Source organism: Lepidochelys olivacea (assembly GCF_965140295.1).
Source record: "Lepidochelys olivacea isolate rLepOli2 genome assembly, chromosome: 1".
Taxonomy (NCBI): Eukaryota; Metazoa; Chordata; order Testudines; family Cheloniidae; genus Lepidochelys; species Lepidochelys olivacea.
The window spans coordinates 287,357,114-287,933,829 of record NC_140411.1 but is presented as its reverse complement, the minus strand read 5'-3'; the positions used below and the strand labels follow the sequence as shown (position 1 = coordinate 287,933,829).

General features: G+C 41.7%; 4 protein-coding genes and 1 long non-coding RNA gene across 13 annotated transcripts; 2 read left to right on the top strand and 3 right to left on the bottom strand.

The window, feature by feature from the left end:
- Positions 1-9,152: 9,152 nt before the first annotated feature.
- On the bottom strand, positions 9,153-17,926 carry LOC311511932. 2 transcript variants are annotated; one of them, XR_014709368.1, is made up of 3 exons: positions 17,847-17,926; positions 10,414-10,641; positions 9,153-9,381 (listed from the first exon to the last, which is right to left on the bottom strand). It is a non-coding gene; the product is annotated as an uncharacterized lncRNA (long non-coding RNA). The 2 variants fall into 2 exon arrangements; XR_014709369.1 differs by lacking the exon at positions 17,847-17,926 and having other exon boundaries at positions 10,414-12,312.
- Positions 17,904-177,654, top strand: CNOT2 (CCR4-NOT transcription complex subunit 2). Of its 4 annotated transcripts, XM_084612858.1 has the most exons (17): positions 17,967-18,096; positions 63,912-63,984; positions 103,170-103,292; positions 112,232-112,288; positions 131,774-131,840; positions 135,059-135,206; positions 135,852-136,034; positions 138,716-138,795; positions 140,323-140,448; positions 142,371-142,495; positions 153,954-154,074; positions 154,181-154,337; positions 162,944-163,005; positions 163,105-163,154; positions 164,598-164,698; positions 168,377-168,521; positions 176,014-177,654. In XM_084612858.1, the coding sequence occupies exons 3-17, from the start codon at positions 103,182-103,184 to the stop codon at positions 176,098-176,100; spliced, it is 1,620 nt and encodes a 539-aa protein (XP_084468984.1). In that variant the 5' UTR covers positions 17,967-18,096; positions 63,912-63,984; positions 103,170-103,181; the 3' UTR covers positions 176,101-177,654. The 4 variants fall into 4 exon arrangements, with proteins under 4 accessions (XP_084468986.1, XP_084468987.1, XP_084468984.1 ...); XM_084612860.1 differs by lacking the exon at positions 63,912-63,984 and having other exon boundaries at positions 17,904-18,096; XM_084612859.1 differs by lacking the exon at positions 112,232-112,288.
- A 14,360-nt stretch (positions 177,655-192,014) lies between these two features.
- Positions 192,015-225,732, top strand: KCNMB4 (potassium calcium-activated channel subfamily M regulatory beta subunit 4). Its single transcript, XM_084616901.1, has 3 exons — positions 192,015-193,147; positions 213,204-213,331; positions 225,108-225,732. The coding sequence occupies exons 1-3, from the start codon at positions 192,812-192,814 to the stop codon at positions 225,274-225,276; spliced, it is 633 nt and encodes a 210-aa protein (XP_084473027.1). The 5' UTR covers positions 192,015-192,811; the 3' UTR covers positions 225,277-225,732.
- Positions 225,733-244,742: 19,010 nt separating this feature from the next.
- On the bottom strand, positions 244,743-350,924 carry PTPRB (protein tyrosine phosphatase receptor type B; the record flags this gene model as incomplete). The annotated part of the gene is made up of 34 exons (XM_084632536.1): positions 244,743-248,770; positions 249,687-249,807; positions 253,671-253,806; positions 254,700-254,863; positions 255,069-255,191; positions 256,525-256,659; positions 257,476-257,552; positions 260,435-260,525; positions 260,970-261,051; positions 261,182-261,199; positions 261,314-261,397; positions 264,044-264,143; positions 265,400-265,506; positions 267,666-267,909; positions 270,505-270,654; positions 274,634-274,912; positions 281,385-281,666; positions 282,003-282,266; positions 283,083-283,346; positions 284,343-284,612; positions 286,703-286,966; positions 287,866-288,129; positions 288,755-289,018; positions 290,425-290,688; positions 291,772-292,038; positions 300,051-300,311; positions 304,349-304,618; positions 306,143-306,406; positions 307,296-307,553; positions 307,931-308,209; positions 317,715-317,991; positions 326,533-326,774; positions 349,149-349,541; positions 350,804-350,924. The coding sequence occupies 34 exons, from the start codon at positions 350,922-350,924 to the stop codon at positions 248,748-248,750; spliced, it is 6,702 nt and encodes a 2,233-aa protein (XP_084488662.1). The 3' UTR covers positions 244,743-248,747.
- An 824-nt stretch (positions 350,925-351,748) lies between these two features.
- On the bottom strand, positions 351,749-552,760 carry PTPRR (protein tyrosine phosphatase receptor type R). Of its 5 annotated transcripts, XM_084637636.1 has the most exons (14): positions 552,614-552,760; positions 534,545-534,849; positions 448,650-448,763; positions 443,629-443,784; positions 436,846-436,956; positions 427,740-428,002; positions 384,675-384,861; positions 378,659-378,743; positions 370,578-370,657; positions 368,329-368,466; positions 362,447-362,557; positions 360,388-360,545; positions 355,966-356,079; positions 351,749-352,948 (listed from the first exon to the last, which is right to left on the bottom strand). In XM_084637636.1, the coding sequence occupies exons 1-14, from the start codon at positions 552,747-552,749 to the stop codon at positions 352,855-352,857; spliced, it is 2,052 nt and encodes a 683-aa protein (XP_084493762.1). In that variant the 5' UTR covers positions 552,750-552,760; the 3' UTR covers positions 351,749-352,854. The 5 variants fall into 5 exon arrangements, with proteins under 5 accessions (XP_084493762.1, XP_084493766.1, XP_084493765.1 ...); XM_084637640.1 differs by lacking the exons at positions 534,545-534,849; positions 552,614-552,760 and adding an exon at positions 528,289-528,369; XM_084637639.1 differs by lacking the exons at positions 534,545-534,849; positions 552,614-552,760 and adding an exon at positions 450,006-450,069.
- Between the last annotated feature and the right edge of the window lie 23,956 nt (positions 552,761-576,716).

Sequence of the window (576,716 nt, the reverse complement as noted above, 5' to 3'; positions counted from 1 at the left end):
AACTCCTGATACCTCTGCAAGTAAATTGCACCCCAGTGATGCCCTGGTCAACTCAGGATGTAGCCAAACGCTTGTCTAGGCCGTCCTGGTATAGTCTCCTGACCCAGTGGGAACCCCCATACACCTACAATGCATCCATGGGGATATAAGACCATACCTGACCTCTTGGGTGAGGCTGGCAGCCAGCTGCCATGAGGAGGTGTGATGCCAAGTGATCTTGGGGTGCGACTGGTGCTGGTTCCATGAAATCTTGCAAGAGTGGAGCAATCGCCCACCTGGGAAAGACAAAGCAAGGCCAACAAAGAGGGAACTATTGGGCCATGAGGGCCCAGATGGATCAGGTGAAGGCCCCTTTGCTCCACCAGAGACACCAGTATGGCCCCCACCCCGAGGCTGAGGCACTGGAAGAAGCCGGACAGGACTGGTTGAATATCAATGGAGACTTCCTAAGGGAGCGCAGGGAGGACCCAACCCTGAGCCAGACTTGGGAACAGGTGGTGGACCCCGAGCAGGAGGGAGGTGCTGGCCAATGACCACCCCCTAGGATCCCAACATGAGGTACATGATTACCATTGCTACTGGCTGACTAAAAACCTTCAAACCCAGGAAGAATTCTAGCAATTGCTGGTCCTGTGGAGGTTCCAGTGTGGCTTACTATGCCTAGTGCACTCAGTGCCCTGGCCAGGGCACTTGGGGAGGGAGAATACCCTGCAACAGGTGGCACTGAGGATTTTCTGGCCAGGTATCCACCCCAAAGTTTGGGACTTCTGTGCCTTCTGCCCCAAGTGCCAACACGCTGGCCCAAAGGAAGTGTCCAGGGCGCCCTGATACCGCTCCCCATAGTTGGGATGCCCTTTGAGCAGATTGGCATAGACCTGATAGGGCCCTTGGAAAAGAGCAGGTCAGCATGTCAGTAAATCCTCATAGTGGTAGATTATGCGACTTGAGGCCGTGCCGTTACAGATGACCATGGCCCCCACAATAGTCACAGAGCTTCTAAAAATCCTTGCATGGGTAGGCATACCCTTGAAGATACTGACTGAGGGACCAATGTCTCATCGAAGTTAATGGTGGAGCTGTGCCAGTTATTGAAAATTGGAGCCCTTAAAACCTCAGTGTATCAGCCCCATATGGATGGTCTGGTGGAGAGATTCAATGGGACTTTGAAATCAATGCTTAAGAAATTCATGGAGGACAACCTGTGACACTGGGATAAGTTATTACCTGCATTGTTGTTCACAGTGTGTGAGATCCCTCAAGCTTCCACAGGTTTCTCCCATTTGAGCTACTCTACGGGAGGCAACCCCAGGGAATCCTAAACCTCCTTAAGGAAACCTGGGACGAGCAGGAATCCTGGGCCATGGGGTTGGTCCCCTACATAATACAGCTGCAGGAATGTCTCCAGAGGCTTGGGACATTCACCCGGAAGAATCTACTGCAGACGCACCAAGCAAAAGAACGCCAATACAACTGAGGGATGAAACTGCAGACCTTTGAACTCGGGGACAGCAACCTACTCCTACTTCCCTCCTCTGAATTCAAGCTCCTGGTCAAGTGGCAAGGCTCCTTGAGGTGGCGTGATGGGTAGGGCACGTAGATTACAAAGTCTGGTTACCAGGGAGGTGGAGAGAGGTCCAAACATACCACATGAACCTCCTAAGGGCTTGGTAAGCCCAGGAGGGCTTATTGATCCCCTCTACCCTCCCAGAACTAATGCAATAAGCCACCATTCCAGGCCAGAAGGTCCGGGACAACCACCACACTTTTCCTAAGAAGATGTGGGATGCCATCCAAAAGGAGCTCAAAATGACGCTGGCCCTAGGAGTGGCGGAAGAATCTTGGAGTGAGTGGTAGAGCCTGATAAAGCTGGTCCTGAAGCCAGACGAGGCCATAAGATTTTGTATCAATTTCAGGAAGGTGATTGCGATCTCCTGGTTTGATGCCTACCCCATACCCTGGGTAGATGAGTTACGAGCAGCTGGGCAGTGCCCTGGACCTGACCAAGGGTTATTGGCAGATACCCCTGATGCTGGCATCCTAGGAGAAGAAGGCCTTCCATACTCTGTTTGGCCTGTACCAATTTGTCACCCTGCACAGGGCCGTGGCCACTTTCCAGCAGCTAATGAACCAACTGTTAGAGCCATACAGCCAGTATGCGGCTATGTATATTGATATCCTAGTCTACAGTTACAGCTAGGAAGAACACCTTCAGCACCTCACTAACATACTGTGAGCCCTTGGAGAAGCCAGACTGGCCAAGTGTCATCTCGGGCAGAGAGAGGTGACCTACCTGGGATACATAGTAGGGAAGGAGATACCATGCCCATTGGTAGACAAGAGCAAGCCCTGTGGGACTGCCCACACCTATGACGAAAAAGCAAGTAAGACAGTTCCTTGGGTTGGTGGGGTATTACCACCAATTAATGCCAATTGCAATGCTGGCCACCCCCTATTGGACTTAACAAAAAACCTCCTGACCCCAGAAGATCTAATGGTCAGAGGAATGTGAAAGAGCCTTTCGGGATCTGAAAGAACAGCTGACCAAGCAGTTGGTTCTGTTTCACCTCGACTTTACAAAGTACTTCCAGACAAATTCATCAGAAGCGGGACTTGGGGTGGTGTTGTTCCAGGAGGTCGACAGGCAGGAACACCCAGTCCTCTACCTGAGTCATAAGCTGTTTCCCAGAGAGACCTGATATTTGCCCACAGAGAGAGTACCTGACTGTGAAGTGGGCAATCAATGCCCTGGGGTACTATCTACTGAGGAACCCCTTTCAGATGGTCACCAACCATGCATGCCTCCAGTGGCTCAATAGCATGAAGGATAGCAATGCATGGATTATGAGGCAGTACCTCTCCCTCCAGCCTTATGACTTCTGTGTATCATGTTCACCAGGCAAGACTACATGAATGCAGATTTCTTCTCCTGCATGGATAGGGAAGATGGAGATGGGGAGCCACCACTGGACCCTATCTCACAGTGGGGAGTTTGTGACAGGGTGTATTTACCCCACGCTGGCCCTGCAGGGGTTAACCATATCCTGTGGGCCAAAGGGACGACACCCCCTCACCCTTGTTGGGCATGCTTCAACTGGAGGCAGGGGCATCAAAACGGGGGGACAATGGGGCATGACCCCTTCACTTCTTATCTGACATAAGGGCAAGTGACGAGGGACAGGGGGTGGAGAGGAGCAAGCAGGGGACGGAGCCTCGGGGGGAAGGGGTGGTGTGGGGGCAGGGCCACAGTTTGGGCACCAGTAGCCCCTCCATTTTTAGGGAGCTTCTGTCACTCTTGACTGGAGGCAGACTATAGAAGATGGTAGTCCAGCTCAGTCTGGGATGATCAGGGAGGAGAGCGGATGTGTGTTGAAAGCTCCTGCCCAGAAGCAGTCGGAGCCCCAGGTCACAGAGACCAACCATGCCAAGACCCTAGTGAGCTGGGGCTCCGAGGCCCACAGTGGGTAGGAGTTGCCAGAAACCTCGTTCACCCACCAAGTACCTCAAGGAAAAGGAGGACCTGCAGACTACGGAGCAGGGAGACAGGGTAGGAAGAAGTCCAGGAGAACCAAATGTTGGTCTGGTTATGGTACCATTCATCCCCATAACGAGTGGTGCTGATGGTGATACTGGGAAACTGGAGTGTCTGAGGGAATTGCTTATATGACTTCTGGTTAGGTAGTGGGGTAAAACCGAAGTCCTCTCTGTTTAGCTGTTTTGATGTGCCTTAGTAATAAAGGACACCCAGCTTTGGGCTGTAACTGCCCTGCTCTAAGCAATTTGTCCTGAACTGATACTCTCAGTTGTGTCCTGCCAGAGGCCACACTGTTACAATGGCCCGGGCAGATAGACTCATTGCAGCTCTCCGAGACACTGGCCAGAGCCATTAACTGGTGTCACCCTGCCCTGATTGAGGACTTCAGGCCTATAGACTTATTGCTGCTCGGCCTGCCTGCAGGCCTGGGACACTAACTGTGAGCTGATTTTCCCCTGAACTGAAGCATGCCAGAAGTGTCGTAGCGAAGGGGGTGTGGTTTCCCATCCTGACAGACGGGAGAGAGCTGCGACCGCCTTACAATTCCTTACCTGTGAGAACTGTATTTTACTCTCTTTTGAAATTATGATTTGGCACAGCTGGGGTATTTTTCTCATAGCTTTTAACATACAGTTACTGGGATGTGTCCTCTCTGGTAAGCTCCCAAAACTGTAAAAGGAAACTGAGGGCTTGTCTACAGTAACTGGGGGATCATTGAGCAGCGATAGATGCATCAGCAGTCGATTTAGGTGGTCTAGTGAAGACCTACTAAATTGGCTGCAGATCGCTCTCTTCTCAACTCCTGTACTCCACCAGATCAAGGCAAGTAGGGGGAGTTGATGGGAGAGCGTCTCCTGTCCACATCGCGTACTGTGGACACTGCAGTAAGTAGATCTAAGCTACGTTGACTTGAGTTACACTATTCATGTAACTCAAATTGCGTAGCTTAGATCACCTTTTCCCTTTAGTGTAGACAAGGCATTGCATTTGGGTTGGAGGAGTAATTCTGTTAATGACTGTGTGCTTTTTAAGTTTATGGATACACTTGAACAGACAAGAGACCCTAGAGTGCATTCATTTAACATTTTACAAAATGTTGTTTTTAATTACTATTTCCCTTAATTTAAAAATGTTTTTGGAGGGAAATGTATGCACAAGAGGCATTGTTAGCGACCTCTTCTTCTTCTCATAAAGCAAACAAACAAAAAGACCTCATATGATATATTGAGACACAGATGACCACTGGGTTTTTCATCTCATGCGTGATTTAGAAAATAGGAACCAAAACAGATCTATGCCTCACCACAGAAAGCATAACAGTACCGTTTTCACATATACATATAACATAACCTTTCAAATCAATTGTTGGTATTTGCTGTGGGTGGGTTTGGCACCAGTGCTCATTAAATGTGTATTAGAAAGGAGAAGTGTAAGATTGGTTGCCTAGTCTAGAGAATACAAAGGAGGAATTATTCTGAGCTAATCTAATAGTTTTTCTTTCCAAACTGTCATAAAATGTAAAATGCTGAGTGATGGTTTAAAGCAAGACTTATTGCTTGCAGTTTTTCAAGTTAATCTATACATTTCACCAGCCATATTGTAGGTGAGCATCACATGTGACTTTTAACTACAATTTACAAGTTACAAATCCTCTAACTTGTTAGGTCTGATCAAGCTGTATAAAAATAAGAGGCAGTGTTAAACAGTCATCAGTGAACTTACCAACAAAAGACGTTTTAACAGCATGGTTGCATTTAACAATACGGTTTAACAATAGGGTTGCATCCTTCCTTCCAGCATAATTTTCATCAGCAGCATCTTCTGTTGAAACCAGTACTAAACTAAGACATAGGCATAGTTTTGCAATAGACAGAAATGAAAACTTTTGTTCCCTTAACAGGGAGTTAAGGTTTTGGTGACGTACATTTTTTATTAGTACAACAATGGCTAGAGGAGCACAAGGTTGAGTCTTGCTCCTGGATATCTGATTCCTATAGGAGAAATTATAAATAAAGCTGTTTCAAATTGCATTTAAAACTGAGACCCAGCTTGTACAGTGGATGGATATTTAGACTATAAGCTCTTTAGGGCAGGGACTATCCTTTTTTCTGTTTCTACAGTGTTTAACACAACAGGGCCTAGACCTTGGTTGGGACCTTATGTCCCACCACAATATATGTAATACTAAGAGTAAGCAGACACTTACCCCTGAAATTCTGCCCACGGATGCCAATGGGAGCATCCAGTGACTTGAGTTTGGCCCTGAAGCATTAAATCTGCAGTAATTAGTTTCTAAAAATCCAGAATAAATACACAACTGTTTCATTTGCTGCTCAGAACTATGAATTTTGACAAATTTGTCCTGCATTCTGTTTTCTGCTATTACTCTAATAGTCATTGTTACAATAACTGAAAGTAACCTGAAAAGTTATGTAAGAGAAACCTGTACTTCCTTTAATGTACTCCAAGGTCAGTTGAAGGGAGAATTTAAAAAAAAACCTCTGTATAAGAGCAAATACACTGCAGGCTTGTAACTCCCATGACAATAAATGATTTCTTAATAATAGAGTATTTACCCCCTCTCCCAAGAAGATGGTGAAGACTAATAAAAGCTAAACTTCATATTTTTAAAAGCACAACAGACTAGTACACTAGCCTTTCACCCTCAGAGACTTGAGTTCAAATTCTCTTTTTGAGTTAAGAAGGATGGTAATTCCCCATCTAAGGGCACCATAAAAACTGTCTGTTTGGCACAGTAGGAAGTAGCACAAACATGTTCCAAGTCAGGATTGAGGTACATTGACAGAGCTGGGTGAAGAAGTTTGCACAATATCAGGGTCTGCTTTGACTGATGAAAACCAAGGATGAACTCCTGACCCCAATAAAGTCAATAGGAGTTTTAGCAATTGATGTCAGATGGGTCAGGGTTTCCTCACAGGAGTTTTAATCCTTTTTATATGGTCACTAGACTGACTCTCATTTGTCATTTTAAAAAAAATCATAGCCACAAGGCTCCAATTAGTATTACATTTGGACATTAATATATGTGTGCTATTACTATGGTAACACTCAAATAATTTTAAAATCTTAACTATTTAGGCAACACATTTTTATTCAAAATATTCCATATTTGATCTTGAATGCTAATATATTGTATTCACTTTCTCCTTAGTGAAAAACAATTATTTGAACAGTAAGGACCAAGTTAAGCAGAGATAAAGGTACTGTGGTCTAGTGGATATGACGTTGGCCTGGGACTCAGGGCACTTGGGTGCTATTTCCAGCCCTGCCGCTAACTTGCTGTGCGACCTTGAGCAAGTCACCTCACCTCTCTGCTCTTCTCCTGCCAGTTGTCTGTCTTGCCTATTTACGTGGAATGTTCTTAGGGCAAGGGCTGTCTCTTGGGAATGGGCACGGGATGGATCACTTGATGATTACCTGTTCTGTTCATTCCCTCTGGGGCACCTGGCATTGGCCACTGTCAGAAGACAGGATACTGGGCTAGATGGACCTTTGGTGTGACTCAGTATCGTTGTTCTGATGTTCTTATGTCTGTACAGTGCCTTGCACAGGGGGGCCCTGATCTCATTTGGAGCCCTTAGATACTATTGTAACATAAATCGTCATCTCTTTATATTGATGAATTTGAGATAAAATAAAATACCATCTGGCTAACAAAAGACATAATCAGTCGAAAAACGTATTAGAAATATTACAATAAGAAATTTTTGGTAAGAAACTGTTTGTATTTTCTAACCTAAAACATCTGAATGTCTTCTTTTATAGCTGTATGTGTGCTTCCTTCTATTCTGACTACATTATTATTTATGTGTTAACCAACACAATACAACTCATGGTCCCTGCCTCAAAGAGCTCACAATTTCAGATGCATATAAGGACTATATGCAGTACTCTCTAGTGTCATTGTATTGGGAAAAAAAAGTCTCCTTAAGGTATGAATTCCTCCCCTTCTCCTATGCCACAATGATATTTAATATATAGCTTTGTTGTCTAGGCCACAAAATGATCTACTGTGGAATAGATAAAGCAATTTCTCTGCCTTAACTTGAAAGCTGATATGCTGTAGCATACTTTTCTAAAATAAGGCCCTGATCTCACAAACATGTATGCATGTGCATAACTTTACTCATACAAACAGTCCCATTATGCATGTTTGCAGGATTGGGACCCAAGACCTGAAGATATACTATACTCTAGCCTAAATTTGGCAGTTGAACAGTCTCTTGTGTTTTTAAAAAGCACCTTCAATAAGTGCAGGTCACAAACTATTCAAGACTCCCACTTGGGTAAATAAAACCTATAATTTAGTATCCAAGCTTACATAACTTAAAAAAACAAAAACATCATATAAAAAACACAGAACATATTTGCTTATGAAATATATGCGGTCTTGACAGTACATGATACTGCATCTATATAGTTAAAACTGGAAATGCAATTCGCTGTTACACTAAATGTTTCTTTGGTTTAGTTACAAGAGGAAATGAGCATCCTGTGTACTCTTACAATGAATATACTTTAAAGAATGAAAATTAGTTTTAAACATGAAAAAGTTAAATTCTATGGGCCTAATTATAATTCAGGCAAAACTCACTTGGGGATTCTGGCTTAGAAAATACAGGACTGGGCATCTGATCCTTTAACTGCAGTGAATACAGTAAATTTAAATATGGAAATATCTTGGATGTTAAAGCAACATTATAAGTTTTGTACAATGTGACATTGGAATGAGGAGAAACAGGTTTAACGTGTCAGCTAAGGTACTGATCCTGCAGTGAACTCTGCAGTGGCAGATGAGGCTCTACAATAGGCACAGAGGTCAGATCACAAAGAACCCATTGCAGTATCAGAGTATAGTTACAAAAGTTGTATTTTCTTGATCTCTGTGTAAACATCTCAGCAACTCCCACAGTGGACTGACTGGAGGATGAAGTCTGAATTTACATTCCAGCTCAGAGACCGTAATTAAGTATGGGACCTGGCCCTTTCCTCTGAATGAGTTTGCTGTTGCTAACTCTCAGGATTTTATCATAAGTCTCATGATGTTGGGTGTTTTTCTTAAAGTCCAGCTCCTTGCATGTTGTGAATTCATGAGAAACTCAACTTACTTTCTTCTTCTTTTTTTTTTTTTTAAGGGAAGTTTCCAGGCCTCATGGTTGTGGGGGAAAAAAGGTTGAGCTTGTGACCCAAGTTCATCTGAAAGGAACAAAATCTAAAGAGCAGAAAAAAGATCCTTTTTTTAATCTTGTGCTTTTGAAGAACGTGACTCCTGATTTTTGAATGCTTGAGACTGCCAATAGTGAATCTGACGCCCTGATCTTAAAAAGTTTAAGTTAGTGCTTAATTAGATTCCAGAATCTACACTTAGCAAAATTATTTGAACTTTACCCTGGGAAATATTCAGTTCTCATTTAATCTGTTGTATGTAAAGGCATTTCATAATTTAAAATATTACATAAAAATGTGTTTATTTTCTTAAATTCATAAGATTGGTGGTATGCGACTATTTAAATACAAAGGGTAGTATATTATTATGTAGTGTCATATTATGTATAATCAGTAGGGCTGTCAAGCAATTATAAAAATTAATCACAATTAATTGTGCTATTAAACAATAACAGAATATGATTTATTTAAATATTTTTGATGTTTTTTACATTTTCAAATATATTGATTTCAATTACAACAGAATACAAAGTGTACAGTGCTTCACCAGCCATCAGCCATTGTTGTGAAAGGTCTAAGAGCAGATTTCTGGTTCTTTGGCAGTTCTGGTGGAGGTGTCCCTGTAGCTCTGACTATAGCATTGTCAGGAGAGCTGCCCAAGCCTGATTAAGAAAAACAGAGATGTTCCAATTTAGCATCAAATAAACATTTTACGAAACTTAACTTTACCATCTCTCTCACCCACACCTATGTATTTGCTTAAACTACAAAACCTCATAAAATAACCAGACCAATAAGCAAAATATATTTACTGGGCTTATATTTACAGCTGTTGATGCTGATGGATTTGCCTTTTCAGCTGTCTCTTTCCTTTTTCTTTTGAGCTTGTTTACCTTCATAGAGAAGCTGTGAGATTATTCCCACAAAATGACAATGTTATAAATGGAGTAACTGTTCCTATTATAATTCTAAAAGCCCCTGTTGACATGGGTTATGAAACCATATCCTGATTTCAGAGGACCTGTCAACAAAAGGTTCAGCTACATGCTAGCTGTATGAAGATGGTGGAATGTGCATTTGGCAGATTAAAAGGCTGCTGGCACAGCCTTCAAAATCATTTGGAATCCAGTGTCATTAATGAAGTCCACAATATTGAGGATTGCTGTGCCCTACACAATGTTTGCAAAGAGAAGGGGGAACCTTTTCATCAGGAATGGAATCAGGACACTGCTGACAGCTGAACCAGTACACACAACCAGACAGTGGTTACTCATGCAATGGAAATCTGAGATCCTTAGAATAATAAGAGCTCAATAATATAATGGGTATGCCTGGTCCCATTCATGAGGGGTAATGAAATGGTATTTGAAGTGGTTGTGTGTGTGATCCTTCTTGTAAATGTGTAGGTATTGTATATCATGAATTCTGTAAATACTTCGATAACATACATTATGCATGTTATCCATACTGGCAATGTGCTGCCATTTACAGGTTATGGATTACTGTGATGGCAGTTTGTATATGTTTATTATGAAACTTTGAGATTAGGTATTTGATGAAATTCATTAAAGTCTGTGCCACTTTTACCACTACCTATAATAAAATTTGTTACTCTTGCCTTCTGTACAAATCCAACATTTTATTTCACATAGGTATTTACAAGCTGCAACAACCAGTAATGCAGACCAGCTGACCTCTCTCCAAGAATGTATCTGCCAGTCTCTCCTCATGCTGTGCAGCCTCTGTGTCTTTCTTCCCTGCAAATATCCTTATCCTTTTGGTGGTTGAGTTGGAACCTGGAATTTGTTTAATCAAGCAGGTCTCCCATTAGCTCATCCTAGACTCTTTCTCTTCCCCACAGTAAGGTGGTTCAGGCACCCAGGCTTCAGGTGACATGATTTATCCTGTGGAGGTGGAAGGCCCTTGAAAAGAGGGAAACAGAGAACATTATTGCCTGAGCATGGTAAAAAAATACATTGGAAACAAATGGTTACATAAAAAATAAAATCGTAACTCAGAATCTACAGCCTGGACTTCAAAAACAAGGGATGTCTCTGTGACGATCCACAGGGCTAGGGCCTAGGTCAGATAGTCCCTGAGCATCTGCTGTATCCACACCACCACCCAACAACTTTGACAGAGCAGCAACTGACTGACTGTGAGTCCTGTGGGACCAAGCACCACTGAACTACAGAGATGCTGACTGGGAGAGCCTATTGCATTCACTAGTTGGCTGAAGCATGTTATTTAAAGCCTAAGAGAGGAACATCTGGAGGCATCCAATTCACTCCTGATACATTGTATTGCTCCTGGTTTCTGGCCCCAATCCTGCTTCTGATACCTAATCTGGCTTCTGGTTCCTAGTCCTCTGCTCCTGCATTCTCACCCTGCCTCTGTTTCACTAATCCTACTTTGGCTGACTCACATGGCTCTGATCTGGTGTGGCTTGACTTGACTCCAACCTGATCATATGGCTTGACACTAATACAGACTGCTGGTTTGGGCTTAGACCCTCTAGACTGAACTGGGACAATGTCCCCACAAATCCAGGCCCCAGGCTTGACCCAGGCCCTGTAGCGAGGGTCCTGACAATTTCTTTGCACTCCAAGATACACCAGACCAATCCTTTGTCTTTATTCATAAAGAAGACACCCCCTTGCTATTTGTTTCACCCTGTAGATTTCCTTTCTTGTAGATTTCACAATGTCTCAATTGGCACCTGCTCAGTGTACAAATAGACACAAAGTGTGAGGCATACAGTTGACAAATGGCCAGAAAGGGAAACAGGTGTCAGTTACCTCCTGCTTGAGGGGAATATCTCTAAGAGATGTCACCTCCTGGTGACCTGCCTTAACTCCAACACTTTAAGAGCATAATTTTCAGTATAGATACACAACTCCTTAAATATAGATACACAACTCCATACATTTTCCAATGACTATGATGACCAGAGGGCTACTGGCTCTAGGTAGAGATTTCACAAGCCGCCTTTACATGAACTATTATGCAGATATCCAACCCAGGGGATCCTGTAAAACTTTGTGCATCCCCTGTGCCCTCTGCCAGTTGGCACCAAGGGATCCCTGGGTCACAGTATTGCATTGCTGTAGTCCAGCCAAGAGGTGATGAAGGCATGAATAACTGAGGCCAAGTCTTTGTCTGCCAGGATGCAATGGTGTCTTCTAGCCAACAGGAGGAGATGGTAGAAAGCGTTACTTCTGGCTGCTGTGATGTGAGAGCTCAACATCACCAAGGGATCCAAGAGTATTACTGGGTGATCACATGCCCCCAAATCAGCATTTAGGCTTCTGGCATAAAATAATGATAAAATTCTGAGAGACCACACAAAGAAGCTTTCTGTGAGTTGTATGCTCCCAGTCTTGTATGTTGATTTGCTGGTCTCTGAAGTTAGTCACAGCAAGATTAGAATGCTGTCTTAAAAGGCTACTAAACTGCATCTCGCATTCAGAAGATGTGAATGCTGCATGCTTCAATGTTGATTTTGGGATAGACTAGCAACTGAATATGTTTACAGATGTTTGCACGATTATATGCAATTCATGGGCACAAAGAAGTCTATGAAGTTTCCACCACTTTAGAATTTCTCTGCATTTATTTTGACATTCAGCAGAAGGGACGCCAGAGTACAGAACCTTGGAAGATGACTGCTCATAACCAGCACAAATATTTATTGATATCAAAATTATAAAAATAGGGTGAGAAATGTAACAGAAAATATAAATACATTATTAATCCCAGTCTTCTCTTTTTTGCTGTTGCCAGTGTAGACTAACTACTTGCTCTGGTCTTTGCTGAAATGTTCGGTCTGATCTTGAACCCTTTGCTTTATAAAGAAGTTTTTTAAGTTGATAGTTGGATGGCAACCCATCCTCTACCCCACTATTGGCTCCTGAATACTTCTTAGCAAAAATCAGTGCCTTTAGTATATGAAGTAAGCCACATCATAGCGACAGTTGGCTAGAACTGAAGTATCCAGGGTAGGTTTGTTCAGTGTTGATTGAACTATTGCGTGTTTAAATGTGAAAGGGAAGATTCCTCTCTGAACAAGGCATTGGCTATTTTCGTTAGGAGTCACAGTCACACCAGTTGTTCATGACTCTCACAGACCAGGAAGGGCATGGGTCAGATTCACAAATCTTGGATCGGGGTTCCTTTATGATGTCCAGAACGTTTTGACTAGTGAATGTACGACCAAGCAGCTCTCCGAAGACCATGAGCAAGACAATAATCACAGACATATGATTCTTCCTAAGGTTCCCATACCTTCTTTACGCCCACTGCCACAATTCTGGGGTGGTTCCCAGATCTAGTCTGTGTCTAACCAACCATTCTTTGAAATGCCATTATAACCTCCTTTTGTGTGAGCTTGAACATTTCTAATATTTTCTCTCCTTTGGAAAATAAATTTGTCTGCACCCTCAGCCTTCCTTTTTCCCTTGAGAAATAATATAATCTGTCTACAGTCCTAATTTTCTATAACCGATATTATTTTACAGGTCTTGTTTTGCTGACCTCTTTTTCTTTATACAGTGTATCTGCAGCATAATATTTCTTGTAAAATCTTTCATTTTATTTTTTATTGTAGGTCCTATTATTTTTTACAATGGACAGAGTTCCATTAACTTGACATTTGGCCTGATGATTTGACTTACTTTACACTAAGTCAGACACTGAAGAGAAGTAATAGACAAATATGTATATGCTGGGTTTTTTAATACTACTAAGATGGTGGGATCATACCTTCTTCTATGATGACATTTGGGGAGAAGGAAAAAACACCTTTACCAATTCCATTGTGGAAAATACAGATCCACTGAAAACCATGGGCATCTGGGTGGGGGCCTTATCTATATTTTAGTTCAACTTTCAGTGAGAGAGGGGATCTCAAGAATAAAGGTCACTAACACACACTTCTGACATGCTCCAAAAACTTGTGTTTTGGAGAGACGGTAAAATTTAGTAGACAATATTTATAATGAGAAAATTCTTTTGCTGAATGTTTTCTTCTAAGTGTGAATAAAGTTTAACACATTATAAGCAAATGAACTATTTGTTTTTTCCTGACAGCTGCTGGGATAATCTGCAGACAGGAAAGTGAAACGGCCCCCTCTAAACTACATCTGTTAACTGACGCCTGATCTACACTACAAGGTCACTCACTGCAAGGCAGCTTACGTCGACCTAACTACGTAAGGGCAAGTCTGCACTTAAAACACTTATTGGCACAGCTGCGCTCATGCAGCTGCGCTGCTGAAACACTTTAATGAAGATGCTCTAAACTGACAGGAGAGAGCTCTCCCATAGGTGTAGTTAATCCACCTCCCTGAGAGGCAGCAGTTATGTCGATGGGAGAAGCTATCCTGCCGACAGCGCTGCCTACATGGGTGGTTAGGTCAGTAAAATTAAGTTACTCAGGGGTGAGGATTTTTCACACACCCAAGCAACATAGTTATACCAATATGGCTTTGTAGTGTAGACCAGACCTAAGTGTTAGCTAACATTTCGCTCCCCGCGACATAACTGCCCCGCTAGGCTGACTTAATAACTCCACCTCCAAGAGAGGCATAGAGTCAACGCCAATGTAGTTAGGTTGACACAGTGTCAGTGCAGACACTTCGTTACTTACATCAACTGTTACTGGCTTTCAGTATGCCCCACACTGACAGTACAGTTGGTACAAGTGCTCCTGGTGAGGACGCGCACTGCTGACACAAGGAGCATAGTGCGGATATGCAAAAGCGATTTAATTATTGCAATGGCTGTATGCCGACGTAACTCTGGTTGACATAATTTTGTAGTGTAGACATGCCCTGACTTTGTTGGCTTTGGTTAACAAATGGTTTTTAAGTCTGGCAGCCAACAATGATACTGCTTCCTTCCCCAGAACTGAAGAGCTCGGTATAGCTTGAAAGCTTGTACCTTCCACCAACAGAAGTTAATCCAATAAAAAGATATTACCTCACCTACCTTGTCTCTGTCATATCCTGGGACCAACATGGCTACAACACTGCAACCAACAACATTTCACTTTTGTTTATGACCTAGGATAGCAAATGATAGTCCTCTGTTACTGGTCTTGCTGGTTTTCTTGCAAAGTAAATCTGATTCCCCAACTGTGCCTTTGTAACTAGTTTGGGCAATTCTTCCTCCTAGCTCTCTATGCAGTAGTATATGCCAGATTGTATTGTTCACACGCTACTGGTGCCACACTTTGTGCATTACCAGTCACTCAGGCCTGATCTACACTGAAAAGTTATATTGGCATAGGTTTGTTGGTCAGGGGTGTGAAAAGAAAACCCACACCTGTGACTGATGTAGCTATGCTGATATATCTCCCAGTGGAGACACAGCTATATTGACAAAAGAGAGTTTCTATTAACATAGCTAACTTTGTTTGAGGAGGTGATGTTTCTACAACCAACAGAAAACCCCCTTCTATTGGTGAAGGCTGCATCTACATTACAGAGCTATGCTGCCACAGCTAAGCTTGTATAGTCTCTGGGCTTGTCTACACTTACAGCACTGCACCATTGTAGCGCTTAGTGAAGATGCTACCTATGCCAATGGGAGAGCTTCTCCTGTTGGCATAGGTAGCTATGTCAATGAGAGAAGCCCTGTCAACACAGTGCTATTTACGAGGGGGTTAGGTGAGTATACCTACATTGTTTTCCACATCCCTGAGTGACATAGTTATACTGACATAAGTTAGTAGTGTACACCAGCCTCTGTCATATAGACACACTCTTATATTGATTTAAAATTGGCTTATATCAATTTACATTATGAAATAAGCCACTCTGAAACAGAAAAAGGACTGTTTACATACAAACTTGTACCAGTCTAGCTGAAATAGGTTTACAAACACACTTTTAGCCAAATCAGTGCAAGTTTGTATGTTGACAAAATCTTACAGCTGCAAGCTAAACTGATATATGCCAGGTTTAAACTGAAGTAAGAGAGTCCACACAGGGTTTTGCAGCAATATAACTTAATTGGTTTAAAATACCCTTTTATTAAACTGGTAGTTTTGTGTGCAGAACAGGCCTCATCCTTGCAGAAAACTGTACTCAGCCAATAACAACAGGAGCAAAGTACAGGAGCAAAGGTGTGAACTCACCCCATTCATCACAGTAAATTGTGGACTATTTATCTACTTCAGAGTTTATTACAAACCATTAAAACGCTAACAACTTTCCTTTTCTTAAAGAAAACAAACAAAGAAGGCAAATACACAAAAGCTATGTACTTGCAACGTTAATGTTCTACAATTAAACACACAAAGCAAAGGAATACAGCAGTTAAGGTTCTTGAATTAACATTAACTTGCTCACATTGTGCATACAGATTTGTGATTACTGGTTAGGCTACTAAATACACACTATGTGCAAAACAGAGTTCATGTTTCTGTGAGAACCTTACTTTTTGCATTCCTTGACTTTGTTCAAATATGTAACCTTAATGTTTCATTAATCTAAATTTTTTCGCTAAAGCCCCAATCCTACAATCTGACCAAGTCTCCTCATTGTGTGTCAGACTTGCTGCCCCACCCACCCTCATTCTTTCCTAGGAAGTGTATTTAACAGAGCAGCTGCCCTCCTACCCCCACCAATTCCAAAGGGTGTGTGGGTGTCTAAGGCTATGTCTACACTGGGATAAAAAGCCTGTGACAAGTGCAGGTCAGTTTACTTGGGCTCACAGGGCTCAGGTTCTGGGGCTAAAATATAGCTGTGTAAATGCTCGGGCTGGAGCCCGAGTTCTGGGACCCTCCATCCTCACAGGGTCCCAGAGTTATGGCTGGTTAGTCTCTAAGGTGCCACAAGTACTCCTTTTCTTTTTGCAAAGACAGACTAACACGGCTGCTACTCTGAAAAGAGTTATGGCTGGAGCCCAAGCCTGAACCTCTACACAGCCATTTTTAGCCCCACAACCTGAGCCAGGCAAGCCCAAGTCAGCTGACCTGGGCCAGCCATGGGTCTTTTAACCCATGTAGGCATACCCTAGGAACTTCTGCCCTCCTACCCCCACCTCAGGGCTTGTCTATACAGCAGTGCAGCTGCACTGTTGTAGTGTTAAGAGACCTGGTCCACACTACAAAGTTAGCAAGTCAGTTTATGTCAACCTGTGTTTACACTAAAATTTCGCTCCTGCCGTAACTGCCCTATGGCAACTTACCTCCATGTGAGGTGTAGAGTCAATATTGATGTAGTTATATCAAAGCAGTGTCAGTGTACACACTGTGTTGCTTACATTGACTGTTACTGGCTTTCAGAAGCTGTCCCAAAATTCCTCGCAGTGACAGTACAATCTGTACAAGTGCTCCTGGTGAGGATGCGCACCGCCAACACAAGGAGCAAAGTGATGCACAAGTGATGTAATTACTGTCACAGCTGTATGCCGCCATAAGTTAGGTTGACTTAATTTTGTAGTGCAGACATGCCCTCAGTGTAGACATATCTATGCCAATAAAAGGGGTTTTCCCATTGGCATAGATAATCCACCTCCCTGAGAGGCCGCAGCTAGGAGGACAGAAAAATTCTTCTATCTCACTAGTGTTGTCTACACAGGGACTTAGATCAGCTTAGCTGTCACTCAGGGGTGTGGATTTTTCACACCCCCTCGTGATGTAGCTGGATCCATCTAATTTTCTAGCATAGCGCAGGAGCCCTCACAGCTGCTGCCCGGCTACCCCCTATATGTGTGTGTGTGTCTGTAACAGAGCTGCTGCCCCCTGTCTCCTTGGGAAAGGGAAGTGGGTGGAAAGGTAACAATCCTAATACCCCTCCCCGCCCCATTCTCTACCAGGGAGCGGGTGTTTAAGGGAGCTGCTCCCTCCGCCCCAGGGGAGTATCAGACCCCATATCCGCCCCCTCCTGTGCAGTGTGTGTGACCGAGCTGCTGCCCCCTCACGTTAGGGGATCACTAATTAGGGCCCCGCTGTCTCCAGGGCTCCCGTTCCCCTCCAGCTCTCTCCCGCGGGGGAGGCCGCTGCCTGTCGCAGGCCCGGCTCCCTGCTGCCGCAGCGCCCTGGCCTCCCGCCGGGGTTAAGCGCGGAGACAGCGAGGCCCAGGAGCCGGGCTGGCCCGAGGGGAAGGAAGGCGTGAGGCACCAGCAGCAGCAGCAGCTCTTATCGCGGGGCCGGGCCTTTCCCGGGAGGCGGAGGGAGCCGAGCGAGCCGCTCTCCTCGCCGCAGAGCCGGGCCTGGACGCGCCACCCTCGCCGTCTCGCCCTGGTTCCGGTTGCCAGGCCGGGCGGCGGCGGCGGCGGCGGGCGGGTCAGAGGGTAAAGGTCGCTCCCCCAGCATCCTCCGTGCTGGATACTCAGCCATCTTGGATCCGCGGGACAAGAAAATTCATGCGGTGAGTTCGGCCCCCATTATTTTCTGGCCCCCTCCCCGCGGCGCGCTCTGCCCGCTGCCTCCCAACCGGGCCCGCAGGCGCTGGCGGCGGGGCCCCTGGCGGCCCGGGCCCGGCTCCGGGGTCCCTGGGCCCGGCCGCAGCCAGCCGGGTTTCCGTTTGCTTTTGTCTCCGAGGGAGAGAGAGGGGGGGACGCGCAACGTCTGAGTCGGGAGCGGAGCCCTTAGGCCTAGCCCAGGCAGCGGCCCCGGCCTCCTCCGCCATCTCCGGCCGCGGCGGCGGCGCCCGAGCCCCGCTGTGCGGGGAGGGAAAGGCCGTCACCGCGGGAGGCGGCAGAGCCCGGGCCCGCACCCTGGGGCCTCCTCATCCTCTGTGGCACTTCACACGGCCCCGGCGTCCCTTGCTGCTCGCTGCCCCTTGCCCTGGCCGCTGCCTCCCCGTCCACCCGCGGTGTCCGCCTCCTGCCTCTCCTCCGCCCCGCTCCCGCCTGTGTCCTAGTGTCTCTTCCCCGAAGCCCGTGGCCTAGTTGTGGTTCCTGATACCCTGCAGCCCCGTCGTACATTCGGCTTGCTTAGGTGTGTGAGGATATAAGTTGGTGGTAATGTCTGTCCCCCCGTCTGTTCCCCCCCCCCCATGTGCCTTTTGGCTCCGGGTTAAGAAACCGATGGAGCGAAATCTGCCACCCACCGACTCTGCTGCTGCTGCTGGCTTTTCTTTATAGGCGATGCTGGGGTTTTGCTGTTTATCAGTGTAGCCTTGTGGCCTGTTATGTGTGTCCCTTGGGTGCAGAGAGGGGGTGAAATAGGGTTAATTATTTTTTGGTGTACTCTCCATAGCCTTTCTGGGGGAGGCTGAGATGATGTCGGAACAGGTTCTGATCCTCCCTCAGAAATGTTTGTTAAACAAACTTGAAGCAAACTGAACCACTTCCTCTGAGTGCTGTCTGTGTCAGATGATGTCTCGTCTTCCTGTGTGTGGTGGTGTTTCTGCTTTGAAGCAGCTTTCAGTGTGAGCCAGTGCTAATGGGAACATGCAGATACAGTAAGGGAGAGTTAATTCGTGTGTTTACAATTGTAGCTGTGTGCACATATTGAAATTTGCAAACCAAAAAATGATGCATCTGTTACTTAAACTTTTATTCTAATTCAAGTTACTTGTAACTTTAGTTTAGATATTTTGTAGTACTCTGTCCAAAACCCACCACATAATTATGTCATTGTGGATCAGCAGTGTTTACTTTTTTAAAAATTTACTGCCAAAATTGTGGTGTTATATTGGCTTTTTATTTCATATATAAAATGTAGAGATCTCCCTTTTGATTCCTGGGTGGGAAGTGAATTAAGTCCACGAAGGAACAAAACATTCATATTGCCTGTACAGCAGTAACATCTGGTGGAAGTGATTGGCTGCTGGGCTTAACTCAGCAATAGGGGAGCTTAAAGTTTATCAAACTTGCTGTCACGTCAGTCAATAGACAGGTTTCTGGAAACATGGATGCAGTTCAAACTGTTAAGATGTATGCAGAGCAGAACACCCAAATATAATTATTTAGGTTTTCATTGCAAAGATTCCTTTATTTGGACCTGAGAGTGGATTTACGCACTACGTCCTTTGATTTTTTTTTCTGTGATCGTATTTTTCAGTGTAGTCTATTGTTGATCAAAGCATGCCTGATCCAGTTCTTGAGGACTGCACTATTTTATAACATCATAATTGTTTGTGTGGAGAATTCCAGCGGACACATGCTAGGCTTCCAGATTTCAACGTGCTAGATCCTTTTGGTATTATAAAGTTATAAACTATGAAGGAATTTGAGTACAAGAACTGGCATACCATTCATTAGAAGGCAGTATTTCACCCCCCCCCCCCGAAGCTGATAATAAGGCTAACATGGGCGGGGGGGTCCTCCTTATCTGTGTTGTTTTGTTGTCATTTCTTTCTGAGATTTGTCTAATGCCTTTGGCTAAGAATTTTAAAAGTGACTAGTGATTTTGGGCACTTCAGTTTCTAAATGCCGAACTTGAGATGCTTGCTTTATTTTATTTTATTTTTTTAAAAAGAGGGTGAGTATTTAGTACTTGAAAATCAGGCCCATTAAGGTTTCTCCAATTGGCAGACAAAAATGGAGGTCTCAGAAATCACTCTTGACTTTTGAAAATCTTGGCCTTTGTCTCTAGCTTGTGTTAAGAGTTAGGTATGCCATTTAAGCAGGTACTTGACGTTAAATCTGAAATCAGAAACTTTCATTTTTAGGATTCAGTTTTACACAGTTTATATGGGTGCAGGATACTCTGTACATCAGTTCATTGTATCATAGTCTTAATTTTTATAGATATTTTTATATTTGAAAAATATACTTTTTACATCACTCAACTTTAATCTGTTCAAGAATTCTGTAACTTTTTCAACTTACCTGCCTTCAGGGTTGAATGGTATCAGTCACTAAACCGACAATGTACTGTTGCTTTCGTTTTACCTTTAACCTGCATCAGACTTTCTGACTTGATCTAAAATATTGAGCCTAATATTAATTGTAGTTAGATTCTTCTGTCAAAAATGCATGTGCAAATCTCACTGAAATCTATAGGAATTGTGCACAAGTATTCAAGGACAGAATTTGGCCTTAAGCACTGCAGAATCCCTGTTGTTTTAAAGTGCTGTTTAAATAAATCTATAATCCAACCTGTTACTCGTTTGTGAAGATCTGTGTGCTAATTAAAGAATAAATGGTAGTTCCTACTTTTTCTTTAATTGTTGGTAAAACACTTGTCACATTTAGAAATATACAAAACAAATATTAGTTTAGATAGAGGGACAAATTTTCAGTGCTCTTGCCTAAGCCCATATAGAAGTGATATGCTATGTACTAATCTAAACAAAACTGAATTTCATTTGGGAGAAGAGGGAAACAAACAAAAAAGCAGTTTATCATCAGATATACAGGATAAGTCAGTCATTTTTATAATTAATGCAGAAATCACACAGTTTGATACATATTGACAAAAACCAAGACATTAAAAATTAAGTTAAGCTTGAATCTTCTGGCCTTCATTAGCTTATGTCAGAATCTTAATATATTTTTAAAATAGTGTTAGGCATTTGATAAAGTCATCAATGACATTTTACAGATGCATTTGTAGTTGAAAAGTCTTCTGATGTTTCAAATATACTGTATCCAGAGAATCAGACTGGCTTGTTTTGGTTCCAGTTTCCTGGGTAGAGGTCAAAGTGTTGTGTTATACCATAAATAAGACTATATGACTAAAATTGAGGGCATTATATTGGTCTGTTGGCGATGGCTCTGATCCTGGAAACGCTTATGCGTGTGCTCAACTTTAAGTGTGCAAGTAGCCTTGCTGACTTATTTAGGTCTATGAATTTGCATAAGTGTTTGCAGGATTGGGATCTAGATACGTATTGATGACGTTCTGAAAACTTAAAAAAATATATTGTCTGTCCAGATCAAAGTTCGTATCACTGAGCTTTATTATAACATTAAAAGATCTGTGTTCTTTAAAAAGTGAAATTATTGCACAGACTATTTTAAAATGCTGCTAACCCTTTACTGTGGGGAATATAAGGGGGAGAGTTGACAAGAGCCATGTCTATGTTGAATTAGTGGTTACAATTAATTTTGTATGTAAACTATTTTTGAGATTCAGTATTGCTGAAATAAAAGTACTATTTTGTTTGTACACCTTTTGAAGTAAAATCTAACTCAAAATATCTTTTGAATTTAAGGAAAAATTAATATTGTTTTTGTAAAGAAGGATCCCAAAATGTCTTACAAGTATGCACAGGTTGCCAGGTTTTAGGCTTAGGCAGGTAAAAGGGTAGGTGGTATCCTCTGAAAATTTTTGATGACAGAAGTGCTTATGACGCCTAATTTACACTAGAAAAGTTTGTCGGTATAGCTGTATCCTCCTCGTATAGATGCATCTTAAGCTAGCAAAAGATTGTTTTTGCTGGGATAGGTTATACTAGTTCCCTGAAAGAAGTAACCTACGCGGGAAAAGGCACCTTCTGTTGGTATAACTGCATCTAAAATAAAGCTTTTGCTGGGACAGAAATGCCTTTAAAAAATCACACCCCCTAACTGACAAAAGTTACCAGCAAAAGTTTCTAATGTAAACCTGTCCTCTATCCCTCTCATATGAAAAAATTTAATGGGCACTTGTCTCAAGCTTTAGTAGAGAGAGAACCGGTGACAGAATATCAGGCAGTAGCTTGAAGACTGTTATGCTGCTTGTAACAATGTACAAATGAATTACACATCATTACTGAATATGTGCAGTACCACCCCATTAGCCTGTTATTGCTGTGGAGTGTATCAACAGCTGCAAATTTTTAAAAAAATCCTTCATTCTTCTGATAAATTTTGTCATGTTTCACTGAATTTCATCTCTTGCTAATACCTTTTAGGTATGTCTAGTTTTATTAATATTAGCAAGCTATAATTTTATAAGTTGCTTAGTACTGACGCTGCTGTGCACTGTACAGTACACAAAAATAAAGATAATTCCTGCCCTGCAGCTCTTAAAATAAACTGTACAGCTGCACAAGTAAAAGGACACCATATTTTTCATAGTTTTTTATTTCTAAGTTGTTTATAATACCTTCTACAAACTTGAAAATGATGTGGTGGTGGAGATTGTTACTGGTATTATGGTACTACCGATGTTTTCAAGTCATGGGCCAGGACCCCACTACTTGGCCCTGTACAAACAGAACAAAAAGATGAGCTCTGGCCTGAAGAGCCTACTGGTTTTTGTTTTCCATTTTGTAAATGTTTCCCTTCTGTTCCCAACCCCCTTATTTCTATGGAGTATAGTTCATCAAGCCTTTGTCTACTATTAGCTCCCTAGTTTGTTTTTTTCATTACTTATCAGTGGTGCTTTTGAAAATAAGATTTTTACTTAAACTTCACCTCTTCTGCCATCTGGTTGGGTGTGTTGTTTAATTTCACAATCAGGGATTGGGAGGCTTAAAACCATAAAAATGTATAGGGCATTCCCCACCAGATAATATTTATAGGTTAAAATTTGGGACTAAGCTATTTGAGAATCCTTTAAAAATAATTAAGCGTTGTGATCTTTTCAGTCCCTTCCCTTCGCTGATTTATTTGCTATAACGGTCCAAGAGTAAATAATCTGAATTTCATTCAAGTCTTTCAGGTTCCCATTTCCATTTGTTTGTTTTTTGTTTTTGTTTTATTTATTTATTTGTTTTTGTTTTCTCTTAATGCACCCCAATTTTCTGGTGTTTTGTATGTGCTGAAGTTGCATCACACCAGAAAGTCTGCTCATGGACATTAGTTTGTGTGCTTGAGACATTTTTAGAGCTCTGGTACCAGTTGACTAGAGCATATGAAACTGATTGCTGAAGTCAAGTTATTTGTAAAAAGCTGTAGTTTGCTTACTAATACAATTAGTGCAAAACACTTACACTCTCTCTTGGGTAGTGAAATGGAAAATATTACTTTGCATGTTACTATGATTGCCGGGGCAGTAGTCCAGAACATGGAAACGGGAGTAAGAAAACCTGAGTTCTATTCCTGGCCCTTCTGCTGATTTGTGTGACCTTGTGTAAGTCACTTAACTAATTTGTACCTCAGTTTCCCATGTGTAATATTGGGGTAATACCTATCTTTGTAGCTTTATGGATGGAAAGTTCTGTAGAAATCCATAGTACTATTTCATTAGTTACCGATAATGGTAAATCGTCCACAGTTGAAAATTAGCACTTAAAAAACTGTCTTGTACACTGTCAGTAGGTGACAGTTCTGTTTGCATCTGGTTGTTTTGTAGTAGTGTTGCTAAGACACTTTCTATTGCAATATAAATATGCATATTTGATTGTAACTGTTAACAAGGAGTTTTTCACTTAAGTATCTGGTTGAAATAGAATGACTAATTATGTACAGCAATTGAGTCCATTTCAAGATATGGACTGTTAGTCTGAATTTGTATGTCATTCTTTGGTAAAGAAGTTTTCCTAATGCTGTCCAAATTGTGCATAATGTCATTTCTTTGTCAAGAGTCTGTGTCTACTTATCACATGAAGCTATTCAAAATGTTCTTCTTATTTCCTTTATACTCTATCATAAGCCAGTTTATTTATAAGCTGACCTCCCCCCCAAGATGGATAAGTAAAAATGGAAATTTTTTATGACCCATTCATAAGCCAACCCTATAATTCAGGGGTCAAGAAACTTTGGCTCTCGGGCCATCTGGATAAGCCGCTGGAGGGCTGAGATGGTTTGTTTACCTCGAGCATCCGCAGGCACAGAGGTAAGCATAAGTAAACAAAGTGTCCCGGCGTGCCAGCTGCTTACACTGATGGGCTGGGACAGCAACTGGTGGGGAAATTTTTGTGTGGGGGGGAGAAGTTGGGGGTCAACTCCTGTGACCACCCCCCATATGACCTCACCCTTAGCCCGGGACCCCCACATTCTCCCCGTCCCATCCCTTCCCAGCTTATCTGGGGAGGGCCATGGGAGGATGTCTCTGGCCTGGCCGGAGCTGCTCTGGTAGGCTGGCCAGTGCGGCAGCAGCTGCTTTGGAGGCTTGGGGGAGAGCAGTGTGGCCATAAGCGGAGAGACTCTGGCCCCGCCTCTTCCCTTCTGGCTCTGCTAGTTGTGCTGCCTCTCCTTGCTCCCTCTGTTGGGGGAGAGGGGCTATGTCCCACCTCTCCCTCTCTATACCCATTCATAAGCCAACCCCCCTTCTCTGATGCTTCCCTTTTTTACTAAAAAAATTCGGCTTATGAACGAATATATACGGTAATTAGTGTTCCCCCTTTTCAGGCCATACAATTAATATATTATATGAAATTTCTTCCTTTGTAGCTGTTTATGTTGTAGTTGTAAAAAATGTTTTCTCACAAATTACAAGTAATTCCACAGAATGGCTAGTTACCAAGTGCATATTCCATAGTCAGTAAAGTAACTGGAACAAGGTTGGTATACTTTCCTTTTCTTTGTCATTATTGTGTGGTAGCACTTAATTTGTTAGAGAACACTTTTTACAAGTACAATGTAAAAGGTGCATAGCCAGAAATAGTTACAAAGAATGTTCTTCAACTTCATATAAATTGTATAGACTGAAAACAGGAAAACACTGTTTCATTAGAGTCAGAAGAGAACAGTATAAACAGCTTTATGTGGCGAATAGGTGCTGAAAGCTCACTAGGGACTTTGCTATTGATTTTATGTAGAAGGCAGTCAGGTACGATGATGATGAGCAGCAATATAAAACCCCTAAGAAAGCAATGTGTGCAATTTGGACAGCATTAGGAAAATCTGTTTACTAAAGAAACTTCCTACAAATCCAGAGTTTAACAGTCCATATCTTGAAACAAACTATTTTATATACATGGTCATTCTGTTTCATTCATATACTGAAATAAAAAGTTCATTATTAATGCTTCTAAACACCAGTGGTTTCATGGGTTGAAAGGCGATTTCAAATGAGTCTAATAAATTCTGGTCTGCCTTAAGTGAACCAGAAAATACCAAAATAATTTCTTGAATGGGCAAAATAGTTTTTAAAAAGGTTTAGTTAAAATGTAGTGCTCTTCTTAATGCGTCCACATCCTAGCTAGTGTGGGGATTCAGCATGTATACATGTGCTTAATCTCATTTCGTTGTTTTCTTCTTCTTCAGTTCACCTTTAATTTGTAACACTTAAGTTGTAAGACAGTTAAACTATCTAGTAGTCTCATGTTGTTTCTTCAACCTTATATTGTTTTGTTAAAATTCATATACTTTTAATGATAGTGAAGCTTTTTAAAGTTTATTAAGAATTCCAGATGCATCACCATATTTATTTTTTGGCCTAGTCACTTGTAAGATCTGATGTCTTTACATCCAGTAATACATTTTTAATAGAAAAATATAGTTATAAAAATATTCATATCTATTTTTAAACAGCTTGTATATTCACAAGTTATTTATATTGGTCAAGATTAAAAAAAAAAAGTGCTTAAGGTCACTTATTTAGGAGCCTAACTTGACTTTCACTGCATCCAGCAGCTCCCATTCAAATCAAAGCCTAAGAGCCCATCTTTAGGAACCCATTTTTTCCCGAGCCATAATTCATTTTTATAATAACATATCTTGACAGCAGGGATACCCAAAACATGAAATGACTCGCTGCGGACATTTCCATATTAATTATTGAGGCATAGTCAGTGCGTATATTTCCCAGCATGCCGTGCTCTATTTTGAGCCAACCCAGTACCTGCTGGACTTAAAGTGGAACAGGGTTTGGTGGGCTTTGTAGCTGGTGAATGTGTGGGAAGATGTTTTTAGCTTTTACTATACTTAAAAAGAAAAGGAGTACTTGTGGCACCTTGGAGACTAACCAATTTATTTGAGCATAAGCTTTCGTGAGCCACAGCTCATTTCATCGGATGCATAAAAGTGGATAATGCATGGAAAAAATCTGTGAATCATCTTGTAGAGCTCTGTGGTTGCGCTTAGTCCACAGGTCACAGTAGCCATCCTTGCCAAAGAGTTTGCAGTGAATTACCCAAGCTGCAAGTTATGAAGTGTATAGTTGCTAGAATCTCTGCTAAAAGCAGAATCTGTTCCATGGACTATTTAGCTGCTGTGAAGGTATCGAGTGTTGTGTATCTAACCCATCTGTAACAAACATAGGAGTAATGTTGATGGATTCATGAGAGTTTTGCCATTTCTTCCTACCATGACACACGATCTTGAAATTAGCTGGGGTGGTTTTAAATTGGGTAAAAATTCAAGGAATAGAGAAAATATTAGATGGCAAGGGAGTGCAAAGTTCAGTCTTTTCCTGGAAGTGCGTGTTAAGTTCACACTGCAGTGTGAACAGTGTAAAGCTGAGCTAGAAGACAGTTGGAGAAGTCATTTTAAAAAAGGACTCAAACTAACTTTGTGAAGCCAAAACAACTTTGTTAATTACATGTATCAGGAGAAAACTGTTCTTAATGGCTTCTGGAATTTGAGAATCTTGTCTGTCTGGAATGGGACATTCCAATGCTGAAATATCTCAAACATTCTAGTATGAAGGACATGAGTAGAAACCCTACTCTAACCTTAATCTAATATGCTATTTTTTCCAGTGTCCTCTTCCAGATGTTGATGTGAAAATCTGCAATAATAATCTTGGGCAACTGTGCTTTGCATTCATGAGTGTAACTGGCCATGGCTTTGCAACCTATCCAGTGCAGCACTTCATTTTCTAGAATGTTCTTCTAATGTAATAGTGTTAACATATAGTCTGTGTTCTGTAGTTTATTATTGCTGATTTTCTTTTTGTATTGCTCCTTGTTCTAGGAAGCATACAATTAAAAATATAGTGTAGGATGTGTTTGTAATTATTTCCTCTATTAACCAATATAACTGCATTTTATAAATACCAAATGTTTTATCTATACTATTAGATGAGTTGCTGTAACATTCTTGGAAAGTCTAAGAAGACCAACAGTTTAAAAGTATTGTGTTGCACATTCAGACCTGCTGATGCAGTTTAAAAAATACAATGTATTTCTGTTTACAGGTATATGCACTACAGGTATGGTTGGTATAATTTTCCATTGAGAAGATGAGCAGTACAGTATATAGAAATGACAACGAATTTATTTGTAATAGTTTTACAGGTGTAGGGTATGTATTGTAGATGAGGGGAGAAGGAGAATAATTTGGTATGTGTAACTTTGCTGTTATGACTTTAGCAAATCAGAGTTGTTAAAATACATAAAACTTTTATATTAAAACCCAGCTTCAGGGAAAATACGTGGTCAAATTATACTTAAGACTTTTGGCTTTTCTGTGCTTATAGCAGTGCTCTTACTGGCAAACTGAGAATATCTTTGACATGATATTCCCAAGTACTTGCTTTGTGTGCTACTGCTCAGTTATAAGTTATGAATTAACCTGAGGGTTTAGCAGTTTATCTCTGTATTAAGTGATGGAGTGCATCGTATGTCTCATTTATGGGATCACACAGTCAAAACAAAAATAATATAAATAATTTGAGGGTTGGAGCAGTGTAACTTTGACTTATTGGGATTAGTCTTTTAATTTAAAGTAATTTGGTTTTCATCTTCCATTTTGCCTCATGAAGCTGGTGCAGTATGAAAAGAGTAGTGTTTAGAATATACACTACTCGTGTCTGCACCACTGTTAAACATCCACAGCTGGCCCATGTCAGCTGACATGGGTTTATGGGTCTTGGGCTACGGGGTTGTTAAATTGCTGTGTAGATTTCCAGGCTCGAGCTGGCGCCATGAGGGGGAAGGGTCCCAGAGCCGGATGTCTACACTGCAGCTTTATAGCCCCTCAGCCTGAGACTTGCAAACCCAAATCAGCTGAGATGGTCCAGCCGTGGATGTTTAATTGCAGTGTAGATATACCCATAGGGAGTGTCTACGCTGCCAGTCAACCCAGGCTCCTTACATGGATTTTAGTCTTAACATCTCCTCTTCTCTCCCCAACCTCTTCCCTATCCCCACCATACACAAAGGCAAACCCCTGACCTGAGTTTGGAGGTGTTTTAAAACCAGACTAGATTACCTGGTTCAGGGTGTGGATTAGAACCATTCTCCACTTTAATTTGGGCTGGAATTTGCCTACTTTACAGTGAGGGTCCCTAGAATCTTAGCAGAAAGAACCATGGATATTCCCCAGACATGCTCACAGGTGAATGCAGAAACAGTGAGGAGCAGTAACAAGGAGAGAGATTTGCATCTGATACACACTAATGGTACAAAGAAAAGCAGTACTAGTGGCACCTTAGAGACTAACCAATTTATTTGAGCATAAGCTTGGATGCATCCGATGACGTGAGCTGTAGCTCACGAAAGCTTATGCTCAAATAAATTGGTTAGTCTCTAAGGTGCCACAAGTACTCCTTTTCTTTTTGCTCATACAGACTAACACGGCTGCTACTCTGAAACTAATGGTACACATGTTGGCATAGGCTAATCTAGGTGCCCAGGTTCAGATGCCAATCACCTAGTTTAACTGTGCAGTGTAGACACAGACTTTGAGACCAGCTGCACCTGCATAGCTGGGGAGCAAAGATCTGGAGTACTCTTAAATACTAGGAAGAGTGTCTCCTCTATTTTAGCCTCTCTATAATCTCTGTTTCTTCCACTATCCTTATTAAAAACAAGTGTGCGCTAATGTTTAATAGGTCATAAATGCTTCATTTTATATATGTTTTCAAGATGAATTTTAAGATCAATTTTGTATTTTTTGACTTCTTTCCTGCTTTTTCTCAATCACTGAATTTATTATTATTATTTTGTTAAATATAATTATCTTAATGCCATTTGTCCTGAAGAAGTTTTCAGGTCAATGCATCTTAAAGCAAAATGAATTAGCAATCAAACCTGTAGTCATGAAGAAAGCTTTATAAAAACACTCAGTGAACTTTCTTTGTACTGCTATATCTTCAGAGATATAAGGAATTTCTTAGGTGTTTTATTGGCGATTGTACTAACCAGGCAATTGAAGTAGTTCAGCCATCTTTCTAGCAGTCCCTAGAGTGTCCGTTAATGTTGCATTTTGATAGGAAAAATGAAATGTTGAAGATGCTTTGACAATAAAAGTGCATCTGTATCTTTGCCAGATTTTGTTGTTACTTCACCTTTTTAAAGAGTACATAGTATAAGCAACTCAGCACAGATATAACATTAATAGTTTGTATAGATCAAGGTTTTTTGGGTGTAAAAATACAATGAAGCAATTATATTGAATTACAACAATATACCTTTTATGCCTTGTCTTCATTAGACCTTTTCTTAAACTTTTCCCGCTGTGGCTGCTGTTTGTGCAGCTCTGTCTGCTGGTGTAAATTCTAGTGTAGAGGAGGCACTGGTGGCTGCTGTCATTTTAATCATTGTGTCATCTTGACCCACTTTGAGCAGGATTGGGTAACAGTGATTAAAGTGTTGGCAACTAATGAAACTCTTTGTCTCTAGCATTGGTGGTAGCAACGTTGGGCTATTGAGAGTCTTGTGAAACACAATCTATTAATTTATTAGTAAACAAAATATTACCGAGGAAGGTTGAATGCATGTGTAACTAGAGTCAAGTTAACACTCAGAAAATGTATTCTAATGTAGAATGCTTCAAGAATAAATTATGCTTCAAAAAATTACATCCCTTAGCTGTTCATTTCTAGGCCTTTGCACTTGCAGTCACTTATATTGTATTACTTCACCTATTCAGTATACACATTTTTTTTAGTTGAAATATATTGATTAATATAAGGATAACTAAATGTAATCAACATATTTTTAAATCTTACTTTTTACATACAATTAAAGAAAGATACGACTACTGATGGTAGCCATAACCAAGGTTTTAATTTTTTTTCTTTCCCTGTTATGGAAAGCAGTTATTTTTATTTCCACTAACTAAATTTAATAGAATTATTAAATCATCTTTCAGGTTTTGTGTGTTATGTTGTTAACTGTCCATTTGTTTTCAGTCATAATGTAGTCACATGATTATATTTTGTCATAGTTCTTTTGGTCGTGAACATATCTCGAGTAATTACTGGGACATTGGGGAGGGAGGAAAGCAAGTAAGCAAAAACACGTACACAAGAGACAACAGGATTACAAATAAAATTGAAAAGAGCTTAGCTTTTGTCTTGTAAACAAATAATAGACCCATTACAACTATTTTAAAAAATATCATTTTAAAACTTTCTGCTTTAGTATTGCTAAGTGTGGACAGACGTTTTTCTCCCTCCCCTCCCCCCCAGCTCTAAAACGCAGTCTGTATGCTGTATAGAGTAAAAAATTGCTACCTTCATGCAGTTTGACTTATTAACAATAACAATGTTCACTTGAAGTCTTTTTTTCCCCAGACTTGGCTATTACTACTTTCAGACTGGTCTTTAGGTCTTTTCACTCTGGAGAGCCATTCTCACTACCCTTCTACCTGAGTGAGATAATGAATCACATGTTTCTGAGTGTACCTAATGTCTTCCATTTGCTGCCGTTAGGGTGGATTTCATAGGAGAGTGATTTCAGTGTGGCGATCCAGCTAGTTCCTCACTGCCATATACTTTTACCTCTCACTATCTGACCCATATTGCCCACTCAACTTTAACATTGTCTCAATAAAATTTGCAAAGATGAAAATAACAGATTACTAGGATATTATTGGAAATAGGTCCCTTGACTAAGAAATGGGACTCTTTGATCTCCTAGTAAGGTCTTTTGACTTTCACATAAAAGTATACAAATTTTAAGAGGAGGTAATATTAAATTTGAGTGGCCACTGATAGTGCTACATGGTTCTTAAGCATTCGCTATTGAGATAGTTGCATCCCTTAACAGTTCATTTCAATCCTTCCTAATGTTCTTGTTTTTTAAATAAGTTTCCATTTAAAAAAGTGTAACTATTTTGGTTGTTAGACTCTGAAGCATACTTGCAACCTTAATTCCTAAAGTAATTTTAAAATACTTGCCAAAGATTTTAAATTGTGTTGGTGTATAAGATCTTTAGGAATAGTGCTCCAACAGATCTTATGAGGCCTACCAGAGCAGGACTCTACTCCAGATATTAGTAAGCACATAGGTGGTGAATGCATATGATGCTGGGAGTTCAACTGTGTTGGATACTGTAGGTAGTGAATGGTAGAGAAGACAAGGTGGTCTTTATCCAGATGCAAAACTTCTGATCCAGTCTGCGTTTTCCTGCCTCCTCAGGCTCCCTGTACGCCTGTTCTGTGCCCCTTCTATAATCTTCTGGCTTCTCTTGTACCTTTTTTACCCTTTTATCCCTCTCTTCCCCCTCCATGACAGTGTCTGGTGTCTTTACTCAGAGCCCTGCTTTCCAAAATTGGAAAGCATGGCTTTCTGCTGTCTTTCCATGTCTCTCTTGATCCTTTACTCACTCACTCCCTCTCTCTCTGAGCTCCCATTCCATACCCTTTCCCACACTTCTCTCTGGTCTTTAAACCCCTACCTTTTTTGGCTCAGGAGTGGAAAAGTCATTTTATAAACATTTAAATGTTTATATTCTATTAATTAAAAAAACTGTTAAAAGAACATTAATGTTGCAAAGTCAAAGCACTCAGAAGTTAGGAAATGCCAGAATTAAGGTTCCTCATGAAACCTTAATTCCAACCCTCTTTTGTATATGCTCTATGATATGGTGTCTAATTATATGATTGTATGCTATTTTTTTTCATACTACCTTGTTTCATTCAGTGCATGGGATGGGTCCTGTTCATTGAATGGGTAGCTATTCAATATTTTTTTTATCTTCATGGTTCGATGTATAGCCTCATGTATTATTTACTGCACAACATCTAAATTCTGCATTGATTGCAAAATTATTAATTTCCTCATGAGTTTTTCTAGGATGTTCTCAGTAATATCTTAAATTAATTAATCTTTGTAAATATGTATTTTCACAACACCTCTGTAAGGTGGTATACCCATTTTACAGATGGGAAAGTGAAGAGTAGAGATTAAAGCACGAAGTGTCAACTAAACTTTGTGTGCTGTATTTGAGAAGCCTTACTTAGTGTTTTACAACACTTTTTATATTCAGAGCACATTGACCACAGTTGCTCCAGGTGCCTTAAGTTGAGTGCACAGAAGATGAGGAACACATAGTAGCCACCTGTACAAATCTTGGTCCGTGTGCCTTGCCCAGCATCTCACAGGAACTCTGTGTTGAGGCAGGGATAGAATCAAATTCACTAGGTTAGCATTCATCTGCCTTAACCAGAAGACCATTTTTTCACTTGCTGCAGCCCCCTGCCTCATTCATCACACACCTTTTTACTTTTGCAGTAAATGACACAGGGGTTCTATGGACAAGAGCCTCATTCTGTACACCACACTGATTAATATCCGGAGCACAGTCTGTGCTGTGCACTGAATGAGTTGTTCTTTGCAAAAAAATAGTATGTAATCATGCAATTAAAGGCTGTATCGTTATGCTTATCAAACAGGGACTGAATTAAGGTTGTATGTTCACCCTTAATTCTGGCATTTGCTTATTTTTCAGAGTTTGACTTTGCAACATTAACATGCTTTTAACATAGTTTTTAGGGTGTCATTTCCTAAGTTTTAAAAAATCTTTAACTTTGAAAATATAGAAATTCCATCATGTACAACTATATTCACACCCCTCTCTCCCCCAAATGGATCATCAGCAGGGTTGGCACCTTTAGATCTACAATACAGCCCTCTACCACTGGAGCAGATGGAGTAATTGTTAGTATTAGAAGGCTATTTTGTGGACCTGCCCACTAGAGGGGGATGGAGACACACTTTGCCAGTGGGTTTCACAGCTGCTTGCTAGACAGCAAAGGAATGTTGAGATCTAAGAATAATAGGTTCAGTTTCAGATTCTGGAAGGGAGTTGGCTCTAGTGGTTAGATTCTTTTGTCCCTGTCCCCTTTTAGTGCTGTCCTCCCAGATCCTTGCCCCTGTTCACCTCTCCACCCTTTTGCTTCTATTTTTCTCCTTCCACAGCTCCTATCTCACCCTGCTCCTGACACTGATTCCTCACCCCTGTGCATTCAAATCAAGATGCTTCCTCCTCCATCCTGCCTGGGTGCCAGCAAGGATAAGCAGAGGAGAATTAGGTTCCTTGCTCTCAGTTCTGGTGCCCAGCACTACAGTGTGAATTGGCTGATGGGAGGAACAATTTCAGGACTCATCCTCAGCTGCAGATGCCCTAGGATGGAACTTGTTCTAGAGGAATGCCACATATGCAGCTCAGTTGACAAGTGGGAGCTGTTTGGGGATGGAGCATGATCGGTGCAGATGGATTTGTAGAATTTAGCTGTCAAATTCTTAAGTCTCTCCACAGCATCCGATAAGAGTGACTCTTTAGAAGCTTATCACCTTGGCCCAATATGGGTGAGTTTTACAAGGATGACAAAGGCATGCTCCTGACAGGGAGACTCCCTGTCAATTTCAGGTCCCTGCTCCAAAGCATGGATGTGCTAAAGCTTCTCAATGAAACAGTTGTAAGAATATTTTTTTAACATGATCAAAAGCTGTTTTTCCCTAATAGCTGTTGGAAACGATTGACCCATTTTTAGGTGTTGCTGCCTATAATAAAAGTTGCTCTTCAAATACTTAAAACCAATTCTATAAATTTTCATAACCTCCCTCTCAAAGTAACTTATTTAAAAAACTTAAAGGCACTTATTGACAAGGCCTTCAAAAAATCTTAATTTCTAGGCTTTTCCACTTTTATAGAGATGATTAGCCCAGAAGTGTTAGAATAAACTGTAAGTAGACAACAGTATCATTTTCAGAGCTCCATAACTTATGCACTTTTGAAAATTTAACCTAAAAAGTTTTAAAGTCCCTTTTTCAGAAGTGACTCGGGTCTGGTTTATACCTAAAACTTAGGTTGACCTAGCTCCATAACTCAGGGGTTTGAAAAATTCACACCTCCGATACACATAGTTAAGTCGACATAAGCCCCATTATAAACACCACTAGGTCAACAGAAGCATTCTTCTATCAACCTAACAACCTGCCTCTCTGGGGTGCAAAAAGAAAAGGAGTACTTGTGGCACCTTAGAGACTCACCGATTTATTTGAGCATAAGCTTTCGTGAGCTGTAACGAAAGCTTATGCTCAAATAAATTGGTGAGTCTCTAAGGTGCCACAAGTACTCCTTTTCTTTTTGCGAATACAGACTAACACGGCTGTTACTCTGAAACCTCTCTGGGGTGGATTAACTACAGTGCTAGGAAAAACCCTTTCTGTCTCTGTAGCAAGTGTCTACACTATGGTGCTACAAAGGCATAGGTGTCGTGTTGTAGGTGTGCTTCTGTAGTGTAGGCAAATCCTACAAGATTACATGACCTGGGTTGCACTTTGAAAATGGAATTTGGGATTGGTCTACACGTAAAAGTTAGGTTGACATTGCTACATTGGTTGGGGTGTGAAAAAGCCACACACCTGACTCAGCTATGCTGACCTAACCCCCAGTGTAGATGCTGTGTCTGTTGAAGAATGTGTCCGTTGGTATAGCTAACTTTGTTCGGGGAAATGGTGATCCTAGACCAACAGAAAAATCCTTTCCTTTAGCTTAGACTGTGCTGTGGGGTTATGCCAACATAACTACATTGACATAGCTGTAGTCTCAGTAGTGTATACGTACCCATAAGCTCCTAAGTCACTTAGGACTTGGCTATACTTAAAATATTACAGTGGCACAGCTGCATCACTGTAGAGCTTCAGTGTAGATATTACATGCACCAATGGGAAGGGTTCTTCCATTGGCTCAGATAATCTACCTCCTTGAGAAGAGGTAGCTAAGTCAACAAAAGAATTCTTCTGCCTACACAGGGTTTTAGGTCACATCTACATTACAGACCTATGTCGGTATAACTACGTTGCTCAGAGGTGTGAAAAATCCCAGCGCCTGAGCGACGTAGTTGAATCGACCTAACCCTCCCATGTAGACAGCACCATGTCGGCTGAAGACATAGCTATCGGCTCTTGGGGAGGTGAATTAATTACACTGATGGAAGAAGCTCTCCTGTCAGCATAGGAGCATCTTCACTAAAGTGCTATAGTGGTACAGATATACTGCTGTACATGAACACAAGCCTTTAGGTCAGCTTAACAGAGCTGCTCAGGAGTGTGGATTTTTATGCTGACCTAATTTTCTAGTGTAGATCAGTCTGTAGGTACTTGTGAAAATTTTACCCGTTTTGTCTGACTTTCATCAGACTCTACAGAAAAAGTTGTATTCTGGTGTCAGTTTTGGCATGCAAAATTTTAAGGAAGATAAGTGTCATTTGGGGGAATTGAAAATTGGACTTAAAATGACAAGGTTGCTCCACCCCTCTACTTATGGAGTGACTTCCACTGTTTCATATTGAGCATGTTTTGTATAGATAGTTTTATCTGGGGGAATAACAGAAAAAACATTTTAGCTGCCAGTTTACAGATTGTAATGTGGCATAAAAGGAAGCAAAACAGAAGAGATTGTTCAGATAACAGGTAAGGTGTAGGTTAGACTGGGGAATTAGATGAGCTGAAAGAGATAATTGAAGTGGGACACATTAAATGGAATTGCCGTGGAAGATGTAAATAGAGGATAAATTATGTAAGTTCAAGTAGTACATAACTATCCGAAGTTTAAAAAGAATTGGAGGGATATGGTAGTGGAAAAGAGCTGTGAAATTGGTATCAAAAGATTTATTGGACAGAACTTGGATAGTAAGAAAGTAGCAGAGTAGAAAGGGTAGGAGATGTATAGAGTAAGCTTCACTAACTGCAAAATGATCTAGCAATATTAAGTTGTGGACATATAGCAGAAACTTTTTTTTCTATGAACATAAGCGAGTAAAACTTTGCAGTTCCTTTCTTCAATCCACTCCCAGGGTTTTGTCTACACCTAAAGAAAAAAATCTCTCACAGGTGTTGACGGTGACTGTATTAGTGGATAAACTGTTATATAATGCTTAGAACAGCTCTAGACAACACAGTGGTAAAAATGCCAGCAGCTAGTAGTCTACACTAATGTTCCTTCTATTGTTTTAGTGAAGCTGCAGTACACTAGTGTGGCGCTACAGCAATAGTGGGAGATTTCCAGAAAGACCTGGGTATAGACAACCAAGCCTAGATGCATTGATGACTGTGTCTGCTGTTGTAAAGGGCCAGTGTTTTAAAGTTGTCTTTCCATTGGAGCTTTGCCTGCAGTAACAAGTTAATCCCCCTCCTAGCTACAAGTACAGCTGAACTGGTGTTGAAGACAGTCAGTGTTAAGAACAATTTTTTCTGAAAGTTGTTTTGGTCCTCTCGCTGCTTACATTTTTGGGATGAAAGGAACTATAAAAATGACTAATGGTCCCTCTCTCCCAGATGTATTTTGTTGTTCTGGAGACTGAAAGGGGGTGTGTGTGTGTGTGTGTGTGTGTGGGCATAGACTGTCTCTTATTCTACATTTTGTATGGTACCAAGCACAGAGGCGCTCCCATCTTGGTGTTCTCTTGGTGGTACTATAATGCAAATAATCATTTTGGAGGTCAGGAGGGAAGTTACACTCCACTGCACTGGGTTATACCATGTTCATATTTAGAAAGGTCATAATGGACCACTTGAACTGAAATTATTATGAAAAGCTTTATGCCAAACTTTATATAGGGAAAGCATTTTATCATATGAGCAGACATCTTGGATTTCATAATTTTTAACTTTTTAAAATTTTCTTGGAAACTATTTTGATAGTGTTTTTTTTTTTCAGTGAGTTGCATAAACAACTGTAGGCTTAGTAGCAGCAGCTCCCTACTATGAGACATGTTGTTCACCTTCAGAACTCTGCTTATAGTTACCCGATATACAACTCACTTTTGTTTGGCAGAACAGTGGTGCAAATCCTGTGAAATCCAAAGGCTTCCTTGGGATAGCTCACTTCCAGATGCATTTAACTGCATGGTAGTAATTGTAATATTTCCATAGACATACACAGCAGCTTCAGCCAGAAGGAAAGAAATCAAATTGAATATTGCTATATAAACTACATACATGCTGGTTTCATGAAACTATACATTTCCATCATTCTGTTTGTTCATATGGTAAGAGTGGTTTCTAAGGCCAAAGTTCAGATAGCTATGTCTTGCTTTGTTCATAGCATTAGGTTCTCAACTAGAATGTACAAGACTTTAAAAGTAAAAAATGACATCAAAGTTGTATTGTCTGTTGCAAGTTTACCATTATCCATTTTTAAGTGGAAGTTTTCCATTAGGATTAGCAATAGTAGCAGTTAATTTAATATTTTGTGAGATGTTCCGTCTTTCTCACCAACCATCTTCTTACTATTTGAAGTAAAGTACAGCTCTTTATAAGAGTTCCTCAACTTGAGGTGCGTTTAGCTGTTCCTGTACTTTTATACATGAAATAGTATGCAGACTATCAGGATCTATGTTTTTCTTATTTATGTGGATAGCAGTTCCCTGTTCAAGTTTCTTTGTCAGAGGTTGATACGCTAGCAAACGTTTAATGCTACATTATCTAAAGACGTGACTTACTGTTCAATGTATTAACATATTCTAGGGGACCATTTACCTTGAACGATTTGTTCAACTTTGTATTTATCTTTGGCACTCTGTGGTACCTTGGAGCAGGTCTGTGTAGCTCAAAAGCTTGTTTGTGTAGCCAACAGAAGTTGTTGGTCCAAGAAAAGATTACCTCACCCATCTTGTCTCTCTAATATCCTGGGACCGACACAGCTACCACAACAGAGCATACTCTCTTGAGCGTGTCGCTTAGTTGCAGATATCCTAGATTTTTCTTGCTACAGTTTGTACACTTACTGTTTATATGCTAAATCTTTTATTTACCAGTATATTACTAGTAAATTGGCAGTTGCATGTCAGAGTGAATTTTAAAACTTTCCTGATGTTTAAAATGAACTCCCCTTCTGTTGACAAGGTTACACAAAAAAATGCTTTAAGTTTAAAACTAGCACCTTTACTTGGCTGGAAGAAAAGTGATATGAATTTAACAAAGTTCTGATAGTTCAAAACCTATGCATTAAACATGTGCAATAGTGAACTTTGTAATATTTATATTTACATATTTAGAGAGAGGTTCCTAGCTAAGATATTTTCCCCTTGAAAAGACCAAAAAAATTAATTGCAAAAACTATACTAATGCAACATTGAGGTTATATAGTTCAGCATTTTTAAGTAATGAATTATGTAAGTATAAATTGAAACAACTGTTTCCTTGTGAGATATGCATTACAGTAATCTGTGATCATGTGTTAGACTCTAGGTTCACGTATATATTTCAGAAATAGCTTGTGATCATAACTAGTGTAATGTATGTGTGCAAAAAATTGAGGATGCACATTGTATTTTAACTCTAGCATTTCTTGACTTAAGTGCCTACTTGCAGTCTAAGTTTTGACATAACTTAGCTTTTACGATTATTAACTTATTTTTGCATGGTTAAGTGCTACTCTGATTACATATAATTCAGTAGATAAAGTCAAATCCAGCAAATTTATACCATATTTTTATTTTCCACACTTTTCCTGCCTCAGAGTTAGAACAATCCCTTTTTCAGGCAATAGCAGCATCCAGGCTACAACAGGTTGGATTCTATCCTGAAGTTGGATTCTACCTTTCCATTTATCTTGGAAATTAATATCAGTTACTCTTTTAGCCTTGCACCAACAAACTCACTCATCCTCCATGTCTCTTTACTCTCAAGCGAAGGACCATTCCTTCACTGTATATAAAACTACTTGCTGGATTCTTCACATGATATCTAGCTTCCTGATATTGCTGACGTCCTAACTCCTTATCCCTTTAGCATAGTATGCACAATGCTACAAAAAGATGTCTTAATAAATTTACATTTTAATTGTATTTAGTACTAATCTTATTTCTGCTTTACAATTCCTGTTTTTAAATGCATTATCTAACTATATAATTTTCAATAAAGTCTTTGCTTGTTTGTTTTGCAGCAGGTCTTTCCTATACTAACTATCATACACTCTGTGGCTAGCAAGGATAATACTAACTTTTTCTCAAGAAAACATTTGAATCTCTGACCATTCTGGTACTTGAAAATACTGCCTCACCTTTATAATGAAGCTGGGGAAATGTACAGAGGCACCCCAAGGAAAACTGAACTTTTTTTATAGACTAAAAACACTGTGGTACAAGAATTATACAGGACAGATCTAATAATTGTAAGAGTGTCCTCAGTATACTATTTCGTCTTACATAATTACATGTGAAAGGAAATAACATAATAAACTTATGTTGCTCGCTGGCTGGGGAGGCGGGGGTGAACCTAGGTTTTTAAAGGTCTGGTATTTTTAGACCTGTGGATGGTTCACTGCTGCTTTGCAGCTAGCATTAAAGAGCTTCTTTTACAAAGCCAGCTGTTGAGAGATTTGGAATTAGTTGGTCTCTTAGGTATCATTGTTTTGCCTAAATCCCTTAAAAAACTGATACCATAAAATTAGTACTATGTCTCTGTTACAACAAACTTTTTGCTTTGTCCTTGACGGACCCTCTGTTGTGGATCTCCTTTATTATTTTAATGTATCATTATGCAATTATGTAGTCTTGCTATCTGTCCATTTTAAGTTCATTCTCTCTCTCTCTCTAAAAACAAACTGGTGTGTGTGTGAAATATAAATAACATAGATGCATGAGGCAATTAATCTCGTTTTTTGTGTGTTCTGGGGCCTGTGGGGAGAGAAGGCTGAATATGTGTCACCTGTTCCTTCCCCCCCACAGTAGCTCTTCTTGTGGACTAGCAGGAACAGCAGACTGAAACCAAGGCTGTCAGTTTGACTGATGCTGCTTGCACTGGCAACCTTTGCAAGTGCTTTGTTCAGTAACAGGAGAACAACGGATCCAGTGTTTTTCTTCCCAGTTGTGATTCTCTTGCATAAGATTATTAGGTATTTGTTTTGTGGGACACACACTGCGTAGAGATGGCAATGTGCTATCCCATGATTCATGAGAAATTCAAATCTTCTCTCCACGTGTCTTTTTCTGTTTATGAAAATTATCAAGAGAATACACGTACTGCAAATTCTTTAAAGGTGTCAGAAAATACCTATACACTTCTTGAAGTACTAACTGTAGATATTTCTCAAACCAACCTAGTTTTCTAATTATAGTATCCAATTTAACTCTCATTGACTTTGGGAGTGGGACAGGAGGTGGACTATGTACACACAGTTGGAAGATAGTTTAAAAAATACAAAGAAATATAAAACACAAACATAACCACATTCTTCTTCTTTAAATTACCCCCCGATTACACATAAGAAAGAACTTGTGTATGGAATTGCTGAACATACGGTGTGTGTCGCAAATGTGCTCTTTTTGTGCCAACCATACAAGATGGAACTTTATGGTTCATTGATTTAAAGGTTACGTGCATTTTAAAATCATATGACAAGTCTATGGGGGTGGAGGAAGGGATTCAGAAGTGAAGAGACTAGATAGACACCCAAAATTATAACTGTATGAATACTCCAAAATATTAAAAATATTAACTTTAAAAAGATCCAAAAATGCACCCCGCAAGCAAGCAAACAATAATACCACAAGAAAAAGAATAGTTTCTTAGGAAGTACTAAAATTTAATCAGGAGGTAGAAAAGCTTCCCTGAAAACTCTGTATCTGCTATTACAAAGTAATCTGTAAAATAAATAAAACAATGATGAATGAAAAGAATTTTGTTTTCCCATTCACTTTGTGCATTTGACAGCACTCTGTATACATCCAATTTGACTGTGTTGCTGACACAGTTGCATTATTTGTCCCCAGATCAGTGTATAAGAGTGATGTGCATACCCTTCTTTAGACTCAGCAAGAAGGTGGTGTTCGCTGCTCATACTGAAAAGTCAGGGAGAAAAAGGAGAGGGAATGAATCACTGTATGTTAGTGTTGCTTTCTTGCCTGCCTTTACAAATGAGGCAAAGAACAGAAAAAGCCCTTAACTTTTAAAAGAGGGGTGTGTGTGTGTGTGTGTGTGCGCGTGCGCCCGTGTACGCACTCTCTCTCTCCCTCTGTATGAATATCCCTTTAATACATAAGAAAATTGATTTTAAATTAGTCAATATATAAAAATATAGATTAAACTGAGTCCCTTTCAACTTTAACATGCACACATCAGAAAACGTGCGAATACCAGAAATAAAGCTTTTTTTTACTCTAAATGGATGAATTTAAAAGAACAGAATAAGTTACATGGTCTGTGGTACTGCGTACTACGAGTGATACCATCACCATAGGCTGTGGTGCACCATTTCCTCATTCCTGTATTATGAGGCTATGGCAATTTTATTATTCTACTCTGTTATAACTTATTGCCTATTTACCATTTTAATAATTTATTTAGTGAACTTGTATTATGGGTTGGTGTATAATTTGATACAAATAATGGATAAACAACATAGAATTAATAGGATGGACTTGTATTGGGTTATTGTGACAGGGTAAACCACCAGAGTGGAACTCTACTACTTTATCAGAGGGAATCTTCTTATTAAGCAAATTAATGTTACTATTTTGTGGTTTGGTTTTGAATATCTCTAACAGGGTTTTGGAAAAGTCTTTAGGCTAAGTGGTGATAGTAATGCGTTGATTTGTATTATTGTAGATATGTTTAATATCACTGGTGATTAGAATATTGAATGTAAACAAATGTTTTGGACATTTCAAATCTAAAACAAATCCACAAATATGAAACAATGTATAATAATCCTATTGGAGTTCTGATGACATGTTCCTTGGGCACCGCTCTTGAGTTAGTGGTGGTAATAGCCTTATTGGGATTACTGTTTTGTAATGGATGGTAACTATATTTTAATGTGTGTTCAGATTTGTCTCTGACTTCCTATCTTCCTTCCTTCCTTCCTTCAGTCCATGTTAGGCATGCATTGTGGCCAATATCATTGAAATAAAGAACTGGTTTGGAGCTGTTGCTATTGAGTAACTAAGCATTTTGTTTGCGATTTGTGTATGCTTCAGACACAGTGCCTCTGAATGCTTTGGTCCTTCCCTTTACATGCTCCAATCTGGGCATACCATCTGTGAAGTGTGTTTTGGATTTTCTAGGTTAAAGGGTGCAACACAAATGAAATATTGGTTAGTGTGGAGTTTCATATTCATTTTAGTTTGTTCTGCAAACATTAAGTTGGATTTTTCATCATTTTTTAAAAATTATTTTAATGTATTCATATACAAAATCTGCAGCCTTACCAACTTTGGCTGTGATCTGAAAGCTATAAACTGGAGTAGGCATAATAAGTATTTGGAATGCAAAACTCCAGTTAAAACATCATTGTACAGTAAGTGCTGTTTGTGATGCAGTAGGTGGTGCTCTTGCTTTTTTTGAGTCCGTACTGGACCAGCAAACTAACATAATGTAGGGAGGTGTAAAATTAAGGTTCTGACCTTGTTTATTAAAGATCCTAGGATGTCTTTTGTAAGATCCCTGGCATTAACCCCCATTTCCTATCTAAATTAAGCAATAATATTTTCTCTCTAAATTTTCTTTGAAGTTTTAATTGATTACGGTTGTCTCAACTTCCCATCAAAACTAACAGTGCACAGTAAACAGCTACCACATTCCATTTCAGAAATGGCTGATTTTAGTGGTGAGTGAATTGATATTTATAGTTTTTTGTTTAGTGGTTTTTTTTTTAAAAAAAAACCCAAAAGAAATCCAAGGTTCTCTTAACTGTGTCAAACTTTGGTTTTAAAAATCAGTTTGAGTTTATGAATGTAGAAAGGTGCCTGAAATTGATATAACCTTGTGTCCTTTCACATACATTTAAATGTAAAGTTCTGTTGCTGAAATTTGAGTTTTAAAGTGGCATTTACTGTTCTAGCTGTGGTGAGTTAAGTTCCATTTCAATGGGAATTTTAATGATGGAGATCTAAATCCCTGAAAATAAATAGCTGAAGAGGTGCTTACACAACCTTCATTAAAACAGCACAAATGAATTGCTGTAGTGCCAATCAAATGGAATACATAGATTAACTACTTTGATTGTTGCATACTACTGTCACAATATTTTTCACTCTTGTATCCTGTAATGTTTGGTCATAATACCAGAATGTCTTGTCCTAATTCGCACTGAGAGAAAAGTCTGCCTGTAAAAGAAGGCAGATGTCTAATTGAAAACTGGAGCCATGCTAAACAGCATTAGATGCTGAATCTCCCTGGTAAATAGGGTAACAAAACCTTTTATCCCACTTAAAATTTTAACTTTGTTCCCTCTCGTTTTGCAAGTCCTTGAAGAGCAGTCCTCTTCAAAAAAAACAAAAACAAAAAAAAAACCAAAAAAAAACCAAATTTCCCTCTGCTAGAAGGCCAAGCCCCACTAGCCTTAATTCTGGTAGTAACACTCACTAATCATCCATCTATATTGGAGTGAATAGGGCTTGACTTTGGGAATGACGTTTGTTCTTATTACAGAGCCTTCTAAAGGTTTTTCTCATGCCTCTTTAATATGCTCTGGGGAGGTTTGTGTGTCTGTACTTGATCTGCAAATATGGTAAAGCAATTTCCACTTTCCAGCCCTGATTACTGTTGGGTGTGATATCATCAATAGAGCACATGCTGAGGCATATCACAGGGAAGCTGGCAATCACTTTGAGGAGGATTTGCTCTCAAGGACTTTCAAATATAAGTTAAAGCATTTTAGCACAGCCATAATTTTACTACATTGTGTGTGTGTGTGTGTGTGTGTCTGTGGGGCATCTAGCACATAATCCTAAAGTAAATATGTGCTTATATATTTTGCAGTGAGACAAGTCCAATTTAGGATTCCCAATCAGCATAGGTATAGAGCAGACAATTACAAATACTTATTTTACATTTTAATACAAAACATTTGCAAAGTAGTGTCACCTTAATTTACTTAAGTCCTTAGTTTAGGGTTTTGTTTCTTCTGCTAAAATTCACTCACAACAGTCTAGAACAATGCAAAGACATGGCTGTGATGTCATCAGCTGTTGCAGAGGACCCGTAGGTTTCTGATGTGAAGGTCTGGTAGGTAAGTAAAGGTGATACTGAAATTGAAAGGACCCTATTAATTTAAACATTATTTTTAAACCCCAGTTCCGTGAGCATTCTGCCAGCATTTGTAACTCTCTCTATTTATTTGGTTTAAAATGTTTATATTTTGCCAAGCAAATAGCATGAACTATGAAGACCTTTACAAATGACAGCTTGAGAGTATGCATGTAGAACGTAGTCATCCCTTGATTACTGGCAAGTGTAAGGCTTCCCCAGAAAGTCAAAAGGTGCTGCCTGTGGGATAGCCATGGAAGACAGAAGTTCAGGTCTTGAAACATTGTTGTCTGTGAGGATAGGTGAAGAGTAGTTGCTCCTAGAGCTGCCTTTTGTAATGGATTAGGGAACACAGAAAAGAGAACTCATGGTAAGCTGTTGGATTTGCCTGAAAAATAACCTGTTTGAAGACACCCATTCAAATGCTGTTTGACAGTGGTATGTAATAAAGAACAATCAAATAACATGGGGTTTTTTTGGGGTGGGGGGGTGTCTTTCTGCCTGTCAGAGAGAATGTGGTAAGGGGTCCACTCCCATAGCTCTGCACCCTTCCCTTACTGCTTTTGTGGCGAAATCTGTGTCTTTGTTTTCAGTGAACCCACCTCATATGGGATTCCACTCCAAGGTAATAGTGGTTCATCACTCCAGGGTACCTTTTTGGCTGGAGGCTGGTTACCAAATTAAGGGAAGCTCTTAGATTCAGTAGTGGCTGTACGATATCTCCTTCTAGAGCAGGGGTAGGCAACCTATGGCACACGTGCCAAAGGCGGCACACAAGCTGATTTTTCAGTGGCACTCTCACTGCCTGGGTCCTGGCCACCGGTCCCGGGAGCTCCACTGCTGGCCTGGGGTACCGGCCGCCGGCCATCTGCCAGCCTGGGATTCCATCCGCCGGCCCCAGGGTCTCTGCCACCTGTCTGTGGGGCTCTGCTGCCAGCCTGGGGTCCCGTCCGCCAGCCCAGGGCTCTGCAGCCTCCCCCCGGCTTTGGCCCACTGGCCCCAGTCTGGGGCAGTGAGGGGTGCAGACAGGGGCAAGAGGGGGCGCAGCTCAGCACCCCCACCTTAAAAATTTGTTCCAGCACCATTGTACTAGGATATTTTAAAGTCCTGATTTGCTGCTTACATCACTATCAAGCCATGTGGAACAGCGTGCTGCGTTTGATGTTGAGATTAGAATGTACAGGCAAGTACTGGAATCAGAATTTTCTGACAGATTTCAAGATTTCCAGCGATTTGGCCCAATGCTTTCTTTTCTAATTAAACCTGAAAAGTTCAACAAAAGCAACTTGGATTTGTCTGTATTTCAGTGGATGGGCGTTGAAGATTTCGAAATGCAGCTCATTCAGTTAAAAAGCTCAGAATTGTGGGCATCAAAGTTTGGAGATCTGCAGAGTGCACTTGAAGCTACCAAGTGAGATCCTGGGGCCTCTGTTCTGACCTGCTGGAGGTCCCTGCCAGTGAAATTTAACTGTTTGAAGAAAATTGTGTTTGCAATGCTTTCAGCATTTGGATCCACATACCTGTGTGAACAGGTATTTTCACACATGAAATCTGTCCTCTGTCCCTCTCTGAGCCGGTTAACAACTGATCACTCAGAAGCCTGTGTGCAGCTTAAAGTATCCAAATATATACCAGACATTGGATAACTCGGCAAGGAAAAGCAAGGGCAAGGATCACACTAAACTGATAAGATCTGCATTTTAATTTAATTTTAAATGAAGCTTCTTAAACATTTTAAAAACTTATTTACTTTACATACAATAGTTTAGTTATATATTATAGACTTATAGAAGGAGACTTTCTGAAAACATTAAAATGTATTACTGGCACGCAAAACCTTAAGTTAGAGTGAATAAATGAAGATTCGGCATACCACGTATGAAAGGTTGGTAACCCCTGTTCTAGAGGATGGGGTCATGGGACCTTTTCTCAGGGGATCTGTCAAGTTGGTCCTTCCCACCTGGAGAAGCTTTGAACCCCAGGTTTGGTGTGTGGGAACTGTAGGGGAAGAGAGCCTATGGCCTTATTGGGGGCCAGCTCAGGAATTTTTTTCAACTACCCTCCACATGGATGGAGTGGTACTCTTTTGCGAAGAATCTGGCCATCCAGAGCTCCTCAGATCTGTGTCCTCTGGATCTGTTGTCATTGCAGACAGTGATGCCTGAAATGTTATCTGAAGAAGGAGCCAAGGAGGTTGCTCCCCTCTTTGAGCAGGAGTATTTGGAAATGGACTATGAACCTGATTTAGCATTGAATGAACACATGGGGTGACCTCTGCCTCCTTTCCTTCTGAAGACGCTTCACAGTTCCTCAGTTTGGTGGATAATATGGTGTCCACTTTAAATCTTCCTGCAGTACCCGTGGAAGAGTCTTCTCACTTGGTGTCTGATATCCTTGGTCCTACCTCAGGGAATAGAATATCCCTGCCCATTTTTGGATAGTTTGCTATAGCCAGCTATCTCTGTGTGATCCATGCCTGTTTCTTGTCAGCCTGTTCATAAGAAAGCTAATAAGTTGTATTCGATACCTTCTGAGGGGGTTTCCTACTTTCATACCCACCTGGTCCCACATTCACTGGTAGTGGCTGCTGCCAGTAACAGGGCAAAATCTGGATAATTGCACTCCACCCTAGCTGATAAAGAAAGGAAAATAATTGATTCATTGGTGAAACAGCTATACTCTTCATCATTCCTTGGTATTAGGGTGGTGAATTATCGGGCAGTCATGGCCCTCTACCAGTTCCATTTATGGGAAAAGATAACATTTGTCCTTACAGGATTTAGTTGACAAGAAAAGGCTTCCAAATGCCATATTGGTGGAGGGCCAAAATGTAGCCCAGCATTCCCTCAGGACCTCTTTTGACACTTCAGACTCTGTTGCCAGAGCATTGCCTCCTGATGGTCACAGCAGATGCCATGCATGGTTTTGTTTTTCCTCCCTGACTCTAGACACACAGATTAAGTTGGAGGATCTCCCCTATGAAGGGAAGGGCCTTTTCAGCGAAAAGACAAATTATTGGAAAAATTTAAAGGACATAAGATTGCAGGCTTCTCTCTAAAATCTGACTTCCTCTGCCACTTTGTTTTTCCAGTACCAGAGACCCTATCCCCAGTTTTCATCATCTGTTTTTCATCATTAGAGAAGCCAACGGTATCAGCAGCTTTCCAGAGCCAACATAGTAAGAGGCCCTTAAAACTGAGGTCTAAATAACCTACTTCTTTGTTAAGGAACAGCAAGCCTCAATTTTAGCGAGACTATCAAGAGTTGAGACTCAGTCAGTCTGCCCTCTTCTTTGGAGAGAAGCTAGGTCATTTTATCATGCATTTAACAAGCATGGAGACTAATTATGTCAAACCAATGGGTTATCGAGACCATAGAAAGTGCTATGTACAATTCAAAAGATGTCCCCCCTCCCATTTCCCTATACTTCCCTCTTTAAGAATCCCTCTCATGAGACTATTCTCTTTCAGAAGTAGAAAAATTGCTCCTGATAGAATCAGTCAAAGAAGTCCCTGAATCTCTGTGGTGTCATGGCTTTTATTCCTGGTACAGAAGGAACACGGTGTATATTTGTCCAATACAGGCTTAAGGGACTCGAACACATAGGTTTGGAAATCCTGGTTCCATATATTAACTTTAGCCTTCATAATCCCTTTGCTATTGATCATGGGTTGATTTGTGACTTGAATTAAAGGATGTGTATTTTCATATTTCAATTTTTAATGCTTATCACCAGTACTTCCATATTTTGGTGGCTGGATGCCATTTCCAATATAACCTGCTTCCATTTGGCTCCTCTACACACCCAGAATGTATACAAAATGCCTCTCTGTGGTAGCAGCTCATTTGAGAAATCAGGGTATTTTCATTACCCTTGGCTATTGAAGGCTAATGTATGTGAGGATCTGTTAAGCCATTTTGTTTTTTTACAACTAATTTCTTTTTAGGTCAATTATCTGTCCTACTCAATGGATTCCCTTTGTAGGTTCTATACTGGACTTTGTGGAAGGCAGAACTTTTCTATCAGATGATAGGTTTCTCAAGATGAGCCAGTATCTATTAAAGATTCTATAGGGTTCCACTCAGAGAGTGAAATACTTCTAGGGTCTGATGGCAGCCGTTACTTACATGACGCCGTTTGCTTGTCAGAGAATGAGATCTAGGAAGCACTAGATATCTCAGGTCAACAGAACAAGTCAGGATAACATCCATATGTTGATCACCATACCTCAGAACATCATAGCCTTCCTGAAATGGTGGTCAGTAAGAACAAATTTGTCCAGAGATTTACAGTTTAACCCCAGGACCTGTCTCTGGTAATGTTGGATGCATCAAACAAGGGTCAGTGGGGGCTCATCTGAATCAGTTGACAATTCAAGGTCATTGGTCTTATCAAGAGACCCTGCAAATAAATGTGTTGTAACTGAGAGCTGTTCATTTGACCCTTAAGTCATTCCTTCATCACCTACAAGGAGGGTTGTGCAGGTGATGGCAGACAATACATTGGCAATGTATTGTACCAACAAGCAGGGGAGTGCTCATTCTGCTCTCCTGTGTTCAGGGGCTGTAAATCTATGGGATTGTTGTATCCTTCCTGGTGTCTGTCCCTGTGGCCCTGCATCTGGTAGGGACAAGCAATGTAGTTGCAGATTGGTTCAGCAGAGAGAGCTCTCAGTGCATTAATGGCCTCTAAAGGATCAGTCGGTTCAGACCATATTCTCCAGCTGGGATGGACCAGATGTGGACCTGCTCACAATGAGGCCCAACAAAAAGTATCTCCTCTTCTGTTCCAGAGCTGGCAGGTACAGTCTGTTCCTGCCTGATGCTGTGCTACTGCACTGGAGGAAAGGTTTCATGTATGCTTTTCTTCCCTTTCTGTTGATCTAGAAGCTAGTGAGTGAGAGACACCAGGACAGGGCTTGGATGTTTCTCATTGCCCCAGTTTGGCCGTGGTAATGGTGGTTTATGCATCTCCTTCAGTTGTCCAGCAGAGTCTTTGTATCTCTTCCTCTGTCACCAGACCTACTGTTTTAGCAGGAGGGCGAAGTCTTTCACCTAGACCCACAGTCTCTTCACCTGACCAGCTTGGGCGATTGGACCTTGATGCTGTCTGCTCTTGAGCAGTCATGTTCTTTATTTCTGCAGGACACACTAAAATTCTAGAAAACAGTCCACTAGAAATGGTTACCATTTAAAGTGGACCAGATTTCAGGGAGGGATGAAGGAAAAAACCTGATTTCTCCTCAGTCTACTTCCATTCTTTGTGTTCTGGAATACTTAACGTACTTAGTCCCAGGGTTATGTAACTCACTGGTAAAAGTTCATTTGGCAGCCAGTTCAGCATATTATACTTTGTTAATGGGAGATCACTGTTTGTTTTTTCATTGTTCGATCAAAAGGTTTATCAAATGAATGTCCCCCGGTTAAGGATCTCAATTTGGTGTTGACCATGCTGGTAAAATGGCCCTTTGAACTCTTGGCCAAGTGTACTCTCTCTCACTTATCAAGACAGCCTTCAATATTGACATGATGTCGGTCAGCAAATTTGAGTGAATCAAATACCTTTATAGCTGATCCAGCTTTCACTTCTTTTCATAAAGACAAATTAGTTCTCAGATTTGATCCCAGGCTCTTTCCTAAATTGGTGTCTGATTTTCACATTAATCAGATTTATTAATTTGCCAATTTATTTTTGCTAAACCTCATTCTAATAAGAGGGAGTATGTTCTATGTACTGTGGATGCAAGAAGGACCCTTGCTAATTATTGAGATGGAACTAAGTGTTTTCGTAGATTGTTGAGTGAGTTTGTTCATAGAATCATAGAATATCAGGGTTGGAAGGGACCTCAGGAGGTCATCTAGTCCAACCCCCTGCTCAAAGCAGGACCAATCCCCAATTTTTGCCCCAGATCCCTAAATAGCCCCCTCAAGGATTGAACTCGCAACACTGGGTTTAGCAGGCCAATGCTCAAACCAGTGAGCTATCCCTCCCCTTCACTAAGTGCTATTGTTAGTGTAAGATACCATATAAACCATTCAACTGTTTTTGTTTTTCTTCCCAGATTATATCCTTATGGGTTAAACAATGTATTGCTGAACATTACATGCTAGAAGAAGGTTCTGTGCCAGCTTTGGTTTGACCACATTCCACAAGAGTGGTGACTATTTACTTTGCTTGTCTTAGGCAGATACCAGTTGTTGAAATTTGCAGGGCTGCAACCTGAATTTAGGTGCACACTTTCACTAAGTGCTGTTGTTTGGATCTGGCCTCTAGAGCACACCCTGTATTTGGTAGTGTTGCTGCAGTGTCTATTCAATTAGGGCTCTGTTTCTGCCTCTAGGTCACTTTTCTGCATTAATCATCAGTCTGTCCCATAAGTGGGGAATATGCAAAGCTTGTCAAAGAAGAAATGAACTTGTAACTGAGATTCTTCGAGGTAGCTCTTCATATTTGCACTTCTTACCCATCTTCCCCACTCTCTGAGCCCTTGTTTATTCTGTGTCTCTGGCTTTGCACTGGAAGGAACTGTTGGGGGTAGGTGCTCCTCCTCCTATATAGCCTCACCTTCAGTACATCAATGATACTGAGGGGAAGGAGGGGGGTGAGAGTTCTCCAGTTTAAAATGCTAGAAGAAGGTTCCACGTAAGGCACCATAAGGTGGTGCAGTACTCATAAGTGAATATGCAGAGCTATCTCGAAGAATCTCGGTTAGAAGTAACCTTCATTTATGAAGAGACCCTTAAACCATAAAACCTGTTATAAAATGACAACTGCCATAAGTGGCAGGAGGCCTAGTACAAAAGCAATATTCTTTGTAGCCTCCATATCCAAAAGTCTTACAGAGGGGAATTCCTTCCTTCCTTCTGGTGGAAGACAAATAAGATCTTTTCTCCTTTTCCTTTCTACAATTAAAGCAGTTGATATAACTTCCTCAAAGATAACACTTATGTCAGACACTCTGTCTCTAGTTTCCTATCTGAGGTAACAGAGAGGTGCCAAGAGTTAGAATATTCACCAAGTAACCGTGATAGTCCAGTGAGCAGAGGCAAATTCACAGTTCAATAAAAACAATGGGTGAAATTGTGGTGGTGTTGTGTTTTAAATATAACTTTTTGTTAGTTATGGTGAGTTCAGCTTAATTGATTGCATGATCTGGCCTGGATGCTTTTAAAGGCTTTCCTAAAAGCCAAAGGCATATTGGTCTATCAGAAATATCTATGAAATAAGTTGAATTGAAAATTCGAAATATTTGTGATAATCCTAGACTACAATCTATTAACATAATAGATTTGAGGAAGTGTTTTACTAATCAGTGGAATGTGACCCAAAAATTCTAGCATGGGAAGCGATAGAATTAGAATTTGCTGTTTTTATAGATTCCTATATTGTTGACTGCTTTATTATTTAAAAAATAAATCAAACCTAAAGTTCCCTTTATCATGCTGAACAAATTAACTTAGGCCTTGTTACTGTAACTTCATAAAAATGTCAGTACAGAATCGAATATTGAATGCAATAGCTTCTTTTGTACATATTGTATTATAAATCTGAATTAATATCCTGGCCTGTCTAGGGGACTAGTAGTCAATCTACAGTCTAGCAACTCTAAATTTGATGGTTTGTTTCTGAATAACCACTACTAAAAGAGAGTCAGTACACTGGGAAAGGCTGCACACCCAAGCAGATGAAAACGTTATTAGCAGTAAGTAGAGGTCCTGTAGGAAATGAAAAGGAAAAAAGGCGTGATCGCAAAACATGCTGCATCTTGGAGGTTAAATGTATGAATAAAATGAGAATTGTTAAAAATCAAGCTGAATTAACTCTTGCCAAGGAAATTAAATAATGAGTTTTTTTTATTTTAAGTTATAAGGGAAAGGGAAGTGAGGAAGGATGAGGTTGGGCCACTATGCAGTGGAGATGGGGGAGGAGATTTAAAGATAATTTAGTTTTTGGGCCATACCTAAATTAATACTTTGCCTTAGTTTTCAATAACAATAACAACTGAACATGGGCATGAAGGCAGGTTGGCTGATGGAAATAAGTGTAGAGAAATGGAAGATTCCATATCTGAGGTGGAAAAAAGCTTAGCTTAGCCCATGTCTACCCAACAAACTAGGAGTGGGCTAATGAAATTTGCTGCAGATACAGAGTTGGAGGGCATCATCAGTACACAGGAGAATCGTGGTGTTGTACGGAAAGATCTGGATGACCACGAAGACTGGAGTAACAAATAAGAAGAAATTCAATAGTACAAAATGCAGGATCAGGCACTTGATCTTGTCTTGATCTAATAATAGGGTCTAGTGATAGGAATTTCTACCGTAAACTGGGGGCTCATTGGTTGGAAATGAGAGAAGAAGAGAGACCTGACTGTGTTGGCAATCACCAGATAAGTGTGTGAGCCGCCAATGTGATGCCGCTATGAAAAAGGCAAAGGTGATCCTGGAATTTATCCGGCAAGGTGTTTTCAGTAGAGAGGGAAGTATTCATGCCATTCTGTAAGGCACTAGATCTAGAATATTGATACAATTTTGGTCACTCATGTTCAAGGAAGATGAATTCAAACTGGAACAGGTACAAAAAAGAGCTACTCCTGAAGAGCAGGGGAATGGAAGGCCTAGCTTATGAGAGGAGACTGGAAGTGCTTGGCTTGTTTAGCCTAGCAAAATGAAGGCTGAGAGCATGTGTGAGTGCTCTTTATATATACAGCAGAGGGGTAAACACTGGAGAGGATGAAGAGCTATTTAAGATGAAGGACAATGTTGGCACAAGAACAAAGGAGTATAAACCAATTCAGGCTGGGAATTAGAGGGCGGTTTCTAACCATCAGAGGAGTGAGGCTTTGGAATGGCTTCACAGGAAGAGTAGGTTTCAGAGTAGCAGCCGTGTTAGTCTGCATTTGCAAAAAGAAAAGGAGTACTAGTGGCACCTTAGAGACTAACCAATTTATTTGAGCATAAGTTTTCGTGAGCTACAGCTCACTTCATCGGAGGAGTAGTGGAGGCAAACTACTTATTAGTTTTGAGAGAGCTGGACAAATTTATGAATGGGATTGTATGCCAGGATTGCTTCTGATGTTGGGGGACAGGGCTCGGCAGTCCTGGGGTTCTCTTCTGGTTAATGTCTTTTGTTCCTAAAAATCTCATTCCTCAGGGCTTTAGCAGTCACCAGTAGGGGTCAGGAAGGAATTCTCTTCCCTCCCTTACTCCCATGTGGCAGGGACACTCACTCACTCACTCTTACTTTCAGTTGCATGGTTGGTTGGTTCTTCCTCACAGACTCAGGGTCTGATCGCCGAAGGAATTTCTCCCCAGGACAGATTGGCAGTGACCTTGGATTTTTGGTTTTTGCTTTGTTTTGTTTTTGCCTTCCTCTGCAGTGTGTGGTGTTTTGACGGGATTATCTGGGTATATCTCACTTTGGCCTGGGCTACGCTGTGGGGAGTGGGGGGTGTGTTTCCAAACTAAGATACGCAACTTCCGCTATGCAATTCGCGTAGCTGAAGTCGAAGTATCTTAGTTCGAGTTACCTGGCTGTCCTCACAGTGGCAAGTTGACCGCGGTGGCTACCCCGTCGATTCTGCTTACTCCTCCTGCCGAGGTGGAGTACAGGTGTCGATTTGGGGATTGATTTATCACGTCTAGGCGAGACACGATAAATTGATCCCCGATAGATCGATCACTACCCGCCGAGCCGGTGGGTAGTGAAGACGTATCCTTAGTCAGCTCTCTACTATTGCAGGGAGCTCTGGCATTGGTGCCCCCTTGGTCCCTCTTATTTTCTGCCTGTGGCACAGAATAGTTTAGTCTCCTGGAGGCTGTAAGTTTGGTTGTTGAATATAGTGTGTGGGTGCTGAATGGTGGTTGGTGGTTTGTGATATACAGGACTAGATGCTGGTGCTCCCTTCTAGCTTTAAACTCTCTCTGACTCTAAAATGGCATAAGATTGAAGCTGCATTAAATTTGAAAATGTATTTCTGAACTAGATAATTTAGTCCACAGCTTTTTCCCATTTTTTTATTAGTCAGTTGAAAGGCTTGTTACATCTGAATTTTATAAAGCAAAAGTTCTTATTCCACCATAGAGTATTAGCTCTTGGGAGAGGAGAGCTTGGTGGAATTAAAATGTGCATCTATGAAGGAGAGATGGTAAAGCAACAAAATGATCCAGCTGGTATGTGTTCTATAAACACACACACAATAGTTAACAATATGCAAATTTACAGAGTGGATCAGGCCAAGGCAGTACATACACACACCATTCCTTATGGGCAAAGAAGAATACATAGAACACTTAAGAGAAACATTTTAACATCCGTTTGGACAAAGTATCATTTTGGTATGTACCATGACTCAGTTAACATCCGATTTAACACATCGGTGAAAACAGAGTGCACTATCTACACTGGTGCTTTACAGCACTGAAACTTACTGTGCTCAGGGGGGTGATTTTTCAATCCCTGAGCGAGAAAGTTTCAGTGCTCTAAATTGCCAGTGTAGACAAGCCCTGAGAAGGAATACCACGTGAAAACCCATTAGCCTGTTATTAAAGTGTGATCATAATAGGGTCTGTATGGTGTGAAAATGTTTTGCAACCTCACCCAGCATTAAGAGCACAATCCAAGGTTGCTCTTCCTGGAGCGTGTGACTATTTTCTTTGTCTTATTGTGAGGGTAGATACTAAATTCTGTTTTCATTCTGCGATTGAAGGAGGATGTGGAGACTTTTCATCTTTCTTAAAACGTTACATAATTTCAGAGCTAATCAAGAAAGGATTCATTTCAGTCTTCTCTCAGAATTTATTTTTATTTCCCCAATTTCAGTTCTCTATGAGCTTGAAAACTGAATGTGCTGTTTAAAGCCATGCTCAGTTTGGTTCCCTTCCCAATCAAGATTTTGGCTCCAGAGCAAGTAGATGCCCAGGCTAATGTTTATTAACAGTAGTTAAATCGTATCTGTTACCCATTTATCCAGAGGAGGAAAAATATGAAATGGGAATTTCTCTGAGGGACGAAGCTTGGAAACAAATCTGTCAAAATCTAGGGTATTGGGCACACTTCCTCTTTTTCCAACAAATGTCTAATTCAGAACATTTTAAGACTTTGCTGAACCAGTCAGATGACAGTAGATGAGCATTGTGGACAGTGTAAATGCTAGCTACGCATCCATTCACATCTCAGTGTTAAACATCTTTTGCCCCATCAGGTGACTGCTCACACTTGGACAGTTATTTGCAAACAAATCTCAGAAACATGAAACTACCTCATTATTGCTGTTAAATTCTACCTCCTCAGCCTTGATGGTTGACCTTATAAAATCCTAGCTTTAAAAATTACCTGACAGCTTTTAGCTTTATGCAAATGATTTACTGAGACATAAGCACTTACAATTAGATTGCTTACCTTGAATTATGTGGTTTGGAGGGAGTGTTCTGCATGCTGTGCTCGAAAGTTTTGTGGTTTGTTTGTTTGTTTGTATTTTATGTTAATAGTATTCCCATTTCATCCAGTTTTTATACTTAATCATTTTCCTGTTGTGAGGATATGCTTTTGAAAGAGAGATTAGAACTTCCTCTAATAATGTCTTCTCAAAGATCACTGCAACCAGTCTGACCCTGCTTTAACTGATAAGGAAAGAAGGAAATTTTCATGATTATAGTTAAGTTTTTAAAAAACAGTGTTCTGTTATATTTTAGGGCAAAGCCTCAGTATGCAAGTTTAACTGTGGAAATAGTTTTCTGGCAATGAGTTGAAATGGTGTGTCCTACTTGAGGCTCAGCCCATGGTTGTAAGGTCTTACAACCATTTCAGCTGAGTGGGACAAAAATCAGTAGTGAGGACATTGGTGAACTTGGTCACTTAGGGGGAAAAAAATTCAGGTAAGACAAATTTCCCTTTCCTTGGACTATGCAGTCCTCCACTGATGCATACATGCATACAGAGATTTTTGTTGTAAGGCTCTATGTACACGTTAGCTGTATTCAAAATAAATACCAATATATTTTTGTCAAACAGAATAGAAGAAAATCAGAGAATTTTTGATGCTGACTTTAGGGAGGTGTTCAAATTGATTAACAATAAAATTATCCATTTTTTATTAACTTGTAAATAAAGTGAAAATAGTTCCCTGTTCTTTCTCTGTAGATATTGAATATTTCAGAGTGGAGAACAAGTTTCCTATTGTATTCACACTCCTGCAATTTTAGATGAAATATAAAAAAGTTAATTTTAAATCTTAAAATGACTAAAAAGAGAGACTTCTCATAGCAGGTAAGTTCAGAGTTCAGGTTGCTTTCCCTTCTTGATCTTCCTTTTGTGTATAATTTGGACCTGTGGGATGCCAATTTTAATATCCCAGTGTGCCCTTGACATCTAGAACGAATGGTAGTGAACCTATAGCTGTAGTACCGATGTTCCAGTTTGGGTTACCGTCTCCTTTTCTGAAGGTTCTTCACGATGATAGCAGAAGTTGCAGCAACCTTTAATATAACAAGCTAGCCATAAATATGCTATTCCGAGGCTAGTTATTTTGGCTCCTTCCTAGATTCCAGAAATACAAGCAGTTTTCTAAATCATTTTAGTTGTTCCAAAATCTGGTCAGCTGTGTCCTGCTTTAAGGACCAATTGTTACATCCTGACCACTGATAACCACTTACAGCCCTTCTAGACTATTGTATAATGCAGGGGAAACACAATGTGTCTGAGGGTATTGAATAAATGTGAGCACCATCATTGGAGATATCTGCCTTTTTCATAATCTGAGATTATTGCATTATTATTACTTCCCTGTGACAGACAAGTAGAAACTCTGGTATTCTCTCTAAATCTAGGCCCTAAATTTCTTTGTCTTGACCAAAATTTAGATCCTCTGAAAATCATTGTTCTATTCTGTGAGGTCAAGGGTCTCTAAAGAATGCTCTGCAACAGATAGACTTTATTATGTATCTCTGAGTCGTCGTATCAAAGAGGTACTCTTTTCCTCTTCATTGCTGAGCCTGTTCCATAAATATCACTGTACTGGGTGGAAAGGTTTCAAGTGGTGTAGTATGTAGGATAGCGTTGTGGTCATCCTACTTTTTTGCACAAACACTATAGACTGATGTTTCTCATGATGACATCTGTTCCCTTCTAGATGCAGCCCTTTCTCTCAGAGCTTGCTATCAATCATATGTTTGGGTGAACTGAGAGTAAAAGAATTTACTACTTGCACAGATGCTTAGTTACTTTCTTATATTCCCAGCTGCCTATTCTGATCTGCATTTTTGTGTGTAAACAGTTCATCCTTGAACTATCTGCTATAATAATAGTTATTTGTTGAGGCTATCTATTAATCATCGACAGATTTTTGTGTTGGAAACTGCGGAAGTCTCTGTTAGGGCTGAGCAGTACATGAGCATGACTGAATGGAAAGGAAGATGCCAGAAATGAAAGTTCTGTGATTCACTGCTTCTTGCTCTCAGAACAGAAGAAACAATCCATCAATCCAGATTGATGGATGAGGATGCAGGAAAAAAAGGCCTTTGAAAGAAATACTTTTTGGAGAGGATATTTAAATGTTCTTATTCTGTATTAAAAATGCAGATGTGAACATTGCATTGATGCATGATAAGTAAAAATGAAACTGACCCTTTCATTATCAAATCTCAATGAAGAGCAAAAAGGAAAATTGGCACAAATGAAAAATATTTCAAAAAATCTTTTTAATGTAAGATGATGACATAATGTAGTTTTCACCCCTCCCCCCATATTTATGTTGACAATGACTTTATTCTATAGATGCTAAAATACTTTCCAGTTGTCTTTTATCATATATGAAACCTTAGGATTCAACATCTGTTTCATTTTTTGTATTGTGGCTTACTGTATATTTGACTCTAATAGAAGCTATTACATCCACTTACTGCTGTTCAAGTTGCTTTTCTGAAGACTAGGATGACTTATTTTCTAAGGCTATGTCTGCACTACAGACCTTACAGCTGCAATGCTGTAAGGTCTCCTGTATAACCACTCTTTGCTGGTAGGAGAGAGCTCTCCTGCTGGTATAATTTAAACCACCCCCAGCAAGCAGTGCTAGAAGTCTCTTGCCAACATAGCACTGTCCACACTGGAGCTTTTTGTTGGCGAAACTTTTGTCAGTCAGAGATGTGGTTTTTTTTCCCCACACTCCTGACCAACAAAAGTGCTAGTGTAGACATAACTTAAGTTTCCAAATTTCCACTATGCTATTCAATAATATTATCTTCTGTTAGCTCGTGTTAAACTAGGATAAGGATAGGAACAGCCACTAGGCCAATCATATCTCCTCGGCATTGCAATTTATTTTAATTCAAGGATCTCTTTTGGGCAACTGTGTAATATTTCTGAAGTGATTCTGTCAGAGAAATTATTACAAACAAAGAAAGATATATGTAAAATCTTTCTATATTTTTGTAACAATATTTTTTGAAAATTGAAAAATGCAATTAAAAAAACATTTCAAAGAGGAATGGCCAAGTTAAAATAACTTTTTTTAAAAAAGTGTAAATATATTTTTAAAATGTCAGTTTTAAACTACATTTTGCTGTACTGTCTCTTCATTTACATTTCTCGCATATTAAACAATGCAGATTAGCAAATTTCACTTTTGTTTATACTCCGTAGCCAAACTTTATTTTCTTACATTCTAATAGTGTTGCATTGTTTGATGGCAGACACCAAATTATTGTTGAAACTGCATAAATAAACTTGAAATACTTAGTAAAATTAGATTTACAAAATCTACATGATAGACCAAATTTGACCTCAAAATGCTCCTGAAATTAAGCTGAAGGTAATGAATTTGTAATAGAACTGTTGGAAAAAAGTTCAGAATATTTTTAGACTGTCGGAGGTAGATTTGAAGTACTGTTTCAGCATAGAATGTTTTAATTTTTTCTTGTAAAATGGATTAGTATTGATATATGCTATTCTTTTCATTGATTCATATAATTTAATTTGCTGATACCTTAGTGAAATCATGTTTTAAAATTCAAGTAAAAATTGGTTGCATTGACAAAACAGAACCTCTTTTTTACTGAAGTGTTTCAACAGAATAGTGTATTTGTTTTCTTTTTTGATAAGAGGAACTGGGATGTGCTTGACTAGTTTTTTCTTTTTTAATTGAGGGATGGGGTGAGAGGGGGCTTTGTCTTTATACCTGTCAGAGCTTGGTCTTGCTACTAAATTGAGGTCTCAGTCCTGCTCCATCCAAGCATGACTAAATCGGAGTGCTTTAGAAGGTAGTCAGTGCTGTTTTTTAATCGATGAGAGGGTCATAATATAGTGGCACAAGGCATTTTTCCACCACCAGAACTGAAAGTGATGCCTCTTCAGTGCAGTCAGTTTATACTTTTAGGAAGTGAGAGATTAGTGCAGGGATGGCCAAACTGTGGCTCTTTTACCATTAAAGTGCGTCTCCTCCCCTCGCCCCCATTCTCCACCAACCAGACTGGGTGGGGAGGCGGGGAGCTCAGGACCTCTGCCTTGCAGCAGGGTGGTGGGGGTGGGGGTAGGAGAGGGGTTTTGAGGTGTCAGCCCTCTGGGGGGCACCTGCCGGGGTTTGAGGCTTCAGCAGGAGCGGGGCTGAAAACCCAAGCCCAGGCGCCTTCTATGGGTCTGAAGCCCTGAGCCCTGGCAGGTGTGCCCCGGCTCTCCAACTTCTGAAGATTGTTGTATGTGGCTTAGAGAGTCAGTGAATTTGGCCACCCCTGGATTAGAGGAACTGAATCTGGGTCATTTGCATGGCATTGCAGAACGTTGCCCCTGTAGGCAACTCAACTGACTCAAGGAATTGTCTTTTAACATGCAAGAGAAAATGGTAATCGGGTGAAGTGAAATGGAATTAGAGTACTACATTAACTGAATGAATATATTTTTTAGTTCTCTTTGCTAAAAATACACCTTTTTTTCTTTCCTTTGGATTGGTCAGGACAGGAGTAATGCAGAGAGTGCGCACACTGAGCCCTTAAGAAGGAGTACATCTTGTTTGTCTCTGCAGTAACCTCTGAGTGTTTTAAATAGCAGCAACAACAGGCTATAAAGGAAAAAGAAAAGGAGTACTTGTGGCACCTTAGAGACTAACCAATTTATTTGAGCATGAGCTTTCGTGAGCTACAGCTCACTTCATCGGATGCATACTGTGGAAACTGCAGAAGACATTATATACACACAGAGACCATGAAACAATACCTCCTCCCATCCCACTGTCCTGCTGGTAATAGCTTATCTAAAGTGATCATCAAGTTGGGCCATTTCCAGCACAAATCCAGGTTTTCTCACCCTCTGCCCCCCCCCCCCCACACACACAAACTCACTCTCCTGCTAGTAATAGCCCATCCAAAGTGACCACTCTCTTCACAATGTGTATGATAATCAAGGTGGGCCATTTCCTGCACAAATCCAGGTTCTCTCACTCCCTCACCCCCCCCCCCCACACAAACTCACTCTCCTGCTGGTAATAGCTTATCCAAAGTGACCACTCTCCCTACAATGTGCATGATAATCAACCATTTCCAGCACAAATCCAGGTTTTCTCACCCCCCCACCCCCATACACACACAAACTCACGGCTGTTACTCTGAAACCTATAAAGGAAAGTTTCTTCTTTTTCTCTCCAGATTACGATGGCTATAATCTGTAGCATTGTGGTCTAAATCTGTAAAAATAAGTGGGAATGGGGAAGAAATCCTATGGACTTTAACAACAATGAAGATAATTCCTGAACAACCAAACTGAGCATTCTCAAAGGTTAACATCTATTCACAGGGTTGTAGATTATTTTGGAAGAGGGACACTGTGTTTTAGTGAATATGATAGTTATTGCCTATCTTGGAAAAATTTAGATTTTTAAAGAATTTTTTTTTGCTGTTTTGGTTAATTATGTACACCTATTTAAAAAGTGTGGTGAACACTCCCACAAAAAAACCTATGCCAGCTACAGAGGCAACAGTCAGTTAAACCAGGAGATAAATTGGAATGTAACAATGTAATTTATAATTAAATCTTTGATGCAGCCTCAACATTAGCAAAATTGAAGAGCAAATCTGTAATGCGCTTCTTAGTTACAAACAGTGGAACGTTTTGTTCTGAATTTCCTCAAGTAATCCTGTAGTTTTACAATTTTAGTTCCAGTAGGTTTTGGGGTAGTGTATTCTCAATATTTGAATCACAGCTGCAATGGAATCTTTATTGCGGGCATGTCTACACTTACCTCTGGAGCGATCGATCCAGTGGGGGGGAGGTCGATTTACTGCATCTAGTGAAGACGCGATAAATCGACCTCCAAGCGCTCTCCTCTCAACTCCGGTACTCCACTGGAGCGAGAAGCATAGGCGGAGTCAATGGGGGAGCGTCAGCAGTTGACTTACTGCAGTGAAGACACCGCAGTAAGTAGATCTAAGTATGTCGACTTCAGCTACGTTATTCACATAGCTGAAGTTGCATAACTTAGATCGATTTTTTCCCTCCTCTCCCCCCCTCCAACCCCCCACTGTAGACAGGCCTTAGTGGAATCTCTAGATGTGTTAATTTTTTCTACCTTTATGGAAATATGACCCCAAGTATCTGAAACTGTATACACTTCTTGTTCAAGACTAAAAATTTACGTATGTGGTTTTAGTTTCTTGTGACCATAGGGTGCAGCTAATTATGTGAAAAGTCAAAGTTCCATACATTTTTTTTTTTAATTGCGGCTTTGCAGCAATATTTTATACAGATAGAAATCATGTTAAGAGATGTACTAACTCAATTGCTAAATGATATTGCCATCGGGCATGGGTCCAACAATAGTCCAGCTATCCTGGGTCCCACGGGGCAAAGGCCAGACCAACCCCTTGCACTACTTGCTTTAACTGTCTTCATGAGACAAACACCTAGTGTATCCTGTATTCTTATCAAGACTTCATGGTATAATAGTAATACGTTTTTCTTGCACCTTTCAGTCCAAAAGGATCCCAAGTTACAGAATAAATGTATAAGGTTTACTTTAACATCTCTGTGGTGGAAATTATGTAGCCCTTCTGAGAACAACCTTTCCTACATACTTGTAGGAGGGAAAGTGAAAAATAACTTTAAGAATTTTGTTATACAGAACAGTTAACCTTTGCTGCTATGGCTACCTCCCAGCTTGGGTAACACCTTAACTGTATGAAAAGTGCCATATACTCTTCCATGCAAAACCTGTGACTTTTACATCTCATCCAGAAGATAGTCCTTCATCAGCACAATGCCCTAGAATACTGTACTGAGTCACAGGTCAGGGTGGATCCTACTATGTCAGTACCGCATCCTGCACCACTTGGGTTTTCCATGCATGTGTCCAATTCAAGTACTGACAAAGTTTCCAAAGAGATTACAATCCAAGAGGGTCCCTTTCCCTCCCAATTTTTCATGCTGTAATTTAAAAAAATTCTTTCTCTATTGGCTTTGATTTTCCTTCCATGATCTCATTCAGTCAAACAAAGCTGATTTGGAGGCCTGCTCCTCTTTCCACTGTCCCCTTGGATCTGGAAGCACAGTTTGACTTCTCCTGCTGTCTTCACTGACTTTTTTCCCCCTGTGTATTATCTCTAAAAACTATTATTATTGATATATGATAAGCCTAGCATTTGCTTGCATTCTGCTCTCAGGGCTGTTTGGAATCATTTTATTTCATCAGCTGAGGATGCCAAATTTCCTCTAAGGTGCAGTAGTAGATGGGGGTTGGGGGTGAGTGCCTGCCCTGTAAGGTGCAGTAATAGAGAGGGGCTAGGAGAGAATAGAAGCCTCCCAAAAGAAGACAGTAGAAGCAAAAAAATAATACAATGCATTATAAATATAAAATCTATTGTTTTCTTATGGTTTAGTACTAGATTTTATTTCCAGTATGTGTTCTTTCCAGAAAAGTCTGTCTTAGTTTTTCTTTAGGTTCAAGAATATTTACTGGTATTGTCTAAACGATATGTTTTGATGAAGTTTTGACAGGCTTTGTTTCTTACTCTATAAAATGTTAAAGTTTGTACATTTAAGAAATTCTTAGCAAGAATTTAATATACTGTAGTTAATGCTTTTATTGCATTTAGTTCTTTTAGTTTTAAACTACTAATGCTCCCTTTTTTCCCACCCAAGAAACTGAACAGTCATGTAAAAATGTGAACTAAGAATGATTTTTTTTAATTGGTTTTTTTTTTTGTAAACTTACCAAACAATGAACTGTCTGTCTTGCTCAGGGTCTCAATGTATCCTTACTAATAACTTTATTAATCTACTTCATTTACAGGAAGTGTTCTTCAGTCAAAGTTTGCTTTCTTCAGCAGAGACAAAAATTTAATGGGCAAAAGTACAGTGTTTAGGTAGGTAGATATTTTCCTGGTGTGCTCAAGGTTCTTCTAGGAAGGACTTCCACTGTAATGGAAAAGGCTTCAGAATGAAAGATATTGTGCTTTAAAAGTACTGTATGATGGATTCCATAATGAAATGATGAGGAAGGTTTATCCGAAGTGTATTAATGTTGTCAATTAGCTACTCTTCAAATTTACATTTGTTAAATGAGACTATAGAAAGTTCTTCAGAATATTGTGTATGTGATGTTTATTTCCTTGTGTACCCTTTTCACTTGGCAAATATTTTTATTTAATACTTGTACAGAAACGAGACTCTTCTTTTTGACTTTCTAGTATTTAAAATCTAGAATGTGAATTTCCTAATAAGTTATGACAGGACTAGACTTCCTTGATTTATCTGATATTTTTCTACATTTAGGGTAGCTGAATGTAATGGGCTTCATTTAAATAATAAAAGGTTTCTTTTCCAGTTTGTAATTGTCTCTGTAATACTCTTTATTGCTAATAATAATTTCTGTTAAGAAACCACCAGTCTGGTTATGAACAGCAGTATGCACAGAAAATAGATAAGCCTTACATTCCTTTTTAAAGATGTTTTCTTTACCCTCTTCCAAAACAAACTCAAAACGTGAACTAAAGCTTTTTCAAATTAATATTGTCGAGTTTGCAAATATTTTATTGGATTCCTTTGCATTTCTTCAGATCAAACAAAACTTACAGGTTAGTAATAGTTCCTGAAAAGAGTGTTCATTTAATGCTCATTAAGAAAGGAAAGAAAGAAAAAGAGACACGTTTCTTTATAATTATGTAGGGTATTTCTTAAGTGGCATTACATTTAATTCAAATAAAAAGCCTTAGGGCTCTACTGTTAAAAGTTTCAGAGTAACAGCCGTGTTAGTCTGTATTCGCAAAAAGAAAAGGAGTACTTGTGGCACCTTAGAGACTAACCAATTTATCTGAGCATCCGATGAAGTGAGCTGTAGCTCACGAAAGCTCATGCTCAAATAAATTGGTTAGTCTTTAAGGTGCCACAAGTACTCCTTTTCTTTTTACTGTTAAAAGTGGAAAGTTTATTTTGTGAAATGTATGTTTATTTTATACAGTGTTTTCAAAACATTGCAGAGTTTAATACCACTGTTTTTACACTATGTATCTAATGTAGTAGTACAATTCAGCATAAATCAGATTGTAGCGTGACCTAAAGGGAGGAACTCTATTAAATAAAAAATGAGCTGGCGCTTTCAAATAGAAATGTAAAAAATAGCAGTGTAAAACAACATTTTTTAATAATATTTGAATGTAGGAACCTCAATAGATAACCCCACACAATGAACAGGATTTCATAAAGGAGCCTACAGAAAAGTAAAATGTCAAATGGTAGGAGAAAATGATCATGTTCATCAAAAGCTGTTAAAACAAATTGAACATGGAAATAGCAGAGATGGTGATAAGAACAAGTCAGAACATGTCTTAACTGAATAAGAATCTTCAACAAGACTGCTATATATAAGAGCTTCCAAATATCAGGAATAACTTGCCTGTTGTAATTTTTTGTTTTACTTCACACTTTTTAATGAATATTTTCGTAGTTTTAATTGTTGAACAGTTTCAGAAAGTGCTAAAAATTATTTTTCTTTGACTTGCTGTCAATACTGTGATGTAGCCTATTGTGCTTAAGTTTCAGAGTAACAGCCGTGTTAGTCTGTATTCGCAAAAAGAAAAGGAGTACTTGTGGCACCTTAGAGACTAACCCGTTTATTTGAGCATCCGATGAAGTGAGCTGTAGCTCACGAAAGCTTATGCTCAAATAAATTGGTTAGTCTCTAAGGTGCCATAAGTACTCCTTTTCTTTGTGCTTAAGTTGTAGCTATTAAAATATGAAGGTGAATCTTTCTCTTGTATACTCCTATTTTTCTAGTCCTTGTTATGGGGATTTCTAGTACCCTGGTGGGAGAATGTCAGGCATGGGGTGGTCAGCCTCTATGTAGTTTACCAAAAAAATTCTGCCTCTAAAAGTAGTGTCTTAACTGATGTTTTCCTCAAAGCAAAACTGGACAATACACCTTATTTCCCACCGAGAGACTAATTCTCATGAATACTTTGCTTTTTGTACTTTAATGAACTGTCTGTTCCTGAGGCATTGTAGGCTTACCTTCAGTCCCCAACACAGTGCATAAAAGAAGTTGAAGGCCAGCATGGCATTTCCATTTGTCTCTTCTGCTCTCAGTTAGCTATCTTTCAAAACACAACAGTGAATGAATATGTGCTGCTGCCAGCAAATTCAGCAGTAGCCAGCTGCAATCCCTAGAAGCTGTGGCACAGTCCAGTGTTCATAGTCTGAAGACAAGACCCATGCTGAGTTAAGGACTGTGACCAGAGGCAGATTGCTATTTTTGCTGATGTACTGATTTAATCTGAACCAGGCAATAGGAACAGCTATGTGAGTCAGAAGCTCTGCACACTTTTTGGGAAGAAAAGCCCTTTAAAACAGTAAGGTCAGAATTTGTGAGGTGGCATGATATTAAAGGCTGGCCAGGACAGCAAAAAAGACAGAAAGGAGGTAGGAGGAATAAGGGGAAAGCATTGCTCAGGACCGAGCCATGGAGAGGGTGAAGCTGTCTCAGTTCCTTTCCTCATCTGGTTTGGTGAGAACGTTTTATAGGATTAGGAAAAATAAAGCCCAGTGGTGTAAGTGTAAATCTGTCCATCTTTGGTGGTGATAGTGGCAACCAGAGTATCAATGCTGGTTGATGCAATGAAGATGCTGCAGTCCAAAGTTTCCTGCCACTCTTCCACCCACCAATAGATAAGTGCTCTCCAGAAAAAAATGTCCAAAAGGGGTGGCAACCTTGTGACATCAATAGTGCCCCAATCAAACTTCTAATAATGCATACACCAGAGGTCCCCAATGCTGTGTCCGCGGGTGCCGTGGCACCCGCAGGGGCATTTTTGTGCACCCGCAGGACACCCTGCCACTGAAATGCCGCCAAGAAGTGTTGCCATTTCTCGGCGGTGAGGCTTCTTGCCGCGGCGGCATTTTGGCGGCGGGGTGTCTGGCGCCCGGCACAGTCTTCTCGGAATAGCAGTATGCTATTCCCACAAGAAAGGTTGGGAACAACTGGCATACACAGTCACATCTTCTCATTTTAAGATTCTGCGTTGTTGCTATAACAAATACGTCATCTCCCCAGAACCCTTGAAAATGCCTAATCAGCAATTCTTTCAGTCCAAACAAATATTGCCCATCATTTCTTTAACTATCACCTCTCCTCAATTCTACCTAATCTGTTCATGAATTAAAATTCCCTTAATTCTACCTCTTTCCTCCTCTTCCCCCCTCCCTGCCCCATTTTGGACAATTTAAGATTTTGACACAATGCAGAGACGTACTGGGTCAGATTCTAGTTTTCCTGCTTTTGTGAACTGGTACAGGGACAATAAGAATTCTGGATCTTTGGGTGGTGGAGGAAAGAGGAAAATCTTCATAGAAGATTAGGGTTGGAAGAAACCTCAGGAGGTCATCTAGTCCAACCCCCGGCTCAAAGCAGGACAAACCTCAACTAAATCATCCCAGCCAGGGCTTTGTGAAGCCAGGCCTTAAAAACCTCTAAGGATAGAGATTCCACCACCTCCATAGGTAACCCATTCCAGTGTTTCACCACCCTCCTAGTGAAATAGTTTTTCCTGATATCCAGCCTAGACCTTCCCCATTGCAACTTGAGACCATTGCTCCTTGTTCTGTCATCTACCACCACTGAGAACAGCCTAGCTTCATCGTCTTTGGAACCCCCCTTCAGGTAGTTGAAGGCTACTATCAAATCCCCCCTCACTCTTCTCTTCTGCAGACTAAATAATCCCAGTTCCCTCAGCCTCTCCTTATAAATTATGTGCCCCAGCCCCCTAATAATTTGGTCACCTGATATATACTCTCTGTGGATGCAAAGTGGGCTATGTATTCCAGATTTCTCAAAGATAATGGACTACTTGAGCACATACTGATAAATGAGGGAAATCTAATACTCAAAAACTTGGCAAGCTTAAAGGATGGAAGTGCTGGCTGTCATCAGCATATGTAAATTGGCAAAATAGTAACAGAGCTGGCAGCCTTCTCCAAGATGGTTTTGTTTTAAAATGGGGAAAAAATAACTATCAATATGTGCTTCTTGAAACTGGAACAAAGAATATATATACTTGGCAGAAGGAAGACTCCATTTGCAAGTGGTCAGAACCTTATGTATTCACAACAGACCTATTCACAGGAGATGAAAACTACAGAATAAAATCAAACTGCCCATATTCTACTCTTAGGCTCACTTGCACTGCAGCAGGCTGGACTTAAATTTTACAGCAGGATTCCTGATTTCTGTTACATGTCCACCTAATGCAACAATCTGGTGCAGCAGACTGGAAATTCTGTGGCAGCTACATCTAAATTTTTTTTAAACCTGAGGTTTTAAAGGGTTAAAAATGAAAATGATTGATTTAGCTATTTTGTTTTGATATTAAATTCAGTTTAATATAATTTTGGCCCATACATTCAGATTTTATGTTCACAAATTTTTGTAATCATAAATATCTAAGTGCAGCAAGTAGTTAGACAAGGTAAGTAAGGAAATATCTTTTATTAGAGCAACTGCTGTTGATGAAAGGGACAAGTTGATCCAATAAAAATATTTTTTCTCCTCTAACTTGTCTCTCTCATATGCTGGGACCAACACAACTACAATAACGTTGCAGTCAAAGAAGTTGTCGGGAGGAAGCTGGAGGTTTTGGTGTCTGGGTAGGGGACCTATGGGGCCTTTCTGGGTATATGGAGGATATTATTGGATAAACAAAGCTGAATGTTTCTTCAAAAATTACCAGGAGTGAAACAGTTAATGTTGAAATTTTAAAGATAACTTGGTACCTGATTGAAAAGAATGAGGATAATGATGATCACGTTATTAGAACTAAAGTTTAGATTCTCATCACTTCCTATCTTTTCCCTAAGTAGAAGAAGTTAGAAGGTAAGGAGGAAAAGACCAATATCTGTGATACTTGTTTCTTCTTGTTAGCTACAGAGGTGGTGTTTCAGGTCTTGTAAATCAAGGATTCTCAAGTTGTTTGAAACCTGCTCATTTTCCCCCCTCTTTTCATGGCTAGTCCTAGAATGCCTTATGTTGTTGCAGCCCCGAATCCCAAAATGCTGCACTGTTAAAGTTCATGTGGTATATATGGCCAGTAGAGACATCAATGGTTTGAATTCTAGCTTCGAAGACCAGAAGGGACCATGTAACCATCTAGTCAGAGCTTCATCACAGGCCATAGAACTTCCATAAAGGCCATAGAATGTAAATTTGATATTTTTTTTTAAATGTGAAAAGTGTCCTTTTAAAAAAATTATTGAACTGTGATTTTCCCAGTCAGTCTAATTGCTGCAGCTGTTTACAGTTGTGACATTTTCTCACCGAGGCTCTGTCTATGCATTTATAATTCATTGATCACTGCAATTCTAGGAACGCTTTTAAAATGAAAACTTGGTCTACAATAAGTATCGTGATGCCAGAAAATAACCTTGGGACCCAGGTTGTGGACTTTAACCGAAAGATTGAGAATCACTGTGTAGACCTCACAGAGCTTCTTGATCTCTTTTGTTGCTAAGACCAAAACCAATCAGTTAGCATCCAGTACTATAATCCATGTGTTAGATACCTGAATATGATAGCATGAAAACTGAGTGCCAACAGTTGTTAGAGGCTGCTCATTGTGAGTATAAATACCAGTCACAATTCTGTCATATTCATTTAGTTACTGTTCATAATTAAATCTAGATATAGAAAGTCAAATAGTCAAATAGGATCCTTCCAGATAGTGAATATAATGCAGCAGAGTTTCTTGCTTTATCCTGATCTCTGTTGTATCTGAAGTTTCCTGTCTGAAACCTTAGTAAGCATTCCTCTTAAGCTTATTGAGTCGTGGTTATTTTAACCTCAATGGGGTAAGATTCCTTTTGCAGCAAGTCCTCAAACGTTTTTCTAGACTTCTCCATAGAGTTTTTATCCACAAGCTCTGAGAAGAATTTACTTACATTCTAATCTCTAATATTACATGACTCCTGCTGCAGTCTTCAGTTATATCCCAGTATTTTAGTACTTTTGTAGTTGTGGTTCACTGTCACTTATTATGTAAATTGGGGACTGAAGGCATTCAAATATGACATTTCAACCCATCATTAAAGCTATTTTCTACCAACCATCCATTGTATTTCTATTTTCTCATTTCAGAATCTATCACATTTTCACTTTGAGAGAAAGGTTACATTAATGAGGATTCTTAACTAAAGAAAAGTCAAACAGATTTATCTAGATAAGGTGGTCCACAAAGCATCCCTAGACCCTGCCCAGTTTAGAACATGAACTCAATTCTAAATAGGTCAATAATATGTAAGTAAAATAAACTAAGTAGGTTGACTTGTTGTGCTTGATAAAACCCTAAATCTCTGATTTTTGTATTGTGGGGCCATGCCATCCTTCTTGCACCCTTAAAAATGTTTTCCAGGATTGATTAATCTGTAAACCTGCTCTCCCTCAATCCAAATGAATTCTCTTAGAGACAGCACTCATTACCCTTTCTTCATTTAATCAATGGGGCAGTCTACATCCTGTGACAGACTTTTCTATCTCTGTGGCAGAACTCACCCCAAAATGCTGAGATTGTGTACCTTCTGTCCCCAGACAGTTCTGTTATTTGGCAATTCTGAATTTTTCATATTGTAAAACTTAATTTTGGTGCCTCAAATCCAGCAATTTGGACTACACTGCTTTCTGTATTGAATGTGTAGATAGTATCTCTCCCTCCCCCCCCCTTTTTTTTTAATATAACTGAAAAACATGGGGATATGGGTGAATTTCCAGACATGGGTTTGGATATCTTGTTTTTCTTTGGATGTATGCAAGCAAGAAGGATTTGTAATGTATAACATAATCGCTTGACAGTTTTTGTTACTTTTAAAATATTTCTTCATTTTTTTTGCATGCATTCCATGCAGTGGTTAACAAAGCACTAGAAACATCAAGATACAATTTTGAATATGTTTAGGTTTTGCAATTAACTTCTAAATACTGTGGCGTGTTCCTGCATAGAATGTTGTCATGTGCATCATATGACAGGGCACTGTGTTTTGCCATATATCAATAAATTTTCTATTAAATAGGTTTTTGTTGTTGGCAAGAAAGCGTTAATGGCAGATATATATTAATTTAACAGTTCAGTCAGAAACTTATTGCACTGTAGAGAGGTAAAAACTATTTTAAAACCTTATAGTTAAGCAAAGAATTCAAGCACAGTATATATGCAGTGTCTTCAGCATTTTGTAAATGTTTTTGACGATTTAATTTCTCATTGGAAAGCTATGTATTATACATAGTTTGAGAAACTGAATTGCATCATATAGATATTTTCTAAAATTGTCAGGTTTTTAATATTGTATACATACACCAAAAGAAGGTGATAGAAGTATTGATAAATTGCAGAGCCCTGTGAAATACTTTTTACTGTGCATCTTTCAGCAGCTTATCTGTCCCTCTGCTCACTATAAGGGCTTGTCTACACATGAAAGTGAATTTAGATTAAGGGAGGGAGCAGATTTAAAGTGTAATAGTTGTTATTCCTGAATAACTAGACAAATTGGAGGATTGGGCCAAAAGAAATCTGATGAGGTTCAACAAGGATAAGTGCAGGGTCCTGCACTTAGGACGGAAGAATCCAATGCACAGCTACAGACTGTGGACCGAATGGCTAGGCAGCAGTTCTGCGGAAAAGGGCCTAGGGGTGACAGTGGACGAGAAGCTGGATATGAGTCAACAGTGTGCCCTTGTTGCCAAGAAGGCCAATGGCATTTTGGGATGTATAAGTAGGGGCATAGCCAGCAGATCAAGGGATGTGATCGTTCCCCTCTATTCGACATTGGTGAGACCTCATCCGGAGTACTGTGTCCAGTTTTGAGCCCCACACAAGAAGGATGTGGAAAAATTGGAGAGAGTCCAGCGAAGGGCAACAAAAATGATTAGGGGTCTGGAACACGTGGCTTATGAGGAGAGGCTGAGGGAACTGGGATTGTTTAGTCTGCAGAAGAGAAGAATGAGGGGAGATTTGATAGCTGCTTTCAACTACCTGAGAGGTGGTTCTGAAGAGGATGGTTCTAGACTATTTTCAGTGGTAGAAGAGGACAGGACAAGGAGTAATGGTCTCAAGTTGGAGTGGGGGAGGTTTAGGTTGGATATTAGGAAAAGCTTTTTCACTAGGAGGGTGGTAAAACACTGGAATGCGTTACCTAGGGAGGTGGTAGAATCTCCTTCCTTAGAAGTTTTTAAGGTCAGGCTTGACAAAGCCGTGGCTGGGATGATTTAGTTGGGGATTGGTCCTGCTTTGAGCAGGGGGTTGGACTAGATGACCCTGATATTCTATGATTAACTGCATGTCCAGATGCTCTTCTTCTGGAATAAGTGTGTCCACACTTGAAGATACTGAAAAATCACTATTTTAGAATAGCTATTCTGGAATAACACCATGTGTAGCCAAGTCCTAATACAGCTCCCCTGAGTCTTACTTTAGAATTCTGAAAATGTGCCAGAGAAATTTTTCTTCATCTATCCAAAAGTATATTTCCTTAGGCAGGATTTACTGCTGGAGCTACTGCTTTTCTTTATCCCAAAATGTCACAACTTTGAAGAATGATATCTCATGGTCTTGCAGGATGAGAAACAGGTGCACTGTATCATTAGGAAGGGGAGTTTTTCCAGCACTTATTTCTAGCCCCAGAAAGACCTGAGAAAGAGCCCTGCAAATCTGCAGATATCCACGGACCATATTTGTAGATAGGATGCAGATACAAATTTTGCCTTACTGCAGGGCTCTGAGAGAATCTGACTTTAAGGGGTGGAGTGACTTAAATTTAATTTGCTTGATTTTTTTAAAATCACTGATATAAATCAGGTTGACACTTTGTAAAATTAATTTGAACACCTGCACTATTGCAACTTTAAAAATGCATTTATAATTTAATTTCTCACACTATTGCTAAGGTGGTGTATTTTAATTTTACAAAACGGCTGTTGGCAAACTAATATTAAAGGCCTTGAGCCTGCAAACTCTGAAGCAGTTTATTCACATGAATAATTCCTTTGACTTTAATGGGACTATTCATGTACTTTAAAGCACATGCATAAGTATTTAGCATCGGGGTAAAATTGTATTTTTATTTAAAAAAAAAATTCTTAGTGGCTTAAAATTATTGTTTGTTCAAAACAAAATTGCTTCAGAGTGAACAATGAAAAGTTATTTAGACTTTTAGTATATTAACAGAGTTTATTGTGAGCTTTTATCATTCGGAGGCCAACATTTTCAAATACAGGAGCCTAAAGTTAGGTACCTAGATATGGGTCTAGGAGCTTAACTGAGGAATTTTCGAAGCACCTCAGTGATTTAGGAGCAGACATCTTATTCACTTCAGATTGCAAACCCTGATGGGTTGATTTCTTGATTTATGGACATTCAGTACATTGGACAAGAGTGTTGGTTGATAATGTAGCACAGGCTATTTGCCTATCAATGTTGTGTTTGAATTGTGATGTTCTCACATTAAAGATGTTAGTGATGCCCTGACACAGCTTTATTCATTATAGAGGAGAATTTAAGTGTGAAACTTCTTGGTAGAAAATGAAATGTAAAAGTCTTAAATTCAATTAATAATTAGCAAACTAATTTTAAATAGTACAAAACACTCTCATGAGCAATTTAAGACTATATTAAACTAACATTGCTTAAATTTAAATTCCAGTTTATTTTTAAGATCATTTTTATCCACATTGCTTTAGATGTGACCTGTTTAGATGTAGAAAAGCTGTTTTATCTCATCTTTGTTTTATGGCTCCTGCTGAGCCTTGTACAGTTGAAATCAAAACTAAGGCAGCCTAGCTTTACAGGCAGAATGTTACAATAAATAATCCAAGAATATGTTTTATAAAACTCTAAAGCACCCTAAAATATCTCTCCTGTAAAATGTGTAACACTTTTTAGGGGGCGTGTGTGTGTGTTTTAAAAATAAAAAGTCAAAGTATAAATGAGCAATATAGCATTGCCAAAATTCCATGTAAATGTAAACCAAATACAATGTATATGTACGTGGGAAAAAAAAGTTGCACATTTTGTGAAGCACTTTCCAAAATGCTATAAAATGTTTAAGCATGTTAGTATTTGTGTTGGCTACATGTAATTACTGCAGGGCTTTAATAATAAAGCTAGATGTGCAATTTTAAGGCTTAGCCAAAGCTGATTGGATCACAGACCCTTTGAAAGTAAGTAATTAGTTTTGAGGTAAATTAATGCAAGTAAAATTTCAGGCTGGGGACTCTTAATGATAGTGGCATAGGAAAGCGGTGATTACTGTTTTGAAGGTATTACACAGTAGCAATGAATTAGTTTAATTTTTTTCAAATGTACAAGAGAGAATGTACAACAAACGCCGGAAGCTCAGTTCTTCCCTTTGCCTACAAGCCATTTATGTATGTCAGGAAGATCTCAGTATTTTTGTAAATCACTAAGAGTCTGCTCCTGAAACTAATTTGGTGTGAGCACAGGGGTCTGCTGACTGGGTCTGCTACAGGATCAGTATACCAACTGGTTTGATCAGGAATATGAAGTGTAAAGGAAAAACCTTGAACTCAGACTTCTATGCTGATCCTTTACTTTTAAGCTATCTTAAATAATTAACTGATTTTTGCTTAAAATTATCGCCATACATGCACTCATGAGAGAGATTTAAGATTCTAGAAATATTCCTGTTATGTTGTTACTAGAAGAAAATAAGGAATTAAAAGTATTTAAAAGGAGATCAAATATGCGCACTTTTTGCCACTAATGCAGACTGTTAGGTGTTCCTCCCTTCTGCCTGGAAAGTGATAGTCAATCATGCTCTTGGCTTTTCTGCAAGCCCCTAGCTCAGTGGTTCCCAAACTGTGAGGAAGATTTGGATGTGGCGGGGCCTGAGCCAGTGGGGACGGGGAGGGAGCGCCACCCAGCCCCGCTTTTGTCCTGAGCTCTGCTCCGGCCTTGCCCCCCAGCTACAGCTCTGGTCCCCGATCCCACCCTGGTCTCTGCTCCTGCCAGCCCTGACCAGGGCCCTAGCCTTGGCTGCCCACCACAGCTCTGCTCCTGGCCCTGGCATTGGCCCCAGCCTCAGCCCCTTTATACCATCCGTGTCCCCCCTCCCCCCTTGGGAGCCACAGCCCTGCTCCCAGCCCTGATTCCCAACTGGAGTATGGGGGAGCATAACATGAAAAATTTGGGGACCACTGCTCTAGCTACTTTCTGTAATGCTCTGGAGAAGCAGTAACCTAGTTCCAGAATTAATATTGCTATTTTAGTAATGAAATCTAAGCAAGTGCAGAAGAAAACTCCAACAAAGACAATTGCTATTAAGGAAGGAAGTGGTGGTGGTGGTGGTTTTATGGCAACACCTTTACAAATCCAATTTTGGATCCTTTTACTTGAACTGAGATTAGATTGGTTTCTGTTCCTATAACTGGTATAAGCATAAACCACATTGGATTCTTTGACTTGTCCAGATAATCTAGCTTGGACAGTATCCTGAGCCAATCAGTTTGGGAACCAGAAGCTTCAAATAATATATTTTGGACTGGTAAAAACACACTTTTTCATCTTTAAATGATCTAAGATTTTTTTTAAAAAAAGTTAAAAGTTAAGGTTTCTTATGAACAAGTATATTTTTCCACTAACTATCCTGAACATCACACTTATCCTGATTGGGAAAGAAGTATCTAATGTTTTGGGTTTCCCCCACAGAAGAATCTGCCTTGAATGTTTTAGACACAACAAATCCTGCATCTTGGCAGAGGGTTAGATTAGATTACCTTTACTTAACTGCAAATATGGCATTGTACGATAGCCTAGAGAGTAATTTTGCTAATTGTGGTGCTGAGGCAATATAAACATTGGATAAAGGTTTTGTCACAGTTACAACAGCAACACAATGTCCTGGGTCTTTATCTTATCAATGTACATCCTATTTAAGTGTGCGCTTGCAGGCTGTCAGAGAGAGTGGTCCAGTATGACAACTCTAAGAGATAATCTCTCTGCAGAATTCAGTAACATGAGGCATTGTGAAAATAGGAATTTATGCATTCTTTTTGTAGCATCACTTTGTCTTTCTGGTAGATCAGGGTGGATAAAAATCAATTTTTTTTTTTAAATAGTCTTCCTGACTAGTGATTTAAAATCATGATTTAAATCAATTTGATTGAAAATCATGATTTAAATCAATTTGATTGAAATCAAATCCACTTGAGCGGATGCTCAAGATAAACAAACTGTCTGAGCCCACCAGTGGCTTATCCTGATGGCCTGGGAGCCAAAGTTCGCCAACCCCTGAATTATAGGGTCGGTTTATGAATGGGTCATAAAAATTTTCCATTTTTACATATTCATCGGGGGAGGGGGTCGGCTTATAAACTAACTGGCTTATGATAGAGTATATAGGGTACTTATTTTGGATGAAGCAATACAGAATCATCCTTATTCTCAAGAAAAGCGGCACTACCCTAATGTCTTGCAGGATTTGAGACATCCTTACAGTGTTGTATAGAGCCCAAGGTTGCTCAGGTGGGAAAGCCACTATTCTGGTTACTCAGGAATTCTTTTTAGAATTATGATGCTCTGGTTCCCAGCTCCTTCCAGAGTACAAGATTGACTCGCTCACTCTGGACTATACTACTAAGTGGGTAGGTGTTTCTGCATTCTTGAAAGCAGTCTCCTAAATTAGACCAAGTTAAATCCTCAGTTGCTCCTTTAGTCTCATCCTGGTTCTTAGGAAGCTTTGTGAATTTTTACCTTTTAATTTTTTGTTTAGAATTCTGTTCCACAAGGAACTTTCCTAGTAGCTATTGCTTTTCCCAGACAAGTGACTGAACTGCAGGGGTTTTCACATTTGATGCATATTTACTTTTCCACTAAGACTTGTCTGTGCTGCCTTCATGTCCATCCCCCCAACACTTTATCTACACTGAGAAATGAGAATTTTCAAATTTCTGTGACACCTTAAAGTTGAAAGGGAGCTTGCCACAGTCTCTAAGTATGCAATGAACTCTCTGTCTGCACAGAACAGATAAATACAGAACTCAAAAGTTGCATGTTTTATTACTACGGTTTGACAGAATCGGCCAAATCCCGAGGCATTTTGACTTGCACTAGTAATGTGCAAACACCTTTTTATATTATGGTGGTATATAAAGTTACAGAAATTTTATGCCATGGAAAGAAAATTGCTCACTATGAAGTTTATGGGCTCATTTTGGACTGAGATATGAGAAACCTCAGAGCAGTATCACAAATTCTTCACCTGGTGATCTGTTAATGCTTTCCAGCCACTGGGCATTGCAACATTGGCCTGGAGACATTGGCAAGAGAGTGCATTATGATGATTCATTAAACCAGTGCATATCTTTATAAGGAAAATAGGTAGTTGAATTCATACCCTGTTCATCATTCAACACTTTTTTCCCTTTCCTATCTTAGCAGCTGTCTCTGTAGCCTCTTTTTCCCCTACTCCATACCACATATAGAGAGAGAGCAACAACTAGTCAGAAACCCAGTCTGTATTACTTGCTACTCAGTTACAGAATAACACATTTCCTGTGTGTTAAGTATTTTCTGGGCTTTGGTTATAGATATCAGTATAAATGCTCTCCCAGGTATGTATTGTAGGATGCAGGGTCCTGTTGAATTTGTAGGATTAACAGCTGTAAGCTAACAGATATTTTTTCAGATGTGGAAAGGGCACTACTGGAAGCTATTGTGAGTAGGAGGAAGTGATACATGAAGTTTTGAGCTGTGATTAGCTTCAGTCTACATTAATGACTGATGGATTGCTTCTCCTATTACACTGGTGTAATGAGGTTACAGAAAATTCACTGGTGGTAGACTTGTTTTTCAGTTATGGTAACAGTGAGTTTAATCTCTGGAATGTAAAACTCTGGCTAACACTTTGCAGTTTGGCTCGGAATTGTTCATTCTGTAGGTGAAGGTAAAGTCTTGTTTAGATCAGTGTAGTGCTGCCAGAAATATTAATGAGACAAACACTTAAACGGCAATACAATCCAGATTTACTTTTTTTCCTGAAACGAAAATCTTATGTAAGTAGCTTTCTTGTTCCAAGACTTGTCAGAGTTCATGTGGCTGGAAACAGACTATTTAAAGCAAAAAGAAAAGGAGGACTTGTGGCACCTTGGAGACTAACCAATTTATTTGAGCATAAGCTTTCGTGAGCTACAGCTCACTTCATCGGATGCATTCAGTGGAAAATACAGGGGGGAGATTTATATACACAGAGAACATGAAACAATGGGTGTTACCTTACACACACTAACAAGAGTGATCAGGTAAGGTGAGCTATTACCACACCACACGATCCATTGTCTACAGCCAAGCTCTACGATACAACCGCATTTGCTCCAACCCCTCAGACAGACACCCACAAGATCTCTATCAAGCATTCTTACAACTACAATACCCACCTGCTGAAGTGAAGAAACAAATTGACAGAGCCAGAAGTCACCTACCACAGGACAGGCCCAACAAAGAAAATAATAGAACGCCACTAGCCATCGCCTTCAGCCCCCAACTAAAACATAATAATAATAATCATAATTCTAAAAAAAATTCCTGAGTAACCAGAATAGTGGCTTTCCCACCTGAGCAACCTTGGGCTCTATACAACACTGTAAGGATGTCTCAAATCCTGCAAGACATTAGGGTAGTGCCGCTTTTCTTGAGAATAAGGATGATTCTGTATTGCTTCATCCAAAATAAGTACCCTATATACTCTATCATAAGCCAGTTAGTTTATAAGCCGACCCCCTCCCCCAATGAATATGTAAAAATGGAAAATTTTTATGACCCATTCATAAACCGACCCTATAATTCAGGGGTTGGCGAACTTTGGCTCCAACGCATCATCAAGGATCTACAACCTATCCTGAACCTAAACCTATCACAACCGCCACACTATGAGAGACTCCTTCACCTGCACATCTACCAATGCGAGATATGCCATCATGTGCGAGCAATGCCCCTCTGCCATGTACATTGGTCAAACTGGATAGTCTCTACGTAAAAGAATAAATGGACACAAATCAGACGTCAAGAATTATAACATTCAAAAACCAGTCGGAGAACACTTCAATCTCCCTGGTCACGCAATTACAGACCTAAAAGTGGCAATTCTTCAACAAAAAAACTTCAAAAACAGACTCCAATGAGAGACTGCTGAATTGGAATTCATTTGCAAACTGGATACAATTAACTTAGGCTTGAATGAAGACTGGGAGTGGATGTGTCATTACACAAAGTAAACCTATTTTCCCATGTTTATCTCCCCCCCGCCGTTCCTTAGACGTTCTTGTCAACTGCTCGAAATGGCCCACCTTGATTATCGCTATGGAAGGTGTCCCCCCCCCCGGCTCTCCTGCTGGTAATAGCTCACCTTACCTGATCACTCTCGTTACAGTGTGTATGGTAACACCCATTGTTTCATGTTCTCTGTGTATATAAATCTCCCCACTGTATTTTCCACTGCATGCATCCAATGAAGTGAGCTGTAGCTCATGAAAGCTTATGCTCAAATAAATTTGTTAGTCTCTAATGTGCCACAAGTCTTCCTTTTCTTTTTGCGGATACAGACTAACATGGCTGCTACTCTGAAACCTATTTAAAGCAATAAATTATTCCTGATTTATGAAGAATTTATTGTCCTATACAGTTTTTTGTAAGAAAAGACTACCTTGTATCCGAACATCATAATATAGAGTTGTATTTAATTATATATAACAGCCTATATTAAAAAAAAATACAAATTTCTCATCTTGCTGCTTTGTTGAAAAATATGTGGACAATTACACCATTACAAACAAAAATTCATAGGCATATCTCAGTTCAACTTTGAGAATTGCACCTTTTCTACTTTGTGTGCAAACAAATTGTTTTTTATTTTTATTATCTTTGATGCTATTTCATGGTCAACAGATAATGTTTCATTTTCCCATCAGAGTTCTTTTTTATTTATATTTTTTTCTTTCATTAGTTCTCTGTCTAATTCTATAGACTTGACAGAATTCAGTTTTTATTTTTTTATCATTTTGCTGGATGGTAGTTGATTAAAACCAGAAAAAATGTTTAAAAATAAATTTCAATTTTCACCACTGTAAGAAATTATGGAGGGGTCAGACAATTTATTTAATTCAAAAAGTTCATGCTTTATAACAGTTAAAACACACATGTCAACATCGTATGTCAAAATGCACAAAATAAATATCCTTAAATAAAATTAAGTTCTCAAGCAGAATTTTTCTTTTTACCCATCTGTAAACTTTGATTATGATAGATGGAAATATTTTTCATCAGTTTGTGTATGTATGGTGAAATCAATGTTTACCAATAAAATTCTGATCCTTCCAACTCTAACTATATGATTTCTCTTTGCAGTTTGGTTTTTAGTCAAAAAGCAAAAACTTGCATTTCAACAGAAACGTTAATAAGAGAGATTACAAAAAATAAAACTAGAATCTCTTGAAAACTTTTTTTAAACTGTTTATTATATTTAGCATTCTTTGTGTGCATTTTTCAGAGAAAACAGTTTTTCTAACACACTAACTGTACAAAGTGAAACTTTCAGTCAGATTACTCTAAGCCATACATGTGAGAATAATTCATTACTAGAATAATTTTAAATATTAAAAATTAGCACTATGTTTCTGAGGAACTGTTAAACAACTTAAGTACAATGCAAAAATACCAGGCAATTAGAAAAAAATATATTGGTTATTTTTAAATATTTTTAACGGATTGATGTCTTCTTTTAAAGTACATCCAATAGTACCTGTGCATATATAATATATAACATATATGAAAAGTCGTGGCATGTTATGTCTTCTCCTTCCCTCTCTTTGTCTATCTCCTTAGCCCCCAAAGCATCACAAAACTAAAATGAACATCCCACACTCTTCTGGGAAAAGCCAAGGAATGGAAACAGGCCTGGCACTGTTCCTAAAAGTTGTCAAACTCTGTCAGACCAGTGAACGCAGCAAATTCCAGGATTGATCCTCCACTAATTGTGCCCTGGCTGATCTCATCTATCTTAGTGATGCCTGGAAGACAGGTAGTCTGCCATTAAGTTGGGACCCAAGCCACATAGGACTTTTATAGATTAGTCAAACCTCTTACTTTCTTCTTTCTGGATACAATTTAATAGGAAGCCATTGCAGTGGTTGTCTAAGAACTTGTGCAATCCGCACAAGGGCAGGGATGGTGTTCCTAGCTTCTGTTTGCCAGAAGCTGGGAATGGGTGACGGGATGGATCACTTGATGATTACCTGTTCTGTTCATTCCCCCTGGGGCACCTGGCATTGGCTACTATTGGAAGACAGGATACTGGGCTAGATAGACCTTTGGTCTGACCCATTATGGCTGTTCTTATGCTTCCTGTGACTAATGCTGTCAAATAAACAGCCAGTTGTTTATTGTACTAAAAGTGGTCTTGAAGGGGTAACCCCCTTTAGAGCCAACTTAGAAAGCACAAAGGCATGAATTAATTTGGCAAGGTCCTGTTCTGGGAGAAATGGTTTATTCCCTTATCCAGATGTAAATAAAAAATTATGCCTTGGGACTCCAATGCCAGGTGACTGAGAACTAATTGGCAATGAAAAGAACTGTAATTTAAATTTCTCAAGCAGAGGACAGTTCTCCTAATTGTGGGCAATCATAAATAGCAGGAGCAGGAATTAGTCCTGCAATATTCTCAGGTACCTTTCTGCTAGTTCACTAGCATCATCTCTGGTTTATAGTAGACCAGGTTGTAAACAGTATATGCAATGATAGTGAAGGAGAATGTCTGTAGCCTAATAGGGACAGAACTGGCATACTCTCCTTAATGAAAGGGTTAACAAAACATCCATTATACAGCACTGTATAAGGCTTGGCATATTACAGAAATACATATCCCCAGTTCTAGAGTTTTAAGATAAGTCAGTCAAGACAAATAGATTTTTGTCAACAGTTGAGATAATAGGAATAAAGGAATTGTTGACAAGGTAGGAAAAATTGCTTGAAGTGTGATTTTTAAAGTAGGGACTTCGGAGAAAGAGAGCCAGAAGGTGCTTGGTATTGATGAAAACAGAGAAATTTGTTCTAGCCATTGGGGCAGCATGGTAGAAGGGGGTGGAGACAGGGAATGGCAAAAGAATTGAGAAGAGTGCCTTCCTCCAGTACATACCAAATGCAGTTTGCTCACTGAAGTGACCATGTCACCTCCCTCCTGTTTTGATTCCTTCAATTGAATCCCTCTCCTCTACCACATGTGAATTTAATAACATTTCTGCCCCTGCCAATAAGGCTCCTAGATTTTCTTTTCCTGCTCATCGACTCATCTCTTAGCATTGTCCTCTACTCTGTCAAAATTGCCATCTTCTTGCTTTCTTCCATGTTGGCCCTGTGCATGAGCTGTTCTTCAAGACCACTGCCGATTTCCTTATTTAGATCCCTCCTCAAGTCAAATTTCTACTGACACACCTACAGGAACCTACACAACTAATAATGGATAGGTGTAGGGACAGTTGGACACAGTTGATACATATAATAAAAATGTAAAAATCACATGAAACGAATGAGATGTGTAGCAGTTGTCATTTTGACCATTTTGTATAGTGTATCCCATATTCGTTTTTTGGGGTTTTTTTAAGGCTAATTTTAATTGAACTGAAGTATACCAATTATGACTTTTATACTGTGTTCAAGTGTACTCTTTTATGCATCTTAACACAGTTGGCTAGCAGGTGTTCTGACTAGCAGTCCATACTCAAACTTAAAACTAATGATTTGTGGATTTATAAATACATTTGTATGTATAGTTTGCTGCTCTCTAGCATTTAAAATAGACCTTCTCCCAAATATATAAATTATTCCATCCCCTTTAATTAATCTTAGTAGGGCTTTTGACTCAGAAGATAGCTATTAACTGTTTAATGTCAGTTCTTCCCACTAGTTAATGACATACCAGTTACAGTGAGCAATGTTTAAAAAGAGAACAAATATTGTATCACTTTTTTTAAAATATATTTAGAATTTATAGTGAAATGGGTTATTTATAAGCTCCTCTAAGGGACTCAATAGCATAATATATGAGCACCTCAGAAAGCTTCAGTGTAGTAATCACAATACCTTTATGATATCAGGAACTATGATCCCTACTTTACAAATGGGGATCTGGAGCAAAGAGATTACTGACTTTCCCCACAGTCACAGAGGAAGTCTGTAGTAATTCTAGAAGTATAACCAGGATCTCTTACATTTGACTGGTGCCTTGACCACAAAACTATCCTCCTTTCTAGCAGGAAGTTGAAGACAAATGTGGGGCTAGTTTCTGGTCTGATATGTTGATGAGGAAGTAGTTCAGCATAATATTGGGGTCTCCCACATCCCAGACAAGTTCTCGAACTTTCTTTTTCCTTTATGATGCTTTTCCTGGTGAGGGTGGCGGTGGCAGCGGCAGCATGGAAAGTAGGGAGGACCAGTCCTCCTTTTCTTCCGCAACAGGCTCCATCTCCTCCTGGGGGATTCCCCAGCGTTTATAAAATCCCTCCAGTGTATCCTGGGTTGGCCTTCAGGCCTCCGCCCAGTGGGATATGCATGGTAGAGTTCTGACGGAAGCCTCCCAGTGGGCATCCTTATCTGGTGCCGGAACCATCTCAACTGGCTCCTCTCGATCCGGAGGAGTAACGGCTCTACTCCAAGGCCCTCCCAAATAGCCAAGCTCCTCACCGTAACCACTGAACCAAAAGTTATAAGGTGGCTGCCACTGCCGCCACCACCTCTGTCGCCGCCACCACCATCATCATTTTGCATGGGACCTGATCCAGCAGGCAGCCTCGGATCACCCCTACTGGATTGGGCCCTGCACATAACTTAGGCAGCCAAACACCTGTCTTCCCCTGATTTGTGAATTGCTCTGTGGCTTAGCCTGTTGGGAGGCAGTAGTGCACATGCCCAACAACAGGAACATAGTTGCCTAGGGAACTTTTACTCTGAAAAACGTCAGGGTTCAGCTGGAGTTTTGTGGATTGTGATGGAGCTAAAACTGGTTACTTTGTTAGGTCAGAAATAGCTGTGTATTTAACAGGTGGTGCAAAGTTAGTATTGTTTCTAGTTGATGAAAGGGCATTTATAGACCTTGCCTCTCCCCTCCTCCCCTGGTAATTTACATTACCAAGTATTCACCAAATACTCTTGTGCTTCTATTGGTAGAACAATTAGTTTCCTTTTTGATACCATGCCAGAATGTTGACCTGAACCATAAAGCTCTTTAAGCAACTTAATGAAGCAGTGATGTTCACTCTGACCCAATGAGTCTTGTGAAACACCACAAAAGAGTTTGTCAGCAGTATATTTCTTACTTTGCTTTTTGTCATTTTTCCTTTTCTGCTACTAATGAATTTATGTGCTGCTTTACTTTGCATATGTAGAGTAAATCAAAGCTATTAATTGACCAGATAAAAATTGACTTTTTTCCTGAGAAACAATTTTTTCCCAATAAATCTGACATTGCTTTCTAAACTATCTGATCTGTTCTCGATACTCACCATTTTAGCAGAATCCACAATATTGCTGCTTGTGGTAATTTATTACACTGAGCAATTACTTTTTGAAAGTTTTTAATATTTGAGAATTTGGAAGGAGTAATATTTTTATCTTTCCATAGCTCTGTGTACGGTAGTGATTTAGTGCCTTTAGTATTTGTAGCACATCAGATGCTCTTCATTATTTTGTTTGTTGTTGTTGTTTCACTTTCTGGTTGCATTTGCCTTAGAAGTGTTCTAATTTGCATTAATTTAGATTTTTGGGTTTCTTCTCTGCCTCTTGCTTTGTGTGTAGGCATTTTATATTTGTGCATAGTAGATGTAAAATGATACCAGATCAGAATGTAAGTGTTGTACAAGAATGAATGTAAAAGTATTGCATGCCGATATAAAGTGCCAGGCTTTAGTTAGAGAATCAGTGAGGTGTATGTGCTTCCGTGTCTGCACGTTAGCTCTACTCAGTTCTCTTTTTGCTTTAATCAAGGTTGACTTTGAAGTTTCCTTGGAGAACAACAGAAGACTGGAAGATACTAAATACGCACATAGTTATCTTTTACCACACAGAAAATACAGCTTATTTGCATTATCTTGTTGCGCAGTCGTGAAGGACAACAAAATCAGATTTTTAGAAGATGTAGTTAACGTTCATGAAATACACCCCCCGTAGAAGATCTTAGTTTGAAGTGACACTTGTTTTACTTTGTTTCATACCTTAGGGCATGGCTACATTGGAAACTTCAAAGTGCAGCCGCAGGAGCGCTCCCACGGCAGCGCTTTGAAGTACGAGTGTGGTCGTGTGTGAGTGCTGGGAGAGAGCTCTCCCAGCATTCCTTGTAATCCACCTCCACGAGGGGATTAGCTCAGAGCGCTGGGAGCATGGCTGCCAGCACGCGGAGCCTGTCCACACTAGCACTTTTTAAAGCACTCAGACTTGCTGCGCTCGGGCTTGATTTTTCACACCCCTGAGCCAGCAAGTTAGAGCACTATAAAATGTAAGTGTAGACAAGCCGTTTGATTGTATAGTAACTAAATACACTCCTCTTGTAAACATGCATTTCCTAAGTTCAGTAAAATGACAGGTCCGCCCCAAGTTTGAATCTTTATATTTGTTTGTATTGTAATGCAAGATGATTGATTCTCTTGAGCTTTCTTTTTATATAATTTTGGGAAAGTTTCAACTATTTTTTTCGATAAAAGTTTTAATTCAGTCTTTGATAGCATGTTCAGTTATACACTTCTCTGTCTGTGGAGCTTTGCCACAGGGACTTATGTAGCTCTTGTGCTGGATCTGTGTGGCTGCTGTGTATGATTATGACACTGAAAGCAGTTATTGCACATACAGAAAACTTGCTTTTCTATGTTATTTTTACAAAGTCTTGGTAGACACCATATAATGCACTTTGGAGTAATGACTTACAAATATCCATTTTTGAGAGTGTCAAAGGAAAACATGTTCTGAAATTACTAATTTCTGTGCTCCTCTCGCTTCTCTGAGATGATAAAAAAAACGATGTTTTCTTAATTTTTAAATATCTCCTGAGTAATGAGTATTGTAATTCAAATTTCAGTCTGGAGTGATATTATGTAGAAGTTTTAAGGTACTTAAGCTGTCATACTTATTTCTCTAAAGGAAACACAATGTAGTGTTATAGGAGATGTTATATCTTGAGACTCAAAGTACTTTGTATTTATATCAAGTTTTGTTTAATCTGTGAACTGATTGTCTAGTTTCTGATTGTCTAGTTATTTTAAAATGGTTTTGTGAATTTGAAAAATAATCCTTTTATAAAAGCATATAACACTTGTACTGTAAGATTATTCTAAAGGTGACCCACCTTCCAAATTTCTTGACAGATTTGCTGCTGATAGCTAGATATATTGTGTCAGTCTCCTGTTTAGTCTTTGTAGTTTTGAATTTTTAATTTACACAGGCTTTTTCAGGTTTAAAGAAAGTAAAGGGAATGGTGAAGACATTGACAAACCCCACAATTCATTATTGTATTCGTGGCAAGAATACTAATGTTTCAGTGCTAAACTACAGTTGGGGGAGAGAATTATTTGGCTAGAATATTAAAACATAAATGCATTCTGGGATATTTCACAGCAGGGGCCATGTCTTAGTGCTACACAGGACAGAGTGAGCACACTGTAATTAAATAATAATGGGAAATAACTTTATTCTTAATTCCACATAACATAATTTATACTGGAAATGGTTTGAAATGAATATTATCAATTGTCACCAGTTTATGATTACATCACTAAACTAAATTCCCTCAAATTATGCTTCTGTGTTCAGGGCCAATGTTCATCTTTTTTCTTTAATACTGTGATGGGAATCCACAAAATGAACCTGTCAGCCGCATGTAGATTAAATATTCCTATGTATGTTATATAGATAAAAGTGCCTTAGAAGAATGTTATTGTATAAGAATATAATTTTAATACTATTATGAAATTACTGTGAGTCAGAATATTTACCAAGGGAATGTTAATTGTAGAAACAGTCTACTTTCAAATATGCTAGTCATTTGGAAAAGTGGACTTTTTTTTCTAAAAACTGATGACATATCACTGACTTAAAAGATTATTTTTAATTGTAAGATTTATCATTGCTTTAACCATCTATTACATGCAATCTAAAATATATAGAACATGTTGATATATGCAAAGTAATGCACATTGGAAAACAAATTTTAAATGTGTATACATAATGATGGGGTCTAAATTAGCTGATGTCATTCAAGATCGAGATCTTGGTGTCATTGTGGATAATTCCCTGAAAACATCCACTCAGTGTTCAGCTGCAGTCAAAAAAAAAAAATCTAACCATATTTGGAACCATTAGGAAAGGGATAGATAATAAGACAGTAAATATTATAATGACATAATGCCCTATACAAGGACATGGTATAAGACGATAATGGCCATACTGTGTCAGACCGAAGGTCCATCTATCACGGTATCCTGTCTTCCAACAGTGTCCAATGCCAGGTGCCCAAGGGGGAATTAACAGAACAGGTAATCATCAAGTGATCCATTCCCAGCTTCAGGCAAACAGAGGCGAGGGACACCATACCTGCCCATCATGGCTAGTTGCCCATCCTCAATTAACTTAGCTAGTCCTTTTTTTAACCCTGCTTTGGCCACGGCCTTGGCCTTCACAGCATCCTATGGGAAGAAATTCCACAGGTTGTCTGTGTGTTGTGTGGGGGAAAAAAATTCCTTTTGTTTGTTTTAAACCAGCTGCCTATTAATTTCATTTGGTGACCCCTAGTTCTTGTGTTATGAGAAGGAGTAAATAACATTTCCTTATGTACTTTTTCCACACCAGTCATGATTTTATAGACCTATCATATCCTCCCCCCTAGTCGTCTTTTCCAAGCTGAAAAGTCCAAATCTTATTAATCTCTCCTCAAATGGAAGCTGTTCCCTACCCCTAATGATTTTGTTGTCCTTTTCTGAACCTTTTCCAATTCCAATATATATTTTTTGAGATGGGGCAACCGCATCTACGCACAGTATTCAAGATATGGGCATACCATGGATTTATATATAGGCAATATGATATTTTGTGTCTTATTATCTATCCCTTTCTTAATGATTCCAAACATTCTGTTCATTTTTTGACTGCTGCTGCATATTGAGTCAGTGTTTTCAGAGAACTATCCAAAATGGGCTTGTCTACACTGTGACGACGTTGACAAAACTTTTGTCTTTCACAGGTACTTAAAAAAGCCCCCCTGCGAAAGACAAAAGTTTTGCCGATGCAAGTGGCAGTGTGAAGCGCGCTCCTGCTGACCAAGCTAAAGTCGCTTGTGGGGCTGGAAGTATTTTGTTGGCAAAAGTGCTGACAAAATACCAACAGAGAGCATTTACACATGCTGACTTCTAGTGACAAGGCTGTGTCGACACAGCCTTGTCACTAAAAGCTGCATAGTGTAGACAAGACCAGTGACTCCAAAATCTTTCTTGAGTGCGAACAGCTAATTTAGGCCCCATCATTTTATATGTATAGTTGGAATTATGTGTTCCAATGTCCTTTACTTTAAATTCAATGTGGATAAATGCAATATGCCATTTTGTTGCGCAGTTTGAGAGATCCTTTGTAGCTCTTCGCCATCTGTTTGGGACTTCGCTATCTTGAGTAGTTTTGTATCATTTGCACATTTTGCCACCTCACTGTTTATCCCTTTTTCCAGATCATTTATGGATATGTTGAATAGGACTGGACCCAGTACAGACCCCTGGGGGACACCGCTATTTACCTCTCTCCATTCTGTAAACCGACCATTTATTCCTAGCCTTTTTTCCCTATCTTTTAACCAGTTACCAATCCATGAGAGGACCTTCCCTCTTATCCCATGGCAGCTTACTTTGCTTAAGAGCCTTTTGTGAGGGACCCTGTTCAAAACCACCTCTAATAACACCTCAATCTGGGACAGTGCCTCAGATTTATCGCCTAAAAAGAATGGCTCAGCTTTGGAAATCTCTCTCACTTCCTCAGCCATGAAGGCAGATGCAGAGAATTCATTTAGTTTCTCCGCAATGGCCTTATGCCCACACCTTGAATACTGTGTGCAATCTTTTAAAAAAAAAAAAAAAAAAAAAAAAAAGGAAAAAGGTACAGAGAGAAGGGCAATAAAAATGATTAGGGGTGTGGAGTAACTTCCATAAGGAGGAGGAGAGTAAAAAGACTGGGGCTGTTCAGTTTGGAAAAGAAACGATTTGGGGGGATATGGTAGAGGTCTATAAAATCATCAAAGGTATGGAGAAAGTGAATGTTACTTAACCCTTCACGTAACCCAAGAAGCAGGGGTCTCCAAATGAAATCAATAGGTGACAGGTTTAAAACAAACAAAAAGAAGTACTTCTTCACGCAATGCACAGTCAACCTGTGGAACTCATTGCCAAGGGATGTCGTGAAGGCCAAAAGCATAACTGGATTTAAAAAAAAAAAAAAGATAAGTTCATGAAGGATAGGTCCATCAATGGCTATTAGCCACAATGGTCAGGGATTCATCCCCACTTTCTGGGTGCCCCTAAGCCTTTGACTGCCACATGCTGGGACTGGATGAGAGGGGATATATCACTCAATAATTATCTTGTTCTGTTCATTTCCTCTGATGCAGCTGGCATTGGCCACTGTCGGAGGACACGATATGAGGCTGGGTGGGCCACTGGTCTGACCCAGTATGGCCAATATTATATTCGTGTCTGAGAATTATTTGTTGGAGTTCTTTCACTAAACTTGACTCAGCTGAGTTAAAATAAGATCACTACTTGGTGTAATTTTATGTAACATTCTTGCCTTGTCTGTGAGGATATTTAAAGGAGTGAATCAGGTTTTTGTTTTTTTTTTAAAGAAAAGAATTGGTCCTTAATCATTTAAAAAAAAAAGATATTTAATAGGTGAATGCAATACACATATTCAAGCATTTCCATCTCACTCTGTACCCTAAATTATTTTGCATAAATAAAACTGTCCTAGACACATCCCCAAAGTTTCTTTCCAGACTACACTTAATCAAGAACCAATTCAGTCTGCCATTTCTTGAGAAATTGGCCATGTGTAGCAGTCTGGAGGTTGAAGGAGAAGCTTTGAAGAAAACGTGACTCTGGGGAGGTAGTTCAGATTCTGTTGATTTCTGGGATTATATCCACAGAGAAAATAGTATGATATTCCATTAAAGTTTTTTATGTAAAAACCCCCCAAATTTGCTACATAGTCTACTTTAGGTTTCAGAGTAGCAGCTGTGTTAGTCTGTATCTGCAAAAAGAAAAGGAAGACTTGTGGCACCTTAGAGACTAACAAATTGATTTGAGCATAAGCTTTTGTAAACTCACTTCATAGGATGCATTCAGTGGAAAATACAGTGGGGAGATTTATATACACAGAGAACATGAAACAATGGGTGTTACCATATACACTGTAACAAGAGTGATCAGGTAAGGTGAGCTATTACCAGCAGGAGAGCGGGGCCATATCACTTTCATAGTGATAATCAAGGTGGGCCATTTCGAGCAGTTGACAAGAACGTCTAAGGAACGGCGGGGGGGAGATAAACATGGGAAAATAGTTTGTGTAATGACACATCCACTCCCAGTCTTCATTCAAGCCTAAGTTAATTGTATCCAGTTTGCAAATGAATTCCAATTCAGCAGTCTTTCATTAGAGTCTGTTTTTGAAGTTTTTTTTGTTGAAGAATTGCCACTTTTAGGTCTGTAATTGAGTGACCAGGGAGATTGAAGTGTTCTCCGACTGGTTTTTGAATGTTATAATTCTTGACGTCTGATTTGTGTCCATTTATTCTTTTACGTAGAGACTGTCCAGTTTGACCAATGTACATGGCAGAGGGGCATTGCTGGCACATGATGGCATATATCGCATTGGTAGATGTGCAGGTGAACGATAGTGTGGCTGATGTGGTTAGGCGATATGATGATGGCCCCTGAATAGACATGTGGACACAGTTGGCAACGGGCTTTGTTGCAAGGATAGGTTCCTGGGTTAGTGGTTCTGTTGTGTGGTTGCTGGTGAGTAAATTGCTTTAGGTTTGGGGGCTGTCTGTAGGCAAGGACTGGCCTGTCTCCCAAGATCGATGAGAGTGATGGGCCGTCCTTTAGGATAGGTTGTAGATCCTTGATGATGCGTTGGAGAGATTTTAGTTGGAGGCTGAAGGTGATGGCTAGTGGCGTTCTGTTATTTTCTTTGTTGGGCCTGTCCTGTAGTAGGTAACTTCTGGGTACTCTTCTGGCTCTGTCAATTTGTTTCTTCTCTTCAGCAGGTGGGTATTGTAGTTGTAAGAACGCTCTCCTGCTGATAGCTCACCTTACCTGATCACTCTTGTTAGTGTGTGTAAGGTAACACCTATTGTTGCATGTTCTCTGTGTATATAAATCTCCCCACTGTATTTTCCACTGAATTCATCCGATGAAGTGAGCTGTAGCTCACAAAAAGCTTATGCTCAAATAAATTTGTTAGTCTCTAAGGTGCCACAAGTCCTCCTTTTCTTTTTATAGTCTACTTTATTTTTTTATTCAAGGAAGGACTTTCATACTAGGCAAAATTTTCAGATAGGTCATTCTAAAATATATATATTGCTATTCTCAGTTTGTTTTAGTACGTTATCAAAACTATTTTGTTTAGAGTGGTGTGTACTCCTTGTACAAAGTATGCCTCCTTTTTGATATTATGGTGAAATCATAAGAATTACATCACAATACTTCTCTCAATAACCAAGTGAATACATAATTACAAAGCTATGACATCATTGCTGGATTAATAAGAAAGATATGCTGGATTGAGAGGTTTTATTTAAAAACAAAGAAATGGTAATAGTGGAGGAAACAGAAAAATGCAGTCAAATCAAGCAATTCTTTTTTAATAAAGTTTACTCTTTTTTGAATTTTCCTTTAGTATGAAAATTTTTCTGTTCTCAGCTTTTCTCCCTAACCCCCCTAATCAGACACTCTACAGGGAAGATCAGTGTTATCCCATAAATTGTTTTAAAGACTGTTTTGTAATGTATTTGATTTAGAGTTGCTTCTGCATTTTCATGTGGATTTAGGCAAACGGTGCATGATATGAAAATGTTTTATTATTGAGTGCTTTTTAAACGTAGTTGCCATCTCGTGGAAAAATCGGAAGCTTCAGCTTAGGATATATATATATATATATATATATCTCTCTCTTCAGCTTAGGATGGATGGATATAGATAGATATATATTTGACTGAAAACTAGACAGTTGGGCTTTGGTGGAGGCATATTTCAGTGGAATTATTGTGCATTCCTAAATTACTGGTACATTCACTAGAAAACCATGAGCCACAAAGTGCTATAGGGACCAGAGGTGAAATTCTGACCCTATTGAAGTCAGTGCCAAAATTTGTGGACCCAGGATTTCACCCATGTTCCTTCTCCTGCAGTAATGTAGCCATTGATATTGGAATAGCCATAGTATGGGTATATATGAGTACTTATTACAGGCTAATAATCCATACTGCTCTGAAGAACAGTAGTAAAGAATGGGTTTAGAGAAACTAACAAAACTACTCCTAAGAAATTCTCTGGCTATAAACTATTTTTCCTTTCCTAATATGCAATTAATTTTTACTAAGTTCAAGATGAAGAGCAGTTACAGGATATTCTTGAAAACTTTTGTCCCACTCTGCAGCAATTAGTTACAGTTAAACCTGGGGTTTAGACTGGTATAGAAAATGAAAAAGTGGTAATTTATGGGTTAGTTAAAAACTTCACCTTTTATGCCTAATAAATAACCTGAATTTTTCTTTTGGAACTTATTATTAAATGAAAATATCCTGTCTTTTATTCTAATAAAATCAATGAGGAAATACCCCCAAAACTGCACTTGATTTAGGAGGTTCAGCTAACACTTCTACCTACAAAGTAAATGCATGTATTTACTTTTACACAACTTATATTTTATTCTAGTCATACTTTGTTGTCTCTTTTCATAGACTTTTTTTATGCACGTTGTTTATTATAACCTGTGCTAGAAAACTCAGAATGTGAAAAGAGGTTTTTATATGTTCAGTTTAATTTATATTGTATGGTACTTTGCTGTTGACTTGCATCAAATTAGATTTATCTTCGGCACTGAGAAATGAGGTGATCAACCACTATTTTATTTACTTAAAATAGAAATTATTTATGTGGGGTGGTAAAACTGGCTTCCAATGCAGTTGCAAATGCTATGTTCTGACTTGACTTGGTGCCTGATTCAGTGGCTTTTTAACTTCATAAATTGGGCTCATGCATATTTGTATTATTTCATTGTAATTCACTAAGCAAACACTTCTATAAGAATTTTTTTGTTTTATAAAGACAAGTTAATGTTTCCAGCAGAAAGGAAAAGTAGAATAAATTTTAACTTGCTAGCTAGATCATTTCTACTGAACAATGCAAGACTCACTGGTTTTGACTAGTAGGAAGTTTTTGATGAAAATTAGGCAATTCCAGAGAGAGGTAATTATCTTGACTTATTGCCACTATTTCAGACAGCAGCTTTTGGCAAATGCTGTTGTCTTTGTGAGAGACAAGATGGAAGAGGGGATATCATTAACTTCTTTCTTTAAACCCTTAGTCCAGACCAAAAAAGAAAAACATATGTACCATTGAATACAAGTTTTTGGATCTGTTCGGGGTAAAGAATTATTTAATCCATTAACATAAATATGTAGAAATTTTCTGCTTTACAGAAAGATTTTTAAATCAATTCTACAAGATTTCTTAATATCTTTAATGTCTTGGTGTACTTTTGAGTCCAATAAAATGATAAACCAAATCTCCCTTGGTGATCCCAACAATAATATTGAAAAACTAAAATTTAATAAAGAGAATTAGTTTTAGTATTCTAAACCGGTTACTTATTTGCTTCAGGGTGCTAAACTCTAATATAATTTAATTAATCTACATCTATATGAGATCTTGAATCACTGGTGATTGCCAAAGAAATCTTTTTGAAATTTGTGAAGACAAAAGATCAGACTCTGTGCTAGCAAGGCATTTGCTGGTTATTGCCCTGTGTTCACATTCAGCAGCATACTTGTTGCACAAAACTGATAACACATTTGTTTTCCCTATGAACGAGAGGGATTATTGTTTTGCTCTGAAATGTTTCCCTTTTTTCCACACACTCTTACAACCCCACTCAACTCACCCCTTGTGTTTTGGTTGTGTGTTGCTGTGGCTGTCACCCTTCAGATGAGTTGAGTGAAGAGAGTGCAAATGACTGTTGATTGGAATACCTCAATCTTGTAATATCTGTACAATGCTTTGTGTCCACACATGATAGTTCATTTTATTGAACATATTACAGTCATGCCTGAAGGCCCTAGTCAGGTCGGGAGATCCCATTTTACTTTGCTCTGAGCAAACACTGACTTAGAGTGCTTACAGTCTCTCAATTTTCTAGCATTAGTTTTATTGTCTGGATGGAGCATCTGGGACACCGCCATTAGCAGTGGTCAGGTTGAACTGATGATGGTTGCTGCTATTCAGCGCGGACAGGAAGTCTCAAGTACTTCAGCTTCACTAGTTTAACTAGTCCTTCTAACTTCCTCCCACAATGTGGCGTTTCAAGGTTACGGGTCTCCTTTTGTCACCCCACCTCTGCCCCTAGTGCCTCAGATATCATAGAATCATAGAAAATCAGGGTTGGAAGGGACCTCAGGAGGTCATCTAGTCCAGCCCCCTGCTCAAAGCAGGACCAATCCCCAATTAAATCATCCCAGCCAGGGCTTTGTCAAGCCTGACCTTAAAAACTTCTAAGGAAGGAGATTCTACCACCTCCCTAGGTAACGCATTCCAGTGTTTCACCACCCTCTTAGTGAAAAAGTTGTTCCTAATATCCAACCTAAACCTCCCCCACTGCAACTTGAGACCATAATTCCTTGTCCTGTCCTCTTCTACCACTGAGAATAGTCTAGAACCATCTTCTCTGGAACCACCTCTCAGGTAGTTGAAAGCAGCTATCAAATCCCCCCTCATTCTTCTCTTCTGCAGACTAAACAATCCCAGTTCCCTCAGCCTCTTGTCATAAGTCATGTGTTCCAGTCCCCTAATCATTTTTGTTGCCCTTCGCTGCACTCTCTCCAATTTATCCACATCCTTCTTGTAGTGTGAGGCCCAAAACTGGACAAAGTACTCCAGATGAGGTCTCACCAATGTCGAATAGAGGGGATCGATCATGTCCCTCGATCTGCTGGCTATGCCCCTACTTATACATCCCAAAATGCCACTGGCCTTCTTGGCAACAAGGGCACACTGCTGACTCATATCCAGCTTCTCGTCCACTGTCACCCCTAGGTCCTTTTCCGCAGAACTGCTGCCTAGCCATTCGGTCCCTAGTCTGTAGCTGTGCATTGGGTTCTTCCTTCCTAAGTGCAGGACCCTGCACTTATCCTTATTGAACCTCGTCAGATTTCTTTTGGCCCAATCCTCCAATTTGTCTAGGTCCCTCTGTATCCTATCCCTCCCCTCCAGCGTATCTACCACTCCTCCCAGTTTAGTATCATCCGCAAATTTGCTGAGAGTGCAATCCACACCATCTTCCAGATCATTTATGAAGATACTGAACAAAACTGGCCCCAGGACCGACCCCTGGGGCAGTCCACTTGACACCAGCTGCCAACTAGACATGGAGCCATTGATCACTACCCGTTGAGCCCGACAATCTAGCCAACTTTCTACCCACCTTATAGTGCATTCATCCAGCCCATACTTCCTTAACATGCTGACAAGAATACTGTAGGAGACCGTGTCAAAAGCTTTGCTAAAGTCAAGAAACAATACATCCACTGCTTTCCCTTCATCCACAGAACCAGTAATCTCATCATAGAAGGTGATTAGATTAGTCAGGCGTGACCTTCCCTTGGTGAATCCATGCTGACTGTTCCTGATCACTTTCTTCTCATGTAAGTGCTTCAGGATTGATTCTTTGGGGGCCTGCTCCATGATTTTTCCGGGGACTGAGGTGAGGCTGACTGGCCTGTAGTTCCCAGGATCCTCCTTCTTCCCTTTTTAAAAGATGGGCACTACATTAGCCTTTTTCCAGTCAACCGGGACTTTCCCAGTTCGCCACGAGTTTTCAAAGATAATGGGCAATGGCTCTGCAATCACAGCCGCCAGTTCCTTTAGCACTCTCGGATGCAACTCGTCCGGCCCCATGGACTTGTGCACGTCCAGCTTTTCTAAATAGTCCCTAACCACCTCTTTCTCCACAGAGGGCTGGCCATCTACTCCCCGTGTTGTGATGCCCAGCGCAGCAGTCTGGGAGCTGACCTTGTTCGTGAAGACAGAGGCAAAGAAAGCATTGAGTACATTAGCTTTTTCCACATCCTCTGTCACTAGGTTGCCTCCCTCATTCATTAAGGGGCCCACACTTTCCTTGGCTTTCTTCTTGTTGCCAACATACCTGAAGAAACCCTTCTGGTTACTCTTGACATCTCTTGCTAGCTGCAGCTCCAGGTGCGATTTGGCCCTCCTGATTTCATTCCTACATGCCCGAGCAATATTTTTATACTCTTCCCTGGGCATATGTCCAACCTTCCACTTCTAGTAAGCTTCTTTTTTATGTTTAAGATCCGCTAGGATTTCACCGTTAAGCCAAGCTGGTCGCCTGCCATATTTACTATTCTTTCGACTCATCGGGATGGTTTGTCCCTGTAACCTCAACAGGGATTCCTTGAAATACAGCCAGCTCTCCTGGACTCCTTTCCCCTTCATGTTAGTCCCCCAGGGGATCCTACCCATCCGTTCCCTGAGGGAGTCGAAGTCTGCTTTCCTGAATGCACAAAGGTCCGTATCCTGCTGCTTACCTTTCTTCCCTGTGTCAGGATCCTGAACTCAACCAACTCATGGTCACTGCCTCCCAGATTCCCATCCACTTTTGCTTCCCCCACTAATTCTTCCCGGTTTGTGAGAAGCAGGTCAAGAAAAGCTCCCCTCCCCATTTGGCTCCTCTAGCACTTGCACCAGGAAATTGTCCCCTACGCTTTCCAAAAACTTCCTGGATTGTGTATGCACCACTGTATTGCTCTCCCAGCAGATATCAGGAAAATTAAAGTCACCCATGAGAACCAGGGCGTGCAATCTAGTAGCTTCTGTGAGTTGCCGGAAGAAAGCCTCATCCACCTCATCCCCCTGGTCCAGTGGTCTATAGCAGACTCCCACCACTACATCGCTCTTGTTGCTCACACTTCTAAACTTAATCCAGAGACACTCAGGTTTTTCTGCAGTTTCGTACCGGAGCTCTGAGCAGTCATACTGCTCCCTTACATACAGTGCTACTCCCCCACCTTTTCTGCCCTGCCTGTCCTTCCTGAACAGTTTATAACCATCCATGACAGTACTCCAGTCATATGAGTTATCCCACCAAGTCTCTGTTATTCCAATCACGTCATAATTCCTTGACATCACCAGGACCTCCAGTTCTCCCTGCTTGTTTCCAAGGGTTTGTGCATTCATATATAAGCACTTGAGAGAACCTGCTGATCGCCCCTCATTCTCAGTATGAGGCAGGAGCCCTCCCCTCTCAGACGTTCCTGCCTGTGCTTCCTCCATGATATCCCATGTGACAGTTCTCCAAGGGGCAGTATCTTGCATGTTATATAATGCTGAGCATTATTTACTCAATGCTGACAATCTGCTCAGCTGTATATAGAAGATAAGACAAGGATTTTACTTTAAGATGACAGACAATAGTCAAAATATCACACGCTTTGGGGGCAGAGACCATTTTGTGTGTGTGGGCAGGAGGATGCATGTATTTTGCACAGTGCCTATCACAGTGGGCTCCTGATCCATGTCAGTAGTGCAGATATTTTTTTAATGCACCTATAAGAGCACCACTTTTGTGGAGAAGTATGGCTGCACTATTCAAGTGAATTGTGTTTTGAGGCAGTATTTAAGAGGAAAGGATGGGTGTTACATGTGGTAGGGAGGGCAGCCCAGTTATAGGGGAGGGATTAGAGAAAGATGCAGGATTGAGAATGGAAGGAGTTAATGAGTGCACTTTACTACAATTAAACTGCAAAGTGCTGAAGCAAACATGTACTTTTATAAGCTGGTGGTACTCTAGTGTTAGCTAGCCACACCACTTTTTTTTTTTTCCCCCCCTTTGTTGACTTTCTATTCTAGTGAAGATCTTTTGGAGCTGTACATTGGCCTGTGTCATTAAACCCGCGCAGGATCTAGAGTGATGAGGTGATCTGAAGCTCACCACCTAAGCTTACAGCCAGCAGGTCTACACTAGGCTTACTGAATTGAGTATTGAATGCAACACTTGGTGATGCTATGACAGTGTTGAGGGGGTGAATATGGTACAATAATGTTTAGTATAATACTTTTATCTCAGGGCCACCTGAATCACTTTCCACTTATATCAGGAGTTGAACTCAGTCCTGATGAGCAAGCAATTCAGCAAGCCAGTCTGAATTATTGACAGTTACTGGGAGGCCAGACATGCAGAAAACCCAAAGGATCATGTCCTGGAGACAGGAGTGTTTACGCTACCTGAGATGATTACAAATTATTTTTAATCTTGCTAATTAGCTCTTGACAACACTTACATTTTACTTCAGAAGAATTAACTATTTTCATTACTGAGTCCATTCAATCACTTCTTTCCTATAACTTACTTTTATCTTTAGGCATGTTACGTCAGAAAAATTATATACTGATTATTGGTAAACTCTAACTACTGGTCAACTGTTGTTGAGCAGTATTGATCAGATTTCACGTTTACAACAGTTAGAATGAGAAAGAAATGCCTAATGCATTTAGTATTTAAAAACTGAAAAGTAAGGTGAGCTAGCCAGTTTCATATGGAATCTTGTTCTGGCTGTTCTCCAGAAATTCCTAGATCCTAGGAAGCCAAGCTCCCTAATGGATCACAACTCCTCCAACTTTCCTATTCTACATGTAGCACTTGCCACGCCTCTCTTGCACTTCAGGCACCAGTGTCTTCACCCATTGTCCTGTAGGCTTCTAGACAGTTTTATAACTTTTTTAAACTGTCAGCCAGGACAAGAACCTTGATGTTTTTATCACTTCCCTTTTAACTTTTAGAATACTTACTTTTTCATTCACAGGCTGAAATTGGCATTCTAATGTCAACTTTCCAATTGAAATATTTACATCATCAATAAAATCTGAGTGACCCTGAATATATTCAGACAAACAAATAAATATGTGATGGTGGTGGTGGTTATGGTGTTTTAATTTATAGTAGGGCTGTCACGCGTTTAAAAGAATTAATCACTATTAATTGCACTGTTAAACTACAATAGAATACCATTTAATTAAATATTTTTGGATGTTTTCTACATTTTCAAATATATTGATTTCAATTATAACACAGAATACAAAGTGTAAAGTGCTTACTTTATATTTATTTTTGATTACAAGTATTTGCACTGTAAGAAAACAGAAAAAATAGTATTTTTCAATTCACCTAATACAAGTACTATAGTGCAGTCTCTTTATCAGGAAAGTTGAACTTGCAAATGTAGAATTATGTAAAAAAACCCACATTCAAAAATAAAATGTTAAAATTTTAGAGCCTGCAAGTCCACTCAATCCTACTTCTTGTTCTACCAATCGCTCAGACAAACAAGTTTGTTTACATTTGCAGGAGATAATGCTGCCCGCTTCTTGTTTACAATGTCACCTGAAAGTGAAAACAGGCGTTCTCATGGCACTGTTGTAGCTGGAGTCACAAGATATTTACATGCTGGATGCGCTAAAGATTCATGTGTCTCTTCATGCTTCAACCACCATTCCAGGGGGCATGCGCCCATGCTGATGACAGGTTCTGCTTGATAACAGTCCAAAGCAGTGTGGATCGACACATGTTCATTTTCATTATCTTAGTCAGATGCCACCAGCAGAAGGTTGATTTTTTTTTTAATTTGTTTGTTTGTTTATTTTGGTGGTTCAGGTTCTGTAGTTTCTGCATCAGAATGTTGCTCTTTTAAGACTTCTGAAAGCATGCTCCACACCTCGTGCCTCTCAGATTTTGGAAGGCACTTCAGATTCTTAAACCTTGGGTCGAGTGCTGTAGCTATCTTTAAAAATCTCACATTGGTACTTTCTTTGCGTTTTCTCAAATCTGCAATGAAAGTGTTCTTAAACACTTAACAACATGTGCTGGGTCATCATCCGAGACTGCTATAACATTAATTCTGTGGCAGAATTATGCCCCCCAATCTCTGCCCATGCTTTGGAGGTTGTTGTGGCTGCAAAAAAAATCTGCTGTGGGCTGCATGCGGCCACGGTGGCTGCAATTGATTTACACTGTTCTAGCTGCCTGTACCTTTTAACCCTAGTGGTCCTCTTACATTGGTTTCATTTTCAAGACTACATTAGCTGGGAAAAGGGCTAGAAACACAGCTTTCATTTGTATTTTAAAAATGATTATTCTCTCTCTACATTTCTAGTTCCCTCCCAAATCATGGGCCCAAAGGTTGGCTGTGCTTTAGTGGTGGTCGGAAATCCTATCATGCTCCATTTCTCCCGCCCTCCCGCACAGTAGAAGTATGATGAAATAATCAATATGCATAATCAGGAAGCTGGTGACAAAATGCATCTAATATACTCCTTAGTTTTTCCTCAGCTGCTATGTGTATATCAGTGTTTTCCTACACTTTGCTGCTGCAGTCACAAAATATTGGCATTCATTATGTTAACTTTCCAGCTTACAGAATGCTAGACTCTGGAATCCCTTGAGTTTTCTTTGTAGACAAGTCTAATGGCACTTTCTGCCTCTTCATTCATGCCTTCAGAAGCTATTGTGCGAAGTGTAGCTCACTGAAATAACAATGTGGATATAGTACTGCCATTACACGTTAGATGTCATCTCTGCCTCACCTTCAGCCATTCAGATTCACACTTAACCAAAGTGACACTTGATTCTGTTGGTGTGATTCCGAGATGAGTTCATTAGCCAAGGGAAAACCAAAATAGACAGGATGAGGGATGAAGTACCCTGCTTTCCCTGTTAATTTATTTGGTATCTGATGGGGAGTCTTTCTTTCTGCCTCTTCTCAGAGGAGCCAGAGTTCTTGAGTTTGTCTATCATGCACTTGTAGCTGACTGGGCTCTGTGGTCTACCAGGCACTGCAGCGCAATGGGGAAGTAATCTTTCTGGTTAACTTTTTCTGATGGTTCTTGGGGCTCAAGAATGAGCAAGTGAGTTTTTTATCTTTAGCTCCACCATGGTGGGTAAAGCCCCACTTGCTCTCAGACCTTCTTTCTTTTGCAAGGATATTTCTAATAGTTGCTCAGTTTTCTGGTGCTTTCAGGTATACACACCTGTGTTATGACGACTCTGATTTGACAAAATATGTGCCAGTGAGCATTGCTCTACATTTGTAGCCAGCCTCCACAAGTGATAGTTATTCTCTTCTTCACACAAGCTATTTTTCATCTTTTAGGCTCTCACTGTAATATTGCAGTGAACAATCTGCAGAGAGACAGTAGAAAATGTTCTTTCTCATTCAGAAGTAAATCTGGCGTTTCCTAACAAATGCTTTAATTTGAAACCCAAATAACATTCTTAACTTTTTTGTATATAATTTCCTAGGTGGTTGTTTTTTAAAGGACAAAAGTAAAAGTAGGTATCTGTCTGTTATATGTAACTGACAATCTCTGCATCGTGCATCGTCAGCAGAATTTGAAGCCTGAGTCTTTGGCACAGACTTCACCGCTTGAGCTATAGGTATAACTTCAGTAGCTGGCAGAAGAAGGATTTTTATCCCATAGCGTGGGGGAATGAGACACTGAAGCCATATTCTGGGTCTGGGTATGTCTGGCCTAGTTTGTCCTCCCATGCCACCCCCAAGAGGTCAGAGCTCTCCTGCGCACTTTGGGCGGTGGGAGGGATTGGCATGGGAAGCCAAACCCAGCTCTCTCACAATCAACTCTACCCCACCCCTTGCTGCACTGGCTCTGGCAGCTTCCAGGTATTGCCAGTAAAGTGTGGTGATGGTGATGGTGCTGCTGCTCTGGCAGTGGCTTGAGCTGGAGTTTTTAGAACGTTCAGCGGTTTTGAGACGCTACCAAAATTTTCCAGAGGTCGAAGGAAAGCAAGGGAGAGGAAATAGCAACTAAATATTTTTGACAATTTTGCTAAATCTGAATGGAATCTTATGGGACAAAGAAAAAAGGAATGTTTACAGCCTGAGACGTTGGTGAATATCAAAGACTGACTGCAAGCATGTATGTGTTAATACTTCTCCAAGAAAAGGGTGCAAAAATCCTTTAGAATGGAAAGTGTTAAACAACCTAAATATAAGGGTTCCTACCAGCTCCCCAAATAAGTGTGGCTTTGTAATCTTTTACTTTGTCAAAACTATTCTTGAGTTCCTAGAACCAGAAATCAAAATGACTACTACAGAGTATCAGAAATATCTGAGAATGAGGCACTGAAGTTCACATTTCTAACCAGGACTTTTTTCATTCTATAGAAATTTCCACATTAGCAGGTATAATTTTTTTTATCATTGCATTGAAATGCTTACCTGGTATTCTGAAACTTTGCTGAAAGCAAACAAAAGCTTTATATGCAGAAGTACACTGATTTAAAAGAAGTCTCCCCATGTTCCACAACATAATGTATGCTTTTGCGCCTTTGCTCTGGAGTTCTGTTAATATAAAATTAATGTAATGCTTTTGCTTTTGGGTTTTAAGGGATCTTGAAATATCATAGTAATCCAGTAAGAGGGATGACAGTATTTCCTTATTTATTTAGGTGTCAATCAAAACTTAGCTTTTAGTAGTAGAATATGCCCATGAAATGTTTATGCCATTCTGTAGTACAGAAGTATTTCTCTAGCATAACAGTGCTGCATAATAGCATAAAAATATGTAACAACACAAACTGTATTTTTTTTTTTAAAAGTGACTGTTAATATACAAATTGCCTTATCCCTTTTGCTTCTTTGGAAAGCTACTGTGTATAGAGTGTAATCATTTTTCTTATCATTTTAGGTGACAAACAGCATGTTTGGTGCTTCAAGAAAGAAGTTTGTAGAGGGGGTCGACAGTGACTACCACGATGAAAACATGTACTACAGCCAGTCTTCAATGTTCCCACATCGGTCGGAAAAAGATGTAAGATGAGCAAACATAATATTTTGCCCTTTAATAATGGATTAATCTCATAACAAGATGGATGAAATTGAAATAAGGACAGAATGTCCTATACTCAAGGGTATTCCTTTAAGCTGTAGCCTATGTAAATTAGTTGGTGTGTGGGCCTCACAGGTAGTTCAAATGAACTGCTTCAGTGCCCTACTCATAGTTTCTCAGCTAGAGATAAAGGTAGTTTAGTTCCCAAAAAAGTCCTAGATGGATGGACTGGATCTACTTTTCAAATTCAGCTATTTGAGAAGGATTAGGAGCATGTCCAGCCCTGGCCATTGCACAAGAACATTCCTTTCTTTTTTGTCCCTGATGTTGTGTTTCCTGCCCATTGTTGAAGCATTGCTTATTCTCTAAATAAAAGGGACTCCTTCTTTCACAGGTGCTACCAGACACCTGACTCCTTCGTGGCCAAATATGCATAGGACTCACTAGCTTCTGTCTCCCATAAAATCGAGAATTAAATTGAGGATTAGGATGCAAAAAAGATTCCTCAAATCTACTGGGAAAAAATAAACTATATTATTCCTTCCCCCACCTCCACCCCACAAGGCAGGGGGATTCTAAAAGTTCAGAAGCATGTAGAAGAACAAAGTTCTTCTAGAAAACTCAAAATTGAGGACTTAGTATGATTATGCAAAACATAAAGGTCTATAGTAGTTTGTTAGAACACTTTTCCCATGATTGCCTCCTATTCCAGCAAGGTATATCCTTTTGAGAGGGTAACATTCCTTTACTGCTTTAAGGAATTGTTTGACTTGACACTTCTGAAGCACTGTCACTATATATTTCCTTTCAACAGTCAGGCTATTTAGAGTTTTTTTCAAGTAGTAAACGGAGAGCTTTTTCCCCATTACGTTTTAGTAAAGGAAGGGTTCTAGACCATGTTTAAAACGCATACTCTAGATGCAAAACTATATTTTCTGCCTCTAGCTAACTATTTATATAACAGCTGTCACTATAGTGGTGGTCTGGTTTGCCATTTAAGCTAGCTTCAACACTAAGACTTTACCAAGGTGAAAGCAGCAAAACGAAGGGAAGGGCACCTGAAGTCTTGTCTTATAATTGGATGACTTAATGCAAGTGTCTGGGCAACAAACAGCACCACAAGTAGTTCAAGAGATTCTAAGAGTATTTGAGAGCCTTGCCTACACTACAGTGTTTTGTCAACTCCAGTTATGCCGATGCTCTTTCTGTTGGCAGAGAGCATCCACAATTGGTGCTCTAGCATTGATAGTGAGAGCAGTGGACTGTGGTTAACTATTCCACTGTGCTACTTACCACCTTCTGCTGCTAGGAGTTGTGGGAAGGTGGAGTGGATCTCAGGGCATCATGGGTGTTCGCTCAGCGTCGAATTACACAAATTTTTCTGTCCCATCATTCCATGGGCTTCTGACTGCATTTTGCAGCATCTTTCAATGGCCCCTGTTTACTGTGCGCCCTCTATCTCTGTCTGAAAAGATGGATCTTGCATTGCTCTCTACTGTTGTGGTCACTGTTATGAACAGATAACGGCTGGTCATGCAGTATATCATGAGCATCCAATCTGAACAGGAATCAGAGGTGCCTGACCTGTTGTGTACCATGGAAAGAAGCAACACCAGATTACTTTTGGCATTCACAGAGCAGCTGCACATGGTGCACCATTGCTTTTGGGCTCCGGAACAAAGCACTGAGTGGTGGGATTGCATTGTTATGCAGGTCTGGGATGATGAGCAGTGGCCGCAGAGCTTTCAGATGCGGAAAGCCACCTTACTGGAACTGTGTGCGGAGCTTGCCCTCTCAATGGAGACGCGCATGGTGATTGCTGTGTGGAAGCTGTCAACTTCAGACTGCGGCTGGTCAGTCACAAATCAGTTTGGAGTTGGGAAGTCCACTGTTGGGACTGCATTAACACAAGTGTGCAGGGCCATTAGTCACATCCTGCTACGAAAGGACTGTGACTCTTGACAACGTGTGTGAAATAGTGGATGGCTTTGTGGCAATGGGATTCCATAACTGTGGCGGGGCAATAAATGGCAGGCATGTCCCAATTTTGGCCCTGGACCATCTTGTGATGGAGGATATTAATAGAAAGGGGTACTTCTTTATGGTATTGCTGGTGTTTGTGGATTACCGGGGGTGTTTCACTGACATCAACGCGGAGTGGTCCAGGAAGGTGCTTGATGCACGTATCTTCAGGAGCACTGGAGTGTACAGAAAACTGCAAGCAGGGACTTTTTTTCCAGACCAGAAGATTCCAGTGGGGGAATGTTGAAATGCCCATAGTGATTCTGAGACCCAGCATACCCCTTACTCCCATGACTCATGAAGCCTCACATGGGAAACCTGGACAGCAGCAAGGAGCGCTTCAACAATGGGCTGAGCAGGTGCAGAATGACCATACAACGTGCCTTTGGCAGATTAAACAACATGCTGGCCCTGCCTTTATGGCAGATTAAATTTAAATGAGGAAAATATTCCCATGTCCATAGCAACCTACTGTGTGCTCCATAATATTTGTGAGGCTAAGGGTGAAAAGTTTCCTCTGGAGTGGAGCATGGAGGTTGATTGCCTGGCAACTGATTTTGAGCAGCTAGATACCAGGGCTATTAGAGGGGCACAAGGGGGTGCTATTCGAATCATGGAGGCTTTGAGGCACCATTTTGACAAAGAGCAACAGTAATGTGTCTTTCTATACAGCACTCTGCCATGCTTTGGTAACTTGCCACCTTGCATGGAAATTTTGATGGTTCCTGTAGTCAGCAAATGATCAAATTGCCATTGTATTAATTCCAGCAGCAACCACCATATGTAGGAGACAACGAAAGATTTGGTTATCTTTCAGAGAGTGTTTTTATTAAATACCAATTAATAACACACACACAAGGCTTCGTGGGAAGGGAGATAACAGTGAAAGGCAGCATAGGCTCTTACAGCTGTGTTAGTCCAGCTATCATTTTGGAAGCTGTCCGAAGTGGTGGCATGAATGGGGTACTGAGACGTTCTTGGAAGTTGCAAGGAATGTGTGGGAGGAGTTTGGGGAGGGCTTTAAAAGCAGTTCTGTATCGGTTTGTGGGAGGGGAAGAGAAGGGGAGCATGCATGTATTCTGCCTGCAGCGTGATTAGGGACTTCAACATCTCCATTTGCTCCTCCATCACTCTGATCATCTCCACCTGCCCCATTAAAATTCACTCCTGGCTCTCCTTTCTGTCCTGCCTGTTTTATAATTTTCTTTTAAAGTTTCTCTCCACACCCTATGTTCTTGTTTTCTGGCCTCTGGGGGTTGGAACACCTCTCGAAACATGTCGTCCTTGCTCCTCCTTGGTCACTTCCTTATCTGCTGGTGTGTAGGGAGGATCCCCTGAAGGCCACATCTGCAGAAGAACAAGGAACAATAAACAGAAGCATGATTTAATGCACTCCTAGCATCGAATCATTGTAGTAAAAGATGTGCATTTTTAAATGAATCAGTTTCTCACTGTCCCTTAGCAAGCACACAGCTCAGCGAATGCCCTAAACATGGTGATTTCGGCCTGGGGGGGAGGAAAGGGGTGCTCAAGATGGGGCAAAGAGTCTAGGTGGTTTTTTAAGGGTAACACTGCAGGCAACTTGGAACAATATTGTAAACGCTGCCACCATTTTCCACAGACGGGGGCCGTTGAAGCTGATATCTCACTCCTGATGGTAAGCAAGGATGCAAGAGTGCATCTCCTTCATCCGTGCGGCTTCAGACCGGGTCCCTAAGCTGCTCGCCTGTGTACCGCTTTGGTCCCTGCATAAGTGGTTGCTGATTGGCATGGGAAAGTTTCCTACAACAGGGGAAGGAACAAAGCGGCTCTGCCATGGAACCTTCGGCAGAGGATTGGCGAGTATCTGCAGAAAAGTTTTTCCTAGAGATCTCTCTGCAGGATTCCTGTAAAACCTGTGTGTGCATTAACACACTGTTCTGCCGCACTGTTTAGCTGCACAGCAGGGAATGTGAAGCACACACAAACACAGCTAGTCGTTTACATTTCTATTCCTTCACCCACTTCAAGAATATGCAAAGCAAAGGACAACTCTGCCTCATATAACTGAGCAGCATCAACTCAACTGATCAGAGCTCTTCTGTCCTGCATCATGCATGCCAGAGATGGACTGCTGGGACAGGCGAGATCCCTCCGAAGTGGAAAAGAGGTCCTGCTTTGCCTCATCACTGGACGATCCTGCTGTGTGCTTCACATTGTCCTCCAACTCGACCTCCTTGTCCATGACTTCGTCCTTGGGGTTGAGTCCACTGACTCCAGCCCTGCCGAAGTATCCACAGGGCTCTTGGCGGTGGCAGTGGGGTCTCCACTGAGGATGGCATCCAGCTCCTTTATAGAAGTGGCAGGTCTTTGGTGCAGCATCAGGGCGACAGTTTGACTCCCTTGCTTTCTGGTACACCTGCCTCAGCTATTTTTATCTGTGCACGGCACTGCTGCCTGTCCTGTTCATAGCCTTTATCCATCATGCCACGAGAAATCTGACCATAGGTATCGAAGTTCTATAGCTGGAGCGGAGCTGGAACTGCACAGCCTCTTCTCTCCACAGTGCCAGCAGATCCAACAACTCAGGTGTGCTCCAAGCGGAGAGCGTTTGCTGTGTGGAGCCGCCCTGGTCAGATGGGAAGATGCGATGTGAAGTGTCCACTCCGAGCAAACAGGAAGTGGAATTTCAAAAATTCCCAGGCCATTAAAGGGGGAAGGGCAGACGTCTGTGTACCTTTGTGCAGGGCAGCGGAGTTCGAACTGCTGACCAGAGTGGTCAGGATGGGCATTGTGGGACACCTCCTGTAGGCCATTTATTGGAACATAACCAAGCGTGATGTCTACACTCACACTTTGTCGATATAACGTTGCTGCAAAAAGCTCTATGCCTTTTGTCAAGATGGTGTTATTTTGTCAGCAAAGCAGGAGAGTTTGTTGATGGAAGGCGCATTGCAGTGTGTACACCTCCTTTGTTGACAAAACTCTGTAGTGTAGAAAAAGGATATATCAGAGTCTACCTAGATTCTCACTAGGAAGTTCAGTTCTAGATAACCAGAGTTGAGATCTTCTGTTGTGGAAGAATTCCATATGTAGTTCAGTGACTCACCTGCCCACCCAGAACCTGGACAATCTTAATTCACTGTGTCTGTTGACTTCATGTATAGTGCAGTGGTTTCATAGATCAGACTCCACTCCAGTCATCTAATCCTTCTCCTCTTCTTCCATATTGGGTGTTCATGGCTTGGAGTCTGTAAATCTTCACTCATTTCACCTGTCATCAGCGACCCTCCTGTGCTTTTGAGGTGAATGGAACGGCTATGGGTAAAACACCCATAAATGCTGTTGCTATGGATTGCACTGGACAAGAGTCAACATGTGACTCAAGGTAGACTATTGTCTTTGGCAAAAGAATTGAATATACATTTTTATAGCGCATCAAGCATCTTGATCTTCTTTTGACAACTCAGAATTCTGCTTGAAACAAAAGTGATTCTAATTTGAATTGACAATGTGACTACTGCATCCAAACGGGTGATAATTCTGAATCCAATTATTTTGTGAGCTTTGGTCAGAAAAGTATCTTCTTCTTCTGAGCTCTGTCCTCTTCTGAGGAGAAAAAAATATACTGGCTGATGTTCTAATTACATGTTGGCTCACAGACGAGAGTGGATGAAGTTGTCACCTCTAACCGTCAGTGCCTTGCTACTCTAGCTCTCTGCCTGCGACACCCACAAAATCAAGGCATTGTGATGCACTTGAGGTAAACAGTGACACAACTTTTCACTGGTCTGGATTGCATCCCATAACATAACCATTCAACCGCAAATAATTTCACTTCTCACAGACAAATCTATTTCCGTCAGTTTGCATCTGTAATGACAAAAGAAAGAACATCATGTTTTGTGAATTAGTTTTTGCAGTAAATGCTTTTTCCATGATTTGGTGTTTGGTTTTCTCTCCCAGTCCTTTGACAAAATAGGCTACAGAACAAAGAAAATCAGTGACATCAGCATAATCTTTGGATTAGTTCACTAGATTTGTCTTGTCTGGAAAATCTGAATTCTTCTATAGTTTCCAGGCTTCATCTTCTCAAGGCTTGATGTTTTGTTCTGACCATCAAATTCATTTTTTCAAAAGCGACTCATGAGAAATTGACAGAAGCTTTTCTTGCATGGGGATAGGAGCTGCATTACAGAAGGAGGGCGAGGGGGGAAGGCCACATCTGGCATACATCATCTGATAGGGAAAAATTTCTTGCTGATGTGATAGTAGGAGTCTCAGAGCTTTGAAAATGTTCCCTACCACACACTTTTAGGTTGTTGCAAGCGGCCTTAGAAAGATTTTGAACTGTAAATACCTTTGATTGGAAGCTTTTGCTTGTAATATCTTGAGAGGCAAAATGCGGTTTGAGGTTGTCATCACACCACCTGATCATGTAGAGTTGCTGTCATTTAAAGATAGGAGTTCAGCCCACCATTTTGGATTGCTATATTTTGGATGTTGAAAGAAGTATGCAACAGAAGTCTGCTTTTTCTTCTTTTACTGAGTTTTAATACCCTTCATATGTAGTTGCTTTTATTTTTGTGTTTTGCCATTCTGCTTTGAGATCAAAAGACAGTGTTTGGTTGGGAACAGGATGGTTTGGGGGTTGTAGGGTTTTTTCTCTTTTTTTTTTTTTTTTTTTTTTTTTTTTTTTACTATTGGTATTGCAGGGGCACTTACAGACCACATTCAGATTTGGGGCTCCATATTTGTAATAATGACTATCACTTATAGATGTTTATGCTTTCAAAGCTCTATTATAAATATTTATCATCTTAGTAATTTTTAGTTCCTTATCTTCCATTTGTTAATGTTTTTATTTTGTCGCTACATACAGTACTCTAACACAAGTTATTTTGGTATTTTTAAAGTTTTATCCATTACAAATATTAGGTCTCGGTTGGAGATAGAAACTCTTACTGGCTTTTGTGTAGTATGTCTTTAGGAGACATTTTTTTTTCAGGCTGCTGAATATAGTGTTTAGCCTTAGAGTTTGACATCTCTGCCTTCTGCTGCAACTTGCTGGGATAATGAATAAAACAACAGTGTATTGTTTCCTTGAGAAACTTTTGCTTAAATGCCTTTAGTTAATGTTTGAGAGGCTTTTAGCTAAAAATTTGACAGATTCACTGTTTAACTTCAGATATTACATTTAGGGCTGTGTGTCAAAAGCATGCCCATGGAATCCTCTGATATTACAAGGAACTAGGTACAGTGGGGTTAGGACTGGGTGTTTTAGTAGCATTAATTTAGATGATAAAATAATTATTTAGTAATGGATGACTAGCCTTGATCCATTTGAATAAAGTGGAAAGTTCATCTCTGGCAAAAATCAGATTAACATGATAGGTTTAATGTTAATAAGAGACGTGTATTTTCATAAACCTTAAAAATATATTTTAAAATAAAATTGTGTCAAAATCATTTCCCCTGCTTACTATACAAAACTCGGACCTTAAGTGCCATTTCCCTACAATAGCTGATGATATTGCTAATGCAGAAAGCAGTGGAGATGGAAGCCTGCTGTCCTGTGTGAGAGATCAGAGACACTCTTCATTCACCTCATTATAGGTGAAAAAGCTTTTTATTGACATTTTAAGAGATGAAGAAAAGGAGCATTGCTATCATTTGACAACAGTCTGAGGAAATTTCTTGCTGGACATAAGAACAGCCATACCAGGTCAGACCAGTGGTCCACCTAGCCCAGAGGTTCTCAAACTGAGGGTCGTGAGGTTATTACATGGGGGGTTGCAAGGTGTCAGCCTCCACCCCAAACCCTGCTTTGCCTCCAGCATTTATAATGGTGTTAAACATATTAAAAAGTGTTTTTAATTTATATGGGGGGGTCACACTCAGAGGCTTGCTATGTGAAAGGGGTCACCAGTACAAAAGTTTGAGAGCCACTGACCTAGCCCAATATCTTATCTTCCGACAGTGGCCGATGCTGGCGTGCTTCAGAGGGAATGAACAGAACAGGCAATCAAGTGCACTCCCAGTGTCTGGCAAACAGAGGCTAGGGACACTCAGAGCATGGTATTGCATCCCTGTCCATCCTGACTAATAGCCACTGATGGACTTATCTGCCAGGAACTTACCAGGTTCTTTTTAAAATCCTGTTCTAGTTTTGGCCTCATATGGAAGCTGTTCTATACCCATAATCATTTTTGTTGTCCTCTCTTTACCTTTTCCAATCCCAATATATATATTTTTTGAGATGGGACGACCAGATCTGTATACGATATTCAAGACGTGGGCGTACTATGGGTTTATATAGCGGCATTATGATATTTTCTGTCTTGTCTATCACTTTTTCCTAATGGTTCCTAACGTTGTTACCTTTTTTGACTACCACTGAACATTGAGCAGATGTTATCAGAAAACTATCCACAATGACTCCAAGATCTCTTTCAGTGGTAACAGGTAGTTTAGACCCCATCATTTTGTATGTATAGTTGGGATTATGTTTTCCAATGTGCATTACTTTGCATTTATCAACATTTGAATTTAATCTGCTGTGTTGTTGCCCAGTCACCCAGTTTTGTGAGATCTCTTTGCCGTCTGCTTTGGACTTAACTACCTTGACCAAATATAAACATCCATTGTATAATGTTAAAAACATGTGGCAACATTGTAACAATTTATAATATGTTTATCAAACAGTTGCTACAACTTAAAAAATAATTGCTTTCATAATAAATGTATACTGCATGATGGGAGAGCCAAGTGTTTGGAATTTATACTGTATTACCTATATTTATTACCTATAAGATATCTGCTTTTGACCTATCTAGTTTGGGCATGTAAACATAAACCAGTGTTACTTGGCTAGAGAGGAAAACAGGTATTCATGTTTTGTACTTTATATTGTCCTTCAGTTTGCAGAGAGGGAGGAAGTAAAATGCATCTCTGAGTCACATTTTAAGAAATTACAGGTAATTTTTTTTTTTTAAACAAACTGGAATGTATATAGTAAAGGAAATGGAGAAAAATCAGTTTCTCATGGTAGAATTATAACTATCAGCAAACTACTGATTTAAGAATTTTTATTTAACATAGGTTATAAGTAGGCTTGGAAGGATTAGATTTTTATCTGTAAAGGTCTTTCACTGTAAACACACAAACCAATGAAAAAATCTTTTCATCTGTAAGAATAGAAATATACAGATCGGCAAATTAAGAAAAATGCTGCTTGAGAACTTCAGAGTTCTATTTAAGGATATTTACTATGTATATTCTGACGTGATGATGGCAATTTGTGTTTTCAGTGGTTTTAAAACTTTAATTTTTTGAATTGCATATATCTACGGTCATTAAATAATTGTCTAACTCCCCTCCCCATAATTTCCCAGAATTGTGAAAATTTAAATGGATAAAAATAGAAGAAAAAAGTTTAACCCATAGTTCTGCACAACTGTGAACATCTATTTGATAAAAAATCTAAAAAAGGTTAATAGAAACATCAGTATATCTGTTGAAATCATAGAAAGATAAAAATTGAATTCTGCCAAGCCTAATTACAAGAGAGTTAAGCCATTATGCAAGTCTTTCAATATACCGCAAAATTGTTTCTATTCTTTACTATAAAGCTATGTCTAACACACCTATTTTTAAACCAACAGTATAAGATAATTGGTGAATGCAAATGAGTACTAAAATTTCAAGTGGTTCTTTGGACCAGACTCCATTGCATGCATGCAATCATGCTCCTCTTCCATGCTTCTGTATTATAAATGGCTCTTTAAGTATATAGTGAATGTAATGCATTGTGTTAGTAATGTATTTACGTGTTTAATGTTCATTCTTTCACCTTCATTATTCATCTATTAATAAACTGCAGCCAGTCTCTTAATCTGATTAAAATGTCTGTTTTATCAGTTTAGTCTTAATCACTCATGGCGTCTTCCATAATACCTAATTACAAATTTTCTAGTAATCTCTTGTCTGATTAATAATTCATATTGTATACCTTAGTATTGTATATATGAGTTTTAAAGCGATGCTAAACTTTAAAAAAAACAACAACAAACTTGTTAATGATATCACTTACACCTTACATTATTAAAACTGAAGGAATTATAAAAATCAGTTTGTTTTTCACTATTTAGGCAGTTTATTTCTTACATTTCCTCAAGTTAAATAATGAAGTTGATAGTTATTTTCACTTCAAATTCTCAGTGCTTATAAATATTTTGACTATTGCAAATACTTCACTGTAAATGTTTATTTTAAACTCTTAATTGGAACTTTAATAACTTAGAGAAATGGTTTTATTGGTCTTACATTTTGTAAATGCTTGTTATAAAACCTAATTTTGGGGGAGATTTTGCGGTGGTCTATTTTAAGTTACATTAATATAAAAGGAGAATTATTAATAAAATGAAAGATAAACCAGAATAATATGATAGATCTAGTTTATTTGTTGGCTTGACTTCTAATTTTGTTAAATGGTCAACATAGTGTTGTCTCCCTTTAAAACTGTGATTCATCTACTTAGGTCATTCAAATGGTACCTGTTGTGCTGGATAAATAACAGAAACAAAGTAACACAGATACAGAATGATTGTCCTGTGTTTGGTGTACATATCTGACTCAGATGATAATTATCAACCTTTCTCATATGTTTAGTTATCCATTGGTCTGGATATTATTTGTGGATTTAAATTTGCTCATTCTACAAGATTTGAGGCAGTTTAGGCTCTTTTTTCCTACTTCTTCCTCTGAGTTAGGTTCACTGTACTGGACTGAGGCAGCAGTTCATTGACCACAGCTTACACTGGGCAAGTCTACACTACAGCGCTACATCTGGTGAAGATGCGCTGTGCCAATGGGAGACCGCTCTCCCGTCGGCATAATTACTCCACCTGGGGGAGAAGCATAAGCTGCGTTGGTGGGAGTGTCTCTCGCCGACATAGCACCAGTGTGGACTACACAAAACTTTTGTGGCTCAGGGGTGTGAAAAAGCACCTTCTTCTCCCCCCCCCCAGCAACGCAAGTTAGATCAATTTAACCGGTAGCGTAGACCTGCCCACTCCTTCCATCTAGGAAAACAGCTTCAGCTTTGCTACGGGAGCTTTAGAGCATGATTATTTCACAAACTTCTGAGGAACTTCAAATGAATGTGCATGCAACTTTTTCAGGGCTGATATTATCAAGCCTAGATAAACTGCATTGCAATAACCAATCTGAAGATAATGAAGGCATATATAATAGAAACCAGTTCAGTTACCCAGTCAGTTGTTTCTTGTTAGAATGTGTTTGTTGCAGTTCCTTCTTATATCTAAGTCTAGAATCTGAGAGGAGTGTTGTTGGACCTCACAACTGTTTTGGGGTGATAAGAGTTTTGTGTGAGGAAGTGAGCTGTAGCTCACGAAAGCTTATGCTCTAATAAATTGGTTAGTCTCTAAGGTGCCACAAGTACTCCTTTTCTTTTTGCGAATACAGACTAACACGGCTGTTACTCTAAGACTTGCATTGTGGCCACTTAAGATTTGCAACTCCTTACCCAAGCAGCACAAGAGTGACTTTCTCACCTCAGTTGTTGCAGTCTTTGGTCCTGTTGCCTTTTATTTTAAATTTTGCAAACAATAAAATTAAAATATGTGAATTAGGTCAACTGTGTATTTTTGTCAATTCCTATAAGAGAAAAGTAGCCTTGTATTTGATATTTTCCCTAGGAATTGGCTCTTCCATCAGGTCAATCACCCACTTTTCCAATCACCCACAGTATGCAGACCAGTGAACGCCTATGTATATGAGAGAAAATTAGTTTATTTGTACTCTTTTTTTTTTTTATTTTTTCTGAATTATTCCAAGGCATTCCACAAAGTAATCCATGACAGTAATCAGGTTGGCTATACTATTGTCTGTTCTTTGCTGCTGTTTTAAAAATTATTATTTATTATTAAACATAGTGTCTGATTACTATAATAATATAGTAATATATAATACTATAATAATAGTATACTATATAATAATATAATAATAATATAGTAATATATAATAAAACATATACTATATAGTAATATATAGTAATGTTACTATAATACGGATGATAATCCTTCAGCCTAAGGTTAAATATTGCTGTAAAATGCAAATGAGTTTAACAACAAAATCAAATACATTAGATATCCAATGTACCCTTCATGGTAAACTAATAAATCACGCCTCATGTGCCTTTCCAGCTCACCTGAAATTTAGGTAAAATACAGAGTATTAAGCCTCTTGTATTTCCTAATAGTACATACTTAGGATGCCATATTAAACAATCTTTAATTTAATCCTACTGTTTTAAAAAAAATTGCTATACTCTCCTGACCGTCAATATATAGTGGCTGTCATTAAATTTTAACATTTGCAAGTGGTTACCACCCAATTTTCCTTATACTTAAATCACACATTGCCATTAAAAAGCCAACATCTAAAACAGGTGCCTACACAACAACAAAATGGTAATCAGTGTAGGTACATAAACAGTTCAAAATTAAATCACTTTAGACAAGTAAAGAATGTATTAGCTGGGACTGAGACTTGAAGTCCACATTAGAAATACAGTGCTTGATTCTTTATTGTGCTGTGGCACCATTATGTCTGTTCAGTAGTGCAAAGGGGCTTTAAATGAATTGGCTCTGATCACCAGTGTGTTCCTCCAGTACTGTATATAAATACCTGAATGGTGTAGAGATCTACGCCACTCATTACCACATCCCCTAGCATAAGAAGTAGGGATGATGGAAAGATGGTGTGGTGTGGTTAGACCATCTTTGTGCTCCAGCTGCTGTTAGCTACTGGAACCAGTCCTTCATGGCTGCAAGTAGATAGGGCTACTTTAATTTACATATGGGGCCCAGGCAAGGCCTTAGCTGGCCTAAGAATAAAGGAGTCACAAATATGACTTAATACCATCTTCACTCATCTTCCTGGCCACACGCTCATTGTCCCATTTCTACTTCATGCATAGCTTGGTCAAAAATGCCACACTATCAGAGTTCTTTCTACCATGCAGGTGTACCAAGATACCATCTGTTTCTCTCACTAGCAAAAGCCATCACTTCAGAATTTCTAATTAAATTTACTGTTTACATCCTTGTCAGAGGGTCAGTCAGAAAGAAACTTGTCCAACATAACAGTATTTGCATACACAAAACTCTTCCTCTTCTAAAGCATCACTGATACATAATCTAGGAAAATTTTCTCTTTGGGTATCCAGGATACTGAAGTCCTTTCAGTCTCTCTATTTTAGGAGGCCAGAGTTTCAATACTAGCAGGATCATGTGAGTTAATCCAGTGCTACTTGCAGTGAATTTAAATAATATCCTAGGGCATGGCTACACTTGCCGATGTAGAGCGCTTTGAGTTAAACCAGCCTTCGGAGAGCACAGTAGGGAAAGCTTTGCAGTCTGTCCACACTGACAGCTTCAAGCACACTGGTGTGGCCACATTTGCAGCGCTTGCAGCGGCATTGGGAGTGGTGCATTATGCGCAGCTGTCCCAGCATTCAAGTGGCTGCAGTGTGCTTTTCAAGTGGGGTGGGGTGTGACAGGGAGTGTGTTGTGTGTATGTGGGGGGAGAGAGTAGGTTTTTGGGGGGCTGAGAGCATGTCAGCATGCTGTCTTGTAAGTTCATACAGCAGCAGACCCCCTTCCCGCCCGTGCCTCTCTCTCTCTCACAGCATTCCACACTAATGATTGCTTTGTCTCAGAGCAGATAAGCAGCCGGCTGTCAGAAACGGAGCTTTCAGAGGGCATTTCCGCATTCCTGCAGCGATTCCAAACAATGACAAGAGTGGCCACTTGACTTGAGGAGATTATGGGACATTTTCCGGAGGCTGGTCAGAGAGCAATAAAGCAACACCTCGTTCGCACTGGCACCGCGGCACTCCAGCGAGGGCACAGCAAACGTTATTCCACTCGCCAAAGTGGAGTACCAGCAGTGCTGTAGCCGCGGAGTCAGAGTGCTCTACGTGCCTTGCCAGTGTGGACGGGTAGTGAGCTAGTGTGCCCGGGGCTCCTTTATTGGCTGTAACTCTCAAGTGTAGCCAAGCCCATAGTCACTCTGATATCTTTTTGAGATTCTCTCCATATATGAGAGGTAGCCGTGTTAGTCTGTATCAACAAAAACGAGGAATCCGGTGGCACCTTAAAGACTAACAGATTCATTTGGGCCTGAGCTTTCATGGGTAAAAGACCCACTTCTTCAAATGCATGACCGTGAAAATTACAGATACAGGCATAAATACATATACACTGGCACATGAAGAGAATGGAGTTACCTTACAAGTGGAGAACCAGTGTTGACAAGGCCAATTCAGTCGGGGTGGATGTGGTCCACTCCCAATAATTTGATGAGGAGGTGGCGGTACCAAGAGAGAGAAAATTGCTTTTGTCCTGAGCCACCTCCTCCCAGTCCCTCCTCAAGCCCAAATTAATGGTGTTAAGTTTGCAAATGAATTGTAGCTCTGCATTTTCTCTTCGAAGTCTGTTTTTGAAGGGTTTTTTTTGTTGTTGAAGGATGACTATTTTTAAATCTGTTATTGAATGTCCACGGAGATCGAAGTGTTCTCCTACTGGCTTTTTTATGTTACCATTCCTGATGTCTGATTTGCATCCATTTATTCTTTTACGTGGAGACTGTCTGGTTTGGCCAATGTACATGGCAGAGAGGCATTGCTGGCACAGGATGGCATATATCACGTTAGTAGATGTGCAGGTGAATGAGCCCCTGATGGTGTGGCTGATGTGGTTGGGTCCTCTGATGGTGTTGCTAGAGTAGATGTGGGGACAGAGTAGGCAAAGGGATTTGTTACAGGGATTGGTTCCTTGGTTAGTGTTTCTGTTGTGTGGTGTGTAGTTGCTGGTGAGTATTTGCTTCAGGTTTGGGGGCTGTCTGTAAGCGAGGACTGTTCTGCCTACCAAGGTCTGTGAGAGTTAGGGATCGTTTTCCAGGATAGGTTGTAGATTGTTGATGATGTACTGCAGAGGTTTTAGCTGGTGGCAGTACATGATGCCCAGTGGTGTTCTGTTGTTTTCCTTGTTGGGCTTGCCTCTGTCAATCTGTTTCCTCACTTTCCCAGGTGGGTATTGCAGTTTTAAGAGTGCTTGATAAAGATCTTGTCGGTGTTTGTCTCTGTCTGAGGGATTGGAGCAAATGGCTTGGCTGTAGAGCAGAGGTGGGCAAACTACAGCCTGCGGGCCACATCCAGCCCGCAGGACTCTCCTGCCTAGCCCCTGAGCTCCTGGCCCAGAAGGCTAGTCCCCATCCCCTCCCCTACAGCCTCAGCGCTCTGCGCCGCTGGTGCAACACTCTGGAAGCGCAGTTGCAGAGCCGCGGCCTGACCCGGTGCTCTAGGCACAGAGGGGTAAGGGGACAGGGGGGTTGGCTAGATGGCAGGGGGGATAGGGGTCGGGGTGGTCAGAAGGCGGGGAACAGGGGATTGGATGGGGCAGGGGTCCTGGGGGGGGCAGTCAGGAATAAGGGGGGGCGTTGGATGAGGCAGCAGAGGGCAGTCAGGGGTGGAGGGTCCAGGGGTGGTCAGGGGACAGGGAGCAGGGGATGGTGGATTGGGCAGGAGTCCCAGGGGAGCTGTCAGGGGGCGAGAAGCAGCGCGGTCGGATAGGAGGCCGGGGCCGGGCCACTCCTGGCTGTTTGGGGAGACCCAGCCTCCCCTAACTGGCCCTCCATACAATTTTGGAAACCTGATGTGGCCCTCAGGCCAAAAAGTTTTCCAGCCCCTGCTGTAGACAGTGGATTGTGTGATGTGTCCTGGATGGAAGCTGGAGGCATGTAGGTAAGTGTAGTGGTCAGTAGATTTCCAGTATAGGGTGGTGGTTATGTGACCATCACTTATTTGTACTGTAGTGTCCAGAAGTGGATCTCTTGTGTGGACTGGTGCAGGCTGAGGTTGATGGTGGGGTGGAAATTGTTGAAATCAAGATGGAATTCTTCAAGAGTCTCCTTCCCATGGGTCCATATGATGAAAATGTCATCAATGTAGCGCAAGTAGAAGAGCAGTGCTAGGGGTTTTTTACCCCCGAAAGCTTATGCCCAAATAAATGTTAGTCTTTAAGGTGCCACTGGACTCTTCGTTTTTCTTCATATATACCCTTTCAAAATCACAAAGAGAATATGTATTGTTTGTATGCTATGTTGGACTTCAAACTTTGTTGAAATCACAGTAATAGTAGATTGAAACAATTTTTTTCTGTATTAGCAACTCTGAATTGTTGTTTCCAAGGTAGGGTGACCAGATCACAACAGTAAAATATCGGGACATATTGGGGTGCCGTAGGTCCTGCCCACAGTCCGCTCCCACTCTGCCTCAGGTCCCGCCCCCTCCCCGCTCGGCACCGCCACCGCACCCCTCCTCATGCCCTGGCCTGCCGCTGGCTTGCTGCATCTCTCATCAGTCCCCCACCCACCGCTTGCCGCCTCCTCACTCACTCCCCTGCCAGAAACCTCCATGCCCACCCCAAAAACCTCTCTGCGCCGCTGGCTCGTGGCTCGCCTCTTTTCCCCGCCTGCTGCTCACCTCTTCACTCACTCACACACTCACGCACACACCCCGTCCGCCGCTGGCTCGCCACTCACCTCCTCACCCCTCCCCCCTGCTGCTGGCTCGCCGCTTGCCGCCCCTCTCGGCTCACCACTCCACCCTCACCTGCCCGCTGCTCACTTGCCTCCTCGCCTGCTGCTCACTTGCCTCCTTGCCCTCGCCTGCCCCCTGGCTGCTCACTCCCCCTCCCCTGCCTGCCAGCTCCCCTCTTCACCCTGCCCACCTGCTGGCCAGCCACTGGCTCGTCCCACCCCGCTGCTCGCCTCTTTCCCTCCCTTGCCCCCCCCCCCCCGGCCTGCTGCTGGCTCACCCTCGCCTGCCAGCCGTTGGCCTCTTCACCCTCTCCCGCCTCGCCTGCCGGCCGCTCACTCCTCAGTCCCACTGGCTCGCCTCTTCACCCAGCCGGCCAGCCTGCTCACCTCTTCCCCCCCCCCCCCCCCCGCCCACCTCTCTGCCCCTACTCGCCTACTCACCCTTCCTGCTCACCTCCTTACCTGATTATCGGGACAACTGGCGTGCCAATTGTACATTGGTCGGGACGCAGGACAAAGGACTAAATATCGGGACATCTGGTCACCCTATTCCAAGGCATCCTTATTACCAGAAAATTCTCTTACTGTTTTTCTCTCAGTGAATTATGAATGGTTTAAGTAATAAATGATTTGCCCTCCATATTGAATCCAGATCAAATGGTCCCTGACTCAGAGATCAGCTAGAAGCAGATGAGTTCTCAGTTACCACAAGGAAAACAAAAAGAGAAGGAAATAATAAAAGCTAGGATAGTGTACACTCTCCATCCAGTTTACTTACTTTCCAAATAAGAAAATGATATGACACAAAAACAGCTAATTTATCTTGGATGGGGTCATTGAGGCTTGTTTGTTGCATGTACCTTAACAGAGATGAGTAGTTTTCAACCAAGTATTTAGTAGTAGTAATCTTATATTCCATTGTTTTGGGTAATGAAGGCTTGGGGGAAGGCCTTTGAGTAATGAAGGCAAAGGAATCCTTCATGTTCAAGAACTTAAACTACTTCTTTGAGAGATTGCTCATGTGCATTCCAATAGGTGTGCTTGCAGCGCATGCACTATCGTTGGAAGGTTTTTTCCCCAGCGGTACCCGTTGGGTCAGCTATGGAATGACACCTTCGTGGCAGTGTATATAGGTCCCTGCCGACCCGCCGCCTTCTCTGTTCCTTCTTACTGCAAGTGGCAGCATTTGGCAGCATGTGACCTCCAGAAGAAGAAAGGGGAGCATCCATGTACCAGCAACGCAGATACAGGTAAGTAACCGTTTTCATGTTCTCTCCACAGGTACTAGTCCACCCTCCGCACTAGATGATACATCTGAGGGAAGGGAACAAGATTGGAAGGCATGAGATGCACTGTCCTAGGGTTGGGCGTTCCACGACCACCACTCCTAAGAGAAGGAGGCAGGTGGTGGTGGTCGGGGACTCTCTCCTCAGGGGGGCTGAGTCATCTATCTGCCACCTTGACCGAGAAAACTGAGAAGTCTACTGCTTGCCAGGAGCTAGGATTCACGATGTGACTGAGAGACTGCCGAGACTCATCAAGCCCCCTGATCGCTACCCCTTCCTGCTTCTCCAGGTGGGCACCAATGATACTGCCAAGAATGACCTTGAGCAGATCACTGCAGACTATGTGGCTCTGGGAAGAAGGATAAAGGAGTTTGAGGCGCATGTGGTCTTCTCATCCATCCTCCCCGTGGAAGGAAAAGGCCTGGGTAGAGACCGTCGAATCGTGAAGGTCAACGAATGGCTACGCAGGTGGTGTCGGAGAGAAGGCTTTGGATTCTTTGACCATGGGATGGTGCTCCAAGAAGGAGGAGTGCTAGCCAGAGACAGGCTCCATCTAACGAAGAGAGGGAAGAGCATCTTCGCAAGCAGGCTGGCTAACCTAGTGAGGAGGGCTTTAAACTAGGTTCACCGGGGGAAGGAGACCAAAGCCCTGAGGTAAGTGGGGAAGTGGGATACTGGGAGGAAGCACGAGCAGGAGCGGGCAAGAGGGCAGGGCTCCTGCCTCATACTGAGAATGAGGGGCGATCAGCAGGTTATCTCAAGTGCTTATATATGAATGCACAAACCCTTGGAAACAAGCAGGGAGAACTGGAAGTCCTGGCACAGTCAAGGAATTATGACATGATTGGAATAACAGAGACTTGGTGGGATAACTCGCATGACTGGAGTACTGTCATGGATGGATATAAACTGTTCAGGAAGGACAGGCAGGGCAGAAAAGGTGAGGGAGTTGCACTGTATGTAAGGGAGCAGTATGACTGCTCAGAGCTCAAGTATGAAACTGCAGAAAAACCTGAGTGTCTCTGGATTAAGTTTAGAAGTGTAAGCAACAAGGGTGATGCCATGGTGGGAGTCTGCTATAGATGGGGATGAGGATGAGGAAGGGGATGAGGTGGACGAGGCTTTCTTCTGGCAACTCACAGAAGTTACTAGATCGCAGGCTCTGATTCTCATGGGAGACTTGAATCACCCTGATATCTACTGGGAGAGCAATACAGTGGTGCACAGACAATCCAGGAAGTTTTTGGAAAGTGTAGGGGACAATTTCCTGGTGCAAGTGCTGGAGGAACCAACTAGGGGCAGAGCTCTTCTTGACCTGCTGCTCAGAAACAGGGAAGAATTAGTAGGGGAAGCTAATGTGGATGGGAACCTGGGAGACAATGACCATGAGATGGTTGAGTCCAGGATCCTGACACAGGGAAGAAAGGAGAGCAGCAAAATACAGACCCTGGACTTCAGAAAAGCAGACTTTGACTCCCTCAGGGAACTGATGGGCAGGATCTCCTGGGAGAATAATATGAGGGGGAAAGGAGTTCAGGAGAGCTGGCTGTATTTTAAAGAATCCTTATTGAGGTTACAGGGACAAACCATCCCGATGTGTAGAAAGAATAGTAAATATGGCAGGCAACCAGTTTGACTTAACAGTGAAATCCTTGCTGATCTTGAACACAAAAAAGAAGCTTACCAGAAGTGGAAGATTGGACAAATGACCAGGGAAGAGTATAAAAATATTGCTCGGGCATGCAGGAGTGAAATTAGGAAGGCCAAATCACACCTGGAGTTGCAGCTAGCAAGAGATGTCAAGAGTAACAAGAAGGGTTTCTTCAGGTATGTTAGCAACAAGAAGAAAGTCAAAGAAAGTGTGGGCCCCTTAATGAATGAGGGCGGCAACCTAGTGACAGAGGATGTGGAAAAAGCTAATGTACTCAATGCTTTTTTTGCCTCTGTCTTCACGAACAAGGTCAGCTCCCAGACCACTGCACTGGGCAGCACAGCATGGGGAGGAGGTGACCAGCCCTCTGTGGAGAAAGAAGTGGTTCAGAACTATTTAGAAAAGCTGGGTGAGCACAAGTCCATGGGGCCGGATGCGCTGCATCTGAGAGTGCTAAAGGAGTAGGCGGATGTGATTGCAGAGCCATTGGCCATTAACTTTGAAAACTCATGGCCATCGGGGCAAGTCCCGGATGACTGGAAAAAGGCTAATGTAGTGCCCATCTTTAAAAAAGGGAAGAAGGAGGATCCTGGGAACTACAGGCCAGTCAGCCTCACCTCAGTCCCTGGAAAAATCATGGAGCAGGTCCTCAAGGAATCAATTCTAAAGCACTTAGAGGAGAGGAAAGTGATCAGGAACAGTCAGCATGGATTCACCAAGGGCAAGTCATGGCTGACTAATCTAATTGCCTTCTATGATGAGATAACTGGCTCTCTGGATGAGGGGAAAGTGGTGGATGTGTTGTTCCTTGACTTTAGCAAAGCTTTTGACACGGTCTCCCACAGTATTCTTGCCAGCAAGTTAAAGAAGTATGGGCTGGATGAATGGACTATAAGGTGGATAGAAAGTTGGCTAGATTGTCGGGCTCAACGAGTAGTGATCAATGGCTCCGTGTCTAGTTGGCAGCCGGTATCAAGTGGAGTGCCCCAAGGGTCGGTCCTGGGGCCGGTTTTGTTCAATATCTTCATAAATGATCTGGAGGATGGTGTGGATTGCACCCTCAGCAAGATTGCAGATGACACTAAGCTGGGAGGAGAGGTAGATATGCTGGAGGGTAGGGATAGGATACAGAGGGCCCTAGACAAATTGGAGGATTGCACCAAAAGAAATCTGATGAGTTTCAACAAGGACAAGTGTAGAGTTCTGCACTTAGGACGGAAGAATCCAATGCACCGCTACAGACAAGGGACCGAATGGCTCGGCAGCAGTTCTGCAGAAAAGGACCTAGAGGTTACAGTGGACGAGAAACTGGATATGAGTCAACAGTGTGCCCTTGTTGCCAAGAAGGCCAATATATGTATAAGTAGGGGCATTGCCAGCAGATTGAGGGACGTGATCGTTCCCCTCTATTCGACATTGGTGAGACCTCGTCTGGAGTACTGTGTCCGGTTTTGGGCCCCACACTACAAGAAGGATGTGGAAAAATTGGAAAGAGTCCAGCAGAGGGCAACAAAAATGATTAGGGGACTGGAACACATGACTTATGAGGAGAGGCTGAGGGAACTGGGATTGTTTAGTCTACAGAAGAGAAGAATGAGGGGGGATTTGATAGCTGCTTTCAACTACCTGAAAGGGGGTTCCAGAGAGGATGGATCTAGACTGTTCTCAGTGGTAGCTGATGACAGAACAAGGAGTAATGGTCTCAAGTTGCAGTGGGGGAGGTTTAGGTTGGCTATTAGGAAAAACTTTTTCACTAGGAGGGTGGTGAAACACTGGAATGGGTTACATAGCGAGGTGGTGGAATCTCCTTCCTTAGATATTTTTAAGGTCAGGCTTGACAAAGCCCTGGCTAGGATGATTTAGTTGGGAATTTGGTCCTGCTTTGAGCAGAGCATTGGACTAGATGACCTCCTGAGGTCCCTTCCCACCATGATATTCTATGATTCTATGATGGTCGTTGGAGCAGCTCAGTCTCTTGAATTCGCAAGTGCCCACCTAATGGTTCCCTTTTCTTAGTTGTAAATAGTTATTAGTTTGTAGTTAGTTGCGCTTACTCTGGGGGGCTTTCCCTCCACCTTAGTTTCCCCAGGCACAGGGGCATGCCTCAGTCGCAGGGGTTTAAGGCATGCGAGGTGTATGCAAAACCTATGCCCACAGGCGATCTGCACGTTGCTTATCTCAAGTACGTAGGAGAGGGCCATCAGACACATAAGTGCCTAATTTGCAAGAGATTTAGACCCAGGACTAAGAGCAAGACTATCATTTGAAGCTCCTCCTGAGGGAGTCAGCCCTCCGCTCCCAGCTGGCACTGGCATCATCGGTGCGCAGTGCCCTGGCCTCGGTGCGGGATGTCCTGGCACCGAGAGAGGACTCCTCCAAGGAGCACCAGCGCCGCTCCCCGACTCGTAAGGTCAGTGCTACCAGGTGGCACCGCACACAGTTCCCAGTGCTGCATAAGAAAAAGAAGGTGGACAGGGGTCGTTCCCCCATCAAGAAGCCATGAGGGGATTCCAGTGGGGTGCGTCCTCTGGTGGGACACCCACGGTCTGGACCTCAAGACCCGTCACTGTTGACTCCAACGGGAGGCCCGTTGAGTCTGGTGCTGGTGGACTCCCCAGCTCGGGAGGATTTGGGAGGTCAAGCTCTACCTCCCTCCGCACTGAATACCTATGAGGCAGCGCATGACCTCATTGCCATGACGGCGCAGTCCCCAGCCCCGCAGGTGTGAGCTCCGGCACTGCAAGTCCAGGCGCTGTCAGCGGCACCGAAGAGGGCACCGGCTGCAGTGTCTATTCCAGTGCCACATATGGCTCCGGCACCCTTTGTGACGCCGATGGTGGCACCATCCCTGGTTCATCATCACGGCAAGCCCACAATGTTATGGCGCCACTCACCATCACCCCGGTACCGCTCCCCGGCACCGTCAGGCTCCGCCCCCCGTGGTCAGGCACAGACTACTCGTCTGAGTCAGACGCTGAGGCTTCTGTGTCTCGACGCAGCCAGTACTGCTCCCGGCACTGCAGACCAGTTGACTCATTGGCACTGGCGGTCGCCTGGCCAGCCCAGTACAATGGCCCTTTTGGACTCCTTGGGTCTACCATCAGGGTCAGGGCTCCAGGCTTCCACACCCCGTGCCCCCTCTCAGCAACATCGCTGGCTCGCCACACCCCCAGGGCTCCTGAGGACCCTGCATGAGACAGGGACTCTGGGCTCTCATACTCAGGCGCAGCACCCGAACCCGTGCCGTCAGTCACAGGGAGGCTCCGAGGTACCTGACCCAGCCTCCAGAGAGCCAGAAGGGCAGAAAGACCCTGTCCCACAGGTCTCCTCACCAGATGGACACCAGAACCTTCTTAGTAGGGTGGCCCTAAACCTCAGTCTCCAGGCAGAGGTGGTCACGGATGAGTTGGACCCGATGGCTGACATCCTTGCCCCAGAGGGTCCATCTATGGTGGCCTTGCCCCAATAAGAACGATCCAGAGCATCACTAAGGTGCTCTGGCAGACTCCAGCCTCAATACCACCCATCACTAAAGGGGTGGAAAGACACTATTCTGTGCCTCAGAAAGCGTACAAACACCTTTTCACCGACCCCCAACTGCGGACTCTGGTGGTTGATGTGGCAAATCATAAGGAGCGGCAAGGGCAGCCAGGTCCCGTGCCTCAGTCATGGAATACTAAGAAGCTGGACCTTTTTAGGCCAAAAGGTCTACTACTCGACCGGGGGGGGCTCCAGCTTTGAGTGATCAACCAGCAAGCGGTACTTAGCCGCTGTGCTTTCAATTAGTGGAGCTCGAAGTTCCAGGAGTTACTATAGGCTGACTTGCGCAATGGGTTTAGTGCATTCCTTGAGGAGGGCAGGGTGGCCTCGAGAACCTTCCTCCAGGCCGCATTAGACACGGCAGACTGGGCAGCTTGGACTATGGTCACTGCCACTACAATGAGGCACAGTGTGTGGCTGCAGGTGTCGGGGGTACCACCTGAGGACCAGAACACAATTCAGGACCTCCGCTTTGACTGTGTAGGCCTGTTTGCCCAAAATACAGACTCTCGCCTGCACAGCCTTAAGGCCTCACGGGCGACTTCTAAGTGTTTGGGGATCCCCACCCCTGCACCCCAAAGAAAGCCTTTTAAGCCTCAGCCCCCGTCCCGTTTCTACTCTGGGCCTCCCAGACAAGACTCGTCCAAGAGATGGGGCAGAAATAATAAGAGGTGCCTACCACAGTTACCCTCCCCCCTCGCATTCTCGAGTTTCTCCATTGGTGGCTGCAGCCACAAGTGGTCTGTGTGGGAGTACCCTTTGCCAAACCCCAACCTATGCTATTCCTAGTCACGGAAGCCTCTGCGCTTGGTTGGGAAGCGCATCTGGGCAATATCAGAACCCAAGGCCTGTGGTCCCACACAGAACTATCACTGCGTATCAATGTAAGGGAGCTGAGGGCGGTTCATCTGGCATGCCAAGCATTCCAGGCCTGCCTTCAGGGCGCCTGAGTGTCGGTACTGACGGACAACACTGCAGCAATGTTCTATATAAACAAACAGGGTGGTGCTTCCTCCACTCCCCTTGCCGAGAAGCCCTTGAACTGTGGGACTTTTGCATCACCCCCTCGATGCACCCAGAGGCATTGCACCTTGGTGTGCACAACAAGCTAGCCGATCGCCTCAGCCGCTCATTTCACAGTCACAACTGGTTCCTCAGGCCGGACATCGCGCACTCGATTTTCCAGAGGTGGCGCTTTCCCCACATATACCTATTCGCAATGCAGAGCAACAGGAAGTGCCAGCAGTTCTGCTCTTTCCTGAACCACAGCCCAGGCTCCATCACAGACGCCTTTCATGGACAAGTCACCTGCTATATGCGTTCTCTCCCCCCCCCGGCCCCGTACACAAAGTCCTCCTCAAGACTCACCAGGACAGGGCTTTCTTGATCCTTATAGTGCCAGCATGGCCCCGCCAGCACTGGTTCACCATGTAGTTGAACCTCTCTGTGGACAGACCAGTAGCCCTTCCTGCGTGCCCGACCCTCATCACACAGGACCACGGCCGTCTACAACACCCCAACCTGGAGTCCCTCCACCTCATGCGTGGAAACTCTATGGCTGAACCCTCTTGAGCTTCAGTGTTTGGACCCAGTGAGGGAGGTCCTGCTGGGAATTAGGAAACCCTCCACTCTTGCCTCAAACCTGGCAAAGTGGAAGCACTTTTCCATTTGGTCTCTGCAGAGGGGCACCAAACCATAGCTAACCCCAATTCCCCTTGTTTTGGACTACCTGTAATACCTCAAGCAGCAAGGGTTGGCAATATCATCTCTCAGGGTACACCTGGCTGCCATTTTGGTCTTCCACCTGGGGGCAGCAGGTAGGTCAGTCTTCAGCAATCCCATGGTGGACCGGTTTCTCAAGGGCTTGGACAGACTTTATCCCCAGGTACGATGGCCCGTTCCCCAGTGGGACCTCAACCTGGTCCTTTCCGCACTCATGGGGCCCCCTTTCGAGCCCATGGCAGCCTGCTCTGTGTCCTACCTTTCCTGGACGGTGCCCTTTCTTGTGGCCATAACCTCGGCCAGAAGGGTATCCGAGCTCAGAGTGCTGACTTCTGAGCCCTCCTATATGGTCTTTTATAAAGACCAGGTGCAGCTACGCCCTCACCCTGCGTTTCTGCCGAAGATAGTCTCCCAGTTTCATGTGAACTAAGATATATTTTTACCTATGTTCTTCCCTAAGCCTCATGCCAGTAACAGAGCATACATATTCCATTCCCTGGACATTAGGCGTGCTCTAGCATTCTACATTGAGCGTACAAAGTCATTTCGTAAGTCACCACAGCTCTTTATTGCAATCGCAGAAAGGATGAGGGGGCTCCCAATCTTGTCCCAGCACATTTCATCATGGATCAAGTCCTGTATCAGGTCGTGCTACAACCTGGCTAAAATTCCAACCCCTCCACTTACAGCACACTCCATGACAGTACAGGCGTCATCCGTGGCATTCCTGGCGCAGGTCCCTAACCAGGACATACGCAAGGCAGCAACGTGGTCTTCCATGCACACCTTCATGTAACACTACACCATTACCAAACAGGCAAGCCTTTGGCAGGGCGGCCCTGCAGTCAGCAACCAGGTGAACTCGGACCCCTCCCCCAGGGAAACTGCTTGGAAGTCACCTATTGGAATGCACATGAGCAATCACTCGAAGAAAAAATGGTTACCTACCTCTCGTAACTGTTGTTCTTTGAGATGTGTTGCTTATGTCCATTCCAAGTCCCACCCGTCTCCCCTCTGTCGGAGTATTCTGGCAAGAAGGAACTGAGCAGGCAGTCGGTCGGCAGGGGCCTGTATTCACCACCATGAAGGCACCACTCCAGGGGTCTCCACAGCCAACCTGATGGGAATCACTAGGGGAAAAAACCTTCCAACAATCATGCACGCAGCACGCGCACACCTGTTGGAATGGACATGAGCAACACATCATGAAGAACAACAGTTACGAGTGGTAAGTAACCATTTTTTCTGCGAGGCATTCATCCATTTAGCTATGACCTGAGGATGTGTTCATTAAATTGAGACCATGCAGACCATAAGGACCTATGAACAACTTTTCTGAGTTTCCTGTAGACATGTTCGATTAAATTTGCCATTGTGGGAAGAAATAAAAATGCCTTATTTGCCTTTTAGGCCATAAATACCAAATATCCTACTTCAGTGTGTGTAATGTGGCCCTCTAATTTTTTCACCACAAGAAAAAGTGTGTTGAGATAACCTTGTCATTCAGATAGACACATCTTAGGGATGCTTTGGGGCGCTCTCCTTACTGATGTTTTGAGAACCACAAAATTTAAAAAATCCATTTTCAATAACCAGAGTTCCAAAAGGATTTTCCCTTCCCTTATTAAGTTAGCAGTTTCTTATACAATAGAGCCCAAGTTCAGCAGCATACTTCAGCATGTGCCAAAAATTTAATTGACTTAACAGGGACTGTTCACATGTTTAAACTTAAGTGTGTGCTTACATACCTTGCTGAATGAGGGCCCTGATCTCCAACTTAATGCCTCTAAGTTGAATTGACCTTTATTTCTAGAATTCAGGAAGGAATCCTTTTTAATATTATCCATCATTTTCTTATTAAATCTTCTGTAACTTACATGAAGCAAATCAGAAGACATAATTATGAATAAACTAGTCCTTCTAAGAAGCCAGTGTATGTTAAGTGCCAGGACTGAGCGGAATATTTCAATGTTGATCTGAAAGATGAAAAGATGGCAAAAGATAAGACAAGATTTTAGGCATCTGTTAATGGGAATGTCAGATAGAAATATTTCTCATTGTAAATATCTCAAATATCTCTCATTCCCCCTAATGGCATGGGAATCAATTATACCAGCATCACAGAGTAAACCAGAGCACCTTCATAGCCTATAAGTGTTTCTGTCTACATAAGTGTATAGTACCACTATATAAAATACCAAAACTGTAGTATGTACTACTTTCTTGTGACATGTATCCAAGAAATACCACCTCTGTTCAGTCTGAAACAGGCTTATGGAAAACCATTTGAATTCTCTCTTCCCCACCCCACCCCCTTTTTGGGTAAGTGTTGCAAGATCAATTTAGTCAGATATCTTCTGGGAGAGCTTGGTATCTCATGTTCTCAGTAAGAATGTCATATCTACTCATAGTTCAGCTAGACTTCCCCAACTGAGTACATTGCTATTGAATCAATGGCCATTTTTATAGTCTTTACACCTTTGTTCTCAGGCCAAGACAATTTGAATTATCTTTTCAAATAACAGTTCATGACACAGTAAATTGTGATTATTTTTGTAATTCCTCAGAACAAAAACATTGTCTTCCAAGATTTATTCTTTAAGCCATGCTGTTAGTTATGGTTCCATTATCCTCTACTATAATTTTTTTCTCTTAATCTTTGTTCCAATATTTTACTGGCTATAGAAATGTCCAGTGCTAATTGTCCAGTACCTCTCAAGTTCTCTGATTTTTCAAAACATAATTGTAAGTGCTACAAGTAGTTTGATAGCTAATTACTTAATTGTTATGTATATCCGTTATCAGCTATTAATGTTCATATTTTCTTAATATTCAGTCATCTGCTCTTAACCAACAGATTTTCTGGAATTTCCCTTTCAGCTTAATTGTTCGACTCCTCTTCCCCATGAATATTTCTAAATGCTATCTTGAGTCCACTTAATCTTCTGGGCTAGCTCTAATTCATACTATTTTTCTGTTGCCTCTTCTAGACATCACTGTGATTTTTTTATTTGGATGCCTCACTCATAAATTCCACTACAGGTTTTTCTTTTAACTTCACGTCTTTGTCTCATAAATTCACAATAGCTGGTTTTTGTTCCTTGTATTTTTCTTTTTCTGAGGAATTGAGATTTGTCATGCCTCACTTATGTGACATTCTTGAATTTTACAATTTTTATACGCTGGTGGATTTTAATAGATATCTTATTTCCCCCCAGATTTGCTTTCCTAAAACAACTGCACTGTTCTGTGAACCTATCCCTTTCTATACTGAATTCAGGTAGCTTATGGTCACTGGTTCCAAGCTTCCTTAACATTTTCCTATTCTAAATCAGTTATTCATTATTAGTAAAGTGCAGGTGTAGGGTGGCTTTTCCTCTGGCTAGAGTCTTCTTACTTTGAGTCATTAGATTGTCCTCTGTATACCTTGAAAAAATTTCTCTAGTGATGTGTGTGTGGTTGTATTTATTGTTCCAGAAGCAACTGAGTGGGATGTTTGAGACCATTGAAAGTGAAGTTTGATATTAACATCAGTATGATATTACAAACTTTAGGTATTGTTTTTTAGAGCAGTGAAGTATCTATCTTTCTTTGTCCTTTTGGTAACAACTCGTTCATTTTGTTTGTTTTTAATATAGATGCTGGCATCACCATCTACATCAGGTCAGCTGTCTCAGTTTGGGGCAAGTTTATACGGGCAACAAAGTAAGTACTCTGTTTATTATTAATATGCTTCTTTTATGATGTATGGATGTGCCATTTTTACATCTGGAGGGAGAATATGCATATTGTTTTTTCTGTTAATTACATAGGAGAGGTTGCATGTCTTTTTATGTGTGTGACCTGTGCTAGATACATTTTAGGTCTGGGTTCATAGTTTTTTATGCATTTGCCATGATTTGATGGCCTACAGTTGCTAAATAAATATCACCAGAATAGTCTATAGTTAAACACGGTATAAAGGGTATCTGTGGCTTAGCCATGACTTTTTTAAAAAGAAAACTAAAATAAGAGGCCGAAATAAACCTAGTTTTCCGAATAATAGATACAGAATCAAGTGAATAGCTTGATTTGTAATGTGGTATTGTATACCCACAAAAGGCAAATTGATTCTCTTCTAAAAGTTGGTCATTCTTAATTCTGTCTGTAAAATGTGAGATAGTAAAGCTGGGGAAAATATTCAAGGTTAATAGTTATTTTTCCACCCTCCATTTCTTCCTTTTCTCCCTGCATCTGTTAAAAGTTTAAATTAGCAGCTGCAGAAAGACTGGTTGTGTGCTTTACAGGAGGATTTTAAGTATTTTACCACCTCCTGAGTAGACTTGATTGGAATTTTCTAGTCAATTTCCATTGGCAGCAGACACTGTATGTAAAGTATCTTCTTGGGTATTTTAGCAAGTGACTTTTTTAGCTGGACAGGGCAAGTGTATTGTCTCCTAGAAGATGCAGTCTTTCTGATACAGTATTTAATTTTTCTTTGAATAACATTCAAGCTCTTAATAGCAAGAGTGGTTGCCCCACAGATTGTTGATGAGTAACAGTGTTAGACCTACTGGTACATTCATTCCAATGATGAATTTTCTTTAAATTCATTTCTAGGCAATCTGGGAGTGAAGCTTTATTCTCATTTTTGGGGCCTTAATCTGGCATTGTTGAGCCTCTTTTAGTCTCCACTATCTTTATAGCTTGGGGCTATAGCTATTTTTGTACCTTTTTATTCATTGCAATTGTATTCATTATGCCCATTAAGTCACCCAGATGATCTAATACATTTTTCTTAACAACCTAATATTTCAATCAGTTCTGGCTGTGGTGCCTAAAGTGCAATCTATCTTAAGTGGAATCATGCTTAAAGTAGAGGGTCATACTAGAACAGGCTTCTATTTCTTCCCGAAGTCTGGAATGCCATGCTTGGGACTAGATGATGTTTAACCATTAAAATGTTTTATGGAAGAATAAAATTGAACATGCCAACATACTTAGAATTGGAATAGTGGCATCTGCTTCATTATCCAGCTATGTATGTGCCTTGTTCTGGAATGGGATTATTGTAAATCTGAGTTTAAGAAACCCGATTTCCAGGCACAAAATTAGCTTTTTATTTTTTTCTCCAATGGTCAGCTGAAGTCATTGCTATTAGAAGTATTAACATGGGAAAGTGAAAGAGAGAGAAAAATAGATTTCAGCTGTCCATCCACAAATTTACAATGAGACTTGGAGGATCAAACTCCATCTGTTTTACATATATTCAGATATAAAAAAAATATTCTATCACTGGCAATTGCAGAGGGTTTGAATTTTCACTCTGCGGGCCAGCTGAAATCTATTTTTCTCTTTCACTTTCCGCAGAGAATGCTTCCTATGTTCTGCACTGTGAGGTCAACTTCTAAATCCGTTCCTTAGAGTTCTAGTTCACCACCATGCTGCCAAACCAATTGACCAGTTATGAGGAATATTTTTTTAGCTACACTGTTATACGTGCTAGTTTTGTTTCTCCGTATATATTACATGAAATTTCCTTTTTATTATATTTGGACATAATTCAGAATTTTTTTTCAAATTTAAATAGAAAAATTGATTTGTGAATCAGGAGAAAGTCGTACACAATATTTGGAAATGTCCTCAGAAAACAAAAGAGAGCATTTCTCCACAGAGTATTTTTTTGTCCCAATTGTTTTAAATACTGTGAATTTCCATTTTATTTGTCTTTCACGCTGAAATGGTTTCTTTATTTGCTATATACACCCACACATTTATGGTGAAGCATTTTTTGAACACAGTAATATTTAATGTGTAGTATGGCATTCACAATTATTTTTATTATATTAGTGGACAGTTAAAATCTCACTTTTCTCTTATTTCAGAACATTAGACTTAAATTAATTACAGATACTGAATTTCTCTGGTCAAGAAGAAGCACTTTATACTTGACAGAACAATTCTAAAAAGCATACTATTTGAAAACTAAATTATTAATATTTGTATGAAAGATGTTCGTATTGTTTTGCATAAGATGAAATAGTGTTTTCAACACAGGCCGAGTGTGTATCCGCTTATACTTTCTGAAAATGTATCTTCTAATTGAAATTTTACATAAATCTAAATGTACTATATTTAGTATAAAATCATTCTAAATTGTGTAAGTAGCCTATTCTAGAAATAGCATTTGTCTAATGTTGGGGGTGGGGGGGTCCAGTTACAACTATTACTCTTTGCCAAATACATATTTTTCTGTTTAATTATTTAGTTTTTTTTAAAAATGAGTGTGATTTTTTTTCCTACTTTCATTTTAAAAATGCTCTTATGAAGTGCATGTGGACTCAAATATATATTGTTTTTAATGCTTACATGAAATGCTGTTTGACATAGCTTTTTAGAAGATAAACATGATGCCAATAGATGACAAAAAATAAAAATTCTTAAACAAGATTGTAAGACACTTTAAAGAAGAGCATTAAGTCTTGCTTATTGCTTATATAATTAAAGTTTTTTCAAAATACAAAATGAGAGTCAGGACACTCTTTTGTACAATTCCTTCAGTTTTAAAACTATATTTCAGTACTGAGTCTAATAAACCAGTCGGAACATAAAACCTGCAAATTACTGATACAAAATTAAACCTGTAACGCTTACTGTAGAATGCAAATATCAATGGAAATGCAATTTTGGTAGTGCTTGTCAAGTATGAAAAGCTTTCAAATAAAAAACCTTCTGTCTGAAAATTACAAAAAGACAGCATATTTGGAATAACTGAGTTTAGATCACGTAAGTAAGGGCTTAATTTTTTCACTTCATTTTCTTACAGAATTACACTAATATTTTTTTAAAATGTCAAATTAGATTAAGTTCCCATCTATACCAGATGGATAACACTTTGTTCCTGATTGCTACATATTTCCACCCCTCTGAATTTTTTTCAATAGGTGCACTAGGCCTTCCAATGAGGGGAATGAGCAACAATACCCCTCAGTTAAATCGCAGCTTATCACAAGGCACTCAGTTACCGAGCCACGTAACGCCAACAACAGGGGTACCAACAATGTCACTTCATACGCCTCCATCTCCGAGCAGGTATTTATTGGTAGCTGATATTTCTGCAATTGCGTTTTTCTGCAGAGCAGTTTTTAAGCATATTTTACCTAAACTATTTTACATTATAGTTAATAAAAAAGAAAAAATATTTCCTTTTATGGATCACTGCCTGTGTTGAGGAAAATTATATTTGTAATACAGTGTTTGTATGTGTAAGGATAGTGTTCACTTGCAAATTCTGTTGCAGGAACACAAGACATCATTTGACTGCTTTGGTAAATGTGTAGTTAAAATTGTATGCATGTTATACAGCATTCAGAATATCAAGGGGGTAGGACAGAAGCACTAATATTAACAAAAGATTTTATAAATCTGTTGATTTAGCTATATGATGTTTTCACACTCAAGACTTTTTTCACTTCATATATTTTTTATAAGTGTTCTACACTAGACCTGACCAAGGATTTGTCTCGTCTCATTGTATAAAGGAGCATATGACTTTTTTGAAGAAACCTAAAACTCTGTACCATTTACTGAGAAGTAATTGCGTAAATGATGTGCAATATTGAAATTATTCATAAATCTAGCTTGACTGCCTAAAAAATTGATTATTCATTCCATTTCTATACTTAAGTTGAACGGTGTTGTATAGGTTCAACTTTTTGGATGGTTTCTCTCTTTCAGGGGTATATTGCCTATGAATCCTAGGAATATGATGAACCACTCCCAGGTTGGTCAGGGCATTGGAATTCCCAGCAGGACAAACAGCATGAGCAGTTCAGGGTTAGGCAGCCCCAACAGAAGCTCACCTAGCATAATATGTATGCCAAAGCAGCAACCCTCTCGACAACCTTTTACTGTGAACAGGTAAGACTGATTTGGTCAAGCTATATACATGCAGGTATGGGCATGTTCAGCAGCATTCCTGAAATAAAAATCTAGTTTTGTCCATTATTTTAAAGTTTGAAGTGGTGAATTCTTACTGCCAGGAGACTGTGTATCTGCTTTGAAATGTACATAAGACTCTCTTGATTGAAGCCTTCAAACTAAATTTTGCCTGGCCATTGGTCATCCACTACTGTTCCCGCAAAAATGCATATTTAAAAGTGCAAGTTGGCCTTTTTTTGCACATTTTAACTTTAGTACTGGTTATAAGTTACATTAAATGCACTTGGAAAAAGTAAGGCAAGAATTAAAAATATAATAGTTGTTCTTTGAGAATTGCCTCTGTAGATTCACATGCTTTGGAGTCTTGCGCCTCCGTACTGCAAGCCACGCAACCATTTGGAAAGCAGTGACTTGCCCTCCTGTAGAGCTGAGCATTCGTTGCAAACAGCCTCTGTTCCTTTCCTTCCACTCTAGGCATAGGTCTCAGAATCATCAATAACTTAACAGTAACACAGCATAAGATAAATTATGTTTGGTTTATATTGATTTTTGAAGTTATCTGTGTATATAAACAATTAAAAAGAATCACTACTGTCATTTGGTTATAACTGCTTTACCACATCTTATAGTAGTATGTCCACTCAATTGCAGTGTTCCCAATCCTCATCTTTTCTTCATTTAAATCTCTCTGTACTGTTCGCAAACTAACTCATGTCAGTCATATGCTTTCTCCAACCCAACGTTATGTAAAAGAAGAATGAGAGGGAGAGAAATTTTAAGATAATGTTTTTAATCTCTTAGTTTGTACAATTCCTATCCACTTCAAGAAAAGAAGATCTTGATGATCTCCTCAGCCAGCCACAGTAGGGATCTGGCAGCAGTAGTTAAAATCCCTGCCTTGTGGCATGAGAGGGGTCTTTTGCTCCTCTCTCTCTATAGGCTACCTCAGCATGTTTGCTGTAATGAATATCCACAAATAAAGGAGCAAATAAATTATTGTTGTGATTTGTTGTTTTTTTGTTTTTTGTTAAAAAAACGCTCATTAACATTAATTGAGATGCCCCTTTTCTTAGTTTTCAACAGTAATTCAGAGATATTGAAATCCCAGTCTGCAATAGCTTTTGAATTATTGTCTTCATCTTTTATACATCGTATGTTTTCTTCTTGCGTCCCTCTCCCATTTAGGAAGGGCTGCTCACTAGTTTCCAGGTTGCTATTTTTTATTAAAGATATTTCCAGTGTGGGGTTATTCATTTGACTTTAAAGGCAAATATGTACCTAAAAGACTATAAATACACATGTTAAAGTATACTACAAATGCCACTGTTAACACTAAATTTACAGACATCAGTACTATTGTGGATAAAGTTAAAAACTTCATGAAGATTTTATGAATTTTTTTGATGGTCACATAATTGATGATCACTTCCATAAAATATTCTCTAAACATTTTTCCCAATTTGAACAGTGTGTTGGCTATTTCAAAATTTGTAGAATATTTAACTTTCTCCTCATCAGCTACCTACATTTTCCTAAAGAGGCAGCACTATGTATTGATATAAAGTTGGATAACACACCGGTAACAAATAACTGTGGGGCAATTTTTTCTCAGGCTGTCTGACCTCTTGTATCTCTCTGAAATCCCTAGTCTGAGGACTCTTTTAATTGCTGGATTTTATTTGTTGAAATGTGTTGTGTGAAAAGTACTATATATCAGCAGGCTATATTGCATGCCCTTACTAACTACATGAAGATCGACGGTTTTGTCCGTGCTCTCACCTCATTTAGAATTCCAGAAGATAACAGAAATCTGTTTCTTCAAGTGGCTGATAGATAAGAGTCAAAGGGTTTGATAGGTTTCAGAGTAACAGCCGTGTTTGATGTATTCCAAATACACCACCTTGCTGAAGCCAAGCTGAACAGGGTCATTCTGCACTTACTGTTCCCCTACTCAATCTCTTGAACTGTGTTAGGGGAACTGAAAGCAGTTTCTCTTGCCCCTCCAAGGGTGATTATGGCTACTAGTAGGCAAAGCAAGTTGTCTAGTTCCCTGATTGATGTGTGACCACATATGGGAAACGGTAAACACACAAGGTTAAGGGGGATAGCCTTTTTTACTTTTTTTTTAGACCTTAGCCTAATTGCTTTTCTTAATAAAGCACGAGAGAAAATAAGAGTTAGCACGGACAGATCAAGCCGAGATTATCTTGTCAAAATACCCTCTTGACTTTACTGTATCATGTCCCTTAGCAAAGTCAAGATGGTGTCTGCTGTATTCTCTTTATCCGTAGATATATCAACTTTGTCATGATTCACTTAATCCATAGATATATCAACTTTGTCATGATTCACTTATGAATTTGTTATTTTAATGCCTATGGCTCTGTTATCCTTAAATCTCTGAGCATTTTTCTTAATAGTCTATTGTTAGACATTTATAATAAAATTATCTTGATTAATTGCCCCATTGTTTACACAGATTTGACAAGTGCAAAGTATAAAACAGTGAAAACTGAATTTGAAAGATGAATGCAGGTTTCTTAGCCTGTGAAGGTGTTAATAAAGTTTCTTCGTTTTCCTTTCTTGTCCTATCTTCTCTCACTCAGTTGAAGTTAGAAAGTGTTTATTTCTTGTGTCTGAATTTTTGTTTTTGTGCACAGTATGTCTGGATTTGGAATGAACAGGAATCAGGCATTTGGAATGAATAACTCCTTATCAAGTAACATTTTTAATGGAACAGGTGAGTTTCCTTTAAATAGGTAGAGTATAAAGTACAATAGGAGGTATGTATGTTAACTGGTTAAAACCCCAAGTTGTTAAAGATATTTGTCTCTAATTGTGATTTTTTTGTAATTATGCTTAATGGCTTTGTACAGAATTGTTTCCATTACTTAAGAATATGCACATAAATTGGAACGCTGACATTAATATATGACAAATGTGTAATTCAGTTTTTAAGATCATATGGAAAATACAAAATACATTTGGGTAGTAGCACATAGCATAAAAATAACACTTCTGAAATTATACTAGAAATTAATATTTATATTACTTTTAAAGACAAAGTAGAAAGACTTAAATTACACTGAAAATAGTTTGTTTTGCATGGATTTTTTTTTAAATATACACACATTCATAACAGCCATTTTGTTTTAAAGTCAAAAATAGTTTAAAGATCCAGGGACAACAAAGGGATGATCCTGTTAAATGTTCATTACTCTATAGGAGGCGGGAAAGTATCGGTTTAGTATGAAAATATTATGGTGAACAACTTCTTAAACTATTTTTAGAAATCTTCCCTTATTTCCAACTCCTCTTAGATATAAAAAATGATCCTTTTAAATCAGTAGTCTGGGTTGTGATAGTTTCTAGGAATTCCAGACTGTTCATTTGTATTAAGAAAACTATATATAAAATCATCCAGAAAAATTCTTTACTTTAGGTATGTATGGCTATACTAAGCTTTCTGTATATAATTACAAGGTTATAATTACATCTTAAAAGTACTGATGATGTCATAAAGTAAAAGGGTAATGCCCAAGTGGTTTGTGTAGTCACTAGAACACTGTGATGGCATTATAAACCTGTAATTCAAAATTTGTATATACTCTGATACCAGTTGCAAATCGGAATTCATGCCTTACCCTGGGTTTTACTACGTGTCTTCTGCAATTGCTTCATTATTCTGCCTTGTCCTGAGTTAGTAGCGATTAAAGGGCTCCTACAGCGCTGCCACCGATAGTACTACTTCCCCTCTCCAAACCCTTCTCTTGCTAACTCCCTATTGTCAGTGAAGCCTTTCTTTCCCACTGTGGAACCACTGATGACTTCAGTCCTGTAATGTACAGGTGCAGTGTCACATTCATGACTCTTAGCATATATTATTGAGTTGTTCTTTTAAAAACAAAAAATGCTCTATAGCCTAGCTTTGTCATCTAGGCTTTTTTTAAAAAAAATTTATACAGAATACTGATAGAAACATGAAGAGAAAATGAAGTGTTCTCCTACCTTTTAGAGGTGGGATTTTATTTCTTCAGCATATCATCTATTGCTAGCACTGTAAACCATGGAAATCACATCTTGGTGACAGGAGGTGGTGTGCATTTGAACATTTTAAAAAAATCAGTTTGTTTGAATGTACATGTTTGTGAAAAGAAAATATTTCTGATCCTTTTATTGTTTTATGAAGAAAAACTTGATTTCATGTATTGCAGTCCCTGTGTAAAAAATTCAAGGGGGTTAAAAAATGGAGTGCTTTTTATTTTAGATGGAAGTGAAAATGTGACAGGATTGGACCTTTCAGATTTTCCAGCACTAGCAGACAGAAATAGAAGGGAAGGAAGTGGCAACCCAACACCATTAATAAACCCATTAGCTGGAAGGGCTCCGTATGGTAAGAATGTGCTTCTGAAAACTTTGTTGAATAAAATAAATGTTTACTTGCCTGATTCACCTATGGCTGTTTGTAATATGTTGTTATGAGACAGTGGGTAACATTTTAAAAAGTGCTTAGGTCCCGTTGACCGTCAATAAGACTTAGGCTCCTAAGTCATACTTTCAAAAGTGACTGAGACACTTAGAATCTGGTTACCTTGATGCTTTTGAAAACAGTACCCAACATCTCTTCAGTTAGAAGTTGACTTCAAATATGTTGCAAGTTGTTATAATTCAGCTGTTTAAATTCACCTTTGATTGAAAACTGGCAATTTTTTTCAGTCTGGATATGCATATTTTTAAATAGTTTCAGTTTTTTGTTTCCTGTCAAATTGATTGCCTGTCTTTTAGATGCCTGTTGGTCAAAATGTCACAGCATACCTTGTAAATAGTTGATTTTAGAAATAAAATCTGACTGGTGCAGTTATTAACATTAAAAAGTCAGCATTTGCTAAGAGATGTGACATCCTATCAGAGATGCTACAGTTTCCTCCTATACTGTGCTACCTATTGACTTTTTAATAGTGAACATCGTACTTGATGCTTATTGATTTTTTTTTTAAATAGATACCAATCTTATGCAATAGAACTACTTGTAGAATAGTTAAAAATTATCTTTGCTCATGTGATTTCTAGTATAAGTCACCAGGGTAGCTTAGCCTCAAAGTACAACTTTTTCTTGTTTCTTAATATATGTTTGCACTGCATATCACTTCTGCATATCACTTAGGCATATAACTTGCTGTTATATAAATTATCATTGGGTACTACAAGAAAGAGGGTATTAAGTTCTTTTTAGCTCATTCTCCAAATTTCTGACAGAAAAAGCTCTGTTACCTTTAGAATATCAATCAGCATTTTGCTAAAAGATCTTATTTGCTTCTATAAATGCCAGAATCCATTTATTCAGAAGAAAGAAGAAACAGAATTCAGTCAACCTATTTCCTAAATTGGAAAAAAAAAGGGAGCTCTGATATCTTCTTGGCCTCAGAACACTGGAAAATGTCTAATGTCAACTTGTATCGATACTTTTGCTCATCTACACCTATCCAGAACCTCTGGAAGATGAGCTATAGGTTTCCTTCTATCTGCATTTACCCTGCATCATAGGTCTGAGGAGTAATTTGTAGCCAGATTACTATATTATTTCTGTATGTCTGAGCAAGAGGCTGACCCCTGGAGTCTTTTTTTTTTTTTTTTTTAATATTGGCATAATAAATAATGCTGCTCTTCAGTCCCTGGATCCCATCTTCCAGTATGAATGACCTACTTTTCTGAAATTAGGGTCAGAGCATTGAGGTCCGCTGATGTCTGTAGACTTGCATTTTTCCTACTGTTTAAGTCACTGGCAAGTTTAACATAGTGATGTTCTATTGCAAATTACCTGCATGTTTACTTAAAATATATAAGCCTAACCAAATTTCAGAAAACATTTTCAGAATGTAAAGGAAAACAGATTTCAGTTTAAAAAAATCTGTTCTATCAAAACACCATTGCCTTCCTTTTTATCAAATTGCTTTAATATTTTAAAAACTCCTCTCAAGGTTCTTCTGCTTATTCAAACTGTTGTGTAAGATGTTTAGTGTTAATAATAGTAAAACTATTGGGCCTAATTAATTCTTAGTGTAACTTCAATAAAAACAGTGCTGTTGTGCTAGTTATGAATTTGGTCCCAAAGTTTTCTACTACATCTAATTTAAATAAGAGAACTGAGTCAGTGACGTACAGTTCCAGTAAACCAACACACTTTCATTTTTTTCATATTTCCTGTTCTTTTAAAGTCTGTTGCACTTCACCACTTGCTCATAAAAATGTTATGCAGCAGCAGAAAAATGTTTTCATAAGTTATTAATATTGTACTTGCTCTCATTTGGATCATAGTCGGAATGGTAACAAAACCAGCAAGTGAGCAATCCCAGGACTTCTCAATACACAATGAAGATTTTCCAGCATTACCAGGCTCCAGTTACAAAGATCCAACATCAAGTAATGATGACAGTAAATCTGTAAGTAAATATTAAAACTTTATTTTTTCCCTCCAGTTCATTTGTTTTTCAACAACTTAGTTTAAAATTGGCAATAAAGCAATTTGAGTACACTTGTACTTCCAGGTGACAAATTTTAAGAGGTCTTCTATAAACTACTCAGTAATTGAAATATCACTATATGTACTATGCAGATTGGCTCTCCTAGGGAATCACTTGTCTTCTGACCATGAAAATGACCTTGATAACAGATTATTTGGGGTGGAGGGAAATCAAATTACTTTCTCAGTTTCAAAAAGTCCTGTGTACTTTTATGTACACTTTTGGAGCTAGAAAACCTGAGTTTAATTGTTTCTTTCAGGTATATATCACAAAGTTTGCTTCTAGAATCAAGAAATAATTGTTCTAAAATTCCCGGTGCTGAGTTTTAACATAGCTGAACTGGAAGTATTTCCCTCCCTCTTCTTAGCTAGATTCACATGTTACTTTCTCCAGTAACAACAATAATACTTTCCACACTACAGCACCGTCCACTGAGGTTCTCAATGTTCTTTACAAACGTAATGAGTTAAGTCTCGCAGTGTCCCTGAGAGCTAGGTAAATATTGTTATTCCCCATTTTTTTTTATAGATAGGGAAATAATGGCACAGGGATAAAGTGATCTTAACCAAATATCACACAGGAAATCTGTGTCATAGTCAGGAATTAAGATTTCTAACTCCTAATACCTTAACGACCAGACTATTCTGCATCCTTTTAGTTATTGCATCTTTACATGTATAAGTTTATTGATTCTGAAAGTTTGGTAATATTGGAATCGATCAGCAATGTGAATATTAATAGTGTAATTGCATGGTTCGGGGTTGTTTGTCCTCAGTTATCCATATTCCAGTGTAGTTTGAGGATAGCAAGGTTTGGCAAATATTGGTGGGTTTTTGTGATTCTAGTTTGTCACTCATATTGTTACATATCCAGTATTTCCTGGACAGAGGACATGAAACATTTAAATAAGAATAAACTTGAAAAAAGATTTTTTTTTTCCCTCTTCAGTTAATGTGGCAAGCCATGAGTGGCAGAGGTATTAAACTGTTTAATCCAGTTAGTTAGGAACTTTTTAATTCAACTCAAGTTCTTTGATCTTTGATTTCATTAATAAACTATAGGTAGTATGTAATGTTCCATGGAAACCATAAAAATTAAATTCAGGGGATTTACAAGTAAAATGGAGTGTTAACTATCTCACCAGTTAAAACCACAGTCCTGGTGCACGTGAGATCATGGAACTGATTTGATAATACAAATCAGACTAGCAAAATGGCTCATGTAAAAAAATCCTAGATTCTATACTTTAATGGGCATTTCAGAGTGGTTGATCTCAACTATGTACAACCAGTTCTGGGTTAATGATTAACTTATTGAACTTTGATGATTCATAGAATTTTCAGTGAAGTATCATGAATCGTCGTAACCATGGGAGATTCAACCATTCAGATTGCCAAAATTAGCATTTATCCACATTACACACTTGGTTTTTTGAAGTAGTATAAAGCCTTTGCAAGAAGCTGTTGAAAGATATGGGAGTGAAGTCACTTCGTTGCATGCAGTCCTGCTATCTGTAGAGGTCAAATTCTTAGTTTTTCATTCCCTGGAGGAAGCTGTTAAGGTTTGCGAGTACTGAAAAACAGGAGGTAGAAGCAGACTCAGAGAGGGATTGGATGAAAATTGAACTGATACAATATGATTTTATACAAAGTTGTCCTGTCAAAAAGTTACAGTACTATGCAGGCAGTATGTCCTGATACACTGATGATCTGCCATTTGAAACGGCAGTATGTCAGTGCACAGTAGAAAACTTAGTGTGCAGCAGCAAGATCAATGTGGGCAGTTAAGATGCAGCATGCTGAAGCTCTCTAGATTTATACCTGAACTTGCTGCTCACCAAACAGCCTTTTAGACGTGTCTTTAATTTCTTTTATTGTCCCTTCCTGTGACGTCTTCTCTAGACATTGAGCTCTTCAGAGTCGCATCCTCTCAGTGTGGCACCATGCATACTGTAGAAATAGTAAATAGAAATGACAGAAAAACAGTTTGTGGCAGTAGAAAGCAAACGTTTTATACAGTTTTCTTGTCAAACATAGTGTTATACCTCTTTCCTAATTGGTGAGTGTCAACTGTAGTTTGCTTGCTTCTGTAATTGGTCCTGTTGTTATATCCAACGTCAGCCACTGCAGCTCAGAGGGGCTCTCTATGTGAAGACGAGACTGTTGGCAGGCATGTGAAGCGAAGGGCCCATGAGCACCTCCTGTGCCGTGCACTCGTTTAGAAATGCAGGCGTTTACACTTCCCGTTAATATTCTGCTCCAAGTGTGTACAAAATATTTAAATATCCTGACCTTTTAAATTTGAGATTATAGATTTGGGAGTAGTTCTTATTGTAGGGATTGTAAAAATGACGAAGACATTAATCATACCTAGAGATTGGTGACGGAATACGAGGCCTTCAACTGACAAACAGAGCTGTGGTTTACATTTTGCTCATAAGTAAGCCCTGAAAAGTGTGGAAAACTAAGTCTTTGGTTTTAATTCATTTATATACAAATACCAGGTGCGACAGGGTCGGGCCAGATGGCTACAGGAGAGTAATAGAAGGCAGATATATTAGCCCCAGGCTAAGTAGGTCCCTTTTCCCTGAGTAAGGTAACAGGGAAGGTTTTTTTTTTTTTTTTTTGAAACAAAAAGAAAGTTTATTGGTAACGCTTACAGAATTACCAAAGAAAACAAAACAACTATGCAACAAAACAACGCAATCAGAAGGTATAACACAGCAGCTTTCAGGAGGGAGAAGTGTTCAGGCTAGCCTGGGCCCAGAGCGGGGGGGCTTCCTCGACACTCGTGGTCTTCCACCCTCCTGAGTTACCTGGTGGCCTAGAGCGGGGGGGCTTCCTCGACACTCGTGGTCTTCCACCCCCTCGAGTTACCCAGTGCCGCGCCCAGTGTCACCGATCCTCCCTCTCCTGAGAGTGCCCGGTAAGATGGGCACGGCTGCGGGGTGGGCGGTTTAGGGAGGGGGGGGTAGACACCCATGTATTATAGGACCCCTCCTAGATGACAGGAAAGATGGTATCCACAGCGGCAATGGCTGGGGCTGGCGTCTCTCGCTCTTCCCCTCAATCAAAGGGTCAGACGGAGGGAACCGGACGGGGTCACCGAGCAGAGAACCCCAGACAGCGCCCACCGCTCCTCGAAGGCTTCAAGGGAGTCGGTGGACGCCGCCCAGAGGAACTCCGCTCGGATACGTGAGTGTACTGAGGATCGGAAAACGGCCCCACAATCGCAGGACGTTTCATGGGCCAACCTCCTCTCTCTGGTTTTGTAAATGGCTGTTTTAGCCAAAGCTAGGAGGAGGTTGACCAGAAGATCCCGCGACTTTGTGGGGCCACAAATGGGAAGTGTATAGATAAAAAGGTGGGGGGAAAAATGAAGCCAGAAGCGTAATAAAATATTTGTGAGGAGCCGGAAAAGGGGCTGCAATCTGGCGCACTCTAAATACACGTGCATCAGGGTTTCCCTCACATTACAAAAAGGACAAGTGTCCGGAATGGGGGTAAACCGTGTCAAAAACACGCCCGTGCTCACAGCTCCGTGAAGGAGCCGCCAACTGATGTCCCCGACGGGCCTTGGGACCAGGGTGGAATACAGGCTGGCCCACCGAGGTTGCTCACCCTCCAAAGGTGGCAGGAGATCCCGCCACTTTGTATCGGGGCGGGACACCAGGGTGTGGGCGTGAAGGGTGTGAAGCGTAAGTGTATATAAATATTTCCGTGAAGCAATTTGAAAGCTAACCGGCTGCAGTTCGTGCAGCTGGCTTGCAGTGAAAGGGTGAGGGGTGTGTTGGGATCTATGGGGTGGGGGCCCGATGGAAAGGTCCGGCGGGCCTGGGGTAAGGGATGGGCGGGGTGTGCCCTCGCACAAGGCTCGGCTAACATAAGCCCGAGCAGCGGGGGTCAAGGCGGCCTTCACCTCCTGAAGTACGCGCCGGGGGGTACGGAGGCTGGAGAGCCCCATGCGCCGAGCGAGCATCAGGGGATCCAGCCAGTCTCTCCGGTCGTAGTCCAGGAGGTCTCCGACCCTCGTAACTTCCGCCAGGACCAACCTCTGGCGCACCGAGCGGGACTCCGCCACCTGCACACGGAGCTGGGGGTTGTGTAGCAGGGGCTCCGTGAGGAGATCTGCCCCCACGGTGGCCGCCACGGACCTGGTTGTTAGAAACAATTTCCAGGTCCGGAGGAGGTCCTGGTAGAAGACCGGCAGCCCGGAGAGGTCTCGCGGAAAACCCCTCGGAGAAAGATAAAAGAGCTGCCGGTCATATCGAAACCCTTGGAAACGGCGCAGGAAGGCGTGCGCCAGTATGCTCCACGCCGAACTACTTGCACTATAAAAGAGCCTCTGCAGGGCCTGGAGGCGGAAGACGCGGACCTGAGTGTACAGACACTTCAGGCCCTGCCCTCCTTCCTTCAGGGGTAGATGAAGAACTCCAACAGGGGCCCAGTGCATTCCTGACCAAAAGAACTCTAGAATCAATCTCCGGAGATGGGTCAGGAAACCCGGGGCCGGGGCTAGGGTGTTGAGCCGGTACCAGAGCGTGGACAGGACTAGTTGGTTAAGCACCAGTGCTCTCCCTCGGAGGGAGAGACATCGAAGAAGCCTCGTCCATCTCCGGATCCGCTCTATCACCCCGCCCTCTAAATTTTGCCAGTTCTCCGGCGGGGAAGGATGCGTGGCGGAAAGGTAAACGCCGAGATAGAGCAGTGGACCCGCACTCCACCGGATGGTCTGAAGTGCGGGTGGGAGGGAGCTCACCTGCCGCCAGTCCCCCACCGCCAAGCCAGAGCTCTTGACCCAGTTGACTCGGGCGGAGGAGGCTGCCGAATAGATGGCTTGGCATGCCTCGACTCGCGCCAAGTCGCCCGGGTCCTGGACCACGAGAAGTACGTCATCGGCGTACGCCGACAGGACCAGCCGCAGCTCCGGCTCCCGCAGCACCAACCCTGTCATCCTCCTACGGAGGAGACAGAGGAAAGGCTCGATCGCCAGAGCATACAACTGGCCCGAGAGGGGGCACCCTTGCCGCACTCCTCGCCCGAAGCTGACCGGTTCAGTCAGGGTCCAGTTGAGCCTAACCAAACACTCCGCGGAGGCATGCAGCACCCGGAGAAAACGCACAAACTGAGGTCCAAATCCAAACGCCTGCAGAGTGCTCAGGAGGTACCCATGGTCTACTCTATCAAACGCCTTCTCCTGATCAAGAGACAGGAGGGCGAACGATAGACCATCTCTCCGCCCGAGTTCCAAAAGGTCTCTGACGAGAAAGAGGTTGTCGAAAATGCTGCGACCCGGGACAGTATAGGTCTGGTCTGGGTGGACCACGTCCGCCATCACGGACCCCAGCCGCAGCGAGATTGCTTTCGCTACGATTTTGTAATCCGTGCTAAGGAGTGAGACGGGACGCCAGTTTCGTAGATCGCGGAGGTCCCCCCTCTTCGGCAGCAAAGCGAGCACCGCTCGCCTGCATGACAGAGGGAGGACCCCGCTCTGCAGGGACTCAGCCCAGACGGTGACTAGGTCTGGGCCGAGAATGTCCCAGAACGCGCGGTAAAACTCCACGGTCAGCCCGTCCATGCCCGGAGATTTATTGGTGGGCATGCGACGGAGGGCTTCCGAGAACTCGGCCAGGGTGAGAGGCAGCTCTAGTCGGTCTCGGTCGCCCACGCTGACCGTGGGGAGTTCCTCCCAGAGCACCTCGCAAGCGTCAGGATCGGTCGGGTCCGGGGAGAAAAGGCTTGTGTAGAAGTCACGGGCCCTCCCACACATCTCCTCCGGACCCGTGAGGGGGGTGCCGTCTTCCGCAAGAAGGCAGGTGACGTGTTTCTTGGCCCCCCTCGTTTTCTCCAGGGCATAGAAGAAGCGGGAGCCGCGGTCCATCTCCCGAAGGAGGCGGATGCGGGATCGAACGAAGGCACCTCGGGCCCGGTGGTCCTCAAGGGCCCGGAGCTCCTCCCGCTTCTCCCGGCACGCTCCGCAGAGGGACGGGTCCTCGGGATCGGCGGCCAGGCGCCTCTCCATCTCTAAGACCTCCCGTTCCAGCTGCTCTATTGCCGCATTTCGCCGTCGGCTGGTGCCCCGAGTGTAGTCACGGCAGAAGAGCTTGGCGCGCACCTTCCCGAGATCCCACCATCGCCGCACCGAGGGAAAGGCACGCCACTGCTCTCGCCAGGCCAACCAAAACTCCCGGAAGGACATCACAAAGCTCTCGTCCTCCAACAGGCTGTTATTAAAGTGCCAATAGGCCGGCCCCGGTCTCTCTGCACGGAGGGAAACCGTTACAGCGACTAAATGATGATCGGAGAATGGGGCCGGCCGAATGGCGGAGGAGTGGGCCTGTGAAAGGTGGAAACGGGATAAGTAAATACGGTCCAACCGAGAGTGGTGTGACCGATGGGCCTCCACCCGGACAAAGGTAAACGTGGAGGTGTCATCTGGGTGATGGTCACGCCAGACGTCCACTAGGGAATGATGGTCAACTATCCCTTGGAGAATATTCGCAGCGGCCGGACTCGGTTCGGCCCCTGAGCGGTCCCGTTCCTCGAGGGTGGTGTTAAAGTCCCCTCCCAGGACCAGGCACTCGTGCGAATCCAGGGTGCCGAGAAAGTCGGACACCTGCTGATAAAATTGTGGCCGCCTGGAGCTCATTTGCGGGGCATAGATGTTAACAAAATTAACCACGAGCCCCTCCATACGGACTCGAAGGTGCAGCACGTGGCCCGGCACGGCCTCATTGACCCCTAGCACCTCAGGCCGTAGGTTGGGGGAGAATAGGGTTGCCACTCCAGCCTGCCAGGTCGCAAAGTGGCTAAAGTATACCCCGTCCCCCCACTCCAGCCGCCACCTGTCCTCGGCGGCCGGGTCTGTATGGGTCTCCTGCAGGAAAACTACAGAGTACCTCCCCTCCTGAAGGTAAGAGAGCACCTGGGACCTGCGGAGAGCCATCCTACAGCCCCTGGTATTCAGGGTCGCAATAATAAGAGGCATCATACGGAGGGCTGGGGGGGTGGGGGTCTTGTATTGGCGGGGGGGTTCAGGGCCCCCGGTGGGTTGCGCAGCAACCCATGACCCATCCCGTGGGTGAGTAGATCGCTTCGGAAGCTGCGGGCTCGCTCGTAGGCCGCAGCACCGCGCTTTCCTTGCCCCCTGCCCTCCTTCATAAGGGCCTTTGTGGCCTGGAGGAGTTGATCAAAGTCCCCCCATAGCCGAAGAGCCAGCTGTGCCCTATTGCGGGCGCCACGGGAGTGCTCTAGGAACTTCCGTAGCGCATGCCGCAGCTCATGGGGGGGGGGGTTACAATTCCCGAGGTATTCCCTAATGGGCCTCTTAATACAGCCTCGTGGTCCGCTAAGGCAGGTAGACAGGGTGCGGACCACCGACGGGGCGTCTGACAGGCTGGGGTTATTAAATTCATTTCACGCCTTGGGGTGGAGGGGGATGGCAGGGGAAAAATTGCCACTCCTAACGGGTCGCGACTAGAAAGTGCAAAGACTGCTCCCTGGGGGGAGTCTGCAAAAGGCGGAAAGGAAATAACCCCAGGGGCGGCATTAACATTGCAGGAGGAGGGACCTTGGGCAGGGGCAGGGGTGGGGGCAGGGGCAGGGGTAAGGCTCTGGGGTGCAGGAGGCGAGCAGCTAAAGGAAAGTGCCTCCTGAGCAGAATCAAGGGTTAAGGGGGAAGGGGAGGGGCTCCCAATAATGCTAGGTGCTGGCTCCATGGTGATTTTAGCGGTCACGGCATCAGGTGGTGGACCGCCTTCTGCAGGGTGCTCACCCGGGAAGGCAAAAAGGGGGAGGGAGCATGGGGAAAGGGAGGCTGGGGTAAGGCTGCCCAGCTCGAGGCCGGCCGGCAGCAAATCATCCCCTCCCTGGGTGACCGGGGTCAAATCTAGGGCCTCAATCTCCGCATACACGGAGGAGAGGCCAACTCCTGCCACCCCGGGGGCCTCTCCTCTAGGGCCAGCCTCAACGGCCGCCTCGGGGTCCGCGGGGGGTTCGGGTAGCATCCAGGCAGAAGGGGTGTCCTCAGGAGTCTCGGAGGGGAGGGTTTCCCGTGGAGGGGGGATTCTGCCCTCCAATGCCAGTCCGTCTTCCCCTCCCGACACCGGCGGATGGATCTCGCTCGCGGCCGTGGCGGGAGGCTCGATAGCAGTGCCTCCTTTCCTGGTCTTCTGGGGGGCTTCCGCGTCGGGTGGATGCAGCGGAGCTCGAGCCTTCCGCTTGCCTCGCTTCCCTTGGACTAGGGTCCATCCCTCCATAGCATCATCTGGGGGCTGGTTAGCAGGGGTCGTGTCGGGGGGCGGAGGCGATGGTTTAGGGGTTCGGGGAGGTAGCGGTGGGGCAACATGAGGGGCGGGGGCTTCTCCTTGGGGAGGGCCCTCTCTTATACCCGATAATATCCTTGCCACACCCTCCTCCATGGGCTCTATTGGGGTGGTACTAGCAAGGGTGGAAACCCCTTGCTCGCCCGGGCATTGTAGGGAAGGTATCTCTTGGGCCCGGACGGGAGCAGCGATGGGTCGAGTAGGAGGAGGGTTGGTTTCTGGTACTGGGCAGCCAGGGGCGTCGGCAGCGACGGGGCCAATGTCCTGCCGGGTCTCAGGGGTTTCGGGTGCCCCTCCCCCCCGAGCCAAAGGGCAGTCTCTGCGGACGTGCCCCGCTGAGCGGCAGAGGTAGCACCGGGCCTCTCCGGTAGAATAAAAGACCCGATAGCGGGCTCCCTCGTAGGGGACTACAAAGGACCCCTCAAGCGCCTCTCCGTCACGCGCCCCTGCCGGTGGTAGAAGCTGCACTTGCCGGCGGAACGAAAAAATGTGACGGAGGGTGGGGTCCTTGCAGCCCAACGGGAGAGGGCTGATGACAGAAACAAGTTTCCCCAGGGTGGAAAGAGCGGGTAACAGGGCAGCATTGGGTAAGAAGGGAGGAACGGAGGTAAGGACAAGGCGAACGCCCAGGTCTTCTAACGGTTCTAGGGGGACAAACACCCCCCCTACCGTCAGGCCCCTCTCCACCGCCTCCTGGGCGGCATCCTCCGAGGCTAAGAAGAAAACGACCTTCCCATACATCTTGGAGGCCGCCACAATAGCCGTGGGTCCCACCACCTTCGCCAACGCCTGCACGTATGTCTCCACGCGGGGCGAGGCGGGCACCAGGAGGCAACGGACGCCGTGCTTCCTGGTCAAGGCGGGGAAAGGGCCTCGGCCGCTGGTGATGGTGGCAGAGGCAGGGGGGGGGCGAGATGACGAGGCGGCAGGCAGCGGGGAGCCCGCTGCCGCCCGGGCATACGTCCTGGGGGCCGGGGGAGGGACAATCGCAGAGCTGGTGGAGGGAAACGCTGGGAGGGGCGCCACGGTTGATGACGAGGCCGCGGCGGTGGGGGCAGCTCCCGCCATGGAGGGCTCAGTGGTTTTAGCGGGGCCCTTTCCCTTCCACCCGCCCTGGCCCTTCTTGCGAACCGGGGGGGGTTTCCTAGAATCTGGGGGGGTGGTGGGTGCAGCAGCAGCAGCAGCAATCACCCCGGTGCCTCCTGCTACCGGTGCCTCAGCAGGGGGGGTGGCAAATACCTTAACAATAGTAGTGGGGGGGGACCTTGGGGGTTGGGCAGGGGTGGTGGTGGGGAAGGGACAACTAATTCTAATAAAGCAGTCTCGCCCCTCTCGTTCCCCGCCATTGTGAGCAGGGAGAGACAGGGAGACACCGGAAGGAGAAGGGGGGAGGGGAGAAGGCAGAATAGCCCCTCCCTCCGCTGGCTGCGGACGGGAAGGAAAAAAAAATGCCGAGGGAGGGGGGCTGGGAGGAAGGGGGGAACAAAATCGGGGTCCAGTAAAAGGGGCAAGTTGTAGGATAAGCAGTCCGGGGGGGGGGGTGCAGACCCACACACGTTTGTCCAAAGAGTCTCGGTTGGTCGGTTGTTAGGTCCGGTCCGGAAGGCAAAGTTCAAAGCAAACGGCTGGATCCGAAGGGAGATGGCAGATTGCCAGCAGGGACAGACTGCGGGGGGGCCGTGACAGTTGTAATAACGATGGGGGGGTAGGGGCACCGATGGATCGGGGGTGGGGGTCTCCACGCCACACCCCCTGTGCCGCCACAAACGCAAGTAATCACAGTCAAACTCCCCCCCACGAGAGCATAATTCAGAAAGTTACTCAGTCTTACGGCCTCCGTCACGATGATTTATATAATTTCTTCTGTCCGATGAAATCTCCGTCTCTGGCTGTGTTGGCTGTGTTCCAAGTCCTCCGGTATGTTAAGAATGTTAGAAGGTCCGAGCCGCTGGCAAAACGACTGGGTCTGGGGGTTTCCACTCCCCCCTCCGGACAGCAAAATCGGCAATCTTCCCCCCCCTCCTCCGGGGGCTCAGCTGAGGCAAATAGCTGCGCCCGAAAGCAGGCGTGGGGGGGATGGCCGGCAAAGGACGTAGATGGGAAAAAACACAAAAAATGGAAAGAAAAATCAAAAAAGCGTCTGGCCCGGTCGGGGGGGGACTAAGGCAGGTGCAAAAAGTAAGAAAAATCCGGGCCAGGGGGCTTTAGGAAAGAATAGAAAGCAGATAGCTGAGGAGCAAGCAAAAGACGTTCCGTTTCCTAACAGGGAAGGTTCCAGAACAATCAGGAATCTTCTGGAGACAATTAAGACAGACTGATTAGAACACCTGCAGCCAATCAAGAAGCTGCTAGAATCAATTAAGGAAGGCTAATCAGGGCACCTGGGTTTTAAAAAGGAGCTCACTTCAGTTTGTGGTGTGCATGTGAGGAGCTGGGAGCAAGAGGCATGAGGAGCTGAGAGTGAGATTGCGGACTGTTGGGGGACTGAGGAGTACAAGCGTTATCAGACACCAGAAGGAAGGTCCTATGGTGAGGATAAAGAAGGTGTTGGGAGGAGGCCATGGGGAAGTAGCCCAGGAAGTTGTAGCTGTCGCACTGCTGTTCCAGGAGGCACTCTAGACCTCTGCATTCCACAGGGCCCTGGGCTGGAACCTGGAGTAGAGGGTGGGCCCGGGTTCCCCCCAAATCCTCCCAACTCCTGGTCAGACACAGGAGTCGTCGACCTGGACTGTGGGTTCAGAAAAACGGCCAAGCTGAGGGCTGCTGTGAAGCTCCAAGGTGAGCAAATCCGCCAATAAGCGCAAGACCCACCAAGGTAGAGGAGGAACTTTGTCACACGGGTTTTTTTTCAAAACTTAAAACTGAATTACCTTGTAGTGTGGCAGGGCACTTCATTTCTTTTGGAATATGAATAATTGAACAGACTTCAACCTCACAATACATGTATGGTCCTGTTGATGGCTTTTGAGGAGCAGAAGGGCTGCTTAACCAAGTTTTTCATGTTGGTTTGTTTTCTATCATGCTAACTTGCACAAATTATTTGTTTCTTAATAGAATTTGAGTACATCAGGCAAAACATCTTCTAGTGCAGACGGACCCAAATTCCCTGGAGATAAAAGTTCAACAACGCAAAACAACAACCAGCAGAAAAAAGGGATCCAGGTGCTACCTGATGGTATACTTGAGCCTTTTTTGCTAAATCACTTGAAAATATTTTCAGATGAACTTGTTGATTCCTCCACTTGTTGAAAGGAGAAAATTAATTTGTTGTTCTTGCCTAGGTCGGGTTACCAACATTCCTCAAGGGATGGTGACGGACCAGTTTGGGATGATTGGCTTGTTAACATTCATCAGGGCAGCAGAGACGGACCCGGGAATGGTACATCTTGCATTAGGAAGTGACTTAACAACACTAGGTCTCAATCTCAACTCTCCTGAGTAAGTTCTGTTTTCAGTACTGTCATCAGTTTTGTTTTTATTATGCTACTGTTCATAATATTGCGTTCATTTAGTTCACAATGACTATAAAAAAACATTGCAGATACTTTGACAAATTAAGTTTGAAAATGCAATGACAGTAAAGTAAAGCCTTCATTGATAAGAGAACTGTACTTCAAGGCGTATTGAGATCTTGTTTTGCAAGCTTTCAGTAAGCTAGGAGGCTCTCCTTATGCCCTTAACTTGTTAAGGATTTTTGTCAGGGAAGCTTTAATGCGTTGTTAATAAATTTCATGCATAAATTATTTTTTAATAAAAATTTTCCTTGAGGATATTTACATTTAACAATCAGACAGCATTTTTATTGTAAATTAAACTTACACTGATGTAATAACAAACAGTACATCTTCGTAGTTGTGTAGTATAGTTGTATTGTTATCTTCAAGAGCAGTATACCTTTGAAGTTAACTTCTAGTCCAATAGTTATTTTATATTCTCCATGTGCATAATTGTGAGCCTTCCACCATGATATCACAGGGCAGTAAGGGATTTTAAAGAATCTCTTACACCTCTGTGTGGACTACCCACATCACCAGAGCCTATGTTGGGAGGCAGGAGGGGAACAGCTGCTGGCATGCTGCTATTTCCCCTTCCATACATGTGGAAAGTGAGCAGAGTATTGGCTCCGCCCCCCAACACATCTGCCCACATACTTGAGCTGCTGTAGAGTGGGAAGTCATTTGAAGCAAGGGAAAAGCAGGAAACAGTCACATCTGTTTCTTACCTTGCTTCTGGGGCAGTTCAGCAGCACACTATCTTTTACTCTGGCTGGATTGCAGAATTACAATGCTGCCTCATCTCTTGAGATACATGGACAAACTTGGGACAGGGAGCTCTAAAGCTTTTGTTTACTCTGCACAACCTATAAACAGAGTACTAAAAACATAATTAATCTAAAAGGTATTTGATGCATGGCCCATCTGCAGAAGAACCATGCTGAACTTCATAGTTTATTCTCTCTCAAAAAAAAGTCTCTTTTTTCACCAAAGATTTGTGTACTATGTTTGTTGAAATTTTATGAATGCACACAATAAACCAGCCAGCAAAACCAGATTGGAATGGTACATGTAGATGAAAGGAATTCTTTGCACTTCACATTTCTCAGATTATATACACATGAAATAGGTATGTATATGAGTTGAAGAAGGATTGGAGAGAGAGAGAGTGTAAAACAAGATGAAACAAGAAAGAGTAAGAAGAAAAAAGTGGCATTCTGGAATCTGCACTCCTTATGCAGTAATTGGCACTAATTTATATATATCCCTCATGTAAATTGATTATTTTCAGGAATTACTCCATAGTGCATTTATAAACATTTTTTTAGAACATTGTTCCATTAGAGACCAGGTGGGTGAGGTAATATCTTCTATTGGACCAACTTCTGTTGGTGAGAGAGACAAGCTTTCAAGCTTACACAGAGTTCCATTGGTATTCTCAGAACTACACTTGTGCACCATAACCACTCTTCTAATACAAATAGATTTAGAGTCTGCAGAATGAAAAATATACATAGTAATTTCTTCAGACTTAGTGCTGCTCTTACAGATTATGACTTTTTTGAGTGTGATGGATTTTTTCTACTTCACTAAGAATGTGAGAGTTTTAAATAGCTATACTAAGAAATCACTCTGCTCACTACTAGCTCCATAATTTGTAGCATTGATTTAATTTTGACCGTCTGAGTAGGTGCGTCTGCAGGATGTGCACAATATCAGAGTTGTTTGATATTTCCAATACAGATTGTCCTCAGCAAGGCTATGTTTGAACAATGTGCTTAGAGCAAAGTACATCTGAAATTCAGTATTTTAAAATAGATTTAAGTGTAATTTAGCCCATGGAGCTGAATATTTGAGTTTTTGGTACAATTTTGTCCCACTGTTTGCTAGTAAAACTAGCATTTAAAATCCTTTCATCTAAATCTCAGGTTATTTATTTTTAGCTTTGTTTATAATCCGTGTAAGATTGTGATATAAAGCTAGTTTTTATTTGGTACTGTTGAAGTGCTGAAAAATAGTAATAGTTTAGAATGACATTTGTCATGGTGGCGATATCTGAAATTAAAGGCACTTTATTGTGGTGGTTTATTGGTATGCTGTGCATCTTCTCAATTTGATAAAAGTCCTAATTGTTAATATACATATCTATGCAGGATTTTACCAATTTGTTGGCATGATTGCTGGTAATTAGTTAACTGGATTTTTTTTAGTTTTTAATAGGGAATCGTTTCATACATAGTATTTACTATCGTCCTTGGATGCATATTATTCAAGCGACAACATTTGATCCGTGTGTGTATATTACATATATATTTGTATTGTAGTACCTGCTTTTAGTCTGGTTTTGGAGCTTTTACAGTTGATGATGCAGATAAAAGATTTACTATATTATTTTGGTGGCCTCAAAGTTAGTGATACGTTTTTGCCTAGTGTGACAGTCAATTATCACTGCGCTTTAAATCAGTGGTTCTCAACAGGGAGTCTTTGAACCCTTTCAGGGAGGCTTGGGGCCCCATGGTTAAAACCCAGAGCCCAAGCCCCAGCTCCGCCCGTGGGGCTGAAGCCAGGACCCACAGGGTTGAAGCTGTGGTGTCTGGTGCCGTCCCCCCCCCCCCTGCAGGGGGCAGCAGTGCTGAATCCTGGAGCCTCGAGCCCTGGTCCTCCCCACAAGGCAGAAGCCCTGAGCCCATAGGCAGAGTTGGGAGGTATGGGGGTGTTGCCTCCCTCCCCCTGAAACTACACTGCAAGAAACTACTCCCCTCCCCACCAGGCCAGGTCAGAGGCAGGAAGCCAGAGCCGGGCAGCGTGAGGCAGCTGCTGCTGTGGCTGGTGCCATGGAGCAGGCAGCCTAGGCATTCCCTTGTCTCCTGCTGCTGCGGGGGGTTGAAGCTGCTCCTCAACTCCCAGCCCCCGTTGCTCACGCAGCTGGTAAAAGCCGACTAGGCAGAGGTACCTGACTCGGTGGCTGGCAGAGCCCTCGGGGAACTGGGACCGCATACAGCCCCTAGCTACCCTTGTCCCTGCACCTTGAGCTACCCCCCTGCCTGCACACAATCCCGAGCTACCCCCCTGCCTGCACACAATCCCGAGCTACCCCCCTGCCTGCACACAATCCCGAGCTACCCCCCTGCCTGCACACAATCCCGAGCTACCCCCCTGCCTGCACACAGCCCTTAGGTACCATACTCGCTACACCCTGAGCTACCCCCTGCCTGCACACAGCCCCTCGCTTTCCTCCTCCCTGCATCCTAACCTTTCCCCCAGTCCGCACGCAGCCCCTAGCCACCCTCTCTCTGCACCTTGAGCTACCCCACTACCTGCGCACACACCCTAGCTACTCCCTGCCTGCACAGAGCCCTTAGGTACCCTCTCCCTGAACCCTGAGCTGTTTTCAAACTTTTTGAGCTGAGCCCCCATCTTTGAGTTATAGAGAGAACAGAAGTTGATAAAGTACACATAGGAACTGAAGAGAAATACTCAAACGAAAGAGTCCTGTTCAGTTACGTCACATGAAGGCAGTCAGCTAAATATTGACAAATTTTATAAGTGCTTTTATACAAGTGCTAGAAGTCTAAATACTAAAATGGATAAACTGGAGTGCCTTGTATTAAATGAGGGTATTGGTATAATAGACGTCACAGAAACTTGCTGGATGATGATAATCAATAGGACATGATAACACCAGGGTTTAAAATATATAGGAAAGGCAAAGTGGGTTGTGCTGGTGGGAGAGTGGCATTTTATGTGAAAGAAAGAATAGAATCAAATATAGTAAATACCTTAAATGAATCAAACTGTACCAGAGAATCTCTGTAGATAGAAATTCTGTGCTTCATTAACAAGAAAATACTACTGACAACTCTCAAACCAGGATGTGACAGTGACTGTGAAATGCTCAGGGAGATTAGAGAGGCCACAAAAATTGAATACTTAATAATAATAATAATTAATAGGTATTTAACTAACTGCATGTTGACTAGATACATGTCAGGGACAGGATGCAGACACAAAATTTCTAGACACCATAAATGACTGCTGCTTGGAGCAGCTAGTCCTGGAACCCCCAAAGGGAGAGGCAATTCTTGATTTAGTCCTGAGCAAAGCACAGAATCTGGTTCAAGAGGTAAATATAGCCGAACCACTCAGTAATAGCAACCATAGTGTAATTTAAATTTAACTTCCTGGGGGAAAGGGAAATATCAAAGAAGCCCACCACAGAAGTATTTAACTTCAAAAAGGGGAACTACTCAGAAATGAGGGGGCTAGTTAAATGGAAATTAAAAGGAACAGTCACAAAAAAAGAAATGCCTGAAAGCTGCATGGAAGCTTTTTAAAAACACTGTAATAGACACTCAAAGTAAATGTATACCCCAAATTCAAAACAAAACAGGACCACAAATGTGCCACCACAGCTAAACAGAGTAAAAGAGGCAGTTAGAGGCAAAAAAGCATCATTTAAAAATTGGAAGTCAAATATTACGGAGGAAAATAGAAAGGAAATAAACTCTGGCAAGTTAAATGTAAAAGTACAATTAGGCAGACCAAAAAATAATTTGAAGAGCAACTAGCAAAACATACTAAAACTATCAGAATTTTTTTAAAACTGTATCAGAAGCAGAAAGCCTGCCAAATCAGTGGCACTAAAGAAGCACCCCAGGAAGACAAGACTATTGTGAGGAAGCTAAATGAATTCTTTGCATCGGCCTTCTCTGCGGAGGATATGAAGGAGATTCCCACACCTGCATCATTATTTTTTTGGGTGAAACATCTAAGAAACAGCCCTAGATTGAGGTGTCAGTAGAGGCAGTTTTGGAACAAATTGATAAATTTAACCGTAATAAATTGCCAGTACCAGATGGTATTCACCCAAGAGATCTGAAGGAACTTAGATATGAAATTGCAGAACTACTAATTGTGGTATGTAACCTATTGCTTAAATCAGCCTCTGTATCAGATGACTGGAGAAGAACTAACGTTACACCGATTTTTGAAAAAGGCTCCACAGGCAATTATAGGCCAGTAAGCCTAACTTCAATACCTGGCAAACTGGTTGAAAGTATTGTAAAAAAACAGAATTATTACATACATAGACTAACACGATTTGTTGGGGAAGAGTCAATACAGCTTTTGTAAAGGGAAATCACACCTTACCAATCTAATATGTCAGTACGCATGTGGACATGGTTGATACAATTCATATAGTGTACTTGGATGTTCAGAAAGCTCTTAAATATATTCATGAACAATCTGGAAAAACAGGTAAACAAAGTGAGGTGGCAAAGTTTGCAGATGATACAAAATTACTCAAGGTAGTTAAGTCCAAAGCTGACTGCAGGGAGTTACAAAGAGATCTCACAAAACTAGGCAGCAAAATGGCAGATGAAATTCAATGTTGATAAATGCAAGTAATGCACATTAGAAAACATAATCCCAACTATATATACAAAATGATGGGGTCTATATTAGCTGTTACCACTCAGAGTGGAGTTGTTGTAGACGGTTGTCTGAAAATATCTGCTCAACGTGCAGTGGCAGTCAAAAAAGGTAACAATCTTAGGAACCATTAGGAAAGGGATAGACAATAAGACAGAAAATATCATAATACCACTATATAAATCCATGGTATACCCCACACTGTTCTGGGAGCCCTATCTCAAAAAAAGATATATTAGGATTAGAGAAAGTAGAGTAAAGGGCAACAAAAAATTAAGGGAATGAAAGTTTCCATGTAAGGAGAGATTTAAAAGGCTGGGGAGTGTTCATCTTAGAAAAGAGACTAAGGGTGAGAAGGAATATAAAGTCATAACTGGTGTGGAGAAAGTGAATAGGGAAGTGTTATTTATTTATCCATCCACATAACCAGAACCAGGGGTCGCCCAATGAAATTAGTAGGCTTAAAATAAACGTAAGGGACTACTTCTTCACACAGTGCATAGTCAGCCTGTGGAACTCATTGCCATGGAATGTTGTGAAGGCCAAAAGCATAACTGGGTTTAAAAAAAATAGAGAAGTTTACAGAGGACAGGTCCATCAATGGCTATCAACCGAGATGGTCAGGGACACAACCCCATTCTCTGGGTGTCCATAATTTCTGACTGCCCGAAGCTGGGACTGGACGATAGGGGTGGATTACTCAATAATTGCCCTATTCTGTTCATTCCCTCTGAAGCATCTGGCATTGGCCACTGTTGGAAGACAGGTACTGGGCTAGATGGACCATTGGTATGACTCAGTATGTCCGTTCTTATGTAGTGTGAAAGTCTCCCGAAATATTCATCAAATAATTTGTATACTGCCCAGAAGTACAGTAGAACCTCAGAGTTACGAACACGTTCAGAATAGAGGTTGTTCATAACTCTGAAATGTTCATAGCTCTGAACAAAACATTATGGTGTTTCTTTCAAAAGTTTACAACTGAACATTGACTTAACACAGCTTTGAAACTTTACTATGTAGAAAACAAATGCTGCTTTTAACCATCTTAATGTAAATGAAACAAACACAGAAAGAGTTGTCAATTTTTTTTTCCCCACTGAATGCATCCGATGATGTGAGCTGTAGCTCACAAAAGCTTATGCTCAAATAAATTTGTTAGTCTCTAAGGTGCCACAAGTCCTCCTTTTCTTTTTGCGGATACAGACTAACACGGCTGCTACTCTGAAACCAATTTTTTTTTACTTTCCCTTTATTTTTTTAGGAGTTTAATACAGTACTGTGCAGTATTTGTCTCTTTTGGGGGGGCGGGGGGGACGGTCTCTGCTGCCTGATTGCATACTTCTGGTTCCAAATGAGGTGTGTGGTTGACCACTCAGTTTGTAACTCTGAGGTTCTACTGTATCCATTAATAAGAGAGTTATCTGCTTAATACAGTGCTTTATGCTTTTCTATGTCTATATGAATTCTTTTTATCCCTGGATCTTGCCTTATTCCAAAAGCTAGAAATTCAAAATATAGAGCAAATGCTATGTTCCATGAGCCAAAGATACTGCTTCAGACAGTTATCCGCTACTTATGTTTTTAGCAAGTTCTATACTATACCAAATTTTTAAGGCTACAGTAAAATCTTTTTAAACTCTTCCAAAACTTAGCAGATGTCACAATAAAAGTCATCCACCTTCCTTATGGAATATAGTAAATAAATCAGGCTTCACATATAGCGTACAGGGGAACATCTCTTTAAAAACTTTACCTACGATAGGCAGATAATATTAGGAAGAAGGGTCTTTGCCCATTGATATTTTTGCAGAGATATTCACATTATGCTGATTAAATAAATAGCGTTTTGTGGTCTTTAAGGCAGTGTTTAGATGGGTGAGTGAGCCTTTATATTCCAACTCTTGGGAAGTACTACACAGTTGGAAAGATGTCTCCCATCAGAAGAAAGGACTAGGTCGTTTTCCACAGATGCTGCCCCTGTGATGCCTGCAGTCAGGACATATGAGGATATAAGCCATTGTCAACCTTGGGTTAAAGGTGGCCTATGGTGTAGGATTGGCACCCCTTGGTCTGGAAACATTTTTCTTTAAAACTTGGTTGGGAATTGGTCTTCTGGTAATTTCCCAGGCTTCCAAGATTTTAAAGCACTCTTATGCCTTTCTGTTAGAAGGTGCATAGGTTAGTAAGCTGAAGTATCATTTGCAAAATATGTCACAATACTATATTATCACAAACAATTAAAACAGAAGTGCAGCTGCCAAAAAAGTACATATTGTGATTCACTGTCCTTTTTTGTCCCTCTACCTGCTAATTACCAAACTTCAGTGGTTCTCAGTGGATCACTAAGTCATTGGTTCAAATTAGCGAAGTTCTACAGTGTTTAATTAGTGATCTCAGCGCTCCATTTTTTTTTTCTTCTTGATGTATTATCAAGAATTAAATCAGTGGTTCTCAAGCTTTTGTATTGGGTGACCCCTTTCACACAGCAAGCCTCTGAATGCGACCCTCCTTATAAATTAAAAACACTTTTTTTTTATATTGAACACTATTATAAATGCTGGAGGCAAAGTGGGGTTTGGGAGTGGAGGCTGACAGCTCATGACCCCCTGAGGGGTGACGACCCCCAGTTTGAGAACCCCTGAATTAAATGAAATCAGAAAATTTATATTTTTCAGACTTTTTTCATGTTCCACTGAAATGGTGAAATCGGTTCTTTGTCAGCATAGAGTAGAATTTAAAGAACGGGTACAATCATTATCGGTGGGAGAAACTAGGCCTGCCAGCTATAAGTCTTTTTCCTCTTTTAATTATGGGCTCAGATTTATTAGCTCCTGAGAGGTGTTACAGAATACCTCCATTTTGCCAAGTACATTTGGGCTTCTCAAGGGGGTTGGAGCCAAAGGCACTTAAGTTACAAGCACAATTAAGACTTGTGCCCTTTTGAATTCAGTGAGTGGGAGGGTTGCCATTGAAGTCAGTGGTGCCAGAATTTCACCCTAAAAGTTAATGAAGTAACTAAATATGATGGTTTTGGAGGAGGGAAGGGATGTGGGGCTTGGATGTCTCCTTCAAATTCATTGCTTTTTAATTTGAGTTATGTTTTTTCTTGTTCAGAAATCTCTACCCCAAATTTGCATCACCTTGGGCATCTTCGCCTTGTCGACCTCAAGACATAGGTAGGGAAAATAAGTTGTGTTTAATGCTGTGTTGATATTTATAAATGAGAATCAATTACATGGTTTAACAATTAGGTCAATTCTGATTCCTTTATCTAGACTTCCATGTTCCATCTGAATACTTAACGAACATTCACATTAGGGATAAGGTGAGTGTGCTTTCTTGTCCCGTATAATAAAATATGTAGATAAGAGGCTGCTTGGTTTATAGTATTCTTTTCAAGATAACCTGACAAGTAATTTTTTGCAGATGGATATCTCTCATCAAATCCAGTGTTTTTAGAAAGTCTTAAATTCTGTAAGAACAGAGGTGCATGGAATGTTCTAGGAATGTTACATACTCTTTCCAATGTTACAAGACAAAACAAAAAAAAAACAAAAACCCTGCATCCATTACCAGTTTTATTTTCCTTTAATTTCTTGGATGCTAAAAATGGTTTGCATTAGATTTTGGGGAATGTGAGAATGGGTTTAGGAAAGGACCAACAGAAATCATTAGAACCACAGTCAATGTAATGAAAGCAGTAATCAGTCTAGACCAATATCCTATATCTGAAAGTGTCAGATCCTTCAGACCAAAGCATCAAACCCTCATAATTCACATACCATAGTACAGGGGTTGGTAACCTTTCATACGTGGTGTGCCGAGTCTTCATTTATTCACTCTAATTTAAGGTTTTGCGTGCCAGTAATACATTTTAACGTTTTTAGAAGGTCTCTTTCTATAAGTCTACAATATATAACTAAACTATTGTTGTATGTAAAGTAAATAAGGTTTTAAAAATTTTTAAGAAGCTTCATTTAAAATTAAATTAAAATGCAGAGCCCCCTGGACTGGTGGCCAGGACCTGGCCAGTGTGAGTGCCAGTGAAAATCAGCTCGTGTGCCGCCTTTGGCACACGTGCCATAGGTTGCCTACCCCTGCCATAGTATATCAACATTATACAGTACAGAGAGATTTCTTGATTCCATCTGATCAGCTTATAACCTGAAGCTTAAACATTGATAGCTCTTACTCCTTTCTTCCCTAGCTAATAAAAATAGGAATTTTAAGCTTGATATATTTAAAAAGAAATCCTAAATAATTGTGTTGATGAGATAATTCAATAATGTTTAGAAATTAAGATGTAAGGGTTTGCTGTACTAATGTAGCTATATAATGAAATTAGTAAATGAACTAATAAATTTAAAAGTAAAGCGAGATGTTCAGAAAATACACAAAGAAAAATGATCCCCCCCTTTCAGGTTTGTTACTTACATTAACTGTCCTGCTGTTTATATAATAGGAAAATAGGAAAGCTTAATTTAAATTGGAGAAAAATTGAGCTTTTGATTAGTATATTACACTGCTATATACCTAGTATAACTTTTGCAACATACTTAATATAAGGGAAACAGTTTGATTATATTTTTGATTTAGTTGGGGATTGGTCCGGCTTTGAGCAGGGGGTTGGACTAGATGACCTCCTGAGGTCCCTTCCAACCCTGATATTCTAGGATTATATTTTCTTGACACGTTTAAATGGTATTAGCTGTCATTTATTTTATTTACCTTTTTTGGTTTTTAATCTTAATTTTTTTATCTTTTGCAGCTGGCTGCAATAAAACTTGGCCGATATGGAGAAGATCTACTGTTTTATCTCTATTACATGAATGGAGGAGATGTATTACAGCTATTAGCAGCAGTAGAGCTGTATGTTCAAAATATTTTGGCCAATTTGGTAATATAATAGAATGACAGTTTACTTTAGTAATCACAAAGTAAATCTAAGGTTTCAGAGTAGCAGCCGTGTTAGTCTGTATCCGCATAAGCTTTCGTGGGCTAAAACACACTTCATCGGATGCATGCAGTAGAAAATACGGTAGGAAGATATTTATACACAGAGAACATGAAACCATGGGTGTTATCATACACACTATGACGAGAGTGATCACTTAAGGTGAACTATTACCAACAGGAGAGGAAAAAAAACTTTTATAGGGATAATCAAGATGGGCCATTTCCAGCAGTTGACAAGAACGTGTGAGGAACAGGGGTTGGGGAGATAAACACGGGGAAATAGTTTTACTTTGTGTAATGACACATCTACTCCCAGTCTTTATTCAAGCCTAATTTAATGGTGTCCAGTTGGCACATTAATTCCAAGTCAGCAGTCTCTCGTTGGAGTCTGTTTTTGAAGTTTTTTTTGTTGTAATATTGCGACTTTTAGGACTGTAATCGAGTGACCAGGGAGATTGAAGTGTTCTCCGACTGGTTTTTGAATGTTATAATCCTTGACGTCTGATTTTGTGTCCATTTATTCTTTTACGTAGAGACTGTCCGGTTTGACCAATGTACATGACAGAGGGGCATTGCTGGCACATGCTGGTATATATCACATTGGTAGATGTGCAGGTGAACGAGCCTCTGATATTGTGGCTGATGTGATTAGGTCCTATGATGGTGTCCCCTGAATAGATATGTGGACACAGTTGGCAACGGGCTTTGTTGCAAGGATAGGTTCCTGGGTTAGTGGTTCTGTTGTGTGGCGTGTGGTTGCTGGTGAGTATTTGCTTCAGGTTGGGGTGCTGTCTGTAAGCAAGGACTGGCCTGTCTCCCAAGATCTGTGAGAGTGATGGGTCTTCCTTCAGGATAGGTTGTAGATCCTTGATGATGCGCTGGAGAGGTTTTAGTTGGGGGCTGAAGGTGACGGCTAGTGGTGTTCTGTTACTTTCTTTGTTGGGCCTGTCCTATAGTAGATGACTTCTGGGTACTCTTCTGGCTCTGTGAATCTGTTTCTTCACTTCAGCAGGTGGGTATTGTCGTTGTAAGAATGCTTGATAGAGATCTTGTAGGGTGTTTGTCTCTGTCTGAGGGGTTGGAGCAAATGTGGTTGTATCAAAAAGCTTGGCTGTAGACAATGGATCGTGTGGTGTGGTCTGGATGAAAGCTGGAGGCATGTAGGTAAGTATAGCGGTCTGTAGGTTTCCAATATAGGGTGGTGGTGATGTGACCATCGGCTATTAGCACTGTAGTGTCCAGGAAGTGGATCTCTTGTGTGGACTGGTCCAGGCTGAGGTTGATGGTGGGATGGAAATTGTTGAAATGGTGGAATTCGTCAAAGGCTTCTTTTCCATGGGTCCAGGGGGAGGGATAGCTCAGTGGGTTGAGCATTGCCTGCTAAACCCAGGGTTGTGAGTTCAATCCTTGAAGGGGCCATTTGGGATCTGGGGCAAAAATTGGGGATTGGTCCTGCTTTGAGCAGGGGGTTGGACTAGATGACCTTCTGAGGTCCCTTCCAACCCTGATATTCTATGATTCTATGTCATCAATGTAGCGCAAGTAGAGTAGGGGCATTAGGGCACGAGAGCTGAGGAAGCGTTGTTCTAAGTCAGCCATAAAAATGTTGGCATATTGTGGGGCCATGCGGGTACCCATAGCAGTGCCACTGATTTGAAGGTATACATTGTCCCCAAATGTGAAATAGTTATGGGTGAGGACAAAGTTCAGCCACCAGGTTTGCCATGACATTTTCGGGGATACTGTTCCTGACGGCTTGTAGTCCATCTTTGTGTGGAATGTTGGTGTAGAGGGCTTCTACATCCATAGTGGCCAGGAAGGTGTTTTCAGGAAGATCAACCGATGGATTGCGGTTTCCTCAGGAAGTCAGTGGTGTCTCAAAGATAGCTAGGAGTACGGGTAGCATCGGGCCTGAGGAGGGAGTCTGCATAGCCAGACAATCCTGCTGTCAGGATGCCAATGCCTGAGATGATGGGGTGTCCAGAATTTCCAGGTTTATGGATCTTGGGTAGCAGATAGAATACCCCTGGTCAGGTAAAAGAATAAGTGGACACAAATCAGACGCCAAGAATTATAACATTCAAAAACCAGTCGGAGAACAATTCGCTCTCCCTGGTCACTCAATTACAGACCTAAAAGTAGCAATATTACAACAAAAAAACTTCAAAAACAGACTCCAACGAGAGACTGCTGAATTGGAATTAATTTTCAAACTGGACACCATTAAATTAGGCTTGAATAAAGACTGGGCGTGGATGTGTCATTACACAAAGTAAAACTATTTCTCCATGTTTATTTTTCCCCCCTACTGTTCCTCACACGTTCTTGTCAACTGCTGGAAATGGCCCACCTTGATTATCACTACAAAAGGCTTTTTTCCCTCTCCTGCTGGTAATAGCTCACCTTAACTGATGACTCTCGTTATAATGTGTTTGATAACACCCATTGTTTCCTGTCTGTCTGTCTACTGTATTTTCCACTGCATGCATCTGATGAAGTGGGTTTTAGCCCATGAAAGCTTATGCTCAAATAAATTTGTTAGTCTCAAAGGTGCCACAAGTACTCCTGTTTCTTTCTTTAGTAAATCTAAAATTCTGCTTTCTAGTTTACTTCTAAAAGCTAGGAAAGCTTTTTTTAACCCCTAAAAATAGAGGCATGGTCTGTGCACAGGGCTGTAAGCTTCTGAATTCTAATACTTACTCTAGTACTGGTTTCTTTCTATAGTCTCTCCATGTGTAATAAAATGCACCTGCCTCATATGGGTTTTGTGTTGCTTTTAAAGCACCCTGGAGACAAAAAATGCTACATAAATTCCAACAGTTGTTAAAATTAATGGTGTGGAGAAAGTGAATAGGGAAGTGTTATTTACCCCTTCACATAATACAAGAACCAGGGGTCACCCAATGAAATTAATGGGCAGCAGGTTTAAAGCAAATAAAAGAAAGTACTTCTTCACACAGTGCATAGTCAGCCTGTGGAACTCGTTGCCAGGGGATGTTGTGAAGGCCAAAAGTAGAACTGGGTTCAAAAAACAATAGGATAAGTTCATGGAGGATAGGTCCATCAATGACCAACAGCTAAGATGGTCAGATGTACAACCCCGTGCTCTGGGTGTCCGTAATCTCTGACTGCCAGATGCTGGGACTGAATGACAGGGAATGGATCACTCTATAATTGCCCTGTTCTGTTCACTCCCTCTGAAGCATCTGGCATTGACCACTGTCGGAAGACAGGATACTGGGCTAGATAGACCCATTGGTCTGACCCAGTATGGCCATTCTAACGTAACCATCTGAAAACAAAACAACAAAATGGAGGACAATAAACATTCTGAAAATGGTTTGTTGCTGGGATAGGCCAGCTTCTTACAGAGGATGGCCAAGATTTTGGTCCTACCGTTGGGACTGTATTTAATAAATGGTTATATGGAGCAGATAAGTAGGTGTTTTATTGGCTTGATTTTATGTCTTAAGAGTTGTGGTTTTTTTAATAGTGTAAACCAATGTCTGCTTGAAAGGGTGTGTTTTTTGTATTCTGAAATCAAAGCAACTAACATCAAAAATTCTTTTTCCTCCCGACTGAAAATGAAAGATTTAACCGCGATTGGAGATACCACAAAGAAGAACGAGTATGGATCACCAGGGCACCAGGCATGGAGCCAACAATGAAAACCAATACATATGAGAGGGGAACATATTACTTCTTTGACTGTCTTAACTGGAGGAAAGTAGCTAAGGTATTTTTTCTTCCACTGTGCAGATTTTTAAATTTATCAACCATGTATTTTTAAAAATCTTTTTTAAAAATCCCCTTTTTTTATGGAGTGGGTGGGTGGGTGTGTATGTATGTATGTATAAAATATTCATTCTGTACCCCACACGCTGGCTTTGTGACTTTAGTTCAGATGTAGGAGGGAATAAGGATTTCCTAAAAATACTGGTTCATTACGGGGGGGGGGGGAGGAACTGTCCTCTCACTCTCTTGAAGAGAGAGAAAAATGCAGAATATCATTTTCCAATAGTTCTAGTTAAAATCCAATTGCTTTGTTCTGATTACTGAACTATGGAGTAATTACTTCTTGCCATTTAGAAGTTGGGCATGCAAATACTGTACTTTGTTTTAGAACATTAAAAACCGAACACAAACTTTTTATTTTCAAATTAAACCATTTCTCCTTCATGGTATTCCCTCCACAGATGTGCATTGTAGGAGATTCATGCTTTATCACTTGAATCACGGAATCCTTTCATATTAGGAAGTATTTTGGGGCATAAGCCAAAGCTCCTCAGGACTAGGGTTCTTGGCCATAGGGTGGTGTTCAACACAAACAATATCCCTACTTCTATTCATCTTGCTTTCTTCCTCTTTGGCAGACAGTGCAGTCTCAAAATCCAGCCTCACTGTGTACAGGATCAATGTCAAGATTTTACAGAATTTTATTTTTCTTCAAAAATTTAGTTATCAGTGTGTTAGTAGTTTCCTTAGCATAATTTTAAGATCTTTTTATAGGAGTTTTTTTCCTCACTAGAATTTGACTATCAACTGTCCAATTCCAGAGGAAGCAGCGAAGATTCTCATGTGCAATACTATGGCAATATGTTTCCTTGAACACCAAGGGAAGAACAGACTTCCATTGTTGTTATGAGATGCTAAGTGCTTTTATGGAATGATGCATTCAGAACAAGGTGATGTCTTCAGCGCTACCTCTGGCATGAGTTTAATACACACACAAAAAAACCACCCAAGATCCTTACACTACATACAGTACAATTTATTGGATCAAGTGGTCCCTTGAGAATTCACTGAAAAGTTTTATTTTGTCATTATAGGGCCATCTGAATATGGCATGGGTTTGCAGCGTTGGAATTTAAATGTCTGATCTGCTGCAGAATAGATGTTTGTTTGAAGTTCCACATTTCTTCTGCATCGAGGAAAGGGGAATATATATGCCTTTCTCCCATTTCCTCTGTTATTTCAAAGTTGATAGGTCAGGGCCAGAGTGATCTTGATATCTTTAGCTCAGCAGACATGGTTCTTGGATATTAGCCCTTTTCAAGAATCTACCCGTTACTCTTCCCTATAACCTATTCTCAGATCCTTTATGTCAAGAAAGAGGGCAAATATTTCATCCAACTTGAGATTCCCTTAACCTGAAAGCCTAATTGCAGGATTGATTGTTTGGTGAGTCATTGCACTTTTCTGTGTAAATCACATCTCTGCTGTTTGGAATCATGCAAATATTCTTCTAAGCAGTTATATGCCTGTAGGTGAAAGTATTTTCATGTTTAACCAGAGTCTAAAGGGAGTAGTTCCATTTCCCCCCGTGTAGCAGTTACCTTGAATTTTCTGTTAACACAGTGGACTCAGGTTTGTCTTCATCTACAGATAGTCAGAGATGACCTATTATATATACTACCATATTAATGTGCAGGAGTATCCATTATTTTCAAATCCCTCAATAAAATGGCTTCTTACTAGTCTGGTGAATGTGAGAACATCAAGTTCTCACAAAGTTTATGGAATCTTTTTTTAACTTCTTGATATGTTACTTTTTGCATCTGTAGTTAGGTGTTGTTTTTTTGACTGGCTAACACATGAGCATTTACACACTTCAGGTCTTAATGGCAAAGCTGCCTTATAAAATTTTTCATAAGGGGAAGATAATTGTAGGGCCTTAAACAAAATTGGCCTAGATGAACTTGGATTTTTAACTGAATTGGTTGATTTCTTTATCAGTTTTTTTTCTTAGTCTTAGATATGCTGTCAGTAATGCTATCTTACATGCCTGAGACATTCTGAGAGGTATTATCTTAATAGGGGGAAAAGGCCCTATTGGAAATCTACAAGGTTGTTTCTCACTTTTGACGAAGAGTGAAGGCCAAACCCTTTCAGTTCCGAGTCTGTATGAATGGATCATGTTATGTATTCAAACATCCTATGAGCTTACTTGAATTGCTGTACCAGAAGGAATAAGTGTCCACTCTGCCACAGAGATAGCAGCCTGCATAGCTGCTATTCACTATATGCCTGTAGTAGAAATTGTAAAGTTGCTACTTGTAGCTTGATTATTCCTACTTTTAGAAAGCAGTATTCTCTTTGAAAATGTAAATTGGATGCTGTATTCAGGAGAGCAGAACTTCAGTCTTTTTGACTAGTGTACTCCTCGTCCTTCTTTCGGGGATAGGTAATCTACAGCAGTGTCAATGAAGAAAGATTACTTTTACCAATAGCTGTTGCTCTCCCAAATATATTGTCTCTGCAGATCCATACAGCTTTTCCTGCCTCCTTCAACTTCACAAATTGACAATAATTGTCCAATATTACAGAGGACCTGACATCTAGTTAGGGAAAGAGGGAGAGCTTTTATACCTTTTTTAGAATTCAGGATCCAAGGAACATGCAAGCGGTAGCATCTTAACAACTTATTGATTTCTTGTTAGTTTGGAGCAAAATATACCAGGAAAGCTGAATATTGGTTGAAGGGGAGTTATGGAGGACTATGGGGAAAAATTGCTTTTTTGAGCAATGGAAAAATAACTACTAGGCTAGCTGTTACTATGTGTAAAACTCATCTGAGACCAGTGGGAATTTCAGGCACAGATGGAGGGCAAGTATATGGCCTTAAGTCTGTGTAGTAAAAATGCTATCTCTAGTATTAACCTTTTGAGTCAAAATTTCCCAAGAGTTTTAGGATAATAAGGACATGATTAAATTTAAATGCTGTTTGTAATATGAAGGGTTAGTTGTCTAAGTGACTACACTTCTAAATCCCATTAGAAACATTTAAATTCCAGGGAAGTACAAATATCAGATACCGTGGAGAACGTATCCTGATCAATTACAACCACATGGAGACATTTTTAAAAGATATTTCCTTGTACTTTGTTTTACTGTAACAGATACATTATTACCGAATATTGAGAATATCAGTTTGCCAGAAGAGCATATTAATAACTGCTACTTAATTGGTCCATGGATGTTGCTTTACTGCAGTCAGGTTAGAATTATCTGCAATAAATTACCATCATTTACATCTGTACTTTAAATAAATTATTTTTCTAGATACTTTATAAATCTTTCCTCTTGTTGTAATGTATATGTGCATTCTTTGGATGATATTACCAAAAGTACCAGACTGTTTTTTAAAAAATATAGACTATACTTGCAATTTAATAAAACTCTGTGACAACATCCTAGGCTGGTTTTAACAATCTAATAAAATAGATTATACATAATCCTACTCAGTGAAATAGCAAATAACATTAATTTAATAAAGAATGAGTTTTACTTTACATTCACCTTTGGTAACAGACTGAAAAAGGAAATGAGTGAAAATTGAATAAGCATTGAGACAGCTTCCTAGATTGTTTTGAAATTCAAATTAAATGAATTATCCATAGACATTTAGAGAAATAGCTCAAGAACTTGAGTATTGAAGAATTTTATTTCCTATTCACCGTAAACAGAAATATTAAGGAAATGTTGATCACAACTATGATATGCTTATCGCTTTTCATCCTATTCCATGTAGAAAGCACAACATGGTTAGAGAAATTTTGATTTTATACTGAGCAGGTAAAGCAAGAGAATACTCAACTGGATAGCTTCCTCTGTTGAAGCTGCTGAGGTGATGCTGAAAGGCCCAATAACAAGAGAAAGAAAAGTGGAAACAATGAGGCCAAGCGATGCCACCAATGATTACACATTACTAAAAGAAAATTCTCTTAACTAAAATTTTATAATTTCTCTCTTCAAAAATGAGGAAAGTTGATCCCTGTTAAGAAACCAAATTAAAACCCTGGCTTTATTTTTCCTTCCTAGAAGCTTGAATTCTTTATGGTAGAGAAATGTAGACATCAGAAAACACATTCTTTTTCTTAGAAAAGGGATGCTGCCTATACTAAATATCCTTTCAAATATTTAAGGTCAATATTTAAATATTTTTTAAATTATTAATAGAACAACATTTAATGACAAAGACATGCTATAGAGTAGTAGGTTCTCGTTCCTAATTTCTATTTGGGTCTTTTGTGTCCCTTTTGTAGCTAATGCAAGTATTGTTCCCAGTCTAATTGAAAACTATGTCTAGTAATGGGGCTTCCACTGTTTCCCATAGAAGACTGATTCACAGTCCAGTAGACTTCATCATTTTCCCTACATTTAGCCTGTTTAGCCTACATTTGCCTTTGCTCTCTTATTCCATTAATTCTCTTTAAACAATTCTCTTCCATATTTGGTGTTCACACCTACTAAATATTTTGTATAAATACATTGATTGCTGTGACATAACTCACTCTTCGTGACTGTAATCAGAATGACATATGAAAAATAAGATTCACTGCACAGAAAATTTCTTTAGCATTGGATATGCTTTGTGGGATTTTCCCCCCAAAGTATGGAATCCCTATTCTTGGTTAATTCAAGGTATTTAAAAAAATCATTGTTTCCATATGAAAAATAAAAGCAATTAATTTAATCAGTGTTTGCTTAATAGAGAGCTGGAGTTTTTTCCATTTCTTTGTATCTAATAAATACAAAAATGATCAATGCTATTGTTCAGATCCAAATCTATGATGCCCACTACTAACTAAAGTGAAACGTAAAATAACATGTATGAAAGTATTTTTCTATGTGCAATAAATACACTACTTTTTGGTTTTCAAAAATATTTGGTCAGTGAATTATTTTCCCCTATATTGTTAAATATAATAACTTTTAAGTGTAATTACACACTCTGAATGTGGGATCTTTTAATACTTCAGCATACCTGAAGCAGCAATAAAATGACTGACAAACACTGTTTTAATGCTTACAAAACTTGCATCCTGTAGGTGTTAATATTTACTTAAAAAACTGTCAGTTACAAATCTCAATCCATATGGTTCTAAAGGAACCCTCATGAGCCAGTAAGATTCCTTCCTTTAGACTCCACACATTAATTCAAGTGGCTGTTCTCTACATGTAGTCTTGAATGCACTCCAGAATATGTGAGGGTTTGAAGTAACTGATCTTAGCATTTACCTGTTTTCTTGCTTAATAAGTTTTGTTAAAGTAGCAATTCCCCAACTGTGATCCATAGACTGGTAATGATCTGCAGAGCCTATACTGGTCATCTGCAGAACATACTCTGAGAATCATGAACTGGAAGGTTGGAGAGAAGGTAATTTGAGGGACATTTTTCTTATTTCAAAGTGAAAGACAGGAGAATTACAGAGTTAAAGACTTTTACCTTAATTTATACCCCCAAGAACCATGTGTGGAAGCTTTTTCCACACACTGGTATCCCTTGCCCCCTCCTTTCCGCCCCCCCCCCCCCAAAAGAGAGCTTATGTGCCTGTGCATTACCCCACTCTATCCATGGATGTGCATGGGGTGGAATTTACCCCCCAACATTAATACAGTGGCACGCTATATTAACTAATTTCCACCTCAGGGTCCCCAGGAGCTGTCTCAGCCAGGAAGCTGGGGTGGAGGATGGGATGAATGTTGGGGCCAGAGCCGCAGTAGGGGGAGACAGCTTTCATGCACATGGCCCTGGCCTTGTAGATGCTGCTGGGATTCTCAAGGTTTGTGGAGATCTTTATTTGGGGGATGTAGATTCAATTAATTCTCAGTATGATTCTCTAAATTCCCTCGTTACCATGGTGAATTTTTTTCTCTGTGCCATAAAAACGTCATTTCCCCTTAAAGATCAGAGGCCTGGGACTCAGAACTCCTGAACTCTAATCCCAACTCGTGCATTGATTTGTTCTCTAATTCATCTTACCCATCTGTAATAGAAATAATACTATATTTAACTACTGCCAAGGGTGTTGAGGCTTTATTATTAATTTTTTCAATGCTTTGAGTGTGTTCCTCAGTAAGAGTTGACATAGTCCCTACCCAGATAAGTTTAGAATCTATAGGAGGTTTGTTGTTTGAGATAGTAAGCTCAATAAATTAAAGCTGAAGGCAAATGTTATTTAGCCTGGGATGATTATTCCTGAGTTAACAGAAAGTATCCTTAAAGTACTGTACTAAATTTTCAATTAAACATTCACTTTTTGAATGAAAATTCAATGAAAGGGGCTTCGGGAGCTGTCAAACTACTAAAAAGTTAAAAAATGATTTTTTTTAAGGCCCAGTTTTATGAATATTTTTGCGTATATCCAAGTTGTATGCTGAAGATGCCGATGTGAGTACACAAATTGGTGATCACAATTCAAGATCATGCAGTGGAATTGTAATAAAAGCAGAGCACTGCATATTCATAGCAGAGTTGTCAAGCGGTATTTAAATGGTAGGTATCCTAGCAATCTGATTCATAATGGTTGCTAGCTATTCAGAATATATTCACATACTTGAGTGGCTGGAATATTTTTATAATTACTAAGCAAATCAAATGCCCACATAGTGCAAGGGATTGTATAAATGAGAGAGAAACTGTGCATTTATGAATTAGTAGCTGTAAGAGCCTCATACACTGGCTGAGCATATTAATATTCAGTATAATGGTTTATAAAGTGCTTTGAGGTCTTTAGATGAAAGCCCCTATTGAAGTGTAGAGTAGTAATAAAGGGCTTATATCTATGCCTCAGCAAACCGAAAGGAAAGATGGATACACCAGAACTTTAACACTTCACCTAGGTATAAAAGGTAGTGGAATGCTTTGTTACATCTGTGATTCTTAAGTAGATTTAAATCTCCTTACATAGTTGTTTGTTCTTCTTGCATTTCATATCATGAAGAAGAAACCTGGCCTCATGGTATTTCTGACTAATTTGTCTTCCACTAACAGTTGGCATGGTGATATGCCACAAAATACCTCGAAACTCAGTGTTGTGGCATCTAAAGTAAATCTTCGAAAAGATCTTTTGAATTGCTGAAAAATAGGTTTAGTAAAAGTTTAGTTAATGACTTACCTGCACATTTGTATCTTGTCTGTCTGTTTAATAGTTTAAGTGCTCACAACTAGGTTTCTGAAGCTAACTTAGCATTTAAAAAAACGGGTAAGATGGTGCTATTGCAGACACTGCACTGTATTATATTGATTTTTTTAAAATAATGAACTATGATCACAAAAGAATCTTTGGGTTTTTTGGCCTCATTTATAAAATAGGAGTTAAATCCAGCTATTTCTAAAAGCATCATTTTACTTAAAGAGAAGAAGTTGCTTGTCATGGATACAGACATTTACATATGTAAGGGAAATATCAACAATTAAATAATCCTTTTTGTTTTAATTGTAGGAGTTCCATCTGGAATATGACAAATTAGAAGAAAGGCCTCATCTGCCATCAACCTTCAACTACAACCCTGCTCAGCAAGCCTTCTAAAGACTTCCCTTTTCTTGGGGTATGGCTGTCTCAGCACAATACTCAAAATAACTGCAGAACTGATGTGGCTCAGGCATCCTGGTTTTAATTCCTTGAGGATCTGGCAATTGGCTCATGCAAAGGGTCACCATTTGAGGTCCTGCCTTACTAATTATGTGCTGCCCAACAACTAAATTTGTAATTTGTTTTTCTTTAGTTTGAGCAGGGTCTGAATTTGTTTTTGTTTTATTTTATTTTTTGCCAGCAGACAAGCTTGGGTCTAAAGACAAGCGAATACACTGTCAAAAGTTTACCACTTAGTTTCCAAAATGTAAAAAAAAAAAAAAAAAGCAAAAAGACAAAATTAGACAATTTGCATTGTTCATTGTAGCACTATTGGTAATAAAAAATGTTTGTGCATTTTTATGTGAAGATCCTTCTCGTATTTCATTTGGAAAGATGAGCAAGGTCTGCTTCCTTCATTTTACTTCCCCTTATGTTTTGAAAGGCAGTTTTCGCCAAGCTTAATGCAAGAATATCTGACTGTTTAGAAGAAAGATATTGCCACAACCTCTGGTTAGTTTCCAGGGTTGTGTATTACTGAGCTTCATCTTTCCAGAATGAGCAAAACACTGTCCAGTCTTTGTTACAATTTTGTAATAAATGTGTACATTTTTTTTAAATTTTTGGACATCACATGAATAAAGGTATGTATGTACGAATGTGTATATATTATATATATGACATCTATTTTGGAAAATGTTTGCCCTGCTGTACCTCATTTTTAGGAGGTGTGCATGGATGCAATATATGAAAACGGGACATTCTGGAACTGCTGGTCAGGGGACTGCTTTGTCGCCCTGTGCACTAAAGGGCCAGATTTTCAGCAGCCAAGGACATCCATACCCAAGTGAATGTGATGGGACTTAAAGAAGTGAACTGAGACAATTCACTCTGGCTGTTTGAACAGCAGCGTTTCATAGGAAGAGAAAAAAAAAAATCAATCTTGTATTTTCTGACCACATAAAGGCTTCTTCTCTTTGTAATAAAGTAGAAAAGCTCTCCTCACTGCAGTGTTGACTTTGATTTGAAATTGTGAAATCATTTCTTCAACAATGAAAAATGAAAATAACTGTTGAAGTATTAAAAATATCAAGCTGTACAGTGGTTAAGACACTTACATTGAAGAGTCTTTTAGCTGCTGACAAATAATTTAAGAGATTATATACCTTTCCTCAGTAGGCCAAAAATTATGGTCAATCTTGTTTTCACATTAAACAAACTAATACAAAATAGAAAATTATTTTTTACAAATGGGGTTGGGTAACATTTGAAATGATAGGTTCATATTAAAATATTTTTCTTTTTGTGATGGGTTTGTTGGTTTAGAATTAAAATATCCTAACTCGTCACAGCTTTACTTCCAAGCTGATATTTTACCACTTCAAACAGAGAAGTATGTTTCATTTGATGCATATGACTTCCTGAGGCTCAGACCTCAATAAACAAAACCTGAATACACCATTTCTGGAAAGTACTGTAACTGTTCTCTAGACTAAAGGAAAAAAACAACAACCTGGGTAGTGTGTGTCCCTTATTTTAATGTGACAGTTATTTTACATTCAACGACTTGTGAACTATATTACATCTGATGATGCAAACTATGTTTTAAAAAACCTGCGGTTACCAAAGCAAGAAAAGACAGCAAAACAATGTCAGTGAATCTTGATTTTTTTTTATTTTAGTTTTTAACCTATTTTTCTATGTAGTACAAAACAATTTGTTGGCATTTATCATATAATGTTTGGAAATTGACCAATAATGACATTGCTGTGTTTCTGTATCAGGTGTATAGCAACTTTAAATTCTACATTTTTATATGTATTTTGGGATAAGAGAGACATAAAAATATAAAACTACTTATATATCATCTTTTTATTATTTAAAGCAAACAACTTTCTCAATCTGAAAGGAAAGTGATGGTCATAATTTAAATGGTTACAAACACTGATGAAAAAAGTTGCCTATGATTTTTCCCTAGCTCAGAAAAGAATCAAACATTTAACTATTAAGAAACAAAAACTATAAACGGAGGGATGATGTGATTTTTTCAGTACAACAGTTTAATACTCATGGTAAATATTTCTAATTTTAAAAGGCCTGCTTGGACTTCAAGATTTAGGTTTTAAAAAGTACCTTAAGAATACATTAACTTTCATTTAGATGTGATTATTTGTGGTCTAATATATTTTTTCCTGCACAGTATCAGTCTTGGTGAAATGAACAAAGGTAGAGTAAGGAGCAAGACAGTTAGTGAAATTAACAAAACAAAATCTTACATGCTGCAAAGTATGTGATGACCTTTTAAAAATCTATCATTAATCTGGAATTGGGAACGTAACCGCATCTTCCAAACGGTGACTTTTGTAAAGACTTTGCATTCAGTTTCACTAATTCAGAAGCTTGATGTACTTAAAATTAATATAAAATACAATGCACAAGTGTCGGTGCAGGAGCTGATGACTTATACTTTCCAAGGGAATAAATGATGTGGCTCATTTATCCTGCTTCTTGGTGATTAAATAAGGGGGTACAAAGACTTGTAACTCCTGGGTTATTTTAGTTTTGTATCATGTTGTGCCAAAGCAGGAGAAGGAGCTTTGAATACAAAACAAAAGATATAAAACTTGAAGTACTCCATGAACAGTTACAGGTCTCCTTAATAAAAAGCAGAACTCTTTTTAAAAAACAAACACACACACACAATACCCTTACTGAAAAGATTTTAAATCAGCATATTTTGGTAACTGAATTGAATTAGGATACTATGGTTATATCTGTATTTCAATAAAAGACCCGCGGCACAGCCATGGCTGGCCTGGGTCAGCTGACTCGGGCTCACAGGATTCAGGCTACAGGGCTATAAAATTACAGTGTTGATGTTTGTGCTTGGGCGGGAGCCCACACTCTGAGACCCCGCGAGAGGGGTGGGTCTCAAAGCCCAGGCTCCAGCCTGAGCCTGAACATTTTTAGCCCCGCAGCCTGAGTCAGCTGCCCTAAGCTCTGAGACTCGGTGCTGAGGATTTTTGTATTACGCTGTAGACCTATCCTGTGGGTATATCTACGCTCCAGTGTAAGCCCAGGGTTCGAACTCAGGCTCAAGCCTAATCCCTCCTCTGTCGACACACACACATCCCGCTAACTCAGGCTCCCAGGACCCTAACGGAGGGGTGGAGGATTCAAGCCTGAGTCAAGCCAGGACCCAGGATTCAAGCCACAATTGCTTTGCAGTATAGATGCAGCCCCGCTGGACTCATGTTCTTGGAGTCTGTCTAAAGTATCCCAATGGCCAACTTTCTTTGTTCTCTGGCAGTCAAGTTTTGGTGGACAGTCAAGTTTTCCCACACTGCACCATGAACAAAGGTTAGAGTGGCCACATTTTGGGAGGGGCCAGCGTAGTGCAGTGTAGATGCTGAAGCCCCAGGTTGGGACCGATGGTTTATGAATGCCAAACCTGAGGTTACAGATGATGCTCAAACCCTAGGTTAACAAACCCAGGGTCTGCTAACTTGAGTTCTAACTCGGGGCTGATGTTCAGTGTAGACATACCCTATGCTATAACACACTGGTTTGCTGTATATCCTGTGGCAGCTAATGTACAAAAAACTTTGGAGGTGATTTTATATTCACTATAACATTATTATTCTTGGAGTAAAAAGATTACTATTCTTCAACTGTTTTCATTTAAGTCTTTTTCTGTAATTACATGTAGTCAGTCCTCTGTGGACCGTACGCAAGGTAAGTTATGAGTAGCAATATGAACCTGGCTTTCTCAAAACAGTTGGAAATATTTAGATCTTTGAAGTGTTTCAAAGACGTTTCTAGAGTTGTGGTTTTGTTAAGGCTTGTTATAAAGCTCTCTTCACTGATGCATCGAAACAGAAGAAGAATCATTGCAGTTTATTTGGATAGTCACTTCTCTGTTGGGCAAAAAATGAAATGGACATTACGCACGTGTCTAGAAATAGCAGTGAAGGGAATATTCAGTTAGACAACTATTCCAGCCTTATCTCAAACCACTGGGCTTTTTCCAAAACTGAGTTAAAAACAAGCAATCTTAGCATTCAATTCCCTGTCTGAGTTTTATTACAGCGATGGGTCCTGATGCTGCAAATATTTACAAATGTGGCTAACTTCATGCACTTGAGTCTCGCTGAACACACATGTAGTCCCACTGAACATGCGAGGCTATTCACATATGTACAGTTATTCATGTACAATATTTTGGCGTTGGGTGCCAAAGCTGTCTGCCCTATGTATTTTAGTATTAGTGACTGACAGATTGCTGATTGACACGGTAAGTGTTATCCAGCACAGGAACTTAATAGTCCTGCTGCTATTTTGCCGTGCATTATGTGCAATGTTGTATCTTTAGATCAGTGCAATTGATTTGAATTTTTATAGTTTATTACAGTAGATAATCTTATTTCAAAAAAGCTATTGACTCTCAATTTTCAGAAGATTTTGCTTCGAATAAGCTGAGTCATATACTTTAATTAGTATTTAACTGAAGTTCTAGAATGTGCTGCATTTCAGTAACTGGAGCCACTAACTTTGAATTACAGTTTTTTTTGTAATGACCCAGAGGCAATGCTGAAAATAACTCTGGAAATCGTCAATTCTTTCATTTCTGTAAGTCTGTTTAGCAGACACCTAGATCCTGGCATTGATATCTAGTTGGTAGTGACTCAACGATTCAAACAGGTTAGTCAATTTCTAAATAAAATTGTTTTAAATATAATAATAAACTACACAGGACACATTTAAAATTTACTTTTTAGTAATCTCCCAATAATTTTAATTAAAACGACTTCCACAGGAATTGTATATTTACATTGACTGAAATTGAATGTAAACGTCATTGGCAGCCTACCTTAATCAAGAAGGGATTTAAAATGAACAATTGTGATGCTAATGAATGAGCTGCATAGTTTTGTATTCCAAATAACTAAATATATTAAAATTGCATAGGTTAAAATAGTTAAACATTTTAGAATAAGCTTATTCTTTGGATACCATGCTTCCCCCCACATTTTTCTCAGAGGATAATCTCAAAATTATGGTAATGGGAGTTTGGGTTGGGTACAGGCTACTGTACTGTAACCTTTTTCTCCTGGATTCTCACTTGAGACTCTTCACATAGGGTGAGAATTTTGGGGATTTGGCTATTTGTTTCCCTCCTTCTAACAAATAATTTTGCCCTCAGCATTTTGGGGGCATCAAAAGAGTTTACATCTAGTCATTTGAATAATAATGAAGTTGAATTTTACAGATTAATTTTTAAATTTGTGGTTTGAATAAACTCAGATTTAATTTGGCCTTTAAAAACAGTCTACTATTGGAGTTACTTTTCAGCTATTTTTTAAAGTAAAGTTAGATTTAGCTAAAAAAAATTCTTGAACGTTATGAAGTCAACTGACTTTGAAATATAGTACTACAAGTTGGATAAATAAAAATTTCAACTTGAACTTTAGATATTTATATGCCCAAGTTTCCTATTTCATTTCACATAAACATACAATACTTTATCTGTGAAGATGTCAAAGTGCATTTCAACCATTTTTATTGTATACAGCTGTTAAAAAGTCTGTAGTGTCCACTGTACAAGCAAACTAGCAACTGTCCTATTATATGCTTCATCTTTCATATGCCTGTGCATTGTTGCTGACCAAAAGCTAATGCAAAGCTGGGCACTTGTGCTGACATGTTTGTGAGAAGAAGGGAAAAGGGATGCCTCCTCTTGTTCCTGAGTCCTGATGGTCATTTTGTTTTCTTTGAAGGTATGGGATGAAATCTATACATCTCATGTTTACAAATAAACAAACTGCTTATGGTATCAAAAGCATTGCATTCTCAATAGCCTTGCTTTACTAAGCTTATCTACATGCTCCTAAAAATTGTATTTAAAGATTTCAAGAAATATGGCAAGAGTTCAGTCAATCTAGTATTGCAGAAACACTTTTATAAATTACTAGTCCAGGTACTGTCTATAAAAGCTTCTATAAAAGATTAAACAATATTTACTATTTTCATATTCAAGCTTTGACTTAAACACCAAGACACTTGTTAATGCAATTGTCCCCTCTCTTGCTTTCGGATATAGAGTAAAAAAGAATATACATAGAGGATCAGTTTTTTCCTGTGGCACTGCTTTGGATGAAGAGCAAGACCTTTTCTTTGCCATTTACCTTCATACCCATCTGTGTGTGATTTGCCTCCGCTGTAGTCAAAGTTCAGTTTCTCAGATGAACCAATCAATAACTGTCTGCATAAGTAAGATGCCCATTATACAAAAGATTGTATCGGCCGTTGTATAGAAATACGACAGAAGTAAGACGGCTACACTAAACACACACACTTTGACAAATATTACAGGAACCGTCGCTGCTGCTACTATAGAGAATTACAGGAAACCACACAAAGAAATACAGGTTGCTTAACAGAGCTCATTCTAGCCAGTTGCCCATAGTGTAGATTGTCTCAAACAGCCTTCAGATGCTAGAAAAGTGCACTCTACTTTTCATATGAAGATTTGTCTGTAGTATGCAGTCTATCCATAAATTAACAAGACAAAATGTATCCAAAACCGGTGAGTAGTTAATGTTATGTGAGATTTTCCAGTTGTCAACGTACATGGCCATTTCAGTGGATTATCAGTTGGAAATACTCAGTTCCTCTAATTTTTGCAAACATGTCTATTGGCTTCTCCTTAATACTCTTAATAAACGCAAACATCTTGAAGCATATTTGAATTAATACATTTACTGGGCATTCCTAGCTGTCTTTCCAGTACCAAAAATAATTATAATGTAGTTAGACATCTGAAAGGATTAAAAACCTGCACAAATTAGATATACATTTCATAGTTAATGTTTACCTTTGTTAAACATTTTAATCTACTTATGACTAGTGGAACATTATTAATAATTACTCCTTGATTTTCAAAGTGCTGTATAAATGTTAACCTTCAACACTGATTTGATTTGGAGCAGTTGGACAAGATTACCTGTGCTACCACTTAGGCAATTGTCCTGCAATCACAATCTGTGCAGGTGCACCTTCAGCCCTTCAGAGGGACTGCAGAGGTGCTGGGGCCTGCCCACATAGAGCCCCATTGAAGGTGCAGAGCTCTAGCCAGTCACAAATCCTATGATCGTGGCATTAATGATTGCATATGTAACTTTTTCTGACCCAAATAAAATGTATGGAATGTAAATATTTGTAGAGCCCTTTGTAAAGGTAAAGGGCCTGGTAAGTGTTTAGCATTATACTCCATCCTCATTTCACCACCTTCTGACGGCACATTTGTTCAGTGAGCTAAAGAGTTATCTATACGTGGTTTTGAAGTACTTACAGACAAGAAATAGTGTTCTTTCACCAGCACCACCAATGTAATGGTGACATATGTAAGAACAAAGGCTTCAAGATGAAGAATTGATTAAATGTCTGTAAGTTAGTTTTGGTTTTAGCGGGTGGATGAACTGAGGAATGTATGCAGTTTTGGTACAATGGAAAGGATGGTGAATCTCAGAAAATTAATGTCCCCATTACATGCAAAGACCCCTTGTCTTATAACAACTGAGTACAGACCACATGGGTGGGTATTGATACTGGAAGAGAGTAGGGGAGGATACAAAATTGTATTCCAAATGTGAGAAAACTATTGCTAATTGTTTGAAAGGAGAAGACTAATAGGGAGAGGGTTAGTCATGCTTTCATATAAGAACAACACGATGTAATGAGGTAATCAGGAGGCTGAGGAACAAAGAATTTGTCAGCATTTGTCCTTTTGAAAGGTAGACATGACAGGTAATAAACCTATGAGGTAAAAAATGAGTTGTTAGGGACCAGAGGGCTGGATGTAGATCACATAGGTTTAGAATCATTGTAAGATGTTTTAGTATTTTACTTATACATGTTTGCGCACAAAGAGCAGCAATGTGGTTCGCAAGAGCGCACCATCCCCCAAAATGCTAACAGTGCAGAATGATTGCAGGGGACGGATGATGATAAACTGGCCAAAATGAGGAGCATGTTAGAAATATAAAAATAGATGGCAGCAGATAGTATGAAGAACTAAAGACAGCAAGCCACACACCTAAGGTTGGCGTAATTTTCCTGAAAAATATTTGATTATAAACATGTATTTGATATACAGGAGCTAACCTCCAGATAAAGAGTGCAGTGGTGCAACTGTGGATAATATTCAATAGCATTTATCTTCATATCACAAAAGTAGATTCTTGATAGCCTTTGTGCCAAATATTGCTGAATATAACATTTTAAGAACTTACGGATCAACTTATTTGTAAAGGTTTGAAGTTGAGCATCGCCCCATGAGAGAAGTGACAGTGAACAGCGACACTGCTGTTCCACATTTATTCTCATTACTTCTGTATTTTGTCCAATGTACAAGTCACCTGAAGAACTGCAAGCTCCGCTTCTGCTCTGGAATTACTACTGCTCTGTTTGTATATAACTGCCTACACTAAAGGCTATGGAATCAGAACAGGTGAGGTAGGAGACAATTGAGCATGCTCTTTCACAGCTGTATCTTTAGGCAATGTTTGGTCATTGTAAATTGGTGAGCTATTCAATAGATCTCTGAAAACACCCCATGCCCTTTGCAAACAGATCAATACTTATGTTGGGGTGGGCACTCTATGGAGCCAACTTTAAATGTCCAATTCCTCCCCCCTCAAAAAATCTGGTGTTTGCAGGCAAATAATTATTTATCACCCTGTCTACTCTTCCATATTCTGCATAAGTGACTGAAATGCTCCTGAAGAACACATTTCAAACAGGTAATCTGTTAACAGTATAGACCCTTGAATTGGATTTCAGACCAGATACAGCACTAAGATGGTGCTGATCATGACCATAAACCTCATGGTTGACTGGATGACTTGATAGGGTAGAAAGAATCACATTGTGCTGGCCCTGATTGTTAGTCTCATGTTGTAACCCGCTCAAGAAGATACCAAGAGCTGTGAACCACTGAATTGCTGCTGTGCCTCAGCAAGTGTGAGATCTGTTGGAGATTAGTGTGTCAGCTCCTTGCAACCCAGTCTCCCCAGCAAACTCCTCAAGGCTCTCTCAGCCCAAACCTTGCCTAGCAAGTAACTATCAGTGAACTCCAGATGTTTCTCTGCAATATGGTGCATTCACAGAAGATATTAAGTTTGCTGCTCTGATAAAGTCAGTAGATCAGTTTATTAATTTAACTGAGGTAAATATACATGATCCTTTAAACACAACACTGAGCAAAAGTAAAAGTTTATTAATTAAAAAAACATGGATTAAGAGAATACCATGCAAAAGCAAAAAAGGTAGAGATGGTTCCAACCAAATAAAAGTGAAAACATACATCTAAAAGACTACAATTTAACCTAGCAAGATGCAGTCTTTATTCAAGGAGATTTTTCTCATCCCCTAGTCTCCTTCCCTGCTTTTCACTGGCCAGGATGCATCACAGAGATCAAATTGCTTGGTTTCTTTGTCTCCTGAGGTCAAAGATAAAGATGGAGTCTCTCTCGGTTCCTTATATCCCTGAAGGAATTTCTTTGTTTTACAACTAGGAAGGCCTTCTGGGGATTCAGTCTCGTATGTCTCTTTGGGGTACAGAAGCCATGTTAATTCTGTGTCTCAAGTTCAGGATCATGAGAGCCCCTGCCAGGTCAGCTCAATGGTTTTGTTTACTACTAAAATGTAAGTTGAAGTAAAGCCACATTCCTTTGTCTAGGGTAGACCTGTTTATCACCTTTACCTAGGCTAGGCTGTCTTGTCTTAGCCATGTTTTAGTAATATAAGAATGGCTATACTGGATCAGACCAATAGTCCATCTAGCCCAGTATCCTGTCTTCAGATACTGGCTGGCGCCAGATGCTTCAGAGGGAATGAACAAAACAGGGTAATTATACAGTAATCCTCCCCTGGCATCAAGTTCCAGCTTCCGGCAGTCAGAAGTTTAAGAACACCCAGATCATGGGGTTGCATCCCTAACCATCTTTGCCAGTAGATGGACCTATCCTCCATGAGTGTATCTAATTCTTTTTTAAACCCGGTTCTACTTTTGGCCATTACATCTGGTAACAAATTCCACAGGTAGACTGTGTTGTGTGAAAAAGTGCTTCCTTTGGTTGGTTTTAAACCTGCTACCTATTAATTTAATCAGGTGAGCCCTAGTTCTTGGGTTAAATGAAGGGATAAATAACACTTCCCTATTCACTTTCTCCACACCATTCATGATTTTATAGACTTTTATTGTATCCCCCCCTTAGTTGTCTCTTTTCTAAGATGAACAATTCCACTCTTTTTAATCTCTCCTCCTATGGTATTTGTTCTATAACCCTAATTATTTTTCTTTCCCTTCTCTGTATCTTTTCCTATTCTAATAGCTTTTTTTCGGATGGGGCAAGAAGAAATGCATGTAGTATTCTAGGTGTGGGTGTACCATGGATTCATACAGTGGCATTTTGATGATTTCTAATCTATCCCTTTCCTAATGGTTCCTAACATTGTTAGCTTTTTTCATCTGCTGCTTCACATTGCGCAGCCGTTTTCAGGGACCTATCCACGACTCCAAGATCTCTTTCTTGAGTGGTAACAGCTAAATTAGAACCCATTATTTTGTATGCGTAGTTAGGAATATTTTTTCCAACCTGCATTTGCATTTATCAACCTGGATTTTCATCTGCTGTTTTGTTGCCCAGTCATTCAGTTTTCTGGGAACCCTTTGTAAGTCTTTGCAATCAGCTTAGAACTTAACTATATTGAGTAATTTAGTATTATCTTCCAACGTTCCCACCTCACTGTTAACACCTCTTTCCAGATCATTCATTAGTACGTTGAACAGCACTCCATGAAAACTGACCATTTATTCATACCATTATAAACTGACCATTTATTCATATTCCGTGACTGCTTACTTTGCTTAAGAGCCGTTGGCGTGGGACTTGTTAAAGGCTTTCTGAAAGTTCAGGTACACTGTATCCATTGGATCACCCTTGTCCACATGCGTGTTAACACCCTCAAAGAATTCTACTAGACTGGTGAGGCATGATTTTCCTTTACAAAAGCCATGTTGACTTTTCCTAAACATACCATGTTCATCTATGAGTCTGATCTATTTTTACTATAGTTTCAACTAATTTACCTGGCCCTGAAGTTAGACTTACTGACTTGTAATTGCCAGGATTGCCACTGGAGCCTTTTCTAAAAATTGGCACTAATTTAGCTACCCTCTAGTCATCTGCTACAGAGGCTGATTTAAGCAATAGGTTACATGCTACAGTTAGTAGTTCTAGCAATTTCATATTTGAGTTCCTTCAGAACTCTCAATGGTGAATACCATCTGGTCCTGGGGACTTATTATTGTTTAATTTATCAGTTTGTTCCAAAACATCCTCTACTACCATCTCAATCTGGGACATTTCTTCAGATTTGTCACCTAAAAAGAATGGCTCAGCTGTGGGAATCTCCCTCACATTCTCTGCAGTGAAGACCAATGTAAAGAATTCATTTAGCTTCTTTACAACGGGTTTGTCTTCCTTGTGTGCTCCTTTAGCACCTTGATCATCTAGTGGCCCAACTGATCATACCAAGGGAATTCATAACCTTCACATATTATGTTATGTGACTGGCTCGGGCCAGATGGCTATAGAAGAGTAATAGAAGGCAGATATATTAGCCCCAGGTTAAGTAGGTCCCTTTTCCCTGGGTAAGATAACAGGGAAGGTTCCAGAACAATCAGGAACCTTCTGGAGACAATTAAGACAGGCTGATTAGAACACCTGCAGCCAATCAAGAAGCTGCTAGAATCAATTAAGGAAGGCTAATCAGGGCACCTCGGTTTTAAAAAGGAGCTCACTTCAGTTTGTGGTGTGCATGTGAGGAGCTGGGAGCAAGAGGCACTAGGAACTGAGAGTGAGAACGCGGATGGAGGACTGAGGTGTACAAGCATTATCAGACACCAGGAGGAAGGTCCTGTGGTGCTGATAAAAAAAAGGTGTTGGGAGGAGGCCATGGGGAAGTAGCCCAGAGCGTTGTAGCTGTCACATAGCTGTTCCAGGAGGCACCCTAGACAGCTGCATTCCACAGGGCCCTGGGCTGGAACCTGCAGTAGAGGGTGGGCCCGGGTACCGCCCAAATCCTCCCAACTCCTGGTCAGACACAGGAGTCGTCGACCTGGACTGTGGGTTCAGAAAAATGGCCAAGCTGAGGGCTGCTGTGAAACTCCAAGGCGAACAAATCCACCAATAAGCGCAAGACCCACCAACGTAGAGCAGGAACTTTGTCACAGTTAACACATGCATTTTACAATTATATTAATAACCAGCATGGTGTTAACTTTCATATGTCACCTCACAAGGCATATTTTGTACAGATACTATTGTAGTAGTGTGTAAGTACAGATGTGCCTAGGGAGACGCATACCATAGAGGTTTGTGATGACTGCTACTTCCTCACCTCAAGAGCATCCACTCCTAGGGTCCTGCAGTAATCACCCCTATTCTTCCTATTCAACATCTATATTTAATCCCCTAGAAGAAGCTTGTATGTACTTCTACATATTGCTGGTACTGATGATGTAACTTCACATCAGGCACGGCCCCGTTACTCAACACTGCCAGTGCCTGACTAACAGTAAAACCCATATTAGTTAAACCCAGGGAAGACATAGGAGGTGATAGTGGAAAGAGAAAAGTGTTTTCAAGGACTGGCCCTAATTGTAACATTACCCTTCTTCAAAGATGTCCATCCTCTGAGCACCAGTGTGGATGGAGTCTTGGGGGTCCAGAAGGACTGCTTACTGCCACCAGTAACTAGAAGTGCCTTTCAATATCTGCAGCCAGGCATGAGACTGCTCTTTTTCTGCTATCGACCTGGCCACAGTAGTCCACATATTTGTCACTTTTGGGATCAACTACTGCAATAAACTGTATGGGGTTGAAAGCGAATGCCATGAACAAGCAGTGGCCAGTGAGACAGGGTAATGAACTTGCTACCCTAGATGCCTCACTGACTCTATTAGCAGGCTCTATTTAACAACTGGATCTTCAGTGGGGTTGGACCCATCTAGGGCAGCTACTTTTCTCTGTGACCATAAAGCTATGTTAATCGGAAACACTAGATCTGACTGCACTTAGAATGAAATTTGCATATGTACCCCATAACTACTCTTTTTGCTAGTCTGCATGCACCCATAATCACCCAGAAAACTTTTTACCAAGCAGTCACTGAAGATACTGCATGAGGAAGGAGCAGAGTTTGACACTTGCAGACCAGGTGCCAGCTCATGCCAAGGTCTGTAGGCCTCACGTAACGCTGATTAAGGTATAGCTGGAAACCATCTGGCTCAACTGTGTGTTAGCACTGATAAAACAGTTATTAAATTTATAGACGTGTTTGGACTTCGTGAAATGTTTGATGAGCTGCTGCATGCATTAATCTCACTTATTATATCTGTATAACATGTTATAAGGTAATATTTAAATGTTTTGCTCTGTAACTATAAAAGTGTTTGCTATGAAAATGGAAACTCCCACAGTCAGGAGGGAAGTAATACCAAGCGTGAAATACTAGTTTATCACAAGAGGGACCATTTCCTGCTCAACAAAGGAAGTCCTATAGACACTAGATGAACCAGTGTAGAAAATCAGTGGACAAAGGACTTTGTTTATTGCTCCCCACACACCCATGAAGAGGGGATCTGCGCAAACCATCCTATCAGTTTGACCGGGGGAAAGGGAATACAAATCCCTGTCAAGAAGAAATTATCCCTGTGCTGCTTGGACTTCAGGCAGAGGGCAAGACTTCTAAGCATAAGCAAGGGATCCCCAGCTGTTTAGCATAGGTTAGCCCTAAAGGTCATATAGAGCTTGCACATTACAGCTGCTTCTATTACATTTTGAAACCTAAGACTGTAACTCATTTGTGTGTATGGTTATCTGCTTTAATCTTGTAAATAACTCCCATTTTTTCCTTGTTAATAAACCTTTAGTTAATTATAGGATTGACTACAAACATTGTCTGGTGAGACATAGGGTGCACTTGACCTGGGGTAAGTGACTGGTCCTTTGGGACTGTGAGTAAACTGAATATTATTGTGATATTTGGTATAAAAAGGGATCATCTATCACAAAGGCAGGTTTGCCTGGGCCTGTCTGGAACTCCAGGGTAAAGCTGTTGTAGTGCTTGAGGAGTTCACATTTGATACTTGGTTAGGTTACTGAAATCTAAATATAGAACACACCACCAGTTTGTGGTCTCTGCCTTGCTTCTTGGCAGTTTGCCCTGAGGTTGTCACTCAAGGTTGTTTGCAACTCCAGATAACTTGACACAGAGAATGGTGTCGAGAAGATAAATGTTTGCTGTTTTGCTACCATATTATCCAAAAATAAATCACTTTTTAAATTCCACTTCTGTTTATAGCCACTCAAATGCACACGGTTGCTAAAATTTACTGTAGCAGTAATTTCTTTAGCAGGACTTGGGTTTTCCTAGTCTTTGTGGGCCTTGCTGCCAATGAATTTATTTCATGGTTGTCCTTGATTTACGAGGCTTTTGGACTGCCACGTTTTTTTTTGGCAGGGTACAACCTATGTTCAACTCTGGTTGCTAGGTTTTCCCGTAGAGTACATGCTGGACTAGAACAGATTTGTTAATAGAAATGTTTCTCCTGCTGACTTTACATTGACTCAGCAGGATCATTTTTTTTAACTTAATTGAATAAGACTTTGCTTTTACAATGTCTTTCTGATGCAAAGGACATAATTAATCTCACAAATTGGAGTAAAGCTGAAGCCCGGTTACTGAAAAACAGTAACTGCTACTTCTACCAGTTACATCAGGCAATCTGCTCTGTAGTGGAGTTGTTGTGGGTGACAGATGGTGGACAGAATGATATTAAGACATTCAAAAATTGTCTAAAGTGTTGTTCTACCATTCCTGCAGCTGTGCTCTGAGTACAGGCCTGTAAAAGATTTTAATCTTTGAAGCTGAGTTTGGGCTACTAGAAAATCAAACCAATGCCTCTGTGGCTGTGTGAGAGGAGAAAAAAAAACCTTTGGCTTAGCAGCTCTGATCTCTCCCCCTCTCCATGTTGAGTATAGGTAAGGTGAAGAGCAGGGGGCATGTCCACAATTGTGGTTTATTTTTCCCCCTACAGACGGGAGGTCCTTCTCCTGCTCCCTCTGCCCAGCCAGGAGTGCCACCAGTAGGGTTGCCATCCCATCCAGGATTGTCCTGGAGTCTCCAAGAATTAAAGACTATGTCATGTGATGAAACCTCCAGGAACATGCCCAGCCAAAGTTCGCACCCTGGTCGCCACCCAGAGGCTCTTCCAGTGTGGGGTGCTGGCCTGGACCAACGCTGCGTACTAAACCCTGCTCCTGTGCTTCTGGCTGTGCTGCCAGGCCTCAGCCTCTTTCCAAAGCACCGTGTGCAAGGGCCGCGGGCCGCTCAACGTGCTTCGGGCCACAGAGCTCAGCGCCCTCAGCCACCTGCGGGGGTCGGTTTAGGTAGCTGGCCGCTTTACCGCCTAGGCGCGCCACTGAGATAAGGCGCCAGGCTCAGCGTCTTCCCGGCGCCCGGGGGAGACATTCTCGTACCCACGCTGATTGCCTGGCCCAGGGCAGGCCGGCGGCTCCCAGCTCGGGCCACTCGAGGGCTCAGAACTGAGAAGGCCCAGGCGAGGGGGGGCCGCCCCCGCACTGAGCGCGAGGGTGCTGGTTTCTGGGCCCGGGCTCTGAGGAGCGGCGCAAGCTGCCGCCGCGCGCTGCGCAGGGGACCGGGCTCAGGCCCCGCCGCGGTGAGCGCCGGGCCCGCTCGGTCTCGGGGGCTCGCGCTGAGGCGCGGGCTGGGATTGGAAGCGGGGTCCCGCTCCAGCGGGAGCGCTCGGCACACGTGCGCCGGGGCGGGGCGGGGCCGGGCTCTGAGCCCGCCCGGCACCGTCGCCGAGCAGAGCCCTGAATGAAAACCGTGTCTTGGCTGAGTCGGCTCCCCACCGGCCCCTCCTGGCGCAGGGCTGGATGCAAGCGAGTTACCCACTCGCGTGCGGCGCTGATCCCGCCGCCCTCCCCCGGGCGGGGCTGGCGTTTCCCCCCGCTCAGGAGCGCCTTTCGATGGCATTAATCCGGAGCAGTGATCAGGCGCTTCCTGGAACACGTCTCCGGGGGCAGATAATCCCGGGCCAAGCTGTCCCTAGAGGAGATTGCCTCGCTCGGGGGCAGGATCAACCGGCTGCCGCGGATCAGCGGGGTCACTTCTGAGCGGGCGAGTCTCCCAGCCATGAGGGGCTGCTGGGGGAGCAGCGAGCTCACTCCCGCTAAGCGGTTTATCTCCCGGCAGATGTTGTCAGGCTCCCAGCCAGCGCCGATCATTGGCGGAGGGAGAGGCCGAGAGGCCCGGGGAACGGGAAACACCTCTCGCTCGGGGGGAAGAGGAGGGGGCTTGCACTGGTGACGGGCACCCTCCGCCTTGCACCATGCGGCGGGAGTGAAGAGTTGCACGGCGGCGTCTCGCCTCAGCAGGGGAGCTCCGGACCCCAGCTGAGGGGAGCTTGGCGGCTGGAGTGGAGAGAGTTTGACCCCGATCGCCCCCTTTTCCTCTCACACCCTCTGCTGTTTTCGCTGCCAGGCTGGGGCAGCGCTTGCCGGTGGTCTAGGGGGAGATGGCGAAAATCAGGGTGTCTTACGAGTACACAGAAGCCGAAGACAAAAGCATCCGGCTCGGCTTGTTCCTGATCGTCTCCGGCATCGTGTCGCTCTTCATCCTGGGTTTCTGCTGGCTCAACCCCGCTTTGCAGGATTTGCAAGGCAAAGCTGCTAACTGCACGGTGCTCTCGGTGCAACAGATCGGGGAGATGTTTGAATGCACGTTCACGTGTGGCACGGATTGCAAGGGCACCTCGCTGTACCCCTGCCTCCAGATCTACGTCAACAACTCGGAGTCCAACTCCAGGGCGCTGCTGCACCAGGACGAGCACCAGCTCATCACCAACCCGAAGGTAAACTTGCGCCAGGGAGAGAAGGGCAGGGGGAGGCCCCGGGGCGCCTGTAACGTCCCAGCTGCGGAGACGGAGAAGCCAGCCCGTGCTTTGGGGTTTGGCTCCGAATCCTGGGGATGGGGAACGGGGAACTCACGGGCACTGGATCTAATGGCCTGAATAGCAAAAGCAGATCAGCCACTCGCGTCCTATTGCCCCCTCTTTGCTCCGGCTGTGCCGCCGCCTGTTGCTAGAGCCCTGCGCTGTCAGTATCTAACTGAGGCGCTGCAGCCTTTGGAGCCCCTCCTCCCCGCCTCCCGTAGGACAGCAAAGTTTTACCTCCAGAGTTATCCAGGAAATAAAGTTAAGCTCTTCACCCGGTCTCTGGCCGCTCCTCTTCCCCGCCCCGGCATGGACGCACCTGCTCACAGGTTCCTTGAAAGGGATCACAGGTCTAATAAGAAGAAGAGCCCGGAGTTTTTTCCCGCTTAATGTTAATCGTGTCCAGTAAAAGAGCCAACAATTGATGGGAGCTTGAAGCCGCGGAATCCATCAGGCTGCGGAGATAGCAACGCCAAGCTTGTGGTTGAGACCCGATCTACCAGGACCTCCACACTCGGCCAGAGAGAAACACGATCTTCATGCTTTTGCTTAAAGTTTTTGTCTCTTACATTTGGTTCCTGCTTGAAAGTTCCTGATTTAGATTAGCTGGCAGGGTATATTGTGTTGTGATTCATAGCTGAGTCTCAAAGCTACAAGTCTCCAACGCATTGTTGTGCATAAGAATACCATTGTGGATGAACAAGGAAGTGCCGAATATTCAGGGGGATATAGTTACAGGCATATGTGAATGGGTACACAACACTGAGAATGGAAGCCTGGAAGTTAAATTAAAAATGTAGAACACCTACACAAGGAAGGAAGGTGGTGCATGCAGAGTTAAGTACATACAAGAGAGAGTGCATGAAGTCTGCCTACTGAAAGTCTACACTGTGTCAGTTACAAAACAAAACAAAAGTTTTACCTCAGTGCTAACGAGCATTTAGGATACTGGATTCAGCTATATATCAAGGGAAACGTAAGAAATCTTGAAGAAAATCTGGAAAATGTCACATCCATGAGCATGAAATTAGGGAACTCTGTCGATATTCTTTTTAGGTTTCTCTTCATAATGTGGCTTAATCTAGATCAGTCGTTCCCAAACTTTTGTTCGGCAGCTTGTGCAGGGAAAGCCCCTGGCGGGCCGGGCTGGTTTGTTTACGGCCCGTCAGCAGGTTCGGCCGATCGCGGCTCCCAGTGGCCTCGGTTCGCAGCTCCAGGCCAATGGGGGCTACTGGAAGCGGGGACATAGCTTCCAGCAGCCCCCATTCGCCTGGAGCCGCGAACCGCGGCCGCTAGGAGTCGAGATCAGCCGAATTTGCGGAGGCGGCAGGTAAACAAGCCGGCCCCGCCCGCCAGGGGCTTTCCCTGCACAAGCGGCGGAACAAAAGTTTGGGAACCACTGATCTAGAGTTTTGTAATATGTACAAGCTGGGATACTTTCGGCAATCAACCTGTCTCCTGTATCTCTTGGAGCAAACACAAGAAGTCATGCTTGACTACTCTTCTTAAGCAATGGCCAAAAGATTAGAATGTCTGACGCACTCTGCAAAGGACATCTACTTCCTGCGTTCAAGAATTCTTCAGACAAGGAGAGCTGCAACCGATTTGAAATTTCTGGAAACACCATTGATGAACTAACGTTGATATAATATAGTACTGCCATAAGTAAGTACCTCATTTTCTCAGTACTAAATTAGTTGCAGATAGAAGCTTTGAGGAACTAACCTGAATGAAAGATACAAGAAATTATGCAGAGAAGATTCAGGAGACTAAAGATTTATTACACTTGTACCACATGGACAGTATTCTGGGAGCTACATTTAGGGATCCAAAGTTACAATTTGAGTTAAGTGAACATTAATAGAATTCAAGTTTGTTCTGCAATAATGGTCTCTGCATCAGCTAGGAAAACTCACTGAAGCCACAGTATTCATTTTAGAAATGGTTATGCACCATTACTTGGAAAAAGTGTGTGTTTTCCTGACATTGCTATGGATCCAGGTGTGTGTTTGAGAGAGGAAGATTTTAAAATGTCTAAAACACCTACTTGGATTCTTTCATCTTCCAGACGGATTCTAGGACAGCACCATGGTAGATCTCAGCACTGCTGGCTTGGTGCAGCTAATCAGAAAATAGGAAATATACAGGAAAACTATGTTTTAGTTAATCTATTACTTTTTAGTGGTAAATGGGTTTAGGCAATTTTTGCTTGTATGTTCATAAATAACTTGAGCTTTTATGTCAAATTTGAACAAAATTATAAAAATGAGCTTCTGTTATGCCTAACATCACAATTATCAATTATTATTGCTCTTATGTATTTATTTTTACAGTGCCCAAAACTGCAAGGTAGTTTACAGAACAGGATCATTAGCATCTTCCCTCAAAGAGCTTATGTTTTATTTAAGACAGCAGAAAATGTTGTTTTTAAGCCAGCATTCCTCAGCACTGTTTGCATTCTAAATATTGCAGCAGAGAACTTGAAAGTGAAACTGACTGAATCAAAATGTAATTGCTGTTTAATATTTCACTCTTTTCAATTTAGTAAACTAAGATGTTGAGGTACTGTTTAGATAAAATGGTGAAGGAAATTTGTTTGAAATGTGATTTGGCATTGACCCTTCAATTTTTTGTAGGTTTTTTTGTTTGTTTGTTTGTTTTTAAAGCACTTCTTAATGAGTAAGTCAACTTTCCAGCATTCTGATTGGCTGGAGGAAATTTTGTTCAGTATAATGTATATTTACAAAAAGAAGAAAGTTTCTGAAAATCTGACAGAATTAGTTTGCTAAAAGAATGAGAAGTTAAAGTGCAGAAAACTTATAAGGGCTTTAATAAAACTTGTGATATGGCTCAGCACAAAAGAGTAAACTAGGATCACAGTAGGGATAGTACAAGGGTGAACTACTTCAGTGGATGAAGAGCTTGAGAGAGATTGACTTGTTGGGTAGCCTTAGAAATTCTATCTTCTTGGTCTTTCTCTATTTAATAAATGGGAACAGTAATATTTAATTAGCTCAGAGGAGTGTTGTGAAGATTAGTTAATGTTCATTCAGAGCTTTCAAGATAAAATCATTACTAATCATCCTAGGACAATGATGGAGGGAAGTAATTTGGAGGAAGGTATTAGAACACTCATGTTTAGTGCCAGTTTTTGTTTGTGCCCTGAAAGAAGAAACATGTACTATGGTCTTTTTATTTTTTCCCCCGAGACCAAATTTATAAGCAAGGAGAAAGAGGTGGGGAGGGGGCAGAAGTCAGTATTAGGAAATGTAGGGCACTAAAATTTAATAGGAATTGGATGAAGGTGTAGGAAAGGAAAGTAGCTTATTGCTATGGGCTTGATCCTGTACCCATTGAAGTCACGGCTAAAGCTCCCATTGACTTCAGTGGGGCAGGATAACACTGTATATCATGGAGTGAGACATTAAACCATAAGCTTCTTGCAGTCCCACCAGGCTGGTTTATAGACTGACACACATTTTGTTTAGAATAGACATTGGTGTGAGTCATTTGGCAAGGAACAAAGATGTACCACATGTACCTCAAACTGTTCCAACCAACCTGCTTCATCGCAGCTCCCTTTTCAGTAGGGATGTTGGTGGTCAGTAGAGCTGTGTGAATATAGGATATTTTTGGTTCACTGTCATTTCTGAAAAATAAAAAATTTCAGTTTCCAGGAGAACTGAAAACCATTTTTTTCAAAATTTGTGGTGAATCATACATTTGAAAGAAAATTAGTTTGGGTTGAACAAAAGGTTTTGTTTAGTTTTTGGGCAATCTTTAATGTTTTTAATCTTTAATGTTTTTAATTAAACAATTTCTAGACAAAATAACTTTGAATAATAAAACTAAAACGTTTCATTTTGAAATGCTTGAAATTTCAAATGTGGGGGGAGGTTTTGTTGTTTTTTTTTGTTTTTTTTTTTTTTTACCAAAACAATGTGGCAAAATCAACATGAACTTTTTGAAATGTGTGACTGTCACCAAATCTGTTTTTGTCACGCAAAAAAAAAAAAGTTTAGGTTGAAAAATTTCACCCAGCTCTAGCTGTCAGTAACAGAACGTGCAAAAGAAGGACCTAGGAAAAAACTCTGAGTTAAATGTAGGCCCTACCAAATTCACAGTTCATTTTGGTCAATTTCACAGTCATAGGATTTTAAAAATCGTAAATTTCATGATTTCAGCTACTTAAACCTGAAATTGCATGGTGTTGTAATTGTAGGGGTCCTGACCCAAAAAGGAGCTGGGGGGTGTCACAAGGTCCTTGTAGGGGGGTTGCGATACTGCTTCCCTTACTTTTGTGCTGCTGCTGGTGGCGGCGCTGCCTTCAGAGCTGGGGGCAGCGGAAGGCAGAGCTGCTGCCTGTGGAGCTGGGTCCTCAGTCAGCAACCACCACTCTGCATTGCTGCCTTCAGAGCTGGGCAGCCGGAGAAGTAAGTGTAGGGTGGCATGGTATGGTATAGCCACCCTTACTTCTGCGCTGCTCCTGGTGGGACGCTGTCTTCAGAGCTGGGCGGCTGGAGAGCAGTGGCTGTTGGCCAGGCGTCCAGCTCTGAAGGCAGTGCATAAGTAACCCTGGGACATCCCCCCCCAAACACACACAACTCTCTTTTGGGTTATTAAGTTGATAAATGCTGGTCCCCCCGTGAAATCTGTATAGTATAGGGTAAAAGCACACAAAAGACCAGATTTCACTGTGGGAGACCAGATTTCACGGTCTGTGATGCATTTTCCATGGCGGTGAATTTGGTAGGGCCCTAGTTATATTACATTGCAGAACACTGACTTTGCTCAGGTGTCCACAAAGGACAGCATTTTCCAGGCCCCTTTACTTGAGATGCTTTTTGGATGTTACCCATTGGATAAGCAGTCCCCAAAAGGGAAAAAAGGCTTGATCCAAAGCCCCAGCAAGCAGAGGTTGCTTTCATATTACAGCTACTGTTGAAATCAGAAGAGGCAATCCAACTGGAACTCTCATCTTAGTCCGGGGGTGGGCAAACTTTTTGGCCTGAGGGCCACATCTGGGTATGGAAATTGTATGGCAGGCCCTGAGTGCTCACAAAATTGGGGGTTGGGGTGCGGGAGGGGGTGAGGGCTCCGACTGGGGATGCGGGCTCTGGGATGGGGCTGGGGCAGGAGGTTGGGGCGCGGGAAGGGGGTCAGAGGTGCAGGCTCTGGCCAGGTGGCTCTGTGCGCTGCCCTGTCTGCAGGCAACGCCCCTGCAGCTCCCATTAGCTGTGGTTCCCAGCCAATGGGAGCGCAGGGGTGGCACTTGGGGTGGGGGCAGCGTGCGGAGCCTCCTGGCTGCCCCTACGCATAGGAGCCGGAGGGGGAACATGCCACTGCTTCCGGGAGCCCCAGCACACGCGGAGTGGGGCATGCCCCCAACCCCGCTCCCCAGCAGGAGCTTGAGGGCTGGATTAAAACATCTGAAGGGCCGGACTTGGCCCCTGGGCCGTAGTTTGCCCACCCCTGTCTTAGTCTATCAGTGCACTGATTTGTTAACTTTTGGTAAGACCCTCTTTTTCCTTTGCTCTCCAAGGCTGTTGAGGAGGTGGTTGGCTGAGGTGGTATGTTGATGGGCAACCCATTATTTGGTTGGTGATTTTTAGTTTATGGGGATAGACAGGCAGAACATTGTATGGGCACCTATAGGTGTAGTTTAGAAACTTGAAGCAAATAAATATCCATCTACATATTTGCTGTTACAAGTTTTTAACTAATATTGTCATTAGTTTTCCTTAACAATTGTGTCGCATCTTAAGCTTCCTTAGTCTCTTATTGTGGCATATAGGCTGCTGCTGATTGACGGTAATTTACTAGATGGGACTGTAAGAGTAGAACGTATATATTTATCATAAGTAAATTCTCTAGTAATTTAATTAAACTAAACTTAAGGCATAGAAGGAAATGCACTTCAATTATTTTACCTACTTTTAGAAACTCCTGTCAAAAACCAAAACAAACAAAAACCTGAGTTTTTGTCTGGCATAATAGTTTACTTTAAAAGCATAGGCGTGTGCACGGGGTGTGCCCAGGCACACCCTAATCAAGGCAGCCCCAAGTGCAAAAAAAAAAAAAAAAGGCAGCCGGACTGCTGGAGATGGGGGGCGGGGGAGTCTGGGGTAGGGTGGGCCCTGGCCTGGCTTCTCTTTTCTGCCCCTGCTCTCCCCTGCGGGGGCAGAAGCTTGGTGGTGCTGTGCGCCCCAGGCTCTGTCCTGCTGCTCCGGCAGCCAAGCTCCTGCTTCTTCCCCCAGCGCCCCTCCTCCTCTCACTCTATACCTGCCCCCAATCAGCTATGTGTGGGGGCGGGAGGGGAGAGAGAGGAGGAAGTGGAGAAGAGGTGGGGGCAGGGCCTTGGGAAAGGCGGTGGAATCGGGGTATACCCTCTCCAGCCCCCTGCTGTGAACCGCTCAGGGCAGAGGGCTGGGAGCAACCCCCACAACAGCCCTCTGCCCTGACTCCTGCATCCCACAACCCCAGCCCTGACTCCTACACCTCCACACATACCCAGCGCCCCCCACACCTCATGCCTTGACTCCTGCACCCCCCACAAACCCAGCTCTGACTCCTACTCCTCCACACATACCCAGCCCCCCAACATCCACACCCTGAGCAGCACACGGGGAGCTCCTGTGCCCTCCTGCCCACATATCCACCTGCACCCCTCGCACCAAATGGGAGCTGCCTCAGGTAAGTGCTCCACACCCCAACCTCCTGCCCCAACCCTGAGCCCCCTCCCTCATTCTAGCTCCTGGCCAGACCCTTCACCCCAACCCCCAGCCTGCTCCTGCACCCTAACTCCCTCCCAGACCCTGCATCCCCAGCCCTGTACTCAGTGCACCCCCTCCCTCAGCTGGGTGCAGAGAGAGACAGACAGAATGGGCTAGAACCAGGGAGAAGGTAGGTACCCACTTTATGTGGGCAGGAGTGGGGGGATCCTGTTTACCCCTTCCTTAGCCCTGCTGCACTTGCAGTTTACCCCCAGCCCCTCCCTTGCTCCACGGACCAACCCTAGCTCCCGCCCCGCTGTGCTTTTGCCCCCAGCCCCTGCCTTGCTCCAGTCAGCAGGGACTAATCCTCCCCCCATGCCCCATTGTGCTCCTCTTTCCCCTGACTCCTACCTCACTCTAGCTGGTGACCAATTCCCCCCATGCCCCACTGTGCTCTTGCCCCTGGCCCCTGCCTCCCTCCAGCTGGGGACCAATCCTTTCCCCCGTCTATAGTATGAGACAATATATTAATGTAATGTTTAAGAAAAGTTTTGTAAATGAGTTCTAATAGTTCATGGTTTAGGGACCCAATCTTATGGGGTTCCACAGGCTTCTGTATAGATTTAGGTTAATCTTTCTATCTACCCAGTGGGACTCAGTGCTCAGTCTAGAAGATACAACTGCACAACTAGGAATTTCTGATGGTATTATGTTGTATTATGCAATAAGCACCCAATTGCCTAATATAGATGTTGTAGAAATGTATAGAAAGCCCACGTTCAGTCGCAGCATGCATCCCCACTACTGCAGCGCCACTTTACCATTGGTCCTCCCCTCGCCCTCTGACTACTATTCTAGAATATTCTTTGACCTATGTAAGCAGCCACGTGAGGCATGCCCAGCACAGTGTCTACAGTGTTTGTAATCTTTGTTGCGTGTACTCTACTGAAATAGCATAACAAGCGTTGCTTTAAGTTTTAATTCAATGGTATGATACCCCCTTTTAATTTTAAAATATGGATCGGTTTGTTGTTAATATAAGAAAAGGAGCAGACAAACTGAATTATAACAAATGTGCTGATAGTAGTGCAAATACCTTGGACTCCTCGGTTAAGAACTTACATGAAGATAATGCCGCCACCAGTTCCAGTGCGTGCAATAAACTGAGTAATGACCAACAGAAACAGACTTTGTCTCTTAGTTCAGGTCAGTGTAGTTGCTATTTCAAAGCCATCAAACATTCCATCTGACGAGCCGGTCTGTGATATTCCAAAAAATAGATTAGAACGCCAGTCTTGATTATCTAGAGGTCCTTATCAGCCTAGATTGAGTATGTTTCCTAGAAGTAAAATAGGGAATAAACAAAAGTTTTTAGTCCGATTGGTATGAAAAGTATAGGTGGTTAGAATATAGCCCATCAAAGAACGCAGCATTTTGCTTTTACTGCCGTTTCCTCTCCTCTAATGATGCAGCAAACAAAGGTCACACTGATCCAGCATTCATTGATAAGGGATTCAGAAACTGGCATAGGGCTAATAAATGTTTTAAAAACAAACCGCCAACTGTCAAAAAATCATGTGTTGAGCTGTTCTTCATGGTCAAGTTTTAATGAGGGGAAACCTATTGTTGGATGAGAGCAAGCAGGCTTATCTGTCTAAACAAGAAGAAGAACTGTGCCATAACCGAAGGGTAGTGGAGCGACTGATTGACATTGTTCTGTGTTGAGCAAACAGTAGGAGACCATTCAGGGGTCACAATGAAAAAGCTGACAGTTTTGAGAAAGGTTTATTTCTAAATCGTGTCAATATGCTCCAAAAATATGATCCCATAATGGCAAAGTATGTGCAACAATCTCCTCAAAACGCTACCTATCAGAGTAATCGCATCCAAAATGATTTAATTGTAGCCTTGCACAACGTTGTGCAACAAAAGATTGTGTCTTCACTAAATGGAAAAATGGTCTCAATAATTGCCGACGACACTACTGACTGTGGACACCATGAACAGATGTCCATTGTGGTTCGGTATTTTGACAATGAAAAACATAGTCCAGTTGAACATTTTGTGTCTGTTTTGATGGCACATCTACTACATCTGGACGTACTGTGGGAGTTCAAATGAAATGTGAAGAAAGAAACAGTGAAATATACTCTATGTACACTGCAATGCGCATTGTTTGAACCTCATCCTAGAAGATGCATGCACTGCAAGTAAACAAAACAGAACTGTCTTTGATTTTTTTTCATGTTATTCAGACTCTCTTTATGCCCTCATGGAGGGGAGTCCTGTGTGACATGCAGTAATGGAGAAGATTTCACAAGAAGTAGGATTCCAGTTGAAGACTTTGAAGTCCCTGTCAAACACAAGATGGGCATGCAGAGCAGAAGCAGTGGCTGCTGTAAAACAAAACTACTCCATCATTTTACAAGCTTTACAAGAGATTATTGAAACAACTTGCCTTGCTGACGCTAAAATAAAAGCCAGGGGCTTTATCCATGAACTAAATTCATTCAGGTTCATCTTTGCCCTTCACATGATGCACCTTATTCTCCAGATGGTGGTAAAAGTGAGTAAGGCTCTTCAAGCTCCAGATCTCAACTTACTTACTGCAATGACAGGGGTGAAAAGCTTGTGTAACTCTTTGGCTGTGATGAGAAGTGGCCCAGAATATTTTCAGTCTATTTTCAATGACAGTGTGAAAATGTGTGTAGAGAATGATATATCGATTCCTCCAGTTAAGAAGAGAGAAACGTCCACTTGTATTGATGATGCATTTGAGTCCCAGCATCACTTTGATACAAAAGAGGGGCAGGAGAGAATAACTTCATTTTCCCCACTCCTAGACTCCAAATCACTGGTCAATGCCGGTAATCGTGAACAGGAGACTTGTAAAATTGTGACTGCAATGGAAAAACTGTTGAGCTTAGACATTGGCATGGACAATATGAGAATCATTGCCAACAAATTTAAAGTGTCCTTGGATGAGCTGGAACCTGAAGTCGGATTGCTTCAGGGTTATGACGGATCTGTTCCTAAAGGTAGCACTACGAACACCACCAGCGAGTGGTTTGATTGGCTAAAGGAATCGGATCGGTCTTCCATGTTCCAGAACTTTAACAAATCTATTCAATGCTTTGCAGTCTTACCTGTTACAAGCTGTTCACATGAAAGAGCCTTTTCGAAACTAGCACAGTTAAAAAACAAACTAAGAAGTACAATGTTCCAGCAGCGCCTCGAATCACTCATGATTTTGTACATTGAACAAGAATTGGCTTCGTCAGTTAATTACAATGATGTGATTGAAGAATTTAAGTCCATAACACCTGGTGAGCAACGTCTCATTCTCTAGGACAGAAAGATGAAGAAACCTTACTCTGTTTTGGTCAATTTGGGTTAGCTCATTATCTGGTTAAAGATAAAGATCATGAAAATTGACTGTATCTTTGTATACGCCTGGTTATCACTACAGCAAACATTTGGTATTTTGTGTCTCATTTTTTAAGTAAAGTTTAGTTGTTAATTTAAAAAACATTAAGTTTTTAGTTAAGTTTTAGTTTCTTTAGTTTGTTTGATGAATACAAATAATGTCCTTTATGATTGAGTATTCAATAAATGTTCACCTTAAAAATAAGTAAATAAATAAAATTCCCTGGGTGCACACCCTAATGCAATGTGCTGTGCACGCCTATGTTTAAAAGTAGTGACATGTAGTGACACATGGTTTGTGTCCATAGCAGATTTTTTTTTTTTTTTTTAAGTTTAGTGTCTTTGTCTTGGGACAATAGTGTTCTTTTTAGTGTTCTGTCATCAAATCTCATAGGCTGTTAAAAGCTTTCCGAATGTTGTGCTAATATAGAATAGCCATATTAACAGATTATAATTGTGGTTTAGTTTAATGATTTTAGTCAAGAATATTTTATGAATGAACAATCGGACAGCTGTCTTAACCCCAAATGTTTTTATCAAAGTTATGGCTTGCAGCAGTAGACACCCACTATGTTAATCGTCTTATTAACCATAGCAAAAATCCTGAACAACTTGTTTTTAATGGTCTTTATTAAAAGACCTTTTATTTTCCATACCCTGGTTTAATTATTCACTAGGATATCTGTACCTTCTGTGTGAATCAGTAGTGTGAAAAATGTATGCTTTGGTCTTATTACAAACTTTCTACACAACAAAATTGAATTAGTGGCAATCTAGCCCTTCCAAAAACAGTGTTTTTGGCCTGTAAAAGTATTCTCTAAATTCTATAGTTTAGCATTCCACCTTAGATTTATAACTTCAGGTATCTATATTGACATGCTAGCAAATATTGTATGTTTCGAACAATGATATCCTCAAATTTTCTTCCATTAGTATGTAATAAAGTCAAAGTTGTATTGCATGGAATAATCATACAATTGTACAATCCTAGATTCATTTTGATTCTTAAAAGATTAAGCAGCTGGGTCAGAGTAAATCCAGAAATATGAATGTAAAATACTGTATAGGATTAGAACAATTTAAATGTTTGTTTTCAGTGTGCCTGATTTGTGGATGATGGATTTTTCAGATTAAATTAATTAAAATACTTACTGTAAACTTTCTTTAGTTGCTCCAATAGCAGTAACTATTTTCATGCCAAAGTTTAACAGCTTGGGGCATTGGAGACCTTCCATATAAAATACAAATACAAAAAAATCAAGACTTACGCCTTCTGTACCATTAATCAAGCAGAATAGATTAACTGTGGAGGCAGTACCAGTTATGCTGCTGCTAATCCCAAACTCTGAATTTATTGCTAATACATATAGTGCAGAGTGCCAAAAAATATATTTAGTTGTGTAAATTTACAGTGGAATATGTCAGCTTGCAGCTAAAAAAGAAATTGACATCTGCCTCTTTACTCGTTTGTTTAGAATCATTTTTTCTCTGTATGCCTGCAACTGAGCATGACGCAAAAAATAACTTGTCTGATTTATACTTATTTTAGAAAAGACTTATGTGAATGAATACATATGTGTATCTTTAGCTGTGTATAAAATATAGTGTGTGTGTATAATTGGCTAGATTCTTCCTGGCCATAAAGGTGGGGGTCCTGGGAGTGGCTGGGAAGAAGGAAAGAAGTAAACAGCATGCCTTGCCCATATAATGGCTGGATAGAACTGCTCAAGGATAGATCACTACTTATTCTCCCATGTGTACTATGTTCCAGAAGGGGATCAGGTGAAGGATTAGCCGTAGCCATGACTCAGATACTGTGCGGGGAAGAGGATGGAGTATGCTGCACCACCCTAATATTGGGCTATACCAACTCACACAACTATCTAGGGCATAGTGTATATTACATCACATAGAAAAAACTGCACTGAAAACATTAAGGTTACAAAGGTCAAACACTCCAAAATCAGGAAATGCTAGAATTAAGGTCACCTGTGCAACTTTAACTTGGCCCCCTTGTGTATGTGCATTATGGCACAGTCTGTAATTATATGATCACATACCGTTCGTTTTACACAGGGCCCCTGCCTCATTCAGTGCACAGGATTGACTGTGTACAGAGAATGAAGCAGCTGTTCTGTTTTTGTATTTCTTTATATTCATTATTCAGTTTAAAAAAAAGGAGGACTTGTGGCACCTTAGAGACTAACAAATTTATTTGAGCATAAGCTTTTGTGAGCTACAGCTCACTTCATCGGATGTATTCAGTGGAAAATACAGTGGGGAGATTTATATACACAGAGAACATGAAACAATGGGTGTTATCATACACACTGTAAGGAGAGTGATCACTTAAGATGAGCTAATACCGGCAGGACGGGGGGTTGAGGGGGAAGAAAACCTTTTGTAGTGATAATCAAGGTGGGCCATTTCCAGCAGTTGACAAGAACGTCTGAGGAACAGTGGGGGGGGGGGAAGGGAATAAACATGGGGAAATAGTTTTACTTTGTGTAATGACCCATCCACTCCGAGTCTCTATTCAAGCCTAAGTTAATTGTATTCAGTTTGCAAATTAATTCCAATTCAGCAGTCTCTCGTGGAGTCTGTTTTTGAAGTCTTTTTGTTGTAATATGGTGACTTTTAGGTCTATAATTGAGTGACCAGAGAGACTGAAGTGTTCTCCGACTGGTTTATGAATGTTATAATTCTTGACATCTGGTTTGTGTCCATTTATTCTTTTACGTAGAGACTGTCCAGTTTGACCAATGTACATGACAGAGGGGCATTGCTGGCACATGATGGTATATATCACATTGGTAGAAGAACAAGCCCCTGATAGTGTGGCTGATGTGATTAGGCCCTATGATGGTGTCCCCTGAATAGATATGTGGACACAGTTGGCAACGGGCTTTGTTGCAAGGATAGGTTCCTGGGTTAGTGGTTCTGTTTGTGTGGTATGTGGTTGCTGGTGAGTATTCGCTTCAGGTTGGGGGGCTGTCTGTAAGCAAGGACTGGCCTGTCTCCCAAGATCTGTGAGAGTGATGGGTCGTCCTTCAGGATAGGTTGTAGATCCTCGATGATGCGCTGGAGAGGTTTTAGTTGGGGGCTGAAGGTGATGGCTAGTGGTGTTCTGTTATTTTCTCTGTTGGGCCTGTCCTGTAGTAGGTGACCTCTGGGTACTCTTCTGGCTCTGTCAATCTGTTTCTTCACTTCAGCAGGTGGGTATTGTAGTTGTAAGTATGCTTGATAGAGATCTTGTAGGTGTTTGTCTCTGTCTGAGGGATTGGAGCAAATGTATCGTAGAGCTTGGCTGTAGACAATGGATTGTGTGGTGTGGTCAGGGTGAAAGCTTGAGGCGTGCAGGTAGGAATAGTGGTCAGTAGGTTTCCGGTACAGGGTGGTGGTTATGTGACCATCGCTTATTAACACCGTAGTGTCCAGGAAGTGGATCTCTTGTGTGGACTGGTCCAGGCTGAGGTTGATGGTGGGATGGAAATTGTTGAAATCATGGTGGAATTTCTCAAGGGCTTCTTTTCCATGGGTCCAGATGATGATGTCATCAATATAGAGTAAGTAGAGTAGGGGCATTAGGGGACAAGAGCTGAGGAAGCGTTGTTCTAAGTCAGCCATAAAAATGTTGGCATTCTGTGGGGCCATGCGGGTACCCATAGCAGTGCCGCTGATTTGAAGGTATACATTGTCCCTAAGTGTGAAATAGTTATGGGTGAGGACAAAGTCACAAAGTTCAGCCACCAGGTTTGCCGTGACATTATCGGGGATACTGTTCCTCACGGCTTGTAGTCCATCTTTGTGTGGAATGTTGGTGTAGGGGGCTTCTGCATCCATAGTGGCCAGGATGGTGTTTTCAGGAAGATCACCGATGGATTGTAGTTTCCTCAGGAAGTCGGTGGTGTCTCGAAGATAGCTGGGAGTGCTGGTAGCATTGGGCCTGAGGAGGGAGTCTACATAGCCAGACAATCCTGCTGTCAGGGTGCCAATGCCTGAGATGATGGGGCGTCCAGGATTTCCAGGTTTATGGATCTTGGGTAGCAGATAGAATACACCAGGTCGGAGTTCCAGGGGTGTGTCTGTGCGGATTTGTTCTTGTGCTTTTTCAGGGAGTTTCTTGAGCAAACGGTGTAGTTTCTTTTGGTAACTCTCAGTGGGATCAGAGGTAATGGCTTGTAGAAAGTGGTGTTGGAGAGCTTCCTACCAGCCTCTTGTTCATATTCCGACCTATTCATGATGACAACAGCACCTCCTTTGTCAGCCTTTTTGATTATGATGTCAGAGTTGTTTCTGAGGCTGTGGACGGCATTGTGTTCTGCACGGCTGAGGTTATGGGGCAAGTGATGCTGCTTTTCCACAATTTCAGCCCATACAAGTCGGCGGAAGCACTCTGTGTAGAAGTCCAGTCTGTTGTTTCGACCTTCAGGAGGAGTCCACCCAGAATCCTTCTTTTTGTAGTCTTGGTAGGAAGGTCTCTGTGGATTAGTATGTTGTTCAGAGATGTGTTGGAAATATTCCTTGAGTCGGAGACATCGAAAATAGGATTCTAGGTCACCACAGAACTGTATCATGTTTGTGGGGGTGGAGGGGCAGAAGGAGAGGCCCCGAGACAGGACAGATTCTTCTGCTGGGCTAAGAGTATAGTTGGATAGATTAACAATATTGCTGGGTGGGTTTAGGGAACCACTGTTGTGGCCCCTTGTGGCATGTAGTAGTTTAGATAGTTTAGTGTCCTTTTTCTTTTGTAGGGAAGCAAAGTGTGTGTTGTAAATGGCTTGTCTACTTTTTGTAAAGTCTAGCCACGAGAAAGTTTGTGTGGAAGGTTGGTTTTTTATGAGAGTATCCAGTTTTGAGAGCTCATTCTTAATCTTTCCCTGTTTGCTGTAGAGGATGTTGATCAGGTGGTTCCGCAGTTTCTTTGAGAGTATGTGGCACAAGCTGTCAGCATAGTCTGTGAGGTATGTAGATTGTAATGGATTTTTTACTTTCAGTCCTTTTGGTACGATGTCCATCTGTTTTGCATTTGGAAGGGAAGATGTCTGTCTGTATCTGTACAAGTTTTTTCATGAAGTTGATAGATTTCCACTCCATACGGCTAAATGTAGTGCCTTGCATAATGACAGGTTTCAGAGTAGCCGCCGTGTTAGTATGTATCCGCAAAAAGAAAAGGAGGACTTGTGGCACCTTAGAGACTCACAAATTTATTTGAGCATAAGCTTTCGTGAACTACAGCTCACTTCATGTTTATCCCTCCCCCCCCCCACCCCCCCAGGTTCCTCAGACATTCTTGTCAACTGCTGGAAATGGCCTACCTTGATTATCACTACAAAGGATTTTCTCCCCCTGCTCTCCTGCTGGTATTTGTTCATCTTAAGTGATCACTCTCCTTACAGTGTGTATGATAACACCCATTGTTTCATGTTCTCTGTGTATATAAATCTCCCCACTGTGTTTTCCACTGAATGTATCCGATGAAGTGAGCTGTAGCTCAAGAAAGCTTATGCTCAAATAAATTTGTTAGTCTCTAAGGTGCCACAAGTACTCCTTTTCTTTTTGCACATACAGACTAACACGGCTGCTACTCTGAAACCTGTCATTATTCAAGTTTGTGGCCCCAGACCATACCTAGTGCACATATCCAAACCTTGCACTGGATACAGAACTATTAATTTCCTCATGGTCTTTTCACCACAGTAGCTGAACCTAACAGCCATTAATGAATTTGTCTTCTCCAGACCCTTGTGAGGTAGGTAGGGTTTTTACAGATGAGGAACTTGAGACACAGGTAGATTAAGTCCATTAATTTTAGGTGTTTTAGGGTTGCATGCCCAGCTTGATACATCTAGGGCTTCATGTTTCAGTGTACTTAACAGCATTTTATATGTTCAAAGCACTGTATGGACATTGACACATCCCTGTAAGGCATGTAAGTAGCCTCTCCTCCCAGTCCTTTCAACCATACTGTCACAGTCTCCCATATCCCTTGACTCGTCCAACCTTCCCCTGCACTTCTGTCTTGACCACTGAGGGTATGTCTATACTGCCTTTGGGGGCAAGCCTGCTAGGCTGGGTAGACAGACTCATGCAAGTGGGGTTTGAGCTAGCACACTCAAAATAGCAGCATGGACGTTGCAGCTCGAGCAGAGACTTGGGCTAGCCACCTGAGCTCAGACCCAGGGCATAGGGTGGTCTTGAGACCCTGAGCCTCTAATTTCCTTCTCGCCCTTTGTTTGCCTTGTCTAAATGATCTCTTTTGGGCAATGCATTGGACCTTGCCTAACACAATGATGGCCTGATCTTGATTGGGACCTGTAGGCCCTACAAATGATTAATGCTACTCCAAGAGTTGCTAGGTAGGACAAACATTTCTCACTAATGCTATTCTAAACAATAGCAGACACTAAGAGGGAAGCCTCTCAACTGATTTCCCCCCACTTCTTGAATTAAATAGTACAAAGATGGTAGCAGTTTCTCTGAAGATCTGGCAGGAAGGGTACAAGAATTTTACTGACTGTCACGGTTTTGGGGCGAATCACACTTCAGACCCCTTTCAGTTTCTCTCAGGTGTACCCCTTTGGAGGCAGGTTTCACTAACTTCATCCCTCTCTGGGTGGAGCCCTATGGTCCTACCACTCCTAGACTGGATCTCGGGGCTGTCTGGTTAACACAGGTGATAAGCTGGGAGGCTGCAACCTAAACTGGGTTTGGCACCTTCTAGCTCTTTTCGTCTGGGAGCCTGTAACAGCTGATGAGAGTGACTCAGAAACAATTTTTTTCAGAACAAAGCACTATTTAGTCATTCAGCCAAAGGCATGTAGCACACTGAACAAAGGGATAAAACAAAAAGGCTATATATATATTTCCCCTTACCTATATCTTCATATTTGGTAAGCCCCCTTCAGCCCAGTTACCTTCATCTGTGGGTTGGAAGACACAGACTGCCCTGCTGCAGCATGGTCTCTGTGTCTTGTTGCATTCCTATCAGTGCTCACTGATGCTCCTTGAGCAGCACCCAGCAACTCAGTCAACCCCCTTTACTCTTTTAGGCCCTCGATGCTTTGATGGTTTAGTATCCCCTTTGATCCTGGCCTCAGGAATGCGAAGAGTAAACCTTCCGAGCCTGGTTGGGGGCTGGCTGGGGTATTCCCTATTGTTTCCTCAAGGACCCCCGGTATTCTCTGGACATACTTTATCTTTGCCATTGTTTTGTTGTTACCAGTTTGTTTCCCTTCTGCCATCCTCCTTTGATTTAATGCCTTGAACTCACTCAGGATAATACCAACCAGGTGAACTCGGGGACATATGATATTTATAAAAAAAAGTAGCCATTGTTACCTCATTCGGCAATTACTATCTTCAAGTTGGAATTATAGTAGTGGGATTGGTACAAGTGAGCCATGTCAACTCAGCCAGATTGAGAAATGAGGAATCTCATGCATGCGGGGTGGAATTTCTCCACAAGAAATCCTGGTGGCTCACTTTTCCTGTCAAACACTGTGATGTGCCTATAAATTTCATCCAGCAGAGAATGCAACAGTACCAGAAGATGACAGAACAGTAAAAGGAGTGACCTCTAAACATCTCCAAGAGAGCTCAAACACCACACCAGGCAAAAGACATTACTGAAACCGAATGAACATAGCCCAGCAGGCAGTGCAAGCATACTCCTCCTTTCTCCTCACTCCCGTGGCAGGGGCCTATGCTAGTTCATGGCCTAAAGAAAATCTCCTAGCTTCAAGCAGAGTCAATGCAGCCTGGCAGAAAGGCGCAGAAGCCTCACGCCCAATAACCCTCATAAATAGAACACACCCTGCTATCAAGCTAACAAGTCTTAACCCTTCCACCAACCAGCAGGCCCTAAAAGACCTCTGGTGGATGTGGTAGTCGTAACGGCCACTGCCAAACAAACTCCCAAACTGCATTATTGAACCAAGAAAGGTTGTGGGCCAAGGGAAGTGATTTTAAATTTGAAATAACAAAAAGCAACAAAACACTTGTATTCTGTTTCAGCATCTGCAGAACAATAGTCATTGTGGTGCTACTTATTTCTAAAAATACAAACCTGGAAAAGAATCGTAGGGTAGGATTCTCTTCTCAGCACCAGGATGTGAAGAGCTATACGTGACAGCCACACCAAATGTGTGGCTGTGAAAATGGGGGCGCTTTGTTATGAAAAAGGCAAGTTTTAACTTGAAACAAACGAGTGAGAATTTGCACTTTGTTCCAGGTTAGAATACAGGAGTTTATCAAAAATAGGTGTGGATGCTGACAGAAATAACCAAGTTTTACTTGATCAGACTGATGAATACCTAAGAACTTGTTTTTACTGGCAAAAAATTCAGTGATATAATGGAGACAGGCTTCCAGCTCTGTACAGTGTGAAGTAGTTCAATGGTAGAGTGGAGGCATAAGTTCACCTGATGGGATGATAGAAAAGTGCGCACCAGGCACCTAATCAAGATCCTTTCCTCACAGCTGTCTTTCTTTTCAAATAAGAGTTCTGAGGGAGGACATACCCCTCCCCATTAGTTGTCCTTTCAGGTTACTAAGGAAAGACCTGCACTAGGACTTCCCTGAGCCTGGGGTTCCTGTCTGCTACCCCTACCGAAGAGTGTGGAAATCCTGTATCTGGTCACATAGTTCTTCCTAGTCATATGTTCTGAGACTACATCTCCCAGTTTTAAAAGGGACACACAGGTCATACCATGCACACTGTGCTATACTCATGTGAATCCAGGCTCAATACCCTCTCACAGGAGGGAAGGTAAATAAAAATGTTTCCATCGTTGCTTATGTTAACAAAGCAGTGTAACTGTTTGTAGTGCTAACTTTTGCCTATTGAATTTCGCAAATGAAAGGGTGAATTCTCTCTCTCCTGGATGGATGGGATACCTGTTAATGACTGAAAGAATTATGCTTGTGCCCTGAGATATAAATATTTCTCCAAAGAATAAACAGTGGTACTAATTCTAATAATATGTGTTTAAGGTATAACCGGTATGAAGGGAGGCATTTTGGTTAAATAGGGGGCTGGGAAGCAGGACACTTGGTTCTGTTCCTCTGTGACCTGCAACAAGTCACTTAAGGCCTGATCCAAAGCCTACTAAAGTCAATGGACAGACTCCGATTGACTTCAGTAGACTTTGAATCAGGCATCTGGGCCCTAGTTCAACAAAGCACTTAAATACAGGCTTAAATCAGGTTGACTTCAGTGTGATTTAAGCATGTGTTAAAACGTTTTGCTGAATTGGGATTTTCAATGTCCTGTGCTTGTTTCCTGAAAACCTTGTATCTATTAATGTGGGGTAATACCTATCTTTTGTACAGTATTTTGAGATCTGTTGGTGAAAATTTGCTGTAATAGTGACATTTATTTATTTATTTGTACATTGTTAAATGGAACATGTGATTGTACATGTCATAAAAGTTTGTAATGATTTCTACTTTTCAAAATATCACCCATGAGTACAGCTAGCTAGAACCACCCTGAAAATTAATCCTCTCCTTTTCATCTTTTTTAATTTCAAGATGTGAAACAGTATCATGTTTCCTGGAAGGATAGAGGAGTGTGTGAGAGAGAGCAGGAAGTAGTAAAGTTAGTAAAGCACATAGTAAATCATTCTTTTGTACTGATCATTAAAACATAAATATTGAGCAATTAATGATCAAGGGATGTTCATCTAACTTTTTGTTCCCTTCTGTTTGAAGACTTGCATCCACAGATTCAGTCTTTATCACTATGTGTGACTTTGGTGAGGAAAATCCAGAGAGAATGGTGCCTTGTATTGTTGAGTACAAAAATAATTCCATTTTGGAACCTGTTTTGACAGTGTTCATACATCCCTCCCTGTGAAAGAGAAAATCAGAAGAATTCTGAAATTGTCACACACTGGCAGGAATACTGGAAAGTGGAAGTGGGTTCACAGCCATTTACGTGTTATTTTAACAAGCATCTAAGGTAAGTCACTGCCTACATTTGCAAAACTAGAAATATTTACACAACCTTTCCATCCTCTGCTCTCCATTGGTCTTATTTGAAGCAAAGTATTAGAAAGCCTTCCATTTTGACGGTAAACAATATGTGAGAGAATTCTCATTGCTGGTGAACAAAGTATTTTTAGTTTTTTTGCTGTTGAATTTTTTGTGTGTGTGGCACTGAAAGGCAGTTGCCCCAGAAAAAGTTTCCCTACATTGCAAAAGCTGACTTTGTTTTGCTACCAAAATTGACAAAATCCTTACTTGTAACAAGTTTGTGTTCCTTCCCCAAAGAGGAAGGAATTATACCATTTTCACTGTGAGGAGTTGTGTTCATGGAGGAAATGAGCCTTAGATTTGATTAAGGTTTGTTCACACAACTATCACTTTTCATTCTTTCAAAGTGGAGAGTTGTGGCTTCAGGCAATTCAACTTAGGGAATTATTCTTCTTTCTGGGTGTCTGTGCATTTCCCATTAGCAATAATGGGACTTACACATGTATCAAGGGATAGATAGCTCTCTTAGCTTAAAGCTGTCAACGTACTTCTCCATATATTTTCCCTTCTCAGGTACATGCACTGATTATTGTTGTTCTTCTCTTTTCCTGTTTGTCTGTATCTTTCATGTCATGATGTGTCCAGGAGTAAGTATTATACATCCTTGGTGAGACTGCATCTGTAAAACTGTGCCATGTCATTACCAGAAATGTGTAGCTAGATTGCTCTTCCCTGAATTCCCTCCAATGAAAAATGACTGTATATCTGCTGGGATGGGCATAAGAAAAGATTTGAAAAACAAACAAACAACCTCCCAAGCCTAAATATGAATAGTGTGGCTAAGGCCCTGATCCTGGAAGTGCTTAACCCATGTGCTTATCTTTACTACCATTGGCATCAATGGGGTTATTAACGGGAGTCAAATTAAGCATGTGCAAAGGTATTTGTAGGACCAGGGCCTAAGGGAAGAGGGGGACCCAATTCCATAAATATTTGAAGGGTGTAAACAGCAAGAAGAAGGATGGATGGATTAAAGCAGGATCTATGGATTCAGTTAATGGGCTGGGAATGGGGATCTTGGTCTCAGAAAAGTTGAATCTGTTGGCAGGGGGGAGTTGGTGGCAAAGACAGCAAGAGTTTGTTTTGGCATGGTAGCAAGCCAGGGATTTTTTATGGGTTTGATTCCAACACTGGCTGTGATTGCCATGATACTTCTTATCAGATAACAGATGCAACTAGAATGTATGGAGTGACATTATGTTATCTATGTGGCTAATTTATCTGTAACTTTCTCCAGAGTTGGTCGGTATCAAAGGCCTTTCAGCTGATTCTTTGAGCTGAAGGCGGACCTCCGACTGGAGTGTGCACTGAAGCCAGAGTGCTGGCGCACAAACACCATCGTACTGTGCTATCTCACTTCACTGACTTTCATTACTTTCAAGATTGTTCAGCACTAGGGTGCTGATTCTTAAGATGACTGGGTTTTATATTAAGTTAAACTTTATTGGCAAGTACTAGGGATGCATTTTAGTTTTTTGCCTTTGACATTGCTCTTCTTATTGATTACACAGGAGACAGAGAGCGTGACGGGTTCCACCTGGGGTGCCACCTGGAACTGGGGTACCAGAGGGCTCAGTGGGCTACCCTCAGTGGGGTACCAGAGGGCTCCCTCAGTGGGGTACCAGAGGGCTCCCTCAGTGGGGTACCAGAGGGCTCCCTCAGTGGGCTACCCAGTGGGGTACCAGAGGGCTCCCTCTTACACTGTGCAGCTGTGACAAGCTGCAAGGCCCTCCAAGCTTGCACTTTCACCAGCATTCACACAGATGAGGACACACCCAGCTGCAGTTACATGCAGGCTCTCTAACCACCATCCTCCCAGCCTAGGTCCCCAGAGCAGTACTGTCCTGCCCTGGTCAAATCTGGCCTGTATCTGGGTTTAATACTCTACTTCTCCCTCAGTGTGAAGAGGCCCATGTACACTTGTGGTAACCAAGCTGAGATTTTCCCCAGACACCTTAGTCAAACGCACACTGGTTTGGATTAAAACATAAAATAAATGTATTAGCTACAAAAAGATAGATTTTAAGTGATTATAAGTGGTAACAAACAGATCAAAGCAGATTACCTAGTTAAATAAACAAAACTGCAAACTGAGATATAATATACAAGATAGGTAGGATATGAATTAGCAGTTTCTCACCCTGAATGATAAACACAGTGGCAGATTCTTAAGGCACAAGCTGCCTTTGCTTTGCAGTTTGGGTTTCCCAGGTTTTCATACACAGGCTAGAAATCTCTTTAGCCTGGGCCATCACTTTCCCCAGTTCAGTCTTTGTTCCTCAGGTGTTTCCAGGTGTGGTGTTGTAGGGAGAGTGAGGTACCATCTTGTCATTTCCCTCTTTTATATCTTCTTCCCATTTCCCACAGTTCCTGGTGTAATCCTCGTGCTTGTGTGCATTTCCTCAATAAGCCATTAACATTGTTTGGCCTTTTTACTGTTGTACCTGAAAGGCTGCTTGTGGGTGTTTTCAACCTCACAACATATTCCAGTAACACATACATAGCCAAACTTCATAACTTGACATATGACGATAGCACATACCATCCAACGAGATATTAATGTCGAGCGTATCAAGACTTTTAGAATGATACCTAACAAGGCATACTTTGTGCAAAACATATCCTAATTACATGACAGTGGTGAATAAGGGGGTGCCAGGGTGTCATAGAGAGGTTGACAACAAAGTGGTTTAGAAATGTTCAAATAAACTCACTAATACAGCATTGATCGGATTGCATATCTTTTCATTTAGAGACAGGAACTAGTTTTGAAAGGTCAAATACGTAGAAAGGGAAATGCTTGGTTGGGTATAGTATTTTTAGGTTTTATTTATGTAAATTAAACAGGTTGGGAAGCAGAAAAACACATGAAGAACAAAAAGAAAAACTTAGTTCTTGATTTTAAAATGGGAATGTGTGCAGTTTTTGTTAGTGTTTTTCCCCTCCATGTGTGGAAGAGCTGTTATATGTTGTATGTATATAATATGTGTAAGTACATAGATAATGTGTTGGTAGGTGTTGTCGAAAACACTATACATTTGTTTGTGAGATTCTATACCCCTACACTTTCAACTAAGGTGTGAGAACTTGCAGACCCTCCAAGAGGCCTGCCCGTGGAAACCTGATAAGATAAGACTTGACATCTTCATTTTTCTAATTTTAAAAACAAGTAGAATGCCTGGCACACCCCTTTAAAAAATCTGGTCTTCTTTATACATCCTCAAGAAGCAAAAAGGACACAAGTCCATATTGTGGATTTTCCTTTTTAAACCCTATGTAGATCTCCTTTAAAATATTGCTAGTGTGTGTTCCCACGGATGCAGAGCTCCATGACCTAATGCAACATCGTCAGGTATGGTAGAAGCAGCAGCAGCACACAGTAACATTACATTGCAACACCTGAAAATAAATTCCGAGACTCTCTTTTTTTATTGTCCTGCAAGCCAATTTTGAAGATGTGGGACTGCTGCACAAAAATAAGCATCGTCTTGCACATTGGAAGACTAGTGGCAATGCTGGGGCTAAGGTGATCATATCAAAATAATAGCGACAGACAAAGGAAGAAGATGGTTTATAAGTGTGAGAATAGGTGCTTAGGAATTCATAAGATGCTTCCTTTTCACAATTTGCTTCATTAACATAATGATGCTCATTAACCATGATGTACTTTTCCATTTCAAACAAACAAAAAAAGCCAACTACAATAAACCATTGATCTCTTTTTATTTCTTTCTTTTTTTTACTGCTACTAACAAGTCCTGAAGGGTGTATGTTACCTGTCAGAATATATTGCAATGACCAGTCCTTGTGCTTGGTCCAGTTGGTAGCACCAGTCAGAATTTGGTGCCTACTGTGCCGAGGTAGACAACTGGTGAAAGTAGCAAACTGATATGGATGAGTGGAACTGATCGGGATTTAAATCAGGGAGGATAGCCAGAAGAACAGTCGTCCCACACAAGGAAATAATAGAATAGTGTTTGGAGTTATGTGGGCAACTGAAATATCTGTACTATGTGGGTGATTTTACTATCCCACCTACATATTTAAAGATCTGGAATTAGAAGGGGCAGTTATTTATCACTCTCTTGCTGAGGAGGAGCACCACTATGAGTGAAGGAAGAGATCACCCAGCAAACAAGAGAAGGAGCTGTGTATGTGGGCCACAAACTAAATAGCATGACATAATCAAGACTAACAAGAATCTAATTTCCTCTGTTCTGTTTGATCTCTCTCTGCCTCCCACTACCACGTAAGCATAGCACTTCTCCTTCTCTTCCCATTATTGCCATTCACACCTTATGCATGTCTTTCTGCCTCCACTGCTACCCCTTCCTGTTTAAGAACAAAAGAAACACTAGAAAGGACATACTGGGTCAGACCAATGGTCCATCTAGCTCAGTATCCTGTCTTCCGACAGTGACTGGTACCACATTCTTCAGAGGGAATGAATAGAACAGGGCAATTATGGAGTGATCCATCCCCTGTTAAGCAGTGCCAGCTTCTGGCAATCAAGGTTTAGGGACACCTAGAGCATGGGGTTGCATCCCTGACCATCTTGGCTAATTTCCATCCTTAGAGGTTTTTAAGGCCCGGCTTGACGGTTTGTTAGTCACTAAAATGTACATTCTGTTGGGGAGCCAATTACCACAACAGACCTCTGAACTTTTGAGCCTTGTTCATCGCAACTACCACACAGTTGTACACAAACATATATGGGAATGTGCTTCCATTAGCGAACAAGGCTTTATATTTGTCTGTATCTAACCTACCATCTGATACCTGTGTCTGTGTATCCCATGACCAACTCCATAAGTGTGTAATTTTTTTTCATGATGTTTTCGAGGGTAGCTGTTTTTATTCTAGCGGTGCCTATCTCCTCTCTGGGACCCCAGGGAGGTAGGGAAGCATTACTGTCCCATTTTACAGATGGGGAGCTGGGGCACAGAGAGCCTAAGTGGCTTTCCCAGGGTCACACATGAAGTCTGTGGCTGAGCAAGGAATCAAGCCTAGGTCTCTCGTGTCCTAGACTAATGCCCTGACCTCCAGGCCATCCTTCTTCCCCTATTACAGTATTAGAGCACAGAAAAAATTGCATAAGAAAATTAATAGTTTAAAGGATCAAATCGTCAGTGGAGGGGCCCTTTGAACATTACCCCCCCCCATGACATCTTTTGTCTGTATTTGTATAGCTAGGGAAGTGCATGGGTGTGTGTGTACATGTACACACGCAGGCACATCACTGTCCTGTCAGTGCTCTCCCATCAGCATATCTCCACTTTCCCACTGTACATGCCTTAGAGCCAAAATTTAGGATTTTATGCCAACGTAAAAGAAGTGAGTCGACTCTTGCTGAACCCTACAGTGAGTTGGTGCAGTACTGGGGGTTTTCAGTTCTAATAATTGGTGCAACCATGAGTGCCGCCAGCAGAACCCACTGTAATAAAGCACTGTAGCAAATTGGCTATATCCTCCAAGCTAGACAGGATTGTAAAGTCAGGAGTGGCATTACAAATGTTTTCTGCAAGTAGAGTTTATTACTTATCCTTCCACGTTTATTATAGAATCTCCTATAAGAGGCCCCAGGGATTGTAAACATTTTACTTTCCTCAATCTGCATATGTATTACAAATGTATTAAAACAAACCCCCAAGTCCTTTGTACACACAGCAGATTTATTCAGTGAGTGATAACTGGAATATCTCTGTGTGATAATTAAATAGCCTTTCTTCAAGATTAGTCTCATCCCAGGCTGATTCTGTGGCCCAAGGATAACCAAAAGCGCAGAAGAGGTGAAATTCTACCTTCATGGACAAACCTCAGAACAAATCACTAATGACATTTTGATACTGGATTCATTTGTCTGATTAATTCTGATTGATTCAGATTTTCTTTCTGAACATCGTTGCTTTTTCCCTTATTTGTTTTCCTCTTTTTTTTTTTACATCATATTTTTAGGCTTCAATTATCATGTTTGACTTAAAAATGCAATTTGTTAACAAAAGTCACTGTTGGAGTAGAGCTCCTAAAAGCATGACTCCAGCTTCGAGTTAAATCTTATCCAGCTGGTTCCATGGGGCCAATAGCCTTACCCACACTGAGAAGAACCTAGCTCCAGGAGTACCCCAGTTTGATTTTAGTGGGGCAAGGTATTACTCGGTGCGAGGAGAGCTATCCAAGTTTGGCCCTTAGTGATCAGTTAGCTTGGTCAATTGGCACAGTGTTTTCAGGGTAGGGATCACTAATGCAAGTTTTCAAGTCTAAGGTACACAGTTCGTAAAATCGTTCTATTCCCATTAGTTGCAACATTTCCTCTGTAGTGGAAACTCCATTCCTTTACAGCCACTTTTCGAGGTGCTCTTCCCAGCTGACTTACAAATTCTGGTCAATAAGTCCATTCCTCTCCTTAATCCCTAATTTTGGAGTATTTAGTGGCCCTAGCTGTACCTGGTTGATGACTTTCAAGGTGTGATGGAATGCACCCTTCTATTCACACCCTCCAAATCACTGTAATAGTCTTTGTGCAAAATATGCCTCATAAGGTATCATTTGAAAACTAATAACTTGCTGGTCAGTAATATCATGGTGAAATGTGTGTAGCAACATTATATATAAAGTAACAAACATAAGCTGAAATCATGACTGAATTGTGTTTACCAGACAAGTCTGGGGAGTGGGAAAACCTGTTTCTCAGAGTCTAAGGACAAGCTGACCCCTCTAGCCAGGTGTCATCAGAGCTGATGGGCAGTCACCTGTCAAGTGGCCATTCTTTGGCAAGGAAGGGGGGCAGCAGCAAAGATCTGCATCTTAGAAAACAGCAGCATGGAATCTCTTTCACCACCAGACTCCTTGACACCAACCTCACAGCAGGAGTAAATTTTATCTAGGGTAACCCTCAAGAAAATACATTTCAAAGGGTGACTGAACTATAAAAGCATGGGGCAAAACCACTCCAAGGTATCTTCCCCCCACCCCCTCCTCACCTAGGGAGACACAATAAACAGCTGTTGGACTTTGGCATCAGAATCTGGCCTTAGAGTTTGGTCAGCAGTGTTACTGGAAATACATGGTAAGAAGCCAAGTCTACTTTGTTTAGTTTTAGTATTAGGAAGCATTTTATTTCTGTTTCTCTTGTAACCATTTCTGACTTTAATGCCTTATATTGTACTCACTTAAAAACTGTTTCCTTGTAGTTAAATAAACTTGTTTTATTCTTTAATCAAAGCTAATCCAGTGTTGTGAACTGTGTGAGTAACTCCATTTGTTGTATATTGATCGCCTTAGAAGGCCGACTGACCTAATGTACCTGGGCTGCCCAGGAGAGGGGTGGACAGTGCAGGACACACATTTTGGGGGAAAATTGGAGAGTTGGAGTGTGTTGGCGTCACCCTGCAGGTAGCAACCCAGGCTGGTGGAAGCCAGAGTGTGGCTGGTGTGTTACTGATAGGCTGCTGGGGTCAGCATTGCTGGACCAGGACTGCAGCTGTACACAAACACACTGTGACTAAGTTAGTTAAGTTGTGACCTGCATGTTGTTTGGCTGTTTGTGAGTGGCCTGCTTGGGAGCTACACCACCAAAGCATTGTGAGGTATCCCAGGTTGCAGGGCAAGGGTGACACAGCCCCTCACTGGTCTGGATTGCACCCTGGCATGTCATACAACATGCCTCGCATTTGCAGCTCACAGTCCCATTGACAGAGTGCCTCTATCAGCTTCTCTTTGTTTAGGTTTTTGTGCTGCGATTGGGAATTCTTGCTCTGCTTAGATCTATGAGCTGTTGCTCCTTTTTAAAGTCGTCTTTTGCCCTCATCTTAGTCTTACCCTGGAAAGAAAGAAAAAGGGGTTTTCTCTTTCATTCCGTATTCCCCACCCCCACCAGTGTCAGAACATATGAGGGTCAGCACAGCTGTATCTCTCTGTGAGCCAACACTGTCACCTTGTGCCCACCATTTCCCATGTGTTGGGACTGCAGCCTGACAGGGCCACGCCTTCTGGGAGAAGACGCCGTAGTCTGGACCCCTTTTGACCAAGAATCCCAAGCAGCATAGGCATTAGGCATTCTTCCTTCACTGCCCCTTCATGAAGGCTGAAGGTGGCCTCAGCTCTTTGAGGCAGTCTGAGTGAAATCTCCAAGCAGCCTCAAACGAGAGTGGTAAGAAAACCAGAGTTTTTTGAGACGGGGAAGTCAAATTAAAACCAAAGAAATGTGGTTGTACACCATAAAAACTATTCTTACATGTGTTATAGGAAAATAAGCAAAGTCTTACCTTTCTGGAGGATGTTCTACCTCCCCTGGTACCCTTTTGCAGGCAGCATGTCAGAGGCTATGTCTACGCTGCAAAACGCAGGTGTGATTGCAGCACGTGTAGGCATATCTGTGTTAGTTTTCATTTCGCTAGCATGGGTACCAAAACAGTGTAGATGTGATGGCACAAGCTAGCAATCCAACTACATACTCAGGGTCCCCGGAGGGCTTGTATTCAGATTGGTAGCCTATGCTGAAGCCTGCGTCACCAGATCTACACTGCTACTGTTACTGTTACCTGTGCTAGCTAGATAATAGCTATGCTTACCTTTGCTACAATCACATCTTCGCTCCACAACGCAGAGTACCCAGACAGACAATTTTTTAAAATCTTCCCTCTTGTCGCCATACCCACAACAATTGTTTCCCAGCCAACCTCACATCTCATTTTCAGCGGAACACCCCACACTCATGGGGCCTGTGCCCTTCTTTCTAGCTTCCTGACTATGTTTTTACATGTTAATTGACCCGGGTGGAGTTGCTAACCTGAGTGCAGCTCATTGCTTTGCATCTGAATTTAAAGAGAGGGCTCATGTAATTCTTATAATTCTCTCAGTGATCATTTTCTTCTTTATCAAATATAAAATGGTAGATTCATGTATAAGAATATGATAATATCCCTTTAAATAATTTGTGAGCCCTTTAATGGTGCTCTCTATATTTCCTATTTTAGAACCTTCCAAAAAATCAGTCAGAGCAGCAGTAGCATGTACTTAGGCCTGGCATGTCAGTGTACATGTAGTAAACATGTTAACATGTCATGTCATGTACACAGAAAATTATACAGTAAAAATAATATACGTTTAAAAATAGGACCTCTACTGAGTACTCCAATATCTGATACGTTGCACAGATATTTGGGATTGAAGAAAAAGCTTAGTATGCCTTTGGCTCATTTCCTCTATGGAAAACTTTTAAAAGATCAAGTATAAGACTTGAATATCTCTCTATAATGAATGTTACAATTCATCACTACTGTAATTTGTACAGATGCGTTCCAAATTCTCTGATAGGACACTACTGAAAGGAAGTGGGCTCTCTCTAATTACACCTTCATTGCCCTAACTGAATCCGGTTTTCAAGTTTGCTCGCTCGCTGTTTTATGTATCTTATTCTTTGATTACTACCCACTTTAAAAAAAAAATACTTAGTCTTAACTTCCCTTGCAAGTTGAGAACCGAGAATGGGGATGCTCTTTGTTAACGATTCATTGTCAAATTCCACTCTGTTAGTCACACTCTGGTAGGTACAAAGTGTGACAAAAACAGCATAGTATTTTCTGAGAAAATATTTTAGATTTGTGTGCTATCGTTCAAATATGGGGGGGGGGGGCAGGAGGGGTTATTATAGTTCTAGTAACTAATTTACTGTCTCAGTATGATCCAGGAACACCCAGGAGAGTGCACTTCACTTGCTGTCCTGCTGAATATGCCAAGTTCTTTTGCTGCTGAGGCAGAATCAGGGCCCCATTGTACTAGACACTGTGTAAATGTATAGTGACACAGCCACTACTGTCATGAACTTAAAATCCAAAGGGCTAATATTCAGTGAACTAACCATCTCCCACTGATTTCAATGGGAGGTCCATAGACTCTAGGGGTTGCCATATCAACACAGACTATCCATCATTTAGCCTGGAATTCTGTCTTTCCTGGGATGTTTCAGGGAAGAAAAAAAAGCCATAATATATTTAATGAATTCCACAGTGAGGTATGTGGGGAAGAGGCAAAAAAGTTTCGTCCCGACTCTCCTGACTTTGAAGTTTGTTTATCTTATAATAATCAGAAAGCAACAGTATACCTGGAAATCAGAGGATCAGCAGCTGATGAGTAGGTTTGTAATCCCTGGGCCAGGATCTCCTCTCATTTCTACCAGTCTTCCATCAGTATAATTCCACTGACTTCAGTGAGGGTGCTTCTGATTGAAACCACTGAGGAGAACCATGCCAGCTATATTTAACTCACTGGGCTTAATAACACCAACGTGCAAGTTATTGGTTAGTATTTTAAGCAGAGCACTTTATGGGAAGACAAGCATCAGGTGGCCCTGGTGCTGAGGGGTAATGTTTGAGATGTCCGGATAAAGTCAGAACCAACATCAGTTCAAATCCTTTTCTGGGGTTTGAAAAAGTTCTGTTCCCCTCTGATCGTCATTTGTATGTGTGTTTCTGCACTTTGTGGCTCTGATTGTAAAAACAGCAGAACTGTCCCTGTATCATGAGGCTGATTTAACGTTATTACCATCATTACAGTGGGAGCAGAAAGAGATAGAAATGAGAAAACTTGTCCATAAGATTTCCAGACGAAGTTTTCAGATTTGGGAGGTGCAGATAAACAGCTGATATTTCAGGTGCTTTATCCAAACTGAGTTTCTAAACCTTTTGAGGGTCCCCTATTGGAAATTAACAAACCTGCTACAGACCTGAATACTAAAATGAATTGGTCACTATGGAAATGGAATTGGCCTCTGCCTAGGGTAAAATTTTCAATAGCACCTAAGTTCCGGTGACTTTCGAAGGGATTTAGGCATGTTTGAAAAGTTTACTCGTCGTTTCCATTGGCACTTGTTTTGTTTTCTCTAGCAAACCACAGATTGACGCTACTCAGTATGGCTGATAGAGTCTGCTGCCGTGAAGTCCCGGACTCGGCAATCGTAGCAGTTCAGGAATGAGAAAAAGGCTGTGTCTGTATTCGGAATTTGCCTGGATTCTAGCAATTGATGGCAATCCATAGTTAGGCTGTAGCAAACCCCAATGCAGAGAAGTGGCAGAACTGTGGGGAAAGGGGTTGTACTGGCACAGACCCTGCCTATGTTATATTTGACTGTTACCAATGCTTTGTTTCAAGCATTATAATTCTCTCCAGAGCCCCATGCCCAGTGTGGTAAAAACTAAAAGTTAATGAGTTAGAATGTTTAAATTACACTTTAAAAGTAATTATCTCATTTTGATGCAATTTGACACCTACATTTTAGAGTATTGATGTAGTGTATTAAGTGATCATTTTACTGCTTTTCGTAAATCATGCTCCGATGTTGTCACATTGTGCTATCTTTCACTGCTTTATATGGTAACCTAAAATCCCAGACCATTTTTATCTGATTGGGTTTTTCTCTGCAAAATACTTCAGCTAAAACACCCCGGCAGAATGCCATGAATGTTGATCTTATATTTGCAAATTAAAGCGGTGGATGAAATGGAATGATCCACTTAATCATTTTCTGCCACTGTTACAAATGTAATGCCATATAATAAATTGGTTAGTCTCTAAGGTGCCACAAGTACTCCTTTTCTTAATGCCATTATTGTTTCCAGGTCAAATGCCTTCCATTGAAGGATGAATTGATGCCTGTTTGATATATATATAATTTATTCCTCCTTTCTTTCCTCCTTCCTTTACAGACCAGATGATGTGCTGCTTAGGCGTACCCACGATGAGACGGTCCTCTTGCATTGCTTTCTCTGGCCTCTGGTTACTTTCCTGGTAGGAGTCCTAATTGTGGTCCTGACAATCTGTGCAAAGAGCTTGGCCGTTAAAGCCGAGGCAATAAAAAAGAGGAAACACTCATAAATGGAAAAGTCACTGAAGGAAAGGGAAAAAGTTGTAAGAAAGTCGAAAGTGGCAAATTGGATGCACCTACATGTCTAGGGCACCCAGACAGGCCCGTTGCCAGGGTTTTGTCAAACTTTGGTGTTGCTGATGCCTGAGGATTATTCTTGGGGGACAGCTTTATGAAATGTCAACTAATTGCTTCTTCTGCTATGACAGTAAACAAGAATATTCCACTAAAAGATTCTAAACTGCACCAAATATGCTGTACTGTATTAGACTAAACTTGAACAATGGCTAGTTTATCCAGGTCTTAGTTGTACTGAGGGACGATATCAGAAAACCCGAAAGGTGGTGAATTTCATCTTTGCAAAACAATCTTTGTTGTTAGTATTTGGTATTCAATATTTAAAATATTATTTACTTTATCATAGACTGTATTTCTGAAATAATAAAGGATGTCGGTTTTGGTTTTTACCTTTTCTCAATTCAGTTTTTTTAATGTAAAGTTCTAAAGTAACATGTTCCACTGATTTTATTTTTTTTCACTGTGCTGGAGAGTTTCATTTTGAAATTGACACTTTAACCTGGGTCTAGACAAAATTCTTCTTTCATCCTCGGTTGTTTATCTTGCAAAATATTAAGATCTCTGAGGAATTTTTCTCTTGTAATTGGAAAACAAATACTGATTTTTATTTGAAAGAGGCAAACAATGCTGGGAATAATCCTATTGACTCAATAGCATTCAGTCCTTAGCAGTTCTATAGTATTCTGTTAGCGTTATCAGCTTCACAAAGTGGTGATATAAACCACACACACATCGTTTTGTAGTAGAGATCCCGCTAAGATGCTGTGTGACACTTCTAATCACATACTTAAATTAGAAAGTTCTATGAGCCATGGAGTCGCTTTACACCACTTTGTTCAAGTGATGGTTACAAGAATAAGATCTCTACTTTTTACAGGCCCTTAGTGCATGTAACTAAACTACCATAGTCACAATCACTCCATTGCTGTGTACAGCGCTAACAGTCTCAGCAAAAGGATGTTTTTCAACACCAGAAATAAGATGTACTAGTAACTGAATAACTCAGTATCTACTTTCCATATCTTACCCTGCCATTTCCAACTTCCAGCATCGTAAACCTCAGGGATATTTATCCTAGTCGGGTTAGAGAATAAACATAGGAGGCACATTTTAGTTCAATGCAAAGCTGTCTCTGCCTTTGTCACAAGTCTTATTAATGAGATCCCACTTTTCAGTATGTTTCTGATGTACATCATATGATAATATAGTATATTTTTAACCTTCGTTAACAAGTCTGCAACTCTAAACCCGCTCTTTATTTTTTTAATCTCTATCATTCTTAGTGTTGATTTAAAAATCTAATTTGTTGCTTCCGGGCTCATCTGACAATTATCCATAGAAATGTTTCCCCAAGAAAAAGCAAACTGGACTTTAAACCCTAGGAAACGTTCTGATGACATAAGGTGGTTTCCATTGTCTATTATCCTTTCCGTGGTTATTGTACAGATAATCAAATATTCAAATGCTTTAATAGCTTTTTATTTTGGAAATTGGCATACAATGGGGACAGCATGGGGTAGGACCCACGGCTGTGATTTAGGAGGTCTGCAGTCTGTTCCTAGTTCTGCCACTGCCCTGGTGTATGCCCTCCAGGATGTCACTTAATCTTTTTGTGTCTCAATTTACCCATCTGTCAAATAAGGATAATTTTACACTTCTCAATAAAGTGCTTTGAAAGCTAGGAATGAAAAGTGGTACATAAATGGGGTATCCATAATTCTCTGCTCAAAGGCTCAGTCACCAGGAAGTACACCTTTTGTCATCCTTCTCCTCTGGGTACAGTCTGAGTCGGAGGTTGTGATTTTTTTCAAACTGCCTATGGAAGTTTGGCATCTTTTGACAATACAAGCCTGCAGAGGACGTAGCTTTCTATTCAGCGACAGTGTCTAGACTCCACGACCTCTGTTTCATGTTTTGCAATCCTGTTGCCTTAGCAACACGCTACCTTAGCAACAAACTGAGCCATTCCATGGGTTTTATGGTCACACTGCAAATCAGAGAAAATTGCTGTCTTTGGGCAGGTTTGCCATTTGAGTGAAACAGTGGCAAGCCCGCTTTCTATGTTTCCATTGACCCCCACTGGGCACGACTCACTACAGGCAGTCTGTATAATCTTTATTCGACGCACATTAAAATATCTTTGTTTTTTTCCAAAGAAGATAGAAAAATTTGGTGAGATTCATCCAGGGTTTGAGGCAGCAGCTTGGTTCTCATAAATCCAGATTAACTAAATCCTCTCTATCTTTGCTTTGAAAGCTCTTGTGACTGAATTGTGTGGCTGATTCCCTGAGTAAAGGTAAGGAGTGACTTGAATCCCTGTAGTCAAACCTAGTTTGTTCGAACATCATAGCTGTAAACCTGCTAGAATTGTGATTTGTGGACACCACTGGGAGTAAATCACAGTTCTCAGGATGATACTAAATCACCTTTCATCTTGCAGAGCAGTTGCAGCATGAGTAAACATAGCGAATTCAATTGGAAAGCAAAGAAGGACAGTAAGTATCTTTCCAGCATGCTCTACAGGCTGTGGAATAGACGAGGACATCATTAATTCTATCACAGCCTTTGCGTTGGTGATATAGAAATTTCCAGCTAATCCCTACTCTTGATGACAGCTTCTCGGGGTTTCCTACCTTAAGATTGTTTTATTGATTCCCTATTGGCTTAATATATTTTCCAATACTTGTTGCATATTGTACCAGAGATCTGCTAAGAAAGCGTCGCATTTTAAGCAGATCAGACTGGTCTGTGTTCTCCATTTCATTCCATATTTATATTGCCACTACTTGGAAGGACTCTCTGTTTCATCATGCTCTCCAGTGCACAGCTTTATTAAAAAATGTGCATTCTCTTTCATGTGCACCAGTTTGTTGATATAATATTCAAATCCAGTAGCTTCTTGTGCTTATTTGAAATTATTTGAACATTGTTTCTTTGAGTCCACCTTCTCGGACATTGTGTTTGCCATGTTTTTGTAGTTGTAATGAATTAATAAACATTCAGGGGTGGATTAGAAAAATTAACTACTACGTTAAGAAGCTTAACTCAATTTACATGAGCAGGAAAGGCACTTCTGATTCTGTCTGCGTAGCATTCAAAAGTAAGCACACACACTTTATAGTGTAAATATAGCCCGTTGTGAGTAAATTGTGTGTTCTGTGCAAAATTGGTTGGAATTTGAGAGCTATATTTCCACAGTCTGTCTCATTAAGGCTGGTCCTCTGTTCACAAGTCAGCTCTGGTGAGCCAGCGGGAGTTTGAGCTACTTAAGCAGTGGTCTTTGTGAGCTTTGTTGCCTTGGGTTGTTACAGGGTTACCAATAAAGAGTTCCGGTTTAAACAATATTCTGATCTCTTGAGTGTAATCTCTGGTGAGGGAGAACTTCACTAAAGCTCACCAGCAGAAAAAAAAAGTGGCATACACCAAAGGCCTGAGCCATAGCCCATTTCAATGGACTCTGAGCTGGGCCCTAATCAACCAAAATGTGATAGCCAAGCATTACAACAAAACAGTCATTTGGATACTCCTACCTTGGAACTTCACAGAGCTGGTTAATTCTTTTAGTGAGAATTAGACACCATAAAGATGACATGACTGGATTTTCTCAGTTTCTAATGCTGTGGAAGTATAATGGAATTTTTAAACCTGCACTTACCTCTTTTATCCTCTTGTAGCCCTTTGCCTCAGCTCCAGACATACAGAAGCTATCCTTCCAGTACCATATATGTATACCTACAACTGTGAGGCATATCAAACAAATCTCTGCTTTTGGTACAACGAAGGGTCTATATAGCTTGCTTATCCTCCAGCGTCCAGATGACAGAGCAAAAGGAAAGCTCTTGGTTTAATAAGTGAGATGCCAAAGGGAAAAATACATTAAAAGTCTTTAAATCCCTAGCAAATGGACCATTCTTTATAGCGATTAAATAAACTTCAAGAAGTGCAAGTCCCTGGCAGCAAAAGATGTAATTCCTATTCATGACACACAGAGTAATGGATGTATTTTAAATGTATACCAGTGAGGGAATAATATAGATGCTGGGATAGTGTGGACTGCATGTTTATAAAAGGAGTGGATTGCTAAAGGATCTTTTGTCAATATTGCACATACATGTTTTTGAATAACAAATATCCATTTTTGCAAACTTTTACCTGTCTACAAATATTTGAGGGACCGAGGTGAAACAGAAGGAATTATCTAGAATGGTGCAAAAAGCATCAGGGAGGGGTTTATAATAAGTAACCTGTTAGACTGTGAAATAGTTTCCCAAGAGAAGCAATGGAAGCTTCATTGCTGAAGTCATTTAAAACATAGGGTAGGTTTGCTTCCATATTTAATTTCCATGAAAATCAGCAGTCCCTTTCCTCAGCATGGAGCAGCTGCCAAGCCTCTATTAAACTTAAAACAAAAGCGTTCCCTAATTTTGCCATCTAAAGAAGTTGTTAAGATGATATGTCAGACTAACTATCATCTGTACCCATGAAAAGCATAAAAAACATGAGCAAGAAAACCTTGGAAAGAATGATTGTGCAATCAATCAAACAGTCTTGGAAGATCACAGCCTTGCTGAATGGCTCAGACTGGAAGTTTACAATTAACTGGGAGAGGGTAGGGAGTGTACCATGTGAAGCGATGTTCTCATATAAAAGCGATTGCCTACATGTGCAATGTTTGATTCACAGTTTTATCATTCTAATGGAGGTTTGCAATCTCATAGTCCAGAAAACCACTTTCTATTCATTATGCATACATCCTGTAGATTTTAAAAGCTAATGAGAAAAGTAAATAGAATTACTCATCATACTGTATAACTGTATGTGAAATAAATATTTTAAAAATGCACAACCTATTTCCAAAGAGTCTGTAATGCATAGATTAATCATCCTGAAAATAAATTTCCCAGAAAGGAGACTGACTACTAGAAGCTTCTCTGGTACTGTTTATATAAAGGGTAATTTGCTGAGGAAGAGTCTTTAATTTAATAATATACAGCAGTATAAAATATATGCCAAGCTCTTTCATAGCTTTTTGGCTTATTCCAGCTTTGAGTTTCATTTGTTGCTCTCCAGAAATAGTATAGGAAAATCAATTCTCACAAGCTGGTTCGATGTCACATACTAGCTTTCACCAACTGACATGTTTCCTAGGCAAAGCAATTTAAATAAACAGAGTTCTTGTAGTTTGAAGAGAGTCTCAGAAGGACCAGTTCTCAAAGGAAGTTAGTGCGTTCATTTTGATCTCAAAATCCAGGAGTGCCAAAGCAGGGCTGTTCAGAGACCAGTGAAGTTTCCCTGTCTTTTTTCAGAGTAGCAGCCGTGTTCGTCTGTATTCACAAAAAGAAAAGGAGTACTTGTGGCACCTTAGAGACTAACAAATTTATTTGAGCATAAGCTTTCGTGAGCTACAGCTCACTTCATCGGATGCATTCAGTGAAAATACAGTGGGGAGATTTATATACACAGAGAACGTGTAACTGCAGCCTGAGGACAAATCCAGATTGGGGGGTGTTCTTGCTGGTAGGCTGAAATAAGAAGCAATTTCTAGTCCTTTTTCAGGGAATAAGCAAATATTACAGATTTATATATATAAATTCATATGCACGCTTCTGGCTCTTGACAAGAGGCTAATATGCAAAGCCTGGGCCCCTCTACAGGCAGTTTGTGGGACTGCAAGCTGAGTTTTGCAGATTAGCCGTTTTAACACATGGCTATGACTTTCTTTGATTTTGCAGGATAGTATTTGCCAGCTCAGCCAAGCTTATTGTTGCCATTGTGAAATTTGCACGTTAATTTTTGTAACTGCGTGCCATAGGAGCAGTACAGTTTACATTACATACCAAAGAGAGATTTGATGGAACAGTGGCAGATTATTGAGTTCTGGGATAAAAGACTGGAAAATGGGATTGAGGTAGATGATCTCAGAGATCTTTCCAGTGCCCATTGTGAGTGAAAAAGGAAAAACTGATAGTTGAGGCCAAACAAAGACTGTATCAAAGGTTGAGAGAGGGAGATTTTGGAATCACTGAGCACTGGAATGTCTGCTTTGGTGAGAGGAGACTTAAAATTGGAGAGCAACCTCAAGTTCAAAATTGACTATGCTTGTTAAATGATCCCGGAAGGGAATAGAGCACAAGGTTTCTCTTAACTCCAAAATATCTGACAACTACTTCCAGTTGAATAATAACAAAGGAGACTGATACTGTGAAGCAAAGAGAGAGAGTAAGGATAAAAAAAGAAACATTAATGAACTGAAGTGTTGTCATGATGACAATGGAACAAACTGACACTGCTCATTTTCTGATGAGAGAATGTAATTGATGTAACCTCCTGTGAACCCTATAATCCTAGAATGATAAAGCCTAAAAGCAGTTAACCAAAGTCAGGCCAAGAAATAACTGATGTAGGCTAGAACCTTGCTAAATTTTGTTTTGAAAAACTAGGCTTCTGTTGGTAGGAATGTGTCCTCATGAGAGAGCAATCCGAAAGAGAACCCCATACTAGACATGGAGGAGAAGGATAGAGCTAAATGAGAATGCAGTTAAGACTTCGGGGCATCAGGACAGCAAAAAAGTAGACTCACTGCTAGCCCAAAGGGCTAAGGACTATACAGAGGACTTTTAGATCGGTGAGAAAAGAAATGCTAGAAAGGACATGGGCCCATTAATAAATGAACGCGATGAAATCCTGAATGACATTAAAATGGCTGAGCTATTGAACTAATCCTTTAAATCAGTCTGTTTAAGAAAACAGGCCTGGACAGTCAGGAATTCATGAAAAGCTTGTCAACAAAGCTGTTTATAAGCAGCAGAGAAGACAATTGAATATAGACCAGTCAATAAATCAGATGATATGCATCCCAGATTGTGAAGATTTCCTAATAAATAGACTGAACCCTTGATAATCGGTTTTGAAAAGTCATGAAAAATTGGTATCAGAAGAAAGGAAAAATGAAAATGCAGTACCAACATTAAATCAATCCCTCCAGATCTAGGAAATCTAGCTTCAATCCTTATTAAAATGATGGACCATATATAATTAATCTGAAAATACCTCGAGGATAACAGAATCAGAACCAGCAATGGCATGGATTTATTAAGAACAAATATTGTCCAATAAACCCGATTGCATTTTTTACAGCCAACCTGGAGAATAATGGGACTACAGATGAAGTAAAACAACTAGCATTGTTTTCTGTGGCTCAAAATCTCATTTGAAAAATTAATTCAAATCGGGTTGGCTACGAGCAATGAAAGACAGAGTTCTGGCTGAAGAACTGTCAACACAAAGCAATAATAAATGACAGTACATCAGCTGCATTAAGGTGTGTGGTGAAGTGCCTCAGCAGCCTTTCTTCATTATATGAAAGGCAACAGAAAGAGCCAATTAATTGCATGTTTAAAGTATACAGAATCTGGAGGAGTTATGAACATCAAAGTGATAGACAATACAAAGGACACCACAACAGGTTAGAAAGAGGAGCAGGAGATAAAATGTGTTTTATATCTTGAAAAATATAAGCTAATAAATTAGAAGTGTTGGAGGAGAGATACAGCAAATACAGACGCAGTGGGAGGAAGCTACTTGGAAGGCAGAGATGCTAAAAGAAGAGCCACGACTGATAGTAGACAGAAGAGTGATTATGGCACAAAGCTAAATTATACATTGTTTTGATGTAGAAGAATTGGTGTGTAGGACTGAAATCACCCATTTCGTGGGAAACCAAGTCGCCTTTCCAGTATATCTGCATATTTTATTAACACCTTAACACTTACAAATTTGAAAGCATTTGGATTTTTCTCTTCTTTTTATTTGGAATATGAGAAGGACTCAACCTCAGCCTTATAATGGGACCATGGAAGCAACCTTAACTCCATAATCAAATAGCAAACGCCTGCAGAGTCAGGCCTGGAATCTTGGTCCTCTAGCAACCAAATCAAAGGCTCTTCTTACACCTTGCGTTTAAGACAGATCTCTGTTAACTGTCACCTGTAGAAGTGCTCTGAATTTGTTTCTAATCTGCAACAAGCCACTAGAGGACAACATATTTATATAGGTGTGAAATTCACCATGTACAGAGGGCTAACACAAGGCTTACATCCTACTTAAGCCCTGCTTACACTTTTAAACAGAGAATAAAGTGGGAATAAGTGATGCATAGACTTTGTACTGGCCCTTTGCACAGCAGTGAATTTCATCCATAATGATTGCTCCTGCTCCGATTGAACTCAATGGCAGAAAACTCCCAAGTGACATCCATGAGTTCAGAACTGGGTCTCTAGCTCCCACTGAAATCAGCTAAGCTGAAAACTATTCACAAAAAGAAATCATTAATAACTTTGCTTGATTATAACCTATTTTCTTCATTTACAGTAGATGCAGGAGTTGTCAAGGAGTTTTCACTATGTGGGAAGTTTGAGCAGTAACAAGTCATTTTGGGGCAAAACTGAAATACAGAAAAGTTAGACAATCAGCATTTCCAATCAGAGTTATATTGAATGACCAATTACTCAAAAATGGTTTGTTCCTGCAAAGTTTTAAGAAAGTTTCTCTCTTTTTGCCTTCAGAGTAAATGTGATGGTTTACAGCCCATGCCAAACTGATACATGTGCCAACATAGGACTTTATAATGGAAGCTGGTTGCAACTTTAACTATGTCTCTTAATTATATAGATTGAGAATAGTCTCATTTCCTTCCTTCATTTATAATGCACATACTTTCCCCTTTCACTTTGTTGTTTCTTTCTTAATCATACTGATGACACACACTGAATGGCGTGGCAAAGATTTACCAAACTCCTCCTCATTCTGCATTCATCTATACTGAGCTCTGTCTGTCTCGATAAGTAGCTGTTAATCATCTAAGGGCTGGTCTTCACTACAGGGATCGATGCTGCTGCAATCAATGCAGCAGGGATAGATGTAGCAGATCTAGTGAAGACCCACTAAATCGATGGCAGAGTGTTCTCGGGTTGATCCCAGAACTCTAGCTCTCAGAGAAGAGTAAGGGATGAGCATCTCCTGTCGACATAGTACCCTGGTGTCTTCACTGCAAGTCGACCTAAGCTACATCGACTCCAGCTATGTTATTCACATACCTGGAGTAGCATAATTTAGGTCGACTTACCCCCATAGTGAAGACGAGCACTAAGACATTCTGTACCGAGTTGCGTTCCTCCTCATTGTATTGTTCCTCTATCAGCCATGTCTGTCTAATAATCTTCTTCCCTTAGGTTATGTGTTCTAGGTTGGTTATCAAGATGGCTGAGATTTTAGTGATGTTTCAGAAAAAAAAATCAAACATCGAATTAGTGATTCTTTTTTTAATTTGCAAAATAATCTATTTTAACTGATCCATTTAAAATTCAATGCAAGCGTTGTGCTTCACTGGCTTGCAGCGTTCGCAGACTGAGTCAAATGACGGCGTTGGTAATATTAATTACTGTATCGCAAAGAAATTCTGATAATTTGGCTCCCTTTAAAAAAACACCTAATCTTGATTTAAAGAGGCCCTGTTACTACCATGTGACACTTCCCAGGGGTACCCAGGTTTGCAAGGCATCTTGCTACACCCTGCCTTAGCGTGAGGAAGCTTTGTGTGTGTGTCAGCCTCCCAACTCCAGCAGCCACAGGCAACACAAGCACATGTGGGCTGAGCGGTCCCTCTGCAGGTTAGCAACTGGTGCACCTGAACCCCTGAGCCCTCCGAGTGTTGCTGTGGAGTGTCCAGCCCATTCCACTGGATACCTGCACTATTCACAGATGTGCTGCTCCCAGAGGAGCAGAACATCCCAGCTTACCAGTTTCACCTTAGAGCACAGCTCTGTTTAACACAGCATTTTAAAAATGTATGTGGCTTTGACTTTGAAACACCAGTGTTCATAACACTGGCCAGTGGGGCAATCACAGTCTCATAGGGAATGAAGACAGCATGCTTCCTTTGCTTTTGTTTTATTCCCTTCTTACCATTCGGTCTCATGCTGCCTTTGCTTTTTTGTCTAATGATGTTTTTTACATGCACTCTATGACTCACACATTTGTCTGTTATCCCTTTTCTAAACATCTGCTGTTATTTAGCTTAGCTGTTAAACTCTCTCTGCATATGAGCCTCTTTGAGACTGAAGTCAGCTTAGCTCCATCTATGCTAGGAAACTGACTTGCTGGTGATAATGGTTGTCAATAGTGGGTCCCACCTAACTCATGGACATTGTTTTAACTACTGGTGTAGAGAGGGCAGAGAACAGTTTACAGCACCATTTCAGACTTGTGCAAATTGGTTGACTGTAGTGGTGCGGAAAAGAGCTTTGGCCTATCTATATTCTCAACCCTGATTCTGGAGGACCTGGTGCTGATAATTCATGTCAGCAAGGGGTCCGTTTCCTAGACCGTGAACCTGGTAGACTTTTTTTTCTTTAATTTTCCACCAGTGCTGCAACTGGTACAGCCCCATCAGTGGTGGAAGCCTGGCTGGCTCACCAGCATTTTAATCTTCGTGGTTAGGTCTAGCTGACAAGGTGTTTTAATGCTGGCAGATACGGGTAACTGGTTTACGCTGGGTCACCTGCTGTTGCTCTCCCCAGTGGAACTACTCCAGTGCTCATACATGTAAAGAAAATCTGTCTAATGTCAAGAAGAGCTTAGAGTGGGGGGGAACTCTTTTATATGCAATATGGTACCAATATTTAGAGGTCTCTAGGCTTTCTCTATGCACGGAAGAAAACAAACAGTAAAAGAATAGTTGCAATAAATATTTATGAATTTATTCCTAATGAATTTCAGCTTCAGAATTTAAAAGCTGATGGAGGACCCAAGGAATTTCCTGTCTCACCTTGATATCTGTACTGTGGCTTCTCCCACTTCATATTATTTGTCCTCACTTGCTGGGCCTTTCCCTGGCTTTCCAGACTTGCACATGGTTTGTCCTTTGGCTCACCGATCTCTTGCTTTGAGAACCAATTTCCCTCTTTGTCATGACATCTGCCATGTCTTGGATGTCAGGATCGAATTCAAGCTTGGACCCTTGTTTTGTGCAGTCAGAACAAGATTTGCAACAGTACTCTGTGAAATGTGTGATTGATTATTTAGTTCTGAATACCAGGTTGGAGGCTCAAGGGCTATTAATTTTCTCTAGCAGACAACCATCACATAAGCAGCCTTTAATAAGCAATTCATTCTAGGGCCATATACCAACCAGATCGGAGTGTGTGGCCTGCAATAAAACTTTAAAATACAACATTACTTTGTGTAGCATTTTGCATACCATCTGGTTTCCAAAACGCTTTCCTGAGTTGCATAATTTAATTATACAGTTAAGTAATAGAGAAGGAAAGAAACTGAGGAGGTGTAGGTAAGGGAATGTTTGTCTGCTGTATGTGTGTGTAATTATATATATATATATATAACATTGTGAGTCAAGTTCTTCCCTTGGATGTGCATGCAAACGGATTTGAAGTGGTGATCTAGCAGCAAAATAGGCCATCACCCATTTATAATCTTCTGATGGATACAGTCCCCCCAAAAATATAGTTTCTAATCTGCAGTTTAAAATATTTTTGGTCAGATTCCCAGGTGTGTCAGAGTGTGGCTTGGTGCGCTTGGGGTTGAGGGGCATAGGTGGCTTCACAACACCCTTTGGCCTCCCCAATCCTTCCCCAATTTTCTTACCCTCTCATGTGTGGTGTTCTGGCTTGCAGTTCACACGACGGCTGCGTATTCCTTCCATAACCAATTGTCACTTGTATGCAAATTCCTCACTGCTTCACAGTCACCATTCTGATTAGCAAATACATGCAAATTAGTGGGCGATCACTGTTCTTTTATTCTACTTGTATTTTTAAAATCTGCTATTTTCATTCTTTGCAGAAGGGGACGGTTCCCCTCCCACTCCTCCGCCTCTTGGTCCATTTGCCCTCATGTATTTATTATACCCTTCTGTGTTCTGTCTCTTTCCCCACTTGCCTATTTAAATTATAAGCTCTTCAGGGCAGGGACCCTCTCTCACTCTCTGTTTGTACATTGGCTAGCACAGTGGGGCCCCAATCATTTTTTGGAGCCTACCATGCTACAAATAATAATATGTATGTGCACAGTAGTTCTATACACTAGGGGACTTTAATTGAAAAAAACTAGTTTCCCCCACTTTCTGGTTACCAATTGAGGGCCCAATCCTGCATCCACTGAAGCCAATGGCAGTTTTGCTATTCATTTCAATGGGAAGAGAATCAGAGCTGAATTGCATATAGTCATTGGGGTTTTGTTGGTAATGCCAAAATCACAGCCAGTGCTGAAATTTCAGTAAAAACACATTCTCCGTGGCCTTGGGTTGTGTGTTACATATTATTTTTAATTGTTCATGCTCTTAGTTTAACTGTTTTGTTACGTTGTATTGATTAGTGAAGAAATCTTAATCAAAATGTCAATTTAAGTATTGTTGGTGGAGGTGCTTTGGGGCTTTACGCTTTGTCCTTTACTTGCCTAACCTCTCCCATCCTTGTAGTTCACAGGCTCTCTCACTGAGCTCCAAATGAGGTATTTCTAACCATGAATAAGGGTGGCAGAATTAGGCCCAAAATTTCCTGATTGTTGCACTTTTCCTCACGTGGTCCCTACTTCAACAAGGCATTTAGGCCTCGTCCCACTGAGGCAAATAGAAATACTCACATGTTTAAGAACTTGTTAAAAAAAGGCTGTGATGGGTTTTCTACTCTTCCTATTGCTGTTTCCAACACTGTAAAGAGTGAATATTATTCCCTCCAAGTTAGGCCAGCTGTTGAGGAATGCTGCACATCCTCAACTCTCATTTAAAAGTCAAGGGAAGTTGAGAGAACTCAGCATCTGCTTCCACAAACCAAGGTTTTTTTCCAGACAAAAGAATTAATAATGATGAGGCTGCTGCTGTGCTGAGACCACAGGCTAACCTGCTGACCGATTGTTTCCTTGTACTCCCCAGTTGGTCTATCTATATCCTTCTTTTGTCACTTATACGTAGATTGTAAGCTCTTTGAGGCATGGTCTGTTCTTTTGTACAGCACCTAACACAATGGGGTCGAGGTCCATGACTGGGCTCTTAGACACTATGATAATATAAATCATAACAACACCACCTGGATGTAGCAGGCCCCATGTTTGGCATTACAGCTGATTTGAATTTTTTGCCAGTTTGGTGAAAATTTTGACACTTTTAATGGAAATTTTCCAACCACCTAGAGAAGTGCAGAGCAAATAGGAGAGGAAAAAAATGATGCACAAGAATTTGTCACATGGTCTAACCAGCTCTAAGGGGAATGATGTGCTATTATAACACCGACAGACCGCAGTCGGTGGGATTGCACCTGGGACCTCTGGAGCTTAGTACATGATCCTCTACCACATGAGCTAAAAGCCAACTGCCTGTTAGCTGAGGCTGTAGAGCAGATTCATGAACCTCTCTATCTAAGTGGTCTTGGTGCCACTAGATGGGACAGAACACCACACCCAGGACGTGTGTGGGTTATACTATAGCAGGGTCCTTTGATATTTTTAGTTCTCCCCAACCTTTCTTGTGTGGATTCAATTTCTGTTAGCTCATTTGCTAAATGTCTGATACTCAAAAAATATTTTTCTTTCTTTAGATACAGGGATAAGCTAACTGTATGGTTGCATTTATCATATCTTGAGCCCATATTCTCTCATGTTGTTTGATGCTTGAATAACATTCTTTGTTACCTCTGTGTTTCTTCAGTTTTACCTAGTCTAAAATAACACTAGTGAAATCACTGTGACAGGCAATTAAAATGCCCCCAGATAACATGTGAACTTGTTTCTCTCTCTCCCTTATTTGCATTTCATTTTCCTTCCCTTGCAGTGTGCGGCATTTGAGAAACTTTATTTTATTTTTCTGCATTTAATTATTTTTTAGTAATTACTTCTACAGTATAGCTCAGCTTACACTGAGGTATATTCTGGTACCATTACTACACAGTATATGATATGTGTTTGCTTCTTCAGGAAGGCGTTCGCTTTCCCCTCTGTATTGCTACTAACCCCCTTGCACTTTTCATATTTCCCTATTCGCAGTAGGATAGGAAATAAAACCAAATTGCTTTTTCTGGCCACCATCCTGTTCCCATTCACGGCAATGGATGTTTTGCCACAGGGCCCTGTGCTGCTCCCCCAGCGTCTGTTTATAAAAGCTCTTCAGAAGATCTTCATATTTTTAATCTATTAAAATTTTCAAAGGGAACTAGGGATGTTTAGTCTACGGAAGAGAAGAATGAGGGGGGATTTGATAGCTGCTTTCAACTACCTGAAAGGGGGTTCCAAAGAGGATGGCTCTAGACTGTTCTCAGTGGTAGCAGATGACAGAACAAGGAGTAATGGTCTCAAGTTGCAGTAGGGGAGATTTAGGTTGGATATTAGGAAAAACTTTTTCACTAGGAGGGTGGTGAAACACTGGAATGTGTTACCTAGGGAGGTGGTGGAATCTCCTTCCTTAGAAGTTTTTAAGGTCAGGCTTGACAAAGCCCTGGCTGGGATGATTTAATGGGGGATCGGTCCTGCTTTGAGCAGGGGGTTGGACTAGATGACCTCCCGAGGTCCCTTCCAACCCTGATATCCTATGGTTCTATGAAAGTGAATTCTGCTATTGTAGCCCTACACCACCTTTGTGAAAATGTATGCAAATGTAACTGAAATATCAGGCACATGCATTCTCTACTTGCGCCTTTTCAGATAGTCTCTCATACTGGCTTGCTCTTAAAGCCATCGATTTTTGTTTCCTTTCGTTGCTCTCCTTCTGCAGTCAGGGTCTTCCTAACAACTAGCTCACTTTTTTGAGCCTTCATCGTCTTGCACTGCTCCCACACCTGTTGAAAATCTTTGATGCTTGCCATCTACAAGCGGGGAGGAAGGATGGCCAAGTAGCTAGGCTAGTGTGGACTAGGCTTGCAGGGGAACAAGGTTCAATTCCTGGGTCAGCGGCTGACTTTATAGGGACAGTGCTGAGATTCGTCGGGCTTTGTCATTTATAGGCATCTATTACCCCCCATCCCCATTTTTCACACTTGCTGTCTGGTTACCCATGATCAGCTGCAGATTTCTCATGTGAGTTTGAGTAAATCCCTTAAACAGCTCAGTGTTTAGCTACTGTAGTTCTCCGGTGCAGGGAGGGGCAGGCTACTGAGCGAGAGCACGGGGAGCTTCTGTGTTCTGCAGAGCACAGAGCCCTGGCAACGGCCATCGCACCTGGGAGAAGATGGAGGGATTCTGGAGTGGGTCATTGTTTGGGTGTGGGGCTGTGACTAAAGGGCACAGTGGGCTCACTAACCCGACACATAAGGGCTATGAGCTCTATCGATGCAGGGATTTAGGCATCTAAATTCAAAACGTAGAGCCTCAAAACCCCTGATAAGCTGGTGCCTAACTCTGTAGGTGCCTACAGTCTCTGCCAGTCAAATACCTCAGGCGTTTTTCTGAGTGGGTATGTGCACCCAGCTGCCTGAATCCTGACACCGGCCTAGCTCACACACGATCCAGCAGGAGCCTACGGCTCGGTAAACCCCTGAAGGGCCCAACGAGGTAGGCCTGCTCAGAGCATCTCCCCTAGATCATACCCTATACAGGAAGAGCCCTTCCCCCTTATACCCAATAGCACAGTGCTCAGAGCACTGCCCCAGAATATGAGGGGGGGACAGGTTCAAACATAGACAACGTGTGGCTCCCAATAGTGTGTGTGTGTGCGGGGGGGGAGGGGGCACAATCTAAGGGGAAGACGTGTGACCACCTCACATGTCTCCTCTGCCCAGCGACCCCCTTGCCCCCGCACGCAGCCTGGGGCTGCCATGCTCTTCCCGCCCCAGGTTACCTGCATGGGGAGAAGGGGTCTCTGTCTTTCTCCTGCTGCACCCCCCGCAGCACGCTGGGCCCGGGCGGGGAGCAGGGTGGAGCTCCTTCTCAAGCGGCTGAAGCTGGCCGCTCCGGGTCACTGCCCTGTGCGGCACAGCAGCTGCCTGAGAGACAGCTCTGCTGGGGCAGTGGCTGCCCTCCCTCCCTTCCCCAGGCCCGGCTGCCCAGGACAGGGGCCAAATGAGTCAGAAACATGCCGGGGGGAGACTCTGACTCACTCAGCCCCTGTCCCTGGCGGCGTCGGCCTGCTGCTGCGGCTCCAGCCTGGCTCTCTCTGGCAGCCACGCTGCACAGGTGTGAGAAGTGACTGGTCCTGCCCCTCTTGCCTCCAGCCGGGGCCCAGCTGCCGGGGCAGGGGCCGAGTGTGCCGGGGTGGGGGGGCCCTCTCCCTTCCCCTCCCACCTGGCAGGCCAAACAGAAAGCCCTCCCCACCGCTGGCTTCAAATCCCTACTCTGTCTGAGCTGGAGCAAGGGGCTTGAAGCCATGTTGCTCACCTCCTCGGTAAGTGCCCTGACCACTGGGATACAGGGGCGATGGAACAATTTGTGCTGCGAGCCGTTGAACCAAACTATAAACCCTGTATATGATGGAAACCCATCAAGCGGGGGCGAAGCGGCAGCACCCCTAGTTCCAGCACCTACGCTGGGCTATTCAGTTCATCTGTCTAGGCCCAGTGCCTCCTTGAAGATAGTTCACTTTGTATAAAATACTCAACAGGCAAAAATGAGAACGCTCACCTCCAACTCAGGTTAGCATCTAGCTCAGGGGTGGCCAACCTGTGGCTCCGGAGCCACACGCGGCTCTTCAGACGTTAACATGCGGCTCCTTGCACAGGCACCGACTCCAGGGCTGGAGCTACAGGCGCCAACTTTCCAACGTGCGGGGGAGGGGGGGGTGCCCACTGCTCAACCCCTGGCTCTGCCCCAGGCTCTACCCCCCACTCCACTCCACCCCTTCCCGCCCCCTCCCCGGAGCCTGCCGTGCCCTCGCTCCTCCTCCTCCTCCCCAGAGCCTCCTGCACACCACAAAACAGCTGATGGGGCGAGAAGGGGAGGTGCTGATTGGTGGGGCTGCTGCTGGGTGGGAGGCATGGGTGTGGGGGGCTAATGGGGCTAAGCCCTTTAGCTCATGCATAGAAGTTCTAACTGACTTTTTGTCCTCACCATGTATTACTGTGGCTCTTTGGCAATGTACATTGGTACATTCTGGCTCCTTCTCGAGCTCAGGTTGGCCACTCTTGATCTATCCCAGTGGTTAGCACACTCAGCTAGAAGCCCTGAGTGCAAGTCGCTGCATCAGACAGCGTTAGGATTTGAATGGTGGTCTTGAATATCATTGATGGGCACTCTAACCACAGGGCTCTGGAGCGGGGCACTGGTCACTGGAATGGCAGGGGTTTTCCATAAGTTAAAGTTTGTAGACGTAGTTTCAATGAGGGCATTATAAAGGCTTCATTAGTAACATCTGACACTCTTCACTGTGCTGGTTGCTGACATACTAGCTTTACCATGAAGAAGAGCAAGAAACAAGGTGTGGGACAGTCATGGCTATGCCTAGGTTTGGTATACCAGCTGCCATTGAAGATAATGACTAGGAAGGAAAAAACGAATAACCTAGACCCAGGCTGAGTAGCACAGCAAAAGGATGAGAAACAGGCCACCTATCAAGTAGCCAGGTGTGACACCCCCCCCCCCCCCCGGCTAGAAAATGCTCCATCCCTCTATAAAATCTAATATGACCTTGCTCTGGGGCTTCCATTTGATTTTGGTAATATTTTCTCTGTCGTTGCCATGTCCTGGGAAACCTAAAGTCCAGAAACAAAATAATATAGTCCTGCTGGTTCTTTTTCCAACAGGTATCTAGAGCAGCCAAGCCCCACACAGCAGCATCCGGGTCGGGGCTGCTGTCCGACGCCACAAAGCAAGGGTCAGGGTCGGGCTTGCCGGCCGGTCCCACATGGCCAGCGTCAGGGTTAATGGCAGGGTCTAGGGTTGGGGCTGCTTGCACGCCCCGCACAGCGGGGTCAGGGTTAGCGGCAGGGTTGAGTTGGGACTGCCGTCCAGCCCCACACAACAGGGTCTGGGGTCCCTGCCACCCAGCCTCACCACGGGGGTGCCGCTCCTGGCCCCACTCTGTGGAGGGGTCTCTGCACTAGGGGCACTGGGCATAGCGGTGTATGTAGGAGAAGGGTTGCGGGGGGGCGGGCAGTGCTGTGGGTCTCAACCTGCAGCCCACAATGATTAATAGGTTGAGACCCACTGATCTAGAGCAAGGTTAATCTTTATTCCTTTCTGCTACATTAGTGACTTTTGCCAAGCTACGGAACATATTGCCTTTTACCAGTGCCTCAGTGCTATTGTTTTGTAGATGTGTGTGGGTCAGCACAGAGTGTGACTGAGAGCTAAGCCCTTTAGCTCATGCATAGAAGTTCTAACTGACTTTTTGTCCTCACCACACATCACCTCTGGCTACGGCTACACTTGGAGCTGGGCTGGGGGGGGGGATGGGGGCAGGGGACGATGCAACTCCCATCGCACGCAGACTTGCTCATGCTAGCGCTCACTGTTAAAAACAGATGTTTAGCTGCAATAGCACAGGTAGGCTCACCCCCATGACTTCATGCCCATGGGGGGAGGTCAGGGGGGGTCTAGGTGGGTTTGTACATAGGGTCGCTAGTGCATAAAGCCGCTGCCAATGCTAGTGTGGCCACACTGCTGTTTTTAATGAACTAGCTCAATGAGAGCGAGTACAAGTCTGCCTACAAAAGCAGGAAATCACACCCGCTGCTTCGCGTGTAGCAGTAGCTTTAGAGGCACTGGCGAATACCAAATGGTAGACAAATGTCACTATTCCCTTCAAATAAACAGAACGGCCTGTTCTTAACACCAAATTGCAACTACAGGCCAACACAGCTAAAATGCTTGTTTGACTTACTTACTAATATTAGGCCTGCAAGCAAAATAATGTCTTTAAAGGCAAAAAAGCTAGTTGTTAACTAGCATGGTTCAAATCTTGGTGTAAACTTATGTTTCTCCACGGCAGTCAATGGAGTGATGCCCATTTACTTTAGCTGAGGATCTGTTCTAATTGGTACCGGTGCCTTGTGACACGTCTATGGAAGAGCAGGAGCTGAAGTGCCTGAGCGACATGACAGCTGAAAATGAACTTTGGCTAAGAGATTTCACATTGGTTACTAAAGGCCAAGAGAAAAGTATTTGGGAGGAAAAAGCCACCGCCACTCAGTAGCATATGGTGTATGTACTTCTCTCATGAGCGCACAGTCGTTGATGAATTTAATGTTCTCTGAAGACAGTTTAATTTTAAAATCAAACTCACGTATGACCTATTCCCTATACAACAGGACAACACAAATCCGTAATGCAAAAGCAGTCAAATAGAGGACGAGAACATGAGTTTAAATGAACTGTTTTATTCATGAACACTGTGTAAAATACACTCAAATATATTTGCTTTGTAAACTGGAGTAAAAACTATAAAAGTATATGTAACAAATACATAAATTAAATAAACAATAGTAGTGTAGTTCTGTGCTCACCTATTGTTTGTTAGGAACACAAATATGAATAATTATACAGCATATGAAAATGGAATATTTTTCTGCAACCATTTTTTTCTGAAACTTTACCCACGCACAGAATTTATGACTAGATAGCTTTAAAAAAATTGTTTTGCAATGTAAAGTAGTGTGCTATTTGAGAACACTATATAGTCAGCTCCTTGACTTGACTTACTGTATGGTTTTAGCTTTACTTTGGGCACAGGAGTGTCACTACACGAGGGAGAAAGGGGATGGTCACAGGACAGCAGGCCACAGGAAGCCTGCTAGTGGAAATTCATCTTTAATTCAGAGATGCACCCTCCAGGGACAATGGGGCCCAGAATGCAACACTCAGAAGGTAGAGGCTGAGGCATCAACAAAATGACTCATCTTATGCTTCAGCCTATTCACACAATTGAATGTCCTTGAAGCATTGACAGACAGGCAACTAATTATATGCAATTGTGAGCCATGCTAGTTATGGCTTGTGCATTGTGTACAAGGACATGCAGTTGCTGTAGGCCATACCTCAGTATTACACATGAGTAGCTACAATCTATGGCTCTTGGCCCAGTCACTGCAGATCACCCTCCCAGGGGATAACGCTCAGGCCATTACCACCCAGTTTAGGAATAGTAATTTTGCATTGTACTTGGTCTCACTTTGCTGTCTGTTGGTCCAGCGCTTTGCTTTCCAAGGCACAGCATCAATGCCATGGCATACTGTGTAAGCTGAACACAAAACTGCTCTTAGGTCTTTATGGGCACTCCAGCTAAAGGGAAATTCTTTAAGCCGCTACATAAGGAGTCCTTTTTTTGGCAGGCATTTATCAAGCACATTTAAGCCATATAAATAACTATAGCAGCAGATACAATTTATAAAGTTGCACTTTCATGACAGCTTCACAGTGTGTCTATTGCAATCATTTATTTGAATAACCTAGTTGTAATAAAAAAAAAACCCACCTCTTCTCTAAATCTCTAGCTATGTTATGTGAAAGTTTTTGCTAAAATAGGTAGTAGGCCTTGCATTGGTATTGCACAGACTAAAACAATTCATCACACTTTTTATTAAATACTTTTCAATCAAAAAAAATATTAACTAAGGGCCCAGGCCTGCAAATGATGCTGTACGTAGGTGTCATTGCTCATGTAAATAGTCCCATTGCTATTAATTTCCTCACATGAGGAAAGGGGGGGGTGTTTTTATAAGATTGAGCCCCAAGTGTGCAAATCCTAGCTCAAGGGAAAACAACATTGAGTGTTGCTTTTTAACCTTACAATTGGAAAACATCAGGAAGGGGATTCTTAGCTTTACAGTATATAAAACTCTTCAGTTGAGGATTATGTTCCTTAACAGCTATCCTTCTTCAATATAGTCCAGCCTGTTTGCTCTAAGAGTTCCCTATTGGTTCTGGCTTTCTATGTCAAGGCACAATAAATATAATTAATTATACTAACTGGTGGCTTGCACCAAAAATATCACAGAGCTTCTGACATTTATTTGTTCTCAGTATAATTATACTGGCTCCATATGAATATGTCAGCTGATTAGCTAGCACGCAGAACCAGTCATACTGTGTGTGTGTGTGTGCACTGTCAGATATCTAGGGAGAAACGTGAAGCTGTTCAAGAGCACAGTACTCGAGTGTTTAGGGCTGCTCATCATTTTAGTAAATGACAGGGAGGAAAAAGTTCATGACTCACAGGCACTGTTAGCGTAAAGAAATGATGAAAACAGACTTTGGCTAGGGCATCATGTTTTGGCTGCTGATCTGTGCACTTTAAAGCCATAGAGGCAGGAAAACACCTTTTAAAATAAAAAGCAGAATATGCTTTGTAGGCTTTTGAAAACGATGAACTACATCTATACACCATTTACAGGCATGGACTCGTGCCCTCCAAACGCACATTATTGAACAGGTTTCATTTCCTTAGCAGAAAAAAATGTCATGGTACTAGCTAGGGAGGAATAATTTATATGGTGCATTTGACATTCCTTCAACATGCAATTGTACTGATGGGAACTAACCTCATGCCTCAGTCACTGCAGTGTGTGTGTGTGGGGTGGGGGGGCCCACAGGCCAGGGAATCAAGGTCATTGTCACACAAAATTATCCAAACAGTTAAAGCAGCCTAAAGCGTTCGAGCAGCTGTGAAACCTCATATAAAGGGAGGTCTCTGGAGCAGCTGCAGGAAGGGTGTCTGGGGGACTCCAGAGCGAGTGGAGAGACACAGGGACTGTAGGGATGGTCTATCTAGGGGACTTTGGGTGACCTACAGTGTTTTGAGTAGAAATCCCTGCTTGTTCTGTGTTGGCCAAACCCACCAACCCCACTGAGTGGAAAATTTGAGGAAAATTCTGCAAGGGCAGCCTTGGTGTTTTCCTCTGCTCTTCTATTGCCACTTTCATGGGTGTTTCCGCAGCAGGGAGGGACTAGCCTCAGCATGCAGCGGTGCAAAAAAAGCTTATGTCCTCTCTTCTTGGAACCTGGGGCAAGGTTCCTTCTTCTCAACCCTAATACATGATTTTATTTTAATTCTGTGGAACAGGAGCTGTTTTCTCCCCGCAGCTGGGGCTGTCCTGAAGTGCTGGTTGGGACAGTATTAAACTTTATGGGCCACACAGCCTGGAGTGGGGGTACTGACATGCTAAAGAACAGAGAATTTACAGCATCAGAGGCTCATTTGAACAACTTCTCCTCCAAACAACTCTGCCCCTTCCTCTCAACAAAAATATTCAAAGTTTTTGTCTTGTGGCAGGCCAGATAACCTGTGTGGGAGGAGATCGGAAGGCAGGCCGAACTACCAAGCCTTTCCTTTCTCCTTTGGAAAGGATTGTTCTTTAAACAAAGTATTCATTATATTTTAATAGTGAACTGTCCCGTTCCTGTTACTTCAAAGTGAGTTTTTTAAACACAAAGAAACAAACGCTATTGCTAGGAGTGCTCAGATTACAGTATCTTCAAGGGAAAAGTGATCTCCAATAAAGACCAATGGCAGCTTAAATGCCACTATTACTGTGCAAACTGTTTCCATCTTTGGCATCTGTAAATCTGTATATTCCTGTGGGGGGTCTATACTGATGTTATCCAGCCCTGCCTTTAAACTCTTTTAATAATGACTTTTGTTTTAAAGAGTGATAAAAATTGCCAGGTTTTGCATCCTCATGGAAGTAAGTCTCTGCATGTCAGTCAGGGTGAATTCATGTATAGTTTATTTATTATCTTTCGCTGCATTCATTTACGTAGTCGTGCAGGTCAAATCAAAATCAGACCTCCCATCAGAGTAAAAGAAGAGTTCTATTAAACTTCAAGGCAACATATGTTAATATTTTTCCACTAACATTCAGATTACAGTGAAACAGTTGCTCATAGTGAAGTGGATGGTTTTTTATTTGGATGTTAATGAGGTTTTGGTAAATGGTACATTGCAGCACCCTGGCATTGTGATTTGATCAGAATGGATGAAATCCACAAGCAATCAGCAATCAATTTAAAGTTTAGAATTCCTTTACCTGACATGTATCTTATTTCATCTTGTGAACACTGAGTCAGCTAAAAAGGCTGGCTATCCTTAATAGATTTTTCTTGTATATTAAGTGCCAATACATAACCTACTCCAAACTCAGCAGTTCTTTCTGACATACAGTTTAAAATAGTTTATGTAAAAAAGTTCCTAAAAACTTTAGTATGGAAAAATAGTATTATCTGAAGCTTAATATTAATATAAACATTATAGAAAAAATACATCTTTACATAACACCAAAATACAATTATATACAATAATATCTATTACACTTAAATTATATATCTTTAAAAAAGTCACCAGACCAATAAATTATACACAGCATCAATAGAAATGTCTGGCACTGCTCTAGTGCATGAAACACACACACACACACTCACTCACTCACTCACACAAAGTTAACAGATCTGATCACAAAAGCAGGTGTCTGTTACATTCTTAGTGTCTTGAATAAACAGCATCTGAAAGCAAGGAAAACAGATTAGAAAAATCACCAGTCTGTTTTATTTTCCATCTTTAGCAGATGGATATGGTGTGTGGAGAAGTGGCAGAGCACCAGCACTGGCTAGAGATTGGTATGACAAGAGGGAGGCACTGAGCAAGTTCCCACTCACAGCTCCGTCATTACACTTCAGTCATGAGCTGTACAACTCCTGTTATTTCAGTCTTTGGCCTCTCACCTGTGGAGGTGGGAGTCAGATCACCAAATTCTTTTCCACTTGGGAAAGGAACCAGGCTTTGAAGATAGGTCATCAACAATGGAAAGCAAACGTCACTTAGTACTGTTAAACATCACTTGTGTTGCACTGGAAATATACATGGTGTTGCATGAAAATAAAACACTTTCTCTCTCTCCCAACAAGCTTATAAGTAAAATGGACCAGACAAATGTGAGATGTGAGGTAAGAATACGCAAGGGAAACCAGGAAGAGACAGTTGGTGAGTGAAGGAGGAAGCAAATATTTCTGGGTGGAGTGAGTTTTAATGAGGCGGAGTCTTGGAGGCTGTTCCTGTCATAGGGGACAGCTTAATAATGTGTGAGATAGAAAAGAGTGTGAAAGAAAGCTAATGGGAGTAGTAAGGTGATGGCACTGGGAGGTATATATGATGTGAGTGAGTGCTGCAGGAGGAAATGAGATCAGAGACGTAGGTGTGGAGGTGAAGCTGGGATTTAGTGGGGAAGCCAATGAAGAGGAGAATGAGATGGCCAGAGTGACAAGAGAGGAAGACAACCGTAGCACCAGCATTTTGGATAGAGTGGACGAGAGAATGTCTGACAGGAGGTTATAATAACCCAAGCAAGAGATAATGCAATATGTCCCTAGCTATTAAATTGTGAATCTGAAAAGCTTTATAATTCAATAACTTTGTTCCTACCTCTGTGATACTCTGGATTCACATTTTCATATATTGGAAACAAGGGATTTTCTTGTTCACTGCGTAGCTTTCTTGCTCTTAACACGTCTCTCACACACTGATGTAAATAGACATACTGACACTGGAAAAGAGGGAGGGAAGTGTCAGAAATTAGTGAATCTGCAAAGGAGTAAGAAAGTCTCACACTCAGATGCCATTGAATGGTAAAACATGGAGTGTTTTGCAACACCTTTGTTCTAAGGGAGATAAAAAGCCATGTCAGTTGTTATGGGAATGTATCTTTTTTATAAGGTTATTATTTGAGCAGGTTTGGAAAATTCCCCAATGGAAAATTTTTCCACTGAAAAATGGCATTTTGTTGAAACTGAAAATTCCCGTGGGATGTCGATACCAACATTTCTTTTGGAAAATAAATTTTAAAAAAATTTCAAAAAATGTCAAAAAGTTCTGTTTCAACAAATTTGGAATGGACTGTTTCAATTTTTCCAAATCAAAATGGATTTTTAGTTTTGAAATAGCTTTTATTTCATACTGTTAAAATAATGAAAAAATTAAAATATCGAAGTCAAAATGAAATGTTTCCATTGACCTAAAACTTGAATTTTTTTCAAAATGTTTGTTTCATGGGAAATTTCAGAATTATTTATTTTCATTCTGATTCAGAACTAAACAAATTTTGAAATAGCAGAAATTCCTGTGACATGGAAATTCCGGGTTCTGCACAACTGATCTGTGTAGCAGCTTTCCAGTTTACTGTTGCTACCCATGCAAAACATTAAGCCTCATGTAACATAATGAAGTAAGCCCTAGTCAAGTATGTTTTTCGACCTTCCTGATAACAAGAGTAACTTCCTGATAACTTCCATGCTGGGCAGGGAAGTGCAGTTAGGCCCTGTTTATACTGGACAAGGAAAGCCTGTGGGACCCTTTTCTAACAAATTATATTTAAATATGGATGGTTTTTACCAAAAAAAGTCAATGTTCTTTCCCTTGCCAGTGCTGACAGGATTTAAATGTGCTATAAACTGGTTTATTAGACTATGATATTGACTGTGACTTCCCTGGTTTTCCAGCAAGGTTAGCCCTTGTCTATGCAGACCAAGTGAACTGTGTTAGCTCCTTTCTAAGGCTAGTGTTTGAATAGTTTACTAGAAAGGAGCTAAGATGTTGTTTTGACCAGTGTGGACAGGACCTAACTGATATGATCTGCTATTCACCCAGGTTGCCTTCGCTTATGCATAAACTGCTAATTCTCCATGCCTTGCCGTTCTCTCAGAGCAATGACCACAGGAACACTAGCATTACATGGCAAATGTATTGTAGTACCCATAGACATTAGCGAACACCTCCTCATAGGCTCTTGCTTTTAATTTTTCTTTACCTTAAAAGCATCATTTCCCCAGGGACCGCAATTTTTTTTCAACAATTTCTCTTCATTTGCATAACAAGTTTGATTGTTGCTCTGTGCTTTTTTCTCTACTGTCCTCTCTCTGGGAAAGTTACAAAACCTGCTGTCATTCACATAAGGCTGCTGTCTCCGGGGAACAGAATTCTGCACCCCACCCACCTATTCAATGGAAATTTGGTCAGCGCACAGCATCTTCAGTTAGCAGATACTGCTAAGGGCTCTTGCTGTGAGTGAAATGGGGCAGTGATTCCCTGCCAGTTAGGCAGCTGTGGAGACCGCTCCCTATCATGCTAACCAATATTATTTCATTGTTTCCTTGTGCTCTCCTGTTGTCGATTGTCTGGAAGAGTTTACAATCTATGTCTCAAGGAGGGGCTGTCTTTTCATTCTGGGTCCGTACAGTGTGAAGCACAATGAGACCCTGCTCCACATCTGGGGCTCTGAGCTGCGGGGAGAGGGCTGGAGGGACTGTGAAGTCCTCTTTGGCCCCAGCCCTGGGACAGCCTGCCTGCACCCCAACTCTTCATCCCCAGCCCCGCCCCACCAAAAAGCCCACACCCCCAGCCAGAGTCCTCACCCCCCTGCATCCCAACCCTCTGCCCTAGCCCTGAGCCCCCTCCAACACCCCAAACCCCTCATCCCCAGCCCCAGCCAGAGCCCTCATCCCCCCACACTCCAACCTTCTGCCCTAGCCCTGAGCCCCCTCCAACACCCCAAACTCCTCATCCCCCCCGAACCCTCACCCCCCCCCAGTGTGTAATATAGGGAAATTGTTAAATGCTTACTGTTTCCAGTCCATTTTTACAACATTAAAAATATATATATAATCAGCTTACAAGGCAGGTGTGGGGGGGGCGGGCAGGACATGGACCTGTTCTGGTCACCACCAATAATTATACAGACCTGCCACCCCTGCTGAGGTGCTACTTCAATACAAATAATAGAGTTTCCACTTCCATATGCCCACCCTCCCCATCCTAGGCTCTCCCAAATTAACAGGTGAAAATAAAACCTTCTTTTTACACAAATATAGAAGTGGATTTTGGAAGTTCTTCTAATGAAGCCATGAATCTGGTTCATGCCAGATGCCTCAGGTTCAGTGGAGCCTAGAACTCCAGCAATTCCCAAAAATAGCTTGCTAAATACAACCCTTGTAGTAGTTACCTCCACCCCAGGATTATGGGATACCTTCAATGCAAGAAGAAGCACCAAGAGAAGGAGAAAATCATTTATAAAAGGTTTGTTAGAACTTCTTTCTGTGCTGGATGCACTCCCTAGCCTTGGAAGGGGAGGGATCAGACTATTAATCTGGGCTCAATTCAGTTTTCATTTTTGCTATAATTTTATCCCTGGGATAGCTCTGGGGATTCTCACTGTTTGCTGTATTGAGGCTGTCTACTCCAGGGGCTTGCGTGGGACTCAAGCCATCACTGCAAGGGTTTGGGATAAGATGGAAGAGGTGGTGATAGCTGTGGTGGGTTGTTTCCACAGCATAGTATATGAGTTCTCCACACTCCTGTCAGGCATTTTACCTGGGTATGGCATCTGATTAGGACTTTATGCCAGGCTGCCACCGAAGATCCACAACCAGGTCTGGGAAATTCTGACTTTGTACTAACTAGAGCTCTTCAGTGATTAAGATAGCATTGAAATAAAATTCAGTGTCTCCTCATGCCAATGTGCAGCCTTTGCAGACATCAGCAAACTTAGCCACCCATAACATAACCTCCAAACTGCAACAAAGAGCTACATTGGTATTAGGCTGCACAGCCCAGTAAACCCGCTCCAATTTCTCTATTAACACGTTCCACAGAGACAATGTACAAGCTGCCTCCATTACTCTGTTATTAAATTAGTCCCTAAGTGTTTAGCCACCAGTCTCTGAAAGTGATTTTCCTGCACTTTTAAAAGCATAAAAGACTTGCTTATCCTGTGCGAACAGGATAGATTCAGTCCCTTCTGCATAATGGCTTAGGAAAAGATTGATCTTCCTTCCCAATAGCAAAATGAAAGATGGACATGTCACCCCAGTAAGTACAAGGACACCACACAGCTGCAAGGTCAAAGTGCTACTGTTTTAAAATAATAAACACTTGAGTAATTATCTCTATCCTCCATTGTTTTCTCCCTTTATGTCTGCCTATCTATCCATCTTAGTGCCCATCCCCAATGTACTTAAATGCTTATGTTCCTTCCCCCAATATATTTATCTAACTCAGTAACTCCAGTGCAATGTGCTGTTAAAGGTCTGCTGCACTACACTCCTGGGGGTGATTGCAGTTCAGTGGCGGGTGAAGTGATCCCTATTTTAAGATGTGTATAGAACTTGATATGTAAGGGCCCGATGCAGCTCCATGGAAGGCAATGGAAAAAAATCCCACTAGCTTCACTAGGAATAGATCAGGTTCTAAGTGCTACAGAACCTGTTAACTATCTTACAGTGGTGCCACAAGGCCTAATTTATGAACAGTTGTGAAGTGCTTCGAGCTCCTCAGATGAAACTCTCTCTGTGTTCAAACTATTATTATTATATTAATGATGAAGATGTGCCGCGCTGTGCCATCTCCAAAGCTTACCTCTGTCTGAACCATGTGCACCCTGTGAAGTCTTAGATCATGCACTGCTCCATAAATATCCACTGAGTCCTTAGAGTCTAGTTGCTGAAGGATTCGATCCAGTGCAATGAATGTGCCTGTCCGACCAACACCAGCACTGAAAAGAGAGGGAAAACACAAACCCACTGGGTCAAAGCTCTCACCCTCTTTACATTTCACTCAGGCAAGGAACAGATTGGCATTGCTATAGATCCATCGTGGTCTTTGGATTAACTGCACTATACAAGTGGCAGCTCTAGGATTTCAGATGGTAATAGTTTACAGTGGAGGTAGATTTTTCGTTTGGAGTCATAGAAGAGCTAGTTGTGATATCTCCTGTTCCCGTTTGTCACTATGGATGAAGTTAGGCTGACATTTCAATATATCCAAATCTGTTTGTAAGGAGCCTTTAAAGTTGTTTTCTTTCTAGAGATGAACCGTTGATTCAGACTATGACCCTGAATATGGACCCAAATGGTTTACATTTTTGGGTGAGGTTCTTTGGCCTGTGTTATGCAGGAAGTCAGACTAGATGGTCACAATGGTCCCTTCTGGCCTTAAACATCTACGAAGATCTGGACACACATTTGCAGCTCAAATTTACCACTAGTTATGCTTCACTTTTTCTTAATTAAAAAGGGGTAATGAGACATTGGGCCAGACCCAGCAGTGCAAAGGAGACTTAAAAATCTGCCAAAAGGCTGCAGCTGAGGGTCCCCCTGGAATAGCAGGTGTGTCAGGGACAGTGCTGTAGTGGTCCTACCTGGAGGCATGACCTCCTGAGAGCTGTTATTCACTGGCACGAGTCGGGCACCCAGCATCTCTCAGGATGAGGGCATGTGTGTCAAACACTGTTCCTGACCACCTAGCCCATAGTCTGTCTATTAAAGCCTACGGCTGTTCCACAGAAATTTAAGCAAAAGTTACCCCCTGAGAGACACCAACATTAGAGATCTTTTAAATATATTTTATAAAACTCCTGAACCAATGATATCCTGCTTTCATTTATACCTGCAATGCAGAATGGTTGGTCCGGTGTCTGGAGTCCTGTTGATATAATCCCTTACAGTTCTTACAAACTGGATCAGGGACTGGGTGGTCTCTGGAACTCCATGGTCTGGCCATACTGTGTAATGAAAGTGACGAATGAGCCTCTTTGAGTCAAGCTGCTCTTCCTGTCAGATAAACAGAAATGTGGATAATCAGGACAGTTAAGAGGCAGATGTTCCAACACACCACGTCTTTGTAGTGAACATCATGTTCTGTTACAGCTGCCACTAGGGAGTAGGTCACTGGAGAGCAATCAGGATGTGTGAGGTTTAACCATGCTATGTTTTCCTGACAGATTTTTAAAAAATAAAATAAAATAAATGAACATACACTACAAATTTTAAACTCCCTTATTGTCCATTCCGGAAGTACTGACTCAGACAGCATCTCAACTATCAGGTCTCCGTAATACAAGGAATCCTGGTCCAGGGGCCAGTAATGATCGCACTTCACCTGTATGGACAAAGAAAAGAGTGTTTCAGTAATAACAACAGCTGGAGCCAACCTGTCATATTTAAACACCTTCTTATCTACTCAATTTTTGCATAGGGTTCCTAACTGTCCCCCGCTTCCAAGGAGGCAAGAAGCAGTCACGCATCAGTAGATGGACAATTAAGGCAGCTAAAATAATCCATATGCACATGTAGTCAACAAAAGACCTAAACACATGCTTAATTAAGTATGCAAAAGGTTCCATTGCGTTAGGCATTGCTTAAGTACTTTGCTATGTCAGGGCCTAAACAGCAAAAAACATTTCTACATACAGTTATGATTGCTTGCATTCTTTAGACTATGTTTAAAGCAGAGGTTGATCTGGGTGTTAGGCATTGCTTAAGTACTTTGCTATGTCAGGGCCTAAACAGCAAAAAGCTGCTCTGGCTTTTAAAAAAACAAAACAAAACAATGCAATGGACTCGGATGTAACCATTACCTCTGTGTGTCTATATGGGGGCATCAGGGAAGGAAATAATATTTACGGTTTCTACAGTTTAGTCACTTGCCTTTGTACCATACATAGAAGATGTTTTTATGGTGGCTCATATTCTGATTACAGCAGCATAAGTTTTATGAGGTTGTCATGGACAGTGAAATAAGTGAAAGGCCCAGAGAAGTTTCATAATTGTAATATACTAACCTTAAATAAATAGACCATGAAGTACATGTAATGCATGGTGCTTATCTCATGCTCTTTATTGATTTCCACCTTTATCCTCCCATATCCCAACCTTTTGTAAGTTGTTATCCCATGCAACATTATGTCTATCGACTGTGTTGAGAAGCCCTTATGTAAGTAGTCACGCAGAAGCCACTCACTGTGATTACAGATGCAGAATTAGGCCCTTAGAGATTGCAACATCTTTGGGTAATTGTTATATTTACCCTTTAAGTGCCATGTGTGCTTAGGATACTGTGTTTGTGCCGTGGGTTCTATTCTTAGCTCTCTCACTGACCTGCTGTGTGACCTTGGATTAGTCACTTCACCTCTTTGTGCCCCTGTTTCCCCACGTATCCTTTTTCTGTCTTGTCTATTTAGACTGCAAGGGCCAGGTGTTTAAAGGCATGCAGGTACCTAACTCCTACTGCAATCAAAGAAATTTAGGTGCCTAACTAGCTTCAAAAACCTGGTTCTAAGCTCGTAGGGGCAGGCATTGTCTCTCACTACACATCACTGCCTAGCATAATGGGACTTTGATCTCAGCCAATGTCCGTGGGTGTTAGTGTCATACAAATAATAAATACAAAATTTAAAAACAGTAATGAATAAGCAAGAAACCTCGCTACTCACTCGGCCCTTCTCGACACACTGGGTTACCATGACAATATTGTGAACATTCTGTTCCCATGCCATCTTCCAGAAATCATCTTTGGTGCCAGGCAAAGGGCCCTGAGTCGCAATGTATTCTCTGCGAAAATTATTGCCCTACAAATCCAGAAAATTCCAATTAGTTTCTATAATGCCAGAGAAAGAGACCTTATAGCAACTGCAAACAAACCACCACTGTTTTGGCATCAACATCTTCACTGCAGCCACAGCTTGAAAACTAAAGGATGCCCTAAACTCTGGAAGCAGAAGGCTGGTGGGAGCAGAGAGGAGGAAGAGAAAGTGCCAGTGTATTTAAATATTGCTGGAAGGTATTTATTATCATTAGTCAGAGATTTTTCATCTTTCTATTGTGTTCAGCACTGCCCGAGGCATTTTGAACCACTGGGTTTTTGTTTTGTTTTGCTGTTTGCCATTCATTAATTGAGCTCTGGATTGAAATCTGGATGGTTAGGGCTCTGTTATTATCAATCATAATTCCCTGGCAAAGGGCACAATTGTAATCTCAGCCAATTTCACCATAATACAAGGTGCAAACACTTTCAGGATGAAATACAAGTCCAGAAGTATGATCTCAGTGATAGCTGTACTTATTGCAGAAATTGTATAAAAACAGTGACCTTTCAGAAGTTGTCCTTGGCCAATTATAACAGCACTCTTATATAACTATAGCAATCCAGGGAAGCAGTTTTAAGAGCTGACTGAATCAGTCTCAGTTAACTGTATGGCAATCAGACATGGCCTTTCAGTGCACACACACACAAAAGCAGTTCTCGGACTTTTAATTAAAACCAGTGAACATATGAAAGGAGAATCTAGAATACATAAGAATCTAGCTACATGTTAAGTTTCACAAGAAGGTGAAATTACCACTGGAGAGACAAGAACTATAAAAAATACCATTGAGCCACTTACTGGTATGTAGCTTGCATTAATATAATCTGAGCAAGGATCATCATCTACGTTGGAAAGCTTCACTCTTGATGTATCATCTGGGAAGAAATGTATTACAAGAGGTTTATGCGTAGGTCTTGATTTTCATCCCTTTCGCATAAATGGAAATGTGCCCATGTAAAAATACTGACTGCACTTTCACAGTCAGAGTTGGCAGGTTTGTTTGCAAATGATAGCTACCCACATTTGCACAACACCTTTCACCAGGGGGGTTCCAAAGGATATTGCAGCCGATGAGCGAGATTGTATGCAAGGAGCTAGAACCACAGAGGTCCATAGGCACGTAACTGCCTCGTTTGGCACCTCAGTCCACAATATAGGTGCCACTGACATGCTCAAAACTACCGTTAAGCTCCTGCCTACCCCGGTAAGTGTCTAGGGGCAGGTCTTCACTACCCACCGGATCGGCAGGTAGTGATCAATCTATCAGGAATCGATTTATCGTGTCTCGTCTAGACACGATAAATCGATCCCCAAACATGTTGCCTGTCGACTCCAGGACTCCAGCTCGCGAGAGGTGGAACCAGAGTCGACGGGGGAGCTGCAGCGGTCGACTTGCCGCCGTCCTCATGGCCAGGTAAGTTGATCTAAGATACGCTGACTTCAGCTACACTATTCACGTAGCTGAAGTTGCGTATCTTAGGTCGATCCCCTCCCCACCCAGTGTAGACCAGGGCTAGGTTTCCAATGGTGGGCATGTGCAAAGCTGCCTAACAGATCATACCACCCCACAGCTAACAAACTGCTCAGACCTATTGCTCAAGCTGAAGCTCCAAAGCAGGATTCTCAAACTAGGGGCTCCCCCACCAATCTCTCATGTGAGGCCCAACCCCAGAGATGTGGGCACACACCTTCAGGATCAGCCATCACACGAACGAGAGTGTGAGCGTCTATCCCCAAATGTAGTGGCCAGAGTATTCACTTAGGGTGCAGGAGATCCAGGTTTAAGTCCCGCCTCCAATTATTTATACTAAGTGGAAAGCTCCAATAGGAGAGAAAGAGAGATCCACCCACAATACACAATGCCCTGGGGGCTAGGGACTCTCCTTGGATGTGGGATTTGTGGGTTCAAGTCCTGGTTTCAAATCAGAATGGAGATTTGAAAACAGGTCTCCCACATTCCAAGTGAGTGCTATAAACACAGGGCTATTGGCTACAATGGGGTGGGTCTCTCTTGTCTTTCAGGAGAATGGTCTGGGTTTCATTTGCTAGGGCATGGGTTTACCCAGCTCAGGTGCCTAATGTCAGGAGAGGATTAATGGTGGAGAATTCTGAGCAGAGGGAGGTGCTTCCCTCTGGCATGTCAGGTAAGTAGAGGCCCAGACCAATGGGAGCAGGTGCCTAAGTACCTTTGTGAATCTGGGCCCTAAGTCCTGTCTCCTTCCTTTTGCATGACACTGATGGTTTCACAGGATCCCTGTGATAGGTGCCTACCTCCCCTCATGCATTGATGGGGAGCCTAAATGTCTAACTCAGGATGGAGGGCTGGACAGAGTACCTACTGGGTAGGCACTGCACTGCCTAAGTACCTTTGTGGATTCCGCCCAGGGAGACTTCACCCCATTTTCCCACAGGTGAGCACAATCCCATTGCAGAGCACAAGCCTCTTCCCTGGTTGTGCTCTGGTGGATGCCAGCTACTTGAAAGAGGTAGGGAGTTAGGATAATGGTGGGACTGTGGCTGCATCCGTCTTTGCCCCTGACGGCAGAGCCAGCAGTGCATGGCGGAGAGCACACACTCTTCCCCTTGACAGAACAGCAGTGTCTCCACTTCACTGTGCAGCCCCCTGGGAAAATGCTGGGTGACTGAGCAAGACAGCATTCCTCCTGTGTCTCTGGCTGCAGAGTTGCCCGTCCAGAGCAGACTGAGACATAGAGGTACCATAGCGCCATACACACTTTGGGTACTTCTACCTGGCAGTTGGGTGAGTACTTCCCAGCATGGGTAGACAGACAAGTGCAACTCTGCTTGAGCTAGCGTGCTACAAATACAAACCCTTCCAGACCTACTGGGTATGTAGGTGGGTGGGTAGCCCGAGCCACTGCCCATGCTACCCCCAGCTACACTGCTATTTTAAGTGCACAAGCTAGCATATGTCTGTCTATCTGAGCTGGGAAGCACCCTCCAAGCTGCAGTTAGACATACCCACCGGGGGATCCCTTCACCACTACTGAAATGCAGTCATCTCTGGATAAAACATGCCAACTAACGACAGCACACGGCAATACTATACGGCAAGTTAGGACTGGAAATCAAGCTGACTGCTACCATAGCCCATTGAAATTGCAGGGGGCTATTTAAGGTGGGCTAATTACCTCCAACAGGCGTCTCCCAGGGCTATCCCTATTTTCATGTGCCACATACTGCCAGTATCTTTGTCTTGTATGAAAGAGGACTCCTTCAGGATTATCGCCTTTTGCCATGCTGGGGGCACTGTGATACTGCAGGCTCATTATAAACTCTGAAGGAAGCGACTGTCACCTATCGATGTCAAATAAGTGATTTGTGCCCACTGGACAGGTTTGAACTGACAACATCTGAATGACTAGGGAGAAAGTAGCCCTGCTGCTATCCGGTGCTGATCACACAAAACACACAAGACAAGGTTTCTATGATTCCTACTATCTACCCTGACAGAACAGCTGAAAGGCTAGAACAGCTGAAGCCTTTTATAAACAGAATGAACACTAGTCATTACGCCTCTGGTGGGAAGTGAAATTTCATGAGAGCTGCTGTTGTAAAGCCGCTCGTGGCCATACATCGTCAGCATCAAAGCACCAAGACTTGGCTTGGCAATGGTATTTCATCTCGGACAAGGAAAAACAAGGAAAGGGATATGCTACATGCCCCATCCCATCCAGAAAAGAAGTGAAAAATAGCTGGTGTGATGTAATATTATATATCCAAACATAAAACTTACAGGGCAATATATTATTGTATCGATTTTTCCCTCTGTTCTCTGGCAAAAGCGCTATGTCACATGATTGGCTTCGACCCACATCTTTTAAGTCCTGTAAAAGGCCGAAATGAATGTGAGGTGAAAATCACAGGATGCTACAAAACAGAATGTACAGCATGCAAGGCCAAGGAAAGGAACTTATTTTTATTATACTGAAATTAGAGAACTGGTGGCATTGGCTTGAGCCAGGCACACTGCTGGGAGGCACTCTTCAAGATTTGCCACACAGCTCTGCTACCACAACTCAGTCCTGACCTTCAGCACATCCTGGTGATCCTGTGTTGGGCCTCTCATGAACAGAGGCTGCCAACTGGATCAAGTTGTGGTTCTGGCAGCAGGACAAATAGGGTCTAAGCTGAGACTGTCAAACTCATTTTCACTTGTGTGAAGAAGACCAGGGAATGCATGTCTCTGGGGCTGAAGGGTTAGTGAGCCAGAGTTAGCACCCAACCAGTCCATTCAATAAAGAAATGGTTCCACTAGATTGGATTCGTACCTCATATTCCTTGGACAGGAGGTAGTTGGAATCTGCTTGGAGTTTGGTGAAGTGCGCTTCAAACTGATTTACTTTTATTGGACTAAAACATTCGACAGAAGAAAAAAGACAAAAACCAAAAACACTCAGTTACCCGAGGAGACAACAAGGACATTATTCATCTAATTCATTACAAAGGAAGATGTTTTAAATGAAGAAATATTTGCTTTTACCTGGAAATTCTCCGGCTCCTAGAAATAATTTCAAAAGAAAAAGAAAGAACTTGTCAGTGAGTGACTGGAGAGACTGTTTCATCTATGATGCCATGTTAAAACAATTCTCTTAGAAACAAATTTTGAGATTACCCTCTCTGCCCCAAATTCAGATGGACGGACAACGGCCTGTCCCTGCGAATGCTCAGCCTTGCTGTAGGTCGCTCTTGGCCATTACTGCAATACAAAGGAAGCTATTCTTACTTTGGTTTTAGTGCTATGTTCAAATGTCAACGTGAGTTGGGCAACAAAAGTATCTTGTGGCAGGAAATAAAGAAAAGGAATAAAAAGAGATGGCTGTTTCATTTGCTACTCTGAAATGTATCTTTGCAGTTGCAGAGTTTTCCTGTACCTTAGTTTGCTGCCATAGGACAATAATTTTATATCATATATAGAAAAAACAGTGTAAAACAGTAATGGCCTGTTTTTTACCATAAGAGACACAGCCCAAACTACCACTAAAGTGGGTATTAGCGCTAGTCAGGAATTTTTTAGCTGACTGATTTTTAGCTGATTCGTCAAAACTGAAACTTTTCATGGAAAACCTTTAGTTGGGAAGGTTTCTCAGGTCCAGGAGGGAATTTCCCGTGAGAGAGAGAAGCACCCACCCCAGCATAACCAATAGACCGATGACCAGGGCGCTCACCTGGTTTAGCAGAGACCCAGGTTCAAGTCTCTGGTCTGAATCTCACTCTGTTGGTTTTTTTTCCCTTGAAAATTTTAGAAAGGTCTTGGTTTTGTTCCAACATGGAATGAAAAATAATTTCAAATCCTCAACATTTCTGGTGACATAGAATTCTTGTTTTCCAGCCAGTCCTAGTGGGTGTCCTATGGCAGGATAAGGCCTAACCAACTGATCTGTAGAACATCCCTGTGAAGTAGGTATTATCCCTGGTTCCATGTGCAGATTGGGGAACAAGTTACTGCTGTGCTTTTCAGAAGCGCAGAGTGCCTGCAGCTCCCACTGGCTTCAAGTGTTGTGGGTAGGGTGACCAGACAGCAAGTGTGAAAAATCGGGACAGGGGTGGGGGAGTAATTGGCACCTATATAAGACAAAGCTCCAAATATCAGGACTGTCCCTATAAAATCGGGACATCTGGTCATCCTAGTTGTGGGTGCTTAGCACCTCTGAAAATCAGGCCATTTGGGACTTGTGAAGGATCAGAGCAGGAATTAGTGGCAGCACTCGGATAGATTTGGGAAGTTCTTGGAATTCATTCTGTGCTCATTCCACTATTCATGGCCAGTTTACACCCATCTGTTCTTGTGCCAACATTGTCCATTAGCTAAATAGCTCTTCTCTCTTCCTGGTGTTTACCGGCCATGAACAAATTCAGGTTGGAAATTAGAAGAAGGTTTCTAACCATTAGAGGAGTGAGACGCTGGAACAGCCTCCCACTAGGAGTTGTGGAGGCAAACAACTGAATCAGTGTAAGATGGAGCTTGATACATTTATGGATGTGATTATATAATGGGGCTGCCTGCAATAGCTAGGATCTGGACTTAGTGACTCAGGAGATCCCCTGCAGTCCTACATTCCTATGTTCCACTAAACCACACACACTGTCTCTCCATCTCTGATCACCATTTGTTCCCTCAGAAACCTCTCTTGTAAATGAAAGAAACATTTACCTATTGTATATGACACAGAAAAATATACCGACGTTCACTGACCCATTGAACAGAGCTCATAAGAAGAAATCACAATACAGTTGAGAAAACATGCACTTCCTATGATTTACATTCAAACTATGTAGAGCAAAAATAAATTAGAGGATAAGGGACATATTTTCAAATGCAGGCGCCTAAGTAGCAGCCAGGAGAAAATGTGTACACCTATTGTGAATGCAAAACCTGCATTTTACTCATGCATAATGGTAGCGGTGTATGCATACAGATATGTAGGCATGCATTTCTCTGTAGGCACAAACAAATGCAGGTTTTACACACAAGTGCACATGCTTTTTCATGGTCAGCATCTAGACATCTGCATTGAATTTGGGCTTAAGTGTCTAGAAGAAACTGCTAGAGAATAATTTCATGCAGACTAAGAATTAGAGCTGGTTGGAAAACAATTTCCAACATTTCAAAGAAAAATTAACTCCAAGCAAAATGTTGCATTTTCAAAATTTCCCACAGAATAGAAATTCCAAATTTTTTTTGACTCAGAAATATAAAAAAAAATTCATTTCAATACTGTAAAATGTTTTGTTTCAATAAGGTAGTTTTTTATTTTTATAATGTTAAAATATTATATTTAATATTTATATATATTTAAATTAAAATAATATATAGATGATATGCAATTAATATTATAGAATAAAAGTCAGTTCAAAATGAAATGGAACAAATAAGTCAAAATTAAACTTTTTGACATTCTTGAAAGAAAATGTTTCAATGTTTCCAAAATGAGAGGGTCAAAATGAATCATTTCAAAGTTTTCCCATCAAAAATGTCATTGAAATCAACAAGTTCTCATGAAAGGTTTAAATGAAGCCACATTTTCTGACAGAAAACTGCTCCAGTGAAAATGTGTTGACCAGCTCTACTAAGAACCTAAGGTCCCATTGCAGCCTTAAATCATGCAACTCCTATTAATCAGTGGAAATCCTGTTCCTTAATCAAGGGTAATATGGGGCTTCTTAGTTCAATATTCAATTTGTTCAAATGGTGAGGGAAATGGAATTAGGTTTTTGCTTTCCTAAATACAATTTAAAGTTTTCATCCAATTTTACACCTTCCTCAGTGTCTCAGATTGAAAATCATGTCTAATTTCATCAGACCTTGTGCAAGAAAAATTTAAAAAAGGGAGTTTCTACTTACCTAACTTTTTGTCTGTAGACAAATAAAGCAGTGACAGCCACCACCATCACAATGAGAAACAAACCAGCACTCACGCCTTCTATAACTCCAAACATGGGTTCTAAGATAGATAGATACACACACACACACAGAGCAAAGGAATTAGATACATACAGTGTTATCAGTTAAAGACACTGAAATAAATACAAAGGAACTTCAACTGCATATATATTTGGAGGACTGGGCTTTGATATTACTTCCTTAGTTTTTCAAGAACTTACACTGTACATCAGGTGGGCAAGAAACAGGTAGAAGAGAAAAAAGTTCTCTCCTTCCATAGAATGAGGGAGTGAAGAAACAGCCAGATTTCCCAGGAGTTCAGATCTCCTCCCCAGGCTACAGTAGTTCACTGGGTTTTTCAAACTAAGTCTAGGATAATTCACTGATTCAGTCCCATTTCAAGACCATTTACACTGGATGACAAAACCATTTCATTCTCACATCCAGAAAGGAACTGTTGTCTGGATTCAAGGGTTTTTTTGAGGCTTAATCAGTGTTTGGAAAGTATTGAGATCCTTGTATCAAGGGGCTATGCTATTATTTATTGTTTGTATTGTAGCAGTGACTCGAGATCCTCAGTCAGGGACCCCAGCTCTATTGGGCAATGTGTTCCTTCCCAAACAATTTATAACCTACGGGCTTATTGCTCCACCATAGCTGAGACCGGGGAACATGGGGGCTGGTTGTGGCTCCCTGATCCTGTGCTGCTTGGCCACGGCATAAGTCAAGAGTTGCTGAGGAGCAGGTCTAACTCATGCCACTGGCATAAAGTCCCTAGGTGACCTTACACTGTGAAGGATCAGCATAGTTCCGTCACACCTCGCTCCCACCTCTGACATCTCTCCTACACCCTGGACACATGGGACAGCAGGTGCAGGAGGTGGTTATACCATCTCTCACACCAGAAGAGAGCTCCCCTGCACCAAGGGAAATTTCCACTAGCCATTTCTGTCCACTTTGAGCAGCTTGAGTGGCAGAAAGCAGACCGGAGAATCTAGCCTTATGTATTATTTCTATCCCTAAGGATGCTGCACAGTCCTTGCTCTCTCTCTCTCTGGCTCCCTTTTAAAGTGAACGCCTATAATTTGTAGGAAGTTTTGTACTTCAGAAGGAAATCATGGATGGAAGGGGAAACATCACAGCTATTGTTTTAACCGACAGTGCTGAATACCGAATATTAACTGGCGGAGAGCTGAATCTCAAAGTAACTCAGTTCAGCAACAAGGTCCTTGCTGCTCTCTCCTACCCACTCCAGCACCAATGGGTGTCATACCCATGTAACTGGTACAGTTGGTATAGAATAAAGGAGAAACTCACCTGACTCAGTAGTGATTGGTAAAGAGAAAAAGGTATCTGAGAAGAGTGGCTCAGTGAATTCCCTCAGGTCTTCACTAAAGAGCTGGGTGAAAGCTCGGATACTGATTCTGGAAAAGCAGAAGGGTTTATTAGATCTGTTTGGGAGTTGGTATCAAACAGGAGAAAACTAAAGGTTAACACAGAAATAGCAAAATCACAAAACAGGGCTTCTGGACAACATTTACTAAGTACATTTCCTGTGTCTTCTAACTACTGTTATTGTTATACCTTTTGTTGTTCAGCTTCTGCTTTAGTGAGAGTTTCAAAGCCAATATTTTTAGCACCTCAGCAGTTCATTCCATTTTTTAGTATCTTTTGCTCAACAATATGTGGGGAAAATGAAAGAAGGACTAAATACTAGGTGACACACCATATTAAACTTGGGGAAAAAAAATTTCTGCCTAACTGTGTGATCAGAGGGAAGGCTTATATATCACAGTGTGTTCTTTGTAGAGGGCTGCAGTAAGCCAAAAAAACTGCTGACTAGCTGATCTATGGATATAACTGCCCTCAGTACTATCATATGGGGTCTTGGATTTGGATTACATTCTATGCTTCTGATCCTGCACACACCTTTGCATGTGAATAGTCATATTCAGGACCTACTTCCATCTCTCCTGATATTAGGCCTGTAAATGGACTACTTATGTGCATAAATGTTTTCAGGATTGGGTCTTTACCACTTTAGGCTCCTGGGGATCATGAAAGTAGTCCCATGAGCTGGACAAACTAATCACAGTGAGCAGCGTCTTTGTTGGATTTAGGTCTTTGCTATTTTCACAAGCTCCTGATTGCCAAAAATTTGTCACTGAAAATTCATCAACAAATCTGTTCACATGAACACATTGATTTGATTGGACACATGGTCACCTGGTAAGCTTCTGTTCTTTGACTGGATGAACGTAGTTGTTAAGCAGGTTTCTGATACAGATACACACAATGAACAAAATAAAAAATTCTGCAACATTCAATTGAAATTCACTGTTTAAGTCCATGAATTTTCCTCTCAGCAAACTCATTTCTAAGAGCATTCACAGAAAGCAAAAGGAGCTCAAATGAAATCCAAGCAAATTCATTAAAAAGCTGAAATGAGTGTCTGTGAAAGGTTTGTTGATCTAGTCACTCAGCTCTCATTGTGGCTTTGGTAACCTGTTGTGGAGGTTCCTGCCGGCCAGTTGATAGAATTTAGAATCAAAGAAGTTAAGAGGTAGAAATCTTTACTCACAGTAGGTCTCATTCTGAGTAGGGATAAGTGGGCATAATTTCCACTGAACCCAGCTAGAGCCCACTTGAAAGCTGCTTTCACTTCAATTGCACAACTGCCCCATTAAGTTTTTAATAGTCCACATTTAGTAGCTAAGCTTGATTTAATGCAGCACGGAAAAGTAATTACATTTAATGTGAAGCTGCAGCTTCTACATAAACATACATGGTATCCAGTTTGTCTGAAATACAAATCATAATTGTTTGGGGATATTACTTCAAATACTCTAGTTTTTGGCTAAAATCTAAGGCCTAGATGCTGGGTCACACTGCAGCTGCTTTCTGCTGTTCCCTAGGTGCAAAGTGGCCTTAAGGTAATTGGATTCAGCCCTTGGAGGTTCATGCCAGTGTAGAGGATGCAACAGGAGGTGTACAGGTGCTCTAGCAGCTCCCACACCATGCCCAACTGTGGCTAAATCTTCCCTTTGTCCTGGTCAGCCTCAGCTACTGTACAGGCTTCCTGAGTCTGTTGGAAGCTGGCACAGGGTAGAATGCCCTTTGGGTTGCTCTAATCTGCACTAGCAGATTGGCCTGGTGGAGCCTGTCCACAGAATTAGAGGAACACAAAACTACCTTTGTATCTCCTGCTCTCCCGTTTTACCTGTCCCGAATGCTTCCCTGACTCAGCTGCTGATCCAGCCCTTAAGTCTCTCCACAGAGAAATTAGCAACTGTAGCAAAGTTCCCCATCAAAGTAAAAGAGATAAAGAGGCCTTTTTACCGCACGGAGTTTTGCACATAATGAATTGTAGCATTTCCAGGCTGGTGAAGGAACTGTTTATACATTAAATATGAGATGGGGCAGGGACAAAGCTTTTATAAATTGCACAGTACAACACACAGCACACCATGTAATACAGGTTATTAATCTACGGCAGCTCAGGTACATCAGGCATCGAGATAGCATAGTACCTAATAATACAGCACACACACACACACAGCAAAATTACCACAATAAATCTAACCTGTAGGCAGTCCTGGGTTTCAGTGGCCCATCACAGAATTTCTGCTGATTGGGATCACATTTTCCTCCCAGACTTTCCATCTCAGCTCCAAGCTTAATGTCAAAGCTCTTATAGTTGCTGTCAAGGTTTTCAGCACATTTGCTTGCAAAATAGTTGGTCTGATAGACACGTATGGAATTGTTATGTTTGTATTCCAAGTAGGAAGGTAACGGGTGCTGCTGATCTGGCTTCAGTTCTTCACTGCCTAGGAAAAAAAATGGTAAAAAAAAATTGCACATCATATGCCACAGCTCTCGTGCTATTAGTGTATCTAAGGCCGAGGGCATCAATAGACATATTTAACACTTGACAAACTTCTGTACTTTGTCTGGGAGGTAACATGGTCTAGTGAATAGAGCATAGGACTGGGAATTAGCTACCAGGAATCTATTTCCAGCCTTGACCCTAAACTGTTGTATGACCATAGGCAAGTCACTGCCCTCTGAGCCTCCGTTTTCCCATCTGCCAAATTACCTTCCTTTGTAACACACCTGAAGGTCTATGGAAGAAACACACAATATACAAACTGTTATTATTAACTTTAACTGCAGGGGTCATTAGTAGCTATGTTATCTTTACAAACAACAGCTGGTCTGGTGTGGTAATCTGATCCCCAGGAGAAGAAGCAGAACGCAGCAGATTCCTACGGTAAACAGCAAATTCCTACAGATAGGAAATTCTGTGTTTCAAAGCAACCTGGCATTGTGGTTTAAAAAGCTTCTTACAGTCTGATAAAGACTATGCTATACTGTCTTCAAAATTGTTAAGCCACATGAAAGCCCCTTCTTTACAGAGACCTCTACAGACTCAAATTACTGAGTGTCCTAAAGAAACACTCTGTGCTTTTCTTAAGTGAGTGATGGTCTACAAACTGCTGACTTGTGGCACAATTCCTGAAATTAAGTCTTAGGGTATGTCTACACAGCAGCTGGAGGTGTCATTCCCAGCTGGGATAGACATGCCCATGCCAGCTCTGATCACTCTAGTGTGCTGAAAATAACAGCAGAGCCGTAGCTGCACACAGGGTGTCATATGGGAACCACCATTTGCTCCACTTGTTAGGGTGCTATCTCAATCACAGCTAGCGTGGGTATGTCTACCTGAGCTGGGAATGACACCTCCAGCTCCAATTTAGACATACCCTTAGTATTTTTGGACTGAGCCTACCTCAGGGTGTTTCAGGCACACTGTCTTCTATTTGAACCCACACTGCATGTTGGTCTATGGGGACATTTTTGGATCGATGCTGGCTTGCTTGGCTAGATAACTCAGGGCAGTTTGCTATATCTCTTCTAGATCCCATTCTAGAACAGTGGGCACAGGGAGGGTCTGATGCCTTGAGAAGGTTGTGTGAATCACCTCTGCTGCATAATTCTGCCCCCCCCAGCTTTCCCTCCTGCCATCTGCCTCCTTCCACAGGGGGTAAAAAAAAAAGTAGCCAGTGGGTACAGAGAATAGTTGCAATAGGAAATGATTGTAGTCCCCAGAAATGAATCCCGATGTTTTATTCTTTATGATAGTGCCTAAAAGGGCCAGCTGTGCTAGGCACTGTACCAATATATAGTGAGAAACAGTCCCTGCCCCCAAAGAGCTTACACTCTGACTAGACAAGAACGACACAGGGTGGGAGAAGAAAAGGATTATTTTTACCTGGGAACAGAGACACAGCGGAATGGTTAAGTGACTTACACAAGGTCACAAAGGGAGCTTGTGGCAATGTCAAAAATTAAACTCAGACCTCCTGAGTCCTAGTTTAGGGCTTTAACTGCAAGGCCACTCTTCTTCTCTACAGGATAGCACAAGGAAGGAAATATATATGCACTATATGGGGACATTTTCTGCTTCCACTTACACTGGTGTATGTGAGAGCAATTTGCCTCATGAAATAAACAACATGAATCATTTTATTCAGACTGTAAGCTACCTTTGTTTTCTAATAACGGCTTAGCAGGCAACACTGAAGGCAACAGAGACTGAAGCTGAGATGCACTCTCACCTGCTTCAAGTTAGTGCCTAAACTATGTTATTGAATCAGTGCATAGCAAGACAATCTGTCCCATTTCTATTCTCTGGGACATTTGCTTTGAGTTCTCTCATCTTCTAAGTAAGGAAACTGTCCAAACATGTGGATGGTAACATCCCAGAGATTGAAGTAAAACTCTGTCCTTAACTATGGTGCCAGTGGAGATGGTATGATGGGATAACATGGTTTTGGTAATTAAATATTCATGGTAAATAGGCCCAATGGCTTGTGATGGGATATTAGATGGGGTGGGAACTGAGTTACCCAGGAAAGAATTTTCTGTAGTATCTGGCTGGTGAATCTTGCCCATATGCTCAGGGTTCAGCTGATCGCCATATTTGGGGTCGGGAAGGAATTTTCCTCCAGGGCAGATTGGCAGAGGCCCTGTAGGTTTTTCGCCTTCCTCTGTAGCATGGGGCACGGGTCACTTGCTGGAGGATTCTCTGCTCCTTGAAGTCTTTAAACCACGATTTGAGGACTTCAATAGCTCAGACATAGGTGAGAGGTTTTTCGCAGGAGAGGGTGGGTGAAATTTTGTGGCCTGTGTTGTGCAGGAGGTCGGACTAGATGATCATAATGTCCCTTCTGACCTTAGTATCTATGAATCTATGGACCTCTGGATCTAAAAGCCTCTCCCTGCTGAGTTAAAGGACCAGGTTCATTGTCAGAAGCAGATCCATACACCTCTTCTGAAATCTGGCCAGGAGATGAGGACAAATACACTCCTTATGTTAATATGGGTTACAGAAAGAAACCTACTAATTCATAAAAACTTACCATCAGCCTCTCTCACAACCACAGTAAAGTATTTCACAGCTCCGTTGGTATCACTGAACCAGCTGCAGTTGAAAGTAAAGTTGATGGAAGATTTGGTAATGAGTGCATCCTTTTTGTTTACTCGGATGTGGGGAAGTGGAGGAGGGGGGCCTGGAAAAGAAGAGAGAGGGAGGGCGAAATAAAGTAAATCACCATCTATATATTTTTAATTACATAATAACAGTAAATGATGTGCAAATCTCAACAAAACTCAACCATTTAGACCCAAAGTCTCTCATATTATACTCTTTGCAGTCACAAATGCTATGTCTACACTACCGCGATAAGTTGACCTATGCTACGCAACTCCAGCTACGTGAATAATGTAGTTGGAGTCAACGTACCTTAGGTCAAGTTATCGTGGGGTCTACACCGCAGGGGGCTGATGGGAGAAAATCTCCCGTCAACTTACCTTACTCTTCTCGTCAGGGGTAGAGTTCAGGGGTCGACTGGAGAGCGATCTGCAGTCGATTTGGCGGGTCTTTACTAGACCCGCTAAATCGACTGCTGGTGGATCGATCTCAGAGCGTCGATCCCTGCTGTAGTGTAGACCTGCCCAAAGTGTATCCCTCTCCAGCAGAGAAGCTGCCAGAAGACATAACAGACCAGCGGTGTTTTAAACGTAATGACAGAGGCAGCTCCTTACAGTAGAATTTTTTGCAGAAGCTGCCCAGGATTGCATTAATGTCTCATTAAATCCATGCAGTCTTAAACTATAGCCGCTAAAATAGCATTTTCAGAGGTGGGTTCAATCTGGGTACTTTGAGACCACTAAGGCTGCAGATAGACATTTGCTTTGAAACATCTAGATTTCTCCCTCTCACATCAAATCGAACAATAAACAATGTCCAAGAAACAAAACACGACACTGAGTCAATTGAGCAAAGTATTTACATATAGACGATCTGATATCAGATTTATAGAATGGCTTCCATAGGGAACTGGCATTTGTATCTGCCATATGTCTAAACAAGCTATATGTTGAACAGTGATACATCAGGAACTAAACGGGAAATACAACCTAGACGGAGCTACTATAAGATGAGTGCATAACTGGTTGGAAAATCATCCCTAGAGAGTAGTTATGAGTGGTTCACAGTCATGCTGGAAGGGCATAACGAGTGGGGTCCTGCAGGGATCGGTTCTGGGTCTGGTTCTGTTCAATATCTTCATCAATGATTTAGATAATGGCATAGAGAGTACACTTATAAAGTTTGCAGACGATGCCAAGCTGGGAGGGGTTGCAAGTGCTTTGGAGGATAGGATTAAAATTCAAAATGATCTGGACAAACTCGAGAAATGGGCTGAAGTAAACAGGATGAAATTGAATAAGGAAAAATGCAAAGTACTCCACTTAGGAAGGAACAATCAGTTGCACACACAGAAAATGGGAAATGACTGCCTAGGAAGGAGTACTGTGGAAAGGGGTCTGGGGGTCATAGTGGATCACAAGCTAAATATGAGTCAACAGTGTAATGCTGTTGCAAAAAAAGCAAACATCATTCTGGGATGTATTAGCAGGAGTATTATAAGCAAGACACAAGAAGTAATTCTTCCACTCTACTCCACGCTGATTAGGCCTCAACTAGAGTATTGTGTACAGTTCTGGGTGCCACATTTCAGGAAAGATGTGAACAAATCTGAGAAAGTCCAGAGAAGAGCAACACAAATGATTAAAGGTCTAGCAAACATGACCTATGTGGGAAGATTGAAAAAATTGGGTTTGTTTAGTCTGGAGAAGAGAAGACTGAGAGGGGACATGATAACAGTTTTCAAGTACATAAAAGGTTGTTACAAGGAGGAGGGAGAAAAATTGTTCTTAACCTCTGAGAATAGGACAAGAAACAATGGGCTTAAATTGCAGCAAGGGCGGTTTAGGTTGGACATTAGGAAAAACTTCCTGTCAGAGTGGTTAAGCACTGGAATAAATTGCCTAGAGAGGTTGTGAAATCTCCATCATTGGGGATTTTTAAGAGCAGGTTGGACAAACACCTGTCAGGGATGGTCTAGATAATACTTAGTCCTGCCTTAAGTGCAGGGGACTGGACTAGATGACCTCTCGAGGTCCCTTCCAGGTCTATGATTCTGTGAAACGGAAAAGGAAAAAGAGGGGGGGGGGGGATAAAGTATATCTGATGCAAGCCTCTCAATGGAACACTAGAGCACTGTAATAGAGATTGCAGCTCAATGTTTTCAATAACCTATATAGCCACATATACTGTATCAGTATCTACTGTTTAATAGTCATGGCCAAAATTTAAAGGGTTTCCGTGTGGATAAGGAACCAATAGTTCACAAGCTTATTTGAAGCCTAGCCAGATAATCTTCCATCTGTAAGACCAGTCTGGAATTCTTGGGAGAGCTGGCTCCCTCATGGTATTTAGACAATCCTGCTTCCAAGCTCAACCAGAACTTGATAGTGCAGAGATGTCTAAAAATGAAAACAATGGAGAACAGTTAAGCCTTCAAAGAGGTTCTGTTGCTGTATCTGGTGATGCTCAGGTTACCTCTGATTTTATCTGAACTCATAGCATCTCTTGTAGTAGAGAAGAGACAGGGCTTGGTTGCAATTCATGTGAAGGGTGGGTTTTACCATGTTCTTTTTTCCCAGACTCTGGGCAGGACCCCAGCAATCATTGGGGTCACAGCTCTGGAATGTCTGGGTGGTTTTACCATTCCCAGTTCCAGCCCTAAGAGGCCCAGACCAGTGGCTGGACACCAGATAACCTGCCAGGGTTGTCAATGAACAGAAGAAAGAGGAATTGACATAAATGAATGGTCCCAAAGCTGGGTTAAAGTTCTCTTCCTTCAGAGGGCACTCATCAGGCTGTGGCCCTAATCCGAGTTCACCAACAGAGAGGAATAGTCTCCTTTTAAGGTGAGTCAGCATCAGGTCCTCCCTTCCTTCAGGAAGGGACCATTGGGCAGTGGCTGCCCAATGGGGCTCCTGCATTCAGCCATCCATTTTTCCAAGATCTGCTCTCCTCCCTGATTTGTCATCAGCTGAGCTAGGTTTCTCCCTTTTAAGTTCCTCCCTCCAATTCTGACATCTCTCAGCTGAGTCTCCATTAGCTTATTAACCCCTTATTGCTCAGTGTAGGATTTGTAGGGGTTTTTAGCGACTGGACTTTGTAGTTCTCCTTGGCTCTGTGCAGCCAAGGGGGGACTGGTGACCAGACCTGTCAATCACACTATACTTCATGGAACATTTGGCCTTGGGGGTAATTAAGGCTCTCTGTCATGCTATACCACACAGACTGGAGGTGACCCATGGATTGCCACAACTTGAGTGTCAGCAGCAGCTGCTGACCAGCCAAGGTGAAGAAGGGAGAAGGAGATTCCTGTGAGTGGCTTGTGCACAGTAGAGAGAGACATCACCATGCACAGAGCAGTACCATGCGGGCTGGCATTACCTCCCTCCTTGTGTATGTTGTTGAGTAGCTGCAAGCTGCCATTTACAACCCATCTGCAGCCCAAGGGAGGAGCCACAAGGGAGTCTGAGAGGAGTCTGCAGAGCAGTGCTCCTCCGTCATCTCCACTGCCCGACGCAAACTCATCATCTGAGAGAAGAGGGAGTAAAGCCTGAAGAAGAGCCACTGCCCCAACTTCCTGAAGGCTCTAAGTGGCTTCCCACTATTTTGACTTGGCGATGGCATTTGGTGAGAGGAAAGGACCAGGGGGCAGCAAAGAGGCAAACCCAGAGGAGAACAAAGGGTCAGTTGTAGGCTGCATGTTGTGCCATGACTGACAGATTATAAAACTTGTTTTCAAGTTTGTTCTCACTGCGTGAGTCAAATAAACCAGTTTTACAATAAGATTCACACAGTGATAAAAAATCCTTTAAAGAAGTTTTATAGTTTAAGAGCCTTATAATCTGGCACAGCGTGCAACTAAACACAGGTGTTCCCCATTTTGGTCACTGGTCACACATTTCGGTGGCTGGTGTGACACAACAGGCAGGTTTGGAGGTCGAAAAGTCTGCTGACTAACCAACAGGACCAGATGATAGCTTATTCCTGTTCACCTTATTCCTGTTCACCTTCTCCCTCCATGCCACTGTACCTATGTATTTGATACATCAAGGACTTACGGTCTATCATAGTGATGGTGCTGTCTTCAACTACCTCACTAGTCATGTCTGAAGACTGCACTTTGATGGACACCAAGTATCTCTTGTGGGGTACTAGCATCATGATGTTTTGCAAAGATTTTTCTTTCTCGATCCTTTTGGAAAACTCAACTTCTCCAGTGTCCATTTTTTTGCATTCAATACTATATCCATCGAAGTCAGAGTCAGGCGGGGTCCAGGAACATGCAATGGCAGTAGAGTTTTGTGGCCGGCAGTGAAGGTTTTGTATTCTGTCTGGTCCTAAACATGGAGGGGAGAGGTTGAAAAGTTGAAGCGTAATGTAACAGAGGACATGCATTATACATTTTGTGCTTACTCTATGGCTTGGCCATCAGTCTTAGCACTCAAGTCTAAATTAATAATTTAATTAGAGCAAAGGGACTAAGAATCAGGATTCCTAGCTCTACCGCACACTTGCTGAAAGATTTTAGGCAAGTCACTTGACCTCATTTTATCTCTGTAAACTGAATTAATGCCATTGACCTCCAAAGAACTGTGACTCGTCAGTAATTAACTGTAAAAAAACTTTTCAGATCTTCTGAAGAAAGGTGCAATAGGAATCCAACATATTATTAGAACTATGGTACAACTGGAGCTTAAATCTAGTTAAAAAATACCCCTCATCATACAGCGTAATTGAAATGCATACTTCTTACAATGAAATGTCCATATCATATAGCACACACTCTACAGTGAAAGGCACAAATGTTTAACATGCTATTTATAAACTTCTCTTTTTCCTTTCAGCCTTATTTTCCACAATTGTCCAAAGAAATACATTACAGCTGAAGAATCAAATACTGTACATTGCAAAAGAGGGAGCTAAAATAGCAGGAATTAGTAATTTACCCCTCAGCTCCTTGTAGCAAAAATACAAGGTTCATCATCTTCCTTTCCAAATGCAAACAGATGGACATCACACCAAAAGGACTGAAAGTAAAAAATCCATTACAATCTACATACCGCACAGACTATGCTGACAGCTTGTGCCACACACTCTCAAAGAAACTGCGGAACCACCTGATCAACATCCTCTACAGCAAACAGGGAAAGATTAAGAATGAGCTCTCAAAACTGGATACTCTCATAAAAAAACAACCTTCCACACAAACTTTCTCGTGGCTAGACTTTACAAAAAGTAGACAAGCCATTTACAACACACACTTTGCTTCCCTACAAAAGAAAAAGGACACTAAACTATCTAAACTACTACATGCCACAAGGGGCCACAACAGTGGTTCCCTTAACCCACCCAGCAATATTGTTAATCTATCCAATTATATTCTTAGCCCAGCAGAAGAATCTGTCCTATCTTGGGGCCTCTCCTTCTGCCCCTCCACCCCCACGAACGTGATACAGTTCTGTGGTGATCTAGAATCCTATTTTCGATGTCTCCGACTCAAGGAATATTTCCAACACATCTCTGAACAACATACTAATCCACAGAGACCTTCCTACCAAGACTACAAAAAGAAGGATTCTGGGTGCACTCCTCCTGAAGGTCGAAACAACAGACTGGACTTCTACATAGAGTGCTTCCGCCGACTTGCACGGGCTGAAATTGTGGAAAAGCAGCATCACTTGCCCCATAACCTCAGCCGTGCAGAACACAATGCCGTCCACAGCCTCAGAAACAACTCTGACATCATAATCAAAAAGGCTGACAAAGGAGGTGCTGTTGTCATCATGAATAGGTCGGAATATGAACAAGAGGCTGGTAGGAAGCTCTCCAACACCACTTTCTACAAGCCATTACCTCTGATCCCACTGAGAGGTACCAAAAGAAACTACACTGTTTGCTCAAGAAACTCCCTGAAAAAGCACAAGAACAAATCCGCACAGACACACCCCTGGAACCCTGACCTGGCGTATTCGATCTGCTACCCAAGATCCATAAACCTGGAAATCCTGGACGCCCCATCATCTCAGGCATTGGCACCCTGACAGCAGGATTGTCTGGCTATGTAGACTCCCTCCTCAGGCCCAATGCTACCAGCACTCCCAGCTATCTTCGAGACACCACCGACCTCCTGAGGAAACTACCATCCATCGGTGATCTTCCTGAAAACACCATCCTGGCCACTATGGATGTAGAAGCCCTCTACACCAATATTCCACACAAAGATGGACTACAAGCCGTCAGGAACAGTATCCCCGATAATGTCACGGCAAACCTGGTGGCTGAACTTTGTGACTTTGTCCTCACGCATAACTATTTCACATTTGGGGACAATGTATACCTTCAAATCAGCGGCACCGCTATGGGTACCCGCATGGCCCCACAGTATGCCAACATTTTTATGGCTGACTTAGAACAACGCTTCCTCAGCTCTCGTCCCCTAATGCCCCTACTCTACTTGCACTACATTGATGACATTTTCATCATCTGGACCCATGGAAAAGAAGCCCTTGAGGAATTCCACCATGATTTCAACAATTTCCATCCCACCATCAACCTCAGCCTGGACCAGTCCACACAAGAGATCCACTTCCTGGACACTACGATGCTCATAAGCGATGGTCACATAAACACCACCCTATACCGGAAACCTACTGACCACTATTCCTACCTACATGCCTCCAGCTTTCATCCAGACCACACCACATGATCCATTGTCTATAGCCAAGCTCTACGATACAACCGCATTTGCTCCAACTCCTCAGACAGAGACAAACACCTACAAGATCTCTATTAAGCATTCTTACAACTACAATACCCACCTGCTGAAGTGAAGAAACAGATTGACAGAGCCAGAAGAGTACCCAGAAGTCACCTACTACAGGACAGGCCCAACAAAGAAAATAACAGAACGCCACTAGCCATCACCTTCAGCCCCAACTAAAACCTCTCCAATGCATCATCAGGGATCTACAACCTATCCTGAAGGAAGACCCATCACTCTCACAGATCTTGGGAGACAGACAGCCCCACAACCTGAAGCAAATACTCACCAGCAACCACACACCACACAACAGAACCACTAACCCAGGAACCTAGCCTTGCAACAAAGCCCGTTGCCAACTGTGCCCACATATCTATTCAGGGGACACCATCATAGGGCCTAATCACGTCAGCCACACTATCAGAGGCTCGTTCACCTGCACATCTACCAATGTGATATATGCCATCATGTGCCAGCAATGCCCCTCTGTCATGTACATTGGTCAAACTGGACAGTCTCTACGTCAAAGAATAAATGGACACAAATCAGATGTCAAGAATTATAACATTCATAAACCAGTCGGAGAACACTTCAATCTCTCTGGTCACTCTATTTCTGACCTAAAAATGGCTATTCTTCAACAAAAAGACTTCAAAAACAGACTCCAATGAGAGACTGCTGAATTGGAATTAATTTGCAAACTGGATACAATTAACTTAGGATTGAATAGAGACTGGGAGTGGATGGGTCATTACACAAAGTAAAACTATTTCCCCATGTTTATTCCCTTCCCTCCCCCACCGTTCCTCAGACGTTCTTGTCAACTGCTGGAAATGGCCCACCTTGATTATCACTACAAAAGGTTTTTCCTGCCCCCACTCTCCTGCTCACCTTAACTGATCATTCTTGTTACAGTGTGTATGGTAACACCCATTGTTTCATGTTCTCTATGTATATAAATCTCCCCACTGTATTTTCCACCAAATGCATCCGATGAAGTGAGCTATATCTCATGAAAGCTTATGCTCAAATAAATTTGTTAGTCTCTAAGGTGACACAAGTACTCCTTTTCTTTTTGTAAATAATATAAGATCATTTAAAAAGTTCTAATTAAAGGAACTAATTAAAGGAACACATTTTGACACAGCACAAAAATGAAATTAAATCAAGGCACCATTGTCAAACTCTAACTTTCAAGGTGAAAAGCTAGAGATGCATGTAAAAAAAAAAACAAAACACCCCAAAACCAAAAACCAAACAACTAAAAACATTTGTATAATACTTGGAAAAAGGTCTAACCCAGGCGTTGGCAACCTTCAGCACGCGGCCCATCAGGGTAATCCACTGGCAGGCCGTGAGGCATTTTGTTTACATTGACCGTCTGCAGGCACAGCCCCCCGCAGCTCCCTGTGGCTGCTGTTTGCTGTTCCTGGCCAACTGGAGCTGTGGGAAGTGGCAGCCAGCACATCCCTGTGTCCCGCAGTTCCTATTGGCCAGGAATGGCAAACCGCAGTCACTGGGAGCTGCGGGAGCCATGCCTGCAGACGGTCAACATAACAAAATGTCTCGCAGCCCGCCAGTAGATTACTCCGATGGGCCGTGTGCTGAAAGTTGCCGACCTCTGGTCTAACCACTGTTGTCCTCTGAGATGCTAAATGTAAAAAGGCCAAATTTTTCAAAAGTGATGAATAATTATAGGTACTAACTTCTGCCACCTTAAAGTGGCCAGATTTTCAGAGAGTAGGTGCTTAGCACTTTCTGAAAATTAGGCCCACTTAAAAAGTTTCGAGACTGGGGCATCCCAAACCATCAGTCACTTCTGAAAATCTTGGCTGGATCACTCTTTTTGAAACAAATCATCTTACAGTTGCAAAGTATCAGCTAAGGAGTACGGTGACCCTACCTAATAAACATGTCCATAATGTTAAGGCCTTTACATTTCCCTCCAGCATAAAATCAATGCAAGGAACAAACTGATCACAGACCTCTGCAGGAACAAAAGTGACCAGTATTTTCCTTCTAGAATGTGACCCTGTGATTTCCACACACTTATATCAGGTATGAATTTCCACTGAGAGAAGTCACAGAGTACATAGTTAATTTTTTTGGTTAAGATTTTGACCCATACTCTGTGTGTGTATGTACACTCACGTACACACTTACCCCCCCCCAAAGTATAGACCAAACTTTTCACCAAATATCTCTCTCTCTATGTATGTCACTTAGCATAGCTTTTTCATGGCTGCTCTCATCCACCCCCTGGGCCCAACTCCTTTGCAAACATAGCCCAGTTTTGCAGGTCTTTTATGGAAGAAAGCTAACAGGGCTAAATGGTGTGTGCATATGAATTGCCCTTTCTATTCCTCTTACCCCTCTACATGGCACTATCACTAATAACAGGTTTCAGAGTAGCAGCCGTGTTAGTCTGTATCCGCAAAAAGAAAAGGAGGACTTGTGGCACCATGGAGACTAACCAATTTATTTGAGCATGAAGTGAGCTGTAGCTGGTGCCACTAGTACTCCTTTTCTTATCACTAATAAGACTTTTTGCTGCAGTTTCACTGCCTCCTGATGTGATTAGGGGAAGAAGCATAGCAGCTAACATCTTTATTCTGTCCTTTTACTTCTCCAATTAGCACTTTGAATTCAAGTGGCAAAAATTTGCTATTTTGTCGCTTAAAATGTTTTCAAGGTGTAACATGCAAAGAAACAAAAATGAAAGTTTAGGCCGTCTAGTTTACATTTAGCAGTTCGAATCTGCAGTTTATCACAAGACTAGTAATTCAGCTGAATAATCAGAAATGGAAACCACAACACAGTCCTCTCAAGGCTGAGAGGACAAAAGTCACATGAACTATGTGTGAATCTGGTTTCCTGTGTAACATATGAAATGTCCATCTCAACAGGGCATGTCTATGAAGTATGTATTTCACTGTGCAAAATATGTGTTTTAGTTACACCATGTGAAGTACAACATATGACCCAAAGTACAGATTACTGTATGGTCCAAAATGTTCCCCATGGTTTAGCTATTCTGTCCACTTCAGGGCAGTCTTCTCATCAGACTGTTCATGAGATCAGCTGGACTCAGATAAACATGGGTGGAAGCCACAAACATTGACAAACAGCTATTAAGAGGAAAGGAACTCTTTGACTTTACTTTTTCAGATCTACTATACCCAAGGCCTTCTTGTGCCCCAGGAACACACTTCCTTTTTGATTGCTCAAAATATCTTGATGGACCCACTCCAAATTTCAGAATCTAAATAATCCTGAACTTCAAAGATGTTTGGATCTGAATCAGCAGACAGGCCAGAGCAGAGCAGCAAAAATTGAGAAAAGGCTTAGAAAACCTGACCTTTGAGGAAGTTAAAAAAAACCTGTGCATTTTTAGTCTTCAGAAATGAAGACTGAGCAGGGACCTGGTAACAGTCTTCAACTATGGTAAGGGCTGTTATAAAGGGGACAGTGATCAATTGTTTTTCATGTCCACTGGAAATAGGACAAGAGGTAATGGGCTTAAACTGCATCATGGAGATTTAGGTTAGATATTAGGAAAAACTTTCTAACCATAAAGTTAGATAAACTTTGGAATAGGCTTCCAAGGGAGGGTGTGGAATCCTCATCCTTGGAGGTTTTTAAGAACAGATTAGACAAAAACCTGTCAGAGATGGTCTAGGTTTATTTGGTCCCACCTCAATGCAGAGGGCTGGACTTGATGTCTTCTCAAGGTCCCTTTCAGCCCTACATTTTTCTGATTCTATGATAAATCGAAACCTGGAACCAAATAGTCCAGAATTTCAGGAATGTTTTGATCTGGATCTGAATTTTGCAGCTTGTGTTCATTTCTAATCTTTACATACTTGCTGTAGGGCAGGACAAAGGAACATTTTGATTTCTACTTGACTCCATATCCAGACATTCTTGAATCAACTAGTAGAAATTAATAAATGCTTAATTGGGATGGGTAAGATTTAACTCATTGGCCGTACTGTTTCAGCATCATCTCCAGATGAGCAATAAGGGTTCAATAACAAATGGGTTCCTACTTGTTCTCACAGTTCCAGACAGTGATTGACTGTATGTCTTCCAGGTGTTGCCGCTGACGCTCCTGACACTGAAATTATAGAGCCGCCCCGGTCGAAGGCCATACATGATGCGTCCCTTTGATCTGCTGTTGCTGTACGGGTTGAAGACTGTAAGGGGATCTCTCGGGAACCATTGCAACTCAAAGTCATCATAATCCGTCCAGTCTGGGGGACCCAGCCAGGTGATTGACAGGGAGGTGTTTGCAACATCAGCAAATGATACAGCACTAGGAGGACTGGGTGCTAGACACAAGGGGCAAAATGAAAAGAAAAAGTCTCATGACATTTGCACACAGGATGGGTGTGTGAGACAAAACAACCATTATCTTAGACTTCTTCATTTCTCTCCGGCTTCTGCACAGTAACATTGATAAGAAACAGGACACCGAATAAACCAGTCGGACTCTGATTTATTTCCTGCCATTAATGTAATACTATTTATGATGGTCTTACTTGTACTTTTCTATGCCTTTAATAATTCATGCAATAAAAATCTTATCTCAGAATAAATCCATCACATATCAATGAACTGCTGTAAATTCTGACAGTTGGGAGCAAAAAGCCACTGCAGTTCTTTACCTGTTCTTCCCTCAGTCTTTGCTGTATTGGTCAGGTCACCGCTGTGGGTCACTACAACCAGGGTGTACTTTCTGCCAGGAACTAGGCCCAGGAAATGCCACTCTCTCAGGTCTTTCCCATGCCTTGTTTCCTTCTGTGTGCCATTTGGGTTATAAAGATTCAGTTCATAATAGTCTACATCTCCTGATGCTGGTCCCCATGTGAACCACAGACTGCCTGTCATGTTTCTGTTGGAGCTGTTGAGATTAATAACTGGGGCTGGAACTGAAAGAGAGGGTACACAGTTACTACACACTGAACATTTTGGGGAAGAATAGTGCTACGGTAGTGCTGTGATAGTGGCCATATAAAGATCTAGATATACATAGCACAGGTGGCCAAAAAACAGGAAACAAATTTCAGGAATTTCAGTGTGTGTGTGTGTGTGTGTGTGTGTGTGTGTGTGTGTGTGTGTGTGTGTGTGTGTGTGTGTGTGTGTGTGTGTGTGTGTGTGTGTGTGTGTGTCGGGGGGGAAGGGGGGAGGGAAGAGGAGGAGGGGGAGTAGTGGGAGATTAGAGGAGGTTTTGGGGAGTAACATAGCTCTTACAAATGCCTACAACACCCTGCCACCTGGCAGTGGGTAGACAAATGGTAAGCTGAAACTAATGCTAATCATGAAAAGCTTTTTCATTTCACTGTTAGCCACCTTGTCTTCTCCCTTCCCCGTTTGTTTTGCCCACTTGCTGCATCTTATCATAAACCAGTGCTGTAAGCTCTTTGGGGCAGAGGACTGACTTTTTATTTATACCTATATAGCTTCTAGCACAATAGGGCTCCTGCCCTTGATTGGGAAACCTAGGTACCACTGGGCCGCAGATAATAAATTAGGACAATATTTACTTATTTATTATCTGAAAACAGTTGTCACATAATTTAGAATTTAGCTTTCTTTTAGATAATGCCTTTGATGTATAAAGACAGCTTGGATACTTCTAACAGCTTTACTAGACTCTAGTACCAGCTTTTGGCTATTAGATTAGCTCACTGATGTCCTTAAGGAAGATTTCATTGGGGATGGATTATCCTGCTAGATGCTCCTACCTGTTCTTCCAAATACGGATGACTCATTTGTGAGCTCTCCACTGTGGGTAACAATCACCATTTTATACATCCTGCCTTGCCGTAAGTTCTGGAAAGAACACTGCTGAAGGTTCTGGTCTCCTGAAATTCTGTCCTGGAGGGATTTGTCTGGATTGTACAGAAAGATATTATAGGAGTCCAGTTCTCCCTGGGAGGTAGTCCAGCTGAATGACAGGCGTCCATTGGTGTTTTCTGTGACCTTCAGATTTGTGACAGCAGCTGGGACTGGAAACAGGGATAAATATAGGAGAAAATGTCAGAGATTCTAGTAACTAAGCTAAATCTCAGTTAAAATGACACTTATGACTAGAAGAAGTTTCTATTAAGCCACTGAGAACTACATTCATATAATGTAAAAGCACAAAAACAATGACGTCCAGAAACAAGATGAAAACTTTTGTAAGTTATAGATGCCATTTAGCAACACACATGTAATATGTATGATAACCAAGGGGCTCAATCCTCCAGTCTAGACTCACACAAAACTTCTCTTTAACATCAATGTGAAGTTTTGCCTGAGAAAAGGTTGGCAACACTGGCAGTATATTTGTATTCAAGTTGGGCTAGGATCCTATATAAGCCAAGTGAATTTAAGGATAGACAATAGAAAGAGTTAACATGGCTATATAATGGACATGCAGAGAGATTCTTAACTATAGCAACACTCCTCAACTCTCTGCTTCAATATACAATGCACTACAACAGGGATCAGCAACCTTTGGCACGTGGCCCATCAGGGAAAGCCCTGGCAGGCTGGGCCTGTTTGTTTACCTGCCGCGTCCTCGGGTTTGGCCGATGGCAACTCCTACTGGCTGCGGTTCGCCGCTTCAGGCCAATGTGGAGGCGCAGGCCAAGGGATGTGCTGGCCACCCTTCCTGCAGCCCCCATTGGCCTGGAACGGCAAAGCAAGGCCAGTAGGAGCTGCGATCAGCTGAACCTGCAGACACGGCAGGTAAACAAACCGGCCTGGCCCACCAGGGGCTTACCCTGATGGGCCGCGTGCCAAAGGCTACTGATCCTTTCACAACAACCTGGAAAATCCACACCCCTTTGGAAGCAATTTTCAATTTTTTACATTAAACGTATCTCAGAAAAACGATGCATTGATTCAAGGAGACTGGTTCCTACTGGAGCTTTTTGGATAACTAGATATTTGAATGAATCATTATATTCACCCCATATCTTACTGCAGATACTGTAAATAATGCTGCAATGCTCTACCTGTTCGGCCTTCGGTTTCTGCTCGGCTGCTGAAGAGCCCACCGCTGACTGTCAACATTTGCACTTTATACTTCTTGCCTGGTATTAAATCTTCAAATTTGTGCTGTTTAGCAGTTGCTGGCTCTGATTTATTGCTCAGAAGGATACCTTGCTCAGTCAAAAGCAGGATGTCATATCTCTCAGCCACTCCAGGACCACTGTGCCAGGTCACTAACAAGGAATGACTGCTGTAGGCATGATCTGCAAATAAACCCTGGACAGAGGAAGGAACTGGGAACAACAATTAAAGAGATTGTGAGGTTAATTTTGTATCACTTAATATGTGTTTGTGAATTAACATAATTAACTGTGAAAAATATTTATGTGTGTCGGCTCATACCGACGCATGTGGTGTATGTGTGTATTTGCGCACACACAGACAGACAGACAGACAGACAGAATTCCTACCCAAAAACTACTTTCCGTAATTTAGGGTAAGATGTATTACAGGGATCTTGTAATTATCTCCAAACCAGGCATTATACCTCCTGGAAATTCAAAGTGAAGGTTAAACTTAAAAAAAAAGGAGTATGAATGTTCTTCTATGGAAATGTATCAGTAGGGCACCCAAAACAACCTTAACTCTGCACCACGTACCATGCAGTCATGACATAAATTATGGTTAAGGCACTTTAGAACTTGTAGATTAGATTAAACGGGGTTTAAAGAGACAGATTTTTTTTGTTCTACCAATAGTGGTGAATTGAAGTCATTTCTGTTAGACTCTGCTTCATAAAAATGGCTAAACACCTCGCTTTCACAGTCTGTGTGCAACACTCCCACAGCATTCGAAAAGTTGCCTGTTATGCACATCTCTGTTCATTGCGTCTGCCCTATATAGAATTACACACATTTATTAAAAAAAAATTAAAATAAATAATATTTGGGGAGCGTATAGAGCATGGAATGCAATGTTGGAAGGCTGGCTAACCCACTAAATGATACAGTTTTATAGCTTTATATGTCATCTGCACCTCCCCAACTTTGAATTTCCTCAGCATGGGAGAGACCCCAGCAGGCAGAGAAACCAGCTCTCGGACAAACTCCCCACAACTCCTAGTGGCTGGAGGGTGGAAGGGAGGTGTAGGGGGTGTGCTGTGCTCTGGCTACCCGCAGCTGGCAGACAGCCCCTTGGGAATGAATTAGAGAACTGTAATCTCCTCCCCTCCTCTCCCCCGTTCTCTGCTCCATGGAGCATAAATTCATAAAGCAGACTCCAGCCCATGACTATTCAATGTTGTTCTAACAAAAGTTGCATACTTGTTTATATAGTCATATCTAAGAAATAATAAAAGATCGTATGAAAGCTGGGGCCAAAGTAGTGACTAGGCTGCCTACTCTCCAATATCACATTCTCACCCTCTTGTTGTAGCAGTCATTGTCCCTGGCTGAGACACTTACAACCCTTCCCTTGGCCTCAGGTTACATTCCTTTTTCCTCCAGTGTGTAAAGTAGCTAAAGCACACCAAGGCCAAGGTTGGGTTGGGGAAGCAATGGATAAGAGGAGGTGTAGTGGGGTGGTTTCCAGAGAGTCATGGTGCTTGGGACAGCAGAGAAAGGGATGATCAGGAGAGGGCTATTTAAAAAAAAACATTGAAGGACCAGAAAGACCAGAAAGAGAGAGAATTTATTTAGCTTTTATACTACAAAGAGGATATGTGTGAGTGTAGTGTGTAGTGTGTATAAATAGCTGAAAAACCATCACAGGTTTCAAAGGAATATAAACAAGTATTAAAACGCAAAGAAACAACAAAACTGTCAAAATAATAGACAAGACAGGCAAGTACGGGATGACAGAAAACATCTTAGCCAAGGGCTACTCCCCGCAAAAGCCCAGTCCCAAAGCAAAACACAGGCTCACACAAAAAGAGGAAGAGGATTTAAATCATGATATTGAGTTGCATCTCTTCCATTGTCTGGGAGCCCCTGATCATGCAGTGGGCTCTGCTAGCACACTGTGTGGAGTCCCACCGGCTCCTTTGGAATTCCAGGCAGGCATAAGAGGCTGCATTAGCAGATCCCATGGCAGAGTTTGGATTGGAGGGCCCATTCTCACAAATATTTACTCAAGTAAAGTTGCCCACATGAGAAGTCCCACTGACGCCAATGTGATTATTCACACCAGCGAAATTACTACCAGGTAGGTTTGCAGGATCAAGCCTTCAAACTCTTTGTGACAGAGACCCATCTCCTTACACATCTGAGTCTCCCCAGACACTTTGGGACACCATATAGACAAATAATAAAATACTGTTATAAAATAGTACTAATCTGATGGGAACGTATGGCACTTTTTGCCCTTTTTCCACTAAGAAACGTACTTGTACGTCCGAGAGCCGTTAAACTGTTGTGCAGGGTGCCGCTGTTAGACTGTACCACAACCCGGTACTGCTCCCCTGCTTCTAACTTGCTGAAGGTATGCTCATAGACAGGCTTGGAGACAGTCTGGGAATCAAGCTGATAGTTCTGATGGAATAGTGTCACTGTGTAGGAATCAACATCTCCTCCTCCAGGAGTCCAGTTCACTCTCAGGCTGTTTGTCATCCCATTGGCTGAAACGTGAATGTTTTTGACAGCACTTGGAGCTGGGGAAAAAAACCAGAAAGATGGAAACCCCAGCTCAGAAATTTTCATTCCAATCAAATATTTCAAATACTGGTATGTCTGTAGCTGCAGCAAATGCAATTCTGAAGTCTACATCAGCAATAAGTACAAAAGGAAAAGAGACTATTGTACTCATGAGGGGCCTAATTTTGCAAATACTTACATGTATGTGTAACTTTACTCCTGTGAGTAGTCCCACTACTTGTGTGAGTGAAGCTGCAGATGTGTGTAAGTATTTGCAGGATTGTGCCCTAGCAATGTACAACACCGTACCTCTCTCTTTCTCTTTATTCATAAGAAGAATGCTATATCTTTCCAGAGACAATAAAGAAAATAAAAAAATACTGTTATCGTTGCTTTGTCTAGATACCTTTATATTCTGCAGATAATATTACACAAGGATCTTTCTTCTGAGAATCTCAAAATTCTTTACAGATGATAATGCATTAAACGTCACAATTTGTTTGTAGTTATGTAATATACTTATTTTACAGATGGTAAATTGGGGAGCTGACTGAGATGTTAAGTGATTTCACCAAGGTGACAAAGCAAACCAGTGGCAGAGCTGGGCATAAAAGAAATCTGAAATCTTCACTCCCAATGCCCTCCTCTAACCAAGAAATCACACTACCATCCATCACTTAATATGATAGTGGATGATTGTGACATTTGTTTATTAAGGGAAGCTCAGTTTAGCTGAAGTATTGATGTGGCTTTCAGTGACATCTTGCATTTCTCTGACAGTATTACAGCTGGGTTCATTGTAGACTAAGGAGCTCAAGTATGATTGTGACGCAGTCTGGATTTGCTGAACTCCCAGTTTTTTGCTCTCCGGAATGAAGAAGCCCGAAACCATGTTTTAAAAGCTGTTTTCTCTTACCTGTCAGTCCTTCTATGAAAGTGGCACGTTGTGTGTCTCCACTGATTGTCAAGACAAGAATTTTGTACAGGCGCCCTGGGGTTAAAGCTGTGAACCTATACTCCTCAATGGTGTTTCCAAGGAAAATGGGTGGAAAGACCTTCATATCATTGAAAAGTAACTGAATCTCATACTGATCGACATCCCCCTCAGCCTTTGACCAGGTAACTTGCAGGTCTTCAGTGCTTCTGTTACTAAGAGTCAGTTCCTTCACTGACTCCGGCACTGAAAACACAATAGAAAAGAATAGCAAATAAACTCTTCAGGTCATTGTTATTCTGACCACTGCCAAGGAACGTGACTTGACATACCTCTTGTGATGTAAACCTTAGCATGCAAAATGTTATTGAAACTAATGGAACCATCTTTTTGCTCTGTGTTTGTACAGAGTCTAGCACAATGGTCCATGACTAGGGCTTCTAGGAGCTACCACAATACAAAAAATAAAATAACAAATAAATGAATAAAAGCATGGATAACTCTCTTTCTGCACCTCCAGCCTGTCACATGAAAGAGAGAGATTCTATATCTGTTGTCATTGCTTTTAAAACATAAATAACAGATTGACATGGCAAAACTGTACAACTTTGATTTTAAATATGCTATATTTTATCTCAGAGTTTACAACCCTAAACACACGTATTTTTTTTTAATTTTCTGCATATCTTTGACTTAGACATCTATTGTAACCTAGATGCCTCCTTTGATCTTTAGAGCGACACACGTTTGAAGAGCCAAGCTATCAGCATCAGATGGTAAAACAAGACTTCCTTTTCACCTGTGTACTGTAAATAAAAATGCCCTCCCTCCAATCAGAACTCCAGGGATGTTCTCCAGGGTATTTACTCACTTGTTCTGCCATTGACCCTTTTACTAGTCTCATATTTTCCACTTCGTGTGCTAACAGTTACGCTGTATTGCCTCCCCGGGACCAGTTTAGTGAACACACATTCATTTTCATCCTTGGGGACACTTTTTGTTTGGTTGAAGTCATTGTTGTTCTTGATGATCACTTCATAATTGTCAAAATCTCCAGTGGCATGTAACCAGGACACCTTTAAATAGTCACTTCTTGCTGAATTGCTGACAGTAAGTCCCTGCACGCTTGAAGGTACTGGGGGGAGGGAGGGGCAGGGAAGGGGGGAAGAAAAGAACACAGGCAAAGAATTAGGGATTCTGAAACAATAAATGTGTCACACAGAATATCCAGAGAAAGGTAACTGAGCACAGGCACTGCCATACCCAGATTAGCTCAGTGGTCAAATATCAGATACTTCAGAGAGAAGTGCAAAAACCCTTGCAGCCGGCAGTTATTGAATAGCCTGTCCATTGGGAACATTTCTTCCTAACTCCCATTAATTAGGGCTTGGCTTATGATGTGAAACATGAGGGCTGATCCCTTCCAACAGTGGGGTTTGATTGTTTTAATTCTTGCTATTGTAACTCTGGCTGTTCTTGTTATCCACATACAAGTCCAATCCCTTTTGGAATCCTACTACACTCTTTGCTTTAATGTTATCATATAGCAATGAGTTTCATAGGCTAACTCTGCAGTGTATGAAAGAGTATATCCTTTTATTAGTGCTAAATTTGCTACCTTTCTGTTTCACTGACTGTCCCCTTGTTGTTCTATTAAGAGAAAGGGGGTTATTTTGCATATCTCTATCTTGTCCCCCCTTATTCCTCTGCTCTCTCTCAGGTAAACAGTCCTCATATTTTAAATTTCTCTTCAGATGGAAGTTTTTCCATACCTCAGATCATTTCTGTCACACATCTCTGGCTCTCCTCTATTCCTGTTATATCCTTTTTGAGATAGCATGTCCAGAAATAAAGGCGGGAGTTCACTTATATTATGGCATTATATTATTTCCAGTATCACTTTCCATTCCATTCTATTTGTATCTGAACATTTTTTTGCCTTTTTTGGACCCCTACTGCACAGGATAGTACATGAAGGGCCAACTTACAGGGTCTGGGGAACAAAGTGCTTGAGTCAAAACTGTCATTTAATCTCAGCTCACCATGAGGGCTGCCAAATTTGTACTAGATTTCGCCCTTTCACAGAAGCAAAAGCTCCTTATCCCCTCACTTATGTTGGGGTCAAAATTACTGCCCTGGAGAAGATCACAAATTATTCTAGCTAAGGATGGCCTTCCTATGCACTCACATTTTTTACTCCCAATCCTCCTTTGGTTACAGTGAGGCTTTGGGCCAGATCCTCTTCGCATTGAACTTAATTGTGGTTTTGTCACTGACTGAAATGTGAGGAAGATCGGGGGTCTGATTCTCATTTATGCTAAGGCCACTTTACATTGTCAGTGTGGTGTAAAGTAGTCCTACAGTCATAAATGAAAAGCAGGCCCTCAATCTTAAGCACTGTAGTTTTAGGACTTGATCTTCCAATCTAGCTCCTGTTTTGGTTAGCCATTACTGCTAGCACAGATCATCGCAAAGGATTGAACATGGGAGATGTGTGTGACTGAATCCACACACAGTCCCCTTTCTTTCTGTCCCCTTTACCTGTTCGTTCCCAGCTGAAGGAATGATTTTCATACTTCCCACACTTTGTGATTATTGTCACATTGTAGAGCCTGCCGGGAACCAGGCTGCTGAAAGAACATTCACTGAGGGCTCTGGAAATGGTTAGAGTCTGAACCGTCTGGCTGTCATGAGAAAGTGTTACCAAATAACTATCCACATCTCCAGTTGCTGGTAGCCAGGAAACACTGAGGTAGTCGCTCCGTCCCGAATTATTCACTGTTACTCCGCTCACACTGGAAGGAACTGCGCAACAAAAGGAAAAAGCAGCAAAGAAGTTTTAAATAGCTTATTCCAATTGTTAAGGGCAGCAGGAATGTGTGGAATGTGATCAAGCAAAACAAAAAAGGCGAGATGTCTTATTTAGCATCAGAAAGCCTTCCACTCCAAGTGAGTAGCAAACATCTGAGTTTCTGAACAAAGACAGTGAAGTTATTGTCTATGGTGGTGAGGTCAAGGGTCTGATGGCACGTCTAATATCCTAGAGTGTTAGCTATGATCCTAGAGTGCTATTCCTCACCAATAAAAATAACCACAAATACCTTTATCATTTTGAGGCCAATGCAAAGATTTATTTCTAATTATCAAGAGTTTTCTACCCCCTAGTGGCCAAAAATAGGTACAAAATTGATCTGGTTCTTTTCAGTGATGCAAGATGTGCCAGTGTGTTTGACCCTGCCAGAACTGGTGACATTTTAGGTAATGATCAGGAGTATTCTGGAGTTAAATAACTTTATTACGACAGATCCTTACTAGCACAAATTGGCATAACTCCACTAAAGTCCATTGCAGTTAAGCTAATTTACACCAGGGGAGGATCTGACCCATTTTCTGTCATGGTCACTATTAATTAGGAAACATTAAGAAATGTTTTCAGCTTCCCAACTTTTCAGTGCTATTTTCTCACTGGTTAGTTTTTTCATGATTTTACCTGAAAATATCACAGGTTGTTTTCATGAAAAACATTTGGGTCAAATCACAGAATGTTTGGGTTTTGCCAGATTCACAAAAACTTGGTGCAATTTTTCCCCACACAGCTCAATATCCGAGAAACTGTTGTTGTTCTTTATTGCTCATGAAAGATTCAGAATTCTATGGCTCCCATCACTGGAGTATCTAATGACCAACAAACACTTTTTCCTCACAACAACTCTGTGAGGCTAGGGAACGGAGGCATGACCTGTGCAAGGCCACGCATGGGAGTCTGGCACAGAACCCAGATCTTCCAGTCTTAGTCCACTGACTTAACCATGAGACCATCCTTCCAAATGAGTTCAGCTTATGGGAGTTTACACAGATATGGTGGAACATTTCCTTCCCCTTCCTTACCTGTCCTCCCTTCTGCAATCGTCTGTCTGGACGATATCCCTCCACTAACTGTGGTAACGACCACGGAATAGAGTCCTCCGGCTTTCAGGGAGTGGAAGTGGTATCTACTGGTCTCACTGGAAACACTCTCATTTTTAATGACAACATTTTCGTGAATCAGCAGCACTTGGTACGACTCTACATCTCCCAGCGCCCTTGTCCAGTTGGTGAACAAACTGTTGGTTGTCCCCTGGTTTGTCACATGCAGGCTAGTCACCTGAGCTGGCACTATAATAGGAGAATGTCACGGTGTAAGTACACAGAAACAAACAAATCTCCCAAACAGAGTTTAGTCACACTGAGGAAGTGCATCAAAAAAGCAGACTCAACAGGACTAAAAATAAACTAATGGTGGACTCCCAGACCTGCTTCCTGTCTGATGGACTGTGGTTTGTGGGAACCCATAAGGGCTTCCTGGTTTTTAGCACTACACAGAAAGGTCTCCCAGGCTTTGCTTTCCTCAATCAGCCCAAAATGATTCAAGAGAGGAGGGCTGGAAGGAATCCCATTTTATAAATGTCATTCAGATAAAAACAAATGACTTAGAAGTCATTTGTGTTTGTGATGACTACTGAACTTGCACAGAGCTCATCCCATTCCTAGCCAGTGGCAAACCAATTACATAGATGCTCAAGATCTAACTAAGGCAACACCTTTCATCACTTTAATTTTCTGAGTTACTGGGACATATAATCTTTCTAGTCTCACTTGAATTTCTTTTCCTTCAGAAGAATTTCATAGCATTGACTCTTCTAACATTTAATGATGGATTGAGGGGTAGCAAAATGTTACCTTTAAAATAAATAGGGGTGGGTGAACTTGTTCAGACAATAGAAAAAGGGAGTTGAACATTTAGCCCAAATGTTAACAAAAACCCAATGAACCCCTTTTTAAGGTTTGACCAAGTTTGATTAAAGTATGAAAATATAGTTACTCATTTTTGAATGCTTTCACATAAGTGTTCAGTCAGACTCAATCTTCCACAATCTAAAAGCCTTTTAGCTTTGGAAAATTCAGATCCACACTACAGATTTTGCTTTATACCTAGCTCAGAGCCTAAATACTATGGCACTGGTCATCATAAACATGATTAGGCATATTGATAAAACAGATCAGATTAGGTTAGATTATTCAGTGGTCTGAACCAAAATCTTGGGTCCAGACAGGCTTGGAGTATGGGGAAGTCTAGATTTGAATTGGAACTTCACCTCTCAGGCCGACCCGTGCTCTGCAATGGCTCTACCTGATTTTTGCACGAAAGGCTCTTCTAGTGATATTTCAGCTTTTGAGTAGATGGCTGAATTTAATAAGCTGTGTGCAGCGCTTTTCACAGTCTTCCATCAGGCCTCTGATTCAGGGCCTCGGGCATTTTTGGGGGATCGGATGAGACACCTCAGCCTCCCTGGAAAGACAGTGTTATTGATAGGGGAGCGCTATAGTGGAATGGGGAAAGCTGTGTTTGCGTTGGTGACAGACACACGGCATGGTTTCCTATCGCCAGGGAAGTTCTGGCAAGGCTGAGTTCTCTCATCATCTTTGTTCCATATCTGCACTGATTGGTTGAGGGATAAGCTTGAAGAGGCAGCTGTCAGTGGCGTTGAGCTGAACACCATATTCTGCTTCGAGATCCTGAATACACCAACAACATTGTTGCGTTGGCTCAGTTTGGTGAATCGTTGCAGCTGGTGGGCGGGCTGGTCATGCAAGAAGCAGCACACATGGGTCTGGTTTTTAATCCAGATAAAACTAAATCTCTGTCCATGACAATCAAGTGGCCTCCAACTCCAGATTACAACCAGCTCAGTGTTAACCTGTCCGGATGGGACATCGAGCAGGTGGCAACTGTCAAATATTTAGGTTGCCATCACAGACAGTGCTGGGGGATGCTGAAAAGATGTGGATACACATATAGCAGCAGCTGTTGCCATGTTTCAAGCTCTTCAGTGCCTTCTGTAGGGATGTTGTGAGTCCATCAGGCTTCTGACGATCTACAGAACCAAAGTTATACCAACTCTATTGTATGGAAGTGAAATGTGGGCACTGAGGAAGGCTGAGAAACACTAGATGGTCATTTCAGTACTCATCATCTTTGTCAGCTGCTTCATATTAAGTAGCAGGACAATATCAGAAATGAGGATATTTGAAGATGAGCCCAGCAACCGCTTCCAACAGCACAGGTGCAGTTTCAGTGGCTTTCTTGGTATGGAGATATTACTAGAATGGAAGACCAAAGAATTCTGAAGTCTGTGTACCAAAGATTGCAGCAACATGGCCAATGAGCACATGGACATCAAAAGTTTTGATGGCACGACAAGACTGCCAGTGATGAACATAAACAGAATACACAACCAGACCACCTTAAGCAGCTTGCCAGAGCTCAATCTGGGTGGTGCTCAATTTGCATCCCCTCTAGTTGGTTCAGCAACTACTTGATGAAGGAATCCATCAGCTATCGCATCTAGGAAAATCTGAGCCCTATTATTATTACTATCACTTGTCCTCCAGTCTATAACTGGAAAGTTAAAGTCTCCCATGATCATGCAGTTCCCATTAGTATTTACTTCATTAAAAACATTAAAGAGGGCTCTATCCATATCCAACTTAGATCCCGGCCGTCTATAGCACACCCCAAGTACTATCACATGGGAAGCTCTAGTAGTTTTCTTCCCCAATGTTATTTTTGCCCAGACGGACTCGGTCTTATCCATTCCATTGCTTCTTATTTCTTTACATTCTACTTCATCATTGATATACAATGCTACTCCACCACCTTTACCTTTATTTCTGTCTTTCCTAAACAGCACATACCCTTCAATAGCTGTAGTCCAGTCATGACTACTATTCCGCCATGTTTCTGTTATCCCTATAATATCTGGTTTCACTTCCTGCACCCAGTATTTCTAATTCCTCCATTTTGTTACCTAGGCTCCTCGTATTGGTGTAATTTTTGCTCTTTGGCCTCACTCACATTCTTTACCTGATTAGGCACGGACATTCTACAGCCAGTATGACCTATTGGACTGGTATCCACACTGCCCTTCCTCCTTATGTCCATTCTCCTACCCACGGCTGTATCCTTTCTTACTTTGTTTTCTTCCCTCTCAATGCTAAAATCCAGTGTGGAGATTACCTGGACATCTCCCAACCATCTCCTCCAAATTCCTAGTTTAAAGCTTTCTGAATCAGTTGTGCCAGCCTCCATCCTAGAAGTCTATTTCCTTCTCTACTCAGATGAAGTCCATCCCGAGAGAACTGTCCTCTGTCCATGAATGCCTCCCAGTGGCCATACATCCCAAAGCCCTCCTTATAGCACCACTGCCTGAGACATCTGTTGATAGTCATAATCTTGTCACACCTTTGTTGCCCTTCTCTAGGAACAGGCAGAATCCCATTGAAGATCACCTGAGCCTCGACTTCCTTAAGTGTCTTCCCCAGCCTGGCATAGTCTCCCTTGATACGTTCCAGTGAGAATCTACCGGTATCATTTGTTCCCACATAAAGGACAATCAGTGGATTCTTTCCCGCTCCCTTTAGGATCCTTTTCAACCTCAGGTCCACATCCCGTATCTTAGCACCCGGAAGACAGCACACCCTTCTATTCTCTGGATCAGCTCTGGTTACAGGCCTGTCTATTCTTCTCAGTAAGGAGTCCCTGATCACGTAGACCTGCCTTTTCCTGGTGACGGTGCGATTCTCTGGTCTATCCCCTGTTCCCTCTGTCTGCAAGTTCTTTCCATTCCTATTCTCCCTTGTAATCCTCTTCAACTCATCTTGTATCCTCCTGGGGCTCATATTTGGTGGTCTCCATTGACTCTTCCCCTTTTCCTATAGGACTAGCCGCTCTTCTCTTCTTCCTTGCCCTTCCACCTTCAGTGACCATCTGCTGAACCCCTTCTTCATTTTCCAACTCTGCAAACCTGTTCTTGAGCTCTGTTTGTCCTTCACTAGCCCATCTTTTCCTCTGCCTGGTTCTCTTAGTCACATGCTTCCACTGTCCATTTTCTTCACCCAGCAGTCTCCCCTCAGAATTCTTCAGTCCTGCTTCCATCTGCAAGTCTGAGCTTTTCCCTTCAGCTACCTCATGTTTTTGCATAATCCACTCGGACCCCCTTCTAAACTCGACCAGACTTTCCACCTGCCTCTCCAATCCTCGTATCTTTTCTTCCATCAGCTCTATCAGATGGCACTTCATGCAGATAAAACTCTTTCCAGGTACCCCCTCCAGGATCATGTACATACCGCAGCTTCCACATCCAGTTATCTTCATTGTGTCTTCCTCTACATGGGTCACTCCCACTGCTGCCTCTGTATCTGTCATAGCCTTCCCACCTAAATCCTGTTAATCTGGGAAACACAAACCACACCAAAACACCACCACCCACAGCAAAAGGTTTGCCAGCTGTAGCTGGGAGTCTCACAGATACAGGCTTTCTCACAGGTCTTCCAGTATTTCCTACTTCCAGTAAGTCCAAAAATATCATCATCATCATCATCATGGAAAATCCCAAAGGGATGTGACCACCTTGCTTTTGTTGAGTAGTGAGGACCTCTTAGAAGAAATGGTCGTAGGGGACAACCTAGGTTTAAGCGATCATGAGCTAATTCAGTTCAAATTGAATGGAAGGATAAACAAAAATAAATCTGCGACTAGGGTTTTTGATTCCAAAAAGGCTGACTTTCAAAAATTAAGGAAATTAGTTAGGGGTGTGGATTGGACTGAAGAACTTGTGGCTCTAAAGGTGGAGGAGGCCTGGGATTACTTCAAGTCAAAGCTGCAGAAGCTATCGGAAGCCTGCATCCCAAGAAAGGGGGGAAAATTCATAGGCAGGAGTTGTAGACCAAGCTGGATGAGCAAGCATCTCAGAGAGGTGATTAAGAAAAAGCAGAAAGCATACAGGGAGTGGAAGATGGAAGGGATCAGCAAGGAAAGCTACCTTATTGAGGTCAGAACATGTAGGGATAGAGTGAGAAAGGCTAAAAGTCCAGTAGAGTTGGACCTTGCAAAGGGAATTAAAACCAATAGTAAAAGGTTCTATAGCCATATAAATAATAAGAAAACAAAGAAAGAAGTGGGACCGCTAAACACTGATGATGGAGTGGAGGTTAAGGATAATTTAGGCATGGCCCAATATCTAAACAAACACTTTGCCTCAGTCTCTAATAGGCTAATGAGGTTCTTAGGGATAATGGTAGGATGACAAATGGGAATGAGGATATGGAGGTAGATATTACCATATCTGAGGTAGAAGCCAAACTCGAACATCTTAATGGGACTAAATTGGGTGGCCCAGATAATCTTCATCCAAGAATATTAAAGGAATTGGCACATGAAATTGCAAGCCCATTAGCAAGAATTTTTAATGAATCTGTAAACTCAGGGGTTGTACCGTATGACTGGAGAACTGCTAACATAGTTCCTATATTTAAGAAAGGAAAAAAACGTGATCCGGGTAACTACAGGCACGTTAGTTTGACATCTGTAGTATGCAAGGTCTTGGAAAAAATTTTGAAGGAGAAAGCAGTTAAGGACATTGAGGTCAATGGTAAATGGGACAAAATACAACATGGTTTTACGAAAGGTAGATCGTGCCAAACCAACTTGATCTCCTTCTTTGAGAAAGTAACACATTTTTTTAGACAAAGGAAACGCAGTGAATCTAATTTACCTAGATTTCAGTAAGGTGTTTGATACTTTGCCACATGGGGAATTGTTAGTTAAATTGGAAAAGATGAGGATCAATATGAAAATTGAAAGGTGGATAAGAAATTGTTTAAAAGGGAGACTACAGCAGGTCATACTGAAAGCTGAACTGTCAGACTGGAGGGAAGTTACCAGTGGAGTTCCTCAGGGATCGGTTTTGGGACCAATCTTATTTAATCTTTTTATTACTGACCTCGGCACAAAAAGTGGGAGTGTGCTAATAAAGTTTGCGGATGATACAAAGCTGGGAGGTATTGCCAATTTAGAGAAGTATCGGGATATCATACAGAAGGATCTGGATGACCTTGTAAACTGGAGTAATAGTAATAAGATGAAATTTAATAGTGAGAAGTGCAAGGTCATGCATTTAGAGATTAATAACAAGAATTTTAATTATAAGCTGGGGACGCATCAATTAGAAGTAACGGAGGAGGAGAAGGACCTTGGAGTATTGGTTGACCACAGGATGACTATGAGCTGCCAATGTGATGTGGCCGTGAAAAAAGCTAATGCGGTCTTGGGATGCATCAGGCGAGGTATTTCCAGTAGAGATAAGGAGGTGTTAGTACCGTTATACAAGGCACTGGTGAGACCTCAACTGGAATACTGTGTGCAGTTCTGGTCTCCCATGTTTAAGAATGATGAATTCAAACTGGAACAGGTACAGAGAAGGGTTACTAGGATGATCCGAGGAATGGAAAACCTGTCTTATGAAAGGAGACTCAAGGAGCTTGGCTTGTTTAGCCTAACCAAAAGAAGGTTGAGGGGAGATATGTTTGCTCTCTATAAATATATCAGAGGGATAAATACCAGGGAGGAAGAGGAATTATTTAAGCTCAGTAGCAATGTGGACACAAGAACAAATGGATATAAACTGGCCATCGGGTAGTTTAGACTTGAAATTAGATGAAGGTTTCTAACCATCAGAGGAGTGAAGTTCTGGAATAGCCTTCCAAGGGAAGCAGTGGGGGCAAAAGACATATCTGGCTTCAAGATTAAACTCGATAAGTTTATGGAGGAGATGGTATGATGGGATAACATAATTTTGGCAATTAATTGATCTTTAACTATTCATGGGAAATAGGCCCAATGGCCTGTGATGGGATGTTAGATGGGGTGGGATCTGAGTTACTACAGAGAATTCTTTCCTGGGTAACTGGCTGGTGAATCTTTCCGACATGCTCAGGGTTCAGCTGATCGCTATATTTGGGGTCGGGAAGGAATTTTCCTCCAGGGCAGATTGGAAGAGGCCCTGGGGGTTTTTTGCCTTCCTCTGTAGCATGGGGCACGGGTCACTTGCTGGAGGATTCTCTGCACCTTGACGTCTTTAAACCATGATTTGAGGACTTCAATAGCTCAGACATAGGTGAGAGGTTTTTTGCAGGAGTGGGTGGGTGAGATTCTGTGGCCTGCATTGTGCAGGAGGTCAGACTAGATGATCATAGTGTCCCTTCTGACCTTAATATCTATGAATCTAATAGGTTCTGGTAGTTGAAATAAGGTTCAGATAATCTGAGGTCTGGGACGCTCATCCAAACCTAGCTTCCAACCTTTTTGAGTTTGCTCATTACAAGTTATAATTTAATGCCTAATGTGTATTACTCCTGCCTGATTTGTCCACACACATGAATTCACAATTAGTGCACTGTGACACTACACCCTTTCCTAGGAGAAGGGGCCTGAAACAGAAGGAAATTAAATCCTAGCCATTTAAATCACAAAATTGAGTAATGGAGGCTGAAGTCAAGACTTCTGCACCTTGGAAGGAAGGATAAAACTTTATTAAGCTTTACAAAAGGACACGCTCAGTCTTATGGGCCTACAATTAGACTAACTGCACTCACAGTATGTTTTTATCCTGTGCTATGCCTAAAGGAATTCCCATTTTTAAGGCCTTGCCTGCTCAAAAGAATGCATCAGGCAGGCATAGCAAAGAAATAGGTTGGATTTAAACTTAGACACAGGCAGAAAAAAGTAGTGGTTTTGGTTTTTACAAAAGCACTCCCAACAGTCACTTCAATTTTGGTCGTGTTGCAGCTGGGGTTTTTTTAATCAAAAAGGCAGCAGGATTCAAAATATGTTTTGAAGGTCACCTCCATTTTGTGTCTGCTAACTTTGAAATGTCCCCCTTCAAACAATTCTTTCCCATTTTTCCCCCCAAATGGTCCATCTGTTGAGGAACAAATCAGGAAGCTAACGTTCCCCAAGATATTAAGTGAAAACAGGACTTATTATCCTCATCCTACGTAGATTGATCAGACATTACAGAAACATTTTAGATACCATTTTCCATCAGGAACTACATATCCATCTTAGAAAGCCATGGAAAATGGCAGAAAAAGAGACTGGATGTTCTGAGATATATTGCAAGACACACAAGAGATTTAGAAATGTAGCATTTCTATTAAGAAAATGTACACAAGTTCAAGGGTGTTGACATCTGGACACTGCTTTAATACAATTCAGTACAAAGAAAGCAACACGTCATTATTGCTGGTTACCAGAAGTTGGGATTAGAAGTGGATTGACAGTGTGTTACCTGTTCTTCCCTCTACTGAAGTCCAGTTGCTTAAATCCCCACTAATGCTAGTGACTGTAGCTGTGTATTTCCGTCCAGGTACCAGACCACTGAAAGTGTATTCTTTAGCTTCTTTCACAAGAGCCTTGTTTATGACGGTAAGATCCCTGTCTCCCAGTGAAACCACATAACTGTCCCATTCTGCAACAGGGGTCATCCACATGACACTAAGTGAAGATTCATTAGCATGCTTTACCCGGAGCTGAAGAACAGGCTGTGGAGCTAAGGGAAGAACATGAGTATAGCAATGAGCAAAGGACTTTGCAATGGACACACATGCCACATCTTGACCGCGCTGCTGTCGGGAGCTAGGCTAGCAATAAGAGAGTAACAGAAATTTTACTACTCATGGGGAATGGCTTTGCCTGTGGCTGGGGAGTAAATCTCACAAAATAACTCTGCAATGGTCAGGGGCTACAAACAGGGACATAAAACAATTATACTAGAAAATAGATATAGGGCAAAATGTAGCTGTGACAAACAGTCATGTCCAGTGATGAGCTGCCAAAATCGTAACAACCGGTTCCCTTCCTCACCTCACGAAGGGGTCGTGGCCCGCCCCCGCCCCCCAGGACTCCTGCCCCATCCAACTCCCCGTGTTCCTTGAAGCTCCCCGCCCCCCCGGTACCCATCCACCCCCCCCATCCCCTGACTGCCCCCAGAACCGGGCAGGAGGGTCTCGTGGACCACCGTAGTGGGTGCCCACCCCTAAGAGCCAGAGTGGGGAGTCCCGGAGGTGCTTACCTGGGGCGGCTCCCGGGAAGCATCCGGCAGGTCCCTCTGGCTCCTAGGGGCGGGTTAGCATAGCAAGGGGGGGAACAGGGGGAGCGGCTGCTCCCCCCACTGATCACATCAAAAGTGGCGCCTTAGGCACCAACTCCCTGGGTGCTCCAGGGCTGGAGCCCCCATGGGGAAAATTTGGTGGGTGCAGAGCCCCCACAAGCAGCTGCCCGCCCCGCGCCCAGCCCCAGCTCACCTCTGCTCCGCCTCCTCCCCTGAACGCACCGGCCCACCCTGCTTCTCTGCCCCCGCCATCCCGGTTTCCCGCGAATCAGCTGTTCGCGCGGGAAGCCTGGGAAGGCTGAGAAGGAGGCAGCGGCTTTGCGCTCAGGCCCAGGGAGGCGGAGGTGAGCTGGGGCAGTGAGTGGTTCCCCTGCGTGCCCCCCGGGTTACCTGCTGCGGCGCGGGAGGCCCTCCTCACGACCCCCCCCCCCGCCCCAGCTCCCCTCCGCTCCGCCTCCTCGGGCCTGAGCGCGAAGACGCCACTTGCTTCTCAGCCCTCCCCGGCTTCCTGCGTGAACAGCTGATTCATGGGAAGCCAGGCAGGGGGTGGAGGTGGCGGAGAGGCAGGGTGGGGTGGCATGTTCAGGGGAGGAGGCGGAGCGGAGGTGAGCTGGGGCATGGCGCGAGGCGGGGAGCTGCCGGTGGGGGCTCTGCACCCACCAAATTTTCCCCGGGGGTGCTTCAGCCCCAGAGCACCCACAGAGTCAGCGCCTAAGGTGCCACTTATGGCTGGTTGTTAAATTTAGAAGCCCTTTTAGAACCGGTTGTCCCTCACATGCGAACTGGTGCAAACTGGTGCGAACGGGCTCCAGTTCACCACTGGTCATGTCAGTTACATGTCTGGGGCCACATTCTGTTTATTCTGCTGTACTTCTGGAGTAATTCTACTGAAGTTAATGGAGTGACTCTGGATTTATCGTGGTATATAGGAGCAGAATTTGGCCCTGAGTGTGTATTGGTACATTGATGTATGTGGGGAGGAGGGTGCTGGCAGGGCGGCCCTTGGTGGGGAGCCAAAAGGGGCCATTTGCCACGGGTCCCCTATTTCAGAGGGCTCCCAAACAGAGTGGCATTGCAATCTGGCATGCAGGGTTGCAGCACTACTCACTGAAATATGGCCTTGCAGCCCCTCAGTCAGAATGGAGGAGCGGAGGGCCAAACCTGAGTGATGTGTGACCTCACACGTGAGGTTGCAATGCCTGGAGCAGGCAGCTGGGCCCAGCCCCCTGGGACAGGAGCTGAGCCACCTCTGTGGGGTATGTGGAATTCAGGCTCGCTCTCCAAGCCCCCACTCCTCCTTGGGGGCTCTCTCTTTAGTGGTAATTTATTTTGGAAGGATGTGGGAGGGGGCCTCTGCTTCAGATTTTGCCTCAGGTGCCCCAAAACCTCTGTGTGGCCCTAGGTGCTAGGCATTCATAATTGAATTTCAGCTTATGGGCCAGATTCTGGTCTCTGTTACTTTGAATTTATACCAGTGTTAATCCATTGAGTTCAAAGGAGTTACTGCAGGTTTGCACCAGAGAAATCAGAATCAGAACACTTTTGACTTAAATTACTCTGGATTTTCATCGGTGTGAGATCAGAATCTGGTTTGCTGAGTTAAATTGGCCAGAAAACGGTGGTGAATGCTAAATTAATATAACGTGCACTGATCTGGCATACTGTGGCTATGCAAAATGAGTGCAGTTTATACACCCAGAAAGTGAAAGTGAGGGTGTAGCAGGAAAAGCACTCAATCAGGCACACCCTGCCTTATCTTACACCCTTCTGTTGATTGCTTTTCCCGTTACACACTCCCTCATGCCCCTCTCAGTGTGTCCATTACACTAATTTTCAGGTACAGAGTAAAATCCTACCTATTACACATAAAACAAGTGTCAATTAAGACTCAAACCAAATTCTGATTTGACTTATTCCATTCTGCGACTCCAGAGTAACACCATAAAACTCACTGCACTTACTCTGGATTTGCACTGATGTAACAGAGTAGAATTGACCCATTGTATATGCTTGCTGGAGCACATAGACTGGAGGTGCAATCCTTACTCCTGAACCAGCCTAGTTCAAATCAGTGATTGTAGCTAGCTAGTAGGGCTGACAGGGAAGCCAGCCCACACATTGCTCACAGAAACATCCACTGCAGGAATGGCAATATCACACTCATTATAAGAATGTCGGATGTGTCTCCAGGAACATCAGTCAAAAAAAAAAAGCAGCACTGAACTCTTGGAAACCTTGTATCTTTCCTTGGTTCTGATAGATGGGTAATGCCGCACCTGTTTCTGATGCAAGCTGCAAGCATTTGATTCCCAAGAGGGCCACTAACTAATCTATATATTTGTTACTACCATCTGTGGTGTGCAGAGGCTGGTTTTTTCTGTGCTATTTCTGTGCTCACACCCACCTGCTTTTTGTTTTCATCATGTTCTCATGCAGCCTGCTGAGCTGGTGGACACTTGCATCTGCAGTGTTGTTCATTGCCCTTAGCTGCTTCCTTATAGTGAGCCACCTGCCCCTTTGTTCCTATATCTAGCACACTTATCTGAGAAAGGACAGCTTCTGTGATGCAGGTGGATCTTAGGGCAGAGAAGAGGCTACTCTAACTTAAACCCATGAGACATCCTTAGATAAAATTAGGCACCCTTTCATCATTTACACCACTATAGGATGCGTATAAGTGTATTTTGAAAATGAGGTACTCCTCTCTTCTTCAGCCTGATATGCCCTTAGACTATTCTGATCTCAGTTATACCAGTGCAAATGCAGATTATCTCCACTGATGTCAGGAGAGTTAGATTTATGATGAACAAAGTCTGGCACATACTCTCACATACAGCCGTTTACACACCACAGGATGGACCACTGTCTTAATGTGTACATCACTCAGTTATATCTCATGGGTCTGATTCTGCTTTCACGTGCAAGGTAAAACTGGAGTTACTTCCTGGAAGTCAATGGAGTTATCCCAGTGTAAAAGTGGTGTGAGATGCTGATCAGGTCTCTCATGCCTGAATGAATGCAAAACCAGACCAAATCACTCTGCTTTACCTCTTACCTCTTTTTTCTGACCACCTGAAATTTGATGTGCAATTTATAACACTCTTCACACCACCACTGAATTTGGTCCCATCTCTTTTAAAGAGAAGAGTCACTATTTTAAATATTAAATTGTGGCTAATCAAAGGGATAGAACTCCTGAGCAAAATCTGAATGAGGAATTCAGGATTTGGGCCAATAATAAATTAAGCAAACAAACAAATAATAAGAGTCTAGGAATTTGCTCTTTCATTTACAGTTATTATGAAGATGACTACAAATGTTTTGAATTAAAATAGTTATCTATGCTCATGTGAAAGCGTTTTCCTAGTGAATGAGTATAATACATACCACTTATTTTATTTTTTTTTCCAGCTACTAAAAATAGCCAACTTGAAAGTTTTGAAGTTTCATGCTATCAGTATAATGAGATTGCTGACCTGTTCTGCCTTTGCAGTGAGCAGTGTTCTGTAAGCCTCCACTCTCCACTATGACTGCCACCTCATATTGTCTTCCTGGGATGAGTCGTATATCCTGGATGACATATTCTCTTCTGTCTTTCTTTAATGTAGTGTTCAGCAGCACAGTGGAGAGGTTGAACAACATAATGTAGTATCTCTCCCAGTCTCCAGCAGGGGGCAGCCAGCTCACTGTCAGAGACCTCAGCAAACCACCACTGCTAGCTTTCAGCTCTGAAACTTTCTGAGGAACTGAAATACAGAAACAGGTGAGTAATTTGTGTTTTTTCTGGGGAAATATAACTGGACAGCAATGAAACCTGGCTCACAGCTCAGACATTGCCGAAGTGCTTTGATCAATCAGTTATAGTAAAATCAAGCCCCAGATTTTTCACCTGTCAATGGGAATTAGATTCTTAAGAGTTTAAATCACTTTTGAAAATGAGATTTATGGTCCTAAGTCAGTTAGGCATTGCAACACTGAATGCAGCAATGCCTAAATACCTTTAAAAATTTGGGCCAAAATGCGTTTTGACAAAGTGTAGTACCCATCTGAGTGAGAAATTTACCCTCTCCCACACAAAGAACTCACTGTTTGTCAGTTACTGACATCAGAAATGCTGAACCCTAAATCAGAGGTTAGCGAAAACCTTATGCATTTTCAGAATGAAACTCGCAGCATTTTAAGTTATTTTTCCTGCTGTTCTCTGTAGTTGTTTAACTCAGATGGACTCTATTAACAATTTTTGGATGTCCTGCATGTACTTTTCACCCACTTGAAAACTTTTCCAATCTAAATTCTACCAACTGCCAAGAGGTGTAGGATGGAGGTAACGTGGACTCATGGTTAACAGTAGTATGTGGGTGGGCAGAACTTTGGCAGTCTTTTCAGTTTGATCAATCAGATAAGATGAAAAATAGCTATACACCTAAAATAAATAAATAACCCAACACCACAAAGACTGTCATGTGCTTTAGTCAGTGCTGTGGGCAGTCAAAATGGCTTAGATTTAATGAGCTACGCCTAGAACCAGGATCTTGCTTACAACCAAATTTCATAGCATATCAAATGCTTGGGATCTTAATATTGATGACTCCGTTCCAATATATATAAATGAACTCTAGAACCGTTGTGATTGAGACCGAAGACTTGAACATGTCTGACTTGTGAGTGTTCTTCTATCCACAGGTATATGACCATAGAGGGGCAATGTTGTTATACTTTGTTGATAGTTTTAAATAATTGCACAGTACCGTACATGCATATTTCCATTTACTGTAGCCCTGTTTTATCTCTCTCTCTGGATTGTGTTCAAAATAATAAAATTAGGCAAAAATTACTGAATGTACAGGCGCTGAATAGTTTTGCTACAGGCTCAACCTATGCTGATTTCTATCTACAGCATATACCACCGCTTCTTTCTGACAGGTCAGCACTGTAGCTTTGACTACTGGCTGCAAGGTTGCTGTAAGCAGTAAGGAGTACTGTAAGAAGTACAGTAAGATCAGCCCAACAATTTTTGCCTCACAGAATCATAGAGTTTAAGGCCAGAAGGGACCACTAGATAATCTATTCTGACCTGCTGTACATCACAGGCCACCAACACCAGCCAGCACCTGCACACTATACCCAACAACCAAATCTCAGCAACCTCCTATTGCCTAGCAACCAAATCTGCTTCTCTTCCAACATGATCTTCTACATGGCAGTGTATTCAATGGGATAGATCAAAGAGGCTTTGATTACAAATGTTCTTACTGATGCACAAGACTTACCTGTCCTGCCAGTTGCCATCTTATCAGTGAATAATTCACCACTGATTGTGCTGACAGTGACCTGATAAAGACTTCCTGGAATCAACTTGTCAAACTGAGCCTCTGTGACCTGGGGCTGTAAAGTTTTGATTTCTTTAATGGATCCAAGATGAGACAGAGTGATATTGTAGAAATCTAGGTTTCCTAGAGGTCTTTTCCATGTAACTTTTAATGTATCCAAGCTGCCATCATTCGTCACCATCAAAGCTGAGACTTCTGCTGGGGCTAAAAAAAAATAACGAAAAAGAAAACAAAATATTTCACCCACAGAGTACACAACATGTACATGGCATGTAGTTTGATTTTTTAAACCTATATTTAAGACCATTTATACCCAAAGTGGCTCTACTAACATTGCTTACTGTAACATCACTGGATGATCAAATACACGAGTCACCTCCTTATTTTCATTGATTGTGCATGTTGAATGTAAAGGCTTATAATGGCACGCGCTGCTCAAGGTTATTGAAAGCCAGAGAGGTGTTAGCACAACAAAAGCTGTAGTTTGACTGGAGTTATTCCTGATTGACACCAGTGTAAGTGGGATCAAAATATGATCCTGTGTATTTTGACATTTCACCAGAAGAAAAGCAAACCAACAACTCTCACCTTGTTTTCTGCGAGGGCTGTTCTTAAACGTATCAAAAGTTACGAAGGTTCTTTTCTTCCTGTTTTGTTTTTCTAAAGTGACCGCTTTGACCTATGCTATTCCATGCAGATTTAAATAGTGGGTCACCATCTACTGTCATGCCATGTGCATAATTCCCAGTGAAGTCAACAGGAGTTTTCAGTGAGTCTCAAAGTCAGGATTTCTAACCCCCCAAAAATAATCTACAGAAATATTACCTCCAACTTCTCAGAAAACCACTAAACTCTGCAACTCAGATAATTAAGTTAAACCCCATACAATGCTATGAAAGAATGGGGCTGTATGCTGCCTAGATTCAGGCATGCAACATTCAATTGGGGTCAGCTGGAGCTCTGCCACACAGAGGGCAGAATTATGAACCTTAGTGTTCCGTTTAGGCCAGACCAAACAATTCCACTTCTTATTTTGAAATTCGCTATATTGCAGCCTCACAGTTTTCCTATGCGTTATTTATGATATCATTACCTGTCCTAACCAGTTTAAAGTTGTAGCTCTCTAGTCCTGCAGCTTCAGCTATGATAGTGAGATTATACAGGTGACCTGCTGTAAGTCCAAGAAAAGTGTAGGAGAGTAAGCGTTCCTCATGGTTGATCTCACGAACCGGTCCTTCTTTATCCAGTAATAGCAGCCTGTATCGATCCACATAACCAGAGCCAGGTAGCCATGAAACGTGGATAGTGTCTGTCTTGACACTGATCTGAATGTTTTGCACTGGGGATGGCACTGATGAAATAAAAAACATATGTTTTACAGGTAATGGTTTTCTTCACTATCTGAGCAAGATTGAACTGTTCAACTTTGCAAAGATTTTGAGTGTTTAGGGTTTGCCAAAAGCAAAACCAAAATTGATGGCCAAATTGGACCTGCCAACATTTCTCCATACTTAGAAGAGGTCTCTTAAAATTAATTAGAAATTCTTGGTTTACCTCTATTTATAACCAACCTGAACCATGTTAGGTTAATGAAGACTGATTACATGCATAACTTGCTATCTAGGAGAAATCCATATCTATACCCTTTTTGAAATGCATAACCTCAAAATGTGTGTAAAAATGCTCAGTAGCCTTATTTAGATGCACTACACATAAAACAGTTCTCACCAGTAGATCCGCTGATGTGAATTGCTGGGGTGCTTTTATTTCCAGCAACTGCAGTGATGATAACATTGTATTTGCTCCCAGGGGTTAGACTGGAAAAGGTCTCTTCTCTTCTTGAAATACCTCCTTGTATTGAGACATTCTGTATCTTTTTATTATTATGATCAGATAATTGTAGCTCATACCAGTCCACCTTTCCTGAGGATGGACTCCACGAGACCTGCAAGCTTGTGGAAGTAGTTTTTTCCTTATTAATTTCAAATTTAGCTGGTGGTAAGGGATCTGTAATTACAAATAACAGCAAAAATATTAATTTAGTTAGGTTTTAGAAGAGTTTTACAGGTTAGCTCAATCAACTCCAACAATTTCCAGTTTTTCATCATTCCACTGCAAATCTTTATTGAAAATTTTTCTTTATTCCATTTCCAAACGCCATGTTCACTGAAAACACAACTAATCTTCCTATGAATTGGCCCTGGAGAACCCAGATATATGTATAATATAGAAAAGCACATGCTTCAGTGTGTGTAAATAAAGAGTTTCAAAATCTGTTGACAACAAACCTATGGCATCACTATATTAGAAACAGCCCTGCAGTCAGAATGACTCAGGATAATGTAGTCTATAAATATTAGAGCATCAGTGACTAACTTTCAGGTGCTTATGCCAGATTATGAGGGTTTTTTAGTTGGATGCACAATACCAACACCACAAATAAATGCACAACATATTTCAGCATTCCTCGGCAGTTAAGTTGGACACAAAAGTGTGTATATTTAAAGTTCTTCAAGATAAAGGTACAATTTTAATTATGATAGTGTTTTAGTTTTTGCTATTGTCTTCAATCAGAATAAGCACCTTCTGACAATACATATCCACTCTTCTACTGGAAGGGTCTCCAATACCAGAAGTATTGTCCTACACATCAGGTCTAAACAACAACAACAAAAAACCCCAAAAAAGCTGTATATAAGCTTTTAGAATGTATACTTTAAAGGACTATTCTTTGATTAAGTAGTCATCTTGGGCCAAACTGTTTGAGAGAAAGCTTAAGCTCCAAAAATGATAGCAAGTATACTCCAAAATTTACAGACTTTTGATTATTTCATAGTTTCTTGTAACTAAAAGAAGTCATTATACACTGATGCACTAAAGCTCCCATTTGTATTTGATAACATGGTTACGTTATAATGAACAAAAAAGTACTAAAGTTGCAGAGTTAAGCACTCAAACGTTAGGAAGTGACTGAATTTAGTGCCCGTGCTGCCTTAATACAGCCTCCTTGTGCATCTATATACCTTGCCCAACGTAACACACAAAGAGTGTGGCAGAGCCAGACAGAGATCCCAGCTGTGCAGGATACTAGCACAGCATCTTAACCCCCTCAAAACCCATCCTTTTCCTTCTTCAACCCGCTGCTTCATTCACTGTGCACCCTGAGTAAAGCAGGGACCCTATAAAACAAACGGGCAACTTTGATTCAGGCATTTCCTAACTTTTGAGTGCCTGACTTTGCAAACTTAAATATTCTTTTAATGTAATTTCTTGTACGTAAACTTCTAAGTTTTTTTTTAAACCAACCCCCCCACCCGTGCATAAATTCCATCTAAACCACACTGACCCTTCCATAGGGGTCTGCTTCAGACTTGCAAATTATGCCCTTTCACTGGCACACAGGGTACAATGCGGGGGAGTGACCCTGAGGAGATTTCCTTACAGCAAGAATATCCTATGGCTAGTGTACATGTCCCTGTGGTGCTGTTTGGCACAGGTTAGTGCTAGGGCCGGGACCAGACAGGGGCATGATGGGTAGCAGCCAGAGCGTTCTGCACACAGGAAAGTCTGGGCTGTGGAGAAGCCTGGAGACAGCCTGGTAAGGCTGCTGTGAGTTAAAGCATCCTCCAAGGCTGCTCTTACCCGGGGGACACACAAGCTGCTAGAGTAGGTTAGAATCTGGGAGGCACAAAGGTGGTTTACAGTCACCTTCGCCCTCTCCATTGGGCCATAAGTTTTAGTGCAGCACAGAATGTGGCCCTGGATTTGATTTTCAACCTCTTCTGAAGTGAGCTTGTGCAACCTGTCAGTTACCCTATCTGTAAATTGGGGCGAAATGGTACTTGCTAGCCTCCTCAGGTGCGGGTGTGAGGCCTTGCTCAGTAATAAGGGCTGCGAAGAGCTGAGACTGTGATGTGTCCTGATGAAAGCTGGAGGCACGTATCATCCAGAACACATCACACAATCCACTGTCTACAGCCAAGCCCTAAGATACAACCGAACTTGCTCCAATCCCTCAGACAGAGACAAACCCCACAAGATCTTTATCAAACATTCTTAAAACTGCAATACCCACCTGGGGAAGTGAGGAAACAGATTGACAGAGTGAGACAGGTACCCAGAAGTCACCTATTACAGGACAGGCCCAACAAGGAAAACAACAGAACACCACTGGGCGTCACGTATAGCCCCCAGCTAAAACGTCTCCAGCACATCATCAATGATCTACAACCTATCCTGGAAAATGATCCCTTACTCTCCTACACCTTGGGAGGCAGGCCAGTCCTCGCTTACAGACAGCTCCCCAACCTGAAGCAAATACTCACCAGCAACTACATACCACACCACAGAAACACTAACCCAGGAACCAATCGCTGCAGCAAACCTCGTTGCCTACTCTGTCCCCATATCTACTCTAGTGATACCATCAGAGGACTCAACCACACCATCAGGGGCTCATTCACCTGCACGTCTACTAATGTGATATATGCCATCATGTGCCCTCTGCCATGTACATTGGCCAAACAGGACAGTCCCTATGTAAAAGAATAAATGGACACAAATCGGACATCAGGAATGGTAACATACAAAAGCCAGTAGGAGAACACTTCAATCTTCCTGGACATTCTATAACAGATTTGAACGTAGCTATACTTGAACAAAAAAACTTCAGAAACAGACTTCAAAGAGAAACAGCAGAACTAAATTCATTTGCAAATTTAACACCATTAATTTGGGCTTGAATAGGGACTGGGAGTGGCTGGCTCGTTACAAAAGCAGCTTTGCCTCTCCTGGAATTGACACCTCCTCATCTATTGTTGGGAGTGGACTACATCCACCCTGATTGAATTGGCCCTGTCAACACTGGTTCTCCACTTGTGAGGTAACTCCCTTCTCTTCATGTGTCAGAATATTTATGTCTGCATCTATAATTTTCACTCCATGCATCTGAAGAAATAGTTTTTACCCATGAAAGCCTATGCTCAAATAAATCTGTTAGTCTTTAAGGTGCCACTGGACTCCTTGTTGTTTTTGTGCATACAGACTAACACAGCTACCCGCGATACTTAATTATAAGACTTTGCTACCAGCTCCACCTATAATATATAATAATCCGTTAAAGACTATTATCTGGCAAATAGCAAGAATGTAAAATTATTCTTTGAAGGTGACTGGTTGAATTAGAAAAAATCACCCGTTAGGAGTCAAACAAATACTAGCATTATGTAAGGTAAGAGATGTAGGAAATTCTTAAGTGAAGAAGAACCATAGGTGATAAATGGAAGGATCTTTCATTCTTGCTGAAACAACATAATTAGGATTAGGCTGACTGATTGCAAAAGTAATCAACACTGTAATCATGTCTCTTATCAAATCATATCAAAGATAATAGCATATTATTATTTTACATGCTACAGTTTCTTCATAATGTACACTGTGCTGGGTGTGGAATTTAATTTCCAAAGTATATTTAAAAAAAAAAAAGTTGCGTGCCTAGAAGGTGAAGTTCAGAAATTCAAACTTTATCTAATCTATCTGGCCCAGAAAACAAAACACTCAGTCCTTTGTACATCCGTTAGAACAAAGGAACAATGAGATTGGGAAATGCCTGGGCTGAAAGAGCTCTGGCTGGAAACACACACTTAAAAAACCATTTACATTGTTATTATATTCTCTGCTGGCAACTGTCCCACACTGATATATCACAGAAATAAAAAATTTTCATGAAGATATTTTTATACTACTCTATAATGAACCAATGCCTTTGAATATATAAAAGAAATAAATCTAGGTGTTTAATTTTTTTTTAAATTCCACTACACTAATGTCTTAGTTGTTGTGAAATTTTTTAGTAAGAGTACTTACTGGACATGCACAGCCCTTGTATGTACATTTGATTAACAGACTAGTTATGGTTACAGCTGCAGATTCCCAAAGACATGATGGACTGTAATTATGGAAACATAATATATTATCCATGAGAAAGAAATAATCTAGGATGTGAGCACAGGTCTGAGAGCTGGGAACTCTCAAATTCCAATTTAACTCTCTCTCTGTTTCCGTTTCTATAAATCAGAGATAATACTTACCTACCACACAGGAATTTTGTGAAGATTAGTTCATGGGCCTGATCCTAGAGTCCTTAAATGATCAATTTCTTTGGGATGAGCTGCATAACGTTTTGCTTCTTGTGAGAGATGAAGCCCATATTCATGATGATAAAACCTTTATATCACACTACTCCAATATGTATTCTCTATTAATAATCTGTCTCTTGAGAGGATTATTATTTAATATTTGTAATGCTTACAGGCCTGACTATGTCAGGACCCCATTATGCTCAATGCTGTACAAGATACAGTAAATGACATTTGTCTCAAAGATCTCACAATTTATAGAATTACAAGGATGGTCCATCAATATCTGTGGAGTTTAAAAAAAATAAAGGGGTTTAGTCTTATCTCCAAATTGACTTGGAGTCTGACTGAGTTTATGAACTCTGTTGGTATATTACTAGGGTGAAAGAATTTTTACTTTGTTCAGTTCAAATACTTAACTTCAAAGTGGTTGCTAGCACAGGTGCCTGTATTTGTCAGTGGAACCAGTCTGAGTCAAGGCAGAAACAGTATCTACCAGTGTAGTATTTTAGGAGAATACCATAGAATCATAGAACTGGAAGGGACCTCGAGAGGTCATCTAGTCCAGTCCCCTACGCTCAAGGCAGGACTTAAGTATTATGTAAACCTTCCCTGACAGGTGTTTGTCCAACCTGCTCTAAAAATCTCCAATGATGGAGATTCCACAAGTTCCCTAGGCAATTTATTCCAGTGCTTATGTAACCCACACACCTCCTGGGTATGGTATTCTGTCCCATCTAGTGGCAGCGAGACCACTTAAAGAGAGAGATAAAATGAGTCTGCTCTACAGCCTTGGCTAACAGCCAGTTAGCTTTTAGCTTATGCTGTAAAGGCTCATGCGCTAAGCTCCAAAGGTCCCCGGTTTGATCCCGCCTGCCAATGACCAGGGTCTGTTGGCATTACACTTAATCACCCTGACAGTTAGGAAGTTTTTCCTAATGTCCAATCTAAACCACTTTTGCTGCAGTTTAAGCCCATTGCTTCTTGTCCTATCCTCAGACGTTAAGAACAACTTTTCTCCCTCCTCCTTGTAACAACCTTTTATGTACTTGCAAACTGTTATGTCCCCTCTCAGTCTTCTCTTTTCCAGACTAAACAAACCCAATTTTTTCAATCTTTCCTCATAGTCATGTTTTCTAGACCTTTAATCATTTGTGTTGCTCTTCTCCGGACTTTCTCCAATTTGTCTACATCCTTCCTGAAATGTGGTGCCCAGAACTGGACACAATACTCCAGTTGAGGCCTAATACCATGTTGTACAATGTATTAAAACCCCCTCTAATTATAGCTAAACCTAGTGTCTTTATGAATGAAAATATAAGAGTCAACTGAAAGTTTTAAATAATTTATTCAAAAACTAAGGAAATACCCAAATAAAAACTTCATTAAGATACCTTCAAGGTTCTAAAGACCAATTAATTACGTCTGGATTTTAAAATATGTATTTTCCCACAAATTTAACCATAATTTAGAACTAATGTAAAAGTGTTTTTTAAATAGGGCTGGATTCACAAAAGTACTTAGGCACCTAACTGCTACTTTTGGTGCCTAAATTCCAGAATCAGACCACAATGGGATTCACAAGCCCTCTGCTCAGCTATAGCTGAACCCTGTAGGCCTAAGCTCAAGCAACGCCTACGTTTTTGCAGTAAAAGTTCCACAGGTGCCCATGTTTCTGCTAGTGTGCAGAAAAGTTTCTGCTGCTCCCCTTTAGGTGTTCAGATGCCTAAGCCCCAGTGCGATGCACAAACCAGGGGAAGATAGGTGTTTCTCCATCTAATTGCCTATGGAGCCCAATGCAGTTATCTTGTGAATCTGGCTCTAATGTTCTAAGTAATGCCTTGAAGTCACTCAGAGGGACTACTCAGATGTAAAAAGTTAATCACGTGCACAAGTGTTTGCAGAATCAGGGCCTAAGTGTTTTTGTCTGAAAACATAAAATCCAATCCTACCACCTTTATCCATACAGTGGTCCTTATTCACATTTGAATAAGGGTTACAAGCCCCCTAGACACATATTTTGTCATCACAAATTTTAAAATATCAATAATATTGTCCGGAATATATATATGTAAATGTATATCTTGTATACTAGTTTATGTACTTTAAATACTACAGAACTGCCAATATAAATACTAAAATATGCCAAAGGCACAAACTTGATGCCTAATCACATCTGTAATTTTAGGTATACATTGCAGAATTTATCTGTAGAGCTCAGTTCTGATAAATTATCAGCATTTCCCCTCTCATTTTGTGCTCTCCAAAAATAGCACTACTATCAAAATGAAACAGCAATATATATAATATTTATGCCACTTTTTGGGGAGTAAAGACCAGTTGTAGAGGTTCAGATATTGTCTTTTCTAATTAATAATCTGTAGACTAAAGATTCTTCAGTAAACATCACCATGACAGACTTCACCTGAATGAACCTTTGTGGTATATTGGATCAATGTTCTACAAATTAATAGTCTTCAGTTGTCAAATTAAATGGCAATTTAGTAAACTCTTTTTTCTTGTTTAGAAAAAGCCCTGTCTTTTAACATATACAGTTTTTCATTTAATACATTAATGTATTAAATTACAGTATCTTGAAGTAATTTAAGAGTCTGAATTATACGCACAAAACCAAATCAAATTAATTTCCTCAATTTAAACCTTTTGCTTAGGAATTGCAGCATGTGTGGTATTTACTACACATTGATCTCACCTTAAATACCAAAGCAGAATGGAGCAAAATGAAGATAGAATGATTTTTTTTTAATTTTAGGGGTTTAAGTTGAACTTCAACATTATTTTAACTATCCTACCGCTTCATATTGTAAGTGTGAACATTTGACATTAAGGTACAGCATTAAGCAAAACGTCATGGGCAAAATGTAAACTCGGCATGAGAACCAGCCTATAAAAGCGTCAGCAGTACTGAACGTTCACAAGAAGTTATGTATGTGGTCTTTATAACACAGATTATTTTATATATATCTATATACACACTGGGCCTGATTCTGCTCCTATTAAAGTCAATGGGAGTTTTGCCTTTCAGTATAATCGGCCCCAAAAGGTCCCCTCACACAAACACACTCAGAGGTTAGTTTCCAAGAATAAATGCCTTTATAGATTCAGTTTCCATAACTTAGTTAACAAAAGTACTGACACTAGAAGTCAGTGAGAAAAAAGGGTGGAAAGTCTTCCAAAAAACTAGAGTAAAATGTTGCCCCTAGTGGAAATGAAGGAATAGCCTCTTTAAAAACTGTATATTACTATATATTAAAATGTACTGTATTTAATGTATGTATTCTTTTGCCTTGTTAAACCTTAACAAATCAAAGACATTAATTAAAACATTGTAAATAGTTACATTTGGCAGATAATTGTGTATTTCTATACATAATCCAAATTATGTAAATGACTTGACTACATTCAGGTGCTGGGTGATATTGCAAAGTAAATATTGCAGATAAAGCAACCTAAGTAGCTGCTTCCATAGGCAATTTTCACAATCTCCTTGAGAGATATGTATAAAAAACCCCTCTCTCCTTCTTGCTAACCTCTCTGCTATCCAAACCCAAACCTCACCTAGATCAAGGTAAACTAATTTAGAGGATTTCAGCTGTAAACTTTCATCAATCTTGTTACTTTGTATCCAACAGACATGTGATCATACAAATATTGTACACAGATCTGTTTCAATCATTCTGTCATTTTCTTATATTCTGTGAAAGGCTGTTTACCAAGATGGAAATCTGTCAAAAATGATATATATAAACCATTGTCTAAATTCAATATTATAATATAATCAAAACATTTTCCACTTATACAATATATAATCTCCTGTCTATGTTGCTATCTTTTGCTCATCTTCTATTCAAGGGCTATATAAAAAACCTTTACCATTCAACCAAGATTGTGATAGATACCTGCTACTTAGATAAGTTAATTTGTTATTTTTGCTTTTAAAGTATGACTCATCAATATTAAAAACAGTTGGAGCAATGCATGATATAGATTTAAATTGCTGTTACTATGGAAACCATTAGTTGTACCAAGCCCTACTAAAAATATTTCTCCCATTGAATATATGCCTATCACACTGGATTTGACTACACTAGACTGTTTTATCTTGAGTTAATTGATTGCCAATTAACTGAGGTTAGTTAACATTATTTGGAGAAGAGGCACAGTAATTGTGAAATAAAACAATGAGGATTAGAGAAAGTCAATTCTAAGTATTCATCTACTATCACCTTCAGACATAAACAAAGACCACCTTTAAAAATTGCAATGCCTCTCTATAGCTAAGATTTCAGGAAGGGATAAGGGAGGGGATCAGATGATAGAGGCTTTTATACTTTAACAACTCAGGTTTGCGGTCCTGTATTACCAACTAGCAGAAGGCTGTCAAATATTATATTTCAGCAGCTTTTTAAAAAAAGAACTATATGAAATTAAAACATCAGTATATGTAAGAAAGGGTCCAATATTTCTCCCACTGAAGTCAATAGTTTGGTGCAGTTCTTTGTTTTAAAGCTATAAATTGTTCCTACATAGGAAACCAACGACACTGCATTTGCAGAATATGGATAGAAAATATTTTAGTATATTTATAGCCAATTATGTTTCCAATACAATAAACCTATTGAAAACAACTGGTCTTTATGTAATACCACATGTATGCCCATGATTTGTATTTGTAGGAAATGTTGTACACACATTTTTATTTTATCTATAATCACAAGCAGTTTTATTTTAGGAAAAAGTATTAGCTTTGAACAGCTACCTGTCAGCTTTCACGGGCTGAAATTGGTCAAACTTATTTCCAGTAAAGTTATGCAGAGTAAAACAGTCAGTTATGCACTCTTGATAGGTTCAGTTAGTTTATAATGGAATAGTTGTGTTTTAAATGCAAGCAAATATGCTATGAACGGAGAATCTGTAACGTCTTTGAAGAGCATAAAGCATATTTTATGCTGCTATTTCAAAATAGATCTTCTGTTCTGTATTATAATCGTTTGAAGTCTATTTTTTAACAAAATAAACCCTTTAAACAGATCTAGACTATTCACAGTAAAATCTCCCTTCAAGCCCAGAGTGCTACTTTTCAGCAGCACTTACTGAGAGCAACTGGGAAGGAGTTAAAGCATGGGAATTCTACAGCCAGCCTGCTGCAAACGATATAGATTTAAAGTGCCTTTGGAAACAGAGTCAATAATCCTTTGGGACATCATCTGCCTTCTATTTTCCATCATCAAAGCAAGGTCAGGAAAATCAACCTCGAAATAAGATTGTGGGGGGAACAAACCGCCCCAAGCCCCCTTTCCTACGCTGCCAAAAAAAAGAAAAGTTTGCAGCACTTCTGCACCTGTCTCCCTTACCTGTTTGCAAGGAGATGTTCCTCGTTTCTGTGTCCGAGAGAGAGAAAATCCTGAGATGATACAAAGTCCCTGCTTCTAAGCCATTGTAGCTGCATTCGTAGGACTCGTTAGTCTTCTGGACGGGATGACACTCCGTGTGCGAGGCGTTGTCAGAGCTGCACGTCAGGGTGAAGTTGCAGAGATTCCCCAAACTGCTCCATCTGAGATAGACAGACCGGCTGGAGACCCTCCACTCCGTCAGGTTGATGGCGCATTTCACAGGCTCCCCATGGCCCTTCTGGAGAGGACAACACAGACCGCTGATTAGCCACAACGTGCCTTGACTTCTGCAGCACTCACCTTATTCCCTGAGTCGGTCTTGGGGCCATTGGGGTCGCTCACCAGGTGGGGAGACTTGCAACGTGAGTCAAGAAAAGGAGACATTGCCCCCGCTGCCCCTGGGGGGGGGGTGCTGCTGGTGAAGGCAGCAATGGAAATTCACCTGGGGGAGAGGTGGGCGAGTGGCAGGGGGCAGAGGGGAGTCTCTGAGCAGCAGGAAAGGGGGGTGCAGGTGAGTTGCTCTGGGATGGACTCAGTGAAGATGAAATGATGGGGGGGGGGGAACTGCGGGTTCCCCCTGGCGCCCCTTCCCCCCTCCTGGCAGCTCACCTTGATGAGGGCCAGCGCCATCCACAAGGAGACCCCAGCTGCCGAGCGCAGCATTGCCACCAGTGTTTTATTTGCAATAATCCTCGTAGTGGGGGGGTGGGGAGGGATAAAGAAGCGAAGTTGCCAAAAATGGGTCCTGGGTCGAGCCCCCCTCCCCCCCCCGGCTGGTGCGCGAGGGGCAGCCCTCTGCGGGGCAGGGCACTTGTCGCATGCGCTCAGGGGGGGCCCCGGGCTCCCTGAGGTTTCCTTCGGGCAGGGGGTGCGCAGGGGCTGCCCGCGGCCGGCTGCAGGCTCCGGGAGGAGGAGGAGGAGGAAGAGGCAGCTCGCCGCAGCACTTCCCACGCTGCCATGCTGACCCCGGCTGACTCTGCCTCAGCCCTGGCCGCCGACTTCCGCAATCAAAAGGCAATTTCCTTGCGTCCCTCTCCAGAGGCACAAGGGGGGGGGGGGGGCAGGAGCCAATGTCTGCGGCCGGCAGGGCGCCCAGGCCGGGCTGCCCCCTGTGCCCCCCTCAGCCTGCTCCAAGACTTTCACTTTCCTCCGCTCCTTCCTCCTGGTGCTAGGCTCAGCGCCTCTCGCTTCTCCCCCTTCACTTTCCTCTCCCCCAGCCCTCTTCCTTCCTATCTTCCTCCCTCATCTGCTTTCTCCCGGGGATCCGCTCCTATCCCGGGGCTATTTCTGACTCGGGAGCGACCAGATGCTCATTGCCCTGAGCTTCTCTCCCCCTCCCCACACCCATCGGAATCTCTTATGTAAACCGTCTCGTTTCACACTTGCCTCACCCCGGGTCCCATCCAGTTCACTTTCCCAGCCCCCCCCCCCCCCCGCGTTCTCCTTTGCCAACCTGGGCTTTACACAGATTGTGTTCAAACCTCCTTTCCCATCTGCCTAGAGACTGGGGGTGTCTCTGCAAAGTCATCATCTGGAGAGTGCAACTTTCTGGCTAAGTTTTTCAGCCCCTCCTTCATTCTCTCTGTGCCCCACAGTGTCATTTCAGCAGTGCCCAAGATTAAATAAGCAGCAGTCAACATACTCATTCGTTGTTTTTCTAGCATATTCAAACCAGTCTAATCTCTACCTGTAAAAACACACAAAAGAGTTCAAGGCTTTGTATGCCCTGGTATTTAATTTCTCCACAACTCCATGGATGGAGGAGTAATCAGTACATCAAAGAGGGTCAAGTTATCTCCGCTTCCCCCCCACACACACACTTTTGTCGTTGAAACAATCTCCTTCCCAGTTCCTGAATAGCTCTGAAACTAAAAATACACACCACAGAAAGCAAGAAAGTCTCCAGATTCTCAGGGAACAAAGAAAATGAATGTCATACACTAAAGAAGCAGAAGCAACAGCAGAACCCACCACTTCTCCTATTTACTCCCATTTCCTTTCATCTACATTTCAAGCCATAGTAAACAGGGGGTGGGAGAGGGGGGTAATGTACCTAGAATTTCAGAGTAGCAGCCGTGTTAGTCTGTATGAGCAAAAAGAAAAGGAGTACTAGTGGCACCTTAGAGACTAACCAATTTATTTGAGCATAATTTATTTATACTCAAATAAATTGGTTAGTCTCTAAGGTGCCACTAGTACTCCTTTTCTTTGTACCTAGAATTGTTTCACATCTTCAGTATCAGGATAGATAAGATAGAAGCAGATTGGGTAAATTTGGAGTTCACTAGAAAAGAAAAGTAGGCTTTTTTCCCCCTTTACACAGGATATATTATATTTCTGCATTTTCAGTACTATATAATGTACAAGGGTTTTAACTTTCATGATCAACAATTAAGCACATTTTTCAGCAGCATTGTTAGATTTTCTTCTGTGGGTACTGACATGAAAAAATGCAGTGAGTTAAAAATAGCTGTTTGTTAACCCTCTTGGAGGAAGGGGGGGCTGTTGGATATTTCTGTCTATTGTTAGAAATAAGTGATCAGTCTGATAAGCAAGATCCAACAGTGTGAAAAGACCAAGCTTCTAACAGTTTTACTCATGCTGAATAGTATCTTGGTCTCTGAGCCCACACTGAACTGTCTGAGTGTGGATTCCCACACCTGTGCAAAGCTCCATGGATTTCAGTGGGACTGTGTGCAGGGGTCCACTGATGCAAAGCTCAGTATTACGATCAACGCGTTATTCTGCACATCGTTCCACTGCAACAAATGTGGCAGAATCTGGCTCAAAATAAAGGACATAAACAATAAATTGAGCATCAACCCAAACACGGTATCATGCTGGATCAATTTCAGTGACATGTTTAAAAATTTTCCGTAACCACAACTATGTGATTCATAAGCTGTAGTGATACGATTAGTGTTATTTTTATGTATTATTTGTAGTATGGTAGTGCCAGGAACCTCAGTCACTGACCAGGACCCTATGGTGCTAGGCACTGTACAAAAACGGTACAAAATTATGGTCTTTGCTATTCTAAAGTGCTATTCTAAAGTGATAAACAGTAGTGTGATAGGTAACACACGGCATGTGTGTTAGAACAAAATAAATGTAGATCTGAAATGATAGCGGTATCTTGTTAAAATCCATTCAAGTTGAGTGATGTCAGTTGCTGCACTAGCCACTCAGACTTTCTGATATTACAAGATCATTTTTAGAAACAGTGAGGTGATAGTGCTCCCAAGAATGACAAAACATTATCAATATGGTCACCACACCTTCAGAGATCTATAAGCATAACATATCTGGAAAAAAAACTATAGGTCCCTATTTCAACATGTGCATGTTTAAAAGCACCTGTTTGTTTGGGTTTTTTTTTTTGAACTTGTGTAGATCACACATAGATCCTTCTGTAAATGCACCACGTTCAGAATCTTAAACTATAGCAAAGATGTACTTTAAAAATACAGGTTTCAGAGTAGCAGCCGTGTTAGTCTGTATTCGCAAAAAGAAAAGGAGTACTTGTGGCACCTTAGAGACTAACCCATTTATTTGAGCATAAGCTTTCGTGAGCTATAGCTCACTTCATCGGATGCATTCAGTGGAAAATACAGTGAGGAGATTTATATACACACAGAACATGAAAAAATGGGTGTTTATCATGCACACTATAAGGAGAGTGATCACTTAAGATGAGCTATTACCAGCAGGAGTGGGGGGGGGGGAAGAAAACCTTTTGTAGTGATAATCAAGGTGGGCCATTTCCAGCAGTTAACAAGAACATCTGAGGAACAGTGGTGGGGGGGGGCAATAAACAAGGGAAAATAGTTTTACTTTGTGTAATGACTCAACCACTCCCAGTCTCTATTCAAGCCTAAGTTAATTGTATCCAATTTGCAAATTAATTCCAATTCAGCAGTCTCTCCTTGGAGTCTGTTTTTGAAGTCTTTTTGTTGAAGAATAGCCACTTTTAGGTCAGAAATCGAGTGACCAGAGAGATTGAAGTGTTCTCCGACTGGTTTATGAATGTTATAATTCTTGATGTCGGATTTGTGTCCATGTATTCTTTTACGTAGAGACTGTCCAGTTTGACCAATGTACATGGCAGAGGGGATTATTGGTTTATTACATTGGTCAAACTGGACAGTCTTTACGTAAAAGAATACATGGACACAAATCCGACGTCAAGAATTATAACATTCATAAACCAGTCGGAGAACACTTCAATCTCTCTGGTCATAGAATCATAGAATATCAGGGTTGGAAGCAACCTCAAGAGGTCATCTAGTCCAACCCCCTGCTCAAAGCAGGACCGATCCCCGACTAAATCATCCCAGCCAGGGCTTTGTCAAACCTGATCTTAAAAACTTCTAGAGAAGGAGATTCCACTGAAAACATTCCAGTGTTTCACCACCCTCATAGTGAAAAACTTTTTCCTAAGATCCAACCTAAATCTCCCCCACTGCAACTTGAGACCATTACTCCTTGTTCTATCATCTGCTACCACTGAGAACAGTCTAGAGCCATCCTCTTTGGAACCCCCTTTCAGGTAGTTGAAAGCAGCTATCAAATCCCTCCTCATTCTTCTCTTCTGAAGACTAAACATCCCCAGTACCCTCAGCCTCTCCTCATAAGTCATGTGTTCCAGTCCCCTAATCATTTTTATTGCCCTCCGCTGGACTCTTTCCAATTTTTCCACATCCTTCTTGTAGTGTGGGGCTCAAAACTGGAAACAGTACTCCAGATGAGGCCTCACCAACATCGAATAGAGGGGAACGATCACGTCCCTCGATCTGCTGGCAATGCCCCTACTTATACATCCCAAAATGCCATTGGCCTTCTCAGCAACAAGGGCACACTGTTGACTCATATCCAACTTTTCGTCCACTGTCACCCCTAGGGCCTTTTCTGCAGAACTGCTGCCGAGCCATTTGGTCCCTAGTCTGTAGCGGTGCATTGGATTCTTCCGTCCTAAGTGCAGGACTCTGCACTTGTCCTTGTTGAACCTCATCAGATTTCTTTTGGCCCAATCCTCCAATTTGTCTAGGTCCCTCTGTATCCTATCCCTCCCCTCCAGCGTATCTACCACTCTTCCCAGTTTAGTGTCACTCGATTTCTGACCTAAAAGTGGCTATTCTTCAACAAAAAGACTTCAAAAACAGACTCCAAGGAGAGACTGCTGAATTGGAATTAATTTGCAAATTGGATACAATTAACTTAGGCTTGAATAGAGACTGGGAGTGGTTGAGTCATTACACAAAGTAAAACTATTTCCCCTTGTTTATTCCTCCCCCCCCCCCACTGTTCCTCAGACGTTCTTGTTAACTGCTGGAAATGGCCCACCTTGATTATCACTACAAAAGGTTTTCTCTCCCCCCCCCCCTCCTGCTGGTAATAGCTTATCTTAAGTAATCACTCTCCATACAGCGTGCATGATAAACACCCATTTTTTCATGTTCTGTGTGTATATAAATTTCCTAACCGTATTTTCCACTGAATGCATCCGATGAAGTGAGCTATAGCTCACGAAAGCTTATGCTCAAATAAATTGGTTAGTCTCTAAGGTGCCACAAGTACTCCTTTTCTTTTTAAAAATACATAAACTAAATATACATTTGGAATGAAAGAAGAAAAATCTGTGTTTGAGGAACATGGCAAACTTTTTTTGATCAAATTTGCAGGTACGTTTCTAGACAATCAACCCATTGCCCTTTCCTTTACCAATTGGTCTTAATGAAATCAGGAGAAGTTTCAGAGCTTCAACCAAATGTTGAATTTTACCTAAAAGGATTGAATTCTCCTGAAGAGGTTGTTTCCAACCAGAATAATTCAGTTGTATTGTGCTCTATGGCAAAAGAGAGCCAAATTTCAAAATTTCATCCTGGGAGATTCACAAGTAAGAGGATGCTGCTGCTTTTTCTGTGTTGTCCTTAAATTGAGAAGCAGTTCTTTTTTTATTGATTGACTGATTGATTGTTACTCCTGCAATTGAAAAGGCTTTAAAAGCCTCACCCTTCCTGTATTTTCATTGGAAAATAAGTATAGATTTGTGAACTTCCAGGAATCCTTCTGTATATTGCAGAGGACAGTGACACTCAAGGGTAAGGATTGCCAGAGATGTCTATCCCAACACTGGAATAAGGGATAGGATAGGCCACTGATGGTATTATATTTTAACAGAATAAACAGCATAATACCAAATAATTAATTCTAAGTTGGTACTGAACAGACACACTCTTAGTAAATCAGTAAGCATGGCCCTTAGCAGTTACTGAATCAGTCTGCTCAGCCAAGAATTTTATTTTTTTTTAAAAAAGCTGGAAGTGAGTTTTGGGAGTGCCCGGATGTGTGTCTAATAGCAGGCTCCAGTCTTTTTCAGACACTTTCCCAAGGTTTCCTGGCTTTTTTTTTGCTTTTTTTTTAAACACCAACTGTGCTCTCTCTCTTTTTTTAATCAGAAGGAAATGGGCTTTGCATAGCTTTTGTCACAGCTTTGAAAGTACAAGCTGCAGATTTACTTGCAACCCAGAGCTGCTCTAAACTAAACATTTTGTTTGATTCAAGTGCCGCCATTGTCCCCCCAAAATGGGTTTGTTCACAGGCAAACAACGTCAAGGCTTTTATTCTGTAAGCTATGGAGACTGGCCTGTGTTGGTACTGTTCACAGACATCATTGTGTTCCTAACAATGATATTACATACTTATATAGCTTTTTCTATTTTCAAAGCATTGTACAAACATTATACAATCCTTTAAACACCCATGGCAAGTGGACAAATAAATGTTTTAACCCCATTTTACAGACAGGGAAACTGAAAGACCAGCAGTTTAAGGCCAAAAATGTTAAACTTGTATGTCTAAAGCGAAGCACCTAAATTAAAGTGGCTTGATGTAGCTGGGAGCTGCAGGTGCTCAATACCTCCAAAAATTAGATCACTTTTATGTAAATGCTTAATATGGATTTAAGTGCTTCACTTTAGGCCTCTAGCCTTGAAAAATTTGACCTATGTGATTTGCTGAAGTCCACTGATGTGAATCATTGACAAAACCAGGACTAGAATTTAGGAATTCCTAGTTCACTAGATCATGATGTAGCCTGATTTTTCTAAAACTTTGATGGGGGTACTTTGTGGCAGTGTGGGGAGGCAGAGTGTAAGTTTGCTATTAACAACAAAAGATTTTGTGTAATATTTCGATTCAGAGTGAAGTTACCAGTAGGCCCTTAGCGTTCTAGTTGGAGTGCATGTACCTTAATGGTGTGTGTGAGACAGCTAGCTTGATGTATAATGTACATCTATTTCACTTGCATGAAACCTGAAAAATCAAATCATACCTGGGTGCAAAATCCTCCCTCAGCTCAGCACCAGACTGCGGGGTTGCAGTGCAGCAACTTTACCTCTTACTGCAGTTGCTCCAGCCTATATGCTGGGATAGCAGCTACAGCCTCTCTACACGTTTTGTGTGTGTTTGGATTCTGGATCTGCATAGTCCTGGCTCACATTGCTCCCCCGTCTACCTCCCGCGCTGCCCTCCGCACCAGCTTATGCAGAATGGGTGCAGAGATGCTCTTTGTGGCAAACCAGGGATGTAGAGGCCTCGCTTCGAGGCCTCTCCATCCACAGTCCATCCATTCCCCCCGCATGCCCCCACCCCCAGCAAAGCCTAGGTGGTGCTGACATCCTTGGGCAGGCCCACTGAATCAGGGTGAATGTCACCTTTACAGTGAAGACCATTGAATAAACAGAAAACTGTTATAGAGCACTCCGAACAGCTGCATGGTAGTAAGTTCTACTGGAATACATACAAAACTGGGCAGATACAAAGCACATTTCCCAGTCTCATCCAAAGTAATGCTGTCACCTAAAGTAATGACTAAACACTTTTATTTGCCCATTCCAACCTTTTAGCACAGAAAATATCCCATGGCAATAGAAGCAACATGGAATTGAAGGGATTTGAAACATCAGTATATCTGTAGCAGTGATATAACAAATTACATATCACATTCTTTAAACCTTACTGCCTGCACATAGCCAGATTTTTACAGATGATCTGCGTTTTTGCATCCACACACTGTGTTTTTCTCTTACAGTACTTGACTGTACCTTGCAGAGATGCACACAGAGGGAAGGGTGGAAGGCATCCTATAGAGTCCGCATGTGCACTGCTACATCCTTTTACAGGGTGAAACTTAGTACTCTTTGCTGGTTTTTCTGGCCTATGCATAAAAAGTCTGCCTCCTTCCCATCTCTGCTCTCCCCCTGTGGGTGAGTGGGCCCTAAGTGAAGCAAGGAAAGAGCAACCTCTGTGGTTCCCTGAGTACAGGGCTTGTAGTTTTGCCTAACACTTACGCAAGGTGGCAGTGAAAAAGTTCTTTACACCATCTCCACACTGCATATCCCCGACATAAGAGCCAGGCTGAATCTAGCTCACAATTATTTAAGTCATTCAGACATCACCCGCGTATACCTGAAAACCATGTATTTAACTCAACTACCTAAATTGCACATAGGATTACTTGCACCTGCAAAACAGCTGAAAATCAGACTCATAAGGTTGGAATAGCACTTTTCTTTTCAATAGAGATGGAACCACAGCTCACACAGCATGCCAACTGGAGAATCAGAAATAGCACCCTGTCCTCTGCCCGCTCAGCTGGACTGCACTTACTCTGAATATGTCCCCTGGCATTTTCAAGCTTCTTGTCAATTCATTTGACACAGATACGGAATGACTGAAAACCAGGCCCAGTATATTCCAATTAACTTGTCTGCCTTACCTCTTCTGTGGTACTGAAGTATTGATAGGGAGTTGCTGGAATCCAGGATTTCTCTGTTACTGCAGACAACTTCAGGGTCAGATAGAGTTTTTCATTAGTGTTTTTGTTGTAGTTTTCTGTAATGTTTCTGATGAAGATCTCTGTGCTACTCCTATGGAAATTCCCAGGACTAGATGTAATAGCATTAAAGGGAGAGGAGGTACTTCTACTGTTCTCCAAGATGCAGAAAATCCAGTGCAGATCTAAGATGAATAAAGGACAATAACTAAAATTAGCTTCATATTTGCTCATCATCCGTTCTTTCAACAGTAAAGACCCTGGAACCTGTTATACTGTAAGTAGTTTAGTTTAATATATATAGTTCTATAGCCTTGGAAACAGATGTTTTATAGACCTTTCGCTTACATGATTAGAATATTTGTGAAAACCATAGTAAAATAAAATTACTGGATCATTTAAGCCATCAATTTTAAGCAGAATTCCCCATTGATTCTGAGGAGGGAAATAATGCTTTAATTTTGATGGCATGATATGGCTTACAAAATTTTGCACTTATTTGAATGTATTGGATATCAAAAGATTCCAATTTCTTAGGGGAAACTAATTATTTGCATCACATTCCAGGCTAGAGTCTAATCTAATTTACAGTGATGTAAATGCAGAGGGACATAATTCAAGCTAATAAAGTTGCTTTAGTGTAAATGCAGCCTAAATATGGCCCTCTGTATCACAAGTGTGATGCTTGCATTTTACTTTTAATTCTTGCTTGAAAATAGTAGATCAAAGAATTCAAAACAACCTTGACAAATTGGAGAACTGTTTTGATTTAGACAAGATGAAATTCAATAAAGACAAGTGCAAAGTACTTCACCTACTAAGGAAAAATCAAATGAACAACTACAAACTGGGGAATAACTGACTAAGTGGTAGTACTGTTGAAAAGAATCTGATGGTGGATGAAAAATGGAACATGAGCCAACAATGTGATGCAGTTGCAAAAAAAAGGTGAGATTGGCCTGGGGGAAGCTCTCAGTGGCTTGAGCATTTGCCTGCTAAACCCAGGGTTGTAAGCTCTCTCCTTGAGGGGGCCCTTTAGGGATCTGGGGCAAAAATTGGGGATTGGTCCTGCTTTGAGCAGGGGGTTGGACTAGATGACTTCCTGAGGTCCCTTCCAACCCTGATATTCTATATTAATAGGAATGTTATTTCTAAGACATGGAAGTAATTTTCCCTCTCTGGTGAGGCCTCAGCTGGAGTCAGGGCTGTCCCTAAGAGGGTGCAGGGCCCGGGACTACCCCCTCATCTGCCCCCACTCCACCCCAAGCCCCCGCCTCACCTCTTCCTGCCCCTGCTCCATCCTGCCCCCATTCCACTCCTTCCTTCAAGCTCCAACCCCTCCTCTTTCTGGCTTCCGCTCCCTCCCCTGAGCGAGGCTGGGGCCAGGGTGCTTGCTGCTGCCGGCACAAGGCCCCCCGCTATTCCCCCAGGCTGCCCTGGATGCCATGTCCCCCTGAAGCACGCCTCCCCCCCCCCAAAGCGTGGGGCCCTGGGTGGTTGCCCCATCCTATGGACGGGATGGCTCTGGATGGAGTACTGTGTCCAGTTCTGGGCAGCGCACTTTAGGAAAGATGTGGACAAATTGGAGACATGCCAGAGCAGAGCAACAAAAATTAAAAAAAGCTTAGAAAACCTCACCTCTGAGGAAATGTTAAAAAAACTGGGCATGTTTAGTCTTCAGAAAAAAAGACTGAGGGGGGACTTGATAACAGTCTTCAAATATGTTAAGGGCTGTTACAAAGAGGATGGTGATCAATTGTTCTGTATCAAGGGGGATTTAGGTTTGATACTAGGAAAACTTTTCTAACTATAAGGTTAGTTAAGTTCTGGAATAGGCTTCAAAGGGATGTAGTGGAATTCCTATCATTGGAGGTTTTTAAGAACAGGTTGGACAAACACTTGTCAGGGATGGTCTAGGTTTACTTGATTCTGCTTCAGTACAGGGGGCTGGGCTCAATGTCCTCTCAAGGTCCTTTCCAGCTCCACATTTCAGAGATTCGATGATCGTTTAAAACATTTCCATGTGTACTATTATACCAGTTCTGTCCAGAGAGCAAACGACCCTTGGCTGCTGTCTTTTCAAGGTTCTGATAACAATTATATGAGTTAGCTGAACCATTTGCAAATTTGTACCACTGGTTTGTGTTTTTAGTCACGTATCCTTTAGAGAATGCCAAAGTTACAATTAGCATGCAGGAAAGATTTTACTGCACATTTTTCCTCCACATTTTCATGTCTCTTCCTCCCCACTGATATGTATTTAATATCCTTTCTCTGTGGCCAGTAGGGCAGGGTTCAATCTGTGGTGGACTCTCCATCTAGGAGCACCACATTTAGGCTGGGCACTTGGAACTGCTCACCGTCTTCTCCCAGAGAACTGAATCACCATGTCTAGCCTTTACTAGCCTAAAGCCTATGATACTTTTCCTGTCTTTGAACCAGGGTCTTGCACATGACAGAACTTTGTTTTGGTGCTGCACCACTGGGTTGGTTGCCACTTAGAACAATTTTAGCTCACAGGCCTTCTAAAAAGATTTAATAACTGGGTTAGATGTAGCAGAAAACTTCCAGTATGATTATTTAGCATGTAATTATGATGTCTTAGCATGCCAACCTATGTTTACTCCTCTACCAAAAGGATCAGTTGGTGAACTTTCCTCCTAAAATGCATATAACTTTTCTCATATGTTAACTTGCCTATTTAATGCTACTGATAAACTAAAACTTTGCATGCTTTTATTTACATCCAGGAATATAACCAAAATATATAAGACATATGTTTCTGTAAGTTACACTTTAATGAACATGTTTCCTCATCCGAACAACACAGTATGTTAGCCCAGTATATATCATCTGAGCCCTTTCAGAGGTATTTTTCAGATGAATATATAACCATACTACTGTATGTATTTCCCCTTTTTTATCTAATTTTGCTCTTCTATGAACAAAAATTTCTAAGTCTCTATTAAATCACAAAAATGTTGATCAAATATTTTACAAAATCTAGGTGCTAAGGCCAATACTGCGGGTCTAATTCTGCTCTCTCTTACACTGGTATAAGGCTGGATTAACTCCACTGAAATCGCTGATGGAACTGGGAGAGCAGCATTTAACCTAAAGTCTGCTCCAGTGGTGCAAAACAGCCAGGATGCTGTTTTAATAGGATATCTGGAGAATCCCCTGGTGCATGTGTGGAGCCCATGTAGCGCTCAGTCTACACTACACAGCTTTTACCAGAGGGGAGAGAGAGGGTGTGGCTAGAGCATCACTGTGCTCTCACTGTCCTCAGTTGCAAGGAGGGCCCCTTGGGGCCATAGAAATGTAGCATTTCTCTGAAACTTCTCTGAGTTACTCCAAAGACTAGACTAGCTGGCAAAAAGGTTGCTTAAAGACAATGGGAGCTACCACGTGCTCAGCAGCACTTTTGAAAATCAGGCCACTTGATCTGGTGCCTAAATATGGATTTAGAAGCCTAACTTAAAGCACCCATTTTTGAAAATCTTGGCCTCAGCCAAGTCATGTATAGCTAAATAGCAATGATTGCAGCAGGAAATAGTTTGCATTGCATTGCCAGCTGGGTTTTAGGTAAGCTTCAACTCCATAAAAGGGCAGGTCCTGACACTAGAGCCACACATAACAGCATTCAGCAGGCAGGGGACTAGTAGCTGCGACCATGCAGAGGAGACAGAACTTGATAGACCGAAAGGACTGTAGAGCAGGTGTTTCGCAGAAATACTCCCTCACCTCTGCGAGAAGTTAAATTGAACACAGAATCACACATATGATAGTCATGCTGGAGGTCAAGGTCAGTACTACTGTGGGTTTCTAGCCAAAGGACCCTTCTAGTCAACATAAGATTGACCACAGGAGCCAGTCAGTTACCTTTCACTATATAAATCAGTCTCTTATTCTATTTTCAGGAGTACTGCTCAGTATAGACCTACTCCGCCGCACACTGAAATTGATGGTAGCTTTGCACTGACTTCAATAAAAACAGAATCAGACCTAATATTATTTTTCCAAGGGAGCAGCACCACTGTCCTGATACAAGGATTCCTGGTCCATCTTAAACAGAAGGTATTTGTTAAAGAAAACTACCCATCGTAGACACAAACAGATGTCCACACAGCTTGAGTTCCAGCGTTGTATCTCTTTTTGACCAGGAAGCATCCACCTGCTTAGAAATCTATACAGCACACAGAGAGCTCTAGGGTAGGCTTTTCAAAGGTGTTCAGCATTGTTCTAATTCACTGGTTCTCAAACTTTTGTATTGGTGACCCCTTTCACAGATTTCAGAGTAGCAGCTGTGTTAGTCTGTATCCCCAAAAAGAAAAGGAGGACTTGTGGCACCTTAGAGACTAACCAATTTATTTGAGCATAAGCTTTTTTGAGCTACAGCTCACTTCATCAGATGCATTCAGTGGAAAATACAGTGAGGAGATTTATATACACAGAGAACGTGAAACAATGGATTTTACCATACACATTGTAAGGACAGTGATAAGGTAAGGTGAGCTATTACCAGCAGGAAAGCGGGGGGAGGAGGGGGACCTTTTGTAGTGATAATCAAGGTGGGCCATTTCCAGCAGTTGACAAGAACGTCTGAGGAACAGTGTGTGTGTGTGTGGGGGGGAATAAACATGGGGAAATAGTTTTACTTTGTGTAATGACCCACCCACTCCCAGTCTCTATTCAAGCCTAAGTTAATTGTATCCAGTTTGCAAATTAATTCCAATTCAGCAGTCTCTTGTTGGAGTCTGTTTCTGAAGTTTTTTTGTTGAAGAATTGTCACTTTTAGGTCTGTAATCGAGTGACCAAAGAAATTGAAGTGTTCTCCGACTGGTTTTTGAATGTTATAATTCTTGACATCTGATTTGTGTCCATTTATTCTTTTACGTAGAGACTGTCCAGTTTGGCCAATGTACATGGCAGAGGGGCATTGCTGGCACATGATGGCATCTATCACATTGGTGGATGTGCAGGTGAACGAGCCTCTGATAGTGTGGCTGATGTGATTAGGCCCTATGATGGTGTCCCCTGAATAGATATGTGGACACAGTTGGCAACGGGCTCACTGTATTTTACACAGCATGCATCTGATGAAGTGAGCTGTAGCTCACGGAAGCTTATGCTCATATAAATTCGTTAGTCTCTAAGGTGCCACAAGTCCTCCTTCCCTTTCACAGAGTAAGCCTCTGAATGCGACCTCCCTTATAAATTAAAAACACTTTTAAAATATATTTAACACCATTATAAATGCTGGAGGCAAAGTGGGGTTTGGAGTGGAGGCTGACAGCTCGTGACTCCCCATGTAATAACCTCGTGACCCCCAGTTTGAAAACCCTTGTTCTAACTGTTCCCATTGAAATCAATGGAAAAACTCTCACTGACTTCAATGGGAACAATCAGGCCAACAGGGAGTAATTTTTTAAAGATGACCTCTGCTGGCTGAATGACATACTGCATGTAAACATACTACAACCATCAGTAACAAAGCAAGAGAACGTTATGAAAATGCACAGATTACATCTATCTTGCAAACTGCATATACACATTCCTCTTTTGCCACCTAAGCAAAATAAGGCCATTTACAAGAACGTGAAATCCATCAGTTTTGGGAATATGATGGTAGTGTGCAATGCAAAAATATATTGCTGATTTAGTTGCCAAATACTAGTATCCTATCATGACTCCTAAATACCCAGACAAGCTGGTCTGGCACAGCTTTTTGGAACTTCTCAGATCTTGTAAGATTGGCTATCGGGGGTAAGCAAAAACAGTTTCAAATAAGTGATGTTGGATTATAACTGAAACGTGCATGAATCAGACCCCTGTTACAGAAGTTAAGGGAAGCTATGATATAAAATCAGTTCTAAGCAATTATTGAAAATAGAAGGGCAATGGTTTGAAAGGGTCTGTATGTTTTGCAGGAAAAATGAATGTTGGATTTAGATTTCTAAGTACTTGAACTGTTGGTAGCCTGCAAAAATGGATGCCATTTTTAAAAATCAGGCTCCGTCTTTTGTTGCAGGTAAGAATACAGAAGAGTAGCAGAAACTGACCAATGGTATGTTTTTAAAGCCTTCTCTGTGTAGTTCCTTAAAAGTTAAAAAAATGGATTTTACCTTAGAAAAATGTCTTCCTCGTCTGTAACTTTGCATTACAGGGTTTATCCTTGAACAAATTTTTGTATCTCATGGATACATAGGGGGAAGCTGAACTGGTTCAGATAAAAACAAGAATGCCCCCAAACTTCACCCTAAACCCACATGTTTCCTTACACTTACTGGTTTTGGAAATTCTGTAGTATCCCCAAGTTCTTGTGGTGATTCCAATGCCAATGGAAGCAGGACATTCCAGATATCTAATGTGACACTTGCTTCCAGCCTATTTCCACAGACCCAAGAGATTAAGAACATGAGAATGGCTATACTGGGTCAGACCAAAGGTCCATCTAGCCTAGTATCCTGTCTTCCAACAGTGGCCAGTTCCAGATGCCCCAGAGGGAATGAAAAGAACAGGTAATCACCAAGTGATCCATCCCCTGTCACCCATTCCTAGCTTCTGGCAAACAGAGGGTCTAATAACAACATCCCTGCCCATCCTGGCAAATAGCCATTAATGGACCTATCCTCCATGAATTTCTCTAGTTCTTATTTTAGCCCTGTTATTATCTTGGCCTTCACAACATCCTCTGGCAAAGGGTTCCACAAATTGACTGTGCACTGTGTGAAGAAATACTTTCTTTTGTTTGTTTTAAACCTGCTGCCTATTAATTTCATTGGGTGATCCTTAATTCTTGCATTATGAGAAGGAGTAAATAACACTTCCTTATTTACTTTCTCCACACCAGTCATGATTTCATAGGCCTCTGTTATATCCCCCCTCAGCTGGCTCTTTTCCAAACTGAAAAGTCCCAATCTTATTAATCTCTCCTCATACAGAAGCTGTTCCAAACCCCTAATCATTTTTGTTGCCCTTTTCTGAAACTTTTCCAATTCTAGTATATCTTTTCTGAGATGGGGTGACTACATCTGCACATAGTGTTCAAAATGTGGGCGTACCATGGACTTATGCTTTTTTTGCCTCCGTCTTCACGAACAAGGTCAGCTCCCAGACTGCTGTGCTGGGCATCACAACATGGGGAAGAGATGGCCAGCCCTCTGTGGAGAAAGAGGTGGTTAGGGACTATTTAGAAAAACTGGACGTGCACAAGTCCGTGGGGCCGGATGAGTTGCATCCGAGAGTGCTAAAGGAACTGGCGGCTGTGATTGCAGAGCCATTGGCCATTATCTTTGAAAACTCGTGGCGAACGGGGGAAGTCCCGGATGACTGGAAAAAGGCTAATGTAGTGCCAATCTTTAAAAAAGGGAAGAAGGAGGATCCTGGGAACTACAGGCCAGTAAGCCTCACTTCAGTCCCCGGAAAAATCATGGAGCAGGTCCTCAAAGAATCAATCCTGAACCACTTACATGAGAGGAAAGTGATCAGGAACAGTCAGCATGGATTCACCAAGGGAAGGTCATGCCTGACTAATCTCATCGCCTTCTATGATGAGATTACTGGTTCTGTGGATGAAGGGAAAGCAGTGGATGTATTGTATCTTGACTTTAGCAAAGCTTTTGACACGGTCTCCCACAGTATTCTTGTCAGCAAGTTAAGGAAGTATGGGCTGGATGAATGCACTATAAGGTGGGTAGAAAGTTGGCTAGATTGTCGGGCTCAACGGGTAGTGATCAATGGCTCCATGTGTAGTTGGCAGCCGGTGTCAAGTGGAGTGCCCCAGGGGTCGGTCCTGGGGCCGGTTTTGTTCAATATCTTCATAAATGATCTGGAGGATGGTGTGGATTGCACTCTCAGCAAATTTGTGGATGATACTAAACTGGGAGGAGTGGTAGATACGCTGGAGGGCAGGGATAGGATACAGAGGGACCTAGACAAATTGGAGGATTGGGCCAAAAGAAATCTGATGAGGTTCAAAAAGGATAAGTGCAGGGTCCTGCACTTAGGACGGAAGAACCCAATGCACAGCTACAGACTAGGGACTGAATGGCTAGGCAGCAGTTCTGTGGAAAAGGACCTAGGGGTGACAGTGGACGAGAAGCTGGATATGAGCCAGCAGTGTGACCTTGTTGCCAAGAAGGCCAATGGCATTTTGGGATGTATAAGTAGGGGCATAGCGAGCAGATCGAGGGACGTGATCGTCCCCCTCTATTCGACATTGGTGAGGCCTCATCTGGAGTACTGTTTCCAGTTTTGGGCCCCACACTACAAGAAGGATGTGGATAAATTGGAGAGAGTCCAGCGAAGGGCAACAAAAATGATTAGGGGTCTGGAACACATGAGTTATGAGGAGAGGCTGAAGGAACTGGGATTGTTTAGTCTGCAGAAGAGAAGAATGAGGGGGGATTTGATAGCTGCTTTCAACTACCTGAGAGGTAGTTCCAGGGAGGATGGTTCTAGACTATTCTCAGTGGTGGAAGAGGACAGGACAAGGAGTAATGGTCTCAAGTTGCAGTGGGGGAGCTTTAGGTTGGATCTTAGGAAAAAGTTTTTCACTAGGAGGGTGGTGAAACACTGGAATGCGTTGCCTAGGGAGGTGGTGGAATCTCCTTCCTTAGAAGTTTTTAAGGTCAGGCTTGACAAAGCCCTGGCTGGGATGATTTAATTGGGTATGTGTCCTGCTTTTGAGCAGGGGGTTGGACTAGATGACCTCCTGAGGTCCCTTCCAACCCTGATATTCTATGATTCTATGATTATATACAGTCAATATGATATTTTCTGTCCTATTATCTATCCCTTTCTTAATGATTCCCAACATTCTGTTAGATTTTTTTTGACTGCCACTGCACATTGAGTGGATATTTTCAGAGAACTATCCACAGTGATTCCAAGATCTCTTTCATGAGTGGTAACAGCTAAATTAGACCCCATCATTTTATATGTATAGTTGAGATTATGTTTTCCAATGTGCATTACTTTGCATTTATCAACATTGAATTTCATCTGCCATTTTGTTGCCCAGTCACCCAGTTTTGTGAGATCCCTCTGTAGCTCATCGCAGTCTGCCTGGGACTTAACTACTTGAGTAGTTTTGTATCAGCTGCAAATTTTGCCACCTCACTGTTTACCCCTTTTTCCAGATCATTTATGAAGAGGGCTCTTTGTCTGTCGCGGAGGTCACAGGAAGTCACAGATTCCGTGATTTCCTGTGACCTCCGTGACTTCTGCAGTAGTCAGTGTGGCTGACCCCAGCGCTGCCCCGGGACCAGCTGCTCCATGTGGCGCTGGGGACAGCTACACTGGCCACTGTTGGAGCAGCCTGTGGCCAGTCACACCAGCTGCTGCTCTGGCGACCCTGGGCAGCTGGCCTCGGGGACCACCCGAGCAGCGGCCTATGAGGCTGACCTAGGGGACTCCCTGAGTGGTGGACCCGGGGACAGTGGGAGCAGCTGCAGCTCGGTGGCTCCCGGCAGTGGTCCTGGGGCGGCTGAAGCAGTACCTGCCCCTCGGGGCTTCCCCCATCTCCCAGAAGCAGCCGGAGCAGCAGTGGGGCCTCCTGGGCTTTCCCTTTCCCCTGGCGGCAGCCGGAGCAGTAGCGGGCCCCCAGGGCTTCCCCTCCCCCCATCAGCAGCTGGTGCCACAGGCCCTCCCGGGTTCCATCCCCTCAGCTGCTGCCATGGCCCCCTCAGACTTCCCCTCCAAGATTCAATCAGGGGTATTTATGGTATATAAGTCATGGACAGGTCACGGGCGTGATTTTTTGTTTCTTGCCCGTGACCTGTCCATGACTTTTATTAAAAATACCCGTGATTAAATCATAGTCTTATTTATAAATATATTGAATAGGACTGGTCCCAGTACAGACCCCTGGGGGACACCACTATTTACCTCTCTCCATTCTGAAAACTGACCATTTATTCCTACCCTTTGTTTCCTATCTTTTAACTAGTTACCAATCCATGAGAGGACCTTCCCTCTTATCTCATGACAGCTTACTTTGCTTAAGAGCCTTTGGTTAGGGACCTTGTCAAAGGCTTTCTGAAAATCTAAGTACACTATATCCCCCGTGTCCACATGCTTGTTGACTCCCCCAAAGAAGTCTAGTAGATTGGTGAGGCATGATTTCCCTTTACAAAAACCATGTTGACTCTTCCCCAACAAATTATGTTCATCTATGTGTCTGACAATTCTGTTCTTGACTATAGTTTCAACCAGTTTGCCTGGTATTGAAGTCAGGCTTACTGGCCTGTAATTGCCGGGATCACCTCTGGGGCCCTTTTTAAAACTGGTGTCACATTACCTATCCTCCAGTCATCTGATATAGAGGCTGATTTAAATGATAGGTTACAAATCATAGTTAGTAGTTCTAGAATTTCACATTTGAGTTCGTTCAGAATGCGGATACCATCTGGTCCTGGCGACTTATTACTGTTTAATTTATCAATTTGTTCCAAAACCTCCTTTAATAACACCTCAATTTGGGATGGTTCCTCAGATTTGTCACCTAAAAAGAATGGCTCTGGTTTGGGAATCTCCCTCACATCCTCAACCGTAAAGACCGACACAAAGAATTAATTTAGTTTGTCCACAATGGCCTTATCGTCCTTGAGTGCTCCTTTAGCATCTCAATCGTCCAGCGGCCCCAGTGGTCGTTTAGCAAGCTTCCTGCTTCTGATGTACTTAAATTTTTTTTTGCTATTACTTTTTGAGTCTTTGGCTAGGTGTTCTTCAAATTCTTTTTTGGCCTTCCTAATTATATTTTTACACTTCACTTGCCAGAGTTTATGCTCCTTTCTATTTTCCTCACTAGGATTTAACTTCTACTTTTTAAAGGATGCCTTTTTGCCTCTCTCTGCTCCTCTTACTTTGTTGTTTAGCCACGGTGGCACTTTTTTGGTTCTCTTACTGTATTTTTTAATTTGGGGTATACATTTAAGTTGAGCCTCTATTATCGTGTCTTTTTAAAAAATCAGATACTTTAGAGAAGTATCCACACTTTTGGATACTGCTCCAAACAAAACCTTTTCAGATTCACTCTTTGCTAATAATTACTTATTGATAATATAATTGTAAACTCCACATAGGAGAGCTTAGAATTCAAAGACTGACAGACTGAAGCTATAGTCTCAGTACTGGTGCTGTTAAAATCTTTCAGAAATTTCTCTGTATCGTTATTCCACCAGGAAGTTCTTCAGGCTCTAAGTGTCCCTGCGGTCCTCCCTTTCCTGTTCCTGAACCTCCTGGGGCTCTTTCCTTTGGATGCTGTTGGATGTGTTTATGTCCAAGGACTTTCCATTGCTATTCCCTGACAGTCACAGATGATATAGAAGTCATTGTGTGTCAGGGGACACACTGGTCCCCATCAGCACCAGGTTAAGGGGGGCACTTTGTCTCTGTCTTGCCTCCCTGTGATGGGCTCAACACTAGTGCAGGGATGAATTTGGGCCTTAATATCCCCTGGTCAGAGGGTTTTTAGTGGAACAACACAAAGTGATCCTTTCTGCTAGGGCTGACAGTGCAGCCTCCATGGTGCTCCCACCACTTAACAGCTGGGCAGAGAAGGATAAAGTTCCAGTTGCATTCAAGAGCCATGTCAGTGCTAGATTACTAGGCCAACCAATATAGATGACATTGTTTATTGCTAGATTTACAATTGAGAATTTACATTTTAACTCATCATTTATTAGAAATTAAACCTTCTATGATGATGGGAGTAGGCTATGTGAGTTTTTCACTACTAAGAGATTAATTACAATTCAGACCAGTCTATAGTAACAAAGAGGCTGTACCACACAGAAGCTGTTCAGAGGCTTATGTGCAATGAATTGGTGGTCTCATTTAAGTGCCTACTGGACAAATAGCCACATCAAAAAATTATGAGTATATTTGTCAGCAATTGTGGATGGCAATTTGTTTGCCATCTCAGCAGGGAGATCAACTAACAAACTAACTAAATCTTCATTCTAAGAGACATGGTTGTGACATATTGACCAGATAGTTTGAGGAGGGCAACTTGCATGCTCACTGCCTGTTCTATGGGTTAAGAGGTGATTTCACCTTACAAGGCTTTGGATAGGGCAGTGGCATTAAATTCATTGCATTGAATTAGAAAAACACAACTTGATTATGGAATATCTATTGATTTGTTTTCCAGAAAAACTATTTTGATGTACATGAAGGGAGAATGGTTTGGGAGAAGGGAAAAAAGGAATAAAAAGGGAAGCTGTGAGAAGAAGAAGACAACAATAGATAGAGAGACAAGCCAGTAGGCCTTGACTTGGGTGAAAGTGATTGAGGGTAAAAGCCTGGCTGTTGAACAGGTGGGAATGAGGAGGAACTTCGTTGAGGGGGCCTCCATATGTGTGTATAGAAAGTACTTCCATACAGAGAAGGGCACAAATCAAAAAGTCTGGAGAGCAGCCCAAGCCTGGGAAGGGGGTTTATCAAAAACTTTCCAGTTTCAGGGCCTTCTGCTGTTTGCTCATTATAAGTTTGAATTCTGGTTCTGAGACCAAAGGTGATTGCATTAAATGAGTGCACCCAGTCCCTGGGTAATCACCCTGTTTAGGTCACTTTTATACTTATCTTTTCAATCTGAGTACTCAGTTCAATCCTGTTTCTGTGACTTATCCATCAGAATCCTCATTCTGCCAACTTTTCAGGAAGAAGAGGTATTTAATGAAATCCTCTTCTGGTATCTTTTCATTCCATGAACACAGTGTATAGGAAAATAGAAATACAAAGTAATATCCTTTGCTTCTTTTCTGCTATTAGCTCTAAATTAACATTTAGACAGTGTCTAAAACTATTAGAATGGACTTAGTTTGGATATCTACAGCTGGTTCCACAGGTAACTGCATTTGATCAGGAGAGACAGTTTGTATATAGATTTTCTAGTTAGAACTTGTATGTTATGTAGAATTGAAAGACATTAAGGGGGAGAAGGAGGACTTGTGGCACCTTAGAGACTAAAAAATTTATTTGAGCATAAGCTTTCGTGAGCTACAGCTCACTTCATCGGATGCATTCAGTGGAAAATACAGTGGGGAGATTTATATACACAGAGAACATGAAACAATGGGTGTTACCATACACACTGTAACGAGAGTGATCAGGTAAGATGAGCTATTACCAGCAGGAGAGTGGGGGGGGGGGGGAACCTTTTGTAGTGATAATTAAGGTGGGCCATTTCCAGCAGTTGACAAACCTTACCTGATCACTCTCATTACAGTTTGTATGGTAACATCCATTGTTTTACATTCTCTGTGTATATAAATCTCCCCACTGTATTTTCCACTGAATGCATCTGATGAAGTGAGCTGTAGCTCACGAAATCTTATGCTCAAAAAAATTTGTTAGTCTCTAAAGTGCCACAAGTCCTCCTTTTCTTTTTGCGGATACAGACTAACACGGAGGCTACTCTGAAACCTGTCATTAAGGGGGAGATATTTCAAAGACACAAAGGGATATCTAAGCCCAGCTCCCACTGAAAGTCAATGGGAATTGGAGATCTAACTCCCAACTATGCCTTTAAAGGTCTCCTCCATGAAATAACAGATGCGCTTCTGTTTGTCAATATGGACTCAGACATGAGTTTGTCAGTACAGTATATGCTCAAGTACAATGCAGTTGTTAGATGAGACTCAAGTACAATGAATTTGTTAGATTAGATTTAAAGATTGAAAATTTGTTAGGACGGTCTCTCTTGTCCATGTCTATGAACCTTAAAAACAATGACTACTTTTCAACATGTGCAGCACCGCAGCCACATTCATCTCCTCTGTATCTTCTCTATACTTTCTTGGCTGCTCAGAACTTCCAAAATTTTCCCCCTGTGAGCAAGCACAGTTCTGTGCTCAGTCGCCTCTTTTTTTGTGTTTCAAGGGATTGTAGCTCGTTGTGAGTTAGAAAAACACATCAAAATAAAGGGCTTAAACTTCAGTGAAGATGTTACCATTTCTTTTTACAAAACTGAAATATCACATTTATCCTTGGGTTCCTATTACTATAGCATGGAATTATAACCAATTGGGTCTTTATAATTGGGTCTATAGCTGAAGTTTTATTTATTCCTGTGGGAGAAATACATACAGGATTTAAACAAAAAAGACAACAAAATTGTGGGCCTATTCCTGAAGTCCTTATATGCATAGTATTTGTTGGTGGGAGTTCAGGAGAGACCTAGAGGTTTTAGGATCATCATAAAGATGGGCAAGAGTTTCTTTAAAAGTGCACATATATAATGTAAGTACTATTTACTTAAACAATGAGACCGGAGAAGCAGACTATTTTTAGGTGATTATAGAGTATCTTGGGTAGTGTTAAAAATGCACTAAGATGAAAGCTGCTACTTTAGCCATCCAAGATATGTAAAAAGAAAAGGAGTACTTGTGGCACCTTAGAGACTAACAAATTTATTTTTGCGGATACAGACTAACACAGCTGCTACTCTGAAACCTGTCAAGATATGTAGTAATTGTCCTGAAAAAACTCTGCCCTTAAATGCTCTTTTGGAGGATGGTGGTTGATTTATTTTATTTTAGGAACTCAAGTTAAACAAAAAGCAAGTGGAATAATGCAGTGTTCTCTAGTTGGAAATCATAGTTTTTAGAATGAAAATGTGTAGTGTATTTTTTTAAGCTTTTATGTAAAAAACTGATAACTTTATACTAAAGAGTATATATTTTTCTCTATATATAGAAACCTCACAACCTCATGCCCATAACCTCTGCCATGCAGAACACAATGCCATCCATGGCCTCAGAAATAACTCTGACATCATAATCAAAAAGGCTGACAAAGAAGGTGCTGTCGTCATCATGAATAAGTTGGAATATGAACAAGAGGCTGCTAGGCAGCTCTCCAACACCATTTTCTACAAGCCATTACCCTCTGATCCCACTGAGGGTTACCAAAAGAAACTACACCATTTGCTCAAGAAACTCCCTGAAAAAGCACAAGAACAAATCCGCACAGACACACCCCTGGAACCCAGACCTGGCGTATTCTATCTGCTACCCAAGATCCATAAACCTGGATATCCTGGACGCCCCATCATCTCAGGCATTGGCACCCTGACAGCAGGATTATCTGGCTATGTAGACTCCCTCCTCAGGCCCTATGCTACCAGCACTCCCAGCTATCTTTGAGACACTGCGATGGGTACCCGCATGGCCTCACAATATGCCAACTTTTTTATGGCTGACTTAGAACAACGCTTCCTCAGCTCTTGTCCCCTAATGCCCCTACTCTACTTGCGCTACATTGATGACATCTTCATCATCTGGACCCATGGAAAAGAAGACCTTGAGGAATTCCACCATGATTTCAACAATTTCCATCCCACCATCAACCTCAGCCTGGATCAGTCCACACAAGAGATCCACTTCCTGGACACTACGGTGCTAATAAGCGATGGTCACATAAACACCACCCTATACCGGAAACCTACTGACCGCTATGCATACCTACACGCCTCCAGCTCTCACCCAGACCACACCACATGATCCATTGTCTACAGCCAAGCTCTACGATACAACCGCATTTGCTCCAACCCCTCAGACAGAGACAAACACCTACAAGATCTCTGTCAAGCATTCTTACAACTACAATACCCACCTGCTGAAGTGAAGAAACAGATTGACAGAGCCAGAAGAGTACCCAGAAGTCACGTACTACAGGACAGGCCCAACAAGAAAATAACAGAACGCCACTAGCCATCACCTTCAGCCCCCAACTAAAACCTCTCCAACGTATCATCAAGGATCTACAACCAATCCTGAAGGAAGACCCGTCACTCTCACAGATCTTGGGAGACAGGCCAGTCCTTGCTTACAGACGGCCCCCCAACCTGAAGCAAATACTCACCAGCGACCACAAACCACACAACAGAACCACTAACCCAGGAACCTATCCTTGCAACAAAGTCTGTTGCCAACTGTGCCCACATATCTATTCAGGGGACACCATCATAGGGCCTAATCACATCAGCCACACTATCAGAGGCTCGTTCACCTGCACATCTACCAATGTGATATGTGCCAATGTGATATATATTGATATATATTGGTCAAACTGGACAGTCTCTACGTAAAAGAATAAATGGACACAAATCCGACGTCAAGAATTATAACATTCAAAAACCAGTTGGAGAACACTTCAATCTCTCTGGTCACTTGATTACAGAACTAAAAGTGGCAATACTTCAACAAAAAAACTTCAAAAACAGACTCCAACGAGAGACTGCTGAATTGGAATTAATTTGCAAACTGGATACAATTAACTTAGGCTTGAATAGAGACTGGGAGTGGATGGGTCATTACACAAAATAAAACTATTTCCCCATGTTTATTCCCCCTCCACCCTCAATGGTCCTCAGATGTTCTTGTCAACTGCTGGAAATGGCCCACCTTGATTATCACTACAAAAGGTCCTCCCCTGTGTCCCCCCTCGCTCTCTTGCTGGTAATAGCTCACCTTAAGTGATCAGTCTGGTTACAGCGTGTATGGTAACACCCATTGTTTCATGTTCTCTATGTATATAAATCTCCCCACTGTATTTTCCACTGAATGCGTCTGATGAAGTGAGCTGTAGCGCACAAAAGCTTTTGCTCAAATAAATTTGTTAGTCTCTAAGGTGCCACAAGTACTCCTTTTCTTTTTATATTTTTCTAAATATCTTAAAAATACTTTTCTAATTCAAACCAATTGTCAGACACCGTTTGTTTCATGTTCAGCGCATGATGCATCATATTGCTTCGTTAAAGGCATACACTGAAGCTGGTTGAAATTCTTTGAAATTTTGACAAAAATACTATGTGAAAACTTTTGAATTTTTATGTGTGTGTAACAATGTTTCATCATTTTTTTGACTAGCTCTAACATATACTAATTTGTAAACCAAAAAATGTGTGTGCTTCAGTCAGGTTAGAGGGGGAACTCTTTTAGCTCCTCACTTGTGCTAACCAAGAGCTCCAACTGGTTTGGATGGTGGATGGTAAGTAGCTTATAGACAGCGGTGAACATATGAGCCACTGGAATTTTGACAGACCAGAAAAGCATTGTTCTAACAGCTTCAGCAAGAAGGTGGCCGGCACATGGAAAAACGCTTTCTATCACTTCTATTTTCAGTTTAACCTACATTTTAAACCAACAAAAAACCTTGGGATGAGGCTTACCTCCATTTGGGAATTACTGAGTGCTTCTTCTGGCTAGCTGGCGACTTTATACCTGATCCTGCTCCACTGAAATCAATGTGAGGTTTACCACTGACTTCAAAGGGTGCAGGATCAAGCCCTTTTGGCTTTAGTCTCCCCATGATGTAATCCTCCAAGACTCAGTCCAATGTTTGAGATAATAAAAGAGGACAGGCACACCAAAGGTGTGCAGAAGGGTACTGTTTTAGAGGGGAGGGTCTGGATGAGGGACAGATGGTGCAGAGGAGCAGATAAAGTGGAAGGGAGTGGGGAAAATGGAAACAAGAAATTTTGGCACTACCTGGCTGAATGTCAAAGTGTACAGTGTAATGGGGTTTAGCAAACCCCATACTGAGCAAAGGCAGAAGGGAGAGGAGAGTGTTCCCTAATTACAGGCAATCAGGCTGATCACTCCCCCTGTGCAGCTGCCAGAACTTCCCATCACAGAGACTTGGACCCACAGCTGTGACCCATAAGGAAAACATGCCCATCTATAAATGAGGGCAAACAGAGATGGAAGGGAGGTAGAAAAGCCTGGCATAGTAGAGGGTCACCTACCTCCATTTCAGGCTGTGTCTAAGAAACCCACAAGGAGACAAAAGGAGATGGCAAGCTCTGGAGTTTAAGGGCTGATTGACTCAATTTAAGCTAAGAATTTATGGAGTGGTTGAATTGAAGGGGACCAGGAAAAGCTGGGTCCCTTAGACAGATTGCACCAAGAGCAGCTGACAATGAGTGATTTTGCTTATTTGTTATCTCCTCTGTTATGTCTAGCTGAAGTTGCAGACTAAACAGACAGAGGATATAATGATGTTGTATTTGATGCACATTTCCCCTCCTCCTCTTCTTCTGTGTCTTTGAGGAGCTGAGCACACTAAGGCAGGGGTTCTTGCAATAAATTTTTTGGTGGCCTCAGAGTGTGGCCACCAACTCTTGCTGGTGGCCACTGTGACTTTTTCCCCTAAAAAACTTAATTAACTTTAGGAAAAACAAAATAAATATGCACAGATACACGTCCAAATCATTGTAATGTATCTATGTAGGGTTTTTTTTTGCAGACTCCATCATAAAAATAGTGTACAGTTGTCTCTATTCTTTAGGGGATCTAAACAGAATAGAAACACAAATAAGGTGCTTTGAACATTCTTGTCTTTTTCTTATTGTTTCTTTTTCTTTTTTTTAAGACTTGCTAGCTACTAAGTGTTCTGTGAAAAGTGATCTCTGTGTGTTTGTTAGTATCACTTTTCACAGCAGACTCACTCAGCCCCAGCAAGCCCAGGGACAAATTAAGCCCTAGATGGGGAGGTGGGTACAGAGGCAGCAGGGGCCAAGGGTGATGGGGCACTGGGGGAAGCAACAGGAGGGTAGAGGTGATGCGGGGGTGAGCTTGGGGCCAGAGTCCATCACCACGCAGCCAGAGAATGGAGCCCGAAGCCCATGCCCAGGGGACAGGGCTTGGGGACAGAGCCCAAAGCCCCGGCGCTGGAGCCTGCCACCCAAGGGCTGAAGCCGAACCCCATTGACTCTGAGAAGGTGGGGAACTCACTGGCTAGCTGCTTCTTCAGCTTGTGTCTCTCCAGAGGGGGGCAGGGCCCAACCACTCCTGGTGGCTCCTGGGGAGGGGCCGCTGCTTTGCGTCCCCCACCCCCCCATCACTGCCTAGGAGGCTGTGGCCACAAGAAAAGCGGTGGCCTGGTGGCCGCATTTGAGAAACGCTGCACAAAGTACTCAATACATGATAAATCTATTTTATCTTTACGGTGTAAGTGTTTTATCTAGATTGGGTTCAGGCCTGAAGTTTTTACTCCTAGGAAAAACATGGGAATGTTTGCTGCAGTAAGAAAAGCAGGATAGGTTTATATCAATACCATAGAGGAGGGTAATGCAATATTACTGTCTTCTAAACCAGGCTACATGGTGATTACTAGAGCTGAGTGAATAATCACAAATCATTTGACAAGTTTACCATTCTTTTCTCATTTGCCAGCTGTCCACAGATCACAATGGTACTGGCCTTGCAATTATCTGTGGACAATTATTTGGGCTCTTTACTCTGTGGTAGTAATGATCTTTCACCTTTTTTACCTAACAGCTACCAGATCTTGTAACTACCGAATAATCTACAGGTCATAAAGTTTTGGTGCAATTCTATAATAGTGCCACTTGAAAATCATGCACAGGGCTGTTGTGGAGCCAGAGTGTGAGCTTTTGTGATCCCTCAGTCTCCCATATTTGCATTTGTAAGTCATGCAAGACTCAGGAGACCCAGCAACATTGCAGTCTGGTTCCAAGTAGATTAGTGACAGACAAATTTCAAAATGCTCTATGATTCAGTTTAACTGAATAGATACCCTGAAATATATACACTTAATCCAAACATTTGAGATCTTTTCTTGCTGTCCCCCACTTCTGCATATGCTGTATTTACTCTCCATACTAAGGCTAGCTGGAAAAAAACTCCATTTCCGGAAATAAATGGAGGTTTTGAAATTTGGTTTAATTCCACATGGGGATGAAACCAAGGGCCTTTGAAACTTTTCCCTAAAACCAGAGAGAAGATGATACCCATGCCAGAATAGCCAATAGCCCAGGGGTTAGAACACTCACAGAAGAACATAAGAACATAAGAATGGCCATACTGGGTCAGACCAAAGGTCCATCAAGCCCAGTATCCTGTCTACCGACAGTGACCAATGCCAGGTGCCCCAGAGGGAGTGAACCTAAAAGATAATGATCAAGTGATCTCTCTCCTGCCATCCATCTCCACCCTCTGACAAATAGAGGCTAGGAACACCATTCCTTACCCATCCTGGCTAATAGCCATTAATGGACTTAATCTCCATGAATTCATCTAGTTCTCTTTTAAACCCTGTTATAGTCCTAGCCTTCACAACCTCCTCAGGCAAGGAGTTCCACAGGTTGACTGTGCGCTGTGTAAAGAAGAACTTCCTTTTATTTGTTTTAAACCTGATGCCCATTAATTTCATTTGGTGGCCCCTAGTTCTTATATTATGGAAACAAGTAAATAACTTTTCCTTATTCACTTTCTCCACACCACTAATGATTTTATATACCTCTATGATATCCCCCCTTAGTCTGCTCTTTTCCAAGCTGAAAAGTCCTAGCCTCTTTAATCTCTCCTCATATGGGACCCATTCCAAACCCCTAATCATTTTAGTTGGCCTTTTCTGAACCTTTTCTAATGCCAGTATATCTTTTTTGAGATGAGGGGACCACATCTGTACGCAATATTCAAGATGTGGGCATACCATGGATTTATACAAGGGCAATAAGATATTCTCCGTCTTATTCTCTATCCCTTTTTTAATGATTCCTAACATCCCATTTGCTTTTTTTGACTGCCACTGCACAGTGTGTGGACATCTTCAGAGAACTATCCACGATGACTCCAAGATCTTTCTCCTGATTAGTTGTAGCTAAATTAGCCCCCATCATATTGTATGTATAGTTGGGGTTATTTTTTCCAATGTGCATTAATTTATATTTATCCACATAAAATTTCATTTGCCATTTTGTTGCCCAATCTCTTAGTTTTGTGAGATCTTTTTGAAGTTCTTCACAGTCTGCTTTGGTCTTAACTATCTTAAGTAGTTTAGTATCATCTGCAAACTTTGCCACCACACTGTTTACCCCTTTCTCCAGATTATTTATGAATAAATTGAATAGGATTGGTCTTAGGACTGACCCTTGGGGAACACCACTAGTTACCCCTCTCCATTCTGAAAATTTACCATTTATTCCTACCCTTTGTTCCCTGTCTTTTATCCAGTTCTCAATCCATGTAAGGATCTTCCCTCTTATTCCATGACAACTTAATTTACATACAAGCCTTTGGTGAAGGACCTTGTCAAAGGCTTTCTGGAAATCTAAGTACACTGGATCCCCCTTGTCCACATGTTTGTTGACCCCGTTATTGACCTGGAATGTGAGAGTTAGCAGAGCAGGGATTTGAACCTCTGACTCCCACATCCCGAGTGAGTGCCCTGGGAAGTTTTTCCCATCTCTCTGGGCTGATTAATATTTAATTATTTATGCAAAGTGAAACAGATCCAACAGCAGAGATTGCGAGAGAAGAATAGTGAGGTTTTGGCAAAGGAATGATTCAGTCTTGCAAAAAAAGAAAACCACACTGAATCTCTACCCAAACATCTAACAAAATTTGAGCTGGGTCAAGCTCCAAACCCAGGAAGTGCAACTATCTCTATAATAGGCCGAATCCAAACACCAAATATGAATATCCTGAACTTTGGGAAAATTTGAATTCGGATTTCAATTTCAAATCTGACTTCTTACAAGTGTTTGGATACAAAGTGTGTGGTTCTGCCCATCTCTAGAGCACATATGACTCTTCTTTTGTTTTAAACGTCCTAAAAAATGTCAGATGGTCATATGACACATTCATGTGTCTATTTTAAAGCAATTTTTTTAAAGGATGGAATAAATCACATGAGATGCATCTTATTGTCTCTGTAATAAAGAGCTAGCTAGCTAGGTCATTATGATTTAGTTTAGTGCACTGCTAAATCAAAGCACAGAACAATACTGAAAAGTGCTACTGTGAACTCGAACAAATAAACAACAAAGCAAGAGCTGTTAACTTAGATGATTAAACAACATTCAGACCCTTTCTCCCCACATTTTATGTTATAGCTGTATATAAACACATGCCACATACAGAGGTACGCACACAGACATATACATCTTAAAACCTTATAACCAGTATTTCCATAGGTTTGGGTTCAGTTCATTATACTGAGGGTTTTATACTGAGGAATATTCCCCATATGGGTATAGTGATACTGCTGCGTAAGCAATAGAATGTGTAGGCTCTTTGTTCATTGGAAACAAGCATTCAGGTTATCAGTGAGGTTGTACTCTATCTACCCCATTTTTCAGATGACTGTTTGCCCCTTTTGGTAGATTTTTGAAACGTGCATATCTATGATAAAGTGGATGAGAGGATCTGAATAATTTAACATTGGTATAAACGACATGAAAGCAGCACCAAAAATTATATTCTTCTTTTTTTGGGAAGTAAATAGCACAAGAGTCTGGTGGATTAAGCCTATACATAAAGATTTGGGCCCAAAAATGAAACAGAAAAGGGAACACTCAGTCTGAAAATATCACCCAGACTATCAAAAACACTGAATATTAGAAAGGAAGTTATCATGGCTGTCTTAAAACTAGTCTTTTTAAGGCACTCTGATTTTGGATTCTGAACAATCCTTTAAATTAACCTCCCATAAGTAATGTCATGGTCCTTAAAATGTAAGTGGGTGCAACAGAGACAGGATTGTTACCACAACTCCCAGGACACTGCCTGAAAGGATAAGCTCACCTTTGTGTGGGCACAGATTTTCATAGGCAGTTTTTCCCTTGTCATCGACATCTATTTGCTTCCAGCTATGGGGGTATTTCCTACCCATCTTGATCATTACCCTCGGGCCTTGTTTTGTGAGAAAGAGAGAGGTGTTTGCCACCTGGAGGAGCCCTTCTGTGTTGTGGAAGATCCAGCTGGGTGCCCGAGGGCAGTCTATGAAGATGCTGCGGGATGATGCAGCAGAGGACTTGGAGATGCCCAAACACTGGCCAGATCTAACATGGAGCAGCTTCTCATCCTCTGTCCACCTCCACTGCTGGTTTGGATCAGTCAGATTGCACTTGCCCACAATTGCTGTTTTGTCTCCAACAAGACATTGCCGTTTCTGGACATGGATAATCAGAAACCCTTCTGGAAGATGAAAAACCCATAAAAATACAACAAATCATACATGGCCCTTAAAAAATAAATCCCAATGACTTAAAAATAAACCTCTTTTTTTCTCTCTGTTTCACTATATCTCAGTTTTTATGACCTGAACCAGCAGAATTGATTTTAAAAGCCACAAAATCACAATTGTTTGGTCTGGAAACTGCAAAGGGCAAGAATGCAACAAACCCTTTTTGGTAAAGTTCACCTTGACCTTCTATGTAAAAACCAAAGAAATCAAACTTGAATTAACAGGATATCAAGGGGGCTACTGACTTTCAGCTCACTTCTGAAAAACCCTCTCCCTCTTCAAATACACAGAGATCCATTAGCCTTCCTTACTGTCACCACAAGTTAAATCCACTGTATATGACTGCACATTGATTTTTTTTAAGGAAATCATAGTATTTGGAGGGGGAAGGAGGGACAGAAAAGGGGACTTTCCAAAATCTATTTGCCTGTCCAGGGCTATGTTTCATTTATCTTTTACAAAGGATGGGAGCTTTTGACTGATACGAACTCTGTGTATCTTACACTCCTAAATACATTGACTCCTCTTGTCATTATTTTGTAACTATCCCACTACAGATCAGATTGAATGTATACATCCAACATTGAAATGAACAGAAGAAAAATCATTCACTGAAATCAAACTCCCCCAACCCCAAATTCCCCCTTGTTACAGGAACAGGATTGGATGATTCAAAATCAATCTCGGTATCACTTTCAATTTTTTTTTTTAAAAGTCAGTTATTTAGTCAAAGCTTCAGGCTCCACTAGATAAACAAAACCATTTAAAAACAATACGTATGATTTCCTTTGTTTTTTCATTCTCCCTTTCTTATGATGCAGGACATTAGATTGTGTTCTAAGTAAGTGCCCCAAGAAGCTTCTGCTTTTGTAAGTTTCACAAAGCCTTAATAAGTAATCTGAATCTCTCCTCAAAGAAACCAGGCTCAGAGCTCAGCCATTGGATTGTCTAGTCCGAGATCTTTTTTAAAAAATGATGTATATACAACATTCAAGGAGAGAGAGTTTATTTTGCTTTGGCGAGAAATCTAAACAGTTCTGGCTTTGTTGGCCCTGCCCTCCCCCCCCCCGCCCCGATCCCTCTTGTATAAACTCAGGCTGAGAAATGGCTCTATTTTCACAGCATTGAATAAGTTTCAGGCAACCCTTGGGAGCCCTGGTTAGTGACAGAATGAGAACTGGAACGGAGGGGGGAACCCAGGAGATGCACTTACCTGAGAGCTTGAAGGCCAGGCAGGTGAAAATCAGGACATGAAATAAAGGATCCATTTTCCACCTAACAACTCCCCATGCTTCTCTTTTAAAAAAAAAACAACAAAAACCACACACACACATACACACACACACACACACACAAAATCACCACCTCAGATAAGTGAAGCGAAGGCTAGGAAGGAAATGTGCCTTCACAGGGGGAAAAGTCAGTGACGAGCACTTCCTTCTATTCAATAGTTTGGGGGAACTTTTTACCACTTTGTCCTTTCATATGATTCTTCAGAGTTTACTGACTCTGATTTATTTTGGAAAAATCCAAGCAAAAGAGGGATAGATTTTGAAACTACCGAGTCTCACACACAAACAAAAAGTTGTTTCAACATCTGAACAACATACTGGACTAAAAATATAAGGAAAAGGGATCGTAATTTCATGCAATTGACGGTTCACGAAACATTACACGTCTGCAGCTGATTTGGATTGTGCTGAATAAACACACACCGTGCTATCCAGTAAACACCATACGCAGTTTCTGTAATGAAATGTTGTGAGTCCATCAAGCAAAATCACATTATTAAATATGATTTCCAACTCCTCTTTATGAGTTCTGAAAACCATACATGGTGGGAGTGCAAATCTCTGAGTTCTTTACTAAGTCCTTACTCATGTACGCTCCCATTATGGGATCAAGTGATGTTGACTTTGCCTCAGCATCATCTGATCCATTTTGCCTACATACAGTGAGAATCTGCCTTAACTAAAAGCTGAATAAAGGCCTCAGTGATTTGACCCTCCAAATGGTCAGAAGACAGCATGAAATTAACTCGAGCAGATTGGGCAAATGCTGTGAGCACATTTGCCTCATTGTGGTATTATAATAATAGTAATGGTTAATTACTGTATGCAAAAAAACCCTCCATATTCACTAACTATTTTGTATCAAGTGTATTTTATTGTCAGTATGAAGCAAAGTCAACATCATTGAATTAAAAACTGATTTTATCCTGGGTGCAGACTTCCTAGTGCTGTAAGTAGTTATGCTAGAGTCACATTTCTTTTAAAGAACAAATCCGTGCAGAAATATATGGAAACATTCATAGCAGCATTTTCTGTACAACCTCCTGTTACAGAACAGTTCATATTTCCAAAGGCGTCCATCTCTTAACAGAAGAGATACAACATGTAGACAACATATTCAAAAAATCCCCTCTTACTAAAAGACAGACAAATATTTAAAATCCTTACCATTTAATATATTCTACAAAGTTTCTTTTAAAAGTAAACTGACTTACACAATTTACAAATACACTGGATTCAGGTCAGGAGCAGAAGCAGCTTCTAACAGTATAGAATACAATCAACAGTATAGAGTAAATACATACATATACACGGAATAACAGAGGTTGTGCTCTGTAACTGCTTTATAGGACCAACTGTAAATACACATTAAATAGCTAATAGTATGAAGAACAGATATTTCCATATAAAAGGTATAACTGCTTTTGAGCAGGTTCAAAAACAAAAGGACTTTCTTCCCCTTAAATCCATAATTGATCACTTGCAACTTTAGCAGCAAGAGTCTTATGTGGCCAAGAAATAAGCTCACCACATAATATGTAATAGCACTTAACAGGTCCAGTTTAACAGCTGACAGTCCATTCACAAGACAGAGTTGGCAAATGTTAAAGCATTTATACACAGAAAAACATTTCTTCTGCAGAAGTTCCAGTTTCCAGCTGACTGCAACAGTACACCCATACATTCTGTACAGCAGATATTGTTATTACAGAAATAAATCCACCTTTAGCTATATATACGTGAACTCCACATGTAGCATCAGTACCTTCTTTAAAAATCATTTTTGGGACGCTTACAATACATTCATGTACAGTAAGGGTCTGGCAAGCTTTATATTTTTGCCAAACGATCCACAATCTTTTCACAAGTTGGCTTCAAAGCATCCACTGCAGTAAACTCCTTGAAGAAGTTGCTGGTTGGTAATGAAACAAATTACCTCAAGAGATAGACATTCTGGGTACCCTTCATAGTTTCACTGGACAGCTTCTGCAGAAAGTCTGCTTTCATACAGAATCAGTGCATGGTGCACAAATTCATATTGTTCACTGGTCTGAACCATTCCACCTCTGAAAAGAAAGTACAATAGAATGAAACCTTATTTCTTAAAAATCAAATAATCTGCTCTGCTGCTAAGAATCAGAGGACATGCTTCCATGCTGATGTTAAAAAAATAATGCGTTAAATAATTTGTGATTGAACTCCTTGGGGGAGAATTGTATGTTTCCTTCTCTGTGTTACCTGCATTCTGCCATATATTTCATGTTACAGCAGTCTCGGATGATGACCCAGCACATGTTGTTCATTTTAAGAACACTTTTACTGCAGATTTGATAAAACGCAAAGAAGGTACCAATGTGAGATTTCTAAAGATAGCTACAGCACTCAACCCAAGGTTTAAGAATCTGAATTACCTTCCAAACTCTGAGAGGGACGAGGTGTGCAGCATGCTTTCAGAAATCTGAAAAGAGCAATATTCATAGGCGGAAACTATAGAACCCGAACCACGAAAAAGGAAATCAACCTTCTGCTGCTGGCATCTGACTCAGGTGATAAAAATGAACATGCATCGGGCTGCACTGCTTTGGATTGTTATCGAGCAAAACTTGTCATCAGCATGGACACATGTCCTCCGGAATGATGGTTGAAGAATTAAGGGACTTACGAATCTTTAGTGCATCTGGCATGTAAATATCCTGTGATGCCAGCTACAACAGTGCCATGCGAACACCTGTTCTCACTTTCAGGTGACATTGTAAACAAGAAGTGGGCAGCATTATCTCCTTCTAAGGTAAACTAACTTGTTTATTTGATTGGCTGAACAAGAAGTAGGACTGAGTGGACTTGTAGGCTCTAAAGTTTTAAATTGTTTTATTTTTGAATGTAGTCATTTTTTGTACATAATTCTACATTTGTAAGTTCAACTTTCATGATAAAGAGATTGCACTACAGTACTTGTATATGATTTTTCTTATTTACAGTGCAAATATTTGTAATAAAAATAAATATAAACTGAGCACTGTACACTTTGTATCCTGTGTTGTAATTGAAATCAATATATTTGAAAATGTAGAAAACACCCAAAAATATTTAAATAAATGGTATTCTATTATTTAACAGCGCGATTAATCGCACAATTAACTTTTTTAATTGCTTGATAGCCCTACTTGTATTTACATCATGAATATCCAATTCTGACACAACAGGTGTAAGAACTATAGGGAACCATATAGCCAGCATCTAAGCTGTTAAAATCCAAATTTCAAACCCAACACAATTATGGGAAATCTCTCTAAATACACTTTATATGCTATATTTTAAGCACAACTAAGATTAGATATGTCATAAAAAAACTCAGGCACCTGGGGCAGATTCTGATACCCTTTATACATGCTGAGTTCCACGCTCCCAGAGCAATCCTATTGATTTTATTGGGGCTGTTGGAGGAGTGAGGTACTACTCAGCATGAGTAAGGACAAGAGAACCTGGACCTTAGTGCACACAGATTTCATTCTCCTTCATATCCTAAAAATGTAACCTATGGTGACCCTTAGATCACATGTACAGAGAGCAGCTCTTCCTCTCTTCTTTCTAACGCCTATAATGCATCCTGTCTAAACAGCAGACACAGAAGAAATTTTACAGCAGTGACTCATTTCAGTGCCAACAATGCAACTTAGTTAAACTTGACCATAAAAAAGTGTTCAGTGCAGTCCGTTTGGATCAGTTACCTACACCTAATACAGCTGTGTGATAACTCAGCTGGTAGCACTGGTTTCAGGCCAGATGTTGGGATGAAATCCCACAGTAGGACCTAAGCTCGTATCCAGTGTTGAAAGTGAGTATAGTAGAAAGGGGGTGTGTGTGTGCTGTACTAGAAGAGTACTAGCTGAGGCTGTACTGCATTACCAGTGTTGTCTTTCAGATAGAAAATGAAACTGAGGCTCTTTTGGTTAACACTGAGGTCCATCGGCCAGTGCCCCTCACAGAGTTGGGTCCCAGAAGCAGTAGGGGTTATTGCAACTTCAGGGTGTTAAAAGCAACTGCAACTTGGCCATTACAGACAGACACTCACCTCCCTTCCCAGGCTTGCACCAAACCAGCTACTCGGAGTTGATATGTGTGTCTGTCTAGGAGGGAGGATATGGCCCGGGGGAAAGGAATATGCATTGCGACATACACTTTAAACTGCTTTTGCCAACCCTTTGTTGAATTAGTTGATTTCAGTGAGAGGATCATCTCTCTTGCATCACATGGAGTGCAGGATCCGGCCTCTCTTAATACAAGGCCTGCTAGGCCACAGAAACTATCAGGTAAATACATTTTAAAATAATCTATGATTTTTCTAACAACAACAAAAAGACAGCTGATAGGCAGAATGGGCAAAGAAATTGTAAAACAATTTATTCAACAAATACCTTCTCTTATTTAGATCTCTTTGTTGGTTTACAACTTTGAGGTCCTTTTGTTTCCTCATTGCTATTGGATGGCCAAATAGCCAGCTGCAACTGGCAAGAAGACTCAGCTTCTTAACAGGCTCAGGCTTGGCCATTGTGATGTAGGAAACTCTTGCAAGAGAAACACAGAACCCCAAATTCAGGTCCTGACAGAAAAGTAAAAAAAGGAAAGAATTTTTCAAAATATTCTGGTTAAAAATGTAGGGTGGGATTTTCAGAAGTGTTCAGTGCTCGTCTAACTGTGCTCCCATTGAAGTCAATAGAAAAACTCACTTTGGCATCAGTAGGAGGAGAATTAGGCAACTCTGAGAGCTTCTGAAAATCTCCCACAAAGTTTTCCATAAATTTTAAATCGTCCCATGTGTTATGTTAATAATTTAACAATTTAAACACTTCAATTCACCTTTAAGAATGGTGAATCATTGAAAGTCTTGACATTGGTATATTTCTTACCCAACTGTGACCTTCTTTAAACAGAGTGTAGGATGCAGGACATATCCTACAAGGAGGCAGAGTATTTCTGTTCTGTGAGGTTAACAGACAAATATATCAGATCAGAATGTGGCAAACCAGGATTGAAAATGCCACATTGTGTTTTTTGTCTGACTTACAGTTCCACTGCAACTCACCTATCAACTCGTAGCTGGCAGACAATGCTTAGTGCATCTACAACTCCGTCTTCCTTCAACTGGTGACAACCAATGGCAGTAGCAATAAAACACCCAGTTCTTCCTATTCCAGCACTGAAAGTAAAATTAAAACAAAGGTGAACAGAGCTGACAGACACCAACCTGCATCTTCAAAGAAGTTGTTCTGATGTTGGATATATGGACCTGAAAATACTCAACATGCAGAAGAGAGACTCATCAGTGGTTAGGTGCATGACTATCTCACCTCTTCTGCTAGAAAATGAATGCTCACAGAGCTGCAGCAGATAAATAGTTGTGGGTTAGTTTGTGAGGCCCATATGTTTTCACTCTGCACAAAAGTGCCTGGAGGGGGCAATGTAAATGCAAAACCTCTACAGCTCCAATGGACCTGAGGAGTCTAAGTATTCTCTGCTCCAGTTCAAGGGGAGATGTGGAGTGACCAGAGGAATCTGTCCCCGAAAGGCAGCAGAGGCCAGGGATCTGTATTCCAAGCCCCACCTCCATGGATCTTGCTCAGCTGGAGAGATTCTGTCACAGTTCTCTCCACACTAGCCATGGATGTATGCAAGACCAGTAATCATGCTGCCACTCTCTATCAGCCTCCTGTAGTGCTCTGCAATTCTGCAGAGGGGAGAGGGAGGGAGTGCTGCAACTTTCCATGTTCTGTTCCTCGTTTGCCGTCTGGGGGGAGTGTGGAGGAGGGATGGATAAAGTGAGGCACTAAGTAGTTAAATGATTGACTGCCTCACTTTATCCATCTGTTTAACTGGCATAATACTAGCTATGTACCTCAGAGGAGTGCTGTGAGGCTTAATTTCATTAGTGTCTGTAAAGTGTTTTGAGTGTCTTGGATGAAAGGTTGCAGTATGAGTTTTATTAGGATTATATTTATGCACTGCAGAGGACCCCAATCTCAGACTCCTGGCTATGGAATTAAGGATGGGAGTGTATTTGAGACTCAGGAACCCCAGGAGTCAGCAGTATTAAACATATAAGGATGCTAAGCCAAAAAGTGAGGGGATAGTGAGAAGCAAAACTGGCAGTCAGAAAAGACTGATTTCCTGGGGTGAGTCTGAGATCTATAGCTGACAAGCTATATCCTTGAATGCCGATACCATCTGGGCAAATGTGTCCAAAATGGGATAGAGATATTTTATACACAGGGGAAGGCAGAGGAACTAGCCTAAACAAGCAAGTTACTGCACATACATTCTCTTCTTCAAAATATTGTGAAATCCTTTACAAATGAGGTGCATAAGTTAAAACTACCAATAGGTCAGCACTTTCACAGCAGATCCCCCTACCTCTAAGATCCTGGAAGTATTACATGATTTATATTTTCCCACGGATTAACTGTTCTTGGATAAATTCTCCAGTGTATTTGACAAAAGCAAGTTCCCATCTCCCCAGCATCAGGCAAATGTAGGTCCTATCTTTTCCCCTGACTTTACTGCAGACTATGCAAGCTAAATCTGACACTCCTAGACTTTAGGACAAAAGGGACCATCACAATCATCTAGTCTGACCTCCTGCATATCTCAGGTCACAGAACCTCACCCACTCACTCCTGTAATAGACCCTGTAACCTTTGGCTGAGTCACTGACATCCTCAAATCTTAACTTAAAGATGTCAAGTTACAGAAAATCTGTTACTTGCCCTATATCCCCCTCACAAAATATCAGGGCAATTTTGTGATCTACTTACATAGGTATTTTTAAGACACCTATCACTGCACCCCTGTGGCAGTACAGTATGATGTTCTGTATTGCTGTATTGTTTGTTTGTTTGGGCTCCAATACCATAGAGTAGTGTTCATTGCCTTTTGGGAATAATAATTTCAAGGCTTAAATTCTCAGAGACGACTTCCCAGAGCCCTCCATACTCCTCCCATTTAGGGCTCTAGGCTTCAGCTGCAGGACGGGAGTCTCAGGGACTCCAGCCCCACGGGGTGAGAGGCGCCGGGGTTGGGGGCTTCTGTACTGGTTGTAAAGGCAGTGAATGCAGCATTTTTCAGCACCCAAACTGTCAGTGTCAGATTCATCACCATGTAACCCAGGCAGTTCCTGCACTTTATATATTAATTTGTTGCTTCTTCTGGGGGCAGAGGATATCTTTTGTGTAATTTGTGTATTGCACATTATGGGCCAGCTGCTCAGGTGGCATAAATTAGCATAGTTTCATTGACTTAAATGGAGCTAAATCAGTTTATGCCAGCTGAGAATCTAGCCCTATGCCTCTATTTTTTCCTTATTTGGTCAATAAAACAAATCTCTTACTTTGTATTTGAAGTCTGGCTGGGATGATTTAACTGGGAATTGGTCCTGCTTTGAGCAGGGGGTTGGACTAGATGACCTTCTGGGGTCCCTTCCAACCCTGATATTCTATGATTCTATGATTCTAAGTCTGTTCATTCAAATATACATTCGGTCCAAGACCACCTAGAGGCCAAAACACACTAGCTCATTTGGATGTACTATGCTACACATACAAAAGATGGTGTTTCAGTCATAGATTAGTATAAGATTTGGATGGGCACTTCAAATGACAGAGGAAACTTCTGTACCTTTAAAGTGCAATATTACTCTGAAAACTGGCTGTACAAAACAAATGCTCTTACTTAGTGGATCTGCTCCCTCTGTGTATTCAGAGTCACATCTGCTGATTTAAATGACAAAAATAAATATGTACTCATTTTTCTCCTCATAGCACTACAGACATAACTCTGCTGCTGGAGGGTGAGATGGATTATATTCTTTCTTACACATAATGCCCTGAATGGACATGCTATTGGAGCACATGGGACAGCAGCCAGCATTTGTAGGTTATTTTGTTCCATTTTACTTTTCAAATGTATTTTTTTCAATGTTGATAATAATTTAAAAACTTAAAAGATTTTTATAGCCTTTCTGCACCAGGTTGAGGGTCATGTTTTGTCCTCAGGTGAGCATTCAGTGCTGCCACTGAAATAAATGAGAGCTGCACATATGAATCCCAGGCAAACAGCCCCAAATTTGAAAGTTCTGTGAGATCTGGACACCTCTATCCCATAAATCAGAAGATTAAAATGTGGGAAAGTATGTTGCTAGAAGAGGGAGTATGACACTGCCACTACAATGTCATGTTCATTTTATTAGGGACACAGTGATTTCAGACCCCCCTCCGAATGACACCAAGTTCCATTGTGCCACTCCTCATGAAAAAGCATTACTGCGCAAATGGGAACCTGGCAGTTCATTCATAGATTTGTGGATTGCTTAAGAAAACAAAACAAAACAAAATAGTAAAGAGAGATGGGCAACACTGGGGTGGTTATGGTTTTTGGAAAATCTCCTTGGATTTGGTTTGGCAAAATGAGGGGTTGTTCAAATCTCTGGATCGTATTTATCCAAATCCCAGAAATATGGAGCTAGTAGAGGTAGTTTGAGAAGAAAAGTTCTGGTTTTGACCTATGTCTAGCAAAAAGTGCATTATAGCACCATGATTATAAGAGAAAACAGGCATGGAAATAATTTTTTTCTAGGTTGCCTCATCTCTTAACCCCTTTTCAAGTAATATAACAAATCTGAAATTTCCTACTACTATTTCATGATGTACAATTTTGTTCACTACAGTACACAGAGTAAAATGATAGATGATTAACAGAACTGACTGAATTCTGATGAGCAAAATGGGCAGCATTTGGCTCACTCTGATTTGTGGGGTAACACTATTTATGGTTTGTGAGTATTCAGCTAACTGCCAAGCAGTTGTGAAAATGTTCACAAACCCCAGAATGAACATAAATTTTTGTACTAATGTGTATTCATTTGAAAAATTTTACCTCAAGTTTGTGATTCATTATTCTCCCGTTTAAAAAGTTTCAGGCAGCCAATCATGGGGCAGAACATGTGACTAATCACACAACATGAACAATGGACAACAAATAGCTAAAGTGAACAGTGAACAACATGGAACACAGACTGACAACTATTCGTCAGAACTGTCTTTCAAACACTTACCTAATTCATTAGCAGAGATCAGGATGGGTTCAGGAACAATTCACTACCAAAATATGGCTAAATTTCTAAAAAATAGCAACGCAAACTAACAGTTCAGCCAGAATTTAGTAAAAGCGTTGTGGAACTTTCTCTTAACCACTTCCAGAAAGGCCCTATTTGAATAGGAAAGGGCCTTGTGATCTGAGGCCCTTTTCTGTAGCCAGTGGTGCGGGAGCAATTTTTATAGTGGGGGTGCTGAAGGTGGAAACCATGTGTTTGGGTTGTTATTACTACTTTAAGCCAGGCAGTGCGGCAGCACCCAATGCTCCCCTAGTTCCTGCACCTATGTCTGTAGCCCTACTATAAGAATTCCAAGCCATTGAGTTTTGCACTAATTCTTTTAAGAAAACTGTAGTAGATTACCTGCAGTGCACAATTACAGGCCCTCTGCCAGCTGATGCCATCCTGTCCTCTTCCACATCCAGCATAAGCTGCAAAAGAGGTTGAGCACTGTCTGGGGTTTTGTGGTCCGGCCAGGATGTGTACCAATAGTGTTTCACATTTTGGGACTGACTCCCTTGCTGGAAATAATGTAAAGATATCACTTATACACTTTTCAGAGTAACAATTTTGCAATTAATTTTATTTCTCTCAATATGATAAGCTTTGGACACATGCATGTATGACGGCAGAATTTGGCCCATTTACATACATTATCAAACCAAATACTGGTGATTATTTGGGGAATCCAACAGCTGATAAATTGCATATCTTGATATGGTGAAACAAGATACTCAGGCCCAGATTCTCTTCTGCTCCTATTTACACCAGATGACTAGGGTCACCATGGGTCCTTATTATCAGCTGGGGATTGCCAGAGTGTAATGCACTCTGGCCAGACCTTCTCTCTGCCCTCTGCACTGTGGGATGTGAACAGAGGGGCTGGCATAGAAGGAGGAGTGTAGCAATGGGAGTGGAGTAAAGCCAGAGAATATGACCTTTAAATTGTATTCATATTCATGAAATTGCTTAATTTGTCCACTATCTGCTAAAAGACCTTATCATAAGTATTGAAGCAGGTTTTACATGAGAACTACAATATCCTAGGTATATGAACACAGGAACTATCTTATTGGCTCAGACTAGTAGCCCATCTTGTCCAGCATTCTGTTTCTGAGGCCTGGTCTACACTGGGGGGGAAGGGGAGGTCGATCTAAATTACTCAACTTCCGCTATGTTAATAACATAGCTGAAGTCGACGTACTTAGATCTACTCACCGTGGTGTCTTCACTGCATCAGGTGGACTGCTGACACTCCCCTGTCAACTCCACCTACACTTCTTGCTCCGGTGGAGTACCGGAGTCGACGGGAGAGCGCTCGGCGGTCGATTTATCACGTCTTCACTAGACACAATAAATCAACCCCCACTAGATCGATTGCTCTGGAGGTAAGTGCAGACATGCCCTAAGAGTGGCTACTACCAGATTCTTCAGAAGCAGATGGGAAGGAACCTTACTGTGGACACTTATGGAATAAGTTGCTCATAGGAGGAGTTTCTTCCTAACTTCAGACAGGCTTATGCCCTGAAGCACCAAGTTTAGATCGCTTATATTTTTATCTTATCTAATGAACTGTGGGTGTTCTCATCATCCATATAAATATCTAATCCTTCTCTGAATCCTGTTAATTCTGGGGCCCCAACTCTCACTTAAACTCTCCCTTTACATTGCTCTTAGGGTTGCCAGGTGTCCAGTTTTTGACTGGAAAGTCCAGTCAAAAGGGGGACCTGGCAGTGTCCAGTCAGTTGTACTGACTGGACACCAAAAGCCCAGTTCTGCAGGGCAGGGGTGCCGGGTCATTAAACCGCACCAGCCCCTGCTCAGATGGGGCCGCCTCCTACCTGCAGGCATGCTCCTTGTCAGGCTGCAGTAGCTCCTGTCCCAGCCCCAAGCAGAGGAAGCCCAGCTGGGGGTGCGGGGCGGGAGGTGGAGACGATCCAGCTAGCAACAGGAGGAAGGGGGAAGAGGAGTGAGTGTTGGGGGCGGGGCCTTGAGGAAGAGGTGGGGTAGGGTGGGGCCTCGAGTGAAGTGGCAGGGAAGGGGCAAGGCCTCAAAGGAAGAGGCAGAGAAGGGGTGAATCTCAAGGGTCCAGATACCAGCAATTAGAAAGGTGACAACCCTAATTGCTCTGACAGTGTAAAGGGGCCTTAAAGTGAGTGTAACTTAAGTGAGTATAACTTTAAGGCCCCTTTACACTGCCAGAGTGATGTAAAATGGTCTTAGTATAAATGCTTCAGGTCCTAGGTCTCAATTATACCTTGTGGCAGTGAGTCCCATAGGTTAGTTATGAATAGTGGAAAAATGTGCCCTTTTTCAGTTTTAAATGTATTGCTGTTCAATTTCATTGAACATTCAACAGTGAAGTATTACGGTTATTGGAAGGACATTTCCCCATAACAGCTTCCCCATAATAGATCATTACCTTTAATGTAAGGTTGCGGACAGTATAGTTCTCACACTCTTGCACATTGTTAACGAGGACTTCAACTTTCCCATAGATCCCTCTCTTTTCTGGCCAATAGAGCACACATTTCTGAAAAGGAAACATCAGTGTGAATCCAGATACTAATTACTTGATGCATGGGCGGGCGGGTGAAGCTCCCCCTTGGGGAGGCGATCCCCCTGCCCGCCTCTTGTGGCCAAGGCCCCGCCCTCACACACTGCTCTCAGTCCCTCCCCCCGACCATGGCCCTGACCAGGGCAGGGGGCCGAGCTTGGCCCCTCTCCCTGCCATGGCCCCGGGGTGGGGGGGAGCTCTGAGAGCTCAATTGGGGTCACAGGTGGTGGGGGAGCTGAGAGCTCAGCCCCAGCCAGGGTCGAGCTCTCAGCCTTGGCTGGGACTACGGCAGAGCTCTAGGCCCTGGCTGGAGCCCCGAGCCCCTCCCCCATCCTGCCCCTTCTGCCTGCAGCTTTGTCCATGGCCCCACCCCATTCCACCCCTTCCCCTGTGGTCCCACCCTATTCCACACATGGCCCCGGCCCCATTCTGCCCCTACTCCACATCTTTCCCCCCTGGAGCTCCGCCCACCCCCTGCTCGCTCCTCCTCCCCCGCTACCCTGAGACCGGAAAAGCTCTGTGCCCCTGCAGTAGCTCCGGAGCTGCGGTGGTGAGTGAGAGTTCCTCTACCCCGGGGAACATGGCTGGGGAGATTTTTCAGGGGGCCCCAAATCTGCCATGCCTCCCCCCACCGCAGCATGAGGTTTGGAGAGGCTTAGTATCCTCTGGCCTCCACTATATGCTGCCTATGATTTGATGATACTGATATCAGATTCTTATCAGAACAGTATCTGTCTGAAAATCACATATTGAAGCAATCAAGGTGATATTCACATATTGTGAATGTCAGAAACATTTATGAGTAACAGATTGCAGGTGTCCTGATGAATGTTTTAGGGTCTAATTGTTAGAATATGCTGAGCAGCCACAAATCCAGTTGAAGCATCTGTGTAAATCAGGCCCAACCTGTCTCACGTTGGGCATCCAAAAACAGAAGTATCCAAAATCAGAGGCTACTTTTGAAAACTAGCCTTTAAAATCTTAATCCATTATACTGAACACTTTGAATAGTATTTGATGCTTAAAAATTCAACTAAGTTTGACTGAAGAAAAATATTTTGAACAAAAGATAAATTCAAAATCCAAGTTGGATTTTTGCAGGTACATTTTTATAAATGTACAGAGTGAAATCCTGAAGCCATTACTTAGTTTCTCTTCAGGCAAAAGACCTAAATGGAACTTTTGCCTCTGTGAGGATTGAAACTGAGTAAAGGACTCAGAATTTCTCCCACTCCCACATAAGAATTGTATCCCTATTTACTATCTAGGGCCCTGATGCATCAAAGCACCTAAACACAGACTTAAATCCATGCTTAAGCCCTTTGATAAACTGAAGGCTAAGAAAGAAGTGTCTATTCAATTTCTGAGCTGCAATGAAGATAAAATTCTCTTACCTAAAATACTTGAGTAAACCTATAAATATAGAGCATTCTTATTGAACTAGTAAAGTGATATACTCTTCCAGAAGGTTTCAGAGTAGCAGCTGTGTTAGTCTGTATCCGCAAAAAGAAAAGGAGGACTTGTGGCACCTTAGAGACTAACCAATTTATTTGAGCATAAGCTTTCATGAGCTACAGCGTACTTTGCAAGCATCCATTCAACGGCAGATGTAGAAACAGAGAGTACTACGAAATCAAACTCTCAGGTGGAATACCATGTTTACCTGCAGCATAGCTACTATTCATTTCAAATACAGATCACATAAAACTTACAGAAAACACTGAGTAACCAATACACAGAAAAAACCCTTAACCGTAAAACAAACTATCCTACACCCATAGAAGCCCACATGAGGGACTTTTTCTACTGTCACCAGCAACTCCTGATTCAAAGAACAACGTATATTCAGATAGCTGCTACTTAACAGCCCCCATTGCACAGCAAAACAAAATCATTGCTTTAATGTCATTCATTACCAGACACCACAATTTCTAGTATATACTGCTAAAACTGGGGAAAAAATCAGTATAGTTCAGGTTAAACATTACAGTGAAATGCAAGACTTGACCATCAGGCAAGATCTTTACATTTCTGGTGTACCTTATCACTCAATAGCTCATTGAGCTGAATGGAAACACTCTGGAGCATAAACGTTCTTCTACAAAGAAATGCTCATTACCTTAATAATGTGAGATGTGTGGAAGACACATTTTTTGTAACTGAAATTGCACTGACCAATTTGACTGGTTTCATTCAAAGAAGAGTCATCAGTTGCACTGTAAGACTTGCAGAGCTACCATACCTCTTAAACGCTGTCTCTCTGAAGATACCAAGAATGGCAAGAAAACACCCTAATAAATTTATAAGAAAAAAGCATTCAAAAGTTCAGCAGCCACACCATGTGACATATGGCCACTATCAACTATGTGATCTGAAAGGCATGCCCCTCCCTGGGAGTTTAGTTTTCATTGTTAACATGGGAAATGAAAAGTCTAAATGTGCAGTTGCACCCTGACAATCAACAATGGTGCAGTCAGCTTCTGAACCTTCTTGATAAATGAGAATACTGTGTGCTGCTCTCCAAAGACTTCAGAACCTCCTTAAAAGTGTTTTTCTTGACTCTTTACCAGCACAGTAATTGGCAGCTTGCACTGTGTGGACAATGCAATCGGATTGTTAATTAAAACAATCCTCAGTTAATATCTCATCTACATTTAGTAAAATACAATAGCTTAATTTTAACAGTCTCCATGCTGGTTTTGAAAATACCATGGCGATAACAAAAAAGAAGACCTGAAAACAGAGCTAGACTCAAGTGGTTCAGGCACTTCCAAAAAGTCAGATACCAGGGAAATGATCATATTTTGGAAGGTATTGCAACAAATGGATGATACATAAAACAAATGGGGACAGCGATTGTCTTCAGACAATCTTGCAGAAACTCCACAGGTATACAAATATGAAAGAAGGAAATTGCCCGATACCTACAATGTCACATGGCAAGAAAACTGGACCACAAGTTTTCATAGCACTCATCTTTTAGAACAGGTATTTTTGAAAGCTGTTCAAAAACCACCCACTGGGTCATTCAAACAACTTCATAATCTTATTTCCGTACTGAGAAAACTCTTAGTGTATTGGATACAGCGACTGTGTTTGTGTATGGGGAGAGAGAGGAGTTCCATGGTCCTTAACTGAGTTATAAAACCTTATGGAGCCCATCACTTCTCCTTGCGATATTGTATCTGCTCCTTGCCATTCATAGTGTGGCTCCTTGGCCTCTTTTTAATTTTCCTTTATAGGCGCTCACCTATTTAAATGCTTTCTAAACGAGTGGTCATCACATTCATAATTACAGGTGAGATTTTCAAAAGTGTCTGAGATCACTAGAAACACAAGTGCCATTGACTTCCCATGGGACTGGTGCTCCCAATTCTCTTAGGCACTTCTGAAAATCTCTCCCTATTTTCAGTCCACTCCTGCAGTACCTATACCGGGTGGGAGACGCTGAGCTTAAAAACTAGCTCTATACCTTTCCTCCTTTCCCCACCCCCTCACTCACAACCTTTATACATATTTCTGATAGCGGCAGCTTCTTAAAACCAACTTAAATTGTGATAAACACAAAAGGTGCAGCAAGTACATAATGAGTAATATGGGCCAAATTATCTGCTGAAATAACTGTACTGAAGTCAATGGTGGCATGATGACAGCAGAAAATGTCTCCCTATATTGTTAAGCGTGCCGATTCTGCCTCTGTCACTCATGTCAAGTAGCACCTTATGCCACAAGATGTCCCAGGGAGTGAGGTCACATGAGTAAGGCTGACAGAAACTGGCCCTAAGGAAGCATGGGTTGGCTGTACATGGTATGTAGTGCGGGGAAAAACAAACAGTTCTTAATAAAACCCCACATTTGTACTGTATATGCATAGCCTGGATCACCCACCACAAGCAGTAATGAAGACTCCTGAAAGCTTCTGAGCCCTGACTTTTCACAGCAGAAATGTTCATGTTCAGCATAATGTTATTCAGCACAGGAGGAATGGGGCCTGCATACAAGATTTGTGTATTGGAAGGCTGAAAGAGATGGGGGATGCTGCTTTTGAATATCTGTGTGTTTTATAAACAAACCTCCCTGAAAATGATGGGTATGCTGCAGAGAACAAAGGCGGCAAAAAATTACAATGCTATTTTGCCAGATAGCAGCTATTTTGTCTTCTTTGCAGGCAGTAAATATTTTACTAAAAAAGTTAACAGATTGTTTTCTTCTCAGTAGAAAGTAAAATCCCGAACAATTCAGCTTACAATCATCAGGCAGTTCTTAACATTTCTTCCCAGAGTTGTTCATTAGAATGTCAGAACAGTTCATGTAAACACAGACCTTCTCCAAGTAGCCTGGGAACACTAAAGATGTCTCACCCTCTTTTATTAGGAGGAAATTACCACTGTCAGTCCACAACAATGCTGATAAACACTAGTGTGGCAGGCCTGACCAATTCAGGTAAACACAGGGTTTCCTGATATGTTGGAAACCATTGGACATTTCTTTCAAGTCATTCTTCTCACACAGTGTTAGAAGTAAGTGTTTAAAAATTCAGTATTTCCTTCGTCAAATATTTGTTATTCTGTTACTGGGGCGAGTTTTCAAAAATATTCCATTAATGAAAGTTACCCAGACCTTGGTTTGGCTGGTCTACAGTATCAAAATGGGGCCTGGTGTGAAAATATGTGGGATATTTACGGCACAGACCTATGTTATATAGCTTTCCTGTTTGATATGTTATAAACACTGTATGCTCAACTCCAAACTCTGAGAGAAAAAGGACCAGATTGGGGGGGTACGTGTAGAAGGGAAGGTATAATCAGCCTTCTGCCCACCTGTAACCCCTCAACTAGAGACCAGGCACAATTAAAGGCCCTGCACTGTCAGGGTGAAATTCACTCCATACAGAAGGCCTGTGCACCATTTATGTCTCATTTAAGCTTTTAAAATAGGATTAAATAGGACTTAAGTGATGCATACACTTTGCGCTGGTCCTCTGCACAAAGGTGATTTTCACCCTCAGTGCCTTGGGCAGTTGATTTGTGTTCTTCCACCATAATGGAGAACCTGGCATCAATTTGTACAAGTATTAAATAAAGCTAATAAAATAGGTAGGTGGGAGTCCATCCAAAAGTCACAGAAAATATAACAGGCCTTATCTGGCCTTAGCAATTAATGAGCAATGGTCACATATTCTCCATGTTAATGTAAGGAACTATATATTTCCATACTGGCTAGATATGACCCTACTATTGACTAAATGCTCCCAAAATGTATTTCTCAACATGAATTAGGTTGTTTTGTAAAACCTGGGATGGATTCTTTAGGAGTTGTCTTTGTTTGTTCCAAAGTGCAGGTCTGGAACATAGAGGTGAAATCTTCCTTGGACATTACAGCATCCAAATGAACAAAATATTCTATATATAATTAAAAGTAACAGGTAATGACCCCATATTTACAAGTGCTACCTAACTATATGTGGAGTGTTTCTCATAACTGCCACACCTCAGCCTCCATGAATATGCTGGGATATGCTTTATACATCTCTTGAGATTGCTATATAATGCTATATCTAATTATCTATCTTAGGTTTTTCTATAATGACCATCACCATAACATTTAAGAGCTGGTTATCTGCTGGTATCATATCTACTATGAGGTTCTTTCTACAAAGGATGTTATATACTGTGAGATGTATAGACAGTCTTATTTACAATACAACCACTGAAGTAATTTCTGGATGTAGCCAGTTGATATCATACCTCATTTTTTTCTTTCAGCTTTGTGATCATAACAATGACAGGGCTATCTTCCTGCCAAACCATCTGCCAGAAATCATTCACGGTATTAATCATGGGACCCTGAGTTGCAATGAAGGACTTCTCCTTACCACCGTAGCCCTGGTTTAGAAACAGACACAGAAGTATTGATTTAAAGTCATGCATTGCACAGAGATCTTAGGTGAAAGTTCCAAAGAAAGAAATGGGAATCTAGACCACAAGATAAATTAAAACAGAAAGCCTGCATGACCTGGTACAGCTGGTCAAAAATTGTCCAGTGGAACAGTTTTTTGCTGGAAAATTCTAATTTGATGTAACCAAAATATTCCACTGCAATGTGCTGGTTTTGTTGAAACTTCCCTGCCTGCCTGGTTTCCTGCCAGCCTGCCCAGCTCCCTGGTTTCCTGGACTGCCTGCTTGGCTGCCCAACTTGTCAAGCCCCTTGTTTGGTGGGCAGGTGGGCTTCCTGACTCCCTGATAGTTGGTTCTCCATCTGCCCAACTTGTTGACTCCCTGCCTGGTAGCTGGGCTGCCTCTCTCTGCTTGGCTCCCTAGGTGGCTGGCTCCCTGGTTGCCTGATTCCCTGGCTGCCTAATTCCCAGACTGCTTGGTTACCTTGCTGGGCAAATGGCGAGCTGGCAAAGCAACCGGCTTCCCTGTTGTCCAGTGCCAAAATGGATTGTTCCATTTCACATGAAATTCCTCAATGTAAATATTTTGTGCTGATGCAGAATGAAACAAAATGAAACATTGACACTGCAGAATTTCCCACAAAATAGAAATTCCCTTTTCTGGCCAGCTCTACCTGTTAGTTAGTATTTCTGCTGTATTCAAAGGATGATATTGTTAGCAACAGGCCATAAAAAACAAATGAGAGTGAACAGAATAGAAATATGAAACTAAGTAGTACCATGAAGATTTATGAAGGGAAAAGAGTTTTTGAATACATAAATCCTTACAGACTCAGAAGCTCCAATTTATACTTGCTAAGCAGAAAATGCCTCTGAGACCTTATATATGGGACATTCTGTCAGGATAGCACGAACCTTGAGACACACTGAAAATTATAAGCAAGCAAAGGAAAGAAGGAGTGAGTGGGGAAATGAATGAGTCATGTCTGTATTCATCTTTATCATGTGAAAAGGAAAACTTGTGAACTTGTACACTGAACTTGGGTCCAGCTCTAAAGAAGGAGTTCTTTTGAACCTTGCTGGCCAGAGAAGGCTGCAGCAACCTCAAAAAGGAATAAATTATTAAAGAATAAAATGATTGGCAGAGCCAGATATTGTAACTTTGTTTCTCTCTTCAGTGAAACCATTTCCACAACCACAGGGACAATGGAGCAATCCACTGACTTATCCATTACACAGAACAATGCAGCAGATCCTCAGCTGGTATAAATTATCATAGCTGTATTGAGTGATATGCCCCAACATCTCTTGTCAATGACAGGTGTGTCAGAATGTTCAGACAGTCGAGAATACTGAAGTGTCTAAGGTGCTTTACAATATACTGTAAATTCATGTGAAATTTAATTTACTCACTGTTACATTTTTTTAAAAATCATTGACAATGTTACCAGTGTCAGCAATATGAAACGCCATGGTACTTCATTCCCTGGAGGGAAGGAATACTTCACATGACTCAATACATGGCCTAATTTCTCTCGCTCATTTAAAAGCAGCATTGATGCTCTTTAAATGGAATCATTCTCCTTAACTATATTGATGTCTGTGATGCAAAGCCTTGACAGTACAGATGTAAAGTGAGAAGCGGGAGGGGATGGAGGGGGGACCGGACACGATGTGTGTGTAGGTATATATATTTATGTATTGCTGTTTTAAAAAAGCAAAATGACTTCCTTTATGGAGTGGAGTGGAGTGAGGTTCTGAAACAACTTCTCATGAGAAGTAGTGGGAGCAAACAACCTAACTAGTTTTAAGATGGAACTTGATGCTAAGTTTATGAATGGGAGGTCCCTTCCAGAGCTATGTCCTATGTGACCATAGGTTAAATACGTACATAACTCTTGGGTGCTTTATTATAAACACCCCATCGGGACCACTTTATCTCACCAATAGTGAGAGAGAGGTAGGGTAGACTTTATCCTTATATCATACAAGGTGAAGTCGACAGAAATAAAAGGAGAGTGGAGCCCAAACGGAATCAACTATTCTGCTGGAAAACAGAATACTGTCTCAGGAGCACCCAAAGAATGTGTGTTTACTTACCCTAATGTAGTTAGCATTTATGTAGGTGCTCAAGGAGTCAGCTGCATTCTTTGGTTTCAAACACACTCTGCTTAGTGGATCTAAGAAGTCAGGAAAGATGGAAATTGAAAAGAAAATCACAAAGAGAAGATTTCTATTGAGAATCGCAGAAGTGAATCAAAGACTAGTTGGAGCAAAATAATCTACCAATGGTGCTGCATTTTGCATTTTTGGTGAAACTCACTCCTAGACATACGGTTTACAAAAGGCCTCAACATCATGTAAGTCCCATTAACACCGGTGTTCTGAGGGCTTAAGTGAACCTTAAATCAGGCAAAGGCACTGTATTGATCCTTCTGCACAGGGTGAATTGTCTTTTTGTATAGAAGGAAGGTTCACTGTAACTCAACATACAAACATTTCATTTGAATAGGTGTCTTGTATCTGGAGAAATGTATAGCCAAACTAGAAGAATATTTTCCTTCAATTGCCTATTATTTTGGGGCAAATCCTATTCCCAGCCTCCTCCATGGCCTTTGAGGGTCCTAGCTGGACTGGGACAGAAGCAATTCTGTTGAGCACAGGGCTGATGGGATGCTAAGTCCCTATGTAGGAGATTTTAACTCTCTTGTGCATCATGGAGCTGTGCTCCTGGGGAATCTGTTCACCCTAGGGGGTTTGAACAGGGGCCAGAAGTTTCTCAGTTACATAGATCTACTCAACAGTCCTCTCCACAAAAAGACACAGTGAGGAGGGTGCATAGGAGCCCACACTGTAACTGCCTAGCAGCTACTACTTTACCCTCCTCCACTCATTTTCTGCAAAAATGTCATCCCTTCAACAAAATAAAACGGAAACCGTGTTCTCTCACATCTGGGGTGAAAAAAAGGAAACCTTTCTCTGGCAGATTGCTTAGACAAATAAAATAAAAGTAGCAGCTGTTTGAAGTTACCATATCTACTCAGTTGGAAATAGTCCCTGGAGAGATGATTACTAGGCGGAGTCCAAGCGAGGTGTAAAAAGGTGTATGCATGTTCAATTGTGGAATCAGCATATGTATGTTATCTGTTGGTAACATCTAGTATTCTCACAGCATTGCATCTGGGGTTCTAGTCTATATTTTTGTCTAGAACAAAAGGGACAATGAGGGGAGTGATAGTTCAGTGGTTCATGCATTGGCCTGCTAAACCCAGGGTTGTGAGTTCAATCCTTGAGAGGGCCATTTAGGGATCTGGGGCAAAAATTGGGGATTGGTCCTGCTTTGAGCAGGGGGTTGGACTAGATGACCATCTGAGGTTCCCTCCAACCCTGATATTCTATGTACATTCTTTATGTTTAACTCCCACTGAAATTAACAAGAGTCCATTGCTTGGAGCCACTGCAGGGTTTAGGATCATGTTTTATAAAATATACTTCTCAGAATATGAAACCGCATTCATGTCCTTCAGTTCAGGCTACAGTACAAGCAGGAAGGCTTTCTCATTTTGTGTGCTCAGAGAGTAAAATGAACCCTAGTTAGCCTGGGTTAAAAATCTCTCTGTTTGCCTTCCCAAACCTCTTCACACAGAGATTTTTTTTCTTTCCCTTAACCACATGAGGACAGGAAACCTCTTATTCCTTTTCAGTACAGTGATTATTAGCCATTTCCACAAACGCCTTAGGCTACATGTCCTTGGAAAAACACCCACTTCCTTTAGCTTTCACAATGCTTATGATCCTGATGTAGCCTGACCTCTACCCTAAAAATGCTCTTAGAAGAAGACTCAACCTCCAGGCTGTTTAAATATTTTTCATGCTGAATTTCCCCAGATATTAATGGATCACTAAATATTTTATTAAGATCCTTTTTATGATTCCAATCAACTGAGTGACCACTATTTGAAAATCATAATGTTGCATACACTAGCAATCACTCCCAGATATTGACTGTTTAGAAAATGGATGTATGGTATCTATGCAACTTTGAAATGAGGAGACATTGTTTAAGGAGCAGTGGGCATTACTCTGTTATTCACAAGTGGGAGTAATTAAATTATCCATGTTAGTGATTTTTTGGACAAGAATGGTAAAGACTCAGGATCTGGTGTCAGGACAGTGGACATATCTTCCGGGGTGATTGTGATACTTAATTCATTAAAGTTTGTAAAACACTTTGAGATACAGAAGATGCTATGAAAGTGCTGAGTATTATAATTATGAATGCCTGGAGGTGGAAGTGGCATTTAAACAAAGGACCCCATCTTGTACTCTTTACGGAGGTAAAATTACCATTGCCTTCTTTCATGTTCCCCGTACAGGAAGCTTCTACTTTCCCCATCTTTAAGACATTACTAATATCCCATTTTTGTCATGAAGCATGCAAGCTTCAGAGGTCATATACCATTCTATATATGTCCTGGCTTGTATGCTCATTCCTCCGCTCCTCTATTTTTGTATGCCTTTAGACTGTAAGCCCTCTGGGTGTCAGGCTATATGATCATTTACAATATACTTCAAATGATTACTAATAATAAATCATTCATTAATATTGTCCCCAGTCCTGACTCCTATACTCAACAGATGTTCTGAAATGTGCAAAAGGCTGGTTTCACGATACTGATCTTTAGGAGCCAAAAAAGAGAAATTTGTTCACATATTTGCTTAATTCTGCAGACTCAGAAGTCTCACCAAACTTTGGATAGACATCTAACCTTTTAAGAGTCAGCTATCCCTAATTATTTGCCCTTGTTTGCTCATGGAATTGATAAGTTTTGGCGGTAGCTGACATTATTTGGCTAATATTATAAGGTGGAATTTGAAAATATTGTATGAGTCATGGATCTTTATTCATACAGCAAATTTCATAATTGGCTCAAAATTCCAGTTGTATAAAACACCTGTAAACCATGCATATCACTTTCCAAACTACCAACATATTGCCCACTGGAAAAATATCTCATCGATTCAAGGTATGTAAATATATGCATGATTCAATTATATTCCACATATAAAAGTGATCATTCCTACATGCTCAAAAATAATGCTAACCTCAAATGCATTTAGGTTTTATTTTGATACAACGTTAGGTTTGCCAGTTTTGGTTGGATGTATTCCTGGAGGTTTTATCACGACATAATCTTTAATTAAAGATTAATCTTTAATTCCTGGGGACTCCAGGACAATCCTGGAGACTTGGTAACCCTAAATTGAACACTGCTTAAATATCAGGGTATGGCTGACTGTACCCAGATTAATTTATTGATTCAGGTGAACATAAAAAACTGCCTTGATGCATCTGTGCTGAAATGTTTTTTCCTCCCACTAAAAAAATTATGAATCTTTTAGAGCCTGTTCACAATCCTATTGATTTTAAAAGGGAGCAGTATCGGAGAAATAATGATAGAACACAATCAATGTCAGAATTGTAGGAAAAGCTCAAGGGAGACTGAGGATTTTCAGCTTCAAAAGAATTGTTTCATGGCATGCAGAGATGACCCATGCCTGATGATAGTGTGTGTGGGTGGGTGGGAGAGGGGGCAGAGTGAGGGAAGCTGGCTTCAGCAGTATTACTGAGCATGCTCAGTCCGTGTGAGAATGCTCAGTACAAGCCAAGCAGCAAATCTGGGGGTCACATGACCCCAGATGCCCTTCCCCATACATCACCTCTGATGGCATCTGCTTATAAACTGGCACAAGGAAGCACTTTGTTCACTTGATTTAAATTTAATTTTTTAAAAAATTATTGTCTTAAACTTGGGGATACTTTACTATACCATTGTAAAACTCCTAGCATTTTCTAGGCATCTTACAGTTGAATTCTAGTGTTTGTCTAGCAGCACTGAGAATTTTATTCTGCAATTGAAAATTTATTCCTTAAAAGAATTTTGGATCAGCTACAATGACAATTTTCTATTAAGAAATAAATTTCATTAGGTATTCATTACACTTCATATTAAAAAATAGGACAAAATAGTGTTTATTCATGCCAACCTGCCCCAACGCAGTCTGTCTCTTAACAGCTTGACAGAATTATTTCTTAGAAAATGAGAAACTTCTTAGCAGCACAAAGGGTAGAGTGCCAGACCATGGACATTTTCAGGAGAAAATTAATCATTTCAAACATCACTTGTCACCACAGGTGCCCTAGTTCAAGAGACGCACCCAGCGCTTGGAATGGAAAAACTGACACAAGAGTACTAAGCAGTAGGTTGATATCATCTGAGCAGGAAACTGGGAAGGCTGTTCTATTAAACCATTCAAATAATTTCCAAACCCTTGGGGTCTGGGAGTGGAGCATTCGTGTATTTATCAGAATGTGCCTAGATCCCCAAAATATCTTCTGTAGAAGAGCACAAGGCATTTCTTTCGAATTAATACATGACTGATCTGTTATCCTCATTTTGTCTTGATTTCTGTAAAAGGCAATTACAAAATATCTGTCTGAGACTCTCGCTGCTGTGCAGTGCATGTCAACTAAAAGTGCATCCAGAAGTTAATGATACCTTTTCCAATTACAATGAAAGTGAAAATACAAAGGCATTATGATTCTTAAGCATCACTGACTACTGCTACACTGTAGCTATGCAATTCAAATACAAACAAACTACAGTGTAATTTAATGCACTGTATCCACAGGGTACATTCTGTGGGTGTATACACAATGGTAGCATCAGGAGATTTAACATTCAGAATTATATGAAGAGAGAATGCATTATTTTGTTAAGGGGTTGGCATATCAACAGATTGGAGGCACTGGATGAAATTCTGGCCCAAATGAAGTCAATGGGAGTTTCGTGTATATCCTGTTTATATTGGGCTAAATTCAGGGTGTAGTCTTCTGAACTTTCAATATGTAAGTTACACCAACTTAGACTCATTTACCAATGTGTAACTTCCATCCTGGCATACAGTACCTTTGTATGTGGCCCACTGACCATAATGGGTGAAATGCTGGTTCTTTTGAGGTTAATGAGGGTTTTGCTATTGACTTCAGGGGGCTCAGAATTTCACCAGTGTTTTGTTTCCAATAATATATCAGATCCCTGACAAAATAATACTTTTGATGGCCAACATCTTTCATTAATTTGCCTGCAAATCCCTTTTACAGTGTGATCAAACTATAATTCAGTTAGGTAAACAAAGAACATTCTTACCATTTAGAATGAGTGAAATGCATAGAATATACTTTGCTCAGGATTACTACACTGAGCAAAGTGTGTGACCACACATGACTGCAAGGACATTATTGCTAGAGCTGGTTGGAAAATAGAATATCAGTTTCATGGGAAATGTCAACATTTTGAATTTTGTTTTCGTTTTGAATCGTAACAAAAAGCTGGAATTTAGAAATTTCCCATGGGACAGAAATTCTTGTGGATTCTGATTCAGAACCATTGAAACATTTCATTTCAAACTGTTACATATAATTAAAAAGTATAATAAAATTAATGTAGTATAATAAAGAAGTCAAAATGAAATGAAATAAAATAAAAGCAAAACATTCTAACATCACAGAAATGAAATGAGAAAGTTAAAACAAGCCATTTTTCCTTTCTTCCAGCAAAAATTTCAGTGAAAATGATATGTTCCCACAAAATTATTCTATGTCAACGGAACTGTATTTTTGATGGAAAACTGTTCCATCAGAAAATGTTAACTAACTCAATTTACAATGAAGTAATTCTTACTGTTTTGGGAAATGCATCACTTAGACCAATGAAAACACAGAAGCAATACAAGAAATTAACAACAATAACAATTAACAAGAAATTAACAATAATGTTAACAGCAACTCTGAGATAGTAGTATAAGGGTAATTATCTGGCTAAAAGAGATGGATTCCAACAATGCTACAAACCAGTAGGAAAAGAAAAGGAGCAAGAGAAAGAGAACCATTATAAATGAATGTCTACTCGAGAAGATTTGAGGGCACATTGGTTCATTTAGTCTGAATCACTCAATGTTAGACAGTAAAGGATTTGCAATAAGGTTCTCTGACTCATTCAGGGTACAGTCTTGCAGTTGCAGAACTTGACTAGACATAACTCAGTGGGCATTCTAAAGTCATAGAGTTTAAGGCCAGAAGGACCATTAGATCATCTAGTCTGGTCTCCTGTATATCACAAGCCACCAACACCACCCAGCACTCACACACTTACCCTACAGCTGAAATGAGACCAAAGTATTACAGCCCACAGGAGACTAGATTATTATGTGTCATGGGCAGAAAATAGGCGGGACCAAAATGCAACAGTGCCCGAGGTCCCCTCAAGGCCACAGTTCTGATGGTCCCTCACTGTAGATAGAATACAGATAAGTTATTTAAATTAGGGCTGTCAAGCAATTAAAAAGATTAATCGTGATTAATCATGCAATTAATTGTGCTGTTACACAATAATAGAATACCATTTATTTAAATATTTTTGGCTGTTTTCTACATTTTCAAATATATTGATTTCAATTACAACACTGAATACAAAGTGTACAGTGCTCACTTTATATGTATTTTTCATTACAAATATTTGCACTGTAAAAACAAAAGAAATAGTATTTTCAATTCTGCCATTGCAAGTACTGTAGTGCAATCTCTTTATCATGAAAGTTGAACTTACAAATGTAGAATTATGTACAAAAATAACTGCATTCAAAAACAAAACAATGTAAAACTGTAGCGCCTACAAGTCCACTCAGTCCTACTTTTCGTTTAGCCAATTGCACAGACAAACAAGTTTGTTTACATTTGCAGGAGACAATGCTGCCTGCTTCTTGTTTACAATGTCACCTGGGGAACAAGTGTTGGCATGGCACTACTGTAGCTGGCATCACAAGATATTTACATGCCAGATGTGCTAAAGATTCAAATGTCCCTTTATGCTTCAACCACCATGCATCCATGCTGATGACGGGTCCTGCTCGATAACAATCCAAAGCAGTGTAGACCAATGCATGTTCATTTTCATCATCTGAGTCAGATGCCACCACCAGAGAGCTGATTTTCTTTTTTGGTGGTTCGGGTTCTGTAGTTTCCACATCAGAGTGTTGCACCTTTAAGATTTCTGAAAGCATGCTTCACACCTTGTCCCTCTCAGATTTTGGAAGGCACTTCAAATTCTTAAACCTTGGGTCGAGTGCTGTATCTATATTTAGAAATTTCTCATTGGTCTCTTCTTTGCGTTTTGTCAAATCTGCAGTGAAAGTGTTCTTAAAATGAACAACGTGTGTTGGGTCATCGTCCAAGACTGCTATAACATGAAATCTACGGCAGCAGGTAAAACAGAGCAGGAGACATACAGTTCTCCCCCAAGGAGTTCAGTCACAAATTTAATTCACAAATTATTTTTTTAATGAGCATCATCAGCATGGAAGCATGTCCTCTGGAATGGTGGCCAAAGCATGAAGGGGCATATGAATGTTTAGCATATGTGGCACGTAAATACTTTGCAATGCCAGCTACAAAAGTGCCATTGGAAGATCTGTTTTCACTTTTAGGTGACATTGTAAATAAGAAGCGGGCAGCATTATCTCCCATAAATGTAAACAAACTTGTTTGTCTTAGTGATTGGCTGAACAAGAAGTAGGACTGCGTGGATTTCTAGGCTCTAAAGTTTTACACTGTTTTGTTTTTGAGTGCAGTTAAGTAACAAAAAAAATCTACATTTGTAAGATGCACTTTCACGATAAAGAGAATGCACTACAGTATTTGCATGAGGTGAATTGAAATATACTATTTCTTTTATTGTTTTCATACTGCAAACATTTGTAATAAAAATAATAATATAAAGTGAGCACCGTACACTTTGTATTCTGTGTTGTAATTAAAATCAATATATTTGAAAATGTAGAAAAACATCCAAAAATGTTTAATACAGTTCAATTGGTATTCTATTGTTGAACAATGCAATTAAAGCTGTGATTAATTGTGATTTTTTTAAAAATCGTGATTAATATTTTTGAGTTAATCACATGAGTTAAATGTGATGAATCAACAGCCCTAATTCAAATATGTACAAAATATCCACCATAAAAAAAAAGACCAGCAGGCTTCCTACAAATCTATAAGCAGAGTTATATTAATAAAATGGGACTAAATTTCATACTAAAAAGCATTGTTTAAATACACTTACTTGGCAAAATTGTTTTATAACGGTTTTTAGTTCCATGACTTGGGATGGCAATTTCTTTGGGATCCACAAAATTCATTGGTATTTCCTATAGAAATAAATTAGATTAGATTGGTGTTCTTAAGAAGTCATGCAGGAAATTATACTGGAAGGCCATCTGATGCTTCACAACTATCTGTTGACATCAAAGTATTAACAAAAAAACTGGTTCCCATCTCCAGCCTGTCAACACCCTTCCTTTAATAAACACAAGAGCTGCACATTGACGTGTTGACTTCCGAGGAACAGTTCTGATGAATTATTAAAAGCAAAGGTTTTTATGAGGTTATAAAATAGGTTAAAGTACACAACAGTTTAAGAAGAAGGGGGTTGAAAATTTGCTAGGGTGGAAAAAAGCAAGGATTTACAAACTGTAGCTAATAACTACGCTGTGTGAGAATGCCCTCAAGATTCTTACACCGTAATGCTTAAGTTTCAGAGTAACAGCCGTGTTAGTCTGTATTTGCAAAAAGAAAAGGAGTACTTGTGGCACCTTAGAGACTAACCAATTTATTTGAGCATAAGCTTTCGTGAGCTACAGTTCACTTCATCGGATGCATACTGTGGAAACTGCAGAAGACATTATATACACAGAGACCATGAAACAATACCTCCTCCCACCCCACTCTCCTGCTGGTAATAGCTTATCTAAAGTGATCACTCTCCTTACAATGTGTATGATAATCAAGTTGGGCCATTTCCAGCACAAATCCAGGTTTTCTCACCCTCCGCCCCCCCCCCCAAACTCACTCTCCTGCTGGTAATAGCCCATCCAAAGTGACCACTCTCTTTACAATGTGTATGATAATCAAGGTGGGCCATTTCCAGCACAAATCCAGGGTTTAACAAGAACGTCTGGGGAGGGGGGTAGGAAAAAACGAGGGGAAATAGGTTACCTTGCATAATGACTTAGCCACTCCCAGTCTCTATTCAAGCCTAAGTTAATTGTATCCAATTTGCAAATGAATTCCAATTCAACAGTTTCTCGCTGGAATCTGGATTTGAAGTTTTTTTGTTGTAATATCACAACTTTCATGTCTGTAATCGCATTACCAGAGAGATTGAAGTGTTCTCCGACTGGTTTATGAATGTTATAATTCTTGACATCTGATTTGTGTCCATTTATTCTTCTACGTAGAGACTGTCCAGTTTGACCAATACACATGGCAGAGGGGCATTGCTGGCACATGATGGCATATATCACATTGGTGGATGTGCAGGGGAACGAGCCTCTGATAGTGTGGCTGATGTTATTAGGCCCTGTGATATTGTCCCCTGAATAGATATGATTATCATACACATTGTAAGGAGAGTGATAACTTTAGATAAGCTATTACCAGCAGGAGAATGGGGTCGGAGGAGGTATTTTTTCATGCTTTGTGTGTATATAAAAAGATCTTCTACACTTTCCACAGTATGCATCCGATGAAGTGAGCTGTAGCTCACGAAAGCTTATGCTCAAATAAATTGGTTAGTCTCTAAGGTGCCACAAGTACTCCTTTAGTAATGCTTAACATTCACATAAAACTTTTGACGTGTAGATTGCAAATCCCTTTACAAAGGTGGGTTAAGCACCTTATCCCCATTTTACAGACAGGGCAGCTAAGGCATAGATTTAAGTGACTTACCCAGTGACACGCAGTGAATTAGGGGACTGTCAATAACTGAACCCAAATCTCCTGCCTCCAAATCTGGTGCCCTAACCAGTGAACCATGCAGCCTCCTTTAGAAAATTCAAATGATTTCAATGTGAAACCATTAGCATTATTAGAGGGTCTCACACTTCCTTGCAGGCCGAGCTGTACAACCAAAGAAAGAGAGCAGAATATTAATCTGCTGCCTGTGAGTTGTATAGGCAGCAGCAGAGGGCAGCAGAGAGATTCCTCTGCCTGCTGTGCCAAACAGGCACACCGTAGGACTGATTTACTTCATGCTTCCAGTGCTGCAAATCAGGCTTTTCTGATTTTCACAACCATCAGTAGGGCTCAGCCCATTGATGCCCAGAACAGCCTCTGAAATTCTGGACTCTGTGCCCCATGCCACAACCCTTCAGGCCAAAGCTTACGTGAGTGCTAAGAAGGTGGCAGAATTGTCTCTTGCAAGAAGGGTAGTGGGAGGGGTAGGAACCCAGTCTCTGTCCCTGAACCGAAGTGCCCTGCCCCTCCTAGAGCACTGCTTATCTGAGGCTCTCAAAGTGCTTCCCACGCCTGAGGAAATTCACTCTCCCTCCCCATTGGGCCAACAGGAGCAAAGGAAAATAAGATTCATTACAGTCAGTTCTTGCTGCTGTGATTCCCTCCTGCTCCTCACTCTGTTCCTGACCTCCCCACCAGCCACGCTTGCAACCTTCATGTTAACGTTTACTCCCCCAGACACAAACTGCCACTGAATCCTTTCTGATCTCCATCCTTGCCTCTTCCCCACCTCCACCACTACACCTTGCTCCCTGCCCTGGTCATCTCTCTCCTTGGCTCCTGCAGCCTCCTCCTCACTGATATTGCTGCCTTTCCCCTTGTTCCCCCTCAGCCCAGACAAAGTGCAACTGCTAAAATCACATCCCTCCCCTGCTGCTCTGCTCATGTCACTCACTTCAAGTCCCTGCACCATCCTCCCTGTGCCTCCTGCATCAAGGGCAGACTTCACTTGCAAGTCCTACCCAACTTCACTCCCACCTCCTTCTTTTGCTCCCCCATGCTCAGCCCCAGCCTCCTCCTCACCAACCCTTTACTCTGCCTTCCATTCCCCTTCTCCTTCTGCATGGAACAGTCTCTCCCATGCCCCGTATGTCACATGACCTCCTGCTCCTTCTTCACATCTCTCCCCAGAGCTCACTCCTCCTTACTGTGACCTTGTGAGATCCCTGCATACAGTCCCTGGTGTACTCTGGAACTGAACTGTTCCAACGGGGTCTGGACTGGATTGTGAGCTCCTTGGGGCAGTGACTGTTTTCTTTTATGTCACCTATAGCTTCCCTGGTGCAGTTCTGCACTGTTGGTACAAACATCTCTGGCACTTTGAAACTGAAAAAACACTTTATTGCTTAAGCAGGTAAAGTTGTACAGTCAACAAGAGAGAGCAGTGTATTTAGATGCTGCCTGTGATATGTGTAGTCAGGAGAGGCCGCAGAGAGATTCCTCAGCCTACTGCCCCAAATAGGCTCTATGGACCTGAGTAGTGGAAATCAAATCAAGGTTTTCCAGTTTTCAACAAAACCAACAGGATTCTGCCCATTGAGGCCTAGAACATCCCCTGAAATTTTGGAATTGGTCAGATGCAGCATTCAGAAGTTATCACATTATAGACAGACACAGAAATGCCATCAAGTTGAACATAGAACTTTGCTTTTCTGGTCCAGTTAATCACTTGAGACCTATAAGCACTTACTATTGGTTGTGGGGTTTACTCAGTGGGACTACTCCCAGGGGTAAGTGTTTGTATGGAGGGCCAAGACCATAAACAGCTCTCTAAATTTATATGGTGCTCTACAAACAGACATGGCACTTAATCTTTGTGCTTATCTGTAAAAGGCAAGAGAAAACAAAGGACTAAGAGTGTAAGTAAGAGATTATATTACGATAACATACCTGCTAACCCGTGCAACCCAAAATGCTTCAGATTTCAAATGAGCATTAAGAAAAGCAGTACTTTTGGCACCTTAGAGACTAACCAATTTATTTGAGCATAAGCTTTTGTGAGCTACAGCTCACTTCATCGGATGCATACTGTGGAAACTGCAGAAGACATTATATACACAGATACCATGAAACAATACCTCCTCCCACCCCACTCTCCTGCTGGTAATAGCTTATCTAAAGTGATCACTCTCCTTACAATGTGTATGACAATCAAGGTGGGCCATTTCCAGCACAAATCCAGGTTTTCTCATCCCCCCCCGAAAAACCACACACACAAACTCACTCTCAGGCTGGTAATAGCTTATCCAAAGGGACCACTCTCCCTACAATGACAGGTTTCAGAGTAACAGCCCTGTTAGTCTGTATTCGCAAAAAGAAAAGGAGTACTTGTGGCCCCTTAGAGACTAGCCAATTTATTTGAGCATAAGCTTTTGTGAGCTACAGCTCACTTCATCTGATGCATACAGCACAAATCCAGCACAAATCCAGGTTTTCTCACCCTCCGCCCCCCCACCCCAAACTCACTCTCCTGCTGGTAATAGCCCATCCAGAGTGACCACTCTCTTTACAATGTGCATGATAATCAAGGTGGGCCATTTCCAGCACAAATCCAGGTTTTCTCATACCCCCACCCCCATACACACAAACTCACTCTCCTGCTGGTAATAGCACATTGTAGGGAGAGTGGTCACTTTGGATAAGCTAGTACCAGCAGGAGAGTGAGTTTGTGTGTGTGGTTTTTTGGGGTGTGTGTGAGAAAACCTGGATTTGTGCTGGAAATGGCCCAACTTGATTATCATACACATTGTAAGGAGAGTGATCACTTTAGATAAGCTATTACCAGCAGGAGAGTGGGGTGGGAGGAGGTATTGTTTCATGGTCTCTGTGTATTTAATGTCTTCTGCAGTTTCCACAGTATGCATCCGATGAAGTGAGCTGTAGCTCACGAAAGCTTATGCTCAAATAAATTGGTTAGTCTCTAAGGTGCCACAAGTACTCCTTTTCTTTTTGCGAATACAGACTAACACGGCTGTTACTCTGAAATGAGCATTAATTTGCACACATTTGCATACATTTGCATACGGTTGTGTTTGTTGCATTTGCTACCAGAAAATAAATGAATGAAAAATTCTTCAGCAGCTCTTGTTTTTATTGAATTCTCTATGGCACATTTCACTCATTCACATTCACTCTTCTCTTACCCATAGTCAAATTCATTAAGTCTGCACACTTCATACAATGTCACCTGCACTCCACCTGTGCTCATCCACATGTTCAGTCACATGCATCTACCCTGACCTCATCCACATGCATCCATACTCTGCACCCACACCATCCCCTACCACAAGCATACTTCACACATACAATTTATTCACTCTGCATTCATTCATTTCCTCCCCCTGGCACAATAGCAGTGAAAGCAGGTGCAGAACAGGAATTCTTCCACCCACGTAAGTAAAAGCAGCTCAAACATAGGACCGGTCTTATACAGTGTTTTCCTGGGCTGAGTCTCTGCCCATATTTGAGGCTTCTTTGCTACAACAAAACTCTCTCCATCTGGCATGGGATTGTCCTTGGCCGTGTGTGATGGGGTGTACTCCCCACATCAGCTCTGCAATAGCTGAATTAAGCCAGGTAGGCTCAACCAGCCAATTAAGCTGCAAACAGGGAGATTTAGGCTGTGTGATGTGAGTTAATTAGGAGGAAGCTCACCTGTGAGGGAACAGGCAGGGCTTCTATAAAGCCAGGCGGCTGGCGACAGTGCAGGGAGAAAGACTGCAGTCCCTCTCTCTGAGGGATGGGAGAAGAAACATGGTAGGAAGGAGTCTGGGGTGAGAACATTAAGGTTCGTGTAAATGCAGACCTTGACTGTTCACTTCAGGGCCCTTGACTGGAACCCAGACTAGAGGGTGGGCCTGGGTTCCCCTACCAACCATGGCAGATATTTAAAATTCTTTCAATTTAAACAATTTGGCACACTGACTTGCCTCATAAACAGTGTCTCTTTAAAGATGAAATATAAAGATTTTACTTATCTGAGATAATTTATAATGAAAACTATTTTGCGTCCAACATAACATCATCTGTTTTATTGACTTATGTATGCAGAATTCAAAAGAAAGAAAAGCCCAACAAACCACATGCCCTAGCATGTTTAATACAAATGATATTGTTCATATTCGTTTGTTATACCTCAAACATACTCAAGAGAGTGGTATACATCTTCTCATTCCCATTTGCCCTGATAGTGTACACATTTCTTGCATTTATTAGACTAGCACTATTAAAATTGCCTTGCAAGGTTTGTTTTGTTTTGCTTTTTTCCCAGTAAAAAATGGGCTCACCATGAACTCTGTTTGGAGCAAATGAGAGCATGCAACTGTATCTCGCAGCTGCTGTCTTGTCAGGACCCGACTAGCTGACTGTAGATATTCCATGGCTACTTTTTCTCGTGGGGTATGCACTGCGACAAAAGGTTCGACATTTCCCAAACTGCTCATGTCCAAAGTCAGGGAGACATTGGATCCTCGCCTATAGTGGAAAAATAACAATACATTTATATTAGCTCCCTATCTAATAGTTATAAAATTGTATAATAATGCTATGCTCCTGAATTACCTATGCACTTTAAACTTCCATTGTAGCCATTGGGAGTTTTAGGTATGCACAGAATTCAAAACTGGCTTCAGTGGGAGTTTTGGGTGGGCCAAGAAGCCATAGCATGGCAGATAATTCTGGCCCTGATCTTTCAATCACTCATACATGTGAGTGATCCCACTGAATGGAACTACTCACTACTTGTAAATCATACACGTAAATATTTACAGGATCAGGGCCTCCGTCTGTGGTACATTTGACTGGAAGGATACAAAAAGAGAACAGCATTAAGTAAACATTTCTACATGGTGGGCATATCAAACTGCAAAAGCCAGATTCTTAATAGTAAATGAATCATTTAGGCACTGAGGTAGAGAAGTAGGTTTGCGGGGAAAGAGAAATGTTAGAATATTCCTTATAAGAGGTGGGGGAGAGCCAGAAGCTAAATCTTATTTACTAAAGTTCACAGATTTTGAAAAACAATATGACTCTTCTATGCCCTGTCATGACTCGAGCTAGGCCCAAAACAAAAGCTTGGGTTTGAAGACATATGAAATTTGAGAACTTTCTGAATTCCGAAGTTCTGAAGTTTGTGGCTTAGGCCCAACTCTAATCACAATTTGTGAAAATAAGGAAAAACCATGTGACAATTTAGCAAAAACAGATAATTTTTAACCTATTCTGAAGAAACTAACTGTATTCAATGTTACAGTCTATATCTGTAGACGAGAAGATTACTGTGTAAGAAATTGAATATTGGGGACTTATCTGCTATTGATATCAATGTAAAATTCCTCTGGCATATTCTCTTTTGACATATTAATGTTGTAATATGCTGACTTGACTTGCATAGTCAGCTGAACGTGCAAGATTTTATGCAGTAAAGATAAACTGTGCATTTAAGGCCTGTTCAAAGTCTATTGAAGTCAAAGGAAATCTTTCCAGTGTGTTCAATGGGCTTTTGATCAGGCCTATAATAAAAAGTGGGGTTAAACAGAATACTCTATTTAACAAAAATATTATCTATAAAAGGTCTCAAATTAGAATGCAATGTTAATAATGTAGATTACTCAGAAACTCCTCACAACGTAGAGATATCATTCAAAGCAAAAAGCAACAAGAAAATTCCCCATCTGGCCACTTATTCAATATATCAAAAATGTGAATTTAGTGCTTGTGAAATGTGTGAAATGATACCTCTAGAGAATAAAATAAATCAGGTACAGTGTGGGCAGTGGTGGTGAAAACTACAAAACCTCAGGTTTCAGAGTAACAGCCGTGTTAGTCTGTATTCGCAAAAAGAAAAGGAGTACTTGTGGCACCTTAGAGACTAACCAATTTATTTGAGCATGAGCTTTCGTGAGCTACAGCTCACTTCATCGGATGCATACCGTGGAAACTGCAGCAGACTTTATATATACACAGAGAATATGAAACAATACCTCCTCCCACCCCACTGTCCTGCTGGTAATAGCTTATCTAAAGTGATCATCAGGTGGGCCATTCAGGTGCTGGAAATGGCCCACCTGATGATCACTTTAGATAAGCTATTACCAGCAGGACAGTGGGGTGGGAGGAGGTATTGTTTCATATTCTCTGTGTATATATAAAGTCTGCTGCAGTTTCCACGGTATGCATCCGATGAAGTGAGCTGTAGCTCACGAAAGCTCATGCTCAAATAAATTGGTTAGTCTCTAAGGTGCCACAAGTACTCCTTTTCTTTTTACAAAACCTCACTTTGCCTATTGACAATGTGTCTCAACTCTGATATGAAGGGGATGTTTAATCTCAATTCCCATTCAATTGATGGCTTCTCTTCTAAACTTACCAACAAGGATGCCAGTTAGTACCAGTTGTGATGATGTTTTGGTATAATGTAGAAACTTGCCCACTTAGAACTGGTCTGAAACCATCAACTCACTGGACTGGCCTCGACATCAAAGGTTAACTAGCTACATTTGAGCTGATGACCTACAGATGAAATCCCCTGAATCCATCCTCTCAACACTTTTTCACCAAATAAAGTATTTAGGGATTCTTTGAATGCTGTCATGTAACCTTTAGTGTTTTTAACAAATCAGTATGACATTAAGTAAGTTTGACAGCAAGCTCTAAAAAGGCAGGGACCTCTGAAAGAAAAGTGTGTGTGTGAAACCACCTAAATTATTCTAAATTATATTCTAGAATACAAACTATTCCGTATGATCCATTAAATCCTCATGAATCTGAAATGCTAAAAACAACCAGTCAGTGATATCAGTAAGAGTGGATGTTCCAGATAAGGAAAAAAGTAATGGTTACGTAAATGATGTAAAAGTAACCCCATTTACAGCTCATGGAAATCAAATAAAGAGTAGACTGCCTGTAACTTTAACAATCTCCTCCGATGTGAAAGATGTCTTTAATATATAGCACAGAGGAAGTGGGAGATTATAATATTCGCAGCAGACAAAAAGACAATGTAAGTGTAGTAGATGTGCAGATAATAGGAATACAGTTCCAAATCAGAGGAGGCACAAAGCATAATAAATGAGGTAAAACAGAGGCAAAGAAATGATCAGCAGACTTAGAGAGGATTGTGCACAGACACCAAAAATGTCTCACTTGAAGGACATCAAACTAATCAATGTTCTGTTTTCTGCTTCAAAGGAAAGCTTAATTCCATGACAGATTTGATCTTGAAAAATATGAAGAAAGCAGTGTCACACTTCAGGGCAACTGCCCCTGTATTCCTGCTCTATGGTTCAGCAAGGGCACCCTAGGCTCCAGGCTGCTCAGCCATTACCTTTCTTGGGTGGAGACACCCAAATAGCTGAGCTATTTCCAGGCTAAACAGCTTCCTGCCTACACTGTGAATTCCCCAACTAAGTCAGACTGCCTAAGCAGACCTGCTTTTCTTTTCTCCTCAGAGATGGTAAACAGTATAATTGCCAGAGTTATAAGTTACCACCAGCTCATTCTAAGCAAGCACATTTATTCTTAAGGCAAAAGTATTATAGAGAAAACATAAAACAACAAAAGAACCTACAGACATGCTAATAAGCTTACCAGAAGTCACCCCATGACTCCAACAAGGGCTCTGGCTGCTGAACAGTCCTTTAAACCCCTCCCAGGGGTTTTCCTGGGGTTACCAGTTCATCACTCCTTTTACTCAGAACAAGAATACAGACAGGTTCAAGCCCTTCCAACCCTTCTCAGGAAGAGCCCCCCATGGACAGAAGGTCTTGTCCATTTGCTGGATCAGAAAGAAGGCCCATAGTCAGCTTTAAATCAAGCTATTTAACCAAAGGTCCTTGCTTTGTCTGCTGGTCTGGGGAGAATCCAGTTTGAACCAGTATATGCGAGCCTCTATACAGGTGACAGTGGTTTTTCTTTGGGGTGTTACAACCTGAGTGAATCTGCCTAATCACACCCCACTGTTGTTAGTTCTTGGAGGGCTGTGATGCAGAGAAAACGCATGCCTGCCAACTATCTAGAGAATAGTGTTACCAGGGGCTCTGCCTGCTTTTTACGTCTTGAATTTATGTCTAAATTCCATAAAGCACTGTTCAGTGTTCAGTTATAAAAAGATAGAGAGAGACAATATAATATTCAGGTTTATTCCTTCCTCCACATATACTGTCCTCTCTCATCACACACTTTCTGAACGTAGAGTTCTATAAGTTCCTACACATTGCCCTATATATAAGCGTACTATTACACCCCATATCAGGAAGCTCTTGTAAAGCCACTCTGTCATAACAGTGAACAGCTCCACTCACTTCCCTTTCTATAATCTCTAGTGGCAGTTCTTTCCACCCACTGGCCTCACCCCTCTCTCCATTGATCAATAGCTCCACCCACTCCCCTTTCCCTCTAGGATTATAAATAGTTTTATACATTTCTTATCAGTTCTTAATAGGCATGTTTCCTTTGCCTGCTGGTACTTCCACTGGGATGGTGACTCCACATTGCTCACAGTGTGGGACTGTATCAATAAGGCCTCTTAATAAGCAATGTATTACTACAGATTTATTTCCATAAGCCACATACTACTGTACAAATACGTAAGTAAGCAGTATGAGTGATGGCAGTTGCTACAAATTTTGGGGCAGTGGATTCCTCTGTAACTAGAAGATTTGTAGTTGCTTTTATTAATGCTTATCTTTTTTTTTTTACCATCTATCTATTATTGTTAGGTTAACCCTAATTCTCCCAGATTGCAGTACTTTTCTTGGTAAAAGATGTTGCTGTCCTGTTTCCTGGACTCATCTCCCTGGAATAAGGTCTATCAGTGGTGATCACTTTTTTTTTTTTTTTGAGCTAACCAGTCTTTCCATATCCACTAAACACTCCACTCAGTGCATTTTGTCCACTCAGGCAAAACTCTGCTTTGATGCACTATCTCCCCTCTCTTATGTACTTGCCAGTGGATCCTTTCAATAATGCTAATCATTTATTTATTTATTTTAGTATACTATTTATCCCCTGTTGTTTTACGTGAATAGAAATGACCCAGCTGTCATTTAAAAAAGTTTCTCATTTATCAAAGAAAGAAAACTTTTGCTGGACTCAGTGATGCTCAAGAGAAGACTTCCTGTACACAAGTGTATTTCAATTACACGGATGGGTGGCTTATAGCAAGAATTTGGTATCCAGGCCCCACAGATGGTGCAGTGAGTCAGAGACAGTAGCAGGTGACAGAGGCAAAACAGAGCTCAGCTGATTGTAGCCATCTCGCTGCCTTTTGGGATGGGCTAGGCCAGGGGTTCTCAACCTTTTTCTTTCTGAGGCCCCCCCCAACATGCTATAAAAATAGGATGACCAGATGTCCTGATTTTATAGGGACAGTCCCGATATTTGGGGCTCTTATATAGGCACCTATTACCCCCCACCTCCTGTCCGGGTTTTTCACACTTGCTATCTGGTCACCCTATATAAAAACTCCACTGCCCACCTGTGCCACAATAACTGGTTTTCTGCATATAAAAGCCAAGGCCAGCATTAGGGGTACTAAACAGGGCAATTGCCTGGGGCTCCATGCCACAGGGGCCCCCATTAACTACATTGCTCAGGCTTCAGCTTCAGCCCCGGGTGGCAGGGCTCAGGGACCTGGGCTTCAGTACCATGGGATGGGGCTTTGGCTTTATGCCCTGGGCCCCAGCAAATCTAATGCTGGCCCAGCTTGGAGGCCCCCCTGAAACCTGCTTGAGGCCCCGTAGGGGGCCGCAGACCCCTGGTTGAGAAGTACTGGGCTAGGCTGCTTCACTCGGGAGGATGATAAGGCCCTCAGGAGTGGGAGGAAGATAAGAGTATATCTGACATTTCCAGGACTCAGAAGAAAAGGATGGAGCTTGATATGACAGTGAAGTTGAATGGATGGCACACAACATGTGCTTGTACCAGCCATTGCCAAGAAATCCATTGCCAAACTTTTGCAGAACCTAATATTGTTGGAAAGTAGGCAGCTGTGGACTAGAAAATCCATGGGAGAAGCTTGTAGCAGATAGGAGAGGCAAACAACTCCTGCATGTGGGCAGTTACAGATATATGTAGCAGTTTCTTGCAGCTTGCCCAATGCTCTCTAGATAAACTAGAGTCCCCATCAACAAAAAGCTATAGCTCAGATATAGAGCAATAGAAATGTAGCGTAGAAGTGCAATGACAGGTAGGCACTTCACTCAGCAGCTGTCATTCAGTAGTGAGACACAAAAATCAACCATTTCCGAGGCAGTGGCCACCCCTGGTCTTCAGAACAGAAACAGGGAATAGATTGAATATAGATAAATTACTAGCTACAACCACAGCAACATTTGATCTAATTAAAACTACATAACTGAGCACACAGTTGACAATCTACAGGGACGTTGCATAGAAAATAGCGTACTGCTAGGCATAGATCAATGGTTCTCAACCACAGGTACTCATACCCCTGAGGGTATGCAGAGCTCTTGAAGGGGGTATGTCATCTACATCAGTGTTTCTCAACCTGGGGGTTGCGACTCCCCTGGGACAGGCTTGGGGGAGTCACAAGTGCAGGGCTGGCGTTAGGGAGTGGCAAGCAGGTCAGCTGGCCCCATGAAGCTAACTTACATGCTTCAGTCCTGGGTGGTGGGGCTTGAGTTTGAGCCCTGGGAGGCGGGGCTCGGACTTCAGACTCCTGAAAGAGATACAGAAGTCTGGAAAGGTTGAGAACTTCTGGCATAGATCATCTGACACTAACCTCCCACCTGTGACTATTCCCAAAACTGCCACAGTCTGGGCCATCAGTAAATGAGATCACATGCATTCAGCCATTTGCATAGGACTATAATTTGCAGTGCTCCAATATACCATGTGATGGGTGGTTCTAAACAGGAAATTGTGCAGCTACAATCAGATACAATGCTGTCAGTGTTCATTCCCCACAAGCCCTGGGAGGTGCAATTTGCTGAGAGGCGAAGTGTGAAACATCCTTTATTCATTTTGTACCAGGGACGCTTTTTTGCCAGGGCCTGTGAATAAGCATCTTAATGTTACTCCTCCAGCTCAGAGGCACAGCGACGGCTGTGTAATAAATGAGGTGGAAGGGTGAGGGGGGGGAAATGGCTTTCAGCACCACTTTCTTCTTGCAAGTAGAGGGTATGGAGAAGGCTGAATAACTAGTCTGTGAATGTGTAGTGACTTTGACTCCACTCAGTCAAGCTATTCTATTTATTTAAATTAATATAGAGTGTAATAAAAGAGCACCCATCCAATGCAATGGGTGCCACTGATAATATTAAAAAGATATACTAAACAGATCTGTCAGTATCCCCAGATCAACTCAAAGACACAGCAACATCAGAAAAGACTGAAATTAACTGACCCCACACGTACTCCCGTGTTCCATACCGAGGCCTACCCAACTCCCATTTCCTCACCGGCCAGGGGGAGAAAAGGTTGGCCATGCAGCATGCCCTGTAAGTTGACAAACCCAGGCTGCCATAGACCTGTGGAGGAAGTGCCTTCATAACACCCTAGCAGGCGCTTCCCCACTTATAATAAAGGGGCATCAGCAAGGTACCTATCCTAACTGCAACAGTGTTGGATATCATGGGGAGAGAGAGTCTCTTATAGATGGGTGGGTTCCAGGCTATTTCGGCCTTTATAGACCAAAAACAACTTCTTAAATCAATCTGGAAATCAATAGTACAAGAAGAGGTGTGCAATAAGCCTGGTTAACCTTATCTGCACTGTTCTAGGCTGTGAAAATATGTACCAAATTGGGTCCAATCGTAACTCTTTGAAAGGCCCTACTGATTTCTGCTGGTAAAAAAGAAAGAAAGAAAATATTCATAGTGTTTTGTAACAAAGTGCAGCTAAAATGTTAATATTTTCCTTGGCTTTTACATTGTTATATCTAGCAGTCTTGGCGAAAGGGCTACTTCCTTTCTAACAAAAAGAAATATACCTAATCTAATTATAACTTTGAATTTATAGCTTTTTCCATTTCATGGGCTCTTTCAAAAAAATGGGTGTTGAGAACCAAATTACTTACTATGAAGTGTAGAATTATTTTTTTAAGTCCAAACTTAAGTCACTTAAAGTTCTGTAATAGAGCAAAGACAGAAGTGGCCAGTTGCTAATTTAGCCAAGAAAGCATTTTTAAAAGAGCACAGTAGAAGATGATCAATGCACAATAAGGCAGATGATCGCCTTAGTGGACCATAATTCCATTAAAACAGTAATCTGAAACTACACTTTGAAGAAATGAGGTAGGAGACTTAATAAATGAGGTAAACATTATACTAATCTTAGAGACATTGATTAACTTGTCAACACAAATATCCAACACATGGGCTTACTTACTGACCTATACATCAGGTTAGAGTGCTAGACTGTGCTCTTTCTCTGAGTAGGTCTGCAAATGTGTAGGGATCAAGGAGCGTTCCTCATCTTGGACCCTCACATGGGGCAGAGCAGAAGACCGGTCACCAAGCTCACCTGGATGCAGGAATTGCATGAGTGAGGCAGTGCAAGGACACTAAGTAGAAAGGCTAGCAGAAGAATGACTATATAGAGCCTGATCCAAAGTGCATTGAAACGGCTGGGAGTCTTTCCATTGACTTCAATAGATTTTGGATCAAGACCATAGGAATTGCCATAATAAGTAAGACCAGTGGCTTAGTCCAGTGACCTGTCTTTGACTGGCTAAACTCGCTTTGCATGTCAGAGAATACTGGGAGGCATAGGGGCTCTCTGAGACACAGTTCCTCCTGGAGTCCCAGCTCTTGGGATACCACACTCCGACCATTTCAGGAGTCACGCAGCCTATAATGTGTATAAATACACATTAATCCCAGCTAGAATGAAACAGTTTTGTGAATCTGATTTCTACCACTTCTGAATAACTATGAACCTTTCAGTCCTAGTGAATAAGGTTAACATTCCATTTATCCAGTATATATTCTGAGCCAAATTTGGAGGTAAATGAGTCCTTTGCTTGAGAATGGTGAGCAGGATTTGGTCCTATGTGGCCAAAATCACTCCTCTTGCAATTCCCCTGAGATTTTCTCTTGATGTGAATTATCATCACGTGAGGAATTGGTGGAATTTTAAACATTTGGTATATTAGCACGTTCACTGCAAGTAAGCTTGGGTCTAACTCTTTGGTTGGTATTGAGTATGTGAAGTAAGTTAAACCAGGAAGTTACCCACGTATAGGTACTGTCTGGTGCCAGCTATGGGGGTATAAGATATACCCAGGGCCATATCTTTAGATGGTGTAATGATTGTAGAGCCACTGAGTCAATCCATGTTAGTATCTTTTAAAAGTTACATTTATAAAACAAATTTTAGCAGTAACTATGGTGGAAAAAATGATTAATGCAACGTTTGCTTGAAAAGCCCCTAAAGGAAGCTCCACCTGTCCATCTCAATGGCCTCTCAGGTTAGCAAATGCTATAAATCATTAGCTAGGTCATTTCCAGGTCTACCTGTACCCTAAAATTAATCCACCGTTTGTGATTATGAAAATCCAGTTACCCAACAAGTTCTCCTGATTGTTTATTTAAACTTGGTAATTTCTTTAAATACACGCTCCAATGTTTATTCAGCACTCTTTAAAAATGCAACGCCCAGAGTCCCAGTCCTCCGCTTTTCATTCTCTTTAATGGTTTGGGAATCAACTGCAGCTAGTTGCTGCCCTCCAAAAGTCATTGCCCTGTGACCCTGGAATTTCAGACAAGGGAGTTGCTTCCTTTGTGATCTCAGTGCCCCATCCCTTTGCTGAGTTTCTCTGTTGCTGAGGGGTAGCTGTTGAACTGTGCAGGTGGAAGGAAGACATTAATTAGCGGGAAGAGCACTGATGTCTGCAGAGGTGGGAGCGTGGTTTGAGTTCTAAGAACACATACATAGCAGTGGAAACTCAACAGTGCTATTGTCTGTGGATCTTACTGCAGAGACAGGAGGAAAAAAAAACTTACATTAGCCTTCCTACATTGAATTTTTATTTCTGTTAATTCATACTATTAGTATTACTTGTGTGATGCTGGTAGACCAGGGGCCAGCTCTTGGCAAGGCTGTAGGCGTCAGCTGAGCACTGACAAATTCATAGCTGGAAACCAGACCAGCTAACTTGTATGCTAGTATTGTTCAAGATAAGTGTTAGACTTGTAAGGATATCTTTAGTGTTTAGACTCTATCAAATGCTTCTAAATTGTTGGATGCATTAATCTTATTTGTAATGTCTGTATCCCATTCTTTAAGGTCATATGTAAGTTTTGCTCACAGGCGGCGGGTATCAAAGGCCAGGGTAGGCTAAGCCTCCCTGGACCCGGGTCACGGCCCCGCCCATGTTCTGCCAGGTGGCCCCGCTTTCCCTCCTCCTCTACTCTGAAGCCAGCAGGGGCTCAGCTCCAGCACTTGCCGGTGGCAGCCCCGGGTAGGGCTCAGGCTGGCCCAGGGCAGGGTTGGCCCAGTGGCCCAGGCCGGAGCTCAGCCTGATACTGGGGACAGCCCAGTAGACCCAGCAGCTCAGCCCAACACTGGGGATGGCCCAGCGCTGGGGGTGGGGGCTGCCTGGTGTGGCTGGGAAGGGGGGCTGTGGCTCTTTCAGCCAGAGGGGGTGTGTGTCTTGGGGCTCTTCCAGTCACGATGGGAGGCCTGGAGCTTCAGTGGGTGGAGGGGCAGGGCCTCGGGCAGAAGGGGTGGGGCCAACAGGTTAGCCTCCCCAAAGGTGAGCTGTATGGGCCCATGGTGTCCATGCTTCATCGATAAGAGAGCATGGGGGCCCGGCTACACCAGATTTTGGAGCTGGGTCTCTCCTCCAGCCCCACACTCCTCCCCCAGAGTGTCTCCCCGGCTCTGCTTGCTGCCTCCGGGTAATTTTAAAGGGCCCGGGGCCCCCGCCGCCACCACCAGCAGCAGCTCAATGGGCCTAAGGTGGCTTCCTGCCCACCCGCTCTGCTTCACTTCCGGAAGTGGCTGGCACATCCCTGCAGCCCCTGGTGGGGGCGGGGGGGGGAAGGCGTGTCTCTGCGTGCTGCCCATGCCCCGAGCTGCGACCAATGGGAGCTGCACGGGCGGTGCCTATGGGCAGCTGTGCGTGGAGACCCCTCCGACCCCTGAGTAGGAGCTGCTGCCAGAGGTGGGTGTGGGTTGCTTCTGGGAGCTGCCCGAGGTAAGCGCTGCACCCCTCACCCTTTCCCGCACCCCAACCTCCTGCCCCAGCTCAAACCCCGCACCCAAACTCCCTCCCAGAGCCTGGCCTCTGCACCCTCTCCTGCACCTCACCCCCGCCCCAGCCCAGAGCCTGCACCCTGCACCCTCCCCGCATCCCAACCCCCTACCCCAGCCCAGACGCCACACCCAAACTACCTCCCAGAGACCATCCCCCGCACTCCAACTCCCTCCTACACCCCCCTCAGCCCAGAGCCCGCACTCAAACTCCCTCCCAGAGCCTTAGTGAGAGAGGGGGACTTGGATCCGTTCTGGGCACCACCAAAAATTATACAAATCTGCCGCCTCTGCACCCGCTGCCCATGGTTTTGCTTTCTAACTGTAAAGATGCCTGCTCTGAACTTGTGAACCTAGGCAGAAGGAGTGGTTTCCCTGCACATCAAGCAGGATGATCAAAACTAAATGGGCCATTGTGGAACATCAGGATACAGAGACTGGGTTAATGGTCCTCTCATACCCATGAAGGTGCTACGTGCAAGAAAACTCATCCCATCAGTCTGAATTCTGGAAAAGGGAAACAAAGATAGCTAACATTAACATTTTTCATCTCTTTGCTGCTTGCACTCTCACAGGGCTGGAGCAAGGAAACAAAAGCAAAGAGATCCCCACGGTCAGCCTGTATTAGCCCAAAGAGACATTCAGTGCTGACAGATTATTACAACTCTGTCACCTTTTGGAATCATAGACTGTAACTCATTTGTGTATATATGTTGCCTTCTTTAACCTGTAAATAACTCTCTCATTTCTTTTTCCTAGTTAATAAATCCTTAGTTAATTTACTACAGTAAACTAGAATAGAGTTTACAAGTGTAGTCTTTGGGGTGAGATCTGAGGTACAAATTGACCTGGGGTAAGTGACTGGTCTTTTGGGACTGCGAGTGACCTAATATTTTGCGATCTTTGGCATAAGTGACGATTATCACCAAGTCCAGCTTGCTTGCATGGGGACTGTCTGTGACTCCATGATAGGACTGTTATAATGCTTTAGGAACTCACATTTGATACTGGGTTGGTGAAATCTAATTGTAGAAAATACCACCAATTTGGGGTGTCTGTCCTGCTTTTTGACAGTCTACCCTGAGGTTGGCACTCATGGTTATGACAACTAGCATTAGATATGGGGCCCGAGTCTCTTCTCAGACTGGCATAAATCAGAAGGAACTGCATTAAATTAAATTGAGTTATACCATTGTAAAAACCTGCATAAATGAGAGAGCAGAACCAGGTCCATGGTTTCTTATGTTTAAAATATTAGTGGTGAGCCTAGAATTTGATTTCCAGTGTCAAATTAAGAAATTACTTTTAAAAAACCTACTCTTTAATTATTTTCCCATTTTAGTAGTATACATCACAGCTTTGTAAAGAGGACAACTGAAAAAATATAAAAGGAGTACTTGTGGCACCTTAGAGACTAACCAATTTATTTGAGCATAAGCTTTTGTGAGCTACAGCTCACTTCATCGGATGCATACTGTGGAAAATACAGAAGATGTTTTTATACACACAGACCATGGAAAAATAGGTGTTTATCACTACAAAAGGTTTTCTCTCCCCCCGCCCCACTCTCCTGCTGGTAATAGCTTATCTAAAGTGATCACTCTCCTTACAATGTGTATGATAATCAAGGTGGGCCATTTCCAGCACCCATTTTTTCATGGTCTGTGTGTATAAAAACATCTTCTGTATTTTCCACAGTATGCATCCAATGAAGTGAGCTGTAGCTCACGAAAGCTTACGCTCAAATAATTTGGTTAGTCTCTAAGCCCTGGTCTACACTAGGACTTTAGGTCAAATTTAGCAGCGTTAAATCGATGTAAACCTGCACCCGTCCACACAATGAAGCCCTTTATTTCGACTTAAAGGGCTCTTAAAATCGATTTCCTTACTCCACCCCTGACAAGTGGATTAGCGCTTAAATCGACGTTGCCGGCTCGAATTTGGGGTACTGTGGACACAATTCGATGGTATTGGCCTCCGGGAGCTATCCCAGAGTGCTCCATTATGACCGCTCTGGACAGCACTCTCAACTCAGATGCACTGGCCAGGTAGACAGGAAAAGAACCGCGAACTTTTGAATCTCATTTCCTGTTTGGCCAGCGTGGCAAGCTGCAGGTGACCATGCAGAGCTCATCAGCACAGGTGACCATGATGGAGTCCCAGAATCGCAAAAGAGCTCCAGCATGGACCGAACGGGAGGTACGGGATCTGATCGCTGTTTGGGGAGAGGAATCCGTGCTATCAGAACTCCGTTCCAGTTTTCGAAATGCCAAAACCTTTGTGAAAATCTCCCAGGGCATGAAGGACAGAGGCCATAACAGGGACCCGAAGCAGTGCCGCGTGAAACTGAAGGAGCTGAGGCAAGCCTACCAGAAAACCAGAGAGGCGAACAGCCGCTCTGGGTCAGAGCCCCAAACATGCCGCTTCTATGATGAGCTGCATGCCATTTTAGGGGGTTCAGCCACCACTACCCCAGCCGTGTTGTTTGACTCCTTCAATGGAGATGGAGGCAATACGGAAGTAGGTTTTGTGGACGAAGAAGATGATGATGAGGAGGAGGTTGTAGATAGCTCACAGCAAGCAAGCGGAGAAACCGGTTTTCCCGACAGCCAGGAACTGTTTCTCACCCTAGACCTGGAGCCAGTACCCCCCGAACCCACCCAAGGCTGGCTCCTGGACCCAGCAGGCGGAGAAGGGACCTCTGGTGAGTGTACCTTTTAAAATGCTATACATGGTTTAAAAGCAAGCATGTGAAAGGATTACTTTGCCCTGGCATTTGCGGTTCTCCTAGATGTAGTCCTAAAGCCTTTGCAAAAGGTTTCTGGGGAGGGCAGCCTTATTTCGTCCTTCATGGTAGGACACATTACCACTCCAGGCCAGTAACACGTGCTCGGGAATCACTGTAGAACAAAGCATTGCAGTGTATGTTTGCTGGCATTCAACCAAAATCCGTTCTTTATCTCTCTGTGTTATCCTCAGGAGAGTGAGATATAATTCATGGTCACCTGGTTGAAATAGAGTGCTTTTCTTCAGGGGACACTCAGAGGAGCCCATTCCTGCTGGGCTGTTTGCCTGTGGCTAAACAGAAATGTTCCCCGCTGTTAGCCACAGGGAGGGGGGAAGGTTGAGGGGGTAGTCACGCGGTGGGAGGAGGCAAAATGCGACCTTGTAACGAAAGCACATGTGCTATGTATGTAATGTTAACAGCAAGGTTTACCCTGAAAGAGTGTAGCGACTGTTTTATAAAATGTGTCTTTTTAAATACCGCTGTCCCTTTTTTTTTCTCCACCAGCTGCATGTGTTTCAATGATCACAGGATCTTCTCCTTCCCAGAGGCTAGTGAAGCTTAGAAAGAAAAAAAACGCACTCGCGATGAAATGTTCTCCGAGCTCATGCTGTCCTCCCACACTGACAGAGCACAGACAAATGCGTGGAGGCAAATAATGTCAGAGTGCAGGAAAGCACAAAATGACCGGGAGGAGAGGTGGAGGGCTGAAGAGAGTAAGTGGCGGGCTGAAGACAGGGATGAAGCTCAAATGTGGCGGCAGCGTGATGAGAGGAGGCAGGATTCAATGCTGAGGCTGCTGCAGGACCAAACCAGTATGCTCCAGTGTATGGTTGAGCTGCAGCAAAGGCAGCTGGAGCACAGACTGCCACTGCTGCCCCTCTGTAACCAACTGCCCTCCTCCCCAAGTTCCATAGCCTCCACACCCAGACGCAAGAACGCGGTGGGGGGGCCTCCGGCCAACCAGCCACTCCACCACAGAGGATTGCCCAAAAAAAAGAAGGCTGTCATTCAATAAATTTTAAAGTTGTAAACTTTTAAAGTGCTGTGCTTAAAGTGCTGTGTGGCATTTTCCTTCCCTCCTCCACCACCCCTCCTGGGATACCTTGGTAGTCATCTCCCTATTTGTGTGATGAATGAATAACGAATGCATGACTGTGAAGCAGCAATGACTTTATTGCCTCTGCAAGCAATGATTAAAGGGAGGAGGGGAGGGTGGTTAGCTTACAGGGAAGTAGAGTGAACCAAGGGGCGGGGGGTTTCATCAAGGAGAAACAAACAGAACTTTCACACCGTAGCCTGGCCAGTCATGAAACTGGTTTTCAAAGCTTCTCTGATGCGTACCGCGCCCTCCTGTGCTCTTCTAACCGCCCTGGTGTCTGGCTGCGCGTAACCAGCAGCTAGGCGATTTGCCTCAACCTCCCACCCCGCCATAAACGTCTCCCCCTTACTCTCACAGATATTGTGGAGCACACAGCAAGCAGTAATAACAGTGGGAATATTGGTTTCGCTGAGGTCTAAGCGAGTCAGTAAACTGCGCCAGCGTGCCTTTAAACGTCCAAATGCACATTCTACCACCATTCTGCACTTGCTAAGCCTGTAGTTGAACAGCTCCTGACTACTGTCCAGGCTGCCTGTGTACGGCTTCATGAGCCAGGGCATTAAGGGGTAGGCTGGGTCCCCAAGGATACATATAGGCATTTCAACATCCCCAACAGTTATTTTCTGGTCTGGGAATAAAGTCCCTTCCTGCAGCTTTTGAAACAGACCAGAGTTCCTGAAGATGCGAGCATCGTGCACCTTTCCCGGCCATCCCACGTTGATGTTGGTGAAACGTCCCTTGTGATCCCCCAGAGCTTGCAGCACTATCGAAAAGTACCCCTTGCGGTTTATGTACTCGGCAGCTTGGTGCTCCGGTACCAAGACAGGGATATGGGTTCCGTCTATAGCCCCACCACAGTTAGGGAATCCCATTGCAGCAAAGCCATCCACTATGACCTGCACATTTCCCAGGGTCACTACCCTTGATATCAGCAGATCTTTGATTGCGTGAGCTACTTGCATCACAGCAGCCCCCACAGTAGATTTGCCCACTCCAAATTGATTCCCAACTGACCAGTAGCTGTCTGGTGTTGCAAGCTTCCACAGGGCTATCGCCACTCGCTTCTCAATTGTGAGGGCTGCTCTCATCTTGGTATTCATGCGCTTCAGGGCAGGGGAAAGCAAGTAACAAAGTTCCATGAAAGTGCCCCTACGCATGCGAAAGTTTCGCAGCCACTGGGAATCGTCCCAGACCTGCAACACTATGCGGTCCCACCAGTCTGTGCTTGTTTCCCGAGCCCAGAATCGGCGTTCCACAGCATGAACCTGCCCCATTAGCACCATGATGCATGCATTGTCAGGGCCCATGCTTTCAGAGAAATCTGTGTCCATGTCCTGATCACTCACGGGACCGCGCTGACGTCGCCTCCTCGCCCGGTATCGCGTTGCCATGTTCCGGTGCTGCATATACTGCTGGATAATGCGCGTGGTGGTTAATGTGCTCCTAATTGCCAAAGTGAGCTGTGCGGCCTCCATGCTTGCCTTGGTATGGCGTCCGCACAGAAAAAAGGCGCGGAACGATTGTCTGCCGTTGCTCTGACGGAGGGAGGGGCGACTGACGACACGGCTTACAGGGTTGGCTTCAGGGAGCTAAAATCAACAAAGGGTGTGCCTGTACATCAAGGAGTATTTCAGGCAGGACTGCACGGAGGGTTCCAATAAGAAATGGTGCACCTAAGTTATCGTTGTTATTGTAACAAGGAGGTTAGCCTGGCCTCTGATTGATACATGGCTAGATTTACCTCGCTGCACCTTCTCTGTGAGTGACTGCAGTGTGATCTAGACAGGGGAGGAGGCAAATGAATACAAAACAAATCTGGTCTATTTCTTGTTCTGACCCACTCCATCTATCTTTTACATCTTTGGCTGGCAGCAGACGGTGCAGAAGGACTGCATGCCATCCACATCTCATGGCTGCTCGGCAGAAGATGGTACAGTACGACTGCTAGCCATCTTCATCTCTTGCCTGCCTGGCATAAGATGGTACAGTACGACTGCTAGCAGTCCGTATCGCCTGCCTGCTCACCATAAGACGGTTCAATAGGACTGCAGGACTAAAGAGAATGACCTGGTCAAGTCACTCCAAATTTAGTCCCTGCGCCCATGTCTGCCCAGGCGCTCCCAGCCGACGTGGCCAGGAGCACCTCGGACACGACGAGGATGACTACCAATCGTATTGCACCGTCTGCTGCCAGAAGGCAATGGGTTGCTGCTACTGTGCAGCAAAGCCGTACCGCGTCTGCCAGCACCCAGGAGACATAGGGTGACGGTTACCTGAGCTGGCTCCATGCTTGCCGTGGTATGGCGTCTGCACAGGTAACTCATGAAAAAAGGTGCGAAATGATTGTCTGCCCTTGCTTTCACGGGGGGAGGGAGGGAACGGGGGCCTGACGATATGTACCCAGAACCACCCGCGACAATGTTTTAGCCCCATCAGGCATTGGGATCTCAACCCAGAATTCCAATGGGCAGCGGAGACTGCGGGAACTGTGGGATAGCTACCCACAGTGCAACGCTCCGGAAGTCGACGCTTGCCTCGGTACTGTGGAAGCGCTCCGCCGAGTTAATGCACTTAATGCACTTAGAGCATTTTCTGTGGGGACACACACACTCGAATATATAAAACCGATTTCTAAAAAACCGACTTCTATAAATTCGACCTAATTTCGTAGTGTAGACATACCCTAAGGTGCCACAAGTACTCCTTTTCTTTTTGAGAATGCAGACTAACACGGCTGTTACTCTGAAACCTGAAAAAATATAGAAGATTTTGCTTTCCCAAATATTAAAAAATTGCTAAGAAGAAATATGTTTAAGTGGCTGACAAAACATGACAGTTAAAGGGGAGGGAAGGATAAACAAAAAAACAAAGAGAGAGTTATAGTGGTCACCATTAAGTTCCATATTTTAGTGCAAAAATAAAATAAAGATAGGTCTGATTTTCTGCTCCTATTGACTTCATTTGGAGTTGTGGGAACTTAGCATTTTTGAAAAATCATGTTGGTTTTTTCAGAGTGGCAAAGTAGACAATTGGTGAGGTATAGGGGATCTCTGGAAAGTGTCTAGTGTGACACCATTTTCTTTCAGCTGTGGACAAGTCGTAAAATTATTTCTTCTAATATGTTATTTAGATATGCTTTGTTTCACACTCAGATTTATAACATACATCATCATCATCAGGGCCTAAAGAACACTTTCTTTTGAAAGTTTGGTGGCTTTGGGAAATATTATTTAAAATCATCATTACGTCATTAATCACTTCTAGTCAACACAAGAGTAACTCTTGATATGTTTAAAGGTCACGGATGCCCCAGTATTGTGCCTCTTCTCTATGATACAGCCTGAAACATTCATAGGCATCTAGCCTACATGCCTCTGGGACAATCTTGCCTCCTTATCTACAAATGATTAAAGTTGTGTGACTCACTATGGGTGGTGCTCATTGTCTACTGTGTCAAAACCGCACTTCAACTCAGATGTGATTTCAAGCCAACACACATCATTCCATAGCAAGTCCTGCATTTTAACAAAGTTTCCCTTCTTCAGGACAAAGAGCTCAATCCTGCTTCCACTGAAGTCAATGGCAGAACTCCTATTGACTTCCAGGTTGAACTTTAACTGGGTCTTAAAATGTGTGACAAAAGGCTCAGAATGAAGGACAACCACAAGCCTGAAATGATGCGGATTCATTTCTTTCACAGGTCCACATTTTCTGTTTTAAGGACATAGCTATTGATTTTTATTTTTCAGATATGCTATTAGACAATACTCTATAGGACAGAAAAAACACACCCTGATAATATGCAACACACATTAACATAAGCCTCCTCTTATTCAATATCACTAGAATAAATCTGAGGAAATCATGAAGAAAACCACTGTGATAATAACTAAAAAAATAATGACAGGTTTCAGAGAAGCAGCCATGTTAGTCTGTATTCGCAAAAAGAAAAGGAGGACTTGTGGCACCTTAGAGACTAACAAATTTATTTGAGCATAAGCTTTCGTGAGTTACAGCTCACTTCATCGGATGCATTTTTAAAAAAAATAATGCTTAGCATTCATTTTATATCGTGTTTTTCATCCTTGGATCCCAAAGCACTTCACAAAACATCATTAACCTTAATTTTTATAGCTGAGGCACACAGAGATGAAAGCCCACACTTTCAAAAAGACCTCTGAGTTTGGTTGCCTAAATTCTGGGCCCCCAACTTAAGACATTTTGGCCTTCATTTTCACTGGCGTTTCCGCTGCTGGGACTTGCATTTAGAATTGTGGGTGCTCAGCATTTTTTGAAAAACAGGACTAAATTGTTTGGAGTTGGCCATCCCGACACTGAAGCACCCAAAAATCAGAGGCCACACGCAGCGTGCCTAAAAACCACACAGTGAGTCCATAGCAGAAACAGGAACAGAACTCAGGTGTCCTGATTTGTGATGTTGAGCAAGCTGGTTTCCCTCAGTTTTAGGTCAGTCATTGTAAGTAGTCCTGACTGACGCATGGGGCTAAAAAGAAAGATGCTAATTTCAAGATTCAGCATTTTTTATGTCAGTAACTGGTATTTTTCATGGTCTGTGTGTATAAAAACATCTTCTGTATTTTCCACAGTATGCATCTGATGAAGTGAGCTGTAGCTCACGAAAGCTTATGCTCAAACACATTGGTTAGTCTCCAAGGTGCCACAAGTATTCCTTTTCTTTTTGAGAATACAGACCAACACGGCTGTTACTCTGAAACCTGGTAATAACAGTGGCATAAGAGTAGGTTTGAAGGTACAGAAGTACATATGGCTGTTAAATGAATGATTTACCTTTTAATCAAGATCCAATGTGCTGTGTTGCACATCAGACCTAATAAGAAAAGTCTTCACATTTATATGGCACTGTACCCCAATGACCTGTGCTACTCAGAGCCTGTATTGGTCCGTTGCTCTATCCCTGGTTCATTCCCATTTAAGTCCATTAAGACCAGGGGACCATGGAGAGACCAAAGAGAGGCCTCTTTTCAGCACTGTGATGTGGTGAATAGGCTGTATATGGTCAGAGATCCATCTGCCTGCCTGATATTCCCATCTCCCTGCACACCAAAGCTGCTTTAAACACAAAGTTTTACATATTGAGCTCCTAACGTGAAAAACAGGGGGGCTGTCTTTACCTTTTTGTCCCCCCAATCTCATTCCCCAAAGCCCCTTTCCAGGCACAGGTTCACACCTCTCCTGTGGATCTTCTAAGAAAGACAAACAGTTATCAGCTTATCAGGTATCAGTTAACAGTTATCCTCCTACAGGACAGGCCTAACAAAGAAAATAACAGAACGCCACTAGCCGTCACCTTCAGCCCCCAACTAAAACCCCTCCAACGCATTATTAAGGATCTACAACCTATCCTGAAGGATGACCCAACACTCTCACAATTCTTGGGAGACAGGCCAGTCCTTGCCTAAAGACAGCCCCCCCAACCACCAGCAACCACATATCACACAACAGAACCACTAACCCAGGAACCTATCCTTGCAACAAAGCCCGTTGCCAATTGTGCCCACATATCTATTCAGGGGACACCATCACAGGGCCTAATAACATCAGCCACACTATCAGAGGCTCGTTCCCCTGCACATCCACCAATGTGATATATGCCATCATGTGCCAGCAATGCCCCTCTGCCATGTATATTGGTCAAACTGGACAGTCTCTACGTAAAAGAATAAATGGACACAAATCAGATGTCAAGAATTATAACATTCATAAACCAGTCGGAGAACACTTCAATCTCTCCGGTCATGCAATTACAGACATGAAAGTTGTGATATTACAACAAAAAAACTTCAAATCCAGACTCCAGCGAGAAACTGCTGAATTGGAATTCATTTGCAAATTTGATACAATTAACTTAGGCTGGAATAGAGACTGGGATTGGCTAAGTCATTATGCAAGGTAACCTATTTTCCCTTGTTTTTTCCTAACCCCACCCCCCCACAGACGTTCTTGTTAAACCCTGGATTTGTGTTGGAAATGGCCCACCTTGATTATCATACACATTGTAAGGAGAGTGGTCACTTTAGATAAGCTATTACCAGCAGGAGAGTGGGTTTGTGTGTGTGTGTGGGGGTGAGAAAATCTGGATTTGTGCTGGAAATGGCCCAACTTGATTATCATACACATTGTAAGGAGAGTGATCACTTTAGATAAGGTATTACCAGCAGGAGAGTGGGGTGGGAGGAGGTATTTTTTCATGCTTTGTGTGTATATAAAAAGATCTTCTACACTTTCCACAGTATGCATCCGATGAAGTGAGCTGTAGCTCACGAAAGCTTATGCTCAAATAAATTGGTTAGTCTCTAAGGTGCCACAAGTACTCCTTTTCTTTTTGCGAATACAGACTAACACGGCTGTTACTCTGAAACCAGTTATCAGCTTGATGTTTCTGACTTGAGGAGGAGTGAAGTAATTAATGACGCTGATATTTATAGTGTTGTTATGCTCCAGGGTCAACACCAGTAGAGATGAATTATGTAGTAGCCATTTGTGTGATAGCATAATCTCATTAATCATGGGCCCTATTTACAGTGCAGGGTGGGGGTGTTGGAGCTAATCTATAACCCTGGGAATCCTCAGGAGGGGTATGTGTCCTGAAGGGCAATGTGTGTTCTGTGTTGTGTATTTGGTTGTCGTAGTAATAGAATCTTGTTGTTGCTATGGCAACTGAGTTAGATTATTAGGGGATAGCCCAGCTGGTTTTGGCTGTTGTTGGTTAGTTCAGTGTGGTAATAAATGGCTGCTTTTCAAGGTCTACAGCTCTCTGAGTCTCAAGTGATTTCTTCCTAAAACTGCTGCCCCCCCCAAGGATACAACAGCGTGGCAACGAGGATGGGATCCCTGTGCTGCCCCAGCAACAGAAGAAGGTAGAAGTTAAAGTTAAAAAAAAATTTTGAAAAAACCCAACCAAAAAACAGCATCTTTTTGCCGTTGGAAGGGAGTGCGAACTGGCTTGTTTGCACTGACGGTGCAAACTGAAACTAAAACCATTAATTAATTAATTACTTCACTTACGGGGCCACTGGAACCTTTTGAGGAGACTGTAGTGCAATGGCACGTATATACTGAGCATTTTGAGCTTTTTGTTATTGCACATGACATTGCAGAAGAGAAGAAGGTGCCAATATTCTTAAGTGTTGTGGGGGCTAAGACCCACTCCCTGCTACACAGCTTACTAAACCCTGTTAAGCCAAAGACCAAATCTTACAGTGACATGGAGAAAATGGGACCCCAGGATTTCCACAAAAACCACTGGTGATTGCTGAAAGATATAGGTTCCACAAAAGAGATAAAAAAGAAGACGAACAGTTGTAGAATTTGTAGCAACTTTGAAAAAGGCTAGCAGAACACTGTGAATTTAAGGAGATGTTAAATGATGCCCTGTGTGACAGGTTAGTGTGTGACTTGCACAGTGAAGCTATATGGAAGCGCCTATTGACAGAGGCTCAGCTTACCTTACAGAAGGCCGTTGATATTGCGATCTCCATGGAACTGGCTATAAAGGAGGTGCAATACATTGGTGCATCCCCTAGGGTGCATAAGGTGTCACAAGAACCTACCCACAAAACTGTGCAGAGTCAGGAATGTTACCACTGTGGTAAGCCGGGTCACCATGCATCAGAATGCTGGTGTAAGGACCTGGTGTGTCGACACTGTGGCAAAAAGGGACACAATGAGTGTGCCTGTAAACAAAAGAAAAAGAGGCCTGCTGTCTGGCAGACCAAAAAGGAAAATCCGCATACCCTAGAACAGACCCCAGATGATCAAGGTGAACCTCGTCAGAAGAAGAAGTGTCACTGCACGTTTTGTCTTTGGCAGTGGACTCACATGACTACTGGGTAACCCCGTTGTTGGATGGCAAACCTGTACGCATGGAGCTGGACACCGGTGCCGCTGTCTTGCTGGTCTCCGAAACTGTGTTTAAAGAAAAGCTACATCTTCCACTTAATGGAATGAAAACTGTTCTGAAGACGTACATGGGAGGAGCTGTGCCCATGTTGGGCACTACTGATGTTAAGGTGGAGCTCAATGAACAGGCTGCTAAATTGCCACTGTTTGTGGTGAAAGGCAGTTACCCAGCCTTAATGGGTAGATCTTGGTTGAGGAAGATTCAGCTGAACGGGGCAGACGTGCACCGAATGACTAAAGACGAAACTGGTCTGACCGCTGTACTAAGGAAACATGCTGCTATTTTTGGAGAGGATCTGGAAAGTATGAAGGGAATCACTGTGACATTGAACGTTAAACCTAGCAGTCAATCAAAATATCTGAAAACTAGAACTGTGCCATATGCCCTCAGGCCAGAGGTTGAAGTGGACCTGGAGTGCCTGGTCACAAATGGAGTTCTAATACCAGTTACCCATAGCCCATGGGAAACTCCAGTCATTCCAATAGTGAAGAAAGATGGCTCCCTCCGGATTTGTGGAGATTTTAAAGTCACGGTCAATCCGGTGTTGTGTGCAGAGCAACACCTGCACCCCCTCATCGATGACCTCTTCGCAAGCCTGGCTGGGGGACAAAAGTTCAGTAAGATTGATCTGAGTCAAGCATATTTACAGATGCATGTTGATGAAAAGTCCCAAGAGCAGTTGACTATTGTGACATATAAAGGGCTTTATCGATACTGTCACCTACTCTTCGGAATAACATCTGCTCCCGCCTTGTTCCAGAGGGCTATGGACCAGATCTTGTGTGGCTTGCCAGGAGTCCAGTGCTATCTGGACAACATCCTCGTCACTGGAAGGAATGAGGAGAATCACCTAAAGAATTTAGAGGCTACCCTACAAAGACTGAAAGAGTATGGCTTACGAGTCCACAAAGACAAGTGTGAATTCTTCCAGCCCTCTGCTGAATATTTGGGACACATCATTGATACTATGGGTCTTCGTAAGGCCCTTCCAAAAGTTAAGGCTATTGTGGAGGCTCCACCTCCTCAAAATGTTAGCCAGCTTTGCTCATTTCTAGGACCATTGAATTATTATGGAAAGTTCATCTTTCAGTTAGCCACACTGTTAAAACCACTTCATGAACTCCCGGAAGTGGACTGAAGCCTGTGATGTTGCATTTAACAAAGCTAAGGGTGCACTGATAAACTTGGGAGTTCTGACGCACTTTGATCCATCCTTACCTCTACAGTTGGCCTGCAATGCCTCCCCTTATGGAGTGGGAGCAGTCGTGTCACACATTATGCCTTTGGGAGAAGAGTGACCTATTGTTTTTGCTTCATGCACCGTAGGCAAAGCAGAAACTAACTATGCCCAAATTGAATGTGAGGCATTGGGTATAGTTTTCAGACTTTGGAAGTTTCATCAGTACCTGTTCGGATGGAAGTTTAGAACTTCTCACAGACCGTCGACCTATGACTTCAATTTTTGGACCACACACAGACATTCCCCCATTAGCAGCTAGTTGTATGCAACGATGGGCATTGTTGCTTTCCGCACACACAAATGAAATTCAGTATTGGAAATCCACTCTGCATGGCAATGCAGATGGTTTCTGAAGGCTGCCTTTGCCAGTCAAACGTTGAGATATTGCCCAGAAGGAAAATTTTTACTTTGAACAGGTAGAGAATACACCCATCACCCCAACTCAGGTAAAGAAGGCAATTCGCGTTGACCCAGTATTGTCCCAAGTTACGGACCTGGTGATGCATGGAACATTTTGAAGAACCTCTCTGGTCTCACCCAATCTTGTTACCTACATGTCCAAGAGAATGGAGTTATTGGTCCATTCTGGTTGTTTGTTGTGGGGAAGACATGTCATTATCCCACCACCACTGAGATCACAGATGTTAGAACAGCTACATTCCGGTCACCGTGGAATAGTGCACATGAAGGAAATTGCATGAAGCCATTTTTGGTGGCCGGGATTGGACAGTGCTATCAAAGAGAAGGCAAGAGCTCGTATGTCATGTCAGGGTGTGAGGAATGCACCCCAGTGGGCACCCCTAAATCCTGAAAACCCGTGGCAGCGTACTCACGTTGACGTTGCTGGCCCACTAGAAGGAAGCCTGTTCTTGGTGATGGTAGATGCCCATTCTAAATGGCCAGAAGTCTCTATAATGCAGTCCACTACTGCAGAGAGTACTATCCAAAAACTATGGGGACTCTTTAGTCATATCGGTCTACCAGAACAACTTGTGCGCGACAACGGACCGCAGTTCGTCTCTCAGGAGTTTGGAAATTTTATGAAGGCAAATGGGATACACCACATCACTTCAGCACCAAATCATCCATCCACCAATGGATTAGCTGAAAGATTTGTGAAGACAATGAAAGAAGTTTTGAAATCGGCAAGGGGACAATTATCCATTCAAAAGCGTCTGGACACCTTCTTACTATCCTACAGAAACAGACCTCATGTTACGACCAAGGCATCCCCAGCCTTTCTAATGATGGGACGACCGCTGCGCACTTGCTTTGATCTGCTGAAACCTTCTGAACCCTGATAAATTGTGCAATGTCAGCAACAACATCAAGTCATCAGGCGTGCACCCAGAGCAAAAGACTGAACCTTTAGCCCTGAACAGCCAGTTTTGTCTTGGAATTATGCTTCTTGAGCTAAATGGGTCCCTGCCACTGTCATCGCTCAAACAAGTCCTGTTTCCTACATTGTCCGGACTGCCGAGGATCTCACGTGGCTGCAACATATAGATCAACTGTTGCCAGGTCATACTAGTCCCCAGGACACATCTTCAGTTGAGTTGCCTGACTTCACCACTTCCGGTGAGACACCGAATCAACAATCACCTGTTCCTGACTTTCCCCCTCCATTACTGCCTGCGGCAGAGATACACCCCTTCCCTGAATGAGCTGATACCACATGCTCACATGTTCACACTACGAACCCTAAGCCCATTGTCAGGCTTGCACCCAAGATACTTTCAGGTGCACCAACACCAGAAGTCCACCGTAATCCACCTAGAGACAGAAGGTCTCCTCAACAGCTGGATCTTTAGCTTGGGCGAGCCTACGGTTATGGGGCAAAATAATCCCCAGGGTTTAGTGTTTGTTTAATTTAGGGAATGTTCTCATTAAGGGGGGAGAAATATGTTGTGTATTTGGTTGTCATAGTAATAGAATCTTGTTGTTGCTATAGCAACTGAGTTAGATTATTAGGGGGTAGCCCAGCCGGTTTTGGCTGGTTGTTGGTTAGTTCAGTGTGTGGCAATAAATTGCTACTTTTTAAGGTCTACAGCTCTCTGCATCTCAAGTGATTTCTTCCTAAAACTGCTGCCCCCCCCCCCAGGATACAACATTCTAAACTGAGGCACTGGAGATGGATATATTCCGCTTTTGTTCCTCCTCACAGGAATTCTGCTGTTCCTATTCCTGCTTCCTCTATCAGATGAAGCTCCTCCCAACTCCTAGTGTTTCATTACTGGTTCTTTTTCATCTTTTGGAATAGTTTATGCTTCCTGCCTCCCAGCTGAAGGAAGGGGTCAGGAAGTGGCAACAAGAGGAGGCCGTGCCCATACCAAAAGGAGAAGGGGGATCCCAGAAGAGGAGAGGTGTGACTCATTCTAGGCAAGACTTCCAACCCACCTCAACTTCCTGGTGACTAGAAACCCTCAGGTCTCCCACGGCAGCCCCCACACTTCCTAACAGCTCCCACTTAGTCTGTAGAAACTAACCAGTACTTCAAGGTGTAAGTGTTAAATGAGTGTTCAGTAAATACATCCTACGTACCAACCACAATGCCTGTTCTTGCTTCCAGTGGTGTGAGTGACAGCAGGCCAATAACTCCAGCACTAAAGCCAACACTCCAAACCATTTTAAAATGTACTCCAACCTCCGCATGTCAAAACGAACAAAGGAAACAGTTTTGACAAGTATTCTGGACCAAGTTTTAAGCAATCAGTATCAGGTTAGGACAGGAATAACTCAATATCCTGTGGAGGAAAACAGCTGACATGAGAGTAGTTTCAGCTTTCCCTCTTTTAATCATGCTTTCTAATGTACTGCCAATTCACTCCTGTTCTGCTCTCGATAAGGCTGCACTGTACAGCTACGGGAACTGACTTTTCAAAATGCACAGCTTAGACAGTCTCCCATCTTTTCCTGCAGATTATTTCTACAATCAAATTGCATTTTATCATGCAAACCTCACTTGGAGATGAAATTTTAATAGTGTTCCAAAGATCTAATTGCTATTTATGCCTATATATGGTGTTTAGTATGGATGAAAGCTTGTTACAATATTCAGAGTTAAAACCAAGATCATAATTCTTTGCACTTATTTATTTGGTGGTGTTTCAAACTGCTGCATCAATGTTTATTAATTTATGGTTAATTTGCTTCAGACAATGAGATACTAAGTGCAAACAGTCAAGTGTATTATTAATTATTACTATTATTTTTATTGCAGTAGCATTCACCTGAAGATTAGAAGACCCACTGCATAAACACACAAAAGGACAGAGTCCTTGCTCCAAAGAGCTTACAAATCTAATTTGAAACAAGATGCAATGAATATAATAAAGAGGACGGTGAAGGTAGGGAAAGGGGAGGGAAGAGGAGGATAGGAATAAGATCATGCGGTCTATATAGATAAGCTATAATAAGCAAATAATTTTTTTAAATGGACAATATCTGGTTGCAAAAATATTTCTGCCCGCCCTCCTCCCTGCGGAAAATTTTAGCTGAAAATGGAAAATTTCAGTTTCATCTACATTTTTCATAGATTTTTTTGTGAAAAATCAAACCCCAAAAGCTTTTGATTAGGAAATGTCACTGTGGTGCCTCATAGGAATTGTAGTTCATGTGCTTCATGCCCCATCCTTTTCTGTGGGTTTGTCTCTCAAAGCAGACTACATCTCCCATGATGCACCGCCCACTCCTCTCTTGATGAGCACTATGGTGCATCATTGTAGTTCCTGGGTGCAGTGCATAAAGGGAGATGTAGTCCAGCAGAGGGAATGGAGGCCATAGGAGACAATGGGGCCCATGAACTGAGCCATGAACTACAACTTCCATGAGGCACCATAGCAGCATTGCTGAATTGAAATTTTACAGTTTTTGAGTATTGGCTTTTCAATGAAAAGTCCAAATTTTCCATGAAAAGCAGACACTTTTAATGAAAAATGTTATTTAAATGAAAACCCAATTTTCCATAGAAAACCAGTTTTCAACCTGCTCTAAAGTAAACAAATAAACGTTATAAGCTATCCAGACTTCTGTACAAAACAGCTGCTTTCTTGCAGGCATCCCAGCAGAAATGAGTCTTTATGTCAATTAAGTTACACCAGAGACAAATTTGGCTTCGAGTATTTAACATTAATGCCTTAGCTAAAGGACAACACCTTAAAGCACAATCTCTACTTTCAAACGGTACTAGGAATTTATAATTGGACATGCCCATATTGCTCAGCTGTAGAATCTATATCCTTCCAATCCAAGCTAAGAAATATAACCTCGTCATGCATTGATGTCCCTAAGAAGTTCAGCCAGATCCAGTACACTTGAAAAAAGCACTGTCAGAAGCATTGTCTATTTAATTGGGCAGCTGGTGCTATGCATACAGTATTAGTAAGAGAAAATTATATTTTATTGTTGCTTGAAGAATAATCAGTGTAATGAGTTCTTTCCTGGTAGGACTGCCATTAGGAAAAGACAGGAAGGAACATCTTGAAAAGAGGTGCTTACAACACCCTGTCAACCTTAAGATAATAAAAAAGCACATTCCTTCCGTGTTTATTTGACTTGGTCTTCATATCGTTAAACAACTGCAAGTGTCACATAGAGGATTTCTAAACACAGACAAATGAATTGTTAGTGCCCTTTGAACAAATTACTGAATAATAGCAGTTCCTGAAAAATATTGAGCCTTCAAACCCAGGCCATTGTTTAAAAAAGCTGCATCATCCATAGACAAGACTAGTCATCTCAGATTTGTAAAGGTATTGAGGCGTTACTCCATTCAGTATTGCAAGTTACTAAGACTGAACCGTCTAAGTCCCCTTTTCAAAAGTGACTTGGACACTTAGACTCCAAAGTCTCACTGAGGGACTGCACTTCTGGTTGGCCCCTGAGTAGGGAGCATGGGATAGGGTGAAGCTTTATTGTGCTCTGCCTGTCCCTGGCACTCTCTCTTAACTACTTGGTACAAATTTCTTTTCATGTTTCATGGATATCTTAGACTGGAATAATCACAACAAAGAGTGTTCACGTTACCTACTTTAGTAATAATACGATCAACATTAAGAAGCTTAAATAAATTATTAAATTACATGAAGGTACAGACTGGAGAGTCATTTGGGGGATAATTTCAAACCCAGCTTTTAGTTTTTTCACAGTATCTTTAAATCCTCTGTTTATCCAGCCACTGTTTCCTTCAGTTCTGTTCAGCAATATGTGTCCAGTGGGCCAAATTCTGCTCTCAGTTACCTGTGCAAATCATCTGAAGTCAATAGGGATGTATAGGTCTACAGTGAGAGGAGACTATGACAACATCATATGTTTATTAGCCCTTGTGTGAAGTATTGTAGCTCTGCTTCTGTTTTTTTCCCCCTACATCCCTAAGACTACATTGTTGTGTCCCACTGCCAAGTCCGGGGAGAGGAACATAGAGCCCAGGAAATGATCTGTTTGCTACAAATGCATTAGGGGTCTGTGGGGTCTTAGTGGATGTAGGAGATGCAGCCATCACACCCACAGATATCAGGGGAGCTATGGGAATAGAGAGCTCCAACCCTGTGGAGGTGCGGCCCCTCAGCCAATGCCAGACAGCACCATAATCTCCCATTGGCTGTGCAGCTCTCTCAGGAATTGTCATTGGCCAGACAGCATTCCTGTGAGGAAGTTCACTTAAGAATTTTTAAAGTTAATGACATTTTGGGGTGTGGTGATTATATACAAAACTTGCCCTTTTGATGGCTAGCCACATGTTTAGGGACCACTTTAAGTTGTTTCAGATTTTTTTCCTGTTTTGCCCCTGATGTCAAGTTGTGGTGTTATCCTGAGGGCTAATATAATAACATTAAAATGACCACTAATTAATTATTAATACTATTACTATTTATTAAGCCTCAACAATGTATTGCTTAAGACAAATAAAGACATTCCGTGTCCTGGGGAGAAAGTGTAACTAGATAATATTAACAAAACGTACAGCTTCTCAGAGATGATCCCAGTCAGTGTACTCTAACCACAGAGTGACGTTTAACGTTCACCTCTCTTTATTGCTCTTAGACATAGCATGGTCTAGTGGTAAAGCTCAGAACCCAGAGACCTAGGTTCTGTACCCAGCTCTGACAATGACTTCAGTGTCATCTTGGGGTAGTCACTTAATCACTTCATGTGATTCCCCAGATATAAAATGGAAATAATTACAAATTGGCTAAGGAGGTGGTGTTCAAGTTTGGCTCAGGTTCAAAGTCAAATCAGGGCTAGAGTTCAGCTTTGGCTTTGATGGCACCAAAAATCATACAAACTGTCCTTGTTGTATTTGGCCCCACATGGCAAAATTATGACAAATGAGCTACCATATCAGGATGGAATTTCATGAGATGAGCCACTCTCACAAGATTTTGACCCCATCACAACTAGAGTTGGGAAATAGGTTGTCACAGGGTGGGATTACTTTTTAAGGAAGGTGGGTTTGGCTTTATCTTTGATTAATTAACTGCCTTCCAAGTGATAGGTTTGATGTCGTTTATTGATACTTGCATAACCATTGCATCACAAAGGCACTGACAACAGGTACAAAATTCACTACAACTGGACAGGAGAGAAAGGAACCTTAGCCCAGATGTTTACAGATTAACTGAAAATATAAAGCTAAAAACCAAAACATTCTGAACTGCAAAGACAACCACAACAAATAACAGAATCTGCACATTTGCTGCCAATGCTACCCTGTATTGTGTTATCAAATGGAGAGATGGCCCTTTAAGGAATCTGGGCTTAGTACTACTTGTGACTAATTGCCACTAATTGCCTGTCAGGTGAAGGGACTGAGGTCAAGGATCAGGTGACAGTGTTCATGCCACTTGGTCCTTCGAAAAAAAGGCCAACAGGCAACATAAGTAGGAGAAGTCACCTATAGGGTGCAGAAAAACTCCTGCCGAGGACCCAGAGTGAGGGAAGGATCTGCATACGGTTGCTCCAGGTTATGCAGAAGACTGACTGGAGATGTGTGGGCAAAGACAGAAGCCCTATGAGGAAGAGATTTTAGGAGGGGCCAGGAAGCAGGAGCTGGCTAATCTGTTTTGATTTGTGATGGACTTTTTTGGTTTTGAAAAATAAACCCATCCCTGGAGGAAGGGACTGAAACTCTGCTGCTGTTGGGAGAGTTATTTGATTCGTAACTCAGTGAAGACTCGAAGAAGAGCTCTGTGTGGCTTGAAAGTGTGTCTCTCTCACCAACAGAAGTTGGTTCAATAAAAGATATTACCTCAACTGTGACAGTCTTTACCCCTATATTCACCCCTTTTACAGGACTATGATAAATTTTGAACAAAGTATGTCCTTGTGAGGTATCATTTGAAAACTCATAATTTGCTGATCGTTATTGTCCTGGTAAAATGTGTTGCATGTAAAGTGATAGGATTCCTCTGTATGGCATTGCTAGATATGTTCCAAGTCTGGGGGGAAGCAGCCACAAATAAGTTCCCCAGAAACAAAAGACTAACAAACGCCTCAGCCACGTGGCAGCAAAATCAAATGCACTATCACCTGGTTAAGTGGCCATTCTTTGACAGGAAAGAGGATGTGGGTGAAAACATACATCTTGACAAAGAAACAGTTGGGGGTTCTCATCTAAACAGACTTTCTGTCTCCTGAACCTCAGCTGGAGATTATTCTCAAAGAAGAGAAAGAGCTATAAAGAGGAGAAAGCAAAGGACCCAAAGTATCCTCCATTTCTCTCTACCCACAGCACCCACAACACCTGAAGAACAAAGGAAACAGCTTTGGCCTGGGGGAGGGATCTTGACTGAAAGGAATTCAGCCAGTAAGACTGCTGAAACATGTGGTGAGAGAGACCTTTGCTTTGAATTCACTTAGTTTGTTAAATTAGGTATTAATTGTGTTTTACTTTTATTTTCTTGTGACCAATTCTGACTTTTATGCATCATTATTTGAAGTCACTTAAAAATCTCTTTTGTAGTGAATAAATTTGTTTTATTGTTTTATCTGTGAGTTTGGATTGAAGTGTTTGGGAAACTCCATTTGGAATAACAGGATTTGTTCATATCATTTTCTTTTAATAAAATGACGGGCTTTAATGAGCTTGTAATTATTCAGGAGAGCGCTAGGTTGTACAAGACATACATTTCTGCGGGGGCAAGTCTGGGACTGGGAATTTGCTGGTGTTACTCTGCAGTGTAATTCATGAGTGGCTGGTTACAGTACTCATACAATATAATAGGGTTTAACTTACATGCTGGAGGCTGTGTGAGGAGATCAAGAGTGGTAACTCTTACAGCAAAGCAGTGTAAAAAGCACCTCAGGTTGGAGAACTGAGGGGACATGGCTGTTCAACAGTCAGATTGTACCCTGGGTAACATCAAACAACACAAGGTGAATGAGTGTGACAACAGTGTAATTATTTACCGTACTCTCGTGGTCTCTGCCACTTTACTAGCATCTATGATTGTTTATACACATTAAATACAATGACAGAATTAATTGTGATTTCAGTTAGACAGAGAAGCACACGGATTGGGTGCCTTAGGCTAGCATCTTGGCTGGCAGATACAACGTAATGTAAAATACTTTGTCTATATTGTCCAATACGTGTTTCTTGCAATAAAATGATCTAATTTGTAGACATTTCACATAGCAGTTTCTGTGGCACTTTGATTTTTTATTTTCTTTGCTTGCCTGCCATTTTGTGTTTGGCCACGAGGCCTGGCTCAGCCAGCAACTCTGCTTGCTGGGCTGGGCTCTTCCACTTTTACCAGGAGTTGTGGCCCATTCAGCCAAAGGTTGGGTCTAAGTGGGATGGAGAGAACAGGGAATTAACAGAAACTGAACTGGACACCACTGCAGGAGAAATGATGGACACCTCTGTTCTGTTGCAAGGCTATATCTGCCTTTCTACATGCATTAATGGCAGCATTCATAAGAATCTGGAAAATTCTTCCACAAGCCTGCAAAAATCTGACCCCATTAGTAAACAGTACAACAAAAAGCTATGTACCGGATGTGGAAGCCCCCTCAAACACAGATTCTTCCTCCTCCTGAACCTGCTCAGTTGCTGCTTCTGATTCTTGGGACCCAGTAAAGAGATCCTGACAGCATTTTAGGATTACCCTAATCCTACTCCTCAGTCTTGTGGCCTGCCCAGTTGATGAAGTTGTTTTCATTCTCTTTGTCCCTTACCACTCCACTTCAGGGAGGCTCTATGTTACCCAGTTTCATATCAGGATGCATGGAAAAGCAAGGTGGGTGGATTTGGTCCAATTTCTCAGAGAGTGACATTCTGCCTGGAGCTGGATTTACTGTTATTGCTTCGGGATTTGTTATACTAGACTTTATGATCTTTGCTTTCCAAGATATTGCTTGCTACTTCAAGTGATGTCTATTCTGAATAGGCACTTGGACACACATTTGGAGACAAAAAGTGCTCTGAATGACCAAGTTCAGCTGGTCCTCCATCTTCTCATCTTCCCAGATGGCCACCAGTGCCCACACAATCACCTCAGGCCAGCTGGCAGCACACCCATAGGAAGCCCAGCCTGAGACATGCTATCCATATAAGCAAGACAAACTTGAAGTCATTTCTGAAAAAAACGATTGCTGGATAGCATGCTGCTGCGCTCTATGGTGTGTGGATTTGTACAGATAAGTGGCTTTGTCAGCTTGACCCCCATGCAGTGCAGTGGTGTATACGTAAAGCTTATAGCACATCTAAATAGCGACCAGTACACTCTGTGGAATTGTAATGGGAACACTATAGGCATATTTGGAGCTGTTATGTCAGCGATCCCATTAGCACTGGTGCTGCACCAATGGAGAATGCATGGTGGAGGATCACACAGTGGTTAGCCTTACTGGAAGCAAGTCTTTTTCCAAATGAGCATCTGTGTCTCACCGAAATCACTTTCCCCTGTGGGTGTGATGGGTGTGCAGGCATGCTACTGGAACCAAACAGTGGTTAGAAAGCCAAATTTCTCTCCCGTTGACAAGGCTATAAATTACTCATAATTACCCATATCACTCATTCTGTCAGAAATCAGTGCATGATTCTAGGCCTCTAGAAAGGTTTTAGTCCTACCACTGATACTGCCCCTCAGTTTGTTATACTACTTATTACTTTTAAACAGGTCAGCTTGACAATTAATTGACAAACCACCAAAACTGTCTGCCAGATGGTGGCCAATGATTAATTTGTCTTAACTTCAGCCAAAAAGGAAGAAAATGTGATGGGTGGAGCAGTAAAGACAAGCACAATCAACATCCGACCAAATAGGTTTCCTGTCACCTTGGGAACTAAATTGATTGGCACTGCAGTTTCCTGTGTACAAGCTAAAACCAGTAGCAACTACAGTAACAAGAATAAACGCAAGATAAGAGATCTAGCAATACAGTAAAAGTATGTTAAAAATTCCTGGCTAAGAAAGTGTAAAAAGGAAAATACAAATTCTAGCACAGGCATTTGTGTCTTGCAGCTAGACTGAACACTTACTTCTCTTCTTTCAAGAGAATCTGAAGTTGCAATCAGTGAAACTGTACTGAATATTTGGTGGGCTAATTTGCCTGGATTGTCTGGTCCCAGAAACAAATGTCACCAGCTACAAAAATTTCCTACTTTGCAGGAAAGATGGAGGAAATCTGGGATAGTACCACCTGCCTAAGGAACACCAGAGTTAGGGAGGGGAAGTGAACCATCTATTCTAGCTGAGTTTGGACCAATCTGGCAAGAAGCATTCAAGACAAAGGGAGAAAGTCCATGAGGCACTCAGGTGTTGGATGTGGTCTAAAGACCTAGATGATGATAGGTAGATGTCATCGCAAACAATGGATCCACCCCTCATGGAATAGTCCATAGAATGCAGCCATCAGCCATCCATATAGATGAAGCCATCAGGGTTCTATAATAACTATTCTAAAAATCTATATAATTTAAATACTATGAAAAGGGGCAGGAGGATATAAATATCTAGACAAATAGATTACTCTTCCAAAACAAAAAAAAAAAATCCTTCCCCACTTCCATGAAATCTTTTGTTCTTCACTAAGGATTTCCTCCCAAGGAATTTCCAATCATCTAGATCTTCTCTCTTCCATTTCAGAATCTTATATAAAGAACTGACCTAAATCAACTATCCAACAGACCTTCCAGTTATTTACATCTCTCAATACTGTTTCAGATCACTTCAACCACAGTGAAAACACTCCACATATGCTGGATGCCTCTACTGAAATAATCAGCAGAGAAACAGTAAAAATTGACATTTAAATGGTCATCCTTAGGTTGGCATCTGAGTTGATGTCCCATTGAGATAAATGGGGCAGTTCAGACTCATTCAAATTCTTGTCCTTTCCATAAAGTCCAAGTAAACAGGCTTTGCAAAAGGGTTTGGAGTGGACAGAATTTTCTCTTCAGCCTGAGGCCAAAGGTTAGGGGATCCGCACAGCTCTTCCTTGGCCAGACTGAAGGCCCTGTACTCAGCTAGAGCACGATCCAAAGTCCCCTGAAAGTCATGGGAGTCTTTCCAATGGTCTTTAGATTATTATTCTTATTTTAATTCTTGCAATACTCCTGTGAGGTAGGTATGCCTACAGATAGGAACATGGAAATAGAGCGTTTATGTGGCTTGTCTAAGTCTATGCAGTGAATCAATAGCAGAGATGGGATTGGAAATCAGGATTTTCTGGCTCCCATCTCAAACTCAGTTTACTAGTCCTTGCTGCTTCTCTAATTTCTTTTGACAGGGCAAGGTGTCATTTCTATATCTCTTCAAACATGTTCTCCAGCTAATTCTTTTGGGTTGCCATATAGTTCTGCTTTTACATCGACATTTTCCTGGAAACAATCCCTGACAGTTAAATTAAGAATGCCAAAAGCATATTCATCTCAACACAATAGAGTAAATTTATCCTCCAAATCTATGCAAAGCAAGTATATTTTGGCCAGGAAATTCAAGGCCCCTTCCTGTAAATATATTAAGTTCTCATACATATGTCAGAAACTACAAACATTGGCATGTTTACAATATTCCAACTGCAAGGTACTACCCACAAAGTATTGCTTTACGTGATTACTCACAATAGAATATTTCATTTAATGGCAGAAAATCTCAGCAACATCTTTAGTCATAATGAGATTATGTAATAGAATAATTATATCTACAGCACCAACTAAGTTCTAATTCAAAAATCAGAACAGGACGAGAGAGAATTGCTGGATAACACTTCTTGTTTTATTAAACGGAGATTTTCTCAAATAGTGATACTTTCTTATTTGACTTTTATTATATTAATGTAGTAAACAAGAGCATCAATTTTTTTGCCCTCCCTTAAGTGTTTCTAACTACTGGGTCACAATAGTTATTAGTTAATATATAAGGTCAATTTGATATACAGTATCACTAATGTATTGTTTCCTTTGAAAGGAGATTGTTCCTCAAGTTCCAGAATACCTGCCAGGACTATATGTAAAACAAGCACCAGGTTGTACAACTAATGCTTATCTCCCACAAGATGGCTGCCAAGGGAGAGATAATGAATAAGGGTGGTCAGATACTGTAATTTCATTTTTGTACCTATGTAAAGTAACTGAAAAGGAGCAGATCTGTCAAAATTAACACAGGGATTGCCATAGCAGATCAGACGAGTGGTCCATCTAGTCCAGTAGCCTCTCTCTGACTGCAATAAGTACCAGATATTTCAGAGGGAAGGTGCAAAAAACCCCCCTGCAGTGGGCAGTTATGGAATAACTTGCCCCCCAGGGAAAATTTTTTACTAACCCCACCAGTTTATGCTCTAAATCACGAAGGCTGTAACACCTAGCCCTAATGGAGCTCCCCTGGGCTGGACACTCACCAGAGTGCTGTGTCTGGGACTCACACACTGGGCCCATAAGCATTTAGTCTGAGTAGGCTGCTGTCCTGTCTCTCCCCTTGGCCTCTCTGGCACATTTCCTATGCACAAGAACACTGTCTGTTACCTCTTCATAGAAATGGGGCCCTGTGGCCTGAGGTCCCTAGTACCAGTGCTGATCCTCCCAGACTTCCCAATGACTTAAGCACACCCTTTACCAGAGTCCCAATCTTGTGGGAACTCTAGGTTTACAGTTCTCTTTTCAGGGACACATATTAGTGAAGCAAATGGACACAGAGGCTGTATAGAGGTTTGTAAACTTAATCACTCTTTACTTTAGCTAGCACAAAAATATACAGATCTAGATAAAACAATAAAAAACACCTACGCCTAGTGCCTTGCCTCAGTTTCCTCACCATTCTTGAGCTTTCTTTGGGCTGATTGGAACTATAGTAAAAACAGAATTATCAGACACATAGATGAACATGATTTGCTGGGAAAGAGTCAGCACAGCTTTTGTAAAGGGAAATCATGCTTCACCAATCCACTAGAATTCTTTGAGGGGGGTCCACAAACTTGTGGGCAAGGGTGATCTAGTGGGTATAGTGTACTTGGACTTTCAGAAAGCCCTTGACAAGGTTCCTCACCAAAGGCTCTTAAGCAAAGTAAGTAGTCATGGGATAATAGGGAAGGTCCGCTCATGGATCAGTAACCGGTTAAAAGTCAGGGGAAAAAAGGGTAGGAATAAATTATCAGTTTTCACAATGGAGAGAGGTAAATAGTGGTGTCCCCCAGGGATCTGTACTGGGACCAGTGCTGTTCAACATATTCATAAAATTATCTCCAAAAAGGGATAAACAGTGATGTGGCAAAATTTGCAGACAATATAAAATTACTCAAGATAATTAAGTCCAAAAAAGACTGTAGAGAGTTACAAAGAGATCTCACACAACTTGGGTCACTGGACCAAAAAACAGCAGATGAAATTCAGTGTTGATAAATGCAAAGTAATGCACATGGGAAAACACAATCCCAACTATACATACAAAATGATGGAGTCTAAATTAGCTGTTACCATTGTAGTCTGGTAACAGCTAATTTAGACTCCTCATGGATAGTTCTCTGAAAACATGTACGCAGCGGCAGCAGCAGTAAAGAAAGCTAACAGAATGTTAGGAACCATTAGGAAAGGGATAGATAAAAAGACAGAAAATATCATAATGCCACTATGTGAATTCACGGTATGCCCATATCTTGAATACTGCATGCAGTGTTCTTCACCAAATCTCAAAAAAGATATTTTAGAATTGGAAAAAGTACAGAGAATGGCAACAAAAATTATTAGGGGTATGGAACAGCTTCCATATAAGGGGGGATTAGAAAGACTGGGACTGATCAGCTTGGAAAAGAGACGATGGGGGGAGGCAGGGGAGGGTGTGATATGATAGAGGTCTATAAAATCATAAATGCTATGGAGAAAGTGAATAAGGAACTGTTATTTACCTCTTCACATAATGCACAAACAAGTAGTCACCCAATGAAATTAATAGGCAGCAGGCTTAAAACAAACAAAAGGAAGCACATCTATACACCACTCACAGTCAATCTGTGGAATTCACTGCCAGGGATGTCATGAAGATGAAAACTATAAATGGGTTCAAAAAAAGAATTAGATAAGTTCATGGAGCTAGGTCCATCAATGGCTATTAGACAAGATGGTTAGGGATGCACCTCATGCTTTGCGAGTCACTGGCTGCCAGAAGCTGGGAGTGGACAAAAGGGGATGCCCTGTTCTGTTCATTCCCTCTGAAGCACCTGGCATTAACTGCTGTCAGAAGATAGGATAATGGGCTAGGTGGATCATTGGTATGACCCAGTATGGCTGGTCTAATAATAGATGGATAAAGGAGTAATTCCACTAGTAAATCATATGCATGATTTGCTGGTGTAGTAACTTATCTCCTTTGCTCCTTTTGTAATGGACACCCAGCACTTTTGTGTTTAACTTGTTAATAGCTCTAATAGGGTTTTCAGTGCTTTACTGAATGCACAAATGCATGCAAGTGCGGTGAAGTGTACACTGTGGAGCATCTGCTCATTTGCTGACTCCTGGGCAGAGCTGTACAAAGGAGGATCTCGCTGCAGCAATGGAAAGAGCCATTGTGCATGGTTCTGGAAAAACATCTAGTTTGTGACTAGGACGTGAAAAGAAGAAGTGTTTTACTAGTCAGACTACAATTTAAAATGCCAAATCACTATCCATCAGATTCTGATTTTGGTTACAGTGTGTAAATCAGATTAACTCTGGACCAGTGCAGATCAAAATTAGGCTTGACCCTTTCATTGGAAAAATATTGGTTTGCAGGCCAACTCATAAGAGTTTAAATAGAAAAATAAATGATCATGCAGCATGCAAGATGACAGAAGAGAAAGTGTAAGCCCCCAGGAACTATTGCAGTGCCTCACAGGAGACATTTATTGGAGAACATTAGTTCTCCTGCTTGTTGGGTCAGTAATGGGACCAGGCATGCTGCCAATATAATAGGCCTTTGTCACTTAGGGAAACAGGGGAATGCCAGCAAACATCAATTTTCAACAACCCTCTGCTGAATAATTTACAAGATTCCAGAAGGCCTTGAAGAAGGCCCTTCACCTTCCTTGCCAAGAATCACTAAATAACCAGAATGAAAAAAGGGATCAAGAAACATAGCTTAGACATAGCCAGTCTATCATCTCTATGTCATTCATGTATATCTTTAACCACCAGCTCTTCCATGGGGCAAACATTTACCATCTGCCAAATATGGAAAGACCTTTTTTTATTAATACTGGAGAAGAGAATTCACCTATTGAGTTACAGTGCCTGTTATGGTCATGATAGCATTGCCATGCTGCCTTTCCTCAAAACCAGAACAAACGTTGAAATGGAATGCTTTAGCTAACATTCTGCTGAATGAGTGTTTCCAGATCCACTTCAGTGAAACAGGGAGCTGCTTAAAGGGACACTTGAAAACCTTCAGCTAAAAGTGATCCAGGACAAGAACCCAAAGCCAGGCAACTGAAAGGGCTGCAGAAAGAAACGTGCCCATCTTTCCAACGGAACCAATCTTTTCATCCTACTCAGGAATGAAACCCAAGATACATTGCAATCTTTTCTCCCTCCTCTAGATGTCACTCTCCCATCATCCAACAACTTGACTGACACTGAGTGATCACTGTAGCACAAGACCTGTAGTTCAGATGTAAGTAACTCTTATATCACACAAGTTTTGATTTTTCTTTAAAGTGAGCTCTGTTACAAAGGATTCCTAATAAACAAACAATGGTAGTTTCAGGATATATAGTTGGTAATGAAGGCTGAGGTTTGATGTGATTTTGATAAATTCTGTTAGCAGGAAATAAAGCCTTATTCTCCCCCCCAAAAATTAAAGTCATGCAAGTATTTTGTCTCTCTTCCCTATTTTACCACTACTGCTACAGATGGACCGATGATTTGGGATCACAATGGTATCAGGAAGACAATCATGCTTCTTCTCAACTGCCTTAATCATGGTATTACAGTCCCAGAGTATGTGTGGCATATATTTTATTAGAGACATTAAATACCTCTGATAAATGCAAATGTTAGCTGCATAGCCTATTGGGAAAACTCTTTATTATATAAAATGGTAAGCAAGATTCTTGCTGGAGAAAGAGGCAGTAAAAAATATGCAAAGAATCTACTGAATTATCCATAAACAAAATATATTTTAAGAAGCTGGACAAACCACAGAATTGTTTCAGTGATACATCAATAGTGGTAACTGTGAACAGTGTTTGCTTCTGTATCAAACATCTCCATCCTTGTTAAAAGAGGAGAGCTTAGAGAGCAAAATCCTGACCTGGCACAGCTCTGTAGTGCAGCTGGGACACCCAGTTAGGGCTGGGTAGGAAAAGGTTTTCCCATCAAGTGAGAATTTTTGAGATTTCTAAAATTTTGCCTGTCCCAGATCTTGACAAAAAGTCAAGAAACCAAAAATCCAACCAACCAACCAAATAAAGAAATAAAAGGTTCCAATCAATGGAAACTTTTCAATTTCAGAATGTTTCATTTTGATTTCAGTTGGGTTTTTTTCCCCCCTTTTTGGTCTAAATTTACTAAAAGTTTGAAACGAAAAGTCACTTTGACTCAAAAAACTGCATCTTTCTAGTTTGAAAATGTCACAATGTCCCATGTTACCAATTTCAAAGCTTTGCTCCCCGCCTTCTGAGTTGGGAGATCTGCCAAAACCAACCCTGTTTCATGAGGTATTTTGGTTTTGATGAATTGGCATTTTTTTGGCAAAACACAATTTATCGACAAATTCCCCAGCAGCTTTATATAGAGTGGTACATCTGTGTGAGTGGGGAACCCTGCAGGCAGAAGTCATAGTGCTTCTCTGCGATTGCCCAGCCTCTATCCCCTCCTCAAGAGGTGGAGTCACAGATTCCCCCCTGGCTGCCAAATATGGCAGTGAGGTCACCCATTTGATGAGTGATGTCAAGGGAGAGGGGGCAGAACAAGCTTTCCTGGCTGGATGATGTTGGTTAGTTATACTGCAGTCATGACTAATGAACCCAGACAGAGATTAGGGCCCTCTCGTACACCATGAAGACAGTACCTGCCCTAGAGAGTGCACAAACTGGGATTTGAATAATACGCAGCCAGTGAATCAACAGTCAAAAAAGAGGGAGAACAAGGTAATGGCAGAGAGCAGTGCAAGGCCAAACTAAAGAAAACCAAGGCACTAGGCATACCCTACATGGTGCTTCCATGTTGCAACCCCCATGCCATGGCACTGCCCCCGTGCCATGGTCTATTTGGGGTAGAGAGGTTTCAGAGTCGATGGGGCGGTTCTCTGAGCTTTTGTTTTAGCCAGTTTGGAGACCCAAAGGCATTAGTTGCCCTCTGACTCCAGTGCCCACTAAGGCTTTGCAGGATGCAAAGAAAAGGTTGGAATTATGACCTGAGAGTATGTCTACACTGCAATCAAACACCCGCAGCTTCCCTGTGTCAGCTGACTCGGACTACGGATAGGGTTGCCAGGTGTCCAGTTTTTGACTTGAGCGCCTGGTCGAAAAGGGATTCTGGCAGTTCTGGTCAGCACTACGGACTGGCCATTAAAATTCCGGTTGGCAATGCAGCGAGGTTAAGGCAGGCTCCCTGCCTACCCTGGATCTGTGTGGCTCCCAAAAGCGCTGGCATTTCCCTCCAGCTCCTAGGCAGAAGTATGGCCATGGGGGGCTCTGCGTGCTGCCCCTCCCATTGGCCAGGAACCACAACTAATGGGAGCTGCAAGGGCAGTGCCTGTGGACAGGGGCAGTGCACAGAACTGCCTGGCTGTCCCTCTGCCTAGGAGCCAGAGAGAAATGCCAGCTGCTCCCGGGAGCCACTGGAGGTAAGTGCCGCCCGGTGCTTGCACCCTGAAACCCCTCCCATACTCCAACCCCATGCCCCAGCCCTAAGCCCCCTCCCACACCCAAACTCGCTCCCTGAGCCCGCATCCCCTCTCGCACTCTGAACTGCCCAGCCCAGAGCCCCCCTGCACCCTGAACCCCTCATTTCTGGCCCCACCCCAGAGCCCACACACCCAGCCAGAGCCCTCACTCCCTCCTGCACGCCAAACCCCTGCCTAGCCCAGTGAAAATGACCGAGGGAGAGAGGGTATTTCTGCAATCAGAAAGTTGGCAAACCTAGCTACGGGGCTGTTTAATTGGGATGTAGATGGTTTGGGCTTGGGCTTGACTCGGGCTCTGGAACCCTGTGATGGGGGAGGGTCATAGAGCCCAGGCTCCACCCCAATCTGAGCATCTACACCGTAATTAAACAGACTGCTAGTCCAAGCCTGAGTCACCAGACACAGGCCAGCTGCAGGTGTTCGATTTCAGAGTAGACATATCCTGAGGCAACTGAGGGTGGGATTTCTGTCTGGTGGGAAGTGTGATGGGGGAGGGATTAAACAGTTCATGTGACTGATGATCAAATGATGCATGACAGGGTGCAAGGGAAAAGAAGTGTTGCTGCTTTGGTCGATTATTACTTCGTGTTCTCCAACGTTCCTGTGTTTTAACATGTACGTCAAAGGCACTCACTGTATTGCATGGGCACCTTTTAGTGCTTCTCTGAAGGAGGAGGTGCACATCAAACTATGCTTCGAGATCTTAAAATGAGACAGTAAATATGGAGCGTGCCTGGGCATAATCCTACCTTTCTTGAAGGCCCACAGGTTTCATTTTGAAAGGCGATGGACTGGCAGAGAGTGGAGGTTTGATCTCAGGAACACATTGGCCTTGAGGGTCCACTATGACATTAACAGCTTTAGGAGCCTGTTCAGGTTGGACCATTCTGTTTGCTGTCTTGCACTCAGACCGAGTTGTCTGCAGGGGAATGGGTGAAAGGTGGATCTCCTGTTTTTTCTCCTTATCTTGTCGCAGTGAGAACTGAATTTTTTCCTTTAATCTGTACAGGACCTATAAAACAGAAAGGAAAGAGTATCAAATTTTATCCCAGCTACTGTGTAAACAAAGTCAAGGAAGAATTAAAAATGCCTTGGATTGATCTATATAGTATCAATGATTTCTAGAAGGATTCCACAACTCATTGGCTGAAGTGTTTCCAACAAAAAGGGTAAATATTTCTATTATATAAATCATGACTGGCACACAGGTAGGAGGTTTTAAAAGTTCTCATTGCTAACTAATAATTATTTTTAATACAGTTACTTCAGTTGTATTATTAAAGAGATAAATAAAACGTAATGGGAGATAGTTGTCACAAAACCATTGTATAGAAAGAAATACTGGTAAACAAAGTAATTATAGAAAAGTTTCACAAAATATTAACACCAAAAATACAATAGTGCAACATATCATCTGATGCTTATGATACATCCAGACTCATCTCTCTCTAACTAATGTCCTAACTTTGTTTTAGAGTCTCAAAATACTTGTTGTTAACTCATTGCACAAAGAGCTGTTACCAGAATAAAATAATTTTACAAGGTCACCTTTGCAACACTGTTGTGCTATTATTTCAGCACTTCAGGTTTATAATACTTCAAAAAAATCACTCCAGGATTCATTTTGACTCTAAATGTTTCAAAAATATCACGTTTTTGTTTGTTTCCTTGGGGAAGGTAGACAGTAGATTTCTTATAGATTGAGACATTTTTAAAATCTTCTCTACCAAGAAATACACAATAAATTAAATCCTTAATAAAACCCAACAGATGCACAATAGGTTCAACTGATTGTGGACTGGTGCCATTTCAAAATTTAAAACTTGTGTTTTTACAATAGCCAAAACATTAACATCTAAAAACTCCATCTAACCTGGATTCCACTATCCACTCATTGCCCGCTAAACTTGGGTATCAGCTATCTGTAGTAACTACTTTTCATAATGTCATCAATTCTGGATTCAGCTCTGCTGAACCTCAGTGGAGTTCCATGTCAAAGATACACTGGCTTGGCAGTGACTGTGAAACTAACATGGGCCCCATTTTTGCCATTGCAAAGGACTCCGACACTATGTCTCTTTAGCAGCTATGGAGTTAATGCTTTTGGAAGAAGAAACAAGCTCTTCTGAGCTGTGCTTGTGTCACTTTAGATGATCCCTTCTAGCGTTTAAAAAAAAAATCTATGAAACTTACAATGAGGGAAGCACTATCATGTCTCTGTAACAACTAGGGCTATCAAGTGATTAAAAAAAATTAATTGCGATTAATCGTGCTGTTATACAATAGAATACCATTTATTTAAATATTTTTGGATGTTTTCTACATTTTCAAATATATTGATTTCAATTACAACATAGAATACAAAGTGTACAGTGCTCACTTTATATTTTTGATTACAAATATTTGCACTGTAAAAAAACCAAATAGTATTTTTCAATTCACCTCATACAAGTACTCTAGTGCAATCTCTTTATCATGAAAGTTGAACATACAGATGTAGAATTATGTACAAAAAACTGCATTCAAAAACAAAACAATGCAAAACTTTAGAACCTTCAAGTCCACTCAGTCCTATTTCTTGTTCAGCCAGTTGCTCAGACAAACAAGTTTGTTAAGATCTGCAGAAGATAATGCTGCCCGCTTCTTGTTTACAATGTCCCCTGAAAGTGAGAACAGGCGTTCACATGGCACTGTTGTAGCGGGCGTCGCAAGATATTTACATGCCAGATGCGCTAAAGAATCATATGTCCCATGCTTCAACCACCATTCCAGAGGACATGCGTCCATGCTGATGGCGTGTTCTGCTCAATAATCCAAAGCAGTGCTGACTGACGCATGTTCATTTTCATCATCTGAGTCAGATGCCACCACCAGACGGTTGATTTTCCTTTTCGGTGGTTTGGGTTCTGTAGTTTCCACATCGGAGTGTTGCTCTTTTCAGACTTCTGAAAGCATGCTCCACACCTCGTCCCTCTCAGAGTTTGGAAGGCACTTCAGAGTCTCAAACTTTGGGTTGAGTGCTGTAGCTACCTTTAGAAATCTCACATTTGTACCTTTTTTTGCATTTTGTCAAATCTGCAGTGAATGTGTTCTTAAAATGAACAACATGTGCTGGATCATGATCCAAGACTGCTATAACATGAAATATATGGCAGAATGCAGGTAAAACAGAGGTGGAGACACACAATTCTCCCCCAAGGAGTCACAAATTTAATTAACACTATTTTTTTTTTAACAAGCATCATCAGCATGGAAGCATGTCCTCTGGAATGGTGGCCGAAGCATGAAGGGGCATTCAAATGTTTAGCATATCTGGCACATAAATACCTTGCAATGCCAGCTACAAAAGTGCCATGCGAACCCCTGTTCTCACTTTCTGGTGACATTGTAAGTAAGACGTGGACAGCATTATCTCCCGTAAATGTAAACAACCTTGTTTGTCTTAGCGATTGGCTGAACAAGAAGTAGGACTGAGTGGACTTGTAGGTTCTAAAATTTTGCATTGTTTTGTTCTTAAATGCAGTTATGTAACCATAAAAAAATCTACATTTGTAAGTTGCAATTTTACAATAAAGAGATTGCACTACAGTACTTGTATGAGATGAATTGAAATACTATTTTTTGTTTATCATTTTTCAGTGTAAATATTTGTAATAAAAATATAAAGTGAGCACTGTACACTTTGTATTCTGTGTTGTAATTGAAATCAATATATTTTAAAATGTAGAAAAACATCTAAAATATTTAATACAATTCTATGGTTGAACAGTGCGATTAAAACTGCGATTAATTGAGATTAATTTTTTTAGTTAATCGCGTGCGTTAACTGCGATTAATCGACAGTCCTAGTAACAACCATACTATATTTCTTTTCCAGACGCTATAAATAATTTAAAGCGAGTCCCACTATCAGAAGACAAAATAAGTATATTTTTGCACTCTCCAACTCAGTGTGTTTTTTTTCATTCTCCCAGACCTTAGGAGATCCCTCTGTCCTGCAGAGTCTACAGGGGATTCCACAAGCTCCTGAGTAATCAAGGAACATAATGTATTGCTTCTACTTCCCTTTGCCACAAATCCAGGAACCTTTATGGTGCTTCCACTCAGTGAGGCTCCATGAGTGCTCTCACTCAAGCCCCTGTGTCAGGGTCTGTCACTGCCTAGCCCAATATGTGTGACTGGATATATCTTATACATCCATTTTCATGGCAATATTCAAAGATTAATACTTCAGTGTGAGCTTGGAATTGTCCCATTTATGAGGTAATTCACCCATTAGGCAGGCCTCAGTAACATATGTAAACACTATATTCATTGAATTGAGTTAGGGAATAAATCACATCGGTAAAGTGAGCAAGATTTGGTCCTCCTCACTTTGGAGGAAAATAGCCCTAATTATATTACTGTAAGCAGTGTCAGGATGAGCTCCACCCTGACATCTGGTGGTGAGGTGTGGCAAGTTGTGGAAAAGAACTTCAGGGGCCGATCTCATTTGCATAGGCACACCCACCACGCCTAGAATGAGACCATAGCTGCCCAAATGGTCACTTTGGCTGCTGTGGGATCCCCAGTGTCTCTGTTATTGGGGCAGGAAGAATAAATTGTTATTACCCTGATTATGGGAACTGTGCTTGGAACTGTACGTGGCCTTTTGTTATGATGGAGGGATTCACCATCATCTAAGTAGCACTCGCTAGGCAAGGGTCATGGGTTCCAAAACTGTGTGAATGGAGAGAGGCTGGGGACAAGTATTAATACTTGGTGGCATGGGCCCCTTGGTGAGGGCCTTACATGCTAATTGCACTTCCTCCTCTCTCCACTGTGGAATATCAGAGCTAATTTTGATTTCATTAGAAGTCTAGTTATAGGCTGCTGAGCTCACTTTGGGCTGACAGTGCACCAGCACTGGGGCTCCCCTATTATAAGCTGAATTCACCTAAGCGCTGAAATCACTGAGTGTTGTGTTAAGTAGTGGGGGAGCCTGAAGATATATTGTGGAGCAGTTTGCGGGACGGCTGGCGAAGCAGTTCGACACGGAGCAGTGTGTGGATGGCAGGAGTTGCTTGTGGGCCGTGGAGCTGAGCGAAGGAGTTCGTGGGGGCGGCTGGCGGAGCGGAGCGGAGCGCAGCTGAGCGAAGGAGTTCGTGGGGCGGCTGGCGGAGCGGAGCGCAGCTGAGCGAAGGAGTTCGTGGGGCGGCTGGTGGAGCGGAGTGCAGCTGCGCGAAGGAGTTTTGTGGGGCGGCTGGCGGAGCGGAGCGGAGCGCCGCTATGGAGCTATGGGGCGGTCAGCTTCAGATCACGTAAGGTGCCTCTTACCCCTGTCCCATTTCCACCCAGGTTGGGAGGTAAAGCTCCGCCGATAAACTTTCGAACTCTGGGGCTGCCCTGACCAGGGACAGAGACTTTTGGGGCATTGGACTTTTGGGGTTGCTGGACTCAAGAACCAAAGGGAAAAGGGCATGCCCCAATTTGCCTGGGGTGGGGTTGTTTTTGCTCATGGGTTGTGTTATGAATCCGGTTGGTGGTGTTTCCCCAACATAATGCCACATTGTTTCTCTCTGTTATTAAAAGACTTTTGCTACACTCAGACTATGTGCTTGCGAGAGGGGAAGTATTGCCTCTTGGAGGCGCCCAGCGGGGGTGGTATATATTTGTCCTAGGTCACTGGGTGGGGGCTCGAGCCGGTTTGCATTGTGTTATTGGAATGGAACCCCTAGATATTGAACCCGGCCCTTGTTGCTGCCAACTCTGACGGGCAGAAGGGTTACATTACAAAACTCAACAGGTATACTGGATAAATAAATACAGGTGTTTGAGATATTCTAACCACTTTCCTCCTACAAATCATTTTGGGCTTCTATGCTTTCAGATAACTCCTAGATAATTGATTATGGGAATATCACTCGGCCACTCATGGCACAACATTTTAAATCACCTATTTACATTGCTTTCTTTCAATGTGATGTCTCATTTGGAGGCACAGTCAGTTAGGTCTTTGGGGTCCATCTAGACTAGCATAATTTCCTACCTCTCTCCAATACTCTGCTATTTGAGCATAGAAAAAACCCAACCCAGTAAATTTAGATCCCACCGATAACAGGCTGTGAAATGAGTTAAGGAACCATGTTTGGTCTTCATTTAGACATGGTTTCAGGTAACACAGTTTGCCCAAACAGTGTGGATGGGGGAAAAAATCATATCAAAGACATGGTTAAAAAGGCATTCTGGGTTTTGAAAAATGGTTTTAAAAACAGTTTGGCTCTAACTATGCAAATAACCAATTTAGTTACAACCATGTTTAAAGAAAGCTTAGACTCAGTTCAAGGCTGAGCATAGACAAGGTCTTCATGGCATAAGGTGTCTAACCCAGTTATAGCACACAAGAGCTAAGGAAAGGCAGTTCTCTACAGCCACCTCGGTACACTAGGATAAACAGTACACACTAGCACAGAGATACAGGATGACTAAAAAAATATGAAGAAAAATCCCTAATCTTTAAAGAGCTGCCTTCTAGGACACAGTGGGACATCTTTAAATTTTGCATATATGGGGACCCTGGTGTAGACTCATAGCTCAATGGGAATGCAACTCCTCTTCCTGTTGCCTCCTTGCTTGGGTCCACATGGAGTGATGAGTAGGCCTAATCTACATACACTGAAGTTCACACCTTCTGTTTCTGCCCAGAATACCTCAAAAGAGCGCCTAACTTTCACAGGCAATTGATTTTTAACTCATATATTTTGTTATTTCAGTGCATGAATGTGTGGGGACACTCTTACTTCAGAATAAAAGTATATTGTTTTGATTTTGCTTAAGTCACTCAATAAACCTTACTTAAGAAAAATTGAATGAGGCCTCCTAGAAAGAGAAACTAACCCTTGGACTGGCTAGAAATGTTTGGTTAATCTCCTACTATTCCCTCAGCAATTCTACTAAGCATTGAACATAAGAACTGATGCAGTATTTTTAAAATTAATCTTATGTTTTCAAGAATAAAAAGGCCAAGTTTGGTTTTCTTTGATGTATGGAGTCATAAATTATTTGTGTATATTCCTACAATCATAGTTTTTTTGAATATCCTGAAAATTTTGTGAAGTCTAAAAGCTGCACAAACTTTAGAACAAATGATCAGTTGTGAAAATTTTTAACAGGACAAGTGAATTTCCTGTTGTTCAATATTCTCCTGATTAAAGTGTTTCTAAAATTCAATCAACTGGCAGAATCCCTTCTCCCCCCATGATTTTGGTAAGAAACACGCTGCAAAAATAATGAATGGCAAATTAAATTTCATAAACAAATAGGGCCAGTCAAAAAATGTTGAATCTCACAACTTACACAAAAAAGGGTCAAATTTTTCTTGTCTTCTCTTTTTTTGTGTGTGAAAAAAGTCATTCCGTTTTTCAAATTTTAGAATCTGAAAACTTTTGACAAGAAAAAGGGACACTTTTTTTTAATAAAAAATTATCCCATTTGTTAACCAGCTCTACAAGTAACCTGTACTCTAAAAATGGTTAGGGTAACAACAAACCATTATCTATTAAAAATAAAAATCAGAGAGGCCTGTTCTCCTTAGAATAGCATTGTTAAATAGTTACACTTAATTGATCTGTTACTTAACAGGTTATAAATGATGTATGGAGCTCCCAGAAGAAATTAGTCCATAGTCTGGGCTGCAGAAGAGGACCACTGGTGGTGAATCCCTTCTGAGATGCAAAGAACACAGTTCTTCTGGTGATGGGGGGGACACAGAAATAAATGGGTGGCCTGGGAGGAACAATTTACTGGTCTGAATTTAGCTCATGTTACTACATAATACTACTGTATATAGAAATACACTGCATAATAAAATAAAGGCTTGATAGTTTTCTTATTGCAGTTCATTAATAAATTCCAGAGAAATTAAAAATAAAATATGTAAAGACTTTTAATGCACAGTCTTCTGTCAGTGTAAAAATTGTGCAGTTAAATATCATTTGTAAAACCCAATTAAGAGAAAAGGCTGGACTGTTTTATAATTTCCATAATAATTCCATAGAACAAAGGATTAACATAGACAATTCAATTAGCTTGCACTAACCACTATTGCACACCCATCTAATTAGTTTCCACTTCACATTTTAAGAGACACTTCCGAGTAATCAAGATCCAGATTTGGCCAACAGCACCTTTGACACTCCTATTTAGGGATAAAATATGCAGCTGCAGTATAATTCCAAAATGATCATTTTGGGTACCCTATCAAAGGCCCAACATTTGTAGCCTGCAGAATTGGTGAGTGCATCCATTTTATGTGTGTTAAACTTATGCACTCGAGATTATGTAGATAAAAGGAGGAAGACTGAGAAGGTGTCCAAGATGGTGTACTCTGCTTCCACAAAGTGAACAGCTAGGCAGCACAGATAGAAAAAGTTATCACATCCTGTTTCCAGAGTTACAGTGACGTCTTTGATGATACAATATGTCTTATTCTCCATAAGAAATGAGGGGTGAGGAGGGGAAGGAGGAGGATTAATGTTTGTCAGATGGAAAAAAACAAGAATCTCCCTTCCCCCACAACTTCAGAGAGGCTTTACCAGCTTAAGTAAGATTTTGTCATTAAAAAATATATAATTTACAGACCGACCTACAAATCTTCATCTCAAATGTTATTTTTATCTTAACATATGGATGTAAAAGCTGCAAATCCACCAAAGGTATATAGACAGACATCTAAATGCCCTTGAAAGCAAGTATGTTTGAAAAGTACTGGGTATTCAGTTGAATGAATAGTGCCAAAATTCATCAGAGTTCAACAATCCCTTATCTGTAAAGTTATCCAGAAAAGAAGATGGAAATATTTGGGACATGTGTTAAGAATGAACACATTCTTGACCAGCTGGAAGAACATTAAAGTGGGGCCAACCAAAAGAATCCCTCCACTGAACACTACTCAGAGAGAAAACTTATGGAACTTAATAACATAGAGGACATGCAAAAAATGGCCCTGGAGCCCCAGGGATGGGGGAGCCTTGCTTGTGCCCTAACAATGTGGGAAGGATTCAGATTCTGAAGCTATAATTGACAGTTTCCTTTTTTTTTTTTTTTAAACAAAATCAAATTGAAAAAAGATTTCAGAGTGTCCCTTTAATACCTCCAGTGTCAACATGCACTCAGGGCCCTTTAAATTTTTTTGAATTTCATTCATTGGAGTGTTTGTTCATTGGCAAGGATGTTCACTGGACATCCAGTGGCTAGACACCCGGCCACCAGACATATACTGCATCACATGTCAGACGTCATGTTAAAAGAGCAGTTTAATAACATACTTATCCCTAACTACATTTTTGAATAGTGGTAATATCAATATTTTCAATGTCAAATTCATATTTTATTGTAATTATATTGTTACACAGTGCTAATACCATTTTACCATGTATAAAATCAATGTTGTGTTTTTTATTACCACATAATATAAGAAATAAAATACACTAGAAATCCGTAGTGACATTCAGGGCGTCTGTGGTCTCCGTAAAGCACTCACTTAGGCTTCACTCTCATGGTTTATCATGTTAGTAGAAACCCTCAATTAAATTACTGCATGATTATTGTGCATGGTTAAATGTCCATTATTTCTGAAGCTTACATTAGTGATATTTTATATCAGATATAAAACATTCTAAACATAATAAGTATTTCTATTACGCATCAGGCTTTGGCCTCCCAACACTATCAGAGTTACTTACTGTTACTTAGAGGCTGAGCTTCTGACTATTTTATGAAAGCCCTCTTGGAATAAAGGAGGCAGGACTCGGTCTTTCAAACTGATGTAAGCAATAAATAAATGAAAACAGAAAGAAGGTAAAGCAACAGACTTACCATTAAACATGTTGCTACAATGACAAAGATGCTGAGAAATATGACAACTGCATAAAATCCTTCTTTGCTCCAGATTTTGTCCGCTTCATGCTGGCCTTGCAAAACATTTTTCTTCATTTAAAAAAAAAAAAAGAGGTTGATATTCTACAATATCATGTGCAGATTAAAGAGTTCTTATCAGGCACTATGCATTAGTTCAGATTTGTTATAGTACACATTCCATATTATATGGCTCTGACTGCTGCTAGTTCCATGGCTATCTCAAATAAGCAAACCGGCTGAACTATACGTGTTTGCCACAATAATCCTAACACACCCAAAGATGATTTAAGATCTTCTTAGTGACTGTTGAAGTAATCTTCCCACAGATGCAATGGACTGGTCTTAAGCTAAGTAAACAAGACTCATTCTTTCTTGGAAACTACCTGGCTCATCAGGTAAAAGGGTAGTACTCATAAGTGTGCTGAGAAAATTGCTCTTGCTGTCTCATTTTGCTCCGTCTCCTCCCACAACACCTACAAACTAGCCTATGTACTATCCACACCTTACTCAGAAGTGAAAACAGGTGCAAACAGAATCTCATGATGTATTAATAAGCTGAAAAGCCCTGACATTCTAACCTAAAGAAAAACAACCCCTCCCCCTATATTAAATTCTGATTGTACTTCAAACAATTTCCTAACTTTAGGGACTCCCAATGATATTACAGTTCTAAAGCAGCTCTGTATGCTGAAAAATGCAGAGCTGTTGGGAAATATAAAATAAAAAACAAATAATGTTTATTCTGTCTTTATTGCAGTGAGAAAGCCTGGTTGGAATATGAAATTATAAGATTTTGGCGATATTTTCAAATGGAAAAAAGCTTAATTGAAACTTGGTTCTAATAGAATCCTCAGTCCAACTGTAATACATTATTCAGAATATGATGTATATACTTGCAGCAAATGCAATCTTCACTTGTGTGTTTCAAAGGGAAAAAGATTACATACAAATAGACTTGAAAGAAATTAAGTTGTACATATTAATACAGAAAGTCACACTCCTAATCTCAGTCTATTTCTTTATTGTATTTCTTGAATAAAATTGTCAAGTTGAGAGAAAAGAAAGTATTTAAATCAGGTCTTCAAGATGCATTTCCGAAGTCTCAATGCTCCCCTTTCATAGAAAAGCCCTGTAGAGAGCCTAATCTGTAATTTAACCAGCTAATTCATGTGAAAACTAAAAATTGCCTTCTCTTCACTATGATTTTCCTCAATTTAATCAACTTGAGTTAAGAACAAACTTTCTTTCCTAGGCCTTGTCTACACTTGTGCAGCATGTAGGATACAGGTAGCCACACACCACAGTGAACAGGAAGCTCCATCCACACTCACTGCTGTGTGTAGCTACATGTGGCTGTGAAAAGCTCCAGCAGGGGGAAGATAGCAGGGAAAGGCTCTGGCAGTGGGGAGCTTCTGGAGCGTTTCCCTGCCACCTCCCTCTTGTTGGAGCCTTTCCCTGCTGCTGGAGGCTTTCACTGCGGCAGGGAAAGGCATCAGCAGGGTCGGGAGGCAGGGGGATACTTCACTGCTAAATACAGCGGTGTAGACATGGGAGGCACTGTGCAGCTGGCCTGTGTCAGCTGACTCAAGGTCCAGGGGCTCAGGCTAAGGGGCTGTTCAACTGTGGTGCAGATGTTTAGGGCTCTGGGATCCTGCAACCCCAGAACCCAGGCTCTAGTCCAATCCCAAATGTCTGCACTGCAATTAAACAGCCCTTTAGTCTGAGCCCCGGGAGCCTGAGTCAGCTGACATGGGCCAGCCACAAGTGTTTAATTGGAGTGTAGGCATACCCCTAGAGAACTGTGCAGGATACATACCCTGGGGGTTCAGGTGTGTTTCTTCTCTACTTGCCTAAGCAGTGCCTCTCCGTCTACACTGCTACTTATATCCATACCTGCTGGGTATGCAGCATGTGTACTCTACACACAGTTGCAAGTATGGACATGTCCCTAATGAAGACCCAGGAAGCCCTATTGCAAATATTCTACGAGGTTGACTTTATAGACTTGGAGTCACGTGATCACCACAGAGGGAAAAGTTCAGGAGTCTCATGGGGGTGGGGCGTGGGGTGGTCTGCAAACTCAATAGGGCCTTCTGCTCCATGCTGATCCCTGGGCATGGTTTGGAGCTATGTTGTCATTGTGTATGCTAGCATGCTCTGAAATCTGCCAGGTCTCCTGGGACCTTGCCAAATTGAGCAATGCTACACGCCTTCATAAACCCCTTTGACCTAGAGCCCTCCCAAACAGGGAAAGCCCTGCTCAGGTAGAATTCAAGCAAAGGAGTTTGTATGCACTGATGGGAACATGGACTCCAGGGACAGAGGGACCCATAACTGAGAGCAGCCGCTGCTGTTTTGATTTGACACAGATTTGCTTCCCTCTAGTTGTAGAGGGAGACAGAAGCATTCAGTGCCTAGTCTGTGTAATTCATAGAATGTAGCTTTATAGAATACAGCACACACAGATAAGTATTTGATAGTAATTTTTTTTTAAAAAAGTACCCCTAAATTAACCATCCTATCTATTGACTTAGAAAATACTTCATTAACAAGAATATTCTTTTGTTGAGATGCCAGTCTGTCACAGCACTGAAGGCCAGATGGCAAAATGAAACTCACACAGTACACCCACTAAAATCAGTGAGAGTACTTGGGTGGGAAACTGCTCAGCAATGTGAGCACTTCGTTTCAAAACCTGACCCTAAGGGCTCTGTACGTGTCCACAGGCTGAAAACGAATTATAAATCACCTTGTTGCAGTGAACCACTCAAAAAACTGAAGCATTTTCAATGGTACACTGGCATACTAGCCAATTATTTCTGCTGAAATTGTTCTTAACCATATTTAAACAACAATAAATTCACTGCTTTCACTATTTGTTTCGTGCAATTCAGTTACCTCAATGCAGTGAGGAGGTCATTTCATCTAATATTTACAGGATAGGCCTGGGTCTTCATGCTGGCTTAAGGCCCAACATTGCAGCTGCCCTGCATTTTGAACTCCCATTGACAGCCATGGGAATTCCGTGTTCAGAGCAGCTGCAGCACTGGCCCATAAGCTATAAACTAACTGTTTGACCTTGGGGAGGTTACCTGACAACCTTCCTGTGTTTCAGACATCCCACGTGGAAAACTGGATTAAAAGCAGGAGCTCACTGAGCATCAGCTGAGCTGCCCTTTCATCAGTAAATAAATGCTGCCCTGTACCTCCCCATCTAAAGACCAAATAAACTAGAGAGTTAACTAGGTAACACAATTTTTGAACTACTGGCTGAAGGACTTTAATTACTTTATTTTTAGTACATGAATGGAACAGTAGAGCTTTTTTTTAAATGGTAGAACTTATTATATAAGTAGTTGAGTCTACCGCAATTCTTCTCCATTATAAATGCAGGGCACATTTTCTCCTGATTTTGTTTTTCTCAAAGTCAGATCTAAACCATTTTGAAACGTTAGGTAATGTCTATAAAATGGCAAAAATGACACACCACAGCTCTAACACTGACTGACATGCCATTTTGGAACACCGAAATACTACGTTAGCCTAACGAAAGAAGTCTGTTCCCGTGATTCTAATGCAGAGCGGGAAGGACAGCAGAACTCTTACTTAAACTCTTCTGTAATTATGATAGCAGGGGTTCTGGACTATTGTAGCTGAGTCACTTCACGTCTATGATAAGAAAATAATTTGTGAGACAGTGTCAATTGTTCAGGATTATTTGTTCTGAGGTCCAGGAAAACTGATAAGATGGGGCTATACACAATTAAGTAAATTTAAAACAGCTTAGTTGTTAAGCTCCTAGAGACAAAAGCTTTCCTGGTACAGTCCTCCTTATTGAGAGCAGAAAGTCGGAGATGGTAAAAAAAAAAAAAAAAAAAGCCTGTCAGCAGAGACAGACACTGAAACTTAAAGATGCAATAGCTAAGTGGCGGTATAATGTAATGCTTTGATTTTCTCACAGGGCTTGTATACACACACACTTGCACCAATTTAGTTTAACTGGTGCAATACCCTCTGTAGACACTCTTACGTCTGTTTAGCAATAGTTTGTATCAATATAGCTTGAGTTAGTATGGAATCAATTTAAGCTAAATTGATATAAACAATTTCTAAATGGATTCAAGAATGTCTATGTAAGGGGTTATGTATGTCTGCTCTGGTTTATCTAAACTGGTTCAAGCTAGTGTGCAGACAAGCCCTCGGTTTTTTTTATAATTTTTTTTCTCTATGATAATTTTGGACCTAACCTGTTACTAAGGCACCTCCTGTGGACCATTCTCAGGGACAAAGGAAATGAACGCCTGACCTCTGGTAATAGAGAGAGGTGGGAGAGAAGAAGCACTTGACCAGTAGCACTCTGCAAGGCATGGAAAGAAAGCTGACCATTCTCAAAAGATGCTTCCAACACACTGGCTGCAGTCAGTAAGGAGCATAAGTAAAGCCTGGGGACCACAGAAATTGGTGTGGCTCTGGGTTATACCCCCTTATTGCCTCTGTCCTGTAAACATTTGTTCTTTAGGTGGATTTAGGGATACGTGAAAAATTGGTCAGTTAACATGGCTGGGAGGTGAAGATTAAATGTAGCTGTCTTTTAGTCCTTGATTTCTACAAAGACTTACACATGAGTAGTTCCACTGAAGACAGTGGGACTAGTTACATGTGTAAAGATAAGCATATGCATAAGTCATTGCAGGATCAGGGGGCCTTATTTATGTAATCTGTTAAAAATGGAATAAAGACATTCAAATAATGCTCTTATCTTCCCAATAGCATTAAACCCACCTGACTTTATGAGCTATTTTGTATGAAGAATTCTAGAGAAAACTCCATGAAACCTTTAACTTTGTATTGGCTACATTTATCTGATTGACAGAAAGAGAATTCAAATACCTAGTAGTTCTAGGCTATTGAAACTGAGGAATGACAAGTTACTATTTCATGCAACATAGGTGAGATTTCAAAGTCAGCACTTTGTTTTTTCAGACAGTCCCTCCGAGCTTGAAATCTTTTCTCCATTCATAAGGAATTATTCACATATGCTTTCTTCCCTTGTCCATTTGAATTGTTATTTGTAATTGAAGTATTTGGAACAGATAATCATATCTCTCAAATTCAGACACTTCAGCACTAAAGTAAATCCTCATTTAAAGAAAGTATGTCTGGGCTGCAGCCTGGTTAGCTGATTGGAGTTGTAATGAACAGATCTGACATTAGGACAGGACTGCTTAGCTTCACTTTGTGATCCTATAACTCAGTCTCCTATAACCTCAGTATCTGCACCGTGAAAACCCTTTCATTTTCATAATTTACCTGCTGTAGGAAACACATATGACTTTGCTCATTATAACTTGTTTTTTATATTTTCAGTATGAAAAGTGCAATATATTGCAGCACTTTACACTGAATTTAAACTTTCAAATGAGGTAGAAAAATGGCAGTGCAGCAACTATGTAGGTTAGTATAGCACCCATTATGCACTCAGCAATGGCTCACACACAGGCCTGGACATAAAGGCCCTGATCCTTTGCTTGGCATAGGAATCAACGGGACTGGGGTGGGGAGGGGGGACTGGAGCTGGTCAAAGTTTTTTATTCAGAATGTTTTTTTGACCAAAAACTGTTCTCTCATCAAAATAGAAATTTGCACAGGAAAATCTGTTTTTGATTAACTGTTTTGAGATCGTTCATGAAATTGACCTCACAAAGAGTCCAAGGGGCTTTATGTGTAATTATGGGCTTCCAAGCACCAAACAAGATCCAAAGTGATTTGATTATAGCCTGATGTGTGTGTGAACTCAGTGGCTTCCTTTCCTTTTTTCTTTAATTATTATTTCCTTTGGTGTCACGAGCAAAACCCACAGTCAAATATATGTCCAAATACAATGTCTGCAGAGCACTGCCGATGTGGCAGTGCTGGACCTGTGTTTAAATAAAAGTAGTAATAAAAAATAGCGAGACGTTTTAAGGGCTCTCTCTTTTTTGGGCTAGGTAAAAAACATAAAGTGGGAAAACTTTCAGATCTCTCACTCCCAGAAAACAAAGTCAGCAATAGATAAAATAAACAAATACAATGCTCCCAAAGCCATTCAAGACACAGTTTAACCCTGTATGGACCAAGCGGGAGGTTGGACTTGAAGTGGAGAATTATCATGAAATCGGAATTCTATTTGTGTCTTCACAGAAGTCTTCAGATCAGCCAACTCACATATAAAAGACCAATGTTTCTTCGGCCATGTCTATACGTACAGCAGTGCAGTGGTGCAGCTGTACCAATATAGTTGTGTCGCTCCAGCATGGCTGGTGAAGATGTTCTATGCCGACAGGAGAGAGCTCTCCTATCAGTATAATAAAATCATTTCTGTGAGTGGCAGAAGCTACGTCAGCAGGAGAAGCTCTCCCACCAACACAGTGCTGAGCACACGAGTGCTTATGTTGGTGTAACTTATGTTGCTCGGGGTGTGTGTGGATTTTTCACACCCCTAAGCAACATAAATCATGCCGACATAAGCGGTAATGTTGCCATAGCCTGAATGATTATATGATCCATTCAAGCGTTATTTAAATTATTTAACAGGATTATTTTTTATTATTGCCTTGCAGTAATAATAAAAACAACTTATTAGCCATACATTCTCCTCAGTATCAGTACCTTAGCCTCAGAACTCACGCAGGCCTTAATAATTATATTTAGAGTTGACTAATTTACAGTAAACTCTAATATATTAGGCACATGATAACCTACCTCTGGGGAAACCTCTGTAATTCCAAACTGGGATAAACTTTGATGCAGAATATGGATATTAAGTGAACGCAACACCTCTTCGGATGGAAGTGCGTCAGAAATTCCTGGTTTTCGATTTACTGGAGATGCAAACAGCTCAACGCAGTTCTTCTTCCCCTAGATAACACAAATCATAAAATATTTGATTCTGAATCATTCCTGCCAGCCACAATTTTTAATCATATTTTAAAAAATGAAAAATATAGTGTAAGGAGGATTGCAACTGCTCGCTTGCTCTCTTTCTCCACTCACATTCCATTTCGAGCAATTTAAACTTCACAGGATGGACAATAAAAAAAATAGTATATGCTGTATTTTTTCCTCTCTCACTCCCTATTAGATTATCCTCACCTTAAAGTCACCATCTTTAGAGGTTTGTCCTTCAGCGAAACGGCTTTGCATCGTGACATGTTGGTGTTTTGTTGTTACTTTGCAATCCAATGTCAACACATTGCAATTTTATGTGACGCTGAGGCACAAGATTCTCATTGCAATGTCATGCTATTAGATGCCACAGCAATGTGACAGGACCCTAAAAGTTGGCCTGGAAGTTGTGTTGACTCCATAGAAAAGCCTGCTTGCATTTCTGATATCTTGCAATTTATTGTTACAGGATGGGGATAAATTAATTAAAACTGGAATAATCTTGGGTTTTTTTCAGGAAGTATACTCATCCTACTTCACTACTTTCATTGTTATGAAGAAACAGATATGACCTTGCTATATTTAAGGTATTGAGCCATTACAGTCAGAAGTATAACTTCACAGACATCAGATTTAATGGGACATGTTCAAGGATAATTAGCTTAAATTTGACCTCCATAGAAACCATAGCATACACAGAGGTTGCCATTTTCTCCTACAGGGTTGTGCTCTTACTTAGAATAAACTTTTATAGTTTCCATTGATTTCTTCATTGGAAGCAGAATTCACCATTCCCCAGAAAACAATTGACAGGAGTTCAGTCCCCACAAACCCATAGATCTTGTGGATTAGCCAGATGAAAGAGCACATTCGTGGAGATTCCTTGCCTCCATATTGCCATGAATTCTTTCCCATCTTCTACTAGGCCCCAGACCCTACAGCTCTTGCAGGAGGCAGGTTGCCAGCAGCTCCACCACCACAGATGCCCCTAGAGCAGGGCTGTTTTGGGGGGGCAAGAGATTCCAGAGGAGATCCGCCACCCTCTTTTTCCTGTCCCATTCACAGAGTCAGAACTCTATAGCCCTGATGGAGGGGTTTCTATGGGGTTTGTGGAGAGGGGGAGCTTGCTGAGGAGGTACTTTTCCCGCCTTTTAGTGCCTCCCTTAGGTAGGTTCTCCTTCGCTTACAGAAAGGACTTTATACCTTCTGTTAATGTAGGGCTTTGCTCACAAGCAGTGTTGTATCGAGGGAACTGCTGTCTAGTTGTAATAGCAAGAGGAATGGGAGTAAGGATGTTTCAGTTACATTATTAATGCATGTGACTACTGACTCGCTGTGTGATCTTGGCCAAATCATATAACCTCTTTGTGCCCCATTTTATCCATATAGAAAATGGGTAGATTAATACCTTCCTCACCATGGGTGTTGAGCAGACTAATATTAATTAATGTTTCTAATGTGTTCTGGGCAAGGTGTAAGGGCAAAATGTTAATATGTCTACCCTCAAACCACAAATTAAAAGAGAAAGTAAGAAACCACGGAGTCAATGGGAAAACACAATATGCAGCATGCTCTCAATTACCCAGGCTCCTCAGAGCACATTAGGAAAGCTGCTACACGACATGTTATGCCAGAGTATTTGAGGACCCATAAGGAAAGTTCCCGTTTTAGTTGCACTTTTCACTGTGTATGCCTTATAACTTTAACATTTTGGTTAATGTGGGGGACAAGAAGATTGAGCACACCCTGCCATGAATGACGTTCCTAAAGAAAATGAAAAGAATGTCATTGCATTGCTATTGATCTTTCCTTTTGTACAGCTCGTGTGATCCTCTCACAAAGACATTATTTGAAAGGTATTTTTGATCCCTTTTGGCATATAAAATCTTATCATACTAGGAAATACATTTATATCGAACCTGTCAATCCTCTTCACAGGTATTCAGCCCACACCGTGCCTGAAAAAAGCTACCTTCACTTGGAACAATAATGGAATGCTAGCAACACACAGATTGTATGGCTTTTCTGTTTAATGGCAGAAATGCCCTGTGGAAAACAACAGTTATAGATTCCTACAGTCAGCCATTAACATTAACCTTTAAGTACTTTATATAGTATAGTAGTGTGACACGCTATACCTCAGGGAGTGCCCTGTAACCCCCATATTCATCATTTGTGTAAAACTGTGATAGTACATATAAATCATCCCATGTAAGGGATCACAGGAAAGGTTATGATCTGCTGAAACCTATCGTTCTATCTAAATATGTATATCATGATGTATATGTATATATATATTATGTATATCATAATGATCAGTGATGCTGAATGCACCACAACTTATGGTAAATTGTTCCAATAGTTAATTGCCCTCACTATTAAAAATTTGCACTTTATTTCTAGTCTGTTTGTCTAGCTTCATCTTCCAGCCATTAGATCTAGTTTTAACTTTGTCTGCTAGACTGAAAAGCCCTCTACTATCAAATTTCTGTTCCCCATGTAGGTACTTAAAGACTGTGATCAAGTCCCACCTTAACTTTATCTTTATGAAGCTGAATAGATGGAGCTCCTGGAGTCTCTCACTATAAGGCAGAGGTCCCCAAAGTTTGGTGAGCACCCTCCCCCAGGGGGGCTTGGTGGGACCTTTGGGGGGCATGGTGGGTCCAGGCCAGCTCCCGTTGGGGGTGGGGAGCAAGTGCCACCCAGCCCCTCCCTGCCCCAAGGTCTGCTCCAGCCCTGCCCCCAGCCATGGCCCCAGCTCCCAGCCCTGCGCCTGGCCCCGTCCCCAGTCTCAGTGCAGCTCCACGCCTGGCTGAGGGGCCTGGCTGTAGCTCCGCTCCCACCCAGGGCCGAGGCTGGGGGTGGGGCCAGGAACGGAGACGCACCTGGCCGTGGTCCTGGCTGCTGGCCCCCACCAGGGCCTGGTTGCAACTCTGCTCCCGCCCCCATCCCTGGCTTTGGCTCAGTCCCCATCCCCAGTCTCATTCCTGTGGCCCCAGCCTCGGCCCCCTTACTCCTGTCTATGTCCCCCCCAAGCTGCACCCCACTCCCAGCTGTGGCGGGGAGGTAGGGGGGAGCTGACAGGGGTAAGGTAGGCACAGCCCTCAAAAGTTTGGGTCCCACTGCTATTAGGCATATTTTCCAATCCTTTAATCATACCTGTGGCTCTTCTCTTAACCCTCTCCAATTTTTCAACATCCTTCTTGGATTGTGGACAACAGAACTTGACACTACACTATTCTAGTCGTGGTTATGCCAGTGCCAAATACAGAGGTAATATAACCTCCCTACTCGTCAATATTCCCGTGTTTATACATCCATGGATAGAGCCCCACGCGGATACAAAATCCATCTCCACAGATATGGATATCCGCAGATATAAATTGGTATTTGCGGAGCTGCAGGGCTCTACCAGGAACTGCAGCAATGAAACCAGCAGCATGTTGAGACTCTGCTCCCAGGAGCCAGCACCCTGTGCCGGCAGCTCCTCCGACATGGATATACCACCCCCAGCCCTGCCCTGGTCTTGCTCGTGTGTGCAAGCGTCTCAGATGCTCCCAGACAGGAGACGCAAACTGCTGCATGGAAAGAACTCCTGTCCAGAAGCGTGGGAGCCATTTGCACACACCGGCACGACCATGGACAGCTCTATCCATGGATCGAATTAGGCCTGTTAGCCATAGTGTGACACTGCGAGCTCATATTAAGCTGATTGTCTGGAAAAGACTTGAGGATAATGGATAGTCACTGATCCCACAAGATAGAGTCCCCCGTTCTGTACCTATGGGTTTCATCCTTTGCTCCTAGATGTATGACCTTACATTGAAATGCATATTGTTTGCCTGTGCCCAGTTTACCAACCCATTGAGATGTCTCTGCATCAGTGACCTGTCCTCTTCATTATTTACCACTCCCTCAATCTTTGTGGCATCTGCAAACTTTATCAGTGATAATTTTATGTCTCTCTTACCTCCACCCCAAGTCATTGATCAAAATGTTAAATAGCATAGGGCCAAGAAAGAATCTATCCCTGTGGGACCCACCTAGAAACACAGCATCTTAATGAAGACTCCCCATTTATAATACATTTTGAGATCCCTCATTTAACCAGTTCTTATTTCATTTAATGTGTGCCATGTTGATTTTGTATCGTTGTAGTTTATTGATCAAGATTTTGTGGGGTACCAAGTCTAATGCCTTACAGAATCTATTACATCAAAACTATAACCTTTATCAGTCCAATTTGTACTCTTATCAGAAATATCAAGTTAAGTTGACAGGATCTATTTTCCATAAACCTGTGCTGACTGGCATGAAATATATTACTCTCCTTGCAGTGTTTATTAATCAAGTCCCAGATCACCCATTCCATTATTTTACCAGGGATTCATGTCAGGCTGACAGGACTATAATCTGGATCATCCATTTTACTTTTTTAAAATATTGGTGCAACATTTGCTTTCCTCCAGACCTCTGTGACAAACCTAGTGTTACAAGATTTATTGAAAAAAAAATCAATTTTTCCAGTCAAGAGATCTCCTTGGCTAGTTCTTTTAAAACCCTTGGATGAAACAAAGAGTTCTATAGAAATTACTCTAGAAATAATTCTAGAATTATGCTAAAATTTAATAGATCATTCATTTCCATAAGTTTTTTGAACCATGTGATAACAGCGATGTAATTTTCTATTATGCTCTACAGAATGGTTTAAAAAACTATAGAAAGGGGATCTTTTTTCAATCAGAGTCTATTGGACTTTTCCATAACAGCACGAAAGCTAATTTAATGTAACTGAAATTACCTGGTAATTCCTGTTATACAAAATTCTTGGTACTTACAATGAGTCGGTTGATATGAATTTGCTGTGGTAACAGCCCTAAAGCTGCAGCCACTCCTTGGCGGAATATCCGAAGCAATGTGATATTCAGCTTGTTTACATCCATTTGCAGTGCCTGAAAAACAAAAACAAATGAGTTCTGTGCTCAGCACATACAGTTCTCGACTAATGACTGACCTCTATGAATCTTACTAATTGTTTTTCTCAAGATGATCATCTGTGAAATTGATTTGCATTTTTAATAAGGAAAAAGTACAAGGGAAGTGTAATAAACATTGTCAGTTGAAAAAAGTCTTTACCAATGAAAAACTTCCTTTGAAGTCAATGGAATTTTACCTGAGTAAGAACTGAATTAAAGATCATTCCCCAAGAATCCACATGTAACAGCGGCCCTGTGCATGTAGATCTCTCCCTTTACAGATGGAAGGTGATGAGGGAGAGCTGCACACAACACTTCACCCCTCCCTTGCTCCTTTCTGGATACATTGTGCAGATGAAGGCAGGAAGGAAGAAAGGAAATGTATTCTACAGGAGAGGCTAACCTGGAAATGAGTAAGACCTTTAGAGAGGTCTAACCCAAATCAAATTGAACTGGTTGATTTAACTGAATGAAAATGATTTTTCATGTAAGAAATTTCTCCTTTCTATTTAAAGCCATCAGTGTGGCTGAGTGACTTGCTCAAGATCCCAGAACACGTGAGGGGCGATCTGGGAGAAGCTTTCATTCAGCTCTAAAGTACCCTGGGATGGCTTCCCCCTTCCCAGATAGACCTGTGAAAGCAACATTAACTGGCAGTGGGCAAGATATCAAATTGCGACTGCGTTTGATAAAGAAAGAACTATTTTCTTAAAGAAATCTCTCTCTCAGTGACACAGGATTTTCAGTCACAAAATTTGCCTGCAACAGTTTCTGATTAGGTATAAACCAGGAAAATGTAAAACTCCAAGAGAAATATGTAAAAAAGGAGAGGTAGAGGAAAGGGAAAAGAGAGAGAAAACAAATCTCTAAATATATGTTCGTGGGAGTAGAGCTCCTTTTTAATATCGTTATGCCACTCTGATATTACTGTAACTTGGTGCCTAGATACTATGGTGATTGGTATTCTGTAAATATGATAGAGTACATATATTAGGATAGACAGATTAGATTAGAAGAATTAGATTGGTCTAATCTGCCTCGACTAGATAAACCGGGATAAAAGAGAAACATGTCTGGAGTCCAAACCTTTCTGATCCGCTGGAAATCACAAAATTATTAAGCTAACAGTACCATTATGGAGCATATACATTGTGAGCATTAGCATATGGCAGATCAATATAATAAAATGTTAGCATACATTTTAAAATTATTTCTTACTCAGTTACTGCTGCTGCTCCTTTTGCTTTGGAAAAGGAAAGACTGAAACATCCACTGTTAGACAACACTAATTAATCATTTACTCTTTGCTGATCAGCAGTGTTTATCATGTATTGCACCTGCTCTCTAAGGAGTATACAATTTTGAATCTGTTACTCATCCTCATTTCCCAGAGCAATTATTAATCTGGCTATTGCAAGTGTAGCGACAGTTTCTAGGTTTATATGTTCCAGGCAAAACAGGTGATTTGAGGGAAAAGAGTTCTTGCCTGCAATAAATAAAATGCCTGGAAAGAGATATTTCCAAAATGAAAATTCAGAACAGAAAACCAAAGAAGAAACATTTAACACTGGGATTCCATAAACATCTCAGTACATGGATTTTCATCCTGGGGGAATGAAATTGTGCACAGCGGCATTTATTTCAAATATGAAGTAATGTCTTTTCTCTATTATAATAATTTATTGAATCAAGTGCAAGATTTGTTACTCAGGCTAAAGTCAAATAAAACCTCTCTCTTTTCCCCTTTATTCTCCTTCCCAACATCCTTTTGCTGCTCCGATTTCTCTGCCTGTCTGCCTCTCAAACGTACCACTGCTCTTCATTATTCTGGTTCCTTCCCTCGGAACTCCAGTAACTACATCCACCCGCCCTTACCTTCTGCTACCAAATTTCTCTCCCACCACCTACCACTTGGTAATCAGTATATCATCTATCTAACTATCAGGGATAAAAAAAGGGTTCAGATGTGAGTCTTCAAAAGTGTCTGTTTCAATTTATTTTTGTTTTGTTTAAAAAAACAGGGACCAGAATATTGAAAACCATAAAACAGATCATGTGCAAAAAGAAAACTCATAAATGGGTTGCTTTATTTGCATTGCTATCCACTTAGAGATCTACCTACCTATCTATCAGATCATTAACAAATATTAATTGATCTATAGTGAATGCCAGAAAGTTGTTGTATGACACAGAGAATGAAGAATAAAAAGTTCCAACACCCTTAATAGGCACCATTTTTTGTGGCACTTGTTTGATTCAAGATTGGAGGAGTGAAAATACTCTATCCAGTGTTCTAGTGATTATTTTGTCTCTGTTATTTGTGTGACTGGAAGATGGCTTCGCATGCAAAGATGAAGGGATGGATGGCTTGGGCAGCAATGTTGGCAGTATCTATTAGGATTTTAATATGGCTTACTAAGATTCATTGTGACTACAGTTTTGGTTGGGTAGTGACAGATCTGTTATGAATAAACATGCGATTCATGATTCTACTTTTGAGTGTTATCTGGATCTGTCATAAATCAGAGCGATCTGGTTTGATACACTGAGCGAGCTTATTTGCACAACTCTGCACTCAGCCATGCTCTAACTTTTCGCAGAACAAAGAGGAGGGGTGAGTAGTGTATTGTTTTCATTCTGCTTGCAAGGCTTGAGGTAGCCAGATACAGAGACTAGTTTATTTGGCTCCTGTCATTTCCTGTACACCTGAGGCATGATGTAGATTTGTGATTTTGTTGGCTTATATACCATCAGGTCGTATGGAAAATGTCAGAGCTAAACTCTCTAAAATAGCGATGGTGCAATGTTTGGAATCCTTATGTATTATTATCTTTGATGACTCCCATGTGCATGCAGATGTCAGTGCAGATGTTTCTGGAAATTATGGACTCTTTTGGTTGTATCCAGAGGGTTTTTCCACAGAGCCAGCCACATTCTCAGGCTTGCTTTGTATCTATTTGGAATATTTCAGATACATGGGTCAGCCTTCCTGGCTCTTATCCAAACCTGAATCAGTGCATGAGATTTTCTGTGTATAATTGTGTATCAACAGCATTCTGATAATACTCTATCCCATGTCTAGAAATGAACTCACATGCAGAGAGAGAGAGATTGAAATTTTTTGACAGCTAACTTTTCCCATCATGAAATGTGGCTTAGTTGAAATCAATATTTTCCTATTGATTTTGAAAATTGCAATCCCCCCCCACGAATTTGCATTTCAAAACACATTTTTTTATTATGACTTTAAATGTTGTATTTAGAAACTGTAACATTTTGACTTGGGGATTATGGGGACTGTCGTCCCCCCCCCCCCCGACTCTTTTTAAACTTCTCTTGTATTTTTCCCAACAGGGAAAACAGGAAACATTTCGGGGTTTTGACCAGCCCAATATTTTTATAATATAATGTCCATGCTGAATGATAATTGTGGCTTATGATGAAATTGCAGAGCCACAATTCTATTCTACCTGCAATTTGCATTCATTTTTCTGAAAATCAGTAACTCTTTTGATGATTAATGAATGCTCCAAATCAGGGATGTCATGGTTTCGGGTATTAGCAATTACATAGAGCTACTTATGCAAACTGCCACACATACTTTTCTGCTAGGAACCCAATGTGAATAGAAATCAAAACAGAAGCATTTGCTGGGAACTTTATACTCTTCCAAGGCAATCAGGTAATGACTGAAAATGTTGGGGGGAATCTTAGGGCTAGGCTTAAAAATTATAGAAAAAAATCACCTGTAATTGCAGAGAAAGGGATGACATACGTTGTCTGAGGTAATTAGAACCAGACAAAGTATAGGCAAATGCTGTACACACTTCTCTGTCCATATAATTTAGTTGTGACCTGGAATACACCTCTATTCCAGTCATGCAATTTTCCTATGAGGAGACTGCTGAACGAATGTATAGGTACTGAGATCAAACAGTTCATATTTCCTTGGAGCCTGTGAACATTTGGGATAACTTGTCCAAAGAATATTTTTGTGATCAAGAAATTAACTCAACATACAGATTGGTTAAGTGGTAGAAATTGGCATTTAGATTGCTGCAGCCCCGTTCATTCAAACCAAATTTTGCGTATTCAGATTGACACATTGTACAAGTTCAGTGAAATGTTCCCTGTGAGGCAAAATCTAAATTTTAGGTAAAAATCAATGCTTCTTAATTTTATGAATTTGTAAGATAATAAAGAACATATTTCTGGCACTTGATATATTCATATAGTGCAATGAAAAATAATGTATAGACACACATACTATGAGCTCTCAGAAGGAAATCAAGACTAGAAGTAATACTAGTGGGAAGTGTAGGGATAATCTAATTAGTCAGCATGACAACTGACACAGTGGACACTGCGTTCTCCATGTTTTCCCCTAGGGGACACTGATTGAAATTGAAATGTGGGAAATACAAAATGAATGAATAAAAGGAAATCCTTTTTTGCAGTGTGTAATTAAACTGTAGAATTCACTGTTCAGACCAAGAACTTCAAATGCTAAAAGGAATTGGACATTTATATGGATAGGAAGAATATCCAGAGTTATCGTAATTAATGATAACACACATTTTGTGGAAGTGATATTAAACATCATGCTTCAGGGCTTAAGGCAAACTCTTCACAATTAGAGACCAAGTTGAGACCTAATATGGGGTGCAGAGTAACTCATATCTGCCTACTGAAGGGTTCTTACAATTTCCTCTGAAGCATCTGGTACTAGCCAGTGAGAAACAGGATATTGGGAATGCTCTGTCTAGTGCCTAGCTTTCACCTAGATTCATTCATTGAGGTTTTTAGGTATGCTTGGAGCGTTATAGTCAGGCATCTGCAGAAAGGACCCATACCCTTCATGGTTATTAAAACATGTAGACACATGTTTGGCTCATTATTGATGAGGACTGTTAACATCTCTCTTCAAGAGGGCATTCAGGGACATCTGAGATTTTGCCAAGTTTCCAGCCATACTCTATGTTTAAATTGTTACTCAGCAAACCAGCATTGAATATTAACCACCTCACCAATTATTGTCTGATCTCAAACTTTCCTTTTTCAGGGAAGACTATTGAAAAGATAGTGATGAACCAGCTCCAGTTGCACTTTGATTCTACAGAATACTTTGATTCCTATCAGTCTAGGCTGTGCATTAATATCTATTGCTAGTGATCTTATAGCAATGCTAAAGAGTAAGATGTCTATGAGGATACTACATGATAACCACTAGTATGATCTTATGGGAAGGGACGGAATAATACATCAGAGGATTTGCTGCTTCTTCTCTGAAAAGTCTCAGAAGGCATTTTTTTGTCCCTCTCTCAGGGCTCTCACATTTGTGTCACTCCTGTTGCAGCACCTATTTGAAGACATTAGGTGATATAGCGAGATATTTTGGGCTGCATTGTCTTCAATATGCTGATGAGACTCAGTTCTACATCTCCTTTTCATCAAACCTGGGCCTGGATTCACCTCTCCTTGATTATCACGTGTTACTGGGGGGTGGAGGGTGGAATTCATTAGTCTATTCACTGTATTCTATGTCCATCTCATAACCCCCCATAAGACCTCTGTAAGGGCCCTGATCCAAAGCCCAGTACAGTCAATGGAAGTTTTTCTTTTGAAGTCAATGGGCTATGGATCGCACCATAAGAGCTCAGTGGGTTTCAGGCTCCACAGTTTTAAATGGGTAGGACAGGGAGAAGGGTGAGGGATGTCCACTCTACAGGGCACTGTACCCCACAGATCTCCAGGGCTCTTGAAATTAAGTTAATGTTGATCATGGAAGCATTGTCTGAGTCTTTGTTACCCTCTGTATTATGAGAACCACTTGGTGGAGGGTAAGGAAAGGTTCTGGAGGCAGCAGGAATGCAGTGGGCCTGTGCCAATCCATAAGGATTGTAGGATCTTCTGGGGGTGACAGCTGAACCCCCTTGGGTTCCATAAGGAGAAGGGAGATTTCTCCTGCACCTCACAATCGCACTTTAATAAGTGATAAAGAAGAAACCCATTGAATAAAACAAGCATGCACGGAAATATATAACTCCCTTAAAAAAACAAACTATAATGTGATATTGCATCTATTTTAAGTTGAAATCTAATTTTTTCCATTGATTCAGTGTTAACTATCAGAAAGTATAGCCTGGCAATAACAAAAGTGGGTAATGTGCTAGCCTGTGACTTGGAAGAGTTGGGTTCAGTTTCCTGCTCCACCATAGACTTCTAGTGTGACCTCGTCTCTGCCTCACTTTGCCATCTGTAAAATGGTGATAGTAGCACTTCCCTACCTCACAGGGACATTGTGAGGTTAAATACACTAAAGATTCTGAGGTGCTCAGATACTGTAGTAATGGGGGCCATATACATATCTAAGATAGATAGAAATTTACAACTTGTTGAGGAGCAATCCTTGACTTTGCCTTGAAAAGTTAGTTTTCGCCCTTCTTTAATTTGGTTCTGCATTTCCCCAAAGCCTGGGTTTTAAATGAGAATGAAATGATGTCAGGCTTGTTAAAAGGATCAGGAGGGGTGTATTTCAAAGCCACTGGAATGAGAGATTTCTCAGCCCTTTCTGACCCTTTTCTCTCGTTACCGCTGAGTTATATGCCAGAGAGTTGACAGGAATGATCTGCTGCAAGAGCAAAAGACAATACACAGACAGATGAAAACATGGGGCGGGGGTGCGGGGGCGAGAGAGAAGTTCAGCTGAACCATTTTAACCCTCTTATTCTTTGAGAAATATGTGATGATTAGTGCACAAAATTGTCCAAACTGTCCTTATTAAATGTACAGAAACCAAAGACTTCCCTCTATTATAAGAGAAAGAAAGGGTGCTATTATCTACAGTACAATTTTTATGCCCAGCATGACTGCAGCAATCATATAACATTTTAACCTCCCAAAGCTTACCTGTAATACTCGGAGTAATGGGCTCTTGAGCATGTTCAGTACACTTTGTAATACATTTTTTTTTCTCTCTGATTATGGAGTCTCTAGGTACTGTCTGTGTAAAGTTTGAAGCATGACGGAACATGTATGGTCTTTCCCTGCTTCTTTGGTAAAAGATGTATTATACGTTTTTGCAGCTCAAACGACCCTCAGTTACGGACATTTAAATTCCTGTTGTAGTTTTGTGAAATGGCTTAAAGAATATAGAAATTTTTTTGCAGGAAGCTGTCAGGAGGAGCAATGACATTTTTATCCAGAATTATAAACTAGTACATGACAGAAAATAGATGATCATTTTTTCTTTTATGTACTGGTCAAGACCAAAACTATAGCTTTCCTTTAACCACAAGACACTCATTGACTTTTATAGGAGTCACACTACCAAAGCCCTTCACATGGCTTAGAAAGTTTAAAGGTAAGAATCCAACACTATTGACTTGCTACGTTGCTTGCATGTTTATTTTCACAGACAATTTTGCCACTAGTTAAAGATGAGTAAAACATTCCGGTTAAATTAGAAATCTTCCTGAACCTTCACTCAAAGGGAACCTTTTTGGGGAGATACAGAACACTTTTATTTTCATGCCCTTCTGTCCCTCCACAGGACTAGAGCTGGGGGAACAATTGATTTTGCAGTTTCATGGCAGTTCTGAAAAAAATCAGTTTGGTTTGAACTGAATCTGAACGTTTTCAGAATTGTTGGTGAATCAAAAAAGTCTGTTTTGGGTCTGTTCTAGGGGCTTTGAACCGAGAGCTCCCATGTCCTTGATGAGTGCCCTAGCCATTGGGCTAAAGGTTAAAAGGGGGGAAAGCAGGTACAGCAGTATCTCTTCTCCAGCCATTTTTTGAATGGCCACAACTATTTGTCGCAAATTCATGAATATTTTGGGTTACCCACAATTGCATTTTTGTCAAATAAACTATTCAAAACATTTCGCCCAGCTGTACTTGGGACATGAAGGAGAAGAGCTGAAATATTACCAAAAACAGGTATTCTTGCACTATTTCTGGGCCAGCGGGAAGCAGGATATTCATGGGAAAGCCTCTTTCATGTGTTTTCCTAACTTCCCTTGCAGTACACAAAGATCTGGAATGTTTAGACAAACATCATGGTCAAGATGTTCAGAAGTGACAGGTAATTTTGCTGCTTCAATTTTTGGATGAGCCAGCTTGAGATTCTCTGACAGATTCTGATTTTCAGAAGGGGGGGTGAGTGTGACTGACAGTATTCTGTAATATCTTGAACAAACCTTGTGGAATTAAGATAAACTGTATTGAATTAAGTTAAACCTGTAGAATTAGGGTTAATACCTCTGGGGTACAGTGCGTTAAAATGTAATTTTATATGTCTTATTGTGGCACTATATGTACTTTCTCCAGTAGGGAGGGGATGCTAATGAACATCCTCTGTTATCAGCCCTTTAAAGCCGCCCCCTGGAGAGGTTCACATATACTGGTTCAAATTGGACTTTCCTGGGACCAACATACAAAAAGTATTTTTTTTTATAAATATCCTGGACTTGGCCTTCTTTCTGACCCAGCAAATGGACAGGACCCTTGGTCCACAGAGAGCCCCAGTCCTTTGAGAAAGGTCGGAAAGACTGGTACTGTGGCCCCTTCAGACCGTGTGCTTGTTTTGAGCTGAAGCTGTGATGAACTTGTGATCACAAAGGAAACTCTGGGGGGTGGGCCGTTGAAGGACTGCTCCTACCAGAGCCCATGTTAGAGTGGAGACGGTGTCTGGTAAGGCTATTAGCATGCATGCAGGTTATTTTATTGTTTTAAATATATTTTCTCTGTAGTGTTTTTACCCTAAGAATACAGTAGGCTTGAATAGAAAGAATGATGTGCTACTTATAAATGCTGACAATCAAGCTGGCTATGTCAGCACTACACACCACTGGTGGCAGCATGTAGGGTACATGTATCTACATGCCACAGCGAAAAGCAGGCTGCATCTACTGTGGTGTGTAGCTACATGTGCCAGTGAAAGGCTCTGGAAGAGAGGATGTAGTGCGGAAAGGCTTCAGCAGCTCCCTGCTGCCGGAGCCTTTCACTGTGGGGAAAGGCTCCAACAACAGGGAGATTTCAGAGCCTTTTCCAGTCTTGGAGTCTTTTGCTGAGGTGCGGAAGGGCTCCAGCAATGGGGAGTTGGCAGAGCCTTTCCCCACTGCTGGAGTTTTTCCCTGTGGTGAAGAAGGGCTCCAACAATGGGGAGCTAGCAGCCGTTCCCTGCTGGGGGAGTTTTTGCCTGTGGAAGGGAAAGACTCCAGCAGCGGGTGACAGCACTAAGGCTAAGAATAGCAGTGTGGATGGGGAAGTATGGGTTGGGCGAGTAGAAAGCATGCAGGTGTAAGGGGACTGTTGCCCCCTTACTAACATTCAGTGGGGGTGTTTTAGTTGCTAGCTCCCAGTACTAAAAGGGGAAGGGTCTATGGGAAACCAGGACCCTGAGACTGACAGTCCCCAGGAACAATGGGGAGAGGCCAATGCTCCAGGTCAGCCTGAATGACAGGGTGGGCAGGCTAATCAGGGAGTCAGGAGGCCGGGGAGGTCCCATCCTCTGTGTGAGCTGGATTTGCCTGCGTCAGACAGAGTGGGGCCGAGCTAAGGAGAAAGCAGGGGCCCAAGCTGAGCTGGGGAGCAGAGCTGGGCCAGATCCAGAGGGACCAGAAAAGCAGCCCAGAGAGAGCAGACCCTGTCCTGGGAGCAGAGCTGCAGCCCCAAAGCCAGAGGCACAGCCCAGAGAGAGCAGACTTGCCTTGGCAGCAGAGCTGCAGCAACCAGAGCCAGAGGGGTCAGAGAAGCAGCCCATGAAGCAGATCAGTGCTGGGAGCAGAGTCACAGAAGCAGCCTGCAGAGCAGACCTGTCCTGGGAGCAGAGCTGTAGCAACTAGAGCCAGAGGGGCCGGAGAAGCAGCCCAGGGAGCTGGAGGGAGAGCAGCAGCAGTGCAGAGACAGAGTGGTGGAGCTGGGGCTGGAGCAGTCTGGAGCTGGATGCAGTGAGCAGCTGGGAAGACTGAGGGGGACCTTGGGCAGTGGGCCCAGCACAGGGAGACACCTCAGCCAAGAGGCTCTGCAGGCCAGGCTTGGATCGTAACGCCGGTGGGGGCGACACTGGGAAGAAGGGTCCTACCACTTAGAGCCTGAGAGCGTGTGGCCACCACCAGAGCAAGTGTCCAACCCACAGCATCCCTGCAGCCCAGCCAGGGCCTGAGAAGGAGGCCTGGGACTTGCAAGGAACAGACTGTGAACTGCCCGGACATTCCAGAGACACTGTTTGTGATGTTCCCTGCCACAGAGCGAGTTGATGTTTCCTTTAACCTTTCCCATTTCCCCTTATTCTTTTTAAAATTAATTGTTGATTAAATAACTTGCATTTGCTTTAACTTGTATGTAATGGTCAGTGGGTCAGAGAGTGCCCAGTGCAGAGAGAGTACCCCGGAGTGGGGACACCCTAGCCCCTGTCCTAGGTGACCACAGCAGGGTTGGGGGTTGAGCCCCCCAGGAATCCTGGACCCAGCCTTGTTGGGGTTACGAGGACTCAGCCAGACAGGAGAGTGGAAGGGGAGTCCTCAAGGGCAGGGAGGCCACTGGGTAAAGGAAGTCGGAGCAAGGACTCAGATCTTTTCACTAGCCCACTTCACCGTGGTAGTGCAGAAGCCAGGAAAGTTCCCCACAAGAGCGGGACTATTCCCCTGCTTACACAGGGTATGCGCTCGAGTACTTACCCACACCCTTCAGGTATGTCCTTACGCCAGGTGCCTAAGTGGTGCCTCACCAGCTACACTGCTATTTATACCCATGCTATGGGAGCTATGCAAATATGTGTTCTACACACTGCTGACAGAAGTGTGCAGTGTAGATCCACTTAAGGAGCTTTTTGGTATCCGTGTCAGGGTGGTGTAGGGGTCTCGTTGCCTGATTCCCCTCTCTTCTGGACCTCTTAGCAAGTGCTGTCATTGCCCTAATTCTCCACCCATTTGTTGTGGGGTAGGTCACAGGGGTGCCCGGTTACGTGTGGTCACCAGAAAGGGAAAAGGCTGTACTGGCGCTGGTTAGGTCCTCTGCAAATGACACTTCCTATGGAACCTGGTAATACAGCCTACTGGCCAGAGTCAATACAGAAGCCCCTTACAGTCAGAGTAACGTGGCCCAATGGCCAGAGTTAATAAAACCACTCTCGCAGTCGGGGCAGTGTGGTCTAATGGCCAGAGTCAATAAAGTTGCACCCCTCTGTGGGATTGTGTGGTCTTCTGGCCCATTGGGGAAGTGGGGTGCCACTCAGGAAGGTGTGACACCCCAGGTAGGGAAACTTGGGCCCTCCCTGCTCCTCCGAGCCCCAGCCCAGGGCCCTAGCAATGGCAGGGTTACTCGCCACTGAGTCAGCAGGGATCGTCCTGAAACATGCTGATTAGTTCCCCGGTTCACCCACCAGAGCAAAGTCTAAGACCCTGGGGGTGCTTCCTACCCTGTCTTCACCAGCGAGGTTCCCATGGGTTTCTGGGGTCCTCAGGCAGTGGAGCTCCTGATGGCAGGGCCTCCTCTTCGAGTTGATCAGGCATCCTGGAATCTGACTGGGGCTCAGTGGGCCTTGATTCTGAAGTTGGGTGCTGTAGCAGCTCCCTGGAGAGAGCCTGCAGCTGGCATCCTCTCCCTTCAGCAACCCAACCTCTCCCTTTAGCAACCTGCCCAGACTGAGCTGGGCTGCTTCCTTTTATACCTTGCCTCCAGGCTGAGCATGCCCAGCAGAAGCAAAGGGGCATGGCTTCTTCAGCCTGCAATGCACAGTTAACTCCTGCAAAGCCAGGGCGGTGTAGGTGCACCCCGTCACACCTGGTCAGAAATGAGTGAGATGTGGGTCTCCATCCAAGAAAGGCAACAGCTAGGGATCTGGAGGCCTGAGAGTGAATGCTGGCCCACTAAGGGGAAATACAGGTTCAATTGCCCTCAACGTGTTCCAGAGTGCTCAGTACTTTCTGAAAACCAGGCCTTTTAAAGATGTCTCAAGGTGACCCATAGTTGTTAGGTGCTGATCTACACTGAACCTCTCAACCCTTTGAGCTTTGTCCAATACTCCTGTCATCACTGAGATATGGGAACAAAATTGATAGCCTACTAGATAGGAAAGTCAATGCTATTTCAACGCCATACAAACCGAAACCAGCCAATATTAAATATCATGTTTATCATTGCATAGTTTAAGAAGCATCACCTGATTAGTTCCCTGAACTGCATTCTGGGCCAAATGCAGAAAAAAATAATCTCCATAGTCTGAGGAGCACGGATACTTCGTAGAACTCTCCAGTGCTACCAACTCTCATGATTTTATCATGAATATATGAGAATCTCAGAATTCATTTGATAAAAGAGTACGTTTCTAGCCTCACGGTTGCTTCAAAACATGAAACCTATATGCTCCAAAATCAAACACCAGCTGTATTATTACGGTTTAAAAAACAAACTCGTGAACTAAAGACAATCTCATGATTTTTGAACTCTTGGAGTTGGCAATACCAAATGCATCATATCAGTACAGACTCAGGTGCAAATTTCTCTTCTCTTGAGCACCTGAATGAATAGATACTGATGTACTACTGAAGACCAAAAGTATAGTTTTCATTTTAGCGGAAATACGAACAGTTAATATTCAAAGACTCATACAGGGTTTTAACTGCATGACTCTCAGGCAGACATAAATGCCAGTTTGGTATTTTAGGTCTCCCTCTCCAGTCCAGACTGCTAATACGGCCCATGTTGGATTCTTAAGAATTATGTTGGGTACCAGACACTGTAAATTGGGGCAAGGTTTTCATGTGTTGACTAAACATCGCGGAAAAAACTTGAAGAGGCCACAACCCAATTTATTTTTCTTTAATAAGGGTTCTGTTAGGATATAGATATTCAGGCCTGTCTGTAAAGGCCTATACTCTAAGAATTTAGGTGTATTCTTATCACTTGGCTAGTTATAGAGGTACAAAAGAAAGAATCAAAATCACTGTCTGCTGGTGTAAGGGCCTTCTCTTACTGTGACAGTTTGTGGCCCTGTGCTTAGGCTCAGGCCTTTGGCTAAGCAGCAGAGGCAGCCATAAGCTGGGAAGCGAACGGTCACATCCTCACATTCCAAACTAGTCACACTGAAATAAGGTGCTATTCGGCTGTTAGGAATACAATCCTGTCCTGATAGTGCCTATCACCTCCAGAGAAAGGGAAGTGCCTAGAAAATGTAAAAGAAAACTTAGTTTGATAGCATCCTGTCTGGCAAGAACTCATTTATCAATAGCTGGGATGTGAAATCCTCACTTCTGTATTGTTTTGTCATTATAGTTCCCACTTTGCTGTTTGTCTGTGTCAAGGTTCCTCCCCCACTCTGAACTCTAGGGTACAGATGTGGGGACCTGCATGAAAAACCTCCTAAGCTTATCTTTACCAGCTTAGGTCAAAACTTCCCCAAGGTACAAAATATCCCACCCGTTGTCCTTGGACTGGCCGCTACCACCACCAAACTAATACTGGTTACTGGGGAAGAGCTGTTTGGACGCGTCCTTCCCCCCAAAATACTTCCCAAAACCTTGCACCCCACTTCCTGGACAAGGTTTGGTAAAAAGCCTCACCAATTTGCCTAGGTGACTACAGACCCAGACCCTTGGATCTTAAGAACAATGAACAATCCTCCCAACACTTGCACCCCCCCTTTCCTGGGAAATGTTGGATAAAAAGCCTCACCAATTTGCATAGGTGACCACAGACCCAAACCCTTGGATCTGAGAACAATGAAAAAGCATTCAGTTTTTTTACAAGAAGACTTTTAATAAAAAATAGAAGTAAATAGAAATAAAGAAATCCCCCCTGTAAAATCAGGATGGTAGATATCTTACAGGGTAATTAGATTCAAAAACATAGAGAACCCCTCTAGGCAAAACCTTAAGTTACAAAAAAGATACACAGACAGAAATAGTTATTCTATTCAGCACAATTCTTTTCTCAGCCATTTAAAGAAATCATAATCTAACACATACCTAGCTAGATTACTTACTAAAAGTTCTAAGGCTCCATTCCTGGTCTATCCCTAGCAGAAACCAGCATACAGACAGACACAGACCCTTTGTTTCTCTCCCTCCTCCCAGCTTTTGAAAGTATCTTGTCTCCTCATTGGTCATTTTGGTCAGGTGCCAGCGAAGTTACCTTTAGCTTCTTAACCCTTTACAGGTGAGAGGAGCTTTCCCCTGGCCAGGAGGGATTTCAAAGGGGTTTACCCTTCCCTTTATATTTATGACAGTCTGTATAATCTCTGTCTGGTTCTGTGATTGTTTCTGTCTGCTGTATAATTAATTTTGCTGGGTATAAACTAATTAAGGTGGTGGGATATAATTGGGTACATAATCATGTTACAATATGTTAGGATTGGTTAGTTAAATTTCAGGAACATGATTGGTTAAGGTATAGCAAAGCAGAACTCAAGTTTTACTATATAGTCTGCAGTCAATCAGGAAGTAGGGGGATGGGGGTGGGCATGGGCATGGGCATGCGGGTGAGGGAAATGGGAACAGGGAATGGGGCTGGGGAAATTGGAATCATGTTTGGCTAAGGGTAGGAATGGGATCAGGGACACAGGTGTAAGGCTCTGTGGTGTCAGAGCTGGGAAGCAGGATACTAAGGAAGGAAACTGGAATCATGCTTGCTGGAAGTTCACCCCAATAAACTTCGAATTGTTTGCACCTTTGGACTTTGGGTATTGTTGCTCTCTGTTCATGCGAGAAGGACCAAGGAAGTAAGTGGGTGAAGAAATAAGCCCCCTAACAGGTTCCATTTGGGAAGTCAACCAGTGATAGCAAGAAAGTGCCCCCCCTTTTTTGACACTATCACCAACTCTTTAATGATTGGAAGCCAGAGCCCTTCTGCGTGTGTGTGTGTTGGTCAGTGGTTTGGGGGGGGGGGGGGCAGGCAGAGGGATAACAGTGTTTCTACCATTCCAATAGTCAGGGTATCCCTCCCAGCTAATATTTTGTAAACAGATAACCCAGTTTTCCTTGTAAATTTTAGAAAGAGATTGACAGCAATGTAAAAGGTACTTCATTCTTTATGTATTCAGATTTGTTTGCTATGCCTATCTCAGGCTCTAGGTGTTAAAACAAGCCATTCAAGAGAGTCTACACTCATAAATCATGCAAAGAAAAACCCCACAGACGTCCTATATCATCTTCCCATCCTTAAACATTTCTTCATTTTTAGGATATATTTTATTTGTAAGTTATTTTAATATTGTGAAAACATCCTTACTTTCCCAAAAGGAATTTACTCAACAAGTGGAATACTTGGCAATTCGGAATGCATAGACTTTATTACCACTATCACTTCTTTATGTTTTATTTTTATTACAGGTATTCCGAATTCAACTATCACAGCAGCACTGTCACCACATGCCATTGGGAACCCTCTTTGCCCTTCCTGCTTAATAAGCATATAACACTAGTCAGGACTTGTTCAAGGCTTAAATCTTGAAAGTGCTGAGCAAATATTAACTGATTAACTGCTTGCTTTATACTCGTACTTTGCTCATCTTACACTTTGCCCTTTCGCTTGCATTGCATTTGCTGCATTGGATCCAGGGCAGGAAAGTGAGATGAAACTCCCTGAAGATACTTATGTGGATGACCTCAACATTTCCCTGGGTCTGGCCTTCAAGTCTTGCTGAATATGTCTACACTTTGAGTTGGGATTATGGAGAAATACTGGCACTTGTTCTCATCCAGCTAGGGAGTGAAACACAGAGTGTAGCCATGCTGTAACAAGTGGCGGGTGCGCAGCCTAGGGTTTCAGACGGATATGTGCTGCGGGCAGCCAGCCAATCCCACAGCTCGCACTGCTGCAGCTACGCTTTGTGTTTAGCTAACTTGCTCAATGAGAGGCAGCACGAGTACATCTCCTCAAGCTGGGAATCACACCCCCAGCTCAAACGTAAACATACCCTCTTTTTTCACATTTACAGTTGGAAAGGAATTTTATTGGGCTTCAAGTCTTTGTACGCTCCCTTGTTTTTCCCTGTTTGTTGCTCTTTCCATTTGTTTTTTTGGAATTTTTTCTTTTCTGCTTTTCCTCACCTCCAGGTCTTCAGCATCTCCACCTCCATATCGCCTTACTTTTCCACAGAACAACACAAGCAAGAAGAAACTTGAACAGTGCCAATTGCATCTGTGCAATTCAATTTCAGATAAGGGATGCAGCAAGGCAGATGTACCTGGTCACTAACACTTCCCCTTCCCTTATTCCACACAACCTCAAGGAGGAGACTCCTAAGCACTAGAATAATACAAAGAAACAATAATAATAATCTATACAATGAAAAAGTGACTGTTCAGGTATCAAAAACTAGTGGAAAAGGTATGTATTCATTTGCTTTATGGGTGAAGTTCACACACCTGGGCATTTGCAGGAGCCAACATAACAGTTCCGAGGCTACTGCTCCATTTTAGGGATAAGAATAGCAGTCCCTGCCTCTCTGAATCCACACTGTGAGAGTCTGTAGCTTCTGGGTGTATGCACGGCTCAAAGGAGGGCAAAAAGCCCAAATGGCATGTTCACCATACCTAAGGCCCAATGCCATAGGGGATTGCATGTGGGTGTGCTGCTGTACTTAGATGGAGCCCCACTGACTTCTGAAAAACATGTGACATCTGTCTTATTACAAGGGAAAACTGTGTTAGAAGTTATTTCCATTAGCACAAGGTTCTGGTTGCCTTTTTTTTTTTTTTTTTGAGTGCTTGATTGGAATCTAACTGAAAATCAGGAGCCAAATTCATCAGTGGAGCTGCGCCTGCATATACATGTGCTGAATTTGGTCCTCCATGTTTAAGCTTGAATTTTAAAAAAACTGCAGTAAATTTCAGGAGAAGGTGCTTTATATTATATATTATATGTTTATATTGTATGTATGTACCATATATGACAGTACCATGCAGAGAAAGGAATTTCACATGAGATTGTGGTTGTTTTATTTTTAATCCATAACACTAAGTAGAAGCCATTGATTTTAAGATTATTTTGACAAATTAGCTCCTATTATTTACAAGCCTAATAACATGTAACTATGATAAGGCAGAAATCAATTTAGTTAAGGTTCCAATCCTGCAAACACTTTTTCACGAGTCATTCCAATCCACACAAATGAGCCCATTGAAATCAATAGGCTTACTTGCATGAATAAAGGCTGCTTCTATGGCAAGACTGGTGACATGTGAGCTCAATGTAAACATTTCTGATCTTTATACCAAATAATCTATGGGTTAATCGCCTCCTGCCTCTCTCCTAGACTAGAACTAACTTTCCTGACAATGGTAAAAATTAGATTATACACAAATCTTCTAAGTGATGGGGGAAGCTGACTTAATTGGGACCAAAGCAATCAAAAATATAAAATAGAACAGCCCTACAGTGGGTATGGAGACAGGGTTGATGAACCAAATGGCTGTTTTCTCTGTCTTTTTTCTAGGATTTTATGACCTCTCCTGACAAGCAAAAAAACTTCCCCAAAAGCTCTTCAGACAGATATTGCATACTTAAATAATCACCTCTCTTAGGGGAAAAAGGGAAAATGAGAAAAAGAAAAATTAAATTAAAAATGCAGATTTTTAAAAAATCTTTGCGTTTGTTGAGCAGAACAAACAACAAGAACAAGCAAAATATTTTTTTAATTGGAATTCTACGTTTTGCTAATATGCAGTGTTCTCTGTCCCTATGGCAAAAAGGCTTTGGAAATATAATACCTTCCACAAATTGTTGTAGCAATAATTAAGAAAAAAAATCAGTGGAGCTGCATGGCTATAAATGAGCCCATAGTTGGTAGATTATTTCCCATGTCTCCCTTGTGTTAAAGATACTGCCCCATGACAACAATACGAAGATCAGTTTTTGGGTTACTATGAAAAACGGATGAATCCGCTACAGTTTTCTGTTCACCGTACAAGAAATACAAGACCAAAAATACTACAGTGCATACAATCCAACATTTCCCATGCACGATAAGTGTCATCAACTCACTAGATCAATTTGCTACATTTAAACAGACCTATATCACAGTGAATAACCTGATGGAGTCTCTTACTTTTCCAAGCGCCGTTCAGGTGCTGCTGCTATGTCCGCATCCATGTGTAAAATTCTGTGCATCTCATTTTCACATCAGTAATCAGCCCTCATCATGAAGGTTTCCAAGTCAACAGAGAAAGAAAAGCAAATCCCATTCAGCCTCTAGAAAGTGACTGCCTGGTATTATTGCTAGAGACATAAGTGGTCCCAGAACTGCTGAGGTGTGCTCCCTGGGGGGACACCACAGGTACTTGCTGTTCCTGCAGTTTACCAGAACTGGAATGTACGGGGAGGATGCTTCTCATAGTAATTAGCAAATCTGTACAGAGAGGCCTAGAAGGTGCGTTATGTAAGTTAGTCATCCATCAGGTATCAACAAGAAGATCCCATATCCAGAATGAGTAGCCCTGTGGAACTACTGTATTCAAATAGCTTCTTCTTACTGGTTCCACCATGCAGCTACCTGTGAGCAACCTGACTCTCAACACAGAGAGGGATTTTAGCCCATTGAAATATTAATCTCAAATGATAAACAACATCAGGTTTTCAACAGCTTGTGTTATTATTGATTGGATTGACATTGTGTACCTAGTGCCGTTTACTCCCTCTTTGCATAGAGTTTTCTTTCTGGAGCAAATTTTGCTCCCTATTACACCACCAATATAATAGAGAACAGAATTTGGTCCCATGGCTGTTAACTTCAGAACTGCTTTTGTAGTCAAAATAAAGAAGTTTAATCACAAACTGAGTGTTGATTCACTGTGTATCTCAGCAGGACACAAAATATTGCAAACAATGAAGCTCCTTTCAATAATAAATAATAATAATGCTAAGATCACATGTAGAACTCTTTTCATTTATAGGTCTCAAAACATTTTACAATGGAGAAAAAGTAGCAGAAGTGTGAAGTGACTTGCTTACAGTCATGCAACAGGTCAGTGACAAAGCCGTGAATAAAACCCAGGCCTCCAGATTCCCAGTCCAGCATCCTATCCACTAAACCATAGTATTTCCCTTTCCACATTTTTGGTTTGTCATATTACACTGTATGTAAAATATTTTAGTATAAAATTTGATTAATACTGAGCCATAATCACATTTAAAACTCCTCTGGTAAACACATTCTAAAGTATAGAAAGAAGGTATTACACATATATTTTATTTGTGATGGTGTAGAAGATTGACAGAACCTTTGGATCTGGATTTTTTTAACCTATTTCACTACATATATTTCTTTTTTGTGTTTGCATACTGTAGCATAATCCATTAGGTCCTGCTAGATTACATTAAGATCTATTTTTTAGGTACTTATATGACCTCCATCACCATAATATCCAGGGCCCAGATTTTAAAAAGTATTTAGGTTTTGCAACACCTAACTGATTAAGGAACCTAAATCTCATTTTCAAAAGTGTTTTATACATCTAGGAGTTTAAATCCCATTGACTGTCAATAGGACTTAACTAAGATACACATTTTCCCTTATGAAATATTAAAGAATGTTGTTATTTATTTGGATGACCTGGGAAAAGATTAGAAATTGGCCTTGACAAGTCATGTATTTTCATTCTTTTACTTAATGTGGTTTGAAAACACATTATGACTCATAAGTCTTTTAAAGTACAATGTGTATTAGAGATTTTAAATTGTCACCTGAAATTAAGTTAAATTCCCAGGATTTCACTGGTGTTATTCTGTTGTTTCTCTTCTTCTTTTTATTAACCCTCTCTTTTCTTCTATGCTAAAAATACACATACAGATAACAGATCATAGAGTTGTTCAAAAACAGGAAAACAATTTTGCAAAAAGTTACAAAAATTTCTTGTTGATATTTTACAAAATTTATCATTAAAAGTTTTGAACCAAATTTTTATCAAAATCACATTATATATTTGTTATTTACCAAAACCTGGTGAATTTTAAAAAAATTGAAAATGATTTTGGTAAAAAAATATTTTAAAAACTGAGAAAGTTGACAATTTTCCACACAAAAAATTGTTGTTGAAAACAAGTTTGTTTGGTTTGTTTAAAAACCAGTTTGTGCACAAAAGCGTTGCCTGGCTCTAATAGAACATTCTTACACATAATGTACACATATATATACAAAGAAATATTTGTAGAGTTTTAACCATGAACAAAACATATAGATGCACACTGTAGAATGGTGGGAAGAGCAGAAGCTGGAGGATCATATTGGGAATTTAGAAGAGAAGCAGCAGTGCCAGGATTGGGTTATGTTTGAAGGGCTGGGAAGACAGAAACAGAGGAATGGTATATAGGAGCAACCAGGGACTGGCTTAGAGAATTAGAAGAAGCAGAGAACTGGCAATCGGATTACATTTATAAATCCAATTTGCTTCCTCTGATGGGAATTTTATGTTCATGTTTTTGCTAAATTCAAAATGTGCTAACTCAGTTTGATGAGTGGGGTAATTTTTCATTTTAGGAGCTGTTGTTCACACCTATTTGGATGCTATTATTTCATTCTTTCTGGCTACAACCTCAAAAAGACTATTTCATATTGTCGAAGCTGTCATGTCTTTGCATCAGAGGGTATCTACATAGCCTGTGGAAGAGAGCTTCTCAGCCTGGCTCGACAGACTCAGGTTGGCAGGGCTAGCACTGTAAAAATAGCTGTGCAGAGACAGTGCCTTGGAACTGCAGCTCAGGCTGGAGCTTGAGCTCTCAAGACTAGCGAAGGGGGTGGGTGTCAGAGCCCGAGCTCCAGCACAAGCCACAACTTCAAGGTGCTGTCTATTCAGCTACTTTTATAGCACTAGTGTGGGTTCCACTAGCCTATGTCTGTTCACCTGAGCTAGGAAGCCCGCTTCCATGGGCTGTGTAGATATACCCAAAGAGTCTAGAAAATTTACAGTTTTCCTTTCAATAAAAAGGGGTTTGCTTCTGAAGAAAACTGCAGATCCTCTGAAAAGACTGTAATTCTGTGAATCCATCTACATTTCTATGACCACAGAGAATTATTGTCCCTGGATTTCACTTAGCTAACTAGTGACTTCATATTATCAGGGAAGAGGAAGCACGGTCTACGAAATGTAGCTAGTGGGTAAAGGAAGTTAAAGGTATTAATGAAAGGTCTATGGCCAGTATGGTTAAGGACAATAAGATTTTTTTAAAAATCTGACGGAAAACTAACCCTAGCAATGGTATAGTTCTGTTACTAGATGCAGATTATAAAATTGCTACTAATGATGCAGAAAAGGCAGAAGGGTTCAATAAATATTTCTGTTGTGTATTTGGAAAGAAGCTGGCTGCTGTATTCATATTTACAGCAATACTGAAATACTTTCCATTTCAACAGTAATTAGGCAGGATGTTAAACAGCAGCTACTAAAGTTAGATGTTTTAAGTTTGCAGGACCGGACAACTTGCACCCAAGAATTGGCTGAAGGTCTCTTCCCGGAATCTATTCAATATTCTGATAGATGATCTCGAAGAAAATATAAAATCATTATTACTCAAGTTTGCATATAACACAAAATTGGTGGAGTGGTAAATAATCATAAGGACAGATCAGTTCTACACTGTGATCTGAATAAGCTAGGCTCACTTGAACAACACGTTTTAATGCGGCCAAATACAAGGTCAGATACAGCTAGGAATAAAGACCGTAGGTCACCCTTACAGGATGACAGACTGTGTTTTGGAAAGCAGTGACTCTGAATGGAACATAGGGATCATGGTAGAGAACTAGTAGAAGTGAGGTGTTAACCACTGCTATATATAGCATTATTCTTTCTTCCTTATCCTCCCACATCCTCAGGTACATAAAGCATCCACCAATTTCCACCATTTATTTCAGTCTTGTGCTGGTCTGTTTAGACTTCTGAGTATAATGCTGAAGGATTTTGCTTCTTTGTTGTTTTGCATAATACTTCTCTAGGTCGTATTTTTCCTCCTTCTTGAATTATCACTTGCCATGGAAGTCAAGGTGGTGGCATCCTTAAACGATGTCTTATATATGTCCATGATCATCTTCTTACCATATTTGATGATTTAGATTTGTTTTCTCTACTTAGAATTTCTGATATTGGAAGAAACTCTTTCAAATGGGCGCTGAAGGTATTTTGCAGGCCTTGACTTTGGAAGGAGTTGATCTTCTTATCAATTTCCGTTTTAGATTTCCATGACTCTGCTCCATAAAGGAGGACAGACATAATGCCAATGATAAAAAGAATGTGTTTTTTTTTGTCAGTGCCACTCACGCTACTTTTCCAAATCTTTTCAAGTTTATGAAAGTAGTTTGCTGCTTTTGATATTTGTTGCTTGACATCTAGCATAATGTCCCCATTATGCACATTTCACTCTCTAGACAGTAAAATGACTTACTATTTCTAGTGCTTCTTCTCCAACTCTAATGGTTACTTTTGGGACATTTAGCCAAATATTTTGTCTTCTCATTGTTGATGAACAAACCAACTTGTTTTGTTGTATCTGGCCAAAGCTGGGTCTTCTTTTTCATTAAACAGGACAATGTCATTAGCAAAAATGAGATTATCCAATTGTGCTTTATCATTCATTCATAAAATTCCTCAGTTGCCTTCTGCGGTTAATTTTCTCATGACATAGTCAATGACTAGTGCATACAATAGTGGGGACATAATCCATCCTTATTTTAGTCCATTCTCACTGCAAATGACTGGCTGATATTGTCACCATATCTGACTGCACATTCTGTATATCATATCTTGATTATTCTAATTATTTTTGCTGATATTCCAATGTGCCATAATTCTCCGAAGATTATCATTAGCTTTCTGGAAATCTATATAATTTATCAAAAGAGGTGCATAACAGCATCAGTAAGACCATTACTGGAATACTCTGTCCAGTTCTGGTGTCCCCACTTCAAAAATGATGTTGACAAATTGGAAAGGCTTCAGAAATGAGCTACAAGAATGATTTGAGCGGAAATCATGCTTTATAGTGAAAGACTAAAGAACTCAATCTGTTTAGTTTATCCAAGAGAAGTTTAAGAGGTGACTTGATCATGATCTAAAAGTGCCTACATAAGGAGAAGATTTCCGATAGCATAGGGTTCCTTACTCTAGTCAACAGAGGCATAACATGATCCAATGCTTGGAAGCTGAAGTAAGACACATTCAAGCTGGAAATAAGGTGGACGTTTTTTTGTATAGTGAGGGTACTTAACAATTGGAACAACTTACCTAGGGATCTGGTCGATTCTATATCATTAAAAGTCTTTAAATAAAAACTGGATATCTTTCTGAAAATATATGCTTCATACAGAAGTTATGGGCTTGATGCAGGAATAATTAGGTGAGGTTTTATGGCCTGTGCTATACAGGAAGTCAGACTAGATTATCATAATGGTCCCTTCTGGCTTTATGCATCTGTGAATATCCCATATGTTTTATCTGCATGCTGTTCTCTCAGAGATTGCCAACAGTTAATTTAACTGATCTGTTGAATTTAAAATTGTACACACACACACACACACACACACACACAGAGCAGTACATGGTGAATTTTTTACATTCCAGCTGCTTCTAGCTTTGTAAGCACATAATGATTTTATTACAGCTAATGAGCTGAATCTTACCAGGTGACACACAGCACCTGAGGGGTGTCTTGAACAGACTACAGTTTACTCCTGGATCCTGCATGTGTTATTTAATTAGCAACATCAGTTTTGAATGCCATATGCGCTGCTCGCTGAAAACACAGGCAATTCCAAACAGGCAGCCAGTCTTCTTTTCTCAATTACATTTGAATAAAAACTATGATTTGCTTCACACTGCAAAAATAATTGAAGGAAAACATTTTTCATGCTGTGTGTCACTCAGATAAGCCTAACAATTCCTCATATGAACAGATATTTTCTGCTACTATTTTGGGGCAGTGGACAGAAATTAGATGCTAATAAAAAGTATGCCCCTCAGCAAAGTTTCCGAGAAAGATTTTGCCTAAACTATATTAGGGTGCCAAACAAAAACAAAAAACAAAAGCCAACCAACTCAACTCATTTTCCTGAGTGAACCAAGGGCAAGAAGGGCCACTGCAAAGACTTCTGCATTGCTTTAGTCTCCCATTGTGGTTGGTCAGGCAGTGTGTGCCTGCAGAAAGGGGCACCTCAGGGAGGATTCTACAGCTCTTGTGCCAGAGGGAATCTCTGCATTCACCCTGCATTCGCTGGCACCCAGAATGGGAAGCGGGGCAGGATTTAGGTTTACAGAGGTTGCATGATCCTACCATAGCATGCAAGTGGGAGTGAGATGAAGCAATTACTATGGTGGGGCTGTATTGTGTAGGGGTAGAGTTCCCTTTCTCCACCCCTGCATTTTAGCCACATGAAAACTGATTATTCAGGCATTTCTCCCTTCCATGCACAGCCCCATTTCCAGCTGCTGTCCATACTTTTGCTCTCCTCTGTACCATGCTGCATGGAGCTTTTGTAACTAGAGCCCTCCTCAGCATTTTGGAAGTGAAGTAACTGCTTGCTGCCTTTTATTAGTGCTCAGAGTTAAATAAAACCCATGCAAAAACTGTAAAAATCACACAGAGAAAATGATAAAATCTCAAAATAGAAGCCCATCCCATTGGCCTTATAGCTGTAATGCCCAAAGCCATCCATCCAGCATGTTGGCACACAGATTACATGCACGCTTCAGCTAATTTTATGTTCCTGCCACTCTGTGAGACATAGGTACATAATGCATTTGTTTATTATCTGTCCATTATGATTTTAGAGCACTGACTCAATACCTCAAGGGTACTGAGGGACGCTACTACTGTAATGTTACACACACTAAAATTGACTTTATAAAAGATTAATCACAACACTAAAATGAATGCCTAGATCCCATCTGATTACACTTACATGTATCTGGATAAATATTATACACTTAAAATAAATCAAGCTGTGACATGGAAATTAATAATTGGCCAGAGACAGTGGCCCTGTACCACAGAAGACACCTTGAGATCGATAGGCATTGGAAACACAGAAACCCCCACTTTTAAGAAGTAATTCCATGAGGGGAAGCCTCACTGAGTTTCCCTTGTCCCCCTTCAATGGGAAACCTGTGGGAAGGAACTATCTGGCACTTGGTTAACTATTCTGTGGATGATGCCACGGAAAAGAAAAGAATTGAAGTCACTTTCCCAGAGTTGTGATGTTTTTTCAGTAATAACATTATTTAAGACTTGCTTTTGCCACTAAAATTACCAGCTATGACTCTGAATGTGCATAAGGACAGACCTATCAAGCTAGTAAGTGTCATTTTACAGTCATTTTTCAGAACAGAGGCAGTTCTGGTCCCAGTTGGTCACATGAGTAGCCCTCTTAACTTTCACAAAACAACTCATGCACGTTTGGTTATGCATGTACTTATAGCTGCCTTGCTGGATTTGGCCCTCTGAAGTTTTATACATATTACTTAGTGAGATAAAAGAAAATATACTTGATCTATAATGACTGCATTTATCAGTCTTCATTGCTCCATTGTTTTTCATTCTTATCATGTGATGGTTCCATGAGCATCATAGAATATCAAGGTTGGAAGGGACCTCAGGAGATCTAGTCCAACCCCCAAAGCAGGACCAATCCCCAATTTTTGCCCCAGATCCCTAAATGGCCCCCCTCAAGGATTGAACTCACAACCCTGGGCGTAGTAGGCTAATGCTCACACCACTGAACTACCCCTCACCCCAGATCATCATGTTACTTATAGGACCCAATATTTTTCAAGTATTTGTTGTATTTCACAGTCATCTAAAAATACCTGCCATGAAATCAAATTAAGATATTACACAAAAAAATCAATATTTATGATATTTACAATATATGATCTGGTGCTAGATGCTGTACATTGTAGAATGTATTTCAAGCACATTTTTCTTTGCATGGTTTATATTAAAGTATCACAACAATTGACCAGCACTGAAATAATTTACAGATTCATTTGATATATTTTCCTTTATCCGTCATATTTATGTCTAAACATAATAAAAACATACAGTACCATGAAAGAGATCTATTATTTCCTGTGGAGATGCGAGATTCTAGCATTTCTTTCACAGAGGAGTTTTGGTAGCTGTAGCTTTCTCCTCTGTGCCCCCTCACCATCTGTTGCAATCCTTCTGTATGTAAAATGCATTCAAACCATTTCGTAAGTATAAAACAATCTGAGTTAAAAATGGAACTATTCAACCATAAGATGATGATGTGCTATCCAGAAAAACACCCACTTCAGTCATTCAACTGATCTAGTTAAACCATATACTATTAGGATTAGATGGGCAACCACTTTAGGTTGGCAAACTCACATCTAAGTCCCCTACCCAAAGGTCTCCACGTCTTAACGTGTTTTGTTTCCCCTGACTACGTCAATGGGCATTTCTTTTAATTTAATAACGTCTGTTTCAAGATACAGTACTTACTACGTTCAAAGCAACATAATCAAAGGTCGGACATAGGGCTAAGAGAATGAGGCAAACATTTTCAAGGTAAGAGTGCCTGAAGCGCCTAAATCTGTATTTGTATGCATAAATAAAGGCTGAGCATCTGCATCTGCAAGAGAAGTCAATGGCTGAAAACTTGCCAGCATATAGAGGACATTCTGATTCATGAATGCAAAGACCAAAAATATTTTGCTACAGAGTTCAGACAAAGTCCTAAAGGTGACGAGCAAAGGGGAAAAAAACCCCAGTTTGTTCCCGTTCATGTTTCTTTATGATGTATCTAGAAGGCCCGAAAGTGGTTTATTTTGTTGGTTTGTTTCTTGAAACAGTGGTGGGGCCTGCCTGTTTTTTACACTAGAAACTTAGACTGAGGCCATGTCTACACTACCGAACTTACAGCGGCAAAGCTGTACTGATGCAGCTGCACTGCTGTGAGATCGCTCGTGTAGCCGCTCTCTGCCGACAGGAGAGAGCTCGCCCGTCGACATCATAAAACCACCTTCATGAGCAAAAGTAGCTATGTCAGTGGGAGAAGCTCTCCCGCCGACATAGCACTGTCTACACTACCACTTATGCCAGCAAAACTTATGTCGCTTGGGGAGGAGTTTCACACCTCTGAGCAACATAAATTTTGCCAACAGAAGTGGTAGTGTAGACATGGCCTGAGTCTACACATGAAAGTTATATCAGCATAGCTACATTGGTTGGAGGTGTGAAAAAAACATACCTCTGACCAACGTAGTTATGTCATACATAACCCTGAGTGTAGACGCAGGTAGCTGTGCTGAAAGAAGAACGTTTCCATCAACTTAGCTATTGTTATTCGGAGAAGTAGTGTTCCTACACAGATGGAAAAACCACTCTTGGGTTTTGTTAACACCTGTTTAACTTCTGTGACTAACATTTTAGACAAAAGAAGCTTTTGTGAGAGATTCAACCTCCCCCCTTTTTATTTAAGGCATGAAAGTCATAGGGCTTTTCTACGCAAACATTTTGTTTGTGGCAAGCTGGGATGTGAAGGACCACCATTAACCTGCCATGCACTAACAGTTCATGTGGACCTTACCGATGTGCACTAATAGGTCCTTGGTGTGGTGTAATATAGTTCCGTTTCAAAGGGGTAGATCAAGGTGCACTAAGGAACTATTAGCATATATCAGCAGGTCCATATGGACACAATGAGTGGCAGGTGAGTGCAGGGTAGATTTATATCCCAGCTTGCTGCAAACTAAACTTTCTTGTAGACAACCCCACAGTAAACATGCTCTGAGAGAACTAGCAGGTCCTCCAGCTAAATCAAGGCAGACTGGACTTGACATTCTTAGTGTTTTTTAAGGTAAAACAAATAGATTTTTAAAAAAGTACAATCCCATTTATTTAAGATCATTTGCAGGTCACCTTGAATGCATATTTTGGGATATGGAGGTACAGAATGCAGATACTATAGTGATGAGCACAGTATAAGAACCTATATAGAATGGAATAGAATTGCTAAGAAGTTTCAAAGCCCAATATCTTTATGCAACATTTAATTAAAAACAGGTCCACTCTTGTTTTGCTTCTTGCAAACGAGCTGCTCACCTATTTCATTAACCGCAGAATGTTTTTGAATGGTCAAGATAATTAAGTCCCCAATCCTGCAAAGACTTAATGCATGTGCTTAACTTTATGAATCTGAGTAGTAAAGCTAAGCACATGCATTAACTACTTGCAGGATCAAAGCCTTAGTAGTAAAAATGTTGCGATCCATTTCACATAGAGAAAAAATACATGAATAATTTTAAAAAACCCAACCATTCAATGACTTCCACTCACTAATACTGAAACCTAAGATGAAAGCTTTTTCCATTAGGATACACCATATTTGGTTAAAAGGAATTTATTAGTGATATTTTGATCACTGGAGGAAGGCTCCATGGTTTCTTAAATGCAATAGAAATATACTGAAAATTAAATTTCCTTTGCAAAATGTAATATAACGTCTCTAAAATTCAATCTAAATTATTTAGAACAGGCTTGATAATGGCGGGAAAATCAGACAAATTGAAGTTTTGCTTCTTCAACACGAATGAAGAAGGGGGAGAAGAATTTCTCCATTGTGTTTGTATACTGTACAACCCTCTGTTAGCACAAATCTCTGTGACAAAATTGAGACCGTTAACTCCAACTGTTCAACTGTCTTGGTGTAGACAGAACAAATTCATCTCAATCACAAATGAGTTTTTCCATCTGCTGATATCACTGTGCGAGGATATGAAGAATTCACAGTCACACTTCAGAAACTTCTGGTCAGCGAGTGTTTAATCAAAGGCTTTCATTCTAGCATCCAAATACAAAATGAGCTCTCCTACTCATTTCAGTCCTAAAACTACAAACATCTTTCTAGCCTGCATTAGCTGAAGTACATTTATATTTCCACTGAAAGACCAAGGACCCAACAGATAACCTGAAAGATTATGCCACAGTTCTGGACAACGGATTCTAACAATACCATATGTGATAAACATGGCAGTGATCAGTAACTCCTGTCCTAATTCCTCCATTCAAACTTATTTACTCTCACCAAGGAATCAGAAAGAAAGTAGCAGGAACTGCATAGTTGTGCCATATGGCATGCATTTCACAGTAGTAAGTCCTGCAGCATGACTGATTTTCAGCTATGGTACATAATGACTATACCACCACTAACTGCCAGAGTACTATCATCTCCTGGTATTCCACAAATAGGTGTGAGCCATCCTCCCCATTTTAACTATACTCCATTTCATGCTGTAGCCCTCTGTGACACTTCCTGTGAGTATTTTCTATTTAGTTTCATCCTCTTCATAGATTAATATTCATAATGTGTTGGGAAAAAGTCTGTCCAATTCTAGTGTGTCTGATCTCTGATTGCTCCAAGAGGATGGGATATTTTTCTTTAGATTTGAATTAAATTTAAATCCATGATGAATGTTTGCTATTGTAGATTTCTGAGTGTTGGTCTGTATCATACACGTAGTGCCTCTTTAAATGGTTAACACATGCAGAAGTTAGAATATATGGGGCACAGGTTCTTGTAATGGAACAAAATCCATTAAGGAAGTACATGATAATCTTGGTTGTATTTTTGCACTGAAACATACATTTCCTTCAAACAAATGTGGTCAGCCAACTCCCAGCAGAGAAGGGCATGGAGGGAGACTCATTCCACCTAAGGTGCAAAACACTTGTGGTTCTGAAATGGACTGCAGTTGGGGGATTTTCAACCACCAGAAATGGTGTTCCATTGTACTAAAATAAATATAGTATCCCAGAACAGATATCCTCACTTTTCAGAGATAAGTACTTACACATCAAAGTCTAAACAGGAGAATTTTTCCCTCGTTTGACTCGAGAAGGAAAACAAGATATTTCATTGCATGAGGCTGTACCTCAGGGAACACAATGTAACTTGATAGATGTCCACCTGCAGTATGACACAGAACTAACATATATAGGAAAATCATAAGAGGTGATTATCCAAATGTATCCAAATAAAATAAATTGTTTCTACTGATCTCTACCTAGCTGGATTTCCCAACATATATTTAAAAGGTTCATTTTTGGTTTTGGTATATGAGTGCGAGAACATCTATCAAAGCAACTATTTTCTGTTGGCAAAAAAAAAATCCCCATTTCTAATGAATACCTGAGCTACTAATTAAGTTTGAAAAGATCCATAGCCACTGTCCACAGCTAATATTAATTTATTCTAGCAATTAATTTCTTTGACTCTTGATTGAGGCACAAAATAGGAATTGGAGAGGGAGAGGGAGAGGAGTTAAGATTAAAAAAACATTTTTTTAAGCAATTGAAGAGTTCTTCCATTATTTAAGTCAATATGATTGATGCAGGATGAGAGAAAAAGATAGATGAGAATTTATTTTAAAAAGGAGGCGATAAAGGTTTGGTTTAGTGATATGTAAAAATAACATATGATTTCCACAGAAGCCTCGGTTTTGTAAAACACCAAGACCTAGGATGAAAGTGATTTGTGGCATGCAGTTTTAGCTCTTCCTGTGACTTCTGACAACAGAAGAGTTTTTGATTCACACAGTAATGATAGCAAAAAACAATACAAACTGATTTAAAGAATATATGCAGTATTAATGATATTATATAGACTATTGCTATCTATCACTGAGATGCAGCTGCCACTGCAGTGAAAGATGATAACACTAACAGCAAAATCGCACTCCAGTTTAGGTCAGGAAGTAAAGAATGCCAATATTTACAGCACACACTGTTGCTGTAGCTATGTTGGTCCCAGGATACCAGACAGACACGGTGAGTGAGGTAATATCTTTTATTGGGCCAACTTCTGTTGGTGAGAGAGAGACAAGATTTTGAGCTTACACAGAGCTCTTCTTCACCAATGACGTGTGTTTCAACAGCATTCTTAAGTGGATGAAGCTATTTTTCAAATGTAAATATGTTTCTAGTGAATAGTGTCCTGTAGGAAAACAAGTTGGTGTGATTTCTATAGGATGGTTTTGTGGCTGCCTTCTTTTCTGAAATGTGAAGGATGACACATGGCACAGTGTAGGGTCATGTCCCCCTCTCGCATTTTCTGCTATATAATAATGGACTACTACATGGCTACTACCTAATAGCGTTACTCTTTTAGCCCAAGTGGGACAGGTCTGTCGTTTGGAGCTAGACATCACAGATTCAAACTCTGCTGCTGTCATAAATATAAAGGGAAGGGTAAACCCCTTTGAAATCCCTCCTGGCCAGGGGAAAGCTCCTCTCACCTGTAAAGGGTTAAGAAGCTAAAGGTAACCTCGCTGGCACCTGACCAAAATGACCAATGAGGAGACAAGATACTTTCAAAACCTGGGAGGAGGGAGAGAAACAAAGGGTCTGTGTCTGTCTGTAGTCGTCTTGGCCGGGGACAGAACAGGAATGGAGTCTTAGAACTTTTAGTAAGTAATCTAGCTAGGTATGTGTTAGATTATGATTTCTTTAAATGGCTGAGAAAAGAATTGTGCTGAATAGAATAACTATTTCTGTCTGTGTATCTTTTTTGTAACTTAAGGTTTTGCCTAGAGGGGTTCTCTATGTTTTTGAATCTAATTACCCTGTAAGATATATACCATCCTGATTTTACAGGGGGGATTTCTTTATTTCTATTTACTTCTATTTTTTATTAAAAGTCTTCTTGTAAAACACTGAATGCTTTTTCATTGTTCTCAGATCCAAGGGTTTGGGTTTGTGGTCACCTATGCAAATTGGTGAGGCTTTTTATCCAACATTTCCCAGGAAAGGGGGGGTGCAAGTGTTGGGAGGATTGTTCATTGTTCTTAAGATCCAAGGGTCTGGGTCTGTAGTCACCTAGGCAAATTGGTGAGGCTTTTTACCAAACCTTGTCCAGGAAGTGGGGTGCAAGGTTTTGGGAAGTATTTTGTGGGGAAGGACGCGTCCAAACAGCTCTTCCCCAGTAACCAGTATTAGTTTGGTGGTGGTAGCGGCCTGTCCAAGGTGTAATATTTTGTACCTTGGGGAAGTTTTGACCTAAGCTGGTAAAGATAAGCTTAGGAGGTTTTTCATGCAGGTCCCCACATCTGTACCCTAGAGTTCAGAGTGGGGGAGGAACCTTGACAGCTGCCAACCCATTCTTAAAGTCATTACAGTAATAAAAAAATCAATCCAAAAGAAGATGATTTCCTCACAACTATTGGACCTGATCCTCAGTTTTTTACACCAGCTAATTTTCTGCCCCATTTTGTTGCAATTTGTCCAACTGATACTTAAAGAACTAAGAGGAAAGAGTGTAATACAAAGTCTGATAGAAATTTTGTGTAACAAAATTTCTCTCAGTTTGTTTTACTTGCAAATCCATCTCTTGCTCTCTTTAATAGAGCCCTTCTGGAATCCACTGGTAGAGAAACATGTTTCCTTTGCTAAACTGGAGTAACAATCACTTGTTTAAATACTCTATCCTGTAGCAAGGATATTTTAAATAAATATCTACTGATCTTGCCCTAAAAATGAAAGGTTTGCATTTCAAAACAGACTCTTTTGCCATGAATTTCCAACTCCAATTGGACAAACTCTTATTAACTGGCATACTTCCAAAAGGTTAAACCTGAGAAGCATGCGATGCTTGTGATTAAAATATGAACATGAATTATTTTGAGCTCTGCACTATTATTTGGGCTTCAGAGTTAATTGTTCTAATAATATCACAGCAAGAAACATTCTTTTTTATGTGTATGCTGCTCTTATCTTTTACCTTTAACTGGCTAGTTCATATTCATTACTAGACAGAGGAATACTGGGGAACTTGGCAGATAGGCTCTTAAACAGTAAAAGTGGTAAGAATTATGAAGGTTTCTTCAGATGTTCCCGCAATAAAATACTTTCTGCAAATATTCTATCTTTGCTTCTCAGAGGTATCAGCAATTCTTTACTGCTGGGTTCTGGCTCTCTGGATATTTTCAGACTACATTCCCTAATATCTCCCTTTGCAGTGACACAGTATTTTGTTTTGTTTTAAATAAAATTACATTTTTAGACTTTTATAATTGACAAGGAAACTTTTCCAAGCATAAACTTACTACAAATGGTGCTGTGTTGTCTGCCCGAGTCTGCAGACAGTCTGAAACTATAGCTCTGAGGTGTGAACTACTATATTTATCTCAATGGCTATTCACTATGACTTATGCATGTTTCATTGTCAATATTTTTAACCACTACTGATCATGTTAATGTCTTGCTAACGTGTTTATCCCACAATCCCAAATGTCCACACCCACTTTTCTATGTGCCAGAATCCTAATATGTTCCCTAGTTGCCTGCAAAACCTCCATATCCTGACTTCTATAAAAGTCATGGGTTTTCCACTGCATAAATCCGGAGAACAATGGCTTTTTATAAAAAGGAACTGAATACCAAACAACACAGAAGTTACTGTCGCTATCATTCATTTTTATATTAATTCAAGAAAAAAATTTTTTTTAAAGGTATCAGAAGCCACTGCAAAATTCTGTGCTCTTGCTGTGTAAATTAAATCAAGTTTTCCACATGGTACACAGGGCTTTGGCTTTACTGAGTTTGAAGAAAGGGTAAATTCATTCCTTTTGGAATTGGTTCTTCTGACATGAATATTTAACACAAATAGCTTTGGGTCAAATCGTTAGCAGGCATACATCAATACAAGTCCATTGAATTGAAACAGAAGCTATGCAGATCTACACTGGCTTTGATCTGGCCTCTATCATCTCCTTGCCATCTTTAGAGAAGATTGGCAGGAACACTGAACATCTCAAAAGCTAGAGAAGAGACAACATTGTTCTGCTTCTCTCTTTCACTCCTGTATCCATTGACTAGCTTTAGGAGGATGGTGGTCAAATGACTGAAGGAGGTTTCTTTTATTTTTGCTTCAGATGTCTTCATAATCCATTAGTATGGGCTTAGCAAAAAGGAGCAGCAAAGGGGGAGAAGTGGAGATATAAAAACAAGGGAAAGATTTGACGGATATGACAAGTTCAAGCACATAACCTCCAAGAATTGATTTCCATGACAATCTTTCTGCCCCCAAGACACAAAATAAGAATCTTTCACTTGAGTTTGCTAAGGTCAAATGTACAACACAGCAGAGAATTCTGAAGGTCAGTGGTGGATGGCAAGTGCAGGAGATACAGGGGTTCACTTCTGAGAGTGATAAATGAAAGAGACACAAGGCAAACTTGGTACAGTAAAGACCAGTTTAAGAGCCTGATCCAAAGCCTACAACAATCAATTGGAGTCTTGCCTTTGGCTTCAGTGATTTTTGAATCAGGTTCATAGGCCCAGATCTGCAAAGGGGCCTAAGCACCTAACTCCCATTGGCATCAATATGTGCTTAAATATATCTTTGAGGATATATTTGTAATGGCATATATATTTGAGGATAGTCAAGGTTCCTTCCCCACTCTGAACTCTAGGGTACAGATGTGGGGACCTGCATGAAAGACCCCCTAAACTTATTCTTACCAGCTTAGGCTAAATGCTGCCACCACCAAAGTGTTACACAAAGAACAGGGGAAGTGCCCACTTGGAAACATCTCCCTCCCAAAATATTCCCCCAAGCACTACACCCCCTTTCCTGGGGAAGGCTTGATAAAAATCCTCACCAATTTGCAAAGATGAACACAGACCCAAACCCTTGGATCTTAAGAACAATGAAAAAGCAATCAAGAAGAATTTTCATTAAAGAAAAAGTAAAAGAATCATCTCTGTAAAATCAGGATGGTAAATACCTTACAGGGTAATCAGATTCAAAACATAGAGAATCCTTCTAGGCAAAACCTTAAGTTACAAAAAGATACAAAATCAGGAATATACATTCCATTCAGCACAACTTATTTTATCAGCCATTTAAACAAAACAGAATGTAATACATATCTAACTAGATTGCTTACTAACTCTTTACAGGAGTTGTAACCTGCATTCCTGTTCTGGTCCCGGCAAAAGCATCACACACACAGAGAGAACCTTTGTTTCTCCCTGCCCGCCGCCCCCAGCTTTGAAAGTATCTTGTCTCCTCATTGGTCATTTTGGTCAGGTGCCAGCGTGGTTATCCTAGCTTCTTAACCCTTTACAGGTGAAAGGGTTTTTCCTCTGGTCAGGAGGGATTTAAAGGTGTTTACCCTTCCCTTTATTTTTATGACAAGGATATATCTGTAATGACTAGGGCCCTTCCAATTTCACGGTTATAGGATTTTAAAAATTGTAAATTTCATGATTTCAGCTATTTAAATCTGAAATTTCACAGTGTTGTAACTGTAGGGGTCCTGACCTAAAAAGGAGGTTTTTTTTGCGTGTGTGTGTTGTGGGGGGTGGGGGGGTTGCAAGGTTATTGTAGGAGGGGTTTTGATACTGCCACCCTTACTTCTGCGCTGCTGCTGGCGGCAGCGCTGCCTTTAGGGCTGGGCAGTTGGAGAGCGGTGGCTGCTGGCCGGGAACCAAGCTCTGAAGGCAGAGCTGATGCCAGCAGCAGCACAGAAGTAAGGGTGTCATGGTATATTATTGCCACCCTTACTTCTGCGCTGTTGCTAGCAGGGTACCTCTTTCAGAGCTGGGCACCCTGCCCACAGCCACCGCTCTTCAGCCACCAGCCGCCGCTCTCAGACCACACTGCTCTGAAGGCAGTGCAGAAGTAAGAGTGACAACTGGCAATACCATGGCCCCCCTAAAATAACCTTGTGACCCCCTACAACTCCCTTTTGGTCAGGACCCCCAATTTGAGAAACATTGGTCTCCCTTGTGAAATCTGTATAGTACAGGGTAAAAGCACACAAAAGACCAGACTTCACGGGGTGGGGGTGGGGAGGAGAGACCAGATTTCATGGTCTGTGATGCGCATTTCATGGCCGTGAATTTGGTAGAGCCCTAGTAATGACTATCTATATGGGATTTGACTATCTATCTGGGAAGTAGTATGGAATTTGAAAAACGAACATTGCTTTGCCCCTGCTTCAAAAATGTGACTTGTAAGGAATGTTTCCCTCCCACTGGGTCCTTCCCCTTTGGTATCCACTTAATAGCTCTACACATGGCTGCTTCTTTGCCATGTAGGCTCCGCTGCAACTTGCCACTTCTGTGGGTCACTTTCTGAGGGGGAAACTTTGGCTTATTGACTGTTGTAATGTTAGGATTTAGTTACTGTTGCATGAACTTGTCAAAGTCAGTTAATTCATGAACTATGGACTAACTGAGTTAGGCCCTTTTGGTGAGCAATTTTATTTCATGCATCTGTATTTAAATCAATGGCAGTGGAATTTATGCAATAATTTGATACACAATAGATATATAAACAAACTTCTGGGAGGAAATGCCAAGGGGGGTATTTTTAGATTCCCCTTTTTAATTCCCTAATGAACAATCTAATTGAAAACAGTCTTCCAAGCAAAAACAAAAGCACTAGTTTCCATATAACAGAGAAACTCCCAGAATAGTTGCTGGATCACAGGCTCCCCCTAAAACTCCACATATGCCTCCACTGTAAATGGGATATCTATTATCCAGGTTGAATCTCTTGAGAGAATGGGAACAAAAACAGGATAATGCCTTTTCAATTAGAGGCTTTCTAGGGGCAGAAAGGAATCGAATATGCTCAATAAAAGAGGACATGAAAAGGCAAACACTAGCAGCCGCAATGTGAATACAGCTGTACCTTTCAAATACATCATCGGGCCGAGACTCCTCCCTGGTGTAACTCCATTGAAGTCAATGGCATTACGCTAGCCTTGAATTTCACGCATTATGTGTGATTGAATATGGCTCCATTTTAGGAACATGCAACACATCATGCAGTCAGTGAGCATCTGGCATATTTGTAAACCAGAAGATCTACTCCGCAGCTATTTTCAGTGATTTTTTTTCCAATCAGAAAATATCTTCAGGAATAATAAACAAATGTGGTAGCTGATGAAACGTTTTCTTTTGCTGAAACAGTATTGAAATAGCTAGAGACATTAGCACAGTATGCCATACAGTACAAATTCTATTTAGCACTTTCCATAACCCTAGAAGATAGTGGCAATGCAGGCAAGGAATAGGTCTCTCCATAGTCCTGAATGTAAATATTTTGAAAAGTTAGCTGAGACATTCATCTAAGTAGTTACCTTCCACTGACATAAATGGAGGCATTTGTTAAAAAAAGCCATTGTTTACTTTTTTTGTATTACAATAACATTTTTGAAAGGAACAATTCATACCTGAGAATTAATTTACTTCTTTACAATATTAAAATAAAAACTCTTTGTGCTTCCTGTGTACGTCTTTCAAAGGGCTTATTATTGAGGAGAATAATGGTACTGTTAGATGCATTGTTACCACGAGAAATCAACCTGAGGTTTACAATAAACCCATTTTGTTCGTGACCCTGGACTTAATAAAGATCTTCAAATATAAAATACCAGAGAATAACTTCTTCTTGGCCTTTTGGCTAAAACCGTGTAGAATCAATTAATATCTGATATGGCCTAATGGGACACTGTATCCGGCCCTTGCACAGGGAGAGTCTGCAATCTAACCACTCCCCTTTCCCTATCTCTAACTGCTATGATTCCCACTCCTCCAGATGTGACTAACATTTTAATGACAACAGAAACGTCTTTGCCCTGTGTACTCCCTCTCCCCAGCCTCCTGCATAATTAGGTCTTTGCTTACGTGAGGAGGACAAAAGCACTCTGCGCCAATTAGCTTTTAAGACCTTTTTAGGTAGGGAAATCAAACCTAATTGAAATGCACTGTGACAGTTCCATTGCTACAAGTCATGTCAACATTAAAGAGGATCTGATTTAACTGATTACTTTTCCAAAGGGCAGCGCACATTCTCGAACATGCGGAGACTCATCTTTAAAAGTACGCCTGTGACACTGGTGAAGTGCTATGATAAATACATCAGAACACAGAACCTCACCTTAGTTCTCTCAAAATTGGTAAAGTGTCTGCTCTTTATTAGAAATGGTAAAATAGAGCAGTGCATTTATTTGTACAGAAAATTTCTCCCTAGTTCTTAAGAGGAAAAACAAACCAACAAACATCTTAACAATTTTAAACTCAGTGGATTAGCTGTATTTCTGGATGGCAGATGCGAATATCTAAAGATAGATAACTACTGTTATGTTACATTATAATGTCTTCCTCTAAAATGATTTAAATGCTGTGCTGTAACTATGAGAAAATCAGTGGGTCATGTTTTTCATGTTTCTGCAGTGTACTGGGAAATAAGTTAAAAATATGAATAGTCCTGTGAGTGTAAGAAAGGATTCAATGTTCAGACTGATTGGCTTAAAAAGTGTGTTCTCACAGCTCTTGCTTTATTCAAGTTCCTGAGATCCTGAAAAGATTTATATCCTTCATCAAGCTCTCAACGGAAATCAGATTTAGCATCTACCCTTAGAACAACAATCACCTGTTCAAGGAATCGTCTAGACTGCTTCTCTAAGATCTGGAAGATACTACAAGTCACAATCACATCATAACAGCATTTTTCATTGAGATATCTTTTATGTCAATCACCTCAAACTCAGCATGATACAACCAAGATCATCATGTACTTCCTTCATACCACCTGTTCTTTCCTCTTAATTGTCCTCCATTCCCCCATTCTCCTTTACTGATGGCAACCATGCCTCTAACCTAAGGATACTGGATCATAATGGATCAGACCATATTCCATCTAATCAGCTCTCCTGGTCTAGTGGAAATAATGGTCAGTACTAGATGCTCCAAAGGAAGGTGCAGCAAACACTGAGGTGTCTGAATGTGTAACAACTTGACTACTAAAGGAGTTTCTCCCTAACTCCCTTAGTTGCACTGTAGATTATGAACTGGATTATGAGAGTTCATGCCCCTTCCAAACATCTTCCTTTTTTCATCCTACCCAATGTAACTGTGGAAATTCTCATTATCCATATATAAATTCTGTATTACTTGAGTTACTGAAATTTTTCTACATGCAAGGCTCATTTAATTTATCTTGAACCAGGCCTATCTCTTCTTCTGAGATGTGGGGTAAATATAAATTTCACTTTTATCTCCACCAGCACCTGCACCCGTCTTATTACTATCCACTTCTTGTCTGGGCAGGTGGGGGGATCATCCCAGTCTGACTGGGACACTCTGATATAAATCTCATCATGAATTCAGTTTCTCCCCAGGGACTTAGTCCTGCAATAAGTGAAAAGAGAATTAATTCACTAATGCAGAACGCATTAGCATGGATAGCTATATCATCCACAACACAGACTGAATGTCATTGACACAGCCAATACTAACCTTTTAAAGAACATGAGAGCTCTCTTTTCGGAAGCACCACCATGGATTTCTCTTCCCAGATGTACTCCGTTACAGGTTGTTGGCGAACTTAAGTGTTTTGTGAGAGGAAGAAAAAACTCAGAAAGGTTTATTCCTCTAAGGACCACATTTATTTACAGCATTATTATTCTGGATAATAATGTCAGATCACTTGTAGGGAAAGAAGAATGGTTTGCCCAGTATATGTCTCCAATGTAGGAAACAATGCAATAACAATTAACTATTAATGAGAGCAAAGAAACAAGGTTTTTTCCTCTCTCTGTCTAAAATACCCTGTTAAATGCAGCAGGATAGAGAGCAGCTCAGTTCATTCATACATCAAAATACTGTGAAATCAAGAATTTTATACCTAAATGTAGATTTCTAAACTTGAGAAAGTGGGTATTCTTGTGAGTAATGTGGTTTTTTTTTTCCTTTTCAGGAAGCACTGTAGCAAAAATATATGGACAGTACTCCTATTACAAGAAATACAAAGATTTGGTCTTACTGCTAGCAAACTTGGACAGCTTTTTAAATTGCCGTAATAGATTTTGTTCTGTTAAAGCATACAGGATTCTATTCAACAAATGTTATGTGCCCATTCCCTCTTTCCTTTCCTTCACATGTAATAACTCCCTAACATTTCAGCTGTTTACGAGAAATTAAGCCATTTCACAGCATCATTTTTGTAGCTCCTTGGGGAATTGAGTGGGAGAGCTTGGCAAAAAAGACTGCTCCTACCAAGCGTATTTGGATCCCCATGCATGACTTCTTGACTGTCCACGTTCATGTAAACATGACAATGTACTCCTGCCTAATGAAAGAAAGAGAAAGAAGAAAAGAGTTTCCCATGACTGATGCTAGTCACATTGCTTAGTTCGTTAGTGGAAAGTACTCAGATACCCTCCACGGTCTTGGGTAATGTACAAGAACCTGAACAGAACAGTACAGACATATGTTAGGCAAAAAAGGATTTAAAGATAAAGGCCTTGTTGGCAGATGAACTGGGGAGGACGCTAATGTGAAATTATATTTAAAATCCCGATAGGTAGGTGTTAATAGTTCCCAGTCAGCTTTGAAGAGAGCATACCATACGGTTTCTTAGTAAAACAGCCATTCAATGCACACATAAAATATTGTAAATTTGCAGTACAAGGAATAACTTTTAAACAAAAGCTGTCACACAATAAATCTACTGGTGTTCCTTATACAGACCTCTGCCTTTTGTCGCTGTTACATATTTAAATGTAATGCAATGTTTCAACATAAAATCTGCTCTTCTATACTTTAGCACACACAAACACATTCCTCTCTGACGTTCTTTCAGAGATGATTTCTCAGTCTTTATAGAGTGATCATAAATACGTGAAGTGTGTCACCTGGACTCTTCAGAGCTTGAGCAGAATGGGAGCACCTTAGTCCTTTCAAACATGTCAGAACCCCGTCAGCAAAACTGGGGATCTCCACCATCCCAGCCCTCGGGCTAATAGTGGACTAGTCCTCAATTGCTGGTGAAACAGAAATCCGTAGCTTATATCCAAAGCGGAACAGGTATTGGAATCAGCATACAAAACATCCACTCCTTGGATCTGTATAAGGCTCACTCTATAGGGCACTACCTTCTCTTTATAAACCCAGCTAACTCAGGTAAGAATATATAAACCTTCACCTCACTCAGCTCTGCCCCCGTTCTCTCTTTAATGGAGACAGAATCCCAGTTAGATCAGTTAGTTAACAGTTAAATGTATGTTCCCTAGACTCTGTAGCCTTTAACGGTGACAAATAATCTTCTCCCAGCTCTCTTTCTAGGGCCATAAAAACACGCTGTCATGCAACAAACATTATGCCTAATGGAGGTCTTTCCTAGTAAGTGAAGTTGGAATAGCATTCACCTGTATCCAAAGTGGTACAGGTATTGGGACCCAGCCCCTACAGAAGATACGTCTTAGTCCTATATGGATCAACTGCTGAGTCCAGCTTTAACCCCGCTGATAACCTTTCCCTGCTCTCTCCCCCCACCACATTCTCTGATTGGGTCAGCTCTCAAAGGGTGATTAGGCGTGACCTGCCAAGTAGCTCGCGCACAATTAAAACTTCCTGTGTAGCTTCAGAAACATCTATTAAACATTTCTAATAACTGCCACACCCTATTTATGATCTTTCTGGGCCCTTTAATGTCTCCTCCCCACTGTTTCTCTCCCTTTCATTGGGCCAAATAAATACATACATAAAAACGCTGCAGTATAAAACATGTAGGTTACCGATACAGTTTATAGCAAAGAGACTTTAGCCCTGATCCTGCATCACTAAAATCAATACCAGCTTTGCCACTGACTTCAGTGAATTCAGATCAAGCCTCATAAGAATGAGATTTACTAACATGGCTCTTGGAGAACAGTCTGACACACATAATGGGAAAACTACATTTCTGGCAGATTTATAGTAATGGATTTTTAGTGTGACTTGCTGCCTGTCTCTTTACGTTACAGCCATCACTCATTTGCTGCTAATTTGGATCAGCTTGACTCTCCTGAGCAATATTCTCCTAATGTATTTTGAAAGACTAGGTGGATTGTTCAACTCTCTTCGAAATAGCTTTTTAAAAAGTCCTATCTTTGATTCATCATTTCATACCCTGCCAAACAATCAAATGTTGCCTGTAGCTGTTTAACTAAGATTTTATTGCAGGTAAGGAAGGTAACAACCAGCTTGATGTGCACAAATATTTACAAGCGGCAATTGCTGTACAAGAACAAACGATCACCACCAGGAAAACAAATGACCTTTAAACAGGCAAAGGCACAATATTAATAAAACTAAATTACTGAATGGGTGGTAAATTTGATTCAGAAGTATTGCCTGACATATCCTAAGTGCATTTTAAGCATCGGTGATCAAAATATTTGCATCAAAACAATTTTTTCAAAAGAAAATAACCTTTTGTTCCCCTAAACAATAATTTTCATGATAAAATAATTGACAAGTTTTTCCAGCAAAAACAAAAAAAAAGTTTTCTATTTTCTCCTTGTGTCCCTCTATCTTTTTTCTTTTCCATTTTTCCCATGGGAAATGGGGGAGAAATCCAAAAAATAAGTATTATCATGAGATTTTTTTTAATGATTTTTCTAGAATTTCCCATAAAAAGCAACTGGCTTTGTTTAACTAGCTCTATTTTTAAATTTATATCAGAAACATATACTTTTAAAAGAATAATATTGATCACAAAATTGTTCATGGTCAGCTTCAGTGCTGGAAATGATGTCTAAAATATTAGGTCCACAGCTGGCAAACCTATTGAGCACCAAAACCGGCCCATACATCACTAGATTTTGTTTTAGCTTTGACCACTAAGGATACCAGCAATAGTGACCTGAAGAGGATAAACAGATCTGGTCAAAAAATTTCTGATGGAATATTTTTCTGTTGGAAAATGCTAATTCAATGAAATAGAAACATTTCACAAGAATGTATTGACTGCCAAAATGTTTGTAGGAAATTATCAAAATGTTTAATTCCCATAAAGTCAAAACTTTGTTTTTATGTGATCATTTTGACTATTATGATATGATAGAATACTCAAAATGCTTCAACTTTTATATTCCGAATTTCCATGTAATATAAAAGTTAAACAAGTAAAAACTAAACATTCTGACCTCACTGAAACAAAATGTTTTCATAAGGTTGAAACAAAATATTATCTGAATATTTTGTTTTGTGAAAAATTCCGAGATTTCAACTATTCATCATGAATCAGGATGAAACCAAATTTTGGTGCATCAGAATTTCCCATGGGATGGAAATTCTGTTTCACCCAGCTCTAGAGATGAAAAGTTTGTTAATGAGTTTGCCTTCCCTTGGTGGTCTGTTGAGAGCCCTAATTTATCTATGCTTATATAGTGCTTTGAGATCCATTGATGAAAAACTGGCAAAATACTATCTTTCTGTCAAGTTCTACAGAATTTCTTCTTTATAGTCACATAAATTTTAAGAGATTTCTGGTCTCCCAGGAATTATATGTATTATCTCTACCAGCTCTGTCTGCAAGGGCAGAATATTTGCTGCACAAAGGATGAAATTCACCCCAAGAGGTCTAGCAAAAAACCCATGCACTCCTTTTTGACATTCTGTCCTTACCATCTAGGTTCTTGCCAGCTCTGGGCAATGTGTGTGCTGGGGATATTGTGGTTCAACAGTCCTACTTCAAAGCCATCATATTTTCAGATTATTTTGTTCCTCTCCATGATTTAATGCATGGAAGAGAACATAAGGGCCTTGGGGAACTATTCTATCTCCTCAGTGCTTATGTGTAACTTACTTCAGTGCTAATGGGACTTACATGTGTGCAACCAGGGAAGAAAACATCATAGTTCTTAATGTGATAAACAAAGAATACTGCTTAGTTTTACATGTCAGTCAAAAACCACAGCACAGAAGCATTAATAGATTCTGCACATTTAGGTCTGTCTTGCAGATTTTGTTGTATTTACCTAAATCTCTATCTTCATTAAAAATATCAAACCATCTAGCATTTGTGGTTATGAATACAATCACCACAACTCTCAGATGCTAAATTAAGATTTGAACTGTGACACACGCAGTTGACTGGTGACAATGACTTGAAATTCCTTAGAATATAGAAATACACAAATTTCCATAGTTAACTATGCAATAAATTCTGTACTGGTTAAAAAAAAAGCACATGTAAAATACAGAATTAGTTTAATGCTGAATAAGTTTCTGAGTGTTATTATCTTTCTGTTCAATTTCAGTGTTCACAACTGCTATTTTAACCTCAAAAGACTGAAATAAACAGTCACAGAATCATAGAAGATTAGGGTGGGAAGAGATCTCAGGAGGTCATCTAGTCCAACCCCCTGCTCAAAGCAGGACCAACACCAACTAAATAATCCTAGCCAGGGCTTTTATCATCTTTTTTTGCTGGGATCGTGGAGGGTACACACAGCAGTGGCATATTATGAGAGAAGGAGAACCGGAGACTGAAATTAAAGTGAACACAAACATTGGGAATTTTACATATGTAATTCCACCATGCAATTAGAAATGTACTTTTTTCCCCAATTAATTGACACATTTTAAGTAATCTATCTAGTAATGATGCAAACATGTTCTAATGCACAGTGAAAAAATAGAATTTAAAAGAAAAGCAATTTTAAAAAATGCATTTCAGACACAACTGTCGGCTGTGGAACCCATCAATAAAACAAAGTAGAGCTTTGATCCAATAAAAATTATTCTGTTACCATGGCAAGGCCATGGGGGAACAAGATAAATTGACTTCAGTTTTTCAGGGAATTCCTCTTTGTGGAAGACAAAAACATTTTTAATTGAAACCAGCTTTACATTTTTAACATAGCAGTAGTAAAGCTGCAAGAGGATCAAGAGACCAAAAAGAAAAGCTCCTTCAAAAATGAATAAACATGCCTGCTAATCTAAAAAGCCTGAGTAGCAGGCATTTTTCACTAGAATCACACACATATTTCCATTAAAGATTTTTACTCAAGAGATAAACCCACATGTATCATTCATTTGAAATTGCTTTTTGAAGCTGTTCTCAAAATGATTCCCACGTGCATGGATTTGCCAGCCAGCACATTGCTCTGATAGGGCCATATGCTCTCCTTCATATGTAGAAACTGCACATTGCCCTGTCTTGCATATAAAACCCCAAAGTTACATTGACTTCCTCTCCTATACATTGCCCTCATTGGAGTTAGAGTTGATCACATAGCAGAACAGTCAGAAGAGAAGGATAATATTTCTAGGGAAAAGTAGAGGTCTCTAGAACTACAGGATTTTGCTTCTCAGACCTGTTTTAATTTAAGAGGTCTCTTCAACCTGACGTGTATTTTAAAGTGTTTTGTCTGGAAACTTTCTTAGTGTTTCTAGGAAGGATTTGAAATATGTGAAAACTTATTCTAGGTTGTTACAGTTTTTCCAATAGAGAGATTATATTTTTCTGTAATTACAGAAAATACACCATTAAACATAAATCAATGTACATCAGTATTTTTATGAAATATTTTACTAGCAGAGTTTGTAAAAATGGATCATGGAGCTTAAATTTCTCCATCAAGATCTAGATGAAAAGTTTATAAGAAGAGAAGCAGTCAGTTCTGATGGAGATTGTAACCAGCTTGAATCCAAGTAGTTTGGCCAATGAAGTTTGCATATTCCATGAACCCAACTTAACTAGCTGCTGAGTTCCTGAGTTGTGGAGAGTTTGTAACCTCCTGGAACCACGGCACTTTACAAATGCTTCTGGGATCGCTGTCCACCAGGCAGTTTCTAAGTTGTGCCAGACCATGATTATAAGCCCAGAAAAGCAGAAAGGTAGTCAGCCAAGTAGAGCTGGATGTTTTTCAACTGAAAACTTTTCCCATCAAACAATGGCATGTTAGAAAAATTAAGTCTTTTTGCAGGAAAATTTCGTTTTAGATTTTTAAAAGTAATTGATTGGAAATTTTGAAATAGCATAAGAAATTTGCTTTTATTTCTAACTGAAGTTTTTGCTTTGGTTTTTGAAAACAAAAAACATTTCTGAAATCAAAATTTTTGTTTTTTCTTCTTCCTCCTTTTTCCACACCGTCTTTGTCATTGAATTGAATGGAATGATGTCTGTGGCTTGGGGGGTGAGTTATTTTGTTTGTTTTTGTTTTTGCGTCCCATCTTTTGTTTTTGTTTGGTTGGTTTTGGTTTCCCCTCCCCACCCCCCCACCCCCATACTTTTGAAAAGTTAGACAGCAAAAAGGGGGAAAAAATATAAAACAAACATTAGATGTCAATCATTCTACTGAATTAAGTGACAATAAATGAAAAAGGGGGGAAATAGGAAAATAAAAGTAAAAAAAAAATCAGAGATTTTGAAATTCTTTTGGTTTCTGAAAACCGAAATGAAACAAATTTCAATTAAAAAAAATTCCGGCAAAAAAAGTTAAAAAAAAAGTGAATAAAAATTTTAAATTAAAAATGTTCATGTGAAATTTTATGGGAGGAAAGAAACCCCAATGTTTTTGATCAGCTCTCCAACCAAATCTACAATCAATACCCTTTGTGAGGTACCAAACACTACCATTTCCTTGCACTGCTTCTCTAAGTTCAAATATTCAGAGTCATTATCTTCAAAATTAACCACCAACCTTCTAAAAATATTCAAAGACACACAATAATGTAATTGTGGCCCCATTGCTGATATCTACCTTGATGGTCAGCTCTTTTCCCTTTCTTTCTATCAAGAACACATGCTGCAGATGAAATATTAGCACATCTTTCTGTAACTGACACAGGAAAGATGGACAAAACAATTCACTTGCCTCCTGCAAACTATGACAGCAAAGCTTTGACCCTCCCAAGTCAGACTTGTCTTATACAGTTGAATTTTCTGTCTGTCATTCCAAAAGCTTCAAAACAGAGCATCCCACATGAATGATGAATTTTGATTTTGACTGACAGTACTGAAGAATGATCTAGCTAAAGACAGATGGCAGGCTGTAATGTCATTCCCTGCTTTTCACTCATCTGCAGTAGCCATATTCAGTATTTCCATTACAAATAAAGCCTTTCACTAAAAAATCATATTTGCAGTAACTGACTAATTACCATGATTTTCACTAACACATTTTCCTTCAAATGTTTTCCTTATATTTGTCAGGGAGGAAAATGTAGATTTTCTCCTACTTAAAGCATCTCTTATCATGGAAGATTCCTGGAGGTTAGACTATGGTAATGTTCCTTATTATGGGGCACTAATTATGGGGCACTAAAAAGATTAATTCATCATCTGCAGGTAGGGCAGAGTGCAGCAACACTGTTAGGGCCTGATCAAATTCCAAGGAAGTAACTGGGAGTTTTGATCACTGACATCAGTGGGCGCTAGGGGAGATGCTCATTGTCTTTGGGTAAGAGGAAAGGATTGTGTCAACACACCCCAGCTACATTAATATGCTGTGTACATGGCAACTGTCCTAATTGTGATTTTTGTTTTAACTGTTAAAACTTTTGGGACCCAGTCTACAACAGACCATTTTAAGCTTCTGGATTCACCTATGTACCACTGATTCATCTAACCCTCAAGGGAATGGGACTGTTAGAACTTGGGGTTTGGAGGAGAAATGCTGTCTGATCTTACTCTTGCTCTGGTGAAAGCCAATGCCAAAATTCCCTTTAATTTAAATGGAAGCAGGATCATTACCTGTATCTGCAATCAGGTTCTCAGAAACCATGATGGTGGGTATGGTATATGAACCCAGAAAGATAGACAGATACATTAATCAATATATTTGTGTCTGCAACAACCCTGGGAGTATGGATTCCCCTTGCTGCTGATGCAAGAAAGACCACTTTGCAAGCACTTTTAAAAATAAATTTGTATATTGCTTTGAAGATATTTGTTTATTTGTAGGCTTTTCTACAGTCATCACCATTGTATCAGAGTATCTCACTAACATTAACACATTTATCTTATCAGCCCCCCATCTCTGAGGGAGGGTCAATATCCCAATCTTATAGATGGGGAGCTGTCACTCAGAGAGACTAAGACAACACAGGAAGTCTGTGCCAGAGCAGCTAATCAAACCCAGATCACCAGAGTCCCAGTCTCAGTATTACTTAAAATGACCTTTGCCACACCATATGTGATTGTGTGTGTGGTTTCACAGACCATCTTTCTTACCTTCATTATGTTTGTGTGTCTATTCCAATCTTGCAGAAAAAGGAAATTTACCTGACTAAGCACAAAATCTATTAGCCTGCCTTTTACTAAAAATGACAATGATGCTAATGAAACAATATAGCTGTCAGCGGCAAGGGTGGGGGTGTGTGCTGACCCATTTGAGTAGAATTTTGCAATATGTTTTAAGGCCAGTCCTGCAAACTCTTACCTCCTGCCTAGCTTCGCACATATGAATAATTCCATTTACTTCAGCTGGACTATTCAAATAATAAAACTGTGCATATGCATAAGTGCTTATACGATTGCGGCTATATATGTTTGCAAGAGGTCATGTGATTTTTGTTGATTGTGCTTTATAAATGATATATATACCAGTCTCAGATGTTAGTGTCACAACTAATAATTAACAAATCCTCCTCTACAAAACCAGTAACCCTACAAATGCAAAATATACTTAGTGCTCATAAAGCACAAATGAAGAAACAACTTCCACTGTACGTTATTTTCATTTATGCTGACATATCTGAACAGAATTTTGTTCTGTCTTTTAATGTTTAATAAATTTTAGAGAATTAAAATGCATTTGCCTCTTTAAAATCATCATTTTTAACAACATAATGCTGTTTAGCATTTAGACAGCATGTTACATCTTCAAAGCCCTTTACAAACCTTGGCCCTGATACAGCAAGCTGTTTTTTATGTCTGCACCTACACGGAACTTCTTTGAAGCCAATGGAGTTCAGCACACCGTGCAGAACAGCTTGCAGGGAAGGGGCTGTAGGGTCACAAGTCCCGCCTCCTGTGGGCGATATGCCCCAATATTCCAGGAGTTAGTCAAATTGACATGATCGCCTCAGGATCTAGAGTTTGGGCCAGCCTGTAACGGCATGGAGGTATTGGATTTTCAAGGCACTCATCCCATCTCTGCCTCTCCATTCCAGTCTATTCAGCCTACCTTTTCCGGTCAAAATGGCTCAGATGGCCATCAGCAGGGTGATCCCTTTAGGCACACTTGAACAGATTGTAATTTATTGTAAACTGTAACTTCAGAAGAGATTTGTATTTAAAAATTCATCTGGTGCAGGCTCCAGAGAGCAGCTGCTCCCCTGGTCCGCCTCCTTCCAAACACAACTCTTCCCTCAACTCCTTCCAGCTACACAGAGCTGAGTCAGAGAGGGCCCCTTGATACCTGGGATCGGCAAAGTATGCAACTGAATCACAGCTCCCAGCTTTACACTGGTCAGTGGGCGCTTCTGGCACATTTTGCTCTTCTCCACGACATGCAGAAGTAGGGAGCATGTAGCTTAAAGGGCCTGCTTGTTGAGCAATCAAAATATATGGGAGTTTAGCCTAAGAAAGGGTTGCAAGATTAGGCACAGACACTTTATTTGGTTTCTTTAGAGTTTTCTATATGGTATGGCAACTCACAGAATGTAAAAACAGAAAAATAACGGGAGAGCCAGGAAAATCTCATTAGTTCATTTCATCTATATTGATAAAAGAAAGATTCTTCTGGTTCTCTGCTTATTGCAAACATATAGTACCTCTCTTTCTCCTTGATTGCTGTCCAAATGTTAAGTTACCAAAAAAGGTTACTAATATGCCAAATTATAGCCTCAGTCTTTCCCATTTTGTAAGCATCTTCTTCCAACCACTGATTTGTAAAATGAATGCTTAAATGGTCTGAAATACCACCCCGCTATTGAATAGAATTAATCTAGGTTGTCACTGATGAAGCAATATCAAATGTAAACAAATTAACATTTCTGTGTGCACGAAGCAGTAGATGTTAGGTTTGCCCTCAGAAAAGGATCTCTTCAGTGCTGTTAACCCTTACAGGAGGAAAGATAGTGCTAGATGCCAAATGAAGGGGGGTGTTATTAATATAAAGTTCTATCTAGCTGTAGTGATCTGGGGACTGTGGAAGTTAGTTCCACATTAAGCCAGGAGAAAGGTAGGTCAACCTATGATGGGCTTCAAATACAGCTCTATCCATTGTCCAGAAATACGTAACTTCCTCCATCCCCTGTTTACAAAAATCTGTAAGTTTAAAGGTAGGGTGTTCATAGATGAGAACTGCAAGTGGGCTACCACAATCAGAGTAAAACAAGAAACACCGATTTAAAAGCTATTGACAGGCTTCATCTTACATTACTGATCCACTTGCAGCCTTGCTAGCTTGCAACTTTCATTTTTATACATGTTAAGGCCCCAGTCCTGCAACGAGATGCATGTTGGAATCACCTGTGACTTCAGTTTCTCTTCCTTTCTATAAACATGCCAACAACGATTTTATTTTTATTTTTATTTTTGCTTCTGTGGAACTATTTACATAAGGATAACCCACTGAAAATGAATGTTTGCATGATTCGACCCTTAGGCTGCAATCTTTCAATCAGAGGCAGGTACATGAGCCCCCAGTGCCTGAATGGATTCCCATGGAGATAAACTAGGCACTGGCTAGATTTTGGAACTGGACTATGTTGTGCCCCAGCATTGGACCTACGACTTGTGGCAATGTTTTCCATGCACCACAGGATCTAATCCCCATTTGTTTAACATGAGCATTTATAGGCATGCACATATAGCATTAATTAGTGAAGATGGTCAAATTATTCATTGTGAATAATTTATCCAAGAAATGTTGGCCTTTTCTTTGAGAATATTCTTTCTGAATATTTCCCCCTGTATACAACCTATGGGTAGCCCAACATTCAGACATTAAATTATTCACCCATTTTTCCAGGCTATAATTGAATAAATATGCATGTAAATTGTTATTTAAACGAGTTCCTCTTTTCTGTTACTGTGAACCCACTGTTATCTCTCATCATAAACCTCTGCTTGATTAAAAAAAAACCCGGTGTCAACCTCAGTGTCACTGGGAGTAATTCTCATCAGTTAAGTCACTGCACTGGGCTTTTTAACTGCTGTAAAAGATTAGTTATATAAGCAAGTTGTCAAGAAAAGGCCATTGTTGAATCAACTGAGGGTGATTTGTGTTTACATGGTATTCACTCGCAAAGAGTCCTCTGGCACCTTATAGACTAAAAGACGTATTGGAGCAGAAGCTTTCATGGGTGAATACCCACTTCATTGGATGCAGGACTCTTTGCCGCTTTTACAGATCCAGACTAACACGGCTACCCCTCTGATACATGGTATTCACTGTGTAAGATGAGAACAGTTACTTTAACATTTCAGTTCAACATAACTGACCACATTTTTTTTATTGGAATAATTAGTTGCTCTCCTAATCTAATGGGCCTCCATGAACAGTACAAGCTACAATGGGGGTATTTGCAGGTACCTGCAGAATAGAACAATTAACCATGCATCCTTCTGAGGTATTTGCCTATTTGCCATTCAGTGCCAAATGCTATATACTGCAATTCCAATGCAAATATGCCCACAGCAGAGTTAGTTCTGTACTACTGAACATAATGCTAAGCAACTCCTTGGCTCTTAGAATGCCTTTTTATATTTAAACAAAAAAGCGTATTCAAAATTACAAGTACTTACATAATCACACTTCATTACAGGATGTATATGTAGCTGCGTACTACTACTTTCAAATTACAAAAGTTTGTGAATGAATTTTTGCAGTCTCTCTCTCTTTTCCTGCCAATGGCTTTCCCCGATGCATGCATACAGTTTAAGAAACATGGCACTTTATGAGATTACAGAGCTAGAGATAATCCAGGAAGCTGCAAATAAGGTAACAGGATTAAAATATATAATTAGCTCACTGGATTGAAATTAAATTTAGTTCTCACTATGACACTAAAACAAACTAATGTGAAAGCTTTTCTCTCCATTAAACCCTACTTTCCCTAAAAGCTCCTTTATATCAATATTGATGCATATCATGAATTCAAACCACCTTAAAGTTTTTAAAAAATTTAGTGCCAAAGAAGCTTGTTTAAAAATTACATGACTTCTGTATTATTATACAAACTAGAACTCGGAGGCCACCACCTAATGCACTACTTAGACCTTCAAAAATTATTCACAGCTTCTTCTACTGTGCCTTTGCAGCTAACACTTCCTTTCATCACTTTATGACCCAGTGCTGTCTCTCTTGCCCAGCTGACTCCTGGAGAGGAAGACAACTTTACAACTAGAATGTTAAAAATCAAAGTTTACATGCAACATAACATTTAGCAACTGTTTCACCCACACACAAACGCACACATTCAATAGACAGATAGGCAGTGATTGCTATTGAAAATCCTTTTTTTAGTTCAGATCTAAATCTACGACAGATAAACTCTAAGCATGTTCACATATTCCAAGGAAGATAGAGATGTCTGGTTTTCCAGAGTGCTTTCGTTTCTGCAAATTAGGAGAGATGTTTATTTGTTGGACGAGAACTATTAGTTCAAAAAAATTTAAAAAATACTGCCAAGGGCTCAGTCTCACAATATACTCAGCACCCTCAACTCCCACTAATTTCACCTTATTGGCTCAAGACTGTAGTACTCATACAGCACAATCCTGTAATCTTATTCAGAAAAACACGTTCTGAAGGATTAATCCATATATATCTTTGGGACCAATCCTGCAAATGTATTCAGATGAGAAAATTTCCTCACATACATTTCCAGGATCAGGTTCATAGACACACACTAATGATATAAATGTTAAACAATGATAATTATCATGTTATCACCATCAAGTCTGATCTGTCAACAGAAGTTTGCACTACTAGCAGGTGGTAAGTACTTGTGAAATTGGACCTTGTGTTTATTGCATTTGTCTCATGAGAACACACAGAACGCCATGCACAGAGATATATCTATGCGCACACTGCCCCTTTTTGGTGTGCAACAGTAGTGCTACCATTTCAGGGATAGTATCCCAGAGTCCTTTGCATCTCAGGAGATGCTTCGGGAATCACTTTGCTATGTGTTGCTGGTATTGTATGCCACCTTCACACATATGGTGATTCATAGATTCATAGATACTAAGGTTAGGGGACTGGAACACATGAGTTATGAGGAGAGGCTGAGGGAGCTGGGATTGTTTAGCCTGCAGAAGAGAAGAATGAGGGGGGATTTGATAGCTGCTTTCAACTACCTGAAAGGGGGTTCCAAAGAGGATGGCTCTAGACTGTTCTCAATGGTAGCAGATGACAGAACGAGGAGTAATGGTCTCAAGTTGCAGTGGGGGAGGTTTAGATTGGATATTAGGAAAAACTTTTTCACTAAGAGAGTGGTGAAACACTGGAATGCGTTACCTAGGGAGGTGGTAGAATCTCCTTCCTTAGAGGTTTTTAAGGTCAGGCTTGACAAAGCCCTGGCTGGGAGGATTTAACTGGGAATTGGTCCTGCTTCGAGCAGGGGGTTGGACTAGATGACCTTCTGGGGTCCCTTCCAACCCTGATATTCTATGATTCTAAGGTCAAAAGGGACCATTATGATCATCTAGTCTGACCTCCTGCACAACGCAGGCCACAGAATTTCACCCACCCTCTCCTGCGAAAAACCTCTCACCTATGTCTGAGCTATGGAAGTCCTCAAATCGTGGTTTAAAGACTTCAAGGAGCAGAGAATCCTCCAGCACGTGACCCGTGCCCCATGCTACAGAGGAAGGCGAAAAACCTCCAGGGCCTCTTCCAATCTGCCCTGGAGGAAAATTCCTTCCTGATCCTAAATATGGCAATCAGCTAAACCCTGAGCATATGGGCAAGATTCACCTGCCAGATACCGCAGAAAATTCTTTCCTGGGTAACTCAGATCCCACCCCATCTAACATCCCATCACAGGCCATTAGGCCTATTTACCATGAATATTTAATTACCAAAATCATGTTATCCCATCATACCATCTCCTCCATAAACTTATTGAGTTTAATCTTAAAGCCAGATAGATCTTTTGTCCCTACTGCTTCCCTCAATGACAGCTCCCAATCGTCTCTCCCTTCTTCAATATGCATTGAAAACACGGAGCAAGTCCATGATGATGGGATTGTGCTCCTGCTACTGCTCATGGGACCAATGCACTGGATACTGGATGGAATGGGGCCAGAAAAATTTGAGACACTAAAGACAAGTGACTGAAAGGGCAAATGAAAATCCACTGGGATCCCATATTGAGTGCTGAAATTGGAATATTATGCCCATGGGTGGACCACTGCTTCTGGTCCCAGAGAACCTGCACGGTGTGGTGGGACCACATTGTCTTGGAAACCTGGGATGATGACCAGTGCCTGAAGGACTTCCAAATGAAGACGCAGACCTTCATGGAGTTGTGCAAGCAGCTTGCAGCAACCGTTCAGTGCCAGACCAATTGTTTTCCAAACAGTACAGAAGCAGGTGGCTATTACCCTTTGGAAGTGGCTACACCTGACAGCTCCCAGTCAGATGCAAACCAGTTCCAGGTTGGGAAGTCAACAGTTGTGGCTGTACAGGTTTGCTATGCTATTAGTACTGCAATCGATCTATCTATGAGTGGTTGCCATAATTGAAGTCCTTGAAATTATAATGGGATTTCAGAGGATGGGGTTGCTGAACTGTGCAGGGGCTATCAACAGAACATACATCCCAACACTTTGCCCACTGAAAGGGGACAAGGAATACATGAAACAGAGAGGTTACTATTTGCTCATTCTCCAAGGCTTAGTGGACCAGAGTGGTCAGTTCATGAACACCAACACTGGACACACAGGAAAGGTCCATAATGCCAGGGCACTCAGGAGATGGATTTTACTGCAGCGGGGGAGAAGGGAATTTATTCCCCAGAAATGACATGGTTTGCTCCTCACAGTTATTTTAGGGGACCTCACCTACCTACTCCTCACATGGCTCAAAGCTGTACCCCGACGTTGCTAACCCCAGGAAAAGGGAATTCAGCTATCGACTGAGTAGCTGCAGAATGATGGTGGAGTGTACCTTTGGGTATCTAAAAAAATCATCATTGTTGGTGATGCCTATGGACCTATCAGGATGCCAGCATAGCCAACAGGGTTTGCATTATCATGGCATGCTATGCCTTGCAAAACATATGCGAGGCTAAAGGGGAATACTTCCAGAGCGAGTAGGCACAGGACAGATCTGGTGTTCAACGCCTATATAGGCAACCAGATCCCACCCATGTGCACACTGCTCCTGGTGGGCAAAGGAAATTCATGATGCAATATTGCAGATCAGTGTGGAGCTGGAAGATAACTTGGGATTGTGCCAAGGAACACTATTGTGACACTATGGTGCTGCTGGAAAAGCCCAATGGAGCATTATCAAAGACTTGTGTTGTGACATGCCTTGGTGAGTTTTGATCGCCTGCAGCTGACAATGTACTAACTGAAAGGGTCCTCAAAGTTAACACCTTTGGGTTTGTGCTGTGCAGAGTGTGTATACACTTTCATGCCATCATTAAGCAATGTGTTTGTTGCAAGTTAGCAGCTCTGTTTCAGGGTGCTTTTTGGGGAGCACTTAAGCATAGTTAAAGGTAACTTAAAAACAGTTCTTTAAGGTTTTGGTACAGATGTCAAACATTCCTTCTTCACAATGTTTTCTGACACCGTTGTCCACAAACACTTGTCAGGTATTGTACATGAGTACATGAGTTGCAGGTGCTGACTGTTTGGTGGGGGTCAAGAAAGCACTGTTCAGTGTCAGATATCTTCTTTGGGAAGTTAGTTTTATTTCTTTTGTCTGTATTGTCACTTAAATATTAACAAAACTTCTCCTTGGTTTTTCATTCTGGTGCTTTGGACAGCAATAGTTATTTCAGAGCTTAAATCATTATCATGAACCCTGTTATTTTGCTCCTTGACAGTAGGAAATTCTTGGGTGGGGGAGGGACAAAACTTATTGCATTTCTTTGGCACCTCATTTACAGAAATCACAGTTGTACTGTGCATACTGCTGACCCATCCCAAACATGTGGGAAACATCCTGCTGATTTGTCTTGGAAAGAAGGATGTACACATAAGTGACATGAACAGTAGCTTTTACATCTAGACATACAAACTATTTTAGCTCTGTTTGTTGTAACAGAAACAAATGAATAAAAAACCCAGTCAAATCCCCTGAGAGGTGGGCAAACAGTATTGTCTGTGGCCATGTTTCCCTGCTCTTCTCCTCCCCCTTGCCCTGACAAGGGGGGATTGGCTGCAGAATATTGGGCGGGGCTGGGGGGGGAGACAACCAAATGAGAACATGGGTTTTTAGATGGGGTAAGATCCAAGTTACCCGGGAAAGAATTTTCTGTAGTATCTGGCTGATGAATCTTGCCCATATGCTCAGGGTTTAGCTGATCGCCATATTTGGGGTCGGGAAGGAATTTTCCTCCAGGGCAGATTGGAAGGCCCTGGAGGTTTTTCACCTTCCTCTGTAGCATGGGGCACGGGTCACTTGCTGGAGGATTCTCTGCTCCTTGAGGTCTTCAAACTACAATTTGAGGACTTCAATAGCACAGATATAGGTGTGAGGTCTTTTTTAGGAGTGGTGGGTGAAATTCTGTGGCCTGCATTGTGCAGGAGGTCAGACTAGATGATCATAATGGTCCCTTCTGGCCTAAATATCTATGAATCTATGAATCTATGAGAGTTTGTGGTCAAATACAGGCTGGGCTACAGGGACTGGATCAGGCTCATTGTTCCCCTTCTGCATACTCTAGGGTTTTCCTCTGTGAGGGGTTGGAATGTCAATGAAGGGAGGTTGTGCTGGGCATCCAACACACTTCACCCTGGCAAGGTGTGTCTCTGTGTATAATTCACTGCCTCAGTAGCCGCTTGGGTATCTGGAGGAGGAGCAGCAGTTGGATGAGGAACAAGAGGTGCTGCTGGTTCCTAGAGAGGAGAAGTAGTGGGTGGGCCCCAAAAGTGTTCAGCCAGCCATTGTACCAGTGACTGCATAGTCCCATTCCCTCTGGGCATAGTCCCATTTCATGAACCAGTTCATCGGTGTCTCCTCCCTAAGATCGCAATCCTCCGTTTCCCTAAGTAACTTTAACTGCTCTTCACTGTTGTCTGTGCTGACAAACAGATCCTTCATCTGCCTCTGAGCTGCTGCTTCTGCCCCTCCTGGTGGAATGTGTTCCCTATTGGCATTGGAAGGTCCTGGCAAGTCAAAACATTCTGTCGACATAGCTATCATGGTGTAGCTGTGCCCTTATAGTCCCCACATATTTCATTTCTTCTTGGAAGGAATCTAAAATCTCCCCCCACAATGCAATTGTACTGCCAAAGGCCACAGTATTGATACATTTTAGCATCCCAGGAATGATGCTGTTATAGCCTCCTTCCTTCAGGCTGCTTTTGCAGCCCAGGAGGTAAAAATGGTAAGATACTTGCATCAGCTTTGTTAAAATGTTCCACTGTTTATAGTGCATCAAAGGGCTGGTTGGGGTGCGGTTCAGTTCCTTTCAGGAATTACATTTCTAGTTACCTATTTCTTCTTTAAAGGCTGGCCATCATTTGGAGAACATAGCTGAGAGCAAGGCACCAAAATGCAAAAGAGGGGTGTCTTTCCAGTCCTATGGAGGACACCCATCCACTTACGCCAAAAATGTTTCTGCTAATGGTCTACATATTGCTGAGTGAAAGCGTCTTGGTGAGCAACAAAGCACATTGCCCTGCCATTAAACTTGAATAACCAGCTTGAATTTCTGCTGTGTCAAATGTTTGCTGAATTAGGCTTCCAGCACAGGGAGGCAATTCTAAGCTAGCAGCCAGTTCCCATGGAAGAGGAACAGAGAACCACACAGAATGTCCACCCACTCACTAGTCTCTCTTGCCTCAGAAAGTCCAGCCCGTGTCCGAGAACAGTATGGGAAAGGAGAGGGGGAGAAAAGAGTCACACGGCAAGTGTATTTTCTTCCCTGAACTTTTGGATTAACACTGCAACCTGTCACCCTTCCACTGCTAAGGGACACAGAATTATGTTTGTACAACCACCGGAGCTGATGCTTCACCCACCCACTCTTCTCCTGGCTTCTGCAGAGTGGCTCACTATGAGGAAAGACTGAACACCAGGGATTGGGAACAGTAGTAAACATTTGAAATGGTCAAAGGGAGAATGGACTGCTACGATGTTCTTCAGACAGACAAATGGCTCTTTCCCTTCCTAGACCTAGGCAGGTGTCAAGCTCTCCTGCAGTGGCTCAATAGTACAAATACCAACCTCAGGGCAGACTGCTTAGAAGCAGGGCACAAACCCTGAATTGGTTGTGAGTTCTATACTTAGATTTCTCCAACCAATCACCAAGTATACCACTCAACCACTATAACAGTGTTAACATGGATTCACTGGCAGTGTCCTTGGATACTCCAATCCATTTTGTCACCCAGGTAAGCCTACTTTTGTGTCAGATGGATCCTTACTCCAAAGATCACAGCAAGATTCAGGTTACTCCTTTTCCCAAAGAACCAGTCACTTACCTGAGGTCAATTGCACCTTAGATCTCACAAAGACAACGTTTGTAGCCTCTCCTATAATAAAGGATCTAAAGATTTATTAGCTAGGAAAAGGAAATGAGAATTATTTACAAGGTTAAAGCCAGTTAACATACACACCCACAAATATGTTACATTCTTATGTTCCAAAAGGTGATAGAAGCTGCTGCAATATGCAAGTTCTATATGTCCTTTAGCACTAATCCAGACTAAGCAGGTGGAGATCCATTGCTATGTTTAGAAATCTTGCCCTCCCAAAATCCAAGCAGCATAGAGATACATTTTCTTCTTCTTCAGGGATTTTTATTCCCTTCCCCCCAGAGTTCAAGCTGATGGGATGAGTTCACATGCACATCTCTTCATAGCTGGGGGGAGAAATCAAGAAAGACTTTTTTCCCTCCATGCAGCAATTTACAAACATTTCATAAAGTTTAAACACTAAACAAATTTTGATAAGTCTAGTACCTACACTAACAATACTAACATACAGGTGAGCCAGACTGACTCCAGCTATGTATTCATCCGTGTTCAGTGAGGCCTAGGAATGAGCTGGCACCTGGTCTGCCAACAATCAGATCCTATGGTAATTTATCATGCCTTCAAGATCAACACCTGATCTACCTGCACACAAGCCACCAACGGCCCCCACCCCTGTGGCTACCATTCGCAAGGGAAAGGAAAAAAGGGGCAGAGGTGGTGTTGGGTCTTTGGTCTTTGCACAAGTGTCATAAAACTGTTCTTTCCCCATCAACCCTTTTAGAACCTGCCCCCTCCCTTTCCCCTCTGTCCATGTGGCCTAGGGACTGTTGCTGACAGAGTGCTGGCTGAGAAATGCAGACATCCAGGGGCACAGTAACTGCTCATTAATATTCTGTTACAGCTTCCATTAAACACTTTACAGCAGTTCACAGGATTTCAATACAGTAATTGATTTACAGCAGTATCTTGCTGTATGAGGAGGCTAGCAGGGTTGAGGAAGGGACTGAGAGTCACTTCAGGCTCTGTACTCACTGCCCTTGAGAGCACCTGGTCCAACTCATTGTAGCATGGACATGTGCTAACTCCCCTCCCGGAGTGATTGTTGGAGTCCTTCAGCCTTTGATACAGGAGGCTGAGGTGCTTCATGCACTCCCAGCACTGGCTTGGAGTCCGGTGAACACAGCCTCCCCCAGCCCTTGTGAAATGCCATGTGCAATGGGGTGCTCACTGCACCCTGCTGGGTTGCACCTCCTGGACCCGCTCCCCAATGCATCAGGACCACTTCATGCTGGTGCAACACCCGTGCTCTTTATTCCTGTGTCCGGTCCCCACCACCAAGCTTCAATTATTTACAGGTTTGGCCTAGCACAGGCCTTAGTGGCAACAAGGTAACACACTCCTGGCTCCTTCTAAGCCTACTCTCCACTCTTGGTCTCTGCCCCCACTCCCTCTGAAGCTTTTAGCCCCTGTTAACAAGGCTGGCTGGTGTGGCCAGTTTCCAGGCTAGTCCGAGCTAGTAGCCCAGCTCCAACCCATTTCCCCTGATTGGGGCTGGAATGGCAGGAGCTGATTAGGGCTTTCCCGAAGCGCACTGCCACTCCCCCGGTACAGATATGTTCCTTCCGATCCAGGTGAAGTCATGGAGGATGGTGCAGTCTGACCACACCCTGATCAGTACGTAAGTGTACTCCAGAGACGAGGTGGCAGCTTTTGGAACATGAGGCGGGATTGCCTGTACTGATCAATATAGTTCATGGAAGAAAAGTGATCTGAAGTGCTCAGTGCAGTTTGCTACTGCCACTGGCAATGAGGGAGCATGGACTTTTTACCTTTGGGTAAAGGTCAAGCAGCAAATGTATCACCTGCATTATGGGAATGGCCTTGGAGGACTATGGATACCTGTGACCTGGTACATGCCCCTTGCTCCCATCCACACTGCCCTGTAGCACTGGTACAGGGCCATGCCAGAACCGAGGCACGTACACACACAACTCTTCACGCGTGCTAGCTTCTGTGCAATGCACTCTCCTTCATACACATGCTTCAGGGCTTCAGAAGTGGACAAGAGGGGGGTTATGGCAGAACGCGTGTACACAGTTGCAAACGTAGACGTAGAAGGTATGTCTACAGTGGTAATGGGAGAGTGCTTCCCAGCCTGGGTAGACGGATATGCACTAGCTCTGCTCGAGCTAGCACATTAAAAAAAAAAAATAGCACTGTGGCCACAGCAGCACTGGCAGCAGCTCAGCATATGTACCCAGGGGCTGGATGTGGTTGTACATGGGTGGCTAGCCCGAGCCACTGCCCATGCCATTACAGCCACATGGCTATTTTTAGCACAAGATGAGCTAGCACCGGTCTACATACCTGCACTGGGAAACACTCTCCCAGCTGTTGTGCAGACTTACCCATAGTCTCACAACATTTATATACATGAGTCTCTTGGGACTACTCACATGAGCAAATGCTTGGAATTACAGATCCATGTGGGGGATTCCAACTGGTATATATTTTAGAGGGTGAATGAGATCAATTTGGCTGTATAAATTGTAGTGGAATGTTGTTTCTGGAGTGTGTATGGAGAGAAACAGGTGAGATATTGGTGGTACTTGCTATTAATAGGCAGCTGAAATGGCCATGATAAATGGGAGTGAGGATGGAGGTTGTAGTTGTACCAAGAGTATGGGCCTCATCTAATGCCCTCTAGTCAATGGAAATCTTTCCATTGATTTCAGTGGGCTTTGAATCAGAGCCTATGGTAATTCTGGCTTGTGTTGATCATGGAGGCATGATGAATTACATAAACTCAGTAATAGTGATAATTCTAGTAGCTCTGGCCCTCTCTATCGCTATGTATTTTACTATAGTTGCACTAGCTGAATTGTGTTGTTTCTATTGGATAAAGCAGTGGTTCACAACCAGGAGTACATGTACTCCTGGGGGTACTCAGAGGTCTTCCAGGGGGTATATCAACCAATCTAGATATTTGCCTACTTTTACAACAGGCTACATAAAAAGCACTAGCAAAGTTAGTACAAACTAAAATTTCATACATACAATGACTTGTTTATACTGCTCTATATACTATACATTGAAATGTTTAAGTACAATATTTACATTCCAGTTGATTTATTTTATAATTATATGATAAAAATGAGAAAGTGAGCAATTTTTCAGTAATAGTATGCTCTGACACTTTTGTATTTTTATGTCTGATTTTTTAATCGAGTAGTTTTAAAGTGAGGTGAAAGTTGGGGGTACGCAAGACAAATCAAACTCCTGAAAGAGGTACAATAGTCTGGAAAGATTGAGAGCCACTGGGATAAAGTACTAGAATAACTTTGATTTAAGAAGGTGATTAATGAATAGATGGAGGCATATTTGATACAAGGTCAAAGTTCAGTCTGATTTAGGGAATTCACAGTTCCAAATGTATTTGTATAACTACAACTTACGTTAAAACAATATTATTAGAAACTCTTATCTATTCACAGCCTTACTTATATTTAACAAAGGGTTTGGTCTGGGAATGCAGTGGTTAACACAGGTACTGTAAGTGTACAGCTGGAGTGTAAATTTCCTTTTAAAAAGCAATTAGGTGATTGCATAAAAACTATCATATGGTTTGTGAGTACAGGGACATCTGGTGGATGAAACTGGTATTATTAAACTTTTTTCCCCCTATATATTTAAAGAAAAAAGTTTCTTTCTTGAAATTAATTCAAGTGTAAAATTCTAACCTACACAACAGCTCAAATTTAAGAAAGCCTTTACAGAGGAGCCCTTGTGGCACCTTAGAGACTAACAAATTTATTTGGGCATAAGCTTTCGTGAGTTAGAACTCACTTCATCAGATGCATGGAGTGAAAATACAGGAGCAGGTATAAATACATGAAAGGATGGGGGTTGCTTTACCAAGTGTGAGGTCAGTCTAACAAGATAAATCAATTAACAGCAGGATACCAAGGGAGGAAAAATATCTTTCAAATTGGTAAGCGAGTGGCCCATTACAGACAGTTGAAAAGAAGGCGTGAGTAACAGTAGGGAGAAATTAGTATTGGGGAAATTAAGTTTAGGTTTTGTAATGACCTAAAAACCTAAACTTAATTTCCCCAATACTAATTTCTCCCTACTGTTATCATACCTTCTTGGCAACTGTCTGTAATGGACCACTCACTTACCAGTTCAAAAGTTATTTTTCAAATAGGCAGAGAGAGAAACAAATAGGCAGGTGAGGAAAGGGGCAGGGACACGAAAGGCTTGGAGTGTGGGTAGGAGAGGGGAGGTAAGTTAACATTCAGAGTCACCAGGCTCATGGGGGAAAAGAATGGGGAAAGGAACAAATCCACCACTAGGGATTTGGGGGTGAGAGTTCTGGAGGTGAGGAATTCTAGCAAAGCTAGACGGGATGTGGAAGGGGGCAGAGGGGGAAGAGGAGAGGGTGGCATGAGTTAGGGTAAATGCTTTGAGTGAGTGGCAATGGGCAAAAAAGAATGGAAAGCAATAGCATTTCAAAGTTATGTCAAAGTGCCCCTGAATGCATTACACCTCTGCTTAAATATAGAGAAATGCAGTTTTTACAGTGGGCAAAATAAGGCATGTCAAATAGGACTTTAATTCTCAAATTTCACGTGACTTCACATCAGTAATATAATAGCATAAGTCCCAGTAGAAAGTATAATGCAAGAAAGAATGAACAATGCAGAAGCAATTTAGTGCAAGTCTGGCTGAAACTATTGTCTGGTTGACATTAATGCTTGACTAAAATGACTACCCATTATATGTGGAGGATTTTTAAAAGATTTTCCTTGGATGAATAAGTGAGCTATCTAAACAGAGAACATGAGAGTGGGCTAGATACACCACGCTTCAGTTTCACTCACTGCCTGTCAGCCTAGATAGTCACTCTGGTATTAGCTACTGAGTAGGTAACTTTCTCCCTTACCGTCCCCATTAGATATAGCACAGTACAATATATTTTGGGCTATGTACGTGGGCTAAACCCATGAACCGGACAGTAATTCCTTCTGGGTTGGGGAGGACTTCCACACTGCAGAGAGATAAAGTAATATTTTAACCAATAAAGTTCTATGGGTTAGGGAAGCACTGTGCCATGGAGTGTAGCTGGACCCTTACCTTATGCTGGGCAGGATTTTCAGGTCCAGCATTTATGGTCCAAAGCAGAGACAGAGCACATGTGCAAGCAGGGATTCAGAGCAGAGACTTGAACCAAGATCTCCCACATTTCCAGTGAGTGCCCTAACCATAAGGCTATTGACTATTCTGGTGTGGGTATCTGTCTCATTTTTTCATGAAAAATTTCAAAGGTCTTGGTTTCACTGTGACATGAAGCAAAACCAAAACCAAGTTTTGAAGCCTTGAAACTTTTCATAAAATGAAGTTCTTGTTTTCCAGCCAGCTCTACCCTCAAGTCCAGACTCCCACTTGCAGTGCAGAACCCAAACATTAGGAGGACATGATGGTCTCCTCAGAAATTGGCAATTAAACCAAGTGGAGCGGTTGTAAACAGAGAAATGAGAGAACATCAAAGGAAATGTAGAGTTGCATGTAGTTTGCCAAAAATGATTTAAAGAGAGAACTTAGCAATGAGATCTCCTAGAGATAAGATAGATGGAGAGGAAAGAAAGAGCCAAGGACAGAGCAGAAGGGAAGTAAAATTTATTCCTGGTGAAGGTCTTAAGAGATCCTGGATCTCAATTATATATGCAAAGAAGGAAAGCCAAGAGAACAAGTTACTGTCCAGAAGAACCAGACAAGGGCATGTCTACATGGTCAGGTAATGTGCTCTATGTGGGTGTAATTTTTAAAATGCACTAACAAGTTGCTCATAGTCAGGTGTATACTCTGCCGGTGCACTTTAACGGAGTGCTGTTTCAAACTGTACTATGTTTGAGTGTACTAAGGAATCTATAGTGCACACTAGTAGGGTCTCCCCAGACCAATTAATGCACAACATGTTGGTGTACTTTAGAAATCACACCCCTACAGAGCACATTACCTCGCTGTGTAGACAAGCCCTAAAACCTCCCTTCAGTTAATGCACTTCAGGCAAACTTTTTGGCTTGAGAGCCACATCTGGCTATGGAAATTGTATGGCAGGCCATGAATGCTCACAAAATTGGGGGTTGGGATGTGGGGCCGGAAATGAGGAGTTCAGGGTGCAGGAGGGGGCTCCAGGCTGGGTCAGGGGATTGGGGTGCAGGGGATAAGGGCTCTGGGGTGGGGCTGGGCATGAGGGGTTTGGGGTGCAGGAGGGTGCTCCAGGCAGTGCTTATCTCAAGCAGCTCCCAGAAGCAGCAGCATGTCCCCCCTCCAGCTCCTACGTGGAGGGGCAGTCAGGCAGCTCTGCATGCTGCCCCATCCACCGGCGCTGCTCCCACAGCTCCCAGAAGCAGCGGCATGTCCCCTCTCCAGCTCCTATGCAGAGGCATGGCGCTGGCCAGGCAGCTCTGCATGCTGCCCTGTCTGCAGGCACTGCTCCCACAGCTCCCGGCCAATGGGAGTGGCAGAGCCAGCACTTCGGGCAAGGGCAGCGTGCAGAGCCCCCTGGCTGCCCCTATGTGTCGGAGCCGGAGGGGGGACATGCCGCTGCTTCTGGGAGCTGTGTGGAGTGGGGCAAGCCCCCGACCCCGCTCTCCAGCTGGAGAGCCAGAGCGGGGCAAGCCCTTGACCCCATTCCCTGGAGGGAGCTTGAGAGCTAGATTAAAAGGTCTGATGGGTCAGACACGGCCCACGGGCTGTAGTTTGCCCACCCGCGAGTTAAGGGCATCTTCAAAACTGAAGAAACTACAGTAGTAATAATATGGCCAAACAGACAATGAGAAGTCAAAGATGGAATCCCCTAGAACAGAAAAGCAATGGATAGAAAGAGAAATTACAAAGTAAATAAAGACAGAGAAAAATAAGTCTTTGCCAAACTCGGACAATCATATCTGGCCAAAGGTAAGTAGGATTGGTGACACAGAATAAATTACTGAGGCCAGGACAGGTTTGATGTTCTTTTCAAGTTAAGTAGCAGATACTAAATGTTGTAAAAATATGCTTTTCCAAAGGTCAAAGAGCTGTGTACTTAGAGTACCAGAGGTACTGTGGATTCCTCTCTTTCATTATTTTACATTTAACAAAAAAATGTCATTGTATTCTATACATATAAAAGGTCTTATTGGAATAAATATAGCAGAGTATACTATTCATATAGAATAATATGTTTGGCAAACTTAACCTTTTATTTTTTTATAAGTTATCTGCAAACAGATAACAATATCCACCAATTAATTTGTTTGTTCAAAAACCGTCTAAAAATTTTATGGAAACACCTCAATAAACTATTTAGTTTGGCTATTGCTTTGAATATTCCAAATTTGAATTGTTTCCACTAGCTTGATAATTAGGGCCCTACCAAATTCATGGTCCATTTTGGTCAATTTCACAGTCCGAGGATTTTAAAAATCATAAATTCAATGATTTCAACTATTTAAATCTGAAATTTCATAGTGTTGTAATTGTAGGGGTCCTGACCCAAAAAGGAGTTGCGGGGGGTGGCAAGGTTATTTTAGAGGGGGTCACGGTATTGCCACCCTTATTTCTGCTCTGCCTTCAGGTCTGGGCAGCTGGAGAGTGGTGGCTGCTGGCTGGGAGCCCAGCTCTGAAGGCAAAGCCGTCGCCAGCAGCAGTGCAGAAGTCAGGATAGCATGGTACAGAATTGCCACCCTTACTTCTGCGCTGCTGCCTACAGAGCTGAAGGCAGCAACGCAGAAGTAAGGGTGACATGGTATGGTATTGCCACCCTTATTTCTCTGCTGCTGCTGGCTTCAGAGCTGGGCACCTGGCCACCAGCCGCCACTCTCCGGCTGCCCAGCTCTGAAGGCAGCACAGAAATAAGGGTGGCAATACTGTGACCCCCGCTAAAATAATCTTGCGACAGCCCTCTGCAATTCCCTTTTGGGTCAGGACCCCCAGTTTAAGAAACGCTGGTCTCCCCTGTGAAATCTGTATAGTATAGGGTAAAAGCACACAAAAGACCAGATTTCCCCTTGGGGCGGGGGGACCCAGATTTCACGATCCATGACACATTTTTCAGGGCCATGAATTTTGTAGGGCCCTATTGATAATGTTTCTAATCCCTGATTGGTGGAGTGAAATGTCCAGAATCAGACTTCCCATGAAAAATATTTGTGATTACAAATTCATCATGGTTTGCTTTGTGAATATTCTACAATATTTGCACAAAATTCACTGTTTTGGTTATTCCTCCCAATGGACTGAGATTCAAAGAAGGTAAACAGTTAAGTAGTGAGTTTGTTTAAAAGCTAAAACAAGGTTTGCTTTTCTTCCTTTTGTGTGTGCGCACATCCCGCCCACCCCACCATTCACCCATTTCTACTTCATAGATTTTAAGGCTAGGAAACCATTTTGATGATTGGGTCTGATCCGCATAAACACAGGTGGTTATCTTCACTCTTCCACATCTCTATTTTAAAAAGAAAAACTGATCAAAATAGTAATTGTTATTTTTATTACCCTACATGAAATATTGGGAAGCTCTTTTGTTATACAGCATTTTGCTCACTAAAACTGATATCCTACCACAACATCTGTTATGTGAATAATTTTTCATTGACTGGATGAAGACAACGAAAATAAAAGTCCACAACTAAACTAGCAATGCTTTGCATGTATTTTTAGTACACTGCACCCACAACTGTCTAAAATTAATTAGTGCTTAAATGAAAGTTGCCTGATATCAGACTACCAGACTCACTTTTTCTAATATCCACCCTGGCTTTCAATTTAGAATCAAAAAGCCAAGAACTGAAAAGCAGGGATGTCATAAATGATTTATGGACATCCTACTTTTATGTAGGGTACATTTGTTATTCCACTTGATGCATCCATATGTAATTCATTCATTATTGAAAGACTCATGTTGCAGTTATTTCATAAAGGTTATATCCATTTTCAGAGAGTTTCTCAGCAATTACATTTGAAAGCTAAACAGTCAATGACTACTTAAATTTAGCATATGGATTTCGAATATATCATGTATTGTAATATTACAAGTCTGTGCTTTCTAGTAAGATAAATCTAGAAAAAAATAAACAAAAACAAGATAAGTAAACTTATTTCTTTCTATTTCTGAACATGGAGGTGTATTGTATTTTCAAGTGAATGTTCCCTTGTCCTAAACAGGTGTAGGGACAGTAGGTGCAAGAGGTGTTCCTAATGCTGCTCATCCATTTGCTAACTATTCATATTACAGCAATTGCTAGCTACCCAACCAAAATCGCAGCCCTATTGCCATAGGTACTGTGCAAAGATATAGTAAGAGACAGCTCTTGGCCAAAGAGCTTACAACCTAAATTCAAGATGAATGCAGGGAAGGTGGGTGAAAAAAAAGAAAGAAAAAATGTTAAATAAATTATTAATTTGCCATTGAATTTGATTGCTTCTCTTTCCCACACCTGTACTAACCATCACTGAAGCTAAGTAGGTAGATTCACATCTACTTTCAGCACCCTTCCCGAGTCAGCCTGTCAGAGGGTACCAGAGAACACTGTATGCTTTGTGTTCTGGTTGCACATCACCTTCACCTTGAGACAAAGACTTTCTGTTCTATACTGTTTCCAGGCTTAGTTTACTAGATGAATGAAAGGTCCCTAAATAATGAGGCAGTAGTTTAGGCCATTCTGCTGCTGGCCCTAAATACCCATATTTTTCATGGCCTGTCAACTAAGAGCATCAGATAAACATAAACTGTGTAATACCTAAATTTGAAGCATCATTACCATCTGTGTATATGTAATTATTAGCATCCAGAACTGTGCTCTCATTTAGCCACTATATTAGATACAACATAAAATAAGGCACATTATTAGCAAATTGGCCAAACAATGTATAACTGTATGAACACCACAGCACTACCGACCATAATAAAAATGTTCATTTTTTCTGTGAAAGCAGGTTTTAAAATGAAGAACATTATTAATATAATTAGCCTCAACAAAGGGATAACCCCTTATTTTCAGCCACCAACACATGCTAATAGAAACAGGATAATGGGCAATCAGTGAAAAGAAATCCAGTAAATGACATTGTGTCTCTCAGACAAAAGAGTTTAGCACATCATAAATGTTAAAATCTTTGTATTGTCTGTGATTAGTCCTACAGTGATGTACATGATCATTACCAAAGACAATGCACATGTGCAGCTAAAGCTGCATGAAGTAGGTATTCCAATAGCCTTCTCCAGCAGGTGATAAAGGCTGAAAATGTAAAGTCTGTTTCAATTTGTATTTAAATAAACACAGCTACAATACAGCAACAGCCAGCCCCTACACTTTCTAATGCTTTTATGTTATTATAAATGCTTCATGTGTAGCCGCAATATTTTCATGATGCTTTTACCACATACAGGGACTAGAAGAATTTTATCAAATTGGTCCCAGACTCCCAAAGTATTTTCCGCCAGCTTATTATGGAGCAGAGCCAAATGAGAATTAGCTCCATTACAGACTGTCAGTCATGAATGACCTTCAAAGGAAGGGCAGCAGAAGGGTAAAACAACATTACTTAAGCACTTATAAGAACAAAATAAAGACAAAGGTTCAGTACCTCTATGCATACCTCCCCTGGGAGCTCACCATTCCTGTAACCATTACGCTCCTGCAGGGCTTTCAAAAAAGGTTTCAATGTGATACCCATGTGATAGCTTTTAAACGCATTCAAGCTGTCCCTCTCAGCTGTGCTCAGTTCCAGAATCCAGTATTGTTCATTTAAACACACTTTGGCCACATACAGTTTGGTCACTCTCCATTATGCCAAAGTGCACAAATATTTGATCTTTAAGGAGCCAAAGGTTCATCCTCAAGATCCTCTTCTACCTCCTAATCTTTGGCTTCTATAACTCAAAATAGCATCATATTTTAAAATAAAATATTGCAGGTTGACAGCTTCATACTAAAGTGAGTAGATGAGATATTTTCTTTTTTAAAAAGCCATGCTAAAATTGTTACATTATTAACCTTTAAAAGATGACTAACTTGTCTGTGTGTGTATATATCAATCACACAGTTATCTGTTGAGGGCCCTAGAGAAAATTATCTAAAGTGAAGAAACCAAGGGAATAGTGCAAGGGCTCAACTGCCAGATCCAAGAAAATGTTTACTGATAAGAAAACACATGTTGTCTCATCATCTGAGTGCCCTTTCTCTGCCTTTTCAGTGGTGGTGTAAGGGAATTTGGGTTTTCACAAAGACAACTCTCTAAGGGCTCTAACAGAGATGAATAAAAGGCTCTCTCTGTGCTTCCTCACTGTTCATTCCTCAAGTAGACCAGTGTGCCGTACATTTTTATTTGAGACAGATGGTAACTTTGGGGGGGGGGGGAGAAGGAGGAGGGGCTCATTATCCTGAGTGCCTTTGGAGATCTCACTCATTGGTGAGTTAGGATTAGGGCACCTGTAGTGTGGATATAGCAATTTGGAACCTGATACAACAGAATGCTGCCTCCCTTACTCTGTTTTAGGGGGTAGTGAGGTCATCAGCTTTTATAGGAGAAACACTGATCAGATCGTGGCAGATATAAGACCATTTGAAATTTGCACTTGATTTATTCACCAAGGGCAAAAATCTGCTACTACTGCCATGCAAGGTCCCCTTTTACAGGGAAGCAGGGTGGTTTCAATCCACAAGGGATCTGGGGGGCCAGAAGCGTGGACCACACTAGACTCAGGCTCCTTAGGTAAGGGAACAGACAAGGCTAAGGGAGGGGACAAGAAGACCTACCTCTTTTATTTACTCTTACAGCCAAATCTTCATTCTCAACCCAAATAGCTAGGGTAGGCACTAGCTAGATGCACAGGTGCAGGAGGAAAGGTAATCTACTCCCCCCTACCTTCCCAAAGACTACTGAAGCCCAATGGCTAAAATGGCTCTCTATACCACTTATATGCCCTGGCCGTGAGTGCTAAGGAAGAAGGCCCTGAAGTGCTAAACAGCGGATCCTCTATCCCCTCCCTTGGCCTTGACTGGCCCCTATCAAACTGCACATGGGGAGCCCCAGTGCAGTGTGGGTCCATGATGCCCACCCCCCTTTATGGACTGAGACCACTCTGCCCCCACTATATATACACATATAGCTAGTAATTACAATCTAAACATCTATTTGTTGTTTTTTTTCAGTTCACCTTTAAGAAAAAATTAAAAGACAGAATTCAAAAGACAACCAGGGGCCCAATCTTGAAGTCCTTATTCAGTTTCCATTTAATTCATATTCATGAACATCTCCAAGTAACTTCAATGGGAGTTTCCCTTAGTAAGAAATGAAGGAAAAGTGAGGAAGAACTTGGCAATTTCACAAAAGATGCTGAGCTGGGCATTTAGAAAGAAAGGTTACCACTCTGTTCTGTGCAAAACTCAAATTGAAACAAAAAAGAAAATATACTCTGGATTATTATGAGTGACCTGTTCAGACTCCCAGCACTCAGCTAATCAGTTAAAGAATTTTGTGTTCTGGACTATCCCACCACTAGCCTTCTATTAACATTTTCCAAGGAAGATGACAAAATAAAAATAAATGTGCCCTGTGAAGGTTTTAGTGCACATTACTGCCTCAGAATCTTTCCTGACATCTTCCACAAAGACTGACCGCAAACACAATGCCATGATAATGGCTCAGCATGCAATTATCCCTGCTGAAGCACATAGAAGGAAGCAGAAAGCAAATGAGGACAACAAATGCAGACTCCCCAAACTTCTTTGTGCAAATAAAATCCAGAAGGACAGAGCTGAAAAGGAGCTGGAGGCTATTAAGGGCTACTTGTAAAGCATGCTGCAGATATGTTATGCCTTGTACAATTACTCAAGATAAAGATAAGTAATGGGGAACATTAATCTTTTATTAGAGGGTGGACTTAGGGTTTGAGGGCAAAATGTTTTGAAGGTTTGATGAGAGAGAAAGTATTCAGGCCCAAGGCAGACAGACGTAAGTGGACACACCAGGAAAGTGATTACACTCACATGAATGGAGTGATTGATAAAACTGTCCTCATTCTTACTGTATGACTAACATGTACTGCTCTTTAGCAATTCAGCACTGTAATAATGAAAAAGTCTCAGAACTTCACTATGTATCAATGCAATACTTGTCTGACAAATGAAACAAACAAAGGATAAAAACATGATCTAAGAAATGAAAGATCCATTTTCCTCAGATGGACCCATCTAATTTCTTTCAGAGTTCACAAATTTGAGTCCTCAAAAGGCCTGTTCAAGAAGTCATTGCCGAGATGCAATATTTTATTTATTACCCCTTCACTCTCCATGGTGCCACTTCTCTTAAGCTTGCAATATCAGGACTCTGCTGTTAAGTGACATCTGACTTTCTGTCATGCTTCAGAGGCTAAAGCTTAGCTTCTTGCCCCACAGTTGGCCAAGCTGCCAGTTTATGGATGACTAGTTCTCCTGAGCACCATTGCATTTTACCTTCTTTTTCATTCTACATATTAATAGGCTTTAACCCTCTGAGAAAAGTTCTGCTCCTTCTTTATAGGGTTCTTAGAGTCAATGGACTTGTTGCACTTTGCTGAACAGGGGTACAAGATATGGGGAACTCCCCAGCCTACGGGAAGGGGTGGGGGAAAAGAGTGCCCTCTGAGCAGCCAGGAGAAACAATATTGTAGTGTTGCCAACTCTCATGATTTGATTGCGAGTCAAAGGATTTTGCTGCCTGCTGGAGGAGCTGTCACAATGATGCAAAAAGCTCCTCTGATCCTGTGATTTTCAAGGCTGGGTGGAGCTCTGTGTGAGAGCCTCAGGGCTAAGGACACAGATCTGTCCTGCCACTGAGCCCTGCCTTCACATATGGCCCTACAGCAGAGAGAGAGCTCTGGAGGAGCTGGAGGCAGGGGGTAAGGGAATTGGTGCTGCTGGGTTCCAAGCCGAGAAGTCCTAGAGCAGCAGGAGGAAGAGAAATGATGCTGCTAAGTCAAGACAGTAATAGGAAATAGATGGCATTTCCCCCATCTTAGGGGTGAGGAGACAGTAAATGGAGTCTCTGCTTGGGAGCCTGGGGAAGGTGGTGCATTAAAAGCTGACCTTTCAACCTGGAATTAGCACCCACACATTGGCAGAGGATTAGAGGGGAGTTAAAGTCAAAAGAGACCAAAACCAATTTGATGTAAAAAAAAAAATCATGCTGGGAGGGGGAACCTCAACTAATGAGGGTCTGACTCATGATTTTTGATCTCTTCAGGTTGGCAATACTGTGCATATTACCGTTGTGCTCACACTGTCTGGCTGGAATCAGGATCTCATTGTGCTAGGTGCTGTACACACACAAAGACACTATTACTGCCTTAAAGAGCTTACAGTCTAATTTAGGATGAGATGTGACAAGGGAATGGGACAAACATGGAGCAGGAAGAGGGGAAGGAGGGTGTCAGTAACAATCTCCATATTTTCACACATTCTGTAATAAACATGCTGACTCATTATTTGGCACCTTCCCTCATCCCTGAACCAGCTGGAGGGAAAGGGATTGACCAGCTCTGTGTTACCCAGTTCAACATCTTGCCAGGAGAGAACTCCACAATGCCTAGAGAGCAGCAAAAGGAAGTAGCAAAGGGAAGTAGGAAGTGGAGAAAGAGCCAGATACTGCTTATGGGAAGCAGCAGCAGGCTGGAGGCCAGGGGCCCAACAGTAGCAGGAGAATCCTGGGGAGCAGCCTGCAAACAGGAGAAGGAAGGGTCTAGGACAGCTAGAAGATGCTGGGGCAGCCTATTGGCAGAAGCCATTATTGGAGTACTTTGCTGGGACTCATCAAGGTGTTAGAACCTGTAGGGCCTAGCAGCTGGAACACATGCAATTCTAGCCCTTGGATAACAGTACACCTGCCACAATACCACAAACTCGGAGCTGCTTGGGAAAGAGTGGAGTTTTCTGGTAACATTTCAAAATAAAACAAGCCTTTTTTTAATTTCAGAGAAATTATCTGAGGTTTTTTTTTATGGGAAAAGTTCACTCTAAATGAAATTTTTCCACAAAAAATGTTTCGCGGGGAAAAAATAGTTTACAAAATGTTTTCAGCCACCTCTACACATAGTATGTCAGAACAAAGGCTTCTTACCACAGCACTCCAGCATCTCCACTGAGTGGGGACAATTACAGGTCCAAATCATTGACAAATATTGTTGCTGGGCTCCCCCAGGACCTAACCCGTTTGGTTGGCTGATTTCCTGCAGGTATAGCAGCAAAACTGGGACTCAAGGAGGTATTTGAAGGAGGAGAGTGTAGTAGCTTACAGACTAGTTCAGAGGGAACATTCCATGTAGAAGGCACGACTTAGAAGAAGGGATGAAGAATTAGAAAAGCAGGCATCATTAGCAGAGAGGATGTGATGGGGCAATGAAATAAAACACAAGAGCATATAAATAGGGAGGAGTGTTGTAGTAGCTGGGCAAGGTACTAACAAACTTCAACAGGACTTTATTTTTTAAAGTGAAAACCTCTTTTCCAAGCTGCTGCTGCTGCACCCTCAGTAGCTCTCCCTCAGCCTCTTCAACTCTTCCCCCATCCTTTCTGTTTCCTGTCCTTTCAGACTCCCAACAGCCCAATTCTAATAATTACAAGCAACATCTAAACACCACATTGTGTCGTCTCTTAAGAAACTCTCCCAATTACAATAAACATTGTTGTTCTAACCACAGGAACAAATAGGAAACAAGGCACTATACTGTTGACAGAAATATTACACTAAAAACACTATAGATACTACATAATATAGTCTCTAGTCCAGACAGGTGGTTGTCCGGGTCTGACAGGCCGTCTCTCAAGCCCTGGTTCCAGTGCAATGTCTTGTTGTGTTGATACTATGGTGAATTCATCCAATGCAGACTGGGTGTTGGCATAATCTCCTCTTGGTGCATAGGCAGGTGTGAGATAAGAAGCATTCCATACCTGCCCATCAGAAAGTTGATAGGTGTAAGGTCCCTTCTTCTCTATGATTTTAAGAGAAGCTGTGAATTTATGGTCCCCTTTGTGTAAAATTCCAGATTTTCATATTCTAATGTAAGAACCACACTGAAACTTTGGTTCCTTAGCACCCCGCTGCTTGTCTGTGAAAGCCTTAGACTTTGCTTGGTTCTGTTCAACTGTTTTTCTCACATCATCCTCAGCTGGGGCCTCAGGTCGTGCCTTTAACAATCCAGAAATGTTCCGTTTAGTATTCATCTGTTTCCCATGCAGTAACTCTACGGGTGATCTTTGCGTTGTGGCATGTCATGTAGCCCGGTATGCCTGCATGAAATCAGTAGTGAAGGTTATCCACAATCACCCTTCCAGTTTAGCATTTGTAAACTCTCTGTTAAACCGTTCGATTTCCCCATTGGCTTGAGGGTAGTATAGGGACGACCTTCTGTGTAAAATGTTCCTCTCTGCTAGAAAAAAGTTTCAAACTCCAGGGAAGTAAATTGACTACCATTATCTGAAACCAGTTCTTTGGGGTTACCTTCCCTGCTAAAAACTGAAGAGAGGAACTTAATTACTGTAGCAGAAGAGATTTGCGATGTAAATGCTACCTCAGGCCATTTACTGAAATAGTCTATTAAAGTGATGGCATAATGGCAGTCAATTGGAGCAGTATCAAAGGGTCCTACAATGTCAATCGCCACTTCTTCCCATGCAGATTCAGGAAGAGGAACAGGCTGTAATGGAGGGGTACATGTAACTGCTGTCTTATCATGCATTTGGCAAGTGACACAGGATTTTATGAAAAAGGAAAAGGAGTACTTTTGGCACCTTAGAGACTAACAAATTTTTTTGAGCATAAGCTTTCATGAGCTACAGCTCACTTCATCGGAGTGAAGTGCTTCAGTTTGAGAGTCCATCCCTGGCCACCAATACAGATCCCGTAGTCGTTGTTTGGTTCGGACAATTCCTTGATGAGTATCATGTGCCAGGTGTATGAGTTCTTCTGGCACAAGTAGCTGGTGTGTACCTCATAGCACACAGCCATCAAGCAAAGAAAGTTCATCCCGAATTCTAAAATAAGGCAGCAAAACTGAGTCAAGGTTTTTAGGGTTACTGAGCTCTTTGCCAGAAATTCCCGTAGTTTTTGTTGAATTGGACACGCTGAACAAGCAGCTTGAAATTGTTCTCTTGTAACTGCAGTGAGAGCGCTTGTAATAAGCGCAACTACTACATCCTATCCTCCGGTGGACCATCTGGTGAAGGCAAAGGCAGGCGAGAAAGGCAATCAGCTACCACATTTTGGTTTCCAGGCTTATATTCCAGTTCATAATTGAAAGAGAGTAGTCTTGCAGACCATCGAGCAATACGGTATCCTGCTCTTCCCAGTCCTTTTGTGGTGAGCAGCATCGTCAAAGGGCTGTGGTCTGTGCGTAACTTGAATGTGCGGCCCCACAGGTAGAGTTCTCCATTTTTCAGTAGTCCAGACATAAGCAAGTGCTTCTTTTTCGACTGTAGAATATTTTCTCTCAGCATTACTTAGTGTCCTTGAAGCAAATGCAACAGTCCTCTCTGTGTTGTCCTCATGAAGTTGTGTGAGGACAGCCCCAAGTCCATAATCAGAAGCATCAGTTACAATTGTGGGCAATGCAGGACTGAATAGTGCAAGTACTGGACTATGTACAATCAAGTCTTTCACCGTTTCGAAACTAGCTTGTGCATCGGTTGTCTACACTAAAGTTGAACTTCCCCGTTGTAATTCCCGTAACTGTTCAATGACAGAAGCATAATTGGGAATGAATTTTGCATACGAAGAGGTAAGACCCAAGAAGGGAACGTAAGGTTTGCAAATCTGTTGGAGGAGGAGGATTTGAAATTACCAGGATATGAGCCAGATCAGGTTTTAGTCCAGCCTGTGAAATTGTATGCCCCAGAAAGGAGAGTTCAGTTTGTCTAAATTTGCATTTGGACCTATGGGCTTGAGGCCTGCTTTGCTGACGCAGTTTAGTGCAGACTGAAGGTTATTGTCATGCTCCTCTGAAGTATTTCCAAACATGATAATATCATCCAAATAGCACTGAACTCCATGCTGATTCTTCAAAATCAATGACATCATTTTTTGGAAGGCACTTGGGGCTGATGCGAGACCGTATGGAACATGTTTAAAATGAAATAGTCCATCATGTAATAAATGCTGTGAGGTCTCTGTTATCTTCATGCAACATAACCTGGTGGTATGCGCTCTGAAAATCAAGAGTAGAAAACATCTTTGCTCCATGGAGTTCTGCAAATACTTCTTCAATGTGAGGAAGAGGATGGTTGTCAAACACAATAGCTTTATTTGGCTCCCTTAAGTCCACACAAAGGTGAATGCCTCCACCTTTCTTCTGCATCACTACTATAGGTGAAACCCATTCCGAGGAGTCGATCTCTTCAACAATGTCCTTTTGAATAAGTTTTCTAAGTTCCTCTGAAACAGCTTCCCTGACTGAAAATGATAAGCACTGTAATTTCTGTCGTTCAGGCATCACATTATTCCGCATTTTAACTTTATGCAGAAACCCATGAGCAGAGAAGGATTTCTCCTCAACCTGGTGTTGGGTCCCAGCTGAAACTGGTGTGTGTACCGCAAGAGTGCTTTGCTGAGGAAGATCAATTCATCCACTAACTACCCTGAGATTTAAAGCAGCCAATAAATCTCGGCCAAAGATAGGAGTGCCGTTGTGGACGATGTAGAACTTTGCAGTTACACAGCAATCACCAAAAGTAACTATTGCTGGCAGGCAGCCACGTACTGGAATATGGTTTTTCAAATAGCACACCAAGTGAAGTTTGGGTTCAGTAAGAGGTACATCTTTAAAGTAATGCAAATAGATGGAATCAGGTAGTATAGATACTGCTGAGCCAGCGTCCAACATTAGCTGAATAGAGTGTGGTTTGCCTGAGGGTACGGCAGAAACATTTACCATGCACTTTATTTGTTCTGGAATATGTGCAGTAGTGATTTTGTCCACGCTCAGCACAGTAACAGCTGGTATTGTAACTGCATGAACCTGTTGATTGAACTGGCTGCTGTGACATACTTTAGCAAAATGCCCAATCTTTTTGCAGTGATTGCACTGAGCTACTTTTGCCGGACATCCTGTGTAGCTTGCAAGGTGTTGTGGGGATCCACAGCAAAAGCATGCTTTTACTGTATTTTGAATTTGCTGATTTGGTGGTTTTTCATTAGTTTTCCTCTTGCAGTTGTGTGTCTGCAGCGATAGTGAACTTTTCTGCAAAGGAGTCGCAGCCTGGACTGTGCCTCCTGTATCCATGTCCATTATTCTGGCTTCAGCTGTAGCTGACTCAATCTGGGGAGCAACGGTTATTGCTTTTTCTAGTGTAAGTTGTGGTTCTAGAAGTAAACGTTCTCTTATATGAAGCATGGTTGTTTTTTCAATGAGCTGGTCTCTAATCATCTCATCCGCCGTATTCCCAAAGTCACAAGTTACAATCAGACTCCACAGGGAAGCAATATACTGCATTATAGGCTCCCCTAGTTTCTGGTCATGCTGGCAAAATCTGTAGCGATTAGCTACTACATTCACTCTTGGTACAAAAAAGTTCTTTAATGCAGTGAGTGCAGTCTAATATTTATCGTCTGCAAGGGGAAAAGTGTAACATGTACGCTGCCCTTCTGCTCCAAGGCAGTGGATTAGCAGAGCATGCTTTGGTGGGCGGGGGAGGGATAGCTCAGTGGTTTGAGCATTGGCCTGCTAAACCCAGTGTTGCGAGTTCAATCCTTGAGGGGGCCATTTAGGGATCTGGGGCAAAAATTGGGGATTGGTCCTGCTTTGAGCAGGGGGTTGGACTAGATGACCTCCTGAGGTCCCTTCCAACCCTGATATTCTATGACTCTATGACTTTCTTACTTCAGAAATCTCTGTAGCACTGATTGCAAGCAGATAAGTCTCAAGCATATGGATCCAGACAGTAAAAGCAATTGGAGGCTCACCTGGGCTTTGTAGAAAGGGTGCAGGTGGGTTCAGAGGCAGAAGATCCATCCTCGTCACCAAAATGTTGTAGTAACCAGGCAAGGTATTAACAAACTTCAACAGAACTTTATTTTTTAAAGTGAAAACCTCTTTTCCAAGCTGCTGCTGCACCCTCCGTAGCTCTCCCTCAGCCTCTTCAACTCCTCCCCGCTCCTTCCTGTTTCCTGTCCTTTCAGACTCCCAACAGCCAGTGCTCCCAATTCTAATAATTACAAGCAACATCTAAACACCACAAGGAGCAGAGCTGTAAAGGCCTTGAAGGTGAGGGTAAGACGCTTGAGCTTGATGCAGTGGGAAATGGGGAACCAATAGAAGCATTCAGAGGGTGCATGTGCCTATGGGCAGATCAACAAGCAAGGAAAGACGATTTCAAGAACTGAATTTTGTATGCGTTGACATGGGGGCAACATGGGTATCGGGGTGACCAGAGGGGAGGCAGTGACAGCAATTGTGAGAGGAGGCTGGAGTAATGGTGACAGCGCAGCTCCACTATGGCTCCACAGCTTCACAGAAGGATTCCATCTCCAACCTCCCACCTACGGGAGCTGTGCACTGTGGAGAGGATATCCAGATTTCCACACCCACCTCAAAAGTTTGGCCAGACCACATCTCTTCCTGGTTCTCAGATGCCCTATGAGATAGGAGACTCAACTGCTGATGAAAAAACACACTTGATGGCATGGACGAGCTACAGCACAAGGGGTTTAATTCTTTCAGCCCAGCACCAAAAACTATGGCTTGAGGCAGAGATCCTCCCTCACCGCTCATAGGGGTTGCCATGTTGCTGTAGAACTATTCCAGACTATAAGCAGCTGGCAAACGGCCTTCAATTTATTCCAGTATCCAGCACACTCCAGAGAGAGTTAGCAGCCTTTTTCCTTAGTGAGGATTAAGCATACCTGAAATGGAATTCAGAGCCAGAGAGATGAGGACAAAGCGAACAGTGCTCCACACTGCTGTACTGACTTGAGTCCAGTCACACAAAAGGAATTCTTGGACACATAATTGGAACTTTGAGCCACTGCCTGTGAGTCTACAAAATGCAAGTGACACATACACACAAAAACACACTGGTCTTGCCTTTTTCTTGGAAGTGGAATGAGAACAGGAGATAAGGAAATTCCCACCAATCTTACCTGTGCCTGTGTAACCCACACACCTTCCGGGTGAGGTGTTCTGTCCCATCTAGTGGCACCAAGACCACTTAGAGAGAGAATTAAATGAGTCTGCCCTACAGCCTTAGCTAAGAGGCAGTTGGCTTTTAGCTTATGTGGTAGAGGCTCATGCACTAAACTCCAGAGATCCTTGGTTCGATCCTGCCTGCCGACAACCAGGGTCTGTCAGTATTACAAGTGGGGGCTCATCCCGGATTTCAACTGCGAAGTCTCTGAAGCTCGGGACGCGCTTCCTCAGCTAGGGGAAGTAGGTAACCCACACAACTTCTGGGTGTGGTGTTCTGTCCCATCTAGTGGCACCGACACCACTTAGAGAGACTTAAAGGAGTCTGCTCTACAGCCTTAGCTAACAGCCGGTTGGCTTTTAGCTCGTGCACTAAGTTCCAGGTTTGATCCCACCCGCTGACGACTGAGGTCTGTCAGTGTTACACCTGCAAAGACAAAAAGAAAGGGAAACTAAAGGCTACGGGTAAGTCACTGATATGAAGGCTGATTTTTATCTAACACTAGTGTTAATTGGGAATAACTCCAATAAACTCAGTGGAGGTGAGTTACATTGATGTAAAATGAATGCAATTAAGAGAAGATTCATGCTTATTGAAACTATTATTTTGTAAGGTACAGGACTTTACAGTGATGAGCATGGTACAAATTAAGGGTCAGACAGATTTTGGCATTTGTGAATACAGTGTGCAAGAGATGAAGGAGGAAAGGAAAGAGTGAATGCAATGACCAAATGCATTAGCTTTTCATCTCCTGAAACCTGAAGGCAAAACACTTTGTAGGAAACAAGTGAAAATGCATCTGATAGTCTCAGCTCAATCTCTAATGGACATTTATTGGCATCACAAAACCAATCAAACACCACAATGCATTTGTTAGTCAGTCTGGGAGAGACTCAGGACTGAATAAGCAATTGCCCTTTCAACTTGAGGAACCAACAACATAGCTAAAGGCTGGAACAAAAAGGGTCAGCAAGTATAATACAGCAAACGTTTCTGTTTGCCCTAAATGATCAAAACCCCAAAGACACAACAAGCAGCAAATGCTGGTTATAGACAGAAAGGAAATGTTAGAGTTAACAAGCTTTGGCACAGCTCTGAGAAGACACCTGTAGACCCCCGGCTAACCTGACTAATCAATGCTATTAGTCCTTCACTTTTTCTTCCAAGTTCCCCCCAAACAGGGTTTAAATTACTCAAAAGTGTGCCAGACAGCTGCATGTTTAATAATAAATAAGTGTTTATCCATGTACTATTTCTGCCTTCTGTGTACTGCATTGACCCCGGTGGCACTCACCTTGAGCATATACTAGTGGTTCTCAAACTTTTGCATTGGTTATCCTTTCACACAGCAAACCTGAGTGAGACCCGCCCTTAAACATAAAAATTGTGGTTTTAATTTATAACACTATTATAAATGCTGGAGGCAAAGTGTGGTTTGAGGGTGGAGGCTGACAGCTCGCAACCCCCCATATAATAACCTTGTGACCCCCAGTTTAAGAACCCCAAGCATATACTTTACACATGCAAAACTCTGAATAATTGCATCTCAGTTTGGAGAATCAAGAGGGAAATGAACAAATGCTCAAACAAACCCTGAAAATATGCATTTTGTTTGATAAATAAATAGCTTTTCCAGTTACAAAATAAACCCTGGTGAATAGGGCACTTAAAATACAGTCCTGTGAGAAACAAGTAATCCCTTACATAAAACCATCAATCAGCTGTTCTCATGTGTTTTCTGGTATTGCTTAAAGGAGCATATGGCCTAATAGTCAGACTGGATCTGTGAGGCATAGTTATACAACAGCCAAAGCCCCTGTAAAAGCTCTTGTTTTGCCCCTATTGTTCCTTAAAAAACAAACAAAAACACTAGAAGCATAAGATAAGGCAAGCATTTTCCTGTGATAGAAAGCCTCAAGTTATATAACATTTACCTCCTCTTCCTTCCCCAGATAAACATGCACAGCAATTTCCCCAGGTTCATTGCAAAGATAACCCATGAATGCAACTCTTTTATTGAAGGAGTCCCAAAACAACTCCTTTGCACACAGAATTCTTGGCTTCACAACATGCTTCAAGGAATCAGCTGTATGTGGGTGAAACTTTGTTTGTTAGATGGTCTTTTTCTAACATAGAATTTCACCTTCTAATAATTCTACATTCCTGGTACGGTCACTCTTCTTCTCTGCCCTTACTACGCAGAAAATTAAATTTAAACTGCTGAAATTTGACTGAATTTTGTTCCTTCTCCTCTGCAATAAACTGTGACTGTACTGATTTAGTTAAAAAATAACCCCCCTTTTCAAGCTTTCCTACTAAATCCCAACATGCATTAGGCAAGTAACTGGATTACAGGAAGCACTGACACTAGCAATTGCCCTTTCAAGTTGAGGAACCAACAACATAGCTAAAGGCTGGAACAAAAAGGTCAGCAAGTGCAATACAGCAAATGTTTGCCCTAAATGATCAAAACCCAAAAGACACAACAAGTAGCAAATGCTGGTTATAGACAGAGAGAATGCCATAAATGCATTCAAAACAAACCTAATCCTTTTCAAATGTCATTAATGCAGAAATTCATTTAGCATTAAATTCACAGAAGAAAACTCAGATGTGAAAAACCCTGCAAATAGCGATGTCTGATTGAATTCCAACAGGCACTTTGCAATGGAGCTGCCCGATGGTGGAAGGCATCCTCCAGGAAAATTCTTACAGTACGATTAAGCTCATTTGGATGTTGAATCTCTCAGCACTTCTACAGAAAGAGATATACTGTTCTGACTACCTCATGCTAAAAGACAACATTAAAATAACAGTTTCAGGCACTCCCACAGAAAGCTTAGTGAAAGCTGTCACGGCAAAGGCTGCTCAAATCACACTGTTGTGCCTAGAGCACAAATGGTTCTCGGTCAGAACAGAAGGTCTCAGAACAGTGGTAGATTCTTCATAGCACAAATGCAGCAGCAAGGCTCTGGACTAAGGTCACAATGTACATTTAATAGGACAGTTATATAAGAACTGCCAATTGAAAACCTGTGTTATTCAGGTTTTTAAGTGACAAGGAGGCCATCCATTTGAAAGCATAGGTTCTCCCCGATCATTCATGTGTGGGCTCTCCATCCTGATGTGAGACTTGTGCATCTCCCAGAATTCATACAAGTTCCCTGTAAGATTCTATCACCTTTTAAGATGAATGGTGCTATACATACCATGCACCCGGGGCTTAATTTGCTTACACCTGCATGGGCAGCTGTATCCATGTGGGGGATTCACCTTCAGAAGACAACAAGCAGTGCTGCCAGGTGTCTGCTGGTTTCGGGGGTGGGGAAGGGGAAAGAAGCCTTAATTCGCAGCTAGACTTTATGGGAAACCTGCTGACTAAGGACACACTGAAACAATGTATCCATCAGCTGGCGTGGCTCCTCCTCCTACCTGACCAGCACCACTCCCTATTGGAACTGCACTAACAGTTGACATTCCTCCAGTGAAGTGAAGTTGTCAGCACTTTGAGCTACTCTAGCCCACTTCTATGTGCAAACTGGCATAACCCCAGGCTGACTCCTGTCCACTGCATATGTTACATACCTAGCACCGAACTGGAGTTACATAGGATGCAAATCAGCACAGAATCTGGCCCTTAGATGCTAATTTTCTGGAAATATATTAATAGTAATTGATAGTTTAGAATCGAAAACGCTTCATAAATCCAAATTAGCTCCTTCTGGTTCTCTTTTTCATCTTCTGTGACTCCAGCAGCTATCTGCATTCCATTTACCTCAACCAAATATGAGCAAATACTTAGTACATTCATCAGATGCACCTGAAATTTCTAGCAGGAGTCCAAGAGCCAAGACCTAGCCAGGAATCTTCATTTTGAAACATTCTCTGTGCTAAGATGCCAACATACTGTACAACAGGGTGACTTATAAAAATGCTTGTGTAAAAGAGTACAATATTGCAAAACAATTTACAGAATTAGTCATATATTTGTTGTAACCATTAGTCATATGGTTATATCCAAAACTTATTAATTCACAGTAATGACCAGGAGACCCACTGTGAATTGCTGAATTTTGTAAATTAGAAAATAAAGAGAAAATCTAGTCGCTTCCTCCTTGGTCAGACAGGGGGATCAGTTCTGCAGAAAAGGACCTGTGGGTTACAGTGGACGAGAAGCTGGATATGAGTCAGCAGTGTGCCCTTGTTGCCAAGAAGAACAATGGCATATTGGGCTGTATTAGTAGGAGCATTGCTAGCAGATCGAGGGAAGTGATTATTCCCCTCTATTCAGCACTGGTGAGACCACACCTGGAGTATTACATCCCGTTTTGGTCCCCGCATTACAGAAGGGATGTGGACAAATTAGGGAGAGTCCAGTGGAGGGCAAAGAAAATTATTAGGGGGCTAGGGCACATGACTTACTAGGAGAGGCTGAGGGAACTGGGGTTATTTAGTCTGCAGAAGAGAAGAGTGAGGGGTATTTGACAGCAGCCTTCAATTACCTGAAGGAGGGTTCCAAGGAGGATGGAGGTAGGCTGTTCTCAGTGGTGGCAGATGACAAAACAAGAAGCAATGGTCTCAAGTTGCAGTGTGGGAAGTCTAGGTTGGAGATTAGGAAACACTATTTCACTAGGAGGGTGGTGAAGCACTGGAATGGGTTACCTAGGGAGGTTGTGGAATCTCCATCCTTCGAGGTTTTTAAGGCCTGGCTTGACAAAGCCTTGGCTGGGATGATTTAGCTGGTGTTGGTCCTGCTTTGAGCAGGGGATTGGACTAGATGACCTCCTGAGGTCTCTTCCAACCCTAATCTTCTATGATTCTGTGACCTAGGTCTCATTCGATTCTACTGTACGGGGTGAGGGGCGCAGAATGGCGGTAGCTCCTGCAGAATGTGTGCAGCCCCTGTGTATGCCATGGAGGACAGCTCCACAAAGAGTATTTCCACACCTAAAATGGAGCAGGAGGGGAGGAGTGGGGTCAACCTGGTGGATCATGACTATATGGCTCCACTGGCTGTATGGCAGGGAGCAGCAGCTTAGGGGCTATTCCAGTCTGTGACAATCACTGAGCTGTTTCATTGGCACTTTGCTATCTTCTCCCCAGCCTAGCTCCTGTAGAAATCCCCAGCAGATGGCTCGGTAATCCAGAGGAAAAGAGTGCTAACTTGCGACTGAGAAAAGTTTTCCACAACTCCTATCACCATGCCAAGGGAAGGAGTTTCTTTTTAGCTCACCTAGTAAAGCTGCTGCCTGTCAAGGGTTGCATGCTTGGGTCTCCAATTAAGCAGTGCATGCTGCTTCATCTACTGGACTGAGGACTACACCAGTTAAATGCTCTGCTCAGGAGTTCCTGACTGCCACATAGGATACATGAGTGTTCTAAAATAGCTGCTTTGCCATAATTATGGAATTATGCAACACATCATAGAAGTGATGGAAAAGACCTTTTAGATCATCCATCCGTCTTCCTGACTAGGAAGGATTATTCCCTAAAGTACATCTTTAGTGCTTTTTTCACATTAATTTTAAAAGCCATCCAGCAAAGGGGGTTCTACCACTTTGCTTGGCAGTGCAAATTCAAAGAGAGCAGTACAGAGAAAGGTATTCAAGACACCTGAAGCAAAGACAAGTTCCTTAACTACCTAGGGCCAAATTCTGCCAGTCTGGTTATCTGCCTATCACACACATCATGGCAGGCCTTACTGAATGGGCGTGTCATGGGGTGCTTTCTCAGCTCCCTGGTATGTTCTGTTGCCTAGCCTGTTTGTATCTCCTCACAGTCATTAACATACCAAGGATGTTCTCCTTTCCCCAAGTGTATTTTTGGTTCCTCCACTCTTTTACCCATGGACCGTAACACAGGCATCTCAGAGTGGGAGCATTTCCCACAGCCTCCCTCTTCAACACAGCTCACCTTCTGAGCGCCTCCTAGCTTCCTGTTGTGACTTCTTATATCTTCCCAATTACATCATTAGCCCAGTAATTACCACTCTGGTGCTCATAATGCCCCAACACAAAGTGCTTAATTGATGCTGCAGCAAGGTCATTGATGACGGTGCTGCTGCTACCATTGTCACAGGGAGTTTTATTTGAAGGAGGAGGACAAAGTGAGGGCTGCAAGTGGCATAGCTCATGCAGTAGAAATATGAACTTTGGATACCTCAGATAAAAAAGCACATGAAGCAATATCAAGACCTAGAGAAAGGTACTTACCACAACAATCACATTGCTTGCTGGAATCGGGAGATTTTCCACTTCCGGCTCTTGACCAGTCATAGCTAATAGATTGAGGGATGGGTCATAAGCAGGTCTAGGGAAAGTTGACTTAACAATTATCGCAGGGTGCAGCTTGCTTATTTGTGCATAGGAAGAGGAATGGAAATTGTGTTTATAAATCTTCTGGCTGTTTGTATCCAAACTTTTCTCAACACTTTGGACATGGCGATAAATAAATACCGGTTTCCCACTCTTTCGCTGATGAATTGCCAAGAAGTGATCATTGTCTCCTGAAAAGCACCCTGTTGAAAGAAGAGAGAACATCAGTGACTTAAATGAAAATACAGTCTCATTCAGTCATTCAGATTTACAGAGCCATCTGCTGAACTGAGTTGCATAGATCCTAGGAGGAATTATTAAGGGAATATGGAATGATGCTTTTAAAGCCTGCTGCGCACATTTCAGCAATTGTAGGTGATAAACACTATTGCATTGACATAGATTCCATTCTTGATATGGTGATCATGACAAATTTTCTTTTGCATGCTGGCAAATGGTCATGCTTACATTTTGAAGACTACACAGAGGAAGCAAACACAGGAGTAAATTCTATCTATCTTAGGTACTTATATGGCACCCATTACCACACTATTTGAGCACACTAAAGTCTTTAATTTATTTACTCTCACAATTCACCAAGGAGGTGGAGAAGTATATTATCCCATTTTCCAGATAAGGATAGCAGAGACTAAGTGACTTGCCCAAGGTCACACAGGAAGTTTGTGGCACACCAGAGAACTGAACCCTGATATCCCAAATCCCAAGCTAATGCCTTAACCACTGGATCATCCTTCCTCTGCTGGAAGAAAGTAGGTTGCACAGGTGTAACCACATTACTACAATAGGATGTGTACGTAGCACCATGGAGAACTGATCCCTGATTGGGGCCTCTACACATAAGAAATTATGATGTGTTGTATTTCTATCAGCCTATCTTCCTTACATATATAATTCTAATCTCCTCTTCACAATATATTTGTTGTGGCTGCATTGAAGACAAACTCCCACTGTCCCCTCCCCACTTTGAAAATGATCACACAGTTTGTTCCTTGTATGTCACCTATATGTAAAGATAATGCTTTTGTACTTAATCAGAACAGCTCAGTCATCTTGTCTCATGGTAACTTATTTCTTGTGTGTAATAAACACAGATGCTGGTGGACAATTTAAAAACAACAAACTGGGATTCTCAAAGCAACATATAACAATGGTAGGGATATAGAAAAAGAGAGATATTCTTCAGACCAATGAATGATATAAGAAATGTCAAAGCTGGCAGGTCCTTTGTTTTGAATCGTGTGAAATCATACCATCACTGCTCTTCCAGCCTGTATCATGTTTGTGAGAAGATGGAGGTCACTAAAGATCCCATGGCACTTTTCTGAAGAGTTAAGATGTCAATCCCAGTGCCCTTCAGAGATTCCAGTTTAGGTAATTACATTCTGTTGACCTAATTTCCTCATGAAATTTCAATGAACCAGACTGCAAATCAAGAACAGTATCCTATCTGTCGTCTACTGTTACTGCTACCCAGAGACGGGTGAATTTCAATGGTGGGTTAAGCGATTCATGTATATGCAGAAATATTATATGTACTCCAGGGGTATTCTGCACAAAAAATTAAAAATTCAGCACACAATATTTTTAAATTCTGCAAAATTCTGCAAATTTTATTTGTCAAAATAACACTACATAATCACAACAGTTTCAATTATTTTGATAATTTATTTCAAAATACCTGTCAGCAAGTATGTCTGTAACAATACAGACATACACAAAAATTCTCTCAGGAGTAGAGAGTTAAAGAAACCCCTATGATAACCTAGTTCCTGTTTCTGTGTCCCCCTCCCCCTGAGAGCACAGCCAGGGGGCCAGACACTCACACCACCTACTCCCCACAGCCCAGCCACACCCTCACCAGCTCAGACACTCACACCCTCTATCCCTACCCTCCAGAGCCCAGCTTCAGGCCCCCCCAACCCAGACACTCACAGACCCTACCCTCCCAGAGCCCAGGGATCCAGACGGAGAAACAGCCTGATGTTAGGTCCCAGGCTTGCACGGAGTTCCCTGCATGCCCCTGCCTCCTTACTTCAGGGTGTGTGGGAAACAGAAGCTGCTGGGAACCATCCAGTTCCCTCCCTGTCCTGCTCCTCCTGGCCTTGTCTTCTATTTGTGAGCTGAGCTCTGCGGGGGTCCAGTAGCCTGTAGTGGTTGCTAACATCTAAAAATTCTGCATTGTGCAGTGGTGCAGAATTCCCCCAGGAGTATATATGGACTGAGACCAATGGGAAATTTTCCTGAATTAGGAATACAGACTTGTAAAGCACTTTAGGATCCTGAGGTACAAAACATGCTACATAAAATGTAAATTATTCTTTTGAATAGACAAACACACAAGAAATCATTCCCCAACCCACCACAGAACCTAGCATCTTGAATGCTTGGCTTTCTTCTTGACAGCCTGTCATCCAGTAGAGAAGCTGGGATTGTATGGTGCAGTATCCCTTGTTTTTGTGGGCAGATGGATTTGGAGCACAGGAAGAAAAGTCAGATACAGGGTGTACCTTTAAAACAGATGAATGTTGGGTTGTTAAACTTCCAGGAGTCCCATTAAGCTATTTTGGGTTTGATTCTACTGGTGGCACCCAGTAGCTACCCTTACCAGCAAAAAGCCACCCATACCTCCTGCTCAGCCAAGAGAGCTGGTGTAGTCCAGAAAGCATAGGGGCTGGCCAGCAAAATGAGAAAAGTTTAGCCTTTCTCACAAGCAAACCGAAAATGTTCAGTTGTGTCAATCAGTCACTGACCTGTGTTGGTGGCATTGGGGAAATACATCACTATGGTATATGTTCCTGGAGGCAATGCCTCAGCTCTCTGGCACAGAGTCAGTGTAGGCACACTGATACGCTCGTTAGGAGCCTGCAGCATGCTCTCTCCTCTGCTATTCAGTGCAGGGTGCAAGACTATGGTCCTACACCTCACCTTCCCATTTGTAGTGTCTAGCATCCTGGGCACACCAGCAGGGAGCTACACAGATACGGGGGAGGGAATGGAAATGCCTTACAACTGCCACACCCTTGCACACCTGCACATGGACCAGCCACAAGTTGGCTTAATGTAAACAGCATTATTGAGTAATGACTTACTCCGCATATAAGTTTGCATTTCATGGCTTGAAAGGGGCACAGGGAAATCATGCATGTCAGTTCTGCATGTAATTCACATGAAACTTGTGGTTTCCCACCACAACACTGAATTTTCCCCTCTGGTAAATAGAGGGAAAGGTAGGGGAACAGGATTATGTGAAAATGTACAACAGAAAGCTCCTGTCGCCTTTGAATTCTTTTTTAAAAAGCCAATTTAAAGCAAGAGTGACCAAAGTCACTGCCATCTCATGGTTCTTATGTGTGTACAAGCTCAGTCTATATCCACAGCATGGGTCTTGAACCCCAGGCCAGAAGGTGCTTAGGATACAGTATGTGATAATCCACTACTCAGTCCCAGTTAACAGTTGCCAGAACTCAAACTCAACCGTGGCAGAAGACTCCAGTTCTGTGATCTGACAGGCCAAACTCCAGGAGTCTGGATTGATTCTCTGCCTCTATTTAAACCAAGCAGAGGAACAGGAAGTTGCCTGGGCAACTGGGTTTCCCCTGGCTTAGAACTGTATCCCCTGCACTTGCTCCCTGACTCTGACCTCTTGCTCCAGCATGGCACCTGACTCTCAGTCTGCCCTTTGCCTTTTTCCAGGTTCTGGTATCCTGACCCAGCCTGACCTCTGGCCCCTGACTCCTGCTCTGACCATTAAGTCAGACCACCCAAATCCTAATCATAAGAGTCTAATCCTGAATAGACAGGTTCACACATCACAGGAATCAGAGCTGGCACATGGATCTGTCCATATAACATATACATACACATATTGACACACAATAACTACATATGTAGTAGAGATACCATATGATAAATTGTAAAACCATGTAATAAATGAATGGGCCATGCACTTTTGACTGTCAGCTGCCCCCTGTTTACTAATCCATCTCCGCAGGATGTATTTTACCATTCCAAATCCCTAAACAGCTTAAAACAGCAGCCATTTTATTTAAAACAACCTGTCAGGAAAATGTTTCATTCTTCTCTCCCCAAAAATCTAACCTTGCCCAGCTTTCAAGAAAGGCAAGATTTAGTTCAGAATCAGTAACAGCTTTAAGACTTAAAATGTCAAACTTTGAAGTCTGTTATCTTATATCCCCCAGGCCTGGAAACCAGAGCTTTTTACCACTGGAAAAGGGAGATTCCCAATGGGACCTCACACTCACTTCTAGCCCTGAAAGGACCCAAGATAATGGATTCTGGAAGTTTTGACATCTGTGAGTCTAGAAAAGCGATTCCCAGTCATTTTCAGAAGTATTTTAAAATTAGCTTTAATTGTTTCTCTTTCTGAGCCAAGAGAAGTTAGAATCATGGTAAAGTAGTTCTCTCAAACATTCCTAAGCTTCAGAGTAGCAGCCGTGTTAGTCTGTATTCGCAAAAAGAAAAGGAGTACTTGTAGCACCTTAGAGACTAACCAATTTATTTGAGCATAAGCTTTCGTGAGCTACAGCTCACTTCATCGGATGCATACTGTGGAAAATAGTGAGGATGTTTTTATACACACAGACCATGAAAAAATAGGTGTTTATCACTACAAAAGTTTTTCTCTCCCCCCACCCCACTCTCCTGCTGGTACTAGCTTATCTAAAGCAATCACTCTCCTTACAATGTGTATGATAATCAAGGTGGGCCATATCCAGCACAAATCCAGGGTTTAACAAGAAAGTCTGAGGAACAGTGGGGGGTGGGGGGGAGTAATAAACAAGGGGAAATAGGTTACTTTTTATAATGACTCAACCACTCCCAGTCTCTATTCAAGCCTATGTTAATTGCATCCAATTTGCAAATTAATTCCAATTCAGCAGTCTCTTGCTGGAGTCTGTTTCTGAAGTTTTTCTGTTGTAATATCGCAACTCTCATGTCTGTAATCGCGTGAACAGAGAGATTGAAGTGTTCTCTGACTGGTTTATGAATGTTATAATTCTTGACATCTGATTTGTGTCCATTTATTCTTTTACGTAGAGACTGTCCAGTCTGACCAATGTACATGGCAAAGGGGCATTGCTGGCACATGATGGCATATATCACATTGGTAGATGTGCAGGTGAACAAGCCTCTGAAAGTGTGGCTGATGTTATTAGGCCCTGTGATGGTGTCCCCTGAATAGATATGTGGGCACAGTTGACAACGGGCTTTGTTGCAAGGACAGGTTCCTGGGTTAGTGGTTCTGTTGTGTGGTATGTAGTTGCTGGTGAGTATTTGCTTCAGGTTGGGGGGCTGTCTGTAGGCAAGGACTGGCCTGTCTTCCAAGATTTGTGAGAGTGATGGGTCGTCCTTCATGATAGGTTGTAGATCCTTGATAATGCGTTGGAGGGGTTTTAGTTGGGGGCTGAAGGTGATGGCTAGTGGCGTTCTGTTATTTTCTTTGTTGGGCCTGTCCTGTAGTAGGTGACTTCTGGGTACTCTTCTGGCTCTGTCAATCTGTTTCTTCACTTCAGCAGGTGGGTATTGTAGTTGTAAGAATGCTTGATAGAGATCTTGTAGGTGTTTGTCTCTGTCTGAGGGGTTGGAGCAAACGCGGTTGTATCGTAGAGCTTGGCTGTAGACAATGGATCGTGTGGTGTGGTCAGGGTGAAAGCTGGAGGCATGTAGGTAGGAATAGCGGTCAGTAGATTTCCGATATAGGGTGGTGTTTATGTGACCATCACTTATTAGCACTGTAGTGTCCAGGAAGTGGATCTCTTGTGTGGACTGGTCCAGGCTGAGGTTGATGGTGGGATGGAAATTGTTGAAATCATGGTGGAATTCCTCAAGGGCTTCTTTTCCATGGGTCAAGATGATGAAGATGTCATCAATATAGCACAAGTAGAATAGGGGCATTAGGGGACGAGAGCTTTATTTCAGAGTCTGCCACATTCTGACTAACAAGCCAGAAGTTGGAGAAATGAGGACAGGAAGAAATTAATTTCACAAGGAAAAAAAAACAGCAGAAATTGACTCTTGATTTATATATATTCTATATATTCAAAGGACATTTAAAGCATTTTTCCAGGTAAATTACATGTGTTGCAATTTAACTTTAATTTCTTACTTTTATTCCCAGTAATGTGTGTGATTTTCAGAAAACAGATTAACTGAACCTTGTTACTTAAGAAATGGTGGGTCTCTGATCTTCACATTTCTTCCTAGTCTCTAACTCAATACTCTCAAATCTGAGCGCTTCCCCACTGAGTGCATTTGCCCTCCCATTCTGCAGCACTGGACTGGAGCCCTATCCACTATCACTAGATTCCAGCATCTCACACTGGAAATGTCCTCCCACTTATCTACTAGCTTTAACTCAACCACTTTATCAAGGGGCAGTGTTGGATTCTGCATGGAGTCTAATGCCAAAATCAGAATGCTGAGTGAAAGGATGGATAGTGTGGGCAGTGTCCTAAGTCATGAGATTTTCTAACTGATTTTCTGTTCAGTGAGACTAAATCAGGCCCTACACTAGCTTACTCCTGGGTGAATTCTGCACCAAAAAAATTGAAAATTTTGCACACAATATTTTAAAATTCTGCAAAATTCTGCACATTTTATTTGTCAAAATAACACTATATAATCATGCCAGTTTTAATTATTTTCGTAATTTATTTCAAAATACCTGTGAACAAGTATCTTTTGTAACAATACAGACATACACAAAAATTCCCCCAGGAGTAGAGAATTAAAGAAACCCCTATGACAACCCAGTTCCTGCTTCTCTGCCCCCTCAGAGCCCAGCCGGGAGACCAGACACTCACACCCTCTCCCTCGCAGAACCATAGTCATGGAGCATCCCCCACCCACCCAGCCGACATACTCACACTCTCTACCCCCCAGAGCCCAGCTGTGGGCCCCGTCTGGGCCCAGACACTCAGAGACCTTCTAGAGCCCAGGGATCCAGAGGGAGAAACAACCTGATGCTGGGGCCCAGACTTGCATGGAGTTTCCTGCATGTCCCTGCCTCCTTCCTTCAGGGAGGAAGCTGGGAACTGCAGCTGCTGGTTCCCTCCCTCTCCAGTATGCTCCCTCTCCCTCCAGCCTTGTCTTCTATTTATGAGCTGGGCTCTGCCAGGTCCAGCAGGCCCGAGTGGTGGCCAACATCTCTGCAGCCCATTTCTGTGGGGGGAAAAGGGAATTCTGCATGCCCAACATTAATTTCTGCAAAATTCTGCATTGCGCAGTTGGCACAGAATTCCCCCAGGAGTAACTGGCTTGAGAGAGAGAGAGAGAGAGAGAGAGAGAGAGGAGAAAAAGATGGAGCTGGTCAAAAATTTTCCATTGAAACTGTTATGACAGAAAACTGGGTTTTTAACTAAATTAAATGTTTCATGAAAGTGTCTGTTCTCTGCAGAAAATTTCAATTTTTTCATCAGAAACCAAGTGCTCCAAAGCAGAAATATTTAGATTTGGGTATCCGCTGTGGTGTCTCAGGGGACTTATAGTTCATCACACTCTCCGCTACGGGCCAGGCTTCTCAGTGGGATTACTTCTCCCATCATGCACAATGGTCAGGGACTCCCAGGATGGAACTACATCGCAACACCATATGGGGAGACTGTAGTGCATCGTGAGAGAATGCGGTCCAACCAGGGATCCCAGCCTACAAAGGAAAATGAGCGTCCCAAACGACGACTCCCATGGAGCACCACAGTAGCATTTGTGAATCAAAAAGTTCAGTTTTCAGAGATAATATTTTGGGTCTGGGATTTTTTGATGAAACATCAAAATTATTCACAGGGATGAAAAAGCCCATTTTCTGAAGGGCTTGAATAAAGGCCCTGATTTTTCACTACATCTGAGCTACATCCACAGGGAGCCAATTGCAGCTCCCTGACCTTTGGCTAACCAGCTGCGACAGAAGCTAGAACAGTGGACTGGAGTATCTGGCCCAAGTCAATTTTTCCCCATTGCCTTCTCTCCAAAGATGAAACCATCCCATTTTCTTTAGGAATCATGGCCAATTTCTACCTCAGACTAGTGATTTCTGAAGTTGTCATTTCAGGGCCCATTATTGGTCTTATTTATGGAGTAAGGTACTACTCAGCTTGAATACAAATAGCAGAATGTGGCCCTTAACTGCCACTGACGTCAATGACCCACAGAAAGTACACATTTTGGTAATATCATTGGTGGCTTATTGGGTCTCATTATAACTACTGGAGGAGCAGAAAACACAGCTGTAGAGACAAGGTATTCTTGCAGGAAACAGCAATGTAGAGAAAGAAAAAGGCAAAAAATAATTAGAGCTGGTCAGCTTAGAAAACAGATGACTAACAGGGAAATGATAGAGGTCTATCAAACCATGAATGTTGTGTAAAAAGTTAACAGAGAAGTGTTATTTACCCTTTCTCACAATACAAAAACCAGGGGCCATCCAATTAAATTAATAGGCAGCTGGTTTTATACAAACAAGATAAAGTACTTTTTCACACAATGAACAACTAACCTGTGGATTCATTGCCGTGGATGGTTGTGAAGGCCAAAAGTATAAATGTGTTCAAAAAAGAACTGGATAAGTTCATGCAGGATAGGTCCATCACTGGCTATTGGCCAAAATTGTCAGGGATGCAACCACATGCTTGGGGTGACCTTAAACCTCTGACTTCCAGAAATATAAGGAGTGGAAATCAGGGATGGATCACTCAATTAAAAACCCTGTTCTGTACATTCCCCTTGAAGCTCTGGTACGGGTCACTGTCAGAGACAGGATACTGGGCAAGATGGACCATGATCTGACCTAGTATGGCAGCTCTTATATTCTTATGTTCATTGGTCACTTCTCTATTGCTTCTGCTCAGAATGCTGAAAAAGTAATTTCTGCAGATTCAGGTGTGCTCAGCCAGGGCAAGGTTTTTCTCTTGTCCTAACGCTCCATAAGCAAAGGTATATTTTTCAGAAGCAGTCTGTATCTTCTAGCATGAGAATCCTTCCTGGAAGAGTATGACCAAGACCAAACAAACTGTTCCCCCTTCCTTTCAGGGCCCCCCTCCTGCTCTGCCAATCAGACTCACTAACAATGCTTCTTTCTGCTTCTTTGATTATTGTTAGTGTAAGCCTACAGTGACATCAAATATTGACTGATTCAGCACCCTTTTCTTCCCATTGAGCAGTTCTTACTCGTACCAGATTGCAGTATTGAGCCCATACTTCCTGTGATGTAGTCAGAAGTTAGGTACAGTGAAATTCCATGAAAAATTTGTTTGGGAAATATGAAAATTGCCTTATTACTTAGATCACGAGCTCTTTGGGGCACAAATAATCTTTTTTGTTCTATGTTTGTATGGCGCCTAGCACAATGGGGTTCTTGTCCATGACTAAGGCTCCTAGGTGCTATGGCATTATAAATATTATTATTAATAATTACAAAAAACAGAGAAATTAAAAATGATCTCTTAAAGTGATCTCTCTCTGCTTTTAGCAATACGTAAGGGAAGAAAGTATGACAGATTTGATCATGCTACTTAGGTGCAGTCCAAAGTAAAGGGGAGCGTGGAGCTGCACTGCCCCTTGAGGAGCACTGCAAAGCAACCAGGAGGTAGAGTGCAAAGCTGAACTCCTCCAGCACACATGGAGAGCATGCCTGCTATTACAACCTTTTAGTACATATAGGCCTATTCTTCCCACTCCACTGGTCCCACCTTCACCCTTCATGGGCAGATTATTCCTTAACTGCCTACTGCAAAGCTTCTTGCATCTTTCTCTGAAGCCAGCAGGTACTCATCACAGTCAGTAACAGGTTACTGCAGTGTTTCTCAGCCCAGGAGAGCATTGGAGGAAGATTTTAGATGCGTCGCGAGGTGCTAGACAAAATACAATGTGCAGTTGGGGTTCCAGGGAGCAAGCCCACCCTGTACTCATCCCACACAGGTGGTTCTTTTTCTGCACAGCCTGGGCCTGGGCCACAACATTCAGGATGTTGTGACCTGATGCATGGGTTGCAATGCCACTTGCTCAAATTTTGACTGATGGTCCCTTCGTCATGATGGAGGGGTGGCCTGGCCAAACCTGACTGGCACTGCAATCAGATATGCCAAGTCACAATGTTCAGAGCTAGGAGCCAGGCCCAGCCCTGGAGGACAGGAGCTTCCTCTGCATGGTGATTGTGGGGTGGGCTCGCTCTCCAAACACCCCTAGACGCCGGGGGGCCTCCTCTCCACAGAAGGCTCAGATTAGGGTTGTGGTGAGGGTGTATAGATGTGAGAGTCGGTCGTAAAAAAACCCACAACAGACTAAATGCAGTCGGTGGTTCGCTTTAGTAAAAAGTTTGGGAACCACTGGGTTACAGAACTAGATGGATTTTGGTCTGCTCCCATATGATCATTCCTATAAGCGTAGGTGGGATGAGGTCATAGCCTGCTTCCTCCCTGCTCCCTTTGGACAAAACAATTCCTGCATTCCACTGAGAATGGGGAATGCAATTCTGACCAGTCCTTACAGTTTGCACCTCTCTGTGTACCTCCATAAAGTGGAGAATATGGCCTATAGTGAGGGAATATTACCTTCAAGTCTCTTTTAAAATATTTATATTGTGATAAGAGTTTATTGGTCTTGGTCCAGTTCCCAGGAGTCCAAATTACAAATATCTAATGCTACATTTGTCATTGACAGCTTTGCTGGTAATTGCTAGAGAAAGGCCAAGAGCTGAACAGGAGAAGGAGACTGCACTACACTCTCACCCTGAGAGGGAGTCCTTTCAGGTCAAGGTTGAGGCATATTGAGGAAACTTGCTCTACCACTGGTACTTCAACAATCAAAACAATTTGCATTTTCAGACCTAGGTAGTAGCCACATATCACCTTGATCAATTGGTCCTTCAGCCCTCATATGGATTGCGCCAATCACAACATGTCTTCCATTCTTCTCTTATCCTGGCCTTCTTTCTCCACGTGCAGCCATGCCGCACAAGGCATAGCTCTATATATTAATCAATAACTCAAGAAGCATTTTGGCTCTGGATTACTCCTTCCTCTCAGAAAACCAAGCAAATCACTGATATTTTAAAGCTTAAGAAAAACAACAACTACAAGTAATGTGAGTTCTAAATACAAATACCAGATTCATCTCTCCATGTTTCATTTGTTCTACTCAAAAACATTTTAACACTTCAGGAGTACTCAACATTTCTGGTAGAAAAATGTTTTTTATAATCATGAAAGACCAGAGGAAAACAAAAACTGTCTGGAGACAAAATGCTTCGCATTTGTAATGTCTACTTAACAGTATGCCTTAAATGGCAGCAAAACAGCATGTCAGTCGAGTCAGACTAAAATCTCATTAGTGTAGGTTATGTAGCTCTAGTTGCACACACACTAATGTTTATCTCTAGCAACTAAAATCAAGAATTATTACCAATAAATCCAGATAGATTTTTAAAACAATGACACAAATGTATGGATTTGCAGTTAATCAAATGAATAGAACATACTTTGCAAAAGGTATTTTCTTAAGTTAATTAGACTGCTTTAAAAGAACAAAAATCTGGATGCTGCTTTATTAGTCGGTGGATGAGGCAGTGTGTAAGAAACTCCAGGACTGGCAAAAAACCAACTTCATCTGAAAAATATTTCACTACACATAACATTTTCCGGGGTATAGGCGTTGTAATTAAACATCATACAAATGCACAGCAAAGCAGAACACAAAGTAGTCAGAATGCAGCCAATATATGATTAAGTGCACCAGTAGTATTTTGAAAGTGAGGCTTTGCATCTCATCATCTTCTACATTACGGGTATGTTGCCTGATATATTGAAAATGGAACCTGTTACTATGGCCCATTGACTTCAGTAGGTCGACTCATGTGAGTTAAGAGATGGAGCACTGGTCCCTAAGGCACTTGTTATTCTGACATATTCAGACACATAGTATTGATGCATTGATATTGTGTCATAATTGCCTATTTTTCAGAAGGTGCCACATCAATTTGCCATATTTGGCATTATTGTAGTTTTCCAAGTGAAGACTGAGTTAAATTCTGTTCTGTGTTACAAAGAGGTAAATCCATAGTAACTCCAGTGAAATCAGTATTTGCTGTAATGGAAAGCAGAATTTGAGCCTATGGAGTTCTGGTGCAGCTAATGTGGCTCAGAGAAATCAGTGCTTTTCATGAGTTCCTAGCCTACATAACTGGCTGGCCTTACCAAGTATTTGATTCAGAACTGTATTGGAAACCCAACAGGACAGCTACATTGGTCCACAGTATAAACTTCCTTCAAAAAAGATGGACTTTGGCCCCTTGCCACAGCATTTAAGCATGATTGTCTTTGATGCCACAATACTTCCAGCAACCATCAACTTTGTGAGTGACAAGTATACTCAGCGCTAGATTGTGGCATTCATGCCATGACCCTGAGAGGAAGTCAATGTGGGCTACCCTGCCCAGGAGCAACAATGGGAGACTGGGCGTGTCTGAGGCACAATCTTTCTGGGGGCATCTCTGTGCACATCAGGGCTAAGCCCCTTTATCCCCAACCATCAGGCTGGCACAGATTGCTCCCCACTTCTATGCACCAGAGCAACTCCATGTCACCACCTCTTCCCCATCCCTGGTTTTAATATCGCACTCCCTGAGTGCAGAGTCTCTATTTTCCCCTAAGCATGAGACTGTTACTGTAGAAAGGGCTTTTAAAGCCTGGCAAGTGAAAGCATGATGTAGAGGGATGGGGGAGGGCTTCTTGCATGTCCTTCTATCGTGGCACACCCACACAAATCTGCTCACAATCTGGTTTTCAGTGAATTCTTAAATTGGCTGGCTCTGATCTTATATCTAGAGTAAGCCTATAATTATCGTTTTTACATTCCAATTTCCTTCCTCAAATCATGTTCCCAGACTCGAGAGAGTGAGTTATAACATTTACTCATTTCATCTTGAAAAGAACATTCTAATTTATCAGATATTTTAATTTGACAGTTCTAACTTGAATCTCAAAAAAAAATCTATTGACCACAACTCCCACTGGAACTACAGTGATTTGCACCAGTGGAAGGTCCCCATGTTGTCTCTGGTGTATCTGCAGTTTCACCAGCTCAACGTGACACACACTTTCCTTTGCAGGAAACATGGAGTATGGACAGTTGGCAGGAACTGGTTTCCCAAATTTAACATTAAACATTATGTGTTCTCAATATGACATGTGGTGTTATGAAGGCATTCCAAAGGAGAATACACCTCAATATTTTTGACTGGATATGCTACACAGAAACTTCCATTTTGAAAGACACTTTCCATTACAAACTAGCAGGGAGGAGTAGACGCTCATTCCAAGTCTATTTTCATATGCATTGCACACAATCTCGCACACTTTGTTTAAGTTTCTCCGCACCTGCAAAATTCCACTGTGATTTTCATGTTACTTTGCAGTAACAACTGTTTGGATCAGGCCTGAGCAGTATCTCAAGTGGATACATGCCAGTCTTTTCTACTAGAGTTTCAGATGACCTTTTGGAGGCACTGGGATCTCTTTTGGCAAAAGACTGAGTAGGACCTTTGGCTTTCCTGGTTGCTGAAGTACTGGTCCCATGTTTTATATTGTCAATGTGTTCCTTCATGGGAGGGAATAATAACAGTGGCCCTGAAGAAAGATGCTGTGAGACCTTTGCTCAAGAAACCATGTCTTAATGATGACAATTCTACCAAGTCTTACTTACAATTGTTTGGCTCCATGGGCCTCCATTTGTTAACCTCTAGGACTTTCTGCAAAAATCACTTTCTCTCTCAATATTTTGATAAAAGACATATGGATGGTTGATATGGAGGTTATTATTTGAGTAGGTTTTATTCCAGTCTAGATGGTTTTGCTTGGGCCATTTACAGTGACTGTATATTTTATTCTTTGTTTGTATATTTTAAGCCTGTTCATGGAATTCATGAAAAGAAAATGAAATTAAATAGTTAATTAGTTCAGTAACCTAGGTAACACCAAGCATAGATGCTGGAACTAGGAATGCTGGGGGTGCTCCCTCACCCCCTGGCTTGAAGTGGTTTCCATCATATACAGGGTTTACAGTTTGATTCAGTGGCGTTCAGCACCACCACTATAAAATTGGTCCAGAACCACTGTTCACTAGTTCTAATTATAAGCTTATTTTGGTGCATCACTACGTGTTCTCACTACCACCTAACATTATTTCACCAACATAACAATTGTTTCTGGTAGTCTCGAGAGATACTAACTTTTTGTTGCAAAAATGTGCACTATATCATACCTACTAGCAAATAACCTATGCCATTACTCTATCTTGCCCTTTTCTTCAAAACATAATAGCAGCTAAAGGTTCATAGTGATTTGTAATCACTTAGTACAAATGTAGGCCCTACTCCAGCTCTGACAGCTCTGTGCAAGCAGATTTCTGCTCTTGCACATTGCCCAATGCAACTCTGGGTCCATAAAGGCCCTAATTCTACATTGACTTCAGTGGAAATTGCAGAGGTGTATCTGAGAGCATAACTAGATTTGATTTGCTTTCTACACAGCTGTAATGTTTTGTTGACAACAACATCTAAACTGAATTAAATTGATCTTTTAAAAAAAACAAATATGGAAATTTGAGATTCTTTTATGGTGAAAAAATGTCAGCTTCTTTGCAAATACATATCCTGATATTGGAGCACAATGGTAATGGAACAGCCTTTCCATGGCAAACTCATTTCTCCAATATGCAGTATAATACCTTTCAGTTACAAAGAATTGCTTTAAACCCATTACAGAATCAATACCTCCTTGTTGTAGTAATATCTCAATTAAATACAAAATCATATTTTTTCTAAAACCTATTAACATCAACTGATATCAGGGAAGATATTGTTAGTGCATCTGCCGATGGATATCTTAGCATCCTCCTACACAGAAGTTGGCTTCATGTATTTTGAATTTTGGAACAAAGCCATATATGAAAAGCCAAGTAGTTTCAACCACAGAGCAAAACAAAATGACAAACACCACATAACTTCTGACCAATCAGTAATGGTAAGTGAAATACATTTTTATGTTACCAGATGAACTCTTATCACTAAAACACCATTCATAAGTCACAACTGTAGACTGTGCTCCACAGAAAGCTCCAGAATGAACCAAATGACTAATTCATCTTTCACTTCAAGTGAAAGTGACAGAGCTCTTAACTGCTTAAGGTTAAGTTTACTATGATAGTAAAAGTCAGGAAGCTCAGTAGTGTAGTGTCTTGAATGACACAAGACTAGTAACAGAAAACTCCATGCAGCCCTGGCTGGAGCAGGCACAGCTCTCATCTTTGATGGGAGCTATACACATTATAAGACTGAATGGGTCACTTTTTGGATTTTAATACTCATTTTTCTAAAGTGATTATTCACCAGAATTGCATGGGAAACAAGATAGCAATGTATGGGTCTGTGTTGTTTTCTCCATTTTTGTGATTATTGAAGATTTTTAGATTAAAGGCTAACTTTCATATACAAACATTCCAATTAACTTAATAAAACAAGTTAAACGTACCAAGGCAATTGTACATTTTAGTTAAACCAGTTTCCATTAGTATGATGGAAAGACTAAGGTAGTCTGTGCAATTTAGAATTAATAGTGGATAAATGAAGATTTAGAAGGCATGTTATGACAAATAACAGTTGTAAACTAATTTTACACAAATGATCATTTTAATGTATATTTTTGTAAAAGAACAACCTAAAAGCATCTTAAGGATTTTCACAAAATGGATTTCAAAATGCTCCTTATCCTTTAGTCTGTAATCTTTGTCACACACATTGTGAAAATAGCAATACATGACTCTCCTAAGCAACCATAAATACAAAGGAATAAGACATGGTTGAAATCTTGTCGAAGCTAGTCTGATTTACCTTAAGAGTGAAGTACTAATAACTGATGGTAACAATTTCTTGTGACTAGATTAAACAAGATGATGCCATGCCCATTTATCTAGCATATTAAATAATGTATACACTATTATCATAACCTGATAACCATTAATTATTTATTACCATGTTACATTTCTAGTGGTATTACTTAACCCTGATATGCTTCTAAAACCTTTCATCCCATAATAAAACAGTTCAAGTTAATGGAATACTGAAACACTCTCCAAAAAGATGGTTTGTGGCAGCAAAAGACTGTATATGTATTCACATATTCATAGAGTCATTCATAGATTGCCAGGCCAGAAGGGACCATTGTGATCATCTAGTCTGACCTTCTGTATGGCACAAGCCATAGAACTTCCCCAAAATAATTCCTAGAACAGATCTTTTAGAAAAAACATCCAATTGATTTAAAAATTGTCAATGATGGAGAAATCACCACAACCCTTGGTAAATTGTCCCAATGGTTAATTACTCTCACTGTTAAAAATGTATGTCTTATTTGCAGACAGAATTTGTCTAGCTGCAACTTTCAGCCATTGTATTTTGTTATACCTTTCTATACATATACAAAGGGAGGTTGTAATGGACTTATGTTAAGTTATAAGCAGGGTGCAACAGCCATTTTCTATGTCAGAAGTAGAGATACAGCAGTACTCTCTGCAAACACAGAGACACTTCAGTGATATTAATTACAAACTACATTTAATTACACCTTCAGCACCAATTTACTTTCCTTCTAAAAGAGTGAGAATTTAGGTTAACATGATGGGAAGTGGGGAAAAGGACTCAGGAGAAAGGGCAGTTTTTACACCGATTAAGCGATATCCTTCTTTTACTGAAGAAATACAGCAAATGATTATCAAAGTGAAACTGACGCTTGAACTGAAAAGCTCTATGTAATATAGTTCTTCGTTAACCACATTTCTGAATGATGCCCACATTTTGCTAGTTAAGCAGTGAGAGGATTTACTAACACAGCTACAGGACTACTGTACAAATGACTGCTGTCGCAGCTGAAATTTTGCAGTCTAAAATCCTGTTTCGACGCTTGAATTCAAGTGTCAAATTTAAAAGATGCTAAATGTTTTTTTTTAAAAAAAAAAAACAATTTGCATCATTCTAAAATATTTAGAAACCTGCGTGGCTCAGTGCTCCAAATCCCAGGGCAATAGTGACCGAGGAAAATAGGCAGTATCCGTACGCGTCAGAGTGCCTGAAGTGGCAACAGCTGAGGGCTTGCACGCGGTGCCATTCAACCGTGCTTTTGTTTTTAATTATTAGCAACCCTGTTGAGGATACCGACGGCTACAGCGACCGAATCGCCTCAAGTGACATTTGGCCTCTTAACAACGCTCCCGCTTTGCCGTTGTGTTCATGCCGGTGGTTGCTGACCATGGTGCTGAAAGACACACACGGTGCTGAAACACTCCCGCCCCCTCCCTGGCTCCCAGGCCTGCGCTGCTCTATTGGCGGAGGGCACTTCATGGACAAGGGAACTGGCCAAGGAGGCCGCGGAATCTCCCCGGCTACCTGCTCGGAGCCATTAGTTCGGCCCGTTGCATCCCCCTCAGAGGCGTCGCTGGAGCTTCCACTTGAGCCCTGCCCAGCCCCAAAGAGGGAAGACGCCGTAGCTAATGATTGCAGGCGCTAGATTAACCGTGGCTCCTGCCCCTCCCCCCCCCACGTGCCTGAGTGTGTGCAAAGCTACAGCCGTGTTAATGCTGGGGGGGGTGTTGGGGGGGGGCGGTGGAAGAAACTCCCCGTGTAGACTAACGCAGGCACCGCTGTTCCCCCGCAGCAAGGCTCTGACACGGCCGAGCCGCTACCTGTGGGATGGGGGCATTTCGCCCCGGCCCCTGCCATTGCCCGGCAACAGCAGGTGCTGGAGCAGCTCCAGGAGCGGGCGCTGGTCGGGAACACGCAGGTCTCCCCTCGCTCAGATGACGGGGGCGCTCCCCAGAGCTCCGTCCCCTAGGGCAGCGCGGCCGCGCCTGCCCCCAGCAACAGCCCCCAGCGTGGCCGCTTACCTGCCGCCTGGAGCTGGAGCAGCAGGCACGCGACGGGGAAGCAGGCGCCCGTCCCCCGCATGGTGCCGGCCGGGGACTGGGGCAGCCGCGATCCGCCGGCCGTCTCAGATTCTCCGCCCCATCGGGGTTTGAGCATGCCTGGGAGCTGAGCGGAGCATGCGCACGCGGGGGCGGCTGCCCTCACCTGCCCCTGGAATCGGCTCCCGAGGAGCGACAGCGGCGGGGGGCTAGAAACGGCGCGAGGGGCGCGAACGCTGCGGGGGGGGCGACCTGGGGAGGGGGACAGAGGAGCAAAAGCAGGGGAGCGAGAGGAGGATGGGGAGCAAAAAAAAAAAAAGTTGGGGGGAGATGAGGGGAGTGAAGGGGAGCATAAGCAGACAGTGAAGTGGGCAATGGATGGGCTCCGGGGAGGGCTCCTCTCCCAGAGTGGGAGAGGCAATTGTCCATAAGGGGAGGGTGCAAAAGTGAAGAGATGAAGGAAGAAGGGGAAAGCCCTTAAAATCCCGCCCATTTAGCACAGGTAGAGGAAAGAGCGAGAGGGGAAAATGGGGGCATTTTTGTCTTCGTTTCAAAATCCAACAGCATTGAGGATCCCCCCACCCGCAGCTAAGCTGCAGCGTTTGCTTCGAAAACTGCAGAGATGTTCAAGTCTACCCAGTACTAAAGCGCTCAGATAGACGTGTTTGCTGCTTCACATGACTTAGCATGTCCGCAGGCTCTTCGAACTAGGTGTATTTTTATGAATACAGTTACATCGACTCCCACCCCCCTTGCAAATGATGTAAAACCCCGCCAAAAATAAACAGCTGAAAGTGTGTGACAGAGAGCATGACTGACAGGAAATAAAACAATGTTTGTCTGCGATCCGGTCAGCTCAGTGTACTGCTTCAAACATGTTCACATTGTTAACGGAGCCTATTAAGATACATTTCTTTTCGTGGCCATCCCGACCTGCCAATCCTGATATCAGATCTTCCCAGAAGAAGCCATAGAATTTGATTCCATGAAAAAAGGTTAATTTTCAAAGGGTGATAGGACACCCAAGATAAAACAGACCCATAGCAAGATCCCATTTAAAAGTTCAGTTTAAATGATCAGAAAACAAAACAAACAAACAAAAAACCCCAAGCATTTAGAGACTGTGAGATCCTTGACCTAGAAAGACAGTCCAGGCCAAGATGATGAATGGAAAAGAATTTTAACCACAGATGAGAGCATCACACTTCTGGCTAGGACAAGGAATATTTACATGGTTTCTTGGACTAGATTCAGTAGCCTATAGAAACACTGTGTGGGAATAATGAGAGAGAGCTTGTATAGAGGAAAATAAGTAGGTGAATGTACATGTGGCAGCAAAGGATCATTTGAGATGCTAGGAGAGTTGAATGAGAATTGAAGAAATAACTATATCTCTGGGATGGGATTGGTTTTGGTTATTTTTTAAATAAATGTGGCATAGAAAAGCAACCATTCTAGGGAAGGGGACATGGATTAATTTATGTCCCAGAGATTGCACCTAGGCAAATATATTGCCTCTCTCAGAACACAACAGCTACTGCAGTAGTATGACTCCATAGCTGGGGGCTGAATAATAACTGCAAATGCATCATACAACTGAGTAAGGCAATAAAGGATCACAACATTTCTAAGTTACTTCTAAGATTCTCCAATGTATATTTGACAGGACCCTCTAAGATAGGAGTGGGTGGAAACAATACTTACTCAGTGACTTCTGCTGTGCCTGAGAGCCTCTGAAATGCTGCAATGTTAAGGGACACACAAAGACTCCAACAGAATGGGAGAGAGACAGAATGTAACATTCTTTTATTCTCTGAATTACTTACCTGTGTCTATGTATATGTGCTGATATTACTAGGCTGTTACCCAAATTTACACAAGATGTGATTTTATGCTATAACATTTTACGTGATTTTCTTTACTTTTTCTAATGAACTTTGCTATGCACTGTTTGGAAGTAATTCACTCCAATCTGACAAGGGAAGGAAAGGAGAATGAAATGGATAATGTGGTACCTGACTCAGAGCACTCTATCACAGGAATAAAGCATGATGACTGAGTTCAGAATGGTGCAGGGAGAAAGCCATGAGCTCCATTCAGGTAACTACAAAGGGTGAGGGGATGGAGAGCAAACAAATGGGTTTAACTTTATTCAGTTGCTCTTCTTTCAGGAGCTGAGTTCATTCATGCATTGGGATAGCTTAGCATTTGATATGAAGGAATATAACTGAACATCATTTGCTTAACACTGCAATTTAAATCTATGGCATCTTATGATCTTCCCAGGAGCTTGCCATAAGTGTTGAAGAGAAGGAAGGAGAAATGGAGCCTTGGAGCCTGAGGCAGAATTGGGAGTATTGAGAGTATTTCTTGAATACTAGATCAGAACTGTGCATTTTAAGGTGGCTAATAAACAGCCCTTTGGAGGAAAGCACTGACAAATCAGTGTTAATAGAGGGGCCAAGTATTTTTATCTTTCGCCATCCAAGATGGGCATGGGTCAGACTCCCAGGTAGTGGCTTAGATTTTCTTCAGTCTATCTACCATTTCATCATCTAGATTAGTGGTTCTCAAACTGTGGTCTGCAGACCACCGGTGGTCCATGAGCTCCATTCAGGTGGTCCGCGGATAGTTCTCTCTAAGGTGCGCACCTGGACAGCCGCACATGAGAGAATTAGGTGCCTGGACCCTGGAGAAGACGCACATGTAAGGTGAGGCTTTGGGAATAGAGGGTAGGTGGGAGGCAGAAGTGGGATGAGACGGGAGGGGGGGGAATTTGGGATGTACAGGACTGCAGCAGCCAGAGAAAATGATGACTTTCCCTAGCTCCAGGACTGCAGCTGCCAGGGAGACATGGCCCTCCTTCCCAGCCTCAGCTCAGGGGCTGCCGCAGTGGGGGACAGAGGGAGAGACCCCCCTCCTTCTCAGCTCTAGTTTGGGGGCTGCCGCAGTGGGGTAGAGAGGGCACATCCATTGCATTAGAAAGGTAAGACTACTGACATTAAAATATGAGTTGTGTGCTTTTATTTGTAGAACCAAAAAACGTTTATTATTATTAAGGATTTTTTATATAGCGCTTTTATTCAAAGTGCTTTACAATAGTTAGCTAATGGTACAAACAACATTTGGAAAGATCATTAAGTGCTCCCCTGAAACCCCCAGCCATTTTCAAGTGGTCCAGGGAAAAAAAAAGTTTGAGAACCACGGATTTAGATTAAGCTTATTCTTTGTTGCATTTTCTTTGAGATCAATCTCTTCTCTACTTTAAACTGTTCACACCAGCAGCCAATAAAAAACTCCTCCCCTGCAATGTTCCCCTGGAGCCAGTAAGATTTATAAAGTCAGATTAGCTTGTCGCAGTTATAATATAGCCGGGGAGGGTGGGGGAGAAGAAGATTCAGAATGTTCTTAAAAGACCTTAAGTGAATAGTACAGTGAAGAACAAATATTTCAAATGATACATGTTTGTTCATCCATTTATATTACATCAGGATAATTTAATGTGGTAGGTCATTTTATAGGATTTTCATAAGAAAAAAATATAAAATGTGCTTTTAAAGATTACATTTTTAAGTTATGGTTATCATGCAGCATTTCTCTATAAAGTAGCTAAAGTTAAGAAAATAAATAGGCACAATACATTCATAACTCTGGATCCTGGCCTCCCATAGTAGGGGGAATTTTACTTTTGGATCCAGAATTCATGATGTGGGCTTCTGTCCACAATGAGTCAAACCAAATCCAAGCAATGCCTCCGCTAATCCAGAGCTAGCATTTAGGGAAGTTTGGATTCAGATCAGATTACAAATACAAACTTTGTGACTCAGGCCGATGTCTAACTTGTGTGTCAGCCTCCCATGAACCACTTTAAAAATATATTCCAGAATGTCTAGCACAATATTATAAATAAATATAAATATGAATCAAAAGGGCCAGGATCTTACTAATAGGGATACAATGTATTCTAAAGCAGATGTTTTTCTTTCTTTATCCAGCAGATAAAAGCAAATGACATTTTAAAAAGACCACCTCCATGAGACTGGTTTAACAGTCATTATTTTTTTTTACTGTATAATCACAAAGCTTGCTTTTAATGAGAAATTGCTTGATTTGACTGAAAGAAATCACTTTAAAGAGATGTTCTATTTGTCTTTTGAATAATTTAGTTAACATACATTTGAGACAGACAATCACAGTTCCAGAGACACTGAGTTCCCATTAAAAAATTTCAGTATACTGGTGTGTATGAAAGGCCAACAAGGACAGGAACTCCTAAATTGCCAAAATCAGGCAGCAGAAGCTTCTAGCATATGAGGAGGAAACAAACTCGTGTATTCAAAATTTATCCTGACACTATTCAGAGGCTCAGGGAACAACAATATTGTTCTTTCTTTTATTATTCTTTCTTCTTTGACTAGTCTTGGATTAATCATATGAAACATTGTAGAATGTAGAGGCCTTCAAATTTATCTTAAAATAATTGCCCTAGATAGACAATTGTTGGGCCTGTATTCTCCCTTGCTCCCAGAATACACTTCTTCACTGGTTGAAGTTACAACTATATTAACATTCACTAACTATAAACTTTATACCAAAGGGGAAAAGGCTGCAAATTGCAGTTCTGACAGTAGATTATAATTGGGAAGGGTGCATGAGGGTGAAATTATGGTAAAGGCAATGATCAAATTAACAATCATCTAAATCCTCACATTTATTTACAAAGAGAGAGGGAGTTTAGATCAGGCATAACACCCTATGTGACATCATTTTACCTACAGGAAATCTTTCTATGCATGCATTCAAGGGCTGGATTCCACTGGATTTTGGTGTGGAGGCTGGAGCTGGGGACTCATTGTTTTCCATGGCATTATCCAAGCTGGTCTCAAGGATATCCATGCAGACATCCCATCCAATAAACTCCCACCTACAATTATTTGAAAATAAAGAACAAAGTTAGAAGAAAGAAGCCACAGATAATGTCTTTCCGGGTAGAGATTAAGATATTACTCTTAACATCCTCTTCAGGCACATTCCATATGGAAACAAACAACAGCATATGTATTAGTATCTTGTATAGACCCAGGGTCCATTTCCCTCTTTTTTGCTGTTTTACAGCGAGCATCACAGAGCCTGTAAGCACATCAGACTGATACAAATGTGATTACAACTTTATGGAACAATTCCACTTCATTGGAATAAACAGAATAGTTCGTCTAAGAAGTGTCAGTATTTTATACTTCCACATAAAGAGTCACTCACCCTGTGGAGAGAGCCAAATTCCATTTTTAATTATGGTCCATGGGCTAATTTATAACTTTAGGTTTCCATATTCCCCTCAGTCCACAGCAGTGATGTCAATAGGAGGTCTGTACAAAGATCCAGGGTAGAATCTGTTTTTATATATGTTGGAATTATTATTAATATTTGAAATTATTAATATTGACATTGGAAACCACCAAACATTAAATTAATATTAAATTCCTTTATTATATCCAAAGGCCAAATGGTATTTATACAATTGCTCTAAATATGCCTAAAAAGCCTAAAAAATAGCAATTTACTACATCCAAACACTAACAAAACAGTTACAAGCATTTGAACAAGATACTTACAAACAGGCTAAATCCAGGGGTGCTTAGACCGATATCGGTTGGCTCCAACATGGTCAGGAAGGTATTAGCAATGAACCCTTTAAGACTTTACTTTTTATATCCTTTAACAAACAAGCAATGTCATTGCCAATTACTGACTCAGCTAAAACCCAACTGGAAACAATTCACCCTTATTTCCAATATTAATCCACATAGGATTTACAGCCTTCTTTCTTCCCAAAGCCTTTTCTTTCTTATCGTCTCCCCTCCACACCTTGCTTACTAGCAGAACAGTGGGAAGATTTGGGCTTGTTTCTTTGTGTCTTGTTTGTGTTGTGTCTTGGTACTGCAGCTCTTTATTTTATTAGTTACTTTTGAAACCATATATCCTTCCCACCCTACAAGTAATACTAATTATTCTGAGTCTTCTTACTTGCTGATTGGGGCCTTCTTTACAACACACACACCCCTTTAATTTTATACTTATCCTACAATATAGTAACAAACTCAATGGGGAAATATGGTCCCTTTTTGGACACTGCTATTCCTGTCCCTTGTTTATCTTCCTTCCCTATCTTCCGCTCTCTGATTCTCTCTCTTCCTTGTCTTTGCGTGACTCCTCTGTTCTTTCTTCTGTATTTCCTTCCTTGCTGCAACTCCCAGTTCCTAATCTCTCATCCCATTCCAGCCACTAAAACAATTAGCAATTAAATAATGCTCAGAGTCAAGTGTTATCAATAGGCTTTAGAGCTGATACGGTTATGGATAGAGTCTTACTCCTTGTTCTTTAAAAATGAAATCTTAGATTCTGCAGAAACTGAATTTTTATGGAGGCCACATATGTACATCAAGTGAGCTGGACTTAGGTCATAGCCTCAGGTGATATCCTGTCCCACTGAAATCAAATGGGAATCATAGAATATCAGGGTTGGAAGGGACCTCCGGAGATCATCTAGTCCAGTGGTTCTCAAAGCCAGTCCGCCGCTTGTTCAGGGAAAGCCCCTGGTGCGCCGGACCAGTTTGTTTACCTGCCGCGTCTGCAGGTTCAGCCAACTGTGGCTCTCACTGTCCGCAGTTTGCCGCTCCAGGCCAATGGGGGCTGCGGGAAGGGCAGCCAGCACATCCCTTGGCCTGCGCCGCTTCCCACAGCCCCTATTGGCCTGGAGCGGCAAACCACGGCCAGTAGGAGCCACGATCGGCCGAACCTGAGGATGGTAAACAAACTGATCTGGCCCAGCATGGGCTTTCCCTGAACAAGCAGCAGACTAGCTTTGAGAACCACTGATCTAGTCCAAACCCCTGCTCAAAGCCGGACCAATCCCTAATTTTTGGCCCAGATCCCTAAGTGGCCCCCTCAGGGATTGAAGTCACAACCCTGGGTTTAGCAGGCCAATGCTCAAACCACTGAGCTAGTTTTGCCTTAAATGGATGCATGGTTTCACCCCAGGTGTATGCCATCCCTGCTTTGCATGGTAGTAAAGATCCTTAACACAGATTGGTGTATGTGGTACTGAAAAGCTATGATCTGTAATAGTTATGAAAAAGCATGATCTTTCATGGATATATTCGTCATTACATTATAGTTGGATTAACTATTAACACAAAGAATGTTATCCATTTTACACCTGTCACAGATGACAGAAAATGCATGTATGGGCAATGAAAGCCATTCATTGATCTCTGAAACCCAACTACTCCAGGGAGCGTTACAAGTCCATGTGCTGTTGCTTTTCATTTCATATTTAGTTTGTGTGTGTACAAACACATATTTCCATATCTAGACAACTCTCTCTTGACATGTCTGAGATAACAGTTAATTCTATCAAGTGTCAATAAATTGGCTCATAATCAAAACATTTTATTTATACCTCAAGGAGAAAAATTGCCCCAGTTCAATTTTAAGAGTATAACATAGAAAAAGATGTTTTGATTCTAAATCTGCTTTTGTACCCAATCAAACGATACCCCTTTTTGGAGACGGAGGGAAGGGGAGAGGAGATGCTCCCTGCCATCACGTGATCCAGATCAGGTGAATCAACAGTTTAATGTAGAAAGGGCTGGTATGCAAAATTTTCCCTGCCAAGGAGGGCAGTGGCCATAGTATAGGAGAGAGCAGGGCCATGTGCAGAGTGGCTAGGTGTGCCTCACACCTACTGTACATAGTGGAAGGGGTCTCTACACACAGAACAATACAGAAACTGGGGATGGGATAGAGACAAGTTGGGAAAGGAGTCAAAGAAGCCAAAAGTTACATAGATTAAGTGAAAAGAAAAGGAGTACTTGTGGCACCTTAGAGACTAACCAATTTATTTGAGCATGAGCTTTCGTGAGCTACAGCTCACTTCATCGGATGCATACCGTGGAAACTGCAGCAGTGGGGTGGGAGGAGGTATTGTTTCATATTCTCTGTGTGTATATAAAGTCTGCTGCAGTTTCCACGGTATGCATCCGATGAAGTGAGCTGTAGCTCACGAAAGCTCATGCTCAAATAAATTGGTTAGTCTCTAAGGTGCCACAAGTACTCCTTTTCTTTTTGCGAATACAGACTAACACGGCTGTTACTCTGAAACCATAGATTAAGTGGTCACCAGCATGCTACCCAAACATGAGGAAGGATAGTCTTGTGACCAAAAGCCTTGGAGTGGCACTCAGGAGAGCTGGGTACAACTTCTGGTTCTGTTAAAGAGCCCAGGGCACATGACTTTCTCCATGTGTGCCTCAGTTTCCCCATAATTAAGTGGGAGATAATAGATCTGGGCAAATAATGATTTTTTTGCCTAAATATTGTTTGGGGCTGAATAAAAAAATACTTTTGGCAAATTAAAAAAGTTAAATCATCACTTTGGGTCAAACACAAAACTTACTTTGACCAGAAACAAGACATTTATTGATCATTTTAACATTTTAAAAAACTTTAAAATGAAAAGTCATTTTGAATAAAAAAAATCATTTGTTTGTTTTGAAAAGGTCAGAATGATGTTATCTCACCCAAAATGAAACTTTTGATTTTTTTAAAGGCTGTTGGGCATTTTGTTTTGTCTTTTTGACGGAAAGAATTCCACAAAATCAACACAAATTTGTGTAACATTTCAGTGTTGCTGAATCTGCAGCTTTTATTGAAAAAAACTTTTGTTCAAAAAATTTGCTGAGCTCTAGATAATAATACTTCCCTACCTCTTTGGAGTAGTACAAGAATAAATTCACTAATGTCTGTGAGTGCTCGGATACTATGTGTTCAGCAGAAATTATGTGACTCTACCCATAGGCTGGAGTACATCCCCCACATCCCCACACATACTGCTATTCCCTGATGCTCCATAATAGGGACTGATTACTAGGTGAGGTATATAGGAAGTGATTTCACCAACTATGCATTACAACTTTCCACATTTCAGAGACTTTCACTGAGTTTTTGTGAGCAGAATCAGGCCGTTTAGTCTGAGAAATTCTTAACACTTACAAGTGTTAAAATACTTTGCACATTATGGAACAAGTATCCAATCCCTTTTTATGAGTAATTTAAACATGTATTACTGAACAGTGCAGAGAAAACCAAGCTGATGACAAACAAACATGATGGGATCAGCTCACATATCACTGTCAGTGGACAAGAGCTGGAGACAGCGAAACAGTTCATATGAAGACCTCCTGATGACAGTGAAGAAGTGCAAGCTGAAGTGGTATGGCCATGTGACAAGATCATCTGGCCTATCCAAGATCATCCTCCAAGGGACAGTACAGGGGAAGAGAAGAAGAGGTAGACAGAAGAAGTGATGGATTGACAACATAAAAGAGTGTACAGGAATGGACTTCGTGGAGACTCAAGCACTAACACACAATCATCGGGGTGGAGACAATTGGTTGATTGCTCATCAGTGATGGTGCCCCAACCACCAATGCGGTTATGGGAGTGATGATGATAATGATTACTGAACTATTTACTTGCATAGGGTTGTATTAATAAATATGGCACCAAATTCTTTCTTCATGTTCCTAGGGGTAGGCCTAAATTTTAAAAAGTAACTGGTGATCTTGATTGCCCAAAATGAGACACCTTAAAGGGACTTGATTTTCAGGGTGAATGTGCTCATCAGGCATCTCAGTTTTGGCACCCAAATGCTGGGGGACTGAAATTACTAGTCACTGTTGAAAATTTAGTCAGTAATATCTAAATGTAGAGGACAAATATTTTCAAAAGGTTAGATTTTGAATTCTTCTCTTATACTGATGAACACGAGTAGTTATGTTGCGGTTTAAATACAAGACAGACAAGGCTTTAAGCAAGCAAGCAGGCTGGTCTGCCGACGGGCTGGCCCCTGTCAGCTTTCCACCCTCTCTTTTATTTCTCTCCCCCCTGCGCATTACATACTCCAACCGCAAAAGGAAACAACAAAGGAAAAAGTATGACTTTGATTAATATTCTTATTTACCAGCCTCTATCTACTACAGTCCTTGCTTTCAGGCCTTGAGTCCAGTCCAAGGAAGCTTCCCACGGTTCATGTCCTTTGGGCGACTTCCCATGGTCCATGTCCTTGAAAGGAGCAGTGTCTGCACTGCTCCTACACAACATTCAGGGTGTGCCCTGAATGTTTTCATGTGCATAAACCCTTCATAGTTACATATGAGAAGTTCTATTGAAGTTCGTCTGTGCAGCAGCCAGAGCTTTTCCATGACCAGTCCAAGAGTGTGGAATGAGCTTCCACAAGGACTGAGAGCCACCATAGACCTTCTAAAAAAAGGAGAACTTGTGGCACCTTAGAGACTAACAAATTTATTTGAGCATAAGCTTTCATGAGCTACAGCTCACTTCATTGGATGCATGCAGTGGAAAATACAGTGGGCATATTTTATACACACAGAGAACATGAAACACCCGATATCACTCTTGTTACAGTGTGTATGGTAACACCCATTGTTTCATGTTCTCTGTGTATATAAATCTCCCCACTGTATTTTCCACTGCATGCATCCAATGAAGTGTGCTGTAGCTCAGGAAAGCTTACGCTCAAATAAATTCGTTAGTCTCTAAGGTGCCACAAGTACTCCTTTTCTTTTTGTGGATACAGACTAACACGGCTGCTACTCTGAAACCTGTCATTAAACATAGACCTTCTGAACTTCTATTGTAGGTTCAAGATACATTTCTTCAACTTTGCCTTCTCTAATATAAATAGGCTTGAAAGGTTTAGATTTTTATTGGTAGCTGTAGATTTCATTCTACACCCACAAACTGATGAAAAATATTTCCATTAATCAGAATTGAAATTTGCAGATAGGCAAGGTAAGAAAAACGCTGGTTGAGAACATATTGGAGTTTGATTTAAGGGTATTTACTTTATATATTTTGCCATGTGATGTTGGCAATTTGTGTTTGATCAGTTATAAAACTATCTTTTTGAAGCTCCACATATACTCTTGCTAAATAATTATTGTCTGTTCCGCCCCCTCCCATTCTCTGACCCCCTCCATAATATCCCACAACTGTGAACATTTAAATACCTAAAAATAAAAAGAAAGTGATTAAAATAAACATTGATATTATCGGTCAAAATTATTTTAAAAAATTGAAATCTGTCAAATCTAAATATATGCTGTGTAGCTGTAGCCGTGTCAGTCCCAGGATAGGTGTACCTTTCCAAGACCTGAAGAAGAGCTCTGTATGGCTTCAAAGCTTGTTTCTCTTACCAACAGAAGTTGTTTCAATAAAAGATATTACCTCACCCACCTTCTCTCTCTAAACCTAATATAAACATACAGTACACTATACATAATATGATTAAAAAACTGTTTAAACAATTTTCCCCTGAGGAAAGAATGAGAGAAAGAATGAATTACATCTAACAGCTGCTAGGCAGGGCACTTAATATGATTTTGGAAGATATTCAGATCTCATGGTGACAAGGTTGGTGTAACGGGGTGGCACCCACCTCTTGCAAGCACCACCTGGCCGAGTGTGTGTGTGCTGAACTTTTTTAATCTGCGGTGACCTCTGTTGGTGGTTTTTCAGGTGATTTTCAGTGACTCAGCCTTCCAGCCAAGTCGCTCACACAGTCTGTGTGTGAAACATCCAGACCCCTTCTGGGGTATACAATCCACCAAGGGCCTATTCCAGTACCCCTCCGGTGGTGTCTCTGTAGCCCTCCCCTGGTTCAGTCTTTAAATAGTCCTGGCCCTGGCATGGGGCCATACCCCCAGAACTTCCTCCCTGGAGAGACTGCTCTTCCTGGGCTCAGTCCTTAATCAGGCCTGTAGCCCCTTCTTTCAAATAGCCCCTCACCCTGGCATGGTGCCCCCCAGTGCTTCCTCCCTGGAGACTCTTCACCCTTTCTAGGCCTTTATGGTCCCAGATATTCTTCTATCTTCAGCCCCAGCAGCCAGCCAGGAGCTCCCTCTTGTTTCCCCAGTCCTTTCCAGCAACTGTCTTGGGCTCAGTTCCAGCTGCCAGTCAGGAGCTCCCTCTTGCTCCTGTGGTCCCTACCAGCAACTGATCTGTCTGTGGTCTTTCTGCTCCTTCAGCCAGCTAGGAACACAGTTCTCACTCCTCCAGCGCTAGGCAGCAACTCTCTTGAGCTCTGCAGCTCCTTTTATATGAGGCTGCTGGGCCCTGATTGGCTGCTCCTCTCAGCATCTCTCCAATTAGCAGCTTCCCCCTAGGCAGCTTGGAGGACTTCTTTTCTGTTCCTTTCTGGGACAGGGTGTCGTAGGACCCTGAAGCCTCCAACAGGGGGCTTCTGGGCCTAGTCCACCCCTTTACAGGTGGTATAAGAACCTAAATAGAATGGAATTACTAGTATGAGTAACTGTTCACCAATGAGAGGAAGGGCTTCACAGTCTGGCCCCAAATCTTTAAAGAAGCCACATATTCTGTTAACTATAGTGAGTTTAATCAGGACCATTGAGAAATTTTCCCATTGACTTAATTGGAAACAGGACTGAGCCCAGAGACTGTAATGATTCATGCTAGTATTAATTAATTAATCGTGTTTATTACAGTAATGCCTAAGGATCAACCAGGAAGAAGACCACATTGTACTAGGCACTGTACAAACACAGACTAGAAGATTTTTCTAATTAAATGAGGTTTTTTTAAAAAGATTACTTTAACACCGTTTTCCTGTACTGATGAAAAGAAAGGATTGATTATGATTCTCATATAAAACTAAAGTGCTACTAATGCATAACTATTTGAGATGCATACATACTCGCAATACCACAATTGAATGTAGCAAAGAACATTTTTAAATGCTTGGCCTGACCTATGTGGTTACTTATGGTCCCTTCAGTTTATTTGTTTATGCTTTGTAAATATAGACTGGAGAGCAACAACTTTCAGCTTTATAATATTTTAATTGATGAATGTATTTTAAAAAAAGCAAAGAGGATAACAGAATCAACTCAAAGAGAAAATGTACAATGTACGCTTTCATTAAACTGCGTTCTTTGATCTAAAGGTTATTTACATTTGAAGCAAAAATTAAATTAATCTATTTTCAACTATTACTATGAAAAATTAGAACTGTATGAAATGTTCACAACAAAACCACAAACTAGATTAGAACCGTCCCATTTTGTTGTAACCTCGAAGCTCTGTTGTGACCCAAATTGAAATGGAATTTCCCTAGGGAATAGCCAATTGGCACAATAGAACCTTTCCAGGCAATAGAAAGTCTTAAGCATGCCCACTGGCAGCATGCTCAAAGAATGATAGAAATGTGGGGCTAGAAGGGACCTTGAGAGGTTAGCCCCCCCATGTGGAGGCAGGACCAAGAATACCTTTTTTTTTAAACATCATTAGATGTTTTTAAACATCTAATGATGGAGATTCCTCAACCTCCATTGGTAACCTATTACAGTAGTTAACTATCCATACAGTTAGGAAGTTTTTCCTAATATCTGTAAATCTCCCTTGCTGCAGATTGAGCCCATTACTTCTTGTTCTCCATGTACACAGTAGGTAGGACAACTGATCACCATCCTCTTTGTACCAGTCAACAATATTTGAAGATTATCAGGACCTCCCTCCATCTTTTTTTCTTAAAATTAAACATACCCAGTTTAAAAAAAATCTTTCCTCATAGGTCAGGTTTTCTAAATCTTTTGTCATTTTTGTTGCTCTCCTCTGGACTCTTTCCATCTATCCACATCTTTCTTAAAAGTTGGCACCCGTAACTGGACACAATATCCCAGCTGAGGCCTCAAATGTAGCAAAATAATTACCTCCAGTGTCTTACATACAATGCTTCTGTTAACGCACTCCAGAATAATAGCTACCTTTTTCACAACTGCATCACATTGTTGGCTCATATTCAATTTGTGATGCACTATAACCACCACATCCTTCTGCAGTTAAGGTTTCCTAACATTCTTCATTATGAGACCCTGTTTTCAGATGTTCCTAACTTTACTGAACTTAACTGTTGATCTTGAAATTAGGCAGAAGAGTCATCCTAATGTCAGGATGTGCCTTTTGCTATTGCTGTGAAAATCCACCCACCATGGCCAAATTATAAGCCTCCGAAAACTTCCATTTGCTTATGTTCAGAAGAGAGACTTTTTAAGAGAATGGCAGTTAAATTCTCTGAAGAGCCCATCTACACTGAGCATGCTCCATCCCCACATAGACCCCACTTGCTGAGTGGAATGAACATGCACCATTCCTGCAAAACAATGCAGTATGTTCCATCCCGCAGCTGCGGGGCCTGGGCAGGACTTTACCTGCAAGTTCTCCTTCTAGCTGCTAGGCACCATTGTGGCACCAGAATTCCCATATGCTCTAAATAGTTCCCCGCTGGCCCACAGGCAGTGTGTAGGAGAAAAAGGTAGCACCCTGATTCACTCAAAAGCAGTGATGCTGCATAGAGAGAGGACAGGCTCAACATGGGACAGGTGGGGCAGGATAGGGGGGTGCACTTTGAGTGGCAATGTAAGCAAAAGAAATCAAGGATAGGTGTGGGCAGATAGAAGCAGAGGGGGACAAAAATAGGTTCTGGGAGATAGAGGGACAGAAGGATCTGTAACCGTTACAACACACTTCCCTACATAATCTGGAAAAGACCCAGAATTTCCAAATTCCAACACTCCTCTGCTATTAGAAAACAGCTGTTAAACCCATTGGCAAAGTACGCATTTAATTCCACTCTAGTGGCTAATCCATAGAGAGGATAAATAGACTCATAGACTTTAAGGTCAGAACGGACCATTATGATTGTCTAGTCTGACCTCCTGCACAATGCAGGCCACGGAATCTCACCCACGCACTCCTGTAACAAACCTCTAACCTATGTCTGAGCTATTGAAGTCCTCAAATCGTGGTTTAAAGACTTCAAGGTGCAGAGAATCCTCCAGCAAGTGACCTGTGCCCTGTGCTGCAGAGGCAAAAAACCTCCAGGGCCTCTTCCAATCTGCCCTGGAGGAAAATTCCTTCCCGACCCCAAATATGGCTATCAGCTAAACCCTGAGCATGTGGGCAAAACTCACCATCCAGACACCAGGAAAGAATTCTCTGTAGTAACTCAGATCCCACCTCATCTAACATCCCCTCACAGGCCATTGGGCATATTAACTGCTAATAGTTAAAGATCAATTAATTGCCAAAATTAGGCTATCCCATCATACCATCCCCTCCATAAACTTATCAAGCTTAGTCTTGAATCTAGATATGTCTTTTGCCCCCACTGCTCCCCTTGGAAGGCTGTTCCAGAACTTCATTCCTCTGATGGCTAGAAACCTTCATCTAATTTCAAGCCTAACTTCCCAATGGCCAGTTTATATCTATTTGTTCTTGTGTCCACATTGGTACTGAGCTTAAATAATTCCTCTCTCTCCCTGGTATTCATCCCTCTGATATATTTATAGAGAGCAAACATATCTCCGCTCAGCCTTCTTTTGGTTAGGCTAAACAAGCCAAGCTACTTGAGTCTCCTTTCATAAGACAAGTTTTCCATTCCTTGGATCATCCTAGTAGCCCTTCTCTGTATCTGTTCCAGTTTGAATTCATCCTTCTTAAACACGGGAGACCAGAACTGCACACAGTATTCCAGATGAGGTCTCACCAGTGCCTTGCATAATGGCACTAACACCTGCTTATCTACTGGAAATACCTTGCCTGATGCATCCCAAGTCCGCATTAGCTTTTTTAATGGCCATATCACATTGGTGGCTCATAGTCATCCTGTGATCAAGCAATACTCCGAGGTCCTTCTCCTCCTCCGTTACTTCCAACTGATGCGTCCCCAGCTTATAACAAAAATTATTGTTATTAATCCCTAAATGCATGACCTTGCACTTTTCACTATTAAATTTCATCCTATTACTATTACTCCAGTTTACAAGGTCATCCAGATCTTCCTGTATGATATCCCGGTCCTTCTCTGTGTTGGCAATACCTCCCAGCTTTGTGTCACCTGCAAACTTTATTAGCACATTCCCACTTTTTGCGCCAAGGTCAGTAATAAAAAGATTAAATAAGATTGGTCCCAAAACTGATCCCTGAGGAACTCCACTAGTAACCTCCCTCCAGCCTGATAATTCACCTTTCAGTAGGACCCGTTGTAGTCTCCACTTTAACCAATTCCTTATCCACCTTTCAATTTTCATATTGATCCCCATCTTTTCCAATTTAATAATCTAATAATTCCCCATGTGGAACCATATCAAATGCCTTATTGAAATCGAGATAAATTAGATCCACTGTGTTTCCTTTGTCTAAAAAATCTGTTACCTTCTCAAAGTAGGAGATCAGGTTGGTTTGGCACAATCTACCTTTTGTAAAACCATGTTGTAATTTGTTCCAATTACCACTGACCTCAATGTCCTTAACTACTTTCTCCTTCAAAATTTTTTACAAGACCTTGCATAGTACATATGTCAAACCAACAGGCCTGTAGTTACCCGGATCACATTTTTTTCCTTTCTTAAAAATAGGAACGGTGTTAACAATCCTCCAGTCATACAGTACAACCCCTGAGTTTACAGATTCATTAAAAATTCTTGCTAATGGGCTTGCAATTTCATGTGCCAATTCCTTTAATATTCTTGGATGAAGATTATCTGGGCCCCCCGATTTAGTTCCATTAAGATGTTTGAGTTTGGCTTCTACCTCCATGTCCTCATTCCCATTTGTCATCCTACCATTATCTCTAAGCTCCTCATTAAAGACTGAGGCAAAGTATTTGTTTAGATATTGGGCCATGCCTAAATTATCCTTAACCTCCACTCCATCCTCAGTGTTTAGCGGTCCCACTTCTTTCTTTGTTTTCTTCTTATTTATATGGCTTTAGAACCTTTTACTATTGGTTTTAATTCCCTTTGCAAGGTCCAACTCTACACGGCTTTTGGCCTTTCTCACTTTATCCCTACATGTTCTGACCTCAATAAGGTAGCTTTCCTTGCTGATCCCTCCCATCTTCCACTCCCTGTATACTTTCTGCTTTTTCTTAATCACCTCTCTGAGATGCTTGCTCATCCATCTTGGTCTACAACTCCTGCCTATGAATTTCCCCCCCATTTTTGGAATGCAGGCTTCCGATAGTTTCTGGAACTTTGACTTGAAGTAATTCCAGGCCTCCTCCACCTTTAGATCCACAAGTTCTTCAATCCAATCCACTAACTAATTCCCTAATTAATTTCCTTAATTTTTTAAAGTTAGCCTTTTTGAAATAAAAAACCCTAGTCACAGATCTATTTTTGTTTATCCTTCCATTTAGTTTGAACTGAATTAGCTCATGATTGCTCAAACCAATGTTGTCCCCTACAACCATTTCTTCTATGAGATCCTCACTACTCACCAAAAGCAAATCTAAACTGGCATCCCCTGTTGTTGGTTCAGCAACTACTTGGTGAAGGAATCCATCAGCTACTGCATCCAGGAAAATTCGAGCCCTATTATTATTACTAGCACTTGTCCTCCAGTCTATATCTGGGAACTTAAAGTCTCCAATGATCATGCAGTTCCCATTAGTATTTACTTCATTAAAAACATTAAAGAGGGCTCTATCCATATTCACATTAGATCCTGGTGGTCTATAGCACACCGCAAGCACTATCCTAGGGGAGGCTCTGGTAGCTTTCTTCCCCAATATGATTTTTGCCCAGACAGATTCGGTCTTATCCAATTCATCACTTCTTATTTCTTTACAGTCTACCTCATCATTGATATAGAATGCTACTTCACCACCTTTGCCTTTATTTCTGTCTTTCCTAAACAGCACATACCCTTCAATACCTGTAGTCCAGTCATGACTACTATTCCACCATGTTTCTGTTATCCCTATAATATCTGGTTTCACTTCCTCCATCAGTAGCTCTAGTTCCTCCATTTTGTTATGTAGGCTCCTTGCATTAGTGTACAAACATCCTAATTTTTGCTGTTTGGCTTCGCTCACATTCTTTACCTGATTAGGCACAGACATTCTACCGCCAGTATCACCTATTAGACTGGTATCTACACTACCCTTCCTCTTTATGTCCATTCTCCTACCCACGGCTGTATCCTTTCTTACTTCGTTTTCTTCCCTCTCAATGTTAAAATCCAGCGTGGAGATAACCTGGACATCTCCCAAACATCTCCCCCAGATTCCTAGTTTAAAGCTTTCTTAATCAGTTGTGCCAGTCTCCATTCTAGAAGTCTATTTCCCTGCCTATTCAGGTGAAGTCCATCCCAAGAGAACAGTCCTCTGTCCATAAATGCCTCCCAGTGGCCATACATCCCAAAGCCCTCCTTATAGCACCACTGCCTGAGCCATCTGTTGAGCATCATAATCTTGTCATACCTTTGTTGCCCTTCTCTTGGAACAGGCAGAATCCCACTGAAGATCACCTGAGCCTTGATTTCCTTAAGTGTCTTCCCCAGCCTGGCATAGTCTCCCTTGATACGTTCCAGTGAGAATCTAGCTGTATTATTTGTTCCCACATGAAGGACAAATCAGTGGATTCTTTCCTGCTCCTGTTAGGATCCCCTTCAGCCTCAGGTCCATATCCCGTATCTTAGCACCTGGCAGACAGCACACCCTTCTGTTCTCTGGACCGGCTCTGGTTACAGGCCTGTCTATTCTTCTCAGTAAGGAGTCCCCAGTCATGTAGACCTGCCTTTTCCTGGTGATGCTGCAATTCTAGAATCATAGAATCATAGAATATCAGGGTTGGAAGGGACCTCAGGAGGTCATCTAGTCCAACCCCCTGCTCAAAGCAGGACCGATCCCCAATTAAATCATCCCAGCCAGGGCTTTGTCAAGCCTGACCTTAAAAACTTCTAAGGAAGGAGATTCCACCACCTCCCTAGGAAACGCATTCCAGCGTTTCACCACCCTCCTAGTGAAAAAGTTTTTCCTAATATCCAACCTAAATCTCCCCCACTGCAACTTGAGACCATTACTCCTTGTTCTGTCATCTGCTACCACTGAGAACAGTCTAGAGCCATCCTCTTTGGAACCCCCTTTCAGGTAGTTGAAAGCAGCTATTAAATCCCCCCTCATTCTTCTCTTCTGTAGACTAAACATCCCCAGTTCCCTCAGCCTCTGCTCATAACTCATGTGTTCCAGTCCCCTAATCATTTTTGTTGCCCTCCGCTGGACTCTTTCCAATTTATCCACATCCTTCTTGTAGTGTGGGGCCCAAAACTGGACACTGTACTCCGGATGAGGCCTCACCAGTGTCGAATAGAGGGGAACGATCACGTCCCTTGATCTGTTGGCAATGCCCCTACTTATACATCCCAAAATGCCATTGGCCTTCTTGGCAACAAGGGCACAGTGTTGACTCATATCCAGCTTCTCGTCCACTGTAACCCCTAGGTCCTTTTCTGCAGAACTGCTGCCGAGCCATTCGGTCCCTAGTCTGTAGCTGTGCATTGGGTTCTTCCGTCCTAAGTGCAGGACTCTGCACTTGTCCTTGCTGAACCTCATCAGATTTCTTTTGGCCCAATCTTCCAATTTGTCTAGGTCCCTCTGTATCCTATCCCTACTGTCCAGCGTATCTACCTCTCCTCCCAGTTTAGTGTCATCTGCAAACTTGCTGAGGGTGCAATCCACACCATCCTCCAGATCATTTATGAAGATATTGAACAAAACCGGCCCCTGGACTGACCCTTGGGGCACTCCACTTGATACCGGCTGCCAACTAGACATGGAGCCATTGATCACTACCCGTTGAGCCCGACAATCTAGCCAGCTTTCTATCCACCTTGGAGTCCATTCATCCAGCCCATACTTCTTTAACTTGCTGGCAAGGATAGTGTGGGAGACAGTGTCAAAAGCTTTGCTAAAGTCAAGGAACAACACGTCCACTGCTTTCCCTTCATCCTCAGAACCAGTTATCTCGTCATAGAAGGCAATTAGATTAGTTAGGCATGACTTGCCCTTGGTGAATCCATGCTGACTGTTCCTGATCACTTTCCTCTCCTCTAAGTGCTTCAGAATTGATTCCTTGAGGACCTGCTCCATGATTTTTCCGGGGACTGAGGTAAGGCTGACTGGCCTGTAGTTCCCAGGATCCTCCTTCTTCCCTTTTTTAAAGATGGGCACTACATTAGCCTTTTTCCAATCGTCCGGGACTTCCCCCGATCGCCATGAGTTTTCAAAGATAATGGCCAATGGCTCTGCAATCACATCCGCCAACTCTTTTAGTACTCTCGGATGCAAAGCATCTGGCCCCATGGACTTGTGCACGTCCAGCTTTTCTAAATAGTCCCGAACCACTTCTTTCTCCACAGAGGGCTGGTCACCTCCTCCCCATGCTGTGCTGCCCAGTGCAGTAGTCTGGGAGCTGACCTTGTTCGTGAAGACAGAGGCAAAAAAAGCATTGAGTACATTAGCTTTTTCCACATCCTCTGTCACTAGGTTGCCTCCCTCATTCAGTAAGGGACCCACACTTTCCTTGACTTTCTTCTTGTTGCTAACATACCTGAAGAAACACTTCTTGTTACTCTTAACATCTCTTGCTAGCTGCAACTCCAGGTGTGATTTGGCCTTCCTGATTTGGGGGGGAGGGATAGCTCAGTGGTTTGAGCATTGGCCTGCTAAACCCAGGGTTGTGAGTTCAATCCTTGAGGGGGCCTTTTAGGGATCTGGGGCAAAAATTGGGGATTGGTCCTGCTTTGAGCAGGGGGTTGGACTAGATGACCTCCTGAGGTCCCTTCCAACCCTGATATTCTGTGATTCTGTGATTTCACTCCTGCATGCCCGAGCAATATTTTTATACTCATCCCTGGTCATTTGTCCAATCTTCCACTTCTTGTAAGCTTCTTTTTTGTATTTAAGATCAGTAAGGATTTCACTGTTAAGCCTAGCTGGTCGCCTGCCATATTTACTATTCTTTCTACACATCAGGATCATTTGTCCCTGTAACCTCAATAAGGATTCTTTAAAATACAGCGAGCTCTCCCGGACTCCTTTCCCCGTCATGTTATTCTCCCAGGGGATCTTGCCCATCAGTTCCCTGAGGGAGTCAAAGTCTGCTTTTCTGAAGTCCAGGGTCCATATTCTGCTGCTTTCCTTTCTTCCTTGTGTCAGGATCCTGAACTTGACCATCTCATGGTCACTGCCTCCCAGGTTTCCATCCACTTTTGCTTCCCCTACTAATTCTTCCCGGTTTGTGAGCAGCAGGTCAAGAAGAGCTCTGCCCCTATTTGGTTCCTCCAGCACTTGCACCAGGAAATCGTCCCCTACATTTTCCAAAAACTTCCTGAATTGTCTGTGCACTACATTCTCCGGTCTATCCCCTGTTGCCTCTGGCTGCAAGTCCTCTCGATTCCTATTCTTCCTGGCAATCCTCTGCAACCCATCCTGTATCCTCCTGGGGCTTATATTTGGTGTAGTCTCCATTGACTTTTCCCCTTTTCCTATAGGACTAGCTGCTCTTCTCTTCTTCCTTGCCCTTCCACCTTCAGTGACCACCTGCTGAGCCCCTTCTTCATTTTCCAACTCCGCAAAGCTGTTCCTGAGCTCTATTTCTCCTTCACTAGCCCGTCTTTTCCTCTGCCTGGTTTTCTAAGTCACATGCTTCCACTGTCCACTTTCCTCACCCAGCAGTCTCCCCTCACAGTTCTTTGGTCCTGCTTCCATCTGCAAGTCTGAGCTTTTCCCTTTGCCTCCTCATGTCTTTGCTCCATCGTCTGCTCAAACCCCCTTCTAAGCTCAGCCAGAGTCTCCACCTGCCTTTCCAATCCTAGGATCTTTTCTTCCATCAGCTCTATCAGGTGGCACTTCATGCAGATGAAACTCTTTTCAGGTACCCCCTCCAGGATCATGTACATGCCACAGCTTCCACATCCAGTCATCTTCCTTGTGTCTTCCACTGCTTAGGTCATTACCACTGCTGCCTCTGTATCTGTCATAGCCTTCCCACCTAAATCCCGTTAGTCCGGGAAACACAAACCAAACCAAACCACCACCTCCCACAGCAAAACAACCCTCCAACGAGCTCCAAAACACTGCCAGACCACTACACACTCCCTTCACTAGCCTGTCTGATCCTCTGCCTGGCTCTGAGTCTTCCCCCCAAACTCCTCTTACAAATGCCCCTATTTACAGCTCTGTTTGCTGGCTCCTGCGATGCTGCAGCTGCTACTGCTACCAGTTACCCTGTTAATGTGACTGGTAGAGGTCTGCACTGTAGATCAAAAGATTCCAACCCTGCTAATGAGCACTGTCAAGGTTCCTTCCCCACTCTGAACTCTAGGGTACAGATGTGGGGACCTGCATGAAAGACCCCCTAAGCTTATTCTTACCAGCTTAGGTTAAAAGTTCCCCAAGGTACAAACTTTGCCTTGTCCTTAAACCGTATGCTGCCACCACCAAGCTTTTTAAACATAGAACAGGGAAAGAGCCCATTTGGAGACGTCTTCCCCCAAAATATCCCCCCAAGCCCTACACCCCCTTTCCTGGGGAAGGTTTGATAAGAATCCTCACCAATTTATACAGACGAACGCAGTCCCAAACCCTTGGCTCTTAAGAACAATGAAAAATCAATCAGGTTCTTAAAAGAAGAATTTTAATTAAAGAAAAGATAAAAGAATCACCTCTGTAAAATCCGGATGGTAAATACCTTACAGGGTAATCAGATTCAAAACATAGAGAATCCCTCTAGGCAAAACCTTAAGTTGCAAAAAGACACAAAAACAGGAATATACATTCAATCCAGTGCAGTTTATTTTACCAGCCATTAAACAAAAGGAAATCTAACACATTTCTAGCTAGCTTACTAACTAACTGAACACGAGTTGTAAGGTTGAATTCCTGATCTGTTCCCGGCAAATGCAACACACACAGACAAACCCTTTGTCCCCGCCCCCTCCAGATTTGAATTATCTTGTCCCCTTATTGGTCATTTTGGGTCAGGTGTCAGCGAGGATATCTTAGCTTCTTAACCCTTTACAGGTGAAAGGGTTTTGCCTCTGGCCAGGAAGGATTTTATAGAACTGTATACAGGAAGGTGGTTACCCTTCCCTTTATATTTATGACAAGCACCAAGGAGAGTCCAATGTGGGTCCAAATGATTCATTTTTTTTTCCAGTTTACTTATGAAACTTAGGAAGTTACATTTAAAAACTATGTTTATTACAACCTGGCCCAATGCCCCAGTGTAGAAGCACCAGACTCCAGCTAGTTCTGTGTTGAGTCCAGTCACTATTTCTAGGTCTGGTGCCTGAGGACAGAGTCCTGGGCATTGAATTCTTTCCTGACTCCCTTCCTTGGAACATGGGTTGCTGCCACCCAACACACCGCCGTCTGAGACCCCACAACCCATCTCATCACTTACGCACACTTCCTCAGAGCTCCACCTAACCTGTGGGCTCTCTGGGCCTCTAGTTTAACCTCTTCAGAGACAATGTGTCAGAAAAGCAAGGAACACAGGCTTAGCAAAGGAATTTCTTAACTGCAGACAATTCACGCTTAAATCACTTGGGAGTTACAGATTTGAAAACAACAGAAGTGCTGAGACATGCTTCTTCCAGGCTGAACTCACTCCTGTGAGTCTGAGGTTTGTCAGCATTTCAGGCTGGGTGGAGTCCCTCTTGCAAGGCCTTCTTCTGGGTGGTGATGGTCGAGCCCCTGCACAGAGCAGCACCCGCTCATGTAGAATCGTTATCTTCTGTACCATGTGTTTTACTGACACACTCCAGTCCCCTCCCCCAGTCATGGTTCTATGAGGTGGACCAGCAGCTGAGAGACAAACAAAGTTGATGGCTTCTCTGTGATAGTCCTTCAGTGAGTCCCTTGCCTTGGGGAAAACCTCAAGGGAAAACCTACCCGACAGGGTTAAATTCACCCACTCAGAGGGCTATCACAAGGGGCACTGTGTACCACTTAAGATCCGCTGAAGTCCTGTTTTTAGGATTTAAATGGTGTTAGTGCCCATATTTAATGTGCCTATCTTGAATTTTACCCTACAATCTGTTAGCTCACATTACTATTAGTGAAGGAGCTGAAGGTCTTCTGAATCTGATAGAAGAAAATGCTGTTTTTCTGTCTTCTAGCCCCTCCTTCATTTGTGGTAGT

Excerpts from the sequence above, each read along its gene's own strand:
- CNOT2 (XM_084612860.1), top strand. The coding sequence starts at position 103,182 with ATGTTTGGTGCTTCAAGAAAGAAGTTTGTAGAGGGGGTCGACAGTGAC. Across the intron at positions 112,289-131,773 it reads CACATTTTAAGAAATTACAG|ATGCTGGCATCACCATCTAC; the intron begins GTAATTTTTTTT and ends TTTTTAATATAG. Across the intron at positions 154,075-154,180 it reads GATCCAGGTGCTACCTGATG|GTCGGGTTACCAACATTCCT; the intron begins GTATACTTGAGC and ends GTTCTTGCCTAG.
- KCNMB4 (XM_084616901.1), top strand. The coding sequence starts at position 192,812 with ATGGCGAAAATCAGGGTGTCTTACGAGTACACAGAAGCCGAAGACAAA. Across the intron at positions 193,148-213,203 it reads AGCTCATCACCAACCCGAAG|TGTTCATACATCCCTCCCTG; the intron begins GTAAACTTGCGC and ends CTGTTTTGACAG. Across the intron at positions 213,332-225,107 it reads TATTTTAACAAGCATCTAAG|ACCAGATGATGTGCTGCTTA; the intron begins GTAAGTCACTGC and ends CTTCCTTTACAG.
- PTPRR (XM_084637636.1), bottom strand. The coding sequence starts at position 552,749 with ATGCTCAAACCCCGATGGGGCGGAGAATCTGAGACGGCCGGCGGATCG. Across the intron at positions 448,764-534,544 it reads CAAGCAATGTGATTGTTGTG|GCACTGCAAATGGATGTAAA; the intron begins GTAAGTACCTTT and ends TTTGTTTTTCAG. Across the intron at positions 356,080-360,387 it reads CCTGTAATTGTGCACTGCAG|TGCTGGAATAGGAAGAACTG; the intron begins GTAATCTACTAC and ends TTTTACTTTCAG.